The following is a 435,787-nucleotide window of genomic DNA, read 5'->3' on the forward strand; positions in this document are numbered from 1 at the left end:
TTGTCAATTTCATTCAGTTTCAAGACTTTAATGACATCTGTCTATCGAAAATTCCCAGCCTGGATCTCTTTCCTGAACTCATGTATCCAGCTGCGACTCAACACATTTCTGCTTGGATGTCTAATATCTACGGCCGTTAGAGACTGATGCATAACAAGCAGCCCAAAAGAACAATGTCTTGTTTCCCGTGATTCTTTTGGTCAGGAACTTGGGCAGGGCTCATCTGGGTGGTTCTTCCATCCCATGTGATGTCAGCTGGAGTCACTTCCACGGCCACATTCATCTGGGAACTCATTTGGGGCTGGGACGTGGAAGAAGGTCCTTCTCACAGGTCTGGAAGTTGGTGCTGCTTGTCAGCCAGCTGTCTGTGGGCTTCTCCTCCAGGGTCCCTCCCAGCCTCCTTACAGCACAGCAACTGGGTTCCCAGAGAGCAAAAGCAGAAGCTGCTGGGCCTCTTCAACGTGAGGCCAGGAACGGACACAGCCATCATTTCCCCACACTCTACTGATCAAAGCAAGTTACAAGACCGGCCCTAATTCCAGGACGGGGAGGGGGGAGAGAAATGATGGCCAAGTGGCATGGGGGACAGAAGGCAAAGTCTCTTTGGAGACTTTCTACCAGGACAAGCCAGACCCCCTGGATGACATCTACTCCTTCACAAAACCTGATGGCTTCATCCTAAGAATATATCCAGAATCACCGCTTCCCTCCAGCACCACTGCTCCCAGCCTCACCTGAGTCACCAGCGTCTTTATCCTATTTCCTCACCAGCCTCCTGAGTGGTCTCCCTGTTTCTACCCTTGGACTCTCTTCCCAACAGCAGCCAAGTTGATCTTTCTGTACTTTAGGTCGGATAATGTCACTCTTCTGTCCTAACCTTCCTGGGCCTCCCTATTTCTCTCAGAGGGAGCCAGAGCTCTCACAATGGCCCCCAGGGCCCTACACTCTCCGCAGGCCCCACACACACTCTGGCATCACTGCTCAGACTTGGTCTCTGACTACTGTGCCCCTCCCTCACTCCCCTCCAGCCAGCCCGGCCCTTCGTCCGGAGAGCACCCTGCAGTCCACAAGGCATCCTCTTAGCCGGCAGCAGCTACATAATTTGCAGGGCTCAGTGCAGAATGAAAATACAGTCATTGTTCCCAATGGCTAAGGATTTTAAGACAGCAACAGGAGAGCATTAAGGGAAAGGGGTAAAAGGTATTAAACAGTGTAAATCAGAGCCCTTGGCCCTGGGAGCCCGAAAGTCCTGCCAGGACTCAGGGCAGAGCCCAGTAGGACTGGAGACGGGTGGCGGCACAGAGGCCCTAATTAGGGGCTTACACAAAACCTGTGAGTCAGGCCACCGCAAGCCCCAGCCCACGTCAGGACAGACTTAATGGCCTGGGCTGGAGTCGCCACCAACATAAAGTATCTTGTTCCAGCAACTTTTACAAGGTGTTTATGGCCCCAGGACGACATCAGGCTAATACTCGACTTATGGGGCAGCGGCCCGGGCAAAGAGGCGGGTCAGCACGCGGCCCGGGGATGACGGGAACAGGGCCAGGGGAACTGAGGCCCATCCCCCCTCTGCAGGACTGGGGCCCCCACTCTGTTATCTTGCAGCCTCCCTCCCACTCCCCACTCCACTGCTGCTCAGCCCTGCGAGGGACCTTCACCTCCACATGCTGTGGGTGAGACACACAACATCGTAACCAGATTCCTGGGGTCTGGGAAGCCCACCATCACCAGTGTTTAAATGTAGCCCCAGTAAACACAAAAACCCCTGGGGGCAGGGCCTCTGAGTCACTGCCCCCAACAGCATCAAGGTCCCTGGAAATATCTTGGGTTCCCACAGCCCACCCCATTGCTTCAATCAGCCCACATGCTTCACAGCAATTAACCTGATATTCCATTTTTGCTAATCAAAGATGGCCATAACCAGCCTGGATGGGAGAGGACTCTGGGGGAGAATGGATACATGGATATATATATGGCTGTGCACCTGAAACTATCACAACATTGTTAATCGGCTATACTTCAATATAAAATAAAAAGTTAAAGAAAATAAATAAAAGATGGCCATAACAAGGGTCCAGTGTGCAGGAGCTAAGCCCTCACGCTGATGTGATTCCAGCCAAAAGCAGAGCGAATTTGTACCTGGGTTCCTCTGTCTCAAGTAACTGTGGGATTTCCATGCTTTCCTTGTATGTAGCTACCATTTACTGAGAACTTAACCTGTGCAAGGCTCGAGGGAAGGGCTTCACATGAATGGTCTCATTCAGGCCTCACAACATCTTGGGAAGTAAGCCTGTCATCCTCCATCCCATGTCACGGGTAAGGAATCAGGTTCAGAAGAGCCTGAAAACATATACCGGTAAGTGACAGGCCTGGAATTCCAACCCGGATCTGCAGAGGGTAACACTGGAATCCTTCCATCTCCCTGTCCAGGTTCACCCCTCCTGAGAGGCAACCATGGTTGCAACATTGGGAAGGAGCAGCCAACTCCACCTGGCGCAACCAAAGAGAGCTTCCTGGAGGAGGTGATATCCAGGGCTTAGAATGATGAGTAGGGTTTGGCCAACAGAGAGGAACAAAGAGAAGAGCGAACATGTGTAGGGCCCCGAGCACAGCAGGCAAGAACCAGAGGCATCCTGGCACCTCAGCGCACGTGCTTGGAGGGTCTAAGCTTTGAGGTTCTGCCCTGTTGTTATTAGTAATGGCTACCACATAGCCAACACTTATTATTTATAGAAGAATGACTACTTTCCCCAGAAGACTGAGACCCAGGGACATTAAGAAACTCACGGACTTTGTGATCTCAGGTGAATCATGGAGCCAGGTCCACAGCGCAGGTTCCATTTGCAGACAGAATGCACACACTCAGTCTCCACGCAGAGAGCCTGTTTTGACAGGGGCTCACGGGAGCTGACAGGAACAGTGCTGGCATTGCCATGGGGAGACCCTGGTTCCACTCTCAGCTCTGGCACTCACTTCTCAATCCTGGGCAATGACTTCACCTCTGGGCATCTCCATGAAAGGGGGCCCACAACCCCCTCTCCTTCTGCCTCCCAGGGCAGTGGAAGGATTGGAGAAGCCAGGCCATAGAAACGATTTTCCGGCTATGATAGGCCAAATTACAGCCCCAAGGGTCTTCAATCCTATTCCCCAGAATGGTAAATTTGTCCCTTTCCATGGTAAAAGGGACTTTACAGATGCAATTAATTAATAGTCTAGAGATGGGAGATTATCCTGGATTACCCGATGGGCTAAAGGAAATCACAAAGGTCCATGTCAGAGGGAGGCAGGAGGGTCAGAGTCAGAGAAGGAATGACAGGAGCAGAGGTCAGAGTGACAGGCTTTGAAAACAGGGGAAAAAGAGCCACCATCCAAGGGATGCAGGCGGCCTCAAGAAGCTGGAAAGGGCAAGGTAATGGATGCCCCCCTAGAACCTCCAGTAAGGAATCAGCCTGCCGGCACCCAGCTTTTAACACGCTGAGGTCCCCTTCGGTCTTCTGAACTACAAAATTGTAACTTAATACATTTGTGTTGTGTTAAGCCACAGAGTTTGTGGTCATTTGTTACAGCAGCAAGAGGAAACTGATACACCGGATCTCATACCCCACTCACTCGGGAGTGATTCCAGCTTGGACTCCGCACCCAGAAAATTTTACACAAGTGTCTCCTTCGATCAGAAAATAATGATTCCAACTGCTGTTCCTTGAGTTAGAAAACAGGCTTCAGATAATTCCATTCTACTTCCCATGGAGAGTTAAAATAAAAAATCTTTTAAAGGAGCTGAAAGATATATAATTACATTAAACAGCACCAGTGTCTTCCTACTGCCCCCAAATGAAATACATTTTCTTCTCCAAGGGTGATTCTAAGGTATTTTCTGACAAAACCAGACCTGTTTGGATGGTGTCCGCTGCCTGTCACCAAGTAAGCTCCTCTGCCTGTGGATACCACAGCCCATCAGAGCCAGGCTGAAATAACAGTGCTGAGAAAAGGCACATTTCTGACCAAGCAGAGGCCCTGGCAGAGTTGGAGGGGTGGAGGCTTTAGGCAGGGAGATTTCCAAGAGCTATAAATATAACAAGTCGACTTTGTGGGCAGGGGGATATGGCCACAATTTATTAATAAGCCTAATGAAAATGCATGGGAGTGGGGGGAAGGCAGAGCCACAGAGATGCTGCCCCAACTCCCACACAATACAAAACAGAGTCGGTGGATGGTCCTGGACCGGGGTGGGCATCAGTCCTTCGCTGTGGAGTCTGCCCTCCTCCACCCTGGCCCAAGCAGAGATGGCCTGGGTCAGCAGAGCCCAGACAGTTCTGACTGCATCCTGCCGCCCACCAACCCTACCATGGAAGAGAGGCCAAAAACAGGAGGACCAGAGACAGACCAGAGGAGCAGAGCTTCTAGTCTCTGCCGGGAGCCAAGGAGAGTTGCTGCCCGTCTCTGGGTCTCAGATTCCCCAGCCAGAGCCGGAGCTGGCTGGACTAGAGGACCCAGTCTGAGGGCCCCGTCCTCCTCTCCAGGTCCTCAGGCTCAAGTCTGGCTCCATCTTCAGCTTCACTCTCCCACTGCCTTCCCAGATGTGGCCCAGCTCCAGCCAGAGCATCTGCCAAGTTCTAAAAAAAGAAGCTCCTTTCCCATCGCTCCCCCATCTCCCAGAGGTCTCCTTCAACTTGACCTCATTTCTTGATATTAGGGCCAATGGATCATTTCATCTTAACTCTCTCCTTCCCTGAGCTTAGCTCCCCTTTCTCTTTTCTTTTCAGATCTCTACCCTCCATCTTGGTTTAGGACCCCAAAGACAGCCCAGAGAGAAGGACTTGGAGGCAGGTGGTTTACTTTGGAGGTGGTCCCAGGAAGCACGGGGAAGATATGGGGAAAGCCAGAGTGCTATGGGTTGAATTATGTCCCCCAAAACAATATGTTGAAGTTCTAATCCCTGGTATCTATAAATGTGACCTTATTTGGAAATGGGATATTTGTACTGAAGGGAAAAGGTCTTTACATGTAATTTAGTTGTAAGTTAAGAGGAGGACACACTGCAATAAGATGTGCCCTTAATCCCCCATGACTGGAGTCCTTAGAAGGAGAAGAGATGCAGAGACACATATAGAAAGAAGAGTACCATGGGAAGGCACAGACACACAGACGGAGGACAGCCACGTGAAGACAGAGGCAGAGATTACAATGACGCAGCTGGAGGCCAAGGAGCACCAAGCATTCCCAGCAGCCGCCAGGAACCAGAAAAGCAAGCTTGCCTGACACCTTGAATTTGGACTTCTGCCCACCAGAACTGTGGGAAAATAAGTTTCTGTTGTCCTAAGCCACCCAGTGTGTGATAGCTTGTTACAGTACCCATAGGAGACCAAATATATATATAGCATATATATATAACACATACATATTTATATAATTCTTTTTGGCCACTCAGCATCTCTGTATGCCCCTTCCTGGCTTAGAAAATGGAAAGTGAGACCCCAACCTTTCTCCCCCTACTGGTTATCCCATGTGATATTACAGACTTGTGAACCTGGCTATAAAGCTTTGTTGGTTTGTTTGTTTGTTTTTATTCCCCGTGCTCCAGCCCCCACCCACTCTTGAGGGTTTGGAGGTGGGTGTCTTTCCCAGCCCCCCAAACCCCTGCAGGCGTTCTTCACAGAGGCTACACCTGAGTTTTCTCTCAAGCACAAAGCCCCTAGAGACCGACCTGGAAGCCTGTGGCTCTGCCCCCCTCTCTGGGAAGAATGTGGCTCCGCCCCCCATGGTTGTGGCTCCACCCCCCATGGCTGTGGCTCCGCCCCCTCTCTGGGAAGACTGTGTCTCTGTCCCTCTCTCTGGGGTGGCTCTGGCTCTCCTGGGACAGAGAAGGGGCTCCCTGCCAGGCTGTGTGCTTATCTCAGAGGGCCTGGCAGCTGGCACCAAGTAGCACCCCAATGCTGTGCCCTCTTCTGAGGTGAAGACCACACGTGGGGGGCACCCTCTAGTCTTTGGGGCCTCCCCCGCCGACTGCCTTTCCTTTCTGAGCTCTTCTCTCCCTGTGCTTCCTCCCCAGCACCACCCTCCTCCCTTTTCCTGAGTCTGATGAGTGTTCATGGCGGATGGCCCAAGGCCCAGCTCTGGCTCTGGGAGCTGGCAGCTCTGAGGAAATGGAGAAGGTGGGTGGGTAAGAAGATAGTGCTGGAGAGCACCCTACCTCTCCGGCTTCTTTCCTGAAGAGGCTGGAGACTCCCAGCCAGAGAAGGAGAACATCCTCGCCGGCAGACTATGGGCCCCTCGCAGCCAGTGCTGAGTGGGCGTCGGGCAGGCGTGACGTTGGCCTGGTAGTTTCCCAGGTCTCTGCTTCTACACCTTTAAAGTGAACACAAGAATTATATGATAAATACAAATATATGATTTATTATCATAAGATTACATGATTATCATATAAGTACATATCATATACGTATATATTATATGTATATGATAGGGATTTATTGTTGCCCAGTTGTGGGAGCTGATTAAACCGTCTCTGGGAAGCTCTCCCTTCTACATCTGGTGCCACAGTCTGAAGTCGGCCATCAAGAAGGGAAGGTGGGGGCTTCCTTGGTGGCGCAGTGGTTGAGAATCTGCCTGCTAATGCAGGGGACACGGGTTCGAGCCCTGGTCTGGGAAGATCCCACATGCTGCAGAGCAACTAGGCCCGTGAGCCACAACTACTGAGCCTGCGCGTCTGGAACCTGTGCTCCGCAACAAGAGAGGCCGCGATAATGAGAGGCCCGCGCACCACGATGAAGAGTGGCCCCCGCTCGCCGCAACTAGAGAAAGCCCTCGCACAGAAACGAAGACCCAACACAGCAAAAATAAATAAATTAATAAAATGGGTTAGTCTTACGTTGTACATAATCACTGAGAGGAAATACCAGCCATGTTACAGGAACCCCAAGTTTGAGTAGATCATGGCAGTCATTTAAAAAAAAAAAAAAAAAAAGAAGGGAAGGTGGATGTGAGGTGGGGAAGGTCAAGGAAAACAGAATGAGCGGAGCCCACGGGATGGACTAGAACACGCTTGGATGATGGGGGTGTCCTGCACTCTGGTGCCATTCATCACAGAGCTAAACACACCCCGGGCCCAGAAGCTGCGGAGGCTGAAGGAGGAGAGCTGGCAGCCCCTGCCAGCCAGGTGAGCCTGGAGGTGAGCAACGAAGTTTGCGAGCTGCCAGGGTGCCTTGTGCTCCAGTCTCCCAGATGGAAAGGAATACGGCTGCTACTTCATTTCCGCCTTCAAAATCTCATGCAAAGCATCGCTTGCGGCCCACATGAACCTGGAACTATGTAGGGAAGGCAATTCTAGCTAACGCATCCAACCCACACAGATGTCCACTACCCCTGGAGACCTCAGGTCACCTGGGACACTGTGGCACTGCCCTAATGGACAAGAGTGACCAGAAGTGGGCCACAGGGACACTCTGCCCCAGGGTGGAGGCTAGCTCTCCAGGCTACATACCCCCTTTCCTCAAGATAGGTTTTCTTTAGAGACATAATGAACCTACCCCAAGCCTAGAACCATATTAGGGCTACACTGAGCCCCCCAACAGTTCTCCCCAACTTGTAATCTTGGGCATCTGGGATTGGGAACTTGGTGTCCAGCCTCCTCCCAGAGGTCCCTGTCTCCCTTTACGCCTCCTCTCCGGGAGGCTCAAGATTCATGCCCCAATGAACATTTTGGTACATGACTCTTCTTGAATTATGGTTTTCTCAGGGTATATGCCCAGTAGTGGGATTGCTGGGTCATATGGTAGTTCTATTTTCAGTTTTTTAAGGAACCTCCATACTGTTCTCCACAGTGGCTGTATCAATCTACATTCCCACCAACAGTGCAAGAGTATTCCCTTTTCTCCGCACCGTCTCCAGCATTTATTGTTTGTAGATTTTTTGATGATGGCCATTCTGACCGGTGTGAGATGATATCTCATTGTAGTTTTGATTTGCATTTCTCTAATGTTCATTGCAGCTCTATTTACAATAGCCAGGACATGGAAGCAACCTAAGTGTCCATCATCAGATGAATGGATAAAGAAGATGTGGCACATATATACAATGGAACATTACTCAGCCGTAAAAAGAAACGAAATTGAGATTTTTGTAGTGAGGTGGATGGACCTAGAGTTCGTCATACAGAGTGAAGTAAGTCAGAAACAGAAAAACAAATACCATATGCTAACACATATATATGGAATCTAAGAGAAAAAAAGAAAAAGGTCATGAAGAACCTAGGGGTAAGAGGGGAATAAAGACACAGACCTACTAGAGAATGGACTTGAGGATATGGGGAGGGGGAAGGGTGAGCTGGGACAAAGTGAGAGAGTGGCATGGACATATATACACTACCAAACGTAAAATAGATAGAGAGTGGGAAGCAGCCACATAGCACACGGAGATCAGCTCGGTGCTTTGTGACCACCTAGAGGGGTGGGATAGGGAGGGTGGGAGGGAGGGAGACGCAAGAGGGAAGAGATATGGGAACATATGTATATGTATAACTGATTCACTTTGTTATAAAGCAGAAACTAACACACCATTGTAAAGCAATTATACTGCAATAAAGATGTTAAAAAATAAAAAAAAGACTCATGCCCCAGCTAGGTGCCAGCCTGCTCTACATCTGCGTAACTAAGGGAGACCATGGGTGGGACTCTTCAGGTGAGCACAGCAAATGAACTTCTGCCTTCCCAGATGCCGTGTTACCTACGGCGTTGCAGTTTTGGGAAGAAGAGTTACGTGAGTGTGTAGACAGAAAACCTATAAGGAAAGGTGCCAACACGTCATCAGGAGCTTCTCTGAGAGGTGGGAGTATGGATGATTCTTCCGCCCTCCTGGGGTGTTTTTTCTTTTTTCCTATATTGTTTTTCAGTGAGCATATATGACCTTTATAATAAAAAAGAACAAATATAACGTAGTCAGGTTTTCCCTCCCTCGTCCACTCAGAGGAGATCCACTTACTTAACAGGTGAAACCGCCAGGGAGAGCTCGGGGCAGAGCTGAGCCGCACGCATGCATGCCACCTGCCAGGCATCGCAGAAACATTCCATGGCCGAGCAAGGCCACTTAGCCTTTCAGACACCGATGGTGTAGCTGAAGCATGAAACTAACCAGGTTTAGTCATCCGTCTCTGGTCTCCTCGACAGTTTGCCAACTGTCAGCAGAAATCACAGGGTAGGAAGCTGGCGGCAGACCTGTATCCTAACGCAGGCGAGATTCGCCAAGGGGCAAGGAGAGAGGGACTTGCCCCCTTTAAGTATCAAACATCCCAGGTGCTGCGTGTGTAATCAGCTCCCTGGCCACTCCAAGGGTGGTAGGAGTCCTAGCCCAACACAAAGACTGTCTCAAAGGAAAGAAAGCTGATGAGAAAGCCTTGCAGAAAGCGACGGGCTCTCCCAAGGAGCCAGATACTCAGTCAAAAGCATCACTGGTTCGATGCAGCTTCTCTCCCGGTCCCTTCAATTCCAAATCACCACCTGGGAGAGCAGTGCTGGACCACCTCACTTCATGGATACGGAGCCACATGGGAACGTGCACCCGACGGTTGGGGACCAAACTTGGTTTCCTATAGCTCAGAGCATGTGCTCAACTCTAAGGGCCAGAGAAGCGGCAGGTACCCAGGAAGGCTGATGATTTAGTATCTTCTGATTGGTACTCTTGATATATGTGTTCACATCTATTTGTTGAGTGCAGGGAAGGAACCAACACTTCGTATGCTGTGTGCAGAATAGAGACGTCATCGCATGTGACTTTCCAACCGAGACACTGCCTTGGAGGGAGCTGAAAGGCTGCTCACTTCTCTCTGACTCCCAAACCCAAGTTTACATTTTGCCAGTTAGGTTTATTTTCTGGGACACTGTTGTGCCCTCTAGATGCGTGGCCTGGGCAGTTGTCAGCTGGTGTGCCCTGTAATCAGCTCTGCCTGCTCTGTGGCCAAGAGGAAGCACCCACATCCCACCAGCAAACCTATGGGCCTGACCCCCTTTCCTTCACCAAGCACACTCCTGCCCAGGATACAGGGCCCCATTTAAATGCCACCTTCTTCCATGCACCTGCCCCAGTGCCCCAGCTGCTCCAGTCTCCTCTCCTGATGTCACAGCTCCTCTATGCTCCTTCCCTCTATGCTCCTCTATGCCCCAGCTGCTCCAGTCTCCTCTGATGCCCCAGCTGCTCTTCCGTCCTGACTTGCATGAGTTTTTTATTTTTTGGCCACACCATGCAGCATGCGGGATCCTAGTTCCCCGATCAGAGATCGAACCTGCGCCCCCCTGCATTGCAAGCACGGAGTCCCAACCACTGGACCACCAGGGAAGTCCCCTGACTTGCATGAATTTTATTGTTTTGGCCTCTCCCTCCCCATGACCGTGAGATGCCATCTGTCTTCTCTTAGTCCTTGCCCGCTAGCCCCTGGCACTGCTCCTGGCACTGTAAGCACCCTACAAACTCTGGTTGAAAGTGAAATTGTTGATCAATTTCTTAAATTAGTCCAACTCAAGCTTTTCTTGGCAGTTGTCCGTAAATTGATTCAAGGTGCCCGGCTGGGGCGGCGGCAGGTGTGCAGAGGAAATCAAGGGATCCAGCCTCTCCCCTTCCTCTAAAAACCTTCCAGACTCTGATTCTTCTGTTCTTCCTTCACACGTGTACATGCTTGGGGGAGCAGACTTCCGAGCCTGGATAAACATGCATTTGCTTGTGAACATCCATGTTGTAAGCACAATAAATCACTAGAAACGAGAGACGCCTCTCGCGGTGGAGGGCGGGAACTGCTTCATCAAGCACTATCGGAAAGTCAGCGCCACCCATACCGCCACCCGTCAGAGCCCACAGGGAACTCAAAGCTCTTTCTACTCTTTCTACTACTCTTTCTCTCTTTCATTGATGCACTGCATTCATTAGGGATTAGGGCTGTGATGAATGCAGATTGGAGAGACCTAAAAATACTGCTGGTCACACGGCCAGCGGTGTCAGAGCAGGACAGGCACCCAAGGGTGAAGATCAGCTCCACCTGAGGTCAGAACTGCAGGCAGCAACACATGCCCCACCCTCCCAGCAACCCCCAAGCCTGTCACTCTCTCTGTGTCCTTCAAAGAACCAGAAGCCTAATCCGCTGTCTACCCCTGCTGGGCACCTCTAAGCAGAACAGATAAACGGTGCAAAGCTAAGGGGAGTGTCCTGGCCCCTGGGGGGTGCTTTCTGTGGTACCCGGCTCAGCATCCCCTGCCCCGCTCACAGTAGGTACTCAATAAAGTCTGCCGAATTATGGATTCTAAACTCCCAGTGCTGGCAGTGGGTCAGCAACAGAACACATAATCACAACCGCATGGTCTGATTCAGTCCCAGGAAAAGAAATGTGTCAGCAGCTGTCGGGCATGAAATCATTCATTATTCAGTGGGTGGACGATGCTTCTCTGCATCTCATCACTGACCAAAACTTCTGGGTCTGATCATCGAAACTTTGTTCCAAGGGATCTCAACCCAGCCGCGGCATCAGAGGCACCTGGAAGTCTGTTACAAAGATGCATGCGGTGGACCCACCCAGACTGGGTACGGGTGCTGTAAAGGCTCCTCCCATGTGTCTCGAGAAGACTCCAAAGACAGAGGACCACTGGGTTCGCAGAAGGGCTGTGGGGTGGGGGTGAGGGGACACTCCCCCAGTTGCCACTGGAATCTTCTGGAGTTGATGCTGGGCACTTCATAGAATCTCTTTTCAGAATCTCAGCTTCCTCATCTCTAAAACAGATGTAATAAAACCCTGTGCCCCTCTAACCACATAGGCCCACCAAGGTACAGGGACCCACTCTGCTGACCTTATAAAGCAGCTACCTGCTAGAATATTGTTTATGTTAACAAGCATGGCTTTGCTCCATGACACTCAGATTTGAGAAACATCTCATTTGATAATTTTTCTACATAAAATTAAACCTAGATGGGGCCCGTGACGAACCCAGACCTGGCCACCTAGCCTGCCCAGCCCAGGGCAGACCTGGCTGAGTGCCACAGTCCCGACTCAGGTACGTCCCATGAACAGCTGAGTTAGCTGGACGCTGCAATCCCAGCCCACACCTCGCGCACGCAGCAAGGCCCCTCTAGCCGGCCCGTGGTATCGCTGGCCGTCACCTTGCGACCCTGCGATCCTGATAAGGGACAGACACAGTTCAAGGTGTTTGGGCTTTGGAAAACCTCCCTTACTTTTCCTCTCCCAAACCTCAGCCCCCAGCACCTGGTCTCTGGGCTAGATTGCTCCCCACTTGACAGTAAAACATTGCCACTCAGCATTCAAACTCAGGAGGGCTGGGGTTTTTTCCAACACCTCACTCACCAGGGTTGAACAGACCCCCAAAATTAGTAGCACTGGGCCCTCCTTCTGCCCCCCAAAGACTCAGCTGTGCATGAACCCAGGGCCACAGCAGAGAGGCCCTGTCCTTGGTCCGCTGTGGACCACTCACCCCCACTGTACCTTTGCTACATTGACCATGAGCTTGGCCACGGGGCCTATAGCTGCTGCTCCTGGTATCCAGCCCCCTGCCCACCGCTAACATCCATGCAGCCACTCTCCCATCTGGGGGGGCATCAGGGCACCAGTGTCTGTCAATCCCAGAAACCAAACCCCAGCCCTTCCCCCAAAGCACGCAAGGCCTCCCTCCCCAATGCCCACAAAGCCTCCCCCTCCGTAGACCCAAAGAAAGGCTGAGGGGGCCTGTCTTTAGGGTGGCCCTGGAAATACAAAGGAACTGTTCATCTGCCTCCTGGCCCAAGGAAGCCAACTCGGGACACAGAGCCGAAAAGAGGGGCCGACAGAGCGGAAACCAACCTTTTCATTATTTACAGTCTCCCGTAGCAGCTTTATATCCCAGCAGAGCCACTGCCGTATCAGCACCCGTGTCAGTCAGATAAAGCACAGCTCACGTTTCAAGCTTGGGCCGGCAGGAGCGGGGGTGGGGAGAGGATGCCTTGAGCCGATGCACCGCTTAAAAACTTCACTCTCCCTCTTCCTTGTGTGTTTACTTCGTCCAGACTTCCACTTCTATGGTGGACACCCACCCATGGGTCACACCCTTGTCTAAATGCCCGAGTACAGACAGAACCTGCAATTTGCTTCTGGTCAGTAGAATTGCCACAGGTATGAGCTAGTCACTCAGCCGCTTCACCTGATTACATCACGTTGTAGGAGACGCCGTCTTAGCAGACTGGAGAGGGATACCCTCCTCTGGCCTTGAGGAAGTGGGCCGCCAGACTGTGTGAGGGGCCGTGTGGGTGCTGCGTGGCAAGGTACTGCAGGCCTCCAGGAGCCAAGAGCAGCCCCCGGCCCACTGTCGGCAAGAAAGCAAGACCTCAGTCCTACAACCAGCAGGAGCTGAATTCTGCCAACAACCCCATTTTCTTGGAGGAGGCCCCCCCACTCCCAGGTCTTGAAAGGAACACAGCCCAGGTGACACCTGATCTACAGCCTGGGATACCCTGAGCAGAGGACCCAGCTAAGCCCTCCCAGACTCCAGACCCACAGAAATTGTGAGATAATCAATGCATGTGTTTTAATCTGCTAATTTTGTAGCAATTTGTTACTTGGCAATAGAAAACAAATTCAATCCTTTCCTATTTTGTCATGTTGAGTGGAGTATGTCAGGTAGCACATGAGGGTCTGGGTGTAAAAGGGAGCAGACACAAACCAGGACCCTTTTCTCTAATTCCCAACTCCAGAAAGTTGAAAGTTCAAAGATCTGGGTTCAAGTTCAGCTCCTGCTGCTAAGCTGTTGCGTGTCCTTGAGCAAGTGTCAGCTGCCTGGTGCTCTTTAGGGTCTTCTAGCTCTGAAACCCGAAGACTCTAGTTTCAAGAGTAAGATCTTAGGGTTAAGGAGGTCACAGTTACTTCCAGATTCTCTCATCTTCAATTCCATCCACCCACAGAGCCTTCATTCAAAACCAGAGCACAGGGACTTCCCTGGTGGTGCAGTGGGTAAGACTCCGCAGTCCCAATGCAGGAGGCCCGGGTTCGATTCCTGATCAGGGAACTAGATCCCGCATGCCACAACTAAGAAGCCCGCATGCCGCAACTAAAGATCCCGAGTGCCACAACTAAGACCCGGCACAGCCAAAATAAATAAATAAATATTTTTAAAAAGAAAGAAAGAAACCAGAGCAGAGGGTAGGGGGACAAATGCAGAAGTCAGCTTCCCCAAAGACTCAGACACCTGGGGAGCTTTCCTGGGTTCCATCCAGCCTCCCAGCCCCCACTCAAGTTCCCTCTCCTGCCTCAAGCTGGAATGGAAAACCCATCAGGCCTCAAGAGATGGCCTAAGAAACAGCAACCCGTTTTTCAATCCAAATTGTGAAATGCTCTGGGAACAATCTGCTAGCTAAGCAAACCTTTCCCATTTTTTTCCTGTCTGAGCACATTGTTCTGAGCCTGGAGAGAGGACAATGGAAATCGCAGCTCTCCTTCACTCCCATCAAGGAATAATTCACACAGGAATTCACTGAGCCCATGGCTTCTGGGCAGGGCTCTGCCCAGGAGGATGAGAAGCCTATGGCAGGGACGTCCCCAAGACTCCCTGGCTGACCCCATCAGCAACGCGGCAGGGAGGGGTGGAGGCTTGGGGTGCAGCTGTGCTGCCAGGGCCGCCCCAGCTATCTGAGCCAGGAGCCCCATCCACAGTCCATCCATCACTGCCCCACACCCGGCCACTGAGCCACCCATGCCACGGACCCGAGGGTATGGCAGGGAGCCACCCAGGACTCCTCGGCCCTGTTTGATCCACTCATACTCTTACCTCTGGCGGGACTACCATGCCCCTGCTCACACCCCACTCAGTCCCGCCCTTGGGATCCATTAACCGCACTCCTAACAAGCCCTGAACGAGTGCCCTTGGCATAGAGGGTGGGCACAAAGCCAGGTGACCCCGAATGACCTGCCAGAGGCCCACCAAGAGTCATTCAGGTCATTTTTAAGCAAACAGGTTGGTGCTGTGACAGGAACAGCAGCATCTCCAGAAGGGTTAGAGATGACTCTGGGCTGCCACCCCTGCCACCTGGGACAACAGAAGTGGGCATGGGTGTGTGGGTGGGCATCCCCCAAGAGAGGTGGGCCCCTTTCCCAGGAAGCCCAGGACCCTCCCTGGGCCTGTCTTCATGCTGTCCATCAGCACTTGCAGGGGATTCTCCCTTGCCTCCCCTATCCAGAGCCCTGGGTGGCCCTGAAGTGCGTCCCACGTGCAGTGAGGCCACATGGAGTGGTAACCAAGAGGTTATCGGGATTGTGGCTCCCGACCAGGCTGCACCCTGAAATCAACATCACGTGCCCAGGCTCCATCCACCCCCAGAAGGCAGAATCACAGGGAGAGGCCCAGCCCCAGCACAGTGTCACCTTGGGCAAGTCGTTATGCTCCTGGAGCCTCAGTTTTCTCATCTGCGGAGTGGGGATAATACAGCACCATTCTGCTATGAGATGAAATGACAGAATCTGGTGCTTCCCAACCGCTCTCGACAGAGCACACGGAGAACGTGGAAATACTCGCACAGCCCACTGAGTAAAGGAACAAGGCTGCTTGCAGGATTCCTCCTGACCCTGAGCCTCACCAGCCACCCTAGAGCTGAAAGAGCCCCCACCTCACAGACAGCAGGATGCTGAGGGGCAGCGTGCCGGAGGCCTGATCCCCGACAAGCACCAGACAGGGGTCTGCTGTGTGTAGCCCCCACCCAGTGCAGGATTTTCTCGTCTCACCAGGGCGGTCTGGGACAGGGCTGGCCCGTCACCATTTTTTAACCAGCGCCTTGCACAGTTCTGCAGCAGTGGGTGTGCAGGGCCAGGTTTGGACTTTCTGTTTAGCTGATCAGAGCCAGCAGGCTCTTCCCCAATGGGGTCACTCACTCCCCCACCCATCCCACCCTTCCCTGCAGCCCACCCACTGCTAGGGTCCTCCCCACCTAATTAGCAGGCAAATCCCGTTCTGGGAGAACTGAATGGGTCCCTTCTGCTCCCCGGGCATCCCTCACAGTGTCCCTTTGTGGCCGGCCATCCTCCTGACCAGGCCAAACTGGGTCCTCAGCTGTTCACTCTCCATGCAATTTTGATTCCGCCTCCTGGCTCCCACTGTCAAAGCCGTGATGGGGCAGTGTGTGGCCTCCCGTGGGGCCGCAGTGTCCTCTGGGAAAGCGGCTGCCCACGGGGGACGCCTGGTGACACACACGGACCTTGGGCTGGCTGGCTGCAGGGCCGTCAGGAGCCACGACTCCACGCTCTGGAGTTGAGAAGCGCAAACAGCCCAGGCCTGGGAGACGGAGTTCCGACCAGTGGGGCCGGGCACAGCTCCTGCCGCCAAGCGCTCCCCACGCCCCCCTCTGCAACCCAGGGATGCAGAGCCCCCCTCCTTGAGGCAGCCCAAAGAAGGCTCCACTGAGGCGCACATTCCTCCAGATGGGGCACAGTCCCTCCCCACCTCAGCAGAGAGCCGTGGTTATAATAAAGGGCAAGCTGGCGGAGCCCCTCCAGAGAGGGCCAGGCTGTGGCAGGGTGGGGCCGGGCTGGGCGAAGCAGCAGGAACAGGCAGGGGCATGGGAGCCAGGGGAGGAAGCTACCACCCCCAGCCCTGGCCTCTAGTACTGGCTGAACCCAGACCCACCTGAGCTCCGCTTACCCAACCAGCCCCAGTCTCTCAGGCTGGAGAACTCAGGGCCACTGTGGTCATGAGGGCGGGGTCTGGAGTTTCAGTTACTTCCACAGCTCGGATGGGGCTGTCTGGGCACCAGGCTCCATGGGGGTGAAGCCTCACCTCCCACCTGAAGACTCTACAAGCTGTCTGGCGTCCCTCGGACTCGGCCTGTGAACTACCAACTTTGCAGGGTTGCTATAGGGATTAATGAACTAAAGCATGAACTGGTCCTCAACTGGGAAGGAAGGATATGATGGCTATCACTATTCACTCATCAAGCTAAGACCCGTGGGAAGAGGCAGGCACCAGACAAGCGAACCAAGGTCAGACCCCAGGCCTTGTGCAAGTGAACTCAGGGTTAGGACCCGACCCCCAGGGCTGTCCAAGTCCAGGGGTGTCCTCACCTCCTGGGAGCAGTGACACCTAAGTGAAATATCAACTCAGGGTCCTGCCCAATGCTCCCCACGGAAACCACTAGAATCCCTCACTCTCCACAGAGCCTTGCAGGTTAATGAGTCTGGGGTGGGTACCGCCCACAGCCCACTACCCTGGCACCTCCCTTCCCAGTGCTGGGGCCGATGGGGTCCACAACCAGACCCCAGGAGAAGTGTTCCCAGGGGGGTTCCTTGCGCCACCCAGACCTACAGCAACCATCTGTCAGAGCAGAGCCCTGGGCACCAGGACGTTTATGAGGTCTCAGGTAACGCCAGCACCCTCTGGAGTTTGCGAACTCCCAGAGGACAAGGTCAGGGGGCAGAGGAGGAGACAGGCAGGACCAAGGACCCAACACTGCCCCACCAGCACCCTGCTCCCGATTCCTAAATGAGGACACCGAGACTGCAGAGGTTGCAGAACTGGACGAAGGACGCAGGAGCAAGGAGGGGTGGGCCACTCCTTTCCACCTCCCACCTCCCACCAAGGAAGACTTCAGTTGAGTCCAGCTCTGGGCCCAGGCACTGGCCATGCCCCTGGCACTCACACAACCCAGGGCTGCCAGACCTCGCTGGCGGGCAGGACTGTCAGTATCTCAGTGCCCAGGTGCCAGTGTCATCCAGCCACAGCCAGGTGAGCACCGGGCCCCACATCCTCACACTCGTTGCACAACTGCCCTCCCCCAACCAGGGCGACTACTACTAACCCCGCCTCTTCTCCCCCCTCTCCCCCTCCTTCCACTCCTCTCCCCGCCCTCCAGTCCAAAGCCCCTGTCCTTGCAGGACCTCAAGCTGCAAATCCCTCGGAGGCCACGGCAGCCGTCCAAGGAGCTTCCAAGAGGTCCCGGGAGGCCCTTCCCACGGGGTCAGAGCGCCCCCTGCCCCCTGCCGGGTGGACTCACAGGCGACCATCACTTGTCAGGTTGGCCACGAGACTCTTTAAAACTCACCATCCCGGAGCCGTGGTTGATTCTCCCGCTGCCCTGCACAGTGAACTGAAAGGGGCTCCAGAGGCGGGCAGCGGACGGCGCCTGGGCTCTCAGAGGGTGCAAGCGATACACAGACCCCCTTGTAGGCGACAGAGGTCGAACCGGGGCCCCACGCAGCAGCGCCCGTCTCTGCGGGGAGTGGCCGTGGGAGATCTGTGTCTACAGTTCTGATTTTCCTACCAGGAGCCCATTTAATAATGAAACAACTTTTGCAAAAGTACACTGCATTCGGCGCGCGGTTGCGAGGCTCGGGACCAGGCCCCGCCCCGCCGCGCCTCGGCCGTCAGAGCCCCCCGGCCCCTGCGCACGCGCGGCGCCCCGCTCGTGCGGGACCAAAGCTTTTCGGACAGCGACACCTGCCGTCCTGAGGCGCCCTGCTCCTGCGAGCGGCTGCCGCCAAACCCGACTCCTAGTTACTCCTGGTTATGCTGAGTTGCCCTGGAGGGGCTCGATCTTGGAAGCGAGGGGACGGCTCTCTCCTCCACCCAGAGCCTGAAGCCCCTTGTCCGCGACCAAGGAACTGACTTTGGGGGAAACTAAGTCACTAGAGGATATAGGGAATGCACAAAACTAGGTGGCTGTCTTGGGCCGTCCCCGTTTGAAATCTAATTCCTGGGGTCACAGACCCCGGCTCCACTGTGGGTTCACAAGGCGTGCTGAGGGACCACCTGAATCGTGTGCTCAATGGCTGGGGGTTCAGGCCAGCAGGATCAGTCCCAGGGCCCACCTCCAGACACCAACTCAGCCAGGACCACTCTTTAAGAAATATTGCCTTAATTTGACCCCCTCATTTCATAAAGGACAGACAGGCAGTGACTTGCCTAAGATCACACAGCTCCTCAGAGGGAAGTGCAAAACGGAAGCTCTGGCAGCATGTCTACCACTCCACCTCCACCCCACAGTTAGAGAAACCAGGAGGCTGTCACCAGGTTCAGTCCCAGCTCTGCTACCGCTGTGTGGACTGTAGCAAGTCCCTTCCCCTCTCCAAGTCTCCCAGGTCTGTGTTCTAGCATGAAATGATGGGCAGTGGCCGTCCCCTCCATGATTCTAGAATTCCTGGAGCAGAGGCAGACCATCACCCAGGTTTGAGCTCCTAGGTCACCATGTGAGGTGCTGCAGCTTTGTGTGCTCTTTGCGTATGTATTTTTAAATTACTCCCAGGAGTAATTACTTCCAGATCATTAATAAGTACATGGCTCCGCCCTCGGGAACCACCAAATTTAAGTGCTTTGTGATAAAAAGGAAGGCAGAAGAAATTCAGGACTGGCAGAACTTAGTAGCATCCTCCACTTTCTATCTCAGAGAGGAATATGCACCCCGATGGCCTGGGGGGAAGGCCACCAAGATCAGAAGGAGCGCAGGCCCTCCACGGCCCATGTATGCAGGAGCCAGAGTCATCAACAGTCCGGGGGAACAGGATGCTCTGAGCCAGGTTCTGCCTTACTCCCATTTATCTTTAGCTACCATCTGCTCTGCACTTAAGTATTGTGGTACAAATTATAAAAACCGTATTAGCTCAGATATTTCATTAACGACTTGAGGGACTGGACCAATGCATAGAGGGAGAAATCTCATTTCCAAGGCAATCAAAACAAAGGCTGGGGAGCTAATAAACTCCTCTAAGCTATTGTAGTCCTGAAGTAGATTTTAAGAGTTTTTCCTAAAAGGACTAAGCTTCTTTTGTGTATCTATTATTCATTTGAACGGCTCCTGCCTGTACTTTTCAGAATCCATCCCCCAAGTTAGAAACAAACTGAAATGCTTTTACACACACCTAGGGCCCCTCAGCCATGCCCCTGAGCCCAGTGGAGGAGCTGTCCCCTGTGCCCCCAGCCGCTGGAGCACCTGGACTACCTCTTGCCTCCCTGCAGAAGCCTGGTCCAGCCCACCCAGGACTCCAGGGCTCCACCGCTTACTATTCCAATGACACAAGACAAGTTTGTCTCTCTAAGCCTTGGTTTCCTCGTCCGTAAAATAATGGGGATATTAGTACCTGTGATGAAACCTAACACATTTGGAATAGCACCTAGCACATACTGTTTAATGCTATTTCTTGGAACCACTGCCTCTCCTCTGGGGCTAGCCACGTAGTACATAATATTTTTCAAATAAATGTACTCGTAATAGGGAAGAACAAATCTGACCCCATGCTGCATCTATTTCTTTAAATTTTGCATTCTATTGCTTTTGCTACAAGTGAAGAATGTTACCTATATCCTGAGATAGACAGGCTAGCTCACTGTCAAGGCTCTGACCTTTAAAAGTATGTAACGCTTTCAATCACATAGAGATAAAAAGTTGCAGAATGGAGAATGACGTTTTTCTTGTTAGAGGTTTACAGGAACATCGTGACCTGACCTACATGGACAGCTGCAAGAACAAAGGATTCCGACACCAAGAAGTTTGCAGCAACCAGCCACACCCCCTCCCCTTCTAGTATAAAAGAAGCCTGAACTCTAGCTTCTTTTATACTGAAAGGGAAGGGGTGTGGTGAGATGCTTCTTTGGGACGCTAGTCCGCAATCTTCTCTGTCTGCTGGCTTTCCAAATAAAGTCGCTATTCCTTGCCCCATCAATTCCTCTCTCCATTTATTGGCCTGTTGTGCAGCGAGCAACACGAGCTTGGACTCGGTAACATACTGACTAAAAAGCCCCATGAGGTCAAGGACCACGTCCGTCTCTTTCAACAGTAGACCCTAGTGCAAGCCCAGTGCATGGAATGGTAGGTTTAGTGAATGACACACTGCTTTGCAGTCAATATCCACTTGTGCGTCCACATTCAATGTCCACTTTGCAAAGGCTGCACACCAGACTCCCCTAGGGAGCATTTAATATACTGAGATTCTGGTGGAATTTATTTGAGGTGACGCCTGGACATTGATATTAATTTTTAAGCGCTCCAGGTGACCCTGATAGGCAGCGCCAGTGTTGAGAAACAGATCTAAACCTACAAGTGGTTCCCACGTGGTGTGTCCCCTTCCTGTCAGGAGGAAGCCGGGATCTTTAAATTCCTAGTGCCTGAAACACACTGTAATTTCACCTTTGTAATTCCTCCTCATATATTATCCTGGGTAAATCAGACATCTTATCCCAACCTCAGTTTTCTTAGGTGTGCAATGATTCATTTAGATGAGGTGTCCGAGATGGTCAGAATCCAAAGAACAAGTCATCATTGGAGTTTGTTATGGGCTGAATTATGTCGCCCTCCCACACTCTTACGGTGAAGAACTAACCCCCAGAACCTCAGGATGTGACTGCATTTGGAGATCGGGTGTTTAAATTGATAATGAAGCCAAAATGAGGTCGTTAGGGTGGGCCCTAATCCAATATGACTGGTGTCCTTTTAAGAGGTTAGGACACAGACACACAGATCATGTGAGAGGTCTCAGAAGAAACCAACTCTGCAGTCACCCTGATCTCAGAATTCTAGCCTCCAGAATTGTGAGAAGATAAACTTCTCTCATTAAAGACACCCAGTCTGTGGTGCTTTGTTACGGCAGCCCTAGCAAATCAACACAGAGTTTGTGTGTATATACAAAATAGCTCCTGGATTATTTCTTTGGATGACTCTAACCCAGGGCCTGTATCTGGGCATCCCGTTCTCACTGTGGGTCCTCTACTTCGGGCCACTCTTCTCCTTCAGGGCCCAGCCAGTCCCCTCTCCCCTCCTCTGGCTGTCACCCTTCCAGAAGTCCTCCTCCCACCTCAATTTGTGTGCTGGGGCCCCCTGCTAATGATCATATGCCATAAGGTAGCATCTGCACCACAAAGGTGAGCATCTCATTCACTGATCTAGAGCTCTGCCAGGTGCTGTGCCAGGGCTTTGCCTACACCATCTTAGTCCTCAGACCTCTCCTGAAAGGTGGGTATTATCCCACCTCCTCAAATGGGGAGTGAGGCTCTAAGATGTGGCAATAGCTCTGACATTCCACACCAGGTCCAATTCCAAAGCCTCTACCTCCTCCCTGCCTCCCCACCACCCAGGCTCCCCTGCTTCATCCCCAGGGGGACTCAGAAGAGTGAGGGCCTTCCTGCCTTGTTCGCTGTCCACACACCCACAGCCCCAAACATGGCTGGCAAACCAGTAAGCATGGGCTTCCCTGGTGGCGCTGTGGTTAAGAATCCGCCTGCCAATGCAGGCGACACAGGTTCGAGCCCTGGTCCAGGAAGATCCCACATGCCACGGAACAACTAAGCCCCAGCGCCACAACTACTGAGCCTGTGTTCTACTGAAGCCCGCGCGCCTAGAGCCTGTGCTCCGCAACAAGAGAAGCCACCGCAATGAGAAGCCCGCGCAACACAAGAAGAGTAGCCCCCGCTCGCCGCAACTAGAGAAGGACCCCGCAGGGCCACAAACACCCAACACAGCCAAAAATAAATAAGTAAAATAAATAAATTTAAAAAAAAAACAGTAAGCATACACTCGGTGAGCAGCTGTGCAGCTGGTGGGCTTTCCTAACTCATTTGGGATCATCCTACTTCCCCACTTCACTCCCTCCCCTCAGGGATCCCACTGCTGACCAATTAAAGCCCCAGCTGCTTGCCCAGGATTCCAGACTGCCAACACCCTCAGCCACCTTGTTGCACCCCAGGTTCTAACTATGCTTTCCTACAGGGCCTTCCTCAAACCATTAAGGCCCTCAAAGAATTTAGCAGGAAGCTTGTTGATTTGTTAAATTCACCTGCCTTGAGGCCTTCTCTGATGGGTGAGAATTGCTGAATGCAAATTAAACTTACCTCCTGGGGCTTCCCTGGTGGCGCAGTGGTTGAGAGTCTGCCTGCCGATGCAGGGGACACGGGTTCGTGCCCCGGTCCGGGAGGATCCCACATGCCGCGGAGCGGCTGGGCCCATGAGCCATGGCCGCTGGGCCTGCGCGTCCGGAGCCTGTGCTCCGCAGCGGGAGAGGCCGCAACAGTGAGAGGCCCGTATACCGCAAAAAAAAAAAAACCAAAAAAACTTACTCCTGATAATGATGTTGTGCCTTAAGGCAGCATCAGCACCTGCATCTACTGGGAGCTTACAGGAGAGGCGGAATCTCCCGTCACCCACACACACTGAATCAGAATCTGCATTTAGGTGAGATTCCTAAGACAGGTTCTCAGCCCTAGTGCACACCAGAACTACCTGGGGAGCTTAAAGTCACTGATGCCTGGTGACACCCCAGAGATTCCGGTCTGGAGTAAAGCCTGAGAAAGCCCTGGTGATTCTAATGTGCACGAGGGGATGTGATTGGGAACCCCTGTCCCGCAGTCCCAACCAACGGTGAGTACTGGCAGCCTGTGGTGTTTGATGAGGGACCTCACATTCAGGGGCCGGGCAGGCCTACCTAAGCCAGAACCTCCCACCCGGACCAATAAGTGTTGCCATTGGTATAAGCAGACCCTCCTGGCTCACAAATTTGGTCACTAACTCCCATGCTGCTACGAGGTGACTCGTTAGAACCTGGTGGGGGCAGGGTGCAATGAGGCACTAATTAATTTGTTCCCTTCAACACCGCGATCCACCTCTAGGGATCTACTCCACAGAGACACTCACACGTAAGATACAAAGTGGTCAAGTCCAGCTATTTAAAGAGTGAAAAAGTGTTTAACATACGGAAATCACACCATCACGCTGTACACCTTAGACTTATACAGTGATGTATGTCTAATGTATTATTTCTCAATAAAACTGGAAAAAATGCTATTAAAATTCGTTCCCCAAAAAAAAAAAATTCGTTCCACTTCTAAAAGAAAAAAACAAGTGAAAAACTGGAGACAACTCAAATGTTTCCTGATATGAAATTATAATATACCCACTTAAGATAAAATACTATAGTCATCAGAGTGTGAAATAAAATTCACATTTTATGGCAAGACAAGAAAAATTTAAACATGAATTCTCTCTGCCCTTTGGCCTCCTCTCTCCCCTCTACTGTGCATCGTGTATCTGCATCAAGCAGCAACCAAACCTCCCCATTGGCAGAAATAACTGCTCAACCATAAAGAGCAATATTTTCTAGCACCACCAAGACAACTCCTTAAAGATAACATTCCCGCTTTTTTTTGGCGGCGGTGGTGGGGGGGGCGGTTGGGGGGCGGGGAGCAGCACACCACTCAGCACGTGGGATCTTAGTTCCCGACCAGGGATGGAACCCATGCCCCATGCAGTGGAAGGGCACAGAGCCTTAATCACTGGACCGCCAGGGAAGTCCTGCATTCCTTCCTAATCTTGTAAGGGGCCAAGATGACCCATGACCTACTACTCGACAGATCCTGTAAGCTGTCAATAATACATCATCTAGCGTACAGCCCTCTCAAAAAACTTATGTAGAACTGTTTTGACTTTTTTTTTTTTTTTTTGGCTGTGTTTTGGTCTTCATTGCTGCACGCCAGCTTTCTCTAGTTGCAGAGAGCGGGGGCTACTCTTCATTGTGGTGTGTGGGCTTCTCATTGCGGTGGCTTCTCTTGTTGCAGAGCACGGGCTCTAGACGCTCAGGCTTCAGTAGTTGTGGCATGCGGGCTCAGTAGCTGTGGCTTGCGGGCTCTTGAGCGCAGGCTCAGTAGTTGTGGCGCACGGGCTTAGTTGCTCCGCCGCATGTGGGATCTTCCTGGACCAGGGCTCAAACCCGTGTCCCCTGCATTGGCAGGCGGATTCTTAACCACTGCGCCAACCATAAAGAGCAATATTTATGTCCCTGTTTTGACTTCTAACAGGCGGCGAAACAGTTCTCAGAGCTTTCTGAGAAGCTGTTCCCGCGTTATAATCCTCAATTTGGCCCGAATAAAATTTTCCGTTTCTTTCTTAGATAGACTGATTAATTTTTTCATCAAAAAGAGAATGACATAAACTTGTGACTACTGACATAGAAAAGCATCCAAAATACTGTTCGGGTAAAAACAAACAAACAAACAGAAACAATACCATGCATAACAAGGATACTTTAATAAAAATGGTAAATACTAGTATACACATGGGGAAAAAGCAGTTATTTTGAAAGCGGAAAAGGTAGTACTAAAAGAGACTTTTTATAATTTGTTTTTCTAGAGATTACCAAAGAAACCAAAATGTTCTTAGAAAACACATGAAATAAATCAGGTAAGAACATTCTCAGAGGGCTTTAAAATGTGAGGTAATTGATAACACCGCAGTAATCACACACTGGTCCCAGCGCAGACATTTTAAATATGAGCTTTATTTTAAATTTAAAGAAACACTGAAAATAAACACTTTTTACAAATTATATCAAACACTTAAAACATAAAACATAATCTAGGAATGTTAAACAATAATTCTTTTTTTTTGTAACAATAATTCTTAATTCAAAGTAATGACATTCATAGAATACATCTTGGTGCTAGCCAATATGGAGTTTACTTAAATCTAGTATTTTTTATAAGCTTAACCATTAATCCTTCCTAAAATACAATGACTATGACTCAACTTTATGAGGTTAAGCTAATCTTCTATGCAATACTCTCCTATAACTTTTTCAAATACAATTTATACCAGCGAGGAAATTATTAAAACATATATAAATTATGCTGAGGGGCTTGATTAAAATGCTGTCTATATAGAGAGATGCATCTCACCTTAGAAAGCACGCACGCGCGCGCGCACACACACACACACACACACACACACACTCTTAATCGAAAATAAGATGCCAGGACATTCTCTTAGTTATGTTACACAGCAAACTGCACGTTGATAAATGTCATTCTATTATGTATGAACTGAAAAACATATATTTCTTTAAAAGCCCTTGACATGGGGGAGTGGAATATGCCCGCATTAAGTGCAGAAACTCAAGAGTTTTATGAACTGCCTGTCTCCAGCTGGCTCCCAGGCAACACTGAAAACTGTCACCCTCAGAAAGACAAGATGGTCTTGTTAATGATTTCCACGGCTTCCAGAATCTCATCCTCCTTGATCACAAGTGGAGGTGCAAACCTGATGATATCACCGTGGGTTGGCTTGGCCAGAAGTCCATTATCTCGAAGTCGCAGGCACACCTTCCAAGCATCATAATCTAAAGAAAAACCGTCAAACTTGTATGCTGATCCAAGATAAACGTTTAAACATTCCCTTGCAGCGTGCATGGGCCAGGGCAGCCTGGCAAAACAGAATTCCCAGGACCTAACTCAAGAAACGCAGCTCTGAGTTGCAAGCTTGCTTTGTTCTTACCCTTAAAAATGAAGTTATTTTTCAGCAGTGGTTTGAATGGTATGATTAGACATGGTTTTTGTTAGTTTTTCGTTAAGTGAAAAAGACCTAGCAAAAAACTTACGTGCTAAGGCAGATGTAATTAATTACACAAGGAACCAATACAAAAAGAACTGGGATATGACACAGATAACTAACTGGCATAGAATAAGCAATACTCAAAACGTAGTGAACACTACACATTCCTAACCTGGATTTGCTTCCTGAGCTGGCACAACTAGACGCTCATCATTTTCACTCTCACGACCCTCAACCCTGGCTGCATCGGAATCACCGAAAGGGTCGCGGCCAATGTATGGGCCCCACTCCAGACCCATCAAATCCGTATCTCTGCAGCGAGGCTAGGCTTGGATTAATTGTTAAAAAGCTCCCCGGGTGATTCTAAAATGCACTCAAGGTTAAAATCACTGTTTTAAAAGGAAGGGTTAGGGCAAGAAAATCCAGCAAGGAACGCTTAAGGATTAGAAATGACGTGTTAGACACTAAACACTCAGTTAAGTGGCAGCGGGGGTTGTTTTTATTACCAACATCATCATCATCATCATTCCTGTTATCACTACTGCTCCTACTACCTCTACTGATATGCAAAGTATGAAAGTGAGTGAGGAAAGGAGAGCGAAGAGGAAATGGGACTACAGAGTGCTCTGTGCAGACTTCCTAACAGAAAATAAACTGAAATCTCCAAGTACTGCATAAATAACCTAAGGCAGAATAACAAATGACTTAAAGAAATGAAAACAGGTGAAATTAGTTATATGTGCCTTCATGTAGGAAAGAGCTATATATTTTTTTTTTTTTGCGGTACGCGGGCCTCTCACTGCTGTGGCCTCTCCCGTTGCGGAGCACAGGCTCTGGACGCGCAGGCTCAGCGGCCATGGCTCACGGGCCCAGCCGCTCCGCGGCATGTGGCATCCTCCCGGACCGGGGCACGAACCCGTGTCCCCTGAATCGGCAGGCGGACTCTCAACCACTGCGCCACCAGGGGAGCCCGGAAAGAGCTATATTTTTAAGACCATTAACATAAATCAGGTAATAAGAGTATTAGGCAGAGCCTAAAAGACTTGGTCAATAGGAGGCCAGTCAACAGTTTCAAACAGAGGAAACCAACGACCAGATAAAATAGCAAACGTGTTCTGAGCTCTTCCTATAACAGTAATATCTTGTAAAATATTTTGTCTCCGTACCTTTGGTTTCTCTAATAACAATAGCATTTAATAATCCTTTTCCTCTTACAGCCGTTACAATATCAGAAGGTAGCTTCATGAGCTCATTTCTCAAGATGATACCCATTTTCTCTGCATTTTCAGCAAGGTTTTCTTCTTCCAAAACCTATGTTTGAAGAGAAATTACACAAATATTAAGACTGCCTTTTCTTTTACATTGTTCTTTGGAGGGGAATGCGGACTGTAAGCACAGGAAGAACATGATCAGATACAGACCAGAGTAACGTACCTTCCATTGCTACTTTCCAAAGCCTGTACCAGTCTGATTTCTAATCATCTAACATACGCTAGCTCAGACAGAGCCTTGCTTTAGTCATAAACCCATAATCAATCTGATTCTGTGACAAAATAAGGATTAAAATTTGTTTAATGCAACTGATATATTTTCTTCTTAGGCGAATAAATCAATGGGACTAAATATACTTTAACTTTTTAACTGCAATAGAGTTCCCTTTGTTTTTTTCCCTAAAAAGTCCATCCTCAGAGATAATAATTTTATGCGTTTTGTAGGCACTTGAGGAAAAGTCTAAAAGCATTCAAATCCACACTTTAACAACAACAAAAACAAAAAGCCACATGTGCTACGCCAGAGGCTTCACAGGCCAGGCCTGGTCACAGAGTGAGAGTTCGATGTGGACAGGCCAGGGCCTACGGGCCAAAAGCCCCAGGAGACTGCAAACTTGGGAAGCCCCTGGAGGATTCCCGTCTACTAGGCCAAGGTTAAATTACTTTTTGAGAATGCCTTGCCCCTAAACCCTTTCCTCTGCACTTCATGTTCTGTAATACTCGGCAATCTTATCACATTTCTTATCACACCAGTGGGCTCAAACCTAAAAGGCACTTCAACACTACCTCCAGGACTAGCTACTGTACAGCTGCAACCAGTTTTTACCTCCAGGGCCGCGATGGCCACTCGGCAGCCTAGTGGATTGCCACCATACGTTGAACCATGTTCCCCTGGTTTAATGGTCAGCATTATTTCATCGTCACACAACACTGCGGATACCTGAAAGACAGAGACTTCAGCGCTGACCAAGTCTTTTCTCAGATGAACTCTTCTTATTCTTACCAGGAACACAAATATTTATGAAGCTGATACTAAATTTGACATAAACTTTCAACCAACAAGTGCTACACATCTGCCACCTTAACTAGCAGTGACAAGCTGAGTGGTGCCCTAGCACGTTCCAAGCACATCAGGCACACTGCAATGGCACAGAATAGCACTTCGGAACCGAAAGAAGAAAGCTACTTCTGCAGTGATGTAATTTAGAATCCTTCCCACTCTCAAGGTGAAATGCTTTGTTTAACTGTTTAGAAAACAATGTTCTGCACTATATATTCAGAGCCCTTTAGTCCATACCAATTGTTGGCTCTGAATAGCAAACCCAAGAAAAGAATTACAGTTAAACATTAATTTTTCCAATCTCTACATTCATTGGTCGGTCATGGTTTTAAACAATTAGTAATACTATGTCTCAGAACTATGGGAAAAAAGCATAAAGGTCTACAGGAGTACTTTTGGGATAAAATGTTTCCATCCAAACAAATGCAGCAGAGCAAATTCCAAGGCACACTCAATTCTTCAGTTAAAATAACTAAGTGGGTCACCCCATGGAACTCTGAAATGTTTTTATTACACGTATTCCAGGTGACCTATATAGATACAGATATAGATATAGATATCACTAAGTTAAACTAAACCATCAGAAAGGCACTATTGTCACAGTCGGCTAATGTAAAAATATCTTAAGGATTCATGAGAATAGGGAAGAGAAAGAGAGGTTGAACATTGGACTTACAGGGTATAAACCGCCAGAAAGTGCCTTTCCTAGAAGGACCATATCAGGTCTGACATTTTCGTGATCAATAGCCAGCCATCTACCAGTTCTGGCCAATCCTGTCTGTATTTCATCAGCAATAAACAGAACCTATTGGAAAACAACAAAACAGCATTAATTATCGTTTTCATTTCCATAGGGAAATAGTGATCTTTATTTTACTCTTCCCTGCACAAATCTGTCATTCTGACATCCCCTCAGATTTGTGAAAACATTTTAATTACCCACACAACTTCAAGAGTGTCCTGTGAAAACCCTGTAGACACACAGTTATTTCTGTGTCAGGCCACTCAGTCCCCAGAGGCCCATTCTGCACTGTTCTACAAAGTGGTAAGGCACTTAGACAAAGGGTTTTGTGGGGGGTTTCTGAACATAACTACTGTCTGGGACTAAATTCCCTTGTTTATTCCACAACATTTATTAGTAAAGAGGGAGAGAGAGCTTAAATTCTGGAGCAAAGGGATACGACAGAGGGTTTGAGAAGGACCAGAGTACAGGCTGCCGGAGCAGAGAGGAAGGAACCGTGGTTAGCGCCCAGAAGTCTGCAGCTCTGCCAGGGCCCAGCCAGTAGAAAGTCAGCTTCTTTGCAGCCTGCTGCTAGAAAGTTCTATCACCACTAGAAAGTTCTGCAGCTCTCAGAATGAAGTCTCCCTCTAGTGGAGAGGTGATGTAATCTTTGCATTTATCCTATCAGCCAAACCCTAAGAGAGGCAGGCAGGTGGGCAGGTGGGCAGGTGGCTGACCTGGTGCTGGGTGCAGAGCTCTCGCACGCCCACAAGGTAGCCTGGATCTGGAACAACAACGCCTGCTTCACCCTGAATTGGTTCCACCATGAACGCGGCAACGTTTGGGTCCTGAAGTGCACGCTACAAAAACAGCATGAAAATGTTTTCAGTAACTTCCTTTCAAACCTATTTGGAAATCTGAAATCACATAATGTGCATCTTTTCCCGTTAAGAATAAGTATGCCAATTAAGTTTTCACACTAACTTATATTCTGACTTCAAAGTATAACTTTTCTGACAGACATTCAATTACCAAAAGCTCTAAATACCTCAGCTTTAAGCTACTCCATCCTTTATTTTCTAATATATACTTAAATGTACTGTAAATAAAAACGAATGAGGGACTTCCCTGGTGGCACAGTGGTTAAGAATCCGCCTGCCAGTGCAGGGGACACGGGTTCAAGCCCTGGTCCGGGAAGATCCCACATGCCGCGGAGCAATTAAGCCTGTGCGCCACAGCTACTGAGTCTGCGCTCTAGAGCCCTTGAGCCACAACTACTGAGCCCGCGTGCCACAACTACTGAAGCCTGTGCACCTAGAGCCCGTGCTCCGCAACAAGAGAAGTCACCGCAATGAGAAGCCCACACACCGCAACGAAGAGCAGCCCCTGCTCACCACAACTAGAGAAAGCCTGCGCGCAGCAATGAAGACCCAACGCAGCCAAAAATAAATAAATAAATTTATAAAATAAAAAAAAAAAGAATAATGAAAGTGGCCTTTTAAAACGCCATTAAAGGGAATTCCCTGGTGGTCCAGGGGTTAAGACTCTTTGCTTCCACTGCAGGGGGGCACAGGTTTGATCCCTGGTCAGGGAAATAAGATCCCACAAGCCCCGCAGCCAAAAAACAAAAAAAATTAAATAGATACATTAAAAGTGTATCTTTTTACTTTACAATTCTTCCACTTCATAATTTTAAAAAGCTGGCTGAATGGCTGAAAACTGACTAATTTTGTCTATTAAAGTAATTAACAGGTAATACCCAAGTTAATACTTATGGAGGAGATAAATCTGAAGTGGTTAGTTGGTTGTCAGGATTAGACCACAGAACCTGGTTTCCCCATGTTGGAAACTTGGAAACTAACTGACCATTACAGAGAACAAGGGCGAATCTTGGCCTAACTTTAATACAACAGATTCTCAGTACAATCATATATCTGTTTTTAATTCATACATTCAACAAATTTAAGTTCTATTTACTATGAACTAAAGCACCATGATGCTAAATGAAGTACCTCAAGAGCAGGCAGATCATTATATGGAATGATTTCGAAACCCGGCATAAATGGTCCAAAACCATCGTAACTGGTTGGGTCTGTGGAACTGGAGATAGCAGACAATGTTCTACCCCAAAAGTTTCCAGCTAGAAAGAAGAAATAAAGTCATTATTTCAATCAAACCCCCCAATGTAATAAGCACTGTTCCCCCACAAATGCCCTAGGAAGCTTGATTTTCAAAAAAGCAAGGGTTTGCTTTAGAGAGCCTCCAGTGAGCTCATTTGTTTAAACAAAATCTGATAGTAAACACCCTGGTTCATATAACTGAGGTCTGGCTTTGCAGTTACTATTTTAGGCACTTCTCTACTGAGCCTCCGAAGTGTAATATATAGCCCCTAAGGATAGGTATTTGTCTTTTCTTTCAATAATCCCAAGCCCTAACAAGTGAAGCATTCGATGCTTGTGTTTCTAGAGACGGTTTTTCTAGACACATTCATTATAGTGATATGAGAAAGAGACTACCCTTCATAGAGAATTAGCAGTTTTCCTTTTAAAAATCCAACACTACAGGCTAACTATGCAATAGAATGAATTTTAAATTTCATTTGGATAGAATATCCTCAAGCAGTTCGAACACTTTCTATTTGCCTTCCTTGCTGTTATAAGTTGTTATGTGCTAAAAGACATCTGCCTTTGTTGAGGAACAATTTTTACCCATTAATTTATTTCATTAATAATTTGAGGACTGATTAATAATGTCAGGCACGGGGCTTCCCTGGTGGCGCAGTGGTTGGGAGTCCGCCTGCCAATGCAGGAGGAACGGGTTCGAGCCCTGGTCTGGGAGGGTCCCACATGCTGTAGAGCAACTGAGCCCATGCGCCACAACTGCTGAGCCTGCGCTCTGGAGCCCGCGAGCCACAACTGCTGAGCCCGTGTGCCACAACTACTGAAGCCCGCGCCCTATAGCCCGTGCTCTGCAACGAGAGAGGCCACCGCAATGAGAAGCCTGCGCACTGCAATGAAGAGTAGCCCCCCGCTCACCGCAACTAGAGAAAGCCCACGCGCAACAACGAAGACCCATTGCAGCCAAAAATAAATATAATTAATTAATTAATTTTAAAAAATAATAATAATGTCAGGCACTGTTCTAGGTGTCAGGCATAGAATGATGACTGGCAAGCTCCCTGCCCTCAAGGAGCTTCTATGCTAATAGGGAAGAAACACCTCAACGTAAACTAGTGAAGCAAATGCACAACATAATTTCAATGTGGTTAAACCCAAGGAAGAAAAGAAACAGTAGAATAAGAGAGGCTTGGAGGGTCTCCCACCTGTTGTGTTTTGTTTTGTTTTTTAATATCTTCCCACCGCTTCTGCCAGCTGCAACTCAATTAACCCAGTACTGAATTATTCTAAGTTGGCTTCAAAGCATCCATAAATACTACCCTTGCAAAGCCTCTCTCAGCTATGAGGACTATGAATAATCCCCACTTGACTTGTCCACAAGCAACAGCGTATTGATTCTGCCCAGACTTAAGACAAAACGCACACTAGACCATAAGCCTACTTGCTCTCCTGCATCGGCCTCAGGAGTCTCACGCCCCGCAGCTTACCCTGCAGTATAAGGGACGTGCACTGGGGACAGTCTTCTGTCTCCACCCACTGACTCACCAGCTTCTTTCAACACCTGGGTGAAACACCTTTGCACCCTGTGCTAATGTGAGAGAGACTGGACACAGTCTGTAAGAACGAAATCACCAGAAATGCCATTTTTGTTTGCAAGAGACAGTTTTGTTGTCCTACAACTAAGGTACAAGATTGCAAAATGGCAGACCACAGAGCTGTGCAGAGACTTTGGAAACAGGAATTTGTCGCCCCCACCCCCAAACACCAGCTACAGCTGGCCATTAGATGAACTCTGGATTCTGTTATATTATGGGGTTTATAATTTAACTGCGTGTGTCCACAAGGCAAAATATTTAATGATTTCAACCATCACAAAAATGAATCTTGACCATGCGCAGTGACAAACTTACCCATACTTTATGTTTTAAAAAATTAAAATCAGAGCTTTAAAAAAAAAGTCAGAACCTATCCATTGACCATCATTATCAAGATCCCCAAAGTCAGTCTATATGGATAATCTGGATTAACTGTTGGTCTCCCCCGTCAGGATTCAAGTCATTCCTCTCAACCACTCACAGAAATATACCCAGGGCAACTCCAGCCCTCCTCTTCCAGCAGCTTCTAATGACATGATACAGTAATCCTCAAATACTAAGATTCAATCACTGGATCATACCTAAGACACGGTCCCACCTGAACACAACCCAACGTCAACAGCCTCACAAAAAAGTGCTCCATCGGCAAGACCGTCTAATTAACCAGAAAACCGCTATGAAAAAAATCAGATAAGCAGATGGGAAACAAGTCATATAGTCACTCATTTTAGGGAGGGAGGAGTAGGGAGTTATTTCGGAGAGAAAAATCCCACATATGAAGAAATACTTGGAAATAAACCTAAGAAAAGGAAATCCTTCCATTTTTATGAAACATTCAACAATTAACATACGACACATGAGGCAAACACATCTGAACTATTTCATCAGTAAATTAAAATGGTAACTGATACTGTACGTTTCGATCACAGCAGTTAATGGTGAATCTCACATACCTGCAAAAACAATCTTTGCTTTGTATTTCGGGATCCCCTTCACAGTATATCCCCATCTACGAGCAAGTTTGCAAGCAGTCTCTCCAGCCTCCACTCCTACCAAAAGAGAACATCTCTCAGTTTTAAAAAATGTTTTAAACTATCAGAAAATTATAAGATTTTCTCAGCTATTTAACAAAAAAAAAAGGAAGTATTTTACCTGTATTCATAGGAAGAACTTTGTGGTAGTTGAAAAGTTTAGTAACATACTCTTCGTATTCACCGAGCACGTTATTGTAGAAGGCCCTGGATGTTAAGGTCAATTTGTCCGCCTGACTTTTCAAAGCATTCACAATCTTTGGATGACAATGCCCTTGGTTGACAGCACTGTAGGCACTCAGAAAGTCAAAATATTTTCTGCCTTCTAAATCCCATACATAAATACCTAAAATATATAAGGAAAATAACTCTAGAAAAAATCACCACATTACATAAAGTTCAAAGACTAAGACTGCTAGCCAGGGACTTCCCTGGGGGTCCAGTGGTTAAGACTCTGCACTTCCACTGCAGGGGGCACGGGTTAGATTCCTGGTCTGGGAACCAAAAAAAAACAAAAAGACTAAGACTGCTAGCCAGCCCTCTGAATACCTACATACGAACCTTTAGTTAACATAGAATTGTGGTTAAGGCATGTTTTAGCTCAAGCATAATAAACCTTGGTTTATAAGGAATTATATTTTATCTGTCCAGCTTCAAATTACACATTTAACAAAAACAGCATAACAAGGAATTTCCCTGGTGGCACAGTGGTTAAGACTCTGAGCTCTCAATGCAGGGGGCCGGGGCTCAATCCCTGGTCAGGGAACTTGATCCCACACGCATGCCACAATTAAGAGTTCCCATGCCACAACTAAGTAAGCCCGCGAGCTGCAACTAAGGAGCCCGCCTGCCGCAACAAAGACCCAGCGCAACCAAATAAATTAATTAAATAAATAAATATAAAAACAAAAACACACCATTAAAAAAAAAAACCCGCATAACAAGAAGAGATTTTATTAACTCTGGAGTGAAACCTTTACTCCTGGAAAACTGGAACCTTGATTCCTGGAAAACTGAAGTTTGGAATTTAAAGCTGGAATTTAAAGGAAGAAGTTATGCATAACATAAAAATCAATTGGTTGACTGTAAAAACCAACAGAATGGGAAAAAATATTTCCAAACCATATATCTATCAAATAAGGATCTAGTAACCAGAGCTCCTACAACTCAACAAGACATACAACCCAATTAAAAAATGGGCAAAGAACTGGAATGGACATTTCTCCAAAGAAGATATACAAATGACCAACAAGCACATGAAAAGATGCTGAATATCATTAGTCATTCGAGAAATGCAAACCAAAACCACAATGATAGCATTTTACGCCCACTAGGATGGTTATTTTCTTAAAAAGGAAAACGAGAATTGACAAGGATGTGGAGAAATTGAAACTCTCATGTATCACTAGTTGGAATGTAAATGGTGCAAGAGCTGTTGAAAACAGCTTGGTGGTTCCTCAACAAGTTAAACATAAACTACCATATGACCCAGCAATCCCACTCCTAGGAAGAAGGGGAAGAAAAAAGAAGTGGAAAACAGGTGTTCAAACAGAAATGTGTACACCAATGCTCACAGCAGCAGTATTCGAAACAGCCAAAAGGTGGAAATAACCCCAATTTTCATCAACTGATGAATGGACAAACATGTGGCGTATCCATAAAATGAATAAATTCAACCGTAAATAGCAATGAAGTACTAGCGCAGGCTACAACAGGGATACACCCTGAAAACACTGTGCCAAGTGCAAGAAGCCAGACCCCAGAGGCCACATGTTGTCTGATTCCATTCACATGAAATATCCAGAACAGGCAGACCTGCAGAGACAGAGAATGGGCTAGTAGCTGCCAGCTTCTAGGAGAAGGAAGGAACGGGGAGTGACTGTTTAACGTGTATGGGGCTTCCTTTTGGGATAATAAAAAAACTTCCAGAACGAGCTAGAGGTGATAGTTGTACGACATTGTAAATGTACTTAATGCCACTGAACTGCATGGTTAAAATGGCAAATTTTATGTCATGTACATTTTACAACAATTTTTTTAAGTTGATCATAGATATTAAAATGTATTAGGGGCTTAACACCTAATTTTTACCATGTACCTAACATACTGTGGTAGGTGCTTTTGTCCCTTATCTCATCAAAAAACCCCGATGAGTGTTACCATCCCTATTGTACAGAGCAGATGCTTACATTATAACTAGCCCCAGCTGGCACACATGCAACCAGGACTCGAACCCAGGCAGTCAGATTCTAGAGTGCACTCTGCTGCTGTAAGTAAAGAATACTTTTGCAAACCAAACCGCTTCCAATTCTGTAATATATAAACCTAGATTTTCATTTGTTCAGAAGGAGCTTTATCTACACTACAGTACTGGTCCCAAATAAAAAATACAGGCAAATGATTAAAATGTTTAATACTCTTATGCACCATCTTCTGGCCAAAAGCTAAGTAATAAACTTTGGCTTTATTTGGCTATAGCTGTTATTTCAAAATGTGGATTAAATCACCATTTGGCAACAATCAGTAATCATTTATTCAGGTAAGAATCGTTAATGGATGCTAAAAGTGGGAGCAAAAATTTGATGAGTAACAGGATATTTGCAGTCTCAAATCATGTCTCCACAAGACATTTAAAAGGGAAAAATAGAACTTTACAATGGAGAAGCCTGGCAGACACTACCTTACCAGTTAACCCCAAATTGAGGTTTATACGAAAAATTATTGGCCTGTACTCTTCAAAAATACCAACGTCAAGAAGACAAAGACTGAGGAATGGTTCTGGATTAGACTAAACAGACCTGAAAACTGAATGCAACCCATGAGCTGAGATTTTCTTTTGCTACTCAGGACGACAAGTGAAATGCGGATCAGGGCTGCAGATTAGAGAATAGTGCTGTGCCAATGTTAATTTCCTGATTTTGATACTTACACTTTGTTATGTAAGAAAAAGTCCTTGTATTTCAGGAAAGGCACACTAAGTATTTAGGGGTAAGGAGGCATCATGTCTGCAACTTCCTCTCAAACAAGTTCAAGAAAAAAAATGTATTGTGTATGTGTGTCTGGAGAGAAAAAGAAGATTAAGCAAATGTGGTAAAACGGTTAGCGCTTGGGAAATCTGGGTGAAGAGTAAAAGAAAAATTTAGATACTACTGTTGCAGCTTTTAAGTTTAAAATTATGCCAAAATAAAAGTTAAAGGAAAAAATGACAGCAATATTACAGTACTTTATTTATGTATCGTACATTCCCTCCTGGCAAGGTCCATCACGACTTTGTAGTCCCCACAGTACCTAACACAGCAAGCAACAGACACTCAAAAATGTTGAATTAATCATATCTGCAATATAGAAATTAAATGCATCTGGAAAAATGTATAGTGAGAAAATATAAAAGCAACTTTTACAAAAATGTAAAGCAAGTAAAAGGGGCGGGGGTGGGAAGGGTTGGAACATACCTTTCCCTCTCTCCAGGGCTACAGGTAAAGGGTGGTAGTTGTGGGCACCATATTTAGATTCCCGTTCAAAAATGTAATCAGAGGATGGAGGGCCTTGGATTGTTTTTTTAGTTGCAACAGATGTAGCAGAAGCCACTGAAGAATGAAATCCACGAAGGACAGCAACAGTCTGCAAACGTGCTAGTTTGGAAAACATGATGTCCTTCAAGTAGGAATATCACCAACCTGTCCAAAGAAAAGAGAAGGCGTAGAGAATAAGAACCTTCCCAGAGCAGACAAATGTCAACTCATGAACTACGTGTTCAACATTTACCAAAGAATCAGAAAAATAAAGAGAGAACTAAGGTGATAACTGTAAATGGAAAGTAACCTTTGAAAATTGTATTTAGGGCTTCCCTGGTGGCGCAGTGGTTGGGAGTCCGCCTGCCGATGCAGGGGACATGGGTTCGTGCCCCGGTCTGGGAGGATCCCACATGCCGCGGAGCGGCTGGGCCCGTGAGCCATGGCCGCCGAGCCTGCGCGTCCGGAGCCTGTGCTCCGCAACGGGAGAGGCCACAACAGTGAGAGGCCCACGTACCGCAAAAAAAAAAAATTGTATTTAAATTTTTAATTAAAAAACTAACACAAAATGAAAAAACAAAAAAGTGAACTAAGACAACCTCTGCCTTTGAGGAGCTTGAAGGCCAACAAAGGGAACAAGTATATGAACATTTACATTAAACCCCAACAAGTGGGATGTGCACAAAGTGCTCCGGGCTAGAAGTCTAAGAGAACAGCAAGAAGAATAAAAAGCAGAAGGGCTTTTACTTTTCACGAACACCCTTCAGTACCACCTGACGGTCTCTGAGGCAGTCAAGCAAGGCTGAACAGTACAGGGCCTAAAGAGCTGAACAACCATTCAAAAGGTATTTATGCGGGGGTGTAAGACTCTCAGCTGGATCACAGATTAGAGCCAAGGGGAAGAGACCAAATCAGAGAAGCCGGCTGCCCAGGGGGTAGTCATGGGGGAGGCGAAAGAGGGACTGAGAACTACTTTGCATATCTACTTGGCCCTTGTGTAAAGAGTGAGGAAATTAGGGAAGAATTTGGTTTCTACAAAGATAACAGGGACCATCCTAAAGCAAAAACAATAGGGGTGGGGAGGAAAAAGTGATTTATTGGGGGATGGGAAAGGCTGTTTAAGTTTAAAGACAAACTACAAAAGGTAAAAATCAGTTATTTAGCCACAATTATCTAAAACTTCTATAGGTCAAAATTATCATAAACAAACGTGAAAGATAAAAAGATGGGGAAAAAAGTTTTTTCATTTATAACAAATAGCCTTTGAAGAGATTTTACAGTAAGTAAAACAGACCAAAAACAAAACAAAACATATGAGATGAAAAGGTACAACTCCCAAGAGACACCGTCTACTCTGCTAGGATGGCTGTTTCTATAAAATTAATCCCCAGAAAAAACTGCACCACAAAAGCAACTATTTAAATGAGAAAAAGGCAATTAGGAGCTAGAGAACATCAAACTGTTGGTACAATGAGCTAAAAAGTTTAGTAATAAATCCTAAATATCACTGAGCAAACTGGCATTTATTCAAATCTATTTATATATTACTTCAGCTTCATGGCTTCTCTCATCCCACCAGCACCGGCCCTAGAACCAGCCCTCACCACAGTGCTTCACACTGCTGCATAACCATTAACGGTCAAGATAAGCCATGAAGTGCAGACTGAGCCACAGAAAAAACTAATAACAACAAGGAAATTGGGGAAAATACAGAGCAGTCATGTCGGCAGGGAGGGGAATGTTTCTTAAAGATACATTCAAGATGAGTGGAAAGTTGCCAAACACTAGGCATACTTCATATGTCTGTACTTATTGTTTAAAAAGACTAGTTAACTCATATTTCAACGGAACTCTATTAATGACACGTCAGACCACGCAATATCTCCCAGCACTCAGTCTGAGCTGCCCAATTAGCAAAACCTAATACCTGGAGTTTGGCTTGCTTCCCTTTCAACTTGGCACTACCCAGTAAATCCAGTATGTTCAGGAATCCGCTACACAAAATCCAGCACTCTGGTTTGCCAAGACTCACCAGCTAACCCTTCTTCACACAGTTCAGATTAGAATACAGATTTTCAGCCCGAGATCCAGGGATGGTCTTCAGAGGGTCCAATAACTACTGAAATAAAATGCAGAATTATATGAGTAAGTACATTTTTTGAAGGAGAAGGTCCCTAATTTCCACCAGATTTTACTTCAAAGAATTACGTATTAACAACAAAAAAGTTACGTAAGAATCATTACACTGGAGATAGCCGCTAGCAAAAATGCCAAAATTCTAGTTACACTACACAGAACTTCCCCAAAATACTAAGTCTAAAACATTGATTTTAACTCTACTTCTTGAGACTCAGTTAGAATTAATGCTCTGTTTGACCAACTGAAAAGTCAAAACAACACATTAATTTTTGCCTTGATCAAATTAGCAATAATACACAGAGCTACTTAGATATACTTTAAACTGAAACACTTTCTGAAAAGAACTGTAACCATAATAAGAGCCTTAGAAATGTTTGTGCTCTAAGACCACTAATTTCACTCTCAAGATTCTATCCTAAAGAAACACTCAGGAACGTAGCAAAACATTCATAAATAAAAGATGTTCAATTATATGAGAATGGCTCAACATAATCACATACATAATATATTGTCATTTAAAATCATTAGTTCTCAATGACATGGAGAGATGTTTTAGGATATGTTTAAGTGAAGAAAATAAAATCATGTTCAACTCTACAAAAAATACTATACACAAGGAAGTTCACTGTGGTTATCCTTCTACTGTTCTATATTTTCCATGTTTCCTAATGATCAAGAATTACATTTATAATCACACAACACTGTAAATCAACTATATTCAATAAAAAAGAATCATATTTATTATCAGAAAAAGTTATTAAAAATGAAACTGAAGGTCTGCCTAGGTTGTCACATTAGACAAAGAGAAAGCTTAGCAACAAGGAAAACCAAAGTAGGAGAAAAAGAAAGAGTTTTGAGAAGCTTTGAGAAAACAGATTGTGAAGGTGGCCAAAACAGCTCAGCTGGGAGTAGTTAAAAGAAAGGCATAAATCACTACCCCTGGAAGTGCAGCCTGGATGGATTACAGCAATTAGGTCTTAAAAGTCGTCTTGGGCTTCCCTGGTGGCGCAGTGGTTGGGAGTCCCCCTGCCGATGCAGGGGACGCGGGTTCGTTCCCCTGCCCGGGAAGGTCCCATATGCCGTGGAGTGGCTGGGCCCGTGAGCCATGGCCGCTGAGCCTGCACGTCTGGAGCCTGTGCTCCGCAACGGGAGAGGCCACAGCAGTGAGAGGCCCGCGTATCGCAAAAAAACAAAACAACAACAAAAAAAAAACTCGTCTCTTTCTAGGGGGCAGGGTCAAATTCTAAAATAAAAACTATTCTCTATGATTTTGCTATCAGGGTCTACAGCTCTGTGACTTCATTAGAACCTGGCAGAGAGGCACTAAAAAAATTTTTTTTAATTAAAAAAGAGAGAGGTATTAAAAATATACTAAAAACTCTCTAAACAGCATCTTCTAAGTTAATTAACAGGTTGACACAATATGGTGAGTGAAAGGAATCTTTGAAATTATCTAAATTCAACATTTTCATTTTACACACTTCCTCAGCTCATTCACAGAAGAAATGGGACAACATATCCATTTATATGCGAGTTCAGGCAGTCTTATTAAAATATAACTACAGTGTGGACTTCCCTGGTGGCGCAATGGCTGAGAATCCGCCTGCCAATGCAGGGGACACAGGTTCGAGCCCTGGTCCGGGAGGATCCCACATGCCGCGGAGCGGAGCCACTGGGCCCGTGCGCCACAGCTACTGGGCCTGCGCTCTAGAGCTCATGAGCCACAACTGCTGCGCCCATGTGCCACAGCTACTGAAGCCCGCATGCCTGGAGCCCGTGCTCTGCAACAAGAGAAGCCACCGTAAAGAGAAGAATGCGTACAGCATAGAAGAGTAGCCCCCACTCGTCGCAACTAGAGAAAGCCCGCGCAGAGCAACGAAGACCCAACGCAGCCAGAAATAAAATAAATTAAAATAAATTAAAAATATACATATATAACTACAACTTACTAACAAAAGAGTAACATCCAAAACATTACTAATACTCGTGCTTAATTAAGGTTTTTAAGGTGAACTCTGAATATTTAATTCGAGGGGTCCTGTGGTCCGATCCATCAGATGCACTAGGGCCCTGTAGGCACATTTCTATTCAAAAACCTTCTGGGTTCAAGTTACTGTGCCTGGCACAACACAAGAAATACTAGAACAGAATTAAGGAGGGCTTAAACCAGCCAACTTCAACAACTTCCCCTTCCAGAAAGGCCTGGAAAACCAGGAGAGGAGAGCATAAGCTCCTCAGCGTTTGGAGACTAGGATGTAAATTCTAGCTGAGGCTATTAAGAGTAACTATTTGGATGATTTTGTCAATTTTTTTTTTAGCTTCAATGTCCCCATTTGCAAAATGAAGTTGAAGCCATTCAAGGCCATTACTGAGGATTAAATGAGATTGTTTTAAAGCACCAAACTTAGCACAAAATAGCCACTCAGTTAGTTCCCTCTTAAATTCATAAGGGAATTAGCCAAGTTCTGCAATATAAAAAAAAAAAAAAAAACAGGGTTTCTTTTTTAAACTGCAGCTTTTGTTCTTCTAAAAATCTTTTTCTATTGAAAAAAAAATTAGAAACACAAGAAAATGACCTGCAGTTCCATATTTAGGAGGTAACCCTTAACTTTTAACTTTTTTCTATGCATAAATACTATACACATTAGCTTTTCACCCTTCCCTAGGGAATTTACCACATTAGCCCTTCTGAGGGCTCCCAGGACCCTTGCACAGATTTTTGTCACAGGTCCTAACACTTCAGGACTCTTGTTTTCACACCTGTCCCCTTACTAGAATCCTACTAGGCTCCTTAAAAGGACAGTAACTCTGTCTTAAAATTCACTTTGCATCCCCAGAACCTAGCCCACGTTTGGGGATTCCTTGTCTGTCACATAAACAAGGTCATTCCTAAACAGACTCAGGACTTGCGAAGGAGTCAAGGCAGTGACAAATAGCAAGGCCATCCAGAGAGATGATTAAATCACCCACTCCTAACAGACAGAGCTGAGTCTAACTCTAACAGGAGGCTAGCATGATGTCAACAAGAATGATCTTTCCATCAAGAGTTCACTTCCGTAAAAAAAAAAGAGTTCACTTCATTAGATCATTTCACTCCAGGCTGTGCATTTAACTTAGGCCCACACTCAGGTCCTGGAGAAGAGGACAAATTGTTATTGACAGCAAAAAATTTAACACTAAATGTTTTCAGTAAAACAATTAACAAGGTCCTTCTTCATGCTACTATTGGCCAATCTAATCCATCCTATCTATACTAGAACATACCTAAAATAGAATTCCATAAAACACTGCATTTTGAAGAGTTAATTTAGCATACACTTATGAAATACTATTTTTTAAAATCACTCTAAAAGAAAAACCAGCATTAAATTCATCAAAAAGCCACTTAAAATATTCCACTTGAGGAATAAATTTGGTTTTACTACATCTGTCAAATATTTACCTTTCTTGAGGCAACCATTCAAAAGTACAGTCTTTTTTGGAAAGTTCTGCCAACAAAAGTTTTTTGGCCTTTTTTTTTTAACATAATCTGGCTCAAAGTCAGCTCAAGTGCGCCACTGGCAAACACCTTAAGCATTACTACTGAAAAAGGATTGGTTCCATTAGATCATTCCCTCCACACACCTCCAAAATCCACTCACCACTTTTTTTAAATGTAGATTTCACCCATCCCCAGGAACTCAGGAAAGGGCATAAAATATGCCCACAAGTAACTGTAATAAAGGCAGAGAGTGGGGGTGGTAATACAGTCTCTTTGAGGAAAAAAAAGTCTTTTCAAGAATTTTTACCATTCAAAGTTATACTGGGTCTGGGACTTCCCAGGTGGCGCAGTGGTTAAGAATCCGCCTGCCGATGCAGAGGACACGGGTTCACTCCCTGGTCCGGGAAGATCCCACATGCCGCGGAGCAACTAAGCCCGTGCGCCACAGCTACTGAGCCTGTATTCTAGATAGAGCCTGCTTGCCACAACTACTGAGCCCATGTGCCACAACTACTGAAGCCCGCTCACCTAGAGCCCATGCTCTGCAACAAGAGAAGCCACCGAAATGAGAAGCCTGCACACCACAATGAAGAGTAGCCCCTGCTCGCCGCAACTGGAGAAAGCCGGCGTGCAGCAACAAAGACCCAATGCAGCCAAAAACAAATAAATAACTTTTTTTTTTAAGTTATACTGGGTTTTTGGGGGAGCAGATTCAAAACTTATCTTGAACACCATGGAAAAACTGCAAACCCAAAACAATAAGCTTTATTGTTTAAATCTTGTCCTTATTAAAAGATTTTACTTTCCTACTTGGATCTTTTTCATAGTCAGGAACTAGATTCTCTGAAGACGGTACCAGGATATTTTAATGAAAGAAGTCTATTGTTTCTTTCAGATGAGTAAGATGAAGAATTTGGATTACATACCTAAAGAACAGCTCCAAATTCAAATTTGAGAGAACTAGTTTACCTACAGAAACTCTTACTCTTAGAAATCCGAAGATTTAGAATTGAGAACCTGGAGTTTAGTAATTTATTAAAGCCACTTCATTCCAAAGTCACTCCTCCGTCTTTTCCGCCTTAATTTATCACCTTATCAAAGAGGTAAAACTGAACACCAAGAAGAGATACAGTGACAAAGGGAGGAGGCTGTGGGTCACCGAGCACAAGTGTCCCAATGAAATCAACCAGAATTTATTCATGCTCAGCACTGTTGGCAAAGAAACTCGAGGGAGGAAGTGTTCGTGCTGAAAGCCCTGTTGACCCCAATCCCCTGACACCATGTAATTAAACCTGCACTTACTGTAAGGTAAGGCTCTACTTCTGACTTTTTTATTTGGACAAAGGCTGGAAGGGAAAAGAAGATACGTTGGGGGAGGGGAGAGATGAGCAGGTAGGCTGCAGGGCCAAGGAGCTGCCCGGAAGGACTCGGACGCAGTCTCGATAGTCGGCGCCGCCCCCGGAGGCAAAAATTCACCGTTTACTGAGCAGTCCAGCGTGTCCAGAATGCGCTCTCCTGGCCGACGTCAGGAACCCAGTGTGCTCGCGGGGCCCACGGCCCCGGTCCCACGCGCCGGCGCCCTAAAGGCTTCCTCCCCGGAAACCCGGAGGCGCCCGAGAGGCTCAGGGTCGAGGCGCAGAGACCCCAGGGCCCCTGGGGCCGCGGCACGGGTTCGTGGACTGCGGGCCGGGAGGGCAGAGCGCCCGCCCCCATGGGCCGCGCGCCAAGGGGCCGGCCCGGCTCCGCCCGCTCGGGCAGGCGGAGGTGCCACATCCACAGCCTCTCTCTTTCTGCCTCCCTCGCCCGCTGCTCCCTGCCGGGATGCGCCGCACCCCTGCCCGCCCGGATTGCGTGCGGGCCGGCTGCTCTCCGACCCCCGGTATCCCGGTGCCCACCGCCGGCAGCGCAAACCCGCTGCGGAGGCGGAGCCTGCCTGCCGGTCAAGGCCCAGCACGCCCCCTCAGCCGGCTCCCCCCGAACCCGGGACCGGAGCCGCCCACGCCAGCCCCCCGACCCGCCGCGGCCCGAGGCGCCGGGGACCCACCCCAGCCCCGGCCCCGCGGCGCCTGCGCGGATACCTGGCGGCACCTCGGAAACCAGCCCGGGACACGCGGCGTCAACTGAGCAACTGCGAGACGGCAACGCGTCACAGACCTTAAGATGAAGCTTCTGCCCCGCCCCCGGGACGCCCTCGCTTCCCATTGGCTAGCGGCGGAGGGCTGAGCACCAATCGCCGTGGGCCCGCCCTCCGCCCCGCCGCGGCGCATCCCAGACTCCGACTGGAACCGCAGGTTCGAGCCCCTCCCGCGCCTTCAGGGCCGAGCTGTTCCGGTCCGCCATCGGTTCACTGCGTTTGGGCGCCTGCCTAGCCAGTGCTTTTCCTTCGGTCGCTCACTGCCCTCCCTTTGTTGGCGGGAAAACAAGGTCCGAAGGGATGAAACGTTGGTTGGGCCCCCGCCTCGCGGGGCTGGACGACAGGCTGGACTTCCAGCCCTGCGTTCCCCGGCCGCGCTCACAGGCCTTTGCCTCGCCGAGCCTTACGTGTGTGCGGTGCCAGCCCATCCCGGCCCCAGGCAAAGTCGCGCCCACCATGTCCTTGAACCCTGGTGTGCTGTAGTGCTGTTGCGCTTCTGAAGCCATCTGCATAAGTCATCACTGCAGTGGAAAATGCACTGTCCACCTCCTCGTGGTTGCTGGCAGATACTGAAATGATGGCAACACACTGTAAGTTTGTCTGCGGCGCCCTCCACAACCCGTTAGAAACGCAGAACTGAGAATGGATAGGCCAGGATAAACTCATTTTAGAATTATGAGAGAGGGCGTCCCTGGTGGCGCGGTGTTTAAGAATCGCCTGCCAATGCAAGGGACATGGGTTCAAACCCTGGTCAGGGAAGATCCCACCTACCTCGGAACAACTAAGCCCATATACCACAACTACTGAGCCTGTGCTCAAGAGCCCGTGCTCCACAGCAAGAGAAGCCACAGCAATGAGAAGTCCGTGGGCACCGCAACAAAGAGGAGCCCCTGCTTGCCTGAAGACCCAATGCAGCCAAAAATAAATAAATTTATTTTTTTTAAAGAATCGTAAGAGACCTGGACACCGTGAAGTCTACACCATTAAAAAATTTTTTTAACTTTATTTATTTAAAATTTATTTTTTTATCTATTTTTGGCTGTGTTGGGTCTTCGCTGCCGCTCGTGGGTTTTCTCTAGTTGCAGCAAGCACACAGGCTTCTCATTGTGGTGGCTTCTCTTGTTGTGGAGCACGGGCTCTAAGCGGGTGGGCTTCAGTAGTTGTGGCACGCGGGCTCAGTAGTTGTGGCTTGTGGGCTCTACAGTGCAGGCTCAGTAGTTGTGGCGCATGGGCTGAGTTGCTCCGCGGCATGTGGGATCTTCCTGGACCAGGGCTCGAACCCGTGTCCTCTGCATTGGCAGATGGATTCTTAACCACTGTGCCACCTGGGAAGCCCCAGTCTACAGCATTTTTGTTAAATATTGGAAACAGAGCTGGGAGTGAGAAAACGACTTACCCAGGGTTATCCCACAGGTGAGGGGCAGCCCAGTCCTGTGTGCCACCCCCCTTCTCTGAGGGTGATCACAGACAGCTGCAGGGACAGAACTGCACATCAGCACCATGTTCCATAAGACCACCCTGATCAGTCAGGGTCCCAAGTGGAAACAGGTGGCACACTCCAAAATGGAAAATTGAGGTGTATTTGTTACAGGAATTATTTAAGTGTAAACCACAAGAGGTAGAGAAGTAACCCGGGGCTAGTGCACCAGGGAAGACCATTGTCAACCCTAGGCTTAAAGGGAGCTGTTTTCAGAACCCAAAGACAAAAAGAAAGGAGAGGCCACCTGCCTGGGCAATGGTCATCAGTGACCTCCAGGAACGGGAGCTGGGGTGAGGAAGATCCTGACCTCCCATCTCCTGCCAGGGTTCTCTATGGACTGAGCCCATTAGGAAGCCAGAGACCTAAGGAGCCCTATGAGGGCAGTCCCTGCAGGGCAGCCTCCTGGGACGCAGGCAGGGTAGGGAAGGGTGGGGAGTAGATGGGGTAGGAGGACAAATGGAACTCATTCAACACAGAGAACCAGCTAAGATAAGCCTTAGCCAAGTAGAAAGGAAAGTCAAAGCTATACGGTAGGGGCTGGAAAATGCGTGGGCACAAGGCCAAGCTGTAAACATCAGAGCCCATGTCTACAGATGTCTAGAGCAACGCACCAAAAGGGATTCAGTCCTCTGTGGCTCCATCTGCCTTAGACCAAGGTCAGTTATTCTGATTGTTATGGCCATGCCCTCTCTAGAGCGCATTGAGAGTAGGACTTTGCCTTTTGGTTTGTTGATGTGCCTCCATAACCCTGAATACAACGTGATTAATTTCTTGGAAGTTAGGTCCTTGCGCTCACAGGATCAGAGAGGAATTGTTTCTCTATGGTCCTGCCTTACAAATCTGGGCAGGTGTGTCAAGCCAAGCCCAGCTCTTGGAACACTTACAGAGAGCCCAGGAATCCCCAGTTTGGCCTTGGCAAGTAGGAACAGGTGCTTCTGAATTCATGAAGGGGACATGACACCCAAGATCTGAGTAACATCAAAATGTGTTGCAATGCCTTTTGGACTTACAGATAAGGTGCTCTTTAACTAAAACCTTTTCATAGGCCAGAAACTGCTTAGAATGTCTGGGTTTTATCTCTTCTCTCTTATCAGAAAAACAGAGGTACAGACAGCATGAAATACTTTATGGTTTTTCTAGCTGGTTGAAAAATAACTAGCAGTTGTTTTTCAGCTTAATGTGCCCTTGGAGACCTAGACTTGAAAGCAGCTTGTTTTCAAACAAGAAACAGAGCTGCTCTGTTTGTATGCATTTTATTCATAGTCTAGAAACACGTAAAGACAGAGCATACATTACAAAGATTGTTGAGCCTCTAAAACTACTTATAGATTCGAGTTATTAATTATATGGGAACAATAAAACTGGATGATATAAAGACTGACCCCATCACAGATATCCAACACCTAAATTAGTTTATTTAGTTCATTCAACAAATGTTCCTTGAGTGCCTACATGCCTGACCCCGCAAGGGGTTTCACATCAGGCAAGAGTATGTGGGTCTCTTTAGTAGGAGGGAGAAGTTCAGGAAATGCTCCTTCAACAGGTGTGAACTGAAGTCTTGCAACTTTGACCATCTGAAAAACTGCAACTACACAAAAAAGGAAAGAATTCATTTTCTTATACAGGCAACTCTCAATTATTCAGTGACCAGAAAAGCAGTTTATGGATTATGCCAGCCTCTTGCTTTCCATCACTTCCTCTATTGCCCAATTTGTTTTTGTCATTAGCATAGCCTAAGTGTAGGTGGACTTGAAATGATTAAAAAGGAAAATCCACACTGACGGTCAAGGAGAAAGTCTTGTAATGAGACTCAGAAGATGTTTGGTGATTTTTACCCAGCAGAAGAAACATTTTTCCCCAGATTATATTCACCCTAAAAGATGTCTTCCAACAGAAGACTTGGCAATATACATAGCTCACGCCTCCTGCTGTCGCTGTACTGAGCCAAGGCAGGCATTTAAATCTGGAGGAGAGGGACTTCCCTGGCGGTCCAGTGGTTAAGACTTCCCCTTCCAATGCAGAGGGTGCGGGTTCGATTCCTGGTCAGGGAGCTAAGATGCCACATGCCTCACAGCCAAAAAACCAAAACATAAAACAGAAGCAATATTGTAACAAATTCAATAAAGACTTTCAAAATGGTCCACAACAACAACAAAAAAAATCTTAAAAAAAAAAATCTGGAGGAGAGTAAACCTCCTTACCTCCAGAATGGCAGGGATCTGGCAGGAGCAGGGTAAGCAAAATAGTGAGAAAAGTTAAAGAAGGATATACCTGGTAAATGTTCTGAACTTAAATCTGAACTGGGGACAATAGGCAGAGATTCAGAAATTGTGCAGTTAAAATACTGGTTCTGCTACGAGGATATGCCTGCTAGGGGCACTTATTTTCTCTCGTCCGTAGCTGAATTCCACCTAAGACCTCCAGCTGCAGTTTCTATCTATCCCCACATGATACCTTCCCTGACTCCCCAGGTCAAAAGAGTCCCCCCTCACCCTCAGCACTGCCTGTCCACCTGTCACAGAGCTGCCTGCAGTCATTGTTTGACTACTGTATATTTCTAGCTCTGTCTATGTCTTATCTTCCCACCCAGACTATAAATTCTTTTTTTTTTTTTGGCCATGCCACGTGGCATGCAGGATCTTAGTTCCTCAACCAGGGATCCAACCCATGGCCCCTGCAATGGAAGCGTGGAGTCTAACCACTGGGCCACTGGGAAAGTCCCCAGACTATAAATTCTTGAAGCTACCTTGCAGCATGTCTTGCAGGACTTTTAGAGCCTTCCAGAACCCATCTCCATGTTGCTTTTAGTAGGAATTATTATTCTACACTTGCCCCAACTCATCTTTATTCCCCAGGGCAGGAATTAGAGGCAGAGTAGAGGCAGGCCTACAATCCTGAGATTCTAAAAGCCTAGATGGCAAAGCCCTTTCCACTCTTAGAATAATAACAGCCATTCAAAACCCCAGAAGCTTGGATTGAAAGAAGGATACTTCAAACCATTATTGTCCATTAACACCTTGCTTCTTGTCCAAGCGCTGAAGGATTGTCACCTGGGCCTGATAAGTTTATAAAGTTATGTGCTAGAGAAAAGGGGATGGACCGAGTCTTAGCGTGAGGCATGAGATTGGGAACAGAGCTGAGTCCAGAAGGGGAGGATCCTCTGAGAGGATCTTTGGGGTTAGTGGCTGCAGATGGAGGATACTGCATGCCTGGGAGCCTGAGCAGGGGAAGAGAACAGAAAATACCGGAAGAGGGATTTGGGTGAACCAGGTCAACTCGGTGAAGGGTATTTAAATCAACTCAGTAGCAAATATTTTAAAAGAGACTCAATTCACGGGGCTGAAAAGTCAGCTAATTATCAATACTGAGACATAATAAGTAAGTTATTTTGAAGATATGAATTAGAGATATAAGTGCAAAATAGAGCTGAAGAGTTTTTTTTTTAATAAATGTATTTATTTATTTTTGGCTGCATTGGGTCCTCGTTGCTGCACGCGGGCTTTCTCTGGTTGCGGCAAGTGGGGCCTACTCTTCATTGCGGTGCGCGGGCTTCTCATTTTGGTGGCTTTTCTTGTTGCGGAGCACGGGCTCTAGGTGCGCGGGCTTCAGTAGTTGTGGCTCGCGGGATCTAGAGCGCAGGCTCAGTAGTTGTGGTGCACGGGCGTAGTTGCTCCATGGCATATGGGATCTTCCACAGACCAGGGCTCGAACCCGTGTTCACTGCATTGGCAGGCAGATTGTTAACCACTGGGCCACGAGGGAAGCCCAGAGCTGAAGAGTCTTAAAGATCTAATCTAGCACTTTTAAGGACAGAGAAATCCAAGATTCCAAGGTAAAGGGCCCCAGCCAGTTGCGACATAGGTGATGGGACAGCCAAGAAGCCAACTGTTCACCCCATCATGTGTTGTGTTTGACACTTAATCAGAAGTAAGAATTTTAACTAAGAATAAAAAAAGTTAAAGTAAAAATTTTTGACAAAAAATTAAGTAGTGAATTAGCAGCAGCGTTTATTTGGAAAATACATTGCTCATTAATTAAAAAATAAGATAATAGAAACCTCAAGTATTAGCTAAACATTTACATCCTTATCTATTCAGATACTAAGAAGTTCAGTGTATTTTGCAATTTTCCATTTTTATTGATTCCATGGAGGCCAACTAAGTGTGAGCTTTGATAACTTTTATTACTTCTCTTTTGAAAACTTTAATTTTGACTCTTTTTAGTTGGACTATAGAAAACAACAACAATGGGACTTCCCTGGTGGTCCAGTGGTTAAGACTTCATGCTCCCAATGCAAGGGGCCTGGGTTCAATCCCTGGTCCAGGAACTAGATCCGTCATGCCACAAGAATATTTTTTATTTTATTTATTTTTTTAAATTTAATCTTATTTATTTTTTATACAGCAGGTCCTTATTAGTCATCAGTTTTATACACATCAGTGTGTACATGTCAATCTCAATCTCCCAATTCATCACACCACCACCACCCCCGCCGCTTTCCGCACTTGGTGTCCATACATTTGTTCTCTACATCTGTGTCTCTATTGCTGCCCTGCAAACCGGTTCATCTGTACCATTTTTCTAGGTTCCACATATATGCATTAATATACAATATTTGTTTTCCTCTTTCTGACTTACTTCACTCTGTATGACAGTCTCTAGATCCATCCACATCTCTACAAATGACCCAATTTTGTTCCTTTTTATGGCTGAGTAATATTCCATTGTGTATATGTACCACATCTATTTTTTTAAAAAAGAAAGAAAACGACTCCCACCCCTGCAGAAAACCTGATGTATTAATTGAAAATAATTTAAACTTTTCTCCTAACATTGTTGACGTAAATACATGTAATTTTAAGATTTTTTAAATTTCAAAGTTAAATGTTATTAAATAAATATATGAGAATGTATTATAAAATCATTTCATCTTTGTCAAAGACACTTTGTTTTGCTCTGAATTCTGCCAAGAGTTGTTCACATATTGGAAAGTCAAGTCACAGACAGCAATGCCAGTCTGGTATTTGAGTTACCAGTATGCTTTGTGTTTGTGGCTGTCACATCCTTAATAGTGGTATATGGTCCTTCCCTTCTCTTTTGACCTGGATTCTCCTCCAAAAGGACTGTAGTAATAAAGATGAATTAAGTCTTTAAATTAGGGATGAGAGATTATATTTTGCCCTGACACCTCAAGTTTGACTTAGTTCATTGACTGAACAAATTACTTCTGTTTTCTGATATCTGTATTAATTTAAATATAGATTAAAGCACCAGAAGATGTCTACGATCTTGGTCTCCCCATTTTTAATTTAATTTGAACTATTTATGTAGTGCCTCCTAATTCCAAAACACTGTGCAGAGTTCTGAGAGAATCAAGAGATTCAATAAAATGTAGCTCCTGACTTCAGGGGGTGTGAGTCTGACTGTGATCAATGTTCTAATGAACTTGTTAGAGCACCTAGCATCCAGACCATATAGTGGCTAAGATGCAGGCGTTGGAATCGGACAACCCAGAAGTCATTCCTAACTCCACTGATCCTTACCTGGGTAACCGGAGACCCGGTGGCTCACTTACTCACCTTGTAAAATGGGTTATCTAGAGGATCACTGATAGATGTGGCACTCTAAAACATCCAGCCACTTCTAAGCCACGTGGCAGCTCAGTGTCTTGTAGCATTATTATTTTTATTTACAATAAGGAGTAAAGGTTCTTTTCCAAGTCATCGTGATCATCATCTGGCCTTGAATCTTCCCTCTTCTACAGATTCCTATTGAACTCTAAGTAAATCATATATTACACTTAGAAGGCTAGAAAAGTGTTGATTGAAAATGCAAGAATATTTTATCACCGGGATCTACTGAAGTAAATTTTACTTAGAAAAGGCAACTATTTTTTTTACTGCTACCTGTTCCCATTCTGGCCCTATGCCTCTCCCTGGAGTTTGGGAAGCCCTGTTGGGCTAGATTATATGTGATGAACTTCACTCTGAACTGGCCTTCTTCTGGTCGATAAACAAGCTTTGGTAACACGTTCCCACATGTGTTAATTTTCTAAAAGAAAGCTTGAGATAAATCCAGGATAGTAAGTAGCCCAGTGCCCCACTGGGCAGATGGTCAAAAGAGAGTTGCCGTTCTCCCTTTAATATCCAAAGATTGATACTAGAAGGAACTTTGGAAACATCTGAATTACAAGTATCTGTAGAACTACTTTCCTCTCTGACATTTTCTCCCCCAAGCAACTTCTTTTTGTTTTGTAAATAGTTAATACATTTACTTCATTTACAAATCAAAACAAATTAAAAAGTACACACTGAGAAGACTTCTTCCTACCCCAAGCCCATCTAGCTTTTGTCGCCACCAAGGGCAGCCCTTCACATTAGCATCTTGTTTATCTTTCCAATGATTCTTCATGCAATAGAAGTAAATATAAAAACATGGGGCTTCCCTGGTGGTCCAGTGGTTAAGAATCCGCCTTCCAATGCAGGGGACACGGGTTCGATCTAAGAGCCCACATGCAGAGGGGGAACTAAGACCAGCAACTAAGACCCGACACAGCCAAATAAATACAAAAAAAAATAAAATAAAATAAAATGTCATTATTTCCTCTACTTTATAACAACTGAGACAGCAGGTTGTATGTACTCTTTGTACCTTGCCCCTTAATATGCCCTGGAGCTCTCTCTGTGTCAATATGGAGAGATCACCCTCATTCTTTTGTTTATACCTGCATTAATAGCCCCATATTACTGGACACTTGGATTATTTCCAATCTTTTGGTATTGCAAACAGTGTCACAATAGAGAACCTTATCTCTGACATTTCGTGACTTTGTAAGATAAAGTCCTGGGAGTGAGATTGCTGGGTCAGAGGACTGGCCTACATTTCCAGTTTCAAGGCTAAGACTTCTAAATCCAGGGCTCGGGGGAGAGTAAATGAAGCAGACTACTCAGTTTGTGCCTGTGGACTGGCGCCAGTCTCTGCAATGAAATGGTGCAGAAATTGCGAGAAGTGAGAAAACTTAGAGCAATCTTCCATTGCTGTGTCATCCAAGTACATAATCATTTTTCTAAGTAGTTGAGTTTTACCGATTTTATCTGTCTGTGATGACTGAAAAGAAAAAATGACTTCTGTGACTATGCAAAATCACCAATAGCTTCTTTATTATGAGATTTCCTTTCAAATCATTTTAGATTCAGTAAAGTTTATTATCCAAACTTCTGAAAAAGTTGAAAAATAGGACTACCCCTAAACATGAAAGAGTAAAACAAAATTAGACTAAACAAGAAGTGAAAACATAGCTCAATCATTTAACAGCAGTTCTACGCAAAAACTGGGTTCACCTCTTAGAGGGTGTTGAGCCCAAAGACCTACCGAAGCTGAAGATCGGGAGAAGGAAGGATTTATTACTTGCAGCAAGTGAGAACACTGGGCATCTTTCCCAAATCAGTGTGTTCCTGAACAGCAAAATTGGGGGTTTTAAGCTAAGGGTACATGCATATTCATGAAGGGGCCTGAGCAGCATGTGCATATTCATGAAGCGGCTCGAGTAGAGGAGGATTCAGCTTACAATTGGGGCAAAGGTCTACAGTCTAAACTTTAGTCCTGAGGGTCAGAAAAGGTCAGCATCATCATTCCCTGGCTTCCGACCAGTCTGGGGTCTTAGCAAGTAGATAACCATCCTCCACCTGGATGGGGGCCTTGGTTCCCACAGAACAACTCAAAGATATGTATTAGATTGTTACGTATATCCCTTGAGGAGGAACTAGGACTCTGTTTTATTACTGCACTATTGTTGCTTGACTGCTTTTCTTCTGTTCTTGCTTTCCTTTGTTCCCTTAAGATCATTAATTACTAAGACCTGTTCAAGGAGAAGCATTGTGGCCAGGCTTAGGTGACAAAACGGTTTAGGTCAGAATGGCTTCTTTTATGTCAAAAAGCTGTATCTGGTTCTTTTCCTCTGGGGACCCCCTACCCTATCTGCCTACAGAATTGGTGGAATACCAACATATTCCGATGTGAGAGATATAAGACCTACAAAATATGTGGAAGAACTGCCAGAGACAGGGGCTGGCGGGTGCAGGGGGGAGGGTCTCCCAGATGAAACAAGTAGAAAATGATACAATATAAAATGTAGTAGGTGCCAAGTGACATGGTGAGGCCTCACCTTTTTACAAAAGGATCTGGCCACCCAGGCAGAAAAGCAGTATATCAGGAATCATCCTGTCTGCCAGGACACCAATCTCCAAAAAGTGGGAAGGAGATGTAAGATGAAATAGAGATATGCAGGAAGAAAATGTTATAAACTCTATTTAATTTTATTATCTCATCCTTTTATTATTTTTTAAAATATTTATTTATTTATTTGGTTGTGCTGGGTCTTAGTTGTGGCAGGCAACCTCCTTAGTTGCGGCTCCAGGGCTCCTTAGTTGTGGCATGTGAACTCTTAGTTGCGGTATGCATGTGGGATCTAGATCGAACCCCCGGGCCCCCTGCATTGGGAGTATGGAGTCTTTTTTTTTTTTTTTTTGGTACGCGGGCCTCTCACTGTTGTGGCCTCTCCCATTGCGGAGCGCAGGCTCAGGACGCGCAGGCTCAGCGGCCATGGCTCACGGGCCCAGCCGCTCCGCAGCACGTGGGATCTTCCCGGACCAGGGCATGAACCCGCGTCCCCTGCATCGGCAGGCGGACTCTCAACAACTGCGCCAAAAGGGAAGCCTGGGAGTACGGAGTCTTAACCACTGCGCCACTGTGTCCTATCTTATCCTTTTAAATACGCCTTATCCGGGCTTTCCTGGTGGCGCAGGAAAATACTCATAGATGTATTCCTAATGGAAATATGAAGATGTTATTTACCAAAAGACATGTATAAGACTGTTTAATCAAAATGGCCCCAAAGTATCTGATTATCCATCAACAGTAGAATGGATAGGGACTTCCAGTGGTGAAGACTCTGTGCTCCCAAAGCAGGGGACATGGGTTCTATCCCTGGTCGGGGAATTAAGATCCCACATTCTGCACGGCACGGCCAAAAAAGCAGATGAACAAAAAAACAAAAACAAAAAGTAAGAATGGATAAATTGTAGCAAGTGTATACAGTAATAGGTCATCAGAAATAGGAATAAATAATTTATAACACTATACAACATGGATGGAACTCACAAATGATGTTGAACCAAGAAAGCCAGACACAGGGATACATTCCGTTGGATTCCATTTTTATATTTAAAAGGAAAAAACAGGCACAGCTAATCCATGCTGTTAGAAGTAGGACAGCAGTCACCCTTGGGGAGGGAGGTATGGGAAGGTGACACGGGGGGCCTGGGGTGCTCACAATGTTCTGCTCTTGATCTGGGCGCTGATTACGCAGGTGTTCTGTCTGTGAAGATGCCCAAGCTGTACCCATCCGATATATTCAGTTTTCTGTGTTTATTCTACTGCAATAAAATTTTGTAAAGGAGGGGGTTGGCCTGGGTTCAGCATCTTTAATGTCCTTTCCAGCTTCAACTGGGATAATAACTACCTCATTGTGTCAGGCACTGAACTAAGTGCCTTCCACATAGACTCTTGTGCAGTCCTCCGAGCCAGGCACTATGGTGAGGAAACTGAGGCCCAGAGACATGGGGAGCTTGCCAAGTTCATCTGTCGACTGAGGGGTGGAGGTGGCTTTGAACCCAACCAGAGGCCAGGGGCCTTCACCTCGTCCTTGAAAACCACAGCCCAAGGGAACCAGGAGGAGTTAGGTGCAGCAAGAGCAACCCTACTGGGAGTCTCCCACTGGGTGTCTCCCCCTTTGTCTCCACAACCCGGCTCCTCCTGAGTTTTCCTTCTGCTGGAGGGAGAAGGGGGCCTTTCTCTTTCCCTGTTTCTCTTTCTCTGAATCTGTGTCTTCCCACCTCCCCTTAGACTCTTAGATGCTTCCCTTCAATTGACCATATGGAATTATGTTTTTAAATGTATTTATTATGTATTGAAGAATTTCTATGCTAGCCTACTCATAATTTTAAAAACCTAGTTAAATAGGTTCTTAAGAGTCATTCCTAAAAGAACAAATACACTAAGCTGATCTGTGCCCATAAAATGGTTGGGGGTCTCTCAATGCAAAAATGCTCTCTAATCACTCCTTTAAATAAGGCTCCCTGGCTACATGTTTTCAAGTGGGAATATGAAATGGTAATTTTTTTTAAGTATAGTTGATTTACAATGTTGTGTTAATTTCTGGTATACAACAAAGTGATTCAGAGAGAGAGAGAGAGAGATATACATATATATATATATATATATATATATATGCTTTTTCATATTCTTTTCCTTAATGGTTTATCACAGGATATTGAATATATTTCCCTGTGATATACAGTAGGACCTTGTTGTTTATGTTTTCTTATACATAGTAGTTTGTATATGGTAATCTCAAATTCCTACTTTATCCCTCCCCCACCCCTGTGGGTCTGCTTCTGGCTTGTAAATAAGTTGATTTTAAAATGATCATTTTTAACATCAGAAATTTATGACCAGTGGATGGCCCAAGTCTGAAAAGTTATCTACCAGACTCTATATGGGGTATTCAGAACTTGTAAAGTAAGGCTAGGAAGTTAATGTCCTGGAAACCTGGTGTTGATTTAATTTGTAGCCACTAATTAAAATTCTGTAAAGATGCTTTGCTTTCACTATGGAAATGGCCTTAAATGTGTTTTTGTGTATACTGCCTACAAATGGAGCTGCTATGTGTGTATCTAGCAAGGGTCTGAAAAAGATGACTTAAGAAAGTCGTGTTAGGGGGACTTCCCTTGAGGTCCAGTGGTTAAGACTTTGCCTTCCAGTGCAGGGGGTGCAGGTTCAATCCTTGGTTGGGGAGCTAAGCTCCCATATGCCTCGCGGCCAAAAAGCCAAAACATAAAATAGAAGCAATATTGTAACAAATTCAATAAAGACTTTAAAAATGGTCCACATCAAAAAAATCTTAAAAAAAAAAAAAAAGATTCCAAAGCCACAAAGCAACTGTTAGTGTTCGGTGACCTTCTGCACCGGCTGTCGTTGGGGCTTTGAAATTGATTTTCTTTTCTTTTTTAAAAAAATTTATTTATTTATTTATTTGGGGGGGTTGTGTTGGGTCTTTGTTGCTGCGCATGGGCTTTCTCTAGTTGCATCCAGCGGGGGCTACTCTTCATTGCGGTGCACAGGCTTCTCATTGCGGTGGCTTCTCTTGTTGAGGAGCACAGGCTCTAGGCGCGCCGGCTTCAGTAGTTGTGGCACGAGGGCTCAGAAGTTGTGGCTCGTGGGCTCTAGAGTGTAGGCTCAGTAGTTGTGGCGCACGGGCTTAGTCGCTCCACGGCATGTGGGATCTTCCTGGACCAGGGATCAAACCCATGTCCCCTGCATTGGCAGGTGGATTCTTAACTACTGTGCCACGAGGGAAGCCCCTGAAATTGATTTTCAAAAAAAAAAAGTCGTGTTAGGGTAAAGATACCCTCTATTGATGAATGCTAGTTGGTGGGGGGTGGGAATGGGAATACATATATACAACCTCTGATAATTATAAAATTATTTAAAAGCTTTGCTAATAAAGAACAAGAAATAATTAAACAAGAAATTATTACAAACAAAATTTATTAGACAAACACATCAATAGATTGAGTCTAAGAATTTGGTTGGAAAGCCACTGGGCCTTTTAAAGCAGCAGAAGTCCAAAGTCACACACTTCGAGCATTACTCTGTTAAAATCCGAAGAAACAAGAAACGTCAGGAAGTATAGCACTCCATGCTAGTCCATAGATAAGCCTCCCACCTCCCTCCCCAGTCCCTCTCTCCAAATGGAGTCTCCTGTGATTCTGGTACCTGAGAGGAATAGAATGTTTCCCGAGTCTTACAGAAATTCAGATTCTTTGTTACAGAACTTGCCTCTGTGTATTTGAATTGCCTACTGGGATACATGGAATGTTGCTTTTGAGAAACTGAGAAACAGTTACTGAGGAATGTTTATCGATATGTAAAGTGAATAAAATAATATTCTCTACTATAGTAACTGCATTTTGAATCTCATCTGGCATCAGTTGTCTTTTAGAAAGTCATAATGCATTGTTTGGGGACACTTTTCTCCTTCAGAATAAAAGGAAAAGAGTCTAATTAACAAATTATAATTAAATAATACATATTCTCAAATCTTATGAGAGTCCCATGAATGTGAAGTCTTCATTTAATTTGGAAGAAAGGAATATTTTCTCATTCCCAATAATAACTGAAGTAGATATTTCAAGATTATAATAATATCATGTGTTCATAATACCAAACAGCATGCTCTTACTTTACAAGAAGCCATTGATCATTAAATTTAATTATTAATGACACAGGCTACCAAGAAATAGCAAGGAATGGTATCCATATAGATATCACCGGGCCTAAAGTCCTCAAAAAAAGGTTAGAGTGAAACATACATGACCTAGTTGGGGAGGTCTGGTTTTCTGAGATACGGGCTACAAATCATATCACATAAAAAACTAAAGGAAGGGTATTCCAAACAAAGCCGGCAAGAGAATTTTACAGAACTAATTCTTAAGGGAGATAACAAAAGCAGCAGTTAGAATGCTCATCCGTATATTAAGTTACTGCAGTTGAATCCATCATAAATATGCTTTTTGCTTCCATGGTAGCTTTTTACACCCCAAAATTATTTCTTTTACAGCTCCTAACGACCCTTTGCTTGTTCACCATGCCATCTTGGAGAGTCTGTGTGGAACAGAGTATCTTTCAAGTCAGAATCTTAGATGAAGCTCTAAAAACGTTGAGTTTGTGCTTTAAAAAAGTAGTCCAGGGCTTCCCTGGTGGCGCAGTGGTTGGGAGTCCGCCTGCCGATGCAAGGGACACGGGTTCGTGCCGCGGTCCGGGAAGATCCCACATGCCGCGGAGGGGCTGGGCCCGTGAGCCATGGCTGCTGAGCCTGCGCGTCCGGAGCCTGTGCTCCGCAACGGGAGAGGCCACAGCAGTGAGAGGCCCGCGTACTGCAAAAAATATATATATATATAGTCCGATTCATGACTGCAGCGTGTGCTGGAGGCGCGAACTCTCCCCCGGGTTCGATCACTGCTGGGAGTCTAGGATTTGCTGGGACAGACATATTAGCCAAGGCTGAAATTTTACAGTATCAAATACTGCATACCCAAATGGGCAGTCTCATGCATAGACCTCAAGATTTTAGTTGAGCCATTTGTCTCTTTGTTATCTTTATGCCTTTGGGGCCATAACCGTGGTTTATCAAAGCTGTTCTCAAAATTTGCAGTGGGGGCTTCCCTGGTGGCGCAGTGGTTGAGAGTCCGCCTGCCGATGCGGGGGACACGGGTTCGTGCCCCGGTCTGGGAAGATCATCCCACATGCCGCGGAGCGGCTGGGCCCGTGAGCCATGGCCGCTGAGCCTGCGCGTCCGGAGCCTGTGCTCCGCAACGGGAGAGGCCACAGCAGTGAGAGGCCTGCGTGCCGCAAAAAAAGAAAACTTGCAATGATGTGGAAGTGCGTGTACTTCAGCTGGCAAGTCTAGCAATAAAGCTGTTGCATTTCCCAAAAGAACTTCCGGTCTCCTCCGGAAAATCAGGTACACATTTTCTCAGGAATAGCCTGTGGAGAGACTGTTTGGAATGAGAGTTGCGCTCAAGTCCTAACCTTAAACGAAGACCTAAAAATGTAGAGTATTATGCATTTAAAATGTAGTCCATTTCACGGCGGCAGTGTGCGCTCACAGACTCAGCTTTCTCCAACTTTGTTCGGTATTTGGAAGGAATCGCTGGATTTGGGCCAGTAATCGAGTATGAAATGGGAAACAATCAGCTGTGAAAAGGGAAAGCTCCTTACCCTCCGAGTGAGCCACAGCCTTTCAAGATTCCATCCTAGGTGTGAGCAGCTGGAGGGCGGGTCTTGTCTCCCTCTGGACACCATCCCCGCCGCTGGGTTAGCCCCGCGCCGCCGAACACCCAGACCCTCAGAAAGAACCCTTGAACTGAATTAAGCCTGACCGAAAGTGAAGAACAAGGTCCAGAAACGGGAAGGTTTAAGGACAGCCTCCGTCTCCGGACACTTTTAAAGATGGCAGATCCTTGACCCCCTTTAGTGGACCGCGTGAATTCCAGGGTTCAGCTAGGCAGGGAGGCGCGCGGCGGGGAGTCGGCAGGCGGCCTCTCCCTGCCCTCTGGCGGCGCCTCCCGGCAGCGGGAAGGGAAGGGGGCGCGCAGACACCCGCGCACCAGGAGGGGGCAGTCCCTGCGCGTTGGCGCCCCTCCGTGGGGTGGGGACCACAAGTCCACGCCAATCACTCGTGAATCCGGACGAAGTGGGGCCCGAGGGGCTCCGGGTTCATAGATGTGGGGCGTAGAAAGGGGTCAGGTAGGAGGGCCCGAGGAAGGGCGCAAAGGAGCCCCTGGCGGCGGTGGCCGTCAGTGGGAAGGAGGCGGCGGCCGGGAAGAGGACGTTGGCCGCCGAGTAGGAGGGGAAAGTCTGGAAAGGATGCGCGGCCGGGCCCAGCTGACCCGGGCTGGCCCCCGCGCCGCCGCTGCCGCCGCCGCCGCCGCCCGCCCCCGCCGAAGTCCCAGGCTGGGGCGCGCCAACTCCCGCCTGCGCCGCGCCTTCAGCGCCGGGGTTCTGCTTCTTCCACTTGGTCCTGCGGTTCTGGAACCAAATTTTGACCTGCGTCTCAGTGAGGCTAAGCGATAGCGCGAGGTTCAGGCGCTCGCACACAGACAGGTAGCGCGTGGCCCGGAACTTGTTCTCCAAGGCTACCAGCTGCTCGTACGTGAAGGCGGTGCGCGCGCGCCGCGGCTTGGAGCAGCTGGGCTCTGAGCGCCGGCGCCGGGGCCGCGGGGAGCCCGGCGAGCCCGGGGAGCCCGCGAGGCCGCCCGCGCTGCTCTCTCCCGCCGCCGATGCCGCGGCCCGGGCCTCGGGGGAGCGCGTCCGGGCCTCCTGCAGGCGCGCAGTCCGCTCCCGCAGCTGCCGCCGCCCTGCGTCCTCCAAGTCCTCGTCCTCCGCCTCCTCCGCCTCAGAGCCCTCCAGGGGGGACGCCAAGCCGGCGCCTCGGCCCGCAGCATCTAGGGGAGAAGGGGACGGTGATCAGAAGCCCGGAACTACCCGGCCGGTCCTGGTCCCTAGACCTGGCCCTCGTCCTCCCCAGAGCAGGCAGCTCTCTCTGCCCAACCCAGAGCCCAGCCCTGCCCCTCTCCGGAATTGCACTCCCTGCCCTCACCCCCACGACCGCTCTTAGTTGCAAGCCCTTTCCAGGAGGTGGGAGTTAGCGTTGTAGTGCCCGCTTTCTCTTCACCCACCTACTACCTAGTAGGCGTCCGAGAAGTGTATTTCGAATGAATGAGTGGCACTCCGCATTAAGAAAGAATAACGACCTTATTGGACAACCTTATCGCTGTACATTAAGACATCTATATGTCAAGTGCGTTTGGGGCTGTCTCCCCAGTCCCTAGAAGCCTATTTTGGCCTGGAACTGCCAGCAATTAAAAAAGAAGTTATTAAGCGCCCCCTCCTCCCTTTTAAAGTGAAATTCCCTCTTTCCCATCTTCTCTCTCCTGCCGTGTTAATAGAGTTTCAGATTTGTGCGGGGCCGGATCGATAGATGTCATCTATTAAAGGTAAGTTTTAATCGAACAATATTAGGATCAGACAGGGAAAAGGGGGTTTGAAGTCGGTACCTGCAAGCTGCGGGTAGGAGATATGCAGGCGCCAGTAATAGAATATCGATCATGGGGGTGGGGAAAGGGGAGAGCGGCCCCTGCGAGGGGCGATCCGAACAATTACCAGGCAGACCGCCCAGGCCCAAGCGCAGCCGCCAGAGGCGCCCAGAGCCCCAGACAATCACTGCTAAACTTGGGGAAGGGAAGCGGGGGAGCTGCCGAGACTTCAAGCCTCTCCCTGACCTGAGCCCCCGATCTTTGGCGTCCCTCCAGGGGACCTCGTGCCCGCGCCTCACCCAGCTTGGGTCCTGCTGTTTTTTGTCTTTCCTTTCAGACACAAACTTTCCTGGACCCCTCGTCAGGTGTCCTCCAGAGTTAGGAGTTGTTTGTTTGTTTGTTTCTGCCGCACGCGGCTTGTGGGATCCCAGTTCCCCCACCAGGGATCGAACCCGTGTCCCCTGCAGTGGAAGGTGGAGTCCTAATCACTGGACCGCCAAGGAATTCCCAGAGTTAGGGGTTAAATCAAAAAGGGTTTTGGGGAGAAAGGACCAACAGCCTCCCGTCACCCCACCCCACTCCGGCCCCAGCCCAGTCAACGATTGGATCTGGGGAGAGTGAGCGTGCGGGGCAGCGGAGTCTCTGCAGCTGTCTCTGGATGGTTGGAAGTGGGCCCTGGGTGCGAAAACCGGACCTCACTGCCTACTAAGACTTCGGACACATGATTCAGCCTCAGCTCCCTCATCCAGAAAATGGAGAGATGATGCTGCCTACCTCGTTAAGGATGCTGTCTACCTCGCAGGTTTCGAAGTTTTTGCTGACTTTATCTCAGTCTCTAGCCCAGGTCCTGGCACATAGGGGACAATTAAATGCCCAATAAATGAATGAGCCTGGACGAGGTGGGCGCTGGGTAAGAGTTTCCTCTGCGAGTAAATCAGAGCTGGGGTGCTTGCTTGCTTGGCGGGTAAGCAGGGACAGGCTTCGGTGGCAAATCCCTGACCCAGGATGCTGGAGGCCCCCTTTCTGCGTCAATTTAATTATGCGCCTGGTCCTGTGCGCCTTCTCCCCTTGGGGAAGACGCCGCTAAGGGCTACTCACCCGATCCACGGCCCTCCCTCCCACCTTCCCATCGTATCATGTAAGCTGGGGCTTTCCGGGGCCGGAGGCCGCCTCGCATCCTTACCAGGCGTCTCTCGCTGCCGGGCCGGGTCTCGGCTGGAGTCCTTCCTTGCTTCGGCCTCTGCCAAACTTTTCTTGGCTTCCCGGGGAGCAGGGCGCACGGCTGGGAGCGCAGCGCGGGTGAATTTCTGAGGGTCCAGGATGTCCAGAACCGAGAAGGAGATTTTGTGGTGGGAGGGAGCCGCCTTGGCCCCGCCGTCCTGCCATGCCAGCATGCCCGCCGCTCGCGGGCCGGAGGCCGGCGGCGCGGAGTCCGGAATGGCAGCGCTCGGGCTTGCCTTCGGCTGTGGCTCGGCCGCAGTTCTCAGCCGGTAGGAGGGTCGGGACGGCCAAGAGAAGCTGGGGAGGGGGGCGTGGAGAGAGCCGCGGGGGGCTGAGCGCGGATTGGCACTTGGGCTGCCCAAGCCCCCGCCAAGTGCAGGGCGCGCTCGCAGCAGCCCCAAGACTAAGGCTCGGGGACCTCTAGCCTCGGCGAGGGGGCGCCTTGGTGAGTCTGATGCGCGCTCCCGCCGGGACAGCGCCGCCGGCTCAGCGCTCCTCCGCCCAACCTGCGGAAACTCGGGGTGCGCGAGGGAGGGAAGTCCGGACGCTTTCGTCCCGGAGATCCTCCCAATACACCCACCCTGACTTGGGCTACGATTTGCACCCTTCCCCCAGTGCACCCGCCTTTGAATTGGAAATGCAATTGAGGCCAGCACTGATAACTTCAAGGCAACGCTCAGCACATCTCCTGCCTCGCCAGTGAATCACAGCAATGGCCTCAGTCCTGATCACCTCGGATTTAAAAGCCCTCATGTTCTCACAGTTTACAGTTTACAAAGCCCTTAGACTTGCGCGATCTCGTTTGATCCTCTGAGCATCCCTGTGCGGTGGGCGTGGCCTGGCAAGACTATTATCCCAGCTTTAAGATGAGGAAATTAAGGTTCAAAGATGAGAAGTGACGTCGCCCAGGGTCACTGTTAGTTGGTGACAGAGTCCGGATTCGAACCCAGGGCTTCTTTCCCGGACCATTATTCTTTTCAGTACGTCCTGCTCGCTAGGAAATAACGAAAGAAAGTCCCGCACTGTGTCAGAGGTTTTTCCTTCCACTCTGGAGGTCAGAGGGCAGCAGGGGTTTTGGAGAGATGTCTGAACCCCCACCAAGAGGACTTGCCGCTTTGGAAACCTTGCGGGTTGCGGTCTCAGAGCCAGGTGAGATGCCCTGGTGAGGGCAGGTGAGCCAGGTGAGGGTGGCTGCCCTGGCCTGCAGGGACGCCGAGCACAATGCCTGATGCCCTTCAGGCCTTCTTCAGAGTCACAGGTTTGATCACGTGCACAGATATTGGGTCTCTGGGAATCAGGCTGCATCTTTGACCCTCATCCTCCCCCTAGCCCCAAGAAGAAAAAGGTTAAAAGGTGTTTGCCTGGTTTGGATTTAAGGTCAAAGAACAGAGACAATTGTAAAAGCTTCCATTTGCCCCACCAAGTCCCGTGGGATGGTGTACATCAGTCCTTGGGGAAGCTTCCACCAGCCAGGCCCTTCTTAACATTCTTTTGTTCCCTTTTGTTGTTTGGGGAGAAGTCTGAGCGCTAAGCATTTATCTCAGCGGCAGATTCTGAGGCTTCTACCCCTCTGCCCAGAACTACCTCTAAGGCTGTTGTCCCTTTCTTCCCTGCCCCATGGGGTTTCCAAACAATGACTTGGCAATTAAGATTGTCCGGTCAGGTAGGAGTAGGAAGGGGAGGAGAAACCTTCTCACTGAAGTGCGTGGGGGAGGAGGGAGGGGTGTGTGCTGCTAATCCCCTCGGTTATTGTAGAGAAGGTCTTACAGGCCAGCTTCTAGGAGCTTTTCTCATTCAAACTTCGTGGCCCCTCCCAGAGGCGGCCACTGTATTCCCTGGGGACTTTAAAGCCCTGCCGAAATTCAAGCCAGCTTCAGTCCTAAAGCAGAGATGGATTGTGCTTTTAAAAGGAAATCAGAACAGGAAGTGCCCTGGCCAAGCCCAATGGACCACCTCCCATCAGAGGGAATGTGGGCCTTGGGAAAACCAAAGCAGGTGGCCATGGCACTAAACCGTGGTACCCAGGAACATGGATTGCCAATCACAGAACCTTCCAGATCACAGATAGAGTACTTTGTTTTTTGTTTTGACAAGTCTTTCTCACTCAGTTCTCACTTGATTTAAAAAAAAAAAAACCTTCTTAAACAACAAGATCCTACTGTATAGTACAGGGAACTGTGTTCAATATCCTGTGATAAACCATAATGGAAAAGAATATGAAAAATAATGTTTATATGTATAACTGAGTCACTTTGCTGTACAGCAGAAATTAACACAACATTGTAAATCAAGTATACTTCAATAAAATAAAATTTTTAAAAAATCTTTCTTTTCTTTCTCCCTCCCCACTGATCCCAGTCCCCTTTTACATTTTTCCACCCACATTCATATTTTTTCATATTTAGGTTCTTCAAGGTAGCTAGATATAGATCTCTTTAAGGGAGCTCCAGAATGGATGTTTCGGGCATCCCATGGTCCCTCTTCTTATCTGTTCTGTAAGAAATATTGAAACCACTTTCACAGGAAGGTGGGCTGGCATTCCAGAGGGCACCGAATGCCCCCAACCAGAGGGACATGTAAGGCGCAGAAGCCAGGGCAGGCCAAACCTGGGTCATTTTCATTTCACTTTATCAATTGTCTCCAAAAATTTTGTTCAAATAGTATGAATCATTTTTCCTTTGAGGTCCACAGGTGTTAAATACAGAAAAGGAGCAGAGAAAGTAGAAGCAACAAATTGGAAAGTCAAGAACACATAAAGGCCCTGTGCTTTAAGACTGTGAATCTGTAAGAACTCCTGTTAGTTGTCTTTCTTTTTTCCTTGTCCTTTATTTCTGATATATGCGTTCAGTGCAGCACAAGGTTATCTGAACCCTTGCACTCAGGACTTGGCATCTGGAGACAGACGCCACAAGAAACAGCGCGGTGTCGCCCATCGACATTGCAGGAATAGAAAATGCTCCCTCTTATTCACCCACAGCTTAAAGAGAAGCGCCCCACCCAAAGAACAGGTTAAATTCTTCAACTTGGTGAGGGGAGAGCGTGCCTTGGGGAATTGTGTTTCTGGCCACCTGCTTTGTAAATGACTAGAAGACAGTGAGACTTCATATAGGAACAATTTGGAGATGTGTTGACTTGCTAACGTCCTCATGCGTGTATTTATACACAAGGTGTTCCTATGTAATAAGGATATCCATAGCCAGCAAGCCACTTTCCCCCTGTGCACGGAGTTGATTTGTGTTTTCAGCGTGGGCATTAAAATTCCGCCTGAGTGCTGTCTTTAAATTGCTTTGATGCTAGGTGGGTTCCATCCCTGACCTGTCCTGATGGCAAGTGATGGCTGTAACAAGCTCGGGATCAATATTCATAGCGGGTGTCCTGGGCTGATAACACTATCCAAGACAATGTTCACTATCAGTGCAGACAGCTGAGATATTGCGCCATTAGGGATGTCGTGTTAAATAACCTGATCTATTTCTGGGGCTATTTAATGAATTTCACAGTTTAGATAGTATCTTTAAGGAGAAGGCAAAGTCTATTCCGGAGGCACTGATGCAAATCAACGGTGCCAAGCTTGCCGAGCTATTCCACAAACAAAGTGGCCCATAATTCCAGCACAGCCTTGAGAAGCTGCTGCCAGGGCCGTGAACAGCGTTAACAGTGGAGAGAATTTGCAGCACACGCAGAGGGAGAGCAGTCTTCGGAGCTGTGTTAAAGCACCTTAGATAAAATCTTATGTTTCTGAAATAAAATACAACTTAAATTCTCTAGGTAAAACCCTGCAGTTTGGGCCAGCCCACGGGGTAGGACATTAATGCCAAGAGACAGCTTCATAAGGCACATCTCGGTGACAGAGGGGGAGTAGTGAACCGCGTACTTCTTTAACTGAAGTCTGGCTGCAGAATGGGAGGGGCGAGGCACTGGATGTTAAAAAGAAACTACTGGGAGCAGCAGAATCAGTTGTTAAATGTTTACTTGACTCTGTATCTCTTGTTGCTGGAGAGTTCATTTACAGTTAAAGGCTAGTTTACCATTTCCCCCCCAGGGCTTTGAACTCTGACTGCCAAGCAGAGCAAGTATTCCTCTTAAAAACCTACTTCGGAAGCTTTGATTTGTGAAAGCTTTAAGTGTAGCCTTCCCACCTGTCCCCAGTCTGCAACCCAAATAAAAATGTTTACTTAGTATCTCTTGCTTTAAGAAATCAGTATTTCTTTTTGGAAATCAACAGGTTAAAAAAACAATCAATTTCTTTATTTCAGAAATTTGGAGGAAGCATCCAAGAAGGTGAGAAAACAATGGGAGGGGGGATTGTCCTGATAGCGACAATTAGTATTAACAGTAATTGCTCTCCTTTCTTGGGCACTTGCTCTGGACCAGGCACTTGGCTAAGCTTTCGCTTATTTGGGGTTATTTCATTTAACCCTCCCCATGCACGACCCCATGAAGCAGGCACTATTATATCCCCAATTTACAGTCGAGAAAACCAAGCTTAAGAGCAAGTTTGCCCACGACCCCAGAGCTAGGAAGTGGTGAAGTTGAGATTTGAACCAGGGAAGTGAGATTTCAGAGCCTGGTTCGGTAAAGTTCTTCTCTTAAAGGAAGTCACATTCCTGCCCCAGGGTGAAGTCCAATTGTAGACATTTATCGAACGGCTTTCCTTCAAAGTTACACACAGAAATGGGATATGGAAAATGACCTCTGAGAAAATGACTAGAGCCCTGGCACTGCCTGGGAGGATACCGTGGTGCAGGTTTTGGGATGCAGTTTTGGAAGCTCTTACATTCAGTGTTTTCTAACGTTTTAAGATATTCCCAGGAGAAACCCAAGAGAAGGGAATTGCCAGGCAAACCAAATTGCTCTGGGCACCTGGAAAAGTAGAGACATGTCATTGGGAGAAAGAGAATGGGGGAAAAATGCCAAGTGACAAGCTGAGGACACATGAGGAGAGACTTGGGGAAGGACAGAGGCAGAAGGAACAGGGACACAATGCAGGCTCTTTCTGACTGTGAGCATCACACGCCATGTTCATACCGTACAAAGAGAGGCACAGGCAGAATATAGACAAGGGAGAAAGGTAGGGCTTGGCAAGTGTATGAAGCACTTGCTTCCCGGTTGAATGGAGATCTGTACGATCTAGCATTCTTGGGTGATTTCCTGCAAGGCAGGGGACAAAGTCCTCTGTTCCCCACCTCTGTGCCCAAATTTCATGCCTTCAATCTTTTTTTTTTTTAATTGAAGTATAGTTGATTTACAATGCTGTGTTTGTGTCTGGTGTACAGCAAAGTGATTCAGATATATATATTTTTTTCGTATTCCTTTCCATTATGGTTTATTACAGGATATTGAACATAATTCCCTGTACTATACAGTAGGACCTTGTTGTTTATTTATTTTATATATAGTAGTTTGTATCTGCTAATGCCAAATTCCTAGTTTATCCCTCCCCCACCTCCTTTCCCCTCTGGTAACCATAAGTTTGTTTTCTATGTCTGTGGGTCTGTTTCTGTTTTGTAAATAAGTTCATTTGTATCCTATTTTATTTTATTTTTATTTTTTAAAACTTTTGGCCACACCAAGCGGCGTGCGGGATCTTAGTTCCCTGACCAGGGATTGAACCCGCTCCTCCTGCAGTGGAAGTGCGGAGTCTTGACTACTGGACCGCCAGGGAAGACCTGTATCATATTTTAGATGCCACATGCAAGTGATATCATATGATATTTGTCTGTCTCCGTCTGACTGACTTAGTGTGATAATCTCCAGGTCCATCCATGTTGCTGCAAATGGCATTATTTCGTCCTTTGTTATTCATGCCTTTAATCTTCTTTTCCTGGCCTCCCTGCCTTCAGCCTTGCTGCCCCAGCAGGCTGTTCACCTCACATGGCTATGCTAACTCCAGCCCTTAGAGGGACAGCCCTGACCTCCATGAGCAAGCCAGCTGGCCGAGGACCCTGGCCGGCTGGAGTACCTGCGACTCACGTTGAAGGGCTGCTGCTCCAGCTGGTGGGTGGTGCCCTTGCAGGAAGGCTGATCAGTGCTGCCAGATCTCCACATTGCCTCAGAGAAACTGGAAATCTGAACTCTTTTTTTTTTTTTTTTTTGCGGTACGCGGGCCTCTCACTGTTGTGGCCTCTCCCGTTGCGGAGCACAGGCTCCGGACGCGCAGGCTCAGCGTTCATGGCTCACAGGCCCAGCCGCTCCGCCGCATGTGGGATCTTCCTGGACCGAGGGGTGAACCCGTGTCCCCTGCAGCGGCAGGCGGACTCTCAACCACTGCGCCACCAGGGAAACCCGGAAATCTGAACTCTTACGTGACATCTCCAATGCTGGTAATCAGTTCACAGTGTTGAAAATCAGGCCATCAGAAACAGGTCTGTGGGTCACAAGTTTGCCACTCCAGCCATGCATATGTCAAGTGACCCCACCTTCACTGTTTGGGTGTTTCCATGGCTACTGTGGTTCGTGGGGTGAAGACTAAAGGCCTCTGCACTGAATGCCAGGCTCTTCACTATCTGTTCCAGCTGCTTGTGCAGCCTTGGTCCCTGGACAAGCTAGGTTCCGGGTAAGATGTGTACGGGTCCCCTGCCCATGCGTGCTACCTTCTCAGAGACTCTGGCCAGCCCTTGGATCCTGGCGAGTGGGCAGTGGGCTTCCATCCAGCCCGGGTAGACATCCCTTGCTTTTCGGGGTCAGCATCCTCATGCCCTTTTCTGGTACTGGTAATTTGACTTTGCTCAGCTATCCCCCTTACATGTGGTAGTGGTGGGATCGCCAATCAAGGGCCCCAGGGTGGGAGTGGCATCCTGAAGGACCAATCAGGCTCTCTCCCGCAGGAATCTTCTAATGCACACTAAAGCTGGAGAGACACTTCTGGATCAATGGATCTCTACTTTTTTTTTTCACTGAGGCCCACCGTGATAAGACAGAACTCCTTGGCTCAGGTAGGCCTCCCCTGGTCTGGTTTCACTTTCCAGGGAAAACCAGACTTTGGTCAGAATGAAGGGTCTCTGTGGGTAGTAGACACCTGCTAATCTTGCCTGCACGGTGTCTCTTCCTGCTTTCTTTCTCTTAGTCTGTTTGGGCTGCTAAAACAAAGTACCACAGGCTGAGTGGCTTATATACAACAGAAATGTATTGCTCACAGTCCTAGAGGCTGGCAGTCCAAGATCAGGGTGCCAGCATGTTCGGGTTCTGGGGGGAACCCTGTTCCAGGTTGCAGACAGCTGACTTCTTACTGTGTCCTCACATGGTGGAAGGAACGAGCTAGCTCTCTGGGGTCTCTCTTTTTATTTATTTATTTATGGCTGCGTTGGGTCTTCATTGCTGCGCATGGGCTTTCTCTAGGTGCGGCAAGCAGGGGCTACCCTTCGTTGCGGTGTGTGGGCTTCTCATTGCAGTGGCTTCTTTTGTTGCAGAGCACAGGCTCTAGGCACGCAGGCTTCAGTAGTTGTGGCATGCGGGCTTAGTTGCCCCGTGGCATGTGGGATCTTTCCAGACCAGAGCTCGAACCCGTGTCCCCTGCATTGGCAGGTGGATTCTTTTTTTTTTTTTTTTTTAATTTATTTTTGGCTGCATTAGGTCTTCGTTGCTGTGTGTGGGCTCTCTCTAGTTGCGGTAAGCGGCGGCTACTCTTTGTTGCAGTGTGCTGGCTTCTCATTGCGGTGGCTTCTCTTGTTGCAGAGCACGGGCTCTAGGTGCACGGGCTTTAGTAGTTGTGGCATGCAGGCTCAGTAGTTGTAGCGCATGGGCTTAGTTGCTCCGCGGCACGTGGGATCTCCCCAGACCAGGGCTTGAACCCGTGTCCCCTGCATTGGCAGGCGGATTCTTAACCACTGCGCCACCAGGGAAGCCCTGGCAGGTGGATTCCTAACCACTGCACCACCAGGGAAGTCCCGGGGGTCTCTTCTATGAGGGCACTAGTCCCAATCATGAGGGCTCCAACCTCATGACCTAATCACCTCCCAAAAGCCCCACCTCCTAATACCATCACCTTAGGGGTTAGGATTTCAACACATGATTCTGTGAGAACATAAACTTTCAGACCATAACACTCTTGTTACAACGCCCTGCCTTTTGCTGGGGGCATTCCTCCCCCATTCTATGTGGCCGTGGTGAGGCTCTACTCAAGTGCCCCTCCTCGGCACCTAAGTCAGGCTGCATCATCACAGTACCTCTTCCCCCTGAACACAGACATGAGGGCCAGTCAGAGTTCTTTCCGCAACTATCAGGCCAAATTGAGGAAAATGTTCTTTACCATATGGTTTACCCAGGGCTCTGTGGCCTGGAACTGCCACAGCCCTCCCTCCCCACTGCCTAGAGAGAGCCTGGCCACACGGAGAGAAGGAAGTGAACCCAGAGAAGGGGGCAGAGCCAAGAAATGGAGAGTCAGAGAGCCCAGAACACCACCATTCGAGCCTTAGAACCAGCTACATCTGAAGCCATCAATTGCTAGACTGGTTACAAGAGCCAATAAATTCCTTTTAAATTTAAGCCATTTGCCGTTGGGTTTCTGTCACTGGCAACCAAAGAGTCCTAGCTAATACAAGCAAGTCTGGAAGTATTATACACACATCTACTACAGCAAAAGAGGATTGGAAGGATTCATATTTAAGCTGAAATTCAGACATGATTCATAGACTTGTTATTGGAAATGTAAGAGGCCAAGCTCTTACATCCCTGCACGCTGGAGTGTTAATGTGCCACTTGACTAGCTCTTGCCCAAAAGATATAAACAAGAATCTGTTGGGTCTGGATTCTGGGGCAGCTTTTGTTTTTCCTGGTATAAAGGGCAAGACTCAGTTGTCAGAGGCCCTTTTCCCTTTTCCTTTCCTTTCTTTCTTGAAATGCAGACATGATGCCTGGGGGTACAGCAGACATCTTGACAGCATGAGGGTGAAAGCCTAAGGATGGTGAAGCAGAAAGTTGGAGGTAGACTATTTCCCAGTGTCCCTGGGAACTGCTGTACCTGCCCAGGGCTGACTTCCTCTTGGCTTCTTTTTTTTTTTTTTTTTTTAACATCTTTATTGGTGTATAATTGCTTTACAATGGTGTGTTAGTTTCTGCTTTATAACAAAGTGAATCAGTTATACATATACATATGTTCCCATATCTCTTCCCTCTTGCGTCTCCCTCCCTCCCACCCTCCCTATCCCACCCCTCCAGGCGGTCCCTGTGCCATGCGGCTGCTTCCCACTAGCTATCTACCTTACGTTTGTTAGTGTATATATGTCCATGACTCTCTCTCGCCCTGTCACAGCTCACCCTTCCCCATCCCCATATCCTCAAGTCCGTTCTCCAGTCCTCTTGGCTTCTTGATATATGAGAAAGAGTAAGTCTATCTGGTTGAGCGACTATAGGTGGATTTCTGTTACATGCAGCCAAAACAACTCTAACTTATACAATGCTCTTCTGTTACATCCAAAGAAAGGTCATGGACTTTTGGGTTAGGTCTGAGCCCACACTTAGAGAGATCTGTTGCCTTGGACCAACATGTCCTTCTTCAGGTGAGAGACTCGGGTCCCTGTATTCATTTCCTATTATTGCTGTAATAAATTACCACAAACTTAGTGGCTTAAAAAACACAAATTTGTCCTCTTACAGTTCTAGAGGCAAGAACTCCTAAAATCAAGGTGTTCTCAGGGCTGTGCTCCTCTGGAGGCTGTAGGGGAGAATCCATTTCTTCGCCTTTTCCAGCTTCTAGAGGCTGCCTGCATTTCGTGGCTCGTGGCTCCTTCGTGTTCAAGCCCAGCAGCATAGCATTTTCAAATCTCGGCATGACGTGTTGTCATGTCTCCTCTGACTCTTCTCCTGCCTCCTCTGACTCTTCTCCTGCCTCCATCTTTCCTTTATAAGGACTCTTGTGATTAGATCGAGCCCATGTGGGTCATCCCGGATAATCTCACATTTCCAGATCTTTAGCTTAATCACATCTGCAAAGTCCCCTTTGCCATGGGAGGTAACACACTCACAGGTCCTGGGAAGTAGGATGTGGGCATCTTCAAGGAGCCATTATTCTGTCTCCATAATCTTAGATACAGAAAGTGATTTGCCCAAAGTCATGCCCAGCTAATGGGAGAGGGAGAACTACGCGTGGACTCACCACCACAGGCAGAAGTGCCCTTTCTCCTCTTCCTCTTTGGCATGAAGCTAAAGCCCAGCCATGCTTCAAGGTCCATTTCAGGCTGCCCCTCTGCTCAGAAACCACAGCCGCCCTCCACAGCCCACAGAGTCCATCGTCTTGGCTTTGTCTGTCACTCACTGGCACTCTGCACACGTTTGATCAGTAATCTTAAACGTGTACATCTTGTTCTCTGCCCAGTCTTGACTCAAAGGCAAAGATCACACTTTAGACCTTTTTGGACCCTGGGACCCACTAAGCCCACAGAGTTGAAGCTCTATACATGGGTGATGTATGGCTCATGATGATCGTGGTAGATTATCCAGACGGACTCACTCAGTTCCTGTACCACAGAATCTGGAATGCAAACACTGCATTTCCCAGACTCCCTTGCAGGTTGCACTAGGTTCCACCAAGCCAGACATGGTGAAAGTGAGATGGTGACCATAGGTGGAGAGGGAGAATTCTCTGAAGGTATGTTGGGTGGATTTGGTTCTTTCGGGGCAATACTATCAGGTTCCTGTCATCTTAAGAGCCAAGTGATGGGGCAGTGGTCTCAGTGGAACAATGAAATTGGGCATTTCTCAGAGCTGCACGGCTCTTTGCTGTGTGGTACTTGAGCTTGGTTACCCAGTCCCACTGGAAATCTGTAAGCTCCTTGATGCCTTGTATAAACTTACCCCTCTAGCTGGAGAAGTTTCTATTGTCTGCAACTAAGAACCATGATTTTTAAAAAAATTTTATTTTATATATTTACTTTTGGCTGCATTGGGTCTTTTTTGCTGTGTGTGGGCTTTCTCTAGTTGCAGCGAGCAGGGGCTACTCTTCATTGTGGTGCTCTGGCTTCTCATTGTGGTGGCTTCTCTTGTTGCGGAGCTCAGGCTCTAGGCACGTGGGCTTCAGTAGTTGTGGCACACTGGCTCAGTAGTTGTGGCTCACAGGCTGTAGAGCACAGGCTCAGTAGCTGCGGCGCATGGGCTTAGTTGCTCCACAGCATGTGGGATCTTCCCGGACCAGGGCTTGAACCCATGACCCCTGCGTTGGCAGGCAGATTCTTAACCACTGCGCCACCAGGGAAGCCCAAGAACCATGATTAATATGAGGTCTCATATTCATTTCTCCCCCAACCAGATTGTAAATCCCCAAAGGGCAGGAACTATATTTTATATTTCTCCTGTAAAATCAGCAGAGTACACAGTTTTCCTAGTAAACTTATCAACATGACACGCACGATTCATTGAACTGGGTTAAAGTTCTAATATTCTGATGAATTCTTCATGCCATCTGTGAATCAAGAGCCTGAAACAAAATGGCCACCCTAATATGGTCTTTTTTTGAAAACTTAAAGTTAAGTCAGGCTAAGAGAAGTCAATTTTTTAAAAAATAAATTTATTTATTTTATTTATTTTTGGCTGCATGGGGTCTTTGTTGCTGTACGCAGGCTTTCTCTAGTTGCGGCGAGCGGGGCTACTCTTCATTGCAGTGCACGGACATCTCATTGTGGTGGCTTCTCTTGTTGCGGAGCATGGGCTCTAGGTGCACAGGCTTCGGTAGTTGTGGCACACGGGCTCAGCAGTTGTGGCTCGCGGGCTCTAGAACGCAGCCTCAGTAGTTGTGGCGCACGGGCTTAGTTGCTCTGCGCATGTGGGATCTTCCGGGACCAGGGCTTGAACCCGTGTCCCCTGCTTTGGCAGGCGGATTCTTAACCGCTGTGCCACCAGGGAAGTCCCAGAAGTCAAATTTTTTGAAGTTTCAGTTTAAACACTTGAAAGGGTCAAAAGGGCAGTTAAGGAAACTCTTCCCCTTTTCTACCAACTTTTATTTATTACAAAAACGATGTAACATTAAATAGAACGTAAAAATTCATCCAAAATCTCACTGGGCTAACACATTGAAATATTCCCATTTTCTTCTCAGCCATTCCTACGCCTTATTTTTGTAGGCAGAGGTCTACATACAATTTTGCATTCTGCTTTTTTTTTTTTGGCTGCACCACTCCGCATGTGGGATCTTAGTTCCTCAACGAGGGATGGAACCCACGCCCCCTGCATTGGAAGCCGAGTCTTAACCACCGGACAGCTAGGGAAGTCCCTCTGCTTTTTCACACAATGTTATATCGTGAGCGTTTTTCATGTTGTAACCTAGTCTTCCTTTTTTCATGGCATAATATTTCTGTCAGTAGCCATCTTATCACTTCTTGAACAATTCCGGTCCCTGAACATTTATTTTTCTTCCACCTTGTTCTGGCATCATAGCTTACACTTCATACATGTCTTTAGAGATTCGTTACCTTATCATTGCTTCTCAGGCGCGCAGCATCGTCCAGTCTGTGGGCCCAACTATCTCCATTGCTGTTAGGAGTGTCATCGGGCCACAGGAAAACACCAATGAAGGTCTTGCCTGTTCTCTTTAATTTTTGTTACTTTTCCGGTTGCCTCCTCGTCCCAATCTGCCTTGCTCCAATTTTAGGGAGGTTGACCCTTTATCCACTGATCTCCAGGTGAAAAGGCTCCCATTTTGGGAGCGCGTGACTCGGGAGTCGGGAAGCAGCGCCCGTCTTGCCGGGTTTGCGCCCGGCCACGCCCCACTGGCCCAGCTCTGCCCCGCCCCGCCCGCGGGACTACACTTCCCAGGCAACCCTGCGCGGCGAGCGCGGCCGCAGCTTCCAGGCGCCGGTTGGGACGCGGGGGCCGAGGCGCAGGCGGGACGCAATGGCTGCGTGGGGCGAGCGGCTGGCCGGCGTGCGCGGGGTGCTGCTCGACATCTCAGGCGTGCTGTACGACGGCGGTGAGGGCGGCGGTGCGCCGATTGTAGGCTCTGTGGAGGCGCTGGCGAGGTGAGTGGGCCGCGCAGGCCGCCTGGAGCGCCCGGCGCTGTGCTCAGCCGGGTCCTGTGGGCCGCTGCCGGGGGGCGGGGCGGGGCTGCTGCTCTGGCCCCGCCCCGCCCGGCGAGCGGTGGGCTGGTCCCGGGAGGATTGCGCTGCAGGCGCCGGGTGTGACAGGCAAACGGCGTCCCGGGATGAGCACCGGGACCCTGCTGGTTAGAGTTGCGCCCCTGTCCAACAGCGCAGCCCCATTCCTTGCCTTTGAGCGCTTGGAATGTGGCAAGTCTGAATTTAGATGTGGTGTAAGTGTACAACCCACACTGGATTTTGAAGACTTAGTGAGAAAAAATGTATAAAGTTCATTGTATTGTTTTATATTGGTTACATATTGAAATGATAGTAATTTGAATATGTTAGCTTAAATAAAATATATTAAATTAATTCCACCTTCTTTTAACCTTTGTTAATGTGGTTACCAGAAAACTTTAAATTACATACGTGGCTGGCATTGTAATTCAGTTGGACTGCCTTGACTGTCTGCTTAGACGGTAGGAGGGCGTCTTGCCCACCAAGTCTTGTGCACAGAAGACACTGCCAGGACCACTGTTGGCACCACTGGGCCCTGGGCTTTGTAATTGCCACTGGCATCGCAGAACCAGAGGGTAAGAGGAGGCATGGGGTGAAGTGGAGGAGGAAGTGCCTTGCATCTGAAGGGAACAGTGGCTGCAAAGCCTGAGGCGGAGGAGAGCTCGGAGGAGAGCTCGGGAGGAGAACTCAGCAGATCGCACGCACTCACGGAACTGAAGAGAGAGTGGGCACTAGCGAGGGTGCTCAGGGCTACAGCAGGCAGGGACCTGAGGGTCACAGAGAGCTGTCTGGATTCCATACTGGGTGCAATGAGAAGTCACTGAAGATTTTAGGCAGGAGTGTCGTGTGATCTGATTTATGTTTTCAAGACATTTAAATGTAGAAAGTGAAACCATATAAGTAAATGAAAACAGGAGAGATTCCCTTTGAAATCTTGGAGTAGGAGAATACCTTTGTAGCTACGCCTCAAAATCTAGAAATCGACAACAACAACAAATCAACAACCCAATAGAAAGAGGCACAAAGGATATAAACAATTCATAGGAAAGGAAAACAAATGGAAACACAAAGGAAAAGCACAGGAAAGATGCTCAGCCTTACTCGAATAAGAGAAGTGCAAATTAAAACGATCCTGAGATGCCTTTTTTCATCAATTTGAGAAAATCGGCCAAAATCCACAACTTTGGGAACGCATTCTCTTGGTGAGAGTTTGTGGAAGCAGACCCTGTCTTATATTGCTTGTGGAAGATGCATTTGGCATGATCTATCAGCGTACTGCCTCATACATGAGAAATGACATAGGTGGGAGGTCATTCATGGCAGTGCCTTGAGAAATAGCAAAAGACTGGAAACAGCTCAGCTATCCATCGCTAGGGGAGTATTACAGTCTATCCTTCTACACAGTGGAATTCCATGCTGCATAAAAAAGAACGAGCATGCCTGCCATGTAGACGTGCTGTCAGTGAAGACAGGATGTGCACTGTGCCATCTTTTGGGTGGAAAAGGCAGAAATGCAAGTGTGTATTCCTGCTGGTGTGTTTGTATAAGGAAACTGGAGGGAAGAGCTTCAACCTGTGAAGAGCTGGAAGGCAAGTGATTGGGGAGAACTAGGTGGTTGGGGGTAGGGATGGGAGCAAGGCTCTTCCCTCGGTAACTTCGTATATAAACATTTTTTAAAGTTTTGAACCATGTGGATGTATTTCCCATTCAAGATATCAAATTACAAATATTTTGTCAATTTTGTCTCAAAAAGTGCTGGAAAAAAATACTGCACCAGAAAACAAAATATTTTAAGAAGATCTCTGGCTGCAAAGTGGAGAATGAGCTGGCAGTGGGGCAGATGGCCGGGCTCCAGAGGAAACAGGGGAACAGCCAGTTGGGAGACCCTTGTGTGGTCCAGGGAGACATGATAGGGCGTGGACTAGGGGGTGGCAATGGAGATGAACAGAAGGGGGTGAATTAGATGTTTTGGGAGTAGGACCAATGGGACCTGCCTGTGTATTGGATATTGCGGGGAACAGGGAGAAGATGAAATGAAGAATGGCTCCGGTGTTGGACTGGAGCACCTGAGGGAATGGAGAGGGGCACAGAGGGGCGCAGGCAGGTGCCATGATGGCCCTTGACACAGTGCTTGGCACACAATACACCCCATGAGTATGACAGTTAAACGTCACGTCCCATGTTTGTTTGTTTGTTTGTTTTTGTGAAAGAGACAAACTTTATTGAGCCCTCAGCCCTAATTCTTTTTCTCCTGCACAGTCTTGGTTCCCCGGAGACACCCAGTCCGGTGGGCAGCAGTGAGACCCACTTTCTGGCCAGCAGAGGCATCTCTGAGGATGGTAGAGGCTTTGCCGATATGGTGGTGGTTGCCACCTCCAAAGGGACGCTCAGCAGGGTTCATGGCCACACCCCGCACACATGGCCAGCAATTCCTCTTTGCCTTATACTTGTGGTAGGCACGGCTGGCCTTCAGAATGGGTTTGTCAACGCGGCCACCTCTAGCCACCATACCGACCACAGCTCTGTTGGTAGAGGAGATGACCTTCTTGGAGCCCAAGGGCAGCTTCACTCTGGTCTTCTTTGTCTCAGGGTTGTGGGAGATGACAGTCACATAGTTTCCAGAGGCTCTGGCCAGCTTGCCCCAGTCACCAGGCTTCTCCTCCAGACAACACATGTGGGTGCCCCCAGGTACGGTACCCACCGGGAGCACACTGCCGATGCTGAGCTGGGCCTGCTTGCCACAGTCCACGAACTGGCTGGTGTGGATGCCCTCGGTGGTGATGAACATCTCTGTCCGCTTCTTAAAACTGTATGGATCCCGGAAGACCACCTTGGCAAGGGGCACGCTGCAGCCCGGGTCGTGGATGGTGTCCTTCACGATACCCTTGATGTAGCTGTGTTGCTTGGCAAAGTCCACGGTGTGCAGAGACGCGGCGTCTTTCGGTGCTTCACGTGCACGCGGAACGTGGAGCTGGCGCCCTTCCTCTGCCCACAGATCCCGTGGCCCATGGCAGCAGTCTGCTGAGGAGTGCGGCTGAAAGAGCACGTCCCATGTTAGTATAGGAATTCCTGTTACACGTGCTTTTAATTTTTTTAAAATCAGGGCCACTTAAAAAAAAACAACTTTATATTAAAGTACACATCTGTTCTTCTATTGAGGGGGTGTAGTTTCCTGTTTTCAGTTATTTTGAATAGTGCTGCCATGAACATTCTAGAACATGTCTGGTGAATGCATGGATGCATTTCTGCTGGGTACAGGCCTAGGAGTGGAATTGCTGGTCATAAGATAGGCATATGTTCATTGCTAGAAGATGCTGTCAAATCGTTTCCCAAAGTGGTATATGTGAGAGTGCCCGTGGCTCTGTGTCCTCACCAACACGTGGGTTTGTCACTCCTTTGCATTTTATTTATTTATTTATTTATTTAAACTAATTTACAGTTTCATTCATTTTTAAATTTTTTTTAAAGTTAATTAATTAATTTTATTTTTGGTGCTTTGGGTCTTCATTGCATGCAGGCTTTCTCTAGTTGCGGCGAGCAGGGGCTATTCTTCCTTGTGGTGTGCGGGCTTCTCATTGCCGTGGCTTCTCTTGTTGCAGAGCACAGGCTGTAGGTGCGTGGGCTTCATTAGTTGTGGCATGTGGGCTCAGTAGTTGTGGCTTGCGGGCTCTAGAGCGCAGGCTCAGTAGTTGTGGGGCACGGGCTTAGTTGCTCTGCGGCATATGGGATCTTCCCGGACCAGGGCTCGAACCCGTGTCCCCTACATTAGCAGGCAGACTCTTAACCACCAGGGAAGTCCCGAAGTCCTTTGCATTTTAGCAGGGTCATTTTTGCCTCAAAACCTGAGAAATAAAGTAGGTCAAGGATATGGACAGAGCCTCGGTCCCTCCCCATCTACCTTCTGCTGAGGAGCACAAAATGGATTCAGCAGTGGCTTTGGAATAAGTAGGGCTGATTGTGAGCCCTTGTTTCCAGTCGGTAATGTGGGTCTGGTGTGCACCCCTCCCGGGCCAGTGAGGCTCCAGGCGTCTCCCAGCACCAGCAAAGCTGGCTGCTCTCAGAGAGTGCTTCCTATGCTGGGCGTCCCTGTTTATGTCATGTAGTCCCCCTAACAGTGTGGGGGTGGGAGGAGGTTATCTCCCTCAATCAGCTGAAGCCACTGAGGCTCAGGGCTTGCTAGGGTCTCAGCTGGGATGGCCCAGGGACCATGGGAACCCAGGTGTGCGTGACTCCTAACCGCTGTGCTGGACCCATACTTAGAGTCCTTTGAGGGAGAAGTGGGCATTGGAAAAGGTCAGGGGCTTCTCTCTAGCAGTCTCCCCTGGGTGATGCTCCCCCCGATACACTGTCCACCTAACACCTGCACAGATTCCAGGCTGTGACTCGAAGGAGGGTGATCCCTGGTCCTTTAACCTCTGTGGGTTTGGCGCTGGCATCTTCCAGCAGATCCCCGGGAGCTGTCTGTCTTGATTTGCTTTAATTCAACTGGTTTATCTAGCTGGAGTGTCTTTGGTAGCGGCTACACTGTGTAAATCTAGCAGCGGTATAATAACCGGATATACTGACAGTCCTAAAATACATCCCAGCCAGTTTTGTAGCTGAGAGAGGGGAGAAGTGCCTTCCCCATAGTGTGTGGGACTGTTTCCAGTGAGGGGACGCAGTTCTCCTTATATCAGGGGAGTTGATCGTCCTGGAGGATGAGGCCTGGCCCCTCTGAACCCTCCCTGGGACTCCATGCCACAGGACCGCGTCCCCGTGCATTTCTCTGCTCCACCAGGGCCTTCCCGAGTGACCCTTGTGGCCCCTTCTCTCCCTCTGCCCACTTCACCCCCTTGCTTCCAGTTATACAGACTTTCGGGGGGTTTTCACTGACCAGCCCCTTAGCAGCCCAGCACCCGCAGCGCCTGGGCCCTCCACGCTGCGGCAGCCTCTGGCTCTCACCCACGTCCCTTTTCTCTCTTCAGCTCTTGTGCTGGCTCTTTAAAGGCTAGGCCCCTCCGCCCAGGCCCGGCCTCCAGTGGCCAGCTGATCACACTCAGGCCCGAGGAAGCCGCCCATGCCCTCCTGTGGGGCCCCCGGAGCCCAGCATCCAGACCCTCCTGGCAGTGAGTGTATGTGGGCAACTTCCCCCAGTAAAATCCGCCTGCTTTTGGAGTTTCCCTGGGGATGTCAGACTTGGGGACACGGCCCTTTCCCGGGCCAGGCCCTGCTGGCCAACGTGAATAATGCCAGGCTTCCACCGCTTTGTGTAGTTTTTGCAGCCACAGCCTGCACTCTGTGGCCTCCTTGATATGCAAGGCTGGCTTTGAAGTCACAAGGGAGCTCAGAGGAAGTTCCCAGGGTGAGAGCAGCAGCGCTGTAGAGGGGCCGCTTGATGGGGGTCCCGGGGCCCGGGGCGGCGTTTGCCTCCATGGCATCTCCCCAGTGCCGTGGGTTCCCAAACAGCACCTTCTGTTCTGGGAACCCCGGAGGGGGTGACTCACCACTTCTCTTCCTAGACTTTCTGTGGTGACAGGTGTCCTCAGATTTTTGGAAAGTTTCCCACCTGTTTGGGGACACAGAGCACATGGGGAGTATTAGCTCTGCTTTTTAAAACCATACTGACCACCGTAATAGCAGTCACTGATGATCAGACTACCTTCACAACCAGCCCTTTTCAAAGCCGGAACAGAGGCTCAGAGAGATTTGGGAAGTGGCCAAAGTGGAGAAAGTGGCTGGGCCAGGGTTCCCTCCCTTCCTGCCCACTGTCCTCCACCCTGCCCCGGTCCACCTGACTCCAAGCCCCAGTTTTCCCCACAAGAGCACACTGCTTCTCATTAAAGATGCACTTGTTCATTCATCCACTCGCCCAACAAATATTTATCGAGTGCTTCTTTTATACTAAAAACACCGCTGTAGGCGTTGGGACAAGGGGCAGTGAGTGGGGCAGATGGAAGTCCCTGCTCTCGGGAAGCTGACCGTCCAGTATGGGGAGAGCAGCGTAAACAGCACCCGGAAAGGCTAGTGTCAGGTGGAGAGACTGTGCCGCCAGGGAGATGGGGAGCCCGTGATGTGTGAGCTGGGCTCTGAAGCTGTCATCTGGGCCAGGAACGTTCCAGATTGGAGAACAGGAGGTCCAGGCTTCCTGGAGCCACTGGGCACGGTGCTGGCCAGGTGGAGCCCTCTTACTGTGCTAGGACTTGTGGGTGGGCGTGGTCATGGGACATCTGTAACCGGCCTGGGTCCCCCCATCAGGCCCTTTATTGGAGTCCATTCTTGGGCAGTTGGGCTCCCCGAGGGGAGCCATTCAGAGGCAGGGCTGGGCACAGCGGGGGCCGCAGGGACCGGCCCCCGGGCTGGTCAGCACAAAGGGGAGCCCCAGAGGCATCTGCATGTGAAAGGCGGGTGGGCATTTACTGCATCCTGTCTCGGCCACTAAAGCACATCTGCTGGGCCCAGCCCGGCCCAGCCTTTTTGCGGCCGGCGGAAGGAAGCAGGCTCGGCCTCGGCCCAGGGCAGCCTCATAAAGCAATTCCCACCCAGGACTAACGGACCCGCGACCCATCCCTCCAGTGTGTGCCAGGAGCCCCGGGACCCTGTGAAAACCCAGGCCCCTCCCAGCAGAACAGGGCCCGGGAACTTGTCTGAAGTGCGGCCTAGGACCAAGGCCCTCCTTGATGCTCGGCCACCCTGGCTCCGTCGGGCCCCAGGGACACAGCCGCCCAGGAGTGGCGGTAATAATAGTAGCTACCAGGACTGTGAGAGAGCTGGGAGCCTCCCTGCGCTGCCTCGTCCCATCCCCCGTGTGGCCCAGCACCTGCCAGAGGGGGCTCTTGCGGCTATCAGAGGGGGCGGGCCGTTTGTTTGAGTTCGTTTAGGCCAACAACAGCTTTCCTGACTCACCCTGGACCTTGGACAAGCTGTGTTTGTTGAGAATGCCCTGTCACTCGTGCTGCCGTTTCCTCTCTGCGGGTGAACTAGGCTGACTTCAGAGTTGGGGGCCAGGTGAGAGAACGATTCTCTCTTCCCAGGCCGAGTACTGGTTTTATAACATTCACAGTTTAGGCTTCCCAAGGCAGACGTGGCTTCCTTCTTGTGAACCATCCCCCTAGCGCAGGAAGGTACTAAGTAAAAAGTCCAAATCGTCACCAGCCCCATCCTCGTCATCCCCCCAGGGGGACCCTGTAGCTCCTTCCACGCCTTTTCCTCTGTGTTTCCCCCAAAGCACAGGGGATTTTAAGAAGCCGCCCCTTCCCTGGCTGGCTCTCGTCCAGTTCCATGGTCCCCCCTTCACACCCCCCACAACCCCCCACTCCTTGGGCAGCACTGATGCTCAAGAAACATGTTCTGCTGGTTCACAGGTCACTGGAGGCTGGAGTTCCCCGCAGATCCCGAGCCAGTGGTCTCAAACTTACGTCGCCTCAGAGCATTTATCTCCTAAATGAAATCTGAGGTAGAATCCCCCCAATTTTAAAAACAGATAAAAGAGCAATGTTTGAATGGTGTGTATTTTCTCCGTTCAAATCCGTAATACCGATTATGAGGTCAGTCCGTGAAAATGACGAAAGTGTCTTTTTTTTTTTTTTTTGGCCACACCCCACGGCAGGCGGGATCTCCACCAGGGATCAAACCCACGCCCCCTGCAGTGGAAGGCGGAGTCTTAACCACTGCGGCTGCTTCCCACTAGCTATCTATTTTACATTTGGCAGTGTATATATGTCTATGCCACTCTCTCACTTTGTCCCAGCTTACCCTTCGCCCTCCCCGTATAGCACAGGGTGATCAGCTCTGTGCTTTGTGACCACCTAGAGGGGTGGGACAGGGAGGGTGGGAGGGAGGGAGACGCAAGAGGAAAGAGATATGGGGATATATGTATATGTATAGCTGATTGACTTTGTTATAAAGCAGAAACTAACACACCATTGTAAAGCAATTATACTCCAAAAAAGATGTTAAAAAAAAAATAACAGTACTAAAGTCTGGGGCAGTGGACAGCTCAACAGTACATATGTGAATAATTTTATATTTGTGGCTGGAAACAACCTGCGTGTCTATCAGGAGGGGACAAGGGAATAAATTATGGTTTATCCAGACTGCGGAATATTCCCCAGCAGTTAAAAAGAGTGAGGTAGCTCTGTTTGGTGTTGACATTAGTTTGTATGAGGTGAATGTTGCATATAGTCAGTGAAAAAGTTACAGAGTAATGTGCGTGAAATACCATTTTTGTTCTTGGACTTAAAGGAGACACAACCACCCTCAGGTAGAGCAGTAACAGAACTGTGACCCTGACTTGCGTGGAGGGAAACCGAGGGACATTGTTGTGAAGCTACCCACGGCTCCACTGTCACGACAAGGGCTGTTTCTGGGTTTCTGATCTCAGCCTCGCTGGGCAGGAGCCGCCCTATGGAAATCAAGGGCAGCCAGGCTGGGGGTTCTGGAGCAGAGTTAACGGTTTATCCCAAAGATGCCGCCTCTGGTAGGAAGGCCCTGGCTGATTAGGAGGTGAGCATGGCACGGGTCATGGGGCCCACAGGTGGAGTCCTGATCCCCCAGCCCCCCAAGGATATACAGAGAAGCCGTATTGGCAAAGCCCTGCCTGGGCCCTGCCTGTGGCGCTATGCAGGGTGACTTCCCGCCACCCTGGGGCTGGCAGGATGCAGCCCTGTTTATAGAGGAGGAATAGGGCTTGCTCAAAGCCACCTCAGGAGGAAGGAGAGTGGGGGCCAGACCCTTAGCAGGGCAGGTGCTTCCCCTAAAGGAAGGTAGGTGTCAGCTCTTGTGGGCGAGAACCTGGGTTTCGAGTCCCAGCTCTGCCCTGTGGTTGTCATGTGGTCTTGGGCAAGTTCCTTAGCCTTTTTGTGCCTCAGTTTCCTCTCGTGGGGAGCTGTTGTAAATACTGTTGGGGTTCCCTCTGTCCTGGGTGCTCTGGGATGTCTGCCAGGATGAGCCAGCGCCGGTTTACCCCAGGTTCCATTTGCTGGGTTGAACTTTGCCCTCTTTCTTAATGGTGGCCCCGGGCGAAGCTCTCTGGGCTCCGTCCAGCAGGCCTCCCTCACCAGCTGGCTCCTCCGGCTGTCCCAGTTCCCTGGGCATCTGTCTTCTTGTCCGACTACCTGCCTCGAGGACCCAGATGTCCCCAGCACCCGGCCCCGGGCCTGCTAGAGGTGTGGTCGTCATTGTAACCACCATCGTCTTCACTGTCATTCACTGAGTATTTGCAACATGCCAGGTGCTTCAGGACAGTCCTGTCAAGTAGCTACTGCTAGTGCCCCATTTTACAGATGTGGAAGCTGAGGTTGGAGAAGGTTAGGTGACAAGCCTTGGTCACAGAGGGACGAGGTGGCAGAGGTGCTGAGGGTGTGTCTGCTTCCCGAGCCAGGCTCCCACCTTACCCGAGAATGCCTGGCTCTGTCCCCTGCAGCGCCCAGCACTTGACCAGCCTGTGACCACGTCAGGGGAGGGCTAGCTGGTGGCTAACCTTCCAAGGCTGGGGAGTGGACCAAAGAACCCATGGCTCCCAGAAATGTGCCCTTAGGTTCCTCGTATCCCTCTGGGCCTCAGTCTCCCCCTCTGCGAAAGGAGCCACTAGGTTGGATAATCTCCAAGGTCTCCTCTGGTTTCTAGATTCCCAGGCACTTCATTCTAAATTGAATTTATTAGTAACTAGTAAAGTGATGTTGTGGGCTCAGCATGTCCCTTTGATCTGAGCTCAGAGGCCCAGGCAGGTCAGAGAGAACATACTGGGTGGCGGGTGAGGTAGCCACGGGTGTGGAAGGTGTGCCACGTGTTTCGTAAGGGCCCTGGCTTCAGGCCTGCCCGACGTCTATTTGACCTCGTTGCTGTCCCCCTGAGGTCGCTGGCTGGCTAGCCCGGCCTGAGAGGCTCAGCCAGGGCCACCTCCATGCGTCACCACTGCTCTTGTTCTCTTCTCTACGTCCAGACTTTGGACTGTTTCTTGCCTGGACTCTGACGACACAGTCTGCCCAGCAGAGTGTCCGATGGAGAGTGGGAGGGACCTCCAGGGACCTAGCAGCTGGCTGTCAGCCTGGCCAAAATGTCTACTCTGGTGGGTCGGTGGACAGAAGGGGGAGATGCAGCAGGCCCGGCCAGAGCTACTGGCAGAGGCCTTACCGGTGTCCCTCAGCATTCGTGGCCCCGTGGTGATGCCGGCACACGGTAGGGCTCATGGTGCGTCCTCTGTGCCCCACCCTGGAGAGCCAGAAGGCTAAGCGCTACTGTTACCCCATTTCATGGTTGGGACTCAAGACTCCCAAGAGTCTGGCCCATGGATGCCTGGCCAAGGGCATGTGCAGGGTGCAGGTGCTGGACCCCATTCTCATGGGGGAAAAGCCCTTCTGTTGCTGCTCCAGCCAGAAGGCATCTCCCTGCCCCCAAGCTGAGGCCCTACATCAGGGCACATGGGGAGCTGGACCTGGTCCCTCTCAGAATCAACGTGGGTGCCCCTTGGTGTGTGTGTGACTATATTTTTCTTTCTTTCTTTCCTCCTTCCTTCCCTCCCTCCATCCCTTCCTTTATGACTGTATTTTTCTACTGCAGAACTGCCCCTGCTCTGTTCATGGGCTCCTGTTTGACCTTCCATTTTTAAAAAATTGGGTTCTTAGAACAAATATGCACTTTGCGAGTTTCAATTTTCCAAACGTGTGTTTTCAATCTCTGTGGCTTTCTAAAAGCAAAGCAGCCACAGACCTCAAAATCAGACAGTGGCCGGCGCTGCCGTGGCGCTCTGCTAGGTAACGAGATCTTGATGCTGGTGGATGGGGAAGCGGCCGTGGCGCTCTGCTAGGTAACGGGATCTTGGTGCTGGTGGATGGGGAAGCGGCCGTGGCGCTCTGCTAGGTAACGGGATCTTGGTGCTGGTGGATGGGGAAGCGGCCGTGGCGCTCTGCTAGGTAACGGGATCTTGGTGCTGGTGGATGGGGAAGCGGCCGTGGCGCTCTGCTAGGTAACGGGATCTTGGTGCTGGTGGATGGGGAAGCGGCCGTGGCGCTCTGCTAGGTAACGGGATCTTGGTGCTGGTGGATGGGGAAGCGGCCGTGGCGCTCTGCTAGGTAACGGGATCTTGGTGCTGGTGGATGGGGAAGCTGCCGCGGAGCTCTGCTAGGTAACGGGATCTTGACGCTGGTGGATGGGGAAGCTGCCGTGGCGCTCTGCTAGGTAACGGGATCTTGACGCTGGTGGATGGGGAAGCGGCCGTGGCGCTGCTCTGCTAGGTAACGGGATCTTGATGCTGGTGGGTGGGGAAGCTGAGGCTGATGTTCTCTGAAGGTCTCGGCTGGGTGCTGCCGCCCGAGTTTCGGCTCATAATGACCCCCCGGGGTGCTGTGGTTGTTCTTTCCTTCTCTGAGAAACTGAAGCATATCTGCAGCTGTGGCCATTTCAGTAGTAACAGGGGCCTCTTCCCCATCAGGTAGCGTCTTGAGTTGTAGCCCCAGGGGCAGAGCGGGCCTGGGTCAGGGAGGCAGGAATGAGGGGAGACACCCCTCTCTTCCCCTACACCTCCCTTCCCTCCTGGTATGAGTTTCTTCTGTCTCAGGAGAGGATTCCAGGCTACTTGACATAGAGGTGGCTTTGGTAGGAGACCAGAATTTCAGCCCAGGGTGGGCCTGTGGACCTCACATGGCTCTTTTGAAGACCAGCCCAGGGATGAGCAAAATCAAAAAAACCAAACCCTGCTTCCTCTGCGATGGGGGAGAAGTCACCCATCCCCTCTGGGTGCTAACCTCATTTGTCACTTCACGTTTGACCTGCCAGCCTGCAGCCTCACCTTCCCACCCAGGAACCCACCCAGCCTGAGGGTTCCTCCCCGTCGCCGTCCTGTTGGGTTCCCTCCCCCGGGGCGGGGGTGAGATTGGGAGTCGCCATCAGCCTGGCCTCCCAGACCCTCCACATGTGCCCCCTCCGTAGGACCCAGCCTGTGCCCCTCGGAGCCCCACGTGGGCGCAGGTGGTGAGAGCGGGGGAGGGGAGGTTGTGGCAGCCACCATGCGCCTCGCTGCTTGGTCACAGGGTGGCTGGGGCGAGGTGGGTGAGTGCCCTGCCTGCTCTGGGCAGGTGGGGCAGGTAGAGCGGGGAGGGAACTAGGTTGGGGGAGCCTGCCTGCTGGCCACTGGCCAACGTGCTCGGCTTACGTTCGGTGAGCACTTACTGTGGGCCAGGTCCGAGCAAGCGCACTGCAGGTCTCATTGGAGCCTCACAATGTGAGGCTGTTTTCATCCCCATTTTCCAGATGAGGAAACTGAGCCACAGAGAGAAGAAACAGCTTGTGGAGGTCCCACAGCCATTAAGTGGCAGAGCCGGGACCAGCCCACGGTCATCAGACTCTGAAGCACTTCCTGGTCGCCTCTCGGCCACCTGGCCTCCCGCTCAGTATTAGAGCATCTTTCTTAGGCATTTGTTCCTCCGCCTGCAGAAGGCGTGACTCACTCCTCACCCTTGTGCCTAGGCCCATCCTCCGGCTCCACTGTGCTTTCTCTTCTGGAACCCTTTAACAACCTTGCCCCAGGAAGGATTAGAGACGGGCGCTGGAGCAGTGCCGTCCACAGGCGGGATCGGCAGTGAGCGTGGGGTTTCTTCCTGAAGTTCTCTGGAAAGCAGAATGACTTGGTTGCATTACTAGGTGGGCCCATCAAATCCAGAGTTTGGATCAGTTAAGTGCTTCTCATAGAAAAGCACTGCTGTGCTTCAAGGGCTGTGAAAGCCAAGTGGAAAGAGGACGGGCTCTGCCTGGGCAGGGGCTGGGGTCTGGGGGGCTTCCTGGAGGAGGGGACATATGAACCAGGCTTTGACGGCTGGGTAGGATTTGGCCATAGAGGAGGGTGAAGGCAAAGACTCAGGGTGATGAGAGGGCCTTCTGGGTCAGATGAAGGTGACAGATGGTTGGGGTGGGGTAGGGTGGGGACCGAGCTAGGAGGGGCCTTATCCAGGGCAGCCTCCTTGCCTCCTGCCCAGCCCCTCTTTGGCGAGCCCAGAGGGCATCAGGCTGTGGAGCAATGCCAAGGTCAGTCAGGATGTCCAATAATCGTCCTAGCACTCTACCTGCTACCGAGCGATAATGAGAAGGTTTCCATTATTTTCGGGTGAGCGCCCCTGGCAGATGCCGACAGCCAGCAGATGTGTGAGGTCCGAGGTGATTTGCAAGGGACCAGTTCCTGTGATGCTCGGTAATTGCATCAGGCGACGTCGTCACTCAGAACTTGTCCTGGCCTCCGGGATGAGGTAAAGGTCAGTTCAAAGAGCCGTTGCGGCCACGGGAAGTAGGGGCAAGTACCCGCCCTCTCAGGGGGTCTGGGGAGGGTGCAGTGGACTGAGGCCGTGGTCTCAGAGGGGCCGTCTAGCCAGAGCCCGGCTCTGGGCTGCCAGGATCCTGCGGTAGGCCCCCTGTGCCCAGGGTTCTTGGGTGTCAGGGGATGGGGTGACATGTCATGTTCTGGAGCTGGGCCCAGTCCGATGTTGAAATCCTTTGGATTCACTCCCCTTGGGAGGCCCTTTGCAGACTGTGCCGTGGCCCTGAAGCCACGCCTGGCTCCGGCTTTCCTGACATTGGATTCGCGTGTTCCAGGCCTCCCGAGTCTGAATCTGACCTCTGGCAGCAGACCCCTCCGAGAGATGCCGAGGCTTTGGTTCCTTGGCTGTCTTGGTCTGCCATAACAGAATACCACGGCCTGGGGGCTTCAGCACGGAGGTTTGCTTCCCACAGTTCTGAAGCCTAGGCATCCAAGACCGAGGGGCCGGCAGGGTGGGTCTCTGGCGAGAGTCCTCTTACTGGCTTGTTCGGTGGCCACCTTCTGCCGTGTCCTGACACGGCCTCTTCTCTGTGCTCGCAGGGAGATCTCTGGTGTCTCTTGCTATAAGCACACTAATCCTGTCGTATCAGGGCCCCACCCTTCTGTCCTCACTTGACAACCTTCATTACCTCCTGAGGGAGTCGACATACGATTTTGTGGGAGGGACACAGTTCAGCTCATAGCCCTGGCCATTCAGGGCCTCCCCTTCAGTGCTGACCCACCTTCTCACACTCTGTCCCCTGTGCACGCACATGTGTGCCCCATGCACACCCTTCCCCACCCTGGGAAGGTTTCAGTGTCCTGCCCAGCAGGGCCGAGCTGGGCCTGCCCCGGCAGGTGCCTCCCTTACTGGGGAAGCACCAGCACCTCCACCCCCTGGACCAGAGCCTGGGCCGCCACCTTGTGGCCAGCTGCGGGCCCGTGGGCTCCGCTGGTTATAAGCCGAGAGACCTTCTCGGGTCTCTGCCCCCCGGAGCCTCTGTTCTGTCGTCTCTGGAACGGGGACCATGGCTCTTGCCTCCTCAGCTTGTTTTCTCAACATGTGCTTAGGGCCCCCTGTGCTCCAGGCACCGGGCCCTGGGGGGTGCATGTAGGGGACACAGGGTGTATGTAGGGGGCTCTGCCCTTAGGGGGTGAGGATGAAATCAGATCATGGATACTGAGCCCCAAGGCAAGGTCCAGTGTAATGTTGTATTCATGCTTTACTATTTTAATAATAATAATGAATACTTCTGGTTTTTTTTTTTTTTTTTTTTTTTTTTTTTTGCGGTACGCGGGCCTCTCACTGCTGTGGCCTCTCCCGTTGCGGAGCACAGGCTCTGGACGCGCTGGCTCAGCGGCCATGGCTCACGGGCCTAGCTGCTCCGCAGCATGTGGGATCTTCCCGGACCGGGGCACGAACCTGTGTCCCCTGCAACGGCAGGCGGACGCTCAACCACTGCGCCACCAGGGAAGCCCTACTTCTGTTATTTTTAGTAACTAAGAAAAATGAAGAGAGAGGACCTGGGACTTGTGCCAGAAAGTCAAAAGGGGGTGCGGTCAGGGGCACGAATGGACAGACCCACAGGGAGGGGCCTTCCCCAAGCATTTCCCGCCACTTTCCAGGGACTGATTCAATCCTAAAACTAGTACTTTGATTTTAAAACATGTGTTTTGGATGAACTTATGTTGTATTTCAAAGGAGAACAGTGGCTGAAGTGTCCTGAAGTGAGTTCTGTTATTTACTCGTTTTTTTATGGGCATCGAAGTTGTGTTTGGAATAGCAGATGTGAGGCACTGTCATCTCACTGTCACACCGATTGCTCACTGTTCTGAGAAGGTCACATCATAATCCATTAGGAATAATTAGTCCCCCGGCACCCCCTGCCTTCTTCTCTCAACTGCTCCATTAACTTGGGTGCGATCGCACATCCCGGGTGCCAATCAATGAAGATCTGCCCGTAATGTACGAGGTGGTGCTATTAGTTACAATGTATTAACTGCCTAATTTAAAAATACAAAAGCTGTCTTTATGAAGGGCAATTAACCACTAAATGTAATTGATAATTCATAACCCCCTGATTAGGAAAGACAAATACTAAGAAAGAATTGATTACGACATTGTCAGCCTCTCTGTCTGCGTTCGCCTTGTTGTCAGTAGATCTGCCAATTTTTTTCCAAATCGCACCTGTCCACTCCAGTGCTCAGAGGGTCTGAAAGCTCACTGTAGCGTGGGAATGCATGTCTTCACCACTGAATCCTGTCTGTTTCCGTCAGGGCACCCTTGGGGGAAGCAGTAGGCGTGGTCCTAAGGAAGGGTCCCCCTCACCAGCTGTCATCTGGACTTTCCATCACTCAGTCATTCAGCAAACGCTTATCGGGGGCCTGCCATGTGCCAAGCCCTGTGTGAAGCACTGGGGGTGCTGAGGAGCGCCCAGCAGGCCCCATTCCTGACTGCATGGAGCACATGGGTCCAGGAGAGAGACGGTGAACAGATACAGAAATGAGACGATTGGAGATACTGATTAGTGTTAGAAAGAAAAACCTGGATAGAGACAGGGTAGGGGCAGCGTCCCACAGGATGGTTGGAGAAGGGGACATACAGACCCTCCACCTTTTCCCTAGGATTTCTCGGGCCTCTTGACTTGTAGCCTGGTGTCTTCCGTGGCCCCCCCACCGCGCTCTCTGCAGATGCCAAATATGAAGGCTCCCTCGCTGTGGCCCGGGGTTCATCCAGGGAGGGCTGTGCGCTCTGGGCCAGGCCAGAGGTGTGGCCAGCCCACCTCTTCTCACTCCCTCCGGCCCGCTGGCCCCCTTGCTCGGCCCCCACGCCGGCCTCCTCTCCTGCCCGGCCACACCTGCAGCGCTGATGCTTACCGGGTCCCCCCTTCCTTCTGCCGGCCGGTCTGCCTTTGCCTCTTTGCTTCCCTTCGGGTCTCAGCTCCGGAGCTCTCTCCTCCCCAGGGAGGCCTCCCCGACCTTCCCACCCTCCCTGGCCACCCTGTCTCTTCACCTGTTTGGTTCTTCCCAGCACCTCTCTGTTCTCAATCCCCGATTCCCCCTTCCTTTGTGTGGTCTCCGCCCCACCTGCCGACTGAGGGCTCTGGGGGTCAGAGAGCCTGCCTGCGGACACCGTGGCGTTTCTGTGCACCCACCCCAGCCAGGCATTTAGCAGGTGCTCAATAGCTGCCTGTAGAAGGGTTGAATGTTATTTCACTGGGGTCTCTTCAGGCATCAGCTTTGTGGCTTTGCATTCGGTGAGCCTGCGCAGGTGCAACTGGGATGCGGAGCCTCCTGTGAGCTCAGACGGGAAGGATGTCGGTGCCGCTGACACTCTGCACGCATCCCAGGCTCACCTCACGTTAACTCGCCCGTGTGCCTGGTGACTCTGTCTGGCAAACCTTTCTTCGGTGACAGTGATGAGGAGACACACCTCAGCTTGGCCCCTTGACCTTTGTATTTGGGAAAGTGTGGGTACAGAGTCAGCTCAGTTGCTAAGTGGAAATGCTCGTTGTGACGGGAGGTCCAGAGGGGTGGCCAGGACGCTCGGAGGTGACCCCCGCGAGGCTGAGTGGCATGGTGTGGTGGAGGAGGTGTCGAGTGCGGGAGAGCTGGCATGTGCGTGGGCAGTGTGTCCCAGGGGAGGGTGGGGACGTGTCCCAGGCAGAAGGGGAGGTGCGGGCAGAGGCCAGGCGGGAACCTTGGGGAGCCTCAGCTGTGTCAAGCGCAGTGAGGGTGAGAATGGTCTGCTCCAGCTCTAAAACCCCCGGGGTCAGTCGAGTCCCAGCTCAGGGGCCCGTGGCGACCTGGCCTGCGCCCTCGGAGAAGCGCCTGTCCAGCCCCCTCTGCAGCAGGCCACACTGCCTGCTGACAGCCCCTCCACCTGTCTCCCCACTTCCAGACTGAAGCGGTCCCAGCTGAAGGTGAGGTTCTGCACCAACGAGTCGCAGAAGTCCCGGGGAGACCTGGTGGGGATGCTTCGGCGTCTGGGCTTTGACATCTCAGAGGGCGAGGTGACCGCCCCGGCCCCCGCCACCTGCCTGATCCTGAAGGAGCGAGCCCTGCGGCCACACCTGCTCATCCACGACGGTAGGCCTGCCGGGCCCTGGGACCTGGTTGGGGTGAAGGCGCCTCCTTTCCAGGTGGGGGCTGGGGAGGGGCCCCTTCTCACCTGAGCCAGACCACTGGGCAGGACACAGAGGTAGCACGTGGCTCCTGTTGACACCTGTGGGCTCCCTGCTGGGGACCCGGCCCCATCCATCCCGGCTCATACCGGAGGGTGTTTGGAGGCAGGTTCCAGGTGGCTCCTCAGAGGAAAACCCTGAATTTGCTTTCTGTGATCTAGGATGAAGCAAGGTGGCAAGGAATTGTCAAGGGGGCAAGATTTTAGCCTCTGGTGGGGGTGTGTGTGTGTGTGTGTGTGTGTGTGTGTGTGTGTGTGAGAGAGAGAGAGAGACACACACACACACAAACACACACACAGAGACAGAGACAGAGAGAGACAGAGAGGGGGGGATGAAAAGCTAGACTGAGGTCCATAGGTTTCTGAACTATATTTGTGAAAACCAGCCCTGCTGTCTGGCAAACGGCACAGGTTTCCTTCCTGATATTAGTCTGAATGAAGGAAAAGAGCCCCTTGGACCCTCAGCGGGGAGTTTTGCTGGAACAGAGAGGAAGGAGCAGTATTACCTGGTGCCTTCTGAATATTTAAAAAGAAGAGGGACTTCCTTGGCAGTCCAGTGGTTAAGACTCTGCGCTCCCGATGCATGGAGCGCGGGTTCAATCCCTGGTCGGGGAACTACGATCCCACATGCTGCGCGGTGCGGCCAAAAAGATAAAAAGAAGAGACATAGCAACGCTTCAGAATTCAGGACACTTTTCTTTAGTTGCACTGAGCCTTCTTCCCTCCTTTGCACTTGGTGTTTTGATTTATAAACCTCTGGCAGAGACAAGGATGATCTTCCGCCTCCGGACAGGGGTGGGCCTCCAAGAGATGGAGGGAGCTCCCTGGAGGTCCGGGTGTCCAGTCCACGACTCTGGCGCCAGTCGAGGGCGACATGCCCAGCCTTTAGAAATCATGTTTCTCCAAATGCTTCCTCTGTGCTCTAGGATCCCTGCCAGTGTCTTTAGAACAGGTCCTTAAAGAAACAGAGAAACTTAAGAAAGAAAATCCTCCCCTCCCCAGGGTGAAGGGAGGGCTGGGGTGGAACTACCAGAGGTGAGAGGGAAACTCAGAGTTTGCCTTGAAGGCATCGTTCATCAGTGAGTCCAACAGGCAGATGTTAGAGCTTGAGAGGCTGAAGGGGAAGCCAGGTGCCCTTCCTCACCTGTAATCCTGCGTCTGTGTTTTCCATAGGTGTACCTGACTATTCAGACTTTGAATCTTTTTCAAGTTTTATTGTCGATAAATCTTCCCCCCAACATTTTATTATGAGAATTTTCAAATGTACAGCAAAGCTGGAAGAATTTTACTTGGAATATTTGTACGCCCTTAACCTTGATTTTACCAGTGACATTTTGCTATATTTTCTTCATTATATATCTACCCATCCCTCCATCCATCTATCCATCTTTATCTTTTTGATGCATCTCAAAGTAACTTGCAGGCATTGGTACACTTCCCCTAAACACTTCACATCATTAACTAGAGTTCAATCTGTTTCGTTTTTTCTTTTCATGTAAAATTTACATGCAATGCAATACAAAAATCTCAAGTGTGCTTTTGCTGAGTTTTGAAAAATGCACACATCTGTGTAACTCAAACCCCTATCAAGACCTAGAACGTTACTGGGACTTCCATTACTAAGACTCCACGCTCCCAATGCAGGGGACCCGGGTTCGACCCCTGGTTGGGGAACTAGATCCCGCGTGCATGCCGCGACTAAGAGTCCGCATGCCGCAACTGAGACCCAATGCAGCCCCCCCCCAAAATATATATATTATATATATATATATATATATTAAAAAAAGACCTAGAACATTACCATCACCCCAAAAGTTCCCTAATGCCCTTCCCTCTTAGTCCCCATCCCCAACCCCTATAGAGGCACCCACTGTTCGGATTTGTTTCCATTATAAATCAGATTACTGTGTCTAGAATTTCATATAGATAGAATCACACAGCACCTAGTTTTTGGGGTTCCCAAGACCACCCTCAGGCTTGATGATTTGCTAGAAGGACTCACAGGACTCAGAAAAGCTGTCCTACTCACAGTTATGGTTTATTACAGTGAAAAAATACAGATTAAACTCAGCGAAGGGAGGAGATGCGTGGGCAGAGACCAGGAGAATCCAGGTGCAAACTTCCAGGTGCGTCGTGCTGGGACGCACTTCATTCTCCCAGCAGCGCGATGCGTGACAGTACGCCTGAGGTGTGGTCACCCAGAGAAGCTCACTGCAGCCTCGTGCCGAGGGTTTTTATTAAGGGTCAGTCAGGTAGGCATGCAGCGCCCGTGTGACTGACCTTGGCTACTCTGTTTCCAGGCCCCCAGGTGTCAAACTGATGCAGCATAGCCCAGGGCCCCAGACACACAAAAGCGCTCTTTCCAGGCAGAATATTCCAAGGGCTCAGAGGCGATCTCCCGGGAGGTGGTGGTGGGCCTGATCTGAAGACAGCCTTTCTTTGGATGTGCAGGGTTTGAGCAGCCCAGGCCTGCTGAGTTAACCGTTCCTAGTGTGCACGGCTTCTTTCACCCAGCATGCTGTTTGGTTGCACGTGTCAGTAGGTCTTTTCCTCTTGATCACGGAGTGGCATTCTGTTGAGTGAACATCCCATGGTTTGTTTATCTGTTCCCCTGTTGACAGATACCTGAGTTTTGGTTTTTTTAAAACGTAATTAATTAATTTTTGGCTGCGTTGGGTCTTTGTTGCTGCGCATGGGCTTTCTCTAGTTGCGGCGAGCGGGGACTACTCTTCGTTGCGGTGCACAGGCTTCTCCTTGCCGTGGCTTCTCTTGTTGCAGAGCACGGGCTCTAGGCGCATGGGCTTCAGTAGTTGTGGAACGCAGGCTCAGTAGTTGTGGCTCGACGGCTCTAGAATGCAGGCTTGGTAGTTGTGGTGCACGGGCTTAGTTGCTCTGCGACATGTGGGATCTTCCCCGACCAGGGATCGAACCCGTGTCCCCTGCATTAGCAGGCGGATTCTTAACCACTGCGCCACCAGGGAAGTCTCCTGCCTATGGTTTTGAACTAAGGGAACTTCTGGGGTAATGCTGGTGTTGGAGTGGGGGTGCCAGGGGTGGGCCCATCATCTTTCAGGATCCTAACACACACTCTGTGTGGAGCCAGAATTCCTTCATCTGTAAAATGGGAATAGCACCCCTTCCTTGCCCACCTCTCATGGCAGCTTGACGATCAGAAAGAGCATCTGAGAAAGGGCCAGGCAGACAAGGCAGACACAGGTGTTCCTGGAAGGAGATGAGAGGTGGGCCATGTCAGCCGGGGCTTTATCCTTCTCTCTCTCTCTCTCTCTGTCTCACCAGGAGTCCGCTCGGAATTTGATCAGATCGACACGTCCAACCCAAACTGTGTCGTAATTGCAGATGCAGGAGAAGGCTTTTCTTATCAAAACATGAATAAAGCTTTCCAGGTGCTTATGGAGCTGGAGAATCCTGTGCTCTTCTCACTGGGAAAAGGGTAAGTCAGCTGCAGAGAGAGTCGTTCATGGCCACTTTGGGTCATGCTCTGTGCGTCTCTGACTTAACAGAATCAGCAGAGAAGACGGGAAAAGTGTGTGTGGGGTGGACGCAGGGTGACTCCTTCTTCCTTCCCTCCCCTTTTCTTGCTTTTTTTCCCTTCATTTCTTCATTCCTATCTTTTGATAATTTTTGAGGAAATTCCCTGTCTTTAGGAGCTGGTTGGTCAAGCTTCCCTGCGGGCCCGAGGCTGGAAGAGGCCAGGGGCAGGGGAGGGTCACTGCAGAGGAGACCCCTGGAGATCTCAGGGGCCTGTGTTGACTGTCCTGAGTTTAGGTGCATTTTCACAGGATACAGCACGAGACTTGGATGGATTGGGCCAAGGGGGCACCTAAGTAGTAGAAAATAGGCTCGAGGGCCTGTGGGATGCTCTTGTCCGGGCCCCATATCTCTGGCCGCACAGCACAGTCTGTGTAAAGTTGTGATTTTGTGACCAACATTTTTGTCCGAGTCTTCAGCCTGAGACTCACTGTCTCTTTTAAAAAGCCATGTTGGTTATTTTTCTTAGAATCTTTTACCACCAAGACAGCACATATTCACTGAAGAAAAATTAGAGAATACAGATGAGCAAAAAGAAGAAAACAAAAAGAATTTCCAGTCCCACCGCATGAGAAAACAACTGTCAACGTATTGATATACGTCCTTCCAAGTGGTTTCCTGTGCAGAGAGATCATTACACATGCGTGTATTTACATCAGTGTCAAACTTGACCTACTTTTGTCACCCATTTTTAGTTGTTCACCAAACATTTTGTGAACCACTTTACATACAATAAGTAGATGTCTCTGTGGTGAGGTTATTCCTATCAATTGTTTTTACATTTTTTTTTTTTTTTTTGCGGTACGCGGGCCTCTCACTGCTGTGGCCTCTCCCATTGCGGAGCACAGGCTCCGGACGCGCAGGCTCAGCGGCCATGGCTCACGGGCCCAGCCGCTACGCGGCACGTGGGATCCTCCCGGACTGGGGCACGAATCGGGGCACGAACCCGTGTCCCCCGCATCAGCAGGTGGACTCTCAACCACTGAGCCACCAGGGAAGCCCCTACAGTTATTTTTAAAAAAATAACTCTCCTATAGTTATTGTAACCAACGCCTGCTGATGGACATTTGTGTTGTTTCTAGTTTTCTACCAAAGTAAGGCTGTGATCGGTATCTTTGTGCATTTCAGATGATGTGTATTTTTGAGGTTCTTAATGTATGTTGCCAAGCTGCTTTCCAGAAAGCTGTGCAGATTTATTCTGTCCTCAATGGAAGCAACACTAGGATTTTAGAACCACGAGGATGCTGTGGAGCTCTATCCCAGCTTCTCGTGCGGGGCAGGAATTCTGTGGCCGTCTCTGGGGGAGCCTTTCTCAGCTTAGGTGCTTCTGGTGATTGGGAACTTCCTTCCTCTGCCTGCTGAGCAGGGCAGCTATTCCAGGTGACACCAGGGGGCTTTTTATCTGGCCGCCAGCCATTGCTAAGCACTTTATGTAGTTCCGTGTTTAATTCTGACCACAACGCTGAGCTGTAGGCAGTGTCATTGCCATTTTACAGATGGGCCTGTTGAGGCATAGGGAGGTGAAGTAAGCAATGGTCCCCCCATCTGTAAGTGCCAGGATGGCCAGGAGTGCCCCCCAGAGCCTGTGCTCTGTCGCCTCTAGGCTACATTCAAGAGCAGACATTTGGTCCACACAGGATCTTACATTTTTTTGAGGATGTTTTAAAAATTGGGAGATTTTACGTAAAATAACCAGATGTCTGGATCCTTTTGAGAAATCAGAAGATCTGGCAGTCCTGGCCCCCCATTCCCGAGAGCACCACAGCTTGGCTGGAGCCACTGGTCCGTGAGTTCCGGTGCACCACAGACCTGACCATGTCCTCCTGCCCCTTCTCCAAGTTTCAGAGTTGGTTGCCGTTCATCTTGTACCAACTGTTGTTTTTCTCATAGTAGAGAAATATCTTTTCATGGCTATGTCTCTTTCAAAATAGGCAAATGAAAGATTTAAAGAAAGAGAAGAGAGGATATACTTCTTTTCGGAGCTACAAATATTCTAGTGCGTTTATGATGAAAATAAAATGTGTCCTGTATTAGTCAGTGCTCTCCAGAGAAACAAAAGCAACAGGATGTGGAGACGTATATACAGACAGTCCCTGACTTAGCGATGATTCAGATTATGATTTTTCGACTTTGTGATGGTGTGAAAGCTACGCACGTTCAGTAAAAATCAGACTTCGAATTTTGAATTTTGATCTTTTCCCGTATGCAATATGATGCTCTCTTATGATGCTGGGCAGTAGCAGCAAGTGGCAGGTCCCAGGCAGCCACTCGACCACGAGGGTAAACAACGGATACACTTTACGACCATTCTGTACCCAGATCGCCATTCTGTTTTTCTTTTTCAGTACAGTATTCAGTAAAATACATGAGATATTCAATGCTTTATTATAAAATAGACTTTGTATTAGATGCTGCTGCCCAGCTGTAGGCTAAGGTAGGCTGGGCTAAGCTATAGTATTTGGTAGGTTGGGCTTATTAAATACATTTTTATTTTATTTTGTTTATTTTTTGTGTGTGTGGTATGCAGGCCTCTCACTGTTGTGGCCTCTCCCGTTGCGGAGCATAGGCTACGGACACGCAGGCTCAGCGGCCATGGCTCACGGGCCCAGCCGCTCCACGGCATGTGGGATCTTCCCGGACCGGGGCACGAACCCGTGTCCCCTGCATCAGCAGGCAGACTCTCAACCACTGCGCCACCGGGGAAGCCCTAAATGCATTTTTGACTTACAATATTTTCAACTTATAATGGGTTTATCAGGACGTAACCCCATGGTAAGTTGAGGAAGATGTGTATATAAAGAGAAGTTGATTGTGGAGTCTAGGTATGTCCAGAATCTGCAGCATAGGCCGCAGGCTGGAGATGCAGGGGAGAGTTGCAGTCTGAATGCCAGGCTGTCTGCTGGCAGGTTCCTTCTTGCTCAGAGCTCAGACTTCGTTCTGGTTGTGCCTTCAGCTGACTGAACGAAGCCCACCACGCTCTGGAGGGCAATCTGCTTTACTCAGGTCCACTGATTTAAATGTTAATCTCACCCAAGAGACATCTTCACAGAAGCATCCAGAATACTGTGAGACCAAATATCTGGGGAGCTTGGCCCAGCCAAGTTGACATAAAATGAACTGTCACAGTCCCTTCCAAACCTTACCTTCTTCAGTTTGGTTCATTGCAAACCACAGAACCTGGCCTGCTTAATTCTTTTACGCTCCTGGCTTGGCCCTGTAGGCATCCCTGAAGTTACCAGCCCCTCACTAAAGAACAACACAATTAAGAAGATCTGTTTTAGTGACTTCCCTGGTGGTCCAGTGGTTAAGACTCCATGCTCCCAACACAGCAGGCACAGGTTCGGTCTCTGGTCGGGGAGCTAAGATCCTGCATGCCACACGGTGGGGCCAAAAAAAAAAAGAAACTCTGTTATAACTCATTTATGTTAAAATTTTTTTCTTTAAAATTGTGTCTAATTATGAAAAGTTACTATTCCAGATAAGGGGTAGTAGTCAAAATAGGTATGTTGTTGAAAACGAAAAAAAAATGAGATCAGTTTCTTTTAGCTTTGTAATTCTGTAACACATTCAACAGTAGGCAAGTGTTTGTTTTCCAAATAAGCAATTAGTGGGGTCTCTAGCTGCTGGGGATTCTGGCTTAGGCTATGGGTTGGGTACTCAAAAATCAGAGGAAGGGACCAACAGCTTCTGGGCCTAGGTCATAGCTTCCCGGGACAGCCCAAGGAACCATGAAGAGCTGCTGTTGCATCCACGTGGGGGTCATTGATGGTGAGGGGCTGTCCTCCACTGGAGTGGGGCTGTGCGGAGTCCCCAAGGAGGCAGGGTGGCGGGGGCACTGGGGCAGAGTGTCCTCCTCCTAGAAACGGTGTGATTTACATTTGGCATCTGTTTGGACTGAGAGTGGGAATTGCCTTTGTAATTTCTTCTGTCATGCTGCCCTCAGAAAATTAAGCTGTTTACGCGACAGCCTATGGAAGGTTAATGGCTCTTGTGGGAAAGGTCAAGTGGTCATTTTGAAGGGAGTTTGTGCTGAATAATCGGAAGGGCAGAAGAAATAAAGCATAAAATCTATCTGACTGCTTCTCTCCGGCTTTTCCCTGTCTTTCCAGAATCCACAGTTTCTTCTTTGTGGCCAGAACACTCAGGTTCTCACCAGACCTGCTGTTGCTTTTATTATGCCAGTAACAAAAGATAAATATATCAGATCTCTTGTGTTTCGGGAATAACCTGGGCCTTTATGATAAAAAAAAAAAAGTTAACTTAGGTGCTAGTATTTACTGTATCTCTAAAAATGTTTTCAGCTAACAGATGGCCTTCAAGGTGCCTTTTTGTTTTCCTGGATGAAGAAGAAATAAAGACAAATTGTGGGCACTATAAAAACAAGGCCAGGGCTTCCCTGGTGGCGCAGTGGTTAAGAATCTGCCTGCCAGTGCCGGAGACACGGGTTCGAGCCCTGGTCCGGGAAGATCCCACATGCCGCGGAGCAACTAAGCCCGTGAGCCACAACTACCGAGCCTGAGCTGAGCTCTGGAGCCCACGCGCCACAGCTACTGAGCCTGCGCGCCTAGAGCCCGTGCTCCGCAACAAGAAAAGCCACCACAATGAGAAGTCCGCGCACCTCAACGAAGAGTAGCCCCCGCTCGCCGCAACTCGAGAAAGCCCACACGCAGCAACGAAGACCCAATGCAGCCAAAAAAAAAAAGCAGAAAAAACACAAATACTAAGTTCTCCAATTTTGATTTATGGAAGTCAGTTTTTCCTTTATGTTCTAAAAGTCAGTGTAGCAAAGACAGGGTTTTAATTGCATATTTTCTGCTGCATGTTCGGTTTGTTCTTCCCACCAGGACTAAATTTAAATTTAAGAAAGCGCAGGTATCTGTCACTCTGGAAAAAAGGTTTTGGGGGAGGCTGAGGCGGGCAGAAGGGGTGCCGCGTGGGTGTCCTCGGGAGGCCTTACCGAGGGGAGGGGGCCCCAGCTCCTGCCGCCTCCACACCGCTCCGAGCTGAGGCTGGAGCCCTCAGCTCCAAACAGAGCTGTGTCTGTCGCGACAGAGTGGCCTGTTTTATAATTGTTTCCTTGGTGCCTGGCTAAGCCTCTCCTATGCTGGCCGCATTCTTTCCCTCAGCTCCGTCCTCCGTGCCTGGCTCGCTTCAACATGCCCGTCCTCGGGGAGGCCCTCCCAGTCTGGCCCCTCCCGCAGCGGGCATCTCAGGGGGGGCCAGGGGACGAGGCGGTGGCTCCCTGAGAGCCTGACAGACCCCCGTGCGCCTAGAGCAGCGTCCGGTCCTTGGGGCCCTCAGCAGGGTGCCGAGTCCAGGAGGCTCCGGGCCTGGGCTCTTGCATTCCTCCCCCTTGAGCTTCAGGTCTCAGCTTTGATGTGTCCTTCTCTGGGCCACCTCCCCGCCTTCCTGTCCCCAGACTGTCCAGCTCTCCTCAAGCAGAGTGCACAGAGCATGGGGTTCCACCTGTTGTCACCCATGTCCTGCCCTTTTATATTTGTCTGTGGACTTGTCTGCTTCCCCCCGAGACCGAGAGTCCCTGGGGAGCAGCCTGGGTCTGAGAGCATCCCCTGCAAAGGGTGTGGGGCATGTGCGTCCTAAATGTTTTGGGGGACTGCGTTAGCGGCTGCCACTGCCCCCCGGCAAGCCCAGGCCTCAGCACCCGGCATCTCCCTCTGCCTCTTGGGCAAATTTTGCTTTACTTGGCCATTCCTTCAAACCCTGGACCTAGGAAACCCTGGACCCATGACCTGGGGAAAGCGTCATACCAAAGTAGTTGATCGTGGAAAAAGAAAAGGAAGCACTATTTTGAGGCTGTATAAATGCAAAATAGATGTCTAGGTTCCAGATTTAAGATAAATGAGATTAGGAACCTCTAAGCCTGTGATTTAGGGTCACCCTTTAAAAATGGGAGCATTGGCAGGTCCTAGCTCGGTAAGCAGCGGCGGTTCTCTCTTGGCTACCAGGTGCCTTCCTGCATGTGTGTGGTATCCCACATCCTCGTGGCACGGCCCCAAGAGCACAGAGCCTCGGACCCCGGCCGAGAGGCCCAGGCTCACTTGGAGACCGAGTCCTGTTGTGATGGGAGATGCCCCCATGGCGTCAACAATCCGGCTGCAGGCTCTAATCCACCCGACAGGAGTGAGTAGCAGGGGACCAGCCCTTGCCAAGGTCAAGGGTTTGGCTACAGCCCCGCAGCCCAGCCTGCGTCCAGACGGAAGCTTCCAAGGTGGGCAGTGGAGGATGCAGAGTGGGAGAGCGCTAGTCCCACCTGAGCACCAGGTGAATGCTGCGGGCAGCAAGGCTCCTGCAGCCTTGGAGGCCTCAGGTGGGGCAGAGAGGGACAGGCAGAATCCCTGGGAGCCGCAGAGCTGAGGAAAGGCACAGCCCTGGGGCAACTCCCGAGCTGTGCTACCATTTCCAGTAGTCACACAGCAGGCTTCAGCCCCCACAAACTGGAAAGACCTGTGTTCATCCTTTCTTCTCCAGCTCATATCTCTTTTTAAAAAAAATTATTTATTTATTATTCATTTATTTATTATTTTTGGCTGCGTTGGGTCTTCGTTGCGTCCCGGCTTTCTCTAGTAGGGGCTACTTTTCGTTGTGGTGTGTGAGCTCCTCATTGCAGTGGCTTCTCTCGTTGTGGAGCATGTGTTCTAGGTGTGTGGGCTTCAGAAGTTGTGGCACATGGGCTTAGTTGCTCCGTGGCATGTGGGATCTTCCCGGACCAGGGATGGAACCCATCTCCGCTGCATCGGCAGGCGGATTCTTAACCACTGTGCCACCAGGGAAGTCCCCCCAGCTCATATCCTATTACCCATCTCAGTCTGGGTGAGCAGTTATTTATAACAGTGTTCTCTAATATTTTTGGAGCGGCTTCTGCGTGCCAGGCATCGTGTTAGGAACTTCGCCTGCATTATTTTGCTCAAGCCTCACAGCAACCCATAAGAGTAGGTACTGGAGTTTCTTTTTGCCCATTTTACAGATTAGGAAACCGAGGCCCAGAGGGCTTAAGCAACCCGAAGTCCCACAGTTAAAAAGAACTGGAAAGAGGATTTGAAACCCTGAGGTCAGCATGCTTCACTAGCCTTCTCTTTGCTTTTCCACATACATGTTGTTTATTTGTATAATTTTTTTAGATTCCACATATAAGTGGTATCATATGATATTTGTCTTTCTCTGTCTGACTTCCTTCACTTGGTATGATAATCTCTAGGTCCATCCATGTTGCTGCAGATGGCATTGTTTCTTTTTTTATGGCTGAGTAGTACTCCATTTTGTGTTTGTGTGTGTACATATATATATATGTGTGTGTGTATATATATCACATCTTTTTAATCCATTCATGTCTGTGGACATTTAGGTCACATACATGTTATTTAATGTCTCCCAAATTCGAAGGTTGAGGGGAGGGAGAAGGGTAACTGATGTGACGGGTCTGAAAACATGGTGACAGTCCTGGGTTTCCATTAACCCTGTCTTCAGAGCAGCACAGAGTCAACTACCTTCTCACTTTATAATCGAATGGCTTTGCTCAGAGAGAACTGGGCTTGGTCACCGTGTGTCCCAAGGGATCTGCGTGTGGCCTTGGGTGGCCAGGCAGTGGCAGCTGGGCCTCAGCACAGCGCTCACAGGAGGGAAGATGTGAAACCGTCTTGGGAGGCCCTGCTGTGAGCCAAGCCGTCTTGGCCCCAGTGAGACGGGGAACAAATAGTTGTCTTCTCCTAAAAGCATCTGGCGCCTGTAAGACCTGGCACCTCTCCTGACCCCCAGCTACTAGGAGATGCGGCAGGGTGCTGTGGAACTAATGGAGTTTTCTTCTCCAGGCGGCAATTAGGGTTAATTATTAGCAATTAGGGGTTCACCACATGCTCTGTGGACCAGCTGTCCTTTCGAGAACACAGGTCACTTGTGTTTCTCTGTGTTAGCAACTGGATCCAGCTGCCCCTGGGGTCCCCCACTGTGGCGGGGTCCCCACGAGGCTGGCAGCAGGGGGCCATTCTGACTGAGAGTTGCTGACTCACCGTCTCTCCCCCTCTCGTCCAGGCATGGTGGCCACCACTGGGCTGTGTCGAGCTGACCTCCGTCGGTCATTCTCAGCGTGGCGTCTGGACTGACCCTGGCCGGTGACTCAGCTCTCTGGAGCTGGCAGAACCGGGACAGGGCAGTTTCTCTTGGCACTTCCCAGGCCCCTGGGCTCAGCTCCCCTCGTCCCCTTCTGCTCTTTTCTAGACGCTACTACAAGGAGACCTCTGGCCTGATGCTGGACGTTGGTCCCTACATGAAGGCGCTTGAGGTACCTGCCCTGGGTCTGCCCGAGCCCTCTTCACGTCTCAGGGCCCTCGGGGATGTTTCTGGCCTTTCTGGAGAAGAGGGTGTGCTCAGTGTTCTGAGTGCCTTCTATGTTTTCCAGCTCACCCCCCGCCACCCCATTTGAGGCTCCAAGCCCGGCTCTCCCCCTCCTCTGGAGCTTGGCCTCTCGGCTGCCCTGGTCATCACTCTGCCCCCCAGTCTCTCCCTCTCCTCCCCACAGCCCGTACCGCCTGCCGCTGACCCCGCTGGCCCTCCCAGCATGCTCCGTAGCTCTCCTCTCGGATTCTTGGCTTCTGGATGTGTGTGAACCTGCCTCATTCCTGACCCTCCTCTGCAGCACCCTGAGCTTGATGTGTCCTGATTAGACTCCTTCCCAGTTCCCTCCTCCAGTTTCCAAGTCTGGGCTCAGATGGGGCTCCCGCTCTGACTCACGCCTAGCCAGCTGCCCCAGCCCGGGCTCCTGGCCCAGGTCAGCCCATGTCATGTCCCGTACTCACCGCTACATTGGTCCCTGCCTACTCGCACTCAGGTGGGAGGGACGGACAGGCTGGCGGATGGGGCCCTGGACCTTTTCCCCTGGAGGGCCTATGACAGAGCTGGGGGTGGTCGGGGGAGAAGGGAAGGGAGGAGAAGCAAGAATGCAGATGAGAGCACTGTCGGGGTGGCCTGCTGTGGACCGCCTCCTGCTGAGGTCCGGCACTGGGGCAGGTGGCAGGGTGCCTGGTGGTGGGTGCCCCCAGCATCCCGGGCAGCCCGATGTTGTGACACTTGCCTACGAGGTGTGCCTCTCGGCCCATGTGTCTTGCCGCTTGGAGGTCCCTGGCCTGCAGGTGCACATTTGGGGCATCTCTCCTTGATTCCCCGGAGGGAGGATTTCACTGCAGAGCGGGTGTTCACCTGTACTTGCTCCCAAACCCATGCCACGTCCTTCTGTCTTTCCCCAGTATGCCTGTGGTATCGAAGCTGAGGTGGTGGGGAAACCTTCCCCTGAGTTTTTCAAGTCTGCTCTGCGGGAGATGAGGGTGGAAGCCCACCAGGTAAGCCAGCGGGTCCTGAAGCACGTGTGTGGGGGCAGCTATTGAGGGAGGCCCAGAGTGCTCCCGGGGCGGCCTCGGCGCCGGAGATGGGTTTGAGGGCTCAGGCAGCCTGTGAAGGTTCCCTCTCGCCCCCCATGAGAGCCGATCTGACTGGAAAGAGGGAAAAAGACAGCAAAGGAGGCCCATTGAATGTTTTCCACCTGGTTAATTAGTATCAGTATAAGAGCGAGAAAAAGAAATGCCTGTGGCTGTTTTCAAGCCACTTTTGTTTCTTCTCTGGAAGGGTAAGGATTGACAAGTCCTATCAATATATTAAAAATATTTCATGGAAAGACAATGCACAGCAAGGTGAAAAGAACATGTTGGAGTAAAATCATGCATCTGGCCACCTTTACATTATAACTGTTTTTGAGACAGGTTGCCTTCCAAACATACATCTTAAAAGGAAAAAAGGCAGTTATGGTTTTAGTGTCCCCAGTGCCCATCCTCCCACCTCCCCTTCCCAGGTAGAGTGAGTCGGTCCCCTCCGGCCGGTGGGTTCCTGATGGCATTGTTGAAGAAACAGTGGGCACGTGTCTGCCGGCGGTCAGGGCTGTCCTGCTGTCTGTTTTGGACACGGCACCAGGGGACAGTGTCAGCATCCTGTGGTGAGGCTGGTGCCCCCAGGATCACCGTGCTGCTCCCTTATTCTTGGACTGGAATTTCCCATGTGTGTTCCAGTCTAGAGCACTGGTCTCTCACGATGCTTAGAGAAAGACAGCACAAAGCCATGGCAGTCTGGAACCTCTGCGCCCAAACCTCCCCTGAGATTCACAGATGCCAGAAAATACAGTTCTCGGGGGTCCCCAGGAAACACCTAGAAAATGCCGGCTGAGGCTGTAGAGAGGAGAGGCCTGTGTTTTGAATGAGTGAAGACTACAGGAATAAATAACTTGGTTTTCATGACTTCATTTCACGGTGACAATTTTAAAAATTTGTTTTATTGTGACAAATTTCAAATATATACAAAAGCAGAGACAACGAAACAGTGATTCTCCTCATATATCCATCACCCAGATTCAACAATTAAAAGATTTTGTCACATTCCCTTCTTCTATCCCATTTCTTTCTCTTTAAAAATTTACTTTTTTTTTTTTCTGTTGTATTTTAAAGCAAATCCCATTCTTTGTTTTTTGGTTTTTGGTTTTTTTTGTGGTACATGGGCCTCTCACTGTTGTGGCCTCTCCCATTGCGGAGCACAGGCTCCGGGTGTGCAGACTCAGCGGCCATGGCTCACGGGCCCAGCCGCTCCGCGGCATGTGGGATCTTCCCGGACTGGGGCACGAACCCGTGTCCCCTGCATCGGCAGGCGGACTCTCAACCACTGCGCCACCAGGGAAGCCCATATTAATGCATTTTTGACAATGCATTAAGACACCTAACCATGGCAAAAAAAACCACACACACGCAAAAAAGCTGTTCAGCATCATCACTCATTCAGGAAATGCAAATCAAAACCACAGTGAGATCCCACCTCACACCCACTTGGATGGCCATGATAATTTTAAAAGAAAAAAGGAAAATAATAAGCATTGGCAGGGATGTGGAGAAACTGGAACCCTCATATAGGAATACTGGTAGGAATGTAAAGTGGAGCACCCACTATGAAAAACAGTTCCGTGATAATTAAATGTAGAATTATCGTATGACCCAGCAATTCCACTCCTAGGTGTATATCCAAAAGACTTGAAAACGGGTGTTCACACACAACTTACACGTGAATGTTCATAGCAGCACTATTCACAATAGCCAAAAGGTGGAAATAATGCAGATGTTCATCAACAAATGAACGGGTGAACAAAATGTGGTTTATTGTCACCGTGGAATATTTCAGCTATAAAAAGAATGAAATACTGATAAATCCTACCATGTGTATGAACCTTGAAAACATTATGGTAAGTGAAAGAAGCCAGTCACAAAAGGGCACGTTTTATATATTTAACATTTATATGGAATGTCCAGAATAGGCAAATCCACAGAGACATAAAATAGATCAGAGGTTGCCGGGCGCTGGGAGTGTGGGGGAATGGGGGGCGGCTGCCCGTGGGTACGAGGTCTCCTTCTGGGTTGATAAAAAATGTCTGGAACTCGCTGGTGGTGATGGCTGTACAACATTGTGAATGTACTTAATGCCACTGATCTGTATACTTCCAAATGGTTACATTGGTAAATTTTATGTTATTTTATCACATTGAAAAAAAAACCAAACCAAAAAAACTCTACCTAACAAAATCAATAGTAATTCCTTAGTATTATCGAATACCAGTCCATATTTAAATTTTCCTGGCTGTCTCAGAAATGTCTTTTATGTAGATTTAAAAAAAAAATCAAATCCAAATAAGGTTGTTTTGTGTTTTAAACCTCTCTTTTTAACATTTTTATCATGGAACATTTCAAATATCTGTGCAAATTGCGAGAGTAACCTCATAAGCCCCCAGGTACCCATCACTGAGCTTCAGTAATTATCAACTAATAAGCACTTTTAAAAATTGTTTTTAACTGTTCATTCTGAAGCAATTTCCCACGTACAAAGAGGTTGCAAAAATAGTACAGAGAATTCCCCTGTGTCCTTACTGCAGCTTCCCCAAAGGCTAACATCTTATGTAACAACCACAGGACAATTATAAACTCAGGAAGTTAGCCTTGATGCAGATGTTGACTAGCCCAGGGACCCTCTGTTTTTGGACATGTTGTATTTGGTGTCACGCCCCCTAGCACCCTTTATTCTGAGCAGTTCCTTAGTCTGTCTTTGTCTTTTAGGACTGTGGCCGTTTCAAGAGTACTAGCCAGTTCTTTCGTAGAATGTCCCTGATGTTCCCTCATGATTTAATTTCAGGTTATGCATTTCTGGCATATGTAATTCTGGTTATACATTTCACAGACAGTGCCGTGCCCTCTGGTGTGTCCCATCAGGAGGCATGTGCGGGCGCTCTGCGCATTATAGGCTGTGGTCACTTTGATGCCTGTTGGAGGCTCCCATTTCTGCACTGCAGAGTTACTGTTGTCCCTTTGTGACTAATAAGTATCTTATGGGGGAATACTTTGACACTGTGTAAATATTCTCTCTCCTGACATTCTTTTCCCCTCCTAATTGCAGCATCCTCTTACCTGCAACAGTTGTCACCATGGTGCCAAATGGCGCTTTTCTACTTCCATTGTTCCCTCTATATTTATTGATTAGCATTTACTGTAAGAGAGAGCTTTCCTTTTTCTCCCATTTACTTTTTTATTTATTCCAACATGTACTTAAGGATATTTGTTTTATTCCACGAGTCGCAATCCATTCCTGTTGTTACTTTGTTGCCCAGATTGTCCCCTATTTGGCCATTGGGACCACTTTGAAGATTAATAACCCCTTGTTTAATCTGTGCTCCCACCTGCTCCTCTCCCCTAGATTATTTTGAATCGTCTCCGAGAAATCATATCATTTCATCTGTAAGTATTTCTAAGTGTCTCTAAAAGATAGGAATTCTTTTTAAAAACATGGATGATGCCATTATCACAACTAAGTAATACTAACAATAATTCCTTAATATCATCAAATATCCAGCCATTATTCACATTTCCCTGATTGTCTTACAGGTGTTTACGTCGTCGCTTGCAGTTTCTTTGAATCAGAATCCACATGAGGTCCTCGCATTGTGATTGGCCGGTGTGATTCTTAAGTGTTTTCTAATCTATCCATTCCCACCCACCCGCGCGACCCCACCCCCGCCTCCCTTTTGTACTCCTTGCAGCTTTAGGAAGAAGAAGCTGGCTTGTTTGTCCTGTAGAGTTTCCCACTGTCAGGATTTTGTTGATCGCGCCTCAGTGGTGTCCTGTCTCATGCTCCTCTGTTCTCCCTGCTTCCTGAATGTTGATAGTTAGATCTAGAAGCTTAGGCAGAATCTGTTTCAGTTTTTTTGATGACTGCTTTCTGGGTTGCGTTGTGGCCTCCCTTAGGAGGTTCAGAATGTCTGGGTGTCTCCTTCGGTGGCGTTAGCAGCCATTGGTGATTGGTGCGTTAACCCCATTCATTCATTAAGGGCTGCAAAATGGTGATATTTGAATTCTGTCATTCCTTCTCCATTTCTTCTCTGGATCACCTCTGTATAGGAAAACGCCCCACGAACTATGCGTTCCCCTGAAGTACAGTTCATATAGGAAACTACAGATAAATGCCTATTTCTTTCTTGCTATTTATTAGTTTTCAGAATGATTGATTCTCTAACACCCTCCCAATACCTGGGAGGTTTAAAACTACATATATGACTATAAATAGACAAAAGCATATTTGACGTGTTCCAATCCATCGCAGTTATTCGTGTTCAAAGTACTGCATCTTTGACCAGTGGGAGCCTCTTCCAGCTGCCCTCCGAGTCCTGTTGTCCTGACCCCAGAGGTCTCTGAGGGGCTTTACTCCTGTTATGACAGGATAACACCTGCCCTGCACACTTCCTGCCCAAGGCCTAGAGTCTGCCATCCTTCCAAGGAGCCACGCTTACCTTTAATGGAAAATAGTATTCAGAAACCATAGTCGGGATATTAACCGTTCTTACTGTTATTGGGTTGGTCATCATTTCCAAGACTTAGTCTACAAGGGTTGAAAAAATATGTATCTTTAAAGATGAAGTGCAGGGCTTCCCTGGTGGCGCAGTGGTTGAGAGTCCGCCTGCCGATGCAGGGGACGCGGGTTCGTGCCCCGGTCCGGGAAGATACCAATGCCGTGGAACAGCTGGGCCCGTGAGCCATGGCCGCTGAGCCTGCGCGTCCGGAGCCTGTGCTCCGCAACGGGAGAGGCCACAACAGTGAGAGGCCCGCGTACCGCAAAAAAAAAAAAAAGATGAAGTGCATAATGAGTTCATACTGAAACTTCTGATCCAGATTTAGGCCTGTGGGTTTTTACTGGATCACCCATCTTGTGTCTGTATTTCCTTTTTGCCACGTCAAAAACCCTGGCTCACGAGAATACCGACATAATCATTTGTTTTAGCCCATAATACACACAAGAGTCTTGAATCTCAAAAACCTTATGCTGTGTGGGAGAAGCCAGGCACAAAAGAGTGGGTGCCACCACCAGTTCTATCAGCGCCACCAAGGCTGGGGCAGGGTTGTGATTGCTGTGGACTGGACTGTGAGACACAGCATCACTGTGGCTGCTGATTCCTGAATATGATGAGGTTGATTACTGGTGCTGTTTAAGATTTCTTTTTCCGACAGTTCTTTTTTGGCTTAGAATATATCCCTCTAGAGATTTACAGCCAAATTACTGTTTTTTAAAGCTACCATTATTCCGCTGGGTAAGTGTGTCACCAACAGGACCCTCCTTGAAGTCACTTTACTTCCAATTTTTAAGGAGTTGGTTTTTCAACATTTAAACTTGTTTCATAGTTATGTAAAAATTCATGTGGTTCCGAAATTAAATCCACGGAACAAGATACATTCAAGGAAGTCTGGCTCCTGTCCTTTTCCTTCTATTGTCTTCCCACCCATCTCTCATCATAGCCATTTTTATAAATATTATGGCTTATCTTTGCATTTTTTAAATATGACCAACTGTGTATACATTTGTATCCTACTTACAGGGTGAATTTGCGAGAGCAAATTCTTTTCTTTTCAAAGATTTTTTTTTGATGTGGACCATTCTTAAAGTCTTTATTGAACTTGTTACAACACTGCTTCTGTTTTATATGTTGGTTTTTTGGCCACAAGGCATGTGGGATCTTAGCTCCCCGACCAGGGATCGAACCTGCACTCCCTTCATTGGAAGGCGAAGTCTTAGCTACTGGACCGCCAGGGAAGTCCCTGAGAGAGTAAATTCTTAAGATCACTTGTTATAGAGTGGGAGGAATGTCACTGTTGTAATCTGAGTTAAAAATCTGAGTATTTAGAATTACGTAAGCACTGTGGTCACAACCATCTCCCGTGACCCCCCTCAACCCCCTGCCGTCCCCAATCAACAAAACAAAAAGCTGTCACTGCCTAGAAATTAAGACCAGAGGAACTGAATATTAAGACGTTATCTTTGGTTGTCTTTGTAGAGTTGACCTTGGTTAATCCCCTCCCCCCCTTTTGTTTGTTTATTTGTTTGGTGTTTTCCAGTTACTTTCACGGTCAGTGTCTTTTACATTCTGAATGAGAAACTGCGTTCCCCACACCCCAAAGAGGAGCTGAGGCCCTTCTGGGGGTCAGGTTGATCGGGCTTCTCATTTGGCGGATGCCGGGCCGTGCAGTCTGGGGTGGCGGGTTAGGAGCTTGGATTCCTGGCGTGTCTGCTGAGGCTGGGGTGCCTGTGCTGTCCAGGCATCGCGAGCATCTGCGGCCCTGGGTCCCTAAGGAATTGTTTTCTCTGGCGTCTCTGAGCCCACGTGGCAGAGCTGAATCTTATTTACCTGCCACATTATCATGCTGCGTCTGTCTCCCCTCTTGACACACAGTTGAGCGGTGGCTGCATGTTCTTAACACCCCACCTCACCGTTTTTCTAAAATGTTAATTTAGAACGTTTTGAAATACTGCTTGAGCCTCGGGATGTGTAGACATTTTAAAGCAGTATTTCAAAATAAGGCCATTTTGAACGAACTGTGTCTTATGCACAAGGTAGTAATTCTCTGCTCCTGCTTCTCTCTTTTTAATGAAAAATGGCTTTGAGGGGCTGTCTTGCTGCTGAAGTGCCGGGCTGTGGCAAACCTTAAAATTTTCAAGCTGCTTTAATCAATAGTTATCACCAGTCATTTCCCTCGATAACTGCTTCTTCCCAGATCCAGACTTGCTTCTTGCTGCTGAGGAGTTTTCCACCTGCGCTCAGAATGGATATAACTCCCCAAATCCAATTTTCATTTTAACCTTTCCTCAATAGCCTAGAAATAACAGATTGCTGGTATTACTCTAATAGATTGGAAATTCAAACCTCTTAGCGGTAACCAGGCCCTTTCCAGGATTCAGTAATAAGGCAAAGAATAACATACCTTAAAGGCTACTTCAAGAAATACCTAATTCTCATGGTTTAAGGCTTCTGAATCAGTGGGTGGTTTTATAGCTTCATACTAAAGCCCAAATGATGTGAAGGTTTTGGCAGTTTTCCATAATCATAAGAAATTCCATCAGTTGCGAATTGTGCAGGTTTAGTGGAAATTGGGTCTGTTCAGACCAGAGTGCTTAGTCAGCACCAGAAGCCAGTGTGCAGGCAGCCTGGAAGCTGGGGGTGCCCATTTCACAGATGGGGAACCCGAGGCTTGGAGAGGAAGGACCTTGAATACTTTGAGCACTTGTGCTGGGCACACCCAGGATCTGTCACATACCCATTTACTTCGTGAAATCCTTACTCCAATCCGCTGTCGTAGGTACTTTCATTCCCATCTTAAGGTTAAGGTTAAGGATTTCTCAGCCTCGGCACTACTGACATTTTGGGGTCAGATCATTATTTGTGGTGGGGGGTACTGCCCTCCTCCCCCAGCTGTGAAACCACAGATGTCCCCAGACGTTGCCAAATGTCCCGGGGGAGCAAAATCGCCCCCAGTTGAGAACCAGGGCACTGAGGAGTAGTCACAGGAACGTCTGCTGTTGAAGCCAGGATTACTCTGCCGCGGTGGGGTGAGGCCAGGACCCAGCCCCCTCCAGGTCTCTGCTGCTCCCCAGTTCTCAAGGAGAGGCCAGCAACACAGCAGAATGCTTAGGTTAGAAAAGGCATATTTAGCAGTGCAACATCATTTTCTGTTGTGAAAAACATTAAAATCTGTCTTGTTGGCAGAATATAGAAAGTAAAGTTAAGCAAGATCTTGGGTGGTGAAGGTGAGGACTCTCAGGACAGCCTATCAAAAAAGGGGGCGAGGTTTGTGGGTTTATCCAAAGAGGGCCGGGCATAAAACATGGACTTTGCCCCATCATTTTGCTCCCTGGTTCTCAGGGCATTAATTATAGCTACGGGGTTATGGGGACAGACTGTACCGTTGGTGGGGAGGCCTTGTGGGTGGGGAGTGAACGTCTGCGTGGGGACCTCCTTCCCCTCAGGTCTGTGCGTGGAAGGCCCGTCTTCTCCCCTTCGTGGGCTGGGCCCTCTGCCCGGCCCATCTTCCCCACAGCAGTGTGCATGGTCTTTGGGTGTCAGTTCAGGGACCACTTGCTGGGACGGTGTGAGCCCCGGGACAGAGAGAACCTGAGCGGTGCCTCATCCAGCCACGGGCGGGGGTTTCCAGGAAATGCCAGCTCTGGGGCTGCCTTGTGCCCCGTCTCGGTCATAAGGGAGCTTTGGAGCCTCATGTCTTAGTTTTCCCTAAGATATTTCCTCCCCTAAAGCCTTTTTAGTAGATTTTATTTTCTTCTCCTCAAAACACAAGTTTTTAATCTGATTGTGAAGTAGCCCATGTTTGTTAAGAGGATGAATAAAGTTCAGAAAGTACAAGGGAAAAAGTGTTCATCCTTCCACTAACCTGCAATGACACAAGTCATGCTTAGCCCTTCCGATTTGTCGGTGTCTATATATACTTTTTTTTTTGGTTGCACTGCTCGACTTGCGGGATCTTAGTTCCCTGACCAGGGATCGAACCCAGGCCCAGCAGTGAAAGCGCCAAGTCCTAACCACTGGACTGCCAGGGAATTCCTGTATATGTACATTTAAAAAGAAAATTATTTATTATTTGGCTGTGCTGGGTCTTAGTCGCTGCACGCGGGATCTTCGTTTCTGCATGCAGGGTCTTTAGTTGCGGCATGCAGGATCTTTTTAGTTGTGGCATGAGGGCTCTTCGCTGTGGCATGTGGGATCTAGTTCCCTGACCAGGGACCAAACCCGAGCCCCCTACACTGGGAGCGCGGAGTCTTATCCACTGGATCACCAGGGGAGTCCCTGTGTATATACATTTTTAACACAAAATTGGATAATCCCGTATCTGCTATTTGAAACCCAATTCCCGTTCCCCTCCCCCCCGCCCCGGCTTAATATTGGGAACCATTTCCTTTGTGTGGATTCAGGCACCTCCACAAAGTAATTTTTGTGGCTACAGAGCATTCTGTCATAGGGAGCACCGTAATGTTCTTTAGCCGAGGCTACCTTTCATCCCCTTGCTACCGTAATGTGCTTCCCCAGTCCCCTGTTGTTGGACATTTAGATTACTTCCAATTTCCCTCTTGTACATTAACCCTAGTGAACACCCTTGTATGTATATGTCCTTTTGTATATTTTAAATTATTTTCTTAGAAATCCTAGAGGTATAGTTGTCAGGCCACGATGCACAGTGTTCGTTTCTATTTCAGAAACACGGTATCAATTCAGCTTCCTTACCAGCTGTATATGCAAGTGCTCATTTTCCAACATCTTCACCAACACCATTGTTTCTTACTTTTTATAAAATAGTTTCCTCGAGTTTTGCTGTGTTGGTATTATTCCTTACGAATGTGTCAGACGGTGGGAGAAATTCCTTAGTGACGAGCCACCTCTGGGTGTCGGAGGGGGCCCGGTTGCTCTGAGCCTGCAGGCTGAGAGTCTAGGGCTCTTCCCAATGCTAGGTGTCATCTCGAGGCCTCTCCAAGTGGGGGTGTCTGTCCCTCGGGGCTGAAGTGCAGGCCAAGCCCACTGCTCTTTCACCACCAGCCCTGCTGTTCGTTGCCCCATGGGGGCAGAAGTGCTCCTCCTGGCAGAGCCCTGGGGATAATCAGAAATTTTGTGAAACGTGGGCTTTCTTGGGAAAGCTCTTTGGCGTTGGAAGTTGCGTTCCAGACGTCGCTGCCTGTTGGAATGGGTTCTGCCCCTGGCACCTAGGATGATGAAGAGGAGACCATGGCAGGCAGACGAATATTTAAGAAGGATGAATGAATCTGCATTTTGGACCCAAACCAGAAAACCTGCCTAAAGGGCTCTGGTGCCGCCTCTGGCTCTTGGATCTCTGTTCTGTGGGAGTCCGACCTCTCGGTGTGCATCCCCAGCTTCCCTGAACCGTATTGCAGACAGAAAGGAAGTGCAACCCAGACCTGACAGGTAGGGTTTTTTTATTTCCCCTGACAGCGCACCTCTTGACCTCTATCTTCTTGCCAGTGACTTTTTAAATCCTAAATGATTTGGCAATAATTGCTCCTCCTTTCGTGGTTATTGCCCTTCACCGATAGTAAATCTGTGACATCCCCAGGGGCTGGAACGCATTTTGGTATGCGGAGCCCACAAGCTGGCCCAGACAGGCTTCACTGCGGCGGGCGGCCGCACACCCACCGGGTCCCCGCACCCTGCCCCTGCCCTCACACGCGGCTCCGGGCTCTGCCTGGGCTTGGCCAGTGGCTTATCGTGCAGAACCATAGCTGCTGCTTCTGGTGTTCTTCCTCCGATGGCCCAGATTTCTCTGGTTCCACTTCCGTGGGCCACACCGAAAAATGTCGTCGCCCAGGCAGACCCAGCAGCCTCTGTTCTGAGGGAGGGAGGAATTTCTGCTTCATGCACAAGTGTGCATGCACAAAATTTTATTTTCCCCAGAGCACGGAAGATGCCAGGCATGACATTAATCATAGGAAGACGGTTTCATTTCCAAGGAACCTTCTAGCAAGGTGGCCCCCGGAACCCCTGGCAGCCATGGACAGGGTCCTAAGCTGGAATGCTGTGGACGTTTAGAGGCTGACCTAACAGTGTCAGGACAACTCTTTGAGAAGGGCAAAGTAGGGTCTCACGCTGGGGCTTGTGGCTGGTCCGGCTGCCTAAGCCAGGTGCCCACCTGCCCCAGCCCTCTCCTCCCAGGTGAGCTGTGTGGTTGCCCAGGTGACCCTGGCTTTGCAGATACCCTTAGACTCACGTGTGTGTGCAGCAGATTCATGGCGGGTCCCACTTCAAGGAACACGCGTCGCCACTGGTTCTTTCTCTTGGGTGACTGATGATTTCCACACAGCTGCATGGGAGCCTGTAGACACGAAAATTAAACCCATTTGGATTTGGCAGTGTTTTCCCCAGCATCACTCACTCTAGGAAAAAAAATGCCAATCTTACCATATCTGGGTACTTGCCCCTGGCACTATTATTTACTTAATGTTTCTTTAAATTGATTCATTTTATAAACTTAAATGTATTTTTAAAAAAACTTTCGATCTCTACTATAAATGGAAGACCAGAATCACTCACCGTAAATAGATTACTCTAAAAATAAATACAAAGGATTACATTAAGAATGTATGTCCTTGGGCTTCCCTGGTGGTGCAGTGGTTGAGAGTCCGCCTGCCGATGCAGGGGACGCGGGTTCGTGCCCCGGTCCGGAAGGATCCCACATGCCACGGAGCGGCTGGGCCTGTGGGCCATGGCTGCTGAGCCTGTGCGTCCGGAGCCTGTGCTCCGCGACGGGAGGGGCCACAGCGGTGAGAGGCCCGCGTACCGCAAAAAAAAAAAAAAAAAGTATGTCCTTATATATATACTACCAAATGTAAAATAGATAGCTAGTGAGAAGCAGCTATATCACACGGGGAGATCAGCTCGGTGCTTTGTGACCCCCTAGAGGGGAGGGATAGGGAGGGTGGGAGGGAGACCCAAGAGGGAGGGGATATGAGGATATACGTATATATATAGCTGGTTCACTTGGTTATACAGCAGAAACTAACACAACATTGTAAAGCAATTATACTCCGATGAAGATGTTAAAAAAAAAAAAGTTATGTCCTATTCTACCTAAAATCAAATAGCATATCACCAGTATGCATAACACACATTGGGAAACATGGGTTTAGGTGGAGGAAAGACCAGAGGAAATTAGTGAGAAGTATGAAGTTTAGAATATTCACTGGGACAAAGTGCAGTTTATTTCAGGTACCTCGTATGTCTCTCAGGGGCGGTGGCTCCCAGCAGTTGGCAGAATTCTCAGCCCTGGTGGTCATCAGCCACCTGCTCAAGCTCCCCCGGGGGCCAGTGTCCCCCAGTAGCTTCTCTGACGGAGGCCTCTTTGGCCTCTGCTGGAATATGATTAAGTGGCAGGGGCCTGGTACCTCTGAGGCAGCCCATGCTGATTGTTAGAAAAGCCTCGTGTTTACCTGAAACTACCTCCCTGGCATCTGGGGCCGCACCAGCTCAGTCTTTGTCCTCGTCCGCAAGCTCCTCGTGATTCCTCGTTTTTTGAAGTCCTGTTTGGGAGATGTTTCCGAGGACATGTGCTTCAGGCTTAATGGCTGTGCTTTTGGGAATTCGTGTGTGGCCTGCCCTGGTAGAGGATTAGCACACATGTGGTGTCTTCTTCGGAGAAGGCTCTCACCCCTTCCCCTATACCCCCTAACCTAGTTGACCCCTCTTGCTCTTCAGATCCAAGCTCAAAACCTCACCTCCTCCAGGAAGGCTTCCCTGACCACCACCAGCCCCACAAGGTTAGGCCTGACAGCCTCCTGCACTTTTCCTCCCTGTGCTTTATCACAGGTCCTGGCTCTGTGTTTGTGAAATCACCTCATGAACATCCGTCTTCTGCCTTCCACTGGGAGCTTCACAAAGGTGGAGACTGTGTTTCTGACTCACTGTGTCCCCACTGCCTGGCCTATAGAGGACCTGATACAAAGGAGCTGAGGCACTGGAGCCCTGTCGTAAGGACTGTGGACTGTCTCCAATAGGGTTAGATTAGGAGTTTCCTCAACAGAACATTTCCTAATATTTTTTCCTTTTAAACATGTACAGATAACTTACTACGTCCAGGCACTGTCCTTGATGCTTAACTTACGTGATTTTGTTTAAACACCACACCAATTGTACCCATTTTACAGACTGAAGTGGATCACAAGATCACAGGGCTAGCAAATAGCAGAGCTGGGATTCAGGCCCAGTTGCTCTGGCCGCGTCTGCGACTTGAGCTCAGTCTGTCCATTCTGCTGGTCGCATAGGGCCTGCCTCTGGATTCACTGCCTCCCACTCCGAGCTGGAAGGCAAATTCCATCTGGACTCCTCTCCTCACAGGCAGAGTCCAAATCAATGTGTAAGAGTCCCCTGGTTTGCAAATGCTTCACGGTCATCACTTTTTTTTTAAAAAAATTAATTAATTCTTTTTTGGCTGCATGGGGTCTTTGTTGCTGCACGTGGGCTTTCTCTAGTTGTGGCAAGCAGGGGCTACTCTTTGTTGCTGCGCGTTGGCTTCTTATCGTGGTGGCTTCTCTTGTTGCGGAGCATGGGCTCTAGGCGTGCGGGCTTCAGTAGTTGGGGCACGCGGGCAGTAGAGCACAGGCTCACTAATTGTGGCGCACAGGCTTAGTTGCTCTGTGGCATGTGGGATCTTCCCAGACCAGGGATCGAACCCGTGTCCCCTGCATTGGCAGGCAGATTCTTAACCACTGTACTACCCGGGAAGTCCATGGTCACCATTTTTAGTTTTCTTGGTTTCGGTTTATGTATTTATTCATTGGTTAGCCCTACCTAGCATCTGAATTCCAGAGGAAAGTTGTGGAATAACTGTCAGTTTCAAAGCTTCTATCCCATCAACATCAGGACACTCACCCTGCTACGGGAGCCCGGTTTGTCAGGCCTGTCTGACCTCCCACCAAGGACATTTCTGATCGGACTTGGGAGCGTGTCTGGAATGCATTTGGTATCTGAGGCATTAAACTTTTCTTCCGCTAGCAGGATCGTTTCCTGAAAATATTTTGAAGCTTTTCTTTTAATCAGTGTGGCAGTTGAGTCAGGGAGGCTGCTTCTTTTTTCTTAAAAGAAGCACATTTATTTATGTAAGATTACGAATCAATTTAAACAGTAATATTAATACAGGTTGATGTGTCGAATGGGCACCCACTGGTGACTAAAGTTTTGGCAACACGGATGCGGACTATGCCACCCACTCCCACTCTTTTGGTTGGTAAACACTGAGCAGTTCTATTGGCTGGACCTCCTAAGTGTCTCCAGACATGCACAGCCATGCCTTATTTCAGAGCACCGATTCACTCAACAAACTCGTGTTGGTCATCAGCTGAGCTCCAGGATCAGCACAGAGCCTGCCCTCAAGGAACTCACACAGTTTTTGGAGGAGAGAGATAAGTGAAGGGACCATTATAACACAGGAGGTGTATGCAATTCAAGGGGGTAATCACAGGATGTTTTGGGGACCCCCCAAACCCAGCCGGGGGTTGAAAGGTGGTGGTCACCTGAGCTGAGTCCAGACAGACTGTTAGGAGTTGGCCAGCAGAAGAACAGAGGGAAGCGGCAGAAAGGTCACCCTGTGCCCATGGGCACCCTTTCTGGTGCTGTCCATTCCGTTTTGTGTAGATGCGTATTTCTATTTAAGTACCATTTTCCTTTTGCCTAAAGAACTTCCTTTTACATTTCTTGTGTGTGGATCTGTTGGTGATGAAGTCTTTTAGCTTCAGATATCTGGAAATGTCTTTATTTCATCTTTGCTCTGAAAGATAATTTTGCTGCATATAGAATCCTAGGTAAGCATTTCCCCCCTTTTCAGTACCAAGGTGGTATTCCACTGTTTTCTCATTTGCATGTTTTCAAGAAGAAATCTGATGTCTTATCTTTGTTTCTGTCTGTACATGTCTTTTTTTTTCCTCCAGTTGTTTTTAAGATTTTCTCCTTATCGCTGACTTTGAGCAGTTTGATTATGTTGTGCCTTGATACACTTTTCTTCATGTTTCTTGTGCTTGGTACTGATTGGGATCTCGGAGCTGCGGGTTTGTCATTTTTGTTGACTTTGGAAATTTTTCAGCCATTATTTCTTCAAATATTGTTTCTGTCTCCCCTTCTCTCATATTGCTTCCTGGGACTCCAGTTACACCAGGCTGTTTGAAGTTTTGTCATAGCTCACTGTTTCTCTGTTCATGTTTTAAAAATTATTTTTTCTGGGGGCTTCCCTGGTGGCACAGTGGTTGAGAGACCGCCTGCCGAAGCAGGGGACGCAGGTTCGTGCCCCGGTCTGGGAAGATCCCACATGCCGTGGAGCGGCTGGGCCCGTGAGCCATGGCCGCTGAGCCTGCGCGTCCGGAGCCTGTACTCCGCGACGGGAAAGGCCGCAACAGTGAGAGGCCCGCGTACCACACACACACACACAAAATTATTTTTTCTCCCTGTGTTTCATTTTGGATAGTTTCTATTGCTGTGTCTTCAAGTTCATAAATCTCTTTTCTGCATTGTCTAATCTGGATTTAATCTCATCCAGTGTTGTTGTTTTTTTTTTTTTCAGTCCAGACATTGTAGTTTTCACCTCTAGAAGCTTGGTTTGGATCGTTTCTTTTACCTTGCATGTCTCTCTACTTAACTTTGGGAACGTGTGGAATACAGTTACAGTAACGGATTTAATGCCCTTGTCTGCTAATTCTCACATGTGTGTCAGTTCCAGGTCTGTTTTGGTTGATTTTCCTCTTCGCTGTGTGTGATATCTGTCATCTTTGCACGTCTGATTATTGTTTTAATTGGATGCCAGACACTGTGAATTGTACCTTTTGTGAGTGCTAGATATTTTTATACACCAATAAATATTTTTGTGTTTTGTTCTGGGATGCAGTTAAATCACTTGGAAACAATTTGATCCTTCCAGATCTTGCTTTGAAGGTTTGGGAGGCAGAGCAGGTTTAGTCCAGGGCTAATTCTTCCTCACTGCTGAGGCAAGACGCTTCTGAGAATGCTACTCAGTGCCCTGTGAATTATGAGATTTTCCAGTCTGGCTGGTGGGAACAGACACTAAACCCAACCCTGTGTGAGGTCCCGGCACTGCTTTAATTTTTGGTGTGATTCTTTCCCTGGCCTCGGGTGGTTTCCTCACTTGCCTGGGCTCATTAGCAGTCTACCCAACACTGCATCATTCGGGGGGACCCTCTGTAGAACTCCACAGTTCTCCGGGTAGCCCTCTCTTCTCGGACGCCCCGCCTTAATCTCCCAGCTCTTAGCTCCGTGTCCTCAATTCAGGGAGTCTGGGCTGTACCTAGTTCTTCCTGTCTGTGCTCACAGTCTGGAAACTCTGAAGACAGTGAGCTGCGGCATTTGTAGGATCCATGTCATTTGTTTCCTGTGTCTCAGGAATCCTCCTTCATTGCCTGATGTCCAGTGTTTTGAAAACTGTTATTGCATTTGGTTTGTCTGGTTCTCTAGTTGTTTCAGGCGAGAGGGGCTGCTTTTTGAAATGATATCCAGGCTGTGAGCATTTTGTGTGTGTGTGTGTGTGTGTGTGTGTGTGTGTGTGTGTGTTAGAGTGTGTATTTTTGTTTGCTCTTTCTTCTGTTTTTTTTGTTGTTGTTGCTTTTTATAGGTAGTAAATTCAGCATGGAAAGCAAAACCTAAACTTGGACTGCAAAGATTTGCCAGAAATTTACTTAGTTTTCACAGAACCAACGGTTGGCAAAATAACCTGGTTACAGAGTATTTAGCTGAAGGTAAAATTCAGCCTGTGCTCGACTAGAGGTGAGATAGCGTCAGCCTCCCCGTGTGTCCTGGTGGCACTATATCACTTTAATACCCGCTGATTGATTTTAAATCGCCCAGATATGCACCGTTCAGAGCCGCAGCCCCTGATGGGCAGTGGGAGATATATTCAAGTACATTGACTTTTAATCAATATGATGACGATACTACCTCGTTTCCTTTGTATGGTGGTGGTTTTAAGCATGAAGTCAAGAGGTTTATTATGTCAAAAAAGATGAGGCAGCACAGGAAGAAAACTGTCTTGACATCACTTCTGAGTGCCTTTCACTCACTGCACGACAGGCCATCATGATCGGGGACGACATCGTGGGTGACATCAGCGGTGCCCAGCGGTGTGGGATGAGAGCGCTGCAGGTGCGGACCGGGAAGTTCAGGTAAGTGCCCCGCGCCAGCCTGCCCGCCGTCTGCCTGCCTGCCTCGTGGATTCCTGGGGTGACCAGGGTTTCGTTTGTCTTCTTCTCCACAATGAAGGGCGTTACTTTTTCCCAAATGGAAGAGCAGTATGTGGGCATCTGATGCCTTTTTTTAACTGTCCCCTAAGGACGGGCCTGGATGCCTTTTTGTAGCAGAGAGTGGTAGATAAAAAGGGTCTGAGTTTCAGAACTGAGATTTGAGTAGGGTGTAGTGTGGAGACAGCAAATGGAAGGCTCTGGCCAGCCGTCGAGCCTGCTTCCCACAGAGAGCCGGCTTGAACTTGGGCCACACTCCTCTCCTCAACGTGGCTGATGCCTCACTGTGCTCGGAGGGGACAGCTCCTGGGCGCCCAGCTCCTCTGGTCACCTTCTCCCTCCTTGTCCTCCACCGTATCCATCTCTCACCTAGAGATGACAGGTCCGTGGTCAGGGATGAGTCAACGACACTTTGGAGTTGAACCTCTGTTTCCAGAGCGTCTTCTTTGCTGGGTCAGAAGTCAGCCTAGCCTCGGGCAGGTTGCGGACGGGCACCTGTCGGGGGCGTGTGGATGTGCCCTGCGGTGTCTGGGCCTGGCTTGCTTAGCCTTTGAGCGTATCTCAGACATCACAGTGTTGTCTTGGCTTCTTCTAGATGGTTTTGATTGTCGCCATTCAGAGAAAGTACCATTTTGTGTATGCTAGTTAAAACATGGTTACCCTGGGGTGTCTGGATGTCGGGGGAGGGATGGATTACATCAGTCCTGGGTGGTCTGCTTAGACGGGGTCAGAGGAATAGATTAGAGGGCCTGACCCTCACTCCGAGGCCCGTTCCTGTGTGAGAGACACACGTGGCCTTTGGGTTTGGGTCACGTAGGTGGACACAAGGTGAGTGAGAAAGTCTCAGTACTCCTAAGGTCCAGGGCCAGAAAGTCCCTTCCATCCACCTCTTGGACCTCCCAGGGTGCCAGAGGCCACCTTGAAGCCCCCAGCACACCTGAAATGTGGACCTCCTTTCTTCCCCAGGTCCTCAAACGAGGGTTTCCTGGGCTCTCTGCGGCCTAAGGGAGTGAGGGAGACCCCACTCGAAACCCCATCAGCATTCTCTCCCAGAGGCCAGCCTGGAAGCCCGAGGTCCCCAGCGCCCGCTTCCCCCGAAGCTGCTGAGCAGTGGGACTTGGCACGCTGTGGTTGATGCTCTGCTGCGCGGTGCCGCCCCATCAGTAGCCAGCCTAGCTCCGTGAGCACCTTTGACCCATGAGCACAGGAGGGGCACCTCTGTAGCTGAGAGCGCGGTGGCGACGCAGAGGTGAAGAGTGAGAGCCAGGTAGCTCTTTGCGCTGGGCTGCTGCTTCTGGATTCTTAGGGAGAAAGACACGTCTGTCTCGATTAAATGTAGCCACAGCTGGGGTCTTTCTGGCCCAGCCTAAGCCATGGCCCTATAAACTGAGAAGGTACTGCCCCTGCCCCAGGCCCCAGGCGTGCCACTAGGTCGCTGGGTCACCGAGGAAGGTCCGCACACACAGTCGGGAAGCCCTCGAATGGGCAGGTGGGCATGCAGGCGGCTGTGTCCTACTGTACACCACCGGGGTTGGCACTTTTCTGAGTCCCCCATCACCCCGTCTCCCAGAGAGACAAACCCCATCAACAGTTGGCCAGATCATTCCAGACTGCCTTCTCTGTGTAGATAATATAAGGATAATACTTTTTTTCTCTTTATAAAAACGGTATTATATTATTTCACAACCTGCCCTTTTCTTGAACAATGTTTTGTGGCATCTGCCCTTGACCGTTCTTCATCATTTTAAATTGCTCAGGAAATGCTGTAGGTAAGTACTGTTTAGCGCGTGGTGCACAGGGAGCCGTCAGCAACGGGGAGGTGATGCCGGTGCTGTTGGTGACGTCTGTTGCTTCCCGGTGCAGCCCCACCTGGCTCTGCGTGGAGAGGGTGGGGCTTAGCGTCTCTTTTCGTGGAGGTATTTAAGATTTCAGACCTTTTGATTTGTTTGTTGTGAGATTGTAAATCTGCCTTTGTTAGCAGGCAGGGCGGAGGGAGAAGAGCCTCAGTGCAGGTTAGGTGGTGATGCAGCCACCGGAGGGGGAGGCCGCGTGGCGGGACAGGAGGCTGGGCTCCGTGCCGTCAAAGCAGGCGGAGGACCTCTCTGCCCCTGGCCGATCTCTAGAGCCTCACTGTCTAGTGCGGAAGCCACGAGCCGCAGGTGCCTGGGGAGCACTTGAAATGTGGCTGTTCCAAATTGAGACGTGTTAAAAGTGCACGTACACAAGAGTCCAGACTTAGCGGGAGAAAAAGAATGTGACAAACTCATTCATGATATCTCACACTGATTGCATGTTGCAATCCTGATGCCTTATGTTAATTTCACCTGCTTATTCTTGTTTTTGTTCACGTGGCCACTAGAAAGTCCTAGCTTGCCTCCACGGCTGGCATCCATCGGCGCTTCGTGCAATTCTGGTGGGCAGCGGGGCCCCTGCACCGCCCCCTGCTCCCTGCAGATGGCAGTCTCGGTGCACGAGATCTCCATGGCACCTTGCACGGTCCTCTCTGTAGACGTAGCCAGCTTGGGGCCAGTGAGCAGCCTTGGCACCTTGGCACCCTGGTGACTGGGCCAGCGTCACCCGGCAGCACCCAGCTCCTCCCTCTGGGGCTGCCCTGCCTGCCCCTGTAGCTCTCCACCCCTCTGGCCACCTCTGTGAGCCGGCGGCACTAGGTTTGAAGCTCACTGTGGCCCATGTCTGCACCAGACGTGAGCCGGGCAGGGGCAGGGTCTGCGTCCTTACTGTGCTGGGCCTCCCTCTGAGTGGCTTCACAGGAGCCAAGGGCCACTGGATGGGTCAGCAGGGCATCAGCCCTGTGCACCGTGTCCCCTGTTGGTGGCCTTGGTCCAGCCTTGACTGAATTGGGGGAGTGAGGCGGGTGGAGGATGACCTTGTCACCGGGCACGGGTGGCAGAGAGCCGTGCAGTGAGGGAGCTTGGCGCTCATACCTGGCCACGTGGCTTCTCCACTGGCTTGAGGCCAAGGGCCGAATGGGGAGGCTGAGGCAAGTGAAACCGGGGTGTCCTGCCTGTCCTGGCACAGGAAAGGGAGGGAGGCTGGAGGGGGCCGCGTAGGGCCTCTGGACAGCCCCGCTGCAGGTGCCCCTCAGGCCAGCGTCTTCTAGTTGTGCGTGCGCACACACATACACACACACACACACACACACGCGAGGTTGTCTGAGGCCACGGCATTGCTGGGGGTGTGGGATTTGGACTTTCCCATGGCTGTGAGATCTCCCTGTGACCTTCCATGTCTTCATTCCCCTCACTTCTTTCTATTTTTTCTTTTTTAATTTATTTAATTTATTTATTTTTGTCTGCGTTGGGTCTTCTTTGCTGCGTGCGGCCTTTCTCTAGTTGTGGTGAGCGGGGGCTACTCTTGGTTACGGTGCGCAGGCTTCTCATTGCGATGGCTTCTCTCTTTGCGGAGCATGGGCTCTAGGCGTGCAGGCTCAGTAGTTGTGGCTCGCAGGCTCTAGAGCGCAGGCTCAGTAGTCGTGGCGCACGGGCTTAGTTGCTCTGCGGCATAGGGGATCTTCCCGGACCAGGGTTCGAACCCGTGTCCCCTGCATTGGCAGGCGGATTCTCAACCACTGCACCACCAGGGAAGCCCGCTTCTTTCTACTTTTATCAGAAAATGGCCCAAAGAGAAAAGTGTGAAGTCTCAGAGTGGGGAGAGGTTACAGCGGCCCCCGAGCTTTGGAAGGAGGGCTTCACAGGGCCTGCCCCACCAGGACCAGCGGGAGGCTCAGGCCCCTTGCAGGAAGGAGGCTGGATCCCTTCCAGCAACCCCAGTGTTTGGAGCCAGAGAGGCTCCCAAGGCAGACAGCTTGCAAACACACCCCCGCCCAGCCGGGCAGCCGGGCAGCCGAGCTGTAGACAGAGCCATACAAGGTTTTCTTTTCATACCTGCTCTATGTGAACGTCCAGCCCAGCCAGGGTGTGGCCTCACCTGGCTGGCAGGTAAAGGCCTTTCGGGCGTTTTCCCCACCTGCCCCTTCCTGGCATGTCTGACGCACCGGGCCTGCTGGCAGAACCTTCCAGCCTGAGGCCAGGACCTGCTGTTCCTCCAGTCTCCTCAAGACGCCATCCCGACTCCAAGGGCCCTGTGACCATCGCAGGCACATCCTCACGGTCGCAGTGAGTCCCGGAGACCCAGAGGGTGCTGGCTCCCCCGCTGCCAGAGGCCTTTCCCGTTGAGACGGCTAAAGCCTTGCCCAAGGCCACCTAGCGAGGTTAGGCGGAGGCTGGGCTGCAGCCTTCTCTTACCCCAGGTGGGTGCTTCTGCCACCGCTTTCCTACTGGGAACATCCAGCCCTTGGGGCTCAGCTTCTGAGGAGCTGCAGGAGTCACGGTCCCAGGCTCACTTCAGGGCACAGGCAGGGCTCGGTGTCTGAATAACGGGGGGCTCATCTGGGAGGACTGCTGTCCCCACCCCCAGGCACCACAGCCCCCCTCCTTCTCTCCTAAGGACAGGCCTCATCTTCCATGGGGGCTGGGGCCAGGCCCTGTGTACCCCCATTCTGGCAAATTCAGGTGAGGGACGTCCTTCTCAGGAGCCCGATGCCCTGCCTGTCCCCAGTGGAGGAGGAAGCGGTCGGGACATCTCGCTGTCCCTTCATACCTGCTTGTGTCCCCACCTGACCCCCCTCCTGGAGATATGCCAGAAGCGGAGCGGGGACACCCTGAACGCTTCCCCCGTCACCCTGTCCTCCGTTCCACGCTGCAAGGCACAACTGGCGCCTGGTTCTCAAGCACGGTGGCAGGCATCACCGCCCAAGGCCCACGCTGGTCGCGCTGTGTAAATAATCCGGCTACGTGGAGCCTGCTTTGGGTATCCTCTTATTTGTTATTTACTCACTGGTGGGAGATGTTTTCTGAGTCCAGAACGTTCTTGACGAGCAGTTTGCCGTTTTGGACTCACAGGGGAGTGGGCCTGGATTCCAGGTGTCCCTGGGCTGGGACTGGCGCTCCGCCCGCACCGAAGCTCAGCTGGGGCTGGGGTGCCCGTGGACAGCGGGGCTGGCGGGTCTGAGGTTCCAGGCACGCTGCACAAGGCTGAAGGATGCGGGGTACAGAGAATGTGATGGTGGAGCCAGACGCTGGAGTGGAGCTACCCAGAGCCCGACAGGGCTGCACTCGTGACACAGCTGCCGCCAAAGTGTGGCCCTTGACCCCGTCTCTCGTCACTCTGCAGCCAGTGACTTCACAGAGTTCCCTTAAGAGGAGGCTCTGGTTTCCCTTCGGAAGGAAATGGGTTTTTCTTCTAGTGCCAGGTGGTATTTGAGGGAAGTGAGTGATCCTGGGTGTTAATTTTTCAGCAGTCACCGTTGTCACCGTGAGGCCATTGCAGGCTGGGGTTGTGGGTGGTAGCCCTCTGGCCCTGCGTCCCGCCGAGGAGCATTGCCACGTGTGCACCAGGAGGGAGCTCCTGCCCGCGTAGATGAACGCTCCCGAGCCTCAGGCCTCTGGAAGACGCTCCCAGCTGGGGAGGAGGCTCCACGTAGCTTCAGGGAACCAGGAGGTGACCAGCTACTGCCTGGCTGCAGCCCGCCCAGCTGGGGAGAACGGCTTAATGCTGGGCGTGGGGGCTCCCCCCTGGGTCCCTCGGACTCCAGTCCTGGCTGCCAGTTGGGGGAGGGCTCCGGGAACCAATCTTCGGGGAAATCGATTGTGGAACGTTGGTGGGCCAGCTGGTCAGCCCAGCAGGTAGCCTCGGTCTTGCACGGGGATAGAGGTTGTGGGAGGCACCCCTGGGCTTTGCGAGGTCCCTTAGCTCACTGGGGGTCACACAGTGAAGGGGTCACAGATTTGAGCCTATATGCCTTCTTTTGGGATTTTTGCTAACTGCTTTATTGAGAAATAACTCGTACGTCGTACAATTCAGTAGTTTTTCAAATGTTCACAGAGCTGTGCAGCCGTCACCACAGTTGGGCAGACACCACTCCATCATTCGGAACCCTTTAGCCATCCTTCCCAAATCCCCTGCATCCTAGGGCTTTGCGGGGGGCAATGCCCCCCCAGCGGTTCAGTCTGCCTAGACCCTGGCCCTGTGGGAGACTGAGGAGGGACCCCCAGGGGCCTGGGCTGGGAGGGCATTGGGCAGGCAGAGGTAGGCACCGGTGGTGGGGTCAGTGGGGGTCAGGGTGGGATTGGCAGGGCCAGACCCACCCGTCTCCCCATCCCCTCCCACCCACCGCTTTCCTGGGTTGAGTCGCTTCCTCTGCACTGGTTTGGCTTCCCTGCCCTCTGACTCGCTGCTCGCTGGGGGACAGAACTAGTAGCACTTTCTGGTACCTGACTCTCATTATCCTTCTTGGTCCCTGACCAAGGCTGCTTCATGCCCAGGGCAAGAGGGGAAAGGTTTCCAAACTGTATACAGCCCTGCTGGACTCCTCACCCTGCTTGGAGAAACCAGCCGGCTGAGGCTGGGGGCTTTAGGCTGAGGGGGGCGTCCCAGGTGGAGGTCAGGAGGTGGCTGCAGAGTGAGGCCACGAGGCCCTGTGGGGGGCCCAGTTAGGAGCCCGTCAGCAGCCTCCTAGCCCGAGGAACTTGCTTCCTAGGAACCTGCAGGTAACTCGGGGGGTCCTTGATGGCTCACGGGGCGGACGGGGTTGGAGGAAGGCCCAGCAGGTTCTCTAGTTCTCCTGAGCCCAGCAAGTACGTTCCAGGAGCCCCTCAACAAACCTCGGGAGGTGTGTGCTCTGGACCTGCCGCTCGCACTTGCTCCTCAACCGTGTGACACCCTAAGAAGGAGGCCGGGGTCACGGTCGCCGCTTGGCCACAAGCTGGCGAGGAAGACGTGAGAACAGGGCAGTGCCTCCCAGAGGGTGTCACATGCCAGAGCCTGTGACAGGTGCTCACATGCATCTTGCTTCAGCTTACCTAAAGCTCACAACCGCCCTGGAGGCTGCCCCTCTTCTCACTCCACTTTATACGTGTGGAAATGGAAGCCCACAGATGTAGAGTAACTTGCCCGAGGCCACACAGCCCACCAGTGTGGGAGCTGGGATTCGAACGCAGCTCTACCTGACTCCAGGTCCTGTGTCCTGAGTACTCTCACACCCTGCTGCCCCCAGTTAGCCCAGTCTCGCGGGAGCTCCGAGCCTGCGCTGGGTCTCACCGACCAAGAGTGGCCGCCGTGGGGCTCTCAGGACCCAGTGGGTCCCTCCTGTCCTTGTTCTCTCGCACGACACTCTGCACTCAGCCCCGCTTGAGGAAAGGGGCCTCGTGAGGATGAGCTGTGACTTGAGCTGGTCTGGCCCTGAAGTCGGTCATGTGACCACACCCGAGGGCCTGGCTGCGGGGGGTGACAGGTGGCAGCCCCAGCAGTCACATGTTCGCTGGCTTTGTGGTTAAAGCCAGCTAACCCTGAGCCCTCCCCTCGCCTCCTGTGTGAGGGTGGGGTGGGGGAAGGGGTACTGGAAGGTGCTGGAAGGAACCTCATTTAACCTCAGAGGAAGCTGCCCATGAAGGTGCGTCAGAGCTGTCCCGAAATAGAACGGGTTGCCTGGAGAGGGGTGAGTCCTCGTCACTCGAGATGACCCGGGGAGGCTGGCAGACCTCCGGCTGGGGAGGCCGAAGACGGCACTGCAGTGGCCAGAGGCCAGGGCTAAATAAAGCCGCACACCCATTCGGAGTCTGCTGACATTTAATGGGCACTTGTGGGCACCAGGTAGTTTCTGTACCTCTGGTGCCATTTCCCCATTGACAGACCCTGAAATGTCAGTGTCGCCACCTCCTACTCACAGTTGCGGAAACTGTGGCCCAGGCAGGGCAGGGGCACTTGTACTCGGTTATTCCAGCTGGGCCTGCCGTTCAAGCCTGACTTCCCCCTCTAGGTCCTGGGCTGTTAGCATCAGCGCTGGAGCCCAGCGGTTAAAACCACAAGTGTAGATGCAGGTGTATAGGTGCATGAGTAGCAGAGATGGGAAGGAAAGACAGCTGCTTGTTACGCAGGATTTGGTTATATCTTTGCATCATCGGGTGTCTGCTAAATATCGTATGATGAAAGTATAGCACTCCCATCAGAACAACAGTTAGCTTTTAAAGTACGCTTGTGCCACCCACACCCCCATAGGTTTGTGAATTCGGGGAATTCTTAAGAAGAAAGACCACCTGAAAGTATAACACTGTTCGTTTAAGAACAGAAACCAACCCAAGTACCCTAAGGCCCCTGAGCCCGCGCACAGCTCTGCCCTGACCCCCGAGGCCCAGCCGGGCTCCCTGCTCACACGCAGGACCGTGAGCCTCTGGACACAGGTGTCCTCGTAGTGCAGTCCCATCCCTGGCCTGTAAGCGGGCGCTCCAGCCCCTCCTGCCTCCCTGCATGGTGCAAGGACACCCTCTGAGGTGTTTCATCAGGAAGGGATCAGGGTGAGGGCTCCGGTCCCTGCGACTGAAATCAGCACCTTCTCTGGGCCACCACACATACGCAGCCGTCTGTGACCTCCTCCCCACAGCGTCACCCCGACACGCTCAGGTCCCGTGCCCTGGCTTACACACACACACGCACACACGCTCGCACGCACGCACTTGGACTTGTGGAAGGGTGGCTACCCGAGGGCAGGATCCCAGCCGCCCCAGCACAGGATGGGCGTCCAGGGCCGTCGTGTCTGGACTCGCAGACGGCGGGCTCCAGGCTGGGGGTGGTGGGTGAGGGTGTGTCCGGGTAGAGGGGCCTGAGTCAGCCCTCGCTGGACAGAGGGGCTCAGAAGGTGGACTCAAGACTCCCCTTGCTGCAGGCCCAGGTCCGCCCGGATGTGTCCAGTCCAAGCCCACCTGCCCCTCGTCATCTGGGAGCGTCCTCTGACCCGGGGAGGGAGGGGCCTGGTGAAGACCTGAGAGGGTTGGGCAGGGGGTCAGCCTCCAAGACGCGCTGTGCCCTGAGGAGGGAGGATGCCAGGGGAGCGTGCACAGGGCTTGTTTTCTCCTCCAGACTCTCCCCTCTGTGTCCTTCCTCCTGTCCCCACTCCTGTCCATCGTCTCCGCCCCTGGCTTTGCTGCCTCTTTCCACATCCTTCAGGGTCAGCACTCATTTTCCCTTCTTCCTCACGACACTTTCCGCTGGGGCCGCTAGAGGGCGCCTCGATGCCAGGGCCGGGATGCACACCCGCTCACACCTGCACACTCACGCACACTCACACCCAGGCCCCTTGCACACATGGGAGCCAGGCCTCCCCAGCCCTCCCCCCTCCCCTGCCACCCCTCACGGAGAACATGGAGGTGCTGGGCCTGGGGGTTTCCTGCAGCTGCGGCGAGACCCTCCTGGCGGCGGGATCCCAGGCCCGAGGCAGGTGGAGCCCCCCCCCCACCATCCTCTCCAGGGTCTTTTCCCTTTTCCAGCTCCCCTGGCACCGGCCCAGGGGAGGGGGGCCTGAGAACTTCCAGTGTTCCTGGCCAGGGGCCTCCTAGCACCCCTGTGGACACTGGGGAGACTGGGCCTCCCAGCCCCTCAGGTTCCCCTCCTGTCCGTCCCCACATCCCCATCCTTGGCTGGCCTGAATCCTGCTGTCCTTAAGGTCTTCTCTGATGATGGAATTCCCAGGGTCTTCCTAGCTAGAAGGGCCTTAGGGGACCCCCGGCTCTGTATGGGCAGCTGAGAGTGGCAGAGGGGCTGTCTCAAGGTCAAGGGGATCCTGTGGCAGTCTGGGGTCTGTGTGGGTTCCCACTCCAGCACCGTTTCTGTTGTACCCCAAACACACCTCGCCTCCTGTGGAATTATCTGGCCCTCTCTTGAGTTCCCACAGTCTTCTTATTTCCAAACCCTTTTTGAGATCTCCAAAGAAGACAGATTCCATGTATCCTTCTCCCAGAGCCAGACCCAGGTCCAGGTCTCGCCGGTTATTCCACTAACTCCTCTATAGACAGGGGGATCCAGTCTGGGGGCAAGCAGCTCTGTGGTCCTGTCTCTAGACTCTGATCTGGGGCACTAAGGCCTTGCCTCGACTGTCATCGTGTTGACCGTGTTGCTGTCTTTTGTGTGTGTGTGTGGCCTCGCTGCACAGCACGTGGGATCCTATCCTAGTTCCCCGACCAGGGATCGAACCCGTGCCCGCTGCGGTAGAAGCGCAGAGTCTTAGCCACTGGACCGCCAGGGAAGTCCCAGCATTTTGAAGATTTCAGGACAGTCATTTTGTCTGATGCTTGCTTGTGAAATGACCCAGGTTACGCATTCGGGGCCAGAATATCACAGAAGTGATGCTGTGTGCATCTCCGTGCAGCATATCAGGAGGCTTGCGGTGTCGGTTTGCCCCAAATGACGATGATGTTAACGTGGTTTGATTAAGGTGGTGGCTGCCATAGAGTTACATAAAGTTATGGGTTTTCTTCCCTTTGTAATTAATAACTGCTCGTGGGGAGATACTTTGAGTAAAAATCGCATTCCTCATCGTACTTTCATCCACTAGTTTTAATGTCTGTTGCTGCTTCTTGAGTTAATTATTTCTATGATGGTTACCAAGTAATTCCATCATTTGTTCTTACATTTGTTGTTGATGTTCTACTGTAGGGAAGAATGTTTTCTTCTCCCCGCTTACTCATTTATACCAGTGCAGACTCATGGATTCCTGTTTAATCCAGTGGGTTATAATCTGTTACTACCATAATCGATTTTGATGCTCAGACGGTCCCTGGTGTGGCCAGTGGCAGCCTCTCGAAGCTGGATCTGTGTACTTCTGACAACCCCGCCCCCTCACCGCCCCAACCGATTCTCCAGCCCTTCCTTACTTTCTGGCACAAAAGATGTTTCAGGCTCATCGTGTCCTGTCTCTGTATCAGCCCTGGAGTCAGCCATTTCTCCAAGGAGACCCCGTTCCTTTGAGTGGAAAGTGATATTGAGAATGAAAGACCAGGGTGCTAGATGTTCTCTTGCCTCTGGATGTCTCTTCTCTCAGAGCCTCTCTGTGGACAGAGGTGGGAAACATGCATGTGTAATTCACACGTCCATCCCCGTGTCTCCGTTCCTGTCGGTACCCATAGAAAACCGTGGGTTCACACCGATGCCTCTGATTCTGGTCCAGCGCCACAGGGCTCATCCCAGCCTTGTGCCTTTGCACATTTGTACCTTTGTCTGCCAACGGGGAGAAGACTGCTTCCGTTATTCTCTCTCTGTTTTCCTAATTGCTCAGTCCCCCTGTATGTGGCCAGTCTCTGGCCCTGCTGGCCTGCCATCCCTCTCACTGCCCCGTCCCATGCCAGGGCGCCGGACTGCCTTCCGCAAGGGAGGAAGACCCCAGACCTTGCTGGCTGATCTGTCTCCCTCCTCTCACCCTTCCTGTTCCTTGAGTGAGAGGACTGGGTTTTTTGCCAATTTCTTTGTCCCCCCCGCCGGCCCCAGTGCCTCGCATGTGGTGGACACTCCGGTCTGTTAAGCTGAATAACAACGGTCTTCCCCATCGGGAGAGGGCTTTCAGCTTCCCAGACCATTTTCATGTCTGTGGTTCTCACGCAGGGCTCCTAGGTAGGCAGGGAAAGTCTTCTGTTTTCCGGGGAAGATGCTGACTCGCCAGGCTTGCCTCGCCTGCATGGGGGTGAGAGGGGTGGGAGCAGCCGCCCACTGTGCCCAGGGTAAAGGTGTTCCGGGGCAGTTGCCAGCATGTCTGTCAAGGTTGTCCCTTTGCCCCCATGAAAGCCTAGCTACGTGGTGTAAGAGTATCACCTGGACTGGTTCTCCTGTGGCGATCGTGTGCTCCGAAGACAGAGGACCTCAGGCTCAAATCCTGGCTCTGCCACCTACCAGTTGAGCCTCAGTTTTCTCATCTCTAAAATGGAGATTTGGGGGAAGTATCCTCAGCACCTTCGGCGCAGGAGGAGCTGAAGGAATATACAGGTGCAGGAGGTAGGTAGGTCTATGAAACCGCATGTGTGCAGAGCGCAGAGAACTGAGGCTGCTGGCCTGACCCTCCAGATGCCCGGGCATTCCTGGGGGCAGGCTTGGCCAGGCCCGCGCTCCTGGGTCGAATCACAGGGTATCATGAACCGGGGCGTTCAGGACACCGCTTTGAAAATTCACGCCCACGTCCTCAGATTTCCAACCCATTCTCCCAGATGTGCTCCCAGCCTCCCCTTTTGTGGCAGAATGGTTGGCAGAGCTCACAAGTTTACGTAGTCGGATGGGGGGAGGGAAACATGCAGATGCAACCACGTGAGATTTTTCTTGCTGCTCACGACCTTGTGGCAGCCGGGCAGAGCGTGGCATGTCATGGGGCCGGCCACTCCGAGATGACAGATGCTGGATGAGCAAAGTTGACCTTTCTTTTAATGGGGCGCAGTTGGCTTACTGCGAGGGGAGGAGGGGCAGCTGCTCCCCCCCTCCCCACATGCATGGAGGCGCATCCCACCCTTGCCAGGCCGTCTGCTCCTGCCACCCAGAGGGCACCCAGGAGGCGCTCAGCTTTGCAGGCACCTTCGTGTGCTCAGCACTGTGCGGCGGGCACTGAGTGGCCTGGAGGGTCCCCAGCCCAGCGCTGGGCACGGAGTGTGTGTCCTGGGGACTTGGGGTGCCCAAGGAGGACTCGGTGAGGAGCGGAGTGCAGGCGGAAGGGGGACGTGGCACTCTGGGGATCGCCTGCTCAGCAGGGACAGCGTCTGCCCCGGTTGCTGTCCTATCTCGTGTGGTCACAGGACGGCAGGCTCTGAGTGGCAAGAGTGTGGGGATGGGTAAGAGCCCGGGGGTGCTGGGTGGCCGGAGCAGAGCCCCTTGCTGCGGCAGGATTGCCCTCCAGGCCCCAGGGTGTGCTGAGCTGGAGGGGGTGGGGCAGGCTGCGTGGCCCCGAGTTTCAGATTGGCATCACCGTCTTTGCCCCGGTGCTGGGAGCTCAGGTGCTGGATCTGCCTGGATTTCTTCCTCCACCTCAGCCCTGTCGCGCTTTCTCTCAGTTTTTGGAGCCTCCTGTGTGTGAGATTGCAGAGAGCCGGGGGCAGGGAGGGGGCAGCGCTGGCTCGTCTGAAGCTGCAGCAGCGTGGGGAGGAGGCCTGGGTGCAGGGCTCAGCCTGAGCAGCCCCAGCCTGGGCGGGGGGAGGGGGAAGGGCCTGGGTTTTGGGGTCTGTGGCAGGGGATGACATCTCTGAGCCACCGCCTAGCCAGCGTGTGACCCTGCATGGGCTACATTACCTCTCCGTGCTCCATTCCCATCTGTGTAAAACGTGCTGCTGCTCTTGCGGGGTGCTGTGAGATCCCACAGGAGTTACAGGTGAGATACAGGTGAGCTGGGCAGGTGCAGGTGAGGCTGCGAGGAGCCCTGTCCCCTTCCTCTCTGGTTCCTGAGCAGACGTCTCTCATGGCTTCTGTCAGTAGCCTGGCTCTGGCTCACACAGGGCTGGGAAGAGCTTACTGGTCTGGCTGTGGAAAGTAGCAATCAGGACTCGCACATAGTTCCACATAAAGATGTTCACGAGATCTGGGTATTGTCTCGTGTGCTTGGTCCTTGGAGCCTCTGGGACCTGCTGCCCCCGTATGCTCAGCTGTGTGGCTGTGGGCTGGTTACTAAACCTCTCTGTGCCTCAGCTTCCTCACTGTAGATGTGTTTCCTTCCTAAGGTTGTTGGGAAAACACTAATTGTGACAGTGACAGACACAGGACCTACTTCATCAGAGATTGTTCCATTCGTTTACCCTCAAAACAATGATATGGGATGGTTAACCTATTATATCAGAGAGGTTGAGTAACTCCCCTAAGGTCACAGAGCTGATGAGAGCCCGTCTTTGAACCCTAGGAGTCTACTCTATAGCCGGTGCTCTGAACCCTCCACCGTGTGCAGCGTTACCTATGAGTACTGCCCTTTTGTTTCTGGAGTGTTCTAGGTTAGTCCAGTAGATTTTTAAATCGCATTGGCTTCCAGGGGTGCCTGCTGTGAAGTCCTGCTGGGCGGGGGGCCGGCACCAAGAGGAGCTGCTCCCTGCTGTCAGAGGACCTCAGAGCCCAGGGCTGAGAGAACGACTGGCTCGGGGTCTGTCCTTAGGCCGGGGCCCAAGCCCCAGTTCTGCTCTGGTCCCTCAGGGAATTAGGGGGACCAAGCAGGGCTTCCAGACCCTGCCCTAGTTCAGCCCGAGCAGCTCCCTTGTCTGTTTCGGGGTTCCTTGCAAATTCCACTGGGCTGGGGTGGAAGTTCTACTCTAAAAGCATTTAAAAGCTCGAGGAGCGTGGTTCTCCCGACTACGCCCCCGTGCCCCCCAAGCCCTGGGCCCTTTTACAGGTGAGTAGGCTGAGGCTGGCCGAGTCGGGGGCTGCCACTGGCTCTGGCCCCAGGGCCCCCGCCTCGCGGCTGAATGGGCTCAGGCCTGTCCCTCTGCTCGTTTCGGGTGTTTCACCCCCAGGCCTCATCGGTCTCACGGAGGCTGTGACTGGGGCCTGGTAGGATCCAGGCGACATGTCTGAGGTGTTCCTTGTTTTGTTCTGGCCAGCGTCAGCCAAGAGGGAGAAGAAGGAGTTAACCTTCTTTGGAACCTGCCACTAAAGATGAAGCATCCGTGTTTCCACCTGAAATGGTTTAAAATAAACTCTTGTCCAGCCCCAGTGAGGCCGCCCCAGACAGATCTTGCCAGGGCCGGATGGCAGCTCATGAGCGCCTCCTAGTGTCCCAGCTCCTCTCTGCCGGCCTGAGTGAGCTCAGGGCCGGTGGTGGGACCAGCTGGTGTGTCCCAGAGCCCCCATAGCAGTCTCCCGGAGGTCCTGTGAGCCCAGGGCTGGTGAGGCTGAGGGAGGGGAGGCGAGGAGGGCAGGGAAAGCTTCTTTGCCACTTCGGAAGTGGCTTTCTGAAGGCAGGAAGCAGGCCAGGGCCCCATTTGACTGAAGACCACTGGGAACCTGAGTTATTTCAGAACAGGTCCTGTGCGGCAGCTCCAAGCCTGGGAGAATCAGGCAAGGACTGGGTTAGGACAGCGGCCCTTGATGGGTCTTGCTGGAAGCTGTCAGCCCTCCTTTTGCTGCTGAGAGATGGATGGACTGAGCTGTGAGGGTCTGGGCACCTGGACTGTGGTCCTCGCTCTGCTATGGACCACCCACTGGTGGCTCAGGCCTCTTGTCCTCTGTGATAATAAAAATAATAGCTATCTTTTAATTTATTTTATTATTTTTTTAAATTAATTAATTTATGGCTGCACTGGGTCTTCGTTGCTGTGCGTGGGCTTTCTCTAGTTGTGGTGAGCAGGGGCTACTCTTTGTTGCGGTGCGCAGGCTTCTCATTGTGGCGGCTTCTCTTGTCGCGGAGCACAGGCTCTAGGTGCACAGGCTTCAGTAGTTGTGGCGCAGAGGCTTAGTTGCTCTGCAGCGTGTGGAATCTTCCTGGACCAGGGATTGATCCCACGTCCCCCTGCATTGGCAAGCAGATTCTTAACCACTGCGCCACCAGGGAAGTCCCCATCTTTTTATAATAAACCAGCACTTACCTGGTGCAGGACGAGCACTTTTCCTCTGTGCAGCAAGCCTGTAGGGTAAATACGTGTCTCGGGGTTTTGAGCATCAGAGACATATAGTGACAACCTGGTGGGCCCGGGAGTCGAACCAGGTAGGTCTGACTCCAGAGCCCTGCTTGCAGCCCTCACTCAGCTTGCCCAGACTCAGTTTCCTCACCTGCCCTCTCCATCTCCCTGCTGCCGTGAGAGGTCCCGGGAACACGGTGCTCAGGGTATCATGGGGCCCAGGGAGATGCTGGGGTGTCAGAGCTCTGCCCATGTGGCAGGGCTCCTCGTTGTTGCTGGAAGTGGGGACCCAGGTGGGAGGGTCCGGGTGGCATGAATCGGGCCGCAGGGAGTGGGTGGCAGGCATGCCAGCCCGGAGCCGGTTGTGCAGTTGGGTGAGCTGGGGAGGCCGGGACCTGTTGACGGCTGTTGGCACCAGGGCTCAGAGTCTCTTCTGCCTCCCGGCCCAGCCCCAGGCCAGGAGCCCAGAGCCCCCCTAAACCCTTCCACTGGTCCATCAAGAGATGCATCTAAAGGCCGTTCCCATTAGAGATAATGGCTGGGCCTCATCTCACCCAACACAGTGCGCCCACTTCACAGATGAGGAAACCGAGGCCAGAGAGCCAGGTGGCCAGCGTGAGGGCCTGCCCCAAGAGCCGGGCTCCCCATCTCCTGCTCCTGTGGACCCCGTTTCTGTGCCCACTGCCCTGAGGAGAGTGGAGGCCGAGATTACCCAAGACTTTGGAGGTATCAGCCAGGTGTGAGTAATTCAGGCTGCGTCTTCTTTAGCCCTCGGATAAGTGTGTGTGGGTTTGTACCACCACAGAGCAGAGACATGATGTGGGCAGGTGTGGCCCAGGAGCCATGGTGGATGAAAGACCCTCTTAGGACTCCAGAGGTCCTGGACTCTTCTCTGACTGAGTCCTCTTCTGGGCACTGCCATTCCGGTTCCCCCATCCTGGGTGACCCGCCAGAACCTCCCACCTTGGTGCCCAGGGCGGGACTCAGCACACAGGGTGCGGCCGTCTGCAGGGGCTCCCCGCCATCTGCAGGTCTCCGCTCCGTGGGCCGTCCCAGCTCTCAGCACGGCGCTTCCTTCCTACCTCCCGGCCGCGTGGCCTCCCGGCCGCCCTCTCTTCTCGCCCCATCAGGGCGTTCTCTGGGAGGACAGGAGAGGCTCTTGTCTGCTCACATCCAGCAGCTTCAGGAGAGCAGCTGCTGCTCTGGCTGGAGGGGAGGTGGTGGACAGGCCTCCTTCCCCTGAGACAGAGACCGCACACGTCCACGCTGAACCATGCTGGTGACCACGAGGAGTTTGCTACTCGGACCCGGAAGAGACCAGTGATGATGAGGTTGCGTGCAGGCATTCCATTTCTTGAGAGACTCGCAGGTCTAGGAACCCTTAGGAGTTGTCTAGGTTCTCCCCTCCCACTCCGTCCTGTGGAAAAGTAAGCCCAGAGCGGCTTCTGACATGCCCAGGTGACACAGCTCTTTGGAAGCTGATTCAAGCTTCCGGAGAAGGAGCCTGGGTCTGCTGACAACAACGGGCTCTTACTGCCTCTTATTCCTGCGAGGAAACGTGGTGAAGGAGGGAGGCGCTTCCTTCCCGTGATATTTCCCGGCACTTTATTTCTCAGAGCATTGTAGGCATTGAATTATTCTTAACCTGCCTTCATGGGAGCAAGGGGTACGCTTGCTGCAACTTGAAGCGTAGGACGGTTATTCAGGGCCTCTTTCTGGGGGGAGTGGGATGGCTGGAGGAAGTGTGGGGTGCCCCCGAGGCCTACCGGGCCCCCCAAGTGTTCCCTGTGCCTCATCAGCCATGTTGAAACTGAAATGCCCCCCCCCCCCCCGGCCCTGCCACATCCCCTGAGCTCCCCAAGGGGAGGCAGCAAAGCATCTTCAGTCAGAGCCACTTGCCTGACTTCATGTCCTGCTCCAGTCACTTCAGGCCTCAGTTTCTTTATCTTTAAAATGGGCATAATAAGAGCGCCGACGCCCCAGGTGGAGGGAGGACAGAAAGGCGTGTTATGCTGAAAGCATTCAGCGCGTTTCCCGGCACATAGAGTGCTCCTCGGCAAATACCAGCTGTTGTTCTTTTTGTTGGTGTTCCATCTGTGTGACCATCCGGGAAGGAGGCCCCGGGTTGCCCCTGACTTCCCAGGCCCTTGGGCCCACTGTCCCTGTGGCGTGGCTGTACTTCTGAGGCTGTGGGAGCCTCCGTGATGTCTGGGGAGGTGCTCTGGGTGGGCGGCAGGTGTGCCTGTGCTGTCAGGCCTCCAGAGACAGGGACCCCACCCCCACCCCCGAGCAGGGACCTGCAGCCCAGGCATGTGGCCCCACCCTGTCCCTCCAGGCCCCCTGCAGGAGGGGCCTTTCACTGTAGTCTGGAGGCCCTGCTCTCTGACCTCTGGAGCTGCTCACACAGTATTCAGAGGGAAGTTGCCAACACAGAGCACGGAGCCTCGGACAGCTGGCTTCTTCCACCGGGCGCCCCAGACTCCATGGACATGGCCCCCCGCGCAGCCTGTTCTGCTTACTCCATCCTGCCGTTGGCAAGTTGAGTGGATTTTTCGCTAGGGGCCCGAGGGCTGTGGGAACACAAGTGTCTTCTCCAGCAGCCCCAAGGGTCTGCACAGGTGGGGTACCAAGACCAGTGGGTCAGCGTGCCTGGTGGTTTATAGGGGACACTCATCCCCTCTCCCGGCCCCTGAGCCCACTCCCAGGTTCTGGCCACCGGCGGGCCTCCAGACCCTCCCAGGAATTGGAGCCGGGGTTGCAGTGCCTGGGGCCCCGGCTACCTTAAGGGGCTCATGAAGGTGTTTTAATTTCTTTTAAAATTAGAAGGAAAAAAAAAAACCCAAACTTTTAAGGTCAAAGAAAATGTTTTAAAATTTTTTCTCATATCAGAAATACATGATACTTTTGAGGCTCACAGAAATCTGTTAAATTATTTAAATTCTTTTTATGGAAAAGGGGGCCCCCTAAAGTCATGAAGCACCAGGCATGCCCTGCTGTGTGAGAGCCTCCACGCCCACCCAGTGGGCCTGAGTCCCTGAGTGCCGTGGATTAGGATGCATCCGCTGTGAGATGAGGGCTCGGAGCCACGGGGAGGGGACAGCCCACCAGGCCCTCGGGGCCCGGATGGTAGTTTAGGTCTGAGCTTAACTCCATCAAGTGAACTTTTATCCAGAGCTGCTTTGTGGAGAGACCAGGGATGGGGCTCTCCGGCCTGCAGGAATGTTGCTTTTGGCTCCAAGTGGCCACCTGTGATGGAAATTCCGAACCCCGAGGCTCACGGAGGAGCCAGCCCCAGCTAGCCCTTGACCTGATGGAGGGGGGACCACGGGCACCTTGGTGGGGTCCACGCAGCAGCTCCAGTGGCAGACAGGTTCACGAGTCTCCTGTCTGTCTGCACAATAGCAGTGGGGACCCAGGATGGGGACATGCCGGGCCTGCGAGGGGCGCCAAGGCCTCCTGGGGGGCATCATGGTCCTACCAACAGAGAGCTCCTGTGACCTCATCCCTCAATACACGTGGCAAGAGCTTCCTAGAACACACTGGGGACCAGGGGGATTCTAATGTTTTCTGCACAAATTTGTGATGCTGGAGGGCAGAGCGAGGTGGTCCCCTTCACCCCACCTTCCCATCTTGAAGGGGTGCCACCTCCCCAGGGGGCTGGGGAGATGCTGCCATCTGCTCGGCGGCAGGGTAGCCTTACCCCCACTTGGTCCCTGCCGAGATGCAACGGAAGCAGCGAGGGGCCTTGAGGGGCTCTCCTGAGACACATCTCCAGTGGACGCTCCTGGAACCGGAAGGCCCTGCAGTCCCGAGGGCTGAGTCACCAAAGGCCATCGTCACACATTTGCCCTCCGAACCTTCTCTTGGTGCCTGTGACCCGCATTTAGACCTGATGGGCGGTCGGAGCCCAGGGCTGGTGCTGGGGCCAGCAGGGAGGTCTGGATGCCTTCTGTGGCCCAGGGGTGCCTGTGGCTTCCACAGCACCAGACTGCGACCCTGAATGGGGCTGTCAGTGGGGCTCAGCTGCAGGGTGACTTCCATTGATTTGCTGACATGTTTACAAGTATGTTCACAGTAGCCCAAGAGCCAAGTACGAATATATCCCCATTTTACAGGTGAGGAAACTGAGGCAGAGTGGTTGGACCCGTCCAAGGACACCCAGGAGCTAGTGGGATCTAAACCCTGAAATTCTGCTTCCAGTCTGTGTGCTGGGGCTGGGGCTCTCCATGGCAGATGGTACCGAGGGGGATCTGGGGGCTCCCAGGGGCTCCCACCCTCGTGGAAGTTCTCCTGCCTCTGCACGTGGGGACCAGAGAGAGGGGCAGGACAGGTCCAGCCTGGGGGAGCTGATGGTCAGGGGAACAGGTCTTCCCCTGGCTCCCACCCTGCCCCCTGCCCTTCTGGGGCTGAGCCTCGCTGGAGGCCCATCTTTCCCAGAATCCAACCTCCGTGCCCATTCCTCGTGCTCTCGCTGTCCTGCAGGCTACTTTCCTGACGGCCTCCGTGCTTGTGCCCACCCTGAGTCTCGTCTGACCTCGCCTCACTTTCGTGGGGTGCCTGCATTTCAGCACTGGGGTCTGCTGTCTCCCTGGCTAATGCATGCCCCAGAGGGTCCCGAACTCATGACCCACCTGGGGGAGACACCGCCCATCCTCCAGCCCCTGGCTGCCCCCAGCCGGCCCAGGCCAGCCTGAGGTCCCGTCACCCGACCTCCATCCTGGAATAGTTACCCCCATGGGACAAGCGGGTGCCAAGCGGCTGTGTCTGCAGATACACCCCAGCAAGGCAAAGTCTGGGGGCCGCACGAGGGCCAAGACTTAGGAGCCTGGGAACAGGGAGTCTTTCTGGGCTCGGGGCCTTTCTCTCAAGATGGAGCATGCTGGTTGCCAGGGCCACTCACAGCACAGAATGCCGCCGCTGGTGGCGCGCACGCTGGGGTTTTTCTCACGCTTCTCATCTGCCGTGGGGTGGGCTTAGTGGGGCCTGTCTGGGCCCAAGCACAGTAGCCCATGAAAAGCCATTTTTACCCTGAAGAACTCCTGTCAGTCCTCATTTTTATGTTTTTGACTATGCCTCCAATGTTTTTTTTTTTTTTTTTCAAAAATTAATGTAATTTTTCTAATTATATAAACGATAAGTGCCCTCTTTGGAAAATACGGAAAAGCACAAATAAGAAAATAGTCTGTAATCGCACCTCCCAGAGGGAACTGCTTATTAGCATTTTGTTCTGCCTGTTTCTTTTTTAAAAAGTCGTATTAAATGCAGTTATTTATAGAGCATGGTTTGGGGTTTAAGAACGGACCAAGAGTCGCTGGCATCTGAGTATGTTCCCCCCTCGGGCATGGCTGTGACCCACTGGCCGCCCAGCCAAGCCCCCCAGGGTGGAGCCTGTTTAGGAGGCCACCAGCCCAGCAGGGCAGGAGGGCAGGCTGGAGGCTGGAGGTTAGCCCCCTGCCCCGGGCTAACCTGAGAGAGAAGGTCTGGGTCAAGCGCGTCCCTCCCCCTCCCCCTCCCCCTCCCCTGGGTGCAGAGGAAAGCTGGACGCCCCATCGTGTCTCTTGGGAACGGCGTGGGAACCCCACAGTTCGTGGGGGGACTGTGACCGCCCCCCATGAACATTCCATGGCTCTGGGCAAGCCTGCCAGCCCTGGGTGTCCGGGGGCCAGGAGCAGGCCGGCTGGGGGCACAGTGGAAAGGACGCGAGGCGGGTGGTGAGAGGCAGGCTCCAGTGTCCACGTCCCCACATCGTCCAAGGAGTGAGTGTCTGTCGGGGGTGGGCGTGGAGATCCGGGGGAGGGTCGGCATGTGCCTGGACTTACCCTCCTCTGGGGTGGCCTGCGCCCGCACCCCCGTGGGCAGCAGTGGCAGGGGACAGAGAACCGGCCACCCCTGAGTCGTAGAGTCGGCTGGGCTGACGGGGTGGTGAGCAGCCCCTGGGCGGGGGGTTCGTTTCCTGTGGTCAGGGGTCTTTTTTTTAAACCTATTACTGATTCATGACATACAGGGAGTTGCCCAGAACTTACGTGCACAGCTTCAGTTCCTATTGCGTGAACCCACCTGTGTAAGCAGAGTATTCCCAGCCCCCTAGAAACCCCGCTGGGTCTCTCCCAGTCACCCTGACCCCTGAGATAACCACCACGCTGACCACCTCTAACAGCAGAGGTTGGTTTGCCTGTTCTGGAACTCTATAAATGGAATCGTGCTGCGTGCGCTCTTCTTAAAGGTTCTGCTGGGCGGTGGCTGGGCCGTGCGTTGTCATCCTGGCATCTGTGGTGGGCAGTGACACCACTTCTGGCTGCGGGCTTGTTCGGTCACTCTGCAGACACTCCATGTGTGATGCTCCTGAAGACGCCGGCTCAGCGTGAGGGACACCAAGTCCTGGCTTTGCAGAAACTCTCAGGCCATGAGGCAGGGACAGCTTCTCCTTCTGGGGCCGAGCCCACAGGATTCAGAACTAGCCTGGAGGGAGATCGGGGTCTCCCTGGAAGAGGTGGAGCCTGAGTGAGACTCTGAAGGATGAAGAAGAGTTTGCCAGAGGGACAGAGCTGGGGGAAGGGCAAGGCCGGAAGAAGGCAGGGCATGTTTGTTTTCCCAGGGGGACCCTGGCTCACGCGGACCTGGCCACATGCCCTGCCTGGTCCCCGTTGAGACTGGGATCAGGAAATCACATACCAAGTCAAGCCAGGGGCCGGAGTGGTCTTCACTGCCCACCTAGCCCTTGAAAGAGAAAGAAACTGCTGATCAAAAACATCTGTCCATCTTCTTTCTTCCACCTTGAGGTGTAGGGCTTAGGGCAGATGCTTCTGCGAAGGGACAGCCTAGTACAGGACGACGGGCGGGGGATGGGGTTCCACGGCCCTGCTGTGACCGGAAGAGGCAGGAGTTGGGTGGAGGGGTCTCTGAGGTCCATTCCGCCTCCGCCACCCCCTGATTAGACGCGTGGTGTGAATGACTGAGGGCTCGTCTCCTGCAGTGAGTGCTTGAGCGGGAGGGCAGCATCCCTTGCAAGGCATGGGTGCCTGAATGTGGGTAGGCAGGGGGAGGGTAGGCACACAGGAAAGCAGGACTGGGGGGCAGAGCTGGGGCTGGGGCACAGCTGTCACCTGGGGCCGTGGCTGGGCTTCAGGGGACCGAGTGCAGAGGCGGCGTAGGTGGGCTCAGTCCTGGGGTAGGGGTCTGTGGGAGGGGCTGTCGTCGGATTCGCTGTGTTCTTGGAATTACAGGCTCTGCTCTGCAGGCGGTGGGGCAGGAGGGGCCAGTGGCCCATTTGCACTTTTGCTCTGGAGGGGCGGTGACCTTGGCAGAGGCCAGGGCACATGTAAGGAGTGCCACTGAGTCGAGACAGGTTCACGCTCTGAGGGGGCCACCGATCTTGTCCTTGTTTGAGAGAGGAGCCCCCTCCTCATTCCCCCTCCAGCGTCTCTGGGGAGCTGGGCGGGCCCAGCCTCCTCCCAGGACCCCCTTTGGGATGCTGGCATCAGGCTGGCCCAGTCTGTTCAGGCCAACACAGCGGTTGATTGGCCAACAGACCCCAATTCATCTGCTGGCTGGCAGCCCCTCACTGCAGGAGACCCGGCACCTGATTTTATGCTCTATCACCATGAGGTTGTGTGGGGTGAGGGGAAGAGGGTGGCCAGAGCTCTGAGCGCACACCTCAGCTCTACGGCTGGCTGGGCCTCTGAAGTGGGGAGAAGGGTGCCACCTCCCAGGCCCTCCCAGGTAAATGAGATCGCAGGTGTGATGCACCCGGTGCCCAGCAGACCTTCGGTCAGGGTGTGGCCGTCCCTCTTGGCACAGATACCAGTACAAGGGAGCCAACTGTTTCACGCATCCGTGGAGTTGGGGCCCGTGGGGTGGCTGCACCCATGGAGGTGCAATCAGTGTGCACCGCTGTGCTGCACACGTGGGCCGGCTCCCCTGGGGGCACTGTGGCTCCCAGCCGCGTCCCTCCCCCAGGGATGTGGGCACCTAGAGCGAGTTAATGATGGAGCTTCTCCCGGGGGAGCTCTGCCAGCAGCCTCCCGTCAGGGACCCTCTCCCAGGGCAGAGAGAAGCCCTCAGCCCCTGCCTGGCTCCCGTACCTGCAGGAAGCTCTGGGGATGGGCAGGTGAATGAGCCAGGTGTGAACCTGGCCCTTCTCCTCCCTAGGCATCTGTTTCCTCCTCTGGAAATGGGGATAGAGGATTGTTCGGACTTCACGGGGCATCACAGGATTGAATGAGAGAATGCTCCTACCACAGTTAAGAGTCCTGCCTGGCCCGAGGTGGAAGCACCACAGGTGGCCACTGCTGCCTCCAAACAGATAGTTGTTTCAACTCACCTGTTCGGGGCCATCTTGCAGTCCTGTGTCAGCCTCCAGCTTTTCTCCTCCTGGGGGGCTGAGGGACCTTCTCAGCCTCCAGGTGGGGCCCTGCCTCTCCCCTCTGTGGCTCACCACCGGTGACCCTGGCAGCCCACCGCCCACTCTGAGGCCCTTAGTGGCCAGGCCACTCGTCTGTTCCTGATGCTCTGATCATTAGTTCATGGGTAGGGAGTTGCTGGGTCTTTCTGGAGCCTGGAAATGTAAGCAGCTGCTCCCAGGTCACCAAGAGGAAGGGCCGAAATCCACAGGCAGCATGAAAGACTCAGCAGGGCGCACACTCGTGTGTGTGTGTGTGTGTGTGTGTGTGTGTGCGCACGCACGCCTGTGTGTGAGGGGGCATGTATATGTATGTGTGTGTGTGAGTGTGTGTGCGGGAGTGCATAAGTGTATGTGTAAGTGTGCGCTTGGAGGATAAAGAAATATTTTTTTCAAACATATCTCCTGTGGTTTTCGATTTTCTTATGTTTCTGAAAATCAATACAAAATCTTCAGGTGCAATTTGGGTCTCTAAGGCTGACGTTGTCATTCTGCTTCAAGTGAGATGGGAAGCTCAGTCGGGGAGAAAGTGCAACCGCCCCTGCTGTCAGTAGCGTTCATTAAGTCCAGCTCCAGACACTAATGATCACAGCTCTGATTGAACTTCAGGAAGAGGCAGGAGGTGGGGAGGGGCTTTGATGCGGCGTCCGTTTCAGAGAGTGCTGCTGGAACCGGGGTTCGCCAGGCGGTCCTCCCAGCCAAGTTGGTGGGAAGGTCCAAGGTGTGCACGACTTCCTGAGGGGCTCGGGATCCGTAGGGGGCATAGGGGGCATCTCTGCAGGAGCAGTGTGGGGTGGGAGGGACACTCTGCTGGACCGCCACCCTATGCTGACCTTGGGTGGCGGCTAACAGACAGGGCGGGGAGGATCGCTACATGCCAGCTGTGTCCGGAGCTGTGCTGGGTGCCGTACACGTCAGGTCACTTGATGGCAGTCAGCCCCTCACATGTTATTTATCAAAGGTCTGCTCTGTGTGAGGCCCCTGCCACGCACGGGGATGTACCTGCCAAGTACTCACTCATATTATTAGCTAAATAATAAGACGGTGAACAGCTCCATCATACTCGTGCCCGAGAAGTCACCGAGAGGAGTCCAGAGTCATCCTGAAGGCTTCCTCTCCCGTGTCCTGCAGTCACCTCCAGGACCCGTCAGGACCGCTTTGGCCTCAGCTGCCAAAGAGCACTAACTAGCAGTGGCTTCAGCCATTGGGGTTGTTATTTACCGAAGAAAGCAGTTGGTGACCCTCAGACTCAGGGTTGGCACTGCACTTCAACAGGGGCTGTCTCGTCTGTCTTTTTTGATCCACCAGCCTTAATATCAGGGTAAATCCAGGCTTTCTGAGGCCTGAAGTTTAGGCAACTTGCAGGAGAGGGGCTTTTTAAGAAAAAGAATACATTAGGTTTAATGAATATAAAATTAGTTTGGAAAGAATTGAAAACATATGTCCACGCACAAATGTGTACACGAATGTTCAGAGCAGGATTATTCATGATATCCCCAAAGTGGAAACAACCCAGATGTCCCTGAGCTGATGAATGGACGGCAAAATGTGGCCTATGCAGCCGGTGGAATGTTATTCAACCACAGGAGAGAACGAGGTACTGACTCACGCTACGACACGGATGAGCCCAGGAAATATTGTGCTGAATCAAGGAAGCCAGACACACAGAAGCCGCATATTGTGTGGTTCCATTTATAGGAAATGTCCAGCACGGGCGAGTCTGTAGAGATAGAAGGTACATCAGTGGTTGCCAGGGGCTGCAGGGTAGCCAGGAATGGTGAGAGATTACCTCATGTGTTTAGAGTTTCTTTTTGGGGTGATGAGATGATCTGAAATTAGAAAGAGGTGATGGTTGCAAAACACTGTGAATGCACTAAAAGCTACTGAAATGTACTCTTTAAAATGGTGAGTTTTATGTTATGTGAATTTTACTTCAATTAAGAGATGACTATTTATGTGGACAAATTTCTGGGGCCCTGGAAGGTGCCTGTGCCATCGAGGGGCCTGAAACTGAAGAGTCATTAACTTTGTGGTTAAGTCCACCCCTGCTTAGCATGTTGGCTTTTCATTCTGTTTGTTACCTCATGGTCATAAGATGGCTGCCATGGCACTGGGTGTCATGGTCACCTTCAAGGCAGTGCTAGTGAGCTTTCCCCCCATGAGTGTCCCTTTCAAATGGATGCAAAGCTCTCCCATTGCTGCCCACCTTTCCTAACTTCCAGATGTATTTTTGGAACTGGATCACGTGACCATGCCTGACGAGGGCTTCTCGGGAAGGAAGTACCTGGCAAAAGGCAGTGGAATTGTCGCAGCTGGCTTAGGCAGCCATGATTCTCTGCCTAAGAATGGCCCATGGCTGCCTCAAACAAAACTGGGTTTAGGGTAGCCAGGAAGCTAGCCCTTCTGCCTCCGTGACACCCGCCCCCAACCCTGTTCTTCAGACGAACAGCAGCCAGGCTTGCCTTCTCGATGTTCAGATCTGCAGTTCCCTCCCCTGCCTAGAGCTGCCCCACGCCTCCTGCTGCCTTCCAAACCAGGCAAAACTCATTTGCTCCATTGTCCGCTAGACTTTCCTTGGCTGGCCTCTGCCAGTCCAGCCTTAGCTCTGGCCAGTCCCCTTGCCACACGGAACCTGGAATTCCCACCAGCCTCCTCTTGTCTGGCTGTGGGCCTTCGCAGGGATGTTGTCGACAGTGGTGACTGTGACAGCCGCCGGCACGGAGGGAGCGCTTCCGCTGGTCGGGGTGCTCCTGTGTCTCTACCTCATTAAAAGCCCGCAGTCAGGCGATGTCTTCACCCCCGTCTTACAGATAAGGGACCTGGGCACCCGGGTTGAGCAGCTTGTGCAGTCACATGGCTAGCAGCGACAGTACAGGTGCCCGCGCAGGCCGCCTTGCTCCCGTGTGGGTGAGGGTGCTGACACAGTGAGAGTCACAGCTCCCGTTTTCTGAGAGCTTGGCCTGGGCCAGGCGCGGGGGCTACGGGCACTGCTCTGCTGGGTCACCCAATCATCATAAACCACCCAGTGGGGCCGTTGCGGGGGCTGCGGGCACTGCTCTGCTGGGTCACCCAATCATCATGAACCACCCAGTGGGGCCGTTGCTCTTCACGCTTGAATGTCGGGGGCAGTTCTGAGAGGCACAGCGTGCTGCCCAAGGTCCCAGAGCTAAGGGGCCGAGGGGCGGGGTTCAGACCCACGCTCTCTGGCCGTGTTGTTCCCGAAAACCTTGCTGCAAACCGGAGGCTGGAGTTTGCAGCAGGGAAGGGCCCCTGCCCAGCTGGCCCTGCGGGTGCCCACGCTGGGGAGGTGGCGGTGCCGCCCCCTGGACCCCGAGGCCTTCCCCCACCTCCTGCACCTCATCCGGGATTGCACTTCCCTGCCCCTTTCCACCTGGGGCTCCTCACGGGAGACGCGCCTGTCGTTGAGTGCATGGCCCCTTCTGCCTCCTCCCCGTACCCTGGCGCCTTTGTCGGTGCCACTGCTCACCCAGACCACGTCCTGCAGTGACCCTCCTGGGACCCTGAGTTCGTCCCTCCTATGCACCGCGACCCGTGCGCCAAGCTCAGTCACACTGACGTCAGCAATGGCGGCTGGTTGGCCCCCCTGTCTCCATCCCACCCCCATCCTCCAGTCCATCTTCCCTGGGAGCCAGAAGGAGCCAAAATGCAAATTCGATGAAGCGCCTCCTGGCTTGAACACCCTGTGGGGTTCCCGTGGCCCGTGGAGTATTCGGGTCCTTACGCGTCCTGCTCGCCTCCAGCCTCACCTCCGTCATCACTTTCCCCAGAAGTCCCCCGAACCTGTCACTCCATTCTCCCTCCATCTAGGTCTCCTTTATATCGGTTTTTAGATACTTATAATATTATGGTTAGAATCAGGTACTCTGCATTTTCATTTAACATTACACCATGCGTATTATTCTATTTTCCTATGGTCTTGAAAATTTTTCTGTATGGACCCTCCCTCCTCTCTGCTACTCCCACCTCCATCCCAGAATAATCTGTGTTAACAACCTCCCATGCTCTGTCTCTGCCCAAGTGTACACACACACACACACACACACACACACACACACACACACACACACGGCATGAGGGGTGGGGGCCGTCCTGTTTGTGTTTTAAAAATGGAATCATACTGTTTTTCTTTGCACGCTGCTTTTCTCACTTCGCATCCCGGGCACCCGCCCAGTCCACAGCAGCAGTGCTAACTCACGCCCTTCACGTGCCAAGTGTTGTGGTGATTCGTGCGGGTCCTGGGTGTGGGCGCTCCTGGTGACTCCTCCAGCCCCTTGTTAATAGACATTTGGGATATTTCCTCTCTTCCCGTTACAAACAAAAAAATGTGCTTTCTTGAGCTGTTTTCATATTTTAAAACTGTTTCCATTTTCTCACTTAATGGTTTGGACTTTAGATTCTATTAATGATTCTAGCAGTTCTGTTAATGTGTTTGGGGAGGAAAGGCAAAGTTCTGGAGAAGTCCGCATCTTGTCCTGGTCCACGGTGTCCCCAGGTGGAGGTTTGAGGAGCAGAAGTGGGCAGCCTCTGTCCCCAGTCTCTTGGGTGAGGTTTCCACGCCGACTCTCCCCGTGGCCTGTGCTGAGCGCATGAAGAGTCCCCTTGGCCCCCGAGACCCCCCGACGTGGCTCCAGCTAGCATCACCTCAGAGGACAGAGTTCCCTGGCTGTGAGGGAGAGGTCAGGGCTGCCGGGCTGCCCCCAGAAGAAGCAGTTCCAGGGGAAGGGCTGCGCACCCTGGGGAGGTGCTCACAGCTCTGTCAACCTGAGCTTGTTTGGAAATAGGGTCGTTGCAGATTTATTTTTTTATTTTTAAATTTTTATTTTAGTTTAGTTTTGGCTGGGTCGGGTCTTCGTTGCTGCACGCAGGCTTCTCATTGCGGTGGCTTCTCTTGTTGCGGAGCACAGGTGCGCGGGCGTCAGTAGTTGCAGCACGTGGCCTAAGTAGTTGCAGCACGCGGGCCCAGTAGTGTGGCCTCAGTAGTTGCTCCGCGACATGTGGGATCTTCACGGCCCGGGGCTCCAACCTGTGTCCCCTGCATTGGCAGGCGGTTCTTAACCGCTGCGCCACCAGGGAAGTCCTGCAGATCTAATTAGTTTAGCTGAAGCCACACTGGAGTAGGGTGAGCACTTAATGCAATGTGACTGGTGTCCTTTAAGAGAAGCCACAGAAAGACACAGAAGTCAGCCATGTGAAGACGAGGCAGAGATGGGAGTGATGCGGCCACAAGCCAAGGAATGCCTGGGGCCCCAGAAGCTGGAAGAAACAAGGAAGAGCCTTTGGAGGGAGTATGGCCTTGCCAACACCTTGATTTTGGACTCCTGGCCTCCACAACTGTGAGAGAAGAAATTCATGTTGCCTGAAGTCCCCTAGTTTGTGGTACTTTGAAACAGTTAGTATCAGCCAGGCTTGTCTAGACTCATTGAAGCAAATATCAGACGTCGTGTCATTTAGTTGGACGACATTTCAGTCCAGAGCTGGAGACTGGAAGGCGGGGGAGGGGTGGGGAGGCGGGTCAGGGAGATGGCGGGTTTGGGGGCCTGGACAGCTGGTGGGGGTTAGGATGAGGGGTTGGGCCCTCGCGGCAGCTGGGGGCTGTGGGTAGTCCTGCCTTGGCCTCCTTATGATGGAGAGGCGTGTTGGACCTCCAGGTGGAGAACCCTGGCGGACGATGGGTTTTCAAGTCTGGAGCTCCGAGTGACAGGCCCGGGCCATGAGCCATGAATCTTGTGCAGCAAAGCCTGGGCCGGAACCTGGGCCCTGGACGGCGAGGTCGGCTCTTTCGGCCGTGGCCTTCCCATGGGCCAAGGTCGGTGGCTTGAAGCCTCCCTGAAAAGAACAGAGAAGGGGGACATTTTAGAAAGAAAGTGTGCATTTTTAAACACATGGCTTCTCTCAGCTTCTAAGTAGCAGTGGTGATTATCGTGTTTAGGCCTGAATGGGAAGTGATATTTCTAATATGAAAATCTAGTCTAATTAGATTTCTCCTACAAAACAATTTCCCAGCAGTGCATCGTGGACATGAAAGCCCCTTCATGAATGACTAGCTAAATTCAGAAGTTTAAGGGAAAGGAAGGAACTCAGTTCCTAAAGCCCTGGTTCTGAAAAAAAGGCTTTCTTTTCTTTTTTAGTGCTAATTTTATTTGTAAAGCCTTATAAGTTCATAGAAGAAACCACTGGTACTCTTTTCCTTTAATTGGGGCACAGGGTGTGGATTCCAGTGGTGACCAGTGGTGTGATTTGCAGGAATGGGACCTTCCGTGCATGGAGTAGTCGGCCAGGCAGGCCGGCCTCCGCTGCCTGGAGGGATGTGGTTTCTGGAATCAGGAGGCCCGGGTTTGCATCCTGGCTCAGTCACTGCCTACCCGGGCAGTTTGGGGCAAGTGACAAACGCTGTGAGCCTTGACTTTCTTGTCTGTAAGTGGGGATGCTAATGCCTACTTTGTCAGGCGTTACGAGGAGCAAATCAAATTGCGCTGTGTCTGTAAAGCATCTGGAAGGGTAACTGCTGACCACGAGGACCGTGCTGCCTTGCAGGGTGGCCCAGATGTCCTAACCTTGGCGTGCTAGGCTGATGGCCCAGCTCCCAGCCCCTCGGAGGCCTGGGGCTTGGACAGACTCCTCTCCTTCTTCCTGCCTGCAAGCTGGGCTTGAACACCCCCAGCGACTGGGGGCTCATTCCTGGCAGAGGGAGTCTGGTCTCCCTGTGCCCTCTCCTGACCTGTGCCTGTGGCCTCTGCCCTCAGGCAGCTGTGGAGCAGGGGGCTCCTGGGTGACCCTGGTCTTGGTTGTTGGGCCCTTTCCGTGCCATCAGGTGAGAGGCCCCGCCTCCACCGTCTCTGTAGTTCTTGTGCCCAGACTGTGCAGCTGCTTTTGCTCGTTCGTAGGATTTCTGGAAGCGTGTGCAGGTGGGAGGAGGGACGTCGTGTGCTGCACGTGCAGGAGGTGGTCCGGCTGCCATGGCTCAGCCTCAGAGTGTTTACATGCACAGGGCCCTTCCGTCCTGGTGAGGATGTGTGTGCACAGGGGCGTGTGCCCGACTTCTCTCCACAGCGACTGATCATGGAGAAGTCGTGCTTCCCCTCTCCAGGCCGCGATTCTGGGAAAGGGGTTCTCGTATGCCAGCTGCGGGAGAGGGGAGCCAGGGCAGTGGGGAGTGGCCCGCCGGCCCACAGAGGCCTGAGACGGCCGAGCCCCTCTCCCATAGCCCTGCCGCCCTCCCTGTGCCCCCAGGGTAACGTCCGTGCTCGGAGCTGGGGCTGCCCCAGAGAGAGGGCTGGTCTCGGTGGGATCTGGAACCCAGCTCTGGAGCCGGACAGTCTGGGTGCAGATGCCCGGTTCACCATTGAATAACCTTCTCTGTGTGAGCCCTGCTGGGCCTCCCTTTCTAATAACCCAGCTCTAAAATGGGGCCACAGGGAGCCACTGCCTCCGTGAAATCCTGTCTCCCCAGAGATGGCGCCTTCTGTCATCATTGTCGTGCCCATCAGCGCCCACCCGCCCTCTGGGGTGCCTGAGGGGGCAGCCCCCCCGAGCCTCAACACTCGCCTGCGTCTGAGACCAGGCAGAGGGGGAGGCCAGGTGCGCGGATGCCCAGCTAGCCCTCTCCCCACACAGCCTCGCCGGGGGCGGTCCTCCCTCGTCCTGACAACAGGAGGGTAAGGGCCAGGTGGTGCGACACCATCCCGAGTGGGACATCACAGCCGCGGGAGCCAAGGCAGGAAGGGCTCCTGGGGCCCTGGGGTGGCAGAGAGCTGCAGCCTCCGGAGTCCTGATGCCCGTGGTCCCTCGGGCCGGGCTGGGCTCCACAGCTGCGAGGGGGCCACAGCTCCTCCACCCCAGCGAGGGGGCCCCTGCACGCTGCTAGGACGCACAGAGGATGTCCAGGGAGCGTGTGGGCTGGCAGCACTGCGGTCTCGTGGCCGGCGTCCCGACAGCGGGTTTTCCGACGGACTCTGTGAGCGGGTCCGGCGTCCTGAGGCCCCGGGACACTTCGCGTCCCCTCCACCCCCTGCAGGCACTTCCTGTCCTCGCCCCCTGCTCCGCTGGGCTGTCTCTTGAACCTTCCCTTGCCGTCCTCCTCATCGCCCCGTCCATCCTCCAGGCTGTCAGTGGGGGTTCCCCACGCTCCCTCGGCAGAGGGGGCCCCGCCTTCCCGCTCCCCGCTGGCCCTGCAGCCTCGCACTCCGCACCCTGGAAAGTGGGCCAGTTATATTCACCCCCTCTCTCTGGAGATAAGGAGAGAAAAGCACCTCCAGCCTGGAGGGGCTGAGAGTCATAATTAACGGGCTGATGAGTGTCCTGATGTCCTTGGGGGAAGAGGGGGGGCTCCCGGCTGTCCTCACGGAGGAGCACAAGCTGGGCACAGCTCTTAATCCTGCAGTCGCTGCCTCGCAGGCCGGACCCTGCCATCCCGCCATCCCCCCCAAGCCCGTCCTGCGGTCATCTCACGCCTAGATGGACTGGACGTGTGGCTGCTGTCCTTTGGAAAACACCAGAGACCGCGTGGACCGCCCTCCCTCCCAGCCTCCCGCCTCCCGCCTCCCAAGTGCTCCCCAGCCTGGGAAGGGCCAGCCCCATGTAGGGCCCTTAAAGCACCAGCGTTTTAACAGCCTGACCCTGAGTGTTAGGAGGGCCCCCTCTGCTGATTCGTACGCTATACGCTCGGGTTTAATTGGAGCATAACTGTAATCCATATGCCTGTTAAGGTAATTACACTTATAAACCTAATACAATCCATAGGTCAGTGGGTTCAGTGCTAATTAAGGCAGCTGTAGTCAGCATTTACAAAAAACCTTGCAATTACTGGAATATCCTTTAAGCTGGCCTTCTGAGTTGATAATGAGACTGGGCTCAGCGCTCCGCGGCCTCCTAGGGCTCTGACTTGGCACACCGGGCCTCTGGTATGCGCCTTACCTCACTGGGATGGGGTCGGCACCTGCCGTTACCGCCCCCGGGCTCTGTGACAGGCACCCGGCTGGTGGCGGTAGCACCAGATCCTTGTGACTCGGCCGTCCCTAGCGCTCAGCTTTTGCTCTGCCTCAGCGGACTCAGCCTGAGAAAGCAGTTCTTCCAGAAAAGAGAACGAGAAATCTGCGTGTTGAACTAGAGGCAAGACCAAACTCCGGGGCATCTGGAGCTTCCTCCCCTAGCTCATCCCGTGGTGGTGATGAGCCTCGCAAGGTTCAGAGGGTCCACCTCCGGGCTTTCTTCCTGCCCCACGCCCCACACCTGCAGCTGGGCTACACCTGTGCTCCCTCCACTGTCCTGGGGCCGGGAACGAGACTGCCCCGAATGCTGGCCTGGCTGTGCTCGCATTCCGTCCCCATGGGCCCTCCCTCCCCAGGTCCATCCAGTGAGGGGGAGTTGGGCCTCGTGGGTGTGGGGCTGCAGGCGGTGGGGTGGGGTGAGGAGGCAGTGCAAGGACCAGGGAGGCACAGCCAGAGCCCAGGGGCTGCGTCGTGGGCCGGTGCTCAAGGGAGCCAGCCCGGAATCCACACTCCCGTGATCGCCCATGGCTTCTGCACGGCCTCCAGATCTGTGTGTCCAGGAAAAAGGAACCCTCTGATGCAGAATGTTCCAGACCGCAGCCCTCTCCTCTGGCCACCCCTGCCCAACCCCAGGAAGAGTCCAGCAGCTGCATGCTAGGGCCAGGACTGCCCCTGTTCCTGTGTGTTGCCTGGTTCCTGGTCATGTTTGCAGCTTGGTGAGCCCCACAGAGGCCCACCCGCCGGCCCCCGACCCCGTCTGGAGCAGCAGATAAGCAGCAGCTCCAGCAGGCAGAGTCCGCGGCAGGATAATCGCAGGCTAATCTCTCTGGAACCTGCCATTTTCCTGCTCAGGAAGGCAGTGGCACTCGAGGGGGCGCGGGGATGTCCCGTTGTCCCTGCAGTCCCGTCCTCCGGGAACCAGGTGCTCTTCAGACAGCACCACGTGCATCCTTTGGGAGGGGTGCTGGCGTAGGTAGCGGGGAGTGTGGATTAGCCTGGGCAGCCTGGCTGCAGGCCCTGCCTCTGCCGCTTGGAGGTGGTATGACCTTGGCCCGGTAGAAGTTACTTAACCACTTTAAGACTCTGTTTTACATAATGGGGAGATGACGACTGAATTCCGTAACGTGCACGAAAGCTTAGCGTAGTGCCTGGCACACAGTAAGCACTCGGCCAGCGCTGCTGCTGCCGTTGCTGTCGTCACGGTCGCTGACAGGAGCAGTGGAGAAGCAGGGCACTGGGGTGGGCGTGGCGCACCAGGTGGGCTGTTAGCGGGGCCGCGTCTCTGCTTTCCCCACCTCGCGTCTCTGGGTCTGGTAGACCTGGGGGCGCAGCACTGGCTCTTCTCCCTTCATTTCTGCCCACTCTCCTGTCTCTGCCCAGAGACTCTGAAACTGGCAGAAATGGCCAGGTGGGACCAGTTTCTTTAATGGAGGAATGAGACAAACGAGCGTGGGGGACTCCTCCATGTGGACCAGGTGGTAGTTCAGGGGCGGCACACGCACGTTGGGGGAGAAGATGAAAATCCTAGTGACAGTCGAGCGCCTGCTGTATGCCGGCTTCTGGGCTAAGCGCCGCGCAGACTCATTCGTGGATTCCAACAGCAGCTGGATGTAGCTGGCTTTTTAGTCCATTTCATGGATGAGGAAGTTGAGGCTCAGGGTGGTTGAGTCGTTGGTCCGAATTCATCCAGTCAGGGGGTTCCTGGGCCAGGGTTTGAACCCAGCCATTCTCATCACCACTGTGCTCTCTCCCTCCCAAGGGGAGCCCCCTACCCGCTGTCTCTTGTGGGTGAGCCAGTGGGGCTGGGGGAGGGAGGGGGGCCAGATAGAGGAGCCTGCAGGATGCTGGGGGCAGCCACCCTCTCCAGGGGGATGAGAACTGCACCCTGGAGACCCTGCCTGGGGTCTCTATCATGACCGTTAGCCGTTTTTTTAAATTCAGTATAATAATTTGTATTTTCTCTTATTGATTGATAAAACTGTGGGCATTCCTGAGCTCCTGAGTTCCAGGCCCAGCTCTGCCCTGAGCTGTTCGCATGTGTTGCCTCGCTGAGCCCTTGTGCCAAGCCCACAGTGTGGGTGCTGTCATTATCCCCCTTAGAGATGAGTCAAGCCGCTTGCCTGAGGTCACACTGCTGGGACGTTGTGGGGATGCTGACCCCACTGCTTACAGGCACTGGCTTCTTTGATCCCTACCACCTTCAAAGGCCATAGCTATGAGGTGACAGCAGCAGAATTCAAACTCAGGCCGTCCAGCTCCCTAACCTGTGCTCATGTTCACTGTTGAAAATTTAGGAAAACCTGAGAAGTGAAAAAAAAAAGAAAGTAAACCTCGGACCAGCCCACCATCCAGAGGTGATTTCTGATAACATCTGGAGGTCCACCTTCTGCGCAGAGTATGTGGGTTACGTGTTCCGTCCAAAAATGAGATTAGGAGCACATGCTGTATTTTTTTTAGGTGATTAAAAAAAATTAATGTATTATTTATTTATTTATTTTTGGCTGCGTTGGGTCTCATTGCTGTGCGCAGGCTTTCTCTAGTTGCAGCGAGTGGGGGCTACTCTTGGTTGTGGTGCACGGGCCTCTCATTGCGGTGGCTTCTCTTGTTGCGGAGCATGGGCTCTAGGCGCGCAGGCTTCAGTAGTTGTGGTACGCGGGCTCAGTAGTTGTGGCTCACGGGCTCTAGAGCGCAGGCTCAGTGGTTTTGGCGCACGGGCTTAGCTGCTCCATGGCATGTGGGATCTTCCCAGACCAGGGCTCGAACCCATGTCCCCTGCATTGGCAGGCGGATTCTTAACCACTGCGCCACCAGGGAAGTCCCAGCACGTGCTGCTTTTGAAATTCCTCTCTTCAGCGACCAGTTTGAAAACACCGTCCCACCCCAGTAGCATCCTCCTGTGTCCCCGTTTCAATGGCTGCATCCTACTCCACGTGGACACACCGTTGCTAGATATTCCATTGTTTCCAGCTCTTACTTAGTGTAAACAGGGCTGCACTGAACATCCTTGGAGCAGGGCCTTGCACTTATTAGTGATTTTTTGCATTAAGACAGATTCTCACATGTGGCCTTGCTGGGTCAGGGGACATGCAAAATTCTGAGGGTTGTGGTACTTCTGCAGAATTCTCCCTCCCAATATCAGTCGTGCTCCCAGTACAGGCAGTGCTCTGTTTCTTTACATTCTTGCCAACAAATAATACCATCATTTAAAAATACTGTCTCCAGGACTTCCCTGGTGGTCCAGTGGGTTAAGATTCTGTGCTCCCAGTGCAGGGGGCCCAGGTTTGATCCCTGCTTGGGTAACTAGATCCTGCACGCATGCCTCAACTGAGTCCGCATGTCGCAACTAAAAATCCCACAGGCCACAACTAAGACCCGGTGCGGCCAAAATAAATAAATAAATATTTTTTAAAAACATCATCTCCACTGATAGAAGAAAGCTACCATCTTTGATTGCTAAGGAAACTCAAGTTTGTTTTCATCTTCCTTGGTCACTGATTTTTTTCTCCTTCTGTAAATTGAATTGATTTAAATATAAATTGAATATTTATATCCTTTCTTACTCTTTATTGTATATTTTTAAAACCAAGGCTTTTCTTTAATGAGAAATAGCATTTCATCAAAGACGGAATGCAGAGTCTATGGCTCATTTATTCTCCAGAGAAGATGCTTCTTTTTTGTTCCTCTAATCCAATCAGATACTGAGACTACAAGATTTTGGCAAATTAATTTCTGCGTGTGAGACTGTCGGTGTGTATAAGGATCCTAGCCGAGAAGACTGCATTTTAATCCCAGTGACTCAAAGTTGTGAGGCCACTTGGTGTCACACTGACCAGGGTTGCAATCCCCACTCGGCTGCTTTCGAGCCCCGTGACCTGGGAATGCTCCTCAGCCCCCGAAAACCTTCACTTTCTGGGCTGTAGAATGAGGACCGCTGCGGTTGCCGCGCGGGTTACGTGAGGTCTGGGTGGATGTGATGGACCTGGTGCTGTGCCTGACACCTGGGAGGGGAGAGGGGGGTTCAGATGTCGCTGGTCCTGGGTCAGGACTCGCTCCTGATGCTGTAAGAGGCCGGGCAAGTGAAGGAAGGGTGAAGTGCTTAAATAACTTGTCTCAGACCAGCTGGCTCCCCCCGCTTCCCCGCACTGCTGATTAGATCGGCAGTGATAAAAAAGCCAGCAGGGCCCTTGGGTGCACCAAGGCCGAGGCAAAGAGAGGGAAGACTAGAGAAATCCTGCAGCTGAGTGATGGGCAGAGTGGGTGTCGCAGTTTGCCGCCAGTGGTCTCCTCATAATCGCTACTGTTTATTGAGCATTAAGGTAAATGCTGCCTTATCCCCATTCTGCAGATGAGGGGACTGAGGCACAGAGAGGAAAACAGCTTGCCCAAGACAGCACAGCTGGGGAGTGGCCCAGCCGGGACTATGGCTCCTTCTCGATGTGGCCCTGGGTGAAGGGTCTTTGAGGTCTGTGCCCAGCAAGTGCCTCCCCGACCTGCTTCTCGTGCTCAGTGTGTGCAGTGTGGGTCAGACCGCATCAGGCTGGAGAGGGAGGAAGGTGCAGAGGCGGCTCTGAGACCACGTCGGGCGTTGTGCAGAGTCTGATTCAGGGGACATGGTGAGACTGTGGCCTTCACCCAGGGGGCCTTTGGTTCCACTATAAGGTGAGGCCACTCATCCTGGATCTGCCACACCATCTTCAAAGGGCAGAGCCTGAACTCTTGGGCCTGGCATTTGAGATCCTCCTAGAACTGCCCCCCCAAACATTCTGGTCTCATTGTCCATTCTCCTTACCTCACACCCTGAATTCCAGGCAGGCGAACCACAGCTAGGCTACTCCAGGCCTCCCTTCCTGGAATGCTCTCTTCCTGTCCCTGATTCCACACTCTTACTGTTTCTGTGAGTGTAGCCTCCTCCAAGAAGCCTTCCCCGGTGCCGCGGGGGAAATTTAGGCATTTCCTCATCTGACCCCCCAAGACACCTCATTCTTTTCTTCATCACAGTTCTCGTGACAGGTCCCTCTCTGCACTAGACCAAGAGCACCTGGACTCCCAGACCAGGGCGCCTTCATTTCTCTGTCCTCTGGGCTGGCTCCACTCCAGACCTGATTGTGAGTTGATGAATGAATGAACGAACGAACGTACAAGCGAATGGTCGGCAGATCCGGGCCTCGGGAGCGCTCAGCAGTGCTCGGCAAATGCCGCTGGACCAGGGGTGGTGGCCCAGGGGACCTGCACGTGCTGCAGCCCCAGAAGCACGCTGGATGCACCTCGGAACACATGCGTACCAGCCCCCTTGTTTGTGTTTGTAACTCAGGCCAACAGATAGCTTCATGTAGTTTGCTTTGTACTCAAACCTCTGTGTCCCCAGGAATTGGAGAGACAAGGTTGTGTAACTAAATGATGGCTGTCTTGGAGTAAGTTGCAGTCCATTAGTAAAATCCATTTCCTAGAGGAGGGTTGGGGTGCTGGTCTTGGGGTACGGCTGAAGCCTCATGTAACTTTGTCATCACCCAGCTGGTGGGCTCACCCCTGGGGAGGCCGTCGTGGGCCAGGTGTCATCCCTACCTTGCAGAGGTGCTAGGCCAGGCTGACCAGGGAAGGGGGCACAGAGGGCACTGGGTCGGGGAAGCTATGCAGGAGTGGACTGTGGGAGATCGGTGGTGGGGCCCACGTGCTGGGCAGGGGCTGAGTGACGTGGCACACAGATGGAACACGTGAGACCTTGGGGAGTCCAGGGAGCCTGGGGAGGGTGCAGGAGTCGGGGAGGGGAAGCACAGAGGTAGCTGAGGGGTGTGACCTCGGCCCCGTCCCATCAGTGTGTCCTGACACCTCGGATGTTCACATTCAACCTGTCCTCTTGTACCTGCTTCTTCCCTTGTCCTTCCTGTCCTGTCTGCCTGACGCTGCAGAGTCACAGGAGAGAGGTGCCCTGATGACTCTGGGTGACAGTCGAGGGCGCATGAGGCTGCGAGAGAGAAGCAGCCACGTGGCCCTTAGTTCTCACGCCGCAGCTGGACGGACAACTGCATCAGCTGCCTCAGGGGCCGCCCTGCAGCTGCCAGGCCACCTGGCCCGGGGAACGGGCCCAGCAGCTTCCTGGGAGTGTTCTCAGAGCCTTTCTGGGGGAGGGAGGCACAGTGACCCTTCTGGAATCTGAGCCCCAAGTCAGGGAGCGGCTGGAAGGCTTCCTCCCAGGGCTGTTGGGCCTCCTCATCCCCAGGGAGCTGCTGTCCGCCCTGCACTCACAGCGGGCCTACGTGCAGCTCATGCCTTGTGCTCTGCACAGCCCACTTTCTATAGAAGGTCAAGGGCGGTGGGAGGCGTAAGCCTCTTGCCCAAGGTCCCACGGGGGCTCGGACGGGGCCTAGCCCTCGGCAGTCTGACTCTGAGGCCGTCTGTGCTCTGAGCCGCTCGTCTCACCTCCCTCTCAGTTGTGGGGGGCCCCAGCCTCTCCCGTGGGGGGCGGCGCTTGGCTCAGGTTTGCCCGGTTCAGATGCAGAACCTCCTGGGAAGGCTCGCTGGAGGACGTCGGGGCAGAGCCCTGCGCTGGGCGGGGCCGGGGGGAGCAGGCAGGGGCCACTCGCCACGCTGCCGCTGCTCCCCGCCGCTCGCCCAACATGTGACAGAACGGCTCACGACCCACTTTTATTTTGGTAGAGCTTTTAGTCCCCATTTACATGTTTTGTTTTTCCTTTATAGTCCCAAGTGTCGAGCCTAGCGGAGCACAGATGTCTCACCAAACAAAAATAGATCCGCTGCAAGGAGGGCTCTGCGGCCGCAGGCGTTCTCATGCTCTCAGCAAAGCCAAGTTCTCTCGCCAAGCGCTCTTGGGGAGGATGTTTGGGAAAATGTCAAGGCATTCATTTTTCTCTCGACCTTTTCGGTTGAAATTGCGGGGCCTTAACACTGGAAGTAAAAGAAGTTATAAATAAAGACGCAGCCAATGGCCAGGCCTGGCCTGCTCTCCCGACTGGCCACTGATGGTTTCTCTGCAGCTGTTACCAAGCACAGGGGTCCCGCGGTGGCCCTGCCTCTATGAGAGGAAGTTAACGATCATTTCCAGACAGCAGAGGGACCAAGGGCAAGGTTTCCACAGTAGCGAAGAGGGGAGGCCTAAAGAGAGAGGGGGCGGCAGAGGACAGCGCCCAGGAGGCCTAAGGGGTGGGCTTCCCCTAGACGGTACCATCGGAAGGTGCGTCTGAGAATGTCTGCTCAGTCTGTCCTGGAGTTTGGAAGTGTCGGTTCTTTACTGCCCTCTGGTTCTCCGGCAGCACTGACCATCTGCTGGAGGAGTCTGGGTGGGTCCAAGGGCACCTGCTGGCGATGCCTCCCAGCTGGCTCTGACTGTATTCGCTCTCCTGCACTCTCCTGGCTGTGGGTCCCAGGCTCCTGGCCGGGGGGCTGGCTGGCTTCCCCAGAGCCCACATCCTTCCAGGGAAGCCAGGACCTGAGTTGCCTGCCGACATGAAGGCCACCCGCCAAGGCCACAGAGGGGGTGTGATGGTGGGGCTGAAGGTGTGTCTGCTGGTAAAGCTGGCACACGCAGGCCCCGGTCTGCCCGGGCTGGAGGCCGCCTTGCTGTGGAGTTACTTCACGCAGGATAGCGAGCCGTTCTTTTGCCTTCGTGCTGGAGGACTTCCTTCGGCAAGTCTGGTCCGGCCTGTGGTGCGGAGAGCTTGGTTCTTAGCAGTGCTGGGTTTTACTGCACTTTTGGTCCTTTGGTGGCACTGACCGTCTGTTGTGGGGCCTGAGGGTGCCTGTGTGGGGTGCGTAGTGCTGGCTCCGGGGCCCGTGGAGAGTAGGTGGCTGCGGAGTGACTCCCTGCAGTGGTGTTGCCACCCGAGGGGCCACCAAAACTGGAAGCCTCGAGGCTGGCCATGCGGCAGCTTCAGGCACGCAGGGAAGAGGTGTAATTTTCCACTTTCCAGGTCCTGGATCTGGTTGGTGTCTCGTGCAGTGGCCCCAGAGTCCTGTCTTGACCACAGCTTATGATCTCAAGGTATAAACCCAGGTCCGCATGAGGCAAGCAGCTAGTGATGGGTTCGTATACTCACTAGTTAGTTTTTCATGGGAGAGATTTTAGTTTGGTTTAAAAATTTGTTTTTAATTTTATAAATGTAATGTGTTCACACTGGAAAATTTGGAAATTATGAACAATCTGAAAAGAAGCAGCTTAAAAAAAATCCTTTTGTAATCCACCGATAACGTCAATTAACATTATGGCATATTTCCTTCCAGCCCCCTCCTCTTTTTAGTATTTTTAAGCATAATTGAGATTGTGTTTTACGTACAGTTTTACAGCCTGTACTTGTCAGCCTTGAAATAGGCTCATCTGCATTTTCTATATGGGCTGCAGGGAGAAGACCAGATTGCTGAGGTTTAGCTGAAGCTGTGGAAGAAGGAAATCCAAAAATATCCTTCTCATTGGCTTTGCACAAGGAGCTCCATGGCCTCATGTTTTCCTTCTAGTAAAATAAAGGCCGAATTAGCCACTAAGAGTGACCCCCCCCCCGCCATGGGCGCTTGGTGATAACGCTCACAGAGTGCGTGCTGTGCTCTCGGTCGAGACCATAGACGAGGAAGGGGCTGCCACGGGGGGAGTGCCAAGCCCAGCCCCTTCCTGAGGAGCTCCTCGAGAGCTCTCCAGGGTCTGCTGGAAAGCAAACACTCTACAGGGAGCTGAGGGGTCTTCTGTCAGACACCCACTACTTCTTCGCCCTAGACCCACCCTGGTTACAAGAGAAAACAACCTAAACCATGAAAAGCACTTGGAGAGACTTCTGCTTCTGACAGGATGGAGTAGAAGTCCTTTCCCTAGTCCTCCGGCTCAGTGCAACTGAAACCCCGGATATTAGCTATGAAACAAACAATAGAAGACTCTGAAAGGTGGAGAGAAGAGGGCAGCCCGGCCAGGGACCACGGGACCCAAGGAATGAAACAATGGTGGGTTCCCTGGGTTTTCTCTTTGCTTTGTAGACCCCAGACTTGGAAGTGAAGAGGCCAGCAACCCGGAAACACCGGTGGGCACAGAGGAAAAGCCCCCACGGAAGCCTGCTCTCTCAGGCAGCCTAGCAAGACAGAAACTTGCAGACGATAGCCACTCTACACCAGCCAAATACCATAGAATCAGCTGTGGTCTCTTCCCATCCATGCCAGCAAGGGCCCAATGGGGAGCCTAGACTCCCACCTTTTTTATTTTATTTTAATTTTGGCTGCGTTGGGTCTTTGCTGCATGCGGGCTTTCTCTAGTCGTTGTGAGCGGGGGCCACTCCTCATTGTGGTGTGCGGGCTTCTCATTGTGGTGGCTTCTCTTGTTGCGGAGCCTGGGTTCTAGGTGCGTGGGCTGAGTAGTTGTGGCACGTGGGCTCAGTAGTTGGGACTCACGGGCTCTAGAATGCAGGCTCAGTAGTTGTGGCGCACAGGCTTAGTTGCTCCGCGGCATGTGGGATCTTCCCAGACCAGAGATCGAACCCGTGTCCCCTGCGTTGGCAGGCAGATTCTTAACCACTGCCCCACCAGGGAAGCCCAACTTCCACCTCCTTGAGGCTGTAATGAGCCCCTCACCACTGGGGTTGGGGGGTGTCAGAGGAGACCAGGTAGGTAGGGAGCCAGGGTGATAAAGAGGGCTCCTCAGCTGGGGGGTCAGTGGTGACCACATGGAGATCCTGTGCTTCTACCCCAACCAGCAGTAAAAAGGCCACCCCCACCCACTCCCACTCACCGTGTCGATGGAGGCCATATGGGAAGCAATCATGAGGCATTCCTGGTCCTTCCAGCCAGGGTGGAACTTCCACCCTGAACCAGCAGCAACCAGTGCCCCACCCTCACTTCAGTGTCAACAGAGTCCCAGTGGGGAACCTGGATTTCTACCCCAACTGGCAGCTCTACCCTCTTTCAACTGCTGGAGTTGTGTGTTCCCCAAAGAGCCAGCCTAAAGAGAAGGTTTAAATAAGATCCAGAGTCTCATACCATAATACCCAAAATGTCCACATTTCAATACATCACTTGTCATACCAAGAACCAAGAAAATCTCAACCTGAATGAGAAAAGTCAATCAGTAGACACCAGCAATGAGATGACACAGATGTTAGGAAAAAGATTTTGTTTCTTTTTTTTTTTTTTTTTGTGGTACACGGGCCTCTCACTGTTGTGGCCTCTCCTGTTGTGGAGCACAGGCTCTGGACGCGCAGGCTCAGCGGCCATGGCTCACGGGCCCAGCCGCTCCATGGCATGTGGGATCTTCCCGGACCAGGGCACGAACCTGTGTCCCCTGCATCGGCAGACGGACTCTCAACCAGTGCGCCACCAGGGAAGCCCAGGACAAAGATTTTAAAGCAGCTGCTTTAAAAGTGCTTCAGCAAGCAATTGCAAATATGCTTGAAACAAATGACCAAGTAGAAAATTTCAACAAAAATGTAGAAAGTCTCAGCAGATAGAAGATACAAAGAAGAACCGATGAAAACTTTAGAACTGAAAAGTACAGTAGCCAAAATAAAAAACTCAGTGAATGGGCTTGATAGCCCCTTGGAGGGGACAGAGGAAACATCGGTGAACATGAAGATAGAAAAATAGAGGTTACACAGTGAGAAGAGAAAAAAATAGACTGGAAAAAAATGAATAGACATTTCACCAAATAGACAGATAGCAAATAAGCACATAACAACAGGGGTCCCCAACCCCCAAACTGTGGACCGGTACCGGTCCATGGCCTGTTAGGAACCGGGCTGCACAGCAGGCGGTGAGGGGCGGGCGAACGAGCGAAGCTTCATCTGCCGCTTCCCACCACTCCCCATCGCTCCCCGTCGCTCCCCACCAGAGGCTCCCCGTCGCTCCCCACCGCTCTCCGTCGCTCCCCACCACTCCCTGTCGCTCCCCATCGCTCCCCGTTGCTCCCCATCCCTCCCCGTCACTCCCCATTGCTCCCCGTCGCTCCCCACCGCTCCCCGTCACTCCCCATTGCTCCCCGTCGCTCCCCACCGCTCCCCATCGCTCCCCATTGCTCCCCGTCGCTCCCCACCGCTCCCCGTTGCTCCCCGTCGCTCCCCGTCGCTCGCGTTAACTGCCTGAACCATCCCACCCCACTGCCCCGGTGGGTGGAAAAATTGTCTTCCACAGAACCAGTCCCTGGTGCCAAAAAGGTTGGGGACCGCTGCAAAAAAAGATGTTCAATGTTATTAGTCATTAGGGAAATGCAAAACACCACAATGAGCTGTCACTACATACCTATCAGAATGGCTAAAATAATAATGACAACAGCTAATGCTGACGAGGATGCTGAGAATCTGATCACCTAGACATTGTTGGTGGGAATATGAAATGGTGCAGCCACTTGGAAAAAGAGTTGGGCAGTTTCTTAAAAATCTAAACACGCAACTATCAGGAATCCCCTGTCAGTCCGATGGTTAGGATTCTGTGTTTTCACTGCCAAGGGCACCGGTTCAATCCCTGGTTGAGGAACTAAGATCCCACAAGCCACGTGGCATGGCCTAAATAAATAAATAAACATGCAACTGTCACAGGACTTGGCCGTGGCACTCCTGGGCATTTATCACAGAGAAGTGAAAACTTACGTTCACACAAAAACCTGTACATGAATGTTCATAGCAGTTTTTCTCCAAGCCCCAGACTGGAAGCAACTCAGATGTTCATCAGTGGATGAATAGTTAAACTGTATATCCACTGCACAGAATACTACTCAGCAAGGAAAAGAAACTATTGATACAGTAAATAGATCTCCAGTGAAAAAAGCCTATCCCCAAAGATTCTGTGCTGTCTAATCCATTGTATATAACATTATTAAAATGATAAAATTGTAGTGATGGAAACGGATTAGTGGCTGGCAAGGATTAAGGTGTGTGATGGGGTAGGAGGGAGGTGGGTGTGGTTATAAAGGGCAGCACGAGGGATCCTGGTGGTGATGAAAATCCTCTATATTTTGACTGTAAGTGTATCAATACTTTGGTTTTGATATTCTGTAGTTTTGCAAGATGTTATTATTAGGGGAAACCACATGGGAATCTACAGTTATCTCAAAATAAAAGTTTACTGAAAAAAACAATGAAACTGGGGTGGGGTGGGGGAAACCCCTTTGTATGTAGCAACCCAGAAAAATGCCTATGATATAACCTGAAGTGACAGGAGCCGATGACAGACCTTTTTATTTCAGAGTGATGACAATTCTGGAATAAGCAGGCTTGTTGGGGGAAAGAGACTGGAAGGCAACGTACGTTGGGTCAGAGGATTGAAGTCAACCTGTTATTTATCGGTCTGTCTGTCTGAACATTGGTCTCCTTCAGTCCTTCTTGGTTCTCCAGTGGGAGACGGATGAGGAAGAGGGTGGTTGCAGTGTAGGGTGCTGAGCCTGGGGTGGGTCTGTGCGCTATGCGTGGAATTATGGGTAATGTTTTCTTCTTATCTCCAAGTTCCAAACGTGATATGGCTATGTTAATTTTTTATGATGGAGGAAGTTATATATTAGAAAAGGAAACCACACGAGCAAAGTAAGGCCCTTCTCCTAGCCATTCTTGGGGGAGCTCATAGGGTGCACTGGTCACTGCACAGTCATCTGACAACAGCTCTGGGTTCCAGGGACTCGGGGGGTGGGGTGGGATTTGCTCTGAGCCCTTTGCTGCTAGGGCTTTCCCCTGCACTTCCCTGACACAAGCGCATCCCAGAACCAGATGGCTGGTGGTGGGCCTCACAGGCCCTGTTCTAGACTGTTCTCCCACAAAGCCATAACGCAGAAGGAAATTCCCAGGCAGCAGTGGGGCAGCGGCTGTCACAGGAGCCCATGTCTCCATTCAGCGGTGATGTCCTTACCCAAACATGTCCCATGCTAGGTTCTGTGATATTGAGGTTTATAATAAGAAACATATATTTGGTCTTCCTCTCTGTTTCTGGCACAGAGCCCCTAAAACCTTTGGAATTTCCTAACTGATAAAGAACAATAAAGGTATCTCATGTTCATAACAAACTCCTTTCAACCACCTCCGAGTTTATGTTAATGCGGTGACTTTTGGAAAGTCCCAGGGATGGATCTGGTTGCCAGGGGAACCAACGTTGTGATTAGAGGGTTGGTACTTTCATTTCCCCCTAACCACCCCAGTGGAGGGGAGAGGAGCTGGGGGGTGCGGTCAGTCACCAGTGGCCGATGATTTAGTCATTCATGCCTACGTAATGAAGACTCTGTAGAAACCCAGAAGGATGGGCTTCTGGAAGCTTCTGAGTTGGTGAACACATGGAGGAGCTGGGAGAACGGTGTGCTGGGAGAGGCCGTGGAAGCTCCTTGCCCCTTTCTTCCTACCTCACTCTGTATCCTTTATAATACCCTTTAAAATAAACTCGTAAACGTAGGCCAATGTTCCTCTGAGTTCCGTGAGCTGCCCTAGCGAGTTAATTAATTGACCCTGAGGAGGTGGTTGTGTACACCTCTGATTTATAGCGGGTAGATCAGAAGCACAGGGACCACTTGGACCTTGGTATCTGAAGTTGGGTGGGGGACAGTCTTGTGGGACTGAGCCCTTAACCATGGGAGCGGACACTCTCTCCAGGTAGACAGTGTCAGAACTGACTTGGATTGTAGGACAGCCAGCTGGCGTGGGAGAATTGCTTGGCGTTGGAAGCTCCGCGCATTCTTAAAGCACACTCTGCTCAGATGTGCAGAAACCGCACACCAGGTGACGGGCGAGGCCCACCTGAGATGCTCAAGGCCTCCCCTGGGCGAGCTGCCCCTTCCTGCAGCATCCCGTGGCACTGAGAGGCAGGTGTGAATAAGGAGGGCATTTTTCTCCCCTTGGAAATGATTTTTGGTTGAGGTAGAGGGTTTTGTTTGTTTGCTTGTTCTTGGACCGAGTGCAGAAGTAAGGCCTCGTAAGTAAGGCCTTGCATCCTTTACTGGAAATCAGTAAAGAGCACAGGTCCTGCTGGCCGGCTTTGTAGGTCACTGTCCCCAAGAAGTCACTTGTTGGCCTTTCTCCGCTGACATGCATTTAGATTTAGGGTTACGGCTTAGCTTGGGGGGAGTGGGACCCATCAAGCTGGGTTTCTGGGTTTTGCACCTATTTTTAGAAAGGGCACTATTTTTAAATTGAGAACCGCCAGCTGAGTCTCCATCTGTCCTTCAGAGTCGGCACTGGGAAGCGGCCCAGAGCTCAGAGACCTGACATGGAAGTGAGGCGGCCCCTTGCCTTGCTTCCTGGGTGGCCACCTTCATCCAAGAATTTCAAGGTCTTTTCTGGTATCAGTTCTTGGCACGTCTGGGTCCGTCGGGCGGGGAGGAAGCCCAGCTCCCACTGTCCCCGCGTGCAGTCACAGACCTGGGGGCATCTGGCCTTGCTCAAAGTCACCGGGCAGCAGCTGAAGAGGTTGGCAAACAGAGCCTGGACTGTGCCTGCCAGCTCCCTGCTCCAGCCCAGGGACTGTGTTACAGCGGGTCCAGCTGGCTCGGAGGACCACTGCTGCCCCTCTCCGTTTGTGTGTGGTGGAGAAAATTGGACTTTATACCTTCAGAAACCTGACAGAACAAAGGCACCAGGTGGAGAGAACCCCTGCTGTCCTCAGAGGGCCTCTGGGGGGGGTGGGCTCAGTGAGGCCCGCTCAGCCCCTGGGTGGCCGCAAAGCTGGGCTTGGCCACCGTGCACTATTTGTTGTGGGCAGTCACCATGCTACGCTCAGCGGGTGAGGCCCAGGGACAGGTGCGCTGAGCCCAGTGGTTCCCCGGCGCACCTGGCCCAGGGGTGGCACCCTCACCAGTGTCTCTTAGGGGCCAGATCCTGGAGACAGGACATGTCATCATATCCCCTCTGCACGCCCAGGTGCCCTCCCGGTACCCGGAGTCTAGTTAGCATCATTGGGTCCCCCGGGACAGCACTCTGGGAAGCGTTGTCCTTGCACCCCGGGGGCACACTGCTGCTTGTTACCTGGTGGGGCAGGAAGCTGGGAGACCTTGGGTGCCAGCCACCACTTCGGGGCGGCTTTTCCCCGGTTTTCCCGACATTGACATTAAGCCGTTTGGCTAAGGTGGTGTGTGTTGCTGGCGTAACTGTAACGTAGGCCTTTGGAGTGCTGGAGCAGCTGGGCCCAGCTTGCAAGAGTCAGGGGACTTCCCTGGTGGCGCAGTGGTTAAGAATCCACCTGCCAATGCAGGGGACACGGGTTCGATCCCTGGTCCCGGAAGATCACACGTGCCGCGGAGCAACTGACCCCTCAAGCCACGACTACTGAGCCTGTGCACCTAGAGCCCGTGAGCCACAACAAGAGAAACCACCGCAACAAAGAGTAGCCCCCGCTGGCCGCAACTAGAGGAAGCCCCTGCGCAGCACCGAAGACCCAACACGGCAGTCAATCAATAAGATGGGTCTATCTTAAAAAAAAAAAAGTCAGTTGTGCGCATCTCCCTGGCCCTGGCCAGCCGTGTCGTGTCGGTAGCTTGAATCAGCCGTGCTGGAAGTATGGACAGTCAGCAGTGCTGCAAACTAGGGATAATCCCCGACCCCACCAGGAGCCAGTTTACCAGCCGCCTCTACCTTTTGGGGTCTTTTGTGCAGAGTTAATGGGATCCCAGCAGAAGCTTGGCCAGGTCACCGTGAGGCTGTTAGGGTGAGGGGTGGGTGGGCAGCCGAGCTCTTCACCTCGGCAAGGAGGCCAAGGGTCTGAGGGTCTGCAGCTGTGCCTGGAGGGCGGTTTGTTCATCTGGGCCCCCCTGTCCTTTCTGGTGGATTCCCCCAGGCAGCCTTGCTTTGCCCTGGAGCAGTGCCCTACCTCATGACCCCCAGTACTAGGAGTGAGGGCCCCTAGGCTACACTGCCTTATCCTCCAGGCAGAGCTCCCAGCAGGGGAGGGGAAGGGAAGAGGGCAGTTCGCTGCGACTCCGGAAGCTCGAGCTGGGGCTCCTGCCCTGGTCTCAGAGTCCCAAAGGGCGTGGACCCTGCACCTCCACCCTCTGGACACCCCAGCCCTTTGTCCCAATCTCTGTCGGGGCTAAGTGTGCTTGGGTCTGTCCTCACAGTGGACTGCAAGCTCCCTGTGGGCCAGTCCTGCCTTGGTCAGCTCTGTGTCCACAGGCCTGGGTAGAGCAGGACGCAATAAATGTTCCTTAAATGAGGGAGAGGACCCGCACCAGGGAGTTAGCATGTACTCGTGGTGACCAGAGGCACAGGTGGGTCAGATCCCAGCCCAGCCACTTGCCGCCCTCTGTGTGTCTTTGGCTGTCCTCCTCAGCCTTGGTCTCTTCTGCTCATAAATGGGTGTAAATAATAGGATAGAAGACACAAGTAAAGTTCTTGGTCTGCTGCCTGTCTCCTAGCAGTGCTTAATACGTAGTAACTAGTGTTATTGTTATTAATGAAAACATCCTTTATAGTCTCCTCTGTGGGCAGTTTTGAGTCTTTTAATATCCCTGGATGACCACAAAGCAGCAGTCTTGGTGACACAGGGCAGGACTGTTGGTTAATATTCCGGGGCAGCCTCACGTGGTTACTTGTGTTACTAGCTGTGGTTGAAGGAGTGATATTCTCCTGGGTTAGACACCTGTGCGCACACCCATGCACACGCATGCACAGGTACCCATGCACATGCATGCATGCATTCAGGCACTACATGGACACACAGGCACACCACGTACAAGCACACTCACACATGCACACACGTGTGGATGCCCGTACACACATGCACACACTGTGTACACACATGTCAACATGCACACAGCTGCTCCCTGTAACCTCTAACACATGGTTTCAGTAGCTGTATAATGTTCCATGGTTCTTCCTAAAGTTCCTTTAAATTAACCTTATTGAAAAATAACAGTGGAGAGAAGTGCACATATCGTAAGTGCACAGCTTGATGTATTTTCACAGGGTGAAACATCTCTCAGTAACCAGCCCCAGGTCAAGAATCAGGACATTTCCAGGCCCCCAGAAGTCCCCACGTTCCCCCCTTCTGTCACTCCCCCATTACCAGGACGACCACTTTCCTGACTCCACGTGTTTACTTTATGAGATGGACCCGCGCAGTGAGCTCTCTCTTGTGTCCTGGCTTCTTCTGCTCGGCACCGACTCTGACATCCTCCCGTGACTGTGTGTAGGCGTGGGTGGTCCACTCATTGCTGTTCAGTTTCTGCTGGTTCTCCATTATACTGATGTGGGCATTGGGGGCCATTTGGAATGGGGCACCGGAATATTCCTCTGCGTCCTGTGCACACGTGAGATGCATTTCTGCTGGGTGTGTGCTTGGCACTGGGAGCCCTGCGTCTGCTGCTGTTCATCATCAGAGTCCAGTGAGGGGGACACACCTGCCAGGTGAGAGCCTGGGTCTCCAGAGCAAGCGGGAATGTGGAGGGCAGGGCAGCCTGAAAGCACAGTTGTAGCGTGTTTGAGAACTTAATTCCTTTCTATGACTGGATGCTATTTCATCACATGAATGTGCCACATTTTATTTATCCATGCATCAAGTAATGGACACTTGGGTTCTTTCCACTTTTTGGCTATTGTAAATAATGCTGCTCTGAAATTCCATGTACAAGTTTTTGGTAGACATATATTTTCCATTGTCTTGGATATATACCTACTTGTGGAATTTCTGGGTCAAATGGTGGTTCCATGTTTAACTTTTTGAGGAACAAGCAGCCATTTTTAAAGACTGGATAAGCCTGTGTAAGGAGAAGACTAAACGTATTCACTTCCATTCAAGAAACTTAACATAACATGGTAAATGTGAGAACCTTTTGAGCCTCGGCCCAAACATCCCCAAAGGTCCACACGCATTACCTGGGAGCCGTGTCCCCACGTGCCTGGGAGGAGGACCTTGGAAGGTAGAGGGGCCGTCGTGGTGTTGGTGGTAACAGAGTCCAGCCCATCAGTGAGATCAAAGAAACTCATAAATGGAAGTGTTTTCATGGTTTTTCCTCTGCGTTCACTCCTTTAACCAGCTCTCGTGGGCTGGGTGTTCGGGGGCCGTCAGCATGCTGGGGAGACTGAAGTCCCTGCTGGGTGGGCTCGCGGGCTAGCAGAGGAGGATGGGCGATGGCGAGGGTAAATCGACAGGTTGTATTCTATGCAAGAAGACAAGAGGGGCTCTAGACCGTGAGCAGTGTGCAGGGATGCCGTCTGCCGTGGCTGCAGGTGCAGCGGTACAGGGAGTGAGAGGCGTCGGGGCTTCTACTTTTTCTGCCAGGGTGGCCCATGGTGGGGTTTGCACAGAGGACAGAGCTGACTTGAGGTTTGGAAGGGGTCCCTCTGGCTGCTGTGTTGAGAGATTACTGGGGGGTGAGGGCAGGAGCAGGGAGACCGGTTAGGAGGCTTCTGCAGAAATCCACCGAGAGGTGGTGGTCCCTTGTACAAAGTAGTGGAAGCACAGTATAAAGAAAATACCTGTTCCAATAACACGGAAATACGTCCACTGGATCATCGTTGTGCTCCGGAGATAGTCATCACTGTTGCCGTTTGACATGGGTCCCCCTGGACTCTTTTATGTGTGTATAAACACATACTTTTTTACTTTAACGGGATTATACCATAAGTATAAAGTTCCGGAATCTTGTTTTCCGCCTTCATACACCCTGGGTGTCGGTGTCGATGTATGTGGAACCGCCGTCTTTTTGCAGCTGCGAGGCACGTATGACACAGTTGGGCTGTTATGTATTGAATAATTCCCAGACTCGAAGACCTTGCTGTTTCTACTTTTTCACTATTTTCAACAACGTTGAGGTGAAAATTCTTTTATAGACATATGTGTGGATGTTTTTAAAAATAAACTTTTTGGGGCTTCCCTGGTGGTGCAGTGGTCAAGAATCTGCCTGCCGATGCAGGGGACACGGGTTGGAGCCCTGGTGCGGGAAGATCCCACAGGCCGCAGAGCAGCTGGGCCCGTGCGCCACAACTACCGCAGCCCGGGCTCCTGGAGCCCGTGCTCTGCAGCGGGAGAGGCCACCGCAATGAGAAGCCCGTGCACCGCAACAAAGACCCAGGGCAGCCAAAAATAAATAAATAAATAAACTTTTCATGTTGGAATAATTTCACAGGCACAGAAAAGTCGCCGAGATGGTGCAGAGGCTTCCTGTCCTCTCTCCACCCAGATTCCTCTCTTGTTAGGATCTTACATTCCACGGTCCACTTGTCACAACTAAGAAACCGAATTTGGTACATACATTGTTAACTAAACTCCAGACTTGGTCTGGATTTCACCACAAACATGTATTTCTGTATACTTGTTTGATTATTACTTTAAAATAAATTCCCAGGGACTTCCCTGGCCGTCCAGCAGTTAAGACTCTGCGCGTCCACTGCAGGGGGCATGGGTTTGGTCCCTGGTCAGGGAGTTGATCAGATCCCACATGCTGCGTGCCATAGCCATAAAGTAAAAGAAATAAAAATAAAATACAGTAAATTTCCAGAAATGGAATGGCTGGGTCAGAGGGAACATGTAGTTTAAGTCCTGCCTTATTGCTTCCAAGAAAGATGATGCTGGGTCGTCATCCCATGGAGTGGAGGAGGGTCCCATTGCCCCCACCCTCACCAGCTGCTGAGTGTTGTCACCAGGGTGAGAGCGTGGAGCTCTGGACTCTGGGTCGCCTGTGTCATTTCGGTCGTTTTGTAGACGAGGAAAGTGAGGCCCCGAGAGGGAAGGTCCCTGCTCCCGGTTATGGAGCGTTGAGTCTCAGAGCCAGGATGGAGCGGGGCAACTTCGCACTCCTAGCCCGAAACACCGAAGATTCTACCTTCCCAAACGGTGATTTCATACGCCTGAGACTTGGACAGGTCCAGGTTCACATTTGAGACATGGGAAATAAAAAGCCACCCTCACAGCCTGCAGGCACACAGGCCCAGGTGCCGCGGTGCAGCTGCCCTGAGCCTGGGGTCATCATGCTGTGCCCGTGCACACACCAGGCTCAGGTCCACCAGCCCCAGCCCCGGTGCCCTGGGAGCTGTGTCCGTGGTCGCACCTGGTTCGGAGCAGGGGACTCAACACCCCAGTGCTGGCTCCTCTGTGAGTTACATCTTCCGTCGGACAGCGCGTGTTCTCTGTGTGCACGTGTGTGAAACCTGCAAGACAAGCAGATGAGACCCTCCTGCCCAAGTATTTGTTGTTGCACAGAATAGAAAGTCATTTTTGACATATGGCTCTCAACACACAGCTACACCAAACCAGCAGAACGCTGCCGAGGGTTACAGGTTCCCCGGAAAGTGGGAGTCGGGAACCACGCCAGCTCATCTCCCTGCGGGAAAGTGCCCTTGGGATTGGTTCCCTCCCCCAGAGCAGCACCCCCCAGGGGACTTTGTCATAGTCACCTCGGATCCCCAGAACTCCACACACGCAGAGCCTGACTCGGGGCTCTTGGGGGCTTACCTTTGGCTTTAAACTTCACGAGGTGTCCTGTATGCAGAAGTGGTGGGGGCATCAGGACTGTGGAAGATCAGACACGGGACCTGCATCCGAGGTCCAAGTTCACAGCGAGCGATACCTGGCCTCTGAGCTGTCCCAAGGGCACAACCAAAGTCCTGAGGACTCTGGGCTAAGGGAAGGGAGTAGTCCCATCCCACCGGGCACCTGGAGTGGTCCCGGAAGATGCAGCGTCTGAGTTGGAGGGTGGGAGGGAGGGAGGCGGGCAGAGGTGCAGGGCTGGGGGGAGAAACTGCGGGCCTGTCATCTTGAAGAACTAAGGACGGATTCCAGGGTCTCGGCCGCTGAGGCTACGCTGTCCTCTCGGCCCTCAGCACACGGTCATCCCTGGGGCTCCTTCTCAGCCCCTCTCCTTCATTCTCCCCCCAGGCAACCCGCCCAGGCCTGTGACCGTAAACCCAGCCAGGGATGCTCCCCCAACCTCGGCCCACAGCTGGCCCTCCCTGCCTCTGGCATCAGTAGCCTTGTGACGTCTGCCCTAGCCCATCATTCAACATCTCCAACCTGGCAGGTTCAAAACAGAGCCCTTTGGAAGTTTAAGCATAAACAGGATATTTGCATAGCCTTAAACTACCCCTCACCAAATATTCAGCAATTATAAAGGGGGAAATGGGGAGTTTACAGTGGAGGATTCTGGTAGACTCAACCTTAGGCAGGTGAGGAAGGTGGACGTCAGCTGCAGTAAGACATCACGCACTCCTGACACTGCGCTGAGAAGGGCATCGCAGCCCTGGGTGCCCTTCCCCATAAACATGGGAAGACTCTGTTGTACCACAGTGAGGAGGGAGTTGAAAGCAGGGAAGTGAACAGATCCTGTGCACGAATGTTCATAGCACACCCTTCTTCACAATGGCTGAAAGGCAGAAGCAACCCCAAATAAATGTCCATCAGCCGGTGAATGGGTAAAAAAAATGTGGTCTTTCTTTATGATGGAATTTTTTTTCTTAACTTTTTATTTTATACTAGAGTATAGTTGATTAACAATGTTGTGTTAATTTCAGGTGTACAGCAAAGTGATGCAGTTATATGTACACATGTATCTATTCTTTTTCAAATTCTTTTCCCATTTCAGTTGTTACATAATATTGAGCAGAGTCCCCTGTGCTATACAGTAGGTCCTTGTTGGTTATCCATTTTAAATATAGGAGTGTATACATGTCAATCCCAAACTCCCTAAGTATCCTTTCCTCCCACCCTTCCCCTCTGGTAACCATTAAGTTCGTTCTCTAAGTCTGTGAGTCTGTTTCTGTTCTGTAAATAAGTTCATTTGTATCTCTTTTTTTTAGATTCCGCATTCCCTTTCTCCGTCTGACTTACTTCACTCACTATGACAATCTCTAGGTCCATGCATGTTGCTGCAAATGGCATTATTTCATTCATTTTAATGGCTGAGTAACATTCCGTTGTATTATATATATGTACCACATCTTCTTTATCCATTCCTCTGTCAGTGGACATTTAGGTTGCTTCCACGTCTTGCCTGTTGTAAGCAGTGCTGCAATGAACATTGGGGTGCATGTATCCTTGCAGACCATGTTTTTCTCCAGCTATATGCCCAGGAGTGGGATTGTAGGATCATAAGGTAGCTCTATTTTTAGTTTTATAAGGAACCTCCAAACTGTTCTCCATGGTAGCTGTACCAATTTATATTCCCACCAACAGTGTAGGAGGGTTCCCTTCTCTCCACACCCTCTCCAGCATTTATTGTTTGTAGATTTTTTGATGATGGCCATTCTTACTGGTCTGAGGTGATATCTCATTGTAGTTTTGATATGCATTTCTCTAATAATTAGCAGTGTTGCACAGCTTTTCACATGCCTCTTGGCCGTCTGTATGTCTTCTTCGGAGAAATGTCTATTTAGGTCTTCTGTCCATTTTTTGATTGGGTTGTTTGTTTTGATGATATTAAGCTGCATTGAGCTGTTTGTAAATTCTGGAGACCAGTCGCTTGTTGGTCACACCTTATGATGGTATTATTCAGCCATAAAAAGGAATGAATTTCTGGCACATGTTACAACATGGATGAACCTTTGAGACATTACACTCAGTGAAGTAAGCAGACAGAAAAGGACAAATACTCTATGATTCTACTTACGTGAAATTCCCAGAAGAGGCAAATTCACAGAGACAGAAAGTCACATGGTGGTTGCCAGGGGCTGGGGGAGGGTGGGGATGGAGAGTTATTGCGTAATGGGAACACGGTTTCTGTTGGGGTGTTTTTAAACCTGTGGGCACTAGATAGTGGCGATGGTTGCACAACATTGTGAATGTCTTGAGTGCCCCTGAACTGTACTGTTACAAATGTAAATTGCTATTTAGAATAGCAAATTTTATGTTCTACGTATTTTACCACGATTTAGAAAAATTAGTAATGCAACACACCAAAACCCATTGATTTGTACACTTTAAATAGGTGATTGATGTGGTATGTGAATTGTATGTCAATACATCTGTTTAAAAAACAAAAAAATCGAGGGACAGTCTACAGAATGGTCACTGTTCTCCCAGGGGCGTGCCACGTGGGCTCCCTCCCTTCCTCTGCTCAGATGCCATGTCTTAGTCTGCTCGGGCCGGACAGACTGGGGTGCTTACATAACAGACATGCATCTTCTCACAGTTCCGGAGGCTGGAAAGCCAAGATCGAGGTGTTGCATCCGTAGGAAGAATGATTAAGGAGGTGCCGGCTCTTGTGTTCCTCTTTCCCCTGAGTCCCTGGTCCCCTTTGTCCTCTCCTCCCCCTGCACCAGCTTCCCCCAGACTCACTGCCACCTGCGTCACCTGCTCTGCGGGGGGCGGGCGGGGGCCGTGTCTTCTTCGTCCACAGCCTGGCCTCCAAAGCCGTCATGCGCGTGGATGAGTGAGTAAAACTCTCCCAGTAGTAAGCGTTCCATCCTGTTGGTGCAGTAGGGGTGTGAGCAGGAGAGGGGACGCGTTTGGACAGCAGGGCCCAGGGCTGGGCAAGGACTCCAGGCGGCCTCCTGGCCCACGGAGAGGCTCACAGCCCTCGTTGCGTCTGCCGCGATGTTCAGCTGTCAGCCGTTAGTAAAACGGAGCTCCGAGCCAAAGGAAAACGTGGATCCCACCTGTACTGGCCATTTCCACGTTGTCCAGAGCGCTCAGGCCTGGTTTTCTTCATCGCTTTGTTATCTGAACACCCAGCGTTTTGCTTATGAGCTGCTGAGGATGACTTCATGTGAGATTTTACTGCCTAAAGGGGTGCACACAAACCTGGCAGGACAAGAGTGAAAATACAGCTTTTCCAGAAATACATTTAAAGAAAAAAACGTTAAGAACCGGCCGAACATGAAGTGCTGGTACGAAGTGTGAGGCAGCGAGGAGATGCAGGGGGCCAGCCCCCCCGCCAACAGCCTGCCCCCAGGCCTGCCAGGAACGTGGGTGCAGGGGTCTCCCGGGCCCCCCTGCACATGCACACACAAACCTCCTTCCTCCCTGAGCAGGGCATGGCCAGAGGACCGGGGAGAGCTTCTCCAGGCTGGGGTGCCAGTCCCAGGAAGGCCTGTCCCAGACGGGGCACCCATGGCTAGCGTCTGTGCGGCCTGGGGAGAGCCCTGCCATCCCCCGCTCTCTCCTTCCACAGCCGACGAGCCCCCAGGCTCTGCCTGCCCGCCCCCCCCCCCCCCAATCTGGCCTGTGCCCCAGGTGGGCTGCGGAACGCCAGACCAAGGCCAACTCTCCATCTGCCCGTGTCAAGGTGACGGCCAGTGTTTGTCATCCTGAGCTCTCACGTGCGTGTCCTTTCCACCACTAAAGGAGACAAAGCAGGCACTATTATTTGCATTCTAACGATCGGGACATTGAATTATAATAATAGTCCCCTTTGAGTGCGTAAGAAGTAGGAACCATTATCCTCCCCACTTTAGAGCAGGGGGAACGAGGACCAGAGAGGTGCCTGCCCAGTTTGTGGTTGACCAGGAGATGAGCCAGGTGGGCTGGCTGCTCCTGGCCCCCTTGGGCCCTGAGGCCCAAGGCCAGGGTGGCTCACCCAAGCTCTAGCCGGAGATGGGCTGGCCCCTGGCCGCACCCCAGCGCCCTGGGCAGGGGGGTGCACTCCCACCCCAGCCCACCCACGCGGCTTTGTCCTCCATCCAACCTTTTCTTTAAAGCAAGACGTCCTCTGGAAGGAGCCCAGCCGGAAACTTTATTGATCCAAAGAAAAAACTGAATTAGGTTCATAAACTGTCACTCTTGACACTCTCCGGGGGCCACCTCCGGTTTCCAGGGCCCTGGGGAGCCCGAGTGCCTACGTCTGACCCTCGTCCCTCCCTCTTCAGACGATACCAGGTGGCCTTCAAGGCCGGGCCTGGCCCTGCCGTTCCCACCTCGAGACATGGCAGGCACCACCTCGAGACAGGGCAGTTGAGGTGCCTGAAGGCCTTACTGCCGCAGTGCCTGCCCGGCCCCCAGCCCCCAGGCCTCGGGGCAGGAGCTGATGCTCGCACACTGGGCCGTGCGTCCAGCTTCCTTTTCCCTTCCATCACCCCTGCCCCTGCGACCAGGTGTGTCACCCCTAGGAATCCTTGGCAGACCCGTCCCCGTCACCCGCCCTGGTTCCTGGGGCGCACCTCCACACGGGGCTGCCGGCTGTGTGCTGAGCGGGGGCCGAGGGCCTCACCCACATTCTGCCAGGCCCTCCCCTGGCAGATGAGCCGCGGGGCGCCGTCGTGGCCTGGGGTCCCGGGCAGGGGTGAGGAGAGAGGGGGTCAGGAAGGACATCTCCTGTGTGCTCAGGTGCTGAGGGGGCACAGACCCCAGGGGACCCAGGTAGGGCCGCCGGCCGCAGGAAGTTCACGCTCGGCTGTACGTCTGAAGCTGGTGCAGCCTGAGCTGCAGCTGTGAGTGCCCGGAGGGCTGGGCCTCTGCCCTCCGCCCTGGCGCTCCCACCGCCTGCACCACCCAGGCAGCCCGGCCGCCAGCGCCACCTCCTCATGGCTCCACACACTTAGGTTCTGGCCTTTGGAAAGAGGCATCACTTACTTTTGGTCCCACCCATGTCTGGCCGCTTGGAGGTCCCATCAAGGGCCAGAGGGATTTCTAGGAAAGGCGGCCACGTGGAAAGGGTTCTGCAGGCGAGTAATCTGGGAGAAGCTGGGCTGCTTTAGGCTAATATACCCACGATTCCAGCCGTATCCCCGGTGTCCTGACGCTGTCGTTGTGTCTGAGTCTCTGTAAAGCAGGTCTCCCCGGTGCCTGCAGTAAGGAGACAGGCATTGTGAGGCTGAGGAGGGCGGGGCAGCCCGCATCCCCAAACACATCTGACCACAGAACCCTTCTTTGTAGGAGCATCTTACGCACCAGGGTTTGGGGCACCTCCTGCAGAAGGCCCTCCTGCTCTAGGCAGCCCGCCGCCATCACGGAGCTGGCGAGGGTGAGTCCCTCCGCCTCTTGATGGAAAGAGTCAGCTACTGGAAAGGTAGAAGAATCCCAGCACTGAAATCCTTCCCGTTTCCCTCAGCTGTATTCATGCAAAATGGCACCAACAGGGAAAATCACACATAGGACATATTTATTTAGAGGCCTGGCCAGCCTCTGGAAATGAGCATTTCAGGGCTGGCCAGGAAAGAGGCTGGAGTTATGTGGGAGCATTTCAATGTACGGCTGTCCCACAATTTGTATTCCAGTCTCCTGTTGATGGACGTGTAAATGGTTTCCGGTTTTTTCACGATTATAAATCATACTGTGGTGAGCCGTGTTGGCATGCCTCCTGTGAAAATGGGCTAGGTTTTCTTTAGAACAATTTTCCCCACACTTGCTGGGTAATAAGCATCACCTTGGAGAGCTTGTTAAATATATATATTACCAGGTCTGTCCCTGGTGGGTCTGAGTTTTAGACCCGGGGAATCTTTTCGTTCTTTCAACAGAATTTCAGTGATTACTGTCATCAGGGAAGTTTAGCCAAGCCCTGATTCCAAAGCAGGAGAACTGGCTCAGCGAACGTGGTTCACAGTTTACTAATTAGATATGCCAATCACGCCAAAGTGGATGTGCCCAGCTCTGTCCCCTCCAGCAGTGGAAAAGAATCCCATTTTCCCACATCCTTGCCAGTTCTTTGTACCATGAGGTATTTATTTTAAAAAAACTTTTTCCAAACCTGAAAAGCGTGTAATAATATCTTGTTTTAATATAATTTGCGTTCCCTGTACTTTCAGTGTGGTTGAGCGCTTTTTCAGTGTTTCATGACCATTCAAGTTTCCTTTTTGTGAATTACCTATTCATATCCTCTGTTCACTTTACCATGGGATGCTTGTCTATCTAAAAGTCGTTTGTAATAATCTTTTATACATTCTGCTCCGGCTTCTTTGTCAGTTCCCTGTATTGCAGACATTTATCTCCAGTCTGTGGTCTGTCTTTCCACCTTGTTTATGGTGTCTTGTTGAACAAAAGTTTTAAATTGAATTATAATCAGATTTATTGATCTGATCCATTTTCCTTTTCATTTTGTTATGGTTTGTGCACTTTGTATCTTGTTTAAGACATCCTCCCCTCCCCATAGTTAGAAAACTGGTCTTCTACATTGTTCTCCAGAAGTTTTAAAGTTTTGGTTTGCACATTCAGATTCTAAATACACACCCATTTGCTGTGTGTGCATGGCCTGAGGCGGGGGATTTAATTTTATTTTCTATGTGGATAGCCAGCTGTTCCAACACCATCTTTAGTAGCTCACCCTTTCCCCTCTGATCTGTAATGCCACCTCTGTCATATGTCAGCTTTCCATATTAGCTTTTATCACTCTCTTTAAATGTGGTCTTTAAAAAACAGCTTTACTGAGATATAATCCACAACCGTACAATTCACCCATTTAAAGTGTACAACTCAAGGGGCTCTAGTGTATTCACACACCATCACCATCAGTCAATTTGAGAACATTTGCATCTCCTCTAGAAGAGACCGTGTACCCCCCTCACCATTTAGCTACCCTCCCCGCATCTCCCCAGCCCTGAGCAGCCCCTAACCGACTTTCTCTCTATACAGATTCCCCTATTCTGGAAATACAGGAATGAAACCATATAATACGTGCTGCTTGGCGACTGGCTTTTTTCACTTGGGTATATACCGATGAGTGGAATTGCTGGGTCATATGGTAACTAGTTTTAATCATTTGAGGAACTGCCAGACTGGTTTCCAAAGCAGCTGTGCCATTTTACCTGCCCACCAGCATCATGTGAGCGTTGATTCTTCCACATCCTCTCCTACACTTGTTATTATCTGACGTTTACTTTCTGGCCCTCTCACTGGGTGGTGAAGTAGTATCATTATTGTCTTGATCTGCAGTTCCCTGGTGACTAATGACGTCAGGAATCTTTTCGTGTACTTACTGGCCATTTGCGTATCTTCCTTGGAGAAATATATAGCAGATCTGTTGCCTATATTTAGATTGGGTTGTCTTTTTATCATTGAGTTGTAAGAGTTCTTTATTCTGGATATCAGGCCCTTATCAGATACATGATCTGCAGATGTTTTCTCTCATCTGCGGGTTGTCTTTGCATTTTCTTGATGGTATCCTGTGAGGCACAAAAGCTAATTTTGATGAAGTCTAAATTACCTATTTTTTCTTTTGTTGCTCGTGCTGTTGGTGTCATATCTAAGAATCCTTTGATAAATCTGAGGCCATGAAGATGTCCCCCTATGTTTACTTCTCTGAGTTTTCTATTTTTAACTCTTACATTTGAGCCATTTTGATCTTTGAGCCGTTTTGAGTTCATTTTTGCCTGTGATGTGAGATAAGGGTACAACTTTATTCTTTTACACGTGGCTATCCAGTTGTCCCAGCACGATGTGCTGAAAAGATTATTCTTTCCCCTTTGAATGGTCCTGGCCCCCTCGATGAAAATCAGTTAACCTACACACACAGTTTTACTTCTGTTAGAACCTTCAGTTCTATTGCATTGAGCTTTATATCCGTCGTGTACCACACTGACTTGATCACTGTTGCATTGTGGTAAGTTTTGAGAAAGGGAAGTGTGAATCCTACTTTGTTCTCTTTTCCAAGATTTTTTTTGCCTATTATGGGTCCTTCGCAATTCTGTGTGAATTTTAGAGTCAACTCATCAGTTTCTACAAAGAGGTCAGCTGGGGTGTGATAGTGATTGCCTTGAGTCTAGTTCTGGGGACTTTGCCATCTTAACCATGTTAAGTCTTCCATTCCATGAACGTGGGATACTTTTCCATTTATTTAGATCTTTAATTCCTTTAACAATATTTTGTAGTTTTCAGAGTATAAGTTTTCCATTTCTGTTGTTACATTTATTCCTAAATATTTTATTCTTTTTGATACTCTTGTAATCGGAATTGCGTTCCTGTTAGATGTGGGTTTTTTTGTTTGTTTTTTTGTGGTACGCGGGCCTTTCACTGTTGTGGCCTCTCCCATTGCGGAGCACAGGCTCTGGACGCGCAGGCTCAGCGGTCATGGCTCACGGGCCCAGCCGCTCCGCGGCATGTGGGATCTTCCCGGACCGGGGCATGAACCCGTGTCCCCTGCATCGGCAGGTGGACTCTCAACCACTGTGCCACCAGGGAAGCCCTAGATGTGTTTTTAAGAAAGCATTTTAGAGTATATTTTTCTTAAGCTGAAGGCTAACATGCTAAAGGTCCCAGGTAGTGAAGCAGGTAAGTCCTGAAGGATCTTGCCCCTCCCCCTCCTAGCCCAGCAGCTGTTCCAGATGTTGTGGTTGGGTCTCTGCCTTGTTTCCTTTCTGTCTAAATGAGAGGCGGGGGTGGGGAGGTGGGGGTGGGGGTGGGGGGAGATCAATGGGATTAATCAGTCCTCTCTCTAGAGGTGGGGCTGATGGAGAGAAAGGCCCAAAATATTCCCTCGGTATTCATCTCTCCTGGCAGGGGAGCAGAAGGTCAGGGGAGATTGCCCTCACCATCCAAACCTGATCTGGTGAGGACTGTGGTCAGTTATGAATGTGAGTGAGACAGGCCCCTGCCCTGGAGGATCCCCCAGGTTTGTGGGGAAGAGAGACACAAACTCAACACAGAATGGTAAGGCTGTCTTGGGGACACCACACTGCCAAGGACTGAGTTTGCTTGTGAAGGGCACAGCCAGCAATGTCTGTGAAAGTCCAGGAAGCCTTCCTGGAGGAGGTGACATTTGAGCCTAATCTTGAAGGAAAGGCAGATTCTCTGGCAGGCAGAGAGGTTAAGTCTTTCCAGCAGAGGAAAAAAGATCTACATGGAGGTCCACAGGTGAGAAAGAGGCCACAGCTCTCCTGTGGCCCCCGCCTTGCTAATATAATATTAAATGACTCAAAAAATGTTATAAGCTAAAGGTTTTCTCATCTCAAAAGACCTTCCCAGGGTTAACAGTAATTAAGTTTTATTGTCATTACCTTGGGAATTGCCCTACCATGCATCTGTGAACCCTGGCTTATTTATATATAAGCGTATAAATCATTATCTCATGCTATTGTTTTTAACTATGAGGAAACATAGTTAACTTGGAGAATTAACAAGTTCAAGTGCTTTAAATGTAACAACTAGCTCTGTAGTGGTGGTGGGAAGTCCTGATTGGTAGCACTTGCCACTTGCCATGGTGTAAATTCTCCCATCATGGCTGATTTTGAGCCACCAGCATGATGTCACTGAACATGGAGTTGGAGAGACACGTGCACGGTCAGCATAGACCAGGGCAGCACACGGCTGTGTGCAACTTACTTAATTTATGTTCTCATAAAGAAAATGGGACCCCACGACTCTGGGGTGAAACCAGTATCAGCAATGGAGACATCAGCTGATTTCATCCCCAGCGTGCAGTTGTGGTTGTGTTGATGTAGCCCCAGGAGAGAGGGAGGATGGATGGATGGATGGATGGATGGATGGATGGATGGACGGACGGATGGATGGATGGATGGATGGATGGGGATTACACAGAGAGGAGAATGTATGTCTCACCTTTGCAGAGCACAGAGCAGCCAGCAGTGAACAGAGCAAAGGGGTTTGGGGGGAGTTGTCGAGAAGGGAGGGGAGGGGAGGAGAAAGAGCTAAGAATTCCCAATCCTGTAAGAAATGCTGCCCAGCAAGAGCATTTGCTGGGCTCTGACCCCTGCACCATCCAAGTCTGATACTCTGGGCAGCACTCAGAGGGGGAGCCAGGTATCTGGAGAACAGCCACGCACCTCTGCTGCTGATGTCTGGACCCTGGTCCCAGCCAGCAGTGCCCCTAAGACATAGCCCCAGCTGGAGCCCACATCGGAGCTGGCATGCAGAGTGCCCATGTCCGCTGTCTGTCCTCGAGCCTAGGCGCGGAGGGCCCTGAAGTGGCCCCTGTCAGTGCCTTGGTGGCTTTACGAGGGCTCCCAGGCAGCCCTCGCCTCGGTCCTTCCCGAGTGTCGGCCACGCGGGATTCAGGATGGGGAGGTAGGTCCAGAATGTGTGGGAGCCAGGGATGGGGTGTGGGCCCCTGGGTGGCAGGGGACGGACCCCCCCAGAAGAGTGAGGCTCCCCTCACTCAACACGTCGTGGCAGGGGAGATTTTCCCCAGGGGCACCCCCGCCCTGTCGTGTTGGCCACAGCTGTCTTCTTTCTTTCACAGCAGCCCCAGTAACTTCACCTTCTGCTCCTGAATTTGGTCTGAATGTTTGTTTCTCCCTTTCTGACCAACTTTTCTTCTCCATCCCTTCCTTTAAGCCTGATGCAGGGTGACCCTGCTGATGTAGCAGCCAGTGCCCCAGCCGGTGCCCCTGTGGCACGAGATGTGCCCCAGCCCCACTGGGCCCTGCTCTGCCCCTTCCTCCACCGTCACCACTGTCCCCCACTCTGCTTCCAGGGCCTTTGCTCTAGCTGTTTGTTCTCTAGAGGCCGGAACCGACGCTGAGTTAAAAAAAGAAAATCCCAGAGACACCTCGAGGTCTGGTGCTGACCTTGCACAGTCGAAGCCCTGGCTGCGCACAGGTGCGGGTTGGGGGCAGGGCTGCCAGGCTCTGTAGTGATGGGCCTCCCAGACCTACAGGTCCCACACCAACAATGCCACCCCACCTGCCAGTCTTGAGGGGAAGCCCTGCCCCCACCCCCCACCTCCCCCTCAGCGAGCCACACCGCAAGTGCTTCGTGTGGGGAGAGTCAAAGGCTGAGAAAATACGGGCCTCTGGATGGGCATGTGTTAGAGTTCAGGGGCTCTGCATTCCCGGCCCAGAGCAGCCAGGGGCACGGCACCTGTCCCTTCGCCTCCAAGGTGACCACGTCCCCAGCCGACCTGAAGCGTTGCTCTCTAGAGCAGCAAGCTAGGCTGTTTAATTTTTTTTTTTTTAAGTTATTTTTGTCTGTGTTGGGTCTTCGTTGCTGCGCGCGGGCTTTCTCTAGTTGCGGCAAGCGGGGGCTACTCTTCGTTGAGGTGCGCGGGCTTCTCATTGCGGTGGCTTCTCTTGTTGCGGAGCACGGGCTCTAGGCGTGCGGGCTTCAGTAATTGTGGCGCACGGGCTCAGTAGTTGTGGCTCGCAGGATCTAGAGCGTAGGCTCAGTAGTTGTGGCTCGCGGGATCTAGAGCGTAGGCTCAGTAGTTGTGGCGCACGGGCTTAGTTGCTCCGCAGCATGTGGGATCTTCCCAAACCAGGGCTCGAACCCGTGTCCCCTGCATTGGCAGGCAGATTCTTAACCACTGCGCCACCAGGGAAGCCCTAGGCTGTTTAATTTTTTAAAAGAGAAGTTTTTATAAATGTCTGCACAGAAACATCCGTATGGGTGGGTTCTTGCTCCTCAGGACCTGCCGTGACAATAGCTCGCAAGGGCTAAGTCTGCCTTCCGGGGGGCGGGGGGAGACACACCAAGGCCTGCTGGGCAGGGCATCGGGGGGCAGCCCCCACCCAGGGCCCAGCCCACAGCTTGCGTTGTTCTCTGGGAGCCGAGGATGCAGGAGCAAAGGTTAGGGAAAGCCAGACGTCGCTTTCTGGAGCAGCTGTGGTACCAGCAGGGCGGTTATTTATGAGACGGCGGAGCGCGCACACATCAAGGCTTCCCCCAGCAGCGCAGCTGGTGAGGGCTCTGAAATGATCTCGTGGTGCCCCCTCTGCTGAACCACTGGAGAGAAAACGGGGCGTCACCCGCAAGGACCCAGGCTTCTCCCGAGCCTCATACAGACCCGGGCAAAACCTCGTCCCTGCGCTGCTGGGTTTCTGCACAGCCTCCGGGACGCTGTGTGCAGGAGTGTCTGTCCGGCCTTAACCGGGGCCGCTCCCCGCGGGCGGTCGGATGGGTGGGTTGTGTGTGGTGGCGCCTTGCCCCGCCTGAGGAAGCGGCCCGGAGCTTAAAGACGGCGCCTCTGTGGCGGTGGCCAGGCTTGTTCAGAGCATGCATCGCAGGTCCTAATTTTTTATCTGTTGCAAAAGCTGCCAGCTGCTGGATCGAGCTGGGCCCACCCTTCTGGCTCCTAAGCCACCTCCAAAGACAAAGGCCAGTCAGCAAAAATTAAAGTTGAGCTTCAAAATGGTGACGTGGGCTCAAGCCACAGCGTCACCGTCCCGTGGGCCCACGCGGGACGGCAGACGAGAGAAGGTGTGGGCAGTAGCCACGTGGGCTCAGCATGTCCCCTTTGTCCAGGGTCAAAGGAGCTGGACCGCTAAGGCACACGAGACCCCCTCCCAGGAAGGCCACGGTGCTGGGGGGCGCACCCCTCTAACGTTAATCACCAGTTAGGGATTGGCCCCTGTAATTTTCGTCCACTGGTACTTCCTTCCTGTGTTAATAGCACAGAACGATGCCTTTTCCTCTCCATCCCGACAGACCCGTTGGCTCTCCCGCATCTGTGGGGTCAGATCTATGGGGTTCCCCACTGGGCAGCCTTGGCCGGCGGCTGCAGAGCTGAGGTCAGGCTCTCGGTTCAGACCCGGGGGTCCCTGGTGCCACAGCCCCTCTGATCTGCAGGCCCCCTGCATGCACTGGCTCTCCAGCCCCTGGGCTCGGCTTTGAATGAATTCATTATTCCCAAGCCTGACGCGGCGCGCTGGGCTGCCAGTTTCTCCAGGCTGGCAGTGCTCGGAAGCTGGCCACTGCCAAATCCAGTTGTTTGACTTAATGTTTCAAGGCCAAGTTCTTTCAGGAAAGTTCTCTCCATGCCCACCCCGCCCCCCTTAGAAAAATAGATGTGCAATTGACTGGCTGTGCAGGTTTTTAATCCATCATTCTTTCCAAAGAACAGCGTGAACAGCTCATTCGTTCACACACATAACACTCTCTCTCCGTCTCTGTCTGTCTCTCTGTCTGTCTCTCTCCTCCCAAATGCACATGAGATGGAACTGGGAGAGTATGGACTCTGAGCATTTCGGGATGGGGGCTGCAGAGTAAGTGCTAGCTGTGGTCTATGCGAAAGAAAGAGCCCTTGGCTGCCAGGAAATGGAGGTACTCATGGGTGGCCATGGGGAAATGCTGGAACCTTCCATGCGGGCTTTGCTGCAGCTGGATGTGCCTGTTGGCATTCCTCTTAATGCCTGTGATGTCTTAAAAACCTGACCTAGTTAATAATCCATCTATATATTTATACTCCCGCCTCTTCCCCAGGGTGGGAGGGACGGCGCCTGCAGGCTCTGGGCTTGGCCTTGCCTTTCCCGGTGGCAAGGGCACACACAGTCAGAGGGGTCTTTCTTGTGCTCCGAGGGCACCATCAGAGCCAAGAGAACTTTTCCTGGCCCAGAATTCTGAGTCAAGGTGTGACGTGGGCCTTGGCAAAGGCGAGCATCTCCAGGCCTTCCTCAGACAGCCACTCCCACCCCTTTGCCACTGTGCTGAGACTGGGATGTAGCCTCAGGCTGGGAGCTGTAGGAGGCCCGGGTAGCATCCGTCCCATCTGCCCAGGGGGCCTGTCCCACGGGTTGCACCCAGTGACTCAGCTGGAAAGGGAAACAGAGTGGGTCCATGGCCCAGCACTGCCACTCACCTGCTCTGGGACCAAGGGGTTCACAGCCCCTTTCTGAGCCTGCTTCCTCATCCATAGATCAAAGGCCATAATCCTGCACAAATTGAGGGGCAGAGTGGGCTCGAGGTATTGGCTGTGCCCTGTAACGTCCAAGAAGGCCTTGTGGTTTTTAGGAAACACCGTCGCCCACCTCTTTGCAGAAAACGGGATTCCCTGTCCCAGATAGAAAAGATCTCTCCTGTCCTGAGGCCCAAGATCACTGTTCTTTTGCGAAGTTTCCACCTGACCTGAGCGTGAGGCCTTCCTGTCTCCACGGCCCCCTGCGTGGGGACACAGCAGCCGCTAAAGGAGGATGTGGCGCTTGCAGAATACAAGGCCTCCAAAGGGAGGTCGAGGTGGGTGTTGTGTTCAGTGCTATTTAGGGGTCTGGACTTGTTAATTAAAGGGGAGGCAGGGCAGGAAGGACGGCCTGCCTGCCAGCAAGCATCCGGTTAGTGTCCTGGTGTACAAATGTGTCCTGAGTGTCCAGCCGGGGCAGTGGCTTACAGGGAGGAAAGAGTGTGCACAGGGAAGGTCCATGCAGGATTGTGGAAGGAGGTGAATTTGGCCACCACCAGGTGATCAGGGCCATTTAGGCCACCACAGCACCAGGTGGAGACTCCTGACAGTGGGGCAGAGCTGGGGGGCCTCATTCATGGACCCAGGGCCCGGGTCACAGGGTGGGGTCCGTCCCACCCCTGGTGGAAGATGGGAGGAGGCAGGGCTCCTGACTCCCACTCTGCTGCCCCCAGGGCCCTCCCGGGAGCCGGGGCTCCAGGCAGCGCAGACGGAGAATGTCAGGTCTAGCAGAGTCTGGGGTGGAAACAGGCCCAGAGTGGGAAGCAGACTTGCCCAGAACAACATGGCCCGTGGCTGGCATTGTGCTGCCTCCCTCGTTTTACAGGGGTGGAAACTGAGGCAGCATTTGTGCGGGCTGCTTTCTTCCTGCTGGGCAGCCCCCAAGTGGTCTGCATGTGGCAGCAAGGTGGTCCTCACTGCCCATTAGAGTCACAGGGGGAGATTAGACCAGCCAACCCCTGGGCCAGCCCCAGAGCAACTAAGGGAAATCTCTGGGCAGGGGGGTGGGTTCAGGCATCAGCATCCCTAATTGATCTTTTCAAAGACTAGCCCTTTGTTTCGGTGATTTTTCTCTGTCTTCGATTTCATTGTTTTCTGCTCTGATCTTTATTATTTCCTTCCTGGGTTTGTTTGGCTCTTCTTTTTCTGATTTCTTAAGGTGGGAGCTTAGATGATGGAGTTGAGAACTTTCCTCCTATGTAAGCATTTTTTAAAAAACTTAATTAATTAATTTATTTTTGGCTGAGTTGGGTCTCCGTTGCTGTGCGCGGGCTTCTCATTGCGGTGGCTTCTCTTGTTGCGGAGCACGGGCTCTAGGCGCGTGGGCTTCAGTAGTTCTGGTGCATGGGCTCAGTAGTTGTGACTCGCGGGCTCTAGAGCGCAGGCTCGGTAGTTGTGGCGCATGGGCTTAGTTACTGCGCGGCATGTGGGATCTTCGCGGATGAGGGCTCGAACCCACGTCCCCTGCATTGGCAGGCGAATTCTTAATCACTGCGCCACCAGGGAAGTCCCCTACGTAAGTGTTTTTAGTGCTATAAATTTCCCTCTGGTTCCTGCTCTAGCTGCAGCCCACAGCTTTGATACCACACACGAGTCATTGTTCTAAGCTCCCCAGGTGATTCCGATAAGCAGCTGGATCTGAGAACCAGCATTCTCATCTCCTGTCTGATCGTGGGCCTCTGGAAATGGAGCTGACAGCACTTCCCAGTCTACTCCCTAGCGTTCTGAGGAGGAAGTTAGGCTTTTCCTGCTGAAGAACCTTGTTTAGGGGTAACTTAAGACACCTTCCTCCGCCTTGTAATGCACACTGGAAAAGTTAATTCTTAAGTTTGTATGGCAATAAGCAAGTAATTAGTCAGGAAACCAGGGGGAGGTGGGAAGGAGGGGGAAGGGGGCAGGAGGGAGAGGGGCCCTATCAGATGTTAAGTATAGTGTAAAGCCTCAGTCCCTGGAACTGTATAGTCCTGACACACACCTGGGCTGAGGGACCAGTGAGGGACGGTGTTCCTGCAGTGCCAGGCCCTGTGCCCAGAATCGGGTGCCCAGGAAGGAATAGCATTTCAGACGGCACCTGGGGCCCTACTTTCCACGGGATCTTCAACCTACACAGCTTCCTACTACCCATCGCCAGACCAGCCTGCCCATTCTCCAGTCCTGCAACCTGAGCCCTTCAAATACACCGAGCCTAGGGCTCAAGTCCCAAAGGCCACTGGAGGGGAGCCAAGGCTGAGCGGCTTGAGAGAGCAGATGAGTCACTGGGGCTTCCCCGAACTTGGGGAATGTCCTGACCCCTGAATCCCGAGCCTAAACCACTGTCATCAGCCAGGTTCCTGCCTCTGCTCCTGCTTCCCCATCTGTAAAGAAGACAGCGCCCCCCTGAGGATCACTGAGCAAATGCATCTGAGGGTTGCTGCCACCATCCCACCCGCAGCCAGATGGGAGCTGCTTCCAGGGCTTTCTGGAGGCCAGAGGGCCAGGCTGTTCGGGGCTGGTGTATGGCTTCCCAGTGAGTCGTGGGGCAGGACCAGGGTCTGAGGAAAATCAGAGCAGTGTTGAGTGAATGTCCTGGAGGAGCAGCTGGTCCTCCTGGGCTGGAGACGAAACCGAAGAAAACAAGGTTCCGTCTAGGAATCGTCCAGGGCGCGGCGGCCCGCCAGGAGCCAGGGCAGCTTGGACGGGGTCCCTGCACACACAATCGGCCCAGTGTGGGGCACGCCGCCGGGATGAATGGCCCCTCACTGGGCGGCTTTGACCATTTACGAGGTGCTGTCTGGGCTGTGATGAATGAGGTGGCATCCGTCAGCTTTTCGGGGAACCCAGCCGGGGTGGAAGGTGCCAAGTAAATACGGGGGAGGGGCGCTGGTCTCCCCGCTGGTTCTCTCCAGGCCCTCCAGACCGTGCCTCAGTTTCCCCGTCTGCGCCTACTCCCCGATGCCCGGCCCTGTGTTGTAAGTGCAGGTGGTGAGAGTCCTGGCAAGAAGGGAGCCCAGGAACCCCGTCTGCGCGGGCCTGTGCCCGGCAGGTGGCTGGCTCAGCTCTGGAAGGACAGACTCGTCCCATCTCTGTGCAGCCTCCCTGGGCTGCCTCGGGCCAGCATCTGCCCTCCCTGGGCCTCAGTTTTCTCACCTGAGAAATGAGGGGTTGTACCCTAAAGTCCCTCCAGCTCCTGGGTTTGGGGGCTCGTTTACCGTGTTTGGGGCTTGTTCCAGCCGGTGGGTACAGGGAAGATGCCAGCATTGGAGTCCCAGCCCCACCATGTGCTGGCCAGGTGGCCCGAAGCAAACCGCCACTCCTGTGTCCCCCTCTCCAGGGGCTGAGATGCGAAGCCTTGTCCAGGTGGACCTGAAGGAGGTACCACCAGGGACGTGCTGGGTGGACCCCCAGTGTTCTCTGTCCCTCACGGGTAATGGCTCCAGGCCTACCTGGCACTGTGGGTAGGTGGGCAGAGGGGACGGGGTGAAGGCCAGCCCTGGGTGGTCTCCAGGTGGCATTCGTTGGATGTGGCAGGTACCACCGGCCCCAAGGTTACCTCGGCTCACCTGGGGGTGCTCTGTAATTAACGGATGCGCTCTGCAGAGCAGATGGCATTTGCCATGCCCGGCTGGGTCTCTGGCCCCAAGGTCTGGGCTGGCCTGGACTGTCCCTCCCACGGCTGGTGAGCTGCGGGACCAAGGTGGGACCGCTGCGCCTCTTGTTTATCTGGCTGGGCTGGAGCATAACCTTGACTTTCCAGCCTCCTTAATACCTCCGGTGACGTGGTGGCAAACCAAAACTAGAAACTTTGCTTCTTTTATTGTGTACATTATTAAGACAGCTTTACTGCCGCCTCCAAGGGAACTTGGAGGAACGGTCTTACCCATTATCCCACCTCGCTTAGACCGCTGTTTATCTCCTCTGGGTTCCTGCCAGCCCCCTTCTGTAGCCGTGGTCATGTGCATGTATAACTCTTGTCTCCCCCTGGTCATTGTTCATAGCCGCATCTTATTTTATGGAGCAGATAAACCATACTCCCCTGTGGTTGGACTGGTTTGGACTGGTTCCTTTGCTGTCGTGAGCATCTCTATTGTACCTATAGCTTTTAGCTTTTGTCCTTCAGCTCACTTTTGTTGAAAACCTTGCACATGCCAGGCTCTGGATGAGGTCTCTTTAGAATGAAGTCTTTAGGACAGATTTCCAGGAATGGGGCTGAAGAACTTGATTCTTTTAATGGATCCTAACATCTGCAGCCGCTTTACCCTCCAACCGAGTGTTTGCATCCCTGGGGAGGAGGACAGCAGGGTGTGTCTGCGCCCCAGGCATGGTACATCCTGGCAAACGGAGAGGCCGCACGGCTGCTGCAGAGTCACGTGCAGGGGTCGGGAAGGCTTCCCAGAGGCAGGGGTGCTGCCGATGAGACCCCCCGCCGTGGGGGGACAGTCCTCGTGAACAGGTGCGTCAGTCTCAGGGAGCAGCCCCTGGGAAGCCTTCCTGATGCCCACTTGGGACGATTTGGCCCTTTCTGTACTGCCGGCCTCTGGTCTGTGATAGCCATCAGCACTGTCACTTCATCACCAGCCCGACCAGTGCACACTGTCCTGTTCATTTCTCACGGGGACAAGAGGAAGTCACCTGCTCCAGCGGGATTTGCACCCCAGCTGCACCAGCCCAGGGCCCCTGTGCCAAGTGCTCCCTCCAGGCCCGCCCCACTGTGGCCCCTGCTGACCCCCGAGGGGCCGGGAGGGTCTCTTTCCCTCCCTTTGCACGGGAGGAGCCCACGGTCTGAGCTCAGTTGCATGTGGGGACCAGGCAGAGGTGCCAGGGGGCAGCTGACACCAGGAGCAGGTCCTGAGTGATCTGGCTGCGGGTCCTTTTTCTGCAGGGGCCCCGGGGGGGCTGAGTGAAGGAGGGGGGCGCCTAGCAGGCTGTCAGGGAGGGAGTGACTGCCACCCCACCCTGCAGGCGCCCTCTGAGACCTGTGATGTGCAGGACTGGAACTGAGCAGTAAAATCCCTCTGTGGGGCTCGTTAAACACAGGCTCTAAGACTTCACTTGGTTCCTGGGACCTTTGCCGCTGCCTGCGCTGCACTGGCCCACCCATCCCCGCCCCCATCCCTACCCCGCATACCATCTGTCTTGGGTCAGCGTCCGCCTAGGTCTCCTGCTGGCCCCTGAGGTGGGAACGTCTACCCCCAGATGGGAGGAGGGAGCAGGAGAGCCAGGAAGGTCAGCTGAAGCCCCCGGGTTTATGAGTGGAGAATCTGAAGTCCAAAGAGGAGAGGGGACTTCTCTGAACTTGGCCTGTCCAGGCGGGAGCTTGGGAGCAAGTGGGAGCTAGTTTAGGAAAACCTCGGCTGAATAAGCCAGCGACCCACTGAGCCAGCCCTTAGGTAGTCGGGGCAGTGGGTCAAGCCAGTCCTGGAGCCACGCAATAGCTGCCTTGGGGTGAGAGGGCCCGAGGTCTGCTCGTAAGGGAAGAACACCTTCTGAGCTTCTGAGACCCCCTGCCGGGTCCTCGCCATGCATAAGCCATGCATACCCTCACATGGGCAGGGGCAAGGCCCTCCTGGTCTGTGCTGCTGGGAAGGTTGTCCCTCATGAACAGTCATCTGCTTCTCTGTAACCTACAGTTTCCCTCTTTGCTTTGGCTGCCAGGGAACTCAAAGCTGCGTTTTTGTTGTTGTCGTTGTTCAAACTCCTGGGCCTCTGGCACTGTCCTAAACGTCACTGTGTGCTTTTCTAGGCTACCTGGGCCATTAAAAAAGCCCAACTCTTTTTCATCCATGTCGTTCTACGTTGCAGGAGCCTGGTCTTTTTCGTTGGTGTGTGTTGTTTCATTGTATGACTGGATCACAGTTATTGTTCACTCTGCTATTGATGGACACTTGCGTTGTTTCTTGTTCAGGGTCACTGTGAACAGAGCTGGTGGAACGTTCCTGTCCACGTCTCTTGGTGGACATGGTCTCGCTTCTCTCAGACACATACCAGGGTGGAATCCCTGGGTCACGCGTGTTCATGTGTTTAGCATTAGAGGATGCTGTATCTACCAAACGTTTTCTGGAACGCTGCACCCTCTCACACGCCCCCGCCACCCTGTGGTGAGAGTTCCCGTTGCTCATGTCCTGCCAGCCCTCGGTGCTGTACCTCTGGCCGTGCGGGTGGGGGTGCGGGGTGTACTGCTCGGAACTTGCGTATCCCCAGTGGCTCTTGATACTGAGCACCTTTGAGCTCCCTGTGGCCATGGGACCTCCTGGTTTGTGAAGTGCCGATTTTGACCCTTCTTAAGTGGCACATGCGTAGCAAAGTAGGTAAAGGCTGGTAGACCAGAAGTCCCACGTGAGCCCCCGGGAAGCCATGGAGCTGACGAAACTGCACTTTGGAGCTCAGGCTGCATGTTCCATGGGATGAGAGCTCCACACGCTGGTTCCCAAACATACCAGGAGGCGCGGCCTGGCCCATCGCCTTAGGAGACGTCCCTCCCGAGATGACAGAGGTTCTGGGTGCGAGCCCTGCTCTGCCATGAGCTCTGGGCAAGTTCCTCACCCGTCCTGAGCCTTGGTTTCTTCACCTATCGGGGGGGGCGGTATATGGGTGCCACCTCCCAGGACAGCTTGGGCGGTACCAGCATGGTGCCCCACGTATAGGAACCCCCGTCGTCCACAAGCTCCCCCGGCCTGGACACCCAGGTCTGTGCCTGGTGGAGATGACACCAGGCCTCCAGTGAGTGGGACGGTCCAACCCCCCATCCCCAGGACTGGGAGGGGCACCACCTCTCCATGCCCTCCCTCTCTCCTGGGCCACCTCGTGAGAACCAGAGCTTGGGTGTGCAGGCCAGGGCTGGCTGCGCTAACCACGGGGTCTCCCTGACCTGGTCTAGCCTCCAGAGGAGGGGGATGTGTGGCATTTGCAGAGGAGGCGGGGGAGAGTGCCCCGCCCTGTGCCCCTGTGGGCCCGGGTCGGGGTGCAGGTGGACCTCTCGGGGGATTTGGCTGTTGGAGAGCACATCGAAAGGGTCTGGGCCAGCTTGTTTTAATCTAAACACACACCAGGTGTTCAACATGTTTTTATCAAAATATTCTGAACAGCTGTCAGGGGCTCCTCTGCTGTGAGGCCAGATGCCCAGCCCCTAGCAGGCCCGTCCCTCTGCCTAAGTGAGCTTTTTAGGTGGACCCCTGCCCGCCGCCTGCTAGCCCAGCCCTCTGGCTCCCGGTGGGGTTTGGACAGTGCTTCCGGCAGGTTGGGAAGGCAGACAGGCCTGCCAGCCCTGCTCTGTGACCCCGGGCAGGCCACTTACCCTCTCTGAACCTCTGTTTTGTCAGCTGTAAGTTGGGGGCAGTGGCACCTATCTCCTGGGCTGCTGCACAAACCAAAGCAGCTATAGCATGTATGTTCCCTCACCAGGCCCCCGAGGGAGGGGCGCTCAGTGACTGTCACTGTTATGAATAATATCGTGAATAGAGCAGCCCGTCAGCTTGGAGAAGCGGGCCGTAAGGGCAGGCTTGGGGGCACAGCTGGATCAGCGTCCCCCAGAGGCTGCCCCTTCCCTCTCAGAGGAGTCCAGAGTCCCTGGGCCCAGCCATGCGGCGTCTCTGCAGGTCTCGCATCACCCGCTGCCCGGCTCGCCCCTCCCCCCGCCGAGCAGGCGCACAGCACTTGTCCCGGGCGGCCTGGCTGTCCCTTGGGGAAGGCCTCCCTGAGATTCGTGGTCCTCAGGACCTCAGGACCTTCTCTGCAGGTGGTACGCGCTCTCCGGACACCGAGCCCGAGGTGAGCTTCCCATGCACAGATGAGGCCCTGCCCCTCCCCTCTGGCCAGAGCGGCCCATGAGGGCTCTTCATCCAGCCCTGTCCAGCGCCTGCCGCGCATCTGCGGTGGGCCCCACCATGCGTCATCTCCCTGCGTCTCCACCACAGCCCTGGGAGGGGGTCTTTTCAGCCCCACTTACAGACAGGAGACTCAAGTCTCCAAGTGTTTGCTCAACGTCACACAGCAGTCAGGGCCAGCCCAGTCCAAGCCCCTGGTCAGGCATCCCCGCCACGCCCAGCAGCCAGCCCACCGCCCTCCGCAGCGCTCCTTCCCGCGCCCTGGCCCGGGTGTGGGTGTCATCAGGGACCTCTGGGGTCAGGCCCGACATGCCTTCTGGGAACGAGAAAGGGGGAAGAAGGGAGAAACCGCCCTCGCTCTTCGACAGCCTGTGGGAGCCACGGGGGGGTGTGATGGCTGACCACTCAGGCCTGACCTGGGGTGCCCTGGGGGTTCCCTGCCTCCCAGGGAGCTACGTCTGCTCCATGGACAGAGCCACCCACTTTGGGGTGCTCTTCCCATGACACTGGAAGGTCCCAACTGGATTCCCAGCGTCCCTGAGGCCATGGGGGTGTTCATTCATTCAGGGGGTAGGATGGGTCCTGGAGACCATGGTGGGGCTGGTTCTTTCTGCGTCGGGCCTTGCTGAGGGGAGTGGGAGTGAGAGGATGTTCCAGGCAGTGGCACGGGCAGCTCGGGGAACATGACAGGACGAACACAAGAGCCGGGGGGTCGTGGGGAGCGGCGAAGGGGGCGGTGCTGGCGGGCTCTGGAGCCAGTTCATGGGCCGTGTTAGGGAGACTGCATTTAGTCTTGGTGACGGTGGGGAACCGCAGGGTGACGGGCACCCTGCCCAGACCCCCTCAGACCCCTTGCGGCTGGTTTTGTGCAGCCCCCAGCTTCCACGCGCTTCTGCTTCCGACACCCGCACCTGCCGCTCTGCTTAGGACGCTGTCCTCGGACGCTGGAACCTGCTTAGCGCGAAGACGCAGAGCCCCGCAGGCCTGGGGTGTGGGGAGGAGGCGTGCCTCTTAGGGTTCAGTTACACTGGCCACGGACAGGGCCGGCCCAGGCTGGGTGTTGACATTTTCATGCTTCTAAGTGTCTGGGTTTGGGGGAGAGGGCGTTTTTCATTCTGGTAAGTGGTTCTCCAGAAGGTTCTCTGTGGCCTGGCGCTGCTACCCAGACTGAGCGCTCCGGCTCTTGGGGGCTGGGCAGCGGGGCCTCCCCAGGGAGGTGAGGATCCGGACTGCATGTGCCCCGCAGGCTGGGGCCTGGGCTATAGGCAGGAACAGGATGGTGAGGCCAGGCGGGGGCTTCCAGGCCCCGAGCCTCAGACACCCGCCTTTCTGCCCATTGCCCTTTGGCTATGGGGACGGACTGGCCCCACCCCCGCCTAGATTTCTAGGACAGCTCGGGCATGCCTGGTGATGCCACACAGCTCCCGGGTGGTCAGAAGGAAGGAGGCCACTTGCTCGTCTGCTCAGGCAGTTGGCTGACTGTTCCTGTCCCTGCCAGCTCCCAGCATAAGGCCACCACAGGATGCCCCTGACCTCAGGGGGCTCACAGTCTGGAGGGAGCGTCACACAGGCAACCAGACAACTACAGTAGAGTGTCAGATGCTCCGATGGGGTCGACACAGGTGCCACGGAGCACAGAATGGGCACCTAACTGAGGTGAGGGCTGGGGAAAGGCTTCCTAGAGGAGGTGACTCGTTCCTTGGGAAGTGAGTCCCAGAGAACCAGTGGTCGGTGCAGGGCAGCAAATTCAGAGGCCCGCAGGGGCAGGCAGGAAATGTAGGGGACTGACTGGGCCTGGTCTAAGAATAGGGAGGCAATAGAGAGTGCTGGGAGTGTGGTAAACCAGAAGCCGCTTGCCTCGCTCAGGGGAGCGGCTGCCACACCGCAGCAGCTCAGTTTTGCCTGTGGAATCCCGGCCCATTGTTACTGAATCTTTCAGATTTCCAAAAGAAGCGAAATTTCCAGCTCCTGTTCTTTAAAAACACTATGTGGGCCCAACCACACATGTCCAGGGGCCGCCGGTTTGTGACTCTGGCCTCACTGTGCACAGGACTTGGGCAAAGGCTGAGGTGGGGGCTTCAGCCAGGGCTGGGGGTTCAAGGGACCTCGTTTGTCAGTGTGAGGGAGTTTCTCGAGTCCGCCGACGTGCTGCTGGGCGGCCGTGCGGCACCACCCACGCATCTCTGCGTGTCCCACCTTTGTTCTCGGCACCTCAGGTGCCTGCAGCCGATGGGCAGTGAGAGCCGTGCAGGAAGCAGCTGGTGCGTCCGGTCAGTTCTGGTTAACAAGGTGCCACCAGGCTGAAACACGCCGTAAACAGGCCCGTTTCCTCCCTGCGGGCAGAGGGGCCCCAGGGCGGGTGCCAGGGTCCACGGTGAAATCCCTCCCCGCTGGGCTCAGGCCCCCACTGCCCTCTGCCCGGCTGCTCCCGGCCGGAGCAGGCCTGGCGCTGGGTGCTGGCGACCCCGAGGCCCAGGTAAGGAGTTCTGGCTTCTCCGCCGTTCTGCCCGGGCACGCCCAGCCACGGGAGGCTGTGCAGCTCCAGTGTGGACCGTTTCCTCGTTCATTTCCTCTTTCATTTTCCTCATTGGTTTTTCACAAACACCGCGCTGTCCTCCGGGCGTTAGTCAGAGCTGGCAAACACTTGCAAGGGCCCGCCTCTGGCCTGGAGCTGACCCAAAGGCAAGGTGCACCCCTGCCCGCAGGGCTCTCGGCCTGGCCGGAGGTTGACCAGAACATCAGTGATTCCCAGGTGCAGAATATGTCCTGCGTGCCAAGGGGAGAATCCCTAAAATGAGCCCGGATTTAAATCCAGACGCAGAGGATTGAAGTCCCAGCGCTGCCATTTACCGCCTGTGGGACTTTGGGCAAGTTTCTCCCCCTCTTGGGTCTGTGTCATCACCTCTAGAACAGGCCGGTCATGGTGGCCATCATGGGGCGTTGTGCAGGGTACGTGGGAAATGCTCCTCAAAGCCCTCCCTCAGCTGCTGTGGGGGCCAGTGCCCATGTCCCCCTAGTGCTTCTGGTGCAGTGTCTGTGGCTCACCCATCCCCCAAGCCAGGTGAGCTCTGCCCGCATCCCAGAGCCTGCCTGCTGGCTGGGTGGGACCTCCAGTCTGCGGCAGGTTCCTTCCCCTGCCTCGGGTTGCACATCAGGGCTCAGAGCCTCTGGGACTGGTCCAGCAGGTGCCTCCTCCTGGTGGGAGAGACTCCTGGTCCTTCCCAGCTGGACGATGGGTCAGCCAGGGTGGGCTTCTGGGCCCTGGGGCGCCACCTGCCTGAAGGAAAGGGGCATCCCGGGACCGCCCAGGCTGCGAGGTGGAACACACAGACGTGGGCCTCCCCTCTCTCTGGGTAGCACCCCGGCCCACCCCAGGCCCCACGTGCACTTGCAAGGAGAGTGTGTCTCCCAGGTGGGGGCACAGGAACCCTCCCCCATCTTTAGATCCCCCTCCCATCAGAGGCTGGAGGGAGGGGGAGGGGGAGGCAGCCAACCTGCGATGCCCTGTCGCCTCCCCAGCTGATGTCCACTGTTAGTTCCGTGAGGGGCCCGGCTCACCAGGGCACACCTCTTTCTCATTTGCACAAAGACTCCCAGGGGGAGGGGGTGCTCTGGGGGAAGCTTACCTCTCCCCCTTCCCCACCCCTGCCCGTTACAGATGAGCAGACAGGCAGATGGACGGGAGAGGCCCAGGCGCCCGCCAGGAAAGGGAGCTCTGGGGCGCAGCCATCTCCCCTGGCAGAGCTCTGACCTCAAGGGGGATCCCAGGCGACAGCAGCGTGTCCCCATCCCCTTTCCAGGCCAGGGAGCCGTGGTCCTGAGGGGCCCGAGGCGAGGACTGTCCTAGGCCTGGGTTTTTCTCTCAGGATTTGTCCCCCTCGGTGATTTTAAAGCATCCCAAGAAGTGCGCGTCTGCGTGAGCCGGTTGGGCGGGGGGAGGGCAGGTCTCGCCCATCAGTGGCAGGAGGGGCCCCCGGGCTGCAGGGTCCCCAGGTGGGGCTCGGGGGCTCCAGGCTGGCCTGTACCAGGTGTTGGGCCGAGTCTGGGCCCAGGCACGTGGTCTGAGGGTGGGCGGTGGGAGCCGAGGGTCTGGTGGGTGGGGCTGGGGGACACAGTGGGAGCCGAGGGTCTGGTGGGTGGGGCTGGGGGACACAGGCCTGAGACCTGAGCGGGTTTCTGGAGGACAGGGATCTGAGGCTGGAGCTGATGACCGGTCCAGGCAGGACGGCACAGGGCCTGGGTCCTCGTCTCCGGGGTGGCCTCCCTGCAAGCAGGGGTGGGTCAGAGTCCCCTCGCGAAGCAGGGCTCGGCGGACCTTGGCAGAATGGGACGTGGCTCCGCGGGGAGGAGGTCCTGCGTAGGTTTCTGCGTCAGCAACAGGCACAGCGGTTCCCGGAGGTGCCCGGGGTGTCTGCCCAGGCCTGGGCCTGCCCCGCCCGCCCTGCTCCGCCTCTGAAATCTGGCAGTGAGCACCCTCCTGGCCACCCCACTGCGAGGTGGCACCTGCCAGCAGCCAGCTCAGGCCGGGGATCGCTGGCTACCCCATTGGGTCCCAGCAAGCTGCCGTCTTGACGGTGAGCGTCCTGGGCCAGCAGGTGGACGGCAGGAAGCCCCGTGCCACAGGTCTCATGTTTGGGCCACGGCTGGTGGCAGGAATCCCATAATCAGCCTTCAGAAAAGCGTGGATGAGGGCGGGAGGCGGCAGATCCCAGGCACCCTCCCCCGGGCGTTTGCCGGAGGCCATGCTCTGGCCTGTACCGTCTTAGAAACAAGCACCCTGGCCCTGGCTCTGGGACTCCTGGGGCTCAGATGGAAAGATGCCCTCGGCCCAGCTGAGGTCACCTCCGGCCCCATGTGAATCCAAGCCCTCTGTCCTTTTCCTCCAACTTCGTCAGCACAGCCCGGAGTTGGCGTCAGGCTCAGTGGCGTCACCCTCCCAGAGCCACGGCCCGGTTCCCCGAATCCACGTGGCCAGCCCGCCCCAGTGCCCGGCCCTCAGCCACCAGGGGTGTGGCCGGCCCTTGGATAACAGTTGGGACAAGGCCGCATGCCCCTCCCTGTGCGGGCAGTGCCGTGGCCTCTGGTCTCAGGAGCCCCTGCCCGGCCCTGCCCTGCCCTGGAGCACACCAGGTGGGGAGCTGGTGGTGGGCGGCGCTGTCTCCTCGAGAACTTCACGGGGAGAGGCTGCACCTCTGTCCCCTCGGTCGGCGGAACCAGGTGGGCACGGAGACGGTCCTTGCTGGGCGTCCAGCTGCCATTTTCCTTGGGCTGGTACAAAGATCGTCCCTGTGAGGCTGTCCAGGCTGACACAGATTGGCCTTGTTCTCTGCCTCTGTCATTCCCTCCTTCCCCCGGCTCAAGGGGCGTGAGGGGGCGGAATAACTAATGACAGGCGGCGCCCTGCTGGGTGGGGGCCTTTGTTCATTTACTGGTTGGCAGACACTTCCTGGGTGCCTGTGTGGGCCAGGCCTGTGTGGGTAGCCACTGGTGCAGGAAGCCTGGCCCCTCCCTCTAGGCAGCCCAGGTCAGTTGGTGCCCAGCCAGAATGGTATGAGGGTTTGGCGGGGGCAGGCAAGTTCTGGGTGCTCAGAAAAGAGAGCAGCTCGCCACGGAGCATAGAGTTGGAGATGGGAACAAGTGGGTGAGGCTTTGAAGGATGAATAGGAGTTTGCAGGTGGAGCAGGCCCTACTGGTCATGCCATTCCAGGACGTAGCGTGGACAGAGGTGTGGGAGAGCGTGGAATGTCTGAAGAGCAGTGGGCCCTGGACACTGGGTGACTGGGAGGACACCCAGTTGGGATGGATTTGTCTGCTCTGCTGAGGAGCTGGGCTGTGACATGGGTGATAGGGAGCCGCAGCAGAGTTTACACAGGGAGAGGTGGGAGCTGCTGACAAGACGGGGAGGATCCACACAGGTCCCCAGGCTCAGACTCGGCCGGAGACACCTGGACACCGCCCACACACAGGAGCCCAGGAGAGCAGAGGCACCTGCTGCCCCTCAGCCATGCAAGCACCCAGGGAACCTGCCTCTGCCTCCAACTTCGGGGAGGGACCTGAGGGCCATGCTCAAATGGATGGCGGGGGCAGGGATCCAGCCTCATGCCCCCTTTTCCAGAAGCTTCCCTGACCCCCGCACATCCCCCCATAAATTCCCTCAGACCCTGCACCTTTTTCTTCCCTTCCCAGCCCTGGTCACGACTGTGTGGGGCTGGACAGTGAGCCCTGGGAGGGCCGAGGGCAGGAGGCCGAGCCTGGCGTCAGCTCGAGGGCTGGCACGTGCAGGCGAGGTGCCAGCTGCTTCATTCTCAGAGTGACCCTGAGAGCCAGGCCATGTGCCCACCTTACAGATGGGGAAAATGAGGCTCAGGGAAGTGAAGAGACAGCTGGCTGGGGACAGAGCAGGGAGCCCACCCTGTGTGGGCCTTGGGCAGGAGAGGCGCAGCCGTGACCCCCATGGGGGCCCCGGTGAAGCCTCAGCTGAGCCTGTGGGTGCAGGGAGAGGGGGCTTCTCCTAAGTCCCAGTGGGGCGGAGGGGCGATCAGGGCACAGCCCGCTCTCTGCTCCCCATCTTTATGTGCCCACTTTCTCCTTTCTGTTTCTGTATCTCGCTTCCTTCCCTCCATCCCTCTCTCTGCTCCTCTCCCTCCGTGTGTCTCTCTGTCCCCTGCTCTCTCCCACCTTCTTTCCTCTGCTGCTCTGTTTTCTCCCCCTCTGTCTGCCTGTCTGACCCTCTCTCTTCCCTCCCTCCCTCCGTCTCTCTTCCTGAGTGTGTGTGTCTCTCTGTGTCCTCTGTCTGCCTGTCTGTCTCTTCCCCACTCCCGTCTCAGCCCTCCCGGCCCAGCCGTGCCCGCCTCTCCCCTTCCTTCCCCACGCGTGCAGCCCTGTCCTGGCAGAGCCTGCTCAAAGCCAGGGGCGTCTCTTGGCCCCTTTGTCCATTACCCTCTGTTTCTGTTCCCACTGCCAAAGGGCATGTGCTTGCTGGGTTTCTTCGTTCAGCTTCTGTAGTGTGACATCTTTGAGGCCCCATGGGTTGCAGGTCACTGGCCAGCGTGCAGTGGAGGCCTCTCCTGCCCAGTTAGGCCATGCATAGCTGTCTCGGGGGCTTCGAGGGGGGCGGGCCCAGGATGAGTCCCCTCCATGTACCCCGGCTCCCTGAGAGCCACAGCCCACAGCAGTATCACGTAATTAAGACATGAAAGTCCACGATTTCCTCTGTTGGCAAACAGCGGCCGGCTGCTAATGCAATCCTTTCTTTTAATGGATTCTTGAATTTAAATGATATGTAATTAAACGTAATTAGCCACGTACCCATTCAGCTTGGTACCGTTCGCTGGGGCCGCCTTGAATCTCATTATGAAGCATCTTCTTTTTCTTTTTCTTTTTCTTTTTTTTGCTGTACGCGGGCCTCTCACTGTTGTGGCCTCTCCCGTTGCAGAGCACAGGCTCCGGACGCGCAGGCTCAGCAGCCATGGCTCACGGGCCCAGCTGCTCTGTGGCATGTGGGATCCTCCTGGACCGGGGCACAAACCTGTGTCCCCTGCCTCGGCAGGTGGACTCCCAACCACTTGTGCCACCAGGGAAGCCCTATGAAGCATATTTTATGGGCGGATTTTTTCTTCCCTCTTGGGGTGGAGTTCGTTTGACTGGACAGTAAACCTGGCCCAAGGGCCAGTGAAGGTCTGAGGAGGACAGTCCTGGGCCAGCCGCCCAGGGGATGACGGGGATGACGAATCGGGGTTGCGGGGGGGGGGGGTTTGCTGGGAGAAGTTCCGGTTCTTTGAGCAGCCACTGGCCTCACTGTCGAGGAGAGAAAAGTCAGGAATCTGATGGGAACTGGTGGGAGGGGGCACAGAGTGGGGACAAGGGGTGTCAGCGCCTGGGAAGGTGCAGCCTGAAGATGTCCCCCTCCCCTGACAACCCCCTCCTGAGTGGTGGCTGGGGCACTGCCCTGTCGGGGAGCCGGGCCTCGGGGCTGCCCTCCAGCCCCAGGGGCAGCTGAGGGAGACCCATAAGGGCGCACCCCGGGCCATGCAGGGCTGCAGCCTCACGCACACAGGCCAGCACGAGGCAAGGCCACGGGCCAGGGGGCCAGGGCGCTGGTACCGCCACTGGGACGTCCCCTAGGGTCCCGGCCTCCCTGCCCCTCCTGCTGGCAGTGCCTGTGGTTACACTCGCCCACCCCACCCCCACCCCCCAAACTCACTGTCCTCCCTGCGCCTCGGGTGCTGATGTGGATCCGCGTGTCCCTCTGTCTGTCGCCCCAGCAGCCTGTGCGCCCAGGGCAGGGCCCAAGGCCGGGTCCTGGCCAGACTCCCTGCCTGACGGCTGACTGCGTCCTCACGGGTTGTGATCACCGTGAACGCCCGCACGAGGCCTGCGGGGCCCCTCCAGCCTCGCGTGTCTCCCGCGCTTCTCCCGGGGTTACCTTCATCTAGAGACAGGGACGCCGCGGCGTGGAGGCGTGCGCGCTCACCCAAGGTCGCCAGGTGGGTGAGGGGTGGAGCCTGTTACGCTCAGGGCACAGATGAGCAAACTGAGGCAGAGAGATGGTTTGCCAGGGGTGGGTTTACTGCCCATTCAGGTGCTCCGTCTCCATTTCTCAGAGGGCGCCTCCTGCCCACCTGCCAGCCCAGCTCGCTGTGCCCTGGGCCAGGCCGGCCCCTCTCAGGTGGAGCCGCCCAGAGAATTATCCCCTCCCCCACCTGCTTCGGAAAGACCCGAGGGAGGGGGCACCCATCAGTCTGTACAGGGGAGGAGTTGTCTGCACACCAGGAAGGCCTGGGTTCCCAAGGAGGAAGACCCTCCCGCAGGAAGGGCTGTCCACAGAGCACCTGGGTGGCCGGGAGGCCGTGAGCGCCCGCCGCGGGGAGGACCGAAAGGAAGGGGCCCACGGAGGGTGGACAGCCGGGACCAGGGCTCCCCAAGCCTTTGTTGCAGAGGCCCAAGAGGCAGCTGGTTGAGGCTCGCAGGCCACCTGTGGTCTCTGTCGCACATTTTCTTCTTTTTACAAAGTTTTAAAAATATGAAAACCATTCTGAGCTCAAGGGTTGTACGAAAACAGGCTGCCGGAGGAATGTGACCCATAGGCCATAGAGAATAGCCGCAGTGATGGGAGATAGACACCTTATATATGTGAGATTGTATGCGACCTTTTTAATTAAATTTTCGAGGTATAACATCTATCTCAGGCGTGTTACGTATGCATGTTTATGTGCATAGAAAGTGCACTGAAAATGAAGAATGCATTTTCCGCCATGTGCCACCCCTGTAACCACCACCCAGGTCAAGACCTAGAACACTGCCAGCACCCCCACCCCGTTCCCCCAGGAGGGAACCATCTTCTGGCCTCTGCACGGGAGGCTGGTTGTACCCGTTCCCGAACCTGATACAAACAGGTGGTCTGGTTTGGGGTCTTCGCGCCTGGTTCTCCTGCCCGTCGTGACGTCTGTGGGGGGGGGTGGGTAGATGCTGCAGCGTGTGGCGGGTGATTCACTGCGGGTGGTGGTGTCCTGTGCTGCTCTGACGTGTGCACGTACCACCCTCTGTCCCTCTGTTCTCCCGCTGATGGATATTTGTGCAGTGTCTGCCTTTTTGCTATTGCGACTGAAGCTGCTCGGAACATTCTAGTACGTGTCTTTGGTGAACATGTCGATGCGCTTTTGCTGTGTTGCACACCTAGGAGTGGAACTGTGTGTCACAAGTAGGTCCCCACATGGTTTTCCAGAGTGTGTGCCACATACAACCTTTCGCTGTGAACAAGTGAGTGTTTCAGCACTGATGCAGAATAACGTGGGTCTTAATTCCCACGTTCACTGTAGACTGTCTGGATCTGGCAAGAACGAAATAGTGATCCCTTAAAGTACCTCCACTGCCACGAGAGAGCTGCTGATCCTGTGGGTGGTGGTGAGGGTCCCTGTGCACTCGTCCCCTTGTCTTGTCCCCAAGGCTCATGTTTGGGGCCTCACCTCTGGTGGAGTCATGTACCCTCCGCGGCACCTGTCTGTGAGTGTGTCGATCCCTGAGCCGCAGGGTGGCCCCGCTCGAGAAGACCAGAGGAGCGATGCCTGCCGGCCCTGGCATCTGTAGGTGGCCTCTGTGTGGAGTGGGCGCTGCCCACTGTGACCTTCTTGGGGGGGTGGGAGTGCCCAGTGGCAGCGCATGCCCTTGGAGGCTCTGGCGCCCAGAGTACCGCTGGGAATCAGAGGAACCGGGTCAGATGCCCGGCTCTGCTCTCCCTGCGGCATGGCCTCGAGCAAGTCTCTGAACCTCGCTGAGCCCCCATTTCCTCACCTGTCAGAGGGGGGCACCTGCCTCCTCCCCGAGGATGGAAGGAGAAAATGATGGGAGACGTGGGAGGGCCGTGCCTGAGGACTACAGCAGGAAGGGGGACCGTGCAGAGTCAAAGGTGGGCCCTCCTCAGTCATAAGGAGTGTCCGCACTTCCCTCCCCCTACACCCCTGCCCAGGTCCCAGGCCTCAGCAGCCCCTGGGGAGGGGGGCCTCTAGGCTCCTGGGCTGTAAAAGAAAAGGTGCCGTTGCCCAGGACAGCATTTTAGGGTCACGTGCTTCATAGATGCCAAACCCTTCAAAGGGGCAACTTGACTTTAATGATGGTGTCAGAGCCAACTTCAACCACTTCCTTCCAGGCCAGGGTGGGGGCTTCCGAGGTGAGGGCCCGGTGCTGGGAGGGTGCCGTGTGCTTTCCCAGGGCGCTTGGGTCAGACCTTGGGGTAGTCGGAGTGGCCCCTAACCCCGCCGAGCTCCAGCCCGCGAGCAGTGGGACGGCCCTTCCTGTCGCCAGGACACCACGCTCCGGTTCACAGCCCTCCAGGCTGCCCCCGGCCCCCGGGATGAGGTCCCAGTTCCTCCCGCAACTGTCAAGACTCTGGGGGACGTGGCCTGGAGCCCAGCCCGAGCCCCTCCTCCCTCCTGTGGCCGGGGCCCCAGCCCCATTGCAGTTCTCCTCCGCCTCCATGTGTCCACCTGGAGCCCTGCTCTGCTTCAGGACCCAGCCCGCAGCCCCCACCATGGAGCACCCACACGGGGTCCCCTGGGTGCTGCACGGACCCCACAGGCACCCACACGCGCCGTGTGGTCTCGCTCCCCTTGTCCTCAGCATCCAGTGGGACCTCAGGGAATCCAGCAGGGCCTGGATGAAGGCTTTGGGAGCTTCTAGCCCCCCAAATCTCAGCCAGAGAGCAGCTTTGCCAGGAGCCTTCCTCTGCTGGGTGGGAGCAGCCTCTGCGGGCGCTGAGCAGATGGTACATGAGCCCCCTGGGGTTTGGGCAGGAAACTCAGAGAAGGACCGAACTCAGGGCCCCGCTCTCAGAGGTGTGATCCTTCTGCTGGCAGCACGGACGGAGCAGGGGCCAGTGGTCACCGCGACGGGGCTCCGAGCAAGCTTCCAACGGGAGGGGCACAGGGAGGAGTCTAGGTGGACGGACAGTCAGGAGGGACGTGTGTGTGCTCTTGAGTTGCGGCGGCCGGGCCTGGGGCGTGGGGAGGACAGGGACAGCCGTTGGCCAAGACCAGCCTGCCCGATGGGGCACAGAAGGGCCTGCAGGTCTCCCGAGGGCAAGGCCGGGCCCGTGCCAGACGCTGGGAGGCAGTGGCTTCGCAGGGGTCACCTTGGGGTTACTGATCCACTAACCTATGGTCCTGCTCTCTGCAGGCCCAGTGACGAGCACCACCCGGAAATAAAGGCTGATGGGTATGTGGACAACCTGGCGGAGGCTGTGGACCTGCTGCTGCAGCACGCGGACAAGTGACAGGCTTTCTGGGAGGGCCCCCAGCCTCCTGCCGCCCTCTCCTGTGCCCACACCATCCGAGGCACTGCCCCCTGGCCTGGACGGGCAAGCGAGAGGGTGCCAGCCAAGCAGTTCTGGGCTGCCCTGCGCCTGAGCCACCAGCCCCTCCTCCGTCTCCTTCTGCCGACCCCCCTTCCCTCCTCCTCTCCGGGCACACCTCCCAGCCTCCTGGGTGAAGTTTGATCCCCACCTGCTGGCCCAGCCCCTCCCTGTGCTTCCCTAGTGGAAGTCAAGAGGTGGGGCACAGCTGTCGAATCCCCAAACCCATTCTCTCTCCAGTCGGCCAGACCTTTCAATGCGCTACCGAATCGGACTCTGGCGTTTGCCCCCTGCCTCTTTTCAAACAGCCCTTGAGTTTTAGGGAGGCGCCTGGAGAAAGCGGGGACTCCCAAGCAGAGTCCTTGCGGCCAGAGCCGAGCCAGCCTCCCCGGGACTGCCCAGCGGCCCCTGCCCTCACCTGGTGTCAGAGGGACCGCTCAGCACTCCCCACGAACCCCCCAAACAATGCAGCCCGCCATTTCTATCCCAAGTCACCTCTGGAACCCAAATGGAGCGGCTCCCAGGGGCACTTTAAAGACTGCCGTCCTTCGAGCAAGAATTGTAAGCTCTGGAATCCAGGTGGCAGGTGGAGGGTACCTTCTGGAGCCTGAACTCGATAGACTTGAATGTGTCACACCCAGGAAACTAACGGTTAAATCAACTCTCTGCCCTGACCCACGGCGACTCCGGCTCTGACTGCGCGGGGTGGGCGGCAGGGAGGAGGCACCGTCCCTGATCCTGCCCTGGACTTGAGCCCCTGCACGTCAGGGGGCCAGGGCCCTGAGACACCTCGCCTGCCTCAAACCCTTTGTTTAACAGAGGGGGAAACTGAGGCCCCACGGGGACCAGGTGCACAGGGCAAGCGTGGGCCTTCCCTCACGCAGCAGCCCGAGGTGGCGGGCAGTGAGCCGCGGGCTTCCCAGATTCACTCACGGCCCAAGTTTCAGGTTTCAGCATCGATCAGCAGAACAGATAACTTGAATGCTCTGTTTCTCCCCAAATCCATCCAGAACCCACTGACAAATCTCGGGAGACTCCTCGTGAAAGAGGTCGTGAGTCTTCCGTCACGGGATTTCCATTAAACGAAGGCAGGTGATGATAGAACGCTTCGCCCTGAACCTGAGTCCCCAGCACGGGAGCAGGGCCGGCGGGGGTCTGTGCGGTCCCCAGGCCTTGCCCGCCAGGCCGGCCACCATTAAATCAGGATTAGGAAGAAACGGTGGTAGCTGAGTCTCTTCAGCAAGATGAGGCCACCGGCCAGGCTCGGGTCACTGGCTTGCAGGGGAGGAGGGGCGTTTGGCCTGTTAGCTGGCAGATATGCAGATGGCCTGCCCCTGGACGGAGTCCCCTAATTCCAGCTCGTTAGGTGACCAGCGCAGTGTGGGCAGCAGGCACCAGGGCTCGGAAGGCGACTGTGCGGGGACGGGCCTGCAGCCTTCTGTTGGGTTTGTTCCCTCTTTTCTTTCTTTCCTTTTTCGTGGGCTGCCCTTGCCTGCTGTCCTCAGCAGGGGCTTGCAGGCAGGGCAGTATGGTTCTGGAGGAAGGAGGCTGGGGGGGTCCCGCTCTCCATGGACAAGTGGAGCCTCCCCTTGCGAGCTGCTGCCCAGGAGTGAGGACGGAGAGGGACTCAGGGGCAGCAGGCGCAGACCCCTGCTTTGGGTGGAGAACACGCTGCCCCCCCCGAGCTGTGGGTTCTGTGAAGTGGACACTGTCATCTCCCCATTTTACAGGTAAGGAAACTGAGGTGCAGGGAAACTGACTTGCCTACGGGCTGACGGCTGGCAAGGATAGAGCCGAGGCTCAAATCAAGGTCTGACCCTGCATCCCATGCCCTTTCTAGTCCCTTCCACGATCCCTCCACAGGGGATGACCTGCGGTGGCCCCGGTGGCTGTCTTTCCAGGCGAGGAGCACCTTGGCATCCTCCCAGTGGAGATGAAATGTGCCTCGGGATTGAGGTCCAGCCCTACTCTGGGGACGCCATGTACCCCCGAACCTCAGCTATCCCATCCTTCCCTGAGCCCTGCCGGGGACCAGGCCCGGCCAGGCCAGGGTGCCCCGTCGCCCCACTGGGGATGCTGACCCCTCTCCTGCTGCGGCGCCGGGGGCTGCCCAGAAGTGAGGATGACCTGCCTCACCCCTGGGTCCTTCCAGCTGTCGGGCCCTGGCCTGATGCCCACCCTCCTTCCCCACCCCCCGAGCAGGACAGTTCTCGGGCCAGAGATAGACGGAGCCACAGGCCACAGGTAGGGCTGGAGTTCAGAGCTGGCAGTGGCCTGAGGACCTGTCTGTGGTCAGGAGATGCGCCCCAGATCTGCCACAGGGCCAGCAGACACTCCAGGCTCTGGGGCCACCCAGCAGAGCTGCTGGAAGGGGGAGGGACGGGTGGGGCAAAGGAGAGGGCAGGACGGGGGCACAAGGGCCTCACCTACCCCCAGATCTCCCAACTCAAGCGTCCACATGGTACCAGCCCTGTGTGAAAACCCGATTCAAACTGGGTTAATCCAGCAGGAGTTTATCATCTACGAGGCTTCCAAATCCAGGCCTGGCTGGATCCGGGTCCCAAGAAAGTCCCAGGCTGACCCTGGGGCAGGGCAATGGCGGCTCCAGCCAAACTCGCACGGGAGAGGAGAGGGGCGTGGCACCAGGAGGGCATCCACACCATCCTCTCGCTGCCCTGCCGGGAGCTGGGAGCCAGGCTGAGGGGTCCGAGTCCTCGCTGGCAGGTGTGTGCCCACCATGGGGCCCAGACAGCTGCGGCGCTTCTCTCCTCCTCAGATCAGGTGAACGAGGTCCCTGCAAAGGCCTGGCCTACCCGCTGGGCCATGCCTGCGCCTCTCGGGGGAGCGGGCGGGCAGCGGCAGGAGGAAGGGGCACAGGGGTGGGGACGCTGGGAGGGACACGCGTGGGCGCCTGCTGGGCGCTCACGGTGCCACCTCCACCCAGCCTGAGTATCCACTAGGTCCCGCCTTCCCGCTCAGAACTGTCCCGCTTTAGATGAGAAACAAACTGGACACTTTGTATCATCTCATTTTTTCTTAAGTTTTGATTTTTTTAAAATAAGATTATAAAAGCAATATGTTACTATAGGAACATGAACAGAAAAGTTTACAAAGGAGCCACACGGGTCACTCAGAGCCTGACCACTGTTAGTATCTGGACGCATTTCCTTTCACCCCTCTTTCCACATGGAGATAAATGTTTTAACACAGTCTGGACTGGACTGTCTGTCTAGTGTGGTACTGGGGTTTTTTTAGTGTTGATTCTCTCATTTAAGCCCTGAGAGTGTTACAAGCCCTGTCTGCATATGAGGAGGCTGCCTGGAGTCAGCGTATGTCCTGGTGGCCCATGTCAGCTGCAGGCGGTCCACAGCGGGGCCAGGCCCAGAGACCTGCAGCTGGACCCAACGGCAGGGCATTTGAGCTGCTGCCCAGTGAGCCCCAGAGCCTGTGCCCAAGACGGTGTCCTCCCCCTGCCACAGGGGAGGCACCACTGGGTGAGCTGAGCCAGGGAGATAAGGCTCCACCCGGGCCATGGCCCGACAGAAGGGCCGGCGCCAGCCCCAGGTCCAGACCCGAGCACAGCCAGGGTTGTCACCTGAGCGGGGCAGGCAAGGAGCTATTAGGGCTGTAGGTCCATCCGGGGCCACTCTGTGGAAGCCTCCCCTGCCAGTCATGGGGGACGCGAGGCTGGGTCCCGGGGCCCCTGGGCTTTGGGGCTGCAAGGCTGCACCTCACACCCCCAGCTTCTGCCACAGCAGCCTTGCTTCACCTGCTTCGTAAACTAGACGTTCATGGACCATTTTGTTTGAAGAAGGAACGGCTGCTAAAGAGATAACAATAACAGTCTGGACGGGGTGCTCTTGTGTCTCGTTCCCAGGGGGGCATCCCCTCAGGACCTAACAGATCTCCAGGCAGAACCTCTGCGGTCAGATGATGTGGGCCAACCTTGGGTTATAGAAATGACAGAAGCCTCCCTAAGCCTGTCCTCGAGGCTGCAAACATCCTGGTCTCCTGAGCTTGGTTAGCGAGGGGTCCCTGACTTGGGGGCCAGGCACAGGGACCGTGTGCCCTGGAGCCCACTCTGAGCTGAGCTGTGAGTGCTGGCGACCCCTCGGCCCGAGCAGCACAGATCTGAGCCGTGCTGCCCTCCGAGGAGCGTGGGGTCCCAGCCTCCGCCCCCTCCCTGGTGACCCTGGTGGGCAGGGGGCCCCGCAGGCCCACAGGGCTCCAGGCCAGGCGCCCTGCAGCAGTGCATCCTGGAGCAGCTGCTGCGTGGCCTCGCATGGCAGGCATCTCCAGCCGGAACACACAGGTACGAACCGTCCCGGTGCTGGGGGCCCCCGCGATCACAGCACCCCCAGCGTGGTCGCGCACAGCCTCCTGCACCTGAGCCTCTCGACAGCTCTGAGATGTCCACTCTCCCCGTCTTACAGACCTGACCCTGCGGCTCGGAGGGGATAGAAGGGCCCAGGCTCCGCCCGTGCCAGTCCAGAGCGAAGGGTCCCAAAGGCAGAGGGGGGACCCTCCGATCTGCCACACCCAACAGAAAGCACACAGCCGGCTCCCGGCAGCTGGGTATTGAACCAGGAAGCTTTATTTACACAGTAAAAGTAACAAGCAAATTCCTGAGAGACTAGAGCGGCTCTAGTGCAAGACAGTCGCGGCCCGTGCGGAGGACAGGCTGCGGTGGGTGGAGGTGGGGGACAGACCCAGCGCCTCTGCACCCAGCGCTTCGCCCCGGGTAGGGGCGTGGCCCAACACTGCCCGTCCTGGCCGCCACACTTCCTGAGGCTCCCCAGTGCCCACGAGGTACAGCTGGGAAAGCGCACACGGCCCGAGAAACCGCCGACTCGCCGTCCCCGCGCCCCGGGGCATCGCCCACCCCCGCACTGAAACACAATTTCTTTGCCAAAGAGACTATGCTAGAAGGTCAGACTATCCTACCTAGGCTACAAGATCTCCGCTGCGGTCTGGGATTTCTTTTTTTTTTTTTTTAATCTTTTTCTCTTTCAAGAGGAATGGTTTTTTCTGGCACCAATGGGAGGGGTCGGGCCAACTGTGTGGCCGTGGCAAGACGCGGCACAACTGCCTACACGGAGGCACCGCCCTGGCTGGGCTGCCGCCCCAGCGCCGGGGTGGGGGGGTACCGCTCGCGCCCCAGGCCGCGGGGCCTGAAGCGGTCATCGTTCGGGTGACCGGCCCCGAGGCCAGAGCACACGCGACTTGAGCCTGCGGTGGGGCACCCAGGGCTTGCGCTGAGGGCCCCGGCAGTGCCAGCCAGAGCGCGGAAACGAACACGCCAACCCTGCCTGGAGACCCATTTGGATGTTGGGTTTGTTTATTTTTCTAAGGTGGACTTCTCCTTTATTTAAATTTTCTTTCCGCGTACAAATTCACAAGACTTTCCTGCTACAAAAATTTTGCTGAAAAGTAAGGCTTTCTGAGAATGAAAATTCATATGCATGATCAGAACAAGCTCTCCTGTGGCCTGGATGTCGTGTCTGCCTGTGGGCCCTGGGCTGGACCCCGGCCTCCACCGTAAGGCAAGAGGGTTTGCAGTAATGTAAACGGCGAGGCTGTGGCCCTGGCCCCCGGCCCGGCCCTCACAGGCAGCAGCCCGTTAGTCCAGCGGCTCTAGCAGGCGCTCCCTCTGGAGTGAGCAGGGATGCCCCGGGACAGGAAGCCCCCCCTCCCCACCCACGACCCCGTTCTAGTCCTTCAGGGCCCCCGGGGCCGGCGGACGGCCTGGCACCGCCCTCCCTCCCGGCTCTGAACTTCCTCAGAGGCAGGAGTTCATGGGCTGCAAGAGGCAGGGCCCCAGCAGAAGTGAGGCTTGCGGGGAGCCCACCAGGCCGCCTGCTGTCCCCAGGGGCAGCCCGCTTGGGTCAGAGGCAGCCTCCCTCCAAGACCAAATTCCCGGTGCCAGAGGAGCAGAGCACAGATGGCCTCTGGCGGTGTGGCAGCACCTTCTAGACGAGGTCTGCTGCCTTCAATTAAGACCGACATGAAGCCACCGGAAGGCCGTCTCTTTCTCTGAGAGGGGTCACTGGCCATCCCCTCCCCTCCCTGCTGCTGTCGTGGGCTTTGGCGAGGAGCTTCGGTTGGGGCAGAACAGCCAAGAGAGGCCTGAGGTGGCTGGAAAGGGCCAAACCCTGCCTTGGGCTGGGATCCCTTCTGCCTTTTGGGTTGACAGGACCAGCCTGCGGGGAGGTGGGGACGATGGGGCCACTGCTTGTCCTTCCCTGCCACCAGGCCTGGGAAGGGGGGGAAGTGACTGGCAGGGTCCAAGGGCGTCACCTGCGCCACAGGCCCGTGACACCCACCCACCGCCATGTGCCCTCCCTCCCGGCCCCGAGGAGAGGCCCATCCTGGCTGAGTCTCGCCCCTGTCGGTGGGTGAGGGAGGCGGGATCCTGCTTGTCCTTCCCCGGGAAGGACTGCTGTCCTGCATGCGCCCCCTATGGCCACTCTTGGTGCGGCCAGGTGGCAACACCTCCCACCCCAGGCTTTCTGAGGCCGAGGGGCGCCAGCATGTACTCTGTGAATTCATACGCTGGTCGCTGGATGCCACCGAACAGCTGCCCTAGCCTCCTCTGGATCAGCTCTAAGACGACGGGCCGCCAAGCAGGGGTCAGGTGAGACGTCCTTCCCCACCAGAGCCGCCGGCTGCCTCGTCCGACTCCCCAGGGGAACGTGCCTTTGGAGGGACCTGCCCAGCGCCCGCACACCCGTTACGCTCTACAACCTGAGGCTTTCAGCACAATCTTGGGGGGCCACGGAGTTGGGGTTTTCTGCAAGCATCTTATGGCTGACTTTTAAGAAAAGCCAAGTATAAATGAGAACTTGAGCCCCCTCGCTTCTGATGTAAGAAAGTAAAGGTTTAAGTAAAGTTTCCCAAACATTGTCTCTCTCCTCAGTGGAAAGAAAGTGAGAGCTACTTGTACTCGACCTGCAGCGGTGAGGCATCCGCCGTGAACAGATGAGCAGGGGCAAAGTGACTCCGAGAGAGTCTCCGTCGCGGCAGCGAGCTCCGGAGAACGCACAGATGTGTTTAGCCTCACGGGAAAAAGAGCCACTCGCTCACAAGCCGACCCAACTGCTATCGTCTGAGGAAGGCGCCAAGCTGCTAAAAGCCAGATTCCAAGGCAGCGGAGCCCAGGGGGCATGTGTGCAAGCGGGGCTGGAGAGGAGCTGTCTGGGAGGGAGACGTCGCGGGGTGGGGCTCCTCGGCAACCCCGGGGGGCGGGGGACGGGGGGGCCCGGAGCCGGGGAGGGTACGCGCGCGTCTCGCTCTATGCCTGCGGCGGGGAGAGGCACTCGCCACCCTCTGCTCCCCGGCCCACCTGGCCCACCGACAACGAGCCTGCGCGTGAAGGCTGCGGGGCCCCAGAGCGGCCAGCAGACGCCCTCGGTCCTGAAACGAGCGCAGGGCCCGGGGCTGTGCGCCTGCACAGAAGTCCTGCTTCCTGAGGACGTTTTCAAGAGGTCGCCCTTTTACGGTGACATCGCTCCACTCGCCTGACACTCCATGACAGGTTGGTCACGGAGAGTGGCTGCCAGCTGCCGACCCTGCCAGAGCGGCCCCCAGAGCGGCAGGAGCCCGGGCCAGGCCGTCCACGCCGCAGGAGGGGCTCGTGGCTCTGCCTTTGCGGCCAACAGAGCCACCAAACGTCTCCCCAGCTAGACGGCCTCTAACGAGCGCCCCGAGTTGTTCCCTGGACCCTGAGAGTCCAGATGTGGAGGCCGCCCGGCAGCCCAGGGCTGCTGTGCCCCGCACTTGGCATTAAGGCTAAACGGTTCTGGTGTCACCACGGAAGGAAGCGTCTCCCGACCCCGCCCAGGCCCCAGGTGGGAGGCCTGGGAGAGAAGGCACGGAATACGACTGAGGGAGGGAGGGCGCTGTGGGCCAGCTCCCCCCCACTGAACCTGAGCAGGAGGCCGAGAAGGGCCGTGACCCCAGAGGAGGGACCCGAGCCCGGGCGGAAGCACACAGAGCGGGCCAGCCCTGCTGCAGCGCCACGGGACTGCCCAGCGGGGACGGTGGGACGCTTGCGCCGACATCCCACAGGAAAGAGGGGGAAGGAGACCGAAACCAAGAAGCTTCTCTCCCGGCCGTGGTAGCTCCACGGAGCGTGGGTGCGGTGCTGGTGAAAGGCTGAGACCCTGCACCGCGGGCCCGGCCAGGCGCCCGGCGGGAGAGGGGTGGGGGGAGAGGTGGCGGGAGGCCTATGGATTCTAGCGCACCCCCTGCCCTGCCCGCCCCGCGGCCAGCCGGGGCCTCTCAGTTGTTCTCTATCTGCTCAATGTCCAGCTCGCCGTCCAGGGAGCAGGGGCTATTGCAGACAGCCCCGTGGTCCCGCCAGGCCGTGCCCGGCTCCCCACGCCCACCACAGCCCTCGCCGAGGGCGCAGCCACCCGCCTCCTCGCAGCACGGCTCCTCCTGGCAGGCGGGGTGGTCGTCCAGGGACGGGGGCAGAGGCTCGGGGATCGGGGTCCCGGCGGGGGTCCTGCCCCCCGTGCCGGAGGCCGAGAGCAAGGCGGTCCAGGACCTGGTGCTGCTGACGTGGAGGGCGAAGGGGCTGTGAGGGCCACGGTCCTCCGTCCCCGCGCTCAGGCAGCTGAGGCTGCTGAAGGTCTGACAGTTCTGTGGGGGAGACAGACACACACGTCACTCAGGGTCACGTTCCTGGAACCGAAGGCCCGCACGCCCCAGCCAGCCAGGCCCAGGCCCCTGGGGCTATCTATCTGCTGGTGGGCCCGCCGGGCAGCAGCAGACCACCCAAGTCCCGGCCGCTTCCCCGACCTGGACAAGGACAAGGATAACGTATGAAGAAATACCCCTGGCCGGTGAACACCATGTTAATAAAGAAAAAGTGAGGTGCAGTTATTCATCTGCAAATTGGCAAAGAGGACGAGCTTGCTAACAACCAGTTCTGGGGGCACTGCGGTGGGGTGGGGGGAGCAGGGGCATGCCCAGAGCCCTTCACACACAACCTTTCTGAAAACGGATCTGAACACTTCATCAGGCAATTTCACTTCTAGAATTTTTATCTGACGAAAACAATCCGGACGCATGCAGAAATTCAGTGACATGAACATTCCTTGTCACGCTGTTAAATTGAAAAGAAGAAAGTGACCCAGATTCCCTGCGATAAGGGTTCCATAAAGCATGTCTTTTCAGACAAGGGAAGCCTCTTTAGCCATTAGAAGAACACGGCAGGAGTGGATTTACTGACGCAAACGGAAACACCGCCAGGCCGCACTGCTGCACAAAGGGGGCACGGTGCCCATGCCACCCTGTCGCCGTGATAGGAGGGGACATGGGCCAGGAGGGTTGGCTTGACATCCACGTGGTGCACATCAGAGCCACCCAGGGGGCCGGTTTCCACGTGAGCCCTGGGCTCCTGTGCTCTCAACAGGCACTCAGGTGACGGATGCTGCAGCCCTGCTGGGGAAGGGGCCAGGCTCACAGCTGGGGGCCGCGGAGACACCCCTCAGCCTCCCTAGGCCTCAGCTGCCTCATCTGTAAGAGGCGAGTGATGGTCCCTGCCTGTCCCACAGGGCCCTTTGAGGCCCCGGTGAGAGAATGTGGCTGCCCAGGGCTCTGCACCCGTAGGCTCTGCCTCTGCAAGGGGCCAGCCTGGAGGAGGCAGCCTAGGGCCTGCCCGTGGCGGGCAGAGCTTGAACACGGCCCAAGGGCGCTTGGGGCCACCCACTCACAAAAGGGGGCAGGCCCGGCACAACGCACCCACGGGTTCAGGTACACAACAGCTCTCCCAGCTGAGCAGAGTCAGGACGGAGGGCTATGCAGACGAGGGTGCCCACGGCCCAGCCCCACCGGTCCCCAACAGGACCAGCAGCAATGCTGTGCCTTCTCGGGACGAGACAGGAGAGACGTGTGTCGAAGGCAGCAGGAGGGAGTCCGGGCTCTGGCTTCCTCCCTGCACACGCTGGGGACTTGGGGGCGTGGGGAGCACCACACGTCTGCCAATGCCAAGGTCACAGGCCTGTCCTGAGGGCCCCCGTCCTTTCACAGGCGGCAGTGTCCGTATGTCACTTTGAAATAAAGGTGACCACCGGCTGTCACAGCGAGCAAGCCGCTGCACCAGGCTTGGCGGATGGAAAACGAAAGGCACCCTCTCTAGAGGGAAGTGGCCGGACCTGCCGCGCGCGCTCACCGTCCCCGCCGGCGCCACGGCGGAAACCGCTCTGATGGGTTTGCTCGTTTTGGAATCCTTCGATTAACTGAGAAAGGGACGCTGGGGTACTGGCGGATTGGGGGGCTCTGGGATTGAGGAAAGAAGGGCTGGGCCACCAATCAGACCTGAGATGCTGGCCCAGGTCATGGTGGGAGCCAGACTGGGGACCCTCGCGGTGCCCCTCCTGGGCCACGTGGGGCTCGCTGAGGCCCCAGGCCTCACAGGGCATGTTCCCTCCGCTGCCACAGCAGAGGGCCGGACGCAGGTCCTCGTGCAAAATGGCCCCCAAGAGCCTCCGTGTCCTCAGGTCAGAACACAAACCTAACGCTGTGTGTGGGCAGAGGCCCCAGATGCCTGCACCGGGAGGGTCCCTGGGCCCCCTTCTGCCTCCCAGCCACTCTCCTGACTGGCCTAGACCTGAGCCAGGACGAAAGGAGAACTGGGTAGAGAGACAAGGAAGAGGGAGGATGGCTCAGCCCGGGCCTACAGAAGCAGCGGTGTGTAAGGAATTTCCGCGAATGGCAGTATGACCCGTTACAAATAATAACGCCCAGCGTAAACCCAACGTGCTGTGAATGGGTCACAGGGGATGCCGAGACCCTGATGCCCTCAGCCCCACGAACATGCGTTAACTAAGGTGCAGGCGGGTGCCTGACTTCACGGCAAACGTGACGGCGTGTGTCTGGGCACTAGTCATGTTAAACTGCAGCCAGCCAGCAGCAGGGTGCTGGGGACCCCAGCTTGCGGGAACCTTTCAGAGACGCTGCTTTTGCCTCAAGCATGCCCTGGCGAGGGCTGAGGTCAGAGAGGCTGTTACAGTCCTGGGTTCCGCCACACACAGGCCTGATGGCTTCAGACAAGACCTTCCAACCTCTGGGCCTTGGCCCACCTGACAAATAAGGGCTGGGCGAAGGGCACCCGGGCGACCCCCGTTCTGAAAGTCTGGAATAACTGGGTCCTTTTTGCTTTGCAGCAGGGCAAGAAGCTGCAAGGTTTGGTTGGTGAATGTTTGTCACAAGCAAACCCCAGGATGCCACTGAACCCCACCCTCTGACAGTCCTCAAAGGCACCTACCCCTTGGCTACAAAGCCAGTGTCACGTTGAAAACGTTGTTGACTCAAAACTCAGCTGTTTCAGCCACAGTGAAAACCTGCTGAATGTCCCAGCCGGTGGCACGCCCCACCTGCCGGGGAGGAATGTGACCTGCACAAAGGGGCAGTGTGTGTGTCCTGCCCAGGCTCCATCCCAGGAGGGCCCATCCTGTGTTGGCATCCAGGGAGCGGCCCTGGGGGCAGGGTCCCGCCCAGCCTCTCCTGGCGGCTCGCGCTCCCCAAAGCCCAGCTCCCATGCAAGAATGCTGCACAGGCCTGTTGGAGGCCTGGAGGCCTGTGTGCCCTCAAAAACGTCTGGGCAAAGCTGCAAAGCTTCGAACAAGTTCAAAGCACTGTGTGAACATCTTTCCAGGGTGAGATGGCTGCTTTGGGACAGACAGTCCCCCCTATGCCAGAACCGGCCCTGGCCCAGGGATGGGCCGCCTACTTGGGCACGAGCCTGACCAGGTAGCAAATCTCAGGACCATCCATTGGCCTCAGGCTAGTGGCTGGAGACACTGCTCAGCACCCCAGTCCTAGAGTCTGGAGCGACTTTGGAATGGAGCCCCTGAAAGTCAAGTTGCTTCCATCAGAACTGCCAGGCCTCAGGTACAGGCAGCAGTGTCTCAGCCCACCCACCCAGCCTCCCCAAGTCAGAAGCAATGGCCCCTTCTCTGCACAGCCCTTCTGTGCAGATATCTGCTCCCATCCCCTCCTTCTGGGTGGCAGGCCCCTGGCCAGGCCCTGGGTTCAGCCCCGCTGGAACTCTGTGCAGCCGTCATTGCAGACAGAGGCCCACCAGACCCGGGTAGTGAGAGCACCCCGAGGGCCGGGCCCGGCTGCCGTCCACACCCGCCGTCCACACCCAGCCCCAAGCGCCCACACTGTGAAGAGGCCGAGGAGGACGCAGCCCCTCGCCAGCTGAGGGCACCTCTGCCTTGAGCTGCAATCTGAAAACCAAATCCCCCCTCGGGAACCTCACATTAACTTAACGGACTCGGCCCCGTCCTTCTGTGCACGCCAGCCACCACCCACCCTGCCGAGCCTTGGGCCATGAGCTCCGTCCCCTCCCCAAGTGCCAGCCTGGAGCAGGCAGCCCAGGGCCAAGGGCAAGGCAGACTGGGGTGCCGTGGCCGAGAGCAGGCAGCGGCAGCCCCCTTTCTCCTGGTCGTCTTGCCCTCAGGAGGACAGGCTGTTTTCCTCACTCCCGTCTCCCTGGGCCCCATCCTGCCCTTGAACCGGGAAGGCCTCGGGAGCGTGGTGCGCATGGCCCAGGGGAGGAGCGCGGGACGCAGGGTCTGGGGTCGGAGGAACTCGCCCAAGACTGGCTCCTCCACTGACAAGAGTCGCCTCATTTGGGAAATGAACAGTCGTCACTGGCCTGGCTGCCTCCCTGGGCCATTGCAAGGGTCCCACGAGAAAATGGATGTGAAGCGGGGCTGCTGGGGCCCCACCCGTGGAAGCCCGTTCCCCAGCGCCTGGCACAGCTCCCCTGCCCCTTCCTCCCGGGGCAACCCACAGCCAGGGACTGGCCGATACGGGTTCTGGAGCTGACCTGGGCCTGGGGGGTCAAATCCCAGGTGCTCTTCACACTGCTGGGCCCCCCTGGGTTAGGCTGAGGGCTCCTTCCCTGGCCTGTCTGCTCCCTCACTTCCTACAGGTTTCTCCCAAGGGCCTCCTAATCTCTGGGACCCGATTCCCGGCTGAAGCTCTGCTTCCAAGGAACCGACCTAAGACGGGAGGTGAAAGCGCTCTGTGTCAACTGCTCATCGGTACTGCTGTTCCTTCCTTCAGAACAGGAACGCCAGGTGCCGCTCAGAGGCTGACCGTCCGATCCCGTCAGGAGTCCACCTGTCAGGACCAGCCTGCCTTGCGTTTACTGGGGATCAGTGGTTGCTGGGGACCTCTCCTTGCTCAGCCCGGGGCCTCATCGTCGTGCCCACATGAAACTTCCTCTCAGCATCGTGCTGGGACAGAACACGTCTCCCCAAGGCACACGTGTGCTTGCCCTTCTCAGACAAGAGGTGTGACAGAGTCCCCCAGCTCCCCTCCTCTGGCACCATCCTTCGAGGCTGGCTCATTCGCTTCTCCTCTTTCTAATGCTGTCTCCCTCTTTGTAATCCAATTCATGGATCTCTCTGTGTTACTGATTTTTAGGGAACCACCTCAGATCCCTCTAGAAAGAGGGGCATAAACAAGCCCAACCAGCCAGGGAGAATGAGCAGACCGGGTCCGCGCCTGGCCCAGGCTCCTGGAGCCTTGCAGCCACTCTGCTGCAAGCTGCTGGGCTAGGGCCCTGGCTAAGCGGAGGCATTTCCTCCCCCAAGCAGACACTTTCATGAGAGCAGAATTCTCCAAGTATCAAGAAAACGCCAGGCCATGAGAGTGGCGAGGGGCCTGGAAATTTTCTAAGCCTCACTTGTGCTGGAAGCCGGCACAGAGACAACCAGGGCGGTGAGGTATGTGGTTTCCTGGGGTGGCGGTTTTGTTTTGTTTTTTAAACTATCTCAGGAAAGAGAAAAAGGCACCGGCTTATTTGGGGCCTATCTTTAATCCATCTTTGGTAAATCGGAGTTTCCCATGAAGGCTGGACTGTCTCTCATAGGAAGCCCCAGAGCCCAAGGGGTCAGGCGGTGGGCTGCCCCGGCTCGGAGCTGCGGGTCTGGTGGCGGGTGTCAGGCAGGTGCTGGAGGTGGCCGAGGGTAGCGGGCACAGCTGGCCCCTCGCTCCCGGCATCCCATCACCGTGCTCAGGCCCCGCCCAGCTCCACTTCCTGCTCACTCGGCTCTGTGTCGGGCCCAGCCCGTTTCTGTGACATGCTCATTACCTTTGGACCCCACACGATGCAGCCCTTTTAAGCCTGGACTGCTTCCCTACCTCAGGAAGAAGGGCAACGCCGGCCACTTACAACCCAGATAGGGAAGCTGGGTCGCCGGGGCCTGAAAGCAGAAAATGAAGTTGCCTGAAGGGAGGAGCCTCTGGGGCCCAGGGAGCACCTCGGACTTGGCACTGGACACTTGAGCTTCTTCCCAGATCACAAGTTCTAGAATCAAACAGCCAGGGGAGGGCAGGACGTATCTGAGGGGTGGAAGGATGGCCCTGGCAGTTACTAGGAAGCCCCTGCCTTCCTGGGCCTTTTCCCTCAGCTCACTGCTGCAGAGGCCACAACTGTTTCCTGAGCACCCGTCACCTGGCAGGCGTCTCCTCATCCACTAGACCCCTGCAGGACCGTCATCCCCTGCAGAAGCAAGCCTGAGCCCAGGTGTCCCCTGCTGGTCCCCTGCGGCCCCGACCCCGCACCCCACCGCCTGGCTCAGGGGCCGGCTCACAGAGGGTGCTAGTGCAACCCGGTGGGGTGGGAAGGAAGGACCCGCTGGGTTAGCTCCGGGAGCTGGACTGTGTGTCCGCACAGCCCTAAGGTCCTGGGACGCTGTGGGCATGTGCTCTGAATGGTGGCCAACCCCGTGGTCTGGAGCCCCCCCTCTGCCCAGGCCACATTGTGGCAAACGCTGTTTCTGCACCAGGCCCCGGGTGGCAGATGGCCCGTCTGGACACAGAAGGTGCGGAAGCCGATGAATGGCAAGGGGCCTCCCGGCAAGCTCACAGTTAGAAAACAAACATTTTCTTTCTGCAGCGTGCATCCTGGCCAGCACACACTCAGGGCAGGGCTTGTAAGAACACCTCGCTCTCAGCTTGCCGTGGAGGGAATTCTCTGCCTGACAGAAGTCGAGGGACCTTTCCAAAGCACACAGGGCGCTGGCGGGGGGACCAAGGCTAACGCACTGCCGGGACGCATGGGGACCCTGGGGGCGGCTTCTGCACCAGGACTGGGGGCACTGAAGGTGGCTCCAAGGCCCCAGAGGGGACGGCGGGCCCTGGGTTTTGTTCAGCTGGCTGGAGCTGGGTGCTCCAAGGGCCATGTCAAGGCACAGGGAGACAGGACTGCAGAGTATTGGGACCCTCTCAGCCCAGCCCTCCATTCTCTGTTCAGATATTGGCTTCCAGAGAAAGGGCATGCTTTTTGGGAAAACGGGCAAATCGCCAATCAGTCTAACAGCCTTATCTGCAAATAGGCAGACGGAGGCCGAGAGAAGGGAGGAGACGTGCCCCAAATCCCGCAGCTGGTTGACGTGCAACCATTCCTCTTGACTTCTGGGTCAAGCTCAGGAGAACGTTCGATCCTCAGGCAGGACAGCGGCCAGAAGAGGCTGGACAAGCCTGGGCTGGAAGCCTGGCCCTCTGGGGGCCCTGGGAAGTCCTGAAATTTCTCAGCCTCAGTTTCTCATTTGGACAATGAGGCTAATATGAGCCCCAAATGAAGTCACAGGATTGTTTGGAGGGTTAATTGCATTGAGACCATGTAGGAGGCCAAGGAGGCGCTTGGCTAACCTGAGCTCCCTCCTCCCCCTGCGCCCACCCCGCCGTGCTCAGGCTAAGGTGGGGGCCCGGGGCTCTCCGTGGCCAGCGCTGCACAGCCGAGGGGTCAGGGGCTCGGCTTTGGGAACAGAATCTATGCTCTAGATGGTCAAACCCACTGTCCTTTTCAACCAAAACCTGCTTTCAAAGGAGCCAGAAGACATGCCAGCAACACAAAAGGTGAAATCTCTAGGAATAAAAATATAAGAGAGAGAGAAAAGAGACAGGGAGAAAACCTTACAGAACACAAATGTGGGCTTGAACAAATAGAGAGACATCCTGTCTGTGGACAGGAAGACTCAACCTCAAAAAGGTGTGAATTCTCCCCAAGTTAATTCAGAAGTCTAACACAATCCCAATCTACAACGTCTACAGCAGCCCTCCCCCATCTCAAGACAAGCTGATTCTCAAGTTTTCATTGGAAAAATAAACAGGTGAGAATAATCAGGAAGCCTCTGCGAAGAACAATTAGGAGAGACTAGTCTTACCAGATGCTAAAACATACTACCAAGCCTCAAAATTAGGAGTATACTACTATATGAGGACACACAGAGACTAATGAAATAGAAGAGAACGTTCTGAAATAGCCCCAGGTTAGCATATGATAAAGGTGGAATCTCAAAGCAGAGAGAAAAAGATGGAATTTTCAATAGCTGGTAGGGAGACCAGTGGGTAGATATATTAAAAAAGAAAAAAAGGGCTTCCCTGGTGGCGCAGTGGTGGAGAGTCCGCCTGCCGATGCAGGGGACACGGGTTCGTGCCCCGGTCCGGGAAGATTCCACATGCCCCGGAGCGGCTGGGCCCGTGAGCCATGGCCGCCGAACCTGCGTGTCCAGAGCCTGTGCTCCGCAACGGGAGAGAGGCCACAACAGTGAGAGGACCGCGTACCGCAAAAAAAAGAAAAAAACATGTTGTCTCCATATTCATACCACATACAGGATAAGCTCCACATAGACCGAATACTGCAACATAAAACCATAAAACACTAGGATGAAACACAAAATTCTTTATAGCCTTTCTAAAATCCAACATTCAGAGCCATAAAAGAAAGAATTAATAAATTTGATAAAAAAATGTATACACGTCAAAAAACGCTAAAAGCACTGGTGGGATTGTAAAATTGTGCAGTCGCTTTGGAGAACAGACTGGCAGTTTCTCAAAATGTTAAACACAGAGTTACCACAGGACCCAGCAATTCCACCCCTAGGTATGTACCCAAGAGAAATGAAAACACATGCCCATACAAAAACATGCACATCAACGTTCACAGCAGTATTATTCGTAATATCCAAAAAGAGGGAACAACCCAAATGTCTACCAATTAGCAAATGGATAAATAAAATGTGGCAGGAATATTTTTCGGCCATAAAAAGGAATGGAGGGACTTCCCTGGTGGCGCAGTGGTTAAGAAGCCTCCTGCCAATGCAGGGGACACAGGTTCAATTCCTGGTCCAGGAAGATCCCACATGCCGCGGAGCAACTGGGCCCGTGCGCCACAACTACTGAGCCTGAGCTCTAGAGCCCGTGAGCCACAACTACTGAGCCCGCGTGCCGCAACTACTGAGGCCCGTACGCCTAGAGCCCATGCTCTGCAACAAGAGAAGCCACCGCAGTGAGAAGCACGCGTACTGCAAAGAAGGGTAGCCCCCGCTCGCCACAACTAAAGAAAGCCCACGCGCGGCAACAAAGACCCAATGGCACCAAAAATATAAAATAAATTAAAAAAAAAAAAAAAAAGGAATGGAGTTACTGACACATGCTACAACATGGATGAACCTTGAAAACATTACGCTGCTCAGTGAAAGAAGCCAGTCAACGAGAGGCCACATTACTGTATGACTCCATTTATATGAAATACCCAGGACAGGCAGATCCAGAGAGACAGAAAGTAGATTAGTGGCTGCCTGAGGCTGGGGAGGCTAAGGGTGAATAGTGACCGGCAATGGGTATGAGGTTTTTTTGGGGGGGATGATGAAAATATTCCAAAATTGACTGTGGTGATGATTGCACAATTCCGTGAACATACTAAAAACCACGAAAATTGTTTGCTTTAAATGGGTGAATTGCATAGCATGTGAATTATAAAGCTGTTGAAGAACGCCAAAAGCAAAGTCAAAACACAAAGAACAAATTAGAAATAAACATTTGCAACTCATAGCAAGGCAAAAACTCATCTAATATAGAATCGAGAAAAAGAGCGACACCTCAACTTTTTTTTAAGGGCAAATGAATACAGCAGAGGACATACGAATGACCTTTAACTATAAGATGCTCAACTGATGAGAAAAATGCTAACTAAGATGACACAGAGAAACCATCTTTCACCTATCCGGTTGGCAAAATCCACATTTGACCAGAATCTGTCGAGGCGGCGGTGGGGAAATGGACCACCTGAGGCACCCGTCGGTGGTGTGGGGCCCCCTCAGTGTCACCTGGGCAATATCCTCCAAGACGACAAGTGCGTACAACCTGCAACCCGCCACCCTAGTGGCAGGATGTGCCCACAGAGGGTACACCTGCAAGTCTGAAAGGACCCACAGGCAACACAGTTCACAGCTGAGAGGGCTGCCCCCGGCTTGGGAGTCCGCAGCCGGGGCCTGGGAATGAAAGTGGGCACGTCCACACAACAGACCCTCCTGGTGCTGGAAAAAAGGCGGCAGCGGCTCGGCTCTGACACAGAAACACTTCCAGGGTCTATTATTTAAGGCAGCCAGTTTCAGAAAACTAGACATTAGCATGCTATCTTTCGTATATGAAAGGAGAATAAAAGAAGAACCTTCTTATTTGCTTGTATTTTTATAAAGGATTTCTAGAAGGATCACAGGAAACAAATAAGGAGTTAACCTGAGGCCACGGGGGATGGGAGGGATGGGAGCTACACTTTCCCTGTATACTGTTTTAATTTTTGAACATGTGAATGTACTATCAAAAACTATGTGTGTGTGTTTATTTTAAAAGGAAAGGACACTCTAAGTTAGGAATGAGGAGGATGACTCACAGGCCAAAAACTCTTACTGAAATGGTCACTCAGATTTTGAAAAAAAGAAGTCCCCCTCCCACACCATCTCCATATTAAAATCATTGTAATGTTTCTCCACCAAGTCCTTTTTGACTTTCCTTTTCTCCTTTTGGCAGGAACAAGGCTTATGCATCACAAAAACAAATGGCACTTTGCAAAACTGCAGACAAAAAAAAAACCCCTCTACCGGGTTCCTGCATTTAATAATCACCAAATTAAATCTGAGTTACACACGAGCACAAGACGTGAAAACATCAGGCAGGGCCAACCCTTGAACGGCAAACAGGCCACACATGTGCCAGACATCTGCCTGTGGGCAGTCGGCTGCTCGGGCCTTTTCCCGGGGCTGGTAGGCGGGCTCATAAACACAGGCAGGGGGAAATCCCTGGGAAACATCTCACTGTTCTAAAGGTTTGCAGGGCTCCCCGCCTGCCTGGTGGAGGCTGGCCTGGGGTCCTCGCTCCACGGGAGAACACTGCCGGGCCTTGTGGGTGACCCAAGGTGGGGCCGGGGCTGCTTTGCACCCAAAACCCCAGCTTTCCCCAAACAAGGCCCGTCTCTTGGACCGCACCCACCTTGCCCAAATGGGCCGGTGCCCGCCATTCAGAGCCGCTGCCCGGCCCTGCCCCAAGGCAGGGCAAGGTGGCTGCTTGTTTGTCAGAAACAGTCTGGAGGAACGGCCCCCGCGTGTCTGCGAGAGGCTCGGTGCCGAGGACGGGCGTGTGGGCCAGGTGTCTGCAGTTGTGGTGCGTGTGGACACAGAGTCCCCACTTCCACCTGTCAGCATATTTCCACACCTGGTGAACACACGAAAAGCAGAGAATAAGCTCAAAGTGTCAGATTCAGCTGGATTTCCTTTCTATTTGGTGCGGGGGTGGGGAGGGGAGGATCTTTTCTCCCCTCCTTAACGATAAAATATAAATCATACAGAAAGGCAGGCAAACACTGTGGAAACACGACTGATTTCTCTGCTCCAACAGGCCTCAGCACGGAAAACCCCTACAGCCCCCAGTCCCCAGGCCCCTTACAGACTGACCCTCTCCATGGACAAAGTGCTCCCCTCCCGCTGGAAAGGACCACCAGGTGCCCTGGCCTCACTCCCACCCTCTCTGGTTTGCTTCCACCCCTTCCAAGCTCTGCACCTCCAGGCCCCTGGCCCCTGACTTCAGGGAGGACCGTGTCTGAGCAGGGCCCAGAGGCCACCTGCATAGCCGGGATCCAAACCACACCACTGGCTCCTGTGTCCACGTTGACATCAGCGGCACTGGAGGAGTGGGCTTCACAGCAACGGCCACTTGGCACTGATTCCCAGCTAACCAGCCCAGGCCAGAGGGCCGGAGAGGAGAAAGAAATGCACGACGTCCCCATGTCTGCTGTCTGGAACCTCGGCCGTCTCCCAAGGCCAAATACTGGAAAATCCAAGTAAAACTTGCCACAATCAGGCTGAACTCCAGGCAAACCCAAGGCCAAGAGAGCCTACACCAACCATCTTAGGATAATCCCAGCACCCCTCGGCTCCTGGGAGCCAGGACCCTAGCCGGTCCCAGACAGCACTCGCGCACGGAGCCTGAGGACGTAGCCAACTGGGAGGGCAGGCTCGGGGAACAGGGATGGGCTGGAGGCCCCAAGCGAAGGGGCCTGTCCCCACCGACTGGACCACCCACAGGGCACCCTGGTCTGTCCAGGTCCGCTGAGAGGGATATGGCAGGGCCACTGGGACGAGGCCCCAGAGGGCCAGTACACAATGTCTGGCTGCCCTCACTTCCACGGCATCAAGGGGGGTTCCCCTGCCAATCCACAGGGGCTCCTCATTGGTTACAAAGCTGGCCACGTCACAAGCCACAAGCCCCACTCCCTTGCTCTGTGACTTGGTCCAAGGTCAGGGTCCAAGGGCGACGGCTCCCCCAGGGAGGCACTGGGCCCACGTGGGAGAGCGAGCCCCGCTGGGACATCAAACACAGGGTCTGGGTGCAGCTCCAGGGTCTCAGGCAAACCCTGCTCCCCTCACGGCCTCCATCTGTCCTCTGTCCTGAGACAGGGTGGTCCCCAAGGACCCCGCAGCAGCCTCAAGCAGAAGGTGGGAGACGACAGGCAAGCCCCAAGGGCAGTGTGGTATCCAGGACACCCCTGAGGGGGCGTGGTCACCTGGCTCCAGGCTCCAGCCTGTCATGTATTGGGTGTGTCCTAGGAAAGTCCTGGGTCCACGTACGCAAGGAGGGAGTTGTTAGTCCTGCATGAGCCTGGCTGTCCCTGCCCTGCCCTGCCTGCGCCCTCCCTGCCCATGCAGGCTCCCTGGACGCACTAAGCTCTCCTGGGGGTGCCCTCCCTCAGCCAGGACTATCACCCCCTCGATAAGTCGCTCTCCCCTCACAGCCCAGCTAAAACACCCTCCCCGCCCCTACAAGCCCTCCTGGAGCCTCCCTGCTGCACAGGCTGGCTGGCAGGGTTCTGGAGGGCTCGGCCAGGGAAGAAGTCTGCTGGCCGCACCTCTGATGCCTGGAGGAACGGGGTTGGGTGGCTGAATGAAGAGTTGGAAATGGTGATCCACTTGGGGTGGAATCCTGCGTCTGCCACTACGTGTTCCCTCGGCCTCCTTGTGCAACCTGAGTGTCTCTTTCCCCATCTGTAAAATGGAGAAATAAAACTGCCCTTGTGGGGCTGTAACGGGGCTGAAATGAGATCAAAACAGGGCCCGGCTCAGCGGGATCTCCACACCACATTACAGTGTCCAGCTGCACCAAGACGGAGGAGGAGGGCCGGCCCTGCCCCGAGGGGCTCAGGCAGAAGACACAGAGGGAGAGCCCTTCACCCACAGCTGTCCCAAGCGGAAGTGACCCGTGAGAGCAGAAATCCCAGGCGTGCTGGGGAAAACAGAGGCCGCACTGGCCTGTCCTGGACACCAGAGTTCTGCGGGGGCGAGGAGGGGCGGCTGGGCCCCGCCAGCGTGTCCCAGCGTGCCTGGGCAGGGCAGGTGGCCACGGACGTGCCCGCTGGCAGCGGGTGTGGCAGGACATTCCTGGGCACATTCCACCTCTGTGGGCTCGGCTGTCCCTCCTGCAGAGCCAGGGCTGAGTGGCAGGGACACCATGTGGGGCTCTGGTGGTCCCGAGCCCCGGAGGCCCCATTAGAGGACTGCCTCTCCTGAGGCTCGATCTCACCTGGGGCAGCCCGGACACTCAGTTACAGGACAGGGTGGGGGGCTCACGCCGGACTCTTGCCCACCAGGCACTTTTCCTGGGATGGCCTGTCCTCTCACCCGTCTAAGTCACGTCTCTCCAGCCAAATCCGTCACTGCAGCAGGGCAGGGGCCTAGCAGAGGCCCAGGATCCCTGGATGGAGTCCCAGCTCTGTCCAGAGCCCCAGGGGTGACCTGAGGTCTCATCCCCCTTGGAGCCCGGCTCCTCCAAGCTGCAGTGAGGGACGACAGGGGACAACCATGGGAGCCAGGGAGGTTGCAAAGACCTGGGAGCTTGCGTGGTGCTCGCGAAGTTCTCTGGATGCTTGTGGCCACCAGCCCAAGACTCCTCAGTCTCTGCTGCCCAGGGAAACTCAGTCAGGGAACCCCTAGTGCAGGGGCTCTTGGGCTGAGGGGTAGGGGGAGCAGGCTCGGCATTCTCCACCAGGACCAGGACAAGCCCACCCCAGCAGGAGATCCAGATTCCAGGCCAGGAGCAGGCACCCAGGAGACTATTTTTTTTTGCAGTACGTGGGCCTCTCACTGTTGTGGCCTCTCCCGTCGCGGAGCACAGGCTCCGGACACACAGGCTCAGCGGCCATGGCTCACGGGACCAGCCGCTCCGCGGCATGTGGGATCCTCCTGGACCGGGGCACGAACCCGTGTCCCCTGTATCGGCAGGCGGACTCTCAACCACTGCGCCACCAGGGAAGCCCCCAGGAGACTTTTTTAAAAATATATTTATTTATTCGTCTTTACCTGGTCTTAGTTGCGGCATGCGGGCTCTTAGTTGCGGCATGCCGGATCTAGTTCCTGGACCACGGATCGAACCCAGGCCCCCTGCATTGGGAGTGCGGAGTCTTAGCCACTGGACCGCCAGGGAAGTCCCTGGGAGACATTTTCACAAAGCGCACTGGAGATGCCAAAGAGGCTGTGCAGGGCACGTCCTGAGCGGCACAGGTGTGGCCCGGAGCATCACGCCCTGTGCCACCAGACAGACACAGGAGCGGAGTGTGTGCTGCTCTGAGTGAGTCTGGATAAGCCATTGTCACTTAGAGGCGTGATGGAATCACGATGCCTACCTCGTGGAAGACCCAGCTCAGGGCCTCAGTGTGCTGACAGAATGCACTTCCCACTTGGAGGCCTGACCGCAGGCTCCGGAAGGGCTGGCCAGGGTGGGTCCCTGTTTCTTTGACTTTCCCAGGGACACACCTCAATATAACCGAATTTCCCGACAGGCTTATTTTTTTCCTTTGCTATTTTTTCCCTTTTGTTCGTTACTGTTTAAGTGCTTGACAGGACATGCAAATACGGCACTGGCATCTCGAGGCATCTAGAAGCCCTCGCAGTCACTTGCCAAGTGAATACACCTGAGGTGGATGCCCGGGGCCAAGCTGGGTGAACCTCTCGCTCCATTATCTCGTCATCTAATCCTGAGAGGCGGGCTCTGCCAGCACCTCTGCCTACAGGCAGAGAGACCCAGGTAACTGGGCAAAGTCCCACGGGGCCGGGGGTGGGCCAGGCTCAACCCCGGCTCTGTCTGTGCCCTTACCCGTCACTCTGCACCTCGTGGCTGCCAGAAATGCCTGAATCCGGGGTGGAAACCCAACCTAATTTCTACCCCCCAAGTACCCCCAGCAAGGCTTGCCTACTACTTGGTGAGAATTCCCAACTACAAAAGCCAAAGGCCCTTATGACAGCAAGGGCTCCGAGATGGCCCCGAGAAATGTGCAGGGCCCGGAGAAGCCCTAAATCATTCTTCCATCCAGACATTTCTTCACATAAAGAGAAAACCGACCCACAAGGTTGCGCTACCGTAAATTCCACCTGTCATCCCCTGGAATCCTGCCTTGTCCCAGGAACGAAGTCAAGGCATTTCTGCGGGTTCTCATGTCCTAGCAGCCGTGGAGCCTCTGATGGTCGTAGAACTAACGTCTACTAAGCATGTTCCCTGAGCTTCCCAGGGTTATCCCACTGAACCCACACGACACCCCCGAATGGGGACGGGGGCACTCCTGTCACTGGAGGCTCAGGAACTTGCCAAGGCCACACAGGGAGTAAATGGGGAGGATATGAACCCCGGCAGTCTGACCCTGAGACCAAGGGCCCGAGTGCCGGAAGGAGAGGCAGCGGGAAAGGACGCGGCCTCCCTGGTGCACACGCCAGCAAGGCAGCAGCCCCGCCAGGGGCCAGAGGGAGGGTGTGCCCAGCCTGGCCCCACACGGGCCAGGCCCTCAGCCAGATGGGAGAAAGGGGCAAAGGCCGCAAGTGTATAACTGCTGCCTGGAGTCACCCCAGGTGATGACGTGTCAGGGGAAATGCTGAAAGTGCCAAGGAGGCAGACCCACAAGAGGAACCAGCCAGGGCCCAGCGACAGCGCCTGGGTGCACACAGAACCTGGCATCTTCCCAAGGGTCCCAGCTCGGCCCCTGCTCCCTTCTTCCCCTTAGATGTAAATTAGTTCACGTGTGTGTGCATGCACACCGCACACACAGACACACACAGCTCCGCCATCTTGCAATCACTTCAAGGTGCTGCAGTTCCGACAATGTCCGACGATCACGTGGTCAATCTGACTCCGACCCCTTCGTGGCCGTCCTCGTCCAGACGGGTGAGGCGAGCTGTGATGGTGCCGAGATGGCAAATGAGGTGCCCACCGCCAGGAGACCAGCTTCCGGGCCTGGGCCCCAGCCTCTAGCTTCAGACCATCACTGGCTGAGCCCAAGCCAGGGAATGAGCCTACTTCTCTCTTGTAAAAGTGTCTGATGATTTGGAAAACGCATAGAACCCGCGAGGAAGTCCTTCACTTTCCATCTGCAAGTGGCTACCACAAAAAGGAGCCGCCAGACTCTGTGTGTAATCAGCTGAAGCCCGGGTCCACTCAGAAAGGGGAGCCTCGGGAGAGAAGGTTCTAAAATCCCCATGGGAGCCACCACCAGGCCCTTAGGAGAAAAGCAGCCCCAGAGCCGGCCCACCCCCGGCAGGCTGGGTCGCTGCCCCTCGGACCACAGGAAGAGGGCCCCGTCTCCACCCTCTGTCTTCCAAGCAGATAGGCGGGTCTTATTATGAAAAAGAGAGCTGATAACATACCCCCCTGACCTGGGCGCCTACCATGTGCAGGTTCCTCCAGAACCCCTAGGAGGCAAGTGTCAGGGCTCCTACTGTACAGATGAGGAAACTGAGGCCCGAGGAGCCTGCCAAGGTCACCGAGTGAGAGGGGGAACCTCAGGCCACGCTCTGCACAAAATGGCACAGGCACACAGGCATGCACACGTGTGTGCAACGTGGTCATGTGCACACACACACTGCCCTGCAAACCTGGAGGGAAAATGAGCCGTGGAGGCCCTCCTGGCGGGTCACTGCAGCCGCAGCCAGGGGTTGCTCCGAGTGGGCTCAGGGCAGAGAGCAGTCCTTCTTCTGTCCACCTCGAGGACACTGACGCTGCCTGGGCTTGTTAGCAATCGGCCGCGCAAGCAGGTCAAGGGATCTTAATGAGGCTGGGACTCCAGATGAGAGGCGATGAAAGCCGGAGCCACACTTATGGACAAATCCACAGTGACGGGTCCCCCTCTCGTGCCAGTGCCTCTCCTGGCTGTTGTGGCCAAAGCAGGCCAGCTTCAAGGGGCGGGGCGGGGGGGTGGACGGGCAGAGTGATTCTGCCGCGACAGAAGGGCTGCCTGGCAGAGCCCAGACAGCCCCAGATGCCACCTTCTCAAGCCTGGCACGTCCTCTCTGCAGGAGAACCAGCCTGGGGTAGTGGCCCCACCCTGGCAGCCCAGCAGGCTTGCAGGCGTCCCCCGCAGAGCGACAGCAGCCAGGCTGACGCCCTGTGGTCGCAAAGTCCCCAGAGGGAACAAGGGCCCTGAGGCCCTGTGGGTCAGCAGCCCGCCAAACACACCCACCCACACATACACACACTCACAGAAACCTGGGAGGAGGGTGGCCTTCTCTCTCCCCTGCACTTACAATGGGTTCTCACTCTAAAACTAAGTATGAGCTACGAATTTTCCCCCAAATTGTTCCGGCAGGATCGGAGAACCCAGAACAAAACTCCCTTAAGGTGCGGCACAAAGCGCTCGGGCAGTCGGCAGAACTGCTTTTCTACTTCCCGCCTTCCCTCGCGCTGTCTCCCTCTTTCATCTCCGCCATTGTCCCCTCTAAGTGAGACCTCATGGTGTTTTCATGAAAGCAAGAAAAATTGACATTCCTGAAGGTATTGTGGGACCTGTCGAGGCAGAATCACTCACATATGCCTTTTTTCTCACTTTTTTCTCACTGATCTTAGAGAAAGAGAGAGAGACAGAGACACACACACACACACACACACACAACACAAACAAAGAAGTCCGTTCCTCGACTGGCCAATGAGAAAGAAAGCCTCACTCTGTCTCTCGAGGGAGAGACATCAATGGTCGGAGCGCTCAGGTTAACGGAGACGCACAGAACTAAGCACCCCACTCACCCAGCTGAAAACAAGAGAGCAACTTCCAACCGATTGGGGGAAAAAATTAATTGCAGCTTTAGAACTATCCTTTCTCTCCCGTAGGACCCCGGAGCCACGGGAGGCCATGGGAGGCCCAGGCGCTCTGCAGGGCTCCCAGCGGTTACTGCTATTCACCACTCGCAGGTGGTGATCAATTTCCCAGGGTTTATCAGCGTGGCGATGGTGCCGTGCTCTTTCAGCGAGGGCTGCGGGAACCCATACAGGGCCACTTAAATCAGTCTGAAGCTGTGAAAGGCTCCATCACTTGAAGCCCGGGCCTGGCCGCCCAAACAGAGCCCCGGGAGGGCTGGCGGGCGGGCGCAGGGCCGGGAGGATGGTGCCAATTAAAAACCCAAGCCGATGGGCCTTTCTCTTCCTCGTTTTCATTCCTACAGCTACATTGTGTCCACTGGCAGCAGATTCCAAAAGCAAGGCAGGGGCATTCACCTCCCAGGGCTTTAGAGCTTCCATTCCCAAACTAGGCTAATTAAAAGCACAGTCCCTCCCAGGCTGCTCCTGGGGAGGAGTGAAGACGGAGGCCTCAGAAGACAAGGCCTGACTGTGAATGCTGGACTCTTCCGGGGACGGCTAGCAGTCTGGGAGGATGGGTCCCCTTCAGACCGTCACCCCATCCTCAGAGGCAGAGGGCCTCTGGAAGGAAAGGGCCCACTCCGGCATCAGTCCCCAGAAGAGCCTGGCCCCTGGGGTCTCTGGAACATTCCAGCATTCCCTGCGTGTGCCAGAGGCCCCCAAACCTGCTCAGGAAGACAGGGCAAACCTGGTGTGGGTGGGACTGGGCCGGTCTGCAGCTTTCACAGCCCTGCTACAGGGCTGACGTGCCTCTGGGATAAATTCACCATCCCATGCCTGCTCCCAGGACGCCCAGTGGACAGCAAGCTGGCCAGCCAGGGGTCACTGACTATGGAGACAGTCGTAGTCTGGGGAAGATGGGGCCCAGGCCTCGCCATTTTCTAGCTGTTTATCCAAGGCTCAGCCCCTCTGCCCCTCTGGGCCTGTTTCAACTGGAAAGCGGTGGCAGTGAAAGGGCCCTTGCAGAGCTGCTGGGCTAGCACAGTGCGTGGCATACACACAGCCTCACCCAGGGACAGCCAGCATTGCGACCACGAACCACAGCACTACCAAGGGGCCACCACCCCTCAGAAGCTCTGCCAGCAAACCCAGGAGCTTTGGCTCCATGGGGGCAAGTCAGAACCCCCAGAAATGGGACAGAGGATCCTCCGTGCCCCCCGTCACCCCCTCCGCCTCCAGTGCCCTTTAGAATTCCAGGACAGCTCCTAGCCCAGCAGTGGATGAAGATGTGGGTGGCAACTCTGTTCTTTGAACAAAGTGCACGTTAATTCCAGCTGACCTACGTGGCATTCAGCAGCCCTTCTCCAAATTACCCGGGTATCTGAGCTACTGAACGAGGTCCTCCCCCAAGAACGTCTCAGAAAGGCACCGCTCAAAGTTTGCTGCCGCAGAGGGAGGCCAGAGGTGACCTCCCTGGGCTGCTCAGAGAAGCTGCGGATGCCGGTTTCCCAGATGGCGGTGGGAGGGGGCATCTGGAGAGCTCCGAGAGGCCCAAGAATTTGACCTGAGAGGGCAGGCGGCCGTGATGGGAAAAGGGGAGGGACGCAGAGGAAGGTAGCCTGGGCCGGCCTTTCCAGTCAGAGCCTCCCCTGGTCGGGAGGCCGGGAGACAGAGGGGATGGTGTGTGCGGCCCCTCTGCCGTGGGACCCGACACAGCCCGGAGCATCTGCCCCTGAGTGGGGTGAAGGTGGCTCCCGCTGTACCCGGAACCCATGGGGCCTGCCCCTCACTTTCTTCCTCGAATGAGAGGAAAAGGAGCCTCGTGGGTGGGAGAAGAGGCCAGCCCTGCAAGGCAAGGACCCCAGCAGTGGTCCCCTGCCTCAGGGGCGGCAACAGAACAAGAACCAGGCTTGGGTCTCACCAGGGGAGCCCCAGGGCACGCTGTGGCCCTGCAAGGAGCTGGGCCGAGCCCTCCGTGCAGAAAGAGACGGCCAGCCCAGGGCTCCCTGGACACCTCCGCGCAATGCGGCTCTGTGGCCTCACCTCTCCAGTGCTCAACGTCTCCCTCAAGGGAATATCTGGGACTCTGGTCCAGCTTCCTTTTTCTCTTTCAAGTTTAAAAGAAATTGAGCATTGAGAATTATAATAAAAATAACACTAATTCCAAGCCAGTGCCTCCTCAGTCCCTGCTGAGAGATGCAGTCTTAGCTCCTGAGACAGGCTCTGAGGCCAGGGGTGGCCCTGGTGTGGCAGTGTGCTCTCCAGTCTCGCTCCCAGGAGGGGCAGAGGACGGGGCCAGCTCTGAGGGCAGACAGGTGATGGTAAATCAAGTCGGGCTCGTGCCAGGCAGTTGCTAAGATCCTCCCGAGAACCCTGAAATACTGATTAATGGGGGAGATGGCTCTGGGCTTTGGCAGGGGACTCAGGCGCCTTTTCTGATGAAAAGCAGTGGCGCACACTGCTGGCGGCTGTCTGGCAAAATGCCTGTTTGCCTGGCCTCCCTGGAGGGGATCAGGAGAGACCCTGGCACTGCCCGGGAGCCAGCAGAAGCAGTGGGCCAAGAAGCCATCAGACAGTGTCACCATCCTTCGTAGCTCCTGGGGTCTCTCCCCGGGGATGGGGAGAACAAAACTAACAAACCCGTCTCAGGGGCGCAGGCCCCGCGCTGCCTGTGTCTTCAGGTAACAGGATGTCCCGCCGCCCAGCCCTACCCAGCCTGCATGGCACTTGAGCTGAGTAGGCACTGAGAAGGCACCTCTCCTTTGCCACTGCCCAGTTCCGAAGAATAAGATTTCCTGTCTGAGGCCAGACATGTAACAGGGCCCCAGGGGCGGCAGCCACCAGGGAGGTCAAGATCTTTCTCTCATTCCAGTCTGTAGCCTCACCTATGCAGTGTCGCCTCTAGGTGACTGTCATGACCTGGGGGAGGGGGAACCTGGGGCAGCTGTGGGTAGAGGCAGGGATTCTCCAGTGCAGGGCAGCTCCTCTCCCTCTAGTCCCAGATGTAATGCAGCCGGAGCTGAGAAACTGCCCTGTCTCAACAGCACAGCGTGTCTCCCTGTTCTGGAAGCTCGGTTTTCCTTCTCTTAGGCATTTGCTCGGTGCCTTAAAGAGTGTTCCCACTGTGGCTTCAGTGCTGACAATGGCCCTGCAACAGGTTCAAACATCTTCCCCAGGTCTCCAGTGCCTGACGGGACAGGGGAGGAAAAACACGCAACTCTCCAGCCAAGCGGAGAAGGAATCCTAGAACGAACGGAACTTTTCCGACTGGCTACCCCAAAGCGGGGCTCTCCCGCCGTCATGCCGCCAACTCCGTGTCCTTCCTCGGCTCTTTTCCTCCCAGCCCTGGGCCTGCCTTTGGGACCTTAGGCCAAGGGCAGAAGGCAGAAGGTTGGGCTCGCCATGGACGCAGGCGTTTATGGTGACTCAACAGCCCTTCCCTCCAGCCCAGGTGGCGATGGTTAGTCCCTCTCTATGGCTCTTTTCCCCAAGTCTCCTCCTGCTACAGCGAGACCAGTCTGCATCCACCCCCCTCATGTGAACTCCGACTTCCCTTCCTTCTGAGTCGTCAGCCTGCAATACTGGGGTGACTCATATGCTTACAGAAGGCGGAAGCAGGCACGGTGGACGCCCAGGGGTTTGGGGAGATCTGCGGGAGTCTTTTCCCCACTGCAGGAGGAGGGCCTGTGACAAGCGAAGAGCCAAAGTGTGAAAGCACAGACGCCGTGCTCTCTGGGTCTAAAGGGAGGCCCCATCCCCGGGATGCAAGGTGCCCAGGCACCCTTGGAATCAGCCCCAGGGGCCGTGACAGGGTGACACGGCCCATCTGGCAGGCACCGGGCCCCACCTGGGGGCCCAGAGCAGGAGGAGACCAGCCCGGCCTCTGAGGAGTCTAGTCGGGAAGGGCTGAGGCTGCTGAAGGGGGCTCGGGGCCAGGGCTCGGGCCAGCGTTTGCTGAGCACTTGGCTGGGATACCATTTCATTTAACGTACACTTCCCTGAGAGACTCGACTTTACTATTAGAAATGGGGAATCTGAGCCCCAGTGACGGGAATGAATGGCTGGCAGAAAGCCACTGCAGGTCCCCCCTCCAAGCAGCTGTCCAGGCCCCCAGGCCTCGGCCGTTTCTCCTACTCCCAGACCCGCACCGCGACAATCCGGTGCTTCAAGGCCTCAAGTTGGATGCTGATTTGTCCGCCTTGAGGCCCCAGATTCACGGGGTGCCCTTCGGATGGACAGGCGAGAGAAGGGAGGGAAGGCAGCCTGCTGAGGGCCCACCAGGTGCTGGGTCCTGACTCCCGAGCTGGCTGTGAGAGGATGAGCATGTCCCCACACACTGTCGTGGACCGAGGGTACATGCCCAGTGTCCCAGCTGGGGTGTGGCAGAGCCCCGGCACCCGGCTGCGCCTCCCGAGAGACGCAGAGCAAAGAGCTTTTGGACTCTGATGGGACCGTACTGGGGTCAGGGTTCCCTGCAGCACCCGGACTGCCAGGGAGGCCAACACCGAGTGCATTGGTAGCTGCACTCAGCTACTTGCCAGCAGGGCATCAGGGTGGGGCGAGGGATGGAGAGGAAGTGGGTGTGGGTGAGAGAGCATCAACAGGAAATGCACGGGACGTGCCTGTGAGCCGGCTGCCACCCCCCGGACTCCTGCCTTGTCGGTTTTCCCTCAGATGCTGAAATCCACTTGCCTCTGCAGGGCAAAATGGCACACTCCCCCTCCTTGAGAAGGCCCTCTCTGTGGGGTGGCCAGGGGCATCGAAGCTTCTGGAAAGCAGATACTGATGGCTCTGGAAACGTTTGCAGGAAACCCCCGCGTGTGAGAGGGATGGATGGGCACGGCTGCCCACAGACCAGCGTGCCCAGCACCCATGAGCCCACACTGTCCATGGAGAGGAAAGCCTGGGGCAGTGGGTACCAGGGGGAGGGTGGATGAGCACCAGCCTGCTGGGTCCTGGCTGGGCTCCACACCACCTGCTGTGGAGTCATCAACCACCCCCATCCCCCCTCAACACCTCCATCTCCCCATCTGTGAAATGGCAGTAATGGTCTCTGGCCAGCTCACCTGGCAGCACGACCGCGAGACCTCAAGGGTAATTGTCACGAGGCTTTGGAAAAGAGAACCCACTGAAACAGCGGCGGCAGAGCCCTCGACTGCACCCCAAGCAGCAGCGAGCCCCGAAGTGCTCCTCTCATCCTCACTGTGCAGATGAGCAAGCAGGCGTAGAGAGGCTCAGTACTGCCCGAGGTCCCAGAGCTGAAAGTCGCACCGCCAGAGCTTGGGTGCCCGCCCTGCCTGCTCAGGGCTCCTCTTGCCACTAAGAGCCTGGCCGGGATTAGCAATCGTGGGAAGCTGCCCTGGGAAGAGAGGGCAGCATCCCAGCCCTTGAGGAATGTGCAGCGTCACCGGAGGCCGGTGGAAAGCGCCTGCCACAAGAGAGGCCCTTGGAGGCGCAGGGTGTGGGCCAGGGCGGCAGAAGGAGACCAGTGGGAGAGGAGAGCCCCGTCCTGCCAACTTGCAGGAACAGCTGCAGGCCTGCTGGGGAAGGTGCCAAGCAGGGAGGGCAGGCGACAGAGTGCTAGAGGGCCAGGGGCTAGTCGCCGCCCTGTCGCCAACTGACTCACTGTGTGACCCTGCGCAAAGGGCCTCGCCTCTCTGGGCCTCAGTTTCCCCAGACGCGCAATGACGGGATTAGATGAAGGTCCCTTCAAGCCCTGAGAATTATGGGTGCCAGCTAACACCTTCGGCATCTCTTCATCCTCAAAACTGGGAGCGAGGAATCCAGCCCTGATTACTGGAAGTTCTCATGTTGTCGTCCTAGAGGAAAACACTGTCGTCTCAGGAGACACCGGCACACCGACCTCGGCAGAGGCCCCCGCGCTGTTCTTGGACTGGCCTGGCACCCTCTGACCACCCACCTGACCAACCAAGATAGGGGGACGGGGAGAGGGCGCTGCCCGGCACGCTGGCCCAGGCATCAAAGGCAGTGGTGGGAAGCGGGACGTGCAGTCCCGGCAGCCCCGCCTCCACGGGAGTCAGCAGCTCTCTCCCAACATACTTCTGCTCCACAGCACACCACAGGGCACTGCCAAACCCCAACAACTGCACAGACGTGGACAATGCCAGTTCTAAACAAACTTCCACAGTTTAAGCCTGGGTCCGTGTTCACACAACTGTGTGCAGGACGCCTGCTGTGAGCGGCGCCCAACTGGAAGACGGCAGGATTCAGGACCAGAGAGCTGCCCCCCACACCCCCAAACGTGGCCTGACGGCATCGTGCTCTCCCCGGCACGTGCTGGGAACTGTGCACTTCATCCCTCCCATTCCTTCAGGCTCCAAAAGCAACGAACACTTACTGGATGTATATTCGTCCCACAAACGATGCTGTGTATCTCCAGTCCTCACGCTGCCTCCACAAGGCAGGTATCGTTAGCCCCATTTTTCAGGAAAAACAAACCAAAACCAAAATCAATCCAAAAAAACCCCTGAGGCCCAAAGAAGTAACCTGGCCAGGATGGTGCAGCTAGTGAACGACAGAGGTGGGGCTGACCCCCAGGCCTCTCCCCGGGCTACCTCCCTCTGCGCCGTGCTCTCGGATCTCTAGTCACCTACTGAGGTATTTATAGCGTTAAGAGCTAAAGTCATAACAAGATGATTTGGTGACACGCACAGATGACATAATTATCTACCAGACGACTTTTCTCCCTAATGGAGCCAGAATATTTTATTCTTAGCAATAGAATTAAGTACAGGATAATTTTAAGATACTGTAGGCTCTGGCTTGCTCCCAGAGTAAGTGCTAAGAAGCCAGCAACTAAGAAGACCTCTCCCTACAAGGAGGAACTTTCTACCAGTTGGAAGAGGCCAAAGGTGAAAGAGCCTTCTGGAAGAGGCGGAAGCCCAGGTCACACTGCAGTACACAAGAGAGGACAGGTGTATTCCACTTAGATTCAGAGAGCTAGGCATGAGACAATCTTCTAAGTGTTCTCATTGGACTCTGTGTGCTAGACGATGATGAAGAAGCTGATGGTGGAGATGATGACAGAGGTGATACTGAAGGTGATGATGGTAGCAGTCGTGATGGAGATGGTGATGACGTTAGTGGTGGTGACGGCAGTAACAACGATGGTGGTGATACTGATGACAGTAGCTACCATTTGTTGAGCATCCCCAGTGTGGCCGGATGTGTTAGATGCTCTACACCCTTTGGCCCACTCCATACCCTCTGGTGTGTGATCTTCACACCAACCCTGTGAAGTAAGTTATCAACCCCGTTTGCCAAACGAAGAACCTGAGGCTCAGAGTGGTGACTGGCTAGAGTGGTGAGGCCAGGATTCAAACACCAGCCCACTGAATTCCCAAGGCGTTGCTCCTTCTCTACGTCATGCCTCCCCGAGGGACCTATTCCAGATAAGAAACCATTGCTTCTACTGATAACCAGTTTCCAGCCTCTATCTCCCCAGTATAAATGTCCCCAATCCCCCAGTCAAGCTAAGCTCCCTTAGCCGTTGGTGTTTGTTTTAAGAGGGGGAGGCTTACCTGAAAGGAAAAGGCTCATCCTAGAGTGGACCTTGTGTGCTCCAGACCCTGAGCCCTCTCCTGCCCTCAGCACTGAGTGCCGAGGAAGGAAGGACAGTGGGGACTGCTGAGGGCTGGGAGGGCGCTGAGGGGCGCTGCTGGGCTGCGTGCGCCTCCCTTCCCCGAGGGCTCCCCAACCTCCCTTCAGAGGCCACTTCCCGCCCCAAAGCCAAAGCCGCAGCAGCGAAGGAGGCCGTGAGGCAGGGCGGTGGAGAGGCCAGGGCCAGGCATGTAGGCCAAGCAAAGGCTCTGTCCTGCCCAGCCGGCTTCTGCTGCTGCGCCACAGGGAGAGGAGACGAGGTCGCCCCTCAGCCCACATCCGGAGCCTCTGATGGCCTCGGTCAGCCTGAAACCAGGAGTCAAGGCCCAAGCGCCCGGCTCAGAGCCCCGAACTCCATCTCCCTCGGGCACTGAAGGGCAGGAGGCTTGAGGGCAGAGCTGCCAGAGGGCGCTGCCTGCAGTCCTGCTGGGTCTGCTGCAGCCTCCACGCTGCACGGGACAGGCAGGGGTGGAGCTGAGGAGGGTGGCCGAGGGGAGAAGTACAAGACCACGGCTGCGGCCCATGCTTGCTCCTAACCCACAAGTACCTCGACAGAAGTCCAGCTGCTGAACAACAGCACAGACCCCCAAACAGGCCCCGGGGCCCAGACTGAGCACCCCACTCTCCCGCTGCCTCCTCTACTGGCCTCCCAGCCCGGCAGCTCCCTGGCTTCTTCCTCTGGGCAGTGCGGCGCAGTCAGCTAGCTGACTTCCTGCCCTGGGGCATGACCGCTCTGGAGAAGCGAGGCCACAGAGCCAGCTGGTGAGTCCCGCCGTGGACACGTGGCTCCGGCCCCTGGTCAGCAGACCCCGCGACCCAGCTCCTCCAACACTGACCCACAGTCCCTCAAGCGGCCCCTGCCGACCGAACCCAGAATGTGCCAACCCCAGCGTCAGGATGACCTAAGCCTGGGGGCCATTCTCAACCCAGGGAGCCTTCACTCACTGCCTCCTTTATTCACCCCCATCCGTGAAGCCCCCACTGTGTGCCGGGTGCTGTCCTGAGCTCCAGGGGCTCAGGGACCAGCACGACAGGTCCCTGCCCTCCAGGATCCCCCTCCCAAAGGACATGGCTGGGAATTGCAAACCCAGCACAATTCAGACTCATCAAAATACGGTAAGAATGAGAACTTTCCCTAAGGTTGGAACAGTTTCCCCAGTTTCTTCATTTCCAGGCCTCTTTTCCATTTAGGTTCTGAGACTTACCCAAGTTTGTCCCGACAGAGGGGAAAAGCATCCACTTCCCGAATGTTTCTACTCAGTAGGTCTGAGCCATAACAGTGCCTAGAGGGTTCATCACTCACACAGCTCGTCCGCATCCAGCCCCGGGGGCCCTGGGCGGCACGAGGACGCGCCCTGTGCACACTGCTGCCCAGTGGCAGAGGCTGTGGCCACGCCCTCTCTGCCATGGGCTCTGGAGAGTTATCAGAAGGCGCCGGGCCCAAAGCCGCCCTCAAATCTGGTCCCAGCCTGCCAGCCCTGGTGACAAGCTGCTGGGTGACTGTGGCACAGCCGCTTCCCTCCCCTGGGCCTCAGCGGCTTCGCCTGCAGTTAAGGGATTGAAGGCGGTGAGCGAGGTTTGGTGTCTCCGGGTGCCGACACGCCAGGGTTAACACCAGGAGTCTAGTGCTAGTGGGAAAGAGGGGTGTGTGTTCCCAGGGCCACGGGGAAGCACGGTGGCGCAGGGCTGGAGCTGCTGATTCCCAGCTCCGGGCCCCAAGTCCTTCAGCGTGGGGAGCAGCAGGACTCCCAGAGGAAGGCTCTGGAAGGACACATGCTCTTTCCAGCTGAGACTCGCAGCCGAGTCCCCAGGACACAGGCCCCGCCTGTCTCCTCCCAGCCCACGGCTGCACACAGGCTCAGATGCCCTACGTGGGCGTGGGCTCCACCAACCAAATACTTCAAGGGTCTGCAGACAGAAGGGCTCATCCTCCCTGGGGCGCCCAGTGCCCTGGCCACGAGCAGACTCTGACGACAGCCCTAAGAGGGAAGAGCCACGTGCTCTTGAGGCCAGGACAGCACTTTCCAATCAGGTCCCCCTGGGGCCCTGCAGAGAACTCAGCTAAAAGGAGCCTTGGGGGCTGCCTGTCTGCACCTCAAGTACCCCAAACACTGTCCTGCTTTGCTCCTCGAAACTACTTAGGTCGATGATTTCTATGCCCAGTTTGGGGAGTGTGCCCCCTTCTAGCTCACACAGGCTTTGATGAGTTTCTCTGAGGAAGCCCCACACTCAAGGCCAGGAAGTGATGTCTTCTAGATTTCGGGAAGAGCTGTACCTGCGGCCGGGGCGGCTGGCTTCCTCTGCACCAGGAAGGCTGGGTACGGCAAGAAGGGCCCTGCTTGGGGCCTCTGGTGCCCTCTAAACAGGGGCATCTACAGAGCCAAAAGCAGATGGGCGCTGCCAGGGGTCCCGGCAGCCAGGCCTCCCTCTCCGCCCTCTACTTTCAAGCGGTTCTGCCAACAGCCAAGGAGGGATGGGCTGCTGGTCCGTCGCTAGGGTCCCAGTAGGGCGGCGGCATCAGGCTAGGAGACAGGCAGACCTGGGCGCTCAAGGTCCTCTCTGCAGCCACGTCCTCCCTGTGTGGCCTTGGGCAGGCCCTCCACCTGAGCCTCACTCTCCTCATCTGTAAGCTGGGCGAGCAGAGCCCATCTCAGAGGGGTCCCATGAGGAAGAAACAGGCAAGGCGTGCGAACGTACTTTGTGACTCTAATGTGCTGGTCGGATGGGAGGGGTCCACATCAGGCCAGGTCTGGAACACCTGTCGTCCAGTTCAGGGCTGGTGCCAGTTGGATTCTCCAGCTTATGTTTTTACATTAACCAGCACTGGCCAGAGGCTCAGGTGGCAAACCGCAGGGGCGGGGTTCCCCCTGGCAGGCTTCTGGTGGTTCCAGTCAGCACCCTTCCCAGGCTGAAGCCTGCCAGGTCACTCTGTGGACTCAGGAAGGAGGGATGCTCAGAACCATTAAAGAAGCCACAGGAGGGGCTTCCCTGCTGGCGCAGTGGTTGAGAATCTGCCTGCCGATGCAGGGGACACGGGTTCGAGCCCTGGTCTGGGAGGATCCCACATGCCGCGGAGCAACTGGGCCCGTGAGCCACAACTACTGAGCCTCTGCGTCTGGAGCCTGTGCTCCGCAACAAGAGAGGCCGCGACAAGTGAGGCCCGCGCACCGTGATGAAGAGTGGCCCCCGCTTGCCGCAACTAGAGAAAGCCCTCGCACAGAAACGAAGACCCAACACAGCCAAAAATTTTTTAAAAATAAATAATTAATTAAAAGAAAAAAAAAGAACCCACAGGACACCAGGCACCAGCTAGGCTGCCACATCTTCCTTATTTGGAAAGGATGGAAACTCTTGGGTGTAATCCTAAATAAAAAGGCTCGTATCATTACCAAAGGAAATAATTACAAAGCATTAAGTGACAAAAACACGCTGTGAGCTCAATGCTGTGCCTGGTACCCAACACTAAGGTGCTCAGAAAAAGATCTTAGAACGCTAAGGTGCTCAGAAAAAGATCTTAGAACAAAGGACCTGAAGCCTTGGGCCCGCCTGGCCCTCCCAACCCCTGGGTCTGAGCACTGATGTTCCCTCCACACTGGGACAAAACAGGACTGCAGTGGAACCTGGTCTCTGGGAGAGGGGCATCTCCGATCGGCTGCCACACAGGGACGATGGGAAGGAAGGGATGCTCCTGCAGACAGGGCTTCTGGTTCCCGGCAGCCGTAAGGATGGCGGCCAGGGCGGCAGGGTGGCGAGGGCTCATTTTCCACTTAGAGCACAACAAACAGAAGTGAGTTACTGGAAGGCAGACTCTCCCTGATTCATCTCCCCGAGGCCCCCCTCCAGGGCCGGGGCGGTGCAGCACATGCCCGGGGGAGAAAGCCCACCCTGTTACGTGCAGGAGTGCCCTTCCCAACCCGGCACAGGAGCGATGGCAGGAACTCGCTCCCTTCCGTTACCGGCATGGTCAGGGCTGACGAGGCACCGCATTTTGGGTGGGGGCGGCAGGTGGCCCTGACGCGATGCTCTCCGCTCTGGAGGTCCTGGGTCTGCGAGCCAGCCACTTTGTAGGAGCCCTGTGCGCCTACCCACCCATCTACGTTTGGCCCGAGAAGCCCCGAGGGCAGGTTCACACCGGATCACCCTGGCTTCTTTTAAAAGCAAGACACACAGGAAGGGCACAGAGATCACTCTGACAACAGTCAAGACTGACGTGAGCCACAGGTCCCAAAACAGAGCCCAGGTTACATGAGCCCAAGGCACATAGGTCACAGGCTTCTGGGAAATCCCATGGTCATGGAGGGTGACATGGAATCTGAGCTCCAGGGCCTGGGACTGCTTCCCCAGTCCCTTAGTCCAGCAGCCCATTCATAACTTCAATGCCACACCAGACACTCCCAGCCAGACAGGCCACTGTGTCCTGCCACATTTAGGTGACAGGGCTGTTGAGAAGCTCAAGGGCACAGTCAGCCCCCATCTCCCACCCACACCCAACGACCATCCCATGATGACGCCCCCTCCCACACGGCAGACAGCCCATGTTGAGTTCAGCGTTTGGGGCAAGACCCGCTGGGCTGGTGGGGAGCCCAAAACTCACAGACCTCTTGGACGGCAACAGGAAAACCAGGGGCTCCGTGGACTTGACACATTTCCCCTCCCGTGCACTTTGAGGCCAACGCCATGGGACAGCAGATGCTGAGGAAAGGGGAACGGCGAGAACCAGCCAGCGCTGGGATTCTCGGAGACAGCCCCTCCGTGGGGGCACCTGGCCCTCCAGGTCATGAGCCATCGCCAGCCAGGGCACCACTTAGCGGCAGAGCTGGGGCTGGGCCAGGTGCGAGCCACCCCCCGCCGCAGCCCCATCAGCTACTGCCCACACAGCCAGCCGCTGGGGTCGCTCAGGCCGCCTCCCCACGGAAAGCCCTTCTGCTTCTCTGCCCATCATCTCTGCCCTGCTACCCGTGCTTCTGGGCTTCTGAGCACTGACTGTGACGTGGTTTCTTCACCCCTGCTGACTGCCCACACGAGGGGAAGCTTCTGGAGAACAGGGCCACCTGCCCCATGCTGTACGCTCAGTGCTGAGAGCAAGGCCGGCAGATAGTAGGTACACAGCGAACAGCAACGGTCCTGGAATGAATGGGATCCATCTGAAGGGAATGGGGTCCCGCTTCTATTCTTCCTACTCTGCAGCACCAGCACGCTGCCCAGAACACAACAGGTCCCCAGAGAGAGGTGCTGGATTGAACGGATGGTGACAGAGATACCCTTGAACATGGATCCTACGTGGGAACAAACCAGCCCGAGACCCAGAGAAGCAGACACGACAGAGGCGGCTCTTTTGGGTTTTCTCACATCAGACGCACACCCTGGCTCTACTGGGCCAGCGTGGAAGCAAAAGAGGCCCCACAAACAAGCATGTCCTGAATGAGCGCAGGGGCCGGGGGCTCCGGGGAGCACGCTGTGGTGGGTGTGCAGGCGTTCCTGGGCACCGCGGCCCTAAAATGGAATGGTTCACTTAGAGAAAATTACACGGTCAAACCAGCTCCCCGGACTCATGTGCAAGCTATTCGTAAAGAACAAAACCGAAACAGCAGCAGGGCCCTGCCCCGTCGGCAGCCCCGCTCCAAGTCCGCGGTACTGGGCTCACACTGGAAATGATTCTTGAGCTTGGATGGGCTGGAAACATCTGGCCAAGTTATGCTCGGTGCAGCCAGGCCAGCTCAGCTCCTGCACTCAGGCCAACGAGCCCCCAGAATGGATGACGGGATTGATTAAATCCCATGAGGCGTGGTGTCCAAGCTGATGGAGAGCGTTCTGTGATGCCGAAGGGAGAACAGCATCATCACAAACTCATGGTACAAGAGAATCAACACGTTCACCACAGAGGTTGGACCGAACAACCCAAAAGAATTCCATTCCATTTTGCACAGGGCCAAGAATTTTGTGGTCACCTTTTTTTTTAAACCATGTCTGCTTCTCTTATTGGATAGAGTGAAAAACCAGTACTAGGCTCGTATATTTCCTGTCTTAATAAGTGGTATTTCTTTCATTATTTCTTGTCATCATTCCCCACACGGTATATGTGAACCCGTGGAATCAATGGACTCCTGGGCTGGAAGGGGCGTCAAGGGTCTCCAGTCAGTGTTACAGCTGTTTAGAAAAAAGACTGCAAGGATCTACACCAAACACTCAGTGACGGTATACCTGCGGGTGGATGTCAGAGGAATTTCACTCTCTCTGTTTTTACATTTCTGAACTGTAATTTTTTTACCTTCCGAACTTCAAATCTTTTACATGTATGCATTAACTTTGTAACCAGAAGAAACAACAAATAATGAATCTGGAAATTACCTGAGTTGATATGCAAGTGTTTGCCCCCATTCCAACAAGAATATTGCTGTATGCCATGAATTGACTGTTATGTGCCATTATGTCCTCAAAGTGAGACAGACATCATCTAACTCCCTATCATCATACCTATTTTACAGATGAGGAAACTGAGGCTCAGGGTCCCACAGCCAGAGCCCCACCCGGCTCTGCCTGCTTCCAAAGGCCTTGCTCTCAGCCAGCCTGCTCCACAGCCTCCTGGCAGACTTGCGAGTTCCTGTCTCCCTGCCCCCTTTTCTACCAGGCCACTGAAAGCAGCTGCCACTCTAATCACAAATGATACAGAGAGCACAGGACTGGCAGGGCGCACTCCGGAGGTGTCTTGGCCATGACTGGTGACTTCTCTCCCACGGGCGAAGAACCAGGTCAATCCCTGCCCTCACCCTCAGACTGTCCAGTGCAGGGGAAAGGGGCAGGCTGGCGGGAGCCAGGGGAGAGAGCTTTGCCGGATAGCAAACTGCAGAAAACACTGGTGTGTTTAGAGATGGGGCTCCTACGGGGCAAGCACGGAGACCTGGCCATCTTCTGTGCTACCCAGCACCGTGCCCCCCAGGAGGTCTCAGGACCAGAAGCCTGGGGTCACCTCTGCAAGGGTCCTGGGCCACAGATCCCAGAACAGATGTCAGCGGGTCCCCTCCTGCCCACTGCCACAGGCCCGGCCCTGATAACACGCTGATGGTGTTACCCTCTACAGAGGGTCGGCCCCACGCGGGCACGTATGTTCAGGCTCTGAGAAGCGCGCCTCAGCGAGACCTGCTCAACCGTGCGGGACCTTTGAAACCCTTCTGCACAAGCCCGGCAGGACGAGGGTCCACGCAGCCTACCTCAGGAGAGAGGCACGAAGGTGCACGCGAGGCCCCAAGAGTGGGCCAGGGGCAGGGCTACGGGGCAGGGAGGCGAGAGGCGCAGGCGGCCTGCAGCGGGGCTCCAGGGCTGCGTCCCTCCCCTCTGCACCCGCTCCCTGGCTGCGCCCAGGACACCTCCAGCCTTCGGAGCCCGCTCCCTGCACCTCCTGAGTCTGCGCACGCTGGCTCAGCACACACGCCCAGCCAAACCACCTGGGCTCAGATCCCACCCCCGCCAGGGCCTGGCTCTGCGGCAAGTTACTCATCAAGCCTTTGCTTCCGTGCCTGCAGCTGTAACGCGGTGTGAGCTAGCAGCACCTGTCTCCCGGGGCTGATGCGTTAGGTGAGCTCATACACGGACGGCATTTCGAGAGGTGCCCGGAGCACAGCGAGGGTCGGTGAAGGGCCTGCAATTTCATTATCATCACCCAGTGCCTCCCAGGGGCCCCAGAATGTTCCTGGGTCGTCAGTTGAGCACGTGCCTCATCCCGGCTAACTGCTGAGATGTCTGTCTCTCCCAGGCGGGGGCCGTCTGATGTCCACACACTCACCCCCAGCATCCTATACACGGTGGGAGCGTAGCTTAGGTTGCTAAGACTTACAGACTTTGTACGGTCTGTGAAGCTGAACGCTTCTTTGGAAAATCGTGGCCCCGCACCCCAACCCCGGTCTTCCTGCTTCTCGGCCACGGATACCCTTCAAGTGCGAGCGGAGTCGCCTACTGCACGGCCGCCCCTGTGGACAAGGTGGGGACGAGAGGCCTGCAGGGAGCAGCTTCTTTAAGGGAGACGCACATCTTCTCACCCTCCTCCAGGCCTCATCTTCTCCTTGACGGCTGACGCCAACAGTGATGGTGGAAGTGGCTCCTGGTTGTACTAAGAACTTTCCGACCACATTCCTGGTCCCCGAAGGCACTCCGGCCCTGGCCGCAGCCTCCTGGCTCCGGTTGCCTGTGGATTTCTCAGGCGTGGGGCGGCTCGGCCCTGGGATAGGCCGGCCTCTGTTGACTGAGTCTGAGGCGGAGCGCAGGCTAGGAACCGCGGCCGTCTGAGGCTCTTAAACGTCAGAGCCAACCTTCCCACCCTTATTTTCACAATACTGTTCCAAAACCACCTCCCCGGGCCAAGTTCTATTACCACAAAGTTAATATCCTCTAGCAACTTCCGAGTTGGTTGTCTGCCTCGGGGGCCAGAACACATCTAGCCAGCAGAGAGATTTCTGGATCCCCACCAGGGTGAACTTTCTAGGCGTTTGTCTTGAGTGACGAGAACCTCTGCTGTCTGCATCTGAGTTTTGTTCTACCATCCTGGGCGGAACAGCCTCACCAAAATTCTTCGAGGGACGGGAGAAAATCGAGGGAGGGAGTGAAAGCAGGAGGAAATGAACAAGCCTCACTTTGGTCCACACTCTCCAAGCATGGCAGCGACAGAAGGGCAGCCTGGGAAAGACGGGAGCGCTGGGAGTGCACAGGCAACCCGGCCAACGCTTCCAGAGCAAGGCTGCTGGGAGAACGCAGCCTTTTCATTTTTAAGACGGAATCGTGATTTTGTGTGCTGACACAGGAGGAACGACTTGTTCTGACGCCAGCGCCCCAGTTAGCCAGAGCCCCAGTTAGCCAGAGCTCACCAGCTCCCGCAGCTCCTCTCTGAAGCTCCCTTGCCAGTGCCTCCTGCTTTTTTGTTTTTTGTTTTTTTGGCCACGTGGCTTGCAGGATCTTAGTTCCCCAACCAGGGATTGAACGAGGGCCCTTGGTAGTGAAAGCGCAGAGTCCTAACCACTGGACCGCCAGGGAATTCCCAGCACCTCCTTCTTAGTTTCCACTTGAGGAGCACGGGAAAGGGCCGCGCAGGGGCCGAGTGTGGACCCAGCAGAGGCTGAGACAATCGGGTGGCCCACGTGACATGACTGCTGGGATCATGGTGCTGGGCCCTTTCTAGGACTTGCTCTCCTTGAGAAATTGCCAAACGACTTCCAGTCGCTTTCCCAATGGGGAAACTGAGGCACTGGGTCATCTACATTAGGGGCTGGTAAAATTCTCTTGAAGGGCCAGAGAGTAAACATTTTTGGCTTTGAGAACCATGCGGTCTTTCTTGGAACATGAAAGCAGCCACAGGCAATAGTAAGAAACCGGCATGGCTGTGTGCCATTCAGACTTTATTTGCAAAAACGCATAATGGTGGTTTGCTGACCCTGATCCACATGGTTTGAGGGGACGACTGTCACCACTCCTGGAAGGCACTGGCCATAATTGCAGAGCACCGCTGAAGCCCACTTGGGAGGCCCCAGGGGTCCACTTGGTGGAGCTCTAATTAGAACATTACATCTATTATTATAAAATATTAAGTCACATCCCATACAGAACTCAACAGGTCTCCGTCCCCTGGGGTCCTGATCTGTCACAAGGGTGGACCCTACAGCCCCTCCTGGCACAGGCTCAAGGGCTGAGGGTCAGGGGAGGCCCAGGCGCAGAGGGGCTCACGGCTGCCCTCTGTCCCACCTAACACCTCAAGGAAGAAGAGAAGGCGCCAGCAGACTGGAACAGAGGCGGATCCAGCTGCTCTGGACGCCCGGCCTCCAAAGAGGCTCAGCAGGGATTCTGAAAGCTGGGGTGAGGACCACACTCTGCCTGTGTCCTGCCTTCTCCCCACTGGCCAGCTCTGGGACAAGCCTCGTGGCCACCAGCCTGCACTGCAGGGTCTCTCTAGGGCCCAGGCAGTCAGGAAGGTCCGTGGAGGGAGGGGCCCTTCTTTTCCTCCACGCCAGCCCCTCATGCTGAGCCTCAGGCGCTGCTTCAGAAGCCCAGGGCTCTTTGTGTAGGTCCCTGGGCTTCATCAAGGCCACCACTGGTGCCCCAGCTTGGGCACTTGCTCAGTGCCACCACTTCGATCTTAAGTTTCAGATTTCGGTAATAATTCAATTTGATCCTACTTCATCGAGAATGGTGACAACTGTCACCTTAGACCGTCTAGACAGCTCCAACAGCTGGCACAGCGGGGACCAGATCAGGCTTCCCTGGAGATGTCATGTGAGATCCCAGCTGCCACCCCAAGACTGGGTACTGACTCCTGAGCCTGGCCACTGTACTGTGCTCAAACAGAGCCCCAGGTGCCCAGGGCCGACGTGTCCCACCACAGCCGAGGAGGGAAGGCTCACTCCTAGCCGACCCTCAGCTCCTGACTCTGGCCTCCGCTGGCCCTGACCCCCCACTGTGGACACCTGAGATGATGGCATGGGCCTGGTGCCCCGAGCCCTGCCTGGCCCCCTGACGAGGAATGCAACAAGCCTGGATCGCACAGCCTTGCCACACCCAGCTTTGTGAGCGTGGCTGCCACTCGGAACCTCAGTTTCTTCTTCTGCAAAATGGGAACAGCAATTCTCACTTTCTGGGACTGTAATCAAGACAACATGTAACTACGTGAACGCAAGACTCATCCCTGGTCCCCAGGGCGCAGTGGAGCACAGGGACACATAGGCACAGTGCAAGCTCGCTGTCGCACATGGCAAGAGTCATCAGTGTTATCTATCATTTACGTGTTGACCGACGTTTCCAGGGGTGGGGCCCAGGCCACACAAGGTGCAGGGCTCCGGCTAAAGGTTCTCCACATGAACCAGGCTGTCCTCATTCCTGGGGAGAAGGGTCAGTGTGGGCAGGAGAATGACTAGGCAGGTGACCCAAACCAAGGCAGAAGGCCCCACTGCCTCATTTGCTCTGCTCAGGAGTGTTATTCACTGGCCTTCTTGGCTCCTAGGAGGAAAAGGAAGCCCTTTCTGACTCAGTTCATTTCCCTAAGGACAAACTTGGTCATCTTCCTCTTCCCCTGATGAACTTCTGTGTCTGGTGGGGGAGAGGAAGAACTCACCTGAGTGGCCTCGCAGAGGTCAACTCAGCCAGCTGCCCCCGCTTCTGCACCAGGCCCTTGACCCTCAGGCCTAGAGGAACCAGGCAAGGAATTCCCCGAAGGCTCTGGGCCCAAGCAGCTCAGCCTGCATGGGTGGGACTCCTACAGCCCCCCTTCTCCACCGAGGGCCACTGAATACATGGGCACAGCCTTCTCTCTCTGTCCTGGGGGTGGGGGGCCCCCTGCAAACCTACCCCCAGCCCAACTGGGGTTCAAAACCCCACCATCCTGTTCAAAACTATCCTTGGCTCCCCACGGCACACAGAGTAAGGTCCCAACTCTCCGGACGGCTCTCGAGCCCCTCCACGCTCCATCCCAACCATTGCTCCAGCCAAACGGGCTGGTTTCCGGTCTGGGGAGCATCTCTGTGCCACGTCTCTCCTCTCCACTCCAGCTGAGGCGCAGCCTGAGTGGCAGCTGGGGCACCATGCCTGGGCCCACCAGAGAGCATCTGTCCCTTTCCAAGGAGCTGAGCCCTGCACACGTCACGGTGAACCCGCCACGTGCCCCTGGTCCCTACTGCTGACTCCCGGAGCGCTCCCGTGAGCGTACCAACTGCCAGTGAGTGTCTGTCCTGCAGTCATCATCTTATGTAACCCCAGCAACAGCCACTATGGACCCTATTTAACAGGTAAAAAGACCAAGGCTCAGAGGGAAGAGCTGCGAGCGCTGGTCATACTCTCCGGGTTTCCGCGTGATGATGTGTTTGATGCTGTGACCTCCAGAAGGTTGGGGCCGAGTGTCCTGTCTACTGCCGCACCCCTGGAGCCTACAGGGACCCGACACACAGCAAGTGCTTGGTAAGTGATGGCTGAATGAAGGGATGGGTCCAGAACTTGAATCCAAACCCTCAGAGAACACGGCTACCTCACCAGCTCGCAGCTGGCTGCAGAGACACAGCTGCTCCCACCCGACCCCTCTGCAGCCTGCAAACTCCTTAAAGGTAAGGCCGGGGTCTTAAGCATGCTGGTCTCCCCTGAGCCCCTGGTCCAGGCACTCATACACAGCTGGCATTCAATCAATGCATGCTGATTTGAACCAGCTCACAGGGTTGTTGCTGCTTGGAGTCGGAGGGCCCAGAAGGTTCCCAGGGAGGGCGGGGCCGTGTCTGAAGTTCCCAGGCTGCTGAAACTGTAGACCCCACCTTCCTGTAAGTCCCTCCTGGCAGGGGGTGCAAACTAGAACCACAAATACAATTTCCAGGAAAACTGTGGTCAGGAGGCTGCCAAGCTCCAGGGACAGGACTGCTCGGGAACCACATTCTACCCCTGGGCCATTTCCCACCTGCCCTTGCACCCGCTGCTTGAGTGCTGGCGGCTGTGCAGCCCGCCCCCAGGGACAGGCCTAGAGCTGGTCAGCTGTGCAGAGCCTGGCTCGTGCCATGCTCGGGGGGCGGGGGAGCAAATACACAGCCCGGTCATCAGAGAGCAGGACGGCAGCACAGAGACGTGACCCAGGGCGGGTGGCACCGCAAAGCCTACCTCGGCATTCCCACCCGGACCCCACGGGAAGGGCCCGCCTGGCCAGCCCATCAGGCCCCGTCTGCTGCCGTTCCCCACCTCTCCCCCAGCTCTGCCCTGGCCACGTATCAGACCGAGCGGGGCTGCACAGGCACGATAACTCCAACAGAAAAAACGCCTCGGAGAAGAAGGCAGGATCTCCCCCTCCCCACAGACCTGCTCCACAGGGGGCACAGCAGGGGAGCCTATGATGTCCCTGGTCCATGATGGAGCGGTACCTCGAGCATCCGAATGCTCCGTGGCTCCCGGTCCCCTGGTAGAGAGAGCACAGCCCCAGGGAACTTGCACGTCAGAGCAGGGCCTCTTGCCAGCCCTTCCTTTACCAGCTGGTGCCTGGGGCCTCGCGAAGGACAGGGTTTCTGAGTGGGTGGCAGAGCCGAGCCCCTTAAACCACGGCTGAGTCCCAGTCGCATCCCTCACGTCCCCATCCCAAAGCCTTCCTGCCTACCTAGGCCATGAGCTCCGGAGGCTGACGGCTCGGCCACCTACTTTGGTGTGGCCTTGAGCAAATGCACGGTCCACTACAGGAGCCGCCTTCCACCTGTGGCCGCTGAGCACTGGACAAGCGGCCAGTCCGAGTTGAGATGTACTGTAAACGTGACACACATCCTGAGCTTGGAAACTCGGTGTTAGAAAAAGGAAAGAAAAGCACACATCTCCACTAACGACTGATTCCTATCGACTGCACGCTGAAATGACACTGTTTTGGATATACCGGGTTAAATAAAATATATTATTAAATTAATTTTACCTGTTCCTTTTTTCTTTTTAACTGTGGCTACTAGAAGATTTAAAATAATCTCTGTGGCTCCTATTCTGTTTCTGCTGCACGGAGCTGAGACTCAGTTACGGCCCTTAAACTGGATAAGATGCGTCGACCTCACAGGGCTATTCTGAGGAGAAAATTCGATGGGTGAGTCTCCTCTGCAAACCCGCTCCCACCCCACTGGCCAGCAGTCAGCAGCCCCACAGCTGCTGCCTCTCACTCCACCTGTGCAGTCACAGGCTGCCCTCTGAGGCCCCTGCGGCCCCATCCTCCGCTCCAGTCTCCCGGCCCCTCTCAGGCTTCCAGGCGGCGGGCTAGGCGGCCTGCTGCTTCCTTTACTGGGCTGCCCATCCAGCTAGTGACAATGACTTCAAGGCCACAAGAAGTAATAAGTCAAAGAAATAATAACGATGACAGTGGTGACGACACTGATCCCAGGGCCAACATTTCCTGAGGGCGTCTGTGCACCAGGCCTGCTGCAGGCGCTCCCACAAGCTCAAACCCCACATCACACAGAAGAGGACACGAGGGCCCAGAGCGGGACAGTGACTTGCCCAGGGCCACCTGGCTGGCGAGTGGTACACCAACACTCCACGCCAGGCCCAACTGGCCCCGGAGCCCAGAACCCGCCCTTCCTCTCCTGCCATCCTAGGTGAGGGGCAGACGCGGGCGGGGGTATTTGCTCACAGCTTCCCCACGTGCGTCACGCTGAAGCTCTGGTGTCTCTGCCGAGGGACAGCTAACATCACACCAGTGCAGATGCCACCTCCCTTCTCTTGCTGCACCATCGGCCCACGTCTGCTAAAATGCTCGCCCCAACCCACCGCATCGTGCCGCTCCTCTCCTGGCCGTTTCTGAGCGCGACGAAAAAAGGTCTTTTCTGCCGCTGGTCCCCGGCCTGCATACTTGTTCCCATTTTTATTTGCCACCAATTCTTGGAAAATTCCATTGTCCAAGGCTGTCCCAGATTAAAGTGAGATGGAATCCCTCTAGGTGGATTAGACTTGTTTAAAGCTGGTCCCTGCTATCAAGGGGCTATGGGAGGGTGCGCTGGCCCAGAGCTGGAATGCAGTTAGGACCCTCTGCAAGACTGGACCATGGCACTGAGTCCCAGGCAGGATCCGTCCTTCCACAGGGGACACATGATGCTCCACGACAGAACGGCATGACGAGGGAGACCACCCAGATGCCCACGAGGGCCCTCCCCTGGTCTCAGTATCTTCCCGGGGAACCCACGTGAGAAAGGGGCAGACAAGAAATTTGGGGTGATAGGGTGAGAAGAGCCCCTCATGTGAGTGTGATCACAGCCCCGGCCTGGCTGAGCCACTGGCACAGCAAACCCTCAACGCCCCCTTGCGCCTTGTTTGCCAAGTCAGCTCAGTAAGGGGTTTGCTAGGACTTTTCCTTGTGGGACACAGAAGGCCCATGTCTCATGCCTCTTTTCCCCATGTCCAGGCGTGCCCACCATTTCAGAGGGAGAGCAGGACTCCAGGAGGGAAGGGAGACGAGTGCCCGAGGGCTGCGCCCAGAACAGCCTGGCTGGGGGTCAGAGGGAAGGCCGAGCAGGCCCTGGGCTCGGGCAAGTGCAGGACTGGCTGCGACCCCCTTCCCTCCCACAAGACGAGCCATCTGGGGATGAGGCGGATGGCAGCGGCCAAGGGCTTAAGAGATCTTCTGGCAAATCACAAAAACGGGTAACGAAGGCTCTGCTTTGGGGGCTAAGAGGATTATTACAGACTGTGAGGTGTCCACCTGCAGGACATAACTGACATTTTCTGGGCGCCTCCCCTCGGTATGGCAGAGCCAGACTGCAGGGCCAGTCTCCCTTGTGCTCCAGCCTTGTACTATGGAAGGACCTGGAACAGGACAGCTGGGCCGCACTGCTTGGGCAGAGCGGAAACACCTTCCTAGGGAGGCCCTGGTGCCGAAACACGGGACCTCTTCAAGCCTCTGGTGCCCTGGTTTACCAACCAGAAAACTCACAGCTCAAGAAATGCAAAGCCTGCCCAGGGGCTGGGAGGATGAGTCTGTTAGATGGTCTGATATTAGAATTTCAAGGCTACTTCACCAGTGTATGGGCCTAGTGGATATGATAAATAACAGTCATGCTTCCTGACAACGTCCCGAGGCCCTGGGCCAAAGCAGTCTGTGGTGAGAATGTCACCACCTCCACCTGACCTTCAGGAAACCCGAAGCCTAGTCCCAGCCTCGCCCAGGCCCATGGTTCCCCAGTGGTGGCAGGACCCACCCCAGCAGGGGCCCTCTGGAGAGGTCGTGGCCCACGGGCCGTGGGCGGCTGAAGAGTGGCTGGGGCTCCTGTCACTGCTCTGTCACTCGGCAAGCGAGCAGGCAGCCCACACTCAATTTTTCCCCCTGAAGAGGGAGGGGAGGAGCCCTCCCAGGGTGGATGAGGGAGACGGCACCCTGGAGGGGTGCCCAGAACAACCAATTCCCTCCCAACCGGGCTGCAAACACAGGCTGCTACTGTTAGGAGTTAGGACCCCGCTCCCCAGGGCCTGAGCGAGGCTGATGTGTGAAGATGTGGCAGCTGAACGCATCCCCCTCAGGGAGGCCTCTCTATCCCTCCAATCTGAAGCCGGCCACCTCCATCTCCTGTCCCCCGCCCGGCGTTACAAACCACACCAGCCTGCTTTAGTTTCCTTATGGCACACAAATCGCCGTCGGAAATTGTCTGGTCCGTGGTCTGCTTGCTTATTATCCCCCCTTTCTAGAAAGTAGTGGCGATTGTGTGTGTCTTGCAGAAATACCTCCGGGCCTGCGTGAGTGCCACCCAGCAGTCACCAGGGAAGTACCTCTGAGTGCAGACGAGGTGGTGGGGAGTGGTGAGGAGAGCGGAGCGGGCCCCTAGCGTCCTGGCCCAGGACACCAGATGGTACCGAGAGCAGCGGGCTCGCCTCGGTCTGCACAGCGCGGCCCATGGCCAAGGCCTAGGACGCGGGAGCTGTGTGGAGGTGGGAGGGCAGGGGTTCCCCCAGGTGGCAAGGGTCAGCTCAGAGCCCGGAGCTGCCCATCGTCTCGGCTCCAGGCCACTCCCGCTCTGCACTCTGCTCTGGAGCCAGGGCTCTGCCATCTGCCCACTGCAAGGCTATGCCCATGGGAGGGCTGGAGGAGGGGGCATGGCCGGGCATCGTCCTGTCAGCTTCCCGCGTCACTGCCCCCCAGCCCCGCTCCTCGCCCGCGGGAGCAGTTTGGTCCATTCACAGCACTTGCTGCCAGTCTGCGGCTTTTCCAGCATCCACAGAGCCAACTTCTTTGCCCTCCCTCCCCTCAGCACCACGGGCCTGTGGACTCCCAGCTGCCGGGCCTTCCAAAGGGCAGCCTCTTCCCGGGTGGGAGCAGCTGCCGGCAGTAGCCGCCTCCGTGATACCCGGCGTTCACGCCTCGGCTTCTCAGTTCTTCAGGAACCTGGTCAACAACCGTCCACAGCGACCTCTCTGGACACACGGGCTGGTTTCTGGCCCCGCCAGGAAAGCCCTGGCTAACCCAGGCAGCCGGCCCCACTCTCCACGCACGGGCTCTGTCAAGGGAACCGCTGTGGCACAGCCACCACCCTCTCCACCAAGATGAAACGCGTTACAGGCCCCTGTGCTGTTTCAGGGAAGGCTCTGGGCCTGGTGGCCTCAGTGACATATTATGATGTGAGCTCACTGCTACTGCTCACAAATGAAGCTTCTGGTGGTTGCCTTATATTTTAGAACCATTTCTTTTGTTCTCCAAGACAGAAAAAAAAGCCACCCCTCGCCCTCCCCAAAAGGAATTATCCAAGAGTTCTACTACGCCCAACTTTCAAAGAAGGCCTTGTTAATCTTCTCGCCATAAATAGGCAATTAACACCCACTCCGAGTCCAGTCAAACCAAGTTCCTGCCGGCTTGGGGACGTGGCAAAGGGCTGGCTGGCCCTCCTGCATGGCATTTGCTTTCTTTAGTTCTCGACTGTGGCCTGAAGCTGCAAGAAAAAGGCCAGGAATTCAGGACGGCTGATTCCGCAAAAATTTTACAGATAAATGGCTCACGTCAACGGGGATTCTATGTCGATGCCACGCCTGGGACAACGGAGGACTATGTTACAAAAGGCAAAACGGGCATAATTTCACCCTGTGCGGGTCCCCACGAAAGCCAGCGGCCTGTACAGGATAAAAGCACAGGTAGGTGGCAGGCGCGTCACCTCAGGCCCGGCTCATAATTAGTCACACATCCGTTCTCAGCGACCCCGCTCCGTGCTTCCCTGTCTCCGGCCCTCCCAGGGGCAGACCCACAGGCTCACCGAGGGCTTGGAGCTCCTTCCGGGGAGGCGTTATCCCGCCAGCCCCAGTAAGGACGCAGGGACAAGACAGGGAGTGCTGAAATCCTTCCGGGTTTCTCTCAAGCGGCCCCTTGCCCTGCATCCTTCCAGGCTGGGCTGAGGTCACTGCGCTCTGTTAGTGGATTCACAAAGGCCACTGCAGCCCCCTCATTTTCCAGAGACTCTGTCTCAGCTGATGTAAACAGACCAGATGCGGCACAGCCTCGACACGACCCAGTGAGACAAGCCTTCAGAGCTGTGAGAGCATCCTCCTGCGGCCCTGAGCTGCCCCGCATTCTCCAGCCAAGTCCAGAATAGGGGACCCAGTTTCAAGGGGACAAGGACGGAGAAGCTTCAGCAAAGGAGTCGGAGGCTTGGAGGCGGGCGTGACGAGAAAGGGTAGGAATCGGTTTCCTCAGGGTGGGAAAGGGCAGCCTGGGCCGGCAAAGCACTGATACATAAGGGTTTGGGGGCGGGATGGGCTCAAGGACACTTGTGGAAACAAAACGAATCATGGTGATCAGCTATACTTCACTTCTACTGAGAACAGATCATGAAGAAATACAGCCAAAGTGAGGGCTGCAGGTGAGATAACAAAAGGGACTTACGATCAGCAAACTCTAAACACGATAGCTTAAAGACAGTTATCTCTGGGGATTAGGGTGACTGACTCTCGGCCCAGTGAGGTCTGTGACTTGGAAGCTAATGACAAGATCAACGCCCTGGCTGGGCCTGTTGGTCGCGCCTCCAGAACATTTCAGCCCCTAACAGGAATCAGCGTGGCCCCCGCCCTGGTCTAGCCCACGGTCCTCTCTGCCAACAGCTCCCTGCCTCCCCCACCCCTCAGTCCATGCTGCTCCCCGCAGCCAGGAGCGTGAGGGCGGGGCTGTCACTCCCCTGCTTAAAACTCTCCGATGCTTCCCCCTGCGCTCAGAATAAAAGACAAACATCTTCAGAGGACCTACAGAGAAGGCCCTGCACTCGGGTCCCCTGCCCCCATCATCCGCTCTGCTCCAGCCACACGGGGCTCCTCCCAGCCCCCTCCTGACTCCGACCTTGGCGCACACACTCGTGCAAGCCCCCGTAGCCACCCCACCTGCACTCTTCCAGGGCCGCCTCAGGGCTTATTTCCATGGTCACACGATTCTAAGGCACTGTGAGAACACTCTGGAAGCCGGGCCTCTTTTAAATGCTACCGGGGACCACAGATGCCCAATGCACACAGCAGGTGGACAGGGCACTGACAGCCACACTGAGTTCCTGGCCATTCACTCTGCCGCCCAACACAAGACTTCAGCAGGGACGCGGAACCACCATGCGTGGGGACTTGCCTTGGAAACAACCAACACAACATAGTAGACGTTTTCCAGACGTTCCGCACAAAGCAGGGCCGGAGATGTCCTCAGATGCGCCTCCCACAGGCCCACAGGCTGTGGGCTCCTGGAGCAGGGCGTCCGCCTCCTGCCTCCATGTCTGGCACGGGAAAGCAGGGCCTAGCCAATCGCGGGTGCCCCAAGCTCATGCGGGGAGCTGGAGGGGCTCCCACCTGGGCACCTGGGTTATGAAGCAGAGGCCCCATCCAGAAAGCCCTGGGCACCCCCAGAGCTCTGTTGCCTCAAGCACCCTTCGGCTCAGAGAGGTTCTCAATTAAAGCATGGAAAATCACCAAGTGGCGTTAAAAGCTGCCTCCCTGGCATGTCCCCAGTTGAACTCCTTCTATTTTTCTTTTCCCCAGGAGATCAAAGCTATTGTGTCAACACTCGGCCCTGATCCGAGTGACCTTAAGCAGATTGCTTATGCAACCTGGTGGCTGTGCCTGGGACACAAGGAAGGATCCAGGGGTCTGAATAGGGGTTTCCTCAAATTATGAGACCCCCATCAGGGGTTCTGTGGTGTTTCTGAGAGGAAGGAAGGACTAGAGAGAGCTGAAACTATTCTCCCGCCCCGGCCCTGCCCTGCTCCACGGCTGCAGGATCACGACACCCCTGTGCCAGAAGCAGCAAGCCCAGCTGGCCGCTGGAGCCCATGAGACAGGCCGCAGGGTGCGGCTCTGACGCGAAAGCATCGTCCCTGGCTGGATGCACGCCACGTGAGTCCTGCCCACGCCCATGAGAAACAGGAACTGTCATTCCCATTTTACAGACGAGAACATGGAGGCTTACAGAGGGTGACCTGCCCAAGGGCACACAGCTCAAAACAGTAGCAGAGTGGGGAACTGAGCCCCACCTGACACCAGAGCTCACACTTTCTCCTCTACGCCGCCCTCTGTGTCCCGCGAGTGTCAGCTACCTGGAAGGGGCACCTGGGGGCAGATCACAGCACAGGAGGAGCACTGAACCCGGTCTTCCCAGCCTCCTCAGGAGCCGCGTGGCTTTGCGCAAGTCACCAACTGTCCCGGACTCTCGAGTGAGGGGTGAACAAGAGCAGAGGTGGCGGAGCACTTAGCAATGGCCGCCAAGGTCACGGAGGGGAAGATTCTAGACGTCCTCTGAGTTCAACCAGAAGGACCACCGCAACTGACCAGCAATGTCTGTCAAGAGCATGGAAGGAGCTGCCACCCTTGGCATCCACTGCTCTGATGGCCTGGGTCTTAAAGGCTCTCTTCCTCTGTTCAAGCCCATCCTGTTTCCTCACAGGAAGCAACTACTCCCATGTGCCCACAGTGGTTTTGCCTTTACTTTTATTTAGCATTTATGTCATCCCAGTTGGAATCCCAGGGCTTTCCATGACTATTCCTCAAAGATCTTAACACCCATCCGCATTCTGTGCTGTGAAGGGCGACCCACCTCTGAACTCCTCTGCTTGCTGTCAGCACAGTTCCCCAGGCCAGCAGGAAGGATGCTAAGGGTGCAAAGGGTCAGGAAACTGGAGCCAGTGAGGTGACCGGCCGCTGGCAGAGGGGACAGAAGGCCACAGAGGCTCAGGCAAGCCAGGCCTGAGCCCAGGACTGAGCCAAGAGAAAGCACAGCTGGCCTGCAGCTGCCAGGGCTGCCGGAGTGCGGCCAGTGGTGTGAGGGCCACCCCTCGTTAAAGGCAGGCCCCACCAGCACACTGGCCAGAGCGGGAGGCTGACCAGAGGGGGCCTCACCCAGGGACGACCCTGCCAGCAAAGAGGCACGAATTACCGATGAGTGTCTGCGAGAAGCCCTCCGCCGACTTCCCCCACCAACCCCTCACCCTTCAGAGCCCACGCGGCCCTGGCCAACCTCCTCTCCTGGACTCGTCCGCAGGACCACGGCTCTCAGCGTAGTTTCTACCTCATGCTTCTTTCCTACCCCAAACTGCCCCCGGCCAGCTTTCACCGGCCCCTCCAACATCTGCTAACACAACAGTTGCTGCCTGTTCCGAGGCCTGCTCTGGGAGCTTCGGGGGCTCAGTGTGTGGGCAGCTGCAATCAATCAAACCTCTGTTCCAGCATCCTGACCCCTCCTCACAAACGTCTCCCTTCTGTTGGAAGCACTGCTGAGAAATACAATTTGTTGCTCTTTCAAGCTGACCAGCTTGGAGTTAAAAATACAGCAAGGCCTATGACACCCCGGGCATGGCGTTCAGCGGGTAATCCTTGACTGTCGTTTTGCTGAAATCTTTGCTCATCACACGTGCGATCCATGTCTAAATGGCCACGCACAGCCCAGGTCTCACCGGGAGTCAACCGATGCTTGGTGGTCAAACCAGGTCTCCAAAAAGCAGTAATAAATAATGTCAGCACAAGTCCCGCTAATAAACAACTCACAGGCTCAGGCTGGGCCCTGCCCTCAATGGCGCACGCTGTCACTCTGCAAAGAGGAGGCTGCAGCTTCACATAAAACACCAGGCGGAAGGCACCTCAACAGACCACGTGAGGAAAGCTGCGTGGGGAGGGCAGCAGGACCAGCCCTGGCGCGCACGAGGCAAGACTGACCACCGGGCCACCTTTGAGCATCTGGCTCTGTGGAACGAGCGGCTGCAGTCACGGTTACAGGGAGGGAGGGCCTTTCAGGGCCAGGTCCTTGCGCCATCCCTCCCCGAGGGGGCCTCCTCTCTACAGTCGCCCTCCCTCACTCAGGACCCAGCTCCCTGCCTGAGAGCCGGGCACTCAGGCTTTAAGAAGCGAAGACAATCTGAACACAATTCTCACCAACCCCCTCCCCCACTGCTGCGAAGGACAAGAGCCACCGCTGCTGCCAGCTGGGAGCTGTGCCCGGAGACCTGACTGGGAGGGCAGGGCACCTGCAGGGGCGTCGGGTGGGCTCCTGGGGTCCCTTCCATCCTGGTACCACGGGTGACAGACATGAGACAAGAACGCTCACACATGCCAGCCTCCTCTGGCAGGTGGCGATTCTGATTCTCTCCCCATTTCACAACCCCCAGCTCCAAAACATGGAGTTTACCGCAGGCTGCGCAGGGCTGCAGGGCAGGCCTCCTTCCCATTTTCAAAAGAGAAGGATGAGGCAAGAACAGGAACCAGCAAGAAGAAATAAGTGGCAAGGACAGAGAAGGGGGGGTAAAATCAGAAGGAAGGAGACGTCAGATAAAGAAAAGGGGAGTCTTCAGAACGTCACCCTCTAGGCCCAGTTCTGCCTCTGGAGATGCCCAGAGCAAGCCCACGCCTTCCCGCCCAAGCCCTGCCATCACAACCACCAGCATCTGTCAGCGCTCCCTGGGCCCACATGCAGGTGACGTGTGTGTAGATAAAGACTCACACGTGTATCAAAAGATATCACAGATACACACATTTACACACAGACATCCATACACAGCTACACACATACATGCATGTGCACACACACTGACACATTTACACAGCATACACAGCACACACACACACACGCGCACATATGTGACTTCCCCTATTCCTCCCAACAGTCCTATGTTGGTGGTGGTGGCAGTGCCGGTGTTATCTGCTGCACAGAGATGTTAAGCAATTTGCCCAGGGCTGCCAGCCTCCTGCCCCATCTCTGAGGCCTTCTGATTTGTCAATGCCCCGCCCCCCCAGGTGAGGATCTAAAGGTGAACACCGTGTTCCGGAAGGGTCTGTTTCCTCAGAAGGGGCTGGGAGGGACACAGCCCAAGGTCACATCTACCTCTCAAGGCCTCAGCTTCTAGCTCAGAGCCCGTACCTCAGAGCGGTGCCCACCCCAGGGCCTCCCTGTGTGCACAAGGACCTCAGGGCGTTTGGCCTCTCCTGCCCGCCTGACTCTCCCGGGGTCCCTCCCCGGCCCCTTTTCTGTGGCAGCCTGGAGAGGCTCTGGCTACCATCTTTGCTCTGGGCATTGCTGGTGCTCACACAGACCCCAGGGAGTCCCAGCCCTGGTCAGCGCCTCTGGTGGCCGGGGTTTATCAGAGCTGCCCGTTGCTCCAAAGGTCTGACCGCAATGCACTCACTCTGTACCTTCAGCGAGTCTCTCATGCACCTGGGCCCAGAGCCCATGCACACAGGGGCTCCTTGACAATGATGCTCACGCGGAACCCCTCCCGCCAGGGAGGCGAACGTATAAAGCAAGATCAAAAGACCCACGAGAGAGAGTCTGCGATCCGGCTGCAGGAAAGGGTAGCAGGACACAGAGAGCAGCGCTGACCCTCGGCACAAGCCGGCCTTCCCATCGACGTGCAGACCCGCTCGCTTCCCGGCAGCTAAAGATGTGGGTAAGAGCACGCGGAGGCCAGGGTCTGGGGTCCTGCACCAACCGCTGCCTGGCTGCGAGCAGGTTCCCCCCACCCCCCCCACACCCCCACCCCCGCACCCTCCTGCCCAGCAACAACACCACTCACAGGGTGCCGGCTGCAGGGCCCTACATGCTCCAGGCTGCATCCAGGGCTCTTCAAATGCATAGAGGTGGCCCTAGGCCTGGCTTTCAAGGCTCCGGGAGGAGGAAGGCCCACCTCCCGAGGCCATGAATCACCTGGTGGGGGAGCCGAAGCAGGCGGCGCCCCAGGGGAAGAGGGCTGGCTGGGTCTAGAGGCTTGGTGGGGGGCGGCTCAGGGCCCATCCATCCCCAGGGCTCTGGCCGCAGCCCCTCGGCCCACACGCTTCCCAGGGGCCCCTTCTCTGCTTTCCCGGGACCCTGCCCTCTCCAGGCCTTGGCTGGGGAAAGACAGGCAGAATGAGGGCAGACCCCTCAGGACTTTGGAGGGCTGCCTGGAGCCAGTGAAGCAGTCCATACATCTGGGCACAGTCCCACGGGGCAAAATATCTTCAAATGGTTTCTACCCAAGTGAGGACGGGAAATGTCTCCAGTGATGCCAGTGGTGTTATTCCAACTTGTGGCTAGTAAAATACAATTACACCTGTACGTTGTTTTTGTTACCTATCTAGCTTATTAGCTAATAAAATAAGCTCGGCATTGAAAATTTAACTGAAGCCATTTATCGTACCCACAACTCAGGGCTCTGGGTTTCCTTCAGCAGTCACCCAAATCTGTTACCTTTCCAGCCTTTTTACCTATTTACATTTCTCCAGGAAGGAAAATTCCACCTGCCTGTCCAACTTGAATGAATGTGTTCGATCGTTGTCTAGCTTGGACACCCCTGGAGAGGCGCTGGGAGGAAGGGAAACTGACCATGAGGGCAGGGCCTGGGCTCTTGGACAAAGGTGGCCAGAAAGGCTGGACTCAGGGGTCAGGTGGGTGGTCTAGACCAGAGATACCTGCACCTCTTCTTTTGGGGGGACCTCTAGGCTTGGAGGGAGAACTAGAGGAGAAGGAAACGCCATAAACAGAAGCTGTATTTTCATTCTGAAATGAAAGGAGGCCCGGCTGAAAAAGCAGCACTGGCCACTGAAGGAAGGCAGTGGTGCCCGCCTGGGAAGGGGTGGACACGACAAGCCTGCATGCACAGACGTGGCCGTACGCTCACGAGCGAGGCCAACCTCTCAGCGCCAAGCTAGTCCCTACTCCCTCAAGCCCAGCCGTGACAGATGCTCACATAACAAGACTAGAAAAGATAATGCTCAAACCGTGGCTCTGAGCACCCGAGGAACCCCTGGACACAGAAGCTAGAGCGCCACGTTCTACCCACCACATCCATCTGTCCTCGAGTGGACAGGTGGTCACAAGGACCAAGCCTGCTCCCCGGGCCTCACTGTCACGCTCTGGTCCTTGGGACTCCGCAGTGAGAACCAAACGCAGGCAGCCCTCAGGCTTGGAGACTGTCCTGATGATGGTGTCTTAACTCCAAGTTCATCTCATTCAAACCCATACCCAAGATCGGTGTTAGCACGAGGCAGGGCTCTGAGACCCGGAGGATAAAGCACAAGCGACAGGGGTGTGTGGCCAGAGGCCTCGCCTACAGCGAACAGCAAGGATGATTACACAGGTGGCACAGAGCAGAGTGATCACAATTTCTGGATGGTCTCACACTGTTGGCAGTTGAATCAAAAGAATAAGCGCCTCCCCCCATTTCTCGTTCTTTAAAACTAACACCCACGGCACTGATCTCAGGATCAACATGATCTGAGTGACACTGAATCCCGGCCTGTGCCAGCAGTTCCTACGGCGGCTGCAGGGATGGGCCCCTGGGAGAGGCTCCAGAGAAGTACCAGGAGGGGGACCACCAGTGTCTGGTGACGCTGGACTGCCCGATGCCCCGCCTCTCGCCATCTGTCTGCTCCTGTACCGCTAGCACGTGTGCAGAGGGAAAGAGCATTTCTGATTTTAAATGGAAAGAAACAGATGTTTAAAAACAAAAAAGGGGGGGCTTGATTTCATCTTTCACTGTACAGAATTTTTTAAATGAGGAAACTAACTCACTTCCTGGGCATTTCTGACACTGGCACCCTGCAGTTGCCCGGGACGGGCCAGGAGCCATGGAGGCTCCGATGAGCACCTGGGTGCTTCTGCAGCATCTTCCAGCACCTTCTGGGGCTCTTACCTGCGCCATCTTTGCCAGGTCCAGGGAGGGCCTCTGCTCCTGTGCCTCCTCGGGGCGACGCCGCTTAACGCCGACCTTCTTGTCGTTAAGGACACACGGCTGGGAGCGGCTGCGGGAGAGCCCACTGGAGCGTCTGGCCAGCTCCGGCGTCGAGGCAGGGGTGCTGCTGGCTGAGGGGGGACAGTACTCCGCAAAGGAGAACTGCTCGTGCGAGCAGGAGAGGGACCGTTGCATGTCCAGTCGGGCCCCGCCCACGGGGCTCGGGTCAGGGCCCCAGATGTCGCCTGCCTGTCTGCAGGTGGCCGAGCCCGGCGTCCCCTGGCAGGGCTGACCGCCAGATCGGTGGTGAAGTCCCGCCTGGTCGTAGGGCGAGGAGAGCACGTTGGCGCGGGACGGGAGGCTGAAGCTGGAGCTCCTCTGCATGGTGCTGAAGCCGTTGGAGTAGCTCTGGACGCTGCCCCCGCTGTAACAGCGCCTCTTTTCAACAGGAGTCCAGACTTTGGACCCCAAGGGCCTCCACGATGTTCGGCAGCTGGACATCTCGTCGGAGAAGGACAGCGACCGGCACTGGCGCTTGCTGGGGGGCGCTGAGGGGTTCCCGCTGTGGTCACTGAGGCTGAGGTCTTTGATCAGGTTGGTGACCGCGCAGGCAGTCGCGGCCTCCCGGCGCCACAGAGCGCGGTCCTGACACTTGTCGGGCAGGCGCTCCCAGATGCCGGCGCTCGGCTGGTCGACCTGAAGAGGGTACTTCCTGTCCAGGTCTCGCCATCTGTCATTTTCTGGTTCGTAAATGACAAAGAGAAACAGGATTGGAGAAGGCCTTCGTGCCAGCCCTCTATCTCCTCACCAAGAACCCGTCTTAAACAGGATGTTAGAGCCAGAAAGGCCCTTAAAAGCCATCCAGTCCAACCTCGCTTTACAGATGAGAAACTGAGGCTCAGAGAGGGGACATGAGTCCCACGGTACTGAGTCAGAAGCAGGGCAAGGTCTAGGATCCAGGCAGCCCGCAGGACTCCTGAGACGGTTTCCTGTCCAACATACCGTACTGCCTCCCAGGAAAGTCCAAAGCACTACTGTTCACCCCAAAGGCTTCTCATTTTCTAGAAGGGAAACTGACTTGCCTCACCCCTGCCCTGGCCGGCAGCAGAGTGGGGGCAACGTGTCTGTTACGTCCCATCTTAGGGCTCTGCTTCTCTGGGGCTGGGACTCGACGCCCTGGTGGGAAGACCACAACCAAAGATGAGTCTATCAGAACTTCAGAGGGGCTGGAGGTGCTGCCAGGTTAGTGCATCTGAACTCCATCTTCAAAACACTTGCCGACAATAGAAACTGGGTATTTCATGGATTTACATCCCCTCCACCAAAATGTTCCACAACCAACAGTAGCTGCCAGTCACTGAGGACTTTCCTTGTGTTCACTTGCTCTCTGGCTGAAATCGAGGACAAAGTGGCTAAAACCTATAGAAGTCAGTCTCGGGCTGCAGAGACGTAAGGGTACAATTTCAACTTACACACTCGGGTCTCTCCATGAATGCACGGATCAACAAGCTAACCCTGCTAGGAAATGCGGGCTTTTGCACTTGAACCCTTACTTTAGAGAAATATTCAAGAATTATTTGTTATTTTTCTACTATGGAATCAGGCACTGTGCTGAGAATTTTAGGAGAACAACCTTGACACAGTTCTTGTATTCAAGTTCACAATACAAAAGCAAAGTTAAGAAATACGTTGTGCTGCCAGGGGTCAAACATGCTACCATGTTTCTATGTTTTTCTAATCTACACATATTTACAAACTCTGCAAATGTGAATATGGAGAAAAGTATGACCGAGTCAGTCAGTAGAAGGAGAGAAGTAAAATCTGAAATGACTTTCAGTAGCTATTTCACACACACTGATTCTCAGCACTGCAATCAGTTACTGCGCATCCACCGTGGGTGGTGTAACCCAGCACAGTGCCCTGCACGGCTACCACTGCTGCCCAGATGGGGAGACCCAGGCTTGGGGGGGTTGAGTAAGTGGCCCCAAGCCACACACCTAACAAGTAACGAGATGCAAGCCCAGGCTGACCCAACCCAAAGCCCTTTGCTCTTTTTGCTCCACTGCAGCACTGAGGGAACCACAAGGCAGTCTGACCTTGGCCCTGCCCTCAAGGAGTTTACTAGTCGTTCAGGATGAGCCATCACTCAGAAAATTGTGACGTCCTTGCTCCAGGCAGCAAGGACTGTAGGACCATCTTCTCTACCAGTGGCCACTTCTCAAAGGGCCCCGAGAGACACACCTGAGGGACTCACTCCATGCTGAGTGCCACAAGCAGCAACTACTGGACAGGTTCAAAGGGAATGACCAGTGAGGCCCAAAGGGAGCTTCACGAGCCAAAGGAAAAGCCAAATCAGGGCTAAATATGACGCTCCTTCCTCCAGGGCACCCTGTGCACCCATAAGACGCAGAGCCTGAGGCGCTGGGACCCTGGACAGGGGACATGGCAGGAATCGTCCAGAGGCTGTTCCCACAGGAGGGCCTTAGAAGCTGGAGAGACAGGAGAGAGATCTGCCAAGTTAGGCCAGCTGGGAACAAAGCAGGACTGACGTTAAACGTCCAGTTCATCTCATCCCTGAAATCTGCCCGGGCCCTGATACGCGGCAAGTCTCGATAAGTGTTCCTGTAACTTAATCATTACTAAAAACTGACAAATCATTACCAAAAATTATCTTTTTGCAAATAGCATTTATGTTGTTCAAAATAGGTCCTCACTACCTACCCCTCCTCAAATATTCACCATTTTTTTTTTTTTTTTTTTTTTTTTTGGCCACACCGTGCAGTACGTGGGATCTTAGTTCCCCAACCAGGGATCAAACCCGCGCCCCCTGCAGCGGGAGCACAGAATCTTACGCACTGGACCGCCAGGGAAGTCCCTCACCATTCTTTTAAAAGAGTTTCAATTTGACATTTGTCAGCAGTCGAAAGTTCAGTAAACTAATACTAGAGTCAAATTTTAAAAAATACAGACTAACCTTGACTGAGTCACGACCATCTCTGGTTTAGAAGAAGAAAAGTTATCCTCAGAAACAAGTGAAGATTTATGTATGACGATGTTCTTCAAAATGATATGAGTGATGGCAAAATGGTAAACACACCTGAAACGTCCTACAGTAGGGGGCTGGTTAAATAAAGTACCGAGGAATACCATGGAGCATGAAAAACTCAGTTTCAAAGAATATTAATGATGTGGAGAAATGCTAATGATGCAATACTAAGCGTAAAGAAAGGATACAAAACTGCAGAGACAGCGTGATTCCTATTTAGTAAAATACCTATGTTATATATATGGGAAGATAGAAAGGAAATAAACGAAAATGTTCACGGTTGACTGGCAGAGAGCTGGTTGATTTTTCTCATTTTTGTCTCCCTGGAGCTTCTACGTTTTCTATAAGGACAAACACGTGGAGGACCAGGGCCTAGGACCCCACCCTCCCCTGGGTTTGCTCCTTTGGTCTTTTAGGAAGTTCCCATCAAACAACGCTCGCCACCGACTCCCCTTTTGGGACAAGGCATTGAGGTGCCACATGGGCCACAAATGTGGTCGATGAGGAAGGAACCAAGGACCAAACCGAGGGCAGTGAGGGCCCCAAGATGGCGCCACAGTGGCCCCAACTTAAGGAGCCTAGAGCCCACGGGAGACGGTCCCTGTCCCAGGCCTTGGGAAACCTGGGAAATTTAAAAGAGATTGGTCCTATCCTCAGAAGATACCACTTTCTGTCGCATTTTTCTTTCACTGCCCTGGAGTTTTCCCCATCTCTAGGGAGATCGTGAGACAAAGGGCAAGTGGGAGCCAGTTAAGCATGAACGTCCTGTCTCTCCAGTGGCTACCTTGTGATCTTGGTGCTTCCTGACTCGGGCCTCCCTACTCCAGTCCCATTTCCTTTCTGCCCCCAGAGAACTTTCCAAGGCCCACACACGTCGTGGGCCCCGTCGACTCGTGGTCTCCCCAGTAGGCCCTGTGCTTCCAGGCACGCCGGACTTCCTGTGACAGCAGAAGTCAGACAAGAGTCAGGGAGAGCCAAGATCATCCTTGAAAACCCCTGAAACAGCCCATAAAGCCCACTCCTCCTGGTTTTGTGTACAAAGCCCTGAAGAGTACATAAAACTAAAGTTTAATGAATCGACTGCAGGAATGAGCACAGGTGACATCTCTGTGCAGTGGGGTGTGCATTCGACTTGTTTTGCGGTTTAACTATCAAATCCCCAGTGGGAACTGGGGTTGGATGGCTAACTCTCGCGTGCTCCTACCTGCCTACAGGAACTACCTGTCTCTGTTTTGAAGAGTAAGCCTCTATTGACCTTAATACATAGATGTCTTTGTCGTAGGGAGGAGTAAAAGAGTCAGTTCTCAACTCAATCCACCGGTTAAATGCGGGTACAGCACTACCGACCGCCATGGACCTGCAGCTTCCCCTCCCACATGAGTTCTTCCATGTTTTCACACCTTTGCAGAGACCTGCACCAGTCTCTTACTTCCCACTGCAGAGCCAACTCAAACATCACCTCCTCTGCAGATACGCCCTCTCATACAAGCCCTCGGGCACCTGCAGCTCTTTGCCTAGACTTTCAATCACGTGGCTCACATCAACTGAACTTTAATGATCTGTTTACGTGTCTACGTCATCTATTGAGCTAGAAGTTCTGGAGCACAGTCCCAGCATGACTCTCCCGTGCCCAGTACACAGCTTGGCACACAGCAGACCTCAGCCGGTGGTGGGTGGAAGAAGGAGGGTATGACGAAGAGCAGATAAAAGCTACAGAGCAGACCATGGTGTTCACTTGGTCTCGCTCATCCTCTGTCCCTGGCACAGGTAACCGTTCCTTGGCCAGGCAGGTCCAACCTGGGCTGTGCCTTGAACTCCCCACCCCACCGCGGCCAGGGATGGTTGTGTATGAACTAGCCAGGGCCCTGGCTGGCACCGCAATAGCTAAGATACTTTGAAAACACGAAGCCTGCCCGATACCGAGCACTGCTACTGTGTGTCAACACCAGCCAGGTGGCCACTTGTTCTGTCTGCGGAGCAGATAATATTTTAATTGTTTCTATCTTTATCGCTTCAAGAAGTACAATATAAGAAAAGTAAAAACAATCGAGGCTATGTTTAGCCCTTGTGTTTTCCCCCTTCGCTCGGGGAACAGAAGGCGATTTGTTGGGTCAGGTCACCAGACAAAAGAAACAGGAATAGAAGCTAATTTTTCATGGCAAACCGCCCTGAGCATTAGGCCCAACGTCATGGTGTACAAAAGGCCTCGGTTCGGCTCCAAGGAGAGGATACTGGACACCCCCGCCCCTCCATTCAATACCACTTCTGCACAAACAACTATAACTCTTCCAGAGGTGACAATGGCCGTGGACGTGGGGATTCCACTAAGCAGGGCTCACTTGGTATGGTGGGAAGGGTGTGGACTTGGGTTCGCGCCTCAGCTCTGCAAGGGACTTAATTAATCTCTCAGAGCCTCAGTTTCTTCATCTATAAAACGAGGGGACTGGTGATAACCACCCTGCAGAGCTATTCTGAGAGCTAACAGTTGCCTCGCACAGGGCCTGCGAGGACGGAACAGGCTCTCGAGACGGCAGCCGTGATTGTGACCACACCGCAGAAGGCTCGGGCAGTGGAGCCTCGGCCCTTCTGCAACCAGGGACCCATCTCTGTGGGGTCTGGTTGGAACGGGAACCTGGACGCTCTGCACGAGGATGTCTCAAAGTGTGGTTTCAGGACCACCTGCAGGGGCATCCTCTGGGCTGTTAAAATGCAGATTCCCAGGCCCAGATTCTGATACACAGAATCTCTAGGGGTAGAAGCCTGCATTTTAATAAACTCCCCAGGTTATTTTAACACGAAGTTGTTGAGAACCGCTGCTCCGGACTGCAGGCTACCCAGGGGCCTGGGTTCTCAAACACCTCTGCGGCAGCCCAGTCACACCATCCAGACACACCAGGAAGCTTCTGCAGGGCTGACCATCCCAGTCTCCAAAAATCTGCATTTAGAACGTCACTGAACACTGGTGTTCTGGTGTTTGTTTTGTTTGAGGCCAACAACAGAAGGTAGAATTACGGAAAAGGGTGACTCTGCCCTTCAAGTTCCTCAAGGTCCCTTTTCACAGGAGGGGGTGGGGACCCCGAGCTGCACGGCATGTTCTGGATGGAGGGCCAGTGGGAAAGGCCCGAGAGGCCCACCATTCACGCGAAGGGGATAGCGTGAGCCCCCCTCCCGCCGAGACACACCGTGGCCTAGAGCTTCTCAGGGAGGTTCCCGGCACCACGCCTCCAGCAGATGGGGCACAGCCCCGGGACACAGGCACCGGCCACTCAAGCTCTCGGCGAGACCCCTGCCTTCAACCCTCAGGGGCAGCTCCAGTTCCTTCACTTCCCTGCCGAGCTCGCCCTCACAAGGCTGAGGTCGCACACAGGAGCGGCGTAAGCGCACACGGCGCTCCTCCTACGGATGTGGGGCAAACTACGCAAAACACACGAGCCACGTAAGCATCTAGCTCTCTCGCAGACGGCCTGACTAGGTGGCCTCCACGGTGTCTGTACAAGCTGAGGCGCCACGACCGAGCCGGACACTCCCCGAGGCCGACGGGCACACACGTGGGGACGGGAGCTCAGATCCCCCAGCCGCATCACAGGCTTTGGTCCTGAAACCACCCCGTGACTAAGGAGAGCAGAAGGCTGCTGCGTGCACAGATCCAGAGCTCAAAGAAAGAAAACACCCGGAGGAACACAAATAGCATCTGACCTCAGATGTTCTTGTTTCCATTTCTGCCCTTAAACTTGAAGGGAGATTCCCAGGGGCCCAGGTTCTGAGTGGACTACAGGCCTTCTTGCGTTCAAAAGACAGAAGAGATTTACAGCCTTGGATATCTTTATCCTGTGTTTAGAGGCTGCCTTATGGTGACATAACCACAGCAGAATGTGGTTTCTAGAAAAGGTTAAACACCTGAAGCACAGATCCGAGGTACAGAAGGTTCTTGCCGCCGCCCAGGCTGGGGCAGCAGGCCTCAGTCAGATCAAGGTCGGCTGACTCATTCCTGGATTTCACACCTGTCTATTGTGCTGACACCAGTCTCCTGCCCTGCCCTGCCCTGCCCTGCCCTGCCCTGTGGGTTGGGCTGTGCTAACTTGGTCTCAGGGCTGCAAGGACTCTATGCTTGATTTGGGGGTAGAAGTTCACCAACCCTTTCAAGGGGAAACTCAAGAGAATTGAGGTGTCTCTCTGAAACCAGCTTTATTAAACCGGTCTTATGAAAAGAACACAGGTGGAAAGACATAAAGGGCAATGACATGAGCTATCCGTCAATGGCGGCATCTACTTTTAAATGAACTTTTAGAGGCCCCGGCCCACGGGTGCGCCTCTTTCCCTGTATCACCAGAATGAAGACTCAATTCAGAGCTGTGTCAGAAAGAAAAGGTTCCTGGGCTCTGCCCACCTAAGCTTCAGCCTCTGGTTGTGCCCCCTCACCTGCAATAAATCATAAAACGTCAGCGGCGTTTTGGGCTCAGGGACAACAACAGCACAGGATGCCAAGCTCCTCGGCCAAGGCCTGAGGACAAGGGACAAGGATGGCTGGGGATAACTAAAACTCCACTGGTCCCAGCAAGTGGAAGGCTGGCTCAAGGGGCGCAGGGAGATGCCCGAGAGGCTGGTGGGTTTGGAGCGGCTACCGGGGGCCCTGCCGTCACCAGCCAGGTTGGGGTGGTGCACGGCAGCTGCCACTGCTTCTGGGAAGTTTTTGCTCTCACAAAAAGAGGCCCAGTGGGATCCCCAGACAGTACAGAGGTGTAAATAAAACCCCCCAGACTGGCCACTGGGAGCGTGGGCCTCAGCCTCCCAATCTGTAGGAGGAAGTGCGGACTAGGGCCCTGTGACGGCCCCTTTCAGCTCTGAATGGACCTCCTGCTCCATCCCCGACCTCTAGAAATATGCTGGGAAAAGCTAATGGCAACAAAAACCCTGAAGAGACAGAAAGGCTGGTTTCATCCCTCTCCGTCAGATTCCCACCCCGGCTGTGGGTGTGCACAGAGCGTGCTGCCTGCGATTCATCTCTAAACCGATGTGTGCAGCAAAGCTGGGCGCCATTATGCAGACAGAAAACTGACAGCTGGCAGAACTTTTCAGGAAACTGTCGATAAATTCACATTCACTGTTAATTAACTGACACCCCATTGGGATCCTTGCTGAAGTTGGGAAAAAGCGTGAGCACATATTCCAAGCACAATACTCATCTTGTGGGGTGCCACAGTGCTCCCCGTGTGACTGGTGGGGAAACTGAACTTCAAGACAGCATCACGTCTCACCTATGGACACACAGCCAGCAAACAGCGGCCGTGCTCTTGCAGTTGGGCCAGGCTGCCTCCTAACGACCATTTCTGCACGTGGAAGGCAACCTGGCGATGCACCACACTGTGGGTGCCCAAGGCCGGTCCGGCAGCTGCCAGCCCCTGTCCTCCGGCAACTCTGGGGCCCCTCTCCAGCCCATGTCAGACCAGCACGGGTGAGAAGGCAGCCTGGGAGGCTCCCTTTTCACTGTAAACAGCCATCACGTGCCAACTACACTTTGTACCTACTTCCATTCTATACATTATTCCAGAAACACTGTCTGAAACCAATAAATGGTGCAAGGAAAAACTGAAAGCACTCTGTATGGACAAACCTTACACTATTTTAAAGATGGAAAGATCACACCCATGACCACAATAAATAAAAATAGTCATTAAAAGTAAGTTTTTAAAAATCATGCATAGGGGCTTCCCCGGTGGCGCAGTGGTTAAGAATCCACCTGCCAATGCAGGGGACACGGGTTCAAGCCTTGGTCTGGGAATATCCCACATGCCATGGAGCAACTAAGCCCGTGCGCCACAACTACTGAGCCTGCGCTCTAGAGCCCGCACGCAGCAATGAAGACCTAACGCGGCCAAAAAAAAATCATGCATATGCCCTTTTGTATATGGATATACTAGCCTATTTTGGTTAATAATCAGTTTCTTATAGGAGACCCTGGTCCAGCGATGATATGCAGCATGGCCATCTCTGAGAGACGGAAAAAGCCACAGAGACCAGAAATTCTGGCTTTGTTATCACTGTTGTTCGTTTTGTTTCAGTCATGTGTGTGTTTGTTCTCGGAAACCTGAAATGCTCAGTCTCTGAATGCTGGCTTTTTCCTGCACGGTGCAATCACATCCCACTTTCAGTGACAAACAGTGGTGGAGTGAAAAGACCAAAAGCTACCAAATCTCGAAGTGATATCTTTTCAACCTGCACAGCTCAACACAGCCAAATGATTTACCCTGTAGAAATTAGTACAGAGGGTGCCCCAGGGAGAAACCCTTTTATGCAGAGAGCAGACTTTAACAGCCACGTAATTAAACAAAGAAAATAAGGGCTTATAATTAAAATGCTGCAAACGTGAACCGGAGTGGCACAAGCGGGGCTGCTATGATATTTTTACAATTCCTTTTTATACATCATGTATGATCCTTCTGCTCAAGTTTCCTCTATGTTCTTTGCCTGTGAAGTAATTTACATTAATAAATAATTTATTACCATAACTCCTAAAGTAATTATGGGTTTCCGCCCAATTTTCTTTTTTTTTTTTTAGCATCTGAATTGTTTTGTTTTCTGTCCACTGACTTGTATTTACACAACTTTTCCCAGTGGCCTTTCGGATAATTGGTGTCTCATGCACTTTCTCACGTTATTTGATTTCCGGTCTTCTCCTGGCCTGAGCGAGGAGGAAAATGGAGTGTGTAGTGTCCAGTGTCCCTGCAACACGGAACTCATTCAAGGGGTGCAATTAGCCAAGGCGAGGGTGGTGAGTGGAGGCCCCTCTCACCCCCACCACCGCCACTTGCCCTGTTTCACCAAAAGAGATTCAACTAGTACACGTGTGACCCTGGGTTAGCGTGAAGAAGCATCTCCCACGGCAAACGCTGGAGGAGCCGGAGGGAGGGAGCCGCGCGCTGAGGCTGCCCGGGCAGCCCCCGCCTTCCCCAGCACTGAAAGGTTCTCTCGGGAGCAGCCAGGCCCCTGTCCACACCCACTAGAAATCACGGCCAGGAATGGGGGCTGGCTCGCCGCTCAGGCCAGCTAACCAGTGGGCGGGCCACACCCATGAAACTGCCACCTGACCAAGGTTTCCTGTGTCAAGAACGCAATAACCGGGCAGACATGGCTCTTCCCCAGAGAAGCTGGTTACAGAAGAAATTCCAGTTCAGCACAGGTGTGCTGAGGATGGTCTGGGAGGTGAGAAAAGAAACCAAGAGGCACAGCACCGTCTCTGCTACAAGGGGCCCTGAGGTAACCAGGCTAGGCGGGCAGCCTGATGATGGGCACCCAGCCCCGGCCTGCCGGTGGCCTGGCTCCACTCTGCCCTGCTTCTCTCATCCACACTTCATACTGCCTCTGTCCCCCCACAGCCCCACTTTGGAAAAGAACAAAACCACTTCTTTGTATGAAGTCCCCAAACTTGGGACAAGGGGCGGACAAAGTTGGGGAGGGGCCTGTAATCCAGCTCACAGTAACTGAGCATGAAGTACTTCAAAACAAAACATTGTTGTGAGGGCCGATTATATTAGTAAAGCATTTTATCTCAGTGGGTGCAGAGGAGGCTGAGCTACTTGCAAGGGTGGTTTTTTAAGAGGAAGCAAACAGGCACTCCCTACCCGAATACACTTGCCTGGTTTTTCTTAAGAACATTATGAAACTCTAACTCATCCTGGTGTCCAGCTAGGACTCTTGCATGGGGGCTTAGGAGGGAAATGCGCCGAGTCACAGGGCCAAGCTGTCCCCAGCTCTTACGCGAGAATTCCACTGATCAGGGCCAGAACGTGAGTCCTTTTTCTTCAGGAGACAGGCAGGGGGGTTTGGTGATTATAATACTATGATTTTCTTTCTTTTTTTTTTTTTTTTTGGCTGCATTGGGTCTTCATTGCTGTTCACAGGCTTTCTCTAGTTACAGCAAGCAGGGGCTACTCTTCCTTGTGGTACGCGGGCTTCTCATTGCAGTGGCTTCTCTTGTTGCAGAGCATGGGCTCTAGGCGCGTGGACTCAGTAGCTGTGGCTCATGGGCAAAGTAGTTGCCGCACGTGGGCCCTTGAGTGCACAGGCTTTGGCAGTTGTGGCGCGTGGACTCAGTAGTTGTGGCTTGCAGGCTCTAGAGCGCAGGCTCAGTAGTTGTGGGGCACGGGCTCAGTTGCTCCGTGGCATGTGGGATCTTCCCAGACCAGGGCTCGAACCCATGTCCCCTGCATTGGCTGGCAGATTCTTAACCACTGCGCCACCAGGGAAGTCCCAGTGCTATGATGTGTTATCTTTGCTGAGCACTGACCATCCCAGGAAGGGCCCAAAACCCTCTGGAAAAGTCTGGCTCGACCCACTGGGTGTCCTCTTCCCTGCTACGGAAAAGCAGGCACAGCTAGGATGAAGTCTCACTGCTACTCAGGTCACAGGGCGAGGCCACACCTCGAGTCCCAGGTTCACTGGCTGGAGCAGCCACCAGAGTCTCCACGAGCACACAGCCTGGAAGGCCTTGGACCGCTGACCTTCCCGCCTCAGCAAGTGCAGGAAAGGGATGGAGGTGGGAGGGGCTGAGCCGGCACCTCCTGGGTGCCACTGTCTCTTTAAATCCCACAAACACCTGCCACGTACCCGATGGGGAAAGTGAGGCTCAGGAAGACGTGCTACCCGCCTACGGTGCCGAGGGCCCGCTTCAGGCGCGAATCGTGGAAGTCGGCCTAATCCATGGGAATCCACTGCTCCCTGGCCTTCCTCCTCCGCCAGATAGAAACCCCCTTGAGGGCAGGGGCTGATTCACTCTATCCCCGCCCCAAGCGCCTGACACAGAGTAGGTATTCAATAAATACCTACCAGAACAAGCCACTGAAACGAACTGTGGTGAACTTTTCTAAAAGCCCTGGTAGTGCGTGCTGTCAGGTGGGTCGGGGTCTCCGGAACCAAGAAGGGGATGAGAACAGAAAGATGAGCATGTGGGAGAGAGAGAAACTGAGGAGAGGGTGGGGGTAACTGTGCAGACCCCACAGAGTGGCTGCCCCACTGCCCCTCCACTGCCTGGCAGTGCCCTAGTGCCAGCCAGCAGAGCAGGAGGGGGACAGACCCCACGGAAGGGAAGAGCCCGAGGGCGAGGGGAGCACTGCAAAGCCCTTCCTGAAGAGCCACCCGGCAACAAGAGCCCGGAGGAGCAGCGGCACAGGCCATCCTGGAAACCCCGGCCAGAGATGCCCCCCCCAGCCCCCCGCCCGCCAGCGAAAAGCAGGCCTCTGGGCTCTGCGGGCTCAGACCAGCTCTGCTGGGAATCTGGGAAAAGGCCTCTCCCCACACGCCTCTGCCTTGGTCCCTGGGCCCGAGCATCTTCCCCCGCAAGGGCGACTCTCACTCACACCCCCTCCCCAAGGAGACCAAGGCGGTCCCTTTGGGCATGGAGGCCCCCTGCAGGAGCAGGATTCTCACTTTAGGCCTCAGCCTTCTCTACCTATTGTGTATGGAGCTCACGCTGTGCCAACCTCCTCACAAACGTCTCAGAGTGCTCGAGGCGCGCCCAACGAGGCAAGTGCTGTCCTAACAGCCATTTTACAGATGAGAAAACTGAGGCTTAGAAAAGGTAAATAGTTCAGAGTGACTATGTGAGTGCCAACACCACCATCACGAACCCACAGGAGCTCCAACTTATTCTGACGCACTTGTAGCAAAGGCCAAGGAAGCCCGACGCACAACACGGCCTTGAAATAAAGACCAACATCTCCACAGTCCAGGTCACTAGTCTGGCCCAATTCAGAGCTGACGTCCTGGCTGGGCTGAGGGGTTGGCGTGCCCAGGAGCCCCTCTCTCCTTCCTGGACACGACAGAGGAAGGCAGCCCAGCCACAGCTCAACTGTGAGTCTGACCAGGAAGCAGGCAATGAGGCAGGCTTCTGGGCCATGTGGATGGGTCGCTGAGGGTTTGTCGCAAGCCGTTAACCATCACCGAGGTGTTCAGTCAAGCCCCATGTGGGGACAGGCCTCGGAAGTGTGTCACACGGGTAAACCAAGGCCAGGTGAGCTCCCTGTTTCCACTTCCTCTGGGCGGCAGCACCAAGAGGGCCACCCGGGGCTCTGCCATAGAGCTGTGGCTCATGAGTGAGAAGAAAACAATCCTCACCCACTCCGGGTCCAACTCTACCCACCTCATGAGGCCTCAGTTTCCCCAGATGTGAGTGGGCGCCCCTGCCCGCCCCCCGAAGCAGCTGCAGAGTCCAGGAGGTCCCGCATGTGAGGCGCGTGGCACAGCGCCATGCTCACTGTGACACCCCCAGCACCACCCCCATCACCCACCTATGGGAACTGAGTCTAAAGAAGAAACCGCCGTGCCCAGAGGCAAAGGGCCGAGACAAAAGGCAACGGAGACTTTACATAGTCCTGCGGAGACAAACTTGAAACCCGAAAGAGAGGACCCATCCTGGAAGCCTGGTTTACAGAAACTCATCTGGCGAGGTGTCTCCGCAGGGGGCAGGAGCCCAGGGGCGAGCGCGCAAGGAGAGACTGCCCAACCAACCGGAGCAGAGAGAAATCAATACAGTCAATACAGTCCTCTTTTTGGCCCCGTTATACAAACGGTAATTAACACTCGCGTAGGAACAGGGTACCGAGGCAACCTTTCTGGAAAGCATGTCAGAAATAGGAAGCAAGAGCCTTAAAAATGAAAATGTTCCCGCTCTCCAGCCACTCTACTCCATACCTGGGAACGATCCTAAGGAACAATCCAAAAGGTAGAGCAAGATTCAGACACTGAGTCACTGTTCAACAGAAAACAGAACGGTCCTTCTACCCAACTACCAAGAAACAGTTACATCGTTAAACACATTTTGAATCATCCACACAATGCAGTACCACAGCCTCATTAAAGTGCATGGAATGGGCAACTGTAGCGCTGCGGGGAAACGGTGGTAATTATTACTAAGCGAAAAAAGCGGAAAAAACATTTTGTAAATAATTTTGTACAATCGTATGTTCGTCATGGACTTGGCTATGTAAAAAACGCAATGGACATAAACTACACCAAAATATTAACAGTAGTTGTAACTGTGTATTGGGGCTGTGAGAGATTTTTATTTTATACGTTACACTATGGTGCATTTTCTGAATTAAAATAAAATGAACATGATTACTTTAATAATCAGACAAACTCTCAGTATCACTGTTGGAGATTAGATTCGTAAACCACACACCAGCGCCCGGCCCCTCAGTCAGCCGCAGCAGCCCCTGCACCACTCGAGCACAGCTGGGACCCGAACAGTTCAAACACACAGAAGAGAATCCCCACGGCTGCTCCTTGTGCCTGTGTCCCGCAAGTGCTTTTAGCGTCTCACCTGGAGCACTCAGGCCCTGGTGGAAGGGCTAGAGAAGGACTGACCGTTCACAGCCACCTTGGTTACTCACCCATAATTCCACAAGAGAAAAGTGTCGGTCCTTGACTCATCTTCTTTGGCGTGTGCTGAAAACAACCAGAAAAGCTATCACTCTTCAAGTCATAAGAAGCACGTTTGCACATGACCCTGCACTGATCCCTTGCTAAAGTCACAATTAAAGGGGTAACGTCAGATTAGGGAAAGGAGAAAAAAAAGTATTAAAAAAGACATCTGCCCGTAATTAGGTCTGGGCTCTCTGTCCGGAGCCTTCAGTGAGTTATGGAGTCCATCAAGTTAATGGGCTTTAAAAACACACAAGAGAGACCCGTGACTTCTGACACTAGGGGATTTTTCCATGTCAGTGATACGGAGGAGGGTGCAGAAGGAGCTGTGATGTGAACGGTTCACCCAGCTGAGCCGGAGACAGGCCTCCCCACAACCCAGGCTAGGAGGACAGGGGACCTCTTCCTGTCCATGGTGACAGGAAGAACCTTGAGTGAAGGGCCACCTCCAGAGCCCTCCCTTCGAGACACAAGGAGAACACCTCTTCCGTCTCTGTGAAGAAGCAACGGGTAAAGCTCAGGAGTGTGGCCCTGGCTCTGCAGGCTGCTGGGCAGCCAGGAGGCCCCCCGAGGCATCCTGACGAACTGAAACAGAAACTCAAAGGTTATGTTTGGCCTCAACACACAGCTACTGCTTTGGACTCCTCGGCACCGCGTTTCCACAGTGGTGTCCCTGTCTACCATGAACACTGTGCATCTGCTCTCTAACCCCACACCTAGCCTCAGCCGAACACTATGATCGTTGGGTGAAAAGCCAGTGAGGCCTAGAAGAGCCCCAAGCCCAGGCACCTGCTCCACGGCTCCACAGTAACCCGAGCGTGGACCATTCCAGGGGCTCCTTGTGCTGGCCGAGGCCCAGGTCAAGAGGCCTGTTCTGACCTCTGATGAGGAGGACACCATCTATGCCCGTCGGGGCCCCGGGAAGAAGGGTCTCACTCATTCCTGCCTTCCTTCCTTCCTCCACTCATTCAGCAAATATGTACCGGTAATTTGTTACGTGCAGGCTGTGCTGGGGTTGAGCGTGCGATGGTGAAAGAAGCTCTCGGCTCCAGAGGGGTCAGCGGTCACAGAGGGCTCTAGCTTCTGAGAGGAGCCCCAAGTGACAGGGACGTGCAAGGCTACCAGTCCAAGAAGTGGGCAGAGAGCCAGGCCCTGGCTCTTTCAGGCCTGGAAGGAGGACGGGGTGCTGACCAGGAACACCCAGCCCACCCAGATAAGAGGGTAGCCACTTTCTGGCAGCAGCTGCCCCACCCCTGTCCTCAGCTGCCCGAGTCAGGGACCTTTGCCCTTGGTCAGCAATGTGTTCATCCATCAGGTTATCAAGGGTCCGTCCTGACCAGTCTGGAACACGGAGGTGAAGGACGCCCGCCTCAGCCCTAAGGAAGCTCACACGTCACAGATGCCACAGTCACACAAACCCCTGAGCTACAGAGAGTGGGACTGGAGGGAGCAGGCCGTGGGTGCTGGGGTGCTGGAGGTCAGGGCTGGCATCCGGGGGGGCAAACAGAGCTGCTTCTAAAGGACCAGAAGGAACTTAATGGGCCGGGGGGGAAGGCGGGCAAGGCCGCCCTCCTCCAGTCCCCCTTCTTGGGTTTAAAACAACCTTATGTGTTCAGGATAGGTCCCCCTCCTGGAGTCCTCCCGGGGAAATATCTGGAAAAAGTTACAGACGGCTGCCTCTGCCTCCCTCCCAGCTCACACCAACGTCACTGAAGGGAGAGCAGGTGACAGACACTCAGAGCCCTGCCTCCGGGCAGCGCCACCTGCGGAAGCCAGACAGGCCCCACGGCCCAGAGAAGGTTCGGAGAGAGAGAAACTGGGCCTGGCTGGTGCCACAGGCTTGGCTGTTCGAGGGAAGCGGCCCCGATGCTACAGGAGCCCCAGCACAAAGTAGACACCCTCCGGGAAGCACAGACCCCGCCCCTCCCCACCCCACCGCCGCGCCTGGTGGCGAGGGCAGCCACCCAGGCTGGGAGCCCACAGACGCCCAAACCAGGACCGGGCCAGGGCAAGCAGGAGGGCGCGAGGCACAGGGGCCGCGTGTCGCTGCACTGGGGCCACCGAGGAAGGCCTGGGTTTACAGACACGGCGGGAAGCAAACTGACTGCTGACAGTCAGGGGGTCACTGCTCACCGGCCCCTCCTCCCCCGCAAGCTGCCGTGCTCTAGACAGAGGGGCAGCTGGGAGCCGGTGAGTGGGCGCCAGAGATGCTGGGAGGGTCTGTGGCCAGGGACGGGAGCCACCAGGCCAGCGCACAGGGCTCCCCCGCCCTCACTCACTCACTCATTCATTCACTTAGCGAGGACCTATCCGTGTTTGCCGCAGACGCGCTCGCCAGGCTGGAGAACACACGCTCGGAACGACTGCTTCTCATGCCCCACGCCACCCGGCTCGAGCCTCCGCCGAGGGACCAAACGAACCCCCGACCTGGTCCCCACCCTGCGCCCCGGCCCGTCCTCCATCCTCCATCCTCCACACAGACCCATGGGGACCAGGCCACGTGGCTGCTCTGCTCACAACCCTCCAACCACTCCCCACGGCAACCGGGATGAAACCCGGCTGCGCCCCCCCTCTCCGTAGCCCACCAGAGCCAAACCTCCGTCCATCCCGGCCTCACTCACGCAGCTCGGGACCGGCCCAGCTCGCTGCCGCCTCAGGGTTTTCGCTCTGTGGCTGGTTCCCGTCACGTGGCCTCCCTGGCGGCCTCCCCCCCATCCCGGCCGAAAGCTGGGGCTTTCTGGGGCTTCATTCACCAACTCCTCTCCCATACTTCTCTCAATCGCTCCAGGGAATTCTCTTCTGGTGTAAGTCAGCGGGAGACAGTCTCAGTTGCTTACAACTGAGGAACCCTGGCCAATTCCACGCCGGACTTCACGAGGCTAACGGTGAAGTGGGCCATGGCTCAGCTACTTGAAGGAACACCATGCAACTGCTCACAGTGATGTTTGCGCAGAGGCTTCTAGTGCCAGGAGGAAATATAATTTACAAGTTAAACCTGCTTAACTAAAAAGACATAAGAAAACCTGCCAAACTATGTATAGTGCAGTGTAGTCCCCCCACCCTCCCACCCCGCCTGAAATGCAGCTTTTTCCTCTTTCTTTTCCTTCATCCTCTTCATGACGCTCAATTCACACTGGCCTGTGTGTGTAGACAAATTCCATCAAAATAATTATGGAGAAATGCTGACTGATAGGACAGCAGCAATTTTAGGGTCAAACATAAGGCCTGAAATAGTCATGAGCTAACTACTTCCCCCTGGGGCTTTCTGAGTCCCGTCCATGAGCCGGGCTGGCCCTGGGCAGGCCAGAACATCACGTAGTCAACAGCTTCCCAGGGTGTTAGGCCCCAGGCACACTCTGACTGCTGGCCAGTTTCCCTGGGCCCAACAGCGAGGTTCCCACTGGGCACCAAGTTGTCCAGGGCTGCTCTATTCCCACTGGTTTGTGCCATTCTGCAGCCAGCCTCCCTGACCCTTTGAGCCCTCTGCACTCCCAGTGGGAAGGATGAGCCAATCACTACGTGGACGATGTGGTGAGGCCAACAGGCCTCAGGGGAAACTCTCACCATCTGAGGTTTCACAAGACACTCAGCATTCGCACACAAGTGCACGTCCAAGCCCTGGCTGGGGTCTGCAGGGCAAGAGAACAATAAGCACGGCTCCCCGGGGTATTTCTCCTACTCCAGAGCCTCTGTTCCTGAGCCTCCCCCAGGGCAGAGCTTGGTGTCTGGGAGACTCCTTGGATCACCAGAGAACGTTTTGGAATCAGATCTTCCATAGGAAAGGCAAAAGCTGGAAATCAAATTGAGGCTCCAGGGGCCATCTGTCTGACTAAGTAACGCAAGAAACCCTGACTTAAATAAAGACACAGTTCAGGTCATTATTTAATGAGGAACTAGCTCAGACAGAAAACAGCCAAGCTCATCTCTGGCCATAATCATGCTTCTTCATAACTTTCTTCTGTAGACTACTGACTAAAGCAATCACATCACTTTTCCTTCTCCTGATGCGGCGCTACAGGGAACCACAGGGCCACGCAGAACAGGCCCACGCTCACGCACTTGAGGGGAACAAGTGGGGCACCCCAGCCTCTGGAAGGGAACAGGGTGAGACCTTGGCAGTAGGACGCAGGAGGCAGAGCCAGGCCCGAGGAGGAAGAGAAGCTGAGGAGGGAGAGGCGCCCTTAGGTGGAGGCCCTCGAAGGCGCCGATGGAGACAGGGCAGGCAGCCCGGCTCCCCAGGCTGCAGGGTTAGCCACGGCAGGGCGGGCCCTGGTGCCCCTGCTCGCCCGGGATGCGGGGGTGGGGGGAGGGGCCGGGAACTGCCTCGGGCTCTGTGAGCTTCTGGATTCCAGCCAGGGACCCTGGCCGGGGCCATCGGGCCCAGTGCCGACTCCGGGTGCGCGGGAAGATGAAGACCCTGGGTGCCCGGGCAGCTGGGTGCCAGGCCGGACGTAGTCACTGAACTCTTCTGCTGGGCAATGTCACTTAGCCTCGGCGTCCTAATCTGACAAGCGTGGAAGGAAGGACCTGCTCCCAAAACGGGTGTCTGTTGTGGCCGGAAATACCTTGAGGCTGAGCAAAGTGAGGCGGCCTGGAGCTTCGCTCCGGCCTCCGCCCCCCGCCCTCCCGGGAGCAGTGCACCCCAGCTCCCGCTGGTCTCCAGACTTGAGAGAGGCTGGAAGGCTCGCCTGGGAGAGGAGGCTGGGCCTGGCCGGGGAGGAGGGAGAACAGGCCCTTGGCCGGAGCGTGGGCGGGCGGGACAGAGCTGGGGGAACGCAGCCCCGAGGTCAGATGTCCGGGCGGCCTTCCAGCGGCAGCAGCTAATGTTAGCACACTCAGAGGAAGAGCTGCTCACAGGGGAAAGGAAGGCGGCGGCTCAGAGTGGGGGAAAGGGGAACCGAGTCACTGCACTCCCCCACCCCACCCCCGTCCCCCCGGGGGAAGGCATACTGAGTGCTTGCCAGTCCCCTTTCTGTCTGCCCACCTCTCTCGGGAGTAGGGGCAGTCACGTTGTCACCAGCATTTAGCTTTTAGGGAAAGGAGAACAAGAGAACCATGACGGGGACCTTCAGCAGGCAGGGAGGGGCGGCCAGGGCCCAGGGGGGCCCAAGCCTCTCCTCTCCCAAGTGTTTCCAAGCCCCCAGGGGACCTTCACCTGCAGTTTTAGGCTCTGTCCTCACTGCGGGGCCTCTCACTTCCCTAATTCCAAAGCGGCCTGTGGTGATTCATGATTTCTTTTTTAATCTGAACCCCCAACTTCTGTTATCGTCTTAGTCTGATTAGAAAACAAAAGAGAAAAGCTTTTCCATCTTTCCTGTTATTATCTTGATGGTATTTACATGAGGATGATGTTACCCGGTTAGGAAGCTGAAGCAAAACCCCCATCTTCCTCTCAAACTTGCTGGCTGTTCAGAGCAAATTCTAATCAGTTTATCTTACATTCTGTGGATGTCATCACTAGGCTGGTCTTATTTAGGGTCTTTCTTTGGTTGTTTACAGCCGTGCCTCTCCCCAAGGCCTAGCGGATTCCAGGACCACAGCCTCAGGAGCCGGGTAGGGGCGGGCGTGAGGGCCTTGGTGGGTGAACAGGGCCTGGACTTGAAGCCTGCGTCCTGGCACCCTGCTCGCCAGCTGTGTGACCTGGGCCCTCCGTCCCCTGGGCTCTCTGTTTCCTGCCTGTATAGCAGGTAGAGATGGACGAGTCCCCACCCCTCAGCAGGTTGGGGGAGGCTCCAGGAGAGGCAGGGGTGACGGCAACTCCGCAGGCCCCACACAGACTACGCTCCCATCCTCCTGCTTGCCTTCATCGTGCTTCCACCTGCACCGTGAGAGCAGAACCAGGCCAGACCTGTAACGGGCTGACAACCTGTGATGCACCCACCAACTGACATAGGAGAAGGCCGCTCTCCGAAGGTGGCTGCTGCCCATAGCTGGGCTGCCCATCCGGGAGTCCAGGGGAGGCAAGAAGAGAAGGAACACAGAAGGCGATGACTTTCCAAGAAGGAGAGGGGTGTGGGAAGAAAGGCCAGACCCCGACCTGTGAAGCCACTGAGCCCCCTTCAATGGCCATTTGCTTCCCTTGGCTTTCTCTCCTTTTTTTTTTCTGAGAAGATGAGTTTTCCTTCCCTGGCTGGGGCTGGGAGGCCGCACTCCTCCTGGCGAGGGCTCAGGCCCTGTCTCTTTGAAGACTGGCTCAGCTGACCACGGGCCCACGGGCCCTGGACCCAGCTCCACGGCCAAGCCCAGGCAGGCCCACCCCCAGATGGAACCAAGTTCAGCGGCGGCAACTGAGGCAAACAGCACAGCTGGAGCCAGAGGGGGCCTCCCTTGGGCCCTCCAGGAGGCCCTCACCCTGAGAGCCGTTGCTTTTTGGTCAGAGCTACTCTACACGAGTGCTTTAATTTCAGCGGGAAAACACCCACCAACCACAGAAAACAGAGCAACTCATACCTGCACCCCCTCAGCCGTGAACTTGAGCAGCAGAGAAGGGACTGAACGATGACGAGCTGAGAAGCTGGGCTACAGGGACCCGCATTCGCTCGCTCCAAAATATCCCCTGAACACCTGCCACGCACTAGGTCCCAGGGTCAGGCACTGGGTGTTCGGCAAGGAGCGAGAGTGACAAAGGTCCTTTGCCTCGTGAAGCTCACACTCTGGGGCAGGAGTCATTCAGTGAACGAGATCAAGATGTTAGAAAAGTGGTTAAGCGCCTTGGAAAGAAAAGGACAGGGAAACGGGGACAGGCAGTACATGGGGGTAAGGAGGTAGGGGAGGTAGTGGAATTAGATTTTAGGCCAAGTGGCCAAAGAAAAGGAGGGAGGGAGAGAGTCCTGCTAACGGGGAGCGTTCCAGGCCAGGGAAGAAGTGCACAAGCCCTGAGGCATGTAGAGCAGGGAGGCCGGCGTGGCTTGAACAGAGTCAGTGGCGGAGAGCAGCGGAGAGAGAGCACAGCGGTCACGGGGGCCAGAGTACACTGGACCTCATACATCCCAGCAGGAGTCTGGTGTTTGCTCAGCCTGAGACGGGAAGCCTGTGGAAGGCTCTGAGCAGAGGTGGGACGGTCTGACTTGCATTCCCTCTGGCTGCTGGGTAATGCAAACAGGCTACAGGAGCCAGAGCGGGGGCCAGTTCCCAAAAGAATCCAGATGAGAGAGTATGCAGGAAGGACCAGAGCAGCAGCAGTGGGGATGATGAGAGGGAATCTACTGACAGATATATATTCAACACAAGTTGGAAAGGAAGGAGTGATGGGCAGAGACCCTACTTGTCTTACGGAATTCCTTCAGCCCAAGGTGCTTCCGTGAAGGCCTGAGGAGTGGACACAGGTCTTGGTGGCTTTCACAAGCTCTTATGAGGACCTAAGACCCACCTGCCTGCTCTCGACCTGGGTGGTGGGGTAAGATTGGGGGAGAAAGCCCACTAGGTGCTAGCGTGGGGTCTCACGAGGGGCTGTGAAGGGCGCCAGGAGGGGCGCTGGGTGACATGACCCCGGACAGTGCCCCCATCCCTGACCACAGAAGCAGCAGAATCCCTGGGACGTACCCACGTGCAAAACCCCCCACAAGAGTGTTTATGCCCGAGCGGGACTGCTTTCAGCTCCCCCTGCAGGGGAGCAGCCCACCCACTTCCGAGGAATTAGGGCTATAGAAGGAGGGTGAGGAGGCCATTTTGTTCGCGGCCTAAGAAGGCCGGCTGTCTGCCTCTCTGGCCAGGCTCACCGGGCCACTTGGTCCGAGGACAACCCTTGCGGGGGGCGGCCGCCACCAGGCCCACCACCTTGGCCGCCAGGCCGCGCCTTCTTTCTCCACCGCCCCCCACTCTGGACATTGCTGAGGCGGCAGCTCTCGCTCGCACTGACCACCCCGCCTTCTGGAAACTACCTCCCTGACCGGGTGGAGACCAGAAGGAATGTGGGGCTCAGCCCGGCAGGGGCGGCAGAAGCACGCTTGGTATTATTTACCAGGGTGCTGGCCTGCCCTCCCCGCTCGCCAGAGGACTCAGATCTGGGCTGGCTACTTCCTTCTTGTGAGGGCGAAGCCGGGCTCTGGGTGACTCTGCTCCACTGCCCCTCCTGCCACGGCTCCCAGAGCTCTGCTCGCGGGCCCTCTGGGCACATCTGCTAAGGCCTCTTCCTCAGTCCACAGCCCCACCTGGATATCGGGCCTCAAAAGGGTCACCAGAGAAGCCAGGCCACCAGGTCCTTACCAGCTCAGGGATGAAGGTCCTGCACGCTACGGGGTCAGCTCCCTGCTTGTCGAGGCTTTGACTCAGGATCATCACCATGGTAAGGACCTCAGGCACTGGGCGCCAGCCCAGGGTGGGCACGAGCCATCTTCGGGTGGGCAGACTTGGGCAGAGGCGACCTCCTGGGCACCCCCCGGATGACGATGTCAGCAGAAACAGCTCCCCATCGGCTGCTCACCCGCAGGGTGGGGCTCTTCCAGGAAACGGACAAGTGTGGTCAACTCCCTGGAAAGATAAAAGAAACGCAGAGGGATTCAGGACTGGCGCAGACCAGGGCCCCGAGAGAGCCGCGCCCTCCCCTGCACGCTGGGACCCTGCTGGGGAATAGAACCGCCTCTCCGCTGCAGGAGAGGTAACCTGGCGGGGGCCACGAAGGCCGGAATTGCCTTCCCGGAGTCCTCACCCACCCCCAGGCCAGCCTTAGGGTGTCCCTAAAGCCAACACCTGGTGGGCACAACAGTGACCCAGCTCAGCCTTGTGGCACCTTTAAGACAGATCTCGGGGTCTGGGCTGCTCACAGACTGCTGTCCCCGAAGTGCGCTCAAGCCGTGTGACCTCCTACACTGAGCTAGCCCTACAGACAGCCCAAGGTCGGCTGAGGTCAGACACGGGCCGACCCTGCAGCCGGCAAGGTGGCTCCTGTTCTCCGCCCAGGTCTGAAGGAAACCACTGGAAGAACTAGGAGGGTCCATTTAAAGGCACATACTTCCCATCCTTGGAAGCACCACGATTCCGAAATGACACATTTGCAACACGGGGCGTCTCCGTCCCCTTCCTCAGAATGAGCCAAACCAAGTCCCGGCCTGCACTCACCCCTCTGAGCTCCCAGCAGTGATGGGACCCTCTCTCATCATCGTTCTACACAGCCCGGAGCATCTCCCCGACCCACCCTTATCTCTCACCAAGCAAAAGCCCAAAGAGTGCAGCCTGCAGTCCAGGTTGGGAAAATCGCTCCTTACAAATTAAGTTCTCTGATCCTATTTCCAACCCACCCTCCGTGGTTACACCTTCAGAGGAAGTCACAGAGGTCCGAGGAACCTGAAGATCATCAGGTTCCATCAAAAAGTAAAAAGTAACGATAACAACAGCTCCTAATCTGTAATTAAAATCAAACTGGTCAGTGCAGGAAAATGTTTTAGAATCTGCTGCTCTGTGTAAAAATTAATTGCACCCTGGTATTTACTTGCCGTCCAGATTGTAAATCATATTTTCCTGTTTACTTCGATTAGACTTTACAGTGGGTGTTATTGAAATTGCTCAATTACGGGCCAGCTGGCGAGCACAGGAAAATTACCTTCTACTGTTCTTCGAAAACAAGGTTCATCCAAAGTGCAAAAGCAGGGAAGGGAAGGAGGGAAATCAATACATTTTCAAAGGACTGACTGTTCAGGAGGGAGGGCCGGTGGAGTCTCCAGGCTCCCAGGTCACACTGGGAGACCTGATGCAGAGTTCCAAAGCCACATCAATCTAGAAGTGAAACGTTCTGACCAAGTATGATCTGCCCCAGCAAAGAATTTCAGATCACTCCTCCGAGTCTGGCCAGAAAGCCGAGCCAGGGATGCCAGCCAGCCCCCTGGACGCTTGGCATGGGAGCACGGTGGGCCACGTGAGCAGGGGAGTGCCCGGAGTGGTGCTGTGGACTCTCCCTTCAAGAGACGGAGACGAGGCCTGATGGAGGCCGTCTTCTCTCTAGGTGCAACCTCGATTCAGTTCTGGAGCCGCCAGCCATCACCCCAGGCCCAGGGGTGACCCACCCTCCCCATTCCCTTCTTCCCTAACAAGGCAGGAGGGTTCGCTGGTTACAAGCTCAGGTCCTGAGCCAAGCACACCTGAGCTGGAATCCCAGCTGTTGAAACGTATCGTCTGAGTGACCTTTGCCAAGTTACTTACTCTCTGAGCCTTGGTTTGCCTTTCCATACAATAGGGACAACAGTGCCTGCCTCAGAAGATGACTCTGTATCATAAGAAAAGAGAGCTTGGCTTGCTCGGTGAGAAGCCCTAGCTCATTTGAAGAACTCAATAAACAAGTAGCTACTGCCACTAGTTTCATGGGGGAGCCTGTGAGTCCCGATCTTTTCTCAGCAATGGACACCCAAGCATCTGTCCTCTCAAATTTTTTTAAAAGGGAAATTCCATCAAAACTTTTCAAAGCTAAATTCCATCAAGAGGAGACTAGCTGGGCTTCCTGGGTGGCAGAGTGGTTACAAATCCGCCTGCCAATGCAGGGGACAAGGGTTTGAGCCCTGGTCCAGGAAGATCCCACATGCCACGGAGCAACTAAGCCCGTGTGCTACAACTGAGCCTGCACTCTAGAGCCCACGAGCCACAACTACTGAAGCTTGAGCACCTAGAGTCTGTGCTCTGCAACAAGAAGCCACCGCAATGAGAAGCCCGCACACCACAACGAAGAGTAGCCCCCGCTCGCAACAACTAGAGAAAGCCCGCGTGCAGCAACGAAGACCCAACGTAGCCAAAAATAAAAATAAATAAATAAATTTAAAAAAAAGGGGGGGGGAACTGGCTGTATTATGGCCCATGCCTCTGGTGAAACAGTAGGTGGCCAGTAAGAACGATGCTGTGGAAGTCTTATCGCCACGGAAACACGTTAGCCCATCCGATGCAGCCGCTGTGTACCAAGCACGAAGCTGGATGGAGGAAGCGGTGCAGGTGTCCCAGCTCTCGCGGCTCTGCTCCCACTGGAGCCCCTACAAAAGGCCAGGTCGCACAGAGGCAGCATGACTGGTGAATACCAGAGCACCATATGCTCCTGGAAACTGGGCAGTCAGTAAACACGGCAGGCACTGGAAGGAGGAGGAAGGTCCTGCACGAGCCCTGTCTTCAGGAGTTGTGGAAAGACAGTACTGTGAACACAGGTACCACAGCTACGGAAGGCAGATGGAGGAGGGGGTCCCTGGGGCTGAGTCATAAACAGACCCCTTTGCACAGGGACCAATGACATGCAGCACTGCCTGGAAGAGCCCAGGAGTGGGGACAACCCAGACGGCCATCAGCAGATGACTGGTAACAGAAATCACAGTGTAGCTATGTAAACAAATACCATGTCACCTCTACTGCAGTGTTAATGAGGCAGTTTTAATGGTACAGATACGAAGCACTCTCTAAGATAACACTGTAAATGAAAACAGCTAGAAGAGGAGTACAGCATGGTCCCATAACCATGCAGCCCTGGAGTGGGAGAAGGCACTTTGAGTGTATAGCCTTACACACGGACACGTGCTATTTGAGGATTTCATCCAGTGCATATAACGCCTTTCTGATCAAAAAGAAAACAGGCAAGATTTCAACATGAAGGGAAGAGGCACCTGGGAAGGGGGAAGCGTGAGCGTAGGATGGCAGCGTGGCCTGTACAGGCGGGGGCAGGCGGGGGACAGTGAGCACACTACTGGCAGGCACACAGGGCACGTGGAGAGGGGGCAGCAGCAGGACATGGGGCCGGAAAGACAGAGTCACCCCAGACCAAAGGCTCCGAGTGCCAGACTTTATCATGCGGCCATAGGATGCTCCCAAAGGAGCTGGAGTTGGCTGGGTTGATCTGCTGAAAGAGAATGATTTTTTTTGAACCCTTTGCAGCACCCAGGTCGGTGCCTTGACTACAGCAAGAGCTCCACACGTTTCTGGAATCCGGCTAAATCGTAGCAACATCTGAAATGATCCGGGCACATTCTCAGACCCTGTGAGGCAAATCCAGACCATCAGAGCCTGGCACAATCTGGAATTCCCTGGGATTCCTTTGATCCATGGCATGGGCCTGGCCAAGCTCACTGGGGAATGCCAGTGCCCGTCCAGAGACTCGGAGCCCAGTCTGAGGACGGGGCCAGTTACTTCTCAGGGAGAAGCCAGGAACTCGGCCTTTGAGGGACGACTGGGTGCACAGCTCTGCCCAAGGTAAAAAGGAGGTGCCCCAGGGCCCACAGGGGGCAAGGGAAAGGCCTCCTGAGATCACCTCTGGGGCACAGATCCTGCTCTGGCCTGGTGGGTCTTCTCTTAACCCATGTTAAGAACAGCTTCTATCTACTGAGCACCTACTGTGTACCGGGCGCTTTATATATCAATACACAACAGATGTAAGTAGTAACAGTGTACAGACAGATGAATCAACTCACCTAGGGTATCAGGGGTGAGCTCCCGGGCTGTGCTTCCCACTGGTGTCCACCTGCAGCAAAGCCCCCACCCTACCTGCCCCTCCATACCAGATGCATCCTTCAAAGCCCCATCGAGCAACTACCTCGCAACCCAGCAAGTGCACTCCTTGGCATCTATCCCGGAGAAACGCCAGCTTGTGTTCACACAGACCCTGCCCATGATTGTTCGTAAGAGCTTTATGCACAACAGCCAAAACCGGAAAACCACCCAGATGTCCTTCAACGGGCGACTAGCTAAACAAATTGTGGAACAGAATCCCATGGAGCCCTCCGCAGAACTAAAAAGGGACGAACTATTGAGATCTACCTGGACGAGTCTCCAGGGAATCATGCTGAGTGAAAAATCCCGGTCCCCAAAGGCTAATTACTGCATGACTCCATTTACATAACATTCTTGAAATGACAAAATTACAGAAATGAAGACTAGATTAGTAGTTGCTGGGCATCTGAACGGGCGCTTGGGATGGGGGTGAGGGAGCCGGGGGTGGTTATGAAAAGACACCGGCAGGGATCCTTGGGATGGAAATGCTCTGTATCTCGACTGTATCGCATGGGTGTCAATTTCCTGCTTGTGACTTGTACTATAGTTTTGCAACATGTTACTGCTGGGGAAAACTGAGTAAATGGTACACAGGATTTCTATGATTTCTTACAACTACCTGTGGATTTACAATGATCTCAAAAGTTAAAAATTTTTTTTCTTCCAGTTTTTTTGAGATATGATGGACATACAGCCTTGTGTAAGTTTCAGGCGTGCAGCATCACGACCTGACTTACATACATCATGAAACGATGATCTCAATAAGTTTAGTGAACATCCATCATCTCATAGAGATACAAAGTGAAACAGAAAATAATTTTTTTCTTACATCAAAATTTTAAATTTAAAAAGCCCACTCCGTCTATGCATTTGCCAAAACTCACAGAAGTAAACACCAAAGAGTGAACTGTACTGCATATACACATAAAATTCCTTTTAAAGAAGGCCACGTGGCAGCCACTGCCTGTAGGGGATCTGATGCAGCGTGAGGCAAGGAGGTGTGCTAAGGGACTGGGCAGCCTCCCCCTCACCTCCCAAGCCCCTTAACTTCAGTTTCCTCATCTTTAAAATGAAAGTGAGGGGGCTTCCCTGGTGGCGCAGTGGTTGAGAGTCCGCCTGCCGATGCAGGGGACACGGGTTCGCGCCCCGGTCCAGGAAGATCCCACATGCCGCAGAGCGGCTGGGCCCGTGAGCCATGGCCACTGAGCCTCTGCGTCCGGAGCCTGTGCTCTGCAACAGGAGAGGCCACACAGTGAGAGGCCCACATAGAGAAAAAAAAAAAAAAAAAAAAAAAAAAAAGATAAAATGAAAGTGAGAACACCTTTGCTCTGGGGGCTGCTGGAAGAGTCAGGTAAGAAAATGTGTATAAAAGAGCGCAGCACAGAGAAGGCCACCGACACCGGTGCCCACTCCCCAGGGTACACATGGATGGTCAGCGGGCACCAAGCGACACTGCCCGTGGTTAGTGAGAGGCCTCAACCCAGCCCCGTGGCACCCTGGCCCCAGAGCCCCCTCCGCCCCCTCCCAGCTGCACTCCCAGCCCCCGCCTCCCTGAGGACCAACTATGGGCTGGGCTCCTCTCATTTCATCTCTCGAATTCCTGTGAACAGGCATTGCTATTAACAGTATTCCCATTTTCCAGATGAGAAGACCAAGGCTCCAGGAAAATGAATCAAGCATTTGCCCAAGATCCTACAGCTAGCAGGGGTGAGGGTGAGATCTGAATCCAGGTCTGTCTCCTCAGGACACCGCAGGGACAGGGGGCAACTTTACTTTCTCACACGGGTCCTTCCTAACATGAAACTTTCTTGCTTTTGTTCTGCAGTCTTCAATGTGCCTTCGGGCGTCTGCAACCCTCGAACCCAGCTGTCTGATATCACTGTGGTTGAGACTCTCGGCTTCTGGCAAATGGGAACCCTGCCCGGTGCGCGCTGAACGCCTTTATATATGCAAAAAAGTTTTGCAAACTCTAAGAGTCTATATAACTCTTCAGAAGATTACAGGAGTTTACCAAACGTTTCTGTCATGCATTTTGAAGAGCCACCCTTTAAAGAAAAGAAACTGACCACGCTGGAACTCGCCCAATTAAACGTTTCCTTCTTTTAATATCCTTATCCTGTGTTTACTACTTGTACAAGTTGGTTTTATAGCAGAAGAATATCTCACCACCCCAACACAGGACTCAGAGCAAAACCTAAACATAACCTTGGCCGCTGACAGTGATTTTCCTGATGGCCCAAGCAAGTCATTCCTTTCAGAGCTTCCACTTCCCCCTCCCATTAAGCAAAGGAAATGGGAGAAAAACAGCAATTCTACAAGGTCTTTGGGAAGGCTGCATGCACTTTTAAACTTTCGTAACTTCAGCTGTTGGTGTGACAAAAGCAATCTGTGGGCAGGATCTAGAAGCAAATTTATGAACATGTGGGGAAGGGCATCTTTCAGAGGGTCATGCTGCCTTCTGCCAGATCCTGTGACAAACCCATGGAAGGGTGGAGCAGGCAGAAGAATCCTCTGGTCGCAGTCAAGGCTCACATCTGCCAAGAGCAGGGAAGTAAATCTGTCCGGGGATGCCTTCTGCTTGCTGCTAAGGCATCTGAGTTTAAAGGATACAAGTTAAAAGCTGCCTAGGAACTTTATCAACAGCCCGTACCTTCCCAGAACGAGTTGACATTGGAAAGAGAGTCTGGAGTTTCAATAAGAGAACATGCCCGGAGAATGTGTTTCCCAGACGGCAGTGGAACATTTAAACTAATTCCCTCGGCCCAGGTTCCCAAGTCTTCAGGTCCTCCTGAAAAATAACTGATCAAAGACAGCTATGCCTTCACCGCCTGCAATACACCGACAGAAAAAGAGAGACAGATGAAACCTCTTAAGTCAATACTTTAACACCAAGGACATGTTTGATACCAAACATTACTGATTTAAGGAAACTCCACAATAGAGGCAATAGCCAGAAAAAAAACACATTTTTGTTCACCATTTTCCTAGTACCTTCCTGGTCTGTATCTGTGGAAATAACAGGTGACACGGAGTCTACCTTTTAACAGTGCATGAATAAAATAAGAACAGCCACTGCAGCAGTGCCAGGCCCCAGGCTTACTGTATCCTCAGAGGAGCCCTACGAGTGGGCATTACTGTTATTCCATTCTACAGAGGGACAAGCTGAGGTCCAGGCCCAAGGCCACCCAGTTGTAAAGGGTGAAACAGGACTCAAGCCACATCCGCTGAATTCCAAAGTCTTTGAACCACCAAGACTTCTACTCCAGGATCCGTAAACTGTGTCCTAATTATCCCGTAAGTATTTGATTTCTCAAACTGACCAAAAGCTGAAGCACAGATGCTGGGTTTGCAAGACACCTCTTCCCTATAAGCTCTTCCTGTGGTGCCCCAGGCCACACCTCAACCTTCTGGACTTAATGATGAACCGGCACTAGACGTTCCACTGAGGCAGGGAGTGGGGAAGTGAGAGGGTAGGGGTGAAACATAAAGGCACTGATTCCCATCCCTAACCACATGGAGGGGCAGCCGTGCCGGGTGCCGTGCAGAGGTGAAGTACATTCCGGGAAAGCCAGGGTGCCCCCAGGCCTGGGGGATGGTTCTGGCTCCTCACTACATCAGCCGGGATCTGTGTCCATAGGCCCCCCTCTCCCTGGGGCTCTGCTGCCCCTCCCCCAGAGCTCCCCCAACTCCCGTCCTTCTCCCCAAGCCCATTTCCAGGGTGTTCACGGGGAGCCCGCCCTCCACACATGTTGTCTGGGTGTGGCCCTGCCTCAGGCCTCCTCTGGTCTCAGCACAGAGCCTGTCACAGCAGGAACCTGAGTCAACAACACACCTGGGGACGAGCACTGAACTCGAGGCCCGGAAGTCACACTTCCCCTCCAGCTCAATCCTGGATGAGCTGTGGCACCCTGGGCGAGTGATAGAACTTTGCTGAGCTTTGTGATCTGTAAAAAGTAAGCCTTGTTCTGCCCCCGCGAGTGGGAAGTTCAGGAAGGAAAGGTCTGCAGAGTGGGGCACCTGAAGAGGGGCCAGGGGTACTGAGGTGAGTCCTTCGGTGAGCACAGTTCGAGCAGAGAGCAGGCCCTTACTCAGCACGTGCGAACTAGCTAACACAGACCACGTCTTCACAGCTACAGCACAGGTGGCTGGGCAGGGGAACGGAACATGCTTGGGACTCCTCTGAGCACCTCGCTGGGAGATGTAGCTGCTGGACAATCAAGTCCATTATTGAGTCTCATGTTCACCCTGGTTCCTGTCTGCACGTGACACGTGAGGAAACTGGGCTCAGAGAGGCAGTGCAACCTGGCTAAACCACACAGCTGACATGCGGCTGCATCAGACTCTCAGGGGGGGCTGTGCAACACTGTCTTGCTGCAAGAATAAAGCATCTGCCGTCCTTAGAGACAGCATGCTTACCCCACCCCTGATTCCTCGCCCCAGAGTAAGGTGTGTCCTTGGAGGTGTTTTCTTCAGCGACTGGGGTGAATATACATTCCCTGGACTAGACCTTCAGGTAATCAAAGGCCACCGAAGGCCCACACTCAGGAAAGGACTGGCAGTCACATTACCTGGCTGGAAAGGGACCCACCCTGTGCCCTGGGCTGAACAAAGTGGCCCAGGCTCCCTTATGAGACTGTCTTAATGGAGGGGAAACAAAACAAAACAGTAAATGAGCTGTTGAACCAAACTGGGAGTCTGTTCTCTGGGACTTTACACAGTCACTCTCCCAGTGTTGTAGGGATTTGCTGTGTTTTTAAGCAAATAACATTTCAAGAGGAGGGGGAGGAAGAACATTATTCAGGGACATGAAAGTGTTGAGACCCAGAGCCAAAACAAATGTGAACATGGGAACGAGGCAGCCTGTGTTGCTTCTTGAAACTCAAGCCAACTGCATGCATGACGTGTCAAGAGCTCATTCATCAATGAGAACTAACTGACAGGCAAGTTTCCTATATGCGGCCCTGCAGTTCTCGCTACCATTCAAGTCCTTTAAACCTGCCAAACCCTACAAGAGAAGAGCGTCCTATGGACTAGGATCTGCAGAGCAAACTCAAAAGGAGGGAAATGAGGGGTGGGGGGGAGAAGAACCAGTACTTACTGAGGGAGCACAGACTAGACACCGCCTTGTCCTCCAGACCAGGATGAGGGAGAGAAGGGGAGAGAACAGGGGACGGTGAGACACAGCAGGGACCCCAGAGATAATCTACTGAAATGTTAAGCCACTTATGGCCTAAGACGACCATGACCCCTTCTTCAATCAGACCTATTTACAAGTACAGTGAATTTAATCAAACCATGATTTGAAACCAAAAGAGATGAGGGGTTAAAAAAAAATTAAAGAAGAACAAAAATAGAGAAGCCCAAACAAGAGGCAGTGTGGCCTGTGTGAAGACAGCAGGACTTGGGACACATGGGTTCTGGCCCTGCCTCTGCCACCGAGCAGCTCTGGCCCGTTTGCCAAGTCACTTCCCCTGTCTGGCCTCAGACCCCTCACCTGACGAATGGAAGACCGGCTCAGACGGGCTCTGTTTCTGCCAAGTGAGCATCGACGTGCAGCCATGCATCAGCTGTGTGGCTCAGCCAGGTCACACTGCCTCTATGAGCCTCAGTTTCCTCACCTGTGACATGCGAACGGGAACCCGAGGGAGCAGGAGACTCAGTCACGGAAGGGGCTGCGTGAGCCGCGAGAGGGTGGGAAGGGCCGATGATGCCCGTCCTGCAGCCACTGCTCTGGTGGCCGTGTGTCAGCTGGCCTTCCCGGTCCTGCCCAGACCTGACCTCCAGTGTTCAAGGTCGCAGGAGACCAGACAACAGCAAAGGCCAAACTCTCACTGGCCGCCATCATGAGCCTCAGCCGTGGCCTTCCATATGGCCGAGTGGAGAGTGGGAAGCCACCTACATATTCCTTCGGGGCAGGTAACCGGGAGGTGGGGTTGCCCCCCTCTCTTACGTACCTACAGGCACGAGTGGGGAGGCTTGCACAGGTGCATTCTCCAAACTCAGTCCTTAAGCACACCAGGGTACCTTGGTGTCTTTCAGTGACATTAACAACATTCAGAATAAGGAGTTTCTTAGAAGGCGAGGAAGTTAGTCACTTACCGGTTTTCACACCTTCATCTCCTACCTCCTGCTACAAAAACAGCCGCTTCCTTTGCAAAATGTTTATGGACTTTAGGGCCCAGAGACAGCAACGTTCTCTCCCTCCTGCGGGATGACCTACCCTCACCCAGGCTGCACGCACGCTTCATGCCAGTGTGGTCCCAGGAGCCCCTCGGGCAGGGGGAGCGTCCCCGTTCCTGCCCGGCCACACACCAGCACTGCCCTCACAGAAGCCCCAGGCCGCTGCACAGAGCAAATGGAGCCTCCCAGCAGCTGGCACCGGGGACACAGCTGGGAGGCAGCCTCTCTTCATCTCAGGGACCTGGGGGCTGGTGGCCTCACACGGTGACACAAGCATCACACTGAAACACGGGCGGTGACGCAGGAGGGGACCAGGAGCTCTGTAAGAACTGTGAGGGACACGAGAACCAGGTTTCCCATCTGCCACCCACTTGGAGGTCACACCCTGATCTCACCTCGAAGACCAGGACTTCACCCTCCTGATCCGACCGATTTTACAGGGTCTGGTATAGAAATTAATCAGCCGGGCTAACCAATCTACACTGAGGCTTCCGCCTTCTCCCCTGCCCCCCACACGGCCAGCTGCACCGCACAGTCAAGAACGCTGTCATCTGCCAAAACAAAACTCTTCAGAGAGACTGCCAGACAGGTCCGTCATAACGACAGGTATCCGTGAGCTCCGGGGCACCTCTCAGTCAAATTCCCAAAGCCATCTCTCTGGTGCCTCCCAGGGGGCTTCTGAAGGGCGGGACAAACTCTACTAAGATGACTCTGACATCAGCTGCAGCATGGTGGCGAGGGAGCCGTTCTAAGTGTAACAACGGCCATCTGCCTGCAGAAGGACCTCAACAGCACCAGACTGTTGACTCTTCAGGAGGAGAAAGAGGCTCCTGTAAGAAGGGCTGCCCTGAGGTCCTAATTCAAAGCAAAGCCCAGAGATTCGGCTCTGAATCACTTAGCACTGTTCAGGGACCGAACAGAAGGAGCCTGGGAGCAGCTGCGTGTGGGTCTTGAGCTCCTGCTTCACCTTCTGGCAGAGTGTGCGGGCAGGAGAAGGGAGGGGCGCCTCATTTGCAAACCCATCTCCACTTCCTCTAAGCATCCTGGATATGACAACCCCGGCCTCCCGGGCTCAGAGCAAAGACCTCGAGGGGGTTAAAGAGGAAACGATATGGCCAACCAGATTCAAGCCCTGCTGAACTCTTCCAGAGCCTTGGTGGGGTGGGGGGGGTGCTAATCTTGACAGCTCTAAGTGAGACTCAAAACACCCTCAGAGAGTTTTACCTTCCAGAGGTGAGCAGATCATCGTCATCAGAAATGGCCCAGGCCCCGGAAGAAACAGAGGTTCACTCCACTGTTTGTCCACAACATATCCCAAAGTACCTGAAAAAGCAGCAAATGTGCCCGCGGCCGCTGTAACTGTCGTGTTATTCTCATCGTCCTCTAGGGGAGCCATCGAACCGAGTTTTGGTGCCAGCTTGTCCTGCCCTCAGGAAGCTCATTTCACTAAGTCAGCAGCAAAACTCTACAGCTAGGCCTCGGAGCACCTCCCACACCCACCAGCGAGCTGGCCTTCGCCTCGCCTGGAAGGAGCCTCACCCGGAAGGAGCCTCATCTGGAGGAGTTACCAAACGTGCGAGAGCAGGAAGGCTACAGCTGACACAGGTAACACCAGCCTCCTTGACCAGGAGTAAGCCCAGGGGAGGCGGGCATAAATCATCAACGTTCTCAGAGTTAACAATAACGATAATCAAGTTAAAAAAAAAAAAAAGCTGTCAGACTGAATAAGGGGACAAGATGAGAATGGATGAAATGTAACAGGTACTGGTCAGGGCCCAGCATTTAGACACCAAAACCAAGTTTCAGGTGTGCTAGGTGAATAGTTAACAGCAGGCTGTCCTCCCTGAAAAGCCTGATAGGACAGGAGTTGTGCACAAAAGCATATGTAAGTCACAGGCCCTCTGCCCAAGGAAGTAAAAATTATTAACTGATGCATGAGTGAAATGAAAAGTAAAATAAAATGCACTAAGAGGCAGAGTACATTTTAAAAGACAAATTACACGATATCATAACAGGGCCTTCTACGGTTCAAAAATGAGCACCGCAGGGCTTCCCTGGTGGCGCAGTGGTTGAGAGTCCGCCTGCCGATGCGGTCGGCATCGGTCCGGGAAGATCCCACATGCCGCGGAGTAGCTGGGCCCGTGAGCCATGGCCTCTGAGCCTGTGCGTCCAGAGGCCCACGTACCGCAAAAAAAAAAAAAAAAAAAAAAAAAGAGCATCGCAACCTTGATGGGGTGGGTGCAAAGCCATGCTAGGATCTCCTCCTCCCAGTCCGTGGTGGGTGTTCTTCCCGGGCAGATTCTTTTATGAATTGATACATCAATTATGAATAAATCGACAAAACATTTGCTAGAGCCATGATGTTCATGAAGCACAAAGCCTGGCAAGTGCCTGGAAGTGGCATCCACGTCCACCAGGCCCCAGCAGACAGGGCTGGCAAAGCTGCTCTGCAGGCCCCTGGTCTGGCCTTGCCTGGCCGCTGTGAGTGGTAGGAGGGTCAGAGTCTGGCACAGGTGCCCAAGGAGCAGTCCCTCCGAGCAATGTTGACCACACCCCTGGGTGAGTGGTGTTTCACGAGCCCACGGTGGGTCCGCTTTCTTAGAGGGGTCAGTGATGGGAGGCAGCACCAGAATGAAACAGTTTCTCCCCCAAATTCTCAGCAGAACCCAATTCAAAAGTCACTTGCCTTCCACAAAGAGGAACAGGGCAACTTCTAGAGCGAGGAAGCAAAATATAAACTGGGCCAATGTCTCTGTGCCATTCTACTGCCATCCTGGCGGCTCTCCTCCTGAACCTCAGGACCCTCAGATGCCAAGTTAACCTGCCCTACAGATAAGCCTGCTTGGGTGCAAAAAAAAATATGCGCCTTCAGCACAGATAGGACAGAAAGCAACTTAACTGCCTAACAGTAAGGACAGGATAAACAAATGTCCCGACATCCACGCAAAGGACAAAATGCAGCTTTTCAAAAGGCCTGATAGGCGCCAACAGGAAACCATCTTCCAGTCGAGCGTTAAGTGAAAGAGCAAAGACACACAGTGGACACAGTAAGCTCCTATTTGGGTAAAACTAAATAAATGTAACAATAATACAGAAGAAACTTAATATCAAGAGTCTTCAGGGAGAGGAAGTGGGTTGCTGAGAACAAAGGGGAGAGGAGACTCTTCAAGGAATACCATTTTGTACATTTTGAATTTTGAAGGTACGACCTATGCAAAAAATATCTAAATTTTTAAAAATCAAAATTGTATATATATATATACATACTTGCGCATCAATGGAATCTCTCTGGGAGAACAAAGAAAAAGGCGACAGGAGTTCTTCCAGAGACAGAAGCAGAGGTGTATATGAGGGACAGGGATGGGGGGAGAGTTACTTTTCACAGCTGAGTTTGTAACAAGCGCATATACTGCCTATTCTTAAAGACTAATTTTCACACACAGAGCTGCTTATAGCTCCCCAAACACCCCACACTGTTCCACGTGTCCAGACCTTCGCTCACACTGGGCCCTCTGGCTAGAACTTGCTCCCTGCTTCCCCCTGCTCCCCTCTCAGCCTCTTCAGCCTCCAGCTGAGCTAACTACTCTCAGCTTTTAGACTCCGCTCAGGTGTCTCCTCCTCCAGGAAGGCCTCGCCCAAACTGCAGAGTACGAACCAAAGGAGCATGAAATGAACTGGCAGTGTGTCCGTCTCCCCCATTGACTGCAGCGTTCGGGAGGGCACGAGCCCAACCACGGTCCCCGGAGTCCCAGGACCTGGCACAAAGAACAGCTCTCAGGGAATGTTTGCTGAACCAAAGAACACATTCACTACATTAAGTCAGTTCTCAACTTTCCTGATGCCAAAAGCTATTGAAACCTCTTGCTTGTGGGGTTTCCTACAGCTATCAAAATTGTGTTGTTAACACTAATTCGAAGCATTACACCTCCTGGTCCACGGAGGGGCTGGGCTCAAAGCTGTCTGGGTTCCACAGCAGCAGAGCACAAGCAGAACCTGTGGTTGGCACAAAATCACTCTGTCTGATACCGCTCACCTCCTGGAAACTTGCAAATACTCATCAGAGGCTCCTTGCTTGGGCAGGCGGGCGGGCAGGTGGCCGGCCCTTCGCACTCCCAATCCCAGGAAAATCTCGGCCCAGGGTGTTCCCTATGGTTTTGTTTCCCAAGTTCGGCCTTTAGGAGAAAGCACCTGGCTGCCCTCAGGGCTTGCTGGGAGGCAGCACCCCTACAGGCCAGCGTCTCCTGAGAAGGAGGGGGGCCTGCACGGTGAGCACGATGGGGTCGAGGGGCAAGATTATCCGGGAGAAGTCAAACGTGCACGTGATGCTGTGCTCCTGAACGAAGGGCATCTTCTCTGAGGGACTTTAAATCAACAGGCAGATCCTGTGCACACCCTGCGCTGTGTTTCTCTCGTCATTTCCTCATGGTACGAGAGCCCCAACCCAAGTCCAACACCCCCCGGGCTGGCTGTACCAGGGGCTGAGGCAAGAAGGCAGGTAGGTGTACCAACCAAGTTCACACAAACCAAGTGTTCAAACAGGTTTACCGCAAGGCACGACGAGTGCCGGGGGGGATGCAGGCTACGGGACAGGAGTGAGCTGTGACCCAAGCAGGGAGGTAAAGGTCTGGGGAGGGGTCCTAGAGAAGGTGGCATGAGTGTCGGACTTTGCGGGCAGATAGGAGTTCAACAGCCGGAGACAGAGCGAGGGGCTCCCCAGAGGAAGCCCATCAGTGACGCGTCCAGCACCCCAGGGAGCTGGGAAGCCAAGAGGTGAGGCCCCTTCCCAGATTCGGGTGGAAGCAGCCCCGCGCCGCCCAGCCGGGCACATGTCCGGCTGATGCCCGCGCCCCTCACAAGGCCTTGGGCCCGGGGGGGGGGCTCCGCCATCCAGGGCAGCCTCAGCGGCACCAGCCTCCCCACTCCTGGCCCGGCCCCACCTCGCCCGGCTCCCCTCTAGCTCTTGGGGGTCTGCCCCGCCACACCTGTCCTGCTCTGCCTTGTGCCGTTGAGAGCACCAGGCCAACAAGCTGAGCCATAAGGGGCACGAGCAGGTGCTTTACTCAGCCGAACGGAGCCAGGCGACCCAGGGGATCCTCACAGGGGATCAGAAACCACCCCCCTTCACAAAACGGCAGCATCAAGGTACACAGCCGCAGGACAGTTATTTCCATCTCCCAGTGCACCAACAGCCCCGGCGCTGACCCACACCGCTAGCCCAGAATGCCGACAGACAATACAGCAATTGTGTCCTCCCTTGGGAAGGGGGAGTGGCCACCTCCAGCCCCACATGAGAATGTCACGATCGTCTCGGACTCCCGAGCTACAAATATGTGATCAAGGCATGTGCCGAGCACGCGCTCACCACGTGTTTGCATGGCTATGAAAGCACAAGGGCCGATGTGCTTCAGCTGCCGGGGACTAGGTCTGGGGGCGGCAGAGGACAGGGTAACGAAAGGAGTCAGAAAAACAGCACAGAAACGCTTCATTCAAAACCATGACTGCTTTATTGTCCCCTAGTTTTTGAGGAGTGGGAGTGGAAGGGGGGACACTCCTTTACAAAACAAAACTGCAAAGCGAAGCAACATTGCTGACTGCCGTCGCCTCCCAGCTATTCCATCCTAGGCTAAAGACAGGAAAGAGGCAGTGATTTCAGATTCACTCTGGACAACTGAAAACCAAAAATGAGATGCAATCAATCTTCGCAGGCAGGCAACCACCACTGACAGCTCAGATCCGTACAGCCTCCAGCTGACGCTGTACGGACGCGGGCACATCACTTCCGGGCTCTGGGCCTCAGGTGCCCAGTTGTAACAAGAGCTCTTTCACTTCCAGAAGCCCAAGCTGGGCTAATCTGTTGGCAGGTAAGAGAAAGAAGGGATAGAGCACCTGATTCTGGGCATGGTTGGTGCCCCAGTTCCCATCACTACATGCGGACACGCATTTCAGGACACCTGAGTCAAAGGGCACCTCAGCCTCAGGACTGATACCTGGAAAGTCGAGCAACATGAAGGGAACAAGCTGCCCAGGAGGAGGCAGGGTTACCCAGCACCTCCATGCCAGATGTTAGCTCAGCCAAGTGCGGCCTTTCTTTGATGAGAATGGGTAAAATAAACCTACGTGGGAAACCAAAGTTCAAAACTCAAAATCATCAATGTTGCCTCCTCTGGTATCCAGGGTCCAGATTAACGGGGTTGGAGGCAGGGGCAGAGAGTGGGTTAGAAAAAAGAATTACCTAAAGGTAGAAAATAAATGTTTCTCCAACTATTATAGTGAGAGTCTAAAGATAAACAGCTTCCATAAAAATGGCTGGTGTCTTACTCTGCTGGGGCTGCTGCAACAGAATACCATCAACTGGGTAGCTCATAAACAACATTTATTTCTTGAGGTTCAGGACACTGGGAAGTCCGAGCTGACAGGCTCTTCTTCATTGATGGTCATTTTCTCATGCATCCTCACATGGCAGAAGGTCTGAGGCCTCTCTCTCTGGGGTCCCTTTTGTAAGGGTCTAATCCCATTCGCGAGGGCTCCAACTTCATGACTTGGTCACCTTCCCAAAGGCCCCACCTCCTAATACCATCACTTTGGGCTTTAGGTTTCAACACACAAATTTGGGGGGGATATAGACATTCGGTCCATAGCAACTGGAAAATGAAACATCTTTGGACATCTAGGGTCCAGTTTCCCAGGTGATAAGATGCAAAGCTTTGTAAGCATGTACCTCTGCACAGCAGGAAGTAAAAAGGGAGAGCAGGCTCATACGCAGGGCAGGCATTCGAGTCACCGGCTGGGACCCAAACCCTTGCCGGGGTAAACACTGGAGCGTTTGGCGCCTGCTTCAACAATGTGGTTCCAGTGCAGTGGTTCTCAAAGTGTGGTCCCGGAACCAGCGGCTAGCAGCCTCACCTGGGAGCCTGTTAGAGATGCAGTTTCACTCTCCACCCCACACTGACTGAAGCAGAGACTCTCTGGGTGGAGTCCGGCAATCAGTGTTTTAACAAGCCCTCCAGGTGAGTCTGGTGCCCCCGAAAGTTTGAAAACCAATGTTTTAGTGGATTTGGTACTTAGAACCCTGATACTTGGGGGGACAATTCTGCAGATGAAAACACTGGGGTCCATCAAGGTTAAGTCTCTTGCAAAAGACCATGAGGTCAGAATCGGGTGGAAGCCCTAGGCCCCACCCCCAGCCCTTCGTCTAGGCCAGGATGCGGGGACCTAGATAAAGATGACCCAGTGCTTGTCCTTAAGGAGTTCCCAGCACCCCCTAGAATGCACTCAAGAACACCAGTGGGGCGGGGCCTTCGGGGTCCTTCTCAGAAGTCTCAGCCCAGTGGAATCAGGGGGCGGACAAAGCTCCCAGGCATGGAATGGACTGGCTGGGAGGGGATGAGGAAGCAGATGAGGATGCCACATTTCTGCTGCAGATCAGGGGGCCAGGAGGGCTTTCAGGCAGTGGGACTTGTGGCCCACATTTCTCAAATTCAGCCAACAACCCAGAATGACACTAAGAAGCCCAAAGGTTGACAGTGTAGTGAAATGTGTGAGAATCAGAAGAAAAAAAAAATTGTTTGCAGAATATTTGCCACAAGAGGAGGAAAAAATGGGGTTGAGGAAAAAAAGTAAACGAAAGGAGTGATGATGTTAAATATTTGGAGGAATCTGGGAAGAAAAACTCAATTCCTGAAAGAATATAAATCGCCATTGGGAGGCTCTTTACTTCCACTTGCTTCACCGAGTCTCTGTCGGAAAGAATAAGCTAAGAGGCTCTGAGAAGCGTGTTCTCATTCACCCTAAGACATTGTTCTCTTTCAGCCACCAGCAGAAGTTATCTACTTGATATGTGGCCACTAGACTGCCTGTCAAGATAATTTAGAGATTAAATCTTTGTTTAAAAAGAAAAAATCTCGCAGCATCTGTTAAAATCATGGAAGCACTTTTGGACTAAGAAGATGAAACTGGGTGAAGCACCTGAGTGACTTTAGCGGGGCTGGGGGACAAAAAGGATCCCCAAGTCACCTGGCATCGCAGGGCAACCGGAATGAACTCTGGGGTGGAGACCGGCTTCCAAAGAGTCAGGCACCTTGTTCGAGGAGCTGACCCCGAGCCGCATCAGGGGTTACATCAGGAACAGCAAGGGGAAAGCTCCACACAGATGAACGAAGCACTTCCCCTGCCCTGAGCCCGGCTCATCTCTGTCAGTTTCCTTGCAGGTGGAACAACAGGCCAGATAACGGAGGGAGTGACCCTGTGCAAGGGGCATTTCCACCACAGCCCCGCCTTGCACCATACAACCTGGGGGGCCAGAAAACCTGAATCTACCTTCTGAACGTCTTGTCCACTCCAGAGATCTCCAACTCAAATGCCTTCTAGAGCCAAGCAGGGAACAGAAACGAGTGAAACGCGCTGGGTGGAAACTGTGACGCAGAGCCGGGGACGTGGCCCGGGGAGGGTGGACGGCTAACACTGTGCGGCTGCAGGGGAAAGCGGGCCCAGGATAATATGAAAGATCTGATGCGTCAGGAAAAGCTGAAAATCCCACTTTTTAAATGTTGTCAATACATGCAAAAATGCATAAAGCATCATGGGGGCCAAACAAATCTTGCCCAAGGACCACATCTGGCCCCCAGACCACGAGTGCACAACCTCTGATCTAACAGACACTGATTATTCAAGCTCTGAAATCGCCCAGACAACTGCATTACACCTTGGTTTGAAGGGCCCTGTGGATTCGCCCATGCTGAGCACCCCACAGTCACGCATATCCATCTGCATCACTCCTGGCTCCTTCCGAGCTAGAGGAAGGCCTAAAAAGGACTAGAAAGCGCAGACTGTCTGAAATCCTGAGCACATCAAAGCAGCACCACGATACTCCCGATCCCGGACAATGGAGGCCTGCCTTCCCACGCACATGCCTGCAGAGGTGGGCGAGCTGCGGCACCACTGGGGGCAGAGGAGGGCCTGGGACCCGCCCCTGTCCTCACCAGGAGAGCTCCCTTCAGACCTCGCCCACAATGGGGGATCAGGGAAGGAAGGCGTTTCCATGCCAAATTCTTTAAACAAATCCAAGTAAACCCAGCAGATGGAAGAGACGATTCTGGATCTCTGACGCCTACAGATGGCTGGCTTTGGTCGGGTCATCGTGAACAGAACAGATGCTTCCTCCATCACAACTCCTGCACAGAACACAGGATTCTGTTTTGATGACATCTGTGCAAGATATAGAAATGAGAGGGGGGTTTCCTGCCTTTTATTTCATAACAGCCCTGGACAAACGAAGACTTCTTGTACCATAACAACACAGTCAAAGGAAAGCTCCACGAAGTAGGTTTTCTTAAATGTCAACCCGCAGAGCAACCTACTTCTCTGCCCACAGGCCATGATAAAAATGCGAGTAGGGAGCCCATCCAGAGGAGGAAAAGATTCCTCTTTCAAATGGCAGCATGGTCCATGATGGGGGTAACGCCGGGTATGGAGGAGATGAACTGGGGTCCAAGCCAGGCTCTAGCCTGTTAGGACCTGTCCTCTCAGGGATATGCCGGGAGCCCAGCTCCTCCCGGTGGGGCGGAGCTCATTATCCAACAGCCGACTGTATGATGATCAGATGAAATACAGGCACAGTGCTTGGCACATAGCAGGTGCTCAACAAACACCAGCTCTCTAAGTAACAAACAACTTCCACTGTAAACTTCTTTGTGCCAGGGTTCTTTCCAGGCACATGCAACGTATCCCCTTTTCTGGGTGTTGAGACAGCAGTGAGCAATTCTGCGCACAGCCCAATCTGCCGTGCTCTCAGGTCCCCACCGGCTACAGAAGGCAGACCCAGGAGACCATTCTGAGTGGCTGGCTAAAGGCAAGAAGAGTGTCAGAGGGGGGCGCACAATCAAGTCTGGGCTTCCAGGGCTATTCTTTCCCTTTTTAAAGCAAGAGCGAAAAAAAAAAAAAAAAAAACTCTGTGTGCATCCTCTTAACTCCAACTTCCTCCTTACCAAGCACTTCTTTCATGCAACTGTTCTATGGCTAAATGCACCAGACTTATCTGGTTTTCTCCCTTTTTCACTCTTGCCCAAGGTCCTGAAAGCTCCGCCTGATATCTTAGGCTTGCATTTTGGAGAAGTTTCCATCCTGACTGTAAAGGGAGTGTGCACTGTCTAAGCCGGGAAGATTCGTGCAGACTGGACCCATGTAAACCCAACATGGAGAGGTCTAGCCGTTCCCAAGAGCAGGAATGGACTGGACTCCTGACAAAATGCAGCATCTCATTAATGCAGCTAGCCCGGGGCCAGGACAGCCCAGCGGTATACAACCACGCAGCTTTTCTCCACACTCAGTCTATCAGCGCACACCAACGGCAAGGAGATGGTTCCAGCACCGATGCATTACTTACAGTCAGGCCCAATGAACAGAGTTCAAATCTATGTTCTCCACATTTGCCTTCACACCTCAAAATGACTCCACCTCTAATTATAGCTTCCAAAGAGACTCCTATTAGGTAACATGGGAACGAAGCAAGAAACGAGCTACAGTTCAGCCCAGCTCCCAGCTGGTCAACAGACTGTCCCAGTGTTGCAGCTGATGTCATTTTAAGGAGAAAGCCACGTGATGCTGGCTGGCAGAGGGGCCTGGAACTTGTCTTCCTTCCTCATGCTACACAGTAGCCACCATTCTGAATGAATAAAGTAGTTCCTTATCTGTCGCCCATGGAAAACATGGCCACATCATCAAAACAAAAATGTTCCCATCCCAGCACAGTAGGAACAGTGGTACAACCCATCGGGTCCAGATGATCCAGAACAGAGCACGATCTGAATACAGGGAAGTTTGGATTTCTGTGGCTGTCCGCAGGGCCCGGCGCGCGCACGCACCCACACATGCGCACGCACACACGGGGTGGGAAGGGGGAGTGCTGGGTGCAGCAGAGCTGATGCGGCCGCGGGTCCAGGTGAGTCAGGAGCTGGGGTCACAGGCTGGAGGGTAGCAGGGCTGAGGGGGTCCTCAGGTAGCAACTGGTCACCTGCAGTTGGTGACCATGGCCTGCACGGTGTGGCTGGCTTGCCCACGGTCACATGGAAGGTGTGGGGCAGCTTCTTCACTCCAGGCCCAGGCCCCCTCTGTCATGTCACACATTTTCCATCACCTCTGGGTCAACGGACTCATTATCCATTCTGTGCTCTGGGGCCAGGAAAGTCGGTGTCCTTTCTTTCACTGGAATGCCTCCTCTACACTTGTGCTTCCCTCAGATTTGGATTTTCCACACACTGACAGTCTAGTACACCTCTGCCCCCCGGAACTTTCTGTGATGCTGGCTAAGTTTTATATCTGTGCCGTCCAACCTGACGGAGAAAAGCTGCACGTGGCTACTGAGCACGTGACGAGTGGCTAATGCAAGTGAAGAACTGAACTTTCTATTCCATTCTATTTTAAATTTAAATAATCACAATTGTGTCAATTATCCCTCAATAAATCTGGAAAAAAATTTAAGCAGTTACATGTGGCTAGCGACTACCATATTGAACAGCACAGGTCTGGAGTACAGAGCATCCTTATAGGGACGGGGTCAGCACATTTTTTTTCTGTAAAAGGCCAGACAGTAAATATCTTAAGCTTTGTAGACCATATGGTCTGTCACCACTGCTCAGCTCTGCTGTGGCAGCACAAAGGCAGCCACAGACACCACGTACACAAATGAGTGTGGCTGTGTGCCAATAAAACTTTATTTACAGGAACAAGCCATGGGCCAGATTTGGCCTGTGGGCTTAGTGTGCCAACCCTGATCTAGAGTACAGGGCTGAAGTTCAAATCCCAGGACGACTGCCCAGCAGCTGGATGATCTTGGGCATCTTTATCTTATTAAACCTCAATTTCTTCATCTAGAAAAAGGGAACATAGTATCCACTTCTCCGGGTGGTTATAAGAATTAAATGGGAAGCTGGTAACACACTTAGCACAGGGCCAACACAGATGGGCGTTCAAAAAGTCCTTGAGGGTGAATGGAAACTGGATACGTACTGGGTGCTCTGACTTAAAAATATCCCACTGCTTCCTCCCTTTCCTGTGAAGTGGACACTAATACCCCCAGCTGACAGAGAAGTGGCTGGTTCAAAGTCAAAGACAATAAAGTGGCAGGACTAGAACCCAGGGCTCCCGTTTCCTGGTTCCTTGCCCTGGTCTCCCTTCCTCTCAGGCTTTTCCAGCTGACATGAGCTCTGCCCAAGGTTCCGCTTGACTGGGCTCACGTGAACCACCTTGTACTGTAAGAGGCTCGCATCCTTTACAAAGGAAATTGTCAAAAAAAAACAAAGTCAATGACTTCCTGAGGGCTCTACGATGTCGTGCTCTACTGGTTCCTGTTCTGTCCACTGTTCTGGGGCCCCTGTCACCACCAGAGACCCCTCATCTAAGGCTGTCAACTACCAGTACACCATGGGAACACAAGGTGGGCAGGGTCAGAATGAGGTTCGGGTGCTGCAGGTCCCTGTGAAGATCTGGCTGTCGCCCTTCACAGCCCCGCCTCCCCACAAGTCCTCCAAAGTTGAAAAACGCTACCCCTACCCTGGTGATGGGGTCACACAGAGACGCTCTCTGCGATTCCTTAGAGAACTGCACGATCTGACGTGAGCAGGCCCAGCTCAGATACGGACGCGGTGCTGGCTTCCACCTTCCTCTCGGCTTCCTCCTGAGCAGAACGAGGTGCCGAGGTCTGCTCCCCCATCTCCTCAGCAGAGTCAGCCAGGACCATTCCCGAGCAGAGGAGACGGCGCTCAGGATCGCCATCTTCTTCCCCAAGGGCCCTAAGTAAGACACCATCGGCTGTGCCCGCCATGCTGGCTTAACTGCAACAACCAGGGCATGGGGCCAAAACCCCGAACAGAGGCCAAATCGGAGACGGGCAGCCAGCTGGATGGGGGCGGGCCCCTGGGCCCCGGCTCTCTCCTCCTGCCATGGAGAGGGGCTGAAAATCAGGCCCCCGTCCCCCAGAGCACCGGAAGCCTGGTCGTGATGCTCACGGCCTTCCATGAGGGACCTCACCTGGTCTCCCCACAGACCCGCCCAGAAACTGTGCAGAAGAGGCCAGCTCAGCCTTTCTCTCACAAGCGCAGGGAAAGGGCTGGCCAGGCATCTTCACACACGTTCTAAGCCGAGGAGGATGCTAGCGGGCCAGGAGCTCCTCAGGCCCACACAGAGCAGGTGCCACGCTGGCCCTGCTCCTCCGTGGCCAAGCGGAGGGCTCTGTGCCACGTCCTAGAGCAGAGATATCCTGGGGTCTTTTCTGCAACACTCAAGGATGTGCCCGAACCTTACAAAAGTTTAAAAACCTGATTTTTTTCTTAAAAAGCAAATTAGAACCCATTCACCTGTAGACAGGCATCCACTACACACCTCAGCCAGCAGCCCAGGCACCTGACGGGCACAGCTCTTCCACTCCAGGCTTAGCCTCAGCCAGGCCTCACCTCTCTCTTACTTTTCTAACAGGTGAGGGTGTTTGCTAACCGCCCTAGGAATCAGATCAACAGGAGGCTGACTGCCAAACTTGCGGCCACTTGCAGCTAACTTACCTACTTCTCTCCTCAAGACTAAATGCTGATGAGCAAAACCCCCATAGGGCTCGGAAAAGACACCCCGAAAGCTGACATGGGCAGCCCGTCTCCGTGGGTTCACTATTTTCCTTCACTATTGTCCTTTGGGCCCACGTCACACGCCCCACAGCCACCGGGGCCTGGAATCCTGGCTGGCATCTGAGGGTGCGGAGTCCCCAGGAGCGCCAGGAGTCAGGTGACCCAGGCAGAACGGTCTCGCGTGTTTGTGTCAGTGACTCCCCCACCCTCTGAGATCACCAGCGAGAACACGCTAAGACAGAGCCCAAAGGGCACCCAGACTCCTTTTTCAATCACACCAACATGGTCACTTTCTTTTCCTTTAAGGGGTGGGGGAAAAAAAAGTAGGTTTACACTGAATCAGACTTTTCCAACTCATCCAATGCCAGAAGGTTTTGTTCGTTTTGATTCCTTTAGTTCCAGTGCAGGCACAGGCAAGGAATTTTGGAAGTTCTTGGGAATCCCAAGTGCCCCCACTGAAAGCAAGAGCTTCAACTAAAATAAACACAGACCACATGCCTCTGACCAAGTAGGTGACACTTGATGAAAATTCCGTGTGTAGGGCGCTAGTCTAGTGCCCTCCAAGGAGGTCACTCCAAGGTCAAAAGGATGGGGCCCCTGAGCAGTCTCCCTGGAAGGGGGCCCCTAGTGAGGGCCGCTGGAGAAGGCCGTTCCCTTCTCCTCCGGCTTCCTCACCAGCATCCAACTGGTGACCAACCAACCAACCGCTACCCCCTTCAGCCCTCGCCCTGCCCTGGTTTGCCCCTCTCTCCTGGGTCACTCTGTGGTCTCCCGGTGTCTGCTCCAACCCTGTCCGCAGTGCCACTCCCCAAGGGCAAGCATCAGCATGTGCTCCCCAGCTCCCAGCCCTCGGGCGATAAAGTCGGAACTCCTCCGTCTGGCGCCCACTGCTGTCCTGACCTCGACCAGCTTAGCTGCCAGCCCAGCAGCGCGCTTCCTGCCCTCGAGCCTAGGCTATCCTCCACCACCCGAGGCAGTCTCCGGTGCCCCTGCACACACTGCTCCCTGGTCTGGGACACCTCCTCCTCCCAATTCTGCATCCGTCTAAACTCCTGCTCATTCCTCAAGCCTCAGGAAGCCTTCTCAGCCCTCCTCCCTTCGGCTTGGTTTAAATGACCCTCCCGTCACTCCCACAGGACTGTGGACTCACCAGAACCCTGTGGACCCACACCTCCGCTACACTTACTACACACAGCACGTGGTAGGAAGTGGATAAAAACAACTGCAGTCTGAGTGTTCACGACACAAGCCGAGGAGCTCCTCAAAGGCGGATTTGGTTTACTCACGTGCGAATTCCTCAGGGCCTGACGCGTACGGTAGGCGTTTGCTAGATGTGAACCGGATTGCGCCTGGGGCACCATCAGCACGGCAGAGTGTTCCGTGGTCACCACAGAAACAGCGACACGTCCGAAGAGGTACAGAGGGTAAGGAAGATGAGTTCTGTCACATCTGCCAAGAGCAGAGGCAGCCCAGGCGCCTTGGTCACCTCCCTCACACAGCCCCTCGGTCGCCAAGCTTCATGATGTCCGGGAAGAGGGTCTGTGTCAAGGCCACCCAAGGCCAGACACCTTGGTGGGTCCTCTGGGGAGAGCTCTTTAAAGAGCTCCCAACCAACTGTACCAGCCTCTGAGGGCACCTGCCCAGAACCTAGCGAATAATAGTCTTCGCACCCCTGTACGAAAGGCTCTCCCGCAAAGCTGCCCAAAGTACAGCAGCAATCTCTCGGGCCAAGACTGTCCACCCCGCTCACCCCATAGGATGCCAGGCTGGGGCTGACAAGGGGTGACACTTAGAAGACACGGGGAGTGGAGATCTACGCCCACCAAGGAGGGGATGGCCTTTCCCTCCATCATCCCAGTCAAGGACTCGTTTCAAAAGCTTTCATGGAGGGGCTTCCCTGGTGGCGCAGTGGTTGAGCGTCCGCCTGCCGATGCAGGGGACACGGGTTCGTGCCCCAGTCCGGGAAGATCCCACATGCCGCAGAGTGGCTGGTCCCGTGAGCCATGGCCGCTGAGCCTGCGCGTCCGGAGCCTGTACTCCGCAACAGGAGAGGCCACAGCGGTGAGAGGCCTGAGTACCGCAAAAAAAAAAAAAAAAAAAAAAAAAAACCTTTAATGGAGCTTAGATGAGCTCTTGCTCCTGGAGAAACTGCCACCACGTTCAGGTGGCAGGGGGATCCGGAGACAGCATAATCAGACCCCAGTAGTCGGTGAAAGGTGGCCAGGCTGGGGGCAAGGGCCACAGCTGCAACCACGCAACCTGCACCAAGAGGATGCGGGCCACAGCTGTGAAAGGAAGCTCACCAACTTAAAAGAAGCATCAAGATGAAAGAAAGACATCAGCTGCGGAGAGTCTAAAAAGAATCTTAAGGTAAATGGGCCTCCCACTCTCAGTCCAGATAGGTGTGCAACCACTGAGGTTTCCAAAGAACCCATTCACAGAAGTTGGTGAGAGCAGAGCCAAGATTCCAGGGCCGCATCATGACACTTGCATTTAAATCTTCTATGTTTAGGACCAAATTAAATCACTTTTGGTAAACAGAGATTTTGTTTCCTAAAGAGAAAGCTTAAAAGATTTCACTCACCTTAACTCTTGTTAAGATACACAATGCAAACTGAATTGTAACATGTACTCTCAACCCTTCTTCCCCCCAAAATCACATCTGCGAACAGAGAATGTGGGTGAAGAAAGGCTCTACCTGGCCTTATCCAGCCAAGCCCAGCTTCGAGTTAAGTCCCCTCTGCTCTGTCCCTCATCCTGTCACCCACTGGGGCCACGGGCTGCACACCAACATTCGCGGGGCTCCAAGTGTCCCCAGCAGCCACGGCCTCACTTAGTGCCCGCAGCCCACGGGCTGGGTGCTGTCGGCACGGCCATACTCCAGAGGAGGGAAGCCAGGTGGGAGAGGCAGTCAACGGCCTAAGAGCAGACAGAGGGCAGACCTGGGATTCGAACCTAGGCACTGATGCCACAGCTGAATGCTGCCCTTGCAGTAAGCGACACAGACCGGGGTTTCACCTCCTCTCCGCCCAGAGTTCCCCCGTGCATGTTCTTCTCTTGCTGACACGCAGCCCGCCCTGGACCGCCTGGCAGAACTTCTGCCCACCCAGTCCAGCTCACGTCCCACCGGCGGCACCGCACCTTCGCCAGGTGCTTCTCGGACAGGCTCTCACCCAATCCTCCCGAAACCACTGGGAGGCAAGGCCAGCAAGATGAGAAACCTGAGGCCGCGAGGGTCACACAGCAAACTGGGTCCAGCAAGTGAGCAGTCGTGTGCCCGCTGCTTTCCCCCTGGGGAATCCCACTGTCTGACTGCTCCGGGGCCTTCGGGGGAGGGGGGTTCCCAGGACCACGCCACAGAGGGGGCCCCTGCATTCCACACCCCGTCTGGAGTCTCAGAACCACAGACACCCCCGGCCCCCTCTCCTCACCCAGAGCGCAGAGGCGGCTGGCTGCCGAGGACGGTGTCCTTCCACCTCCGAACATGCAGAGGCTGCTCGCAGGCGGCTCACGGAACGTCCCTCCACTCCCAGGCCCCCGGCCAACATGAAGGCCAGAGCAAGGGGAATTCCAGGCACGGCGGAGGCCTCTCCCAACTGGGCTGTGTCCATCAGGGCACTTCAGCCAGAGGGCAGCCGGGAAGGAGGGTGGCCTCCGTGGGGTGAGCAACCTCCTCCCGCAAGGCCCTGCTCCCACTGCCAGGACACAGAGGGGCCCCGGACAGACACTGCTCCCTGGGTCCCCTCAGGCCCCCCCAAGCAGGCTCTGCCACGTGGCCACCCCAGCCCCTCCTGGAAGTGGCAGCGTGGTCCCCGGTCCGTAATCGCCGGGGACCACCCCCTGGATGATGCCCCCTGCTCATGGCAGGAAGCGCACCTCCACTGCCCCAGGGCAGCCGCTGGACCAAGAGGGAGCGTTGGACCAAGAGGGAGCGTACGGAGGCCCGCCACAAAGAGCTAAAATGCCACTGTCCCGCCCACCAGAGGCAAGGAATTTCTCTGAGCAGCGGCATTTTCAGCAAGAGGCGGAGCGAGTTCCTCAGCCATGGGCTCGTGCTGAGGATTCAATGAACTAATGAAGTAAAGTGGCCAGCTCGGCGAGGGACACCCAGCAGGTGCCCAATCAGTGTCTGCTAAATGAATGCAGGAAGAACAATCCCCCTCCTCCCCACCTCATTAGGCCCAAACCCAACTCCCAGCGGAGGAGAAAGAGCCCTTATTTACCCACCATCACCAATGCGCAGAAGAGCAGATGGACAAACCTTTGCCAAGGCGACCAAAAAGGCCTTTTCATCAAGCTCAAGGTTTCAGCACTTCCCAACAGGACTCAGTTTCCCCGGCTGCAAGTTTCACGAGGCTACACGTTCAGTAACTGAAGGGATGCCTGCTGCACACGCATCAGGGGAGGAAGTGAAAAACGGGATGGACTGTCAAAGTCAACCAAGAGCTTCGGAGGGCATGTTTCACTAGGCTAAAGACCTCTGGACAATGACCATGCTGCCTGTGGGTCTGCTACAGTGTGCTGTCCTGCAAGCAAGAATGTGTCCCGGGACTTCCTTGGTGGCACAGCGGTTAAGAGCCCGCCTGCCAAGGCAGGGGACACGGGTTTGAGCCCTGGTCCGGGAGGATCCCACAAGCCCCAGAGCAACTAGGCCCATGCACCACAGCTACTGAGCCTGCGCTCTAGAGCCCACGAGCCACAACTACGGAGCCCGTGTGCCACAACTACTGAAGCCCACGCACCTAGAGCCCGTGCTCTGCAACTAGAGAGGCCACCGCAATGAGAAGCCCGCGCACCTCAATGAAGAGTGGCCCCCGCTCACCACAACTAGAGAAAAAGCCTGCGTGCAGCAACGAAGACCCAACGCAGCCAAAAATGAATAAATTAAAAAAAGAATGTGTCCCAGAGTCTCGCAGGAGAGAATGCAGCACTTGAGCAGGGCACCCAGGAGACGCAGGTTCTGGCCCCTCTGTGCCCTGGCCCACATGACCTTGGGAAAGTCACCTCATCTCTCGGCGTGGGATTTCCCTTCTGTAATCTTACATTCTGTAATCTTACATTCTGTAAAAGCAGGCCACAGTAGCTCCTGCTCTCCCAGCCCCTGGTCATCCTAAAATAATTCTATGAAGCGTAATCCCAAGCATGTAGAAGGACAGGTTCCCAGCAGTCAGGTACAGCCAGGTGGCTGACAGCATGACACTCACTGCAAACCAGGGTGAAACGGACCAACGGCTTACTGAGAATCACCAAGATACACCCTGAACCCAAAGTGCATCTTCCCACCCCTGAGCGCCAGAGGGATACTATGTGCCAAACCTCCAGAAAGGAACAAGAAGCTGAAAAGACTAGCAGGATGGTGGGGATGCACGGCCTGCATGAGAACTACCCTGAGACAACAGATTGAATAAAACCTGCCCTCTTCGTTCCAGAAAGGAGGTGGCTCAGAGGGGCTGTACCGAATCCTGTGTGGGGAAGCGCACCCAACGCCTGGCCCAGCAGAAACAGGAGCTACCTGGATGATGTCTGCAGAGGCACTTGGCCCAGGGATGGGTACCTTTCAGATTCTCCTTCACTGAGACATGGCAGCAGCGGAAAATTCCAATAGGTTTATTCCACTCCTGAACAGGAAGGTCCCTAATCCCTGCTAAGGGAAGAGAGGTATACGTGGGGTCTATTCCAGCCCTCGTTCCTCAGTCTTAGATGCACAACAGAGTCAACTCAGAAGCTTTAAAAGTACCAACACTGAGTCCCATCCCTTCTCTCCAAGATTCTGATGTAATTGGTCCTGGATGCTGTCTGGGCATCCAGATTTTTTTTTTTAAACCTCCCCAGGTGATTCTAATACGCAGCCAAGGTGGAGGAACACCTGCTGTAAAGTCTAGAAACTTGCTGACAGGGGCTCCCAGCCCTCTCCCACAAACTCTCTAGGAGCAGAAAGGCCGGCAGACCCAGCCAGGCAGCCCTTGCTGGAGATGTGGGGATATTTACCCCACCTCCACACACAAACCACGATCAACCTGCACGAGCCATCTGTCTGAGACAGCATGCAGGGCCTCTGCCCAGCCCTGGCTGGGGCATACCAACTGCCCACATGCTGGAGGACGTACAGTTGTGTTCAGTTATTTGATGACTTTAGGCATGTAAACAAAATGTGATATTGTACAAACCTGGGGTGGCAAGGACCACAAAATGATTTACTATGAGACATCTAACTTACAAATGCAAAAAAAAAAAAAAAAAAAAAAAGCTGGAAACCCTTTTAACAATCTCTTTGAATGGAAAATGGGATCTGCATAAATGTGATGCTTCTAGTGGGCTGTCAGATTTATTTCCCATTTCCCCCAGAAGGTCACTGGGAATATATTATTTTCTTATGAACCTGTCTTTTGTGAGGATGAAGCAAAACATTTCAGTCTTCCCAACTGAGGCACTGTCTTTGGTCCTATGGTAGATACAGAATCCAATTACTCCTTCAAAGAAAACAAAAAAAGGCTGTAGGAAACAGGAGCAAGGAAAAAAGGCAGTTAAAATTTCTAAGTTTCCCTGTGGTGTTAACAAGACTAAACAAAATTTATGCTTCGAGATAAAACAGAACCCAATGCCTCTGTCTTATGAACACACCAACCCATAGCACAGTGTATGGAGAGCAAGCAGGCTCTGAAGCCAGACAGACCGGAATAGAGCTACCAGATGCTCAGCCTTCCCGCTGTGTGGCCCTGGGCCAGTTACTTGGCCTCTCTGAGCCTCAGTTTCTTCAGATGTAACTGCAGGACTTCTTTGAGAATTAGAGACAGTGTATACAAAGCCCCTGGCCAAGGGTGAGCCTTCAACAACCAGTGGGCACTGCTATTATTCTTTGACTAATCCACACCCACTTCAGCTAAATCCTGCTGCACCCAACTTTTTACAGGCCTGGATCTTGGGAACCACACTATATCACTACAGGAGGAGAATCTGTTTCTTTGTTTCAAGGGAGAGCGAGAACGGCCAGGAGTTGGTCTGCTCCTGCATTCTGGGGTCAAATGGGCTGTTTACCGACATGATTTGCTTTCGCCTCCTGAGATGGGCCCAGTGGAAAAAGTCCCTCCAGGGACTACAGATACCTAAGGGGAGCTGCTGTTTCCGTGATATTCCTGCACAGTCTGGCCAGGCTGCCCCCATCCCCCCTGCAAAAGGCAGCTTCCCATGCAGCCCCCGCAGCAGGAGAGGAGAACCGTAAAGAAGCAGGGTGCCTGTCACACTTCTCCGTAACCCCTGACGTGATGTGAAATTCTACAAGGTAGACCCTTTGAAATGCAAAATCTTCCCAAGTCCTTCAAATGTGTTTTTATTTTCTTGGGTTCCTAAAGGCTGCTTTCAGACCCACCCATCAGCATTTCCCCCTCTCAATCAACCCACACTTAACGAAAAAAGGAACAAGAAGAAGATGAGGAAAAAGCAGGAGGAGGAGAAGGCAGCTGCAGCAAAGACGTCTCTGTTTTCTGAAAACGCTCAAGTATCTCCAGTCACTGCAAGGGGGAAAAAAAAAAACTTGTCCTCTGCTCCAGCCTCCCTGTATCCCTCCTCCAAGACACCCTGAAGCCAAGTTTCCTCTGGAAGATTTCCTCCCATCCTAACCAGCACAGCACTAACTGCTGCTTCTCAGGATCTCAGAGAACTTTCTTAAGACAAGAATCCAGATGCCTCCTGACCAGAAGTTCGGGAGGGTTAAGACCGGCACCACCAAAACCACAACCCGCAATTTTCGAAGCCCAAACCTTGATCCAAAACTGTGTGCACAGGAGGTTTGGATTAAACATCAAAGAAGAAGTTACCTTAAAACAAAGTTGTTTGGCAAAGAAAATTACTTCACCATAAGAAGAACCCTAGGGAATGGTAAATAGCTTTTGAATATAGACTTTTCAGTGGCAAGGTCATTAATCATGTTAATGTAAACTGCCCTAAAACAAAAATTTTCTAAGCCAGTCTCCAGGGCACATCAGCATATCTAAGCCTCTAGGTTTGTTTCCAGAGTTCACATCCCAGCATGCAATAAAACTGTTGTTAATGGGGTCAGCTATTACAGTGCAGTCCCCGACCTTGGGCCATAATAAAGGTGACTCAGTCCTGTACAAAGAACCCTTCTAAAGTTAGGCAGGAAACAAACACAAATTAATCAGAGAAGGAGAGTCAATGATTTCAGAAAGTTTATCCATTGGGCAAGTTTAAACAGCAACTCTCCCTGGATGATCACACATTTCAGAAAAGAGTTGAGGGAGACCAGTCAACATTCCTTACGGCACCCAAGTCCCTCAGCCAGGCCCTGTTTTGTAGGGTGGAGGGCAGGACAGCAGCTGGACAAGGCGAGGAGAGTGGAGCCCAGCAGAGTTAAGCTGTGCTGAGCCCCACCAGACCCAGCCATGTGCTTCATGTTGGCAACAAACCGGTTCTTTCAAGAGAGGAAGAGTCTGACAAAAAGGACAGCTGCAGCGAGAAGCTGAGAGGCAAAAACTTCGAAAAAGCTCTGGGTTTGGGATTCTCCCTCCCCTCAAGTCAAAAAAAAAAAAAATCACCTTTGGGGTTTACAAGGGCTAGTTAATCTATTAAAGTGTCTCCCTTGCTGGATCAATTAAAGAGAGCCCCTCCACATCTGGTTTCCACCTAAAACCGAAACTTGTATTATCAGCATATTACATAACAAATTATGCCTGCAGGTTTCTTTTATTACACATCAGAGAGGTGTGTGTAGTGGTGGTAATGATGGGGGTTGTGCTGATCTGAGTATCTGCTTATTTCAGTCTTTTTTTTTTTTTTAGGGCAAGAGCAAAGTTTTCCACACAGTGTGCAATCCAAAAAAGTCACACTGACTGGGTGAAACATCAACTGAACAATCCAACAGTGTGTCCGGGGCTCAGTCTTGAGGGCCTACTGCATCAAGCAGTGGGTCAGAAGGGTGTGCTTTCTCAAAGAGCAACGCAAAGGTATACCAAATTGCTCCGAAGCGTCCTCTGCTGCCAGCTCCCAGATTCTACACAAGGCTCCCTCCTCTCCAGCCTCCTGCAGGGGAGGAGAGCTGGCTGGCCTTTCCTGAGCTTCGATCATGGGTCAGGCGCCTGCTCCCTGAACCCACTTAAAGGACACCCAGCCCACTAGGCTCCTACAGAACCAGGGAGATGGAGAGGCCGGGCAATGGTGAAGGAATCAGCAGGGGAATAAAGGCTAAAAGGAGTGGTGGGAAAGAACCTAAGAAATAACAACAGGGCTTCCGATAAAATGTCAGTTAAGTGTTGCCACCATGATTACAAGAAGGTATCTTAAAGCTCTTCTTCCTCAAAAAACTTTATGAACTTCCAAAATGCTACTACACGCAGCATACCCTAAGTTCAAAACAGAAGGGAGAAACTGACTAAAAATATCATCAATCAAAACAGTGGAATGCTCTATTTGTCCTGCCGGCCTCAGAACATTCAAGTCCATTTCTGTAGCAACTATACTGCTAGCTTTTATTTAAAACTTGTCTTCGATGTTAAAACAATTGCACAGCAATAATCACCTTCTCAGGGGAAAAGAAGTCCTTGGGCAAAATTATCTGAACTGGTCTTAAAACCGCCTTGTTCTCTGGAGGGGCATTTGGGAGAAAGAAACAGACCTGCCACAGGCCTCTCCTTCATTTTCTGGCCTGGAACAGCACCCCGGGAGGTGAATCAGCAGGCTCCTAGGTCTGTACCATGGCTGGCAGCATCCAGACCCTTGCCAAGTACAGACACAACGTCAAGGGCTACCAATCCTGAACTTAAGACCCAAACCTTCTCCCACTAACGTGGGCCTATCAACTGGGACAAGAGGCTGTTTTCTGTTTATCTAGTTGTCCATAGCTAAGGAAAAAGGGAGGAAAAGAAAACAAAAAAAAAACCACACTACAGATCTGCAATTCAGTATCAAAACTGTAACTGAGACAAGTTACTGTTAAGTGGATAAATTAAAATGAAACCAAAACCTGGCGAAGTCAGGAACAGTGAGTTTCACCCAGTCTACTAACTCCATTCCTTTCCAAGTCCTCAAACCTGATGGCATATTTTAACCCAGAGTCCAGGATCTGGAGAAAGAAGGGATCCCCTTCCAGCCGGTGGGAACTGCTGGGAACACATATGCTAGTATGTCATTTGGAAGTCTGCTAATATGTTGTAAGCAGCACAAGACGCTTGCCTGGCTTCCCAGGCCAATAAACAATGCCATTCCAACTCCTGCAGCAGTCAATAGAAAACAGTCCCTTGTCTCCACCATGCAACAATTCAACAAACATTTGTTCCTGTTGAACAACCGTCAGCCTGGCTCCATCTGCACCCGCTCCGGCAAGACGAGCGTGGCGGAGGCGGCATCGGCACAAATGCCCTGCCCAGGTCCGGGGCCCGGAATGCAGCCCACCGCGGGGGCCACTTGCCCAACACCACCGAGTCCGGATGCTGTAACGAATGGAAGACTCAGAGTGTGGCCTATAGGAGGCAGAATCCCATTCATCAAATGCCGCAAAGAGCTGTTCTTTGTTCACCATCGTACGAAGTACAGTACGTGTTAATGAACCCGGGCGGTCAGATGGAGGCAGCCTGGCTTCAGGGGGCGTCCGGGGGCGAGGGACGCGAGCAAACCGGCTCTCGAGACTCGCTGGTGCTCCGCCGCCTTGTCCTGAGCCACGAGCATTGTTCCCCAAGTCTGCAGGCGGGGGTAGGGAACCGGGGGGTGCCGGAGAAGGCATTTGGGGCAATGCAAACCGAGGGCCCTCCCCGGGACTCTGGGCATCCTCCCCTTCTTCGTCCCCGCCCCACCAAGAGAAAGCCCGAGCGGCGAAGACGACTCCCACGGGCTTGGAAATCAAGGACTGGCAAAAATGTGACTCGACCAGTGTGCCCGTGCCGGACGGCCCTTCTCGCCATGTGCAAAAGCCACGCCGGCACGGCCCCCCTGCACCCCCCCCCCAGCCCCCATTCCGCAAGTCCCCGCCGCGGCGACCCCGGGGGCTTCCCCTGCCCGGGACAGAACGCCCTCTCACCCCCTACGTGACCTCCCCGGCCGGTCCAGCCGCCGGGGAGCCCGCCGCTGCGTGCCCGCATCCCGGGGTGGCGGACGCAAACTTCCGCGAACAAAAGAGTTGTCTGCAAACGATGCGGGAACTCCGGGGTGAGCCGGGACGCCCGGGTCCCGGGGCTCGGCGCCTTCGCCGCTGCCGCAGCCAGGGCTCAAGTTGAGACGTGGAGAGGAGGACACCCCCGGGCGCAGCAGTCCCCGCGCCCGCCCCGGGAAGCGCAGACTTTTCCGCAGGGGCCGGGCTGGCTCGTTCCCCTGGCTGCGCTCTGACAAGTCTCACGCATGCACCAGCGGCGACACTCAGCGCCCCGAGAAACCACCCGACCCAACGCGAAACAAGGTGGACAAAAAGGAAATCAGCAACATAAAAATAAAAAAGGTCAAGGCCAGCACACACGCGAGCCGGGCTCCCTACAGCCGGCGGCTGGGGCGCACACGGCAGGGACCTCCGCTCGGGACCGGCCCCCCGGTCGCCAACGCCGCCGCCCGGCCCGGGGTCGCTTACTGTGCGCGGCGGGACGCTCCGAGAGCGGACCCCGCGCCGTTGCCGCCGGCGCTCGCCAAGTCTTCCAGGCTGCCCGCGGCTCGTCCGCCGCGCGCACGCTCTTCTGCCGGCGCCGAGCGCTTTGTACCGAGCGGCTCCCAGGGAGGAGGAAATCGACTTGTCACTTCCTGAACTGTTTGCAACTCGTCCCTTTAACCAGCCCCGGCCAAGCCGCCCGCGCCCGCCGCCGCCGCGGGGCAGCCCGACCGCGGCTGCGTGTCGCTGGGTCCGGCGCTCTGCGGGCGGCGTCGCGGGCCCGGGCGCTCAGCGCGGCGGCGTGCAGGAGCCGGGCAGCGTGCGGCGGCGGGCGAGTGTGCAGTGCGCGCAGCCGCCGGTGGGCGGGGAGTGGGGGGGTCGCGGCGCGCCGCCGGCGGGGCTAAAGGGCGTCCTGCGAGCCGAGCCGCGCGCCGCTCGCCGAGCTCGCGCCTGCAAGGCCCCGGAACGCGGGAAGTGGCCCCGGCCCCCGGCCGCGCCGCCGCCACCACCACTGCTGCCCGGGCCCCGAGCCAGAGACCCCGGGGCCGTCTCCCCCCGCCCCCCGCACGAGCCGGGATAAAAACCCCGGGCCGCGTGGACTTAAGACGTCCAGCTTCCGGGTTGTTGGGTTTTTGAGGTTTTAAGGAAACGATTTCAGGGCGTGCTGGGCGGTAGGGGAGGGGGGACCGTGTTAGTGTTGTCACACTTTCGGAAAATAAATCGCTACTTTCCTAATTCGGGGTGCTGATCGAAATAAAGGAAAGTGTACTTCAGAAGCCACATCCAAAATACATGCAACCGGTGAAGGAAGGATTTGTGGTTGCTAAGCAGAAGCAGAGCATGTTTAGTTCTGTAACTTAGGATGTTGACTTAAGTTCAGGAATGTAACCCTGATAGAATAAGCAGAGTATTTTCATTGTGCTGCTCACCTGGGGGAGGGGGATTGTTTTCCTTGTGAAGTGAAGCCCTAGATTTCCCATTACTCCTTCCTACTGGTGTATGTTATTTTATTAACCATGTATCCAAAAAGAGATTTTTTTAAAGAGAAGGTTTTTGAAAAGAACTCCCTATGCCTGTTTTGTGTTCTCCTTTGCCAAAAAAACAAAACACCTCATTACTTTACATGATTGTGTCTGCGCCATCTGAATGGTTCTATTCATAAATCAGGAAACTTTTTCTGCTGCTTCTAGGAACATTTAATTGGTTTTAATCCAATGTTTCAATCCCAGTATCAAACATAAATGAACAATTAACTTCTTGAGCTTGTGTACACTTGGGAAACTATTATATTTCATGGCTATTGCTAAAATATTTCAGCTTCTCATCACACTGGACCCATTCTTTTTCAGAAAACCACGAGCAAACATCTCCTTTCACACTAACTACAGCTAACTCTAGAGATTTCTACTGTAGGATGGACAACAAACAGAAGAAGGATGTGAGTATTCATTCAAGTAGATGATGTGGGGTAATGATCAATTCATCCTAAGAAAGCCAAAGTGAGCTAATATGCAGAATAGTAAGGTACGGATATCTTTATCCACAAACACTGCTCTAAAAAAAATGTATCAAGGGCCAATTCTGAAAGGAGCAAGAACCAAGTCTTCCTAGATTGAACAAAGAAAGGCATAAGGGATAATTTGAGAATGCTGCTACACTGCCCTAATGCCATCTTATCACAGCGTCACCTCAGCCTTCGAGAGCTTTAAGGATATAGTTTAATTTACTTTTTATTAGGAGGCCTAGAGTGACTCCTGCTGGTAAGCATTCAGTTTATTCCTGCAATTACTAGTTCATCGGGTCAACTTAAAAAACAAAATTCAGGGGTCCCAAACCTGGAAACAATTATTGCAACCATTATTCTTGCTGCTTTCAGGATGATTTTAGTCTCACAAAACTGCAAGGACTGTGGTTATGGCAAGGTCCTTTGCTGTACCGCCTCCTTTCTAACCTAAAGCAGCCTGTTTTTCTGGTTCTGAGGCTTTCTTAAAAGTGTAGAGAATTAAACTATCTGCTTCAAGAGTTCTGCTACTAACCAATGAATAGCTATTTCTCATATACTTAATTTGAATGTCCAAAGACTAAAAATATACATTAAGGCCTGTGCCACTAACCTTCCATACTATAGGCCTTCCCACATCATGTAATAAAGTCCTATAGATATAACACACACCACTTTTTAGGGCTATACTACATAGTTCTTTATTATAAAAAATCCTACCCAAATGTTTGTATATTAGAGTTGCTCAATTCAAAAGAGTAAATACAAACTCAGTCAAACTCTGGACTTAAAACTATGTAAACTGCAGTCGGAGGAAGGGTGGGGGGCTAAGCTGTCTACCTTTGTTCAGTCCTCAAAGGTCAAAACCAAATCAAAACCAGATTTAGAGCACAACCAGACACCAATATGCAAATTCATAGGCCAATTTAGGAATAAATCCATAAATAATCCAAAAATGATCACCTGTAACTTTTCCATTATCATCAACCAACACTAACCTGGTTAAGCCATAGAACAGCCTAGGGATTACATACAATCTCACTCCAAGACCAATATATGGATCCTAGGGAGAAAGCACGGCAATACTGGCTCTTCTGGCTCCCGGCTCCCCGCAAAGCAGAACTACCAAAAGAAGGAATGCCTGTCTGTATGGTATGTGTGATATGTCCACTCAACACTGCCTGGGAGATACAAGCTGAGTAGCATTCTATGCTAGACGGTTCCCCCATTCCAAGTTTAAAGCTCTTAAGCAACAGGAGGCAATAAGAGTGTATTTTATTAAGAAAGGGTGTAACCAACTATAACTTGTATCAGCAAGCTAATAAAAGTATTCACCTAAGCACATTTGTGCAGAGGAGGGTAAAGATTGGGTTTTGACATGCACTAAGAAATGTCCTTGGTAGTTAGTGGGTGTTTTATTTTTGTGCCTTCAGAACCAGATAAATATGATGTTCAAACACCAAGGAGCTGAGCTTTGAAGTCTGAGCAAGTACCAGTCAGTATTGCTCAGTTTCTCCCATCAAATTTATCTGTACCTATGATTGTAAAAAGAGCTCACCACTAAAAAATGATAAACTGGTTTGTCTCTGAGAATAACATTCTTTTTAGACTAACAACGTGAGTGAAACAGACACCGAACGTGTTATACATTGGACCCAACAGCAGTATGCAGATGCATGTGCATTAACCCCTTTATTCAGCTTCCAAAAGCCACTGCCTCTTTGTCACAACTGCTGTATTAAAAGCCAGTCATTCACATTTCACACTGTCCTTTCTACATATGAAAAGATCTTTTTTAAAGGAGAACCTTTTAAAATTGCTTATAATAGATGATGGGAAGATAGACATCACGAAGTCCACCTGAAACATTTTCAAAGGGATTGGCTACTGAAAACAAGTTAGCGAAATACACTTCTTTTAAAACTATGTAAACTTTTTGGTTATTGATGGAAGCCAAAAATCTGAACCTACTATGGGGGCAATTTTCTTATGCAGCTTATTCAAAAAAATAAGTTCTATAATTGTTCCCACACCTATGATCCAGCTACAACTAACAGCCCTACCTACATAAGCATGTTATGACACACTAGTCCTTCTGTTCTTTCCTTTCTATTCTTTTTGTCTTTTGTTCTGAAACCTTTCCACTAATGAAAATGAGTTACAGCCCAGGCTGGAATCTCATATAGATATAGATATATAGATATAGATCTATAAATCTATCTCCTATATCTATATATACACACCTTTTTAAAGAGGTACTTTGGTTCTTGAAGACAGTTATTTTTTGATTCAAGAGATAAATAAAATGAATTTATTTTCATTGAAAAATAAGCACAGCAGTGAATTTAATGATACCAATCTAACTCCTTTGATACAAAATGAGAGTTGAAAGCAGCTTGAAGGGGAATGCCTATTGAAATCAGCGCATGTGAATCTGCACAGCTTTGTAACCGAACGTCTAGCACCATTGAGGTAAGAAGCATGCCAGCTGGGACGGCATTGTGCACCACAAAGTGTGGGTTGTAAGCCTAAGTCCTGAGCACAAACCCTGGTTTCCAAGTTGGCAGGTGCTGAAAACACAGCAAATGTCACGCTTGCAACTCACTGGATGGAAGAGCTCTGAGTAAAGTAAGCTAAAAAGAACAGAGCAACAGTTAAAACTTATTTCAATTTGATATTATTTTTTCTTTGCAAAGTTAATAGTAGCTATTAGTGTTATGTGCTAAAAGAAAACTCAAGCATGAAAAAAGAGACACTGAAAAGTTTATGCATGGGAAATAAGCAAAAATAAATATAACAAAGTAAATCTATATTCAAAGTTACTGACATATGTAAAACTTCCCAAACCTATTTTTACTATTTTAATACTAAGATTCAAAAGCAGAATCAATTCCTGGCCTTTCCCTGATCCATTTATGATCTTAGCTGATCTAACTAGTATCTAACTAGTATCACTATAGCATGGTTAGTCACCTATAATCTAGTTTGCCTCAGTTACTCCACCAAAAACACAGCTAAAAACAAGTTACAGCATTTTCATACTGCTATACATTGAATTTAATATAGAAAATATTTCAACAGCACACTCAGACTAAATGTTTATGTTATCATCTTCAAATGATTTTTTTTCTCATATATTCTTTTTTTTTTTTGGCTGCGTTGGGTCTTTGTTGCTGCGTGCAGGCTTTCTCTAGTTGCGGCGAGCGGGAGCTACTCTTCATTGCAGTGCATAGGCTTCTTATCGCGGTGGCTTCTCTTGTTGCGGAGCACGGGCTCTAGGCGCGTGGGCTTCAGTAGTTGTGGCACGTGGGCTCAGTAGTTGTGGCTCACGGGCTCTAGAACACAGGCTCAGTAGTTGTGGCGCCCGGGCCTAGTTGCTCCGCAGTATGTGGGATCTTCCCGGACCAGGGATCAAACCCGTGTCCCCTGCACTGGCAGGCGGATTTTTAACCACTGCGCCACCAGGGAAGTCCCTTCTCATATATTCTTTAGTGGAATTCAGATTTAGTATTTGAGATATTAACCCCAAAATTTAACTTAATTTTTCTATCAACTACCTGCAATATAAGTCACTGCCTCAAGAAAAATCTATTTTTAACTCATCCCTAGTGATACGCTCAAAGCTACCGCTATCCTGCCTATTACCCAGAAAAATGAAAATGAGTGAATTTCATTTTCAGTAGGTAAGAGGAAACTGAAAGATACAGCTTGTGATTTCATAGAGTTTAAATACCCAATCTGAAGACTGAATCCTTTGGATTTAAAATATCAAGAAAAAAAATTAGTCCCTGGCTCCAATGGTAGAATATCCCTGGGAGCAGTATGAAAAGCACATTTGCCCCACATACTACATTAGCCTGTGAATTTCTTCACTCTTCTTGTCACTTTGTCAATCTTCTATATTAACCGAAAGCAAAGATATTTTGTTTTATCATACCCATTACTGTTTTTAAGAAGGACCAGCCTTGCCTATTTTGTCCTAGCATAACCTGCAGCTGACCTGAAACAGAAAAGAATTGATATGAATGAGAAGCTGGCATGCTATTTTAAATATCACTTTACATCTTTTAATTTTCACCTAGAAACAAAACAAGAAACACCTTGATCAAAACCAAGTTATTCAGGGACTTTCCTGGTAGTCCAGTGGTTAAGAATCCGCCTTCCAATGCAGGGGACGTGGGTTCGAATCCTGGTCGGGGAACTAAGACCCCATATGCCATGGGGCTGCGGGGCAACTAAGCCTGTGCGCCGCAAGTAGACAGCCCGTGCACTGCAACTCCTGAGCCCGCACGCTCTGGAGCCCACACGCCACAACTACAGAGAAGCCCGCGCACCAAAACGAAAGATCCCGCTTGCCTCAGTGAAGATCCCATGTGCTGCAACTAAGACCTGACACACCCAAATAAATAAATTTTTTAAAAAAACAAGTTATTCACCCCTTGTAATGTTAAACTAGCTAATTAAAGGTAGCGAAGCTTTGGGCTTCCCTGGTGGCGCAGTGGTTAAGAATCCACCTGCCAATGCAGGGGACACGGGTTTGATCCCTGGTCTGCGAAGATCCCACATGCCGCGAAGAAACCAAGCCTCTGCGCCACAACTACTGAGCCTGAGCTCTAGAGCCCATGAGCCACAACTACTGAGCTCACATGCCACAACTACTGAAGCCTGCGCGCCTAGAGCCCGTGCTCTGCAACGAGAGAAGCCACTGCAATGAGGAGCCTGCGCACCGCAATGAAGAGTAGCCCCCACTCACTGCAACTAGAGAAAGCCTGTGCACAGCAACAAAGACCCAATGCAGCCAAAAATAAATAAATAAATTTATTAAAAATATAATAATAAAGTAGCGAAGCTTTGATTATGTTCTATCCTTATGACGTACATCATATCGTATTGACCTCATCTCTGTAGAACTTTTTTTAAATGGTTCAAAGATTTAAACTCTTTGAGGTTAACTAGAGAAAGTGACACTGCTCTGGCCAGCATTTCTATAGTAATAGTAAGCACTCTAAGCATTGAGATATTCATTTAACCACCAATAAAAAGGTTAAATAAATAAACAAATCTGAAAACCAAGTGTCTTCTACACTAGCATAAACAACTGATTCACTGTACTTTACATACTATACTGTCAGTTCCAACATAAACCAAGGTCAAATCAGATAAACTACTTAAAGTATTGCCCAACATCAAACTTTAAAATGCCACTGTGAATGGTACTGTTAACTCAACTTACAGCAAGGAAAACAAATGTGACTCACTGATCAAAGAAATCAAATCTAGATGATGCAAGGTGGAAATCAATGATAAAATCTTAGCCCGCAGCTTCCTAAATGTATAGTAAAAAACCCAAACCCAACTCAACAACTCAGTGAACCTAAGGCATGGTCATTTGGGGGATCTGTTCTCAGGTCCCTTGTTAGTTGTCACTGGAAACAATGCCTTGGTGTTCAGACCTAAGAAGGAAGGTGCACCCTATCCTTGACCATTTGTTTTCAATTCAAATGCATCCACATTAACATTTTCCCCATCATACCTACATTTATTACTAAATAACTACCTCTAAAACAGATAATGATCTTAAACCTGAAGGGTATTCTTAGAGTCTGCTGAAACACATCATAAAGGACATTTCGTGAAAATCCAGAATTAGGATATCTAGCCTTCATTCCTTAACTAAATAAAAAGGTGCTTTCAGCATCAGCCCTATCTAGAGACTAAAGAAACAGCAGCTATACAGTATGATTTCTTAAGACATTCTGAAAGGCCCACCTATTCCAAACCTTCCCTCTTACTTATCTACCACTCATTCGCCTCTCTTCACTCATCTAATCACTCCTGAAATACAAATGCCTTACAATGGGACTGAATACATTAACTCAGTGGCACTGAGGGTTAAAATCCTGAACAATTCAATATATTGGCTCTGATGGGAAGGTTTCCTTGGAGAAAAGAATATTTATTTGGCACTGGTGTGCGCTAAGAATTATGCTAAGATGATTTACATTTATTTTTCTCATTTAATATTCACAACCCTATTCTGTAGAGTCTACACAACTGCTTCTCTCTCCACTATATCAAACTGCTTCAAAGAAATGTACTAAAGGGAAACCAACTTGAAATAAGTATCTACTATATATTAGGCACTTTGCCAGCGCATTTAAAATATTGATACTTCATTTTCATTGAGGGGGTAAGCAATTTTAGGACAGACTGACAGTAGCCCAAAGAGGTAGAAGGCATAAGAAGGAAAGACCCATGTACTACACTCTGTATAGCATGAGAAGGTAGAAATCTCAAAGCCATGGGCCTTTCAAGTGGTAAATAAGGTCATCTGTGAGTGCGTAGTGGTAGTGTGTGTGTCTGGGGTAGGGAAGAATCAAATTAGGGAGATTCTTCAGGTTATCATAATTTTATATAAAATTAAGGTGGGACTAAAAAATTAGATGTAAATTTCTGAGTTTCTCAGATAAAACAACTCTGTGGTCAAATGGATACAAACTGAATTATCAAACATATATCAGAGGCAATCAATACTCAAACCTAAAGTTTACCAATGAATGCACAAAGACATTTTTAGACTGAAAAACAATCATGTGATTGCTTCAAATGTTTTATTATGTGTACACATATTTTTTCATATACATGAATAGATAGTTTGGTTTAAAAGAATCAGAAAGTGACCTAACAATTGATATTTAACTAATGGAGTATTTAAACGCCCCATGTATAGTGGAAATCTATTTTGTGAGCTTTCTCTAAACCTCAGATCAATTTCAGCTGTTATTATGGACTGAATGTGCCCCCTAGAAATTTATGTTGAAGCCCTAGCACCCAAAGAAATAGTATTTAGAGATAGGGCCTTTGGGAAGTAATTAGGGTTAGATGAAGTCATGAGGGTGGGGTCCTCATGATGGGATTAGTGCCCTAATTAGAGACACGAGGGAGTTTGCTCACTCTCTCCCCACAAGCACGCACAAAGAGAACATGTGAACATATAGGGAGATGGCATCCATCTGCCTACAAGCCAAGAGAAGAGACCTCAGAATGAAACCTACCTCATCAGCACCTTGAACTTGGAATTCCCAGTCTTCAGACAATGAAAAATAAATTTGTTTGAGCCACCGAGCCAATGGCAGCCCAAGCTGACTAACACGGGGGTAGAAAAGAACTTTAAATATCACCTACTGAACACCCTTGTTTCACAGAGAGAAAAACTGAAGCCCAGAAAAGGAAAGTGACTTGCCTAGGTTCCAATCATTTTTTTCTCCAAAAGTTAATATTTAAAAAAAATCACTTCTCTCTGATATTTATTCTATAACATTTTAAAGATAAATTATCTGGTACTATAAAATGAACCAAAATAAATTTCAAGTTCAGAAAATAATCTGATACTGCACTTGTTGCAAATTAAGTCATTATTCAACTGGACTTAACAAAATGATCTCTCAATTCTGGCTATGTAATGTCTTTATCATATAAAGATTCCACGAGGAAATCTTAGTTCACTAAAATGAACAAACTTTTGGAAAGGTGAGGCTTATTTCATAGTGAGGTTCAGTATATGGAATATATTATGGAAGTATATTCCAGAGGGAATAAACAGCTCTGACTTGCTTATGACTGATTCTCAAAAATCAACAAATATTATTCTTATTCAAGACATAGCATAAAAGCAGTTTCACTGAATCACAAAGGTTCTATTTATAAACCACACAACATGTAGTTTTCACTCACAATTTCAGGCCTTTCTTCCAAAACTTGCAAACAGCTCTTTAATTCAGCCCAGTATGTTTTATTAAATACCATATTATGATTTTCCCCATTCAGACTCCAACTAGACTTCTTGTTAAGGACATGGAAGGAAAACCTAATTAGTGCTGCTCCAGTGCATCTAAATTTATTTCACCACGAAAATCAACAGAGTAGGGGCTAGATGCTGTCACAGAAAGGCAGACGGATATGGAATGTAAACTGCTCTTTCCTCTACTCTTCCCCTCTCCCACCCCACCCCTCCAAGTTCCATGGCTGGAAATCATCCTAACATTTTTTTAGCCAGGATGTACTAAAATTAGATGGGAACAAAGGACTGACATTTTCATATTAGAGGAGGGGTTAGGAGAAAAATGCGAACTGGCAGCACCCACTCTCTTCTGCATTTAGCCTCTTCATCCTGACTACTCCCTCATCTTTGAAGCAGCAAGGAAGGCAATAGCAAGGGAACTACAACTATTCCAATAGCACTTCTATTCTGCTGTGATCACATAATGATAAACTGCTTCATCTGTAACTATGTTAATGAAGAGTGATAAGTACACTTCATGGTCCCCTTATTCAGAGTATTTCATTACTTCTTTCTAAGCTCCTCAGATAAAATCCAGAACATGCTAATTGCTGGCTCATGTGTAAATTTTTAGGTATTTGGGAAAACAAGTATGTTAGATTCGCTTTTCTTATAAAGCTTCTGGATAGCATGCACAATAAAGCTCACTCACTAACACACCATTTCCTGATGCAGTAATAACAATACACATTTAAAAATATAATATAGAAGAATTTATCATTTCTTCATGAAGGGTCACTTAAAAATGAAAAAAGTAGATTTGTTTTTTTATATCTTCCTCCAATAAACTAGGCCAGTAATTTGCAAATACTTTAAGGCACAATTATCTCTTGGTTGTAAGTCTTTCTTACAATGGTATCAGCATGACAAAAGTGCATTCTGCCAGCCTCTACATCCCAGTTTTTGAAGTTCTGCTCCATAAAAGCAGGATACTGATACATTCATGTCTTGAGAATTATTCCTATCTTTTTAATTTGGTTTCCCTGGGCCTAAACCACAGGTCCGTACAGTGACAGCTCAAAATGCTGAGCTGTTAGAGAAGCCCTTTTAATGATTAGTCTAATGCACTGTGTTGTAAAGATTTTTAAAACTCAGTAAGTACCGACTCAAGCTCTCTTTTTTCTTCTGGTTACTGGAGCCCATCTTGACATCTAAGCTGGAAATGAATGATCTTTCAACAACACTCCAGGGATTTTGCTAAGGTCATATTCAATCATTCATTAGGCTTCTTACCCCTTGCTTTTCAGAGTTCCATTGTAGAGCTGGTTTTATTCAGCATTTATGTAGCCCGTGGGCTTGGGTATTTGTCTGCTTAATGTTGAGTTTCATTTCTATGCCACTAACATAGGAATCCATCAATTGACCAAAGAATTTCAAACTATTCTTTTACTTTTCTAACAAATTGCATGGTATGTATGAAGAATAAATTAGCATTAATTTTCTTACATTAACTGTTAATAAAACATGCTCATGTGCTCCCCCTTCTTTAAGGACATCTCTGTTTTCTGCCTAGCTAAGAGAAATGACAGGGTTTCCTAATTTTTTTCCCACTATGCAATTGTCCTTCAACCTACCACGCTCCTCATCTCCCACAGTCAAACTCTAGGTCATAGGCAGCCTCCTTCCAGTGAAGTGTACTAGACAAGACTCCTTTCAGACCCCATCAACACCCGCCCCCCTGACACACACAAACACAATGAACTAAAGAGGTTACTACAGCGAACACAAGACATTTGGTCTCTTGCTCTCAAAGCAGAAGGCTGTCTCTGGAGCACATACATTCTAGCTCACAGTGTAAAAAATAGGAAATCAAACCCAGGTCTCCCCACAGTGGCAGAATGCTGATCTGGAAAGCAACTAATTTTTCACATTTACATGTATTTTCATTATAGGCTGCCAGACGCACACACACACACACACACACAAATATATAAAATAAAATTATTTAAGACAACATAAATCAAAGTCTATTCACATAGGCAGGGATACTCTATTTCTTTGCATATCAATTTAAGAAAAATTATTTCAAAGCCATATAAAACTTAATAACTCATATAGGTACTTTAAGGTTTCTATTATACTCTGGATGAATGTGAATGAACGTCAACATATAGTAATGCATTACAGTATCATGAATATTTAAAAATAAATAATAAGTGAGTTGAAACACATTATTCATACCAAAAATAAAAATCTTTCATATATGTTTACCTCCCTTCCTCCCCCAAAATAGCCAGAAAATTGCACACATAATCACAGATGAAGAAAGGCAAACTCGTTGCTACTACAAAGGGAAAAAAATCATTCAAGGACAGTTTGTACTTATTGTAAAATGGCTTTAGTCAAGCTGCCAAGAGTAGTGTCAGGTTTGATTCTCAAATACATAAATGCCAGTCCCAAAAAGCAACTCGAACTTGTGCACCTGGCTTGAAACAAAATGTTCCGAAAACTTTCTATTTGTTAATTGGTGTAACGCACCCATTCAGGCCTCCAATCCCTTTGGACTTGCACACACACTTCCTATACACACAGAAGTGGCCTGTTATGCAGCAATAACATCATCATGAAAAGCAACAATTCTGTGCAGGCTCCACAGAGAAGTCTCGTTTGCATTTCAAACAAGTTTCCTCAAAATAAGGGTGTCTTTTGATGTAATAAAATTACAATTCCAACTTCTTATCCAAATAAAACAGCATTCACTACATAACTTACTGCTCCCTTTTATAATTGCATAATTTCTTTCACAGTTACCCACATATTCATATGACCTAACAAAACTAAGTTTAATAATAATGTATTTATGACTTGTTTCAGTAACTTGGGGACATTAACTGGCCTGGGTTTTAAAGTGTGATATTACTTGAAAATACTAATAATTTATTGTTAGCATTTTTGGACCTTCCATTTGTCCTGATTTCAATCTCTGAGAGGCTGATTTCCAGCAGGATTAAACTGATAAGAAGAGATGACAACTCCCTGTTCCTAACCGTTATCAACAGCTCCATGATTCCCCCCCAAACGTCCTACATTTTTGCAAGTGGAACACACATACCCCCCACAATAGTGACTCACGGAGCTTTTCAACAAAGGCCCCCTCCAAGCTCTCAGTGAATCCAACCCAATGTCTCAATCTGGTTGCACAGAAGGCCTATTTTGTTCCATCGATGCTTTAAAATAGCATATACGTAACAACTCAGAATTCTAAAAAAGTACTTATATACTATTACATATTTAAAATCAAGAAATATTAATGTGAAAAACAACAAAAACAAAATCTCAATAAATTATAAAACACTGATTCTATGGTTTAAGATCCCATGTCTAGTTTATAAAATCAACACAATTTTACACGTTTAAATCACAGATATTTTAAAGTAATTTCTCACTTTTTACATGTTAAAAATTAAAGCTTTTCCAAAAATGTTATTTGTGTTGAAAGTTTATGTAAATGTCTTCAGTTATCTTGTGCAAGGCAGACAGTAATCTTAATGGTTGATTAATGTTGATCTAAATCAAACCACCCTTCTCCTCCCCCTGTCCCCCCACCCCTCCCCGTAACAAAAATGAAAAGAAAAGGTTGTAATGCTAGACTTGCTCAGTACTAGGATAACATTTGCCAAACAAACAAAAATTCTGTTTGTTTTGTAAGCCAACAAGCCCCCAAAGCTGAAAATCATAAAAATTATTATCACTTTTTAAAAACTCATATTGTGACTCCAATATTAAACTATTAGCCCAAATACAAAATGGCACTAAGGATTAATAAAACTTATTTCTTCAAAAACGTTCATAAATAAACTGTTCCTCTTGCTTATTAGCCCCTAACTAGAACACGTTTGTCCCTGTATCCCTGAGGGTGTATATATATAAAACTTACACCACCTCTCACAGAGGAATGACACAGTTCAGTTCTTGATGACGTAAGTCTTTTAAGACAAGTAGGGAAATGGTGAAAAGTAATGAAGGATGACTCACTATTCTCACAGTCCACTGATCAACAGTCACTAACAGGGAGGTGCAGATCTCCTAAAAATAACTGCCCAACTTCTCTAACAGAATTTTCGATGTACGAGTCCTAGTTCCCCAACTGAACTGTAAATGCCATAAAGGCAGAGACTTAGACCTGGGAGGCAAATACGCTAGAGGAAGAGAACAAGTTTTAGAGTCAGACCCAGAGAAGAATCCTGGCTCTATCCTGTACTAGCTATCTGATATGTAGAAACAAGAATAAGTAATACATGCCTCGAGAAGATATTGAGGGAATTCAACGACTTAGGAAGATAATACAACTTAACCTAGTGCCAGCATATAACAGTATCTCTTAGTTGCCTTTCCTTCTACTATTTATCCCTCACAGTGTGTAGAAGATCATCAGCCACAAAATACAAGCTCAATAAATATTTCTTGATCAACTGATACATTTATCTGATTTTGTTTAATTATACACATAAGGGCTGGGGGATTTTCTCAGGTATTAAATAATTTTTTTAAAAAACCACTATTCAACTCAAAATATCATACTTACTATGTTTTATAATAGTCTAATAAAACATTAGGAAAGTCGTTTGGCTTATTATTCTGGCCCTGGAATAGCTTGGTCGTATCTTCATAAATAGCTATATTCAATTCACCTTTACCAAGGCACAAAAATCAAGAATACATACTATCTGTAAATCCATTTACTGCTTTAAAGTTTTTAACTGTTTAGCAGTTACAGGAAATTTTTTTAAATCAGAAAGAAAAATATTTACATCTCAAATACAAAAGAAAAATTTTAATTATTCTTGGTTGATCTCTAAAACCGAACTACTTCCACGCTCATGATTTTTTTTACCAACCCATTTTATGTATTCAACATGTGCATCCTGTGTACTTACTAAACATTTATTTGCACTTGCATTTTCTGTATCAGGTTTACTTTGATGTAGAGCTTCTTTAAAAAAGCTAACTGAATTTGTCCAATGAAAAGTCTCACGTTTTTTGGAAAACCAATGCTGCTACACTGTTTCCAGATCTGCCTCCAAAGCTGAACCTGGGTGTCCGCAGCTCTTCAAAAAGTTCAAATCCTGCCAGACAGAAGCAAAATACTTTTATTAGGGACTGAATCCCACAGTTAAGGGATATTTGTATTAACAATGTACTTGTCAACCTTTTACAAAATTACGTGATTCCAAACTCTAAATTGTGACTAAATTTCACTTTATGATCTTCTATCCTATATACTATAGGTGTATATGTGTATACACCCAAAAACACTTTGAAATGAACAAGTAACAGACAAAATCAAACCGGAAAAAAGACGCTTTCCATCCATCCTGTTTATCATCCCTGTTTATCATCCCTTCAACTCTGCATCTCCAGTGGCCTCCTTTACCATCTAGTTGTAGGAAGCAGATTACCATGTGTTGAGGTCTTACCATGTATCCGACACTGTTTTGAGTGCTTTATATGCAGTAAGTCAATTAATCCAAATCAGATATATAAAAGCACTTAATACAGAGAAGATAAGTAACATGGAAATAAAAATGAAAAAGTCCTGGAGACGGATGGTGGCAATGGTGGCACAAGAGTAAGAATGTACTTAATGCCCCAGAACTATAAACTTAAAAATGGCTAAATAGTAAATTTTATGTTATATATATTTTACCACAATAAAAAAAGAGTTTGTAACCAAAGATCAAGACCCAAACTGAACTGAACTTGGGAAGGTAAGGAAGTAGTAAATTTCAAAGCAGCACAGGGTGATTTCTTTTTTTTTTTTTAACTTAACATGTATTCAAAAGTCCTGGGTTCAAGTCCCAGCTCTACCACTTACTAGGTGAAAGGTTACTAGATTAAGGTCAATTTACCTTAACCAGAATCCTCAATTTCTATGCAAGGAGGTTACAGGTATCACTGCCCCTATCTAACTTACAGTGATTTTGTGAAGATTAAAATAAGAATATGTGGTGTTCTCCTAGCCTATAAAACAAAATGGAAATTTAATGTTTTATTATTCTGTTTTCAAAAAATAAGACGAATAAGGGTGGAAGGTTGGTTAACTCTTAGTTAACCATGGTTTTCTCTCAGTGATGCAACTATCAGTTTGGGAGAATTCTTTTTCTTTTGGGGGAGAAGGTGTCTGCATTTTCTAAGTTTCCATGTCTTGAGCTAAAGCTCAAATAACACTTGTAAACAGAAAAAAATGCTTAAATGGATCAACTGGTTTTTTTATACTTTGCTTCATAATTCATATTCTTAATCAAGCTTCACCAAATCTTAACAAATAACTAAATATTAACATACTCATTAAAAACTGATCATAAGAAAACTTTTCCAAAGAAGGCCAGGACTTTTAAATAATACGATACATTTTAATGCTAAAAAATGGAGCCACTGTGATGGGTACACACCCATATTTGTTTTCTGAAATTTTACATATGCTTAAAATATTTCGTAATAAAAATTCTCAAGAGAAAATGGAGCTGTCTGGGTGAATTTTCTAGGACTAATCTTTTAACTCCCTGGACTAACCCTACAGAATTTAAGTTTTATATTTCAGTAGATAATACATCAAAATGTTGATGTATTATCAACAATACAAAGTGGTTGTACACCAGAGATAGATAACAAATTTTAATTATTTTAATCTATATACTTATGTGTTGGGGTTACTGATATTTTAAAAATTTTTTCATAATGAATCTGATTACTTTTTCAGTAAGATAGGTTTGTGGGTTTTTTTTAATTCACTAGTTGTAAGAAAGTCAAGTTCCTTGGACATCAAATTAGAATATCCTAGTGTCTGCCAAATGATTAAGTAATCCTCACCAAAACAAACGGCAACACAAAATATTTATATAAATAAGGCTACAAAAGAAAAATTCATTTCAATAGATTTATGAACATTTACATTTCAAATTAGGAAAGAAGCAAAGAACCTTAAAAAAATTAGTGAAGCAATCTTTATTCTATGCAAAAGGGACCATGGAAGTCAATCTTAAAAGCTAGTGACAAGGCCCTTGGCAGTGATACATGGCAGTGTGTTCTGTTAGTGTCCTGTATCTATCTAACTCCAAAAACCATTTTCTAAGAGAAGCATGCCTAGAAAAATATCTTCAATTGTATATAATTATTTCTTTAACATTTCCTGTTGTAACATTTCACTTATTTAAATTCTGCATTAAGCTCTAAAACTGAACAGAAGTTAAAGAATTTATTCAGTAGTTCTCAGACACAGACACATTTTTAATCACTCTTTACAAGGCTAAAGTCTGTTCCTCATTATGAAAGACAGACAAATATGTTTTTGTCTGGTGGTTCCAGGGATAAAAGAGAACACCTGTATTTAAAAACCAGGAAAGGAACTTGCCCTACACAGTGTAACTTTGGGCATTTATTAAAACTGTCAAGCTTCAAGAAGAAAGACTATTGATACGGGGCCTCAATAGTTCTAAAGGAAACAAATTTAACATAGAAGATAATAAAATTAATGACATGAAATAAAAGACAATAAATCACATAATTCTTGTTTTCCAGAGGCAACAGTAATGAAGCTCACATTTCAAGCCTCAAACACTTCAAGTTTTACATTATATAAGCTGCCAAAGCCATCGAATGCACACAAAAGGACATGTGTTAAGTGTTCTCCCTCCTACTGCCTATCCCCTTACTACCAAAAAGAAAACAAACTCTGAGATAAAGCGCTTGCAATACGGTTATAAATTCATTTCCCATTAGCTTGTGACAACTGAGGTTCAAAATTTAACCACAAACTTAGTACCATATCACTTATTAATACTCCATCCTGAAAATTCTTCCCACTCCTTTAAAAAAAACAATACTAATCTGAAATGGAGTCTCAGGAAAAAACAAGCAAATATATAGCTACAGATTCTCAAGGTACTTTCCCAGGAAGTCCTGTGCACTGCATGAGTAAAGTGACAGGTGAAATAATCCTTAAACCATACAAGAAACAGTCTTCCAAAGAGCTCAAAATATTTGTGTATGGATTAAAGGTTCTCGATTCTTACAAGATCCCCATTTAGTAGACACAGCACTAATTATACTTTGCTAATGGGGCAAAAAAGGATCCTGTCTTGGCACCAAAATCTTGCAAAAAGTAGAGATTTCCTCAAGAATTAATAGGTACTAATTCTTCTAAGTCCCTACATTTTGTTTCTGTGCAATGTTAAAAAAGAATATACACTGAAAACAAGAAGAAAAATCCTAAATATCTAAATGACCACTAGGCAAGACAAAGTATCTATAAAATGAAAACTCTCATACAAGACTTTAAAAAACACTACTACCATCTGCATTATTACTGTTATTACTAATTACCAGTATATCAGTACACTGAAGTCAGAAACACAATATATGCACTTTCTTTGCTTGATTCCCCAAGTAACAGATTATATAGCTTAAACAAAGAACTTAATTTTTACAGGCTCATAAACTTTAGTACTTAACTGCCAGGATTTTTTGGAAAATTTTACAAAGCACTCTGGATCTCAACCAATATTATTTCTTTGCTCTTTGCATATACAGTTAAAAGTACTACCATGGTTATTAACAAAGAAGAAAAGCAGGCGACTCCCACAAATAGAAAAGTAAAATACTATAACTCCATGGAAAAAAAAAACCTATTTAAGTGCATTAAACCTGAGGTAAGAACACATTTAAACAACATAACAGCCATTTACCTTCACTGAATTCATTTAGCAACTCTTCCTTGGTCCAATTACATGAGGTTATTAGAAAAAAGCCTTTCACTTTCAACACCCTGGAGAGAGATTTCACATATTGCTTCCTCTTTTCAATTGCATTGTCAGGATTAAGGCTTATGGCATCAAAAGTCCCTTTGTCAATACAAATGTGAAATCCAGACAGTTTTGTGGAAGGATTCAAAAAGTCTTCTACCTATATTAAAAATCAATGTCTATGTGAGAACAATTCACACACAATATTTACTGAATTTAAGTAACAATCTGTAAAAAGTTACAGATAAAAAGAGCAATTACTTATGATGGCATTTTACATATAATAAACATTTGCAACTTTATAGCTAACTTTTATGTGCTTCATTCCAAGATCATTAAAGCTAAGATTAGTAAGCAAGACTGACAGTGTTTCCTGGACATTCCAAATCTCTACAAATTTGGAAACAAATCAAAGCCAGGTGTACTGCCTAATAATACCAGCACATAAATGGGGCTCACAAGCCTGGTTTATGAAAAAGTTATTTCTGTCGAAAAAAAGAATATTTGAAATATTTTTTAAATGACAAAAAAATATCTGGAACTCAAACAAGGCACTTGAAATAAGATGATTTTTAGCTGACATTACTAGCTGTATGACCTGAGGTAAACATGGTAAATCAAAAGTTCTTTTGCCTTGACTCAGCAGCTTACAAAGCAACTAATGGATACAATGAATGGCACAAAGCTTAAGAAATTAAAGGACTGTTTAAGCTGCAATTACTTAACTTTATAAATATCATGCACCTCAGATTTTGAAAGTCATGTATCAGCATCTCACTCATTTTCAATAACTTCAATAACTTACTGATACTTTAGAAGCATTTGAAATAGTGATCTGCCTCAACTTCATAAAATATTCAAAATAATTTGCCAACAAACTTAATTCTGAAAAGCTGCTTTGAAAAAGTAATTAAGCAATTAGCTCGTGATTATTCATATAAACTTAAAATAATCATAAATAGTGTATTATCTGAAACTCTTATTGTTTGACTTGAAAATGTGTATTGCATGTTTACATACATTTGAACATAGGTTTCCTGCCCCTGCCTCACATCAAAGTATTCATTACACCTGAAGCAAAACAATGACTACCACTCTTAAGAGCGAAGTTTGGAGAAGTTCCTATCCTAAATGCCTATATAAAAGTATTCATTTAGTGGGACTTCCCTGGTGGCGCAGTGGTTAAGAATCTGCCTGCCAATGCAGGGGACCTGGGTTCGAGCCCTGGTCCAGGAGGATCCCACATGCTGTGGAGCAACTAAGCCCATGCGCCACAACTACTGAGCCTGTGCTCTAGAGCCCACACGAGCCACAGCTACTGAAGCCCACATGCCTACAGCCCGTGCTCCACAACGAAAAGCCACCACAGTGAGAAGCCCACGCACTGCAACAAAGAGAAGCCCCCACTCACTGCAACTAGAGAAAGCCCACGCGCAGCAACGAAGACCCAACACAGCCAAAAATAAATAAATGAATAAATAAAAAAATAAATTTATAAAAAAAGTATTCATTTATTCAACAGATATTTCATAGACACCTATTATATGCAGGAACTTTACAGGCCCTGGGACTGTAACTGCAAACAAAGCAAAACAGGTCCCTGTATGAGAATATATCTCATGTTCTCTAAAAGGAGAGGCAAGCAATAAATAAGCTAACCAAATTATTTCAGATAAAGTGCTATGAAGAAAAAAAAAGAATAATGAAGACAGTGAGTGACTGGGAAGAGAAATGTTTTGGAAAAGGTAGTCAGGCAAGACCTCTTTAAGAAGGCGATATTTGAGCAGAGATCAGAATGCTGAGAATGAGCCAAACAAACTGAGATCTGGGGCAAGAACATTCTAGACAGAGCAGCAGGTATAAAGACTGGAGAAAAACAGGGCTGACATGTATCAGGAGCAGAAAGAAAGCCAGTGTGACTGGGGTACTGGTGATAAAGAAGGAAAGAGGTAAGAAACGAGGGGCTTTGTAAGGCTGGGTGGGCGTTCAGATCCCATTCTGAGTGCAACGGGGAAGCCCTTGGAGGCTTGTGAGCAAGGAAGTGACACAAGCTGATTTATATTTTAAAAACTAACTCTGGGTACCCTGTGGTAATGGACAGCAGGGCGGCAAGAGTGGAAACAGGAAGGCTAAGTAAGAGGCTACTACAGTCATCTAAGTGAGAAATGATGGTGGCTTAGATCTGGGAGGTAGCAGTGGAAATACCAAGAAATGATCACATTCCTGATATACTCTGAAGATAAAACCAACAAAATTGGCTATAGGATTTGTTGTTGTTGTTGGCGCCTTGAGGCTTTCAGGATCCTAGTTCTCCAACCAGGGAGTGAACCCGGACCACAGTAGTAAAAGCGCCAAGTCCTAACCACTGGACTGCCAGGGAATTCTCTGTTATAGGATTTAAAGGAAAGAGTGGGGTAGGGGATGGGAGGTGCGTGAGAAGTTTAAGGAAGAAACCAAGAGTTTCACTTTGGACCAATTAAAAGACTTAGCTATCCAAGTGGAACTATAGAATAAGCAGTGTTTATATAATTCTAGAGCTCAAAGGAGAAGCCTGGGATAAAAATATAAATGCAAGAGTCATCATCTCCGGCTTCCCTGGTGGCGCAGCGGTTGAGAGTCCACCTGCCGATGCAGGGGACACGGGGTCGTGCCCTGGTCCGGGAAGATCCCACATGCTGCGGAGCGGCTGGGCCCGTGAGCCATGGCCGCTGAGCCTGCGCGTCCGTAGCCTGTGCTCCGCAATGGGAGAGGCCACTACAGTGAGAGGCCCGCATACGGCAAAACAAACAAAAAAAAAAGAGTCATCATCTCCTCACAGATCAGAGGGCAAAACATAAACTGAGTAATCTTTGGTGGCATTATACTACTTTAGGCATTTACAACTTTTTGATCTAGTTAATCCAAAGTTAGCTATTATTTGTGTGTATTTGCAAAAAAAAAAAAGAGCGAGAGAAAGAATAAACATACTTGCACACAAGGAAGAGGAGAAAATAACTTTCCCAAACTGACTAGACTGAAAATTTTAATACTGTCACTTAAAAAGTATCATTTTGGATTATTTATGATTGACCCTTAATTTATGAGCTCAAAGATGTCAGCAAATTAATATACTTCAGAAACATTTAAACTTTATAACTTATTACAAATAAAAATAACAGTTACAGTAATATAAATAATAGTTACCTTCAACTTAATGTTAGATAAACCTTCTTTCTCTATAATATTTCCAGAAAGCTGTATTGCAGAGGGAGAGTAATCAATTCCAGTAATATTAGAGAAACCAAATTTTGCCTAGGGACAGAGAAATAATATTATACTTTAGTTTTCAGAAGTTTTAAATACTGTTTTACCTATGAATTATATTATTCCTTTAGGACTGGGGCTGTTTTTTTTTTTTAATATATCAAATGACATATACTATCCAATAATCTAAAATGTTTAAATTTTATTGTAGAATCTAAATAGAAACTAAAAGTTTAAATTTATATAATGTGACAATTTATTCTTTTATAATATTTGATTTCTTTCTCAAAAGGAAATTCATTTTCTTAAAGACAACGAGAATATATGTGTATTTCGGCCCTAAAGCAGAAAAATGTAGTATTAACTTCTAATGCTGATATGCTTTAATTCACACAAAAATCTGTCATAGATTTTACTTAACACAATTAAGTTACATGAATAAATTAAATGCGTATGTAATGTTCTTGCTTTTAAAAATTTTCCTTCAGTGTACTTATAAATCATGCAATTCTCCACCAACCATGTGATCATTAACCATCTTATATTTGTATAGTATTTTTCGTTTTTGAAATATTTCATACATTCCAATAGACCTTTACAAAAAACCTGTGAGATAAATTGGGCAGGTATTAATACCCCCAAAGAGTTAAAGAAAGCTCACTGGACTTAAGAGGTTTGAGACTAAACCTGCAGTCCAGCTGTTTACTAACAATATTAACCCATCTAAGGGTGTGTGGAGCCTGAGGCAGAAGCATGATGGCCTCTGGTCTTCACCTCTAACTATGCTGAACATTGTAAGACCAATCAGACTAAAGAAAATATCAAAGGAAATTTGAAGAAGAACAGAAGTTGCAGAGTAGAGTGTAGCCTGAAATTCTCTTCCAGCTCTTCACCATTTACTAAATGGTTACTTCCTTCAAAACTACTTAACCTACTCCAACACCATCCATTTAAGACTTATTTAGACTTTTCAACCTTAAGTGACTGATTCCTAACCTAAACTCAATTAACACAACAATCATTTTCCGCAGGGCATTTTGCTCCCTTTGATCATTTTTATTTTTAGTCTTAAGGTCTAATATCCCTTCTTTGATGCCAACCTCCTATTCTTTTAGTGATCTCAATCCATATTCTTCAAGATCTTCATTTTCTCCCAGTTTCCCTCATTTATCAGACCTAGAATGCAGGATGATTCTATTAATTGACTCTTACCAGTTCCTTCTTCTCCAAGCCTGTTTATTCTTCCCTTAGAATTTATAAAAATCATATGTAGATGTTTTAAGTTTCTAGAACAATCATCCTCAAACTACTGCCAACATTTTTCACATTCAATTTCTGGCACTCAGTGAGAAATAAGCAGACATTCAAGGAAATAATAAATGACCAAAAACCAAAGGGAAAAAACTTACATTAGAAAAAGACCCACAGGAGAATCAAATAAAAGAATGATCAGAAACATATTTAAAAAACTGAAATAAATGACAATTTGGAGAACTGTGACAGAGAACTGAAAACTATAACAAACAAACATACAAATAAGAGAATTTTAAAATGCAATGATTAAATTAAGATACTCAAGGATGGACTTGATAGGAGATTGGACGCACACACAAAATAGTGAAGTGGAAGAAAAGTCAGAATACCACTTTAAGCACAGAATGACAGAAGGATGGAAAATTAAAAACAGGAAAGAACATAAAAGACATAATATGGCACAGAGTATAAGATCTAAATATATATAATAGAAGTCTTAGAAAAAGAGGAAATAAGAATAGGGCAGAAGAGAAAATGACATATGACTGAGAACTTTCTAATTTTGAAAAAGGATCCCAAGCCACAGATTCAAGAAGCACTATAAACTCAAGGCATGATAAAAACAAAGATAGTATAGTATAATATATATCTGATAAAACATATAATTTATATTATATACAAATAGTATAATATATCTGATGAAAACCAAAATCAGAAAAATCTCAAAAGCATTCAGGGAGTGGGGTGGGGGATACAACGCGACAGATTACCTGCAAAATACCAACAGTAAGACTGACAGCTGGCCATAAGTCATAAAGAATGGAAGCCAGAAAACAACAAAAGGAAAATGCCAATCTAAAATTATATCCCAGCAAAAAAAACAAAAAAGTATGTATGTGTGTGTGTGTGTGTGTGTGTGTGTGTGTGTATCCATCAAAAATGTAGGTGGTCACTGAAAAAGCACCGAATATAAGCAATGACTGTTAGCATGACAAAAATACAGAAAACTAAACATTATGTGTCACATAGGCAAATATACATGACCACCTATTAAATTTACTTGTTTTAAAAAAACTGAATTTGATAAAAATCTATGGATCAGAGGTAAAGAAACTTTTTCTTTAAAGGAACAGAGCATAAATATTTTACACTTTTCCAGTCATACAATCCCTGTCACAACTACTCAACTCTACTACTGTAGCACATAAGCAGCTACAGACAAAGCTGTATTCCAAGAAATATTTATAAAAACAGGGGAAGCCTAGATTTGACTGATAAACTATAGTTTGCTGACCCTTATTCTAGATTTAACTTCCAACCCACAGAAAACACAGGGGACAGAAAACATGTTAAATAATACTACAGAGATGCAATTAGGAAGTCCACACTGTGGTAAATCATTTGGGACTAATAAACTACCTTCTACAACAAATAAATCACCAAGTTACATAAAGAAAAAGTGTAGGGAGAACTTAAAAGAGCCTTCGGAGACTATCAGCCAACTGCAATATGTGGACTCAATAACAGAATGGAAATGACAGAAGAAAAGTCAGTGAACTTGAAGACACATCAATACTAGTTATCAAATCTAATCAACAGAGAAAAATAATCGGAAAAGAATGAACAGGTTCTAAAGCTTCAGGGACCTGTGGGACAATACAAAGAGGCTTAACGTTGATGTTTACAGACTCTCAAAAGGAAAGGAGAATGTGATTCAGAGGAAAAAAAAAAAATTGAAAACATCCCAAATTTGGCAAAAGACTTAAGTTCTCAGATTCAAAAAGCTCAGTGAACCCCAAACAGAATAAGGAGAAAGAAATCCAAGCAGCAGTACATCATAATTAAACTGGTAAAAACTAAAAGACAATGGAAAAAATCTTGAAAGCATCTAGAAAACTGATGCATTACTTACAGGAACACAACAATTCAGATGACTGCAGATTTCTCATCAAAAACTATGGAGGTCACACAACATTTTTAAAGTACTGAAAGAACAGTTAATTCAGAATTCTATATTCAGCAAAAACATCCCTCAGGAATGAAGGTGAGATAAAGACATTCTCAGTTGAAGAAACACTAAGAAAATTTCTTGCCAGGAAAGCTGCTCTAAAATCATTCCTGAAGGAAGTTCTTTAGACAGAAGGTAAATAATACCAAAACAAACGAACAAACAAACTTGGAAGATCAGGAATGAAGAAAAAAGCTGCAAAAGTAAATATCTGTGTTAACATAATTAACTACTATTCTCCTTTGAAAGGAAACATTATAGCATTATCCTACAGGATTTTCAATGTAAAGGTAATATTTAAGACAACTGCAATATAAAGAAGGGAAGATTAAAAAACTCACAGGTGGTTAAGGTTTTCACATACCACATGGAACGGTAAAACACTGATTCTAAGTAGATTGTGTAAATAAAGTATGTATATTATAATCGTACAGCAACCACTAAAAAAGCCAAAAAGATACAGTCATTACAGCAACCACTAAAGAAACTATACAAAGACATTTATAAAACTAGATATATCTAATTAAAATGGAATACTAAGAAATGTCCAAATAAAGCAAAATAAGCAGGAAAGGAGAAAGGGAAGAATGAAAAAACAGAGGTAACAAAGAGAAAAGAAATAATAAAATGGTAGACCTAAATCCAAATGTTCTAAATATACCAATTAAAGGATAGAGATTATTAGAAAGGATAAAAAACATGACCCAACTATATGCTGGCTACAAGAAAGTCACTTCAAATATAATGATATAGGTTGGTTCAAAGAGAAAGAATAGAAAAGGATATACCATGCAAAAACTCATTTTGGCCTGCGTACCAAAAAAAAAAAAGCAAAAACTCATTTTAAAAAGTTGAACTTCACACCCACAAGGATGGTTACAATCAAAAAGATAATAAAAAGCGTTGGTGAGAATATGGAAAAACTGGAACTCACATACAGTGCGCATGGAAGTGTATAATGGTGTAGCCACTGTGAAAACAGTCTAGCAGTTTCTCAAAAGGTTAAATATAGAGTAACCATATGAACCTGGGTATAAACCCAAGAGAAATGAAAATATATGTCCATACAAAAACTTATACATGAATTTTCACAGCAGCATTTTTCATAATAGCCGAAAAGCAGAAACAACTTAAATGTCCATCAGCTGGCGAGTGAATAAACAAAATGTGGTAAACCCATCCAACAGAATATTAATTGGACAAGAGGAAAGAGTATTGATACATGCTACAGTATGGATGAACTTTGAGAACATTATGTTAAATGAAAGAAGCCAGACACAAAAGACTACATATTGATGATTCCATTTATATGAAATGCCCACAATAGACAAATCCACAGACACAGAATGTAGATTAGTGGTTGCCAGGGGTTGAAGGGAATGGGGAATAAGGAGTGAACGATAATGAATATAGGGTTTCTTCTTGGGGTGATGAAAATCTTCAGGAATAAAATAGTGGCGATGGTTGTACAAATTTGTGAATATACTAAAAACCACTTTCAAAGGGTAGATTTTATGGTATGTGGATTATATCTCAATTTTTTAAAAAAGCTGGAGTGGCTTTATTATTAGCATCAAAGTAAAATCAAAGTAAAGAAAACTACCAATGTTAAAGAGGAACATTATACAATAAATGGGTCAATTCATCAATACACAAACACATAAAATCCTAAATGTGTAACCTCTGAACAACAGAGTTTGAAAATACATGTAGCAAAAACTGACAGAAATAAAAGTTAAAATAGACAAATCTACCAATACCGTCAGACACTTCAACATTACTATTTCCATAATTAATAGCACTAATAGACAGAAAATCAGTAAAGGTATAGAAATGAACAACACCATCAAACACCATAAGTCTAGTTAACATATACAGAATACTCTATCCAGTAACAGCAGAATACACATTTTTTTCAAGTGCACATGAAACATTCACCAAGATGGATATATCCTGGATCATAAAACAAAGTAACACATTTAAAAGAATTTAAATCATACAAAGTATGTTCTCTGACATAATCGAATTAGACTAGAAGTCAAAAGCAGAAAGAGAAAAATCCACAACATGTGGAAATTAAACAACAGAATTCTAAATAATCTGGATCAAAGAAGAAAATTAGAGAATTCCCTGGTGGTCCAGTGGTTAGGACTCCACACTTTTCACAGCCAGGGGCCCGGGTTCAATCCCTGGTTGGGGAACTAAGATCCTGCAAGACTCACGGCACAGCCAAAAAAAAAGAAGAAAATAAAAATACAGCATATCAAATTTGTGCGGTGCAGGAGCACCTACAGAAAAATTTATAGCACTTATATCATTAAATGTTTACATGAGAAAAGAAGGAAAGTCCCAAATCAATAATCTAAGCTTCTACCTTAAGAAGCTAGAAAAAAAGAGCAAGAATAAATTAAAAGCAAAAAGAATGAAAAAATAATAAAATTAAGAGCAGAACCCATTGAAAATGAAACATAAAAGCAATAGAGAAAGTCAATGAAAACAAAAGCAACTTTTTATAAAAGATAGAAAAAATGAATCTCTAGCATCACTATCAAAGAAAAAGAGAGAGAAGACACAAGTTACCAACATTAGGAATGAACAAGGGGATTTCAATACAGACCCAACAGACTTTAAAAGGACAATAAGAGAATACTGTGCAGAACTCTATACACACAAATTCACAATGGACTAATTCCTCAAAAACCACAAACCACACAAACTCACTCAAATGAAATAAATAACCTAAATAGGACTGTGACTATTAAAGAAATTTTATTCATATTTTAAACCTTCAGAAAAGAAATTTCCGGGTTAAATGGTTTAATTGCAAATTCTACCAAACACTCAAGAAGAAATAACACTAGTGCTACACAATATCTTAAAAAATTTAAAAAGGAGGGAATTCTTCCCCACTCATTTTATAAGGCCATCAATGCCCTGAGACCAAAACCAAATAAAGATAATACAGGACTGCAGGGAAACTGCAGACCAATATCCCTCAGGAATACAGATGTAGGGAATTCCCTGGCAGTCCAGTGGTTAAGACTTCACCTTCCAATGAAGGGGGTATGGGTTCAATTCCTGGTCGAGCTAAGATCCCACATGCCTAGTGGCCAAAAAACCAAAACATAAAACAGAAACAACACTGTAACAAATTCAATAGAGACTTTAAAAATGGTCCACATCAAAAAAATCTCTTTTTAAAATTAATTAATTTATTTGGTTGTGCCAGGTCTTAGTTGTGGCAGGCAGGCTCCTTAGTTGTGGCATGCATGTGGGATCTAGTTCCCTGACCAGGGATCCAACCCGGGTCCCCTTGCACTGGGAGCGCAGAGTCTTATCCACTGCACCACCAGGGAAGTCCCCAAAAAAAAGCTTAAAAAAAATACAGATTTAAAAGTTCTCAACAAAATAGTAACAAATTGAATCTAGCAATACAGAAACAGAATTATACATTATGACCAAATGGGGCTTATTCCACAAGCGCAATACTGGTTCAATATCTGAAAATCAATTAATATAATCCACCATATTAACAGTCTAAAGAAAAAACACCTCATGATTATATTCACTAATGCAAAAAAATTTTATTTTATTTTATTATTTTTTTAACGAAATTCAAGAAATACGTCCTAAAAATACAAGGGAACTTCTTCAACCTGATAAAGGGCATCTAATAAAATCCTGCAGCTAACATCATCCGTAATGGTGAAAAACTGAAGACTTTCCCCCTAAGATGGGAACAAGGCAGGAATGTGCCATCACCAGTCCTAGTCAATACCATATTGGAAGACCTAGGTAGTGTAATCAGGCAAGAAAAAAAAAGGCATGCATATTGGAAAGAATGAAATAAAACTGTCCCCATTCACAAATGGCATGACTGTCTACATAGAAAATCCCAGAAAATCCACTTAAACCTCCTAGAACTAATAATATGCAAGATTACAGGATACAAAGGCAACACAAAAATCAACCATATTTCTAGCAATAAACGATTGGAAACTGAATTTCAAAAAGCAATACCATTTTAAATACTCCCAAAACAAATATATAGGTATAAGTCTAAAAAATATGCACAGGATCTGCATGCTGAATGAAAACCAAAAAATGCTGAGGAAAGAAATCCAGGAAGACCTAAATGAATGAAGAGAGACACTATGTTCATAAACTGGAAGACTCAAGATAGTAAAGATGTTGATTCTCCTCAAATCACAGATTTAGCTCAATTTCAATGAAATTTTCAACATGGATTCTTTTGTAGATATTTACAAACTAATTCTTAAATTTATTTGGAAAGGTAAAGGAACTAGAATGGCCAATACAACATTTGAAAAAGAATAAAGTTGAGAGACTCACACTACCCAACTTTTAAGATTTACTAAAAAGCTACACTAATCAAGATAGCATCCAGAGGATGTCACCATGAATTCTTCCAAACATTTAAGAAAGAAACAAAACTAATCTTACAAAAATCCTCTGAAAAAAATAAAAACAGAGACAAGTCTCACCTCATTTTATCAGACCAGCATAACCTTGACACAAAAACTTTACATTAAAATTGCAAGTAAGCACAACTGGACAGCCCGCATGCCTCAACGAAAGATCCCGCATGCCGCAACTAAGACCCTATGCAGCCAAAAATAAAGTAAATAAATATTTTTAAAAATAAAATTGCAAGTAAGGAAAATTACTGGCTAATCTCTCTCATGAAGCTATATAATTCCTAAGTAGAATACTACCAAATCAAATCCAACAATATATGAAAAGGATAATACATCACAATCAAACTTGGTTTACTTCAGGAACGGAAATTTTTTATAACATTGAACAATCACTACAATTATCTCAATAAAAATGTCAATTAAAAAAAAAAACTGGGCTTCCCTGGTGGCACAGTGGTTGAGAGTCCGCCTGCCAATGCAGGGGACACGGGTTCGAGCCCTGGTCCAGGAAGATCCTACATGCCGCAGAGCAACTAAGCCCGTGCGCCACAACTACTGAGCCTGTGCTCTAGAGCCCGTGAGCCGCAACTACTGAGCCTGCGTGCCACAACTACTGAAGCCCACGCACCTAGAGCCCGTGCTCTGCAACAAGACAAGCCACCTCAATGAGAAACCCGCACACCATAACAAAGAGTAGCCCCCGCTCACCGCAACTAGAGAAAGCCCACACACAGCAACGAAGACCCAACGCAGCCAAAAATAAATAAATAAATAAATTTTTTAAATTGAGGACCCCCACCAAAATCAATCAGTTCAACTCTAACAGAATCAAGAAGAAAAATCATCTGATCATATCAATGAATATTAAAGAAAGCAACTGATCGAGTTCAACAACCCAACCATTATGATTAAAAACTCTTAACAAACTAGAATATAAAGGAACAGCCTCAATCTGGATGACTACCTGTAAAAACCTAGAGCTAACATCATATTTAACAGTGAAATATTAGCTTTCCTCTTCTAATAGGCAGTGTTAGAAGGCTATCTGCCTTCACAATTTCTATTCAATGTTGACCTAGAGACTGCACAGCATTTTAATAAACAAAATATTAAGAATGGAATAGAAGAAATACAACTACTATTTACACATGACATTACAGTCTTTATAGAAAATCCAAAAGAATCTATAAATAAATAATTAGAATTAATGTGTGACTTACTGGATACAAGATCAATATAAAAATCTGTTGTACTTATACATAGCAGCAATAAACTATTAGAAAATAAAATTTAAAAGCATAACAATAATAGTCACAACAACAAAAAAATCTAGGAATCAACCAAGGAAAAATACTGGTTGGCCAAAAGGTTGTTCTGGTTATTTGGGGGTTTTTTTAATATATTTTTAAATTTATTTTTGGCTGCGTTGGGTCTTCGTTGCTGTGTGCGGGCTTTCTCTAGTTGCGGTGGGCAGGGGCTACTCTTCGTTGTGGTGCGCAGGCTTCTCATTGAGGTGGCTTCTCTTGTTGCGGAGCACGGGCTCTAGGCGCGCGGGCTTCAGTAGTTGTGGCGCGCAGGCTCAGCAGTTGTGGCACACAGGCTTAGTTGCTCCGTGGCATGTGGGATCTTCCCAGACCAGGGCTCGAACCCATGTCCCCTGCACTGGCAGGCGGATTCTTAACCACTGCGCCACCAGGGAAGTCCCTGTTTGGTTTTAAGTAAAAATAAGACACATTTTTCATTTTCACCAAGAACTTTATTGAACAATGTATTCATTAACCGAGCAAACTTTTTGGCCAACCCAATATATAAGATCTCTGTACAGAAAATCTCTATACAGACAAAATACTACTGAGAGAAAATTAAGAACTAAATAAATGGAGGAATACATCATGTTCATGGATTCACTCGATACTATAAACATGTAAATCCTCCTCAAACTGATCCATAAATTCAATACAATCCTAATCAAAATCCCAGGGTGGGTTTTGTTTTTTTCCTGAAAAGTGATGATTCTAAAATTTAAATAAATATGCAAAGAGCTAACTAACAACATACAAGACAACAATGGAAAAGCTATCAAAGTCAGAGAACTTACGTTAACCAAATGGGGAGACTTGTCCAGTAATTAGGACAATTTGGCATTGGCATCAGGATAAACAAACAGACCCAAAGGAATAGAACAGAGGATCCAGAAACAGACCCAAACACATACTATTACTGGACTTATGACAGAGGCACCCCTACAGTGCAGTGGGGGAAAGAGCAGACATTTCAATAAGTGGTGCTGGGTTATCTGAATATTCATAGGTAAAAAAAAAAATAAACCTTGACTCTACCTCACAACATACACAGCAATTAATTGGGACCTAAATGTGAAAAGGAAAAGAACAAAGTTTCTAGAAAAACATATAGGAAAATATCATTTTGACTCTGGGTAGGCAGATTTACTACACAATATTCAAAAGCACTAACCATTTTTAAATGCTATATTAAACTTCAGTAAAATTAAAGAACTTCTGTTCATCAAAAGACACTATTACAGGGACTTCCCTGGTGGTCCAGCGGTTAAGATTCCAAGCTCCCAATGCAGGGGGCCTGGGTTCGATTCCTGGTCAGGGAACTAGATCCCTCATGCCGCAACTAAAAAGATCCCGCGTGACACAAGGAAACGCGACAAGAAATATCCTGCGCGCTGCAACTAAGACCTGGCGCAGCCAAATAAATAAATAAAAATTTTTTTAAAAGGTACTATTACAGGGCTTCCCTGGTGGCGCAGTGGTTGAGAGTCCGCCTGCCTTTGCAGGGGACACGGGTTCATGCCCCGGTCCGGGAAGATCCCACATGCCGCGGAGCGGCTGGGCCCGTGAGGCATGGCCGCTGAGCCTGCACATCCGGAGCCTGTGCTCCGCAACAGGAGAGGCCACAGCAGTGAGAGGCCCGCGTACCACAAAAAAAAAAAAAAAGATACTATTACAAAAGTGAAGAGACAAGCGACACACCAGATACAAAGGTTATATACACAGAATATATAAAAAACTCCTACAAATCAATAAAAGAAAGGCAACCCAATCTTTAAATAAGCGAAAGCTTGAATAGGCATTTCACAAAAAAGAACAGCCAAATAGCATATGAAGATATGCTCAATATCCTTAGACATCAGGGAAATGAGAATAAAACCACAAGATACCACTACACACCTAGCAGAATCACTGAAATTGGATAAGCTGACAAGAGCAGGTGTTGGCAAGGATGTGGAGCTACTATAATTCTCACACACTGCCAGTAGGAGTGCAAACTAGTGCAACCAATTTGGAAAACTGTCTGGCAGTATTCATAATAACACAGTGCTGGAAATGAGTCAAATGACTATCAACAGGAGGATGAAGGAATAAAATGAATGAATAAATCAATAAATAAATTGTGGTATTTTCATATAGTACAGTACTAACCACAATGAAATGAAGCACTCTAGTGCTACACACAATATGAAAGACCATGGGTAAACCTAACAAAGCCATGCTCAGCAAAAGAAACCATATCAAAAAAGTGCATACCCAAAGATACTACTCACATCAAGTCAACAAGAGGCAAAACTCAATGAAATGGAAAAAGGATAATCTTTTCAACAAATGACGGATGGAACAATTCAACATTCACATACCAAAAAAAATTAACCCCAACCAGTATCTCAAACCTTCTACAAAAATTAATTCAAAACAAATAATAGATCTAAATGTAAAAATTTTAAACTTTTAGAAGAAAACCTAGAAGACCTATGTGACCTTAAGTTAGGCAAAGAGTTCTTTAATATGACAACAAAAGCACGATCCACATACGAAAAAATTAATAAATGTGACTTCATAAAAATGAATTTCTGCTCTTCAGAAGATATTGTTAAAGAGAATGAAAAACAACAAGCGAACAAATGAGAGAAAACATTTGCATATCACATACCTGACAAGGAACTTATATCCACAATACATAAAGAATCCTCAAATCTTAATAAGTTAACAGGCAACCCCATTTAAAAATAGGCCAAAGATTTGAACACACATTTCACCAAAGATATACAGATGGCAAAAGAGCACATGAAAAGGTAATCAAAGTCATTAGGAAAATGCTAATTAAAACCACAATAAGAAACCAGTACAGCTGACATGAAAAATAGCCTAACTTATGATGACAGAAGTCAAAATAATCATTACCTTTAGGAGGGAATGAGTGGGAGGGGACACAAGGGGGCTTCTTCTATGGTGTTAATAATGTTTTCTTTGTTGATCAGGTTGGTGAGTTACACACAATTATTCATTTTGTAAAAGCTGTACACTTATGACCTATTCACTTTTCTACACGGATGTTATACTTTATTCAGTAAGTTCACATTAAAAAAGAAAAAAACTTCCCAAAGCGACTCCACATCTAGGTAGCTTCACCAGTGAATTCTACCAAACATTTAAGGAAGAAAAAACAGTTGTCAACAAACTCTTTCAAAAAATAGATTCTTGTTTAATGATGTCAGCATAACTTGATACCAAACCCTGACAAGGACACTACAAGAAAGGAAAATTACAGGACAATCTCCCTCATGGACAAAGTTGCAAAAATCCTAAACAAAATATTAACAAAGTGAATCCAGTAATATATATATATAAGTTGGGTTTATTCCAGAAATGCACTTAACATTTGAAAATGATCAATGTAATTCACCTACATGAATAAAGGAAAAAATTCATATGGTTACCTCAACAGATACAGGAAAAACATTTAATCAACAACAACACACACCATTAGCAAAGGAGAAAAACATTTAATCAACAACAACACACACCTTAGCAAATCTGAAGTCTGATAACAGAGTTATCTACAAAACTAACTTACAAGATAACATCATACCTAACAGTGAAACACTGAACGTATTCTCTGAAAAGGGCAGAAAAAGACAAGGATGCCTTCTGTCACCACTTCTTTTCAACATTCTCCCAAAGGTCCCAAACAGTGTAATAAGGGGGGAAAAGTTACAAAGGATTGGAAAGGAAGAAATAAAACTCTCATTATTTATAGTTTGCCTAATTATATATGTAGAAAATATAAAAGAATCTATAGTTAAACTATTAGTCTAAAAGGATAAATCATTAACCTCTACAAGTGAGCTATTAGAATCCGAAAGTATCTACAGGTAAACAACAGAGTGAATAAATAAAATTGTGGTATAATTGTACAAAGGATTCATATACAGCAACAAAAACGAATGAACTGCTATGTACAAGTTGAGTGAATCTCACAGAATGTTGACTGAAAGACACCAGAAAGAACACACTGAAGGCTTCCATTTATATCGAAAACAGACAAATTAATCAATGATGTTAAAACTCCTTGTAGTTGCCTTTAGAGAGGAAGGAGGAGCAATTTAGAGGATTATCAGGGAGTTTAAGGGGGGCTTCTAGAGTCTGTAATATTCTGTTTCTTGATTAGGGTGATAGGTGTGTTCACTTTGTAATAATTAATTGAGCCATACTCTTTTGGTTTGCGCACTTTAATGTAGTTATGCTGCACCTCGTTTCAAAAAAATTTATTACAATTTTTTCTAATCACATTTCACTGCTTGAAACATTTTAACGGCTCCCCATAGACTAAGAGTAAAATCTAAGCTCTTAGGCATGGCATATGATATGGCTCCTACCTTTAATCTAAACCTCATCTCTATCTCACACATACACTTTATATTCTAATTTACCAAATTATTTATAGGGCCAGAACCTTCATGCCTTTAGATAATGTTTCCACTTCTTGAAATTCTCTCCCTCTTTACACTCTACCCACACTCAACACAATTTCCACCCAACTTGGATATTAGCTCCTCCAAGACCCTTCTTATCCCTCTTCCCCAAATCACTCCCTTTCCTATACTCAGTATATCTATTATTGCATACATCAAGCTACAGCATTAGCTATTTATGTCTATGTCAGTCTATCCTCTATTGTACTGTGAACAACTCAAGCACAAGGTCTAAATTTTCATACTGCCAGTGCCTACCACAAGGCTTGACAGGTGGTAGTCACTTAGCAAGTTTCACTGTTACGTATATAACCTTACAAGCTGAAACAGTAAAACCATCTAGGATGAAGCCTAAGTCTTACACCTCCTCCACAGCACTCGGCAGAGCAATGATACACTACAGGCATTAACGGTGATGGTTTAGCTAGTAGTAGAACCTGTACCAAAACTCAGTTCCATGGACAAAATGCACTTTTCAAAGCATATGCAAAACACTCTTCAAAAACCATATGCTCACCTAAGAAAAGGGATGTATGTCCTACTGGAAATGTAAAAAAATCATCATCCTTTTATACATACAGATTTCCAGAGTTTTGAGCTAGAAGAAACCAACAGAAATCACCTAGTCAAAATCTTTAGGAAAGAACTGAAGTCCAGAAAAAAAAGTGGCTTGCTCAAGGTTGAGACAATAGCAAGAAGGGCCAAGACTAGGACTCAGATCCCCTGGCTTCTCACTTAGTGCTTTCTCACAGCCCATGCAGCCTCCCTTTTGTACCATGTGACTTCTCAAGGTAAGTGGTACGACTACTTTACTACTTTGGATTTAGATAGCTAGTATCCTCAATTGCAAGATTTTTTTCTTAATTTCATTTTTAAATTTGGTTCTAACACATGAATACTAATAGTACCAACAAGTTCAACCAGGAAAACACCATTTCCAGTTCCAATATCAAGCACTGAAGCATCCAATGGAATCTTGTGTTTCTGCATCCACCTTATTAGTCGAGTCATACTCTCTTCTCCAAACCTATTAGAAACAGAGAATCAGTTAATCAAATAACAGAGGGATAGAGAACAAAGGTTATAACTACATTACACTCAAGCAGCTTATTCAGTTTGCTCAATTAAGTCTTTTTTGAAAGTAAGAAATAACATCTGTAACTGCTTAATCTTCATCTATACTATTATTCAGAAGAAAACACCCCCAAGAATAGAACAGAATAGCTAAGGCTGGTATGTTACTTATTAATGTTTCTCTACATCAGCATTAACACTTGTACATGTTGGTGGCTAAAACGTGCATTGCTTATTGAAAAAGGACAGTTATAAAATAAGGGTTATTTCCTAATACTGTCATCAAATTTAAATCTGGGCCATTAAAAGAGAAAAGAGACAGATTCTTTCAATCTACCCACCAAAGCCAGAATCAGTCCAAGGTTCCCAAGATTTCTAGGGTTTCTCTGGGATAAGCACTTAAAAGACACACACACACCTACACAATCTTCTGGATCATAATCCCACTACTTTTTCTAACTTACCAGATTTCTCCTGTATCTCCATATTCTTGGAAAGTTTGCAGTTCTCTCTCATAGACAGCATCCCAACTATATGAATAATCAAATGCAAAGCAAATTATTCAATTAAACTGTATTATGAATTAAAGGTATATTTCTAATACATTACTGGGATAGTTATGACAGAAATTTAAAACATTATTAGTGTTGACAAGTGCACACCGCTCAATCTTTTAACATCCTTGTGTTAAAAGAATGAAAGAAATAAGATTATACATGTAAAGCACTTACAACAATGCCTGACATTTAAAACGGTGTATGTTTTAGCTTAAAAAATACAAAGACGTATCTGTCCAAGGATCCCTAAGTCCCAAACACAAATCCAAAACTTGACTGTAAAGGCATAGTGTCATTACAGCACTTTTCAGTTTAAAATGTAAAGACAATAATTTTCTACCAATTAGGTGGTTACTCACAATGGAATTCGCCAAAAATAAGCTCCGCTTAAAGGTTAAGTTTTAAGACTTACTCTCACTCCTTTTAAGGACTCCTCCTCCATCAATTGCCGTCTCTTCCTATTTCATGTCTATAGAAGCCCTTCTCCTCCTCCAAGTTACCTCTCATTCTTACCTTTCCCCACAGTCATTCATTCATCCATTAATCCATTAAATAAGTGCTGAGCGTCTGCTTAGGTCAGACCACTTTCTCCTACTCCAAGATGCCCACTATCTCCTCGCTCCCTCCTTACACCATCCCCCCCCACTCCCACCCCTTCCAGCTTCCACGTCCCTGCCCTCGTCCTCTTAACCTTTTCAGCTTCCCAGCCGAGCAGTTCTCCTCCGGCCTCCTACCCTCGCCCACCAGCCGTATTCGTCAGCCCCGCCCACTTTCACCCCACGGGCCCCTTAGACGTCAACCCCTTGAAAAGCCTATTTACAGCCGCCAGTGTAGTCCCTCGGGATTCCATCCCTACGACCCCCGCCCCCGGACCCTCGTCCAAGGCGGCCCTTTAGGCTTCCTCCCGTCACGCCCCCTAAGCTCTCCCCATCTTCCGGGGCCGCCTAGGCCCCATCTCTCCTTCCCCTCCTGCGGCCCAGTCCGGGCAGCGCCGCTCACCCTCCCCTGCCCTGCGCCACACTCACTGCTCTCGGGTGCCCAGCGCAGACGGGGCGAAGCCATCCCCTCGGGGACTGCCCCCTCGAGACCGCGCCGCGGCCCCAGCGCCGCCGTAGTCGTCCGCGCCCTCGCTCATCGCGCTCCTTACCCCGGAGGGCCTTTGGGGCCGCCATAGAGACGTGGCGCGGGCAGAGCGGACGGGCGGGCTGGCGCCTCTAGGAGGCGGGAGTCGGCCCTCTCTACTGCTCCCGGCCCCGGTGGGGGTCCGCAGTCCTGCGCTTTTCCTGCAGCCACCCTGGTCCAGAGTCCCGGATCCCAAAGCCCAGAGTGGGCGGGGCGGGGCCTCGCCTCGGTCCCCATTCTCCCTCCAACCAGCGTTAGATGCACCCCCTTCTTCGAGGTGCCCGCCTAAGCACCACTATATTTGGGGACTGCTGTTCCTAAGGGACTGTTCAAGGTATTGCATTTTGGAAAAAGGCTGGCGGTGGGGGAGCCACACTGAATACCTAAGCCGACACTGCTCAACCCAAATGTACAAATCACCTCATCTCTCCACGTCGTGGGCAGATCTGAGAAATGAGTGGGACAGTCCATCGCATTATTTGGCTTTCCTGCCCAAGGCTAATTTCATTTGCGGCTGGCATTCCGCCTTGCAAATAGCACTCTGGCCTCTTCTGACTTGACGTCACTGGTGGACGAGGGAATTTATGCCCAGTGAAATGAATGCCATACGACACCCGCCCCCCCCCCGCCCTCCTCCCCGCCCTCCCAAGTAAGCCAATCACGGGTATCAGAGTGCTAAGTGAGAAGAAAGGTCTAAGTGAAAGTCAAGATGCCTGTCTCAGCTCTGCCCCTAACCAGGCGCCTGGCCCTATCCAAGACTCCTAACCTCTGTGTGCTTCAATTTCCTCACCTGCAGCTCGCTGGTAATAGAATGCTCCCAACCAGTGAATCTGAGATTCATCCACCTCTTGGTGGGACTGATGCTGGAAGTTCTGCAGCATAATGCCAGAGATCTTATGGGCCAAATGTCTGGGGGGACTTCTGTAGCAGCAATGAAATACTGGTAGTCCAATGCCCTAGGCAAGAATCTCAAAGGCTCTTAGCAAGGCTGCCTTCCAACCAAAACACATGTTTCCTAGGCCACTTTTCTGTTGACATGGCAGACAGAAGCCCAATAACAAGTCCCTGGAGGTAAGTGGCGTCAACATTTGCCTTTCCAGCTCACAGAAATCCCGATTAAGACCGCATGTGCATCTCCTCTGATGCAAGACGTTCCAAGATCTTCAGGCAACCACTGGTGACAGAATATGGTAAAAGGCAGATGGGAATCTATGTGTATAGTGATTAAAGAACTCAAGAAAGTGCGTAAGTAACCTTATTACAGAGTAATAAAACCACCAGATGCCACGGCCAATTAGTGCTGCCCTGAGCGAATGGTTGTTTTGATTTTTTCTAGACTCGATGCTCAAGAGAGTAAGCTTGAATGTGACTGAGTGGGTCTTAAAAAGTTTTAGGTTCTAATTCAGAAGCACCCATGAAAGACAAGGCCGTCTTCAATCTGATGTCTTGCCAACACTTAAGATGTTTTTGCTGTGTTTGCTGAATGCTATAAACAGTTGTTGGTATGGAGCCCTGGAAAAAACCCATGGTTTATACAGAGTTCCTTCTCTGGCTCCAGGATTACTCTGGGTGTTTAGTTCTGAGGGCTGAATGGGGCACCACCTCTGATCTCCCAGGGCAACAGATTCTTGGTGGGGGGGATGGAGACGCTCGATCCGAGCAGAGCTGCCCATCACCAGGGAGAAGGAGGAATGTGCCAAGGAACACAGTCCCTTCCACCAGGTGCTCGTTCCACAAGGCAGGAGGGAGGCTCTGAGGGTATTCTGGGTTGCCTGTCTCCCTCTCATTCTGCCAATCCCTGCAGCCTGGAACCCTGCTCACCTATAACTTCTCTGAAACTGCTTTCAGGAGTTCTCAAATGCTCCCCAATTGGCAAAACAATGGTCAAGTTCCAGGCAATTCTGGTTAGGGTTAGAAGGGAAGGATTCTCTGAGAGGGTGGCACTGAGTGAAAACCTAAAAGAGTTTGTCACAGGTGGTATCCCTAGGGAAGCAGAGTGTAAGACTGAGATGAACATGGCAGAAGTTTATTAGGGAGTGCTCTCAAGATCACCACCTATCGGGGAAGAGAGAAGCAGGGTTGGACAGAGGAAGTAGTCAGGCTGGGGTACCATTACGACTGAGCCTCAGTTAACACCCTCTCCCCTGACAGGGCACTGTGAAGCTGGGATGATCCTTTGGAATTTTCAGGTTGGACTGAAGGATGTGAGCCTCTATTCATCTACATTGACCAGGCATTGAATGCTTGTTTGCCCAGAAAAGGAGGATTGACCTTGGGTGATGAGACTCTTCCATGAAGGATAATTCCAGGAGAGGGCTGTCACCTGACAACCTCCCCAGCAGCTGGGAAAATAATGCAATCAGTTGTGCAAGGGGAGATCTGGGTCACACATCACCACATCTAGAGCAGAGATAATAGAGTAAACCTTGCAGCTTTCTGGGAGAAGAGCATTTCAGGCAAAGGGAAGAGTGAGTGCAAAGCCCCTGAGGTAGAATGAGATAGGGGTATCCAGGAAGCAGAAAAAAGACTAGTATAGCTGTAGCAGAGTGAACAAACGGGACAGCAGCAGGAAATGAAGGAGTCAGATCATTGTAAGGTTTGGGATTTGACCAAGAAGCAACATGATTTAAATTTAAGTTTTGGGGGGCTCCCCTGGTGGCGCAGTGGTTGAGACTCCGCCTGCCGATGCAGGGGACACGGGTTCGTGCCCCAGTCCGGGAAGATCCCACATGCCGCGGAGCGGCTGGGCCCGTGAGCCATGGCCACTGAGCCTGCGCATCCGGAGCCTGTGCTCCACGACGGGAGAGGCCACAGCAGTGAGAGGCCCGCGTACCGCAAAAAAAAAAAAAAAAAAAAATTTAAGTTTTGGCGTGACAATTTTGGCTGGTATGTTGTGAATAGATTTGGCAGGGAAAGGGTTAAAAGCAGAAGTGGGAACACAGGGTTTCTCAACCTCATTCCATTGACATTTGGGGGGGGATAATTCTTTGCTGTGAAGGGCTGTCCTATGCATTGTAGGATGTTTAGCAGCTTCGTTGGCCTCTGACCATTAAATACCAGTGGCACCCTACCCCCACCCCCAGTTGTGACATCCAAAAATGTCTCATTTTTGCCAAATGACCCGTGGGGCAGAATTGCCTCCAGTTCAGACCCCTTGAGTTAGGGGCTGTTACAATGATCTGGGAGAGAGATGATGATAGCTTGGACCACTGTGATGGGTATGCTGATGGTGAGTTGTAGGATTCTGGATATATTTTGAAAACTGCTGATCGATCAAAGGGAGCATCAAGAATATTCCAATGTTGTTGGCCTGTGCAACTGTCAAGAAACAGTTCTGTTTGCTGAGTTTGGAAAAAGTGTGGTAGAAGGAGCTTTCTGACAGATTAAAATCCCAGTTTTGAACCTGGAAGATTGAACAAATTGAAGAATAATGATTGGAAAGGTTAGTTCCTTCCCTGAGGTTGGTTGTAGTTCATTTTCACCATTATTTATGTTGATTTTTTTAAATCTTCTTTCCATGATTTTTCATTAAATTTGTCTTCCCTTGTACCCAGAATCCAGTTGCTTCTTAACCTCCAGCGTTACCACCATCTCACTTCAAACCATTGTCATCCAGCGTCTGGATTATTGTGATAGCCTCCCTTCCCCGGCAATATATTTTGGACATTGCAGCCAGAGTGGTCATGTGAAAATTGAAATCACATCATGTTACTTCTAGGTCAAACACAAAACCGTACAGTTGCCCGAATCAACTGCCTCTTTTATCCTTGAGCGTGGCAAATGCTGGCTTTTAATGCTAAAAGTTTCGTTTGTAAAGAGAAAAAACGGTTTGGGGAACTACCAAGAGCTATACAGAAGAGGCAGTGTCTGGGATGCGCAGAGCACGAGACCCACGGGGAGGATACAGTGCTTGGGTCGGTTCTGATCGCGTAAACCTGCACTTCTCAGCCCTCGCTCCCCGGCGCACAGAGCCCTTGGCCTCACCCGCTGAAGACTCCATTTCCCAGGATGCCAAGGGGCGGGGCCGACCGGAAGGCTCTGTGCCCTCCGCGGGGCATGATGGGGGAGTTGGAGATTTCCATCATGGCGGCTTCCATTTCGGGCTACACCTTCAGCGCTGTGTGTTTCCACAGCGCCAACAGCAACGCCGACCACGTAGGTGCTGGGCCCCCCGCCGCGGCTGCTGGGGCCTCCAGCCTCGGTCTCAGGCCGACGCCTGCGGCCAAGCTGCGATCACTTGCGGCTCGCCCCCCCGGGCTGGCCCGATTAACTGATGACCCGGGAGGCTCCCGCCGCCAGCGAACTCCTGCTGCCCGGGGCCCTTCGCCCCCGAGATGGGCCCCCTCGCTCGGTGCCTTCCGCCGCCTGGCCGTCCCGGGACGGCAGTCTCCCGTTTGGCAGAGCTTTCCCGGCCGGCCACCGACAGTGTCAGGAGTCGCTTAGTGGAAACCGAGCGCCTGCCCCTCCCTGAGAGTCAGGCTTCTAGACTTGCGAGGGGAGTCTGGGGTCGGGAAGGAGCCGAGAGACCCGGCTTTAGTCTAGGAGCGCAGACACCCAGCCGCGCCCGCTGGTCTGACAGGTTGTTGTGGGCTGCGACGAGGGAAACCGTGGCTGTCACTATTCGTACTTGTTAGATACGATCGTGTGTTTTCTTCTCCTCGATGGAAAATGGAGATGTAACCAGGAGTGTTAGGTGTAGGGTCTCTTTGCCTTGAAGTTGCATGTTCAGTTCCTTGGCGAAGGTTCTAAGACCACGGAACTAGTCGCAGTGAAATAGGGAAGTGACAGGCCTACGTATGAATGATCGGAAATGCATTTTTAATGTCACTGGCCTCTGGATGGAAATTCTTTATGAAACTAGATAATTTTTATCTTTAAGTACTTGCCCACCAAATTGAGGGATTGTTTTAAGTGATTTTAATAGTGAATTATTGAAGTTCATTAAATAAACGTAGTGGGGGGACTGTTGTGGTTGTGTAGTCATCACAAAGCAAAATGATACACTGCAGAAGAAGGAACTGGACTTGGTTTCACTTCTGCACTCCTTGCTTCCATTAATAAAAACTGATTTCATGTAGAGGTGGTTCCATTAAATTGAATGGCATTAAATTATTGTGCCGTTCCTCGCTTCAGTTTGATAGTAGGGATTAAGGATAGGAGTATACACAACACGGGTTTCTCCAGAGGCAGCTCCTGTCTCTGGACACTAACACCTTTGATATTGCAGACAGATATTTAATAATGTAATGCAGTTCCATGTAAAGGTAGTTTGTGGCACTTCTAGTGTCCTGTGGAAGTATTAAATATGGTTCACAATAATGCTTCTTAACCTCTCTAGACCTTGGAGTGCCTAGTAATATCACAGTTTATGTATAAGGCAAAATTACTGTAAGAATAAGCAACCTGTTGAAAAGTGGATAGTTTCTTTACAAACTGCAATGAGACGGCCGTGTTACTTAGATTGTTATTAATTTATTTCAAGAGCTATCTCTTTAATATCTGTGCTATGCCAGGCATGGTGCTAGACTTCACGGAAATTTTCACCAGTGACAATAGTTTGCAACTTGTGTCTTATACGAGGATACCTGCTTATATTAACCTTGCCACAATTATGTAAGTGGAATACTTTAAAGTAATTTCAATTTCATATATTTTAAAGTTGAAGAACCAAGAATTTGTTTTTGTAGTATGTTCTTGTTTTGCCCTGGCAAGAAATTAGTTTAAAACCACTCATTTCAATAGAGTTGGAGTTAACAGACTTTTTCTGTAAAGGGCCAGACAGTAAATATTTTAGGCTTCATGAGCCATGTGGTCTCTGTAGCAACTACTCAGCTCTGCTGTTGTAGGGAGAAAGGAGCCATAGACAATAAGTAAATTAGGATGACTGTTTCCAATAAAACTTTACTTATGTACACTGAGATCTGAATTTCATATAATTTTTACATGTCATGAAATATTCCTATTTTCTATTTTTTTTCAACAATTTAAAAGTGTAGAAACTTATTCTAAGCTTGTAAGCCATACAGTAGCAGGCGTTAGGCTGGGTTTAGCCCACACAGTATAATTTGCCTACTGTTATAAGGTAACAGTGGCTCAGATAATCCAGACCAGTAGATAAATAGGCATTCATGTTATACTCGTCTTTAGAATGTCTTGATGTCACTGTTGACTTTTTCAAACGGAGGCCTGTGGTAGGATTGCCAGATAAAATATAGGGCACCCAGTTAAATCTGAATTTCAGATAAATAGTAAGTAATATTTTAGTATATCGCATTTATTACATAAAAATTATCCATTGTTTATCTGAAATTCAAACTTAACTGCATGTCCTGCATTTTTATTTGCTAGGAATCTGTAGATACGTTCTTAAAGTCTAAAGTTGTGTAGGAATTTTAAATTGTATTTTCCACTTTGATTAAAGAAGAAAGTTTTTAACTTGTTACAAAGACAAAGCTTGTTTTTTGTAATAAGAACTCATAACTGAAAGACTTTCATAGGATAAAACAAGCTTCTTTAGTCTATGTTTTCCAGATTAGTAGTCATGGACTCTAGCTCTGAGAGAGGTTTTTTTTTGAAAGAGGGGTGTGTATATTACTAAAGTTTGAGACATGCCCTGTACATGATGATTTGGGATTTTAGGACACTCCACTTACCTTATCCAATACAAAAGCTATGCTGAAAAACATCTGTTTCTCCCTCCTCACCCCCACAGATTCCAACTGGGATTTTTTTTTTTTTTAGTATTTATTTATTTATTTTTGGCTGCGTTGGGTCTTAGTTGCAGCACTCGGGACTTTTTGTTGCGGCGCGCAGGCGTCTCTCTAGTTGTGGCATGCGGGTTTCCTCTCTCTAGTTGTGGCACATGGTCTCCAGACCTTGTGGGCTCTGTAGTTGCAGCGTGGGCTCTCTCGTTGTGGTGCACGGGCTCAGTAGTTGCAGCACGCGGGCTTTGTTGCCCCGCGGCATGCAGGATCTTAGTTCCCTGACCAGGGATCAAACCCGTGTCCCCTACATTGGAAGGTGTATTCTCAACCACTGGACCACGAGGGAAGTCCCCTGGGAATGTTTTTAAACTAGGAAGCTTCTTTAATTGATTAGAAGGGTCAACCTAGAATGGAAAGGACATTGTTTCATCAAATGTATTCAAGCAGCATTTATTGAGCACCTCCTGTGTGCTGGGCACTGTACGTGGTGTTGAGATACATAGTGAACAAGCACAGAGTCCCTGCTCTCGTGGAGCTTATATTTTAGTAGGAGCAGGCATTTGTTAATACATATAAATATGAAATATGGCAGATAGTGAGGAGACTAAGAAGAAAAAGGATGCAGGGTAAAGGGAACAGTGTCTGGCAGACTCTGATTCTGTTCCACTAGCCAGGGAAGGCCTCTTGGATGAGGCGCTATTTGAGTGAAGAGTGGAATGGAGGGAAGGAGCAAGCCATGTGGATGACTGGGGAGGGGGAGTCTGGGACAGCCTATTAGTGCACCACCGACAGGGAAGTTATTTTGACATTTAGAGTTTATGTTCTCCAGCTGTGCTTGTGCTGAACACTACAGCAAGTGCTCAAAAACAGTAGGTTATATGCTGAGTAATCCAGAATTGATGATGGCGGTATATGTTCTCCAAAGGTGTAAATAAATTTACCTCAGCATTTATTAAAGAAAAACTTTCATGTAATGTTAAATTTATTTGCTGGAATGCTCATTTCCCATGCCAGCCCGTACAGGAGCGGTTAGGTTGTGCATTGTGTCAACTTCTTTATACTTTTATCATTAGCAATGTTTTTTTGTGTGTTTTTTTTTTAATTTATTTTTGGCTGCGTTGGGTCTTCGTTGCTGCACGTGGGCTTTCTCTAGTTGCGGTGAGCGGGGCTACTCTTCATTGCGGTGCGCGGGCTTCTCATTGCGGTGGCTTCTCTTGTCGCGGAGCACGGGCTCTAGGTGCACAGGCTTCAGTAGTTGTGGCGTACGGGCTTCGTTGCTCCGCGGCATGTGGGATCCTCCCGGACCAGGGCTCGAACCCGTGTCCTCTGCATGGGCAGGCGGATTCTTAACCACTGCGCCACCAGGGAAGCCCCCATTAGCAATGTTTTTAAAACAATGGAATAAATTACATGCTGTTTCAAGAAAACAACCTTGGAATATTTCTGCTTCCTGAGCTTGTTTAACATTGGTTCTTACACTTAGTAGGATTTAGGTGATGAATTCACTCTCCTTATTTTCACTTCAAAAAAACCAGGGTTTTAGGGGAAGGGATTAAAATAATATTTCATCTTGTCAGGAAATCCTTTTTTCGAACAATCCAGTTAATAGCCAAATCTCAAATTGCTTTAGTCTTACTTGTTGGTTTGTGGATTAGTAGTTTACATGGCAGACTTATTTGGATTATTGTTAAAGTTATTATAAAAAATAACAATGTCCTCGATTCCTCTTAATTCCAGTAAAAATCCCTTTGATTTTTAGCTGCAGCTATTTTCTTCCATTGCTTTCAGGAAGGATTTTTGCTGGGAGAGGTAAGACAAGAGGAAACCTTTAGCATCAGCGACTCCCAAATCAGCAGCACAGAACTTCTGCAAGTCATTGGTGAGTGAGTTTATCACGGACCTTAGAAATACTCTTCTTGTATATATGCTGCTTGTTTTGTTCTTTGGCCCTTTAACTGATTTTAACCTAATGGTATATTAAAAGAGTACATAGAAAAGCACTGAAGTCACAATGCCAATTATTTGCACTAGTAAGTGATGTGAAATGTTTTTATAAGTCAGTGTAAACTCACAGTGTGTAGCTATAAGTTCAGGTATCCTGTGAAGCCATCCCTCACCCACTGACTGGTCTGACCTATGAATGGCTGTGTGGAATTACACGTGATAGTCTCTTCACAACCACAGTGATCCTCGAGTTTGCACCTCGGGCTCTGCCCATTGTGGGCATCACCTCACACTATAATGAAAGCACGTGTCGTGCTGGTCCTTCCTGGAGGGATCCGGCAAAGATGTTTACACTTGTTTACAGGAGATATTTGTTAAACCTACACAGCCTCTGAGGAGTAAGCCAAACAGTCGATTTGGGGGCGATTGCTGGGGCAAACGAAGGAGCATTTGTAGGTCACCCGCCCTCTTTGGAGCAGTCTCCTTTTGATAAAGAAGGATCGTAGTCCTTTCAGCGGCACCTCGAGCACTTCACCTAAAACCATATCCTGATACTCAAAGCAGAGCGGGGGTCATTTTATTCATTTATGCAGCCAACAATTATTGAAGAACGTCCCTGCGAGAGGCATTGTGCTGGGCAATGAGAGAAATGTCCAATGCATCCCTGCCTTCCAGGGCTGTGGGGAGGATAAGACGAGCGTACAGAAATACCAGAGGGTGCAGGACGAGTGCTGTCAGGAAGGAACAAAGAAAATCTCATGAGTTGGGGGAAAAAAAAAAACCCACTGCTAGTGGGTTAAATCAGTAAAGACACCATACGGGAGGTAAACTTAGGGTACATTCAGGGGATCCCAGTGCAGGGAGTGCATGAAACTTACAGAGAGCCTGGCCTGTTTCTGTGTGACTAAAATACAGCCTGTGTGAAGGTGAGTGGTTTGTGGTTTGAAGTACTGCTGGGAGGTTAGGTTATGTTGAGACCAAATCATCAACTTCAGCCTGTTCTCCTAGCCGTCTAGTACCTGGGCTGGGAGGCGGGGTGAGGACTGAGGTGGTTGGGATTGGAGGGAAACGAGACAGCTGTTTCCTCAAGAGCCAGACAAGCCCCCTCCCCACAATATACTGACTTGCTGAAAAAATACCTGATATACTGCTGCATGGCTGTTCTTTCACTGACGGTTTATTTTTGTGTTTTGTTTTGCTTAACTCTTTAAAATCCTAAAATAGAGAACTTGGTTTCATTGGCCATCTGTGCAATTATTCATTGTTTGTGCTTGGGTTTTCAAAACTAATGTGTTATATGCAGGTTTGCCAGATAGACCTGACAGAAAACCGTGCAAGAAAGAGCTCTCTTGCCTGGCGTGACCACAAAAGTAGCATTTCTGATGAATGTTCTGGCTGTTTATTTATCTTTAAAGAAATAGAATGGGAAAGTAACTAAAATTCTCCAGCGTAGTGTACTGTATCTTTGATTCATACACCTTCCGGTTCTTGCAGTAAATACCAGTTTCCATGGTACTGTAGATATGGAGAAGAACCAACAGAGAGTCCCAGTTAATACAGTGCCATGACAACCTTCTTTTGCTGTATAATGTTTAATTTATTAGCTACATTCAATTCGTTGTTTGAAATAGTCACGGATCTCATGAACAGAGTATTTGCTAGTATTATCTTAAATGTATTATTATCATTGTAATATTTTTCTTTTAAAAATAAATACATATTAGAAAATGTAAACCAAAGACTCTGGAAAACCTGGATTGAAAGGCAAAACATTAGGTAATGTGCCATGAGAAGTATTCCATACCACTAGTGTGAAGAAATTTTCTGGCACAGTTTAACCACCAGAATAAGATATTTTAAATAAAATAAATTGACCAAATTTCTTATTTGTTGAAAATGTCTGAATCCACACACAGACACCTTTCCTTGACTCTACACAATAAGGAGGACTTTATATGGAATATCACATTTTGAACACTTGTTTTGAATACATATTCATTTTTAAAGCTGTGCTCACTCACTTGAAGCGGAGTCGTCCGCTCTTAGTGCTGGGAGCGGTCAGGAGACAGCAACAGGGAGCTCCCTTAGTTAATAAGGTGATGCAGCAGCAGTTACTGGAAAGAACGGAAGGGGGAAGGACAGGAGCTGTTCAGCTTACCCACCAGCAGGAGAAGCAGAGACAGGAAGCTAGGCAAGCACAGCAGTACGTCCCAGTGGGGATTTTTACAGAAATGCGGGCAGAGACGCCATGCGTACGTGAAGAGGGGTCCACCGCATGGATGAGCTCTGGAGGCTTCAGAGACTCTAGAATCCGAGGCAAGCCTGCCCTGCCTCCCCCTGCTTCCAGAAGTCTATCTATCAGCTATTGTGCCCGCCAGCTTCATTCCAATCTGCACCTTATTGTGTTTGAGAGCATCCCCTTGTTTTCTCCATGGAGTGCTTAGTTAGGTATTGCAAAATCTTGTAAGAGAAAGCCTTAACTTCCTTTAGAAAATACCACATGATGTCTAGAGCATATCTTCAACATGCTTCTAATCCACGTTGCAAATCATGAGAGAAGTCTGCTGGGGTGGATTGATGACAGGACTGTATATTCAGAGTTCAGAATTTACTCCAGGGATTTTCTTGAACAAAATATTCTTTCCTTTAAGGTAGAAGAGTTTTTTTTTTTTTTTTCTTTTCCCTGAACTCTAGTTGACATTTTTACTACAGACATTCCATATTCTAATTACTAACAGTATCTCTGAAATAACTTCTGGTGGTATACCGTGTCATTTTTGGTGATAAAAGAAGGAAATATTTCTAGATGAGGTTTTCTTATTTGCATCACTATGTCGACAGTTATACTAGGCAAATGAGCTTTTCATTCCTGTGGAAGTACTGGCATCTCTGTCTGTGTTTTGGCAGCACTCACATCAGTACAGAAGCTAATGGGCATAGCCTGGTGTCCTTCAAGGTTGTGGTTTCATATTAATTGAGTTAAAATTGCAGACTGGAACTCTGTGGCTGTGGCTTTATAAGCAGCAGGTGATGATTCCCTGTCCAGGAGCATGTTGTTAATAGAATTGAGTGGTTAATTAGTCCCATGGTCTTATAAAGCAACCCAGACCCTAAGCCCCCTGATGAGCTTGAAGAAATTGTTCTCTATGATTAATCGCCGCAATCTTTTAGGAAGCCGTTTGGATCTGCCTTATAAATGACTGTTTCCCTTGGTACTGAAAATCTTTGAAAGGGTTAATATACTTTCAGAGTTTCCGCCCTTCCCCTTCAAAACACCTGGCCCAGTTGTCCTGCGTTGTTAGTAGGTTACTGATAGTAGGGTGGTAAGGCCTTCCTTTCCCCAAGCTGTCCTCACAGCTCTTACCCACCTTGATCAAATGCTTCCAGGCATTGATTCCTTTTTCCTCTTAGGCTTTGTTTAAATTGGTAAGATTGAATGAGGGCACACAATAGCTGCCTGTTCCTGAATAAAAGCTTTCAGATGTGTGCTCATCATACCTGGACAAATGGACCCAGAACTTTCATTCACCAGTCTACTTTGTCCTGAGAATGTGTGCCTGGGTTTCAGTGTTAAAAAGACATACTGCCCTCACTAGTGTACACACTGTTCGGGAGAGGAAAACTGTCTTTTTATTGTCTGAGATTTTGGTTAAAAATTTTTTTTAAATCCTGAAATGTTTTATAGTTGTCTGTATCTTACATGATTAACTGAGATGTATTTCCTCTTTCTAATTACAGAAATCCACAACCATCAGCCTTGTTCAAAACTTTTTAGGTAAGCCACATCCTTCTTTGTAGCTTTTTGTCCTTAGTAAAAGATTAACTGATTGAAAACTAGTGAATTTAGACCTGTATGTGATTATGGCTGTAAAGTTATAACTGAGGGCATCCAAATTCACTTATTTTTTGAGTGCCAGATGTGTGTGTGGCACTGTGTTAAGTTAGGAAGAGGAGAAGGGAGACAGTATAAATCTTGGCCTCAGTGGTTTAGAATGGAAGCCTTTATGCCAGCCGCTCTAGCAAGGGCTCTTCATCCATAGAGAAGGAAGTTAACCAAGGATCGCATATAGATAAAATAATTGGTGTTGTTAAGAGGGATAAAAAGTGTTCAGTGTTCAACTTTAAAATGTAAGGAAAGGGAACATAAAACCTACTTTTTTGTGTTTAATATACACCAGTTGAATATTATTACCAACTAAAGGACAGAAAGAGAAAAAGACAGGAGGAGAGATGTTCAGAGGGAGAAAGCAAAGGACAGAGAGACTGACGGAGGCCAAGGTGAGGGAGAAAGTGGCCAGCATCTCCCAGACACTGGACTTCTGTTCCCCAAACCGCAGTCCAGGCCTCTGTCTGCTTTCTCAGCCCCAAACCCTTCCGCCTGATGGCAGGTATGATGAGCTCCACTCTGTGTTTCGTAAAGCTCCCTGAGGCCCTATTCTTCTACTTTCCCAAGAGCCAGGCCAATACTTTCCTTGCATTGCTGCTCATACTAGCCGGATTCGGCGTTCTTGGTCAGCACTTCCTTCTTTAACACCTGCCCACCCTTTGTGCCTGGCTGTTCCTGCTGTGTGTTCCCTGCAGCTTTCACCCTGACCCCGCTCCCATTCTCAGCTGACCCAAACACCCAGCCCCCTTGCACCCAAGAACCCATGGGGACTTGCACCATGTTCACCACCCACCTTACCCCCACCCCTCACGCGCACACTTGCCCATTATTTCAGAGGATTGTTACCTGTGAACTAAGCCTCAAAGTAGCTGAGAACCTCATCTCTTAGATTTACACATAACTGAAAGAGGAGCAGGAAGCAAGACACGGAACCAGCAGTTCATTTGAAAAGAATCTCAGAGCAAATGAAATGATTCAGGCCCTGGTCCACACACAGCCTCTGTCTGGGTCAGAATGGGTCCTGTTTGGCCCTGACCATCTAAAGCTTTGCTAGGTGTGCCCTGCCCTGCCCTTCTGAGGATTTCCTTAAACCACTGTCAGCAAAGTAGTACCAGAACATAGACTCATAATTTAAATCATAGACTCATAATTCTTAGAACTGATAGAAATCTTAGAAATCATCTGTCTACTCCAAAATCTTTATTTTGCAAAAAGGAAATGGTGGCCAGGTAGGTTAAAGTGACTTGCCCAAGATCATACAGTGAGAAGCAGAATGGAGCTGGAGCTGGTATCTCCTGACTCACAGTTCAGTGTTTTTACTGTAACTTGAACTCCTTCCTGCCTTATAGGCCTGGGCTTATGGTGGTAGGAGGAGGGGAGGAGGGTGGCATGCCTAAAACCATGACCAGGGGTAGAAAAGCCCACATATCATTATGCCTGGACTGCTCATCATGGGATTCAGGTCAGATTGGTCTCGTTTAAGGGTGAGTGCATTCAGTTTGAAGCTGGTCAGACCTCGCTTCAAATCCCAACTCTTCCATCTACCAGTTCTGTGATTTGGGGCAAGTCATTTAACCTCATTATCTTTATCTAGAAAAATGGGAATAAAACATGTTGACTGGGACTTCCCTAGTGGCGCAGTGGTTAAGAATCTGCTTGCCAGTGCAGGGGACACGGGTTCGATCCCTGGTCCTTGAAGATCCCACATGCCGCAGAGCAACTAAGACTATGTTCCACAACTACTGAGCCTGTGCTCTAGAGCCCGCGAGCCACAACTACTGAGCCCGCGTGCCACAACTACTGAAGCCTGTGTGCCTAGAGCCTGTGCTCCAAAACAAGAGAAGGCACCGCAGTGAGAAGCCCACACACCACAACAAAGAGTAGCCCCCGTTCGCCACAACTAGAGAAAGCCCACGCACAGCAACGAAGACCCAACGCAGCCAAAAATAATTAATTAATTAATTAATTATTTTTAAAAAACAAAAAACATGTTGACTTGTTGGGCTGAACTAGTACTTATCTCCCAGCATTGAGGCAAGGATGAAATGAATTAACACAAGGAAGCATGCAGCTGAGTGTCTTATTAAGGATTCAGCAAATACTCATTTCCTTTCTTCATTTCTCAGAAAATGAGCTGCTGTGTTCTTTTTTTTCCCATAGGTAATTGATACTTAGAAACAAGAAAAAGATGTCACAGCCATTTGAAACCACATATTTTATAATTACTTGCTATCAGCTCCTCCCACTTATGGAAGTAATACCCTTTGAATGTAGCAGTCTTTTGAGTAGTCTTTGATGCAAAAGATATATCAGTAAAGCATTTAGATTGTTTTCTCTTTATATACCTATTGCAGACAAGCAATTGTATCTTTATTACCAACTTTTAGGGTTAGATGACCCATAGATACATGTTACTAAGCATATTCATGTCAAAATACTATGTGATTTTAATAAAATATTTTTTCTCTTAAAAAAACCCAGTTTTTATGACTATGCAAGCAAAGTTAATGAAGAGAGCTTGGACAGGATTCTTAAAGATCGGAGAAAGGTATGTTCTGTTTGTCACCCAGTCTGATTTGGAAATCAATCCTTATCACCCAAACTTAAAACCAGAAATGAATGTAAAATGAAACAATGAGATTTGATGTTAATATATAAGAATTCTGTTGAGTAGATTTTAAAGGTAAATTGCAAATGTGACACGATGTTTACAGTGTATCAATAGAACAAAATTTGGATATTTAGAGTGATTCCATTATGCAAAAGTCAGAAGAAAAAAAAGAACATGAACTATAATCTAGAAAGTTGACAATAGTTGAGTTGATTCTGGGTGGTTCTATCTTCCCATTATGTAATTTAAAAAATAATTTTGCCAACATTTAATACACATACATTAATTTTATAATGAGGGAAAATATTTTTTAACAATACAAATTGCAGTCAAACATCTTTAGATATGTTACTCCTTCAAGTTCAATTAACAGTGAACATAGATGTTTTTCTAAAAGGTCATGTGTTTATCATTTCTGTCAGCATATGCATATGATGTTCTGAATATGTATACATGGTAAGCAAGTCTGAACAAAATTGAAAATGAATCAAAGCTTTATTGCTGCAGCACTGTCTGATGGTCTCATTTATAATTTACTGTACCATGTATGAGGTTTACTTTTTTACCTTGGTATATTAATTCCAGAAAATAGATTGGTCACTAAACCATCACTTGAGGGAAAAAAGTACCAATGAAAGCTTTCAACTTATCAAACAGAAAACAAAATGCCTTTGTTTAGAAGCATGTATTATTTAAAAAAAAAAAAAGCTTTAAAAAGATTACCTGTGCATAAAAATAATCAGTGTGGGATTCCTAAGATGTCTGAAGAAGGGCGTCAGAAATAACAGTGCAGGGCTTCCGTGGTGGTGCAGTGGTTAAGAGTCTGCCTGCCAATGCAGGGGACATGGGTTCGAGCCCTGGTCCAGGAGGATCCCACATGCCGCGGAGCAACTAAGCCCGTGCGCCACAACTACTGAGCCTGCACTCTGGGGCCCGCTATCCACAACTGCTGAGGCCCACGTGCCTGGAGCCCGTGCTCCGCAGCAAGAGAGGCCACGGCAGTGAGAGGCCCGCGCACCGCAATGAGGAGTGGCCCCTGCTCGCCGCAACTAGAGAGAGCCCACTCCCAGCAGCGAAGACCCAACACAGCCTAAAATAAAAAATAAATAAATTTAAAAAAAAAAAGAAAGAACAGTAAGAGTAGATCAACAGCCTTTCCAATGTATGGACTCTCTCAGTACCACTGTCGGATGTACAGGCAGAAAGGAAAGCAGGTAAGATCACAGGAAAAATGGGAAGTGTGAGGGATAGGTCTGAAAAAAGGGCAGTGGTTTTGAGGGTGATAACAAACTCAGGAAGTGCTCGGTATTAGCAGAGAGTCTAACACAGTCCCCTGCCCAAGTGGGAAAGTGGGTTAGAGCAGCCACAGGCATCACGGTCCAGCTCCCCCATTTTCAGTGACTTGCCTGAAGCATACATTCTGGGATCTCTTAGCAGTCCATATTCATCCCCCAGCCACCACCTTACTTCCTCATTCCATTTATTTTCGTATTTTAGATAATGAAGCTTTATTATACTTTCTAAAACTAAAATTTATTCCCTGAAAATTCCTATTGAAGCACAGTTGCCTAGAGCACTCACTTTATATTAAATTACCAGGAAATTTTTTTAATAGATGAAAAAAATTTAAACTGAAAAAAATGAATAAAGAATATAAACAGGAAATTCACAAAAGAAAAAAGAAATCCACAAATGTCCAAGAAGTAAATGGAAAGATGTTCATTCTCAATTAGGAAATGCAAATTGAAGCACGTAATGCTGGGTTTTTGTCCATCCAATTGGCAGAAGTATAAAAGGATTGCTAATATCCAGTGTTGGCAAGATGGTAGGAAATGGGGAAGCTGTAGTTGGTGGGAATGTAAGTTGATATAGACATTTAGGGGGAGAGTTTCGCAATAACAGAATTTTAAATATGGAGTTCCACCTCTAGGAATCTGGCCCAAGTAAACAAAAGCATCTAGGCACAAAGGTATGAGAAGCTGGCGTTATTGAACACTTTAACTCTGTGCCAGGCAGTATTCTAAGCACTTTCCAGGTACTGACACATTTAATCCTTGTAACAGCGCTGTGAGGCTGTTATCATCACCCCCATTTTATAGTTGAGACAACTAAAGATAAATAACTTACTTAAGGTTGCGAGCAGGAAATGTTGGCGCCAAGGTTTAAATGCAGCAGTTTGGCCTTTTAATCCAGCATATGAAGATGTTTGTTGTATCTTTGTTTAATAGTGAGAATTTTGAAAGCAATCTAAGTGTCCACCAGGAGGAATGGTTAAGTAAATTATGTTGGTACCTCCATGCTATGGGATATGAAGCAGCCATTAAAAAGAATGAGGGAGGTTCTCATGAATGACATAGAAAGATCTCGAAGTTAAATGAAATAATTTGAGCCTGTTTTTTATAAAAACAAAAGTTTGAATGTTTAAATGTACAGAAAAAGATCTGGAAGGAAGCCAACCAAACCTAAAAGTAGTTACTTTGAGAAAGGGAGCAGAGATGCTGCTGAGGAAGGGAGACTTTATGTGATAAGATTTTTTAAATTGTATTTTACATTGAAAATAAATAAAGAAAGGAGCTCTACCATGTAGTTTTTTCAGTAGCAAATAGGGACACATTTCCAAATTAATTTGGGGATTTTAAAATTGGATTTGCTAATTTAGTATGCTGTTTTGTATTTTGGTTGTGTATTAAAATATAATCATGTTGTATTTTTAAAAATAAAAACAAATAAACAAACAAATAAATAAATAAGTAAAATTGGATTTGCTGTTTTGAGACACAGAAGACCAATCATAGGTTGTTAACCGGAGTTAACTTCGCTTTTCCTGGGGCCAAGATTCTGAAAAAAGCTGATCTTCAGTTTTGATTTTGTAGAATTTGTGCTAAAACTAATGTTTATATTTTCTTTTGCAATTAAAGACAGGAATTTGTTGCTTCAATTTACTTGGAAATTATGTTTTATTTTCCATGGAATTTGTTAAAGGCAGGGACCATATTTTATGTTCATTGTATTTCCTATGGCACCTTACACATAATATAAACTCTTTAAGGATTTTTTTTCAAAAATCCAAATTTCTAGCCCTAAAACAAAGATGATACATAATGTTTAGACTGAAAATCTTTAGAGTTGACTCTAGTTTGATTTTTTTTTCCTCCAGAAATGGTACAAAGTTATATCTTCACCTCAAAAGGGTTACAGTAGTAGTTACAAAGGTACATTTAAAAGTTAGGCTTAAAAATACATATGTACTTTAAACAGTATCTGACATACAAAAAATATTTTTAATTAATATCAGCTCTTCAAGAAAGTGCTGATGGAACTGTTTCAAAAACTGACTCTTTGCTAGGCAGGCTTCAAACCTAATGTGTAATTGAAAAACCCTGGGAATTCCCTGGTGATCCAGTGGTTGGGACTCTGTGCTCTCACTGCCGAGGACCCTGAAGGCCCAGCTGGGTTCAGTCCCTGGTTGGGGAACTAAAATCCCACAAGTTGTGCAGGGAGGCCAAATAAAAAAATGAAAGAAAGAAAAATCCTAAGAATTGGATGCAAGTTCAGTAAGTTGAACTCACATAAAATAAGTACATAATAATTTTAAAAGTTCCCTAATGGGTCCTGAAATTACCCATTAGAAAACACAAGCTAATAAAGATTTTTGTCACAATAGCAATTAATGTATAAAATACATAGAAATATGTTTACTAAAAAAAGTGTGCCTCTAAATATAGAAACTCCACAACATTGCTAAAACATTAAAAAAAAAAAAAAAAGGTTGGGTTTAAGATAGAGGCTAATGTTTTTGGTACGAAAAATCCCCCAATAGGTGCAGCAAGGTTGCGTTGGTGTGCACAGTTACTGCTCTGGCAGAATCCATATTGTGTTTGCAAAGTTTCGACCAGCCTCAGGTTTTGGGCTCAGACCAAAAAAGCAAGTGAGAGGAGGACTTCTGCCTTCTTGAAAGCACCTGCTCTGAAATAGATAATGATAAACATAACTGTTGTCTTAATATCATCGTAAGGCCAAAAAGAACAGAACTTAAAGATGACAAGTGTGCCCAGTATTGGAGATAATTGCTTTGGATCCAGAAGATGTAAGTGAATGTCTAGCACAGAGAGTAGAGAGGAGAGTCTTTGTGAAATATTGTCTGAAACTTTAGCAGAGATAAGGTTTTAGTGAAAGATATTCATTATTTTTTATCATGGCCCAAACATAGTGTTCTCTTCCACATCAGTGACCTCATTTCTCAACAGCATTGCAACCAGCTTGTTAGCTCTAAAAGGTAGAACTGTAGACGTCGCCAATGTGAATTATTTTGGCATGTCATCTTTCATTGATCAGGATGAATGGGGTTATCTTTTTAGCAAATATCAAATGAATAAGTTGATATCCAAAATAAATTTATAAGGCTTCCCACTTCTCTGAAAATACAAATGGAATAAAACAATTACAGTCAGTATAGGTGAAAAGCATTAGTACCCATCCAGTAGCCACTTGCAAGATTCTTTAGTCAGCGAGTATTTCATAAGAAGAATCCATGTGCTGAGCACTGCTTAGGCCTCTGCAGGAATGCAGGGGTGTGTGAGATGCACCCGAGTCCTGCAGAGGAGCTAGTCCTACGTTAAATACAGAGTGCCGAGACTCAGAGTGAAATGTGCCATGCTCTTTGGCGTTAGTAGCTCTAGCCAGTTGATAATTTTTGTTACCCACTTTTTTTTTTTTTTTAAGGAAAACTGCTTTTCACTCTTTTATGAGCAACATTGTGTGAATACTGTGGAATTTTAAAGTTAGTGTAGTACAGTGGAAAAGACAGGCAAAGAGGTTCCAGATCTTGGCTGTCACTCATTAGCTCTGTGACTTTGGACAAAACATCTCTTTTATAAGACTTGCACTGTCAGAAGTGTTTGGGTTTTCTTTATATTTAAAGAATATCAGAATTAATTGCTTTAATATAATTGGAATTATGCTTTATTTTCAGCAGTACTCCTTAAGGGCAGGAACTGTTTCTTTGCTGCCTGTAGTTCCTTGCATGTGATACGAACTCAGTGCAGAAAACTTTACTCACCTCCCAGGGTTGTTGTGATACTTAGTGAAAATATTTGTAACATAGCTAGCTGAAGGTCTGGAACAGGGGCTCAGTAAAGGTTGGTTGACTTCCTTCGTTTGTGAAAGTGCCAAAACATAATCTAAATTTACTGTTAGTTTTAATATGACACTAACAATTTTAAATTACTTTGATTTCTCAAAACAGGATTTTCACTCAAAGAGTTTGGTTTTCTTTTTTGCGGTACGCGGGCCTCTCACCGTTGCGGCCTCTCCCGCTGCAGAGCACAGGCTCCGGACGCGCAAGCTCAGCGGCCATGGCTTACGGGCCCAGCCGCTCCGCAGCATGTGGGATCTTCCCGGACCAGGGCACGAACCCATGTCCCCTGCATCGGCAGGCCGACCGTCAACCACTGCGCCACCAGGGAAACCCAAGAGTTTGTTTTTCAAAAAGAAGCTTATGAAGATTATTCTTCTTATAAAGAATTAACTTGTCTCTACAAAAGAGATTTTCAAACTGTAGTATGCATAAGAAAAAACTTAAGAACTTATCTTAAATTCAGGTTCCTGGGTCTACCCTTAGAGGTTGTGATTCTCCAGGTTTGGGTGGGGCCCAGGAGCATTTTAGGGAGCTGCCAGATGTCTCTTAGGCCATGTGTCTCCCAGATGTCCAGCAGATCACATTATGAAGAATATTCTTCCAAAGAGCCTATAAGGTTAATTCACTTACCAATTTAAGTTACAGTGTAGTCAAAACTGACAAAGCTAAACTTTTTAAATTGTTGTATTGAGGTATAATTGACATGTAATAAACTGTATATTTAGAGCATATACTTTGATAAGTTTTGATATATGTATACATGCATGAAACCATTATCAAAATAAGATGATGAACATACCTATCACTGCAAAAGTCTCCTCTGCCCTTTTCTGATCCCTTCTTTTCACCCCTCCCAGGTCACCCACTGATCTGCTTTATGTCACTATAGATAACTTTTTATTTTCTAGAATTTTATATGAAATGGAATCCTATAGCATATGCTATTATTATTATTATTATTATTATTTTGGGTCTGGCTTCTTCACTCAGCATAATTATTTTGGAATTCATCTGTGTTGTATTTGTTGGTAGTTTGTTCCTTTTTCTTACTGAGTAGGATTCCAGTGTGTGGATACACCACGGTTTATTTAGCCGTTGACCTGCTGATGGACAATTAGGTTGTTTTCAGTTTTGAGCTATTGCGCATAAATCTGCTGTGAACATTTGTGTACAAGCATTTGTGTGGATGCATTCAGAATTAAATTTGTAAGATTTCATGCAGCTTTTAATACTTTTTTTCTTCTGTTTTTGTTGCAGAAAGTTATTGGGTGGTACAGATTCCGGCGAAACACACAGCAGCAGATGTCGTACAGAGAGCAGGTTATTCATAAGCAGCTCACCCGCATCCTTGGGGTGCCTGACCTCGTCTTCCTTCTCTTCAGCTTCATCTCCACCGCCAACAATTCCACTCATGCTTTAGAATACGTTCTCTTTAGACCAAATCGGAGGTAAATAAAGCGTTCCCACCAGCCTCGCATAAATAGGAAAGATGTTGATACAAGTAATTGAGATTTATGACTTTGAAAATATGCATTTTATAGCATCTTTAAAGTAAAGTGTTTATAACTCTCCTTTAGCTAGTTTTCTTTGTGGTTAGAGAAGGTATTTTCCTTTCAGTTAGTTATATAAATTAAAATTGTTTTTGAATCAAGAAGCGTTAGCAAGACATTAATTATGCATCAGTTCTTATAGGAATAAACAGCTAGAAATCATCATTTGCTTCTCCATAATCCATTTTGTAGAAATACAGTTTTATTGCACTGTAAGTCTGACTGTAATTTTAAAACACAGATTTCAAAGACAAAATTGTAAAATTGATCCACCTACTGGTTAATGAGGGTTCTGCATTGTGAACTTGCTAAAGCAAGAAAAAAAAAAAAATCATATGATCATGGTGTCTGTCTGTAAACAACAGAAAGGGTTCCCTCCAGAATTTCACTTGTAGTAGAATAAATTAGATCAATATCAGTGAAAATAATTATTAATTGTTAAATAGCCATTTGCAAGATTTCATTAATTAATCAGGTTCTTGAGCACTTAAAACCTCCTCAGCACTCTGTCAGTTGCTGCGGAGAGGCAAAAGATGTATAAGACGTCACCTCTGCCCTTGAGGAGTTTACAATTGAGTTTCTACTTTAAGGGAAGGGAAAAAATTGCTAATTCAACTAACCCTAGGTTGTCTGTGGAAGTAGGTTCTCTGTGAGACCTTCAGTTAGTTCCCAGTGCAGAGACTCAGGCTCCTATTGGCAGGACCCATTCTTCAAGTAGAGCAGTGCTTTCAACATGATCTCTCTCAATCTTCCCTGCAGGTATAATCAAAGGCTATCCCTTGCTATTCCCAATCTAGGCAACACTAGCCAGCAAGAGTATAAAGTGTCTTCAGTGCCAAATACTTCTCAGAGTTATGCCAAAGTTATTAAAGAACATGGGTAAGTCGAAAGGTAAAATGAATGTTTTTTCCTTTCTTTTGTTAACAATGTGTTTATGGGGACTTCCCTGGAGGTCCAGTGGTAAAGAATCCGCCTTCCAATGCAGGGAACGTGGGTTCGATCCCTGGTTGGGGAACTAAGATTCCACATGCCGCAGGGCAACTAAGCCCGCGCGCCACAACTGCTGAGCTCGCACGCCTCAACTGGAGAGCCCGCGTGCCGCAAACTACAGAGCCCACGTGCTCTGGAGCCCGCGCGCCACAACTAGAGAGAAGCCCGCACACCGCAACAAGGAGCCCGCACGTTACAATGAAGAGTCCGCAACGAAAGATCTCACATGCCACAACGAAGATCCCTGGTACCACAACGAAGATCCCTGGTGCCACAACAAAGACCCGATGCAACCAAATAAATAAATAAATAAATATTTAAAAAAAAAAAAAAAAAACCAATATGTTTATGGAGAAGTGTGACATCGTTTGATATAACATTGAAAAATGTAAGGTAATTCTCTAGACCACCACTACTGTATATCAAAATCTTATGCTTATTGAAAAGATAGTTTACTTTTATCAATATTTATTTTTTTAATCATTTACCACGATTTTTTTTTGCAACTGATAAAAAAGTTTGGATAGAGTATGTGTATTTCTGAGGTTCTGAGAGCTAACTGTGGTCACTGAAAAATATATAGAGTGATCTAGTAAAAAATAACACTATTATTTTTCAGTTGTCTCGGTAACATGGATTCTCTTTTGTTTCTCCTGTAATTCTAGGGGTATGGGCATTATTGCTTAAACATTGTCACTGTGAACTTGTAGCATTTACGTTATAGATAGAGGTAGAAGTGATGGGAAAGTGCCTTCTAGTTCACGGCAGTTCTAATCACTTGGTGAATCTTTTTTCTGTTTGTCTTCTAGTACTGACTTTTTTGACAAGGATGGAGTAATGAAAGACATCAGGGCGATTTATCAGGTTTATAATGCACTTCAGGAGAAAGTGCAGGTAACTGGTTTATTTACTATATTCATCTTATTTATATTGCCCAAATCTTTTAATTCTACTTTAAGTTTTAATAATCTCCCAACTGACAAATGAATTGTGGTCCAAAAATCAGAATGTGCTCTCCCAAAGTGATATAAGATGTATGGAGTAGTTGCTCATGTCAGTCTATGAAAGCTGGTCTCACTCATTATGTGCCTTCAGTGGAAACTCTGAAGTACAGAATTAATATCACTCTTTTAAATACTCATGACCTCTTTAATGACAGCTTTTTTCCTGGGGAAATGTATTCCGAATTTAAAGAAGTATTGCTAAGAACACAGCTGTCCCATCACTTGTACTGTAAGTTGAGACTCACCCAAAGGCACCCGTAACTCAGGACAGCTCTGCTTCCTAATTCTAGTTCACTCACTCTGCCTGCAGCTGCCTCCACTGTGTGGGAAGATGCAGTGGAGCCTGTTCATTCCTCGGCAGTCATGCAGCAAATATTTATGGAAACATCTCCTACAAGCCAGATCCTGAGCTAGGTGCTAAGAATACTTTCCCACGTTCTTTTCATCATCCCCAAAGTGTTCTTAGGAGTAATTTGTTCTAAAACCCTAAGAACAAAAGAGCCTTTGAGGACAAGGAGAGTGGTAAGGCTGAAGAAGCTGTTCCGGGTCTGGAGAAAGCCTAGCTTTGAGGAGGAAGGCCCCGTGGCATAGAGAGAGGAATGAAGGCAGCTGCTGAAAAAGAGGAAGGCAGACTGAGTTCAGCCTGGGGCAAAGAAGAACGCATGCAACGGGCAGTTTCCAGTGTCAGTTCTCCAAATTCGGGTCACGGTTACCCATAGCAGCATAGGGAACTTAATACAGCCTCACTCACTGGTGACCAGCCCACTTTCAGGCAGTTTCTGGTATTTCTGCTATGGAAGGAACATGTGGTGAAAAACAGCTTTGTGTCCTGAATTCATGACCATGCTCTTTTCAGGCTATCAGCACTGTCTAATGGACTTCAAAATGGCTGTCATACATTTCATTGACTGTTGATTAAGGCCTGCCCTGCAAACACCAGTATCACGTCCAGTGCCCTGATAGGAGTGGTTACATTACATTGATATGGTCTCAAATAGTTACCTTTTATTAAATCTTGACTTTGAAACTTATTTTCTTTTTCAACTTTCCCTAATTATAAGTAGTTTCTGTTAAATAAATCTATGTGTCATCTGATGTTTGTTGATTATAAATAAGAGTTGAAAGTATCTCATTCCTGTCTTTTGTCCATCCTTGTATGCCAGACTGGTATCGGAAATTCCCTTTTCATATCCATAAAGATGAGTAAGAAAGGGAAAAGATGAACTCTTTCCCTTCTTACCCTTCTTCTTTAAGAATGTATAAGCTAAATAGCATAATCATCTTAACATAATTAAGAAAGCAGTTCAGTGGATAACAACAGTATTGGTCTCTGGAACCTTCATGATTTTGTTCTACCTTAGGTGTCTGCTTTTTAACTCGATAAAGTGTCTGGACTCTTCCCAGGGTTATAATCGATGCTGTCTTTATGAAATGCCTTGTGCTTGGATTTGAAACTAATTGTTCTTGTTGTCATTTTTCCCTCAGGCAGTGTGTGCAGATGTAGAAAAAAGTGAGCGAATTGTTGAATCTTGTCAGGCAGAAGTGAACAAATTAAGAAGACAAATCACTCAGAGGAAGAATGAAAAGGAACAAGAAAGAAGTGAGCCTCCTATTAATTTTACCATTCAGAATCAGGGAAGTGTCTGGTTTTAAACATCAAATTACATAATAAATTACATGCATTCTTCTACACTCATCAAGCTCCAAGTTAGGCTGCTTGGAAGAGGGCATTCACTTGTCTTTAGACTTTTCCAGAAGGGAAGTACGGTTTTTCATGGTGTCCCTCTCAAGTCTCTGAAACTGGAAGAAAAAGAAGACCAAAGGTAGAAATGCTGAAGCAAGTTACAATAAATCCTGCGAAGTGATATGATCTATGTACAGTGGATGTGATGTTTCTTACTAAGTTAACCCTGACATGCCTTGCACATAAGGACTGTGTCCTGTGTTCATTGGAACCTCATAAAAGAGCTACCTAAAATTCTCTTAACTTTACCTTTGATTCATGGGCAGGGTCTCAACAAAGACTTTAAATGTCTGGTTTTTGATAGCAGTGGATGACTGGATACCATTAAACTAAGGAACCAGCTGGCTGAATGAGAATTAGGCCCAAGAATCTATCATATTAATTCCAGCATGCTAACAAACATATTTGCTACAATGCCACCAGATTTTTTTAATTTATTTTTTTATTGAAGTATAGTTGATTTATAATGTAGTGTTAGTTTCAGGTATACAGCAAAATGATTCAGTTATACATATATATATTATATATATATATTATATATATATGTATATATTCTTTTTCAGATTCTTTTCCGTTATAGGTTTTATTACAAGACATTGAACATAGTTCACTGTGCTATACAGTAGGACCTTGTTGTTTATCTATCTTGTATATAGTAACGTGTATCTGTTCATCCTAAGCTCCTAATTTATCCCCCCACCCACCCTTTTCCCCTTTGGTAACCACAAGTTTGCCTTCTATGACTGTGAGTCTATTTCTGTTTTGTAAATAAGTTCATTTGTATCATTTTTTTATATTCCACATATAAGTGATAACATGATATTTGTCTTTCTTTGTCTGACTTACTTCACTTAGCATGATAATCTCTAGACCAATCCATGTTGCTGCAAATGGCATTTTTTCATTCTTTTCTATGAATGCCACCAAATTTAACATTTGTAAGTAAAATCTATAAAATGTATGGCAAATAATATCAAGTGTAAAAGAGATAAGGGTATAACTAGCCTTTTCTAATTTAATAAGAATATTTGTAAACAAATTAACATATAATTTATATTTCCAGGTAAATGATGTCTGATTCATTTCTACTGTTACATTATTCTAGAAATAATCAGAAATGCAGACAGGGATTTCTGCACAAGAGCATTAATCACAACTTTATAATTACAAAATCTTGGAAACAACCTGTTACAGTAATTGAATAAACAACAGTAGAATAGTTGAATACATTTTGGTATATCTATATAATGGAATATTGTACAGCCATTGAAGTGAATTTTTAATGACATAAGATAATATATAATCTTATATGAAAATGCTAGGGTATAAAACAGTATAAACATATTATCTCAGCTCTTTTTTTTTTTTTTTTTTTTTTGTGGTACGCAGGCCTCTCGCTGTTGTGGCCTCTCCTGTTGCAGAGCACAGGCTCCGGATGCGCAGGCTCAGCGGCCATGGCTCACAGGCCCAGCCGCTCCGCGGCATGTGGGATCTTCCCGGACTGGGGAGCAAACCCGTGTCTGCTGCATCGGCAGGCGGACTCTCAACCACTGCGCCACCAGGGAAGCCCTCTCAGCTCTATTTTAAATACATGTATACAGGGACTTTCCTGGCGGTCCAGTGGTTAAGGCTTTGCGCTTCCACTGCAGGGAGTGCAGGTTCGGTCCCTGGTGAGGGAACTAAGATCCCACATGCTGTGGCAAACAAACAAATAAATAAACAAACAGACATACACACACAAAGCTCGATAATAAAACTAGAATTCAGAAAAGTTGGGGTGTCTGACACCTAAAGTTTCTGTCTTTTAACCCCAAATCTTGTGCTATTTTCACCAAAATTGTAACAGTGTTATCTGGGTGATAGAATTGTGGGTGATTTTTTTGTTTTTCTTTTCTAAATTTTGTACAGATCATTTTTATAATATTTTTTAAATGTACTTAAAAACAATTTAAAGGCCATAGGCTCATAGATGTAGGGCTGTTTCTGTTTTACCACCATAAAAATACAGTAAAATTATGGCCTATTATGTAGAAAACTGGGCACCTAACCCAGGGCTTTGAACTTTTAAGGAGAAAGAGATGTTTAAGAGTATTGTGACAAGTTGTTGTCAAGAAGTATTTTTTTTGACGTGAGGCCTGTTAAGGAAAAATTAACGTTCAGATGACTGCCGAGGATGGTGAGGACTGTTGATTTTATCCTCTGTCCCCCCAGTCTCTGAGTACAGTAAGCAACAGGTGAGGGAAACAGCACCAGATCTGGAGTTAAGAGACCTGTGTTATGAGTATCAGGGCCCCACTTCTAGCTGTTCTCTTAGTGAAGTCACTTAACCTTTCAGAGCTCCAGTTCTTTGCCTGTGTAATGGAAACAATAACATTAGTGATGACAGTAGTACTTCAGAGAGCTGTTTGGAGGCTTAAATGACTTAATGTATAGAAAAATCTTTTGTAAATTGTGAAATACTATGCAAATGTAAAATAATTCATAGTAATAATAAATTTCACTTCTTTGTTGCTATTTTCCAGAACAATCAGGTAGAACCTTTAACGTATTGAAATGCAAAGCTGTGAAAATACAGAGTGTTACAGTTTTCTTCCTCTTTTCATCCAGGATTGCAACAGGCAATGATAAGCAGACAGATGTCATCTGAAAGTTTGGACCCTGCGTTCAGCCCTCGGATGCCCTATCCTGGGTTTGCAGCTGAAGGCAGAAGTGCACTTGGAGACGCAGAGGCCTCGGATCCTCCTCCCCCTTATTCTGATATTCACCCAAATAATCAAGAAAGTACTCTGAGCCATTCTCGCATGGAAACTAGCGTCTTTATGCCTCGACCTCAAGCCGTGGGCTCCTCCAGTTATGCCTCCACCAGTGCTGGAATGAAATATCCTGGAAGTGGGGCAGACCCTCCTCCTCCTCAAGGAGCAGCCGGAGACAGTGCTGAGGAATCAGACGACAGTGATTATGAGAATTTGATTGACCCTACAGAGCCCTCTCATAGCGAATACTCACATTCGAGGGATTCTCGACCCGTGACGCATCCCGACGGGGGCTCCAGGAACACTCAGACCTCCCCAATTTAACTAAACAAAGGAAACTCTCCACTTAGCGGTGTTAATTGCTCATTGAGAGAGTTTTTTTGAGGACTTAATCTTGGGAGAGAACTTCTTTCTCAGACCCCTGGACTCCCCAGGACAAGCGCTTTTGGGCACAGAACTTGTAGGAGCCTCACGTCCACGGGTCCTCGCCTGCGGACTCAGTGTGCAGGTTTCACGACAGAACCATTAAGATAATCAAATTGTCCTAATTCTGGTGCGATTCATGGATGTACTGGTAAATATAGGCAAAGAGAAACTTATCAACGTAGTTTCTGTTCTTTAAAATAAATTGGAAATTAGAGACTAAGCACAATTAGTCTATAAATGTTCTATAAATCAAAACCTTACCTCTTGCACTATCATGCCTTGAAATTTACTTTTTCAAAGGGAAACTAGTTTAGCAGCAGCCTTCAAAGAACCTTCTTTCTATGATGAGCCAAATTCATCTCTGCCAGAAAAGAAATTTTGATAATTCCAAGAAGCCTGATTGGAACAAATCAGACGTGTACCTTCTTCTGTCTGCATGACTTTGTGAGATCAAAAGAGAGGGCTTTGTTTCAACTTTTTTCTACTAGCCTGATATGTATTGTCACTTAAAATGGTTGCCTTTAAAAAAAAATGTAGAAATACTAATTACCAGTAAGTAATCATCCAAATAAGTATGACATGAAATAAATTACTTATTTTTCTTTGGGGGAATTACAGTGACTGCTATGTTGCACTAGCCACATTTATGGTCTCTGTTCTAGAGTCTTAAATGAAGGACACACAGCAGTAAAACAGAAAGGAGTTATGTTCCAGACCTGAGTTTTATGATGAACAGATTCCAGACACAGTGGATTTAGCCAAGTTCGTACGTAAGGAAATAACTCGTTTAGATCTTCTGATAAATCCTAGTGTTAGTTTTATTTGTGGAAGAAAGACATTTAATAAACTGTTTGGGAATCTCGATTATTGAATAAAGATTCATTTTCAGTCTGAATAACCATACTTTTTTGAGTTGACATTTGGAAGATAGCTGTGGAATGTGTAGAGACTTTCCGTTGGGATGCACTTACATTTTTATTTAATTACTGCTTGTTTTCTAGTCTTAGGCCCAGAATGTGTGAAACCACTAAAGACATTCATGAGAATGATAGGCTCCTGGTTTGGAAATGACAAGACCCCCTCCCCCCATTTATGGCGGGGTTAGCCCGTGAAGCTAATGCCATGGATTATAGCTGCCTTTCCTTTGGACTAGTTAAAACCTGTCAGAATAAGGAAGTTGTTAAAGAGGCTTAAGCTCCAGGTTCTGGAAAAGCAGTTTCATTTTGTAGGAGAGAAGTTTACTCTAGTCTGACTGGAAATGAAATGCTAAAACTGCCACTCTTCAGATATCTACTGTATGGGGTCTGTATCTTCCTACTCTCCAGTTTTGTTGGCCTTATACCACTGCCATTTGATTTGAAATGTTGCAGACCGCTGTATCTGCAAATGTGTTCCAGTGTTTATCAGCTCCCTTCTAGCGGCTTCAGCACCAGTGTGAATTTAATTTTTTTTTTAAGTGCCATCACCATCTCTGTTCAGATTTTGACATTCAGGAAAATATTTTTATTTTTATGCCATTCCGAAACCTACAATGTATATCTGACAAAGCAGTTAAATGTGACAATAAAAACTTATTTAATCGTGGTACTATTGTTGTAATGTCTGTCTCAACACCCGGCAACGTCTTGCTTAGTTTACTCGTTCTAGCTGTTCTTAGTGGACATCATACAGTTTTTTAAAAGGCATGAAAACTCACCTCCATACAGATTTTTTTTTTTTAAATCTGACTGGTTTCGGGGGAAATCCAAGAATAAAATTTACTAAAAGATTCCTATGGATTTCAAGAATGTGTTGCATATCAAGTTATCCAGAGGACTATCAGTTGAGTAGAAAATTGAACCTTAGTTCCCAAAAGGCACCTTTCATATAAGAACCGATCTTGTTTGAAGAGGCTGCTCAGCCGAATCACCTACTGATTGAGATGTTATAGAACTTGGTGCTCCTAGAGTGTCTTTGGAATTTCGGAATCGCCTTAGAATGAGTGTCTGCTGGCTAACAAGTATCTTCTGGGTTCTGTGGGGGCCATGCCAGGTTAGTGCTGTGTCTCTTCCAGAGTCCAAGGTGATAGGCTTCTTTCATCAGGATTTTAAAATGGGGATTGTAGCCTTTTAGGATTCTACTCTATGTCTCCTCCAACTAATTTAGAGAAAAGAAGACTGGATTCTTTTAACTTACTTGAAAGTCTGGAAGTGCTTATTAACATGTTGTAATTGGCTTTTCTGGAGAAGGATCAAAACGTAGAAACAGAAATCTCATCTCCAAACATTCAAATCCTAATTTAAAAGTCTAGACACTGTGGGGCAATGACCATAACTGCTTTAATAAAAAGATTTAAATTGACCACCTTGTGAATTCATATTTTAAGGAGGTAAGAAAAGAGTTGGGGAATATAAAATTTAAATACAATAGAAGTAATGGTTATTAATTGTGTTCTGGGTCTGATTTGCCTTGACTGTAGGTTTCATCTCAGTTAGTAAAAGATCTTCACTCTGTTACAAGGTTCTGCTTCATCCTTTCCCACGGCAAGCCTTAATTCTGCTGGACAGGGAGCCTGAAGGCAACTTGTTCTGCAAATGTGGTGCTAATAAATGATGGAAAATGTTTACTTTTCAACTTTATGACAAACAGATTTGGGGAAAGTTCTGGGATTTAGCTTAACTGCCTTCTTTTTTACAGTGGTTTTTGTGATGTCCTAAATAAGGCAGGGGAGTCAGGACATAGAGTCCATCCAAATTGGGTTACTCTGGGTTCGTTCTGATCCCTGGAGATTGGGGGAGGGGCACCCTCTAGCAGTGAGGTTTTGGAACATCAACAGGGAGATGTGCCCTTGAATGCCGTATGCTACACATGGTCTAGAATGTAGAACTTGGAAGTGGCCTTCTGTTTGTGCAGATTTAGCAAAAGGTAGTTCATCTCAGCATTTTTCAATAGCAAAAAAACTAGAAATTAATGCTAATGATAGTGGAATGGTTAAGTTTTGGTGCACCCACAGAAGATATAGGCTGCAGCTACTAAGTGTATTGAGGTAGAAATCAAAAAGATTTCTTGACATGGAAAGATTGTTTCTAGATACCCAATGAAGAAAGCCAGGTTTCCAAATAGTATGGAAGGTATGATCTGACTTTTGTGGGGGGAAAAGTTTTTATGTAATATTCCTGTTGAAAGAAAACAATCTAGAAGGATATTCACCAAAGTGGTAACAGTGTTGACCCTAGATCATGGCAGTTCTTCCATCCTTCACTTATTGCATTTTCTAATATTTCTGCAGTAAGTGTATAATAAAAGACTTCAGAAATGTTGGGTCACTGGCTACATGAATTATTTCATGCACACCACCCTATAGAGGTGATTCTGGAAACATTCTTGACTGTGCATCTCTTCACCACCACACTTCAATGTTTTAGATTTGTGGCCAAAGTAAGATCAGCCTTGTTGATGCTGCTAACTTCCCTGCATTCAACTTTTATTTCCAGATGATACCATGTTTTTGCATTGACACTGATTACACTGTTTTGCATTGACACTGATTCTTTTTTCTAATAAATCTAGAGCCAGTTCCACTTGTCTTAGTTCAGAATCCATTTCCTAAATTTCCAAGAAGCATTTAAGAAATGCTTTCTGAGACTGAAAGTGATTCAAAACTGGAGCAATTACTAATGATATTTCTCTAAGGCATAAGTGCTCACTACAAAATGGAGTTTTGGAGTCTTAATATGTCAGAATGATTTCCTTGATCTTGCAGGTAACTCTCTGCAGGATTCGTGTGTTCTGCTTGTGGTTATTCTCTTTTTTCTTTTTTTTTTTTTGGCCATTCCACTCGGCTTACGAGATCTTACTTCACCAACCAGGGACTGAACCCTGACCCTCAGCAGTGAAAGCGCAGAGTACTGACCACTGGACTGCCAGGGAATTCCCATGTTTATTCTTCAGTACGGTGCCTTTCCTGCTCCAGGAGCCTTAGATTGTGTTATGTGTTAGGAGGTGTAGGCCCCCGATAGTCCAATCCACATACAAACGAGCCTGTGAGGTGTTTGATTCCAAAGCAAATATATGCTTGCTTGGGACGTTTGCTGTGGCCAACCAATTGTGGGCATTGCTTTATAGAGCTCAGGGCCATTAGTCATTTATCTTGACTGATTAGAAACAGCTGTGGTTTAGCTGTACTAAGATGTGGGTCATCCAAAACACCTTTCAGACAGTTTCAGATGGTGGGTTTGTTGCAGAAATTTGGGGGCAATTACCCTTCTCTAGAAATACAGTCAGCCCTTCATATCTGTGGGTTCTGCATCTGTGGGTTCTGCATCTGTGGATTCAACCACCCTCGGATTTAAAATATTCAGAAAAAAAATTCTAGAAAATTCTAAAAGACAACACTTGGGGCTTCCCTGGTGGTGCAGTGGTTGAGAGTCCGCCTGCCAATGTGGGGGACACGGGTTCGTGCCCCGGTCCGGGAAGGTCCCACATGCCGCGGAGCAGCTGGGCCCGTGAGCCATGGCCGCTGAGCCTGCGCGTCCGGAGCCTGTGCTCCGCAACGGGAGAGGCCACAACAGTGAGAGGCCCGCGTACCGCAAAAAAATAATAATAGTAAAATAAAATAAAGACAACACTTGAATTTGCCATGCACTGGCAACTATTTACTTAGCCTTTATGTTGTATTAGGTATTATAAGTAATCTAGAGATGATTTAAAGTACAGAGGAGGATATGTGTAGGTTATATACAAATACCCCCCCCCCTCCGTTTTATATAAGAGACTTGAGTATCTTCGGGTTTTGGTATCTGTGGAGCAGGGTTGGGGGGATACCAAGCCATCCCCCTGTGGATACCGAGGGATGGCTGTAGTAAGTCCAAGGTAGATCCCTGGCACGTGTGAGATGGAAAGTTGAGACCAATTTTATGCAATGTGAATCCTTAAAAAGTTCTGCATCTTCTTAATCTGTCACAATCCTACTCATTGTTTAAGGCCCAGCTCAGATGTCGCCACCTTTAGGAAACCTTTCTGACTCACCTGGAAAGACTGTGCAATCTGAGTACCTTGTTCAAACCTCTGTCTGCCACCTTGCACATGTCTTGGGATAGCACTCAGCACGTTGTATGGAGTTTTCAGTCATGTGTCTGACGCCCCAGCAGGACGTGAGGCCCTCAAGGGCAGGAAAAGGACTGAGGCATCTCAGAATTCCTAGCACCAGCACAGGCTTGGTACAGAGTGGGTGTCAATAAATATTTGTTGCCTGAATGTCGAATGAAAAGAGAGGGACCCAAATAAAGGTGCCTGTAGATATACTATTTCCTGAAGAATTAGGCGAGAAGACAGGGATTATCATCCAGAGAGGTTACTAGTAAAATTTTTGACTTCCTTAAACTGCTCTTGTTATGAAGAACTTACTGATAGACAGTTTCCTCCCCAGGCCTGTTGGGGCCATTAGCCAGCGCACAAATTCAGTAGAGGGTTGAGCAAGATGGAGAATCAGATTTCCACTCAGGACCTCCGTGATCTCATTTGTAAAATGGGCTTGAGGGTGATGCTGCTTGCCCTGCGGGGTGGTGGAGGGAATTGCTCAGAAACGTAAAAATGCCTTTGTAAACTGTAAAGCATCAAAGAAGCAATTACCTGACAGCTGGCCAGAGCCCATCTGGACATCTTCCTAGGTAAAGTGCCCTGGGAAGGCAAGGCCATCTCGAAGAGCATTACATGCAGTCCCCTGGAGAAACCCAGAAGGGCCCGGAAAGTAGTCCCATGAGTACAGTTTCTTCCACTGATTGGGTTTTCTTCCAAGGCCAGGATGGGGTTCTCCAACCACAGGTGAGGGAAAGCCTTGTGTGGCTCCCAGAACTGTATCCTCTTTTCATTCAACATTCAGGCAACAAATATTTATTGACACCCACTCTGTGCCAAGACATAGGACAGAGAACTGTTCAAAGAGCAAGATCTGCCACTTAGAAACAGCCGTTGTTTTCAACTTCACCCTCTGGCCATTTTTGGAGAATAATCTGTGACCTTTCACTTGGGCAAACAAGTATGAGTGAACCCTAGAAAGTTAAGATTGATGAAAGATATTCTACCCTTTAAAAAAGGGATGAAAATATTCTGATCTGTTTTATAAAGTTGGCTGCCTTGGCATGTGATTGGTATTCTGTGAGAGCAAGAAAAAAAATTGACAGTGACCAAGGTCACAGTCAGTGATCCATGGGATTTGGGTTTGGGCTAGTTGCCAATGCGTATTCAGGGTCCAGCTGTGTTTGACTTCACCGTCTCCAAATCATTCACTCATTCTTTTTTTCCTCTCTATTTTTTTAACATGAAAGTTTTTAAAGATACACACAAGTAAAGAAATTAATATGAAGAACCATTCTTTTTCCTCCCCCATCTTCAAGGATTATCAGTTTGACACCTTTGCTTAATCTACCTCTTTTCCTTTAAAAAATTATTGCTACGTTCTTTTAAAATATACCTCCAACATCCCAGCCTTTTTTTTTAATGATGATTTTCTTTCTTTTTTTTTAAAAAAAATTTATTTATTAATTTGGCTGCCCTGGGTCTTTGTTGCGGCACGTGGGATCCTGGTTGCGGCATGTGGACTTCTTAGTTGCGGCATGTGAACTCTCAGTTGTGGCATGCGCGCAGGATCTAGTTCCCCGACCAGGGCCCCCTGCATTGGGAGTGTGGAGTCTTACCCACTGGACCACCAGGGAAGTCCCAACATCCCAGCCTTTTGCCTATTTTTAAATACTTCTGTGTGTATATCTGAAAACTAAGGACATTTTCTTATACAACCACAACCCCATTATCACCCCTAATGAAATGAATAATTCCTTTGTATTATCTATTGCTTTGTCCATGTTCCAATGCCCTTGGATGTCTCCAAAAGCTCTGTTTACAGTGGCAAGATCTCACTGTCACCCCTTAATCAAGTGATCAGTCTTAGCATCACTAACAGGGACACAGAATGACATCATGGGCCTTCTCATGTGATGCCATTATGAGTGCACTGTGAAGTACTTTTACCCATTTTCTAACCTGAATCTAATCAAGTCTTTAAGCCTAACTTCCAGTTTACAAGAAATAGACAAGGACAAGGTAAACAATATCATGACCAAACAATCAGACAAATCCAGAACATGGGACATTCTATGAGATAACTGGCCTAATGTCTTCAAAAAGTCATTGTCACGGGGGAGAAAAAAGTACAGGGACCGTTCTGACTGAAAGAGATTATAGAAATGCAACAAGCTTGATTGGCTTTGACTTTGAAAAAAACTATGCATTAGGACCGGCTCACAGACTTCGAAAACAAACTTATGTTTACCAAAGGGGAAACATGGGGAGGCAGGAGGGATAAATTAGGAGCTTGGGATGAACATATACACACAACTATATATAAAATAGATAATCAACAAGGACCTACTGTATAGCACGGGGAACTCTACTCAATACTCTGTAATAACCTATATAGGAAAAGAATCTGAAAAGAATGGATATATGTATATGTATAACTGAATCCCTTTGCTGTACACCTGAAACTTAAGACAACATTGTAAATCAACTACACTCCAATATAAAATAAAAATTAAATTAAAAAACTATACATTAGGGGAAATTTGAATAAGGACTAGGTTAGATGATATTAGAAAATTATTGGGAATTCCCTGGTGGCACAGTGGTTAAGACTCCATGCTTCCAATGCAGGGGGCCTGGGCTCGACCCCCGGTCAGGGAACTAGATCCCGCATGCATGCCGCAACTAAGAGTTCGCATGCCACGACGAAGGAGCCTGCCTGCCACAACTAAGACCCAGCGCAACCAAATAAATAATAAATAAATAAATATTTTTTAAAAGAGAGATGGCCAACTCTTAAAAAGAAAGATAATTCTAGTGAGTTTTCTTAGGCACAATAATTATATTATTGTTATGTGAGAGAATCGCCTGGATTTTAGGAAATACAGGCTGTATGTTTGGGGTGAAAAGTCATGACGTCTACAGCTCGCATTCAAATGGCTCAGAAACCACATATACAGAGAAAGACAATATGGCAAATGTTAACAACTGCTGAATCTAGGTGTTTATTGTACTATTCTTTCTACTCTTCTGTGTGTTTGAAAATTTACATAATAAAAAGCTGGGGGAAAATAAAAATAAAACAGGGCTGATTTCTACTTCACTGTTTCACAGGCAGGATGATATTAAAGATATTCAATGACTGATATGGAATATAAATTAACATAGAAATTAAAAATTAATATATTTCTTTTATTCTTGAGATAACCTAAAAAATATATATATATTTCATATATATAAAATGAAAGGGTACATATTGTCATATAAATAATTCACCCCATTATTCTAAGAATTTCCAAATTATTTTTTGATATTTAGACACTGTTAGTGTGATCTTTTGTTTAGCACAGCTGTCACTAGCTAAATGGCGCCCCCTGTCTGGGCCATGATCTGACTTAGGAATTACATCAAACTTTTCCAACCGCTTTCTCATTAAACCAACAGCAGCGAGTGACACAGTGTAGGTAGAGAATCACTTTTATTGTCAACAGCTCGCTCTGGACACTGGAATTTCTCTCAGCTAAACCCAAAGCATTTACATATTGAATTTTTCTAGCTTTTATCGTAGAAAGGTTTTTATATAGCCAATTTCTCTATTATCAACTATCTTGAAAATATTTTGTTAGAATGTCATATAAGGTGGCTAAATTTTATTAATTTTTGTTTACTCAACAACTACAGAGCTTTGCAAATGTCAGCTGGCCTAATTTCAGGATCAAATAAATGAAAAGACATCAAAGTTTACTATGTTTATTTACTTTTATCATAAAACAGCAAACATGTTCTCATGTAATTTATTAGATAAATAGGTTTTTTTTCCTAGGAATTGCCACTTTGTTTTCTCATAAGGTATATCATATTTCTTTGTTTTTCTAATACTTTCTGCTCCTTTTCATGGTGTCCATTATCAGTTTTATATGCTCAATCACTTTTATTATTTTATCAGCTTCAAGAACCAAAACATGTCTTTCTTGTAGAACTAAAGAAAGTACTGACATCTCTGTTAGAATGCCATTTACTAAAGTCTCTTTAAGTGTTTTCATTTTCTAAATATTAGCTACTACGATTTTATAATTTCTATTAAAGATAATATTGAAGGCTCACAGTTCAATTTCCAAACTACTTTTGTAGCTCTAGCACCTCACTGAGATACAGCTATTCTTCTGATTTTCCATTTTTAGGTTCTCAGCTTGTAAGATATATTATTTAATTTTATCTGATATTTATTTGATGTAGTAGTAAATATAATGCTTTTTAAAGAAGAGATTTAAAGTTATTTAATTGATTTACATCTTTTAATGCATCATTCACAAGATAATTGAATATATCCATTAAGTATCAAAACATCCAGAAAATCTTCTAATCTTTGGCCAGAACTTTAGACCCTCTTACTAGCATTACATGGACACTATCCACACAAAATCAATCATGTTTACTTGTAAAGTCTTCTCAGTGGAATAATTTTTCTTGAGTACCAACAATAAAGCTTAAAATGCTACTTCAAATATTGTTACAGGAGGACAAGGAAAACCATTAAATATCACCGAAGTCTTAAATTTCACTTTTAGTTAAACTATCAAGATATTTCTATACATAAAAGATGAAGGTTCATCAATAAGGATTACAATTTTATTTCCTTCATTTATAAATGTTCCAAAACGATATTTTCTTATTTTGGTAGATTTGTTTTGCAACAAGTTTTTTTTTTCACTTGTTTTCTTTTTAACTAATAGCTTTATTGAGATATAATTCACATATCATAAAATTCGCCCTTTAAAATTGTACAATTCAGTGGTTACTAGTGTATTCACAGTTATGCACCTGCATCACTATCTAGTTTTGTACCATTTTCATCACCCCTAAAAAGAAACTCCATTCCCCCCCTTACCCCAGCCCCAGGAAACCACTAATCTACTTTCTGTCCCTATAGCTCTGCCTACACTGGACATATCGTATGAATGGAATTATACAAAATGTGGCCTTTTGTGTCTGGCTTCTTTCACTAATCATATGTCAAGGTTCGTACATGTTGTAGCATATATTCATTCTTCTTTACTGTCTATGACCAATAATATTATATTATATGGACATACCACATTTTGTTTATCCATTCATCAGTTGGTGGACATTTGGGTTGCTTCCACTTTTTGGCAATTATAAATAATGTTTTGCAATGAGTTTTGCAGTAATACGTAACTCCTCCCATTAATAGGTGGAGTCTATTTCCCTACTTCTTGAATCTGAGCTGACTTTTATTTGTTTATTTATTTATTTATTTATTGGCCGCACCATGTGGCTTGTGAGATCTTAGTTCCCCGACCAGGGATCAAACCCTGGGCCCACAACAGTGAAAGCGCCAAACCCTAACCATTGGACGGCCAGGGAACTCCCCAGAGCTGGCTTTATGATTTGCTTTGGCCAATAGAATGTAACAGAGGCCTGAGGGCTTCTGCTGGCCCTCTTCATCCTTTCCTCCATCATGGGAACAGGCCCAGGAAGGTCTGCTGGATCATGAGAGACATTATGGAGGACAGTCCAGTAGTCCAAGTCAAAACCATCCTAGACGAGATCTACAATCAGTTGACCCCAAAACATGTGAGAGAGCCCAGCCAAGATAGCAGGCCTGCCTATCCGTCCCAAAGCTGACTGCTGATAAATGAGGGAGCTGAGCCAGGACCAGAAGAATGGGTCAGCTGAGCCCAGCCTAAATTGCCAACCTGCAGACTGTGAGCTAAATAAAATGTTGTTGTTATAAGCTACTACCTTTTTGGAATGATTTCTTAAGCAGCAATAGCTAGCTGATGCAGGTGGGAACGGGCCTGGGTGTTAATGTTGAACATTTGATAAAGGTGAGGAAATCTCATGATGCATGGTGCAGTTCACCCCATCAGCACTGAAGAATTGCCACCATCCAGGTTCTATGGACCAAAAAGGCAGGAAGAGTGGAATAAAGTGGACCCCAAATGGAACAAGCCAGTTGACATCTAGATGACCAAGGAAAAGGGTCCCCAGATCCCATCATCACCCCAGAGGGCCATGGCTGCACAGTATAAAGAGCCTTGAACTGTGATGGAAGAGACCTGCATGAATATGCTATGACCTTGAACAAAACACTACACCTCCCTGGATCTCACTTTCCTGACCTGTAAAAGTAAGGGGTGGCAGTAGATAACTTCTGAGGTCCCATTACCACCAAGTTTTAATGAATCCATCTTCCTAGAAGATTTCAGGTGAAGTCAATGTTCTTAAATCTACTTGTTCTCAGTATTCCACTACTGAGTGGACTCTCATAGAGCACAGAATCTGGTGGATTACAGAATCTGGCTCCTCCTCTGGCTTGATCTTGTGTCTAAGTCTGGGCTTTCCTATCCTGGCCATGCCTGCAAGCGTCTGGGTCTGAGCTGCCCCTCCAGGCCCTGTGGACCTGCTAACACAGTGGATCCAACACACTGGGCCCTCCTCAGCAGGGCAGGTCCTGAGAGAGGTCATGCGCTATCTTCGGAAGGAGAAAGTCCTAGGCCAGCCTGGCATGGGTTGGGAAGATGGTGTGTCTCCTTGGAGGCAAGTTCCTGCATTCACACATTCATTCATTATGAACACTTGAGCACCTGCTGTCAGGATGTGTTAAGTGCACAATTCATGCTCTCTGTGTTAGTGGGAGCCCCTAACTCCCCTTCCATGTGGTTCTATAAGGGCTCTCAGAGGACCCTGAGCCCCCAGTCACCCCGGTCATGGTGGTGGGCATGTGACCGAAGCTAGGCCAGTCTAGAAATTTGAATCTTGGGAGGAGACATGCAGAGTTGGAAGGTGGCTGGAGCTAAGTCACCTGGTGGCTGTAGCTGGAGAGAGGCCTCAAGGTGTTGCTTCTCCTGAGATCCCCGGAGATGTCCTAGTTCCTGCCCAGCCTGGCCCTGAAGCCTCCCAGGAAATCCTGACTTCTTGCCGAAGTTAGAAAAGGTGAGTTTTTATTCCTTGCGACTATAGAACCCTTGCTGATACACAACTTTCAAGGAGTTTCCGGTCTAGAATTCCAAAAAGCACCTATCACAGGCCCCCCAAAACCCGCGTGGTAAATAAACGTTAGTCACTTGGTTAATTATTGGTAGGAATGTAAAGGATAAATCAGTGAATAATTGGGATGGGGAGGGGGTGCAGAGGGAGGTTTCAGAAGATCTTCCAAGTGTCTAGGGAGAGGCAGCATGGTTTAGGACACCTGCAGACAAACCCTGAGGGACTCCAGTGCATTGGGCATTAGTCTAGGCCCTGAGGGTGAGCACAGGAGACAATGGCTGTGAAATCAATTATCAGAATACAATGCGATACGTGAAATAATAAACACATCTTCAAAGTATGGGAATAGCACAAAGGTGGGTCAGGAAAGGCTTTTAGGAGGAAGTACATCCAGGCAAGGTTTGAAAGATGGGAGAGGAGATTTCCAGGCCAACAAGAGGGGAGGGGTGGCATGTACAAAGCCTAGGAGACAGGAAAATGGCTTGTTTGCTCAGTGGGTATCCAGTAGTTGTTTTATTTTATTTTATTTTTTAATTAACAAACTTTATTTTTGAGAGCAGTTTTAGGTTCACAATAAAACTGAGTGGAAAATACAGTTTCCACAGGCCCCCTGCTCCTATACATGCATAACCTCCCCCGCTATCTATATCCCGCACCAAAGAGGTACTTTTCTTTCTTTCTTTCTTTCTTTCTTTCTTTCTTTATGGCCGCGTTGGGTCTTCGTTGCTGCACATGGGCTTTCTCTAGTTGCGGCGAGCAGGGGCTACTCTTCGTTGCGTTGTGCGGGCTTCTAATTGCGGTGACTTCTCTTGCTGGGGAGCACGGGCTCTAGGTGTGTGCGCTTCAGTAGTTGTGGCTCGTGGGCTCAGTAGTTGTGGCTCATGGGCTCTAGAGCGCAGGCTCAGTAGTTGTGGTACACGGCTTAGTTGATCCGTGGCGTGTGGGATCTTCCCGGACCAGGGCTTGAACCTGTGTCCCCTGCATTGGCAGGCTGATTCTTAACCACTGTGCCACCAGGGAAGTCCCCCAAAGTGGTACATTTCTTACAATCGATGAACCTATGTTAACACATCATTTTCATCCGGAGCCCGTAGTTTACCTTAGGGGTTACTCTTGGTGTTGTACATCCTATGGGCTTTGATAAATGTATAACAACATGTATCCACTATTACGGTATCATACAGAGTAGTTTCACTGCCCTAAAAACCCTCTGTGCTCTGCCTGAGCAATCAGTAATGTGTCCACTGATCTCCCTACTGTCTCTATAGTTTTACCTTTTTCAGAATGTCACATAGTTGGAATCATACACTTTGTAGCGTTTTCAGACTGGCTTCTTTCAGTTAGTAACATATGTTTAAGTTTCCTCCAATGTCTTTTTTTTTTAATCTATTAACTTTTTCTCTTTTTAAAAAAAATTAATTTTATTTATTTATTTTAATTAATTTATTTATTTTTGGCTGCATTGGGTCTTCGTTGTTTCACGTGGGGTTTCTCTAGTTGTGGTGAGCGGGGGCTACTCTTCATTGTGGTGCACGAGCTTCTCCTTGTGGTGGATCCTCTTGATGTGGAGCACAGGCTCTAGACCACAGGCTCAGTAGTTGTGGTGCACGGGCTTAGTTGCTCCGCGGCACGTGAGATCTTCCCGGATCAGGGCTCGAACCCGTGTCCCCTGCATTGGCAGGTGGATTGTTAACCACTGCACCACAAGGGAAGTCCCTCCACTACAGTTTTGACTTGCATTTCCCTAGTGACACGTGATGTCGATCATCCTTTCAGGTGCCCATTGCACATATCTTGGGGTATTATTTGCATTACAAATAAATGGGAAGCTGCAACCCAAATCCTGATCTTTGCCCAGGTCGAATCCCCCATTCCACTTTGTCCAGTGTGAGACGGGAGATGACAGCATGTCCCCTGCTACCTGGGGGAGGCAGAAGGGTGAGGCTTGTGTCTTCCTGAAGAAGGTGGCTTTGAACACGTGAGGCCCAGCAGGAGGCCAAGAGGAGTGTGTCTGCCTCTCGGCTGCCCTAGAATAAACAGTACTCTGGCCCTTGGCTCTTTTTGCCCCAGAATCGTCCCTCCAGTTCTGACCGGGTGGGAGTGAGCCTTGGCCGGTTGTCTTGCTCCGTGGCTGGCGATGCCACCCTTCCCCTCCTGTTTCAACAACTGCTCATTTTTGACTGAAAGGTTCCAAGCTCCCAAGTGAGCATTTTCACGTACATTGATGGCATGGACATTTCTGGCAGTACAGCCTGCATGCCAAGCCAAAGCTCCCATCACTGACAATTTTCAGAGTGACATCAGGTGCTGAAGTCCCACGGGACCAGCAGCATTTAAAAGAGAAGGTGAGTTTCCTGGAGAGAAGCCACTAATTGACTGGCTCATCCTGGCGTGCCAGGGACTTCTCAGTTTTAGCCCTGAAATTCTCACATGGTGGAAACTCCTCAAGATGACTGGTCACCCGACCACTAGTCTCTAAACTGAACTCAAGGATCCAAATGGCATTTTAAGAGCTGGTGATTTTGCAGGATCACCAGCCAGACAAACCCCTCGTGATCTTCCCAGCCTGCTTTAACAGCCTGATCCTCCTGGGGGCAAAATCGGCAAACCTGATTGCATCCTGGGCGAGTCAGGGCTAGTAAAACTCTAGGTTGAATGTATTCACTTGTAGGCTGTATAAATGAGAAGAAACGAACGTGCCTGGATGAAGAGTGACCTCAGGTTAAAGAAAAACCAAAGTGAGAAGTCCACTGGGGGTGGGGTGGGAGAAGAGTGAATAGAGCAGTCCTGGCCTCCATGAGACGCCTCACACCAGTCAGCGTCCTCCAAAAAATCAGGGCCACCTCACCTGCCGCGTGCTCCTCTTTAGGAGTGACCCCTACTTTCTCGTTCCTTTCAGAGCGGAAGCACTATCTCTGCACCACCCACGCCCCTTCCCCGCTCCCCCGCCACCTGTCCAGGCCATCAGCTCTGGTCCAGCTGGAAGGATTCCCCATCCATTCAGTCCCGGCTTCTCTCCTGAGCCCCCTCTCCCAGCGCACCAGCTGTCTCAGGGAAGCACTGAGGCTTTCTGCACGAACTTGCTCCCTGTCCGCTGGTGATGGAGACCCCCCACCTCCATGGAGCAGCGACTGCAGGGCCTTTCTGGCCACATCTGCTAGGCCTGGAAAGTAGCTTAAAACAGCGCTATGAGGTCATCTTTGGAATCAGAATCTCCTGGTGTTTGAATTCCTTAATGGTGTGCCCTAGGGCAAGTTACTCAACGCCTCTGAGCCTCATCTGTAGGTGGAGATGAATGGTAATACGTTTCATAGGGTTTTTGTGAGGATTAAGTGAAATAGAGTACATGAAGTCCTGAAAACAAAGCCTGGAAAGAAGCCAAAACTGAGAACCTGTGGCTACTATTGTCTCAAATTACGTCTTCATCCCAGACACACAGTTTTATAGCTAATAGAACAGCAAACACTGGTGCTGGGAGCTTTCCCACAGATGGGGCCCCATGCAAGAGCCTGGGAGCCACTGTGAGATGTGAAGAGCCTTGGGGGCTCTGGTTGCCCCTTCCTCAGCGTATCCATTGACTACAGTGGTCTTTGGGTAATAAAAAGGTCATGAAACCACAGATAGGTCTAGCCCAGCCCTGCCCCCTATAACTTTCTGTAATGATGAAAATGTTCTACACCTGCACTGTCCAATACAGTAGCCACTAGCCACGTTGTGGGCTAGCACGGTGGAAAAACTGAGTTTTTCATTTTATTCAATTTTAACTAATTTGAATCTAGATTTAAATAGCCACATGCCATGTGATCAGTGGCTACCATAATGGGCGGCACGGGACGCTCACCCATTATGTGGAGGGAACCGAGGCAAGGGCAACCTTGTGATGTGTCCCCGGCCACAAAGCCAGTAAAAGAACCAGACCCAGGCCTCCTGCCTTCTCCTTCAGCTGGTCTGCTCCAGACCATCGCAGACTCAGAACGTCAGCCCGGTAGGGATCATCTCGGGCAACATATGTCCCAGATAGAAGGAAACGAAGAACAGGCTGGAGCATTCACTCTGGAGCCTCTGCGGAGCTTGGCACCCAGCTCAGGAGGCTTGGCTGTCTTTGGCTCAGCCGGCAATGCCCCTTGTGGTGTCCTGGCCAGAGCCGGGCAGGGGTCAGGAGACCTCTCCTGGGCAGCTGCAATCTCAGCGACCCCTTTCCTGATCCTCACACACCCTCCCCTGCCCCAGCTCAGACTGTTAGAGTGGAACCAAGGTGGAGGTCAGCCAGATCGCAGGCCACGCACACACCCCGCCTCCCCATTCCCTAGGCCTGCCCGCTCAGAGGTACCCAGGTGGAGGATCAAATTAATCCCTGTTCTTTATCCAGAGTTTGGCACTCAAATCTCCACCCACCTAGGGAGAGTGGGCACAGAGTGATGACTGAGGCTGCGTGACATCCAAGCCCTCAGGAGGAGGAGGATGGCGCAAGATCGCTGGCACCTTTCTCTAGCCATCTGTTCCCTACCAAATCCAGCCTGAGCGCGCTTCGCCACAGCCAATGCTGGGAAATTGTGCTCTGGGCTCCTGGAGACCTGGCGGGACCAACTGTCAGCCCCATTTCCTTGGGGAGGATGTGGCATCTTCTCTCCTCCCTCCCTCCCTCTCTCTTTTTCTATTCTACACTTTCCCCTCGCACTTTCCCCTTCCCTTCTCTATTGTTTGACTAAATTTTTTTTTTTTTTTTTTGCGGTAGGCGGGCCTCTCACTGTTGTGGTCTCTCCTGTTTCGGAGCACAGGCTCCGGACGCGCGCAGGCTCAGTGGCCATGGCTCATGGGCCCGGCCGCTCCGCGGCATGTGGGATCCTCCCGGACCGGGGCACGAACCCGCGTCCCCCGCATCGGCAGGCGGACTCTCAACCGCTGCGCCACCAGGGAAGCCCTGTTTGACTAAATTTTTAATCAAAGCGTAACATATATACAGAAAAGGACACAATTATAAATGCATAGATTGTTGAATATTTGACAAAGCAAACGTACCTATGAAATCAGCACAAAGGTCAAGAAGTACTCAGATTGTGGTGATCATTTCCCAATATACATATACATATATCGAATCATGATGTGTACAGCTGAAACTAATATAATGTTATATGTCAATTTTATCTCAATTAAGAAAATGTGCCTTAGAACACCCCTTCATGTCCCCTCTCCGTATTACTCCCACTCCCCTGACTTCTCATTGTTGTAGACTGAATGTTTGTGTCCTCTCAAAACTCATATGTTGAGACGCTAATCCCCAGTGAGATGGTATTTGAAGGTGGGCTCTTTAAGAGGCATTAGGATTAGATTAGGTCATAAGGGTGGAACGCTCACGATGGAATTAGGGTCTTTATATGAGCAGACAGGAGAGATCTTGCAAACCAGGAAGAGGATCCTCAGCAGAGCCCTGATCTCAGATGTCAGGATCCAGAACTGTGAGGAATACATTTCTGTTGTTTATAAATCCCCCAGTCTATGGCATTCTTTTATAGCAGCCCAAGCTAAGACACTCACCACAAATTAATTTTGTCTGTTTACAAACGTGTCTGCTTTTTTCACTCAACATTATGTTTGTGAGATTCATCCATGTTGTTGAGGGCAGCGATTGTCTAACTGTGGATGGGTGTTTGAGACTTTTCTGGGAGTGGGGCAGCAAATAACGCAGGTCGGAATATTTTCATCATGTGTTTTGCTAAACCTACGTCTACGTTTCTTTTGGGTACATATCTGAGTGCATTGCTGGTCATACGGTATGTAATTGTTCAGCTTTGGTAGATACAGCCAACGCTTTTCCATTGTTGTCACCCCGATTCATACTCCCAATAGCCGGATATAATAGTTGCAGGAGCTCCATCCTTACCCGCACCTGGTAAGTGTAACATGTTTTAGCCATTGTGGTTAGTGTGAGTGGCAATCACTGTGGTTTGAAGTTCCACTTGCCTGCAAACTAGAGATGTTGAGCACTTTTCTCTGTGTTTATTGGCCATTTGAATAACTTCTTTTGTGAAGTTTTTTTTGAGCTCATTTTTCTGTTATGTTGTCTGCTTTTTCCTTTTTCCTTTTCCTTTTTCTTTTTTTTAAAAAAATACTTGAAATACATGATCATTCAATAGATACAGAAACACTTGTTTAAAATAGATTTTTAAATTTATTTTTGGCTGCATTGGGTCTTCGTTTCTGTGCACGGGCTTTCTCTAGTTGCAGCAAACGGGGGCTACCCTTCATTGGGGTGCACGGGCTTCTCATTGCAGTGGCTTCTCTTGTTGCGGAGAATCCACTGGCAGGTGGATTCTTAACAATTATGCCACCTGAGCTTCCCTGGTGGCGCAGTGGTTGAGAATCTGCCTGCTAATGCAGGGGACACGGGTTCGAGCCCCGGTCTGGGAAGATCCCACATGCCGCAGGGCAACTAGGCCTGTGAGCCACAACTACTGAGCCTGCGCGTCTGGAGCCTGTGCTCCGCAACGAGAGGCCACGATAGTGAGAGGCCCGTGCACCGCGATGAAGAGTGGCCCCCGCTTGCCACAACTAGAGAAAGCCCTCGCACAGAAACGAAGACCCAACACAGACAAAAATAAATAAATAAACAAATGTGGGGTTTAAAGAAAAAAGAATATTATTTAAAAAAACAAAAAAACCCAATTACACCACCAGGGAAATCCCTGCCTTTTTCTTTGTAAGAGTTCATATATATTCTGGACAGTAATAAAAATATATATGTGTGTATGTGTATATCTATGTGTGTTGTATGTATGCATATACTCATATATATGTAGCCCAAAAGATATTCTTTTCCCAGTTCAATGGCTTATCTTTTTTTATTCTCTTAAAGGTGTTTTTTGCTGAACAGAAATTTAAAATTTTCATCTAATATAACTTACCAATTGTTTTCCTTTATGGTTAAGGCTTTTTGCATTTGGTTTAAGAAGTATTTTTTTTCATTTTTGGCTGTGTCACATGACTTGCAGGATCTTAGTTCTCCCACCAGGGATTGAACCCGGGCCTTGGCAGTGAAAGCGCAGATTCCTAACCACTGGACTGCCAGGGAATTCTCAAGAAATCTTAACCTGTTACAACGTCGTGAAAATTTTCTGCTGAGTTTTTTTTCTAGAAGCTTTATTGTCTTTTCATATTTTGATTTTTGCATATGTTGTGAAATAAGGGTCAAAATTTTTGTATGTTATATGACCTGAGGGTCAAGATTTGTCTTTTCTCTATGAATATCCAGTTGACTCAGCACCAGTTATGAAAGATAATCCTTTCCCCCATAGCACCCCATTGTCACATTTGTCATAAATCAAATGCAGGTCTGTTTCTGAATTCTTTTGTTCCAGTGACCTATTTACTGTAATGTAAGTGTATAATAACTACTGATATCTGGCAGTGTAAATCTTCAAGCTTTGTTCTTGGCCATTCTTGGCGCTTTGCATTTCCATACAAACTTTAGAATCAATTTGTCAATTTCCACATTCCCCAAATAATCTTCCTGGGATTTCAATTGCATTGACTCCATAGATCAATTGGGAAGGATTGACATCTTTACAATATTGAGTCTTCTAATCCATAAACCAGATATATCTGTTCATTTATTTAAGGCTTTATTAATTTCTTGCAATACTGACTTGTGTTTTGTGTAGAGATCTCTCATATCTTTCATTAGTTTTATTCCAAGGCATTTAATGAGGGTGTGTGTGTGCAAGTGTGTGTGTGTGGGAGGTGTGTGCAAGCACACATATAATATTATAAATATTAATAGTTATAAATTTCATTTTTTACTGATTTGTCAGTAGTATATTGAAATACAATTAATTTTTGGTGCTATTGACCTTGTACTCAGCAATCGTGCTAAATGATTTAATTCTAAGAGTTTAACTACAGATTATTTTGATGTTCTATGCATACAATCATGTTTCCTATGGATAATGACAGTCTTATTTCTTCCCTTCCATTCTTTATACCTGCTACTCCTCTTTTGACCTTTTGTCCTTGCTGGTACCTCCATATAATGTTAAATAGAAGTGTTGATATGACACATCCTGTCTCATTCCTGATCTCAGGGAGAAAGCTTTCAATATTTCACATTTAGTAAGAAGCTTTTTTGCAGATATTCTATCAGATTAAGGAAGTTTTGTTACCTTTCTGTAATCTTCTTTCCTAGTTTTCTGAGAGTTTCTTTTTATTACTATGAATGAATATTGGATTTGATCAAAAGCATATGATTTTAACCCTTATTAAATGTGATAGTAAAATACATTGATTTTTTTGAATGCTAAAACAATCGTTTGTAGAATAAACTTTCTTGGGTGGTATTATCCTTTTCATATATCACTGGATTTAATTTGCTAATAGTTTGCTAAGGGATTTTGCATCAGCGTTCATGCAGGAGATTCACTTGTAATTTTCCTTTCTTGTAAGTCCTTATCTGGTTTTGAAATCAAGGTTATGTTGAGTTTACAAGATGAGTTGGGCAGTGTTCCATTTATTTCTGTTTTCTGGAAGAGTTTGTGTAAGACTGGAATTACTTTTTCCTAAATTGTTTGAAAGAATTGTCTGATGAAGCCATATGTACCTGGAGAGAGAGAGAGAGAGAATTTTACCCAGGTTTTCTAGTTGTTCTCAGTGGAGAAAACGCTAATGCCTTATAGCTGGAAGCAGAATTCTCTGACAGTCTCTTAAACCGAGCTTTGCTACAGGCGGCTGAAAGAATGAAATGTGAGGAGCCTGAACCCCAGCTTGACATGTACTGACAAGATGCAAGTCTGGGCAATGGGCTTGCCTACCCCGCAGTCTCAGGCCCACCTGGGAGCAGGGGGGCAGGGTGGTTTGGCGGAAGGATCAGGGGCAATTGGGCCCATCAGACGAGGGAGTGAATTCCAGGTAGCAAGCTTACTCTTGGTAAGACCTTGAGCTAGTTACCAAACTTTCTTCTTTATCTGTGAAACTGGGACCATACCCCCTTCCTCACTGGGATGCTGTGGGGATTAGAATTTGGCTAATGCATGTGAAGTAGGACTAACCTGGAGCAGTCCTCAAGAAACAGATGGTAATGAAGTTGTTATTGTTCAGATCACTGAACCTCAGTCCTTAGCATTTTGCAAACCACCAAGGATCTGGAACGGGTAAGGCTGCTGCCTGGCTGGCCCAGATGCCAGAAAGAGGCTGGGCCCATCCCCCAATGGGCTGCCCTTCCCAGACCATCGGTAGGTGTGCTGTTGGACCGCGACCCTTTTGGGGCAGCCTGTGGGCATGTGCAAGGCAGCCCCACCAGGATCACAGCCCGGGCTATGCTCGACCTCTGACCTCAATAGACACCCGGGCAAGTGTCCCACCTCGTCCAGACTAGGGTAGCAGGGCAGGCCCTGCTGGCTGGGCTTTGAAGTCCTGCCTTAGTGTAACAGCCTGTAACTTGGCCCCATGGCAGGGATGGGGCTAGTTGGCTCAGCTGTGCCGAATTCACACCTGAACACCATTGGCCTTGGATCTGTGAGTCAAACTATCAGTTCTATCAGTGGTTCTCCACCCTGGCTGCACTTTATAATCCCCTGGGGAGTGTTAGCAGTACGAACACCCAGGCCCCACTGCTGGGGCTCTCATCTAACTGGTCTGAACTGGGGCCACTGGTAGAGTTAAAGAGCTCACCTGGTGATTGTAACAAGCAGTCTGCACAGCCATCCATCTGTGAGGCCACTGAGGCAGGAGGGGCCCCAGGGCACCTCGGTCCAGGCCTGGGAGGAGTTCCTGGACTGGTAATGACAGGGCGGCAAAGAGGCTCCATTTCCTGCCCTGGGCACAATGCGGTGTGGCCTGACTACATTCCCTTTTTTTTTTTTTTGCGGTACGCGGGCCTCTCACTGTTGTGGCCTCTCCCGTTGCGGAGCACAGGCTCCGGACGCGCAGGCTCAGCGGCCATGGCTCACAGGCCCAGCGGCTCCGCGGCATGTGGGATCTTCCCGGACCGGGGCACGAACCCGCGTCCCCTGCATCAGCAGGCGGACTCTCAACCACTGCGCCACCAGGGAAGCCCTACATTCCCTTTTTAGAGCACAGCATGGCAGTGAGCCAGCACCTCAGCCCAAACCAGGTCAGGCCGGTGGGTGGAGTCCAGGCCTGGGTGACCATAGTCACTGTCACCCACGGCACGCCCACTGTCTGCCAGGCTCTGGACACTTTACACATCACACCGGTGGCAGCATCCACGCTCCGTGGTGATGAAAGTGAGGTCCACTTGGCTGAGGCCATGGGGGAAGGAATCGTCCCAACATGGAGGCCTGCGTGTGTCCCCTTAACACCCCTCCCAAGGAGGCCCACGAGCACAGAAGTTGGATAATGAGCCCCCTCCCTGAGGCTGCCCCCCGGAGGCTGAGGAGAGAGGAGTGAAGACTGCTCCTCTGACCCTTAGTCTCTGGAAGCCCAAACACCATCTGGTCCTCACGCAAAAAATGTTTCTACAAAATCCTGCCCAGTGGCGGCCAAGCTTTCCCAGCCTCACCTCTGGACGTTTACATATTCATTAACACATGTCTGCCATTAAAAGATAATGGTGGTCATTTGATGCCCAGATGCTCCCTTTCAAAACGACAGACTGAAATTTATCTTCTGAAAAGAGTGAATTCTTAAACAGACAGCTGAGTACACAACCTGATTTGCAGAGAAAGCGTTCTCTAAATTAAACAGGTCTCTCCACAGCCCACCCACCAGCGGATCCTCTGTCCACTAGTGAGATGAAGCATCCCACTCAGATTCACGTACATCTGAACATCATGGAGTCTGCTTTCTTTGAAAGGAAAGTGTTTAAGTATATTGGCAGGGAATGCACTTGTCTTTCTTTTGGGTTAAGAAAAAATGCTTCAAAGAACGTGAGGCATCCTGATTGGTTTTCCCATGTGGCCTCATGGCTGCAGGGAGCCCCTGTGGGAAAGGAGAGAAGGGAGGACCAGATCACAGCCCCAGCCTGGCTGCTGATTGGCTGCAGGACCTTGGACTGGCTACTTCCCCACCCTGAGTCTCCAGTCCCCCAGCTGTGAAGGGAGGGGATTGAACTAGCTTTGCTGTCCACAAGCCTGGCCACCCATCAGGGGCACCTGGAGAGCTTCTGGGTCCGTTGGCCTTTTAAGTTCTTCAGTCTCTTCTGAATTCCTGGCCAGCTGACCGCCAAGGCCCTCTGGCTCTGACGTTCTGCATCTGGAGGGACAGCAGCAGTGCCCTGGGCTGCACCAGCACACACCTGACCTGAGATCTCTTGCCCCCTTATGCCTGGCATACTGTGATGATGACAGGTCTGGCCAGTCCCTGGTGGTGCTCTCGGGATGATAACCACTGCTAACATCTGTCAAGCCCTTATGGAGAGTTGGACACCGGCTGCACGTGGTTTTCTCATTTAACCCTCAGAACAGCCTAGGAGGCAGCTACTATCATTAGCTCTCTGTACAGCTAAGGAAACCAAGAGATTAGGTAACTGGCGTGAATTTAGGCTATAGGACTTCTAAGTGGAGGGTGGAGTCAGGCAGCTGACTCGGGCAGCTTGGCTCCAAGCCTGTGGCCTTAACCGCTCTGTCGTTCAATCCAAGTCATGGGGCCGCCCCGAGAAATACAAGGTGATCCAAGCTGGGAAGCGGCCTTCCCCAAAGCAGCGTGCTGGGCCCTCCCGAGGCCCAGGTGTCCCCTGACTTCTGTTTTACTACCTTCCTAAAAGGGGTGCAATGACTAATTCCCTGAACACCCAGTTCCTTCTGAAATGGGTGGATCACCCATGAGCTATCCTTCTCCCGTGACTCTGGAAGAGATTGCTCTGGAAAACGTCCGCTGTGTGGGTGGAAAACGTGAGTGATGGGAGTGTGGGCACATCACCAGTGTCAGCAGACATGGATGAGTAGCTGTCATCTCCTATCTCTCAGCCGGGCACTTGTTGCTCAGCTCTATCCCTGCCCTTGGTCCTACACATGGGCTTTAGGGCACCTCTCCTGTGCCGGCCACACAGGAGGCCGTATCTGTTATCCAAGGCCCCTTCAGCTCTTCCATCAGCTCCAGAAAGTTCAAGGAATCTTTGATGTGCACGTTATTTTTTTTTATTGGATCTTTCCAAACCCCAATCAATCCAGCCTGGGCATAGGAGTGGCCCGCAGATACAAATGTGTGTGGACACATGTGCCCTTGAGGAAGACAGGAAGAAATATTTAGTCAAGGAAACAGACAAGATTGCTGCTTCGGGGAAGGGGGTGGTAAAGAAAGGGCAAAACCACAACACAACATGCCAGTGATTGCTCTTTTGAACCAGGGAAGCCAACATTCCAGAAAAGATCATTACTAAGGTGCTAGATGTCTGAACAATTTCAGGCACACCCAGGCCCAACTGGATTTTTCCCCATCCAATTTGTCATGAGCTTGCGGGATGCAAGTGTGTGTCTTACCGTCTGTAAGGCCAGTGAGAGGCTGCTCACTGGGACTTACACTGTAAGGGCCTTGACCTCATGGGGAGGCAAGACGTTGAGAGAAAAAAAAAACCTTTGAAATGTGTAGACCTGAACTTTTCTTTCTTGTCAACTTATTTCTCAAACATTGTACTAAATTCGAAAGCAGATATCAAGGTCCTACAAAAGATAGCATTTCACTAAAATGCACGAAGCCAGGCTTGATGAAGCAAAGGGGGACTGAAAGTGGGCAGGGAGAGCTTCCCTTTCAGGAAAGTTTAAAAGCAAAGGTCTCGGTCGTGTACTTTGGAGAGCTCCTCATGGGCTGTGTACTTTCACAGAGTGAGAGTAGTGTAACTACTTCTACAAAATGTCCTTCAGCCAGGATGCATTAAATAAATTATGGAACCTCTGTACCATGGAATATGGTCCCACCTTTCTAAAGAACTAAGCATATTTACATATTTACAGAAAAGCAGCAAGATCGATTATTAGCGAAGAGGCACTTTTCAGTTTTTACACATATATCCTTTTGCATATTTTGAAATTTGATTTTGAACCTTGTGACTATATAGCCAATTCAAAAAATAATTCACTAAAAATATAATAAAATCAATTAAAAAATAACTGGGTTTGTGCAAACCAAAGATATTTGCCAAAATGATCATTGAGGTTATCACTGGGTATGGAATTTTGGATAATTTCCACATTTTTCTTGGAATGTTTCTTTATTTTTTTATAACAAACGTGTCATTTCGATAAATGAAGCTTTTAAAAATTGCTAAATAAAATCCCAGGACTTTATGGACACTTCCTTAAGAATACCAGCAAATGAAACAAATGCGGTATGATTAGTTGGTATGATTAGTTGGTTAAAAATTAGTTGGTTAAAAAATTATATCAATTAGGGACTTCCCTGGTGGTGCACTGGTTAAGAATCCGCCTGCCAAGGCAGAGGACACGGGTTCGAGCCCTGGTCCGGGAAGATCCCACATGCTGCGGAGCAACTAAGCCCGTGCGCCACGACTACTGAACCTGCGCTCTGGAGCCTGTGAGCCACAACTACCGAGCCGGCGTGCCACAACTACTGAAGCCCACACGCCTGGAGCCCATGCTCCACAACGAGAGAGGCTACCGCAATGAGAAGCCCGCGAACACAACGAAGAGTAGCCTCTGCTCGCCGCAACCAGAGAAAGCCCGCGAGCAGCAACCAAGACCCAACGCAGCCAAAAATAAATAAATAAGAAAAGAAAAATGCAGGGGTTAGGGGCACTGATCCTTCCCCTACCCCTGCAGTCGAAAATCCACATATAACTTTGAACTCCCCCAAACTTAACTAATAGCACGCTGTTGAAATCTTACTGATTGCATAAACAGCCAATTAACACATATTTTGTATGTTACATATATTATATACTGTATTCTTACAATAAAGTAAGCTAGAGAAAGGAGAATATTAAGAAAATCATGAGGAAGAGAAAATACATTTGCAGCACTGTAGTGTATTTATCGACACCGTAAATTTATGTCATCTGTTTATCAGATGGATTATCTGTCAGTACCTACATCAAAATATCATCTTAAATGACACAAAACACGGTAGATGATATACATGTTACTAATACTAGACCTCAAAAATGAAAAGATACTGTGAAAAAGAAATTCATACTTATTTAGAGGTACAACGATTCCTGCATTGATAATGAAGATGCAGCAATATGATTGCTTCATGGTAGCCTAGACTATACACTAACGAATGAATTGTTACAAAATTTTTACAGCATACAGTATTACAGTGATATTCATAATACACTATTGGAAACAGTGTTACATTTTTTAAAAAACTACTTATTTGAGACAATAGGCTGGTAAACAGTTTCTCCAATTACAAGAGAGGCATATTGCATGATAAGGTAATTCTTGGAAAGTCAAGTTATAATGCAGTAAGAAAACTAACACAGTATTAATCTTATATCAAATGTCACCTACCTTATGCCTATGTAAGGATAGACTAGTATCTACATGTATTTTATGCATTCATGACATGTCTAACTTTTTCTTTATTTTTTTAAATTTATTTTTATTGGAGTACAGTTGCTTTACAATGTTGTGTTAGCTTCTACTGCACTGCAAAATGAATCAGCCACACATATACATATATCCCCTCCATTTATAATACTACAGTGCATTAAGTCCAGTTCCCTGTGCTATACAGTATGTTCCCATCAGTTGTCTATTTTATACATAGTATCAATAGTGTATATAGGACTTCCCTGGTGGCGCAGTGGTTAAGAATCTGCCTGCCAATGCAGGGGACACGAGTTCGAGTCCTGGTCTGGGAAGATCCCACATTCTGTGAAGCAACTAAGCCCGTGCACCACAACTACCGAGCTTGCGCTCTAGAGCCCGGGAGACACAACTACTGAGCCCTCACGCTGCGACGACTGAAGCCCACGCGCCTAGAACCCACGCCCCGCAACAAGAGAGGCCACCGCGATGAGAAGCCCACGCACCGCAACAAAGAGTAGCCCCCGCTCGCCGCAACTAGAGAAAGCCCGCACGCAGCAATGAAGACCCAGCCAAAAAATAAAAATTAAAAAAAAAAATTTAATTATAAAAAAAAGTGTATATGTGTTGTCACCATCTCCCAATTTCTCCCACCCTACCCCTTTCCCTCTTGGTATCCATACATTTGTTCTCTATGTCTGCGTCTCTATTTCTGCTTGGCAATTAAAGTATATACCATTTTTCTAGATTCCACATATTTTCTTTTTTTTTTTTTTTGGATATTTCTAGGCAGTGCTGTTTGTCAGAGTCTTTTCAAATTGTCACAAATCTCCAGAAAAATTTCCAATATATCTCTTGGAAAAAATCTGCCTCTTAGTGGGTGCTTGCAGTTCAAACCCATGTTGTGCAAGGGTCGACGGTACAGTCTGTCTGGAGAAGGCTGACCAGGGGGAGGCAGCTGTGTGGTGCTGCCTCTGGGTCCTGGGCGGCGGGCCCAGCTCCCTCATCCTGTCCAGCAGGACCTTGGTCACCACAGGTTCCGAGGGCCAAGCAAAATGCCTGGTGCACAGTGAGAACTCGAGAGGAACGACTGAACGAATGGCCAGGGTGAGACGTTGGGCCACAGCCCTGGAAACCGCAGTCCCCCGGAAGGGGTCTGCGGGATGCTGGGAGCAAATCGCTGTTGCTCAGAGCTGCCTCAGCGCCCACGGTTTCCGGGCTCCTCTGTAAAGCTGGGGCCAGCCCAGAACACGAGGGTTCTGAAGCAAGGCCGGTGAACGTGGACAGTGGGGACTAGGGGCTCCCGGCGAGCCCATAGCGGTGGGAAGAGCCAGCGTGGGGTGGGGGGCGGGGTATGGGTGACAGAGGCCAGGTCAGAGGCAGGACAGGCCGGAGGCCCGAGTCTGAAGGCTGAGGTGAGGCCGTGTGATCCGCACAGGCTGCCAAACCTTTCGCCGCAGAGCCCCAGCTTCCCACCTGCTAAACAGGGATAATTATCTGCCTTCTTCATGGGGTGCTTGTGAGATCAAAAAGCGAATGTGTGGGAAAGCGTTTTATAACCCGTAAAGAGCAGGCGATTTGTCAGCGTTTCCGCCCTCCCTCGTTCCTCCTCCCGTCCTCCTTCCTTCTCGCTTCCATTAAATCCCCTCAGGCCTCGCCCCTCCTGCCCGCCCCGCCCTCTCGAGAGCAGCGCCTCTGACCCCCGCTGGGAGAGGCCTCTGCTTCTCCACCTTTCTCTCCCAATAGCAGCTCGGAGAAGCCCTGAGCCAGCACTGCAGTCGGCTGATCATGGCTCACCCACGGCAGCGCCTTCCTGCTTGGGGACCAGCCCCCCGAGGCTTCGGGGTCGCGGCCGGCGGGTGGGGTGAGGCCCCGCTCAGGCAGCCTGGCGGGGGCAGAACATCCCGGCGGGGCCACCTCAAAGGCAGGCGGGAGGTGCTGCTGGGGGTGTGGCTTCTGTCCCTGTGTCGGCCAAGGCTGGGCCCGCTGAGGCACCCGTCGGGGCCCGTGTGACCTGGATCACAGAGCCACCACCCTGGCCCCGGTTTGCCCACGTTTCAGAGACTCCGCTGAGGCCCTTCCCCGATCTGGAACTGCTGCCCTTGCCCTATTGCTGGGGCAAGTCCTGGGCTGAGGGAAGGAGAACTCCCCGAATCAGGGCTTTCCTGCTCCTTCCTGGGTGGCATTGCCTCAGCAGGAGAGGAAGGATCTGGGCTCCCCTCCGGCTGCAGAGGAACATCGTGGACCCCCTCCCTGCCCTGCTGGACCAGAATCCCCTCTATGTGGCAGACCACATAGAGGACCCACTGTGTGCCAGGCACTGCCTCGCTCCCCGACCTCCCCAAAATGTGGGTAGCACCTGAGCCAGGTTGTGCCAGACACCAGAAGCAGACCCAGGACCGGGTCAGACTTGCAGAGATTTATTGGAAGGATGACGGGGAGGGCGCTAGACGAGCAGGAGCCCTCAGTGATCAGCACCAAGAGGGGCCAGAGAGGAGGCTTTGATGGTGTCTTGGTCCCCTAGGCCCGCCCAGACCAAATGCCACGCACTGCGGGCTCCACAGCAGAAATCTGTTTGCTCACAGTTCTGGAGGCTACCAGTCCACGATCAACATGCTGGCAGTGCGGGTTTCTTCTGAGGCCTCACTCCTTGGCTTGCAGACGGCCACCTTCTTGCTGTGTCCTCACATGGTTTTTCCTGTGTGCATGCATCTGCGTGCCCTAATCTCTTCTTATGAGGATACCAGTCAGATTGTATTAGGGCCCATGCTAATAACCTTATTTTAATTTAATCACCTCTTTTTTTTGCGATACGCGGGCCTTTCACTGTTGGCGGCCTCTCCCGTTGCGGAGCACAGGCTCCAGACGCGCAGGCTCAGCGGCCACGGCTCACGGGCCCAGCTGCTCCGCAGCATGTGGGATCTTCCCGAACCGGGGCACGAACCCGTGTCCCCTGCATGGGCAGGCGGACTCTCAACCACTGCGCCACCAGGGAAGCCCCCTGCTCTTAAACTTTTACCCACCAATTTTAACATCCATGAGTGAATTTTGCCTGCAGCAGTTGTTACTCTGATGTTTTCATGGTGGTCGTCTATCACCAGTCTCCCATTCCTTCTACATTGATTAACTGGGATTCTTCTGTAAGGAATTGCGGTCACTTCTCTCCCACGTATTTACTTATCCCGTTAGTCATTTCTATCCATATGGACTCATGGCTATTTATTTCATTCTTTGGATTATAATCCAATATTAATTAGTTTATTGCTCATGTTGTTTCCAAATATTAAACACCTTTTAAAAACTTCAATTTGGGAAATGAAAATTAAAATACAGTGGGATATAGTGTTTTTCACCAATTAGACTGACTACGATGAAAAAGCTAACACACAGGATAATAGTGAGATTAAGGGAAATGGTGCTCATATCAAGGTGGGATTGTACCACTTCTAGGGAGGGCAGTCTGGCAACACCAATTAGAATTAAAGTGCATATATCCTTAGGCTGAGCAATTTCACTTCCAGGAATTTCTCCTAGAGATACACTCTTACATAGGAAATTATGAAGGTACAAGGATGGTATTAGCAACATTGCTTATAATGTCAAAAGATTGGAAGCTGCAAAACTGACAGCCATTAGAAGACCGTTAGTAATTATGAGCTCTCCCATAAGGGAACACCACGTGGTGGTTATAATGAGGCAGGTTTGTAAGTACTGACATTAGGGATGATCCCCACGCAGTAAAGTTAAGTAAAAAGTCAAGATTTACAATGCATATATAGAATATTTTCAGGAAATTTTTCTTAAGTTATTCATCTGGTGATTCTGTCCCCTTTATCTTCTTGCTTCTCTTTTTCTGGGGGAACCTGTGTTATTTGTAAGTGGTACCTCTTGGACTGGTCCTCTGATTTTCCAATCCTTTTTTGACTAGGCTTTATTTCTTTGTCTTTTACTTGACTTTCTAGAAAATTATTTCAATTTTATCTTCTAAACCTATGAAACGTCTTTAATGTAATTTTTAAAGTATAATTTACATAAAATAAAATGCATAGATTTTAAATGTACAGCTTGATAAATTTTTATAAAGGTGTATATATCCACCACCCTAGAAAATGTGTATACATTTCCATCATCCTAGTAAAGTCTTACTGCCCCTTTCTAGCTATCTCTTGCCCCTCCCCTCTCCCTTACAGAATCCCTTACAGAATCACTGTTCTGATTTCTATTAACCAAAATAAATTCCTAAAAGATTACCATGTAAAAATTAAAACCATAAAAATACTAGGAGAACATTCAAAGTGGGGAAAGGACTGCTTAAATAGAACATATTATAGCATTTTTTTAAACTAATACACTTTATTTTTTAGATCAGTCTTAGGTTCACAGAAAACCTGAGAAAAAAGTACAGTTTCCGATAAACCTCTCCTCCCTGCTCCCTCTCTCCCCTCCCTACCCTTCCTCACCATCAACAACCCTGCAGCAGTGTGGGACATTCATTACAATCAATGAACCAGCACTGACACATCAGCCAAAGTCCATATCAACCAAAGTCCATAGTTTATGTCAGGGTTCACTCTTAGTGTTGTGCATTCTGTGGGGTGGAACAAATGTGTCATGACACGTCTCCACAATTACAGTATCATTCAGAGTAGTTTCACCACTCTAAAAATCTCCTGTGTGCCCCATTTTCATTGTTACCCTCCCTCACAACCCTGGGCAACCACTGATCTTTTTAATGCCTCCATAGTTTTGCCTTTTCCAGGATGTCACTTTAGTTGGAACCATACAGTGTGTGGCCTTGTCAGACTGGCTTCTTTCACTTAGTAATATGCATTTAAGTTTCCTCCAGGTCTTTTCAGGGCTTGAGAGCTCATTTCTTATTAGTGCCGAATAATATTCCATTGTCTGGTTGTACCACACTTTATTCATCCATGGTGACCTGTAGTTTTGTGACTGAGTGTACAAGGGAGCCCTGGGTGTTGCCAACTCCTGTGTCTTTTCAAGGTTCTGCAGTGTAAACCAAGGTCTCCCAGCTTTCCTCACTGCTGGTGTAGGAACTGACTTTCCTGGGTCTCCTAATCAGTTACCACCAGTTCATGGGATTTCCAGTTTCCAAAATGTTGTTGGTATTTTCCTCTCTGGTTCCCTCTGTCCTTGTTGGTTTCTATTTTTGTGTTTGTTTCATCATTTCATTGTAGATTTCAGGAGGAAGTGAAGTTAGATGCATGAGTTCAATCCACCATCTCAACCCACAAGTGCTTCTAATATCTTTTACTTGTTTTTTAAAAAAATATTTATTTATTTATTTATTTAGTTGCATCACATCTTAGTTGCAGCAGGCAGGCTCCTTAGTTGTGGCTCACAGGCTCCTTAGTTGCGGCTCACAGGCTCCTTAGTTGTGGCATGCGAACTCTTAGTTGCGGCAGGCATGTGGGATCTAGTTCCCTGACCAGGGATCGAACCTGAGCCCCCTGCATTGGGAGTAGGGAGTCTTAACCACTGCGCCACCAGGGAAGTCCCTCTTTTACTTACTTAATGAAGAACTGAATAAAATGATGTCCCGATTCTTCTTCTATGCTTATATGGCAAACCTAGCAGAATTTTAAAACATAAAGTTTGCCCCGAGTTGTAAAATATTATCCCAACATTGCTGAATTTTTAATGCTCTTGCTTCAAAATTCATGATGAGTGTCGAAAAAAAGTCTTGCTTTGTCGTCATAGTGATTGTATGAAGTTTCTTAGAAACAACACATAGTACAGAAATTTCTCTTGTCTGAAAAGTAATGTTAATGTGGGGCTCAAAGAATTCTCCAGCACCTGCTGTATACCAGGCCTGACCCAGGACTGTCCAGTGAGGTTTCAGCACAGACAGAGCACTTCCGCTTGCCGCCTCAGTCCTGGGACAGGCCCAGCAGGGCCTCAGCGCAGCTCCCTGCTCCAGGAAGTCCTGGCACAAAGCTTCCTGGCCACTTCCAGCCAGCCCTCCCGTCCAGCTGGACCTGTGGGACAGGTCTCCCGCTCAGCTTTGCCCACTTGACTCCTTCCCCTCCCTTGCTGCTGAGAACAGAATTCTGTAGTCACAGAAGCTTATGTGGAATCTCCACTTTGGGCCACTTTCCTCTGCGTTTTATTTATCCAGCTATTAAAATAACCTCAACGGCAACAACAAAACAAAGCCTCTTTCTGGGACGCATTCTATCAAGTGATTCTCAGCCGTTGATCGATACGTAGTCTCATGTGCTTGTGCAGATTTTTCTGTCTAGGAAGTGAGGTTGGTGAGTGACAAGTGTCCCCACATTCTAGAGGAAGGAATGGGATGCATCACAGCAGCAGCGAAGAGAGGGGCCAGCTGGCTCGGCCAGCTTGTCCTGCCACCACCCCCGCCCACCCCACCCCCAGAGAGAGGATGCGCCGGGAAGGGCTGCCAGCCGGGGGCGGCGGGTGCTGCCGGTCTCTCCATGCATTCACCATCTTGTTAAATAACTACCCTAGGGAGTCAGCCCGTAACCCCAAAGCAGAGCTTTCTGCTAATATCTTGTCTAGACCTGCGGCGGAGGAGGCCTCTTCCTTCCCACTATGTCAAATCCAGGTGCGGAGCTCTGCAGGCTCAGGCACGCTGTGCAGAAGGATAAGGTAGAACCGACTTGGTGTCCACTCTCGCCGCTACTACATGGATGACAGTTGCTGGTGTCTTTCCATCAGGGGACGGGGTGGGGCAGCACAGGCAAGATGACCCCCTATGTTTGAACCAGGCTGTGAAAGAGGAATTGCCCACTTGGGAGGCATGGTAACCCTGACCATTAGTAAAACGCTCATCCAGGTTAGGGTCAAAATCTGGCAGCGGGATTAGCCACTTGGTCTCCCTGTGGAGGTGCCGGGAGTGGAGGGAGAGCTCGGTGGGGGGGGGGGACCCTCCTGCGCTGTTGAGGCAAGAACATGGGAGAGGACGTAGATGTTCTTTCTTCCTACACGTGGCAGCATTCAGAAACGACCTAAAAGTCCAGCAGCAGGGGAACAGCTAGCTTACGGTATGTTTATAAAACAGAATCTTATATAGTTATTTAATAAAACGTCTTCTAAGAATTTGTATGCTATGTGATGTTGTGTGCACACTCACATATACATATATAATTACAGAGGGAGAATGATAAATGTTAGTAAAGAATATATGTGTGTATATATATATATATATACTTAAATATGCACACATACATATACACCGAATTCAGTAATGATATATTCAAATTATATATTTCTGGAAATTCTTTAAAATGTTATCTGTGATTAGCTCTCTTGGTTTGGAGTATATGGGTAATTTTAATTTTTTTCTTTATTCCTTCCTGTATTTTCCATGTCTTCTGTAAGAAATAAATATTAGCTCTGTTTGATTTGCTCTTCCTAGAGAACCAGGGGGTGCTCCCTGAGAAGCCAGGGCTCGGTGGGCTGTCCACCTGGACCCCAAAAAGCAATCTGAAAGGCAGGATGGTAGGGAAATGTCACAGCGGAAAGCCAGATAATCTTTCCAATGCCAGAAGAGGCCAGCAAGAGAGACAATGGGGCAAATTCAAAGAACCAGATGAGGTCTAAACGTCGGGGGTGGAGGTTGTAGCAGTGCCGTGGGCAGACAAGAGGGAAGCAGCAGGGCTTTATTGAGAGAGCCTGAGCCTCATGTACGGACAGTGTGCCAATCCCACGGGGTCAAGCTTTACAATCACAGACACACTGGAGAACACAGTCACGGTAGTGATAACATTACCTTGGGTCACCTTCTCTATGTATGTCTCTGTTGCCTCTCTCAGCACGACAGGCTCCTCTGCCTGCTGCCTTATACAGGGCCGTATACAATCGTCTTGGCAAACCCTTCTGTAACCCCTGGGACCCACAATAGTGAGAACAGCAGAAGCCAGAGCCTCAAAGAGCCACAGCCTGGAGGGATCCAGGAAGCACAAGTTCAAGGTCACCAAGTCACCGGCAGAGAAGGGGAAGGCAGAGGCAGTAGCTGCAAGGGAAAGGCATGAGCCACCCAGGGCCGAGGAAGAGAGATGATCTGGGGAGTGGGCATCTTCCAGCTGGCAGCTCGGAGTCGGACTGCTGCAGTTTCCCTCTGCCCCGTGGTGGCCCAAGACTGATGTGGCCCAGGCACATAGGGCCACGTCACAACCCCTCTGACCTCCTTGGCCCCCCTCCTCCTGGCAACGGCTCTCACCCTTAAGTCCCAGTGTGGCCTTATTGCTGCTGGACTCCACCATTCCTCATGAGAATGATGTAAGAGCAGAGTCAGAATTTTCCAGACCTTGGAGACACATGCACCTTTTCTCTACACCTTTAAAAAAAAAATTATTTATTTACTTATTTGGTTGCGCTGGGTCTTAGTTCTGGCAGATGGGCTCCTTAGCTGCAGCTCGAGGGCTCCTTAGTTGAGGCACGCCAGTTCCTTAGTTGCGGCACGCATATGGGATCTAGGTCCCTGCCCAGGGATCAAACCCAGGCCCCCTGCATTGGGAGCACAGAGTCTTAACCACTGCGCCACCAGAGAAGTCCCTTCTCTACACCTTTTGAAAGTCACTTTCTTTTAATTAATTAATTAACTTATTTATTTTTGGCTGTGTTGGGTCTTCGTTTCTGTGCGAGGGCTTTCTCTACTTGTGGCAAGCGGGGGCCACTCTTCATCGTGGTGTGCGGGTCTCTCACTGTTGTGGCCTCTCTTGTTGCGGAGCACAGGCTCCAGACGCGCAGGCTCAGTAGTTGTGGCTCACGGGCCTAGTTGCTCCGCGGCATGCGGGATCTTCCCAGACCAGGGCTTGAACCTGTGTCCCCTGCATTAGCTGGCAGGTTCTCAACCACTGCGCCACCAGGGGAGCCTGAAAGCCACTTTCTTAAGGGTCCAGGATTCACATCTGGGTCGTGACTTTGTATCTTTGGCCACCCTGAAGGGGCCTCTCTCGCACATGCATGATGCTGCTATTTCTTCTCTGCCACTGGTTAGTCCCTCCTGTTGGTCAAAATGGAGACCAGAGGTAGTTCCCTTTTGTCTCCTCTTCTAGAATACATGAGAGAGAATTGTCAAGTCAATTATTTATCAAGCCTTTGTGTCTTAAATTCTTAATTTTCATCTTTCAGTGAACGAGCTCGTCATCCAAACGCTGCGGCCGCTTCTTCTTCTTTAGGCCTCAGGCTCGGGGTTTGGAATCTCCAGCTGCCGTCCTGTGTTGTGTAATCTGGGTTGCCATGGAGCTGGAAATGGCTTGTAAATGATGAAATCCTGAGATTTCCCTGGTGCCTGAGAGAGAGGGTGTTACGTTATGCGTAGATTTGAGTCACGTGTTGATTAAGCTGCTCGGTGACATCTAAGTTGTGATTTGGTTGTTTGTATCAGCTTCAGATCCTAATCTGATCACCCTCTTGACTCTGTCAATTGACTGAGATATAAGCAATTATTAAAGCAGCCGAATTCCAAGTTGCTGGGCAATGCCCTTTTCTGGCCTGGTCATTCATTGCATTTACAAACTCTGCTGCCGCTGGGGAGTGAGCTGAGAAGTCCTTCTGGATTTCGGGCTGGTGACTGTAAATCTCCAGGAACTCATTTCCACCTGCTAAGCTCTTGTTCTGCTCCCCCAGCTCTTCTGCTTCTGCTCTTGACACCATTGTCAGCCCTGCTCAGCACACCTCCCCCTCAGACAGGGGGCAGCTAAGCAGCCTCAGGAAAGGAGTGCTAGAGGACAAAATACCCCCTCTCCGACCTGTCACCTCTAAGCCAACTGGACAACCACTTGTCATAGACGTGTGTGTGTGTGTGTGTGTGTGTGTGTGTGTGTGTGTGTTTTAATATTTATTTATTTGGCTGCGCTGGGTCTTAGTTGCGGCATATGGGATCTAGTTCCCTGACCAAGTATCGAACTCGGGCCACCTGCGTTGGAGTCTTAACAGCTGGACCACCAGGGAAGTCCCTGTCATAGACATGCTTGTATGGACACGTTGGCGGCACCCTCATGCGTCTTTCTCTGGCTGTGCTCACAAAGCCATGGTCAAGGGTGTGGAACTTGGTGGCTTTATATTGGTATATAGGGGTTGCAATCGGCAACCCATCCTGCACCACATGGGACGGCATCTGAGGATTCTAAACCCCGAGCCTGAGGCCTAAAGAAGAAGAAGTGGCGCAGCATTTAGATGACAAGCTCGTCGTTTGCATTAAGTGATCTCACCCCTAGTCCAGGGTGATTGAATGAGATGCCTCACCCCTGCTGAGCGGATCGGACCCCCTAGAGTTCCATCCAGAGCTTGAGTTAAATGGCCCCAGTGCTGTGTCAGGGGTTAGCACTCTTGTGGAGCCTGTCCACTCAGGTCCACTCTTGACGCCCCTCCCCCACACCCATTACACCCTTGCTCGTGCCCCTGGGGCTTGAAGGGTATGCCAGGTCCTCCTAGCATCTGCTTTGGGCAGGTCCCCGAGTACGTTCCAAGGGACTTGCCCCATCCACTTACTCCACTTTGGCCCTCCATGGTACTGTGCCACCCTCATCCCCTCCAGGATGCTCATCTTAGCTCTGGTCAGCTCTCATTAGCCAACTCCTGGCCCTACTCTTTCTTAAGGCCTAAGGGCTAGTAACCAGGGCCTTGGAGTGACTTGTACAAAGACCCAGAGGGAGGAGAGGGACCAACAGAAAAAAATGCATCCTCTGGGGAATGGCTCCTACCCACTGTGCCCCCTGGCTGCGTTCTTCTAGCTCTTCCTATTCATGACCAAAGAAAGGGGTGCCTCCAGTGGAGATGCCATCAGAGCTCTTATGATTCAGAATGGAGCTGTCCACCACTCACGTCATACATGTGCTGAGAATGGAGGTCTGGACACAGGCCCTCCCTAACCACAGGCAGGGCCCAGGGTGGGAGTGGGGATGGAGGCCCACATGCCATGTGTCACAATGTTTACAAATCATTAATCAAATCCCCCAAGTGATACATAAAAATATGTTCTATCCTCCTACCTCGACGAAGATACCTTCGTAATGAGAAAACAACAGAATACATCTATTTGTGAACTTGTGATCGCAAAATATCAAAGACAGCTGACTTTAATGATTATTGTAAATGTCTCGGTGCTTTGTTAATGCGCTGGTGATGTTTGTGTAAGTAGTAAAGGCATATAAAGTTCATAAATTATTCTATATTTGTACCCCAATATTTATTTTTCTTTCTTGCATTATGGCAAAGTCACTATTTATGTTGTTATAGGCAACATTTTGGCATACCTTGTGTCCTGTTGACAGCAATGCCAAATTAGATGACTTTTATTGAGTCATTGTAATTCTTAGATAGTTTTTTCTCATTAATTTCAATTCAGCGAAACTTCAGTCAATGGAAGCAATAGCAAATGGAATTGTCAGTAAAATTATTAAAGCAATATTTAGATTCAGAAATGAACCATGGATTTCATACACAACCCCATTACAATGTTTGCTTCTGATATATGACAAATTATCTTTATTGCAGGAAATATTACAACATACTGAATTTCACCATATAGATTACTATCACTTGAATTGCCATTTTCCCCATCTCTTAAAGCAATATCTAGATCCGTAGAGTAACACAGCAAATAACTGGCATCATGCTTCACACATATTACATCGAGACCTACTTATGGACACATTTAAGTATAATATGAATCATGTAATGTTGCACAGTGTTCCTTGGCCACCATGTGCAACTACTGTGAAAACCATACTTATCTGTGAATATTTTCCAGTCGTGAATTAGAACATGAAGGGAAGGAAAAAAAGGCACATAGAGCTACCAGAAAATGATGCTTTTTTATGCAAGCATCTATTATGCTTTTTGAGGATTTGGCAAATTGATCAATCTGTCCTTCTCTTACCTAAGACCTCCCCCGGGCCAAATCCTGTCCATCTCCAATGTTGGTGGCAGCACAACCACAAATCTCCTGATTGATCAGACACAGACACCTTCTGTTCAAGGACAGAGGGCAAGAATTGTGGAAAAAGCTTCCCTTGAGCCTTGACAAGTATTAGTCCTGCGTGTGGGTGTTTCCAGTGCTGAGCACAGGACCCCAGGTGGCCAAACACCAATGTGCTCTTTATCCGCGGGCTTTGTGTGTGTGTTTGTCAGGTATGAGGCACATGGAAGGGACCTTTCTTGCCTGGGTGTAAACATGGTGCTGTCCGGGAAAGACCCCTCTCTGGTGATGTAGAAGCAGCTCTGTTTCCTGCAGAGAGTGGAGTGACAGATACAAGGGAGCACCTGCCAGGTTCCAGGTTCCACCTGCTAAGCCCTTCCTCCCTCCCTCCCTCCCTCCTTCCTTCTTTGAAAAGGAACCACATGCAAATAGTAACAGATTGCAACCGCTGTGCCCTCAGGCCACCAGGACAGCACTGGAGAGGGGTACCCTGACCGGCAGGAGAAGGGTCAGCCTCAGGAGAACCAGGCTCCTGGGATCTTGTTAGCAAGAGAGACCTGGGGGCATTTGGCCTCTTGAGGTTTTCCGGGAATCCCAGATGAAGCTCAGATCCAAGGATGGTTTGTTCCTGTTGCTACTGCTGCCCACACTCTTGACTCTTCCCTCGGACTGCTGGGGCAGAGGAGGCAAAGGTTTATCATTTAAGACAATTTCAGAGCAGTGAACAAATTGAATTTAAGAAAAATTTCTGGGACACTAACCAGTTGCCTTGTAGGAGAAGACGGATGTCGTGATTGCCTAGTATGCCCTTTTGTTTCACGATACGTGACTTTCTCCGCGCCAGCTTCTCCTAGTGGTCAGGCCCAGCATAGCCTCCCTGTGCGCAGATTCCTTGTCTGTAAATGGGTGATGATGGCAGGGGGCTGCAGAAGTTCCACGAGTTGGCCTGGCCTCTGCGAGGGCGGCTCACACAGCACACACCTGGCAGCTCAGAGGCTGTTCCTTCATTTTCTCCTTCTCATGTAAATGAGGGAAAAAAGTGAAACCCAACCAAACCTATGTGCATATCGTGTGTGTGTATGGGTGTGCATACATGCATAAGTGTACATACTTTGCAGCCTATATTAGTTTCCTAAAGCTTCCGTAACAAATCACCACACACTGGTTTAACGCAGCAGGAATGTCTTCTCCCATTATTCTGGAGGCAGACAGTTGGAAACCAAGGTGCTTCCTACAGTGGCTCTAGTCCTTGCCTCTTCCTAGCCTTTGGTGGTTGCCTGCGATCCTTGGTGTGGCTTGGCTTGCAGACATAGCACTAATCTCTGCCTCTGTTGTCACATGGTCTTCTTCCTTGTGTCTCCTCTGTCTTCGTTGTGTCCTCTCTTCTCCTTATAAGGACACCAGTCATGTAGGCTTTAGGGCCATCCTAATACAGTATGACCGCACTGTAACTGATTGAATCTACAAATATTTTATTTCCAAATAAAGTCACATTCCTAGTTTCCAGATGGATGTGAATTTGGGGGGGACATTATTGAGCCTAATACACAGGGTTAAGACAGAAAACTAAGATTCCATTGCGAGATGCATCCGAATTCAAAGACATTAAATGTGAAAAAAAGCACATCTTAAACTCCATGAAATATGGCATCTTACATACACACACAGACACACACACACACATAAAAGATTCAACGATGTAGATGGAAATTGCATTCTCAAAAACTGCCATGATCGGACTTCCCTGGTGGTGCAGTGGTTAAAAATCCACCTGCCAACGCAGAGGACACGGGTTCGAGCCCTGGTCTGGGAGGATCCCACATGCTGCAGAGTAACTAAGCCCGTGCGCCACAGCTACTGAGGCTGCACTCTAGAGCACGCGAGCCACAACTACTGAAGCCCATTCGCCTAGAGCCCGTGCTCCGCAACAAGAGAAGCCACCGCAGTAAGAAGCCTGTGCACCGCAACGAAGAGTAGCCCCCAGTCGCTGCAACTAGAGAAAGCCCACGTGCAGCAACGAAGACTCAATGCAGCCAAAAATAAAAATCAAAAATTAAAAAAACTGTCGTGATCATCTTTTGGTGGAACCCCCAGTTGAGGGGCTTCAACTTTGATGGACTAGAGGACCTCATATTCTCTGGGACAGCTGAGTTTCTGGAAAAGGGTTTACTCAGGATGAATTTCCTATGTCAGATAATGGTTGTGAAAATGCTTTGCAAACAGTCAAATGTGGTACAAGTAACAGCTGATGGATACATGGGTTTACCCACTTTACGCCTCTTGGGAAAACTGTCCATTCCACGCCCACATTTGACAACAGTGGATTTTCACAGGTCACGATGGCAATTTCCTGAAAAAAATCCTTTTTCACTGGATAAAACAAAGGATGATTCCTCCTGGCTTCATTAACAGAAACCCTGT

At 50.6% G+C, this 435,787-nt stretch overlaps 7 protein-coding genes and 1 pseudogene across 19 annotated transcripts; 3 read left to right on the forward strand and 5 right to left on the reverse strand.

Moving 5' to 3' along the window:
* Positions 1–25,235: 25,235 nt before the first annotated feature.
* OAT (ornithine aminotransferase) lies at positions 25,236–45,410 on the reverse strand. Of its 2 annotated transcripts, XM_033420802.2 has the most exons (11): positions 45,310–45,385; positions 39,644–39,730; positions 37,552–37,776; positions 34,221–34,445; positions 34,022–34,117; positions 31,369–31,496; positions 30,094–30,216; positions 29,312–29,440; positions 28,402–28,515; positions 27,471–27,615; positions 25,236–26,092 (listed from the first exon to the last, which is right to left on the reverse strand). In XM_033420802.2, exons 3-11 carry the CDS (start codon positions 37,745–37,747, stop codon positions 25,932–25,934), a joined length of 1,317 nt encoding a protein of 438 aa, XP_033276693.1. In that variant the 5' UTR covers positions 37,748–37,776; positions 39,644–39,730; positions 45,310–45,385; the 3' UTR covers positions 25,236–25,931. The 2 variants fall into 2 exon arrangements, with proteins under 2 accessions (XP_033276693.1, XP_033276695.1); XM_033420804.2 differs by lacking the exon at positions 39,644–39,730 and having other exon boundaries at positions 45,310–45,410.
* A 14,906-nt stretch (positions 45,411–60,316) lies between these two features.
* NKX1-2 (NK1 homeobox 2) lies at positions 60,317–64,033 on the reverse strand. The gene is made up of 2 exons (XM_004265733.3): positions 63,685–64,033; positions 60,317–61,910 (listed from the first exon to the last, which is right to left on the reverse strand). The coding sequence occupies exons 1-2, from the start codon at positions 63,893–63,895 to the stop codon at positions 61,183–61,185; spliced, it is 939 nt and encodes a 312-aa protein (XP_004265781.1). The 5' UTR covers positions 63,896–64,033; the 3' UTR covers positions 60,317–61,182.
* An 11,670-nt stretch (positions 64,034–75,703) lies between these two features.
* On the forward strand, positions 75,704–211,406 carry LHPP (phospholysine phosphohistidine inorganic pyrophosphate phosphatase). Of its 5 annotated transcripts, none has more exons than XM_033420794.2 (8): positions 75,704–76,669; positions 93,907–94,094; positions 97,486–97,639; positions 105,970–106,033; positions 106,995–107,087; positions 123,728–123,819; positions 182,406–182,538; positions 210,558–211,406. In XM_033420794.2, the coding sequence occupies exons 1-7, from the start codon at positions 76,545–76,547 to the stop codon at positions 182,512–182,514; spliced, it is 825 nt and encodes a 274-aa protein (XP_033276685.1). In that variant the 5' UTR covers positions 75,704–76,544; the 3' UTR covers positions 182,515–182,538; positions 210,558–211,406. The 5 variants fall into 5 exon arrangements, with proteins under 5 accessions (XP_033276685.1, XP_033276689.1, XP_033276686.1 ...); XM_033420798.2 differs by having other exon boundaries at positions 182,406–182,493; XM_033420795.2 differs by lacking the exon at positions 182,406–182,538.
* LOC125961141 (60S ribosomal protein L8-like) lies at positions 78,672–79,753 on the reverse strand (annotated as a pseudogene).
* Positions 210,651–228,174, forward strand: LOC125961140 (uncharacterized). Of its 3 annotated transcripts, none has more exons than XR_007471489.1 (3): positions 210,651–212,462; positions 212,634–215,044; positions 215,166–228,174. XR_007471489.1 is itself a non-coding variant. In XM_049697464.1 (2 exons), the coding sequence occupies exons 1-2, from the start codon at positions 212,050–212,052 to the stop codon at positions 213,208–213,210; spliced, it is 990 nt and encodes a 329-aa protein (XP_049553421.1). In that variant the 5' UTR covers positions 210,651–212,049; the 3' UTR covers positions 213,211–228,174. The 3 variants fall into 3 exon arrangements, 1 of the variants encoding a protein (XP_049553421.1); XR_007471488.1 differs by having other exon boundaries at positions 212,634–213,513; positions 214,610–228,174; XM_049697464.1 differs by having other exon boundaries at positions 212,634–228,174.
* On the reverse strand, positions 215,305–346,725 carry FAM53B (family with sequence similarity 53 member B). Of its 4 annotated transcripts, XM_033420790.2 has the most exons (6): positions 346,676–346,725; positions 342,967–343,057; positions 293,038–293,301; positions 284,802–284,856; positions 270,330–271,108; positions 215,305–219,375 (listed from the first exon to the last, which is right to left on the reverse strand). In XM_033420790.2, the coding sequence occupies exons 3-6, from the start codon at positions 293,113–293,115 to the stop codon at positions 219,013–219,015; spliced, it is 1,275 nt and encodes a 424-aa protein (XP_033276681.1). In that variant the 5' UTR covers positions 293,116–293,301; positions 342,967–343,057; positions 346,676–346,725; the 3' UTR covers positions 215,305–219,012. The 4 variants fall into 4 exon arrangements, with proteins under 4 accessions (XP_033276681.1, XP_033276680.1, XP_004265970.1 ...); XM_033420789.2 differs by lacking the exon at positions 346,676–346,725 and having other exon boundaries at positions 342,869–343,003; XM_004265922.4 differs by lacking the exons at positions 342,967–343,057; positions 346,676–346,725 and adding an exon at positions 328,636–328,776.
* EEF1AKMT2 (EEF1A lysine methyltransferase 2) lies at positions 329,700–366,263 on the reverse strand. 2 transcript variants are annotated; one of them, XM_033420801.2, is made up of 7 exons: positions 366,112–366,263; positions 364,994–365,059; positions 364,368–364,482; positions 349,916–350,023; positions 346,676–346,892; positions 342,967–343,057; positions 332,394–332,784 (listed from the first exon to the last, which is right to left on the reverse strand). In XM_033420801.2, exons 1-7 carry the CDS (start codon positions 366,219–366,221, stop codon positions 332,610–332,612), a joined length of 882 nt encoding a protein of 293 aa, XP_033276692.1. In that variant the 5' UTR covers positions 366,222–366,263; the 3' UTR covers positions 332,394–332,609. The 2 variants fall into 2 exon arrangements, with proteins under 2 accessions (XP_033276691.1, XP_033276692.1); XM_033420800.2 differs by lacking the exons at positions 364,994–365,059; positions 366,112–366,263 and having other exon boundaries at positions 329,700–332,784; positions 364,364–364,481.
* Positions 366,264–370,244: 3,981 nt separating this feature from the next.
* On the forward strand, positions 370,245–396,541 carry ABRAXAS2 (abraxas 2, BRISC complex subunit). 2 transcript variants are annotated; one of them, XM_004265730.3, is made up of 9 exons: positions 370,245–370,363; positions 374,701–374,791; positions 378,595–378,631; positions 381,224–381,290; positions 387,748–387,938; positions 388,800–388,919; positions 389,840–389,924; positions 391,520–391,634; positions 394,386–396,541. In XM_004265730.3, exons 1-9 carry the CDS (start codon positions 370,265–370,267, stop codon positions 394,853–394,855), a joined length of 1,275 nt encoding a protein of 424 aa, XP_004265778.1. In that variant the 5' UTR covers positions 370,245–370,264; the 3' UTR covers positions 394,856–396,541. The 2 variants fall into 2 exon arrangements, with proteins under 2 accessions (XP_004265778.1, XP_033276679.1); XM_033420788.2 differs by lacking the exon at positions 370,245–370,363 and adding an exon at positions 379,035–379,244.
* Positions 396,542–435,787: the final 39,246 nt, after the last annotated feature.

Source organism: Orcinus orca, chromosome 14 (assembly GCF_937001465.1).
Source record: "Orcinus orca chromosome 14, mOrcOrc1.1, whole genome shotgun sequence".
In the NCBI taxonomy this organism is placed as follows: Eukaryota; Metazoa; Chordata; class Mammalia; order Artiodactyla; family Delphinidae; genus Orcinus; species Orcinus orca.

Bases quoted from the DNA above. Each gene is read 5' to 3' on its own strand.
- FAM53B (XM_033420790.2), bottom strand. From the start codon at position 293,115: ATGGTGATGATCCTGAGTCAAAGCCTCGACAAGCAGGGAGCTGACCCC. The intron at 271,109-284,801 runs GTGAGTAACCAA...TTTACGAACCAG, and splicing joins TTTCTCTTGTGGAATTATGG to AAAATGACAGATGGCGAGAC. The intron at 219,376-270,329 runs GTAAGAGCCCCA...TCTCCCCCACAG, and splicing joins ACCTGGCAAAGATGGCGCAG to AACTGTCAGACCTTCAGCAG.
- LHPP (XM_033420794.2), top strand. From the start codon at position 76,545: ATGGCTGCGTGGGGCGAGCGGCTGGCCGGCGTGCGCGGGGTGCTGCTC. The intron at 76,670-93,906 runs GTGAGTGGGCCG...CCCCACTTCCAG, and splicing joins TCTGTGGAGGCGCTGGCGAG to ACTGAAGCGGTCCCAGCTGA. The intron at 97,640-105,969 runs GTAAGTCAGCTG...GCTCTTTTCTAG, and splicing joins CTCTTCTCACTGGGAAAAGG to ACGCTACTACAAGGAGACCT.
- NKX1-2 (XM_004265733.3), bottom strand. From the start codon at position 63,895: ATGCTGGCATGGCAGGACGGCGGGGCCAAGGCGGCTCCCTCCCACCAC. The intron at 61,911-63,684 runs GTAAGGATGCGA...CTTCTCCCCTAG, and splicing joins CCGGCAGCGAGAGACGCCTG to ATGCTGCGGGCCGAGGCGCC.
- LOC125961140 (XM_049697464.1), top strand. From the start codon at position 212,050: ATGCAGATGGCCTGCCCCTGGACGGAGTCCCCTAATTCCAGCTCGTTA. The intron at 212,463-212,633 runs GTAAGGAAACTG...CTGTCTTTCCAG, and splicing joins GTCATCTCCCCATTTTACAG to GCGAGGAGCACCTTGGCATC.
- EEF1AKMT2 (XM_033420801.2), bottom strand. From the start codon at position 366,221: ATGAGCGAGGGCGCGGACGACTACGGCGGCGCTGGGGCCGCGGCGCGG. The intron at 365,060-366,111 runs GTGAGTGTGGCG...TTATTCATATAG, and splicing joins GCGCTGGGCACCCGAGAGCA to TTGGGATGCTGTCTATGAGA. The intron at 346,893-349,915 runs GTAACTATTATT...TTTTTAATATAG, and splicing joins TATCTAACATTAAGTTGAAG to GTAGAAGACTTTTTGAATCC.
- OAT (XM_033420804.2), bottom strand. From the start codon at position 37,747: ATGTTTTCCAAACTAGCACGTTTGCAGACTGTTGCTGTCCTTCGTGGA. The intron at 34,118-34,220 runs GTAAAATACTTC...CTCTTTTGGTAG, and splicing joins AGTTCTTCCTATGAATACAG to GAGTGGAGGCTGGAGAGACT. The intron at 28,516-29,311 runs GTAAGTCCAATG...TCTGTCTTTCAG, and splicing joins TTTCTGGCGGTTTATACCCT to GTATCCGCAGTGTTGTGTGA.
- ABRAXAS2 (XM_004265730.3), top strand. From the start codon at position 370,265: ATGATGGGGGAGTTGGAGATTTCCATCATGGCGGCTTCCATTTCGGGC. The intron at 374,792-378,594 runs GTGAGTGAGTTT...TTCTAATTACAG, and splicing joins AGAACTTCTGCAAGTCATTG to AAATCCACAACCATCAGCCT. The intron at 378,632-381,223 runs GTAAGCCACATC...AAAAAAACCCAG, and splicing joins CCTTGTTCAAAACTTTTTAG to TTTTTATGACTATGCAAGCA.